This window comes from Pongo pygmaeus, chromosome 6 (genome assembly GCF_028885625.2).
Source record: "Pongo pygmaeus isolate AG05252 chromosome 6, NHGRI_mPonPyg2-v2.0_pri, whole genome shotgun sequence".
Taxonomy (NCBI): Eukaryota; Metazoa; Chordata; class Mammalia; order Primates; family Hominidae; genus Pongo; species Pongo pygmaeus.
In genome coordinates this window covers 11,980,661-12,540,967 of record NC_072379.2, presented here as the reverse complement: position 1 = coordinate 12,540,967, position 560,307 = coordinate 11,980,661, and the positions used below count along the sequence as shown (strand labels likewise).

Sequence of the window (560,307 nt, the reverse complement as noted above, 5' to 3'; positions counted from 1 at the left end):
GGCGCCCGCCACCACACCCGGCTAATTTTTTTTTGTATTTTTAGTAGAGACGGGATTTCACCGTGTTAGCCAGGATGGTCTACGATCTCCTGACCTCGTGATCCACCCGCCTCCGCCTCCCAAAGTGCTGGGATTACAGGCATGAGCCACCGCGCCCGGCCCAAAAAAAGACATTTAATGGGGACTTAAGAAGAGAAGCCATATTGTAGGTGGTCAAGAGACAAGATGGCGGACACCTGCGCCATTACCACCCAGACCCAAGGCTTATATACCACAGGGAAGGAATGTGTAGGGCAATTGAAGTTGACTCCTCAGGGAAAGGCAAGAATGCTATGTGAACCTGTCTAAGGGAAGGACTTATGGTCAAAGTTGTTTTGACCTAAGGGCAGGATTTATGGTAAGTGTAGATAAAGTAGACATCTTACAGGCATTCCTAGAACAGGGATTAATCAGAAGTCAACATAGTGGGTTAGCATCCAAGATGGAGTTGCTTTACCTTTGACAGGGAGATAATTTTAGGCTGTGCAAATGTGCTGGAGTCTCGCCCTGTTGCACCCAGGTTGGAGTGCAGTGGCACGATCTCGGCTCACTGCAACCTCCACCTCCCAGGTTCAAGTGATTCTCCTGCCTCAGCCTCCTGAGTAGCTGGGATTACAGGTGCCCATGACCAATCCCTGCTAATTTTTGTATTTTTAGTAGAGACAGGGTTTCACCATGTTGGCCAGGCTGGTCTTGAACTCCTGACCTCAGGTGATCCGCCCACCTCGGCCTCCCAAAGTGCTGGGATTACAGGCGTGAGCCACCGTGCCCGGCCATTTCTCTCTCTCTCTCCCGGCCATTTCTCTCTCTCTCTCTCTCCCTCTCTTTCTCATCTAGTTTGATTTCCTGCTAGTGCCTCCCATGGGTTAAACCCAGTTGGAAGCCAAGGGCAAGGGTGATGTGGTCAGTGCTGTTCCCATCCCTTCTTCTAGGCACAGAGCCAGCTGGAGAGTTTGGAGTGCTGGATCTGGAGAGGCAAAGAGATTTTTAGCGCAGAGGATTCTCAGGGGTGTACCTCCAAGGAAAAACACCAGACAAGCAGATGAGATTCTTAATAACGTTGCCTCTTTGAGCCCATTCTCTGTCTTGTGCCCTCGTCACTCTCTGGACCCAGCTAAAGAATGATTTATGACCCTTTGCCCAGAGTTTATGCCTTCAATAAACACGGTCCCTTTAAACAGGGATTAAGGGCTCAGCCTAGTTCTTAATAGGAATAAACCAGAATAGGAATCAGGAATTTGTGGTTTGGAGGGACCCTGTGTGGAAAGGACTCAAGCGAGTTACCTTCCTCTGTGAAACTCAGAGGGAGTTAAAACTAAGGACCTTGGCTGGGCATGGTGGTTCACGCCTGTAATCTCAACACTTTGGGAGGCTGAGGTGGGCAGATCACGAGGCCAGGAGTTCGAGACCAGCCTGGCCAGTATAGTGAAACCCCAACTCTAATAAAAATACAAAAATTAGCTGGGCATGGTGGTGTCCTGTAGTCCCAGATACTCAGGAAACTGAGGCAGGAGAATTGCTTGAACCTAGGAGGCAGAGGTTGAAGTGAGCCAAGATTGCACTGCTGCACTCCAGCCTGGGTGGCAGAGTGAGACTCCAGCTCAAACAAACAAACAAAACAACAACAACAACAAAAACAAAACTAAGGATCTCACACTTGCCTTAGCAGCAAAACCCTTTGCCAGGAGTTGAGGGAAACTCCTCCCAGGATATAAACTACAGGACTCTGTGAGATGCATTCAACTCTGACCTTCTCTTCCAGCAATTTAGGAAACAGTTCTTGTACTTTTTTTTGGATAGGGGGTGGCAGGGGACAGGGTCTTACTCTCTCGCCCAGGCTGTAGTGCAGTGGCGCAATCACTGCTTACTACAGCCTCCAACTCCCAAGGGTTGCTCAAGCAATCCTCCAGCCTCAGCCTCCCAAGTAGCTGGGACTGCTGGCATGTACCACCACGTCCAGCTAATTTATGTTTTAATTTTTTTTACTGAGACAGAGGTCTCATTATGTTGCCCAGGCTGGTCTCAAACTCCTGAGCTCAAGCATTCCTACTGCCTTGGCCTCCCAAATTGCTGGGATTACAGGCATGAGCCACTGTGCCACCCCTCTTGTACTTTTGAGGGATGCTGGTTTCCAGACATAAAATCCTAATCTCTTAGAAACCCAGAGGAGTAAGTGTCCTATCACCTGTCTTTTATAACAGGTGAAATATGACCCATTTCACACTCGGTTTGGATCTGGTTTAGCATCTGATATGAAGATGGCCACATTGTCCCATCAGGTTTCTGGAGCCCAAGTACACTTTTTTTTTTTTTAATTGAGACAGAGTCTCACTCTCTTGCCCAGGCTGGAGTGCAATGGCGCGATTTCAGCTCACTGCAACCTCCGCCTCCAAGGTTCAAGTGATTCTCTTGCCTCAGCCACCCGAGTAGCTGGAATTACAAGCATGTGCCACCACACCTGGCTAATTTTTGTATTTTTTTTTTTTTTTAATAGAGGCGGGTTTCACCATGTCAGCCAGCCTGATCTCAAACTCCTGACCTCAAGTGATCCGCCCGCCTTGGCCTCCCAAAGTGCTGGGATTGTAGGCGTGAGCCACTGTGCGGGGCTAAACCTTGACACTTCTAAGTAGTACTGATCAGATATTTTATAGGATCTCCCTCCATTTGGGCTTACCTTGTCTTTTCTCATAATTAGATAGATGCTATTAATTTTTGGTAAAATACCACAGAAGTGATGTGTCCTTTTAGCACATTCTCTCAAGGATACATACATACGTGTTATTACTGATGATGTTCACCTCAGTCACTTGGTTAAGGTGGCGTCTGTCATATTTCTTCACTGTAAAGTTATTATTTTCTTCTTTGAGAGTGTGTTCCACAGGAAGCAGCTGTATGCAAACCCACCCCTAAAGGCTGAGGAAGCTGCGAGGCTTTAGAAAGATGCTAACACATGCTGTCCTGCTGTCTCTCAGAAAAAAAAAAAAAAAAAGACTGTTTTTTTTTTTGAGATAGAGTCTCGCTCTGTCGCCCAGGCTGGAGTGCAGTGGCGCGATCTCCGCTCACTGCAAACTCTGCCTGCCGGGTTTATGCCATTCTCCCACCTCAGCCTCCCAAGTAGCTGGGACTACAGGCGCCCGCCACCACACCCGGCTAATTTTTTTTTGTATTTTTAGTAGAGACGGGATTTCACCGTGTTAGCCAGGATGGTCTACGATCTCCTGACCTCGTGATCCACCCGCCTCCGCCTCCCAAAGTGCTGGGATTACAGGCATGAGCCACCGCGCCCGGCCCAAAAAAAGACATTTAATGGGGACTTAAGAAGAGAAGCCATATTGTAGGTGGTCAAGAGACAAGATGGCGGACACCTGCGCCATTACCACCCAGACCCAAGGCTTATATACCACAGGGAAGGAATGTGTAGGGCAATTGAAGTTGACTCCTCAGGGAAAGGCAAGAATGCTATGTGAACCTGTCTAAGGGAAGGACTTATGGTCAAAGTTGTTTTGACCTAAGGGCAGGATTTATGGTAAGTGTAGATAAAGTAGACATCTTACAGGCATTCCTAGAACAGGGATTAATCAGAAGTCAACATAGTGGGTTAGCATCCAAGATGGAGTTGCTTTACCTTTGACAGGGAGATAATTTTAGGCTGTGCAAATGTGCTGGAGTCTCGCCCTGTTGCACCCAGGTTGGAGTGCAGTGGCACGATCTCGGCTCACTGCAACCTCCACCTCCCAGGTTCAAGCGATTCTCCTGCCTCAGCCTCCTGAATAGCTGGGATTGCAGGCATGTATCACCATGCTTGGCTAATTTTTGTATTTTTAGTAGAGACGGGGTTTCGCCATGTTGGCCAGGCTGGTCTCGAACTCCTGACCTCGTGGTCTGCCCGCTTCGAGCTCCCGAAGTGCTGGGATTACAGGGATGAACCACCGCGCCCAGCCAGTGCTGTTTCTTCTTAAACTTTTTTTGCCCATTTTTAAATTGGACTGTTTGTCTTCTTCTGGAACTAATAAGTGAGTATTTTAGTTGTGGGTTCTTGGACAAGTTGCTGAATGCTTTGAGCCTCTTACCCAACAGTAAATTAGGAAGAGTAATAATGTAAGCTTTCATTCATTCAGCAAACATTCCTTGGGCTCTTACTCTGGAGGAGGCACAATACTAAAAAGATTATACATTTACTGTTTGGTCATGGATATATGTGTTTTTTAGAAAGCACATCCTCACTTGAGCCCAGGAGTTCGAGGCCATCCCAGGCAATATGGTGAGACCCTATCTCTACAAAAAGCAAAAATATAGCTGGGTGTGGTGGCAGGTACCTGTAGCCCCAGCTACTTGGAAAGCTAAGGCAAGAGGATCGCTTAAGCCCAGGAGTTCAAGGCTGCAGTGAGCTATGATTGTCCCACTGCACTCCAGCCTGGGTGACAGAGCAAGACCCTGTCTAAAAAAACAAACAGGCCAGACACAGTGGCTCAAGTCTGTAATCTCAGCACTTTGGGAGGCCGAGGTGGGCAGATCACTTGAGGTCAGGAGTTCAAGATCAGCCTGGCCAACATGATGAAACCCCTCTCTACTAAAAATACAAAAATTAGCCAGGCGTGGTGGCATACACTTGTAGTCCCAGCTACTTGGGAGGCTGAGGCAAGAGAATTGCTTGAACCTGGGAGGCAGAGGTTGCAGTGAGCCGATATTGTGCCACTGCACTCCAGCCTGGGTGACAGAGCAAGACACAGTCTAAAAATAAAAAAAAATAAAAAATAAAATAAAAAACAAACAAAAAGCACATCCTACACAAGAAAGTAAGTGCTAGAAAGGCCAGGCGCAGTGGCTCACACTTGTAATCCCAGCACTTTGGGAGGCCAAGGCGGGCAGATCACCTAAGGTCAGGAGTTCAAGACCAGCCTGGCCAACATGGCGAAACCCTGTCTCTACTAAAAATACAAAAATTAGCTGGGCGTGGTGGCGCACATCTGTAATCCCAGCTACTTGGGAGGCTGAGGCAAGAGAATCGCTTGAACGCGGGAGGCGGAGGTTGCAGTGAGCCAAGGTCGTGCCACTGCACTCCAGCCCTGGCAACAGAGCTAGACTCCGTTTCAAAAAAAAAAAGTAAGTGCTAAAATAGAATGATGAGAATGCCATGTTTCTCCAGATGTTTGGGGGATTAAACAAGAAGAGCGTCTCATTTATTCAAAAGTATATTTCTCAAGGCCGGGCACGGTGGCTCATACCTGTAATCCCAGCACTTTGGGAGGCTGAGGCGGATGGATCACCTGAGGTCAGGAGTTTGAGACCAGCCTGGCCAACGTAGTGAAACCCGTCTCTACCAAAAAATACAGGTGGCGTACACCTGTAATCCCAACTACTTGAAAGACTGAGACCCGAGAATTGCTTGAACCCGGGAGGCAGAGGTTGCAGTGAGCTGAGATAGTGCCAGCGCACTCCAGCCTGGGTGACAGAGTGAGACCCTGTCTCAAAAAAAAAAAAAAAAAAAAAGGTATCTCTCTGTGTTTGTGTGTGTGAATATGAAAAAAGGTTAAAGTGGCCAGGTGCGGTGGCTCACACCTGTAATCCCAGCACTTTGGGTGGCCGAGGTGGGTGTATCACAAGGTCAGGAGATCGAGACCATCCTGGCTAACACGGTGAAACCCTGTCTCTATTAAAAATACAAAAAAATTGGCCGGCCGTGGCGGCGGATACCTGCAGTCCCTGCTACTCAGGAGGCCGAGGCAGGAGAATGGCGTGAACCCGGAAGGCGGAGCTTGCAGTGAGCGGAGATCACACCACCGCACTCCAGCCTGGGCGACAGAGCGAGACTCTGTCTCAAAAAAAAAAAAAGATAAAGTTAGATCTAAAAATACTGACTTGTAGGGATGTCCATGAAATTTGAAAATTGTCAAGTGAAAAAGCAGGAAGTTGCAGAGTAGAGTGAATAGAATGATTCTACTTTGATAAAAACAAGCAAAAGAAAAATCCCATATAGCTGTACATATCCTTTTGTATGTGAAAGAATACACACACACACACACACACACACACACACACACACACACACACACACACACACAAGGCATGGAAGGATATAATCCCAGATGCTAGTTTTGGTTATAAGATGGAGGGAGGGTTTATATACAGAGGTTATTGTCTTTATATATACTTTAAAAATAAAGGCAAGAAAACATAAACATAAAATAGTTGACAAACACAGAAACAACAAAAACACACCCAAAGAAGCAGCTGAGCATGATGGCCCACACCTGTAGTCTCACTACTTGGGAGACTGAGGGGAGGATCACTCAGGCCCAGGAGTTCAAGGCCAGCTTGGGCAACATAGCAAGATCCTGTGCCTAAAAGAAAAGTACTCTCGGCTTATTACTAGCTAGTGTATATCAGGAACTCCAAGACTGAAAGTTGTATTATCTAAAGTCTTTACCAGATCCTTTTAAAAAAAAAAAAGAGAGAGACAGGGTTTCACCATGTTGCCTAGGCTGCTCTCGAACTCCTGGGCTCAAGCAATCCTCCCTCCTCAACCTCCCAAAGTGCTGTGATTACAGGTATAAGCCACTGCGCCCAGCAAGTCTTTGCCAGATCTTGAAATGTTCATGTCAGTACTCAAAGTATTAATTGTGTGTGTCTGTCTGCACGTGTAGGTGTGCATAGAAAGAGTCAGGGTAGATTGGAGACAAGGGTGGTGCTCAGTAAGGGGTCAGCAGAGACCTGCCAGGAGTGGTCTTGGGTGCCCCATACCTTTATTTTTTTATTTTTTATTTTAATTTTTGTGTACGTTTATTTTGAGACAGTGTTTCATTCTGTCACCCTGGCTGGAGTGCAGTGGCAAGATCACAGCTCACTGCAGCCTCAACCTCCTGGGCTCAGGTGATTCTCTTACCCCAGCCTCCTGGGTAGCTGGGACCACAGGCATGCACAATCCCCCCGGGTAATTTTTTCTTTTTTTTGTAGCTACGAGGTTTAGCTGTGTTACCCCAACTGGTCTCGAACTCCTGGGCTCAAGCAATCCTCCCGCCTAGGCCTCCAAAGTGCTGGGATTACAGGGATGAGCCAATGCGCCTGGCCCTATTTTTTTATTTTTTAGACTAGTCAAGTGGAGTAGTGAGAAGGCATTAAACAGTAGAACAAGGCCAGGCGCAATGGCTTATGCCTATAATCCCAGCACTTTGGGAGGCAGAGGCAGGTGGATCACTTGAGGTCAGGAGTTTGAGACCAGTCTGGCCAACATGATGAAACCACGTATCTACTAAAAATACAAAAATTAGCCGGGTGTGGTGGTGCACCCCTGTATCCCAGCTACTCGGGAGGCTGAGGCAGGAGAATCACTTGAACCCAGGAGGTGGAGGTTGCAGTAAGTGGAGATCATGCCACTGTACTCCAGCCTGGGTGACAGAGTGAAGTAAGACTCTGTCTAAAAAAAAAAAAAGCTGGGTGCAGTGGCTCATGCCTGTAATCCCAGCACTTTGGGATGCCAAGTTGGGTGGATCACCTGAAGTCAGGAGTTCTGAGACCAGCCTGGCCAACATGATGAAACCCTGTCTCTGCTAAAAATACAAAAATTAGCCAGGCATGGTGGTGGTCACCGGTAATCCCAGCTACTCGGGAGGCTGAAGCAGGGAGAATTGCTTGAACTCGTGAGGCGGAGGTTGCAGTGAGCCAAAATTGCACCACTGCACTCCAGCCTGGGTGACAGAGCAAGACTCTGTCTCAAAAAAAAAAAAAAGAGTAGAAAAAGGAGTTTGATCTGTAACTGACTATGAACAATCAACTGAGATAAGAGATAACTCAACTACCTTCAGACCAGCCTGGCACCCCATTCCTCTATAGGTCGAACCAGGAGCTGGGGCAGAACCTGAAACTGGAGCCAGGAGCTGTACCAAGTCAGGAGGCAGGGAGGCAGGAACTGAGCCAAAATGGGAACCCCAGCCAGACAGGCAGCCCACAAGCCAGGAGTGGGGAGACAGCTTGGAATTGGCCCAGGTGATGGATGGGGATCAAGTGTCCGCAGGACAAGTTGATCTCGTCCTACACTAGCAAAATAATGCCATGGCCCAAGATGAGGCATCCTTTGAGGGAAAGACAACAAGATCATTTGTGGACATGCTGAGTTTCAAATGCCACACAGAGATGGCCGTCAGGCAGTGGGACCATCCAAAGGGTTGTCAGAGCTGTCAGCTGAGTGTTACCCTCATAGAGATGACAGATGAAGCAGTGGGCCTGGATTAGAGAGAAGAGGGGCTGGGTGTGGTGGCTCACGCCTGTAATCTCAGCACTTTGGGAGGCTGAGGTGGGTGGATCACCTGAGGTCAGGAGCTTGAGACCAGCCTGGCCAACGTGGCGCAACCCCATCTCTACCAAAAATACAAAAATTAGCTGGGCGTGGTGGCAGGCACCTGTAATCCCAGCTACTCGGGAGGCTGAGGCAGGAGAATCGCTTGAATCTGGGAGGTGGAGGTTGCAGTGAGCTGAGATTGCGCCACTGCACTCCAGCCTGGGCAATAAGAGCAAGACTCCATCTTAAAAACAAACAAACACTAACTGATAGGGATATAAGTCAAAATAGGAAAAAAAAAAAAGTGGATACCTCTGGGATATCATATGTCTCCCAGGATATAAACTGGAACTCAAGCAGTAAGCATGACTGAGTGGAAAATTGGCATGAAGTTATCTTCTAAGGAACTAAAATGTTGCACATCTTCTGTGATAGTAACATGGGTATATAACTATGTAATGCTTCTTCAGGCTATACACTTAAGATTAGTATACTTCGTATACTTTACAGGCTCGGCGAAGTGGCTCACGCCTGTAATCCCAGTACTTTGGGAGGCCGAGGCAGGTGGATCTCTTGAGGTCAGGAGTTTGAGACCAGCTGGGCCAACGTGGCGAAACCCCGTCTCTACTGAAAATACAAAAATTAGCCAGGCGTGGTGCCTCACACTTGTAATCCCAGCTACTCAGGAGGCTGAGGCAGGAGAATCACTTGAACCCAGGAAGTAGAGGTTGCAGGGAGCTGGGATTGCCTGGCGACAGAGTGAGGCTCCGTCTCAAAGAAAAGAAAAAAAAGGACTTTGGGAAGCTGAGACAGGAGGATCACTTGAGGCCAGGAGTTTGAGGCCAGACTGGGCAACATAGTGAGATCACTGTGTCTACAAAACATAAAAAAAATTAGCTGATGCTGGTGGCTACAAATTTTTTTTTTTTTTTGAGATGGAGTTTCACTCTTGTCATCCAGGCTGAAGTGCAATGGCGCAATCTCGGCTCACTGCAACCTTCGCCTTCCGGGTTCAAGTGATCCTTTTGCCTCAGCCTCCCGAGTAGCTGGGAATACAGGGATGCACCACCACGCCCAGCCAACTTTTTTTGTATTTTAGTAGAGATGGGGTTTCACCATGTTGGTCAGGCTGGTCTCGAACTCCTGACCTCAAATGATCCACCTGCCTCGGCCTCCCAAAGTGCTGGGATTACAGGTGTGAGCCACCGTGCCTGGTCGAAATTTTTCTAAAATTAGCAGAGTATGGTGGCACATGCCTGTAGTCCCAGCTACTCCAAAGGCTGAGGTCGGGGGAATCACTTGAGTCTGGGAAACCGAGGCTGCAGTGAGCTATGATCACACTGCTGCACTCTGACTTGGGCAACAGAGCTGGATGCTATCTCAAAATAATTTTTTAAAACAAATAGTTATCTAAGGCTAATAACAACCAGTAAAAGCAGCCTCTGGCCAGGCACTGTGGCTTGCATCAGTAATCCCGCACTCTGGGAGGCCAATGCAGGAGTATTGCTTGAGGCCAGGAGTTTGAGACCCGCCTGGGCAACATAACAAGACCCCATCTCTACAAAGAATAAAAGAAAAAATCAGCTGGACATGGTGGTGCATGCCTGTAGTCTTAGCTACTGGGGAGACTGAGTTGGGAGGATCACTTAAGGGCAGAAATTTGAGGCTGCAGTGAGCTATGATTGTGCCATTGCGCTCCAGCCTGGGCGACAGAGTCAGACTCTACCTCTAAAAAAAAAAAAAAAAAAAAAAGTTGTTTTTTTTTTTTTTTGAGGCAGAGTCTCGCTCTGTCGCCCAGGCTGGAGTGCAGTGGTACGATCTTGGCTCACTGCAACCTCCACCTCCTGGGTTCAAGCGATTCTCCTGCCTCAGCCTCCTGAGTAGCTGAGATTACAGGCATGTGCTGCCACACCCAGCTAATCTTTGTATTTTCTTTTGGGCGCGGGGACGGAGTCTTGCTTTGTAGCCCAGGCTGGAGTGCAGTGGCATGATCTCGGCTCACTGCAACCTCCGCCTCCTGGGTTCACGCCATTCTCCTGCCTCAGCCTCCCAAATAGCTGGGACTACAGGTGCCCGCCACCATGCCCGGCTAATTTTTGTATTTTTAGTAGAGATGGAGTTTCACCGTGTTGCCAGGATGGTCTCGATCTCCTGACCTCATGATCCGCCCTCCTTGGCCTCCCAAAGTGCTGGGATTACAGGCGTGAGCCATCGCGCCCCGCCTAATCTTTGTATTTTTAGTAAAGATGGGGTTTCGCCATGTTGTCCAGGCTGGTCTTGAACTCCTGAGCTCAGGTGATCCACCCGCCTCGGCCTCCCAAAGTGCTGGGATTACAGGCGTGAGCAAAAATTTGTTTAAAAATTCCAAATAGTTCTCTAAGGCTAATAACAACAAACAAAAGCAGCCTCTTTCACTTCCCCTCCTTTCCTCTCCTTCTTTCCTTTCCCCCACTTCCCCTCTTTTCTCCGACTCTCACTTTTCAGAGCAGCCCTGGGAACTCTTTATTATTATTATTATCATTATTTTAAAATAGAGACGGGGTCTTGAAATCCTGGGCTCAAGCCCTCCTCCCACTTCGGCCTCCCAAAGTGCTGGGATTACAGACATGAGCCACTGCGCCCGACCTAAAAATAAAATTCTAAGTCCTCAACAAACTCAACCCCTGTTGGCCCAGGAAGCCCCAGAGAAAGCTTGGAGGCTGAGTTCACGGCTGTGACAGAAAGGGAGATCAGACACAGCTCATTATCCCCACTCCCTCACTAACTACCATTAGACTTTCTTCCCCAGGGGCTAAACAGAAAGCAGCCCTTTTTCATTATTACCAGTAATGTCCCTTACTAGCTCTTCCTCACAGATACAGAGCAAAGACGAGATGAGATTCATCCCTTCTGCACCTCTCCCCAAGACACCTGCCTTCTCTATTCCCTTTACCTTCAAATGCACACCTTATCTTATGTAAAATGTAGACTCACTGGGCACAAGTAGGCAGTCATTCATCTCACTGCCACCACCCTACCTTTTTCTTTTTTCTTTCTTTCTTTTTTTTTTTTTTGAGATGGAGTCTCACTCTGTCGCCAGGCTGGAATGCAGTGGCACGATCTCAGCTCACTGCAACCTCCAACCCTCAGGTTCAAACGATTCTCCTGCCTCAGCCTCCCGAGTAGCTGGGATTACAGGCATGCGCCAACACCCCCAGCTAATTTTTGTATTTTTAGTAGAGACGGGGTTTCACCATGTTGGCTAGGTTGGTTTCACTCTCCTGACCTTGTGATCTGCCCACCTCGGCCTCCCAAAGTGCTGGGATTACAGGCATAAGCCACCGCACTCAGCCTTTTTTTTTTTTTTTTCTATTTTTTTACAGTCTCACTCTGTCACCCAGGCTGGAGTGCAATGGTGTGATCACAGCTCACTGCAGCCTCAATCTCCTGGAGTCAAATTGATCCTCCTGCTTCAGCCTCCCAAGTAGGAAGGACTATAGGTACATGTCACCACGCCCGGCTAGTTTTTTTTTTTTTTTTTTTTTTTTTTTTTTTTAAGAGTCAGAGTCTTGCACTGTCACCCAGGCTGGAGTACAATGGCACAATCTTGGCTCACTGCAACCTCCACCTCCCGGGTTGAGCGAACTATAATTGTGCCACTGCACTCCAGCCTGGGTGACAAAGCAAGACCCTCTCTCCAAAAAACGGGGGGAAAAAAATGCCGGGTGCGGTAGCTCACGCCTGTAATCCCAGCAAGTTGGGAGGCTGAGGCAGGCAGATCACCTGAGGTTGGGAGTTTGAGACCAGCCAGCCCAACATGGTGAAACCCTGTCTCTACTAAAAATACAAAAATTAGCTGGACGTGGTGGTGCATGCCTGTAATCCCAGCTACTCGGGAGGGAGCCTGAGGCAGGGAGAATCACTTGAATCCAGGAGGCGGATGTTGCAGTGAACCGATATCACACCACTACACTCCAGCCTGGGTGACCGAGACTTCGTCTCAAAAAAAAAAAAAGGAAAAAAACAACAAGAGCTGACACAGCAATGGAGGTTTTTTTTTGTGTTTGTTTGTTTGTTTGTTTCGAGATGGAGTCTTGCTCTGTTGCCAGGCTGGAGTGCAGTGGCACGATCTTGGCTCACTGTTACCTACGCCTCCTGGGTTCAAGGGATTCTCCTGCCTCAGCCTCCTGAGTAGCTGGGACTACAGGTGCGCACCACCATGCCCAGCTAATTTTTGCATTTTTAGTAGAGACGGGGTTTCACCATGTTGGCCAGGATGGTCTCTATCTCTTGACCTCGTATCCACCTGCCTTGGCCTCCCAAAGTGCTGGGATTACAGGTAAGAGCCACCACCTCTGGCCTGTAATGGACTTTTGTTAACCACTTACTACATAGCAGGCTCTGTCTCTGAGCTTTTTATCCATTATCTCATGAAGTCTTTGTAGCAACCCTATGAGCCTAGTATCATTACAATCTCCATTTTACCAGTAAGGAAACCGGGGTTAATGGAGGATTCAGGTTCAAGAACTTAGCTCAGATCACACAGCTGATAAATGGTGGATCCAAGCCCAGGCAACTGGAGTCCAAGCTTGTGCTCCCAGCCATGCTCAACACCGCCTGCAACATAGAGATCATGCATGTGTGCAGCAGGTTTCACTATAAGAAAACTGCTCGTGGCCGGGCACGGTGGCTCACGCCTGTAATCCCAGCACTTTGGGAGGCCAAGGTGGGCGAACTGCTTGAGCTCAGGGGTTCGAGACCAGCCTGGGCAACATGGCAAAACCCCATCTCTACTAAACACACACACGCGCACACACACACACACACACACACACACACACACACACACACACACAAAATTAGCCAGGCGTGGTGGTACATGCTGTGGTCCCAACTACTCAGGAGGCTGAAGCCAGAGGATCGTTTGAGCCTGGGAGGTCGAGGCTGCAGTGAGCCGAGATGGTGCCACTGTACTCCAGCCTGGGCGACAGAGCAAGACCCTATCTCAAAAAAAAAAAAAAAAAAAAAAAACCCAAAACAAAACAAAACAAAAAAACTGCTTATACACGGAAGGAGTTATCATTGCTTAAGACACTGAGGTCCAAGAAGGGGCAGTGACCTCCTTGTCACAGTGACCCCTTCATGAAGCACTGGAGCCACTGGTTGGGAGCAGGGAGGAAAAGTCATCTAGGCTGTCACCCTACTCCTCCCAGGAGGGTGGATATCCAGCCTGGTGCCTCCCAGCTTGCCCTGTCTCAGCTCTTATGAACTTGGTGGATGTCTGACTTCCCCAGGAGAGCTTTAATGGAACTGTAGAGTCACAGCCTCAGCTGAAACAGTGGATTCTTAATGGAGAAGACAAGGTCATTACCAAACACAGCAGGAAGGCAGAGGACAGGGAAAAAAATAAAAAGAGTGGTTTCTATGGAAGCAGCCTCGTTCCAGCCGATCTTCGGCTCTAATATTCCCAACCAGGACTTCTCCCGTTTCTGCTCCAGGTATCCCGTGTCTTCTGAGGCCAAAGTTCATCTTTGTGCCCGGGTTCCTCTCCTGCCAGAGATTAACCTCACCTGAGTCCTCACCCCCCAGCTTCTGTCCTATCCCGGAACATATTGGAATTTGGTCTGGAGGGTTGGAGAGGATTAGCTCACAGACAGGGACAAGTTTATTTAGGAAAAGCTTCCTAGCGATTCTAAGATGCAGCTGCCTCTCCCCTGTTGCCGACTGATAGCCACTGTGTAGGGTTATTGTTGTTGTCGTTTTTTCCTATGAGACAGGGTCTTGCTCTATTGCCCAGGCTGGAGTGCAGTGGTGCCATCACAGCTCACTGCAGCCTCGACCTCCCAGGCTCAAGGGATCCTCCCACCTCAGCCTCCCAAGTAGCTGGGACTGCAGGCATGTGCCACCACACCTGGCTAATTTTTATATTTTTAATAGAGATGGGGTTTCACCGTGTTGACCAGGCTGGTCTCGAACTCCTGACCTCAAGTGATCCATCCGCCTCGGCCTCCCAAAGGGCTGGGATTACATGCATGAGCCACCATGCCTGGCCCAATGCATAGTTTTTTATTGAAGTATAAATATTTCTCTACTTGTCCTTAGTCCTTAATAATATTTATTCCTGCTCTCTCTGGGCTCAGGGGAGAGCGGATTTTCAGGCCCCATTGTGGTTGAATGAGGTCTTGTAGCTTGATCTGTAATCAGTCGTGAGAATGGACCGATGCTACTTATGGCTCAGGACATATAGTTGCTTGTTGGGAGTTCATTTTATCCTGCCACTGCCACTGAAAGGGTGGTTGAGACAGAACCTCTGTTCACCTGGCTCCTTGAATGACTATGTGAGCAAAACTTCTGGCTGCCCATATTCAGCGTGCAGTATGAGTGGAACATAAACAGAGATCTGGGCTTTTTGTTCTGCAGCATAACTTAACTTATCCTGACTGATTTCAGTGGAAGTTGCAGAGAACGCACTTCCTGCAGGGCTTAGAACAGCGGTCCCCTTGGCCAGGCACGGTGGCTCACGCCTGTAATCCCAGCACTTTGGCAGGCTGAGGCAGGTGGATCACCTGAGGTCAGGAGTTCAAGACCAGCCTGGCCAACATGGTGAAACCTCGTCTCTACTAAAAATACAAAAATTTGCTGGGCATGGTGGTGCACGCCTGTAATCCCAGCTACTCGGGAGGCTGAGGCAGGAGAATCGCTTGAACCATGGAGGCGGAGGTTGCAGTGAGTCAAGATCATGCCACCGCACTCCAGTCTGGGTGACAGAGCAAGACTGTCTCAAAAAAAAAAGAAAGAAAGAGAGAGAACAGGAGTCCCCAACCTTTTTGGCACTAGGGACCAGTTTTGTGGAAGATAACTTTTTCACAGTCTTGTGATGGGGGATGGTTTTGGGATGATTCAAGCATATTACAATTATCATTAGATTCTCATAAGGAGCACGCAATCAAGATCCCTCACGTGCGCAGTTCACAGTGGGGTTTGCACTCTTATGAGAATCCATTGCTGCCACTGATCCGACAGGAGGAGGAGCTCAGGGAGTAGTGCGAGTGATGGGGAGCGAATATAACTATAGATGAAGCTTCGCTTGCTCGCCTGCCACTCACCTCCTGCTGTGAGGCCCAGTTCCTAACAGGCCACAGACTGGACCAGTACTGGTCCATGGCCCAGGGGTTGGGGACCCCTGGCCTAGAGTGTAGAAATCACTCAATCACTGTTCCTTCCTTCCCCCACATTTTAATGTAGTACTATTTTATTATTTTATTTTATTTTATTCATCTTTGAGACAGAGTCTTCTCTGTCACCCAGGATGGAGTGCAATGGCACAATCTCAGCTCAGTGCAACCTCCACCTCCTGGGCTCAAGCAATCCTCCTGCCTCAGCCTCCCAAGTAGCTGGGACCACAGGCATATGCCACCACACTTAGCTAGTTTTTCTATTTTTTGTAGAGATAGGATTTCACTGTGTTGCCAAGGCTGGTCTCAAACTCCCAGGCTGAGGGGATCTGCCCACATTAGCCTCCCAAATTGCTGGGATTACAGGCATGAGGCAATGTGCCTGCCCCTAATGTAGTAGTTTTAAATTGCATCATAATAATGTGTTACTCTGTTTATATGTATTGCTAGAATGTGAGTGTCACAAGGCTAGGGACCTGATTCATATTCTCAAATAGCATGCAATCATTCCATGTTTTGTTTTGTTTTGTTATGTTTTGTTTTGTTTTGTTTTAGACAGGGTCTATTACCCAGGCTGCAGTGAAGTGGTACAATCATAGCTCACTGCAGCCTCAAACTCTTGGGCTAAAGTGATCCTCCTGCCTTAGCCTCCCAAGTAGCTGGGACTACAAATACCTGCCACCATGCCCAGCTAATGTTTAAAACTGTTTCTAGAAATGGGGTCTCACTATGTTCACCAAGCTGATCTCAAACACCTGGCCTCAAGGGATCCTCCCAGCTCAGCCTCCCAAAGTGTTGGGATTACAAGTGTGACCCACCACACCCAGCCAATGGTTCTTTTGTTTTTTTGAGATGGAGTCTCACTCTGTTGCCCAGGCTGGAGTGCAGTGGTGAGATCTTAGTTCACTGTAGCCTCTGTCTCCTGGATTCAAGCAATTCTCCTGCCTCAGCCTCCTGAGTAGCTGGGATTGCAGGTGCATGCCACCATGTCTGGCTAATTTTTGTATTTTTAGTAGAGGTGGAGTTTCACCCATGTTGGCCAGGCTGGTCTCAAACTCCTGACCTCAAGTGATCCACCCACTTCGGCCTCCCAAAGTGCCAGGATTACAAACATAAGCCACCACACCCAGCCAATAGTTCTTAATAAATGTTTGCAGAATAAATAAATCAAGTAATTTTTTGAAATGGAGTTCTGTCATTTGAACTATTTTTTAAATGATTGGATTTAAATAATCATTCAATTTTTTTAAATTCATAAATTAGAAGAAAAAATTTCCTCATGGAGTTGTAAGAAATGAAAAAAAAAATCTCAGGGATTGTGCTCTGATTTGAATCTGTCTCCCCAAATTCGTGTGTTGGAAACTTGGTCCCCAATGCAACAGTGTGGGGACGTGGGGCATTCTGGAAGGTGTTTGGATCATGTTGGCCTTACCCTCACAAATGGATTACGGTTGCTATAGAGAGGCTCGCAGGAGTGGGTTTGCTCTCATTTTGCCCTTCTGCCTTCTGCCATGTGAGGAAGCAGCAAGAAGGCCCATGCCAGATGCCAGCACCTTGATCTTGGACTTCCCAGCCCCTAGACCTATGAGAAATACATTTCTGGTTTGTATAAATTACCTAGTCTGTGGCAGTCTGTTGTGAAAGCACAAATGAACTAAGACCATGTGGAAGTACTTTATGAATTTTAAATTTTAAAATTGCGTATATATGCAAGAGATTACTGCAAGTTAAAGAAACCAAGGCCTTCAAGGTTGAAATGACTAAGCGCAAACCTAGACTAACACATGAAATTTTGAGACTTAAAGGTCCAGAGTTGAGGGGCCCCAAGAGTTCCTTCCAGGAGTCTCCCTTGGGACACCAACCACATGGATCTCAAGGGTACTACATCTGCATGCTGCCCTTTGTTGGGCAAATCCTCCGATGAGACCACAGTGTGAAATTAGTTGGGTGTGGTGGCGCATGCCTGTAGTCCCTGCTTCTTGGGAGGCTGAGGCATGAGAATTTCTTTGAACCCAGGAGGCCCAGGTTTCAGTGAGCCGATATCATGACACTGCACTCCAGCCTGGGCAACAGAGCAAGATTCTGTCTCAAAAAACAAACAAACAAACAAACAAAAAAAAAAAAACAAGAAAAGTAAAAAGAAAGGAAAGACGCCAGTTGCTGTGGCTCTCACCTGTAATCCCAGCACTTTGAGAGGCCGAGGCAGGCAGATCACTTGATGCCAGGAGTTTGAGACCAGCCTGACCAACATGGTGAACCGTGCCTCTCCTAAAAATACAAAAATTAGCCGGGCATTGTGGTGAGACACTAAGTAGTCTCAACTACTTGGGAGGCTGAGGCATGAGAATTGCTTGAACCCAGGAGGCAGAGGTGGCAGTAAGCCGAGATCGTGCCACTGCACTCCAGTCTGGTAGACAGAGTGAGACTCCGTCTCAAAAAAGAAATTGTTTTTAGATTCAGTGGGTACATGTGCAGGTTCGTTACAAGGGTATATGCATGATGCTGAAGCTTGGGCTTCTATTGATACCATCACCCAAAGTGAACATTGTACCCAATAGGAAGTTTTTCAACCTTTGCCTCCCTCTCTTTCCCTCCCTACTTTTGTATAATATTGTCTCCAATATCTATTATTCCCATCTTTTTTTTTTTTTGAGACAGAGTTTCGTTGTTGTCACCCAGGCTGGAGTGCAGTGGTGCAATCTCGGCTCACTGCAACCTCCGCCTCCCAGGTTCAAGCGATTCTCCTGCCTCAGCCTCCCGAGTAGCTGGAATTACAGGCACCTGCCACCACGCCCAACTATTTCTTTTGTATTTTTAGTATAGACACGTTTCACCATGTTCGCCAGGCTGGTCTCGAACTCCTGACCTCAGGTGATCCACCTGCCCCGGCCTCCCAAAGTGCTGGGATTACAGGCGTGAGCCACCGTGCCCAGCCCTATTCCCATCTTTATAAAAGAATTTTTTGGCCAGGCACAATGGCTCATGCCTGTAATCCCAGCACTCTGGGAAGCCAAGGCGGGCAGATCACGAGGTCAAGAGATCGAGACCATCCTGGCCAACATGGCGAAACCCCATCTCTACTAAAAATACAAAAATTAGCTGGGCATGGTGGCACATGACTGTAATCCCAGCTACTCATGAGAATCACCGAGATTGCGCCACTGCACTCCAGCCTGGTGACAAAGCGAGATTCTGTAAAAAAAAAAAAAAAAGTTAAACTTTTGTTTGTTTGTTTGTTTGAGATAAGGTATCACTCTGTCACCCAGGCTGGAGTGCGGTGGTATAAACACAGCTCACTGCAACCTCCACTTCCTGGGCTCAAGCCATCTCCCACGTCAGCCTCCCAAGCAGCTGGAACCACAAGTGTGTACCACCACACCCAGCTAATTTTTTGTATTTTTGGTAGAGATGGCATTTCGCCATGTTGCCCAGGTTGCTCTTGAATTCATGAGCTCAAGTCATCCTCCTGCCTTGGCCTCCCAAAGTGCTGGAATTACAGGCATGAGCCATTGCACCTGGGCTATTGTTCACATCTTTATGTCCCTATGTGTCCAGTGCTTAGTTCCCACTTGTAAATGACAGCATGCTATATTTGGTTTTTTGTTTCTGTGTTGATTCGCTTAGGATAATGGCCTCCAGCTGCATCCATGTTACTGCAAAGGACATGACTTCATTCTTTTTATGGCTGCATAGTATTCCTTGGTGTATATGTACCCTACTTTCTTTATCCAGTCCACTGTTGATGTGCACCTAGGTTGGGACCCTATGAATGTCTTCTTCTTTTTTTTTCTTGAGATGGAGTTTCACTCTTGTCATCCAGGCTGGTGTGCAGTGGTGCAATCTCAGCTCACTGCAACCTCTGCATCCTGGATTCAAGCAATTCTCTTGCCTCAGCCTCCCAAGTAGCTGGCATTACAGGCATGTGCCACCATGCCCGGCTAATTTTTTTGTATTTAGTAAAGATGAGGTGTCACCATACCGGTCAGGCTGGTCTCGAACTCTTGACCTCAGGTGATCTGCCCGCCTCGGCCTCCCAAAGTGCTGGGATTACAGGCATGAGCCACCGCGCCAGCCACTATGAATGTCTTCAATTCCTCCTTCCTCATTTCGTGAAACTGAAGCCCAAAGAGATAGTGTCTCCCGTCAAACTCTCAGGTGTGTTATCTTGTAGGGTATCTTAATTGCTTTGTGTGTATTTCATTGCTCTCCAATGAAACGTACCCTCTGAAGATTGAGCTCAGACTTCCTTTACTTTTGTCTCTTCCCTGCCCGCCTCCCAACGAGACTGCACATGACTCTAGATTTCAAGTAGATCCTTGGTAAAGACTCACAGAATAGACTTTTCTGTAAATCTGCCAGCTGTCAACAGGGCAGTGGCAGGAAACTTTAAAAGATGGTAGGAGACTGTTGCCATCTGTTGGTAAATTTATAGAACTACAGCTAGAAGTCCCTTTTCTTTATAGTGCTCTCAACCAGGAATTTGATTGTCTTGCAAGCTTGGATGTCTGGATCTCTTCCCCTAGGTACTCTGCTCTGATTCAGAGTTGAGCCTGGGCAAAGGGTGTCTGGCAGTATTTGTGTTTGGCGGCATATTACACAGATGTTTCCCAAGTCTTTCATTTGTGCGAGATAGAATTAATCCCCGAAGCCTGGGTGGTGTGGCTCACATCTGTAATCCCAGCACTTTGGGAGTCTGAGGCGGGAGGCTCACTTGAGGCTAGAAGTTTGAGACCAGCCTGGGCAACATAACCCTGTCTCTATAAATTTTTTTTTTTTTTTTTTCAAGATGCAGTCTCACTCCATCACCTGGCCTGGAGTGCAGCCGTGTGATCTCAACTCACTGCAAACTCCACCTCCCAGATTCAAGCGATTCTCCTGCCTCAGCCTCCCAAGTAACTGGGATTACAGGCAGGTGCCACCATACCCGGCTAATTTTTGCATTTTTAGTAGAAACGGGGTTTCATCATGTTGGCCAAGCTGGTCTTGAACTCCTGGCCTCAAGTGATCTGCCAGCTTCCGCCTCCCAAAGTGCTGAGATTATAGGGATGAGCCACTGGGTCTGGCCCCAAAAAGTTTTTTTGTAATAATAATAGTACTTTTTTTTTTTTTTAAAAAAAAAAAACAGGGTCTCCCTCTGTCACCCAGGCTGGAATGCAGTGGCGCAATCTCTGCTGACTGCACCCTCCAACTTCCTGGGCTCAGATGATCTTTCCACCTCAGCCTCCCAAAGTGCTGGAATTACAGGTGTGATCCACTGCATCAGGCTTCATAATAATAATTTATTTATTTTTTTTTTTTTGAGACAGAGTCTCGTTCTGTTGCCCAGGCTGGAGTGCAGTGGCGCGATCTCAGCTCACTGAAACCTCCGACTTCCTGGTTCAAGCAATTCTCTTGCCTCAGCCTCCCGAGTAGCTGGGATTACAGGGATGTGTCACCACGCCCAGCTAATTTTTGTATTTTTAGTAGACACAGGGTTTCACCATATTGACCAGGCTGGTCTCGAATTCCTGACCTCGTGATCCGCCCACCTTGGCCTCCCAAAGTGCTGGGATTACAGGCATGAGCCACCACACCCGGCCAATAATAATTTTTTTAACTAAAAAAATGAATTAATCCCCAAACGCAAGGAGGCTGCAGTCTGGTAGCAGAGCTAAGAACATCAATAACCATATTACAATTGTATAAAAGCGCTGTACACGGGAAACAAAAGGTGCCAGAGGCCAGACAGCCACTGCTGTTTGGGGACATGACAAAAATCACCAAGGCCTTCTGAAAAATGTGACCCTGACATTCTTTTTTTTTTTTTTTTTTTGAGATGGAGTCTCTCTCTGTCGCCCAGGCTGGAGTGCAGTGGTGCGATTTCGGCTCACTGCAATGCCTCCCAGGTTCAAACAATTCTCCTGTCTCAGCCTCCCAAGTAGCTGGGACGACAGGCGCTAGCTACCATACATAGCTAATTTTTGTATTTTTAGTAGAGGCAGGATTTCACCCCATCAGGCTGGTCTCGAACTCCTGACCTCAGGTGATCCCCCTGCCTCGGCCTCCCAAAGTGCTGGGATTACAGGCATGAGCCACCGTGCCTGGCCATAACCTTGACATTCTTATCAAAAGGAAGAGGCATTTTGCCCTTTTATGTCTAGTTTGGCAAGCAGAATTTTATTTCATTTATTATTATTATTATTTTTTGAGATGGAGTTTCATTCTTGTTGCCCAGTCTGGAGTGCAATGGCATGATCTCGGCTCACTGCTACCACCGCCTCTTGGATTCAAGTGATTCTCATGCCTCAGCCTCCCAAGTAGCTGGGATTATAGTTGCCTGTCACCACGCCTGGCTAATTTTCTTGTATTTTTAGTAGAGATAGGGTTTCACCATGTTGGCCAGGCTGGTCTCGAACTCCTGACTTTAAGTGATCCGCCCTCCTCGGCCTCCCAAAGTGCTGAGATTACAGGCGTGAGCCACCACTCCTGGCCTCTTACAATTAATTATATTCTACAGCCTGCAGAATCTGGAACTCTAGTGGTCCACTCTGCCCTTACACGCAGCTGGCAGGAAGTCCTGGAGAATTAACACTCACCCCTGCCCCACCACATCAGCCATCAGCCAATGACTGCCTGAAGTTGGTGTATAAATACCCTTGCTCCCTTGCCCCGTGGGTGGGGCTAACTCTGAGACATGGGTTTTACATCATTGCCCAGAGCTCCTCAACACCGTTAAGCACTGTAGCCCACACTGGTACCTTGCTTGATAATACACACTTATTGGAGGCTTTCCCTTTTCTGTCTCACGTCCCCACTCCCTACTGGTGTCTCCTGAGATCACCTTCAAAACATTACATGCAAATTCTTATCTTAAGGTTTATTTCTGGGGAAACAACATCTAAAACATCATCCAAGACCTGAGACAAAAAATTTTAAGAAGATTGGACTTTGAGCAGTAAGTGCTTCCTAAATGCCAAGTACTGATAGCCAATAGCTCTCATGAATGATTTTGTGTTTTTACAATGTAAACATAAATAAGAATCGCTTGAACCTGGGAGGCAGAGGTTGCAGTGAGCTGAGATGGCGCCACTGCACTCCAGCCTGGGCAACAGAACAAGACTACATTTGAAAAAAACCAAAAAACAAAAAGCAAAAAATGGGTCCGGTGGCTCATGCCTGTAATCTCAGCACTTTGGTTTGGGAGGCCAAGGCGGGTGGATCACCTGAGGTCAGGAGTTTGAGACCAGAATGGCCAACGTGGTGAAATCCCGTCTCTACTAAAAATACAAAAATTAGCTGGGTGTGGTGGCGGGCGCCTGTAATCCCAGCTACTCAGGAGGCTGAGGCAGGGGAATAGCTTGAGCCCGGGAGGCAGAGGTTGCAGTGAGCTGAGATTGAGCCACTGCACTCGAGCCTGGGCAACAGAGCAACACTCTGTCTCAAAAAAACAAAAAAACAAAAACAAAAACAAAACAAAACAAAACAAAAAAACCAATGGGCAAAGAAGCCTCAAATACATACAAATGACCACCAAGTACGTTTAAAAAAAAAAAGCTCAACATCGCTAATCATTAGGGAAATGCAAATCAAAACCACAGTGAGATATATCACTTCACACCATTAGAATTGCTACTTATCAAAAAGACAAGTGAAGCCTGGGCAACATGGCAAAACCTCGTCTCTACCAAAAAAAAAAAAAAAAAAAAAAAATACAGAAACTAGCCAAACGTGGTGACACACACCTGTAGTCCCAGCTACTCAGGAAACTGAGGTGGGTGGATCGCTTGAGCCCAGGAGGTCAAGGCTGCAGTGAGCTATGATTGTGCCACTGCCCTCCAGCCTGGATGATAGAGCGAGACCATGTCTCAATTAGAACAAAACAATTAAAAAGGACAAATGATAAGCGTTGATGAGATGTGAAGACAAGGGAACCCTCGACTCTGTTGGTGGGAATGTAAATTGGTTCAGTCATTATGGAAAACAGCAGGGAGTTTCTTCAGACAGTTCAAATAGGCAATAGGAGTGCCAGTACATCCCAGCAACCTGACTTCTGGGTACCTATCCAAGGTAATTGAAATAAATATGTCGGCCGGGGGCGTTGCCTCGTGCCTGTAATCCCAGCACTTTGGGAGGCCGAGGTAGGCAGATCACCTGAGGCCAGGAGTTCAAGACTAGCCTGAACAATATGGTGAAACCCTGTCTCTACTAAAAATACAAAAATTATCCAGGCGTGGTGGCGCACACCTGTAGTCCCAGCTACTCGGGAGGCTGAGGGAGGAGAATAGCTTGAACCCGGGAGGCAGAGGTCCTGGGAGACGGAGGTTGCAGTGAGCTGAGATTGCACCACTGCACTCCAGCCTGGGCGACACAGCCAGACTCTTGTCTCAAAAAAAGAAAAAGAAAAAAAAAACAACGTGTCAATGAGGTATCTGTACTTCCATGTGTATTGAAGCATTATTCACAACAGCCCATATATGGAAACAACCTAAGTGTCCATCAATGGATGAATGGATAAAGAAGATGTGATCCACACAGGCAATGAAATATTATTCAGCCTTGCAGGGCGCGGTGGCTCACGCCAGTAATCCCAGCACTTTGGGAGGCCGAGATGCTCATGAGGTCAGGAGATCGTGGCAATCCTGGCTAACACGGTGAAACCCCATCTCTACTAAAAATACAAAAAATTAGCTGGGCGTGGTGGCCAGCACCTGTAGTCCCAGCTACTCGGGAGGCTGAGGCAGGAGAATGGCGTGAACCCAGGAGGCCGAGCTTGCAGTGAGCCGAGATCGCTCCACTGCACTCCAGCCTGGGTGACAGAGTGAGACTCCGTCTCAAAAAAAAAAAAGAAATATTATTCAGCCTTAAAAAAGAAGGAAATCCTGCCATTTGCAACAACATGGATAAACCTAGAGGACATTATGCAAAGTGAAATAAGCCAGACACAGAAAGACAAATACTGCATGATCTCACTTATACCTACATAGCATCTAAAAAGTCAAATTCATAATACCAAAGAGTAGGATGGTGGTTGCCAGGAGCTAAAATGGTGGTGGAGGGGAGGTGTGATTGTCAAGGGATAAATGGAGGGAGATCGTGACGTTGAAATAGATCGGGATCTCACTTGCTATGATATAAATCTATACACGTGATAAAACGACAGTATGACAGAACTATGCACACGCTTTATACCAATGTCAATTTCCTGGGTTTGATTATGCATTATAATTATGTAAGCTGTAGCCATTGGGGTAAACTAAATAAAAGATAGATTTGGGGGCTGGGCATGGTGGCTAACACCTGTAATCCCAGCGCTTTGGGAGGCTGAGGTGGGCAGATGGTTTGAGCCCAAGAATTTGAGACCAGCCTGGGAAACATGGTGAAACCCTGTCTCTGCCAAAAATACAAGAGTTAGCCGGGTGTGGTGGAACATGCCTGTAGTCCTACCTACTTGGGAGGCTGAGGTGGGAGGGTCACCTGAACTCAGGGAGGTAGAGGCTATAGGGAGCTGTAATTATGCCACTGCACTCCGGTCTGGGTGACAGAGCAAGACTCTGTCTCAATAATAAAAAAGATACACCTGACCTCCCCATACTATTTTTGCAACTTCTTGTAAATCTATAATAATTATAGATATTAATAATTAATAACTATAAACAATAATTGTAGATTCACAAAAAGTTGCAAGAAATTGCAAAAATAATTATTTGATTTTTTAATTATTATTAATTAATTAATTTATTTATTTTGAGACGGAGTCTCGCTCTGTCGCCCAGGCTGGAGTGCAGTGGAGCGATCTCCACTCACTGCAAGCTCTGCCTCCCAGGTTCACAGTATTCTCCTGCCTCAGCCTCCCGAGTAGCTGGGACTACAGGCACTCGCCACCACGCCCTGTTAATTTTTTGTATTTTTAGTAGAGATAGGGTTTCACTGTGTTAGCCAGGATGGTCTCGATCTCCTGACCTCGTGATCCACCTGCCTCGGCCTCCCAAAGTGTTGGGATTACAGGCATGAGCCACCGTGCCTGGACTTTTTATTTTTTATTAAAAAAATATTTTCGAGACAGGGGCTCACTTTATCACCCAGGCTGGAGTGCAGTGGTGTGATCTTAGCCCACTGCAACCTCCAACTCCTGGCCTCAAGTAATCCTCCTGCCTCAGCCTCCCGAGTAGCTGGAACCACAGGCATGTGCCACCACACCTGGCTAATTTTTTGTGTTTTGGTAGAGACAGGGTTTCACTGCGGTGCCCAGGTTGGTCTTTATTATTATTATTATTTGAGACAGGGTCTTGCTCTCTTGCTCAGACTGGAGTGCAGTGGTATGATCATGGCTCACTGCATCCTCGACCTCCCAGGCTCAAGCGATCCTCCCACCTCAGCCTCCCAAGTAGCTGAGACTACAGGCACACGCCACCACGTCTGAGTAACTTTTAAATTTTTTTGTAGTGATGGGTGTCACTATGTTGCCCAGGCTGATCTCAAACTCCTGGGCTCAAGTGATCCTCCCACCTCAGCCTCCCAAAGTGCTGGGATTAGAGCCGTGAACCACTGTACCCGGCTGATTATTTTTGTAAAAAGCTTGTTTAAGCTTTATAGACATAGGCACCCTCAGTTTGGTAAGTAGATAATATTCACATTTACTAATTAGTGTCTTGCTTTCTTAAGAGAAAACGCTGCTAAACACGGAGCTACTACATTTACACGGCACTGACGGGCTGTGAGGTGTTGCGCAGAACCTACTTTTCCAAATAAACTAAACTTGTTCTCTAAATAATGTTAAAACATTCAGTGAACATTTTACCAAAGTGTATTAAAATTACCCTTGCTTTTTTTTGCACAAACAAAAACCCACGGCAGAATACAGTATCAGGGTCTCCTCGGGGGTTGGGGACCTCCCAGGCAACCAGACATCCATATTGAATCAATTTTCTTTCCTTAAAGAAAACTCGGGTTTTATGGACAAAAAATGTTATGAACAAGTCAACTCTATGAACAACCTTTATTAAAGTAACTCTGGGAGGAAACACCCTGTCCTCCCCAGTGGGTCCATGTAGCCTTCAGAAAAGATTCTGCAGGCTCCCCTGAGGGCCGCAGAGCCAAGAGCGGGGTCCAGGCGTCCTTGGATGAAAATTCAGCTGAGTCACAATTGTTTCGGAGTTTTCAGTAAAGAAATGTATCTTTGCACCCATTTTTTCTTTGGATGGGTACAGACTTTCTTGTCTGTTTTGGTAGTGAATCTGTGAAAAAGAGACACGGGTAAGTCAATACTGAGACTCTTTGCCTCCTGGGATGGGATAGAAAGGGAAGGAGGGGCAGCTCTCTCACTAGTCTTCTGGCCTTGCCACAAACTTGTTGCTCTCTGTCCCTGTCCCTTCTTCTCCTGGGCCTTGCCTCCCTCCTCTTTGCTACCTTGATTTCCACTGGAAACTATGCCTCCAGATCCACCTCTCCCAGGTACCATTTACTGTTTTCCACCAGTTCTAGCCTGCAGCATGTAACCTGCACCAGGACACTTTTTTTGTTTGTTTGTTTATTTGAGACGCACTCTCACTCTGTTGCCCACATTGGAGTGCAATGGCATGATCTCAGCTCATTGCAACCTACATTTCCCAGGTTCAAGTGATGCTCCTGCCTCAGACTCCCAAGTAGCTGGGATTATAGGCACGCAGGAGCACGCCCAGCTAATTTTTGTGTTTTTAATAGAGACAAGGTTTTGCCATGTTGGCCAGGGTGGTCTCGAACTCCTGACCTCAGGTGATCCGCCTGTGTCGGCCTCCCAAAGTGCTGAGATAACAGGCGTGAGCCACCATGCCTAGCCTTTATTTTATTTTTTATTTATTTTTTTGAGACAGAGTTTCGTTCTTGTTGCCCAGGCTGGAGTGCAATGGCGCGATCTGGGCTCACTGCAACCTCTGCCTCCCAGGTTCAAGTGATTCTCCCACCTCATCCTCCCAAGTAGCTGGGATTACAGGCATGCGCCACCATGCCCAGCTAATTTTGTATTTTTAGTAGAAACAGGGTTTCTCCATGTTGGTCAGGCTAGTTTCGAACTCCCAACCTCAGGAGATCTGCCCGCCTCGGCCTCCCAAAGTGCTGGGATTACAGGCGTAAGCCACCACGCCTGGCCTATTTTATTTTTTTGAAACAGTTTCTCTCTTGTCACCCAGGCTGGAGTGCAGTGGCGCAATCTCTACTCACTGCAAACTCCGCCTCCCGGGTTCAAGCGATTCTCCTGACTCAGCCTCCGGAGTAACTGGGCTTACAGGCCTGCGCCACCTCACCCGGCTGATTCTTTCATTGTAATAGAACACCTTTGTTGGGATATAGTTCATACGGCACATACAGTTGACTCTTGAACAACACAGATTTGAACTCTGTGGGTCCACTCACAGGCAGCCTTTTTCCAACCAAAGGAGGATAGAAAATACGAAACTCAGTGATGCAAAACCTGCATAAATGCAGGGGAAATCGTATGCCGAAATCCTGGCACCAATCCCCTGTGGTTACTGGGGGATAACTGTAATTTACTCTTTTCTTTTTTCTTTTGTTAGAGATGAAGTCTCTCTGTGTTACCCAGGCTGGAGTGCAGTGGTGCGATCATACCTCACTGCAGCCTTGAACTCCTGGGCTCAAGCGATCGTCTAAACCTCCCCATCATGTACACCTCCACCAATTTAAAGGCTATAATTATAATTCAGTGGTTTTTAGTATAGTCATAGATGATGCAACCGTCACCACAATCAATTTTAGGATATTTTCATCACCCCAGAAAGGAACCCTGCACTCAACATGTCGTTTAATTGTTAGCCACATTTTCAAGGTTATTCAACATAGCTGATGATTCCTGAGCTCCTTACTTCACTGTGAGTTTATTAAAAGTGGGGGTTGGCTGGGCCCAATGGCTCACACCTGTAATCCCAGCATTTTGAGAGGCTGAGGCGGGCAAATCACATGAGCTCAGAAGTTCAAGACCAGCCTGGCCAACCATGGTGAAATTCCGTCCCTACTAATAACACAAAAATTAGCTGAGCATGGTGGCATGTGCCTGTAATTCCAGCTACTTGGGAGGCTGAGGCAGGAGAATTGCTTGAACTTGGGAGGGGGAGGTTGCAGTGAGCCAAGATCATGCCATTGCACTCTAGTCTGGGCAACAAGAAAGAAACTCCGTCTCAAAAAGAGAAAAAAAAGAGTCAGGTTCTACCTGAAGCTCAGAGTCACACTTGTTAGTGTGCAGAGGTGGGGTTTCCAGGTTCCCATCCCAAGGCTCATCCTGGGGGTCTGCCCAGCACCCATCCTGTTCCATGGCTGACAGGGCCCCTGAAAGCACATCCGAGAAATACTCACATCACAGCCCGCTGGGAGCAGCTGTTACTGGTGAATTCATAGCTTCGCACCCAGGTCCAGGGAAGGGGCTTGTGGCTGTATTGGAAGCAGCAGGTTTTGGATATGTCACTCCCACCTAAAAATCAGGGAGAGGAAGGGCTTTGGAGATACTCCTTTCCATCCACTCCCAGGCGGTCCGGGAAGGAACCCCAGGAGGGGAATTGGCCAGCTACGTATGTGTGGCAGTTCCAAGGTGGAGACTCAGGAGGGAGGCCAGGAGCACAGCAGAGGCCAAAGAGAGGCATGTCATGATGCTGCAAATCAGGCCCTTCACAGGTTTCTCCCAAACTCCTCCTGCCTGATCCCCTTTTATGAGACTGAGACGGCCCTGAAAACAGTTCCAGAGAATTTTGTGGTTGGGAACAGAAGCAGCACTTTTGACCCAGGAAAAGCAATCTAATACTCATAGGAATGAAATTAGACAGTGAAGAAAGATAATCTGGGGCTGGGTGTGGTGGCTCACACCTGTGATCACAGCACTTTGGGAGACCGAGGTGGGCGGATCCCTTGAGGTCAGGAGTTCAAGATCAGCCTGGCCAACAGGGAGAAACCCTGTCTCTACTAAAAACACAAAAATTGGCCGGGCATGGTGGCAGGTAACTGTAATCCCAGCTACTCCGGAGGCTGAGGCAGGAGAATCACTTGAACCTGGGAGGTGGAGGTTGCAGTGAGCTGAGATGGCGCCACTGCACTCCAGCCTGGGCGACAGAGTGAGACTGCCAAAAAAAAAAAAAAAAAAAACAACCAAACAAACAACAAAAAAAACAAGTGACAGATGGTAGAGATCCCTTTATTGAATTCCATCAACAGGGACAAAAAAGGAAGAGAATTTGGGAGAAGAGCAGGGGCAGGCAGGCCCCAGGGAGTCTGGTTCCCAGTGCTGTTGGCTGAGTCAACACTTTCTTGTTTAAAAAGAAAAAGCAGAGGAAATTAAGTAATATTCCAGTGAACTGAACTAAGTTACCTTATAGCACAATCGGTTGTTGAAGACAGGTTTCTGGCTCTTGGGCAAAGTTTCGTTTCCTTTCTAAACGTTGCTTATCTCTGTGGGGAGCTCTGGATGGTCTCAAGATGTGAGCATAGAGTAGCCCAACCTCGACAATGGATATTTAAAAACATGGTCCAGGCAGGTGCCAGCCCATCTTCTTGGGGCCACACCTGTAGGGCCAGGGCTGGCTGGGAGCATTTGAGAGATCTCTTCTAACAGATCCCAAACCTGACAGATCATCACGATCACCCGAGGCTTAAAACAAAACAAAACAAAACAAAACAAACAAACAACAACAACAAATAATATATATATATAGTGAGAGAGGGAGCCTGGCCAACATGGTGAAACCCCATCCCTACTAGAAATAAAAAAAATTGCCGGGCATGGTGGCGGGCACCTGTAATCCCAGCTACTAGGGAGGCTGAGGCAGGAGAATCGCTTGAACGCAGGAGGCAGAGGTTGCAGTGAGCCGAGATCCCGCCACTGCATTCCAGCCTGGGCGACAGACCAAGACTCTGTCTCAAAAAAGAAAAAAAAAATAGAGATGAGGTCTCTCTATGTGGCCCAGGTTGGTCTTAAACTCCTGGCTCAAGTGACTGTCTCACCTTGGCCTTCCAAAATGTTGGGATTACAGTGATCCACCACGTCTGGCCATACCTGGTTAATTAATTTTTTCTTTTTTTGGTGGGGCCAGTCACAGTGGCTCATGCCTGTAATCCCAGCACTTTGGGAGGCAGAGGCAGGGGGATCGTCTGAGGTCAGGAGGTTGAGATCAGCCTGGCCAACATGGTGAAACCCCGTTTCTACTAAAAATACAAAAATTAGCCAGGCTAATTTTGCGGTGGCTCATTCTTGTAATCCGAGCAACTTGGGAGGCTGAGGCAGGAGAGTCACTTGAACCTGGGAGGCAGAGGTTGCAGTGAGCCAAGATTGCGCCATTGCACTCCAGCCTAAGAAAAAAGAGTGAAACTCTGTCTCAAAAAAAAAAAAAAATTTGTAGAGCCCAAAGGTTGCCAGGCTGGTCTCAAACTCCTGGCCTCAAGGTGATCTGCTCATTCCAGCCTCCCAAAGCACTGGGATTATAGGGGTGAGCCACCATACCTGGCTTCAGCCGAATTTTTAAAAGAACTTAACAGAAGTTTGTGATAGTCAGAGCTGTTGTAGGTAGAAAGAGGATAGATGGTGAGTTGCCTGTCACTCAAACCAGGCAGAACAGTCTGGATGATCATGAGAGGGTGGTTTGTTTTTGTTTTTATTGAGATGGAGTTTTGCTCCTGTTGCGTATGCTGGAGTGCTATGGCGCAATCTCAGCTCACTGCAACCTCTGCCTCCCAGGTTCAAGCAATTCTCGTGACTCAGTCTCCCAAGTAGCTGGGATTACAGGCGTGCGCCACCATGCCCGGCTAATTTTGTATTTTTAGTAGAGATGGGGTTTCACTATGTTGGTCAGTCTGGTCTCGAACTCCTGACCTCAAGTGATCTACCCGCCTCAGCCTCCCAAAGTGCTGGGATTACAGGCATAAGCCACCATGCCCAGCCGTTTGTTTCTTTTTTTGAGACAGAGTCTTGCTCTGTCATCCAGGCTGGAGTACAGTGGCACGATCTTAGCTCACTGCAGCCTCCACCTCCTGGGTTCGAATGATTCTTCTGCCTCAGCCTCTGAGTAGCTAGAATTACAGTCATGCACCACCATGCCTGGCTAATTTTTGTATTTTTAGTAGAGACAGGGTATCACCATGTTGCCCAGGCTGGTCTTGAATTCCTGACCTCAACTGATCTGCCCACCTTGGCCTCCCAAAGTGCTGAAATTGCAGGTGTGAGCCACTCCACCCGGCCTATTTTTTTTTTAATTAAATAAAAATTAACTGAGTATGGTGGCACGTGCACCTGTAGGCCCAGCTACTCAGGAGGCTGAGGCAGGAGGATCACTTGCACCCAGGAGTTCAAGGCTGCAGTGAACTATGATCATGCCACTGCACTCCAGCCTGGGTGACTGAGCAAGACTCTGTCTCTTTAAAAAAAAAAAATGTATTGGTCGGGCGCGGTGGCTCACCCCTGTAATGCCAGTACTTTGGTAGGCTGATGGGGGTGGATACCTTGAGGTCAGGAGTTCAAGATGAGTCTGGCCAACATGGTGAAACTCCGTCTCTACCAAAAATACAAAAATTAGCCGAGCATGGTGTCGCGTGTCTGTAATCCCAGCTACTTGGGAGGCTGAGGCAGGAGAATCGCTTGAACCGGGAGGCAGAGGTTGCAGTGAGCCGAGATCACGCCACTGCACTCCAGCCTGGGCGACAGAGCGAGACTCCATTTCAGAAGGAAAAAAAAATTCTTTTTTGACTGAAATCTATATTCCCATTTCTTGTACCTATTGACCGTGTTCTTTACAAAAATGCTTAACTTGTCTTTTATTTTGGAAGATAAAGGAAATTGAGGCTTAGGCAGATTTGAAGACTGTTGTTTTTATTTTAGTTCCTCTAGCAGGCCCTGAGACAAGGATTCTGGTGCAAGTCATTTATTTGGGAGGTGATTCCATGGGAGCCCCAGGAGAGGAGGGGGAAACTGAGGCAAGGAAGCAGAGGCAGCAACGCAAGGGGAGTTATTAAGCAGGGCATGGCGTGATCAGCCAAGGAGTTCTGGGAGCCTGTTCAGGGCAGACCTCAGAGCTGGCTTAGCGGGGCGGGGGTCAGGTACCCCCCAGTTCCCTGCTGTCACTGGTTGAGGGCTGTACCCCACACTCCTGGCTTGTGTTATGAGCAAACTGAGGGTTCTCTGTGACCAGGAACAAGGCCCTCAGGAAGAGTCCCCAGGAAGTGAGCTTTGGTTTACAAAAGCGACTGCTGAAGGGATACAGGGAGTTGCCCGACGGTATCTGCTGAAGCCATGATCATGTTTGCCCTGGATGTTCTCTTCTTTAGGCTGAACTTTCCTTTTTTTAATTTTTTTTTTTCTTTACTGAGTCTCATTCTGTCACCCAGGCTGGAGTGCAGTGGCTGAAGCCATCCTCCCACCTCCCAAAGTGCTGGGATTACAACGGTGAGCCACCACCCTCCATGGCCTTCTTATAAAGACATATTGGATTTAGAGCCCACTGTAATCCAGTACGTCCTCCTTTTCACTAATTACTTCTGCAAAGGCCCTATTTTCAAATTAGTTCACACTATTTTTTTTTTTTTTTTTTTTTTTGAGACAGAGTCTCACTCTGTCGCCCAGGCTGGAGTGCAGTGGCACAATCTCGGCTCACTGCAATCTCCACCTCCCAGGTTCACACGATTCTCCTGTCTCAGCCTCCCAAGTAGCTGGGATTACAGGTGCACACCACCATACCCGACTAATTTTTGTATTATTGGTAGAGATGGGGTTTCACCATGTTGGCCAGGCTGATCTTGAACTCCTGAGCTCATGTGATTCACTTGCCTCAGTCTCCCAAAGTGCTGGGATTACAGGTGTGAGCCACCACACCCAGCCAAAAACTTTTTTAATTAGTTGGGGCTGGGCATGGTGGCTCACTCCTGTAATCCTAGCACTTTGGGAAGCCCAGGCAGGAGGATCGCTTGAGGCCTGGAGGTGGAGGCTGCAGTGAGCAATGATTGCATCACTGCACTCCAAAAAGAAAGAAAGGAAGGAAGGAAGGAAAGGGAAGGGAAGGGAAGGAAGGAAGGAAACAAAGAAAGAAAGAAAGAGAAAGAAAGAAAGAAAAAAGAAGGAAGAAAAAAAAAAGAAAGATAATGGCTGAGGCGTGACACTTTACGAGAAGGAAACCCACATGGTGAATATAAAAAGCAACTTGGTTTTATTAGTCATCACAGAAATACACACTTAAACTACAATGTGCCACTATCCACACACTCACCAGAATGGCTACAATGGAAAAAGTAGGAAAACATCAAACGTTAGTGAGGATGTGGTGCGTGGCAAGTCATACTTCTGGGGGGAGTGGAAAACTACTGGCAGTATTTATAAAGCCAAACATATGCACACTCTATAATCAAGCAATTCCACTCCCAGGCATGTACCCGTCAGAAACGTGTTCATGGCCGGGCGTGGTGGCTCACACCTGTAATCCCAGCACTTTGGGAGGCCAAGGTGGGTGGATCACCTGAGGTCAGGAGTTTGAGACCAGCCTGGCCAACATGGTGAAACCCGGTCTCTACTAAAAATACAAAAAATTAGCCGGGTGTGGTGGTGTGCACCTGTAATCTCAGCTACTCAGGAGGCCGACACAGGAGAATCACTTGAACCTGGGAGGTGGATATTGCAGTGAGCCAAGGTTGCACCACTGCACTCCAGCCTGTGCAACAAGAGTGAAACTCCATCTTAAAAAACAAAAACAAAAACATGTTCCTATGTCCACCAAAAGACACACACTAGAATATTCATAGCAGCATTATTTATAATAGCTCCAAACTGGAAACGACCCTCATGTCTGTCAATAGTAGAATGGAAAATAAATTGCCATTTAATAACATAATACAATACTATTCTGCAGTGAGAATGAACTACAATTACAGGCAACTCACAACCTAATGCTGAGGGGAAAAAGTCAGATATAAGCCAGGTGTAGTGGCTCACACTGCTAATCCCAGCACTTTAGGAGGCCAAGACAGGAGGATCGCTTGAGCCCAGTAGTTGGAGACAAGCCTGGGCAATATAGCAAGACTCCATCTCTACAAAAAGTAAGAAAAATTATCTGAGCTTGGTGGTACATGCCTGTGGTCTCAGCTACTTGGGAGGCTGAGGTGGGAGGATTGCTGGAGCCCAGGAGTTCAAAGCTCAGGCCTGCCCAACAGAGTGAGATCCTGTCTCAGAAAAAAGAAAAAAGAAGAAGCTAGATAAGAAAGAATAATGTTGTAGGATTCCACCTGTGTAAAGTACCAAACCAAACAAGCAAAACTAATCTTTTGTTTTGAGATGGAGTCTTGCTCTGTTGCCCAGGCTGGAGTGCAGTGGCACGGTCTCGGCTCATTGCAGCCTCTGCATGTTGCCACCATGTTTGCCCAGGCTGGTCTCGAACTCCTGGCCTCAGGTGATTCACCCGCCTTGGCCTCCCAAAGTGCTGGGATTACAGGCATGAGGCACTGCCCCTGGCCAACATATTTATTTCAATTACCTTGGATAGGTACCCAGAAGTCAGGTTGCTGGGATGTACTGGCACTCCTATTGCCTATTTGAACTTTCTGAAGAAACTCCCTGCTGTTTTCCGTAATGACTGAATCAATTTACATTCCCACCAACAGAGTCAAGGTTTCCCTTGTCTCCACATGTCATCAACGCTTATCATTTGTCCTTTTTAAATGTTTTGTTCTAATTGAGACATGGTCTCGCTCTATCACCTAGGCTGGAGGGCAGTGGCACGATCATAGCTCACTGCAGCCTTGACCTCCTGGGCTCAAGCGATCCTCCCACCTCAGCCTCCTGAGTAGCTTTTTTTTTGGTAGAGACGAGGTTTTGCCATGTTGCTCAGGCTTCACTTGTCTTTTTGATAAATAGCCATTCTAATGGTGTGAAGTGATATATCTCACTGTGGTTTTGATTTGCATTTCTCTAATGATTAGTGATATTGAGCATTTTTTTTTTAATGTACCTGGTGGTCATTTGTATGTCTTTGAGAAATGTGTATTAAGGCTTCTTTGCGCTTTTTTTTTTTTTTTTTTTGAGATGGAGTCTTGCTCTGTTGACCAGGCTGGAATGCAGTGGCTCAATCTCAGCTCACTGCAACCTCTGCTTCCCAGGCTCAAGCTATTCCTCTGCCTCAGCCTCCTGAGCCACCATGCCCAGCCCACAAAACTAATCTTTAAAGGATGGGAGTCATGCTGGGTGCGGTGGCTCATGCCTGTAATCCCAGCACTTCGGGAGGCCAAGGGGGGCGGATCACTAGGTCAGGAGTTCGAGACCAGCCTGACCAACATGGTGAAACCCCATTGTCAGGCCTCTGAGCCCAAGCTAAGCCATCATATCCCCAGTGACATGCATATATGCATCCAGATGACCTGAAGTAACTGAAGAATCACAAAAGAAGTGAAAATGGTCTGTTCCTGCCTTAACTGATGACATTACCTTGTGAAACTCCTTTTCCTGGCTCATCCTGGCTCAAAAGCTCCACCACTGAGCATCTTGTGACCCCTGCCCCTGCCCACCAGAGAACAACCCCCTTTGACTATAATTTTCCTTTACCTTTCCAAATCCTATAAAACGGCCCCACCACTATCTCCCTTCGCTGACTCCTTTTTCGGACTCAGCCCACCTGCGCCCAGGTGAAATAAACAGCCCTGTTGCTCACACAAAGCCTGTTTGGTGGTCTCTTCACATGGACATGTGAGACATTTGGTGCCAAAGACCCGGGTCAGCGGGACTCCTTCGGGAGACCAGTCCCCTGTCCTCACCCTCACTCCGTGAAGTGATCCACCTATGACTTCCGGTCCTCAGACCAACCAGCCCAAGGAACATCTCACCGATTTAAAATCGGGTAAGCAGCCTCTTTTTACTCTCTTCTCCACCCTCTCTCAGTATCCCTCAACCTCTTTTTCCTTTCAATCTTGGCGCCACCCTTTAATCTCTCCCTTCTCTTAATTTCAATTCCTTTCATTTTCTGGTAGAGACAAAGGAGACACATTTTATCCGTGGACCCAAAACTCTGGCGCCAGTCATGGACTTGGGAAGGCAGCCTTCCCTTGGTGTTTAATCATTGCGGGGATGCCTCTCTGATTATTCACCCACGTTGCACTGGTGTCTGATCTCCATGGGGATGCCTGCCTTGGTCATTGACCCACGTTCCCTTGGTGGCAAGTCAATTGCGGGGATGCCTGCTTTCGCTGCTCACCCACGTTGCAAACAGGGCTGCTCCCCACCCCCCTTCTCCGTGTCTCTACCCTTCTCTTTAAACTTGCCTCCTTCACTATGGGCAACTTTCTACCCTCCATTCTTCCTTCTTCTCCCTTAGCCTGTGTTCTCAAGAACTTAAAACCTCTTCAACTCTCACCTGACCTAAAATCTAAGCATCTTATTTTCTTCTGCAATACCACTTGGCCCCAATACAAACTCAACACTAGTTCCAAGTGGCCAGAGAATGGCACCTTCAATTTGTCTATCCCACAAGATCTAGATAATTTTTGTCGAAAAATGGGCAAATGGTCTGAGGTGCCTGACGTCCAGACATTCTTTTACACATTAGTCCCTCCCTAGTCTCTGCTCCCAATGAGACTCATCCCAAATCTTTCTTCTTTCTCTCCTGTCTGTTCCTTCAGTCTCCACCCCAAGCTCTGAGTCCTTTGAATCCTTCTTTTGTATGGAGTCATCTGACCTCTCCCCTTTTCCCCAGGCAACTCCTCACCAGGCCAAGCCAGGTCCCAATTCTTCCTCAGCCTCTGCTCCCCCACCCTATAATCCTTCTATCACCTCCCCTCATCACACCTGGTCTGGCTTACAGTTTCTTTCCACGACTAGCCCTCCCTCACCTGTCCAACAATTTTCTCTTAGAGAGGTGGCTGGAGCTGAAGACATAGTCAGGGTACATGTGCCTTTTTCTCTGTCAGACATTCCCAAATCAGCCAGTGTTTAGGCTCTTTCTCATCAGACCCCACTAAATATATACAGGAATTCCGATATCTAACTCTGTCCTACAATTTAACCTGGAGTGACTTAAATGTCATCCTAACTTCTACCCTCTCCCCAGATGAATGGCAAAGAGTTTTTTCTCTAGCCCAATCTCACACTGATAACCGCCGGCTTCATGAGCCAGACCTCCAGGAAGGTATTAGAGCAGTTCCCCTAGGAGATCCAAAATGGATCAGGCCAATTCCCCAGGTATAGCTAGGCGAGGTTACATGGTTTCTTGTCTAGTTGAAGGGCTTAAAAAGGCTGCTTACAAAGCTGTTAATTATGACAAACTTAAAGAAACTACCGGCCAGGTACGGTGGCTCATGCTTGTAATCTCAGCACTTTGGGAGGCCGAGGTGGGCGGATCACGAGGTCAGGAGATCGAGACTACGATGAAACCCCGTCTCTACTAAAAATACAAAAAATTAGCTGGGAGTGGTGGCAGGCACCTGTAGTCCCAGCTACTCGGGAGGCCGAGGCAGGAGAATGGCGTGAACCCGGGAGATGGAGCTTGCAGTGAGCTGAGATCATGCCACTGCACGCCAGCCTGGGCCACAGAGCGAGACTCCAGCTCAAAAAAAAAAAAAAAAGAAACTACCCAAGGTAAAGAACCCAGCCCAGTTCACGGCCCGCTTAGCAGCTACTCTGAGATGCTTTACAGCCCTAGACCCTGAAAGGTCAGAAGTCCATCTTATTCTCAATATGCATTTTATTTTATTACCCAATCTGCTCCCGACATTAAATAAAGCTCCAAAAATTAAATTCCAGCCTTCAAACCCCACAATAGGACTTAATTAACCTCGCCTTCAAGGTGTTCAATAATAGAGTAGAGGCAGCCAAGTAGCAACGTATTTCTAAGTTGTAATTCCTTGCCTCCACTGTGAGACAAACCCCAGCCACATCTCCACCATACAAGAGCTTCCAAACGCCTGAACCGCAGCTGCCAGGGGTTCCTCCAGAACCTCCTCCCCCAGGAGCTTGCTACAAGTGCTGGAAATCTGGCCACTGGGCCAAGGAATGCCCACAGCCTGGGACTCCTCATAAGCTGTGTCCCATCTGTGTGGGACCCCACTGGAAATTGGACTGTCCAACTCACCCGGCAGCCACTCCCAGAGCCCCTGGAACTCTGGCCCAAGGCTCTCTGACTGACTCCTTCCCAGATCTTCTCGGCTTAGCAGCTGAAGACTGACATTGCCTGATCACCTCGGAAGCCTCCTGGACCATCACAGACGCTTTGGGTAACTCTTACAGTGGAGGGTAAGTCGTCCCCTTCTTAATCAATACGGAGGCTACACACTCCACATTACCTTCTTTTCAAAGGCCTTTTTCCTTTGCCTCCATAACTGTTGTTGGTATTGATGACCAGGCTTCTAAACCTCTTAAAACTCCCCAACTCTGGTGCCAACTTGGACAATATTCTTTTATGCACTCCTTTTTAGTTATCCCCACCTGTCCAGCTCCCTTATTAGGTCGAGACATTTTAACTAAATTATCTGCTTCCCTGACTATTCCTGGGTTACAGCCACACCTCATTGCCACCTTTTCCCCCAGTTCAAAGTCTCCTTCACATCCTCCCCTTCTATCTCCCCACCTTAAACCACAAGTATAGGACACCTCTACTCCCTCCTTGGTGACTGATCATGCACCCCTTACCATCCCATTAAAACCTAATCACCCTTACACCACTCAACGCCAATATCCCATCTCACAGCATGCTTTAAAAGGATTAAAGCCTGTTATTACTTGCCTTTTACAGCATGGGCTTCTAAAACCTATAAGATCTCCTTACAATTCCCCCATTTTACCTGTCCAAAAACCAGACAAGTCTTACAGGTTAGTTCAGGATCTGAGCCTTATCAACCAAATTGTTTTGCCTATCCACCCTGTAGTGCCCAACCCATACACTCTTTTGTCCTCAATACCTTCCTCCACAACTCACGATTTCGTTCTTGATCTTAAAGATGCCTTTTTCACTCTTCCCCTGCACCCCTCATCCCAGCTTCTCTTTGCTTTTACCTGGACTGACCCTGACACCCATCAGTCCCAGCAGCTTACCTGGGCTGTGCTACCACAAGGCTTCAGGAACAGCCCTCATTACTTCAGCCAAGCTCTTTCCCATGATTTACTTTCTTTCTACCCCTCCGCTTCTCACCTTATTCAATATATTGATGACCTTCTACTTTGTAGCCCCTCCTTTGAATCTTCTCAACAAGACACTCTCCTGCTCCTTCAACATTTGTTCTCCAAGGGATATCAGGTATCCCCCTCCAAAGCTCCAATTTCTTCTCCATCTGTTACCTACCTTGGCATAATTCTTCATAAAAACACACATGCTCTCCCTGCCGATCGTGTCCGACTGATCTCTCAAACCCCAACACCTTCTACAAAACAACAACTCCTTTCCTTCCTAGGCACGGTGGAATACTTTCACCTTTGGATACCTGGTTTTGCCATCCTAACAAAACTGTTATATAAACTCACAAAAGGAAACCTAGCTGACCCTGTAGATCCTAAATCCTTTGCCCATTCCTCTTTCCGTTCCTTGAAGACAGCTTTAGAGACTGCCCCAACTCTAGCTTTCCCTGACTCATCCCAACACTTTTCATTACACACAGCCGAAGTGCAGGGCTGTGCAGTCGGAATTCTTACACAAGGACTGGGATCGCATCCTGTAGCCTTTTTGTCCAAACTACTTGACCTTACTGTTTTAGGCCGGCCATCATGTCTCCGTGCAGCGGCTGCTGCCATCCTAATACTTTTAGAGGCCGTCAAAATCACAACCTATGCTCAACTCACTCTCTACAGTTCTCATAACTTCCAAAATCTATTTTCTTCCTCACACCTGACACGTATACTTTCTGCTCCCCGGCTCCTTCAGCTGTACTCACTCTCTGTTGAGTCTCCCACAATTACCATTGTTCCTGGCCCAGACTTCAATCCGGCCTCCCACATTATTCTGGATACCACGCCTGACCCCCATGACTGTATCTCTCTGATCCACCTGACATTCACCCCATTTCCCCATATTTCCTTCTTTCCTGTTCCTCACCCTGATCACATTTGGTTTATTGATGGCAGTTCCACCAGGCCTGATCGCCACTCACCAACAAAGGCAGGCTATGCTATAGTCTCTTCCACATCTATCATTGAGGCTACTGCTCTGTCTCCCTCCACTACCTCTCAGCAAGCCGAACTCATTGCCTTAACTCGGGCCCTCACTCTTGCAAAGGGACTATGCGTCAATATTTATACTGACCCCATATCCTGCACCACCATGCTGTTTTATGGGCTGAAAGGTTTCCTCCCTACGTAAGGGTCCTCCATCATTAATGCCTCTTTAATGAAAACTCTTCTCAAGGCCGCTTTACTTCCAAAGGAAGCTGGAGTCATACACTACAAGGGCCATCAAAAGGCATCAGATCCCGTCGCTCAGGGCAATGCTTATGCTGATAAGGTAGCTAAAGAAGCAGCTAACATTCCAACTTCTGTCCCTCACAGCCAGTTTTTCTCCTTCTCATCGGTCACTCCCACCTACTCTCCCACTGAAACTTCAACCTATCAGTCTTTTCCCACACAAGGCAAATGGTTCTTAAACCAAGGAAAATATCTCCTTCCAGCCTCACAGGCCCATTCTATTCTGTCATCATTTCATAACCTCTTCCATGTAGGTTACAAGCCGCTAGCCCGCCTCTTAGAACCTCTCATTTCCTTTCCATCGTGGAAATCTATCCTCAAGGAAATCATTTCTCAGTGTTCCATCTGCTATTCTACTACTCCTCAGGGATTGTTCAGGCCCCCTCCCTTCCCTACACATCAAGCTCGGGGATTTGCCCCCACCCAGGACTGACAAATTGACTTTACTCACATACCCGGAGTCAGGAAACTAAAATACCTCTTTGTCTGGGTAGACACTTTCACTGGATGGGTAGAGGCCTTTCCCACAGGGTCTGAGAAGGTAACTGCAGTCATTTCTTCCCTTCTGTCAGACGTAATTCCTCGGTTTGGCCTTCCCACCTCTATACAGTCCGATAACGGACTGGCCTTTATTAGTCAAATCACCCAAGCAGTTTCTCAGGCCCTTGGTATTCAGTGCAGCCTTCGTACCCCTTACCATCTTCAATCTTCAGGAAAAGGTAAAACGGACTAATGGTCTTTTAAAGACACACCTCGCCAAGCTCAGCCTCCAACTTAAAAAAAAAAAAAAAAAGGACTCTGTCAAAAATAGAGCCCAAAAACTCACCAATCAAACACATAATTACACTGAACCCCCTTGGACACTCTCTGACTGGATGTCCTGGGTCCTCCCAATTCTTAGTCATTTAATACCTGTTTTTCTCCTTCTCTTATTTGGACCTTGTGTCTTTTGTTTAGTTTCTCAATTCATACCAAACGGCATCCAGGCCTTCACCAATCATTTTATATGACAAATGCTCTTTTTAACAACCCCACAATATCGCCCCTTACCACAAAATCTTCCTTCAAATTAATCTCTCCCACTCTAGTTCCCAAGCCTCCCCTAATCCTGCTCGAAGCAGCCCTGAGAAACATCACCCATTATCTCTCCATACCACCCCCAAAAATTTTCACCACCCCAATACTTTACCACTATTTCGTTTCATTTTTCTTATTAATATAAGAAGACAGGAATGTCAGGCCTCTGAGCCCAAGCTAAGCCATCATATCTCCAGTGATCTGCACATATGCATCCAGATGGCCTGAAGTAACTGAAGAATCACAAAAGAAGTGAAAATGGCCTGTTCCTGCCTTAATTGATGACATTACCTTGGAAATTCCTTCTCCTGGCTCATCCTGGCTTTTTGGCTCCCCCACTGAGCACCTTGTGTCCCCCGTCCCTGCCCGCCAGAGAACAACCCCCCTTTGACTAATTTTCCATTACCTACCCAAATCCTATAAAACGGCCCCACCCCTATCTCCCTTGGCTGACTCTCTTTTCGGACTCAGCCCGCCTGCACCCAGGTGATTAAAAAGCTTTATTGCTCACACAAAGCCTGTTTGGTGGTCTCTTCACACGGACGCGAGTGAAACCCATCTCTACTAAAAATACTAAAATTAGCCAGGTGTGGTGGTGTGCGTCTGTAATCCCAGCTACTCAGGAGAATTGCTTGAACCCAGGAGGCAGAGATTGCAGCGAGCAAAGATCGCACCACTGCACTCTAGTCTGGGCAACAGAGCAAGACTCTGTCCAAAAAAAAAAAAAAAGAAGAAAAACAAAGATGGGAGTCAGAAGAGTGGTCACCCTTTGGGGCAACTGACTTAAAGGGGTTTCAAGGGGGAGTTCTGGGGGGTGGTATGCTCTGTTCCTTCATCTGGGTGCTGGTTCACCTTTTAACCCTTGTGGAAATTCTTTGAGCTGTACTCTTAGAGTTTGCATATCTTTCTTTTTTCTTTTTCTTGTTTTTTAAGATAGGATCTCACTCTGTCACCCAGGCTGGAGTGCAGTGACGCTGTCATAGCTCACTGCAGCCTCAACTTTCCAAGGCTCAAGGGATTCTCCCTCCTTAGCCACCCGAGTAGCCAGGACTACAGGTGCGCACCACCATGCCCAGTTAATTTTTTTATTTTTTTATTTTTTATTTTTTGTAGAGATGAGGGTCTCTCTGTGTTGCCCAGGATGGTCTTGAACTCTTGGCCTCAAGTGATCCTCCTGCCTCAGCCTCCCAAAGTGCTGGGATTATAGGTGCCAGCCACCGGGCCTGACCTGTGTACTTTTCTATATGTATATTATATTTCAATAAATTAGTAAAGAGGAATGAAATGATATGGCAAATAAACAAAACAAATAATTCTGCAGTTAAGGAAATGTTATATGGGAGCCATGGCCTCCCTACGTTCTCTCCCTCCTTCCTTGAGATGAGAATATTTCTCTCTCTCTCTCTCTCTTTGCCGCTTTCCTGGGAACATGCATTTCTCTTTTTCATTTCTTTTTTTTTTTTTTGCCAGAATGTTTCGCATTTCAAGGGAAAGTGCTGGCTGGCTACAGCATGTCAGCCCCCAGCTATTTTCCCTACTTTTGCCTTTCCCTGCCTTTGGCAATGGAGTCTATCCTCTGAAAATTCTCTTCTACGATGAGAAACCCCCACACTTTGCCCCTCCACCACCACCAAACAAGGCCCATTACTTCGTTCCAAATCCCAACCTGGCAGGTTCCCAGAAACAAAGTCCCTGACTCTTACCCAGGGTCTTTGGCTCAGCCTCAATTCCAGACTCCTGGCTCATCCTCCAGAGCTTGCTAGTGCCGCTCCGGTCCCTGGGATCTGCGGTACCCCTGGGACCCCAAGTCAAGACCTCCTCTTGGCTTACATAAGGACATTTACAAACAGCCATTCCCAAATAACTCACATTTCTGAGGTTCTGGGCGGACAATGAGTTCTTGGGGTATGTTATTCAACCCAGTACAGATGTATTGCGGAAATAATCTCCCACCCTACAGATTGCCTTTGTACGTCTTACGGTTCTGCCTCTCTCCCTCCCTCCCTCCCTTCCTTCCTTCCTTCCTTCCCTCCCTCCCTTCCTTCTTTCCTTCCCTCCCTCCATCCTTCCCTACCTTTCTTTCTTTCCCTTCTTTTCTTCCTTCTTCCCCATCTCTTTCCCTCCCCTCTCTCTCCCTCCTTTTCTCTTTTCTTTCTTTCCTTCTTTCTTTCTCTTTCTTTCTTTCTTCTTTCTTCCTTCCTTCCTTCCTCCCTTCCTCCCTCCCTCCCTCTTTCTGTCTCTTTCTTTTCCTTTTTCTTTTCTTTTCTTCTCACTGGTGTGATCATAGTCCCCTGCAACCTCAAAATCCTGGGCTCAAGCAATCCTCCCACTACAGCCTCCTGTGTACCTGGAACTACAGGCATGCACCACCATGCTCTGCTAACTTAAAAAAAAAAATTGTAGAGATGGGGTCTTGTTGTGTTGCCCAGGCTGGTCTTGAATTCCTGGCCTCAACCTCCTGGCCTTAAGCGATCCTCCCACCTTGGCCTCCCAAAGTGCTAGGATTACAGGCAGGAGCCACTGTGCCTGGCCTCTTATGGATGTCTTCTAATGGATTTTAATATAGTTTTATTTATCAACTTTCGTCCTGTATGGGTAAGTGATTATACCCTGTTTATAAAACATTTGAGGCTGGATATGGTGGCTCACACTGGTAATCCCAGCACTGTGGGAGGCCGAGGCAGGCAGATCACTTGAGGTCAGGAGTTCAAGAACAACCTGGCCAACATGGTGAAATCCCGTCTCTACTAAAAATACAAAAATTAGCCAGGTGTGGTGGTGAGTGCCTGTAGTCTCAGCTACTCGGGAGGCTGAGGCAGGAGAATAGCTTGAGTTTGGAAGGTGGAGGTTGCAGTGAGCCAAGATCACGCCACTGCACTCTGGCCTGGGTGATAGAGACTCCATCTCAAAAAAAAAAAAAAAAAAAAAAAATTTGAGTCCCTTCACCTAAGGGGCATGTCTGTCTATAAATGGCTTCTGCTGAAACTTCTCTTTTTTTTTTTTTCTTTTTGACAGAGTCTTGCTCTTGTCACCCAGGCTGGAGTGTAATGGCATGATCTCGGCTCACTGCAACTTCTGCCTCCCGGCTTCGAGCAATTCTCCTGCCTCAGCCTCCCGAGTAGCTGGGACTACAGGCACCCACCACCACATCTGGCTAATTTTTGTATTTTTAGTAGAGACGAATTTTCATCCTGTTGGCCAGGCTGGTCTCAAACTCCTGACCTCATGATCCGCCCGCCTTGGTCTCAAATTCCTGACCTCGTGATCCGCCTGCCTCAGCTCCCAAAGTGCTGGGATTACAAGTATGAGCCACCACACCTGGCCGAAACTCCTTCTTGGTACTTGTGTCCGAGGCCCCCTCAGTCAGGACCTTGAGTATGCCCTTGATGTCAGCCCATAGCTGGTGGCCCTGGCTCCTGCTCTCTTCCCTCCAGACCCTTCCCTGTGGCTGAAGCCCCTTCCCTGTACCCTCCAGGTTGCTGCCTGGGCTCCAGGTTCCTCTGTGTGGATCTCCCAGGAGCCCCCATTTGCTGTGGTTCCCAGGCTCTAGGCTGCCATCTGGGCTTCCCACTTCTCGGCCTCTCAAAGTGCTGGGATTACAGGCGTGAGCCGCCGTGCCAGGCTGTAAGTTTTAATGAGGTCATAAGGATGGGACTCTGATCCAATGTGATAGATGTCCTTATAAGAAAAGAAGCCAGGCCTGGGTGACTCATGCCTGTAATCCCAGCACTCCCAGGCGGGAGGATTGCTTCAGCCCAGAAGTTCAACAAGTAAGTAAGGTTTTTTTTCCACCCTTTTTTTATTTTGAGGCAGGGTCTCACTCTGTCACCGAGGCTGGAGTGCAGAGGTGTGATCACAGCTCACGGCAGCCTCCACCTCCCCAAGCTCAAGTGATTCTCCCACCTCAACCTCCCAAGTACCTGGGACCACAGGCATGCACCACCACACCTGGCTACTTTGTTTTTATTTTTATTTATTTATTTAGAGACAGAGTCTCGCTGTGTTACCCAGGCGTGTTACCCGCGATTTCAGCTCACTGCAGCCTTCATCTCCTCTGGCTCAAGCAATCTTCTTACCTCAGTCTCCCGAGTAGCTAGGACTACAGGCATGTGCCACCACGCCCAGCTACTTTCTGTATTTTTAGCAGAGATGGGGTTTCACCACATTGGCCAGGCTGGTCTCGAACTCCTGACCTCAGGTGATCCACCCACTTCAGCCTCCCAAAGTGCTGGGATTACAGGCATGAGCCGCCATGCCTGGCTGTAAGTTTTAATGAGGTCATAAGGATGGGACTCTGATCCAATATGACAGGTGTCCTTATAAGAAAAGAAGCCATCAGGCATGAGTGACTCATGCCTGTAATCCCAGCATTCCCAGGTGGGAGGATTGCTTCAGCCCAGAAGTTCAAGACCAGCCTGGTCAACATAGTGAGATCCCATCTTTACAAAAAATAAAAATTAGCCAGACATAGTGGCGCACGCCTGTAGTCCCAGCTACTCAAGAGGCTGAAGTGGGAGGCTCCCTTGAGCCCAGGAGTTTGAAATCAGTCTGGGCGATGTAGTGAGACCCTATCTCTACATAAAATACAAAAATTAGCCAGGCATGGTGGCACATGCCTGTAGTGCCAGCTACTTGGGAGGCCGAGGCAGGAGGATTGCTGGAGCCCAGGAGTTCAAGGCTGCAGTGAGCTGTGATCACACCACTGCACTGCAGCCTGAGCAACAGAGCAAGACCCCTATCTCAAATAAATAAATAAATAAATAAATAAATAAATAAATAAATGTAACAGGGAGACAGTAAAGAGGTTTTTGTTTTGTTTTGTTTTTTGTTTTTGTTTTTTTTTTTGGATGGAGTCTTGCCCTGTCACCCAGGCTAGAGTACAATAGTGCGATCTTGGATCACTGCAACCTCTGCCTCCCGGGTTTAAGCAATTCTCCTGTCTCAGCCTCCCAAGTAGCTGGGACTATAGGTGCCACCACCACCCCTGGCTAATTTTTGTATTTTTAGTAGAGACAGAGTTTCACCATGTTGGCCAGGCTGGTCTGGAACTACTGACTTCAAGTGATCCGCCTGCCTTGGCCTCCCAAAGTGCTGGAATTACAGGCGTGAGCCACCAGGCCCAGCCAACAGTAAGGAGTTTTAAGCAGGGGAGTCACACGATGAGAGGACTTGTTGATAAAGATGAGTCTGGCTGCTGTAAGGACACAATACTAGAGAGGAACAGAGGGACGTGGAGGCCCAGCATGAAGCCTCCTTTTGTCTCCATAACCCTTCAGCACAGGGTTCTGGAATGTATTTACGTAGCAAATGTTTGCTGCGTTCTTTTTTTTTTTCTTTTCTTTTTTTTGAGATGGAGTCTCGCTCTGTCACCCAGGTTGGAGTGCTGGTCGGCTCACTGCAACCTCCACCTCCTGGGTTCAAGCAATTCTCCTGCCTCAGCCTCCCGAGTAGCTGGGACTACAGGTGTCCGCCACCACATCCAGCTAATTTTTGTATTTTTAGTAGAGATGTGGTTTCACCATGTTGACCAGACTGGTGTCAAACTGCTGACCTCAAGTGATCTGCCCACCTCAGCCTCCCACAGTGCTGGGATTACAGGCATAAGTCACCGCATCCAGCCAAATGTTTGCTGAATTCTTATAGCCCCAGCATTGTCCAAGGCTCTGGAGACACCGTGGTGGACAGGACACCATCCCTGTCCTTAAGAAAGGTAAGTATAGAATTTGAGCATAAGTGGAGAAAGAACAAAGAGAGAAAGAGAGAGAGAGAGAAAGAAAGAAAGAGAGAGAGAGAGGGAGGGAGAGAGGGAGGGGAAGGGGAAGGGGAGGAAGGAAGGGGAAGGAAGAAAGGAAGGAAGGGGGGGGAGAGAGAGAGAGAGAAAGAGAAAGAAAAAGAAAGAAAGAAAGAAAGAAAAAAAAAGAAAGAAAAGAGAGAGAGAAAAATAAAGAAAAAGAAAGAAAGAAAAGAAAGCGGGCCAGGTGAGGTGGATAACACCTGTAATCCCAGCATTTTGGAGGGCCTACATGGGCAGATCACTTGAAGTCAGGAGTTCGAGACCAGCCTGGATAATATGGTGAAACCCCGACTCTACTAAAAATAAAAAAATTAACCGGGTGTGGTGGTGCCCACCTGTAATCCCAGCTACTCGGGAGGCTGAGGCAGGAGAATCTCTTGAGCCCAGCAGGCAGAGAATGCAGTGAGCCAAGACTGCACCACTGCACTCCAGCCTGGGCGACAGAGTGAGACTCTGTCAAAAAAAAAAAAGAAAGAAAGAAAGAGAGAGAGAGAGAAAGAAGAGAGAAAGAGAAAGGAAGGAAGGAAGAAAGGGAGAGAGAAAGAGAGACCGGGTGCAGTGGCTCACACCTGTAATCCCAGCACTTTGGGAGGCTGAGGTGGGCAGATCCCTTGAGGTCAGGAGTTTGAGACCAGGCTGGCCAGCATGGTGAAACTCGTCTCTACTAAAAATACAAAAATTAGCCAGGTGTGGTGGCACGTGCCTGTAATCCCACCTACTCGGGAGGCTGAGGCAGGAGAATCGCTTGAACCTGAGAGGCGGAGGTTGCAGTGAGCCAAGATCACACCACTGCACTCCAGCGTGGGCAACAGAGCAAGACTCCATCTCAAACAAAAAAAAAGAAGAAAAAAGGAAAAAAAAAAAAAGAGAAGTAAGGAGTGGATGTAAAGAAACTTCCTTATCTGCTCTCCCAGTGAGACCTAAACATGGGGAGCTAGTGAGGGGAGCCAGAGGAGGCACAGTGTGTTAGGAGGGGTTCCCCAGCCCTGGGAAGCTCTTCCTGGAGGAAGCAGCATCCTGGCTTGTGTGCAACAGAGACCAAGCCGAATCGGGAAAATAAAAACATGTCTCGGCCAGGCGCCGTGGCCCACACCTGTAATCCCAGCACTTTGGGAGGCTGAGGCAGGAGGATTGCTTGAGCCCAGGAGTTCAAGACCAGCCTGGGCAATATAGTGGGACCCTGTCTCTACAAAATCTTAAAAATCAGCTGGGCATGGTGGCACATGTCTGTAGTCCCAGCTACTTGGGGAGGCTGAGGTGGGAGGATCGCTTGAGGCCAGGAGGTTGAGGTTGCAGTAAGACACGATCACACCACTGCACTCCAGCCTGGGTGACGGAGTGAGACCCTGTCTCAAACAAACAAACAACTAAAAAACCATGTCTCCTGGAGTTGGAAGAAAAACAAACTTTTTTTGCTTGTTTGTTACCAGTTAATCCATTTACCCTGAAAGCGGTTCTAGGAGAGTGGTTTCTTTCTTTCTTTCTTTCTCTTTCTTTATTTCTTTTTTTCTTTCTCTTTCTTTCTTTCTTTTTTTCTTTCTTTCCTTCCTTCCTTCTTTCTCTCTTTCTTTCTTCTTTCTTTCTTGATCTCTTGCTTTCTTCTTTCTTTCTTTCTTAATCTCTTTTTTTTTCTTTCTTGCTCTCTTGCCTTCTTCTTTCTTTTTTTCTCTTTCTTTTTTTTTTGAAACAGGGTCTCCCTCTGTCACCCAGGCTGGAGTGCAGTGGCGCATTCTCGGCTCACTGCAGCCTCCAGCTCCCCAGTTCAAGCGATTCTTCTGCCTCAACCTCCCAAGTATCTGGGACTATAAGCACGCACTACCACGCCCGGCTAAGTTTTGTACTTTTAGTAGAGGCAGGGTTTCACCATGTTGCCCAGGCTGGTCTCGAACTCCTGACCTCAAGTGATCCACCTGCCTCAGCCCCCAAAAGTGCTGGGATTACAGGTACGAGCCACCACACCCAGCCAAGGGAGGTTTTCTTATCCCCTTTTACAGCCTAGAAAACTGTGGTTTGTTCGAGGGCACAAAACTCATGGATGGCAGAACCAAGGCTCAGAGCTGGGTCTGTGTCATGCCTGTGCCTTGTCCTGCCTCTGAGAGTCTCAGAGTCCTACCCCCCAACCCTTAATGCTGAGAATGAACCTTCAGGGTGGCTTCCCCCAGGTTTTGGCCCTTAACGCTGAGAATGAACCTTCAGGGTGGCTTCCCCCAGGCTTTGGCCCGAAGCTAAAACTACTCTGTAGTTAAGGGACGATATCAGAGCCAAGGGTAAATAGCAGCTAGATAGATAAGGGGAGGCATCTGCGGGTTAGCAAAAGTCAGCAAATTCCCTTCCGAACTTTCAATCGGCCAGTAAAAAAAGGGAAATGCAGCCCATCCCACCAGCTTCCAGAACATAACAACAAACTGCCAGTTGCTTGGGAGAAGCGCAACTCTTCCCCATTCTGAGTCTTGAAAGAAGTTTCCCCAAGCAAGGTTGTGACCGGGCATGACCCATAGCAAGAACTGAATGTTCCTTTGGGCGTGAGATTATTCAGAAGTTAGAAGGCTGGGGAGAGAGACTTCCAGGGAATGTCTTTTTAGAGGCTGAAAAGCTGTATCTGCAAAGTGGTTATTTCCCTTGGCAAAAAAGAAGCAGCAGGCTGGCCGGGCACGGTGGCTCACGCCTATAATCCCAGTATTTTGGGAGGCCGAGGCAGGCAGATCACCTGAGGTCGGGAGTTCATAGACCAACCTGACCAACATGGAGAAAACCCGTCTCTACTAAAAATACAAAATTAGCCAGGCGTGGTGGTGCACGACTGTAATCTCAGCTACTTGGGAGGCCAAGGCGTGAGAATTGCTTGAACCCAGGAGGTGGAGGTTGCAGTGAGCCGAGATTACGCCACTGTACTCCAATCTGGACAACAGAGTGAGACTCCATCTCAAAAAAAAACTAGTGGCAAAAGGCGGAAGATGGGATTTAGTAGGAGCCACAGAGGAGGGGTCCTGGGGTCCTCTTGCTGGCCTGCTTACACTGAGCATTCGGGAAGTATTAGTCTCCCCTACTCAACTATGGTCAGTAACAGAACAATTTCCTCTAAATCTTGCCTGTGTCCCAGGCAGAATAAGCAACTGGAAGACCCAAATGACCACCTTTCTTTTGATGAGACAGGGTCTTGATCTGTTGTCCGAGTTGGAGTGCAGTGATGCAATCACAGCTCACTGCAGCCTCCAACTCCTGAACTCTAGCGATCCTCCTGCCTCAACCTCCTGAGTAGCTGGGACCACGGGCACACATTACTATGTCCTGATAATTTTTTTTTCAATTTTTAATTTTCTAGACATGGGGGTCTCCCTATGTTGCCCAGGCTGATCTCAAACTCCTGGGCTCAAAGCATCTTCCCACCTTGTCCTCCCAAAGTGCTAGGATAACAGGCACGAGCCATCACACAGGGCCACATACGGCTTTCTGAGAAGGAAACTTCTGGCCGGGCGCGCCTGTATTTCTAGCACTTTGGGAGGCCAAGTTGGGTGGATAGCCCAAGCTCAAGAGTTTGAGACCAGCCTGGGCAACACGGTGAAAACCCACCTCTACTAAAATACAAAAAATTCACTGGGCGTGGTGGCATGTGCCTGTAATCCCAGCTACTGGGAAGGCTGAGGCACGGGAATTGCTTGAACCCAGGAGGCAGAGGTTGCAGTGAGCCGAGATCGCGACACTACGCTCCAGTCTGGGCAACAGAGCGAGACTTGGTCTCAAAAACAAAACAAAACAAAACAAAAAAAACAGTCCAGGCGCGGTGGCTCACGCCTGTAACCCCAGCACTTTGGGAGGCCGAGGTGGGCGGATCACGAGGTCAGGAGATCAAGACCATCCTGGCTAACATGGTGAAACCCTGTCTCTACTAAAAATACAAAAAAAATTAGCCAGGCGTGGTGGTGGGCGCCTGTAGTCCCAGCTACTCAGGAGGCTGAGGCAGGAGAATCACTTGAACCTGGGAGGTGGAGGTTGCAGTGAGCTGAGTTCGCACCACTGCACTTGCCTGGGCGACAGAGCGAGACTCCATCTCAAAAAAAAAAAGAAGGAAACTTCCATAAGTTCTTTTGTTTTCTTAGAGGTAGGCTCGCTTTTTTTTTGTTTGTTTTTTTCTGAGACAGAGTCTCACACTGTCGCCCAGGCTGGAGTGCAGCGGCGCCATCTCGGCTCACTGGAGCCTCTGCCTCCAAGGTTCAGACAATTCTCTTGCCTCAGCCTGCTGAGTAGCTGAGACTACAGGAATGTGCCACCACGTGTGGCTAATTTTTGCATTTTTAGTAGAGACAGAGTTTTGCCATGTTTGCCAGGCTGGTCTCAAACTCCTGGCCTCAACTGATCTGCCCGCCTTGGCCTCCCAAAGTGCTGAGATTACAGGCGTGAGCCACCATGCCCGGCCAGAGTCTTGCTTTGTTGCCAGGCTGGAGTTCAGTGGCACGGTCATGGCTCACTGAAGCCTCCAACTCCTGGGCTCAGGCAATCTTCCTGCCTCAGCCTCCTAAGAGGCTGAGAATACAGGTACGTGCCACCATGCCCGGCTAATTTTTTAAAATGGAGATAAGGTCTCACTATATTGCTCATAGTAAGACTGGTCTTCTGGCCTCAAGTGATCTTCCTGCTTTGGCTTCCAAAATACTGGGAATACAGGTTTGAGCCGCTGTGCCCAGGCCCATGTGTTCTTAAGGGGCTTCCTGGAAATGAACAGATCTGGGAATTTTGGGAAGTGAGATAGTATAACTACCCTTTTAATAAAGAGGTTTGACCTAGAGAAACAAGGTCATGGAATTCTTTGGAATCAATAACTTTACAAGGGTTGGGACCTAGAACTGGGATAGAATTTCAGCAGTTCTGACAGCAAAACATCTTTCTCGGTCAAAAAAACATTCATTCTGGCAACTTCTCCCGGCAGGATATTTCCCAGAAGGACATGGGAATGGGAAGAAGAGAGAGAGACTGTGTCTCAGAAAGAATTGATGAGCTGGGAAGCCAGGTGGAGTGGTTCACACCTGTAATCCCAGCACTTTGAGAGGCTGAGGCGGGTGAATGGCTTGAGGCCAGGAGTTCGATACCAGCCTGGGCAACATAGTGAAACCCCGTCTCTGCTAAAAATACAAAAATTAGCAAGGCGTGGTGGCACATGTCTGTGGTCCCAGCTACTTGGGAGGCTGAGGTGGGAGGATTTTTTTTAGTCTAGGAAGTCGAGGCTGCAGTGAGCTGTGATCACGTCACTGCACTCCAGCCTGGATGACAGTGCGACACCCTGTCTCAAAAAAAAAAAAATTATAAGCTGGGATTTACTGGGTAGGGAGGCCCATCACTGCATGGCTCTCTAGAAGCATGTTCTATCAAAAGATGGATGGAGCCTTGGCATCCCTTGCAGGAAGGCTGGCTGGTGGAGAGAGGACAAAAAGCCAGGGACGAGGAGAGGAGGAGGGGAAGCGAGGAGTTGAAAGCTTTGAAAAGTTCAAAGGCTTCGAACAAGGTAAGACCTTATGCTGACCTTTCTTTATCTGGCAGTTCCAGTTGCCACCTGGAGGAAGAAGTGACTGAGACCAGAACTGTGCCCACCAGCTGCCACAATTACCTGGCAAGGGCTCAGAGTCAGACACCCAACCCAGCTCAGCACTTCTCCCTGGACCTCTTCCAAGTGCATGAAGCCCTGGGTCCCTGAGTTGTTCACAGTTCTTTGTCTCCCGGTGTAGAAAAGTCTGTTAACCCTGCTTGGACATCGCAATCACCTGGGTAACTTTTTTTTTTTTTTTTGAAACGGAGTTTCTCTCTTGTTGCCCAGGCTGGAGTGCAGTGGTGTGATCTCGGCTCACTGCAAACTCTGCCTCCCAGGTTCAAGCGATTCTCCTGCCTCAGCCTCCCAAGTAGCTGGGATTACAGGCGCCCGCCACCATGCCCAGCTAATTTTTGTATTTTTAGTAGAGATGGGTTTTCACCATGTTGGTTGGGCTGGTCTCAGGTGATCCTCCTGGTCTCAGGTGATCCTCCTGCCTCTGCCTCCCAAAGTGCTGGGATTACAGGCATGAGCCACCACGCCCGGCGTAATCTGCATTTTTTAAGCTTCACAGCTGACTCTGAAGCCCAGGAAGGGTTGAGAACTGCAGTTTTGTGTGTCTCTCTCCTTCCTTTTCTCACCCACTGTGCTCAAGGACTCATGTTTGCTCTCTTTCCCCTCCTAGCCTCGGGTTACAATGGTACCTGGTGATACACCAGCCTTGTATTTACTACATACAGCACACTAAAATCAGTGTCTGTCCCAGCGCAGTGTGGCTCATGCCTGTAATCCCAGCACTTTGGAAAGCTGAGGGGGGCAGATCGATAGAGCCCAGGAGTTTGAGCCCAGCCTGAGCAACATAGTGAGACTCTGTCTCTACAAAAAATACAAAAATTAGCCAGGCGTGGTGGTGCACGCCTGTGGTCCCAGCTACTCAGGAGGCTGAGGTGGGAGGATCGCTTGAGCCTGGGAATTGGAGGCTGCAGTGAGCCAAGGTCGCACCACTGCACTCCAGCCTGGGTGACAGAGGGAGACCCTAAAAAAAAAAAAAATCAGTTTTCATGAGTCATGTGACAAGTTTACCTGAGGACAAAAGAGGACTCCCCCCAAACATGGGCCAGTTTTGGCTTAACTTGGCTACAGACCAGGCCCAGCCCCTCCCTGACCACAGCCAACCCCTGACACCCCCTCCATCTTCAGATTCCTCCTTCACAAAGTGGCTCGAGAAAGAGTGTGGTGACTCTGTGGACGTGTCATCATGCTGGTGGCCTGCTCTGACGCCCGACAGGGTGGTCAGCATATGATCTCCACACACATCGACTGGCCATGCGTGTCCAAGGCTCATGTTCTGTTGTAAGGCCAGGCAAGGGCAGGCCAGGCTGTCTGGTGGACAGTTTAAGTGCCCCAAAGGCCGTCATTCGAACCAGTGCCTTTTTTTTTTTTTTTTTTTTTGAGATGGAGTCTTGCTTTGTTGTCCAGGCTGGAGTGCAGTGGCACAATCTCAGCTCACTGCAGCCTCCGCTTCCCGGGTTCAAGTGATTCTCCTGCCTCAGCCTCCCAAGTAGCTGGGACTACAGGCGCCTGCCACCACGCCTGGCTAATTTTTGTATTTTTAGTAGAGACTAGGTTTCACCATGTTGGCCAGGCTGGTCTAGAACCCCTGACCTCAAGTGATCTGCCCGCCTCAGCCTCCCAAATTGCTGGCATTATAGGCGAAAGCCACCACCCCTGGCCTATGATAGGCCTTTTAAGATGTGTTTTCAGGCCGGGCACAGTGGCTCACACCTGTAATTCCAGCACTTTGGGAGACTGAGGCAGGCGGATCATGAGGTCAGGAGATTGAGACCATTCTGGTTAACACAGTGAAAACCCGTCTCTACTAAAAAATACAAAAAAATAGCCAGGTGTGGTGGCAGGTGCCTGTATTCCTAACTACTCAGGAGGCTGAGGCAGGAGAATGGTGTGAACCCAGGAGGCGGAGCTTGCAGTGAGCCGAGATTGCGCCACTGCACTCCAGCCTTGGGGACAGAGAGAGACATGTCCAAAAAAAAAAAGATGTGTTTTCAGACTTTTGCATTTCTGACTGTTGGATGATTCCACCCAGACCAGTGACTCCTCTGTGGCTCTACCCAGAAGCGGACTCAATGTAAAAGGACCATTTTCCACACCCCTATGATTGCATCCCCAACCAATCAGCAGCTCCCATTCCCTAGCCCCCTGCCTACCAAACTATTCTTGAAAAACCCTAGTCTCTGAACTTTGGGGGAGGCTGGTTTGAGTAATAATAACGCTCCAGTCTCCTGTACAGCCAGCTCTGCATGAATTAAACTCCTTCTCTGTTGCAATTCCCCTGTCTTGATAAATTGGCTTTATCTGGGTAGTGGGCAAAATGAATGCATTGGGTGGTTACACTACGGACCAAGCACTGGCTCTCCAGGCCGAATGCTGCAGAGGCGGTGGTGAGAGTCCTATTGTCACATGCAGTTGGGACACTGTCTGTATTTCAGTCTCATCCCTGAATGCTCTGGCTCTCCTCCCTCTTTAGGAACATGCTCTCTCTCCAGGGTGGAACCCAAGTCACAATTCAGTTGCCAACTCTGCGAAGCTGGTTCTGCAGGCTCCTTCTTCCCATCAGAATGTCCCCTGCTGTGTATTGTTTAGCATTGCTACTTATTCTGCTTTGCATTAGACTTACAGTAACTTTAGTAGCTACTGTATATGCAATGCCTACTGTTGGGCCTCTGTGTGCTCTGCAGACTCCTGGCTGCCAGTATGTGGCTCTCTGTGCCTTGGGGCTTTTTTTGAACCATGGGAACTTACTCTGCTCCCACTTGCTGAAAGCCCACCCCTCACACACAGCTGGCAAAGACTGATGGAGTGGGTGTGTACTTCCGAGGAGGATGGATCTGTAGGTTGACGGATCCCCACCAGGTTATTTAAGGGTATATGTTGGCCACACATGGTGGCTTACACCTGTAATCCCAGCACTTTGGGAGGCCGAGGTGGGCGGATCACTTGAGGCTAGGAGTTTGAGACCAGCCTGGCCAACATAATGAAACCCTGTCTCTACTAAAAATACAAAAATTAGCTGGGTGTTGTGGCACACGCCTGTAATCCCAGCTACTCAGGAGGCTGAGGCAGAGAATAGCTTGAACCTGGGAGGCGGAGGCTGCACTGAGGTGAGATTGCCCCACTGCACTCCAGTCTAGAATGAGAAAAAAAAAAAAAAAGAGTATATGTGTCAGAAGCATGCAAACCAGAGCAACTCCATCTTAAATACAGGCTAGGTAAAATGATGCTGAGACCTACTGGGTGCATTCCCAGATGGTTAAGGCATTCTAAATTACAGGATGAGACAGGAGGTTGGCACAAGACACAGGTCATAAAGACCTTACTGATAAAACAGATTGTGGTAAAGAAGCCAGCCAAAACCAACCAAAACCAAGATGGCGATGAGAGTGACCTTTGGTCATCCTCACTGCTACTCTCCCACCAGCGCCATGACAGTTTACAAACACCATGGCAACATCAGGAAGTTACCTTATATGGTCTAAAAAGGGTAGGCATGAATAATCCACCCTTTGCTTAGCATATCATCAAAAAATAACCATAAAAAATGGGCAACCAGTGTCCCTTGGGGCTGCTCTGTCTATGGCGTAGCCATTCTTTTATTCGTCTACCGTCTTAATAAACTTGCTTTCACTTTACTCTATGGACTCGCCCTGAATTCCTTCTTGTGTGAGATCCAAGAACCCTCTCTTGGGGTCTGGATCGGGACCCCTTATATGTCTGCTGCTTAAACCTCACCTCCCAGGCCATGGTGCTGAGCCAAGGGGCAGGTGTCACAGAGAACCCAAATGTCCCAGAGCATATCTGGGAACATAGCCAAGGCAGACAGTCTCATTGCATACAATAGGCAAAGAGCAGAAAATTAGCTTCAAAGCAGCGTAGAGAAGGGTAGTGGGGCGGATCTCTGCAGTGGTCCTGCTGCTAGGTAGGAGTCCCTGTATGTAAATCATCATACACTCACCTACGCGCCATGCTGGACTTCTCTGAGTTCTTTGGTCTCGGCTCTTTCCCAGCTTGGGAGAATGTTCTTCTAGACAATTGCGAGTTTTCTCCATGACAGGGTCTCATGCCACTTCCCAGTGGTTTGAGCTCTGATTGTCCTCTGCTAAATCATGCACTTTGTTTTTTTAATTTTTAATTTTATTTTTATTTTTGTGGAGATGAGATTTTGCCATGTTCCCCAGGCTGGTCTCAAACTCCTGGGCTCAAGCAATGTGCCTGCCTCAGCCTCCCAAAGTGCTAGGATTACAGGCATGAGCCACCATCCATGCCCCTCTGATCATCATGCACCCTTTTTTTTTTTTTTTTTGGAGACAAAGTCTCACTCTGTTGCCCGGGCTGGAGTGCAGTGGCGTGATCACGGCTCACTGCAGCCTCAACCTCCTGGGCTCAAGCAATCCTCCCACCTCAGCCTCCAAAGTAGCTTGCACCACCTCCATACCCAGCTACTTTTTAAATTTTTTGTAGGCTGGGCGCAGTGGCTCACACCTGTAATCCCAGCACTTTGGGAGGCTGAGGCGGGTGGATCACCTGAGGTCAGGAGTTTGAGACCAGCCTGACCAACACGGTGAAACTCTGCCTCTACTAAAAATATAAAAAAATTAGCCGGGTGTGATGGCAGATACCTGTAGCCCCAGCTGTCCAGGAGGCTGAGGCAGAAGAATTGCTTGAACCTGGGAGGCAGAGGTTGCAGTGAGCTGAGATCGTGCCATTGCACTCCAGCCTGGGGCGACAAGAGCGAGACTCCATTTCAAAAAGAAAAGAAAAAAAAAAAAAGAACACGCAAGACACAACAACCTTCAAAGAAAAAAAAATCGCATTTTATTTGGCCTATTATTTGAGAACAGCAACTGTGTCTACACTCTTGATAAACCCACACAGTATATCATGCATAGAAAAAAAAAGCTAGAGTCTTTTCTCCCCCTTATCCCCCCACCCTATCCTCCCCTCACCAAAATGTGGGGTGAGCCCAGATTTAAAGGCAGAACAGGCCCTTGTCCCCAAGACAGCATGGAGCAAACTGTCACAAAGCAGGGAATCTCCTTAAAGTCATATCTTCCCAAAAAGATTAAACTACCCAGGCTGGCCCTTCACCCTGGTCCTCCATGTTCATTTCTTTTTTTTTAAAAAAATTATGAGTTATTTCTTTTTTTTTTCAACATAAAAGTTTGAGTAGGCTCGGTGTGGTGGCTTACACATGTAATCCCAGCACTTTGGGAGGCCGAGGCAGGCGGATCGCTTGAGGCCAGGAGTTTGAGACCAGCCTGGCCAATGTGGTGAAACCTCATCTCTACTAAAAATACAAAAGTTAGTTGGGCGTGGTGGTGCACACCTGTAGTCCCAGGTACTCAGGAGGCTGAGGCACGAGAATCACTTGAACCCGGGAGGTGGAGGTTGCAGTGAACCGAGATCATGCCACTGCACTCCAGCCTGGGTGACAGAGCGAGACTCCGTCTCAAAAAAAAAAAAACAAAAAAAAAACAGCAAAAGCATCAGAACTAGGTCAGGAGGAGAAGGGCAAAGAGTTGCCACTGCTCTCCTTCTGGGATCTTCTCACCCAGCTCCAGAAAGGCAAGGGGCCTTGGATGCTTGGAGCCATTGCTCAGCCCCCGGGAACCACATCACCTGCTCCCTCGGGTTTTTCATAGAAGAGACACATCCCTGGAGAGTGTTGCTAAGAAACAGGAAAATTAGCTCTTCCCCCCATCACTATGGCTTCCCCAGGCCCCGAGTAGCCCGCCAAGCAGCTCAGGCCCAAACTCAGGGCTGGAGGGCTGGGCGGTGATTAGAGGGTGGTTTGGTTGCCAGGATATCTCTGGGCAGGGCCCTTGACAGCCACTGCCCTGGCCCTAGGGGAAGCCTTCTTCTGCTTGGCATCCAGGTTCTTCATGTACCTCTGGACCCACTCCTGCTTGGGGTCGCCACAGAACTGCTGGCCCTTCTTGGTGGTGAAGCTGCGGAAGAAAGGGACAGGGGATCAGCTGAGGTCGACAGGGACCTTGGGCCACTCCACTTCATGGTGGGGAGGATGTGGACACCCAGAGACAGTAAGGCTTCCTTGCAAGTTGCTGAGATGATGTCATCTTCATTTTTTGACACAGGGTCTCACTCTGTTGTCCAGGCTGCAATGCAGTGGCGATCATAACTCACTGCAGCCTCAAATTCCCAGGCTCAAGCGGTCCTCCCGCCTTAGCCTCCTGAGTAGCTGGGACTACAGGAACATGCCACCATGCCCAGCTAATTTTTTTTATTTTTTTGCAGAAACAGAGTCTCACGATGTTGCCTAGGCTGGTCTTAAACTCCTGGCCTTAAGCAACCCTCCTGCCTCAGCCTCCCAAAGCACTGAGATTACAGACATAAGCCACTGCACATGGCCTTCTCATCGTATTTCTACTTCATGCCTCTGTTTACAAAATGAGTTCACAGTTACTACCTATGAAGCTATTTGGAGGACAGACACATGTCGACCCACGTGACCTTGAGCAAGTTACCTTCCTGAGCCTCAGCTGTCCTCTGTAAAATGGGAACTATCATTCCTACCCCATAGAATTGTTGAGACAATTAGATAAGATATTGTCCTGTGCCCCCAAATGGTGCCTCGTTGTATATTTGGTGCTCAGTAGATATTGAATCTAAATCCTTCTCCTGGTGGCTCATGCCTGTAATCCCAGCACTTTGGAAGGCCGAGATGGGCAGATCACTTGAGGTCAGAAGTTCGAGACCAGCCTGGTCAACATGGTGAAACCCTGTCTCTACTAAAAATACAAAAATTATCTGGGCATGGTGGTGTGTACCTGTAATCCCAGCTACTCAGGAGGCTGAGGCATGAGAATTGCTTGAACCTGAGAGGCAGAGGTTGCAGTGAGCCAAGATCGTACCACTGCACTCCAGCTTGGGTGATAGAGACTCTGTCTCAGAAAAAAAAAAAAAAAAATCCTCCTCCTGGCTGGGTGTGCTGGTTCATGGCTGTAATCCTAGCACCACTTTGGGAGGCTGAGATGGGAGGATCACTTGAGCCCAGGAGGTTGAGGCTGCAATGCAATGAGCTATGATCGTGCCACTGCACTCCAGCTTGGGTGACAGAGCAAGACCCTATCTCCTAAAAAGAAAAATGAAATTTAAAAAATAAATATATCCTCCTCCTAGTTTTATGGGCAAGGAAGTTGAGGACCAGAATGGGGAGGTGACTTCTCCAGGGATGCACAGAGCTGGGGCTGGCTGACCTTGCTTCTCAGGGACCCTGGATTTGCACCTGCCCCCGCCCCTCTCCTGCCACATGCCCGTGAAGGATACCTACATCACTCCTGCATTGAGGCACGTGCTCCTGCTGGTCAGCTGGTAGCTGACCACTCGATTCTCAGGAATTCTCTTGGAAACAAAGAACATGCAGCAGGGAGAGGGGATGACCACAGAGCCTAGAAGAGGAGAGAGAGAAGAGCCACGTCTTTTCTCAGCCTCCCCTTGGCTCTGGGCCTCAGAGCTGGAACTTGAACCCTGCACCAAACACCACCAGTCCATTCACTGGGCTGCCTTTTCCCCAGCGCTTCCCTCCAGCCCCAGGCTGGTCAGTCCTGCACCCTCCACTGTGCCATCCCAGCCATGCCCTTGGAACTGCATCCTGCCTGAGGTCTTACCTGTAGGGATGATGTGGTGGGCACAGACACCAAGGAACAGAAGTCTGGTTACGATGGTCATCAGGCCTGCCATGTCTCAGAGAGCAGAAGCACCAGCTCGGGGCTCAAAGCCGACGTGCAGGAGGAAAGGACCTGGGGATAAAGAGCTCGGGTCCTTGCAGAGTACCCCAAACTCCCTCCCTCTGCCCTTTATGGGGCAACTAGAAGGAAACACGCCCCCGAGCCCCCTCCACGCTTCCTTGAAAATCCTGAGGCCTGTGGTCTGGAAAGAGGAAGTTGTTGTCCCGTTGTTGCCCAGCTGAGTCAAGAGTTATTTTGTGCTCCGAACGAAAGAGCTGGGGGAGGGGGCATCACCCCACCTAGGCCAAATTCAAAGATGTTGGATGCATTGTCAGAAGGTCCATGGGATCCTGGCTGTGTTGGCCACTCCCTGTGGGATCCTGGATAAGTCACTCACCTCCCTGAGCCTCAGTTACTTCAGCTGAAAATGGGCAGAGTCATCCCCATCTTCTCCCTTCCATTCATTCATTCATTCATTCACCCAATTATTTATTAGGCATGTGGTCTGTGCCAGGCACTGGGAGGATTCTAATGGGGAGACAGATTTGTGATCAAGTGCGTGTAACAGACAATGAGAGGTCAGCTGGGCATGGTGGCTCATGCTTGTAATCCCTGTGCTTTGGAAGGTTCAAGTGGGAGGACCGTTTGAGGCCAGGAGTTTGAGATCAGCCTAGGCAACAAAGCAAGACACTATCTCTACAAAAAAATTTAAAAATTAGCCAGGCGTGGTGGTGCAGGCTTGTAGTCTCAGCTCTTGGGGAGGCTGAGGTGGAAGGATGACTTGAACCCAGGAGTTCAAGGCTGCAGTGAGCTGTGATCACACCACTGCCTCTCCAGGCTAGGCAACAGAGCAACACCCTGTCTTAAAATAAATCAGTCAACCAATCAATCAATCAGTCCATGACAAGTCTTGACAGAGCAAAGCAGACGCTGTCAGGACCGCTTTCCATCAGCTCTCGGTGGCCTTGAAGTCCCAACGGCCATCGCCTGCACCCTCAGGTTGCTGAAGCCACTTAGTCACCAAGGCTCTAGGGAAGTGGGAAATGCCTGGAAATTCACATCCTCTGGGGTGGCCAATGTCTGCCAGAGGGATGCTGACTCCAGGTCCAGCATGACCTACCCTGTTTCCTGAGTTTCCAACTCGGTCAAATCTGAGACTCTCTGTGCAGCAGAACTTCGCTTGGCCCCTTCCCCCCAACCAGATTCCCAGTCCCCTGATGGTCTCTCGTGGAAGCATCTCTTAATAAACCACAAGCCCATGAATCCCTGCCTCAGGGTCTGCTTTGGGGACCCTGACCCAGGACAAGGTGTGGGGGTGGGGGGTGGGAGCAAGGGAAACATAGGAGAAACCAGGGGCCGGGAGCCGTGGCTCATGCCTGTAATCCCAACGCTTTAGGAGGCTGAGGCAGGAGGATTGATTGAGGCCAGGAGTTTGAGACCAGCCAGGGCAACATAGCAAGACCCTGTCTCCAAAAGAAATAGAAAAATTAGCTGGGCATGGTGGTATGCACCTGTAGTCCTAGCTACTCGGGAGGCTGAGGCGGGAGGATCGCTTGGGCCTAGGAGTTTGAGGCTACAGTGAGCTAGGTGAGCACCACTGAACTCCAGCCTGGGTGACAGAGCATAATCCTGTCTCTTAAAAAAAAAAAAAAAAAAAGGCTGGGTGAGGTGGTTCATGCCTGTCATCCCAGCACTTTGGGAGGCTAAGGTGGGAGGATTATTTGAGCCCAGGAGTTCAAGACCAGCCTACTCAACATAGCAAAACCCCATCTTTAAAAAAAAAGAAAAAGAAAAAGAAACAAAACTATGGGAAAACCGGCCAATTGTGCTAGGAGGAAAGTTCAGGAGGGACTCATAGCTGACAGCTGCACTGAGGTTGGAGGATGGAAGGCACCAGCAACTATGCGGAAGCCTGTAAGTCATAACATCCAGTTCAGTTGTAAGGGACTGAGGCGACTTTGTGAGACAGAGTGAGACATGGCCCCCACCTCACTCCATCCCCCATTCCAGGATCCCAGGTCAGGACCTCATGATCAGAGACTCCCTTCACCCGCCACTCCCATGTGGCTGACTGCCATGGAGCCTCTACAGCCCTTTGCAATTATTGGGTAACAAGAATAAGGAGGAGGAGGTAACAATTGGTTAGCTGCTTAATTGCTCACAGGTTCATATTGTTACTGACAGGCTTCAATTATGCCTAATCATAAGAAACATTTGTGCAGTCTCCAACACTCCCATACCCAACCCCTCCCTACGGTTCTCTCCATTCACCTTCTCCAACCTCCCTGCTCTGGGATTCCAGGGCACACACCGATGTAGGACCCACACAGTGGCATAGTGGGAGCACAGTGGTACTCGTCACTTGGTGGCCAGCTGGGTGTCTGCGTCTCAGTCTCATGCTTGACCTGAACACCTTGAGATAAATTTATATACCCGCCAAGTGCCCAGCAAATCACCTGTGCCATGGCCAGCGTTTGCAGAATGAATAGATGATGGATCAACTCTGAGACAACTTCCTCTGGACCAGAGACTCCTCTGTGGGTTTTGCCCACAGAGCACAATTGGGTCCAGCGTGTACACAAGGTAAGTCAGCAGGCAGGTCCCCTGATGGAGGCAAGACTGAAGTCGGGGAGGCTGGTAGCACCTGATCTCACTGCCTGTGCTTACAGAGTGAAAAATGCTGAGAGCCCAACTCAGGGCTTCATTAGCCTGGCACCTGCCCCTCTCTGCCTTCACCTCCCCATCAGCCAACAATAATTATCCTCTGCTGGCAGAGCAATTAGGGAGGATTAAGTGAGAAAAGTCATGGGAAGGCCCTTTATACATGCAGAGGTTTTTTTCTTTAAAATTTTATTTATTTATTTATTTATTTTTGATACGGAGTCTCTCTCTGTTGCCCAGGCTGCAGTGGCGCGATCTTGGCTCACTGCAACCTCCACCTCCGAGGTTCAAGCGATTCTCCTGCCTCAGCCTCCCCAGTAGCTGAGATTACAGGCACCTGCCACCATGCCTTGCTAATTGTTATATTTTTAGTAGAGACGGAGTTTCACCATGTTGGTCAGGCGGGTCTCGAACTCCTGACCTCGGATAATCCACCCACCTCAGCCTCCCAAAAGTGCTGGGATTACAGGTGTGAGCCACTGCACCTGGCCAAAAAAAAAAAAATTTGAGACAAGGTCTCAGTCTGTTGCCCAGGCTGGAATGCAGTGGCGTGATCATAGCTCATTGCAGCTTCCAACTCCTGGACTCAAGCGATCCTCCTGCCTCAGCCTCCTGAGTAGCTGGGACTACAGGTGCAGGCCACCATGACCAGCTAATTTTTTAAATTTTTAGTAGAGACGGGGTACCCCTATGTTGCCCAGGCTAGTTTCCAACTCCCGGCTTCATGCAGTCCTCCCACCTCGACCTCCCACAGCGCTGGGATTACAGGCATGAGCCACTGTGCCCAGCTCATCATGATGTCTTATGACAGCTCTTCTAATTTTTGCTCCCCAGTGATTCAGAGGGGATGCCGGTTGACTGCCTGCATTTTCTCACTCAGTGGGTGCTGGGAGTGTGGTGTGTGGGGAGGAGGAAGTGGGGGGGAGAAAGGATGGCCAGGCAGGCAGAGGCAGCACTCAGGAGAAGAGTGAGGCTGGGGTAAATAGGGCGGGGATGCGGGCCATCCCCATGTTGCAACAGGAGTGGGTGAGCAGAAGGTCATTGGATGGGAGTGTGTGGGATGGGGTGCTTCACCCCAGATTAGTAATACCCTTTAAGGGCTTTTCCAAGGCCTTAAAAAAACACAGAATACCCAATCTCTTTTTTTTTTTTTTTTTTTTTTTTTGAGAAGAGTTTAGCTTTGTCACCCAGGCTGCAGTGGAATGGCCTGATCTCGGCTCACTGCAGCCTCCACCTCCCGGGTTCAAGCAATTCTCCTGCCTCAGCCTCCTGAGTAGCTGGGATTATAGGCACCCATCACCACACCCAGCTAGTTTTTGTTTTTTTAGTAAAGATGGGATTTCACCATGTTAGCCAGGCTGGTCACCAACTCCTGACCTCAAGTGTTTTACCCGCCTCGGCCTCCCAAAGTGCTGGGATTACAGGCATGAGCCACCGCACTGGGCCAAAACACCCAATGTTTTGTTGTTGTTGTTTGTTTTGTTTTGAGACACAGTCTCTCTTTGTCACCCAGGCTGGAGTGCAGTGGCATGATCTTGGCTCACTACAACCTCCGCCCCCCCCGAGGTTCAAGCAATTCTCCTGCCTCAGCCTCCCGAGTAGCTGAGATTACAGGTGCACACCACCATGCCTGGCTAATTTTTATGTTTTTAGTGGAGGTGGGGTTTCACCATGTTGGCTGGGCTAGTCTCAAACTCCTAACCTCAAGTGATCCACCCTCCTCAGCCTCCCAAAGAGCTGGGATGACCGGCATGAGCCACCTCGCCCAACCAAAACACCCAATCTTTATGCTCTATACAGGGAAATTGTTAAGGCAGGGATTACCAACCCTGTTTTACGATGCAAGAGCTGATGCCTTACAAGGATAAGTGAGCAGACACCATCACAGGGCCACTTAGCTCCCAAAATGGGAAACTGCATCCTTCCCCCTTGAAGTGGGGAATCCAGCACCCAGAGACATAAGGTAAGAGAGGGAGGAGGAGGTCTTAGGAAAGCTGACTAGAAAGGGAGTGGATAGGTAAAAAGAGAAAAAGAAAGCCAAGCGCCGTGACTCAGGTCTGTGATCCCAGCACTTTGGGAGGCCAAGGCAGGAGGATCACCTGAGGCCAGGAGTTCGAGACCGGCCTGGACAACATGGTGAAACCCCATCTCTATTAAAAATACAAAAATTAGCTGGGCGTGGTGACGCGCGCCTGTAGTCCCAGCTACTCGGGAGGCTGAAGCAGGAGAATCACTTGAACCTGGGAGGCGGAGGTTGCAGTGAGCCGAGATCGCACCACTGCACTCCAGCCTGGGGACAGAGTGAGACTCGGTCTCAAAAAAAAAAAAAAGAGGATAGATAAAAAGAGAAATAGCCAGGTGCAATGGCTCACACATGTAATCCCAGCACTTTGGGAGGCTGAGGTGGAGGATTGCTTGAGCCCGGGAGTTCAAGTCCAGCCTGGGCAACATGGCAAGACCCAGACTCTTTAAAAAAAAAAAAAATTAGAGGAAGAAGAAAGCAGTAGAAGTGGGAACCTGGCAGGGGCAGAAAAAGCATGTGTGGAGGAGGGTGGAGGGTGGGTGGGAGGTGACCCACAGCAGTGTGAGGCTCTTAGAACCCCTGATGGCTCCAGCGCAGACCCTGTCCCTCTCTTGGCCTCGGTTTCTCCATCTGAGAAGTAGGGTGTTGGCCAGAGCAGCCTCTCCCCAAGTGTAGGACCACCAGCCATGACACAAGAAGGAACATTTCTCATTTTATTTAAACGTTTTGTTATGGTCACCCTCTTTAATCAGGGACTTTAAGGAACTTTATATATATGTATGTATGTCATAGTAATACAAGATTTCCCTAAGGTAAGAAATATGAGGGTCAGGGCTCATGCTTGTAATCCCAGCACTTTGGGAGGCCGAGGTGGGCGGATCACCCGAGGTCGGGAGTTCGAGACCAGCCTGACCAACATAGAGAAACCCCATCTCTACTAAAAATACAAAACCAGCTGGGCGTGGTGGCGCATGCCTGTAATCCCAGCTGCTCGGGAGGCTGAGGCACAAGAATCGCTTGAACCTGGGAGGCAGAGGTTGTGGTAAGTGGAGATCGCGCCATTGCACGCCAGACTGGGCAACAAGAGTGAAACTCCATCTCAAACAAACAAACAAACAAATATATATATATATATATGTATGTGTATATATATGTATGTATATATATGTATGTGTATGTGTATATATGTATGTGTATGTATATATGTATGTGTATGTATATATATATGTATGTGTGTGTGTGTGTGTATATATATATATATATATATTAGTAGGCTGGGCGATGTGACTCACATCTGTAATCCCAGCACTTTGGGAGGCTGAGGCAGGAGGATTGCTTGAGCTCAGGTGTTCAAGACCAGCCTGGGCAACATAGTGAAACCTCAACTCTACAAAAAATAAACGAGTAATTAGCCAGACACTGTGGTGCATGCCTGTAGTCCCAGCTATTTGGGAGACTGAAGCAGGAGGATCGCTTGAACCCAGGAGTTCAAGACTAGCCTGGGTAACATAACATATCCCCATCTCTCAATAAATAAATAAAAGAAGAGGGCTGTCATCTCTGATGATAAATGACTTTAAATACCTGAGGAAGGGTCCCAGAAAGGGGGCACTGGATCCGATGGCCCTAATTAGGGTAAAAGTAGATCACACACACACACACACAAAGAAAGAAAAAAAATCCTGTGTCTTCTTACTAAGGTCTGAAACTGAATTTTAGGTCAAACCATAGGCCCATAGATGGGCAGCTATGGTGTAGTGACATATTTTAGTCCCTGACCTGCTAAAAACTGGCTGTATGAGCCTGGGCAACTTGCTCACTCCTCCCAAGCTTTGATTTCCTCATCTATAAAATGGTGGGGGCGGGGAGGATGAGGCCACATTTTACCCATGATCTCATGTGGTTCTAGAATCCTAGAAAGTTATGGATGTAAGGGCTTTTAGTAAACTTCTTCTTCTTCTTCCTTCTTCTTTCTTCTTCTTCCTCCTCTTCCTCTTCTTCCTCTTCTTCTTCTTCCTCCTCTTCTTCTTCCTCTTCTTCCTCTTCTTCCTCTTCCTCTTCTTCCTCCTCTTCTTTCTCTTCTTCTCCTCCTCCTCCTCCCTGAATCTTGCTCTGTCGTCCAGGCAATGGTGCAATCTTGGCTCACTGCAACCTCCACCTCCCTGGTTCAGGCAATTCCTCTGCCTCCCGAGTAGCTGGGGTTACAGGCGCACGCCACCACACCTGGCTAATTTTTTTGTACTTTTAGTGGAGGCGGGGTTCCACCATGTTGGCCAGACTGGTCTCGAACTCCTGGCCTCAGATGATCTGCCGGCCTTGGCCTCCCAAAGTGCTGGGATTACAGGCATGAGCCACCTCACCTGGCAGTGCACATGCAAGTCTTCACCATCTAGCAGGAACCAGACCCTTAAGCTAGAGGAATTCAGCCCCAAGGGAGGCGTTTCAGGTATCCATCCATCCACCTACCCATTAATTCATCTACTCACTCATCCATCCATCCATCCATCCACCCACCCATCCACCCACTCATCCACCCATCCATCCACCCATCTATCCATCATCCATCCATCCATCCACTTATTCATCCATCCACCCATCATCCATCTATCCATCCACCCATCCACCTACCCACCCATGCATCCACCCCTCTACCCATCCATGCATTCACCCACCCATCCACTCATCTATCCATCCATCCATCCATCCATCCATCCATCCATTCATTCACCCACCCACCCATCCATCCATCTATCCATCCATCCATCCATCCATCCATCCACCCATCCATCCACTCATCTATCCATCCATCCATTCATTAATCCATCCATCCATCCATCAGTTCATCCATCCATCCATCCATCCATCCCTTATCGAACCCTGCTATATACCAGGTGCCCCATCCCAGGCATGCCAAGAAAAATTATATACGGGTGTTGCCTTGGGGAACTCTCACACTAGCCCTGAGAGACAGAGGCAATTATGACACAGGTGATAAGTGTCCAGATGGAGGAGGTCTACCGAGGCCACAGTGGAGAGCAGAAGTCATAGAAAACTTCCTGGAGGAGGTGCCCCTTGTGCTGAGTTAGGCTGATCAAGGGGAGTGGGGCTTGGCAGGGAGGAAACTGGGCAGAGAAGGGTATTTCATGCCTTGGAAGCCACAGAGATGAAGTCACGGCAGTCAAGGCAGAGGGGTGACTTGGTCAGGTTGGAGCCTTAAAGAAATCACTCTGGCTGCAGTAAGTCATGTGGCAGAACTGTTGGGAAGGCTGTGGTAGGAAATCTAGGATGGAGAGGTGGAGGAAGTTAGGATGGAAAAAAGGGGATGGATTTGAGAATTACTCAGGATTCCATTTGCTGAGCTCTGATGTCATACTGGTTGAGGAAAAGGAAGGATTGTCCAGGATAACACTTGGGTTTCAAACTTGAGTGCATGTGTTGGGGGGACAATTCATGGATAAAAACAGTCTGCAGGGGCTGTGGGGCTTGGAGTACCAGGGGTTCTAGTAGATGCCCAAGGCAGGCAGGGCAGGTAGGGAGAGGTCTGGATGTCCAGTAAATTATCAGAACAAGGGAGGGGCTCAAGCCTGTAATCCCAGCACTTTGGGAGGCCGAGGCGGGTGGATCACCTGAGGTCAGGAGTTTGAGACCAGCCTGATCAACATGGAGAAACTCTGTCTCTACTAAAAATACAAAATTAGCCAGGCGTGGTGGCGCATGCCTGTAATCCCAGCTACTCCAGAGGCTAAGGCAGGAGAATCGCTTAAACCCGGGAGGCAGAGGTTGCGGTGAGCCAAGATCGCACCATTGCACTCCAGCCTGGGTGACAGAGCCAGACTCCATCTCAAAAAAAAAAAGAAAAAAAAAATCAGAACAAGAAGACCCTTTAGAGTCTCACCTGTCCCGACACTTTGTGGCTGGGAACTGGAAGCCCAGGGAGATTAGACAGCCTCAACTGCCCCACCCAGCTCAAGACCCAGTGTAGTACCATGGGGAGGGCATGGCCCTAGAGGTAGACACTCCTGGGTTTGAGCCTTGTCCCAACCATATGCTTGCTTGGTGGCCCAGGCAAGGTGTTTAGCCTCTGTGAAGCTTAATTCATTTACTAAAACATGGGCATGTGACTGTGCACCTCCCAGGATGGTGGAGGGAGTAGGCCTCAGGCCTGAGTGAGGGACTCCATGAAACGCCACCAGACCGGCATCCCTTCAGCTGTTCCCCGAAAGCCCTACATAGCTCCTCTGAACTCATCTTATCCTCTTATTGTCCCCATGTCACCAGTAAGGAAACTGAGGTTCAGGCTGGGTATGGTGACTCACGCCTGTGATCCCAGCACTTTGGGCGGCCTAGGCGGTAGATCACCGGGGGTCAGGAGTTCGAGACCAGCCTGGCCAACATGGAGAAACCCGTCTCTACTAAAAATACAAAACTTAGCCAGGTGTGGTGGCAGGTGCCTGTAATCCCAGCTACTCGGGAGGTTGAGGCATTAGAATTGTTTGAACCCAGGAGGCGGAGGTTGCAGTGAGCCAAGATTGTGCCACTGCACTTCAGCCTGGGTGATAGAGCAAGACTCAATCTCCAAAAAGAAAAAAAAGAAAAGAAAACTGAGGTTTAGAGAGTTAAATGACTTGCTCAAGACTCCTAAGCCACGATGGGGCAAAACTCATCCTACATCTTCCTGGGAAGGAACCTATGCCCTTGTCATGGTGCCAGGCAGCATGCTCTGCTGAGTGGCACCAATGCCACCATACCGAGTTCACTTTCTGAGCTGCTCTCCAATCCACCCCTTGCTTTAGACTCTCACGGCCACCAGCTTTGCACAGCCTCCATTATTTCTTTCTTGCATTCTTATCCCAGCCTCCTAAAGGAAGTGGGTGGACATCTGGGGTGTGGTGCAGCGGGGAGAGGGCAGTGGGGTGCCAGGATGAATGGGCACTGTGGTGGGGAGTGCAAGGGGCTGGATTCAGGTGTGCAGACTGGGGGTGTCACTGCTTCCTGGGATATCCTGCTTTCTCGCTACCAAACACACACACACAAAGTCCCAGAATACTGGGCACAGGGGAGCCACTTACCCGGAGGTAACAGGGTGACAGCCTTGGTGCCAAGTGCAGAGCAGAAATGATTTCCTCTGACTCACCCGATCTGGGATGGCAGGAAGAATGGGACGAGAGGAGGGGCGCCTGGGGAGGGAAAGGCACCTCCCCTGCATCTCGCCTGGCTTAGCTGGGAAATTCAGGAGTCCAAGGTTCACAAGGACTTCTGAGAGGTTGGCTTTGTGGCAACAGGCAGGCCCTGATGGGGGCCCATGTGCAGGGTGGGTGGCGGTCCCCATCAGAAGAGCACAGTAAGCCTATTGTCAGACAGACTTCTGTCCACACGGACAGACTTCTGCCCTGGAAAGGGTGTGGTCCCAGATGGAGCCGGGGAGGAAAACAGGTGGCAGCTATGGAGCGCCTTGCCCTTTGATCTCCGGATGGGAGGGTTTTCAACAGCTCAACAGGGACGGGAACAGGAGGCATATATAGCAGCTGAAGCCCAGGGCACTGCCAACCAGCCAGCCTAGTATGGATGGTAAACGGGGATGCTGCAGATCAAAGAGGCCAAGAGGATCTTTTTTTTCTTTTTTTGGCGGTGGGGGGGTGCGGAGGGAAGGGAGACAGAGTCTTGCTCTGTTGCCCAGGCTGGAGTGCAGTGGTGCAATCTCGGCTCACTGCAACCTCTGCCTCCTGGGTTCAAGCGATTCTCCTGCCTCAGCCTCCTGAGTAGCTGGGATTACAGGCACCCACCATCATGCCCAGCTAATTTTTTGCATATTTACTAGAGATGGGATTTCACCATGTTGGCCAGGGTGGTCTCAAAACTCCTGACCTCAGGTGATCCACCTGCCTCGGCCTCCCAAAGTGCTGGGATTACACGTGTGAGCCACCATGCCCAGCTGAGAGGATCTTTTTGTACGTCTCAGTGTCACAGCTGCCTCTTAGATGTTAAAGGCCTCAGGGGAAGGAAGCAGGTAAAGCTGTCCAGAGACAGATCTGATCACCTTGGATGATAGTGAGAGCCCCACCAAGAGAGGTATGTAAGCACCCTGTGGCAGATCTCCATGTAGGAAATTGAAGTCTCAGATGAGGGAGCTCCATTCGGCCAAGGCATTCTGGGATCCAGTGAAGCACGTGTTTCAGATTTCATATTATGAGAGCTCAGAATCCACTAGAAAAACCAACACAGAAATAATTAGAACCCGAGTATAGTGGTTCATGCCTGTAATCTCAGCACTTTGGGAGGGTCACTTGAGCCCAGAAGTTCAAGGCCAGCCTGAGCAACATGGTAAGACCATGTCTCTACAAAAAATGTTTAAAATTAGCCAGGTGCACTCCTGACCCCAAGTGATCCGCCCGCCTTGGCCTCCCAAAGTGCTGAGATTACAAGTGTGAACCAGAGTACGAGACCAGCCTGGCCAATACGGTGAAACCCTGTCTCTAATGAAAATACAAAAATTAGCCGGGTGTGGTGGTAGACACCTGTAATCCCAGCTACTCAGGAGGCTGAGGCAGGATAATTGCTTGAACCCGGGAGGCAGAGGTTGCAGTGAGCCAGGATCACACCACTGCACTCCAACTTGGATGACAGAAAGAGACTCCATCTCAGAAAAAAAAAAAAAAAAATTAACCAGGTGCAGTCACACGCGTCTGTAGTCCCAGCTACTCAGGAGGCTGAGGTGGGAGGATCACTCAAGCCCAGGAGGTCGAGGCTGCAGTGAGCTATGATCACGCCACTGTATTCCAGCCTGGGAGACAAAGTGAGACTCTGTCTCAAAGGAATAACAATAATAATTACAATACAGCATAAGATTTAGGAATCAGATTCATTGAGAACATACACTTTGGAGGCGATTAGTCCTGGATTCCGATCCTGGCTCTACCCCAGCCTTGGCTTTGTCATTGGGAAATGGAGACAAGTCCTTGTCCCTCCTCTGGGTATCACAAAGAGTGACTGAATGACTGTCCCTCATGGTCCAGGCACAGCTCCCGGCCTACAGTAAATATGGATAAGGACCAGTTAGTAAGAGGTAATCGTTGCTATTGCCAGGTAACTACCAGGTTGAAAGGGCTCTGCGTGGGGGATCTGGGAAGCTTCAGAACAGGACAGGTAGGAGTTCCCAGGTGGAAAAGGAAGCAGGGGGTTCCAGGACAAGGGAAGACCAGGGGCAGGAAAGCCAGCTGAACAGTGGGATGTGGCTGAGTTTCTGGAAGGCAAAAGGAAGAGGTGGGCCGGGCATGGTGACTGGGATTTCAGGCGTGAGCCACCACGCCCGGCCTTAACTTCTTCCTTTCCGATTTGGATGCCTTTTATTTCTTTGTCCTGTCTAATTGCTCTGACAAGAGGAAGGGAAGGCGGCCAATAACAGTCCATGACCAGGCCAGACATGATGGCTCACACCTGTAATCCCAGCACTTTGAGAGGCCGAAGTGGGCAGATCACCGAGGTCAGGAGTTCGAGACCAGCCTGGCCAACATGGTGAAACCCCATCTCTACTAAAAATAAAAAAATTAGCCAGGTGTGGTGGTGTGCACCTGTAATCCCAGCTACTGGGGAGGCTGAGGCAGGAGAATTGCTTGAACCCAGGAGCTGGAGGTTGCAGTGAGCCGAGACAGTGCCACTGCGCTCCAGCCTGGGTGACAAAGCAAGACTCTGTCTCAAAAAATGAAAATAAAAAATAAAAAAAGGAAGAGGTGAGGTTGGGAGGCTGGCGACAGGAGGCAGGAATATCTATCATGTGGTATCTCACATTCCTGCTCCAAATGCAACTAGTTGTATCATTCCTTAAAAATCCTCCAGGGAGGGCACCATCGCTTCCCCCTCAACTCCCTGCCATCCCCACCCCCAAAACACACACACACACACCCCAATCAGGCCTCTCATTTTGTTGATCTTACCTATTTAACACCTCCCAGATCCACCTGTTCCTCTTTGGCCCGTTCCACTGCCTCCTGACTCACCTCTCTCCAATCTGTTCTGTGCACAGCTGCAAAACAAAAGCCCCTCCTCAAATGCACACCAGCCTGGTCACCCCCTGCCTAAAATTTTTCACCAGTGCTCCATCGCCAACACCCGAACTTCATCCATTCGCTCATAACCTTCATATATATATATATATATTTTTTTTTACAATTTCTTCCCACCACCCAATCTATTGTACACTTAATGGTTTTGTCAAAATGGACTTCATCCAAAAATAGCCACAAAATCACAGATTTAGGGCCAGGTGCGGTGGCTCACACCTGTAATCCCAGCACTTTGGGAGGCCAAGACGGGTGGATCACCTGAGGTGAGAAGTTCGAGATCAGCCTGGCCAACATGGTGAAACCCCCTCTCTACTAAAAATACAAAAATTAGCCGGGCGTGGTGTCAGGTGCCTGTAGTCCCAGCTACTTGGGGGCTGAGGCAGGGGAATCGCTTGAAACAAGGAGGCAGAGTTTGCAGTGAGCCGAGACTGTGCCATGCACTCCAGCCTGGGTGACAGAGGGAGATGTCATCTCAAAAAAATAAATAAATAAAAAATCACAGATTTAGTGCACTAGCTGTGTTTTCCCCCATAACCATTAAAATAAACCCACAAGTATTAAAGGAAACCAGGCCAGGTATGGTGGCTCACAGCTATAATCCCAGCACTTTGGGATGCTGAGGTGGGAGAATCACTTGAGCCCAGGAGTTTGAGACCAGCCTGGGCAACATAGTGAGATCCTACTCTACCAAAAATTAAAAATTTGGTTGGGGCCAGGCACGGTGGCTCACGCCTGTAATCCCGGCACTTTGGGAGGCTGAGGCGGGCGGATCATCTGAGGTCAAGAGTTCAAGACCAGCCTGGCCAACATGGCAAAACCCCGTCTCTACTAAAAATACGAAAAAAATTAGCCGGGTATGGTGGCACATGCCTGTAATCCCAGCTTCTTGGGATATTGAGGCAGGGGAATTGCTTGAACCTGGGAGGCAGAGATTGCAGTGAGTCGAGATTGCGCCATTGCACTCCAGCCTGGGCAACAGAGCAAGACTTCATCCCAAAGAAAAAAAAAATTGGCCAGGCATGGTGGCACGTGCCTGTGGTCCCAGCTACTGGGGAGGCTGAGGCGAGAGGATTGTTTGAACCCAGGAGGTTGAGGCTGCAGTGAGCCATGTTTGCACCACTGTGCTCCAGCCTGGGCAATAGAGCAAGACCTTGTCTCAATTTTTAAAAAATAATTAAAACATAAAGTAAACCAGGTGTGTGTGTGTGTGTGTGTGTGTGTGCACACATGTGATGTCTGTCACAGAAACTATCCATGCTCCATGTAAATCCTCTTGTCCTTCCCAGTTCAGGGATGCTGGTCTGACCTCAATTGCCACCTCCTGGCTGGCTTGGTCCCCCAGGGCCAGGCTGACTTGCTGGGGAGGTGGACACAAGAATGCCACACGGGAGAGACTGATACCAACACAAAGGATTATTGGCCAACACCTGGGCAGGTCTGGTTGACCAAGGTAAGGTGAAGCCAGGGTTATTTTGGCAAATATTTAACAAACTGGCTCTGTGGGGACAAGTGTGATTGGCAGCGTTTGCCAATTGCCATGGTGTAAATCCTCTCACCATGGCTGAATTGAAGCCACCAACTAGATGTCCCTGAAAGTGGAGTTGGGAAGAGATACTGACAGTCAGCTCTCCCAGGTCGGTATGGGCTGGCTATGATGTACCACTGGTGGGGCCCAGGACATCGTCTTAGGGAGCTCCTGCTCTGTAAGTCCTGAAACACATGTGGAGAGAAGAGAATTACATTGAGGCCAGGCGCGGTGGCTCACGCCTGTAATCCCAGCACTGTGGGAGGCCAAGGAGGGTGGATCACCTGAGGTCAGGAGTTTGAAATCAGCCTGGCAAACATGGAGAAACCCAGTCTCTACTAAAAATACAAAAATTAGCCGGGCAGGCTGGCAGGCGCCTGTAATCCCAGCTACTCGGGGGCTGAGGCAGGAGAATCGCTGGAACCCAGGAGGCGGAGGTTGCGGTGAGCCAAGATCACACCACTGCACTCCAGCCTGGGCAACAGAGCGAGACACCGTCTCAAAAAAAAAAAAAGAATGGCGTTGAGAAGGAGGTCGGAAGATATTGACTAACCAGAGGCTCACTGAAAACACTTGTATGCAGGAGAAAAGAAGAGCTACAAGCATACACACAAGATTCTTTCTGAGGGTCCACAGCTGGGGAGGCCCAGAAGGCAGGGAATTCCAGGACAGAAGGGGGCTGGAAGCCCTAACTGCCCAGTTTTCCTGTCACTCCCTGAGACTAGGTGTCATGCTTCTGCTTGTAGGTAGAAATAGCTCCTGATTGGAGGCCAAGAAAGGACCAGATTCTGCTAATCCACAAAATCTGGTGGTCAAGAACTTCACTAAAAGAAGAAGTGAAAGGATTTCCTTCCTGAAGGACCCACACAGCTGGATTGCTTCCCTAAGACCAAAAAACCCTGGAGCGCTGCTTGCAGAGACCCAGCCCCCTCACTGCACTGCCGCAGGACACTGACGGCCTGAGGCTGGAGATGGACACACTCTGCCCACTTATTTGACCCCAACACTCACGGGGTTGGTTGGAATAGCCAGGAAACGTGTGCATTCGGGGTCCCAAGAGACAGCGTGTGGGCCGGGCATAGTGGCTCTCGCCTGTAATCCCAGCACTTTGGGAGGCCGAGGTGGGTGGATCACTTGAGGTCGGGAGTTCAAGACCAGCCTGACCAACATGATGAAACCTCATCTCTACTAAAAATACAAAAATTAGTTGGGCGTGGTGGGGTGCCTGTAGTCCCGCTACTTGGGAAGCTGAGGCAGGAGAATCACTTGAACCCGGGAGGTGGAGGTTTCAGTGAGCTGAGATCGTGCCACTGCACTCTAGCCTGGGCGACAGAGTGCGACTCTGTCTCAAAAAAAAAAAAAAAAGAGAAAGAGACAGTGTGTGGCAGGAAAGCCCTGTGTGGTGGAGAGCTACCGGCCTCTGGAGCCAGGGCCCTGACTCTACCCTTTAGGAGGATATGAATTTGGACAGCACTTTCTTCCTCCACACACTGGCACTAATGGTGCTTGCTTGCAATACCTTATTTTACTGTTGGGAGGCTTGAATGAGGCAGAGTCACAGGAGCACTTTGGTTTTTGAGACAGGATTTCACTCTGTCATGTAATAGCAGCTCACTGGCAGCCTCAATCTCTCCAGGCTCAATTGATCCTTCTACCTCAACCTCCTGAGTAGCTGGGACTGTAGGCACATGCCACCATGCCCAGCTCATTTTTGCTTTTTTTTTTTTTTTTTTTTGTAGAGATGAGGTTTTGCCGTGTTGCCCAGGTAGATCTTGAACCCCTGGGCTCAAGCCATCTGCCTGCCTTGGCCTCCCAAGATGCTGGGATTATAGGTGTGAACCACCACACCCAGCCGACACAGGAGCACTTTGCAAACTGTAAAGCATTGTAGAACAATGAACAGTGAAATGACGGTGATGCCCCAGCCACCCAACCCCCCTGGGAATCAGCTTCTGTTCATTAGCTCAGCAGCTCAGGCCACAAAGGAAGTCTTTGGACAAGCTGGATAGTTAGTCACCCAGTGAGTTTGGAAGCTTAGGGAAGGTAGAATCCCCAGGGAGCCCCAAGGGGAGGCAGGACACACCAAGACAGACAAAGGCACTGAGAGGAGAGATAGGAAGATTCTCAACACCAACCCTGCCGCTGCATCCGGGAAGCACCTCTGCCCTCACAAGGCTTTTAACCTCGCCAGGAAGGCAAGGTGCACATGACAGCCCGCTTTGCTCATCCTCTTCTCCAGAATGTCTGAGAAATGCCTAGTGATTCCCGCCTCCCCTGCCCTCGTCTCTCTCCCTGCTTTCTGTCACTATGGACCACAGCCCTAAAGAATGACTCCTCCCAAGGAATGGTCTTCTTAGGAACACAGTCCCCCAGAATATGCCAACTCCAATCGGAGGACATCTATGCGACATGAGAAGTTCTGACTATTTTGCAATTATTTCTTTTCTTTTTTTTTTGCGGGGGGTGGAGACAGGGTCTTTCTCTGTTGCCCAGGCTGGAGTGGAGTGGCGTGACGTGATCTCGGCTCACTGTAACCTCCCCATCCCAGCCTCCCAGGTCCAAGCGATTCTCATGCCTCAGCCTCCCGAGTAGCTGGGACTACAGGTACACACCACCATACCCAACTAATTTTTGTAGTTTTAGTAGAGACGGGGTTTCGCCATGTTGGCCAGTCTGGTCTCGAACTCCTGACCTCAAGTGATCCGCTTGCCTCAGCCTCCCAAAGTGCTGGGATTACAGGCGTGAGCCACTGCACACAGCCATATTTTGCAGTTCTTGAGATACATGGGGAGATGCTGGACTGAGAGTTGATAGATGTGGATTCCTAGATTCTTTTTTCTTTCTCTCTCTTTTTTTTTTTTTTTTGATACAAGGTCTTCCTCCATGGCCCAGGCTCGAGTGTAGTGGTGCTGTCTTGGCTCACTGCAGCCTCATTCTCCTGGGCTCAAGCGATCCTCCCACCTCAGCCTCCTGAGTACGTGGGAATACAGACACCCACCACCATACCTGGCTAATTGTTTGTATTTTTAGTAGAGATCAGGTTTCACCATGTTGCCTAGGCTTGTCTTGAACTCCTGAGCTCAAGCAATCTACCCACCTCAGCCTCACAAAGTGCTGCGATTACGGGACGGAGCCACCGCGCCCAGCTGATAGACCTAGATTTTGATTCCAGTTCTGCTGCTTACTAGCTGAGAGGGGAGGTGGCTAATTCTCTTGAGGCCTTGGTTTGTCCATCTGTAAGATGGGCATAGTGATCTCCACCCCGTGTTCTGGCTGGACAGCATTGTCATGTCAAGAGCTTCGCTGAGGACTGGGAGTGGTGGCTCACGCCTATAATCCCAACACTTTGGGAAGCTGAGGAAGGAGGATCACTTGAGCCTAGAAGTTTGAGGCCAGTCTGGGCAACATAGTCAGACTCCATCTCCACAAAAAATTTAAAAAATTAGCTGGGTGTGGTGGTGTGTGCCTGTAATCCCAGCTACTTGGGAGGCTGAGGTGGGAGGATGGCTTGAGCTGGGGAGGTCAAGGCTGCAGTAAGCTATGATTGTGTCACCCTACTCCAGCCTGGGTGACAGAGTGAGACCCTGTCTCAAAAAAAAGAAGACCCAGATCTTCAGGAAAGAAGAAAGGATATGACAAACAATAAATGTGAGTAAATATGAAAGGCAATCTTTTTACGCTTAATTTATTTAAAATATATGTGACAATTTAAGTCAAAAGTAAAAATGTTTGCCAGGTGAAGTGGCTCACGTCTGTAATCCCAGCACTTTGGGAGGCCAAGACGGGCCGAGATCAGGTGATCGAGACCATCCTGGATAACACGGTGAAACCCCGTCTCTACTAAAAATACAAAAAAATTAGCCAGGCGTGGTGGCGGGCGCCTCTAGTCCCAGCTACTCGGGGGGCCGAGACAGGAGAACGGCGTGAACCCGGGAGGCGGAGCTTGCAGTGAGCTGAGATTGCGCCACTGCACTCCAGCCTGGGCGACAGAGCAAGACTCCATCTCAAAACAAAACAAAACAAACAAACAAACAAAAACTATAAAACGTTGTTGAAAGACATTAAGGAAGACCTAAATAAAGTTTTTAAAATCTCACATTCAGATGTTTCAGCTGTGGACCTCTCAAGAACTGCAAAATATGTCTGTGTGCAGTGGCTCACGCCTGTAATCCCAGCACTTTGGGAGGCCGAGGCGAGCAGATCACTTGAGGTCAGGAGTTCGAAACCAGACTGGCCAACATGGCGAAAAAATGCCTCTACTAAAAATACAAAAATTAGTCGGGTGTGGTGGTGTGTGCCTGTAGTCCCAGCTACTCGGGAGGCTGAGGCATGAGAATCGCTTGGACCTGGGAGGCTGGGAGAGGGAGGTTGCAGTGAGCTGAGATCACGCCACTCCACTCCAGCCTGGGCAACGGAGAAAGACCCTGTCTCCAACAACAACAAACAAAAAAGAATTGCAAAGTAGTCAGAACCTCTCATGTCACATAGATGTCCTCCGATTGGAGTTGGCATATTCTGGGGGACTGTGTTCCTAAGAAGACCATTCCTTGGGAGGAGTCATTCTTTAGGGCTGTGGTCCATAGTGGCAGAAAGCAGGGAGAGAGACGAGGGCAGGGGAGGCAGGAATCACTAGGCATTTCTCAGACATTCTGGAGAAGAGGATGAGCAAAGCGGGCTGTCGTGTGCACCTTGCCTTCCTGGCAAGGTTAAAAGCCTTGTGAGGGCAGAGGTGCTTCCCGGATGCAGCGGCAGGGTTGGTGTTGAGAATCTTCCTATCTCCCCTCTCAGTGCCTTTGTCTGTCTTGCTGTGTCCTGCCTCCCCTTGGGGCTCCCTGGGGATTCTACCTTCCCTAAGCTTCCAAACTCACCGGGTGACTAACTATCCAGCTTGTCCAAAGACTTCCTTTGTGGCCTGAGCTGCTGAGCTAATGAACAGAAGCTGATTCCCAGGGGGGTTGGGTGGCTGGGGCATCACCGTCATTCACTGTTCATTGTTCTGCAATGTTTGCAAAGTGCTCCTGTGTCGGCCGGGTGTGGTGGTTCACGCCTATAATCCCAGCATCTTGGGAGGCCAAGGCAGGCAGATGGCTTGAGCCCAGGGGTTCAAGATCCACCTGGGCAACACGGCAAAACCTCATCTCTACAAAAAAAAAAAAAAAAAAAAGCAAAAATGAGCTGGGCGTGGTGGCATGTGCCTAGAGTCCCAGTTACTCAGGAGGTTGAGGTGGAAGGATCAATTGAGCCCGGAGAGATTGAGGCTGCCAGTGAGCTGCTATTACACGACAGAGTGAAATCCTGTCTCAAAAACCAAAGTGCTCCTGTGACTCTGTCTCATTCGAGCCTCCCAATAGTAAAATAAGGTATTGCAAGCAAGCACCATTAGTGCCAGTGCGTGGAGGAAGAAAGTGCTGTCCAAATTCATATCCTCCTAAAGGGTAGAGTCAGGGCCCTGGCTCCAGAGGCCGGTAGCTCTCCACCACACAGGGCTTTCCTGCCACACACTGTCTCTTTCTCTCTCTTTTTTTTTTTTTTTTTTTTGAGACAGTGTCTCACTCTGTTGCCCAGGCTAGAGTGCAGTGGCACGATCTCAGCTCACCGAAACCTCCACCTCCCAGGTTCAAGTGATTCTCCTGCCTCAGCTTCCCAAGTAGCGGGACTACAGGCACCCCACCACGCCCGACTAATTTTTGTATTTTTAGTAGAGATGGAGTTTTATCATGTTGGTCAGGCTGGTCTTGAACTCCCGACCTCAAGTGATCCACCCACCTCAGCCTCCCAAAGTGCTGGGATTACAGGCGAGAGCCACTATGCCCGGCCCACACGCTGTCTCTTGGGACCCCGAATGCACACGTTTCCTGGCTATTCCAACCAACCCCGTGAGTGTTGGGGTCAAATAAGTGGGCAGAGTGTGTCCATCTCCAGCCTCAGGCCGTCAGTGTCCTGCGGCAGTGCAGTGAGGGGGCTGGGTCTCTGCAAGCAGGGCTCCAGGGTTTTTTGGTCTTAGGGAAGCAATCCAACTGTGTGGGTCCTTCAGGAAGGAAATCCTTTCACTTCTTCTTTTAGTGAAGTTCTTGACCACCAGATTTTGCGGATTAGCAGAATCTGGTCCTTTCTTGGCCTCCAATCAGGGTTTTTTGTTTGTTTGTTTGTTTGTTTTTTGCTTTTATTTTCAGACAGAGTTTTGCTCTTTGTTGCCCTGGCTGGTGCACAATGGCACGATCTCGGCTCACCACAACCTCTGCCTCACGTGTTCAAGCGATTCTCCTGCCTCTACCTCCCATGTAGCTGGGATTACAGGCACCTGCCACCACGCTCCGTTAATTTTTGTATTTTTAGTAGAGACATGGTTTCCCCATGTTGGCCAGGCTGGTCTTGAACTCCTGACCTCAGGCGATCCACCCGCCTCGGCCTCTCAAAGTGCTGGGATTACAGGCCTGAGCCACCATGCCCGGCTAATTTTGTATTTTTAGTAGAGACAGGGTTTCCCCATGTTGGTCAGGCTAGTCTCGAACTCTCGACCTCAGGTGATATGCCTGCCTCGGCCTCCTAAAGTGCTGGGATTACAGGCCTGACCCACTGCGCCCGGCTCAGGAGTTATTTCTACAAGCAGAAGGATGACCCCTAGTCTCAGGGCATGACAGGAAAAGCGGGTGGTTAGGGCTTCCTGCCGCCTTCTGTCCTGGAACTCCCTGTCTTCTGGGCCTCCCCAGCTGTGGACCAGCGGTGGTGCCGGCGTGGAGACGGATGGGAAACTGCTGCTGTCCAGTCCAGATTTTGGAGTGTCAGACACCGATATTTGCGAACTCTTTGCAGAATTTGGAACGCTCTGGCCGCAGCTTACGATCAGCAGACATGCACTTTGAGCGGAAGGCACACGCCCTGAAGACCATGAAGCAGTACTGCGGCGCCCCTCTGGCTGGCCGCCCCGTGAACATTCAGCTTGTCACATCAGATTGATACACAGCAGACACCTGCACAGAGCTTAAACAGAGGTGGCATGACTAGAAACCGTGGCGCTGGAGGTTTTGGTGGTAACAGAGGCACCCGGGGAGGCACCCGTGGAGGCAACCGGGAAAAAGGCAGAGGCGCCAGCAGGAATTCAAAGCAGCAGGTTTTCGGCAGCGGAGCTGGACACCTATAATGCCAGAATGGACACCAGTTAAGCAGACCAGCAAATCCGCGTGAGCAACAGGACCCAGGCGACTTCTCTCGCTCCATGGTGGGGAGGCTGTGGCTGGAGCTGTGCGGCCAATGATGGATTTGTTTCTTTTATGTTTTAAAGTAGGATTTAAAAACTCATGTAAAGATGTTTTTTCTTTCTTTCTTTGTTTTTAAATTCTGAAACAGAAAAAAAAAAATCCCACTTTCACGTGTTGAAAGTTTGAAATACCGGCCGGGCGCGGTGGCTCACGCCTGTAATCCCAGCACTTTGGGAGGTCGAGGCGGGCAGATCACAAGGTCAGGAGATCGAGACCATCCTGGCTAACACTGTGAAACCCCGTCTCTACTAAAAGTACAAAAAATTAGCCGGGCACAGTGGCGCGCACCTGTAGTCCCAGCTACTCTCGGGAGGCTGAGGCAGGAGAATGGCGTGAACCCGGGAGGCAGAGCTTGCAGTGAGCCAAGATGGCGCCACTGCACTCCAGCCTGGGCAACAGACCAAGACTCCATCCCAAAAGAAAAAAGACTGAAATACTGTTAAGATGACAATAGTCCCCAGATGACCTACAGATTTAACACAACCCCTAGCAAAATCTCAACTGGTTTCTTTGCAGAAACCAGTTCTTTGACAAGCTGACTCTAAAACTCATATGGAAATTCAAAGGACCCAGATTTCAAAACTTAATACAAAAATACAATAATCAAGACAGCTTGATCCTGGCATACGGATGGACATATAGATCAATGGAATAGAATTGACAGTCTAGAAATAAACCCTCACATTTACAGTCAATTGATTTTTGACAGGAGTGCCAAGGCCATTCAATGGAGAAAGAAGTATATTCAACAGATGTCTAGAACAATTGAATATCTGCCCGCAAAAGAAAGAAGTGCAACTGCTACCACATACCATATACAAAAATTAACTTGGCTGGGCGCGCTGGCTCATGTCTGTAATCCTAGCACTTTGGAAGGCCGAGGTGGGAGGAGTGCTTGAGGCTAAGAGTTCAAGACCAACCTGGCCAACATGGAGAGACTTCATCTATTTAAAAAAAAATTAACCCGGCTGGGCGCAGTGGCTCACGCCTGTAATCCCAGCACTTTGGGAGGCCGAGGGGGAGCGGATCACAAGGTCAGGAGATCGAGACCATCCTGGCTCACACGGTGAAACCCCATCTCTACTAAAAATACAAAAAATTAGCCGGGCATGGTGGCAGGCGCCTGTAGTCCCAGTTACTGGGGAGGCTAAGGCAGGCGAATGATGTGAACCCGGGAGGCAGAGCTTGCAGTGAGCCAAGATAGTGCCACTGCAGTCCAGCCTGGGCCACAGAGCGAGACTCCATCTCAAAAAAAAAAAAAAAAAAAAAATTAACTCAACATGGATCAAATACCTAAACGTAAGAGCCAAAACTATAAAACATAGGGAAGAAATATAGGCATAAATTTGTTTCTCTGTTACCCAGGCTGGAGTGCCATGGCATGACTGTAGTTCACTACAGCCCCCAACACCTGAGCTCAAGTGGTCCTTCCACCTCAACCTCAGAAGTAGCTGAGAAGAACTACAGGCGTGCACCACCATGCCTGGCTAATTTTGTTTAATTTTTAATAGGAATGAGGTCTCACTATGTTGCCCAGACTTGTCTCAAACTCCTGGCCTCAAGTGATCTTTCTGCCTTGTGACACTTGAAATTTATTTCAAAAGAATAAGGAGGCTATAAGAAAAATTAAAAAAAAAAAATTGGGGTCAGGAAGGGTGGCTGCACATGTAGTCTCAGCTACTGCGGAGGCTGAAGTGGGAGAATCGCTTGAGCCCAGGAAGTCGAGGCTGCAGTGAGCCATGATCTCACCACTTCACTCTAGCCTGGGCAACAGAGCAAGACCCTATCTCAAAAAAAAAAAAAAAAAAATCATAAGACTTTTGCTTAAGAATTGCTGGGCAGGCACAGTGGCTTACGCCTGTAATTCCAGCACTTTGGGAGGCCAAGGTGGGCAGATCACCTGAGGTCAGGAGTTCGAGACTAGCCTGGCCAACGTGATGAAACCCCGTCTCTACTAAAAAAAAAAAAAATTAGCTGGGCATGGTGGCATGTGCCTGTAATCCCAGCTACTGGGGAGGCTGAGGCATGAGAATCGCTTGAACTGGGGAGGCGGAGGTTGTAGTGAGCTGAGATCGTGCCATTGCACTCCAGCCTGGGCAACAAGAGCAAAACTCTGTCTCAAAAAAAAAAAAACAAAAACAAAAAAAAAACAAAGAATTGCTTAAGATATTTTTCAGATCCTGAATTCCAGCGAAACAGCTGATGCCAACCAGTTTGAAGACCTCTGCAGGGGAAGAGAATGAGCATGAGAACCCAGCTTCTTCATCTCCCTGTCCCATGACTTCACCCTGCACGCTTCTACTCATCAACCACCTCCACACTTCAGCCCACTCCAAAACTCTGAAAAACCCTAACTCCAAATTCCTGGGGGAGATGAATTTGAGGTTTCCTCCATCTCCTTGTTTGGTGGCCTTATGAAGAAACCTCCTTCTCTACTGCAACCTGGTGTATCTGTGTATTGACTTGCCATGAATATCAGACAAAGGACCTATCTGTAGGTACTCTACATTGTTGGTGGCGATGTAAAATGGTCCAGTACCGTGGAAAAGCAGTTCCTCCAAATGTTAAACATAGAATCACTAGGCTGGGCGTGGTGGCTCATGCCTGTAATCCTAGCACTTTGAGAGGCTGAGGTGGGTGGATCACTTGAGGTCAGGCGTTCAAGACCAGCCTGGCCAATATGGTGAAACCCTGTGTCTACCAAAAATACAAAAAAAAAAAAAAAAAGTAGCTGAGCATGGTGGTGCGTGCCTGCAATCCTGGTTACTGGGGAGGCTGAGGCAGGAGAATTGCTTGAACCTGGGAGGCAGAGGTTGCAGTGAGCTGAAATCGTGCCACTGCACTCCAGCCTGGGTGACAGAGCGAGACTCTGTCTCAAAAAACAAACGAACCCAGAATCACTAGATGACCCAGTATATTAAGCATGTATCTTTATTTTCTGTATTTTGATTCTTTTTGTTTTGTTTTGTTTTCGAGACAGAGTCTTGCTGTGTCGCCCAGGCTGGAGTGCAGTGCTCCCTGCAACCTCTGCCTTCTGAGTTCAAGCTATCCTCATGCCTCAGCCTCTCTTGTAGCTGGGACTACAGGCACACACCATCATACTCAGCTAATTTTTGTATTTTTAGTAGAGTGGGGTTTCACCATGTTGGCCAGGCTCCTTGACCTCCTTGAACTTGAACTCCTGACCTCAGGTGATCTGCCTGCCTCGGCCTCCCAAAGTGCTGGGATTATAGGCATGAGCCACCATGCCTGGCCTGTATTTTGATTCTATTTTTTGACATCTGGGGCCTTGCTGGTGCTAGAGGAGGAAACTGACCCTCCCAGGGTTAGCTAATACTGAGAGATACCAAACAACTCATAGTTAGGAGATTTTCAGGGTTTTGGAGTAGGCTGAAGTGTGGAGGTGGTTGATGGCTGGGGGTATACCTTTTTGTTTTGTTCTGATTTTTTATGTTTTAGACACAGAGTAGCCAGGCACGGTGGCTCATGCCTGTAATCCCAGCACTTTGGGAGGCTGAGGTGGGTGGATCACGAGGTCAGGAGATCGAGACCATCCTGGCTAACATGGTGAAACCCCGTCTCTACTAAAAATACAAAAACATTAGCAGGGCGCGGTGGCGGGTGCCTGTAGTCCCAGCTACTCGGGAGGCTGAGGCAGGAGAATGGCATGAACCCGGGAAGTGGAGCTTGCAGTGAGCCGAGATCGTGCCACTGCACTCCAGCCTGGGCAACAGAACAAGACTCCATCTCAAAAAAAAAAAAAAAATAGACAGAGTCTCACTCTGTTGTCCAGGCTGCAGTGTGATGGTGCAATCAGAGCTCACTACAGCTTTGAACTCCCAGGCTCAAGTGATCCTTCTGCTTCAGTCTCCCAAGTAGCTGGGTCTACAGGCCTGTAACACCATACCTGGCTATTTCAAACAGTTTTTATAGAGGCAGGGTCTTGCTATGTTGCCCAGGCTGGTCTCAAACTCCTGGCCTCAGGCGATCTTCCTGCCTCAGCTTCCTGAATACCTGGGACTACAGGTGCATGCACCACCTCACTCACCTGTGATTGATTTTTAACAGTGATGGGGTCTTGCTATGTTGCCCAGACTGGTTTGAAACTCCTGAGCTCAAGCAATCCTCCTGCCTTGGCCTCCCAGAGTGTTGGGATTAAAGGTGTGAGCCACTGCCTCCGGCTTGTCTATTTGTTTTTAACAATCCTTTAAAAATACAAAAACAATCTTAACACTGTGGGCTGTACACTGTGGCCTAGGAGTAGATTTGGCCTACAGGCTAGAGTTTTCCAATCCCTGATCCAGACGCTTCCAGCTGAGTCTTGGAAGGGGCTGCAGTCAGAGGCCACAGGCACCACCTGCCCACAGGATCTCTTCCAATATGATTCCTCCCCAACTCCCAGCCTCGGTCATTGCAATAGGAGTCAATTTCTAGTGAAACTGTATTAGTCAAGGCTCTCAAACAGAATGAATAGGATATACATACAGAGAGAGAAAAATAATCCTTTCATTATTTTAAAAGACTGGCTTAGGCTGGGCGTGGTGGCTCATGCTTGTAATCCCAGCACTTTGGGAGCCGAGGCAGGCAGATCACCTGAGGTCAGGAGTTCAAGACCAGCCTGGTCAACATGGAGAAACCCCGTCTCTACTAAAAACACAAAAAATTAGCTGGGTATAGTGGTGCATGCCTGTAATCCCAGCTACTCGGGAGGCTGAGGCAGAAGAATCGCTTGAACCCGGGAGATGGAGGTTGCAGTGAGCCTAGGTCATGCCATTGCACTCCAGCCTGGGCAACAAGAGCGAAATTCCATCTCAAAAAATAAATAAATAAATAAGAATTGGCTTAGGACAGGCGTGGTGGCTCACGCCTGTAATCCCAGCACTTTGGGAGGCCAAGGCAGGCGGATCGCCTGAGGTCAGGAGTTGAAGACCAGGCTGCCCAACATGGTGAAACCCCATCTCTACTAAAAATACAAAAATTAGCCAGGCATGGTGGTGGGTGCCTGTAATCCCAGCTACTCGGGAGGCTGAGTCAGGAGAATCACTTGAACCTGAGAGGCGGAGGTTTCAGTGAGCTGAGATCATGCCATTGCACTCCAGCCTGGGCGACAAAAGTGAGACTCTGTCTCAAGAGAGAAAGAAAACTGGCTTCTGTAATTGCAGAGGCTGGCAAGTTCAAAATGTGTAGGGCAGGCTGGCAGGCTGGAGATCCAGGGAAGAGGTGGTGTTGCAACCTCGTGTCTAAATTCTTCAGGCAGGCCAAGCAGGCTGGAAACCCAGCCAGGGTTTCTATGCTGCAGTGGAATCGAGGCCCAATTCCTTCTTCTTCAGGAAACCTCACTCTTTAACCTTAAAGCCTTCAAGTGATTGGATGAGACCTACCTGCTTTGTGGAGGGTCATCGTCATTATTCAAATTCTGCTGATTTAAATGTTCATCACAGCCAGGCACAGTGGCTCACATTTGTAATCCCAGCACTTTGGGAGGCTAAGGCAGGAGGATCGCTTTGAGTTCAGGAGTTTGAGACCAGCCTGGGCAATATAGCGAGACCCTGTCTCTACAAAAAAATAAAATAAAGCCAGGCATGATGGTGTGAGCCTGTAGTCCCAGCTACTTGGGAGGCTTAAGTGGGAGGATCACTTGAGTCTGGAAGGTTGAGGCTGCAGTGAGCTATGATCACACCACTGCACTCTAGCCTGGGCGACAGAGCAAGACTCTGTCTCTAAAATAAAAATTTAAAAAGTTAATCATGTCTGAAAATTACCTTCATAGTAGCACCTAGACTGGTGTTAGCATCTAAACTGATGTCTAGACAGGCACCTTAGCGTAGCCAAGTTGTCAGAAAATTAGCTACAACATAGATCTTTTGTCTGTGCCTCAAAATCCAGGTTTAGCAGCCCTGGGGAAAGAAAAACCTTTTGTTTTGTCTTTGATTTGAGACCCACCTCCCCAAGCTTCATTTTTTTTTTTTTTTTTTTTTTTTGAGACTGAGTCTCACTCTGTCACCTAAGCTGGAGTGCTATAGTGCGATCTTGGCTCACTGCAACCTCTGCCTCCCGGGTTCAAGCGATTCTCGTGCCTCAGCCTCTCAAGTAGCTGGGACCACAGGTGTGTGCCACCACACCTGGCTAATTTTTTTTGTAATTTTAGTAGAGAAAGGGTTTTGCCATGTTGGCCAGGCTGGCCTTGGACTCCTGACCTCAAGTGATCCGCAGACCTTGGTGTCCCAAAGGTCTGGGATTATAGGTATTAGCCACTGCGCCCAGCCTTTTCTTTCTTTTTTTTTTTTCTGTCTCCAAAGACTGGCCTCTTTCCAGGATGACTTTCGGTGAAATTTCCACTCCTTTCAGGGGAAGCACAACTCCCACCCACACCGATAATAGACATTTCCTTCTTGCTGCGTCAGGATGATGAGAATTGAAGTCTGGTTTAACCCTGTCCTTAACCCTCCTTGGGGCCCTGGATGGGTAGTTCTGTAGCTCCCGGCCTCTCGCTGACCACTGGACCAAAATACACAGAAGAATCCTTTACAAGGTAAGTATTTGACGGATACCTCTTAGGTGGCCTCAGCTTTAGGAAGCTTTATTGGATCTGAAAATAGCTTTATTTCCCCAGGCCAGCCCTCCCCACATACCTTGCCTTCAGCTTAGTGTCACAGTGCCTGTATCTCTGTGCAAAGAGTGATATTGGGGTGTTTGCAGGCTGGACTCAGAGCTGAAAGTCTCCCTGCCAAGTAATGAGCATTTACCACTGGCAAGTGTCTATTGCGTGCCAGACACTGTATCTAACCCTCAAGACAGCCTGTAAGCGAGACAGACGCCACCATCCTGCTGTCACTTTGTTGGTTTTTTTTGTTTATTTGTTTTGTTTTTGAAACTGAGTCTCACTCTGTCACCCAGGCTGGAGTGCAATGGCGCTATCTCAGTTCACTGCAACCTCCGCCTCCCAGGTTCAAGCGATTCTCCTGCCTCAGCCTCCTAAGTAGCTGGGATTACAGGTGGCGCTACCACACTCAGCTAATTTTTTTGTATTTTTAGTAGAGACGGGGTTTCACCATGTTGGCCAGGCTGGTCTCGAACTCTTGACCTCAAGTGATCTGCCCCAATTGGCCTCCCAAAGTGCTGGGATTACAGACGTGAGCCATCATGCCTGGCAGTTTTTTGTTTTTTAATTGGTATAGGACCTCACTCTATCGTCCAGGCTGGAGTTCAGTGGCACATTCATAACTCACTGCAGCCTTGAACTCCTGGGATCTGGCGATCCTCCTACCTCAGCCTCCCAAGGAGCTGAAACTATAAGAGATCGCCACCACACCTGGCTAATTAAATATATATATTTATATATATATAAATATATTAATATATAAATATATTTTTATATATTAATATATTTATATATAATTTTATATATATTTATATATAATATTTATATAAATATAAATAAATATATTTATATATAATATTTATATAAATATAAATAAATATATTTATATATAATATATATTATATAAATATATTTATATATAATATTTATATAAATATAAATAAATATATTTATATTTAATATATATTTTATATATAAATATATTTATATATTAATATATATTATATATTATATAATATATATTTTATATAATATATAATATATAATATATATTTTATATAATATATAATATATAATATATATTTTATATAATATATAATATATAATATATATTTTATATAATATATAATATATAATATATATTTTATATAATATATAATATATAATATATATTTTATATAATATATAATATATATTTTATATATATTTTATATATATATTTTATATATAATATATATTTTATATATAACATATATTTTATATATAATATATATGTTATATATATATTTTATATATAATATATATGTTATATATATATTTTATATCTAATATATATTTTATATATATATTTTATATCTAATATATATTTTATATATATATTTTATATCTAATATATATTTTATATATATATTTTATATCTAATATATATTTTATATATATATTTTATATATATATTTTATATATAATATATATTTTATATATATTTTTATATATAATATATATTTTATATATATATTTCATATATATATTTTATATATATATTATATATATATTTTATATATATATTTCATATATATATTTTATATATATATTATATATATATTTTATATATATTTTATATTTTTTTTATATAATATATATTTTATATATATAATATATATTTTTTATATATAATATATATTTTATATATATATTTTATATATATTTTTTATATAAAATATATATTATATATATTTTATATATATATATTTTATATATATATATTTTATATATAATATATATTTTATATATATTATATATAATATATATTTTATATATATATTTTATATATATATATATATATATGTTAGAGATGAGATCTTACTACTTTGCTCAGGCTGGTCTTGAACTCCTAGCCTCAAGCAGTCCTCCCACCTTGGCCTCCCAAAGTGCTAGGATTACAGATGTGTCACCGTGCCAGCCTCTGATTTCACTATTCACGGAGGTGCCCCAGGGGCCAGCAGAGAGATTTCCAGAACAGGAAACACCCCTGCAGAAGTGGAGATCAACAGGAACAGCAATGTATATTTCTAAACAGAACAGTGACTCACATTAAATATCTGTTTCGCAATAGGGCCTTATATGCAAAACAACCCCTAAGTACAGAAGGAGCCAAGAAACCAAAGAACGAGGCAGACAAATCCAGTTTGTCATCATGGGGTGTTTCACTGGGGGAGCTATGGACAGAAGCATCGTCTTGGGTGGCCACAAGGCAGGTAGACCTCCATGCTGTTACATCCCGGACTCAGGAACTATATACCATAAGGAAAGAATGCACATGCTCCAGAAGGAATGTGTAGGAATTTGCTTAAGGGCAGGATTTACAGTAAGTAGGAGTTCATCAAGGTTGATTTGATCTAAGTGTTACCAGAAAGGGGTCCCGATCCAGACCCCAACAGAGGGTTCTTGGATCTCGCGCCAGAAAGAATTCAGGGCGAGTTCATAAAGTAAAAGCAAGTTTATTAGGAAAGTAACGTGATCAAGGACACAGCTACTCCACAGACAGATTAGGAAGAGGAGGAACGCGTCCACCCTAGAGATAATACTTGTTTATATATAGCATAAGAAAAGATTATGGGGAGATGTGTTCTGCTACAAGGGTTTGTGATAAAGGATTAATTTTCTTACTGTATTTCGCAAGAATCGAAATGATCATAGGAATGCTTCTGTTCTCAAGATATTGGGATATCAGGACACTCCTAAGTCTGGGTCTGTTTAGTAAACATTATCAATCTGTTCCCTTAACTGTAAACATCTGGAGGCTAGGAATACCTCACTTTCTGGGAATGCGGCCCAGCAAGCCCCAGCCTCATTTTTCTTAGCCCTCACTCAAGATGGAGTCACTCTGGTTTGAACACCTCTGGCATAAGGGCAGGATTAATGGTAAGTATGCGCTTTTATACAAGGAATGATAGATAAACTGGAAATCTTAGAGGCGTTCTTGGAACCAAGATGGAGTTATTTCAGCCTCCACAACATCTCTCCAGATAGATGGGACTTCACAGATTTCCCCAAGAATCACGGATAGAATTGGTTTGACAAGTGTGTGATTAAATAGACCACTTTATGGCTCCCATAGAGGCTAGCACGATGGTTTACGCCTACAATCCCAGCACTTTGGGAGGCTGAGGCAGGAGGATTGCTTGAACCCAGGAGTTCGAGACCAGCCTGGGCAACATAGGGAGACCCTGTCTCTATTTTTTGTTTGTTTGTTTTGTGTTTTTTGAGACAATCTCACTCTCACTGCCAGGCTGGAGTGCAGCGGCACAATCAGCTCATTGCAGCCTTGACCTCCTGGGCTCAAGCAGTCGTCCTACCTCAGCCTCCTGAGTGGTGGGGACTATAGGTGCTCACCACCACACATGGCTAATTTAAAAAAAGAAAATTTGGAGCTGGGTTTGGTGGCTCACGCCCGTAATCCCGACACTTTGGGAGGCAGGCTAAGGCGGGTGGATCACCTGAGGTCAGGAGTTCAAGACAAGCCTGGCCAACATGGTGAAACCCCATCTCTACTAAAAATACAAAAATTAGCTGGGCGTGGCACTGTGCACTTGTAATCCCAGCTTCTCAGAAAGCTGAGGCGGGAGAATCACTTGAACCCGGAAGGTGGAAGTTGCAGTGAGCCGAGATCATGCCATTGCACTCCAGCCTGGGTGACAGAGTGAGACTCTGTATCAAAAAAAAAAAAAAAAAATTGTAGACAGGGTTTTATCATGTTGCCCAAGCTGCTCTCAAAGTCTTGAGCTCAAGCAATCCACCCATCTCAGCTTCCCAAAGTGCTGGGATTACGAGTATGTGCCACTGTGCCCGACCTAAAGAAAAGTTTATATATATATGTATATATACACACACACATATATATGTGTGTGTATATATATGTGTGTGTGTGTGTATATATACATATATGTATGTATCTCAAAGAAATATATTTGTGGGTAAAATACTTTGATTTCTTTCAGGGCCTGCTATCTGTCATGCTGGTATCTTATTGCTAAAGAGTCTGTTTTGTCCGCCTTAAGGTCTCTCTTTTAATGTTCATGCTTGTTGGCTATACTTGAATTTCAAAGGGAGGTGGGTATAATGAGGTATGTCCAAACACCCATTCCCGTGATGGCCAGTACTAGTGTTTCAGGTTAACTTTGGAATATCCTTGGCTGAAAGAGGAGTCCATTCTGTTGATTGGGGTGCTTAGAATTTTATTTTTGGTTTGCACAGCAACTACTCACACTTGACAACTCTTCAGATATTTTCAAACATGTTAGTCCCTGACTTTGTTTTTTTTGTTGTTGTCGTTGTTTTGTTTTTGTTTTTTTGAGGCAGAGTTTCGCTCTGGTTGCCCAGGCTAGAGTGTAGTGGCGTGATCTTGGCTCACTACAACCTCTGCCTCCCAGGCTCAAGCAATTCTCTTGCCTCAGCCTCCTGAGTAGCTGGGACTACAGGCACCCACCACCACGCCTGGCTAATTTTGTTTGGATTTTTAGTAGAGATGGGGTTGGCCAGGCTGGTCTCAAACTCCTGATCTCAGGTGATCCACCCATCTCGGCTTCCCAAAGTGCTGGGATTAGAGGCATGAGCCACCATGCCCAGCCAGTCCCTGACTCTTATATTCTGCAGGTGTTCAGCCATTCCTCATGTCACCTCTTTTCAAGTCCCCATCTCACCCATCTTGTTAGCTCCTCCATGAACTTGATCTACCTATTCAGTGGTTTTCAACCCCGGTAGCACAATGGAATCACTCAGGGAGCTTTAACAAATGTAGATGCCTGAGAAATCTTTAGGAGACTTCATGATTTTATTAAATACAAAGTGAAAAATGGTAATGTAACAGTGGAAAATCTCAGAAGACACCACTTGAACCAAATGGTCAAGGTGAACATCTCCAGCAATGAGATATAATGACATCATGAACCCTCTAATGTGATACACTAAAAAGGACACAGCTTGGAGGCTGAATACAGTAGCTCACACCTGTAATCCCAGCACTTTAGGAAGCTGAAGCAGGAGGATCACTTGAGCTCAGGAGTTTGAGATCAGCCTGGGCAACATAATGAGACCCTGTCTTTACAAAAATACAAAAATTAGCTGGGCACGGTGATGTGTGCCTGTAATTCCAGCTACTCGGGAGGCTGAGGTGGGAGGATCACTTAAGCCCAGGAGGTCGAGGCTGCAGTGAGCTATGATTGCACCACTGTACTCCAGGCTGGGTGACAGAGTGAGACCCTGTCTCAAAAAATAAATAAAAAGGACACAACTGTACTATTACGGTCTCGTTGAGAAAAATGCGTAGCCTCAATCTAACCACAAGAGAACATCAGAAAAACCCAAATTGATGGGCATTCTACAAACTAACTGTCCAGTAGTCTTCAAAAGTGTCAAGACTGTGAAAGGGCAGGAATGCCTCAGTGCCTCCAGCTCAGCGACGCTGACAGATGGCTTGTAGACCTGGACAACATCTTGGCTACAACCTTAAGAGAAACCTTAAATCCAAACTATGTACCTAAGTCATTTCTGGATCCCTGACCCAAAAAAGTATGTAAAATAATCAATGTTTATTATTGGTGTTTTTTTTTTTCTTTTAGAAACAGAGTCTCACTCTGTCACCCAAGCTGGAGTGCAGTGGTGCAATCTTGGCTCACAGCAGCCTCAACATCCCAGGCTCAAGCGATCCTCCTACCTCAGCCTCCCTAGTAGCTGGGACTACAGGTATGCACCACCACAGTTGGCTAATTTTTAAAAATTTTTTGTAGAAATGGATCTCACTATGTTGTCCAGGCTGGTTTTTTTTTTTTTTTTTTTTCCACTCTGTCATACAGGCTGGAGTGCAGTGGGCCCATCTCAGCTCACTGCAACCTCTGGCCTCCCAGGCTCAAGCGATTCTCCTGCCTCAGCCTCCTGAGTAGCTGGGATTACAGGCACCCACCACCATACCCGGCTAATTTTTGTATTTTTAGTAGAGAGGGGGTTTCACCATGTTGGCCAGGCTGGTCTTGGATTCCTGACCTCAGTTGATCCGCCCCTCTCTGCCTCCCGAAGTGCTGGGATTACAGGCATGAGCCACCGCACCCAGTTCACAGCTTCTTTTCTAAAACCCCCGAGTCTTTTCCTGCAGTGCCTTGCCTCTCCTTTCTGGAATTTGGTCATGGCTTTGTGACCAGAGGCTTAGCTATTTCATCTCCTAAGATTTGGACCTTTTCTCTAGCCTGTTAGGATCCTGAATGTCTCCTCTCCCACCCCCAGATTTGGGCACACACTCTTGAAAATCAGGCCTTTTTTTTTTTAGAGACAGGGTCTTGCTCCATCACCCAGGCTGGTGTGCAGCGGTGCGATCATGGCTCACTGCAGCCTCAACCTCCTGGGCTCCAGCGATCCTCCTGCCTCAGCCTCCTGAGTAGCTGGGACCACAGGCACACACCACCACCCCCAGCTATTTTTCATGTGTGTAGAGACAGGGCCTTGCTAAGTTTCCCAGGCTGGTCTCCAGTTCCCAGCCTCAAGCAATTCTCCTGCCTCCGTCTCCCAAAGTGCTGGGATGACAGGCGTGAGCCACAGTGTCTGGCAAAAATGAGAGCTTCTCCATCTTCATTTGAGATCCCAGTGGCAGCATTGAACAGGAGGATGGAGCCCTGCTGTCCATCCTTAGGTGTCCTGGTTTGCATCTGTCTGGTTGTCTCTGTTAGAGGACTGGGCTTGTGGTCCCAAGGGGCCACACTGACCGGGCAGGGAGGTTACTCGAACTGTCTCAGACTAGAGAGAGCAAGAAGGGAAGTAGGAGTGACGGCTTTAGAGAGCACCACAGGTCAAACTGGTGAGCTGCATGTTGTCACCAAGAGCTGGCAATGGAAAAAGGGCAAGAATCCAGACGGCAGCAGAGGCTGAAATAAAGAGGAGAGCCTGAGCCATGCTGGGAATGGAGGGAGGGCTAAACTGGCTGCTTTCACTTCCCCAAAGAGGCCGCCTCCAAACATTCGTTGTGCCATTCTGTCTGCTTAGATTGTCGTTTCTCCTCAAGATGCAGCTTTGAGGCCTGGTGCGGTGGCTCACACCTGTAATCCCAGCACTTTGGGAGGCTGAGGCTGGAGGATCCCTTGAGCCCAGGACTTTGAAACCAGCCTGGGCAACGTAGAGAGACCCCACCTCTATTTTTTTTAAAAAAAGAAATCTTTGAGTACTTAGCCTTCTTTTTTTTGAGAGAGAGATCTTGGTCTATGATCCAGGCTGAAGAGGGCAGTGGCACATTCTCTTCTTTTCTTTATTAATTTATATTTTTTTGAGACAGAGTCTCCCCTGTTGCCTAGACGCACGATCTTGGCTCATTGCAATCTCTGCCTCCTGGGTTCAAGTGATTCTTGCGCCTCAGCCTCCCAAGTAACTGGGACTACAGACACGTGCCACTGTGACCGGCTAATTTTTTGTATTTTTAGTGGAGATGGGGTTTCACCATGTTGTCCGGGCTGGTCTCCAACTCCTGACCTCAGGTGATCCGCCTGCCTCGGCCTCCCAAAGTACTGGGATTACAGGCGTGAGCCACTACACCCGGCCTTCTTTTATTTTATTTTTTTTTTTATTTTGAGACAGGTTCCCACTCTGTCACCCAGTCTGGAGTGCAGTGGTGCAATCATATAGTTCACTGCAGCCTCCAGCTCCTAGCCTCAAGAGATCGTCCCACCTCTGCTTCCTGAGTAGCTAGGACTACAGGTGTGCATCATCATGCCCAGCTAAGTTTTTACAATTTTTTGTAGAGACAGGATATCATGATGTTGCCTAGGCTGGTCACAAACTCCTGGGCTCAAGCGAGCCTCCTGTCTCAGCCTCCCAAAGTGTTAAGATTACAGGCATGAGCATCTGGCCTGGATAGACTTTTGAATGATCCACTGGCCAACCTGAAAATAAGCCCACTCTGCCAGGTGAGCAGTTTTGTAGGACAGTGGGATCCAAATGGATCTTGGCAGTGAAAACAGTGGTGTGAAACTGGTAAGATGAATTTTAACAGAGGCCAGGCGCAGTGGCTCACGCCTGTAATCCCAGCACTTTGGGAGTCCAAGGCGGGTGGATCACCTGAGGTCAGGAGTTCGAGACCAGCCTGGCCAACATGGCAAAATCCCGTCTCAACCAAAAATACAAAAATTGGCCAGGCGTGGTGGTGCGCTCCTGTAATCCCAGCCACTCAGGAGGCTGAGGCAGAAGAATCACTTGAACCCGGGAGGCAGAGGTTGCAGTGAGCCGAGATCGCACCACTGCACTCCAGCCTGGTTGACAGAGTGAGACCCTGTCTCAAAAAAAAGAAAAAAAAGAATTTTAACAGGGAGGTTTGTAAACACGTAAACCTAAGCCCATAAGCCCAGTAGACTACTTGGTAATTATAGCTTAACTGTAGCCCACATAAGACAATTCAGGACTTTGGTTGATTATAAAAGGGACTTCTATAATCCCAGTGCTTTAGGAGGCTAAGGCAGGAAGATTGCTTGAGCCCAGGAGTTTGAGACCAGACTGGGCAACATAGCAAGACCCCATCTCTGAAAGAAAAACATTGTGTATAACTGGCCCATATAGTTCAAACTTGTGTTGTTTAAAGACCAATTGTAATTTCATACAGTTTCAAAGAAAAGACTCCACCCACTGTTGGCCAAGTGTGTTGGGCTGGGATATTTTCTTCCAGCACCTCCTTGTAGTAGGCAAGCTTTGCACACCTTGTACTTCCACTTGTGACTCAGACTCTGAGTCCCAGACTCTGGGACTCTCTGTGAAAAGGTATTTGCAAGTATTTAACAAGGAAGAGATAAATTGAGACCAGGTGGAATGGCTCACACCTGTAATCCCAGCACTTTGGGAGGCTGAGGCAGGAGGATCACTTAAGGCCAGGAATTGGAGACAAGCCTGGGCAACATAGCAAGACCCCATCTCTAAAAAAAAAAAAAATTTTTAAAGACAGAGATAAATCAAAAGTTGGGTTGTCAGTAGACTTGTGATTTACCAGAGAGCTGATCTTGGGACTATCTAGCAAGAAAGGAACATTTTGTACAAAAATTAGCCAGGCGTGGAGGCATGTGCCTGTAATCCCAGCCACTTAGGAGGCTGAGACAGGAGAATCACTTGAACCTGGGAGGTTGCAGTGAGCCGAGATCACGCCACTGCACTCTAGCCTGGGTGACAGAGCGAGACTCCATCTCGAAAAGAAAAGAAAAGAAGAGAAGAGAAAAGAAAAGAAAAGAAAACATTTTGGTCTGGGGAATTTTCAAGTGATTGAGGTAGGAGTGTGTGTGCATGTATATGTGTGTGTGTGTGTTTAGCAATTCAGCTGCAGCTGGAAAGAGGCAGAGGAAGTTAGGTCAAAATGTATACAAGAAGTTGTGGTTGCAGGACTATGGCTGAGGGTCTATTTCTCTGGAAGGCATAGGGTACATTGACCTTGGTTGGCAGCAATATCTCAGAGTGGAACTCTCCTAAGTCAGCATGTACTCACTGTGATTGAAGGCTTGTAATCGCTGAGAAATAGCCACCTCTTGTCAGCACCAGGCCTTGGGAATGAAAGAATATTTGCCCTAAACTTGCTAACGTTCACCCAATGAAGATGATTTTTAATTTAGTTATCATTTATTGTATTTATTTTGAAATTTTTAAAAATAAGTTAAATGACTTTTTTTTTTTTTTTTTTTTTTGTCTGAGACGGAGTCTCACTCTGTCGCCCAGGCTTTAGTACAGGGGCGCGACCTCAGCTCACTGCAACCTCCGCCTCCCAGGTTCAAACGATTCTCCTGCCTCAGCCCCCCAAGTAGCTGGGATTACAGGTGCATACCACCACACCCAGCTAGTTTTTGTATTTTTAGTAGAGACAGTGTTTCTCCATGTTGGCCAGGCTGGTCTCAAATTCCTGACTTCCGGCGATCCACCTAGCTCAGTGTCCTAAAGTGCTGGGATGACAGGCGTGAGCCACCGTGCCTGGCCTTAAATTACCTTTTTTTTAAATTTAACTTAATTTTTTTTATTATTTTACTTTAAGTTCTAGGGTACATGTGCACAACGTGCAGGTTTGTTACGTATGTATACATGTGCCATGTTGGTGTGCTGCACCTGTTAACTCGTCATTTACATTAGGTATATCTCCTAATGCTATCCCTCCCCCCTCCCCCCACCCCCCCTTAAATTACTTTTTATTTCAACTTTCATTTTAGATTCAGAGGTGCATGGGCAGGTTTGTTACATGGGCATACTTCTGGATGCTAAAGTTTGGGTTATGAATGATCCCATCACCCAGGTAGTGAACGACCAATAGGTCGTTCTTCAGTCCTTGCCTCCCTCCCTCCCCACTCCAGTAGTCCCCAATGTCTATCGCTCCCATTTTTTTTTTTTTTTAAGACAGAGTCTTGCTTTGTTGCTCAGGCTGGAGTGCAGCATCGCGATCTCGGTTCACTGAAGGCTCTGCCTTCTGGGCTCAAGCAATTTATCCTGCCTCAGCCTCTGGAGTAGCTGGGATTACAGGTGCCCACCACCACGTCTGGCTAATTATTGTATTTTTAGTAGAGATGGGGTTTCACCATGTTGGCCAGGCTGGTTTCAAACTCCTGACCTCAAGTGATCCACCCACCTCGACCTCCCAAAGTGCTGGGATTACAGGCGTGAGCCACTGTGCCCGGCCTATTGTTCCCATCTTTGTGTCCATGTATACCCACTGCTTAGCTCCCTTTTCTAAGAAAGAACATGCGGTATTTAATTTTTTGTTTCTGCATTAGTTTGCTTAGGCTAATGGCCTCCAGATGCATCCTTGTGACTGCAAATGACATTGTTTCATTCTTTTTTATGGCTGCATAGTATTCCATGGTATATATGGACCACTTTTTCTTTTTTTTTTTTTTTTTTAATTTATTTATTCATTGAGACAGAGTTTTGCTCTTGTTGCCCAGGCTGGAGTGCAATGGCACGATCTCCACTCACTGCCACCTCCGCCTCCTGGATTGAAGCGATTCTCCTGCCTCAGCCTCCCGAGTAGCTGGGATTACAGGCACGCGCCACCACGCCCAGCTAATTTTGTATTTTTAGTAGACACAGGGTTTCTCCATGTTGGTCAGGCTGGTCTCGAACTCCCAACCCCAGGTGATCCGCCCACCTTGGCCTCCCAAAGTGCTGGGATTACAGGTGTGAGCCACCACGCCTGGCTGGACCACATTTTCTTTGTCCAGTCCACTGTTGATGGGCACCTAGGGTTGATTCTGATTATCATTTATTTTAATAACTACTGCGCATAGATAATGTCCCAGGCTCTCTGGGAAGTACAAAGATGATTCAGATTTAGGATCTACCCCAATAACCTTGACATTTGTTCATATTTTTGGGGGGGATAGGGGAGGGTTGAGATAGGGTCTCCCTCAGTCACCAAGGCTGGAATGCAGTGGTGCGATCACAGCTCACTGAGGCCTTGAGCTTCTGGGCTCAAGCAGTCCTCCCACCTCAGCCTCCTGAGTAGCTGGGACTACAGGTGCACGACAACCACACCGGGCTAATTTTTCTTTTCTTTTCTTTTCTTTTTTTTTTAATAGAGACAGGGTTTCAGCATGTTGCCCAGGCTGGTCTTGAACTCCTGGGCTCAAGCAATTCTCCCGTCTCGGCCTCTCAAAGTGCTGGGATTACAGGCGTGAGCCACCACGCCAGGCAGATAATTCTTCATGTGATTCTCCCACATAAAGGGTTACCCTAGTAGCATACCAAGGGGCAGGGCTGATGCTCCTTTTATAGGGAAGAGCAGCAAATATTTGGAATGATGAGGCAACAGACCACAGTCCACCCTCTTGGTGAGCGCTTTGCTTCCCGCCCTACACGTGAAAATATAGTCACTCCCCTCTTCAAGGAAAATACCCCAAATCCCACCCAGTCATAGCATGAGGCTCAAAGTCTGGGATCTCATGATAGTCTCCATTTCAGATCAGTTTTGGCTATCCTTGATCCATGGAGCAATGAACTAAACAGGCAAGTTATCTGATCTCCTCTGCAGTATTCACCAACATATAACAGTGAAACAGAAAGGGTTAGCCCTGCTGGTCACTCCCACTCGTATACCGGAAGGGTGGAATGCAGGAGCCAACTGGCCCATAGCAGTTCTAAAAGGCATATGCTGGCCCGGCACAGTGGCTCATGCCTGCAATCCCAGCACTTTGGGAAGCCGAGATAGGAGGATCACTTGAGCCCAGGAGTTTGAGACCAGCCTGGGCAACACAGCAAGATTCCATCTCTTAAAAAAAAAAAAAAAAAAAAAGGCATATGCCCTGGGCATCCCTTGCCAAAACTCCCTACCTGGGAATGGGGAAAATTTATTGACTAGGTCTTGATCTGTCCCTGGAAGTGGCTCCCTGATCCCTTGTTCTTTCTTTTTTTCTTTTTTTTTCTGAGATGGAGTCTCGCTCTGTCACCCAGGCTGGAGTGCAGTAGCACGATCTCGGCTCACTGAAACTTCCGCCTCCTGGGTTCAAGCGATTCTCCTGCCTCAGCCTCCCGAGTAGCTGGGACTACAGGTGCCCACCACCACGCCCGGCTAGTTTTTGTATTTTTAGTAGAGATGGGGTTTCGCCATGTTGGCCAGGCTGGTCTCGAACTCCTGGGCTCAAGTGATCTACCTGCCTTGGCTTGGCCTGAAGTGATTTGCCCACCCTCAGCCTCCCAAAGTGCTGGGATTACAGGCATGAGCCACCGTGCCCAGCCAGGTCCCTTGTTCTTGATGGCTGTCTCCGGTCCACCCACTGGGAGGCTCATTAAACTCAATGGCCGTATCTGAGGTCACCATTGCCTGTATGTTCTCCATGGAGCTGAGTGGCTTTCTCACCTTGCTTCCTGCTGTGGAATGTTGGCAAGTCAAAGAGTCATTTTAAGTATTGAAATGGTCACTGTTTCTTGGAGTTCAGATGAATGCTTCTTTGGGTGATATACATTTCCCAAAAATTGAGATGGCTTTGGGATAGGTATGGTGGTTCACATCTGTAATTCCAACACGTTGGGAGGCCAAGGAGGGAGGACGACTTGAGCCCAGGAGAGCAAGACCAGCTTGGGCATGATAGCAAGACCCCATATCTCTACAAAAAAAAAAAAAAATTAGCTGGGTGTGGTGATGCATACCTATAGTCCCAGCTATTTGGGAGGCTGAGGTGGGAGTATCACTTGAGCCCGGGAGGCTGAGGCTGCAGTGAACCATGATTGTGCCACTGTACTCTAGCCTGGGCAACAGAACAAGAAGACTGTGTCTCAAAAAAAATTTTTATTGGTTTCACAAATATGTGGTTCTAGCCAGCTCTAAGTCGTAGTGATGCTTTCTGAGACATGCCTTTCTAGACTTCATTGCAGATCCTTGAACTTCCAGTTTTCCTGGGAGGGCCATTCTCTGTCTCTCTCGGTTTTGTTTCGTTTTGTTTTGTTTTGTTTTGTTTTGAGATGGAGTCTCACTCTGTCGCCTAGGCTGGAGTGCAGTGGCACCATCTGGGCTCACTGCAAACTCCACCTTCCGGGTTCAAGCGATTCTCCTGCCTCAGCCTCCTGAGTAGCTGGGATTTCAGGCATGCGCCACCATGTCCAGCTAATTTTTTGTATTTTTAGTAGAGATGGGGTTTTGCCATGTTGGCCAGGATGGTCTTGATCTCCTGACCTCGTGATCCACCCGCCTCAGTCTCCCAAAGTGCTGGGATTACAGGCATGAGTCACCGCACCCAGCCTCTTTTTTTTTTTTTTTTTTTTTTTTTGAGACAGGGTCTCACACTGCCACCCAGGCTAGAGGGCAGTGGTGCAATCACAGCTCACTACGGCCTCGACCTCCTGAGCTCAAGTGATCCTCCCACCTCAGCCTCCCAGGTGGCTGGGACTACAAGCATGCACCACCATGCTCAGCTAATTTTTTGTACTTTGTAGAAAGAGAGTTTTGCCATGTTGTCCACGCTGATCTCAAACTCCTGGGCTCAAGTGACTCACCCATCTTGGCCTTCCAAAGTGCTGAGATTGCAGATGTGAGCCACAGTGTCTGGGTGCACTCTTGGCCTCATAATCCTTGGCCATTTTGTCCAGTTGAAAGTATTTACAGCCAGGCACGGTGGCTCACACCTGTAATCCCAGCACTTTGGGAGACTGAGGCGGGTGGATCATGAGGTCAGGAGTTCAAGACCAGCCTGGCCAAAATGGTGAAACCCCATCTATACTAAAAATAAAAAATTAGACAGGCGCGGTGGCAGGCGCCTGTAATCCCAGCTACTCGGGAGGCTGAGGCAGGAGAATCGCTTGAACCCGGGAGGCGGAGGTTGCAGTGAACCGAGATCACGCCACTGCACTCCAGCCTAGGTGACAGAGTGAGACTCCATCTCAAAAAAAAAAAAAGTATTTACTTGGTACCCTATTAATGGATTCGGAAGTTTTAACAGAGTTCAACCTGTTTATCCTTGATTTGGTCATAACCACAAGGCTGAGTATTATAAATAAGGCTTTTTCTCACAAAGATTTCACAGTTTTATCATTCACCTTTTGGGAATTAGAATCATCTTTCAACTTTGTAAGCCCTGGAATTTCTGGACTTTCTATATTACCTTTAAATTCTGTTTGCAGCCGGGTGCGGTGGCTCACCCTGTAATCCCAGCACTTTGGGAGGCCAAGGTGGGCAGATCATTTAAGGTCAGGGGTTCGAGACCAGCCTGGCCAACATGGTGAAACCCTGTCTCTACTAAAAATACAAAAATTAGCTGGGTGTGGTAGCGGGCACCTGTAATCCCAGCTACTTGGGAGGCTGAGGCACGAGAATCGCTTGAACCCAGGAGGCGGAGGTTGCAGTGAGCTGAGATCACACCATTGCACGCCAGCCTGGGCAACAAGAGCAAAACTCCATCTCAAAAAAAAAAAAAAAAAAAAAAAAAAAAAAAAAATCCTGCTTGCAAACTGGCCCATTCTTTCTTATTGCAGTTTGTCAAATGTAACCAGTAGAAACCAACTCATGTTACCAAAATTCCTTTTCCCATTTCTTTACCCAAAGCCAAAAAATTCATTTGCTAAATTATCTTCTTTCCGTGTTATTTCAAGTGAGGATTTTGACAAAGGTTGTACCACCGCATGACGTGGGCTGCCATTTTTCCAACCTCCATTGACAGTCACCACCTGGCCCCAAAGCTAATGCTGCCTCTAGATTTTTGTACTTAGGTATCAATTTTTGTATAGATCAGTATTCACTATTATGCTACAATAACAACTTCAAACCTCAGCAAGCTTATAGAAGCAAAAGTTTGCTGGGCGTGGTGGCTACCTGTAGTCCTAGCACTTTGGGAGGCTGAGGAGAGAGGATCACTTGAGTCTAGGAGTTCATTCAAGACTAGACTGGGCAATGTGGCGAAATCTCATCTCTATAAAAAATTAGCTGGGCATGGTGGTGTGTGCCTGTAATCCCAGCTACTCAGGAGACTAAGGTGGGAGGATCGCTTGAGCCCAGGAGGCAGAGGTTGAAGTGAGCCAAAATTGCACCACTACACTTCAGCCTGGGCAACAGAGCAAGACTCCACCTCAAAAAAAAGAAGAAGAAGAAAGAAGAAGAAGAAGTTGTGAGTAGAGGAAAGTCTGTCTAGTCCGATTGTGGTTTCTCTCAAAAACGTAGGATACTCTGACCTACGTCAGCCACTGGCAACATTTCAGAAAATGATTCGATAAGTCATTATGTTCTCACTGTCATTAAACGGTTGTCAAAATTGCTAAGAAATAGGAACCTCTTCCTAGCCCCATGGGCTCTGGGAATGAAAAAAGTAATTGCCCTAAAGCTGCTAATGCTTACCCATAGAAAATAATGTCCATTTAATTGTTATTTACTTTAATAAGCAACTACTAAACATCAGGCAGTGTACTAGGCTCCCTGAGAGGAATGAAATTGATCCAGATTTAGGGTCTAGTCTCAAGAAACTGGAAATATCTTCATATTTAAATTTTACTTGAATATCCACATGCAGGGAAATTTATTCCTTTTGGTGTACAATTCTATCTGAGTTTTCGTTTTCTTCTTCTTTTTTTTTTTTAATGAGATAGGATCTGGCTGTGTTGTCCAGGCTGATCTTGAACTCCTGGGGTCAAGTGATCCATTTACCTCAGCCTCCCAAAATGCTGGGATTATAACAGATGTAAGACAGACTGCCCAGCCCTTTGACCAATTTTTAATTGAGTTGTCTTTTTATTGTTGAGTCGTAGGCATTCTTTATATACTGTAGATACTAAGCCTTTATCAGATAGGTGATTTACACACATTTCTCTCATTTGGTGGGTTGTCTTTTCATTTTCTTGATAGGGTTCTTTTTTTTTTTTTTCTTCTTTTTTTGAGACAGAGTCTTGCTCTGTTGTCTAGGCTAGAGTACAGTGGTGTAATCTCGGCTCACTGCAACTTCCACCTCCCAAGTTCAAGCGATTCTCCTGCCTCAGCCTCCTGAGTACCTGGGATTACAGGTGCCTGTCAACACTTCTGGGTAATTTTTGTACTTTTAGTAGAGATGGGTTTTTGCCATGTTGGCCAGTCTGGTCTTGAACTCCTGGCCTCAAGTGATCCACTCGCCTTGGTCTCCCCAAGTGCTGGGATTACAGGCATAAGCCACTGCGCCCAGCCTCAATAGTGTCCTTTGACACACAAAAATTCTTAATTTTCATGAAGTCCAACTTATCAATATTTTCTTTAGTTGCTTGTGCTTTGGGGGTCAAAAGAAAGAAACCACTGCCTGATCAAAGGTCACAGAGAATTTTCTTCTAAGAATTTATAGTTTTAGGCCAGGGATGGTGGCTTATGCCTGTTATCCCAGCACTCTGGGAGGCCAAAGTAGGAAGATCACTTGAGGTCAGGAGTTCAAGACCAGCCTGGCCAACATGGTGAAATTAAAAATACAAAAATTAGCTGGGCATGGTAGTGCATGCCCTGTAATCCCAGGCTACTTGGGAGTCTAAGGCAGGAGAATGGCGTGAACCCAGGAGGTGGAGCTTGCAGTGAGCTGAGATCGTGCCACTGCACTCCAGCCTGGGCAACAGAGCGAGACTCCATCTCAAAAAAAAAAAAAAGAGTTTATAGTTTTAGCACTTATATCTAGCTCTTTCTTCTATTTTGAATGGATTTTGCACACGAGATGAGTTCAACTTTATTATTTTGCACGTAGATATCCAGTTCTCCCAACACCGTCTGTTGAAAAGACTCTTTCACCTAGAATGGTCTTGGCACTGTTGTCAAAATCAGTTCACCAATAAAACCATCTGGTCCTGGACCTTTATTTGTTGGAGGTTTTTTGATAACTCTGCTGGTTATGTGTCTGTTCTATTTCTTCTTGAGTCAGTTTTGGTAGTGCCTTTCTTTCTTTTTTCTTTCTTTCTTTCTCTTTCTTTCATTTTTCTTTTTCTCTTTCTTTTTTCTCTTTCCTTTTCTCTTTCTTTCTTTTTCTTCCATTTTTCTTTCTCTTTCTCTCTTTCTCTTTTTCTTTCTTTTTCTCTTTTTTTTTCTCTTTCTTTTTCTCTTTCTTTCTCTCTCTCTCTTTCTTTCTTTTCTTTTCCAGGGTCTCACTCTGTTGCCCAGGCTGGGGTGCAGTGGCATGATCATAGCTCACTGCAGGCTCAACCTCCCAGGCCCAAGCAATCCTTCCATCTCAGCCTCCCAAGCAGCTGGGACCACAGGTGTGCACCACCATGCCTGGCTAATTTTTTTATTTTTGTAGAGGCAGGGCCTCCCTATGTTGCCCAGGCTGGTCTTGAACTTCTGGCCTGAAGTGATCCTCCCACCTCAGCCTCCCAAAGTGCTGGGATTACAGGCATGAGCTACTGTGCCTGACCCCCTTCCAATACTTTTTATTTCTGTAAGGTACGTAGTAATATCTCCTCTTTCATTCCTGATTTTCTTATTTGAATCCTCTCTCTCTCTCTCTCTCTTCAGTCTGGCTAAAGGTTTGTCAATTATGTTTATCTTTTCAGAGAATCAATGTTATGGGTTAAATTGTGTCCTCCAAAAAGATGTGTTTGAGTTCTAGCCCCCAGAATATGCAAATGTGATCTTATTTGGGAATAGTGGAGTGGAGTGGGCCTTAATCCAATGACTGATGTCCTTATAAGAAGAAAGAGGCTGGGCGCAGTGGCTCACACCTGTAACCCCAGCACTTTGGGAGGCCAAGGCAGGTGGATCACAACGTTAGGAGATCAAGACCATCCTGGCTAACATGGCAAAACCCCTCTCTACTAAAAATACAAAAAATTAGCTGGGCGTGGTGGCGGGCGCCTGTAGTCCCAGCTACTCGGGAGTCTCAGGCAGGAGAATGGCGTGAACCTGGGAGGTGGAGCTTGCAGTGAGCTATGATCATGCCACTGCACCCCAGCCTGGGTGACAGAGGAAGACTCCATCTCAACAACAACAAAAAAAGAAATGTGGACACAGACACACAGTGGAGAATGCTGTGTGAAGATGGAAACAGAGAACGGAGTGATGTGTCTACAAGCCGTGGAATGCCAAGAATTGTTAGCAACCGCCAAATCTAGGAGAGGGGCATGGAATAGTTTCTCCCTCTGAACCTCTCCAAGGAACCAACCTGGCTGACACCTAGATTACAGATATCTATATAACTGTGAGAAACCTAAATTTCTGTTGTTTTAAGCCACCTGGTTTGTAGTAAATTTTTTTTTACAGCAGCGCCCTAGAAAACTAATATGCCAATATTGGTTTCATTCATCTTGTGTCTTGATTTCCTATTCTCTATTTCATTTATTTCCACTCTAATCTTTTTTTTTTTTTCCAGATGGAGTCTCACTCTGTCACCGAGACTGGAGTGCAGTGGTGTGATCTCAGCTCACTGCAACCTCCACCTCCCAGGTTCAAGCGATTCTCGTGCCTCAGCCTCCTGAGTAGCTGGGATTATAGGGGCATGCCACCACCCCCAGCTAATTTTTGTATTTTTAGTAGAGATGGAGTTTCACCTTGTTGGACAGGCTGGTCTTGAACTCCTGACCTCAAGTGATCCACCCACCTTGGCGTCCCAAAGTGCTGGGATTACAGGCGTGAGCCACTGCACCTGGCCTCTGAGCACTGTTTTTAATACATTTTACAAGTTTTAGTATGTTATATTTTTAAGCATCTGGAAGTATTCTACACTTGCTTTTTTTATGTGTGTGTGGAGACGGAGTCCCACTATGTTGCCCAGGCTGGTCTCAAACGATCCTCCCACCTTGGTCTCTGAAAGTGCTGGGATTATAGGTGTGAGCCACCGCGCCCAGCCATATTTTCTAATTGCCTTGGTGATTTCTCCTTGGATCCATTGGATATTGAGAAGTGTGTTGTTTAATTTCCACATTTTTTTCTGTTATTGAATTCTAATTTCATTTCACTGTAATAGGAGAACATACTTGGCATGATTTTCTTTTTCTTTTCTTTTCTTTTTTTTTTTTTTGAGATGGAGTCTCGCTCTGTCACCCAGGCTGGAGTGCAGTGGCGCGATCTCGGCTCACTGCAACCTCTGCCTCCCAGGTTCACGCCATTCTCCTGCCTCAGCCTCCCAAGTAGCTGGGACTACAGGCGCCCGCCACCGCGCCCGGCTAATTTTTTGTATTTTTTAGTAGAGACGGGGTTTCACCATGTTAGCCAGCATGGTCTCGATCTCCTGACCTCGTGATCCACCCGCCTCAGCCTCCCAAAGTGCTGGGATTACAGGGATGAACCTCCGCGCCCGGCCAATTTTCTTTTTCTTTTTGAGACAAGGTCTCACTTTGTCATCCAGGCTGGAGTGCGGTGGTGGGGATCTCGGCTCACTGCAACCTCTGCCTCCCAGGCTCAAGAGATCCTCCCACCTCAGCCTCCCTAGTAGCTGGGACTACAGCCATGTGCCACCACAGCTGGCTAACTGTTTGCTTTTTTTTTTCCTTTTTTTCTGAGACGCAGTCTCGCTCTGTTGCCCAGGCTGGAGTGCAGTGGTGTGATCTCGGTTCACTGCAACCTCTGCCTCCCTGGCTCAAGTGATTCTTCTGCCTCAGCCTGCCGAGTAGCTGGGACTACAGGCGCGTACCACGACACCCGGCTAATTTTTGTGTTTTTAGTAGAGACAGGGTTTCACTATATTGGCCAGGCTGGTCTCCAACTCCTGACCTCATGATCCGCCCGCCTTGGCCTCCCAAAGTGCTGGGATTACAGGAGTGAGCCACCGCGCCCGGCCAACTGTTTGTATTTTTAGTACAGACAGGGTTTTGCCATGTTGCCCAGGCTGCTCTCAAACTCCTGGGCCCAAGCAATCTTCCCATCTTGGCCTCCCAAAGTGCTGGGATTATAGGCATGAGCCACATCATTTCAATCCTCTTACATTTATTGAGATTCACTTTATGGCCTAATGGGTGTTCTATTTATCCTGGAGAATGTTCACGTATACTGGGGAAGACTATATAGTCTGCTGTTGTTGAATGTTCTATCTGTGCCTGTCAGGTTTAGTTGGTTGATAGCGTTGTTCCAGTCTTCCATAACCATGCTGATTTTCTGTCTAGCTGTCCTATCCATTATTGCAAGTGGAAATACACACACTAGTGGAATTACCCACAGTAATGGAATTACTAGGTCATATGGTAATTCTATGTCTTAGCTTTTTGAGGAACTGCCAAACTGTCTTCTATAGCAGCTGCATCATTTTACGTTTCCATCAGCAGTGCAAAAGGATTCCAGTCTTGCCACATCCTTGCCAGCGCTTGTTATTTTCTGGTTTTTTAAAAATATGTCATAGCTATCCTAATAAGGTGTGAAGTGGTATCTCATTGTCTTTTCAATTTGAATCTCCTTAATGATTAGTGATGTTGAGCATCTTTTTATGTGCTTATTGGCACTTGTCTATTTTCTTTGGAGAAATATCTATTCAAGTTCTTTGCCCAATTTTCCTTCTTTCTTTCTTTCTTTCTTTCTTTTTTTTTTTTTTTTTTTTTTGAGATAGAGTTTCGCTCTTGTTGCCCAGGCTGGAGTGCAATGGCGTGATCTCAGCTCACTGCAACCTCCGCCTCTAGGGTTCAAGTGATTCTCCTGTCTTAGCTTCTTGAGTAGCTGGGATTACAGGCTTGTGCTACCACACCCGGCTAATTTTGTATTTTTAGTAGAGATGGGGTCAGCTATTTTTGTATTTTAGTAGAAACGGGGTTTCACCATGTTGGCCAGGCTGGTCTCAAACTCCTGACCTCAAGTGATCCATCCGCCTTGGCCTCCCAAAGTGCTGGGATTACAGACATGTGCCACTGTACCCAACACCAGTTTTCAATTGGTTTGTTTGTTGTTGAGTTGTAGGAATTCTTTATATATTTTGGATTTGATTTGTAAATATTCCCTCGCTTTCTGTGGGTTGTCTTTTTACTCTCTTGATAAGTTTCTTTTGATGCACAAAGGTTGAAAATTTGGTGGTCGGGCACAGTGTCTCACACCTGTAATCTCAGCACTTTGGGAGGCCAAGGCAGGAGGACTGCTTGAGCCCAAGAGTTTGAGACCAGCCTGGGCAAAATAGTGAGACCTTGTCTGTATTTAAAAAAAAAAAAAAATTTTTAAGTTTTAAATTTTGATAAAGTTCAACTTATCTATTTTTTCTTTTATTGCCTTTTTATGGCTTTTGGTGACACATCCAAGGAATCATTGCCAAAGCCAATGTTTTTTCTTCTAAGAGTCTTATAAGTTTTACCTCTTGTATTTAGGTCTTTGATCCATTTGGAGTTAATTTCTGTATATGGTGTGAGGGAAGGGTCAAATGGCATTTTTTTTGCACATGGATATCCCACTTTTCTCAGCGCCATTTGTTGAAAACGTTGCCTTTTCCCCATTGAATGGTCTTGGTCCTCATGTCAAAAAGCAATTGACCGTAAATGTGAGGGTTTATTTCTGTGTTCTTTCTTCTATTCCGTTGGTCCACATTTCTGTCCTTGCACCAGTTCTACACCATTTTGTCACCTTGAATCACTTTGAATAGACTCATTGCTCTTTTTTTTTTTTTAGACAGAGTCTCGCTCTGTCACCCAGGCTGAAGAGTGCATTGGCACTATCTCAGCTCACTGTAACCTCTGGCTCCCAGGTTCAAGCCATTCTGCTGCCTCAGCCTCCCAAGTAGCTGGGATCACAGGTGCATACCACCTCACTCGGCTAATTTTTGTATTTTTAATAGTAACGGGGTTTCACCATGTTGGCCAGGCTGGTCTCGAACTCCTGGCCTCTGGTGATCCACCTGCCTCGGCCTCCCAAAGTGCTGGGGTTACAGGTGTGAGCTGCTGCACTTGGCCTAAATAGATTCATTCTCAATTATCCTGCTTCTCTGTCCCCATGCCTTCCCTGCCCTCCCAGCTTCCCCCAATCTGTCCTCTCCAAAATGCAATGGTACATTTCCTGCCCCTACCCCAATGCCAATCTTCTTCTCCCTCTAGCTTCCCCCAAACTCAAGGGCACAACCATTCATGTAGGAGCGCTCCTTGATTTCTCTTTTTTTTTTTTTTTTTTTGAGACAGTGTCTTACTCTTGTCACCCAGGCTGTAGTGCAGTGGCACAATCAGGGCTCACTGCAGCCTCGACCTCCCGAGCTCAAGCAATCCTCCCACCTCACTCTCCCAAGTAGCTGAGACTACAGGTGCATGCCACAATGCCCTGCTAATTTTTGTATTTTTTGTAGAGATGAGGTCTTCTATGTTTCCCAGGCTAGTGTCAAACTCCTGAGCTCAAGTGATCCACCCACTTCGGCCTCCCAAAGTGCTGGGATTACAGGCATGAGCCATCACGCCCGGCCTGATTTCTCTCTTTCTGTTACCCCCATACCCACTTCATCAGCCATCTCATAGGCTCCACTTCTAGATATATTTGAAATCCACCTGCTTCTCCCCTCCTCAGCTGCTACTCCCCTCATCCAACCATGGTCATCTCTTTCCAGGATTCCTGCACCACCTAAGAAAATGGTGAGATGAGCCAGGCATGGTAGCTCATGCCAGGCCCAGCCTGGCCAACATGGTGAAACCCCGTCTCTATTAAAAATACAAAAACTCGCAAAAAAAAAGCTCATGCTCGTGGGCACCTGTAGTCCCAGCTGCTTGGGAGGCTGAGGCAGGAGAATCATTTGAACCTGGGAGGCAGAGGATGCAGTGAGCCGAGATCGCACCACTGCACTCCAGCCGGGGTGACAGATCAAGACTCTAATTTCAAAAAAAAAAGGAAAGAAAAAATGGTGAAATGAACCATTTTCACTCTTGCCTCCTTCCACACAACAGCCAGAGTAATCTTTTTTTTTCTTTTTAAATTAATTATTTTTTTTGAGTCAAGGTCTTACTGTGTCTCACTCAGGCTAGAGGGCAGTGGCATGATCATAGCTCACTGTAGCCTTGACCTCCTTGGCTCAAGCAATCCTCCTGCCTCAGCCCCCTAAGTAGTTGGGACTACAGGCACACATCACCATGCATGGCTAACATAAAAAATATTTTTGTAAAGATAGTATCTCACTATGTTGCCAAGGCTGGTCTTGTACTCCTGGATTCAAGAGATCCTCCTGCATCAGCCTCCCAAAGCAATGTGATTACAGGCATGAGCCACTGTGCCTGGCCTGTTTCAAAAAAAAAAAAATATATATATATATATATTTATTTTTTATTTATTTATTTTTTTTGAGACAGGGTCTCTCTCTGTCACCCAGGCTGGAGTGTAGTGTTCTGAACATAGCTCACTGTAGCCTCAAACTCCCAGGCTCAAGTGATCCTCGCACCTCAGCCTCCCAAACTGCTGGGATTACAGACATAAGCCACTGTGCCTGGCCTCTCCTATACCTTTTAAAGCCTTTTGTTATTTATGTAACATACTATAATCACTGTTAGGAACCTTGACTCTCTCAATAAAATATTTTAGGTAGCATTCCACATGGATACTAGCTTCCCTAGTTTGGGTTTTTTTTTTTTTTTTTTGGTTTTGTTATGATGACTGCAGGCTGTTTTTTGGTTTTGTTTTTATGACTCCTTCAAAAGGACACACCATAATTTGTTGGCCAGGTGCAGTGGCTCATGCCTGTAATCCCAGCACTTTGGGAGGCCGAGGTGGGTGGATCACCTGAGGTCAGGAGTTTGAGACCAGCCTGGCCAACATGGTGAAACCCCGTTTCTACTAAATACAAAAAATTAGTCGGTCATTATGGCACACACCTGTAATCTCAGCTATTCTGGAGGCTGAGGCAGGAGAATCGCTTGAATCCGGGAGGTGGAGGTTGCAGTGAGCGGAGATCCCACCACAGAAATATGTCTCAAAAAAAAAAAAAAAAAAAAAGACTCACTGTAATTTATTAATCATTCCCACATTGATCGACATCTGGGTCATCTCTAATCATTTATTACTGCAGTCAATGCTGCAATGAATAACTTCTTAAACCACTTTGCACTTAAGCAAGGATATCTACAAGTTAGAATCCTAGAAGTGAAACTGATCAAAGATATGTACATTTATCATTTTGATAGATATTGTCAGATTCCCTTCTATAGAAATTGCACCCAGCCGGGTGCAGTGGCTCATGACTATAATCCCAGCCCTTTGGGAGGCCAAGGCTGGTGGATCACCTGAGGTCAGGAGTTCGAGACTAACCTGACCAATATGGTAAAAGCTCGTCTCCACTAAAAATACAAATATTAGCCAGGCGTGGTGGTGTGTGCCTGTGGTCCCAGCTACTTGGGCAGCTGAGACAGGAGAATTGCTTGAACCCAGGAGGCAGAGGTTGCAGTGAGCCGAGATCACGCCACTGCACTCCAGCCTGGGCAACAGAGGGAGACTCCATCTCAAAAAAGAAACAAACAAACAAAAATTAGCCAGGCGTGGTGGCGTGCACCTGTAATCCTAGCTACTCAGGAGACTGAGGCAGGAGAATCACTTGAACCTGGGAGATGGAAGCTGCAGTGAGCCGAGATTGCACCACTGCACTCCAGCCTGGGTGACAGAGCGAGACTCGGTCTCAAAAAAAAAAATTGCACCCATTTTTGATCTCATCAGCAATGTTTTTGAGTGCTTGTTTCCCATTCCTTCGAAAACATAAGTGGGTCATTAGTCATTACCCTCCCAGCTTAACCTCTCTAAGCAACTTCCCACTGTCCTTGGAAATAGCATCTACTTTCCTTGTCACGGCCTCCAAGGGCTTGCCTACACTATTTGACTCCTGCCCGTCTCGCTTCCCGTGCCCTGCTGAAGGCAAGTGTTGGGAACATCTAATGGATGCCAGCCAGAAGGGTTGGGAGGGAGTTGGCATTTCTTCCCAAGGGGATGTGTGCTTGGGCAGTGGACCTGCAGACTGTGCCTATCCTATGAATGTGGGGAAAGAGAGCATGGCACATGAATGCTAGGGAAGACAGGCTGCAGTTTCATAACTTCGGGGGATTGCCCGAAGGTACGATGGACTTGGGGAAATTGGGGCATTGGGGTGCCTGTTTAAAGCCATCGTCCGTAAGTGAGCCATGTCACAGGCCAGCCAGCAGAGGACAGTATTCTGCTTTGGGACGAGGCCATTTCTCCATCAGACCAGAGGAAGCCAAACCCAGCTGTCCATCCACCACGGGGGAGTGAGGACCCGGCGGGGGTGCTGCAGAGCAGTTAAATGAGCCGGAGTCCGGAGTTGGCAGTCAACCCCTGTGTTCTACCGATGACAGCCTCCTGTTGAACAAGGAGCCACACTGCTCCCTGGGGCACAGGCCTGAGAGTCTGGGACCACCCGGGATGGGGGGCTGGAGGGACCTGATGATCTGCTCCCCTGGGATGCCCAGGTGGTGGATGAGGTCCAGGTCCCACCCGACCCTCAACCATTCCATCCCTGCAGTCATTCCGTGCCTTCCCAAGGGGTCTGCAGATGTGCAATGGAGGTGGGGGGTCAATCTAGGAACCACCCGAGAACTGGCTAAGTGGGGTGCCTGGCACCGGTCCCAGAGCTGTCTCAGCTGTGCAAAGTGAGATATCACCTCCTAAACCCTATGATGCACCTGTAAAGGGAAAATGTGAAATCTCAGGACCCCCGAAACTTATGCCAAAGGGAAACCAAAGCTTAAAGGCTGAGTCACTCAACACACTCTCTCCCTGTGTCCGTCTGTCTCTCTCTCTCTTTGTGTGTGTGTGTGTGTGTGTGTGTGTGTGTGTGTGTGTGTTAGACAGGGTCTTGCTCTGTCACCCAGGCTGGAGTGCAGTGACGCGATCATGGCTCACTGTTGCAGCCTGGACCTCCTGGGCTCAAGCAATCCTCCCTCCTCAACTTCCCAAAGTGCTGGGATTACAGGCGTGAGCCACTGCGCCCGGCCGGGAAGAAGTACTGATACAAGCAACAGCATGATGAATCTCAGATCATCCAGCTGAGTGAAAGAAACTAGGCCAAAACCACAAGTGCATATTATATGATTCTATTCATATAACATTTTAGAAAATCTAAACAAATCTACAGTGACACAAAGCAGCCATTGGTTGCCTGGGGATAAAGAAGGCAGGGATTATAGAGTAGAAGGGGTTATAGAGGGGTGAGAGATAACTTTTGGGGGTGGTAGGTATGTCATTATCTAAATTGTGATAGTTTCGTGTGTGTGTGTATATATCTGTCAAAATGTATCAAAATCTATACTGTAATTACATGTAGTTTATTGTAAGTAAATTAAAACTTTTTGGTTTTTTCGAGACGGAGTTTCATTCTGTTGCCCAGGCTGGAGTGCAGTGGCACAATCTTGGCTCACTGCAACCTCCGCCTTCTGGGTTCAATCGATTCTCCTGCCTCAGCCTCCCGAGTAGCTGGGACTACAGGTGCCTGCCACCACGCCTGGCTAATTTTTGTATTTTTAGTAGAGACAAGGTTTTGGCATGTTGACCAGGCTGGTCTTGAATTCCTGACCTCAAGCAATCCTCCTGCCTCGGCCTCCCAAAGTGCTGGGATTACAGGCGTGAGCCACCACACCCGGCCTCAGTAAATAAAATTTTAATAAAACTTTTTTTTTAATGCCAATATAGTCATGTCTGTAATCCGGTGCTTTGGAAGGCCAAGGCAGGAGGATTGCTTGAGGCCAGGAGTTTGAGACCAGCCTGGGCAATATAGCTAGATCTTCTGTTTACCAAAAAAATGCTGATGTGTCAAAAATAAATATTTTTCATCACTGGCTCAAATTTTAGTATCTTCCTTTGCCATGTATACTGCATGAGGTAGGGAATGGGGAAATGGAATAATTTGGGAAAGTAAACATGATCAAGGCTCAGTGTCAATTTTACAATATATTGCTTTCATTGCTGAAACCATGCATGCTTATTACAGCAAAGTCAGAACAAGGTTGAGACGGGGTCTCGCCCTGTCGCCCAGGCTGGAGTGCAATGGCATGATCTCAGCTCACTGCAACCTCTGCCTCCCAGGTTCAAGCAATTCTCCTGCCTCAGCCTCCTGAGTAGCTGGGATTAAAGGCGCGTGCCACCACGTCCACCAAACTTTTTGTATCTTTAGTAGAGACGGGGTTTCACCATGTTGGTCAGGCTGGTCTCGAAGTCCTGACCTTGTAATCCACCTGCCTCGGCCTCCCAAAATGCTGGGATTACAGGCGTGAGCCACCATGCCCAGCCTATAACATTTTTATAAATGTTTTTGAGTGAATGGAGAAATTAATTACTCTGTTCTGTGATGCTTGGTGTTTGTCAGCTTTAAATCCCCCTTAGCACTCAGATCTTAGAGACAGAACTTTGGTCTTTATGGGTGAATTACAACCAATTCCATTTACATTACTTTCATTTATCTATATGCTAAAGGTTACCTTTTTTTTTTTTTTTTTTTTTCAGTCTAGTGCCCAAGTTGGAGTGAGGTGGTGCGATATCAGCTCATTGCAGCCTCCAACTTTTGGGCTCAAGCAATCCTCCCACCAGCCTCCTTAGTAGCCGGGACTACAGGCATGCGCTACCATGCCAGGCTTATTTTTAAAATTTTTTTGTAGAGATGGAGTCTCACTATGTTGCCCAGGTTGGTCTCAAACGCCTGGCCTCAAGTGATCCTGCCTCGGCCTCCTAAAGCACTGGGATTACAGACGTGAGCTACTTATTGATAACTTTCTGGATTATAGAGCGTCATATAGGTTTAGGATTGATAAATTGAAACCAGCAGCTTTCTGGCATTTAGAATGCTTCCTCAACACCTTTCCAAGAAGTCTGGCTGTGGCCAGGCATGGTGATTCACGCCTATAATCCCAGCACTTTGGGAGGCCAAGGCAGGCGGATCACCTGAGGTCAGGAGTTTGAGACTAGCCTGACCAACATGGTGAAACCCTGTCTCTACTAAAAATACAAAAACATTAGCCAGGCGTGGTGATGGGCACCTATAATCCCAGCTACTCAGGAGGCTGAGACAGGAGAATCTCTTGAATCTTGTAGGCGGAGGGTGCAGTGAGCCAAGATCACTCCCCTGCACTCCAGCCTGGGTGACAAAGCAAGACTCCATCTCAAAAATAAAAATAAAATAAATAGAACCAGCACATTTCTAGTATTTAGAATGCTTCCTCAACATCTTTCCAAGAAGGCTGGCTGCCTTGCAGGAATTTCAGCACATGTGCCCACAAATACAGGACCAATGCCTTTTCTGCCTGGGTTATACTCTACACTTGAGCTGCTCTTGTTTTTATATTATAGACTGCTGTTCATTTAGCTTCATCATGATTGATTCGTTTGTGGTGGGTTGCTTGTCCTGCTGTACAATGTGTAGTAAGACCTATTTGCTTCAAAAGTGGTTTGGGGCCAGATACGGTGACTCACACCTATAACCCCAATGCTTTGGGAGGCTGAGGCAAGAGGATGGCTTGAGCCCAGGAGTCTGAGACCAGATTGGCGAAACCCCATCTCTACAAAAAAAAAAACAAATTTTAAAAATTAGCTGGGCATGGTGGCATGTGCCTGTAGTACCAGCCACTTGGGAGGCTGAGGCAAGAGGAACACTTGAGCCCAGGAGGTGGAGGTTGCAGTGAGCTATGATCATGCCACTGCACTCCAGCCTGGGCAACAGAATGAGACCCTGTTTCAAAATTAAAAAAAAAATTAGTTTTGGTTATAACCTTCCAGGAAGTAAACTTGAAGACATGTCACATTTCAAATATGAACTGCCTATACTCCTATGGATCACTTGAGGTCAGGAGTTCAAGACGAGCCTGGCCAACATGGCAAAACCCCGTCTCTACTAAAAATACAAAAATTAGCCGGTGTCCTGGCATGCACCTGTAATTCCAGCTACTCAGGAGGCTGAGGCAGGAGAATCTCTTGAACCCGGGAGGCGGAGGTTGCAGTGAGCCTAGATCTCACCACTGCACTCCAGCCTGGGGGACAGAGAGAGACTCTCTTGATTAAAAAAAAAAAAAAAAAGATATATCACAGCCCCCCACCCTCCCACCCACATTTTTTCCCTTGTGCAGTGACTCAGTTGCAAATGCCAAGTTCCTCCTCTTCCTCCCCAAGTTACAAAGTGAAAACATATCGTGTAGGCAGGTTGCAGGGGGCCTATCAATCCACAAAGTTTAGGAGCCCCTGGTGTAGCAAGAAGAACCACGAACCTACCGTCAGGTGAGCTGATGTGGATTCTGCCGTTCTATGGCCGTGTGAGCTTGCCAAGTCACTTTACCTCTCTGAGCCTTTAGATTATCCTAAAATGGAAATGTTATATCCAATTTCCAGATTTGTTGTAAAAATTAAACATGGGCTAGGCGTGCTGACTCATGCCTGTAATCCCAGCAGTTTGGGAGGCCGAGGTGGGAGGATGGCTTGAGCCCAGAAGTTTGAGACCAGCGTGGGCAACATAGTGAGACCCCTTCTCTACGAAAAAAAAAAAAAATTAGCCGGGTGTGGTGGCACATGACTGCAGTCTCAGCACCTTGGGAGGCTGAGGTGGGTGGATCACCTGAGGTCAGGAGTTTGAGACCAGCCTGGCCAACCCAGTGAAACCCCGTCTCTACTAAAAATACAAAAAATTAGCCAGGCATGGTGGTGCACGTCTGTAATAATCCCAGCTACTTGGGAGGCTGAGGCACGAGAATCGCTTGAACCCGGGAAGCGGAGGTTGCAGTGAGCAAGAGATCTTGCCAAGGTACTCCAGCCTGGGCAACAAGAGTGAAACTGTCTCAAAAAAAAAAAAAAAAAAGTGGTAAGTGGTGCTTTTGGAAAGTGCTTTGTAAACTAGAGAGTCCTCTACAAAGACTCTTCTGTTGTCCTCCTTTTGTAAACCCAAAGTGCTCAGCACAAGGCCTGGCACACAGGAGACACTAAATAAATACTTACCAAATTAATAAATCAGTGGCCAGATGCGGTAGCTCACGCCTGTAATCCCAGCACTTTGTGAGGCCGAGGCGGGCAGATCCCTTAAGGTCAGGAGCTTGAGACCCACCTGGCCAACATGGTGAACACCCCGTATCTATTAAAAATACAAAAATTAGCCGAGCCTGGTGGTGCATGCCTGTAATTCCAGCTACTCAGGAAGCTGAGACAGGAGAATTGCTTGAACCCGGGAGGTGGAGGTTGCAGCGAGCCAAGATCACACCACTGCGCTCCAGCCTGGGCGACAGCGTGAGACTCTGTCTCCAAAAAAAAAATAGGAAGAAAGTTATCTCTTAAGTCAAGTGTGTCTCTGCATCATTTCTAGCTTTCTGCCTTAGCTCTCCCCTCTGGAGTGACACAGAATCAATCGTCTTCCTCTCCTCCCAGTGAGCCCTTCAGATAGTTCAGCCAGTGGCCAGGACCCCTGAAGCTTCTCCAGGGAGGTCTCCTGGTCCCTGTAACCGTTCCTCATGAGACGTCATTGGAAGGTTCCCCTCTGTCCCAGTCCTGGTCACTTTTTATTGCATAAGTTCCAATTTGCCTACATCTTTTTTCAGAGTATATGTCTAGAAGAAGAACCAGAACTCTTAGGGTGACCTGACTGGCACAAAGAGGAAGGGACCACCCCATCTCTTCCTTTTTCCAAGCCCCAGACCTCAGTGACTACAGCTCAGGATCCCAAGTTCTCAAGATGCTATTTTCAGCCCGCTCCTGATTCATATTCTGCTTCCTGCTGGGTAAAACCTTAATTATTTTTTTGGTTGGGCTCGGTGGTTCACACCTATAATCCCAGCAGTTTGGGAAGCCGGGGCGGGTGGATCACTTGAGGTCAGAAGTTCAAGACCAGCCTGGCCAACATGGCAAAACCCCGTCTCCACTAAAAATACAAAACATTAGCCGGGCTTGGTAGCATGTGCCTGTAATCCCAGCTACTTGGGAGGCTGAGGCAGGAGAATTGCTTGAACCCGAGAGGCGGAGGTTGCAGTGAGCCGAGATCATGCCATTGCACTCCAGCCTGGGCAGAGAGAAAGACTCCGTCTCCAAAAAAAAAAAAATTATTTTTCATGCTCACTGCTGCGTCATGAGCAATGTTAACTTAATCTTTAACTGAACTTTAGCAATTTTATCAGTTATGGATATAGGCAATGAAACACTGTCCTATTACCAGTACCAGTAACTGTGTCACCAGTAGAAGTCACAGGTATGTTCATACCATGTTCCACTTATAAAAAACTCAAAAAAAATCATTTATGCTTCAAAATTATGGTAGCTATCAAGCCTGCTGTTAGATCTTTTTATTTAATGCATCCATAAAGCAGCACATAGAGTATGATTTTTTTTTTTTTTTTTTTTTTTGAGATAGAGATTTGCTCCTGTTGCCCAGGCTGGAGTGCAATGGTGCAATCTCGGCTCACCGCAACCTCCGCCTCCTGGGTTCAAGCGATTCTCCTGCCTCCGCCTCCCAAGTAGCTGGGATTACAGGTGCCCACCACCACACCCAGCTAATTTTTATATTTTTAGTAGAGATGGGGATTTCTCCATGTTGGTCAGACTGGTCTTGAACTCCCAACCTCAGGTGATCCACCTGCCTCAGCCTCCCAAAGTGCTGGGATTACAGGCACGATTTTATTTTTATTAACATTTTGATAACTACAGGCTTCCTTGGTAATTCAGTGTATTTTATTTTATCCATTTAAAAAGCAACATTCTTGGCCAGGCGTGGTGGCTCACTCCTTTAATTCCAACACTTTGAGAGACCCAGGCAAGAGGATTGCTTGAGGCCAGGAGTTCAAGACCAGCCTAGACAACATAGTGAGCCCCTATCTCTACAAAAAAAAATAAATAAATAACAAAAATTAGCCAGGCGTGGTGGCACGTGTCTGTAGTCCTAGGTACTCGGGATGCTGAAGCAGGAGGATCGCCTGAGCCCAGGAGTTGGAGGCTGCAGTGAGCTATGATTGTACCAGTGCACTCCAGCCTGGGCAACAGAATGACAACCTGTCTCAAAAAAAAAAAAAAGCATCATTTACATGAGGAGTCCCTAGGTTTCATCAGATATGTCAGATATGACAAAAAGGAGTAAGAACTTCGGCCAAAAGCTAAAAAATTCAAAGAGCCTGCCTGCCTGCCTCCCTCCCTTCCTTCCTTCCTTCCTTCTTTCCTTCCTTCCTTCCAGACATTTCCTGAAGGCCTACTATGTGCAGAACTCTACATGGTCCTGTCCCTCAAGAAGCTCACAGTCTGGGAAGAGAGACAGACACAACAAACAGGACTTTTTTAAAAAATATTTTTTTAAATATAATAGAAATGGGGGTTTCACTATGTTGCCCAAGGGCTAGTCTCTAACTCGTGGGCTCAAGCAATCCTCCTGCTTTGGCCTCCCAAAGTGCTGGAATGACAGGTGTGAGCCACTGCACTCAGCCTTTCTTTTTTGTTTGTTTGTTTGTTTGTACAGACAGGGGTCTCACTATGTTGCCCAGGCTGGTCTCAAACTCTTGGGCTTAAGTGATCCTCCTGCCTGGGCCTCCCAAAGTGCTGGGATGACAGGCGTGAGCCACTGCAACTGGCCAAAAACCAGGACATAAATACCATGTTATACCTGCCATGGTAGAGATGTGTGTAGTGGTAGAAATAGAACAACCTGGCTGGCGCAGCACTTTGGGAGGCCAAGGCGGGTGGATCATGAGGTCAGGAGATCGAGACCATCCTGGCTAACATGGTGAAACACCGTCTTTACTAAAAATACAATAAAATTAGCCGGGCGTGGTGGCAGGCGCCTGTAGTCCCAGCTACTCGGGAGGCTGAGGCAGGAGAATGGCGTGAACTCAGGAGGCGGAGCTTGTAGTGAGCCAAGGTCGCGCCACTGCACTCCAGCCTGGGCGACAGAGCGAGACGCCGTCTCAAAAAAAAAAAAAAAAGAAATAGAACAACTTGGCCAGGTGCAGTGGCTCACGCCTATAATCCCAGCACTTTGGGAGGCCAAGGCAGGTGGATCACTTGAGGCCAGGAGTTTGAGACCCGCCTGGCCAACATGGTGAAACCCTGTCTCTACTAAAAATACAAAAATTAGCAGGATGTGGTGGCGTGTGCCTGTAATCCCAGCTATTGGGGAGGCTAAGGCAGGAGAATCACTTGAACCTGAGAGGTGGAGGTTGCAGTGAGCCGAGATCACGCCACTGCGCTCCAGCCTGGGTGACAGAGTGAGACTCTGTCTCAAAAAAATAAAAAGAAGTAGAACAACTTTAGAGATCTAACGACCCAAGTTCAAATCCTAGCTCTTCCACTAACTAGCAGTGTGACCTCCTCACATCCTATTCGCCCCTCAGTCAATCTTCTTATCTGTTTTCTTCATCAAAACCCTGCAAGATAAGACTTAGTTTCCATTTTACAGATGGGGAAACTGAGGCTTCCTTACCCAAGATCACTCAGGCAATGAGTGAAAGAGCCAGGGTGAGGTCCTGCTTCTTCCTGACTTCCAGCCTGAGCTCCACCAGCTCCACACTGGCTGCTTCTCAAATGCTAATGTAGGAGCCATTAACGTCTCCTTTAAGGGAATATTAAAGGAAATGGCCAGTATAACATGGTATTTATGTCCTGGTTTTTGGCTTGGCTCATGCCTGTAATCCCAACACTTTGGGAGGCCCAGGCAGGAGGATCACTTAAGCCCAAGAGTTTGAGACCAGCCTGAGCAACATAGTGAGACCTCTGTCTGTACAAACAACAACAACAAAAAGGCCCAGTGGGCTGGGCGTGGTGGCTCAAGCCTGTAATCCCAGCACTTTGGGAGGCTGAGGTGGGCGGATCACCTGAGATCGAGAGTTCGAGACCAGCCTGACCAACATGGTGAAACCCCGTTTCTACTAAAAATGCAAAATTAACCTACTACTACTCGGGATCCTAGCTACTCAGGACACTGAGTCAGGAGAATTGCTTGAACCAGGGAGGCGGAGGTTGCGGTGAGCCAAGATCACACCATTGCACTCCAACCTGGGGAACAAAAGCTAAACTCCGTCTCAAAAAAAAAAAAAAAAAAAATGCAGTGTCTCTCACCTGTAATCCTAGGTTTCCCTTAAGGGAAACGTGAATATATCCCCTGCCCTCTCCGAGCCTAAACCCTCTGCACAGCAAATGCAGAAAACTCTTTCTACAGAGAGCTAGGTGGGCTGACTGGCCATGCCATCCTAGACTGGTGTACCTCAGGTCTCCTCTTCAAAAAATATCTTGAAATTCTTGCCAGAAATCCAGTGTGAAATGCATTTGGGATGGCGGCTGTTGTTATAACAGTCCCCAGGGGTCTCGATTACGTGAGAACCCTCGGCTTCTGGAGAAGAGACAAGGAAGGGAAGTAGGTCACATCCCAAAGGCATCAGGGCTAAGAACTTTGCATTGAACATTTTCTGTGGCCCCACTGTGTGTTAGGTGCCAGGGCTGTGGATACAGACACAGGTATAAATCAGACATGGCTTCTGCCCTTGGTAAGCTCACAATTACGGGAACAAATACGCAATGATAGTATAACATGGGAAGTGCTACCACAGCTATGATGTCACAGAACACATGATGGAAACTCAGGGAAGATCGGGAGTGGGAAGAAGTCTGAAAAGATTCCTGGAAGAGCCCGGGTGTGGTGGCTCATGCCTGTAATCTCAGCACTTTGGGAGGCCAAGGCGGGTGGATCACGAGGTCAGAAGTTCAAGACCAGCCTGGCCAAGATGGTGAAACACCGTCTCTACAAAAATACAAAAATCAGCTGGGTGTGGTGGCACGCTTGTAATCCCAGTTACTCTGGAGGCTGAGGCAGAGAACTGCTTGAACCAGGGAGGAGGAGGTTACAGTGAGCAGAGATTACACCACTGCACTCCAGCCTGGGTGACAGAGCAAGACTTCGTCTCAAAAAAAAATTCCTGGAAGACTTGTTGCCTAATTTTAAGTTACTTAACTTCTCTGCGTCTCCATTGCTTCATCTGTAAAATGGGGGTAATTACAGAACCAACCTCACAAGGGTTGTGAAAATTTAATGAGTAACTACATAAAAAGCACACAACAGGCTGGGCATGGTGGCTCACACCTGTCATCCCAGCACTTTGGGAGGCCAAGGCGGGAGGATTGCCCAAGCCCAGGAGTTCAAGACCAGCCTGGGCAACAGAGCAAGATCCCATCTCTACAAAAAAGAAGCAGCTAGCTAGGTGTGGTAGCACGCAACTGTGGTTCCAGCTACTTGGGAGGCTGAGGCAGGAGGATCCCTTGAGCCCAGGAGGTCAAGGCTGCAGTGAGCTATGATTGTGCTACTGAAGCACGACACACAAGCCCCAAAATTTAGCCTTCTTCCTTCAGAGCCAGCAGGAGCTTCTAAGCTATGGGGGGGCGGGGGGCAGCAGTTACAGCTGAGTCAAATCAAAGCCTGCAGCCAAGGGCAAGGAGCTGATAACACTAGGGTGGGTGTATGGGGAAGGAGCCAAATACTTCTACCATGTGAGGGGAGGCAGTACTGCGCAGGGTCACTGGAGAAGAGAAAAAGGTAGTACCCTTGAAGATACTGCTGGGTACAGTGGCTCATGTCTGTAATCCCAGCACTTTGAGAGGTCAAGGCAGGCTTATCACCTGAGGTCAGGAGTTCGAGACCAGCCTGGCCAACATGGTGAAATCCCATATCTACTAAAAATGCAAAAATCAGCCGGGCGTGGTGATGCACACCTGTAGTCCCAGATACTTGGGACTCAGGAGGCTGAGGCACAAGAATCACTTGAACCTGGGTGGCAGACGTGGCAGTGAGCGGAGATCACGCCACTGCACTCTAGCTTGGGTGACAGAGTGAGACTCTTGTCTCAAAAAAAAAAAAAAAAAGGAAGATCTAACTGAAAAAAAATAAAATGTGTAGCAGAGTTAAGGAGAACAAAGAACAGACGGTGGGGGGATTCGGGGACTAGCATTGGCAGAGAGCCACTAGCACCCCTAGTCTGAAAGAGAAGAAGAGGAAATGATGGGTTCAGAGCTCATAGGAGGTAACGTTGTGGAAGAGGGGCTGGGTGACAGGATATGTGGCTGGAGAGGAAGGCAAACACTATTTGAACTGCAGGAGGGGTGGATGGGAAGGGTAGGGTCAAGAATAGACCTGTCGCGCTTTGGGAGGCTAAGGCGGGCGGATCACCTGAGGTCAGGAGTTTGAGACCAGCCTGGCCAACATGGCGAAACCCCATCTCTACTAAAAATACAAAACATACCCGGGCGTGGTGGCAGGTGCCTGTAATCCCAGTTACTCGGGAGGCTGAGGCAGGAGAATCGGCTGAACCCAGGAGGCAGAGGTTGCAGTGAGCCGAGATTGTGCCATTGCACTCCAGCCTGGGTGACAAGAGCGAAACTCCATTAAAAAAAAAAAAAAGGCCAACGTGGGCAGATCACCTGAAGTCAGGAGTTCAAGACCAGCCTGGCCAACACAGTGAAACCCCGTCTCTACTAAAAATACAAAAAAAATTAGTTTGGCATGGTGGAAGGCGCGTGTAATCCCAGCTACTCGGGAGGCTGAGGCAGGAGAATCGCTTGTACCCAGGAAGCAGAGGTTGCAGTGAGCAGAGACCGCACCATTGCACTCCAGCCTGGTCAACAAGAGTGAACTCTATCTCAAAAAAAAAAAAAAAAAAAAAGGAATAGACCTGTTATCCACCACATTAGCACAGAGAGTGAAGCCACTGGTATTTTTTCAGTAGTCTATGCAGCCTCAAGTCAAATTTATGTACAGTTGGTGGGCAACATATTTCAGGAAAACAGTGAAAAGATCAGAAGGCTGGGACTCACCAACCTTGTATTCAAATCTTAGTTTTAGGGCTGGACGTGGTGGCTCAGCCTGTAATCCCAGCACTTTGGGAGACTGAGGCGGGTGGATCATGAGGTCAGGAGTTCAAGACCAGCCTGGCCAACATAGTGAAACCCCGTCTCTACTAAAAATACAAAACATTAGCCGCGCATGGTGGCGGGTGCCTGTAATCCCAACTACTCGGGAGGCTGACGCAGGAGAATCACTTGAACCCGGGAGTTGGAGGTTGCAGTGAGCTGAGATCACACCACTGTGCTCCAGCCCGGGCAACAGAGTGAGACTCTGTCTCAAAAAAAAAAAAACAAAACAACGACAACAAAAAAACCCATAAATCTTTGTTTTACTACTTCCCACTGGTGACCTTGGGCAAGTTACCTCCCCTTTAGAAACATCTGTAATTGGGAGAATGACATTCCAGCTGTCTACCTTAAACAGCTGTTCTCCAGTAAAAGCACTTTTCAAACTGTAAAGTGCTGAAATAGATCTCGGTTATGAGTGTTCTATTACATCCCTAACTTTTGAGTCCGTTCCATTGAATACCTCTCCCGTTTCCTGTCCCTTTTCCTTTTTTTTTTTTTTTTTTCCGAGATACAGTCTTGCTCTGTCACCCAGGCTGGAGCGCAGTGGTGCGATCTCGGCTCGCTGCAACCTCCGCCTCCTGGGTTCAAGCGATTCTCCTGCCTCAGCCTCCGGAGTAGTAGCTAGGATTACAGGCACGTGCCACCATGCCGGGCTAATTTTTGTAGTTTTATTAGAGACGGGGTTTCACCATGTTGGCCAGGCTGGTCTCCAACTCTTGACCGCGTGATCCTCCCGCCTCGGCCTCCCAAAGTGCTGGGATTGCAGGCGTGAGCCACCGTGCCCAGCCTCCTGCCCCTTTTCTTCAATCTGAAGATAAAGCTGCCCCTGGCTGTACTGGAGGCCAATTCTGGGCCACAGCAGGAGGAACTGACTTGTAATTCTGTCTTTGCCATGTAACTGAATTACCCAGGGCCCTCCCTAGTCCTGTTTCCTCTTTGGTGTAATACGGATGAATACAGATGGGGAAATCGTGATATGAAAGAGTTCTGTGAGCCGTAAGGCATAATAATCATGAGGTATTGTTACAGGACCAACAGGGGCCTAGGCCCGCTGTGCAATAACAGACCAGTTACACTGAAGAAGCAGGGTTATCAGCAGAAAAAGGGTTTAACGATGGCAGGGTGCCTAGGAGGAGACGGGGGGGAGACCATCAAATCCATCTTCCTCAAGGAGTTCCGGGCTGGGATTTTAAAGGGCATTGTGAAGGGTGAGGGGCTGGAAAATTGGGGTCATCGACAGGTCAGGGTAAGGGGGATGAAATCCTCAGGATATGGAAACTGCAGTCCTCATTGAGTCTTGCTTCTGTGGGCTCCTTCAGAACAACTGGTGTCAGTAATTATGCTGGTATGCGGGACCTGAAAGAATATCTCCAAAGGAAAACGTTTCATAATGTTCAAGTTGTTACCTATGGAGTTAAGGGGAATTGTAATCTTGTGACAGGGTCTACGTGATTCTAGGACAGACGATGGGCACCTATCATAGCTGATATGCAGAGCTACGAGCAAGCAGGTCGGAGAGTAAGGTGACCTAGTGATGAACGCTGAGTGTACTGCAAGCTTCGTTTATTTTCGTTTTTCCCCCTCCCTTCTTCCCTGATTAATTTCCTAAAGTTTATAGGAGCAGTTTCAGTACCAGCCCGAGTAGAATGGAATCAAACACGGTGCTGGAACATTCCTACCCGGAAGTGGCCCCGACCCCCCCCCCCGCTTCCTCCCGGCCTCCCACGCACGGGGGCGGGCTGATCGGCGCGACCGGATTGGGCAACTTGGCATGGGGCGGGGACTCTGGGAGGCGTGGCCTCCGGCCGGCTCCTCTGCTGTTGCCAAGGGAAACTGCCGCGAGAAGGCGGAAGGAGCAGAGGACCGGCAGCCGGCGTCGAGGCGGAGCGCGGGAACGGCGGCGGCCATGGCGGCCTCGGGGCCCGGGTGTCGCAGCTGGTGCTTGTGTCCCGAGGTGCCATCCGCCACCTTCTTCACTGCGCTGCTCTCGCTGCTGGTTTCCGGGCCTCGCCTGTTCCTGCTGCAGCCGCCCCTGGCGCCCTCCGGACTCACGCTGAAGTCCGAGGCCCTTCGCAACTGGCAAGGTGAGCAGGGGCGGGCCGGGATCGCGGGGCGAGTCCTTGTCCTCCGACTTTGCCGGTCCCTGGGCTCTAGCCTCCAGGACTCGCCCCTTCAGGTCTCACCGCCAGTCGCCCCCTGTCTCGGTCCTCATCACCATGCCCGCCCCCCGGAGGACCGACCTCCAGCACCGTCTCTTGCTCTCCACGTTCCACACCTTTGTCTGTAGACCCCATCTTCGTCATCACTGTAATCCCTTCCCTACCCGAATTTGTTCCCTTCCCTGTCGCCACCAGACTGGTCAAGGCCCCAAATCCATTCGCTAGCAAATCCATGCTCGCTCTCCAAGGGTAAAGATTTTTCGTCTCCCCCTCCCATTTCACATACACACCTACGTCTGCTTTAGGCCTAAGCCCCACTGAAAAACGTTGTTCTCTCACCTACATCACGACAATTGGACTTTATCTACAAACCCCTATAAGCCCTATAAACGTCCTGCCCTCTTGAGATTTGGAATTTCTTCTGCTTTTTCATCTGTATCTTAATCTTGACTGCCATTCCCAGCTCATGGGGGTACCAGGGTGTCTTTTGCCTTTGGAGAGAAGTGTTTGTTTTTCTCTAGGGGAGAGAAATTTTGCAGACCAATTAAGTATAAACATCCATTCCTAAAAGACATTTCTAGTCTCCGTGTCTTCCTCATTTTCTCGAGAGGAACACAGGAAATTTGTATATCTCCTGCTATTTTGCAAAGCATACACACTGATAGGTATTAATTTCGTTTAACCCTCACAAGGATCCCATGACGTAGGACCTGTTATTGGCCCGTTATCTAGATAAGATTGAGGTTTCATGCAGAGAATCGCAGAGCTGTTGCGTCATACAATTGAGATAGGAATCTAGATTTTTCTTTTTATTCTGTGATGTTTTGGAACTAGAGCCTTCGGGTAGGTAATCTCCAAATCATGTAGAGTTGCTTCTAGAATCTTTTCATGTTTATACTTGGAATTTCAGTTTTGGAAATACTCAACAAATAATGAAGTACTCTTAAGATAATGAAGCCTCTGGAGATGGCCAGACTGAGGTATATGGTTCCATAGCCTGCTTCCCTACTCCAATCTAAAACTGTTCCCCGCACCCTAGGTATACACAGCACCACCTCACAGACAGAAGCAAAATGCCAACCTAACTTTAACCTCCCACTTTCTGGGGTTCACTGCTTCCCTGGGTGTGGGTTTCGTGGATATGTGAGCGTTAGAGACGTAAGGGAACTTTGAAGTCCTCAATCTAACTCTTGTTACTTGACAGTGAGGAAACTGACGCCTAGAGGACCTGTGACATGATTAAACTCAGCCAGCCTGGATGTAATAGAGCCGAGATTCCACTCCAAGTCTTTAGACTCCCAAGTCCAATATTACCATCAGTTCTTTGGTCTCTCTCCTTGAGTTTAGTCGTGTTTTGGCCTGCAGGGACATAAAAGTACTTAGAGATAGCCACTTATAAAATTTTTTTAGAGATAGGGTCTTTCTCTGTTACCCAGGCTGAAGTGCAGAGACGCAATCATAGCTCACTGCAGCTTTCAACTCCTGGACTCAAGCGAGCCTCCTGCCTCAGCCTCCCAAGTAGCTGGGACTACAAGTACACATCATCACACCTGACTAATTTTTAAATTTTTTTTAAAGACGGAGGTCTTACTATGTTACCTAGGCTGGTGTTGAACTCCTGGGCTCAAGTGATCCTTCCACCTAAGCCTCCCAAAATGCTGGGATTACAGGTGTGAGCCACCATGCCTGGCGATAACTGCTTTTAGAAAAATAAAAGGCCAGGAATGATGGTCCATATGTGTAGTTTCAGCACTTTGGGAATTCAAGGCAGGAAGATCACTGGAGGCCAGGAGTTCAAGGCTAGCCTGGGCAACATAGCAAGACTTCATCTCTACAAATAAAAATTTTAAAAAAGGAAAAAGGAGGATTCTTTGATGTCTTATTACATATAAAGCATCAGTCTACCTGTAAGATCGGATAAGCACTTTCTGAGGAGACTTATAATTCCTATAATCTTTATTGTTAATGATAGTGTTATAATTCTTACAGCTGCAAAATAATTCATGGTCCCTTTTTTCTTCCTCTGAACAGCCACTGTGGAAGGAGGGGTCAGGATTACAGCAGAGGAGACTGGCACACAGAGTGTTAAGTGACACCCACTCAATCCACCCCGAAGCTGTTACACTTAATTAACCCTCAAACTGCCCAGTGAGGTAGGTCAGTATGAAAACCTAAAAAAGGATTATAAAGCACTTTACAAATTCAGAGACCGCCCTCTATCGAAAAGTATTATTTTTTTCCCTCTGGAAGTCAGTTACTGCTAAGAGTTGCCCAGGCCTGGGGAAGCGTAGGGATTAGATATGCCTCTCCTTTGAGGCTCTGGGTCCTTCACTGTCGAACACACTGCTTGTATTGCCTCCTGCTACGACTCGCTGGCTTTCACTTCTCTGTCACGGGGGGCTCTCTGCCTTTCCTAGGCAGCTTATAACCTGGCTTCCCTCCTGGGAGCAACCCGCCGCCAGGCCTCTAACCCGGCTCCCTCTGCAGTTTACAGGCTGGTAACCTACATCTTTGTCTACGAGAATCCCATCTCCCTGCTCTGCGGCGCTATCATCATCTGGCGCTTTGCTGGCAATTTCGAGAGAACCGTGGGCACCGTCCGCCACTGCTTCTTCACCGTGATCTTCGCCATCTTCTCCGCTATCATCTTCCTGTCATTCGAGGCTGTGTCATCACTGTCGAAGCTGGGGGAAGTGGAGGATGCCAGAGGTTTCACCCCAGTGGCCTTTGCCATGCTGGGAGTCACCACCGTCCGTTCTCGGATGAGGCGGGCCCTGGTGTTTGGCATGGTTGTGCCCTCAGTCCTGGTTCCGTGGCTCCTGCTGGGTGCCTCATGGCTCATTCCCCAGACCTCTTTCCTCAGTAATGTCTGCGGGCTGTCCATCGGGCTGGCCTGTATCCTTCCTGGCAGAGAGCTATAGAACAATGCATGTCAAAGGGTGAACCAGGCTGGAGGGTCTGGGGTGTCAACTAGATAATATTGGGCTTATTTTTTATTTTTTGAAACAGAGTCTCTGTCACCCAGGCTGGAGTGCAGTGGTGTGATCTCAACTCGCTGCAACCTCTGCCTTCTGGGCTCAAGCAATCCTGCCTCAGCCCCCCGAGTAGCTGGGACTACAGGTGTGCACCACCACACCTGGCTAATTTTTATATTTTCCTTTTAGTAGAGACAGGGTTTCACCATGTTGCCCAGGCTGGTCTTGAACTCCTGGTCTCAGGTGATCTGCCCACCTTGGCCTCCCAAAGTGCTGGGATTACTGGTGTGAGCCACCGTGCCCAAGTCGTATCTGATCATAATTTTTTTTTACTTTTTTTTTCATATCTAGAATTTTTTATTTTATCCTAGACACTGAATGCTGTATTAGGGGCTCTAGATTTTGTTGTTTTCCTTTAAAAAATGTTGACTTTTGTTCTGATAGGCAGTTAACTTACTTGAAGATTTGGCTTGAAACTTGAGGTTTGTTTCTAAGCTCTTTTTGGGAGAGTCTAGCATAGCCTTTATTCAAAGGCTGAATCTTTGTGGCTGCGTAATCAGTGGTGGGTGACTTAGGTCAGACGACCAGGATGCCACCAAGTCGCTGGGGATGGTGACAGGGTATGGAGGAAGCACAGCCAGAGAGGCCCACATGAAGCTCACATGGTCGCACTGAGGCAGGTGCCCTCTATTTGGGATAAAAGGACAAGAGGTGTTAGTCTCTCGGGATGATATTGGTACAGCCTCCTGCCTCATCCCGCTACACCAGCAGAGGCATGTGCTGGCTTCTGACTGCAGTGGCTAGAAGGGTGCAAGTGATGGCACAGGTGGGTGTAGGAGAAGGGACAGCATTAATACACCCTGCTGCTGGGCACATTCATTCCCGGTGAGGTACAGTGAATAGAAACCTTTGGCTCTGGGGCCAGGCGCAGTGGCTCACGCCTGTAATGCTAGCACTTTGGGAGGCCGAGGCAGGTAGATCACGAGGTCAGGAGTTTGAGACCAGCCTGGCCAATATGGTGAAACACCGTCTCTACTAAAAATACAAAAATTAGCTGGGTGTGGTGGCGGGCACCTGTAGTCCCAGCTACTCGGGAGGCTGAGGCAGGAGAATGGTGTGAATCTGGGAGGGGGAGCTTGCAGTGAGCCAAGATCTCACCACTGCACTCCAGCCTGGGCTACAAGAGTGAGACTCTATCTTAAAAAAAAAAAAAAAAAGGAAACCTTTGGCTCTGGGTTTCTCCTGAGCTGCAAACTCCAGCCAGAGTGTGCAGTGTGCTAAGCATGAAGGCTTCTGTAGAGTGAGTGGGAACCTGTGTTCTCTCCGGGGAGTATTCGGCCCTCCTCCCTTTGCTGCCTCCAGTTTCACTTAACACGCCAACCTCAGATGGCCTCACCTACTGCTATTCCATCGACCTCTCAGAGCGAGTGGCGCTGAAGCTCGATCAGACCTTCCCCTTCAGCCTGATGAGGAGGATATCCGTGTTCAAGTATGTCTCAGGGTCTTCAGCCGAAAGGAGGGCAGCCCAGAGCCGGAAGTAAGTGACGGAACTCTTAAGTGCTGTTAAATCTTTTTTTTTTTTTAATTATTTATTTTATTTTTTTGAGATGGAATCTCACTCTGTCGCCCAGGCTGAAGTGCAGTGGTGCAATCTCAGCTCACTGCAACCTCTGCCTCGGGTTCAAGTGATTCTTCTGCCCAGCCTCCTCAGTGTCTGGGATTACAGGTGCACACCACTACATCCAGCTAATTTTTTTGTATTTTTAGTAGAGATGGGGTTTCACCATGTTGGCCAGGCTGGTCTTGAACTCCTGACCTTGTGATTTACCTGCCTCGGCCTCCCAAAGTGCTGAGATTACAGGCGTGAGCCACTGCCCACGGCCAAATGCTGTCAAATCTTACTCTGTTTTTTTATTCTTTTTTTTTTTTTTGAAGACAGGCTCTTGCCCCGTTGCCCAGGCTGGATTGCAGTGGTATGATGATAGCCTGCTACAGCCTCATACTCGTGGACTCAAGTGATCCTCCCACCTCAGCCTCCCAAGTAACTGAGACTACAGGCACATACCACCATGCCTGGCTAACTTAAATTTTTTGTAGGGACAGGGTCTCACTATGTTACCCCGGCTGGTCTCAAACTCCTGGTCTCAAACAATCTTTCCTTGATTCTCAAAGTCCTGGGATTACAGGTGTGAGCCACTGAGCCTGGCCTAACCTTATTATTAAAGCAACTCCAGGGCATGTAGAGGGTGTGGCTGGTTTATTGCCATAAGTGATAAAGAAATGAGGTGCAGCAGTTTGGAAAATCATGCACAGATGTCTTCTGAGCATTCTGGATTCTGCACAACTTTTTCTGAAGTAGCGACAGCAGGAAAGGGAAGGCATTTGAGGACACTTAACGTGTGATCCTGAGTGACTTGTAGACAGGCTGGGCAGGAGGGCCCCTATCTAATTGACATTAGACACATACCCACTGCAGGTCAGCCTGGGCTGTAACAGTCACCTTGATAAGTGCAGACAGGGCTGGGTGCGGTGGCTCACGCCTATAATCCCAACACTTTGGGAGGCCAAGGTGGGCAGATCATATGAGGTCAGGAATTTGAGACGAGCCTGGCCAACGTGGTGAAACCCCATCTCTGCTAAAAATACAAAAATGATCCGAGCGTGGTGGTGGGTGCCTATAATCCCAGCTACTCAGGAGGCTGAGGCAGGAGAATCACTCGAACCTGGGAGGTGGAGGTTGCAGTGCACTGAGATCGCACCACAGCACTCCAGCCTGGTTGACAGAGCAAGACACTCTCCCAAGAAAAAAAAAAAAGGTGCAGACAGTCCACACAGCCAACTAGGCTTCTTAGGAGGTGGCCTGGCCCAGGTTTTCTGGTGAGGTTTACTATTTTCCAGTTGGCTCATTAACTCGCAGATGGAAAGTGCTGGTAAGCCACCAGAGCTTGTGTGGCCTGGCTGCTTCATTTTATAGAGGCCCAAAGAGGACAAGGGTCTTTCTCATCCACGAGTTAAATGAGGAGGCCCAAAGAGGACAAGGGTCTTTCTCACCCACTCTGTTTCCAGGTAACAGAGTCAGGAGAAGGGCCATCTGGAAGCACATCCCCTGCTTAGGAGGCCACCTCCCTCCCTCTCGCCTGTTCCCAGTGCCTCCTGCCTCTGAGTTCTCCGCTGGTTTCTGTCCATGCTGAGACCTCACAGTGTAGGATTTTTTCTTTCCTTCAGTGGTCCTCCTCCCAAAACAGGAGCTCGCTGGGAAAGGCGTGTTCATCCATTTTGTATTGCTATAAAGAAATACCTGAGCCTGGGTCATTTATAAAAAAAGAGGTTTATTTGGCTCATGGCTTCGTAGGTTACACTAGAATCATGGCACCGGGCTCAGGCAGCTTCCAATCATAGGGAACGGGGAGGCGGCACCACACATTGAGAGAGGGAGGGAGGTGCTGGGCTCTTAAACACCCAGCTCTCACGTAAACTCAGAGGGAGAACTCATTACTGCGGGGAAGAAGCCAAGCCACTCATGCAAGGTCTGCCCCCGTGACCCAGACACCTCCCAGTCAGCTCCATCTCCAGTGCTGGAACACTGGGAACCACGTTCCTTTTTTTTTTTTTTTTGAAACGGAGTCTCACTCTGTGGCCCAGGCTGGAGTGCAGTGGCGTGATCTCAGCTCACTGCAACCTCCACCTCCTGGGTTCAAGAGATTCTCCTGTCTCAGCCTCCCAAGTAGTTGGGATTATAGGCGCGTGCCACTACACCCGGCTAAAGATCCATTTCAGCACGTAATTTGGAGCAGAGGAAACGTCCAAAGTGTATCAGAAGGCAAGGTGCTTGGTCATTGGCCCTTTTTGGCCTGCCACCAGCTGTGGAGTAAATTTTCCCCTGCACGCTGGCCTGGATGTGGAGTTTTTGTTGAATAGGAAGCTGCCCCTTGGAGCTTCTTCCAAGAGGTGCTCCCAGCTGTCAACAGCTCAGAGCCCTTGGACTATTTTTCTAAAAGGCCAGGAGGGCTGCTGGGAAAACAGAAATGCGGACTCACCGCATTATTGCTTCAGACAAGTAATTCTTGGTGTCTCAATGTGGGGGAGACTGTACATTTAGGACTAGGTGTTTTGTGGGTTTTAGTTGTTCGCATTGAATCTGGAGAACTGTCTGTCACCAAAGAATCCCCTCTATAATAGCTGATGGTGGTCTCCAGCTGTATGTCACATACAAGAGCTCACTCTCCAAGACTGGCCCTGATGAGAAAGTTCTTCCATGCTGAAGGGCCGGGCGCGGTGGCTCACGCCTGTAATCCCAGCACTTTGGGAGGCCGAGGCGGGTGGATCACGAGATCAGGAGATCAAGACCATCCTGGCTAACATGGTGAAACTCCGTCTCTACTAAAAATACAAAAAATTAGCCTTGTGCGGTGGTGGGTGCCTGTAGTCCCAGCTACTCGGGAGGCTGAGCCAGGAGAATGGCGTGAACCCGGGAGGTGGAGCTTGCAGTGAGCCGAGATCGCGCCACTGCACTCCAGCCTGGGCGACAGAGCTAGACTCCGTCTCCAAAAAAAAAAGAAAGTTCTTCCATGCTGAATTGCAATCAGCCCCACAGACACTGCCACACACACTGCCAGGTCTGATCCTGCCTCACTGTGACAGGCAGATTTTAGGGTTTAAGAGGAAGATGGTGTTCCTTCTGTGTTCCCCACGTGACATGGAGTCCAGTCCCTCAGGTCTGGGGCCTGCTGCAGACACTCGGAACAGAATATTGTGTTTCAGGCAGCCTGACGGGGTCCCGGGCCATGTCACGACGCGCATGTTTATTTTAGCAGCAAGATGGCCGTTTGGACAGCGTGTCTCCTCAGAGGCTCTTCTTGATAGATAAATTCTTTTTTTTTTGGACAGAGTCTTGCTCTGTTGCCTAGGCTGGAGTGCAGTGGCACAGTCATAACTCACTGCAGCCTCGAACTTCTGGGCTTAAGCAATCCTCCTACCTCAGCCTCTCAAGTACCTGGGACTAGAGGCACATGCCACCAGGCCTGGCTAATTAAAAAAATTAATTAGTCTCACTCTGTTGCCCAGGCTGGAGTGCAGTGGCTCAATCTTGGCTCACTGCAACCTCTGCCTCCCAGGTTCAAGCGATTCTCCTGCCTCAGCCTTCCGAGTAGCTGGGACTACAGGCGCCTGCCACCACACCTGGCTAATTTTTTTTTTTAATTTTTAGTAGAGACCGGGTTTCACCATATTGGCCAGGCTGGTCTCGAACTCCTGACCTCAGGTGATCCACCCGCCTCGGCCTCCCAAAGTGCTGGGATTGCAGGTGTGAGCCACCACACCCAGCCTGAATCCCTTCTCTTTGGACAGAATTGTTGAGCCAGCCACACAGGCACTGGCAGCTGTGACCTGGTCCCGACGCTCCATCTGATTTGGAAGCTGCTGTGAGCAGGTCACCCCTCCAGTGGTCTCAGTGGCAGGTCCAGTATCCTTTCATACAACTCCCTTGCTGTAGGACTGCAACTGGCCCTACCCTCTCTGGGCATCTGTGGTCTGATTGGTTGAGGTTAACCTCTCTCTCACTTGCTACTTAGAGCAAGTCACAGAAAACATCCAAGGCATGTTGTACTAGAAAGCAGGGGCAACCTCAAGCACAACAAGATGCCATGACCTCGCCATGACTTGCTGAAGGACCATTTTCTCTCTTGTTCCATTCCAGGCTGAACCCGGTGCCTGGCTCCTACCCCACACAGAGCTGCCACCCTCACCTGTCCCCAAGCCACCCTGTGTCCCAGACGCAGCACGCCAGTGGTCAGAAGCTGGCCTCCTGGCCCTCCTGCACCCCCGGGCACATGCCCACCTTGCCTCCGTACCAGCCTGCCTCCGGCCTGTGCTATGTGCAGAACCACTTTGGTCCAAACCCCACCTCCTCCAGTGTCTACCCAGCTTCTGCGGGCACCTCCCTGGGCATCCAGCCCCCCACGCCTGTGAACAGCCCTGGCACGGTGTATTCTGGGGTCTTGGGCACACCAGGGGCTGCAGGCTCCAAGGAGTCCTCCAGGGTCCCCATGCCCTGAGAGAATTTCTAGGGAAGTCATCTCACCTGGCCGTCTGAAGGTCCTCCCTAAGATTCTCCTGACAAAAGTTATTTATTGAACACCTCTATGTGCCAGGCTCTGTGTTGGGTACTTTGATCAGTGTCCCTGTTTCAGTCTCATCTGTACTCACGGCAGCCCTGTGGAGTACGGTGTACTGGCCCAGCTTACAGATGCAGAAAGCGAGATGTTCTGCCATTAAATAAAGTCACGTGGCTCTTTAGTAACACAGACAAGGCTCCTCGCCAAGGAACTCGTGGCAGAAGAGGGCAGCAGTTGGCAGTGGCTGCCGATGTCTGTCCCCAGCTCCACCATTCCTCCCTGTGGCTGTGCCGTGCTCGTGGTTACAGTGTCTGTGTGTCCATGTGTCTGCCCTTCAGGAGCTTGCAGCTGGTGTGCCTGGCGGTCCCAGGCCTGTGTAGTGTCTCTCCCCTCCCGTGGGCGCCCCCGCCCCAATTCCTCTCCCCAGAAGCGGTGGGATGGGCCCCCGTGAACTGCAGCAGCATGCTGAGGGGTCCATGTTGTCTGCCTTTGTATAAAGAAACAGCCTCTGACCTGCCGTGCTGGCGTGTGCTTCCTTTGTGGTCTGGCTGGGGAAGAGGGAGCGCGCTGAGATCTGGGCAGTGGCAATGTGTGGTGTGGCGGCAGAGAGGAGAGATGCACCAGGGCCCAGTGGGTCAGGAGTGGGGGTCTCGTGGGGAGCAGGCAACTGTGAGATGGGTACCAGCAGGAGCCACTGCTGCCCCGAGGGAGGGGGGTGTTGCCAGAGCCCAGAAGCTGGGACTACAGTTAGGAGGGCTGCTGGCAGGGCTGTGCCAAGAAGGACATGGGCACTGCTGGCGATGTCCCTGAAGCAAGACGGAGGGGAGAAGACCCTGGCTTTACCACCAGTGTCTCCTGTTGGCTGTGTTGGCCGGGAACCGGGAGTGAGGGGTGGGGGGCCTCTGTGAGACAGTGCAGGGCGCTGATGAGGAGTGTGGCTGAGCTGTCACTCACCTGGCCAGCCCTTGAGGACATTTGGGGCTCCTCACAGCAGGTGGTGTTGAGAAGGCATGCCAGCTGCCTGGTGTTTTGTGGACCTAATAACACGTGTCCTTCATTTATCCCAGGAGCTGGATGGCCCATTCTAGACTGGCTTTCTGATAGGTTCTAGGTCTTTGGACATGTATAAGACAGAACCCCAAGCCCATCCAGCCTGGTGAGGGTGGGGCCGTGATGGGCCCACGCCTGGGGGGCCTCAGACATGAGCAAGAAGGGGCCTGCGCTGGGGTGAGAGGGTGTGCCACTGTGCGTGGCCCTGGTTTTTAAATCTCTTTGTTCCCTGGGACTTTTCCTTAGTCTGGCCACAATGCACAACGCAGCCTGGAGCCAGCTCACAGTGGGACCCTTTCTCACCCTCACATGCATTTTGGAAGCTCTGGAGGCCATCCCAACCCCTTCTCCCATTTGCCTGTCAAATCATCCACTAATATGCCCATGTCCGGAAACCATTCACTGATTCTATGCCAAGCCGGAGGCTGGGGCCAGAGCTACTCGATGATGATGAGCCCCATGTGCGCAGGGAGCCCCTAGCACGGGGCCTGGCACTCAATAAATATGAGTGGAATGAACAGATGAATAGGTGATGCCCGCCCTTGGGGAGCTCATTGGAGCAGAAGAAATGGAAAATAAATAATTGTCATTTAGGCTGGGCTCAGTGACTCACACCTGTCATCCCAGCACTTTGGGAGGTCCAGGTGGGCGGATCGCTTGAGGTCAGGAGTTCAAGACCAGCCTGGCCAACATGGTGAAATCCCATCTCTATTAAAAATACAAAAATTGGCCGGGCGCAGTGGCTCACGTCTGTAATCCTAGCACTTAGGGAGGCCAAGGCTGGTGGATCACGAGGTCAGGAATTCAAGACCAGCCTGGCTAAGATGGTGAAACCCTGTCTCTATTTACAAAAATTAGTCGGGTGTGGTGGTGGGCGCCTGTAATCACAGCTACCCGGGAGGCTGAGGCAGGGAATTGCTTGAACCAGGGAGGCGGAGGTTGCAGTGAGCCGAGATCATGCCACTGCACTCCAGCCTGAGTGACAGAGTGAGACTCCATCTCAAAAAAAAAAAAAAAAATTAGCTGAGCATGGTGGCACATGCCTGTAGTCCCAGCTACTCGGGAGGCCGAGGCAAGAGAATTGCTTGAACCCAGGAGGCAGAGGTTGCAGCAAACTGAGGTCACACCACTGCACTCCAGCCTGGGTGACAGAGCAAGACTCCCTCTCAAAAAAAAAAACATTGTCATTCAGTGCCCTGCAAAGCTGTGATGGGGCGAAGCAACACTTCAGGGGCGCAGAGGAGGCCCCCAGTCCAGCGTGGCCTGACAAGCTGGGGATCAGCTGGATCCTGAGGACCGACCCTTCCATGGAAAGAGAGGGGGGCTGTGGAGGGACGGTGGGAGGGTACTAACCGTGTCCTCTGGCTGTTAGGAGGATGGAGAGCATAGCTCATTAAGCATAAGTGAAAGCATTACCCCCACATGCCGGAAACCCCTCCCCTCCCATCTCCAGACAGAGCAGGACCCACAGCAGCCACAGAAACTTCAGACATTATCAGTTTCCCTGCTCGGCTGGCAGAGGGCAGCAGAGAAGCAGAATCATGCCCTGCTCGCTCTGCAAACCTCGGGTAGGCTCTGCTCCTCAGCATGGACAGAAGAAAGGCTTGCCCTTATACTCTAAGGCAGTGGTCCCCAACTTTTTTGGCACCAGGGACCGGTTTCATGGAAGACACTTTTTCCACAGACAGGGATGGGGATGGTTTCAGGATGACTGAAGCGCGTTCCATTTATTGTGCACTTTATTATTACATTGTTAATATACAATGAAATAATTATACAACTCACCATAATGCAGAATCAGTGGGAGCCCTGAGCTTGTTTTCCTGCAACTAGAGGGTCCCATCTGGGGGTGATGAGAGACAGTGACAGATGGGTAGACCGGTGCCAGTTGGTGGTCCCTGAGGTTGCGAACCCCTGGTCTAAGGAACTGAGTACCGTGTAGGAAGTCGATGTGCAGGTAATTACAAGGCAAGATAAAGGCTGTGGGAGCCGTGGGTCGAGCTGTGTCATTCCTTCACACGCCCATTTGTTTACTGAATCATTCTTTCATTTAAAGAACATGCCAGGCACAGTGGCTCACGCCTGTAATCCCACACTTTGGGAGGCTGAGGTGGGCAGATCACTTGAGGTCAGGAGTTCAAGACCAGTCTGGCCAACATGGTGAAAAACCATCTCTACTAAAAAAAAAAAAAAAAAAAAAAAAAAAATTAGGCGTGGTGGCGGGCGCCTCTAGTCCCAGCTACCTGCGAGGCTGAGGCGGGAGAATCACTCGAATCCGGGAGGTGGAGGTTGCAGTGAGATGAGATCGCACCACTGCACTCCAGCCTGGGCAACAGAGTGAGACTCCGTCACAAAAAAAAAAAAAAAAAAGAGCAGCAACTGTAAATCCAGTGGTCAAGGATGGCCTCCCTGGGAAGGTGACATTTCTGCTGAGACCTGAAGGAATCCAAGAAGAGAAGCAGGTAAAGAGCTTCCAGGTGGACAGGGAGAACAGAGAGCCAGGAGGAAATGGGCCAGGCACGCCCACCCAACATGACATAGTGGCTGCAGGAGCATGGCACGGGTGATGCAAACAGCAGGTGCTCAATAAACGTTTGTTGCCCTGGACATCTGCACAAGGACAGCGTGGGCTTAGGAGGCCCCACCCACGCTCATTGCTTGGTGCTCTGCGCCCTGATGACCTGTCTGCCTGGCCTAATGGGGAACTCACGGCCAAAGGCCACAGATCCCAGGAGCCTGAGTCCTGGTCACTCCCTCCCTCACCCTTTCATGCATTCATTCATTCGCTCACTCATTCATTCTCTCATCAAATAATTACTGAGAATGTACTACATTCTGGCCTTATCCCAGGGGCTGGGGACACAGAGATGACTAAGACCTGGTCCCAGCACAGTCTAAGGGAAACAGAAACCCATGGTAATGCCAGGAGGCACCAGTTCTGGGAGAAGCAGTCAGTCCTGTAGGACCTAGGCAAGGTCTCTGCTGGCCTCAAGGGCTGACCAGACCTATGGAACGTAGAAAAAGATGTTCCAGGCTGGGCGTGGTGGCTCACGACTGTAACCCCAGCACTTTGGGAGGCCGGGGCTGGTGGATCACGAGGTCAGGAGTTCAAGACCAGCCTGGCCAACATGGCGAAACCCCATCTCTGCTCAAAATACAAAAATTAGCTGGGTGTGCTGGTGCACACCTGTAATCCCAGCTACTCAGGAGGCTGAGGCAGGATAATTGCTTGAACACGAGAGGTTGCAGTGAGCCGAGATTGTGCAACTACAGTCCAGCCTGGGTGACAGAAATACTGTCTCAGAAAAAAAAGAAAGAAAAAGAAAAGAAAAAGACGTTCCAGGGGAAGAGGGCGGTGTGCACCAAAAACAGCTGTGTCCCGCCTGTTAGGACAAGAAAGTGGAGTGTGGGAGATTACACAGGGCTGGCTCAGAGAGGACATGGAGAGGCCACCCAGGCCGGGGTGGGAAGGGCTTGGAAGGCCAGCCCGAGGGTTTCAACTTGACGCTGTGGGTGGTAGTGACCATGATAAGGTTTCTCTGATCATTTTACTGTGCACAGAACTGGGGCCAGGGAGTCTGAGCCCAGTGCCTGAGGCCCAGGCCTCACCCCGGGGGGACTGGCTCTTTCACGTGGCTGGCATCTCGGCAGAAAGGTGAGCTGCGCTTTCTTAGTGCCATGTGACAGGCCTCTCCTCCTCTCTACGCCTGGCCAGGGCGCATTCCTGTGGTTGGCAGGAAAGGCAATTTAAAACCCTTGAGGATCCTGTGAGTCCTTTGTTGCTCCCAGCTGTGGTCCATATTTGGTTCACTCACAGGGTTCCAGGTGCACAGAAAGGTTACCTACCTGTAGAGGTGGGGGAAGACAGAGCCAGACTACCCACTGAAAGGAGGGAGCCCAGATGTCCCACGACCTGAGTGCCCCACACTCTTCCCCCCTCTGCCCTCCCGAGGAAGTCAGCAAAGAGAAGGAGGTTTGCTTTCTCACTGCAACCTCCACCTCCCAGGTTCAAGCAATCCTTGTGCTTCAGCCACCCAAGTAGCTGGGATTACAGTCATGTGCCACCATACCTGGCTAATTTAGGCCAGGTGTGGTGGCTTACGCCTGTTATCCCAGCACTTTGGGAGGCCGAGTTCGGTGGGTCACTTGAGATCAGGAGTTGGAGACCTGCACCTGGCCAAGATGGCGAAACCCCATCTTTACCAAACAATACAAAAAACATTAGCCAGGTGTAGTGGCAGGCGCCTATAGTCCCAGCTACTCGGGAGGCTGAGGTGGGAGAATCACTTGAACCCGGGAGGCAGAGGTTGCAGTGAGCCAAGATCGTGACACTGTACTCCAGCCTGGGTGACAGAGCGAGACTCTCTCAAACACAAAAGGTAGGGGAGAAGGTCCTGGGGAAAGGCCCAGAGGTCCAGGACAGGATAGGGAGAGCTGGACAGATGAGCTAGGAAAATGGGTGGGTGAAGCTCCCTCTGCAGACAAACCTTGGCATGGGAAGTGTATGTGAGTGTGTGTACGTGTGTGCATATGCATGCATGCCTTTGCACACTACAGTCTTTGGGCCTGAGCAAAGGGGCCCCTGCCTGGTTCCTGTGCTTCTCAGGGCCATGCTAGCCTGAAACCCACACTCCTGGCTTCTGGAGCACGCCCTGGGATCCTGGAATTCTCTGCTCTTAGGGTCCCCTGCCTGGCTCCAGGGGTGTTGCGGACCTCAACCTGAGTCCATCCTCCTGAGGACAAATCCCCCAGCAGCGTGCCCATCCCAGGCCCAGGGGCCGCTGTTGGCAGAGGGTGTGTCCCAAGTGTGAGTGTGTGGGCCGGGACATCTAAGGGGGGAGGGTGCAGGAGGCCCCAAATGGTGCAGACTGAGCAGCGGTGGGAAGAGAAAGGCAGCCAGTGGCCCATGGGGCCGGGGAGTGGGGACAAGTGACACCACATCCCCAAGCATGGAACTCTGAGGACTAGGAATGTGAACTCGGCCTTATGGTTTCTCATTAAATTATTATTATTATTATTATTATTATTATTATTTCAAGACAGAGTCTCGCTCTGTTGCCCAGGCTGGAGTGCAGTGGTACGATCTCGGCTCATTGCAACCTCTGCCTCCTGGGTTCAAGCAACTCTCCTGCCTCAGCATCCTGAGTAGCTGGGACTGCAGGCGCCTGCCACCATGGCCGGCTAAATTTTGTTTGTTTGTTTGTTTTTGTTTTTTCTTTTTTTGTGACGGAGGCTCGCTCTGTCGCCCAGGCTGGAGTCCAGTGGCATGATCTTGGCTCACTGCAACTTCTGCCTCCTGAGTTCAAGCCTCCAAAGTAGCTGGGATTACAGGCGCGTGCCACCACACCCAGCTAATTTTTGTATTTTTAGTAGAGGCAGAGTTTCACCATATTGACCAGGCTGGTCTTGAACTCCTGACCTCGTGATCTGCCCACCTCAGCTTCCCAAAGTGCTGGGATTACAGGCGTGAGCCACCGCACCTGGCCTAATTTTTGTATTTTTAGTATAGATGGGGTTTCACCATGTTGGCCAGGTTGGTCTTGAACTCCTGACCTCAAGCGATCTGCCCACCTCAGCCTCCCAAAGTGCTGGGATTACAGAAGTGAGCCACCATGCCCCGCCTTGTCACGAAATTATAGTTGTCTGTTTAACAGTTTGTTACAGGCTGGGCACGGTGGCCGATGCCTGTAATCCCAGCGGTTTGTGAGGTGGAGGTGGGAAAATCTCTTGAGACCAGGAGTTTGAGAACAGCCTGCACGACATTGTGAGACCCCCAACTCTACAAAAAAAAAATTATGTGAGATGGGGGTCTCCCTTTGTCACCCAGGCTGGAGTGACAGTGGCACAAACATGGCTCCCCACAGCCTGGAATTCCCAGGCTCAAGCAATCCTCTCACCTCACCTCAGCCCCCCAAGTTGCTGAAACTTCAGGTGCACACCACCACACCTAGCTAATTTTTGTAGAGGTTGGGTCTTTCTACATGGCCCAGGCTGGTCTTGAACTCCTGGGCTCAAGCAATCCTCCCGCCTAGGCCTCCCAAAGTGTTGGTGTTACAGGCATGAGCCACCATGCCCAGCCAAAAAAAAAAAATTTTTTTTTTTTTTTTTTGAGTAGTCTTGCTCTGTCGCCCAGGCTGGAGTGCAGTGACATGATATCAACTTACTCAACCTCCACCTCTGGGTTCAAGTGATTCTGCTGCCTCAGCCTCCTAACTAGCTGGAATTACAGGTGCGCACTACCACGCCCGGCTATTTTTCTTTTTTTTTTTTTTTTTTGCGGTTTTAGTAGAGATGGGGTTTCACAATGTTTGCCACACTGATCTCAAACTCCTGAACTCAGGTGATCCACCCACCTTGGCCTCCCAAAGTGCTGGGATTACAGGTGTGAGCCACTGTGCCTGGCCAAATTTTTTTTTTTTTTTTTTTTTGAGACAGGGTCTTACTCTGTCGCCCAGGCTGGGGTGCAGTGGCGCAATCTCAGTTCACTACAACCTCTGCCTCCCAGATTCAAGCGATTCTCCTGCCTCAGCCTCCTGAGTAGCTGGGAGTACAGGCGTGTGCCACCACACTCAGGTAATTTTTGTGTTTTTTAGTAGAGACGGGGTTTCACCATGTTGGCCAGGCTGGTCTTGAACTCCTGACCTCGTGATCCACTCATTTCGGCCTTCCAAAGTGCTGAGATTACAAGTGTAAGCCATCTCACCCATCTCCCAAAATTTTTTAATTAGCCAAGTGTGGCGGCATACCTGTAGTTCCAGCTACTAGGGAGGCTGAGGCAGGAGGATCACTTGAGCCCAGGAGGTTGAGGCTGCAGTGAGCTATGATCGCACCACTGCGCTCCAGGCTAGGCAACAAGATGAGATCCTGGCTCACAAAAAAAAAAAAAAAAACGAGATGGAGGTACTATTCCCAGGGCCAATGCTTGGGATGACTTGGGGGGTCTTGCAGGCTTTCTGGCTGCAGAACGAGTAAGAGTGAGGTTGGTGAGAAGCCGCGCTGTGCACTGGGAACGGAAGCCAGTGCCAGGAGAACCATCAGGATGTACGGAGGCTTTGAGGATGGTAGATCAGACGTTGCACAGGGCAGTGCTGAGACCAGGCCCTTTATGTCCCATGGCAGGGACAAGCATGGAGACCTCCCCCAACCAGCTGTGGCTTGGATGAAATGACAGGTTAGTGTCTGCTCCACTCTGTCCCCGCTAACCCAGGGCATCTCCAATGCCCCACAGAGCACCTGTCCTTCTCAGTAAGCTGGCAGGTATCTGTGTGCCTTCCTTACTCTCCTCCAAGTTCTTTGGGGCTCTTTCTTTGCAGCCCACAGCCCCATGCCCTGTGAATGAACATGAGTTTGAAGCCAGGAAGCAGGGAATGGTCAGTTTCCTCCAGCACCAGCTAAGGAGGCTGCCTGCATGGCTCCCTCCCCTCACCCCTGCATTTCACACATTTTTAAAGGATGGGACCAGGCCCTGGATTTCTGCACTCAAGGACTCCTAGGCCTTGACATGAGTCCCAGGGAAGGAGAGAAAGCTGAGTCCTGTGTTTTTGTTCACTAAATCTAGAATGTAGGACACGCGGGTGCTATCTGACCCAGGCTGGTCAAAATCACTGCAAGTGCCAGGGCCACCTTTCATCCTGAACCTGCCTGGCAGTGAAGGTCATCCTCAGAAGGTCACAGCCTAGAGCCGCCTCTCCACCACCCCCCCAGGAGAGGTCCACATAGGGGCTTCCGCTGGCAGCTGTCTTGGAGGCCAGAGCGGCTCTGTCAGCACGGGCTCTGTCAGCAGTTCCAACCTTTGCTCCCCAGATATCCAGTTGTGCTGAAGGCCCACTGTGTGGGGTCCACCCACAGCCTGGTTGCAATGTTATGATTCAGGCCCCACCAGGGACAAACTGCATACATAGTCTTAAGCAAGTCACTCAGCCTCTCTGAGCCTCAGTTTCCCCATCTGTAGTTGGTTGTAACAGTGAAAAGCTTGTTTATGTGAAAATGCCCAATTAGTGTGCCTGTGGTCCCAGCTACTCAGGGGGGTGAGATGGGAGGATTGCCTGAGCCCAGTGAACCCAGATCGTGCCCCTGCACTCCAGCCTGGGCGAGAGAGCAAGACCCTGTCTCAAAAAAAAAAAAAAAAAAATAGGCCAGGAGCAGTGGCTCATGCCTGTAATCCCAGCACTTTGGGAGGCCGAGGGGAGCGAATCACTTGAGGTCAGGATTTCGAGACCAGTCTGGCCAACATGGCAAAACCTCATCTCTACTAAAAATACAAACATTAGCCGGGCGTGGGGGCGCACGCCTGTAATCCCAACTACTCGGGAGGCTGAGCCACGAGATTGGCTTGAACCTGGGAGGCAGAGATTGCAGTGAGCCAAGATCGTGCTACTGAACTCCAGCCTGGGTGACAGAGTGAGACTCTAATCAAAAATAATAATAATAACAAAAATAGTAGGCCGGGCGTGGTGGCTCACACCTATAATCCCAGCACTTTGGGAGGCTGAGGCCTGAGGTCAGGATTTCAAGACCAGCCTGACCAATATGGTGAAACCTTGTCTCTACTAAAAATACAAAAATTAGCCAGGTGTGGTGGTGTGTGCCTATAGTCCCAGCTGCTGGGGAGGCTGAGACAGGAGAATTGCTTGAACCTGGGAGGCGGGGGTTGCAGTGAGCCAAGATCTTGCCACTGTACTCCAGCCTGGGTGACAGAGTGAGACTCTGTCTCAAAAATAAATGGATGAAAAAATAAATAAGTAAATAAATAAATAAATAAATAAATATAAAATAAAATATAAAATAAAATAAAATAAGCAGTAAAGAGTGGTGGGCTGAATGGCTGGTGAGCTCACTCCCAGTGCTGCTATAAATAAACCTCCCTTATCCTAGAAAGGACAGTGAGGAGAATAAGATCTTGATGGTTCAAGTTCCTGTATTAGTTATCTATTGCTGCATAATACATTATTCCTAGACCCAGCAGTTAAAATGACCATGTATATATATAATATAGTTATAAATTTATAGTTATATGTAATTATATATAGTGATAGCTAGCTAGATAGATAGATAGATGGATAGATTCTTTTTTGAGACAAGGTCTCACTCTGTAGCCCAGGCCGAAGTGCAGAGGTGTCGTCATAGCTCACTGCAGCCTCTGACTCCCATGCTCAAGCAATCCTCCCACCTCTGTCTCCCAAGTAGCTGGGACCGCAGGTGTGCACCACCATGCCCAGCTAAGTTTTTATTTTTTGAAGAGATAGGGCCTCACTATGTTGCCCAGGCTGGTCTCGAACTCCTGGGCTCAAGCGATCCTCCCGCCTCGACCTCCCAAAGTGCCGGGGTTACAGGTCTGAGCCACCACACCAGGCCTATTCTTATTATTTGTATTTTAGGGATGAAAAAACCAAGGCTCAGAGGAGCCTCACTTGTTTGAGGCTTCAGGGTAAGTGGCAATTGTCAGGTCTGGCTGGCTCCAGAGGTCCCTGTTCCTCATGTAGGGGCCCGAGCCTTGAAGAGAGGACTAAAGGGAGCTGGAGAGGCCATTGGTACCTAATAAGCCTCACTCCCGGGGCCCTGCCCAGCCCCATGGCTTCTCTTTGCTTTCATGAGGAGGGAAGGGCCTCGGTCAGGGCAGAGGCTGTTCTGGAGCCAGACCTGGCCTCAGCTGCTGCTCTCCATGCCTGGCAGGAGCACTGAGGGTGGAGCATTTCTCAGGTGCAGATATCATGACCTGCACCCCTAATCCCTCACACCACACCTCTCTGGCCCATAAAGAGGCTCAAGTGCAGGGAAGCCAAGACCGCCCTCAGCACAGGACCTGCCCTGGCTGGTCAGCCCTGCCTGGGGCACCCACAGCCCCAGCTGTCCAGGTGGGTGCCTCCTCAGCATGGGGACAGGGCAGGATGGGGGTATGGGGGCCAAAGCGGAGCCCTAGGAGGTGGCGGTCCTGCTGCCCCACCCTCCTTGTCCCTCCAAATGGCTCCAGGGAAGGAGGGCAGAGAGCAGGCTGGCTGTATACCTACAGGTCAGCTGGAGCCAGGCCCTGAAGTGCAGCTGGTGGGAGATGGCACCAGCTCCAAGCCTTGGTGATAAGGCCCAGCATGGAGCAGGCATGGCCATGCCATCCTTCCTGTCCCAGCCTGGAAGTGGGGAAGGGGCTGGAGCTGGTGCAGGTCCTGCCTCCACAGCTGTGCCGAGGCCTGGATGGTGTCACAGGGACAGGCCCTGAATAGGGATCTGAACCAAGGGCCCCAGTCCCAGCCTTGCTGTTGTTTTCCTGTTGACTTTGAGCAAGTGCTTCAACCTCTCTGGACTGAGTGTTCACATCTGTAAAATGAGGATGCTGGTGTGATGATCTGGAAGGTTCCTCCATGCTGACCGCCTCTGCTTTAAGTCTGTGGGGGAATGGACATTGGCGCCCCTTCCTGGTCCACCTTGCACCCCACCTGCTCCTACCCTGCAGCCATTTCTGATTTCCAGCCCTGAGCCCCTGGGCCAAGGGCTGGCGACTTTGGGGATTTTCCAGGGCCTTGTGGAGCACAGAGAGGCAGCCAGGTGGCTATTACCAGCTGAAGGAAGTGCAACGGAGGGGACAAGGCCACAGAGCTGGAGGAGCACACAGCTGGCCCATTGAGGCCTGTCCTTCCTACATGATTCCAGTGAGGGGTCTCAGAATATTCGCCCAGCTGCAGGGACTGGCACTGAGTCCCTGGGGAACCACCTGTAATTATTTCTCCAGTTCCATGCTTCCAGGACCGCCTGCAGGGTGGAAATGCTTGTAAAAAAATTTTGGGTGGCTCACACCTGTAATCCCAGCACTTTGGGAGGCTGAGGTAGGAGGATCGCTTGAGCCCAGGAGGTTGAGGCTGCAGTGAGCTATCTATGATCGCGCCACTGCACTCCAGCCTGGATTACAGAGACCCTGTCTCTAAAAAAATAAAAAATAGGCTGGGCGCGGTGGCTCACACCTGTAATCCTAACACTTTGGGAGGCTGAGATGAGAGGATCACCTGAGGTCAGGAGGTTGAGACCAGCCTGGCCGACATGGTGAAACCCTGTCTCTAGTGAAAATACAAAACTTAGTCGGGCATGGTGGCACGCGGCCTGTAACCCCAGGTACTACAGAGGCTGAGGCAGGAGAATGGCTTGAACCCAGGAGGCGGAGGTTGCAGTGAGCTGAGACTGCACCACTGCACTGCAGCCTGGGTGACAGAGCGAGACTCTGTCTCAAATAAAATAAAATAAAAAATATAAATAAAAATAAAAACAAAAAATTTAAATAAAAAGGGGGAAGGAAGAAGACAATCACCAAAAAACAGAGACATCATCTTCAAACCGAAGGTTCGGACAGCCACATGCCCTCTGGAAGCCCAAGGCAAAGATGGGTAGTTTCTGGGGCTCCTTCCTTCTCATGCAAAACACTAATCCCTCTGAAAAAACATGTTCTGGGGAATGAGGCCAGGATGGTTGTTTTTTTCTTTTCTGAGCTACGGCATCATCTGTTTCTCTTGCCACACTTGACAGAACCAACATTGCCAAAACAATTAAAATAATCCTGTCATTGTCCCCAAGGATCTACATAAGGGCCCTGATCAGATCAGGTTTCTTCTTTTGTGGGACACTAGCTGCACACCCCCAACAGCAGAAGCAAAGTGATTCTCTTAGGCCCCAAGAGCCTGAGAGCTGCCTCTGGGATAAAAAGTCTCTCCTGGCTGGGCGCCATCTCGGGATGGCATCTCGGGAGGCTGAGGCAGGTGGATCACCTGAGGTCAGGAGTTCGAGACCAGCCTGGCAAACATGGTGAAACCCTCTCTCTACTAAAAAAAAAAAAAAAAGAAAAAGAAAAAGAAAAACCGAAAAATTAACCAGGCGTGGTGGTGGGTACCTGTAATCCCAGCTACTTGGGAGGCTGAGGCAGGAGAATCGCTTGAACTGTGGGGGCAGAGGTTGCAGTGAGCTGAGATCCTGCCACTGCACTGCAGCCTGGGCGAAGGAGCGAGACTCCGTCTCAGGAAAAAAAAAAAAAAAAGTCTCTCTGAACCCATATTATGCTGTGCTGAACCTATATTAGCTCCAGTGGAGATGGCACCAGGTTCAAGAGGCTGAAGAATAGCCCTAGAGCCAGCAGATGAGACATGGGGTTTTACTGGGGGCTTCCATGTGGCAACAGAGTCCAATGGCAGTGGGCTGGACAGGGGACTGCAACCCTGCAACTGCTTGCAAAAAGCATGCACTGTAGATAGCATTTTAAAACTAATTATTTATTATTTATTTTTTGAGACAGAGTTTTGCTCTGTCGCCCAGGCTGGAGTGCAGTGGTGCGATCTTGGGTCATTATAACTTCTGCCTCATGGTTCAAGCGATTCTCCTGCCTCAGCCTCCTGAGTAGTTGGGATTATAGGCGTCCACCACCATGCCCAGCTAATCTTTTATATTTTTAGTAGAGACGAGGTTTCACCATATTGGCCAGGCTGGTCTCAAACTCCTGACCTCAGGTGATCTGCCCACCTTGGCCTCCCAAAGTTCTGGGATTACAGGCATGAACCACCACATCTGGCTCACTGCATTGTCTTTTGATAGAGAGCGAATCCTCTGGCCAGCTGGGCTCACTGATTCTCCCAGCAGGCTTTTTTGGAGATTGTCCACATGCAGTGTTAAGCTGAAATGCCCGTCTCTCTCCCCTTGTCTTAGTTACTATCCATCAACCTACCCTTTCCTCCTATAGCCAGACTCCAAAAATTCATCTTTTTTATTTTTTTAAGAAATAGAGCCTTGCTCTGTCACCCAGGCTGGAGTGCAGTGGTGTTATCATAGCCCACTGTAGCTTAAACCTCCTGGGCTCAAGTGATCCCGCCACCTCAGCCTCCTGAATAGCTGGGACTATAGGCATGTGCTACCAAGCACAGCTAATTAAAAAAAAAAAGTTTGTACACACGGGGTCTCGCTATGTTGCCCAGGCTGGTCTTGAACTCCTGACCTCAAGTGATCCTCCCACCTCTGCCTCCCAAAGTGTTGGAATTGCAGGTATGAGCCACTGTGCCTGGCCTTTTAAATTTTTTTTTTTTTTTTAATTATCTGTAGAGGTGGGATCTGCCTTGTTGCCCAAGCTGGTCTTGAACTCCTGGCCCCAAGCGATCCTCCCTCTTCATCCTCCCAAAGTGGTGGGATTACAGGCATAGCCATTGCACCTGGCCTACCTGCTTTGTCTACCTGCAGAGGAGTGTGGTGGGTTCAGGGGAAATGGATAGCATAGATATTCCTCCTTCCTCTCATACTTTAAAAATTGACAGATATCCCTCCTTTCTCTCTTACTTTAAAAATCCTGTGGCTAGGCGCTGTGGCTCACTCCTGTAATCCCAGCACTTTGGGAGGCCAAAGCGGGCAGATCACCTGAGATCAGGAGTTCGAGACCGGCCTGGCCAACATGCTGAAACCCCATCTCTCCTAAAAATATAAAAATTAGCCAGCTGTATAATGGCACACACCTGTAATGTAGCTACTTGGGAGGCTGAGGCAGGAGAATCGCTTGAACCTGGGAGGCAGAGGTTGCAGTAAGCTGAGATCTCACCACTATACTCTAGCCTGGGCAACAGAGTGAGACTCCATCTCAAAAATAAATAAAATAATCCTGTAATCTCTGTTACAGGGGATTAGACACTTGTGTTACAAAATGTGGATTTACATGAGGATATATTTCAGCTCACTCAAAGGGAAACCTAAACCAGTTGGAGATTTCATAAGCTGATACGCTGCCTGAATAGGTTTGCAGCTCCTAGTCACGGGGCGTGTGCAAAAACAGTCTGAAAGTTATTAGTTGCTGAAAAAGAGTTTCCAAACTGTGGGAAGGGGCTGGGCACGGTGGCTTACACCTGTAATCCCAGCACTTTCAGAAGCTGAGGTGGGCGGATCACCTGAGGTCAGGATTTCAAGACCAACCTGGCTAACATGGCAAAACTCTGTCTCTACTAAAAATACAAAAATTAGCCAGGCACAGTGGCATGCGCCTGTAATCCCAGCTACTCAAAAGACTGAGGCAGGAGAATTGCTTGATCCCAGGAGGCAGAGGTTGCCGTGATCCGAGATTGTGCCACTGCACTCCAGCCTGGGCAACAGAGCGAAACTCTGTCTCAAAAAAAAAAAAAAAATTGTGGGAAGGAGTAGGGAGTTCAGGCATATGTTGTATGAGATGGGACCCTGAGGGCCGGGCGCGGTGGCTCAAGCCTGTAATCCCAGCACTTTGGGAGGCCAAGGCAGGCGGATCACGAGGTCAGGAGATCGAGACCATCCTGGCTAACACGGTGAAACCCCGTCTCTACTAAAAAATGCAAAAAATTAGCTGGGCGTGGTGGCGGGCACCTGTAGTCCCAGCTATTCGGGAGGCTGAGGCAGGAGAATGGCGTGAACCCAGGAGGTGGAGCTTGCAGTGAGCCGAGACAGCACCACTGCACTCCAGCCTGGGCGACAGAGCAAGACTCCTTCTCAAAAAGAAAAAAAAGAGATGGGACCCTGAGAGTCTGTGGGGGAGGAAGTGTGGAAAGAGATCAACCTGGCGTGTCGGTGAGATCTCAAGACTAAGATTTAGGCCAGGCATGGTGGCTTATGCCTGTAATCACAGTACTTTGGGAGGACGAGACAGGAGGATCACTTAAGTCCCGGACTTCGAGACCAGCCTCAGCAACAGGGCAAGACCCAATCTCTACAAAAAATAAAATCTTAGCCAGGTGTGGTAGTGTGCACCTGTAGTCCCAGCCACTCGTAAGGCTGAGGCAGGAGGATCACTTGAGCCCAGGAGTTCAAGACCATCCTGGGCAACATAGTGAGACGCTGTCTTTACAAAAAAATTAGCTGACCGAGGTGGTGTGAGCCTGTAGTCCCAGCTACTCAGGAGGCTGAAGTGGGAGGATTTGCTTAAGCCCAGGAGATCGAGGCTGCAGTGAGCTATGATTGCACCACTGCACTTCAGCCTGGGTGACAGTGCAAGAGCCTGTTTTGAGGAGGGAAAAAAAAGAAGGAAAAGAGGCCGGGCGCGGTGGCTTGTGCCTGTAATCCCAGCACTTTGGGAAGTCGAGGCGGGAGGATCACGAGGTCAGGAGATCGGGCCCATCCTGGCTAACGTGGTGAAACCCCATCTCTACTAAAAATAAATTAGCCGGGCGTGGTGGCGGGCGCCTGTAGTCCCAGCTACTCGGGAGGCTGAGGCAGGAGAATGGCATGAACCCAGGAGGCAGAGCTTGCAGTGAGCCAAGATCACACCACTGCACTGCAGCCTGGGCGACAGAGCGAGACTCCATCTCAAAAAAAAAAAAAAAAAAAAGAAGGAAAAGAAAAGAACAGATTTGTGGTCCTCAATCTTCAGCCTGTATCAGCATCACCTGGAGGGCTTGTTCAGCCACAGATGGCAGGGCCCCACCCCCAGAGTTTCTGATTCAATCAATTTGGGAAGTGGCCTGAAATTTGGCATTCCTTTTTCTCTCTCCTTCTCCCCCTCTCTCCCTTCCTTTTTTTTTTTTCTCTGTCACCCAGGCTGAAGTACAGTGGCGTGATCTCCGCTTGCTACAACCTCCGCCTCCCAGGTTCAAGCGATTCTCCTGCCTCAGCCTCCCAAGTAGCTGGGATTACAGGCGCCTGCCACCACGCCCAACTAATTCTTTTGTATTTTTAGTAGAGATGAGGTTTCACCGTGTTAGCCAGGATGGTCTCAATCTACTGACCCCGTGATCCACCTGCCTCGGCCTCCCAAAGTGCTGGGACTATAGGCGTGAGCCACAACCCGTTTTTGTTTATTTCTCTTTTTTTGAGACAGGGTCTTGCTCTGTCACCCAGGCTGGAGTACAGTGATACAATCATAGTTCACTGCAGCTTCAACCTTCCAGGCTCAAGCAATCCTTTCATCTGAAGCTCCTGAGTAGCTGGGACCACAGGCGCACGCCATCTTGCCTGGCCAATTTTTTATAGAGATGGGGTCTCGCTGTGTTCTCCACAGCTGGTCTCAAACTCCTGCCTCACAAAGTGCTGGGATTACAGGGTTGAGCCACTGCACCAGGCCTTAATTTGACATTTCTTTTCTTTTTTTTTTTTTTTTTTTTGAGACAGAGTCTCACTCTGTTGCCCAGGCTGGAGTGCAGTGGCATGATCTCAGCTCACTGCAACCTCTGCCTCCTGGGTTCAAGTGATTCTCCTGCCTGAGCCTCCCGAGTTAACTGGGACTACAGGCATGCTCCACAATGCCAGACAATTTTTGTATTTTTAGTAGAGATGGGGGAGGGTTTCACCATATTGGCCAGGCTGGTCTCGAACTCCTAACCTCAAGTGATCCACCTGCCTCGGCCTCCCAAAGTGCTGGGATTATGGGCTTGAGCCACCATGCCTGGCCTAATTTGACATTTCTAACAAGTTCCCAGGTAAGGCTGCTGCTCCTGGTTTGAGAATCACTGAACTAGACCAGTACAGGCTGGGATGTGAGTCAGCCTGGAGACTCCCATCCCCTAGAGGCCAGGGATCAGCTCTCATCAACTTCCATTTCTGCTAAGTGACTGCTCAGAGGCACAGGCAGGTGTCCTCCACAGCGCTGTTTGAACAGTTCGTGGAAGCCAGGCAGGCTTCTCTTCATCGGGCCTTGCACAATGGTGCTGGTTGCCTTGGCAACAGCCAGCAGCAGCCAAGCAATTTTGGGCACAGAATCCTGGGGCTTGTGTCATACTGGGGAGACAGGGCAAAGGTTCTGGCCCACTGGCATGTGGACGCGAATGGGGAGGAAGAGGGGGAGAAAGGGTGTGGCTTCCGAAGCCCCCTCTCACCTGAACACCCTCTCATTTCCCCACAAGCTCGCTCTGGCTCCCGCATGCAAACCCAGAAGAGTTGAAACTTTGATTGTATAACAGAGATGAACAAAGGATGGAGTGAAACTGGGGGGGTATGCGGGAAGTAGGAAGGAGAAAGAAGCCATCCTGGGCTCTGAGAACCGCTGCGGGCACCAGGCCACATCACACACACAGCAACTCATTTAATCCTCACGTAACTGCCTGGGTCCGTATGCCCAGGACCCATCCATGGCCACACAGCTAGCCAGAAACCTGATCTGCTGTAGCTAAAGGCCATGTTTGCTTTCTCAGTTCAGGGCCGCCTCTTTGAAACGGTTAAACTTTGGCCGTGTTAGGAAGACCCAGGGGTGTGGGGCAGCAAGGAGGAAGGAAGAAGGTCTGGGGGAGTTATGTGGACAATGAAGAGAGCCAGGTGGGTTAACCATCCTCTTGGCTTTGCACTTGACAGCAACCGCCTCCCTCTTGTTTCTCATTTTCTTTTATTATTAAATGCTCTAATTTTCTTTTATTATTATTATTTTCTAAACATAGAGATGGGGTTGGCCGAGCGCAGTGGCTCACGCCTGTAATCCTAACAATTTGGGAGGCCGAGGTGGGTGGATCACCTGAGGTCAGGAGTTCGAGACCAGCCTGGTCAACATGGTGAAACACTAGCTCTACTCAAAATTCAAAAATTAGCCAGGTGGGGTGGCGTGCACCTGTAATCCCAGCTACTTGGGAAGATGAGACAGGAGAATCAATTGAACCTAGGAGATGGAGGTTGCAGTGAGCCGAGATCACACCACTAAAAAAATAAATAAATAAAAAGGAGAGAGAGAGATGTGGTCTCACTAAAAAAAAAAAAAAAAAAAAAAAAGAGAGAGAGAGAGAGATGGGGGGGGGTCTCACTATGTTGTCCAGGCTGGTCTTGAACTCTCAGCCTCAAGTGATCCTCCTACCTCAGCCTCCCCGATGCTGGGATTACAGGCATGAGCCACCATGCCTAGCCATCACTGACTTCTTATCCGGGAAGTGTAATGAAGATACTTGGCGGGGCTGGGCATGGTGGCTCACGCCTGTAATCTCAGCACTTTGGGAGGCCGAGGCGGGTGGATCACAACGTCAGGAGTTCAAGACCAGCCTGGCCAACATGGTGAAACCCCATCTCTACTAAAAATACAAAAAAATTAGCTGGGCATGGTGGCAGACACCTGTAATCCTAGCTACTTGGGAGGCTGAGGCAGGAGAATTGCTTGAACCCAGAAGGCAGAGGTTGCAGTGAGCCAAGGTCGCACCACTGCACTCCAGCCTGGGCAACAGAGCAAGACTTGGTCTCAAAGAAAAAAAAAAAAGATACTTGGCCAAGGCCATGCATTTGGTTCCGTCTAATTGGAATTTGTCCCCTGATCTCCAGAGAGAGATTCTGCGCTTCTGCACTTTGGTGATGTTCTCATCCCTGACCCTGTAGGGTTATCTCAACCCAGGAAATCTGCAAACTCACTTGCCTTGCACCCTCATGGACGCCTCTCAAGGGGAATGAACTGTCCTGTCCAAAGGTCATGGTGTGGTACTGGAGACACGAGACACGGTGTCGGAGGCCGGTGTGACGTTTGGAGTTCTGGGGAAGTGGGAGCACCTCCTCTATGGATCAACCACACCCCTCTAGCATCTATGGGGGAAGCCGATCCAGCTTCTCTCAGTGCCAAGCTAATCTGGGATCCACTTTTTCTTTTTCTTTTCTTTCTTTCTTTTTTTTTCAGAGACAGAGTTTGGCTCTGTTGTGTAACACGGTTAAACTATGGCCATATTAGGAGGACCTAGGAGTGTGGGGTACCAAGGAGACAGGAAGAAGGTCTGGGGAAGTTATTTGGACAATGAAGAGAGCCAGATGGGTCAACAATTCTCTGTGCTTTGCACTTGACAGCAACCGCCACCCCCGCTCCTATTTCTCTGCTCTCATTTTATCTTTTATTTTTATTTTTTTAAAACATAAAGATGGGGTTGGCCGAGAGCTCTGTTGCCCAGGCTGGAGTGCAGTGGCACAATCACAGTTCACTGTAGCCTCAGCCTCCAGGCTCAAGCGATCCTCCCACCTCAACCTCCTGAGTAGCTGGGACTACAGGCACGTGCCACCACACCTGGCTGATTTTTTTTTTTTTGTAGAGGTGGGGCCTTGCTATGATGCCCAGTTTTGTTTCAAACTTCTGGCTTCAAACAATCCCCTGCCTCAGTCTCCCAAAGTGCTAGGATTACAGGTGTGAGCCACCATGCCTGGCTCCACTGCTTTTATTTTATTTATTTTATGTTTGAGATGGAGTCTCACTCTGTTGCCCAGGCTGGAGTGCAGTGGCGCGATCTCAGCTCACTGCAACCTCCGCCTCCTGGGGTGAAGCGATTCTCCTGCCTCAGCCTCCCAAGTAGCTGGGATTATAGGCGCCTGCCACCACGCCCAGCTAATTTTTGTATTTGTTTAGTAGAGACAGGGTTTTGCCATGTTGGCCAAGCTGGTCTCGAACTCCTGACCTCAGGTGATATGCCCACCTCTGCCTCCCAAAGTGCTGGGATTACAGGCATGAGCCACCATGCTGAGCCTGGCTAATTTTTTTTTTTTTTTTTTTTTTTTTGAGACAGAGTCTCGCTCTGTAGCCCAGGCTGGAGTGCAGTGGCAATCTTGGCTCACCGCAAGCTCCGCCTCCCGGGTTCATGCCATTCCCTTGCCTCAGCCTCCCGAGTAGCTGGGACTACAAGTGCCTGCCACCAAGCCCAGCTAATTTTTTTGTATTTTTAGTAGAGACAGGGTTTCACTGTGTTAGCCAGGATGGTCTCGATCTCCTGACCTCAAGTGATGCTCCCATCTCGGCCTCCCAAAGTGCTGGGATTACAGGCAGGAGCCACCGTGCCTGGCCCAGCCTGGCTAATTTTTAAAAATTTTTTTGTAGAGATAGGGTCTTGCTGTGTTGCCCAGGCTGGTCTTGAACTCCTGGCCTCAAGCCATCCTCCCACCTCGGTCTCCCAAAGTGTTGGGAGCCACCTTACCTGGCCAGAAAACATATTTAGAATATAGATGTTATCAAGCTCAATAATGAAAATGTAGAGGTTCAGACGGCTAAAGTTTTAGAGGGACAGAGCAAAGGGAAAGGGAAGCTTCATCGTACAATATTAAGAGATACTGTTCATGGATCAAAAAACAAAGGCCCCAGGCTACTACTTAAATTATAAAAGTGATTAACAGAGGAATTAAATTAGGTATATAAATAATGTTGGAAGGGTGTGGGCAGGAGAGGTGAGCTGTGGTTTAAATGGCCTAACTCACATCAGTGGGACTCCAGAGGTAACATCTAAAATATCAGGCACAGGGCTGGACATGGTGGCTCATGCCTGGAATCCCAGTGCTATGTGAGGCTGAGGCAGGAGGATTGCTTGAGCCCAGGAGTTTGAGACCAGCCTGGGCATCATAGTGAGAACCTGTCTCTTTATTTATTTATTTATTTGAGATGGATTCTCTCTATATATCCCAGGCTGGAGTGCAGTGGCGTGATCTCGGCTCACTGCAACCTCTGCCTCCTGGGTTCAAGCAATTCTCCTGCCTCAGCCTCCTGAGTAGCTGGGATTACAGGCACCCACCACCACACCCAGCTAATTTTTATATTTTTAGTAGAGATCGAGTTTCACCATGTTGGCCAGGCTGGTCTTGAACTGCTGACCTCAAGTGATCCGCCTGCCTTGGCCTCCCAAAGTGTTGGGATTACAGGTGTCAGCCACCGCACCTGGCCTGTCTCTATATTTAAAAAAGAAAAGAAAAGAAGAACAAGGAGGAGGAGGAGGAGAAAGAAGAAAGAGAAGAAGAGGAAGAGGAAGGAAGAAGAAGAACGAAGAGGAGGAAGAGGAAGAAGAAGAAGAGGGAGGGGAGGGAGAGGTGGGAGAGGAAACAGAAGAAGGAGAGGAAGGAAAAGAGGAAGGAGAGGAGAAGAGGAAGGAGAGGAAGGAGAAGAAGGAGGAGAAGACGGAGAAAAGAAAAGAAGAAAGAAGAAGAAAAGAAGAAGAGGAGGAAGAGGAAGAGAAGAAGAAGGAGGAGGAGGAAGAAGAAGAAGAAGAAGAGAGAAGAAGAAGAAAAGAAAGTCACAGGTCAAAATCAGCCAGAAAAACAATTATGTATGTACCAGCATGGCTGTAATGACCAGAAGAAAATGCTAAACAAGATAAGAAGTTATCCTTTCAGCCGGATGCATTGGCTCATGCCTATAATCCCAGCACTTTGGGAGGCCGAGGCAGGTGGATCACTTGAGGTCAGGAGTTCGAGACCAGCCTGGCCAAAGTGGTGAAACCCCATCTCTACTAAAAATATAAAAAATTATCTGGGCGTGGTGGAGCGCACCGGTAGTCCCAGCTACTCTGGAGGCTGAGGCAGGAGAATCGCTTGAATCCAGAAGGAGGAGGTTGCAGTGAGCCAAGATCACACCACTGCACTCAAGCCTAGGCGACAGAACAATACTCCACCTTAAAAAAAAAGAAAATCAAGTTTATAGTCACTATGCTTCAGATTTGGGGAGCAAGTAAAAGAGTTTGTTCTTTGGCCAGCAGCAAGATTATTTGGGTATTTAAAAAGTATTTATGGGTTGGGTGTAGAGGCTGACACCTGGAATCCCAGCGCTTTGAGAGGCCGAGGTGGGAGGATCACTTGAGCCCAGGAGTTCAAGACCAGCCACATAGCGAGACCCTCTCTCAACAACAAATAAAAAATAAAAAATAAATTAGCCAGGTGTGGTGGTGCTCACCTGTAGTTCCAGCTACTCGGAGACTGAGGTGGGAGGACTGCCTGAGCCCAGGAGGCAGAGGTTGTAGTGAGCCATGATCACGCCACTGTACTCCATCCTGGGTGACAGAGCGAAACCCAGTCTCTAATTTAAAACAAAAAAAAGTATTTACGTATTTGACTTAGAATAAGTAATACATTCATAAGGTACAAAATTTGAATGATACATAGTAGTATATAGTGAAATATATTCCTTTGTCCCTGGTCTCCCTTCTCCCAGTTCTCCAGAGACAACCAACCTTACCCCCCTCCCCTTTTTTTTTTTTTTTGTTTGTTTTTGTTTCAGGAGGTATTTCATGCACATACAGGCAAATATGTATACCTAGTATATATGTTCTTCCCTCATTTCCCACCACAATTGTTTGAGAACATACAAATGGTAACATTCTATACCTACTGTTCTGTGCCTTACATATTTCTTTTATCAATTTGTCTCAGAGATTGTTCTGTTTAAGCAATGAGCTTCCTTCCTTGTTTGTTTGAGACAGAGTCTCACTCTGTCACACAGGCTGGAGTGCAGTGGTGCAACCTTGGCTCACTGCAAACTCCGCCTCCCAGGTTCAAGCGATTCTCCTGCCTCAGCCTCCCGATTAGCTGGGATTACAGGCGCCCACCACACCCAGCTAATGTTTTGTATTTTTAACAGATGAGGTTTCACCGTGTTGGCCAGGCTGGTCTCAAACTCCTGACCTCAAGTAATCTGCCTACCTCGGCCTCCCAAAGTGTTGGGATTACAGGTGTGAGCCACCGTGCCCTGCCGGCCCCTTGTTTGTTTGTTTTTGTGTTTTTGAGACGGAGTCTCAGTCTGTTACCCAGGCTGGAGTGCAGTGGTGCAATCTTAGCTCACTGCAACCTCTGCCTCCCAGGTTCAAGCCATTCTCCTGTCTCAGCCCCCACTGGGACTACAGGCATACGCCACCATGCTCAGCTAATTTTTGTATTTTTAGTAGAGACAGGGTTTCGTCATGTTGGCCAGGCTGGTCTCGAATTCCTGGGCTCCAGTGATCCTCCCACCTCAGCCTCCCAAAGTGCTGGGATGACAGGCGTGAGCCACTGTACCCAGCCCAGATTATTTCTCAATCTTTTCATTTATGGCTTCTGGAGTTTATGTCATAATTTCATAATTTAGAAATGCCTCTTGGGGATTATTAACACCAATTCTCCCACGGACTTTTGGGGGCTTTTTTCCTTCTCTCTTAAAAAATCATTTACATATTTTATCTATCTGGAATTTATATTAGTGTAATATGTGAGATGTGGATGCAACCTACTTTTTCTCCCCCCAGCTGGCTAGTGAGAGTGTTTTTTTGGGGTAGGGGTGGGGAGGGGGAAGGAGAGGAAGGTAGGACAATGAGGAGGACAGTAACTGAAGAAAAGAAGCTTTCAGCTCGGTGCGGTGGCTCACGCCTGTAATCCCAGCACTTTGGGAGTCTGAGGCAGGCAGATCACCTGAGGTCAGAAGTTCGAGACCAGCTTGGCCAACATGGCAAAACCCTGTCTCTACTAAAAATACAAAAATTAGCCAGGTGTGGTGGTGCACACCTGTGATCCCAGCTACTCAGGAGGCTGAGGCAGGAGAATCACTTGAACCCAGGAGGTGGAGGTTGCAGTGAGCCTAGATCTCACCACTACATTTCAGCCTGGGTGACAGAGTGAGACCCTGTCTCAAAAAAAAAAAAAAAAAAAAAAAGAGAGAGAAGCTTCCTTGCCAGTGGGTGTAGCAGAAACCAGAAGTGACATAAACAGTCAGGAAGCCGGCTAGGTGCGGTGGCTCACACCTGTAATCCCAGCACTTTGGGAGGCCAAGGCAGATGGATCACCTGAGGTCAGGAGTTCGAGAGCAGCCTGGCCAACATGGTGAAACCCCATCTCTACTAGAAATACAAAAATTAGCCAGTTGTGGTGGCACGAGTCTGTAATCCCAGCTACTCAGGCAGCTGAGGCAGGAGAATCGCTTGAACTCAGGAGGCAGAGGTTGCAGTGAGCTGAGATGGTGCCACTGCACTGCAGCCTGGGTGACACAGTGAGACTCCATCCCCCCCAAAAAAGTCAAAAAGCTGCTGAGATCATCCAGGTGAACGGTGAACCCACGTGGCCCCAACTGGAACAGGGACAGCAGAAAAGATGACAAGAGGAGGTTCTGGAGATAGAATCCATAGGACCCAGTTATTGGTTCAATGGGAAAAGGCCAAAGAGGTAAAATGCCTGTTTCCTGATGTTTCCTTAGTGATGTTATAATATTATTAGCAGACAGAGAAGACTCAGTGTTTTAGGAGTTCTGGTTTCACAAAAAAGCAGGGGGCATGGAGTCAAAGTCCAAATTTGAAGCCTCACTGGGACATCCTGGGGAGATGTCCAACAGGGTGTTGAAAAGATGGCACAGAGTATCAGATATCTGGGTGAATTTCTCCACAGCTCTCTCCCGGGGTGAGTGTGGAGTTCAGTTCCTTCATTGGACAGGTATTGTGCCCCACCCTGAGGGCTACTGTATTCATCCAGCCTGTTGGAGGGACTGGTTCCTGGACATAGGAAACCTGGCACCGGGGCCATGGTAATAATCTCTTTATATAGGATTTTGCTATTTTCACCATATTTTAAAGATGAAGAGTGGATGGGAATGGTGGCTCACACCTGTAATTCCTGCACTTTGGGAGGCCGAGGCAAGGGATCCCTTGAGGCCAGGAGTTCAAGACCAGCTTGGGCAACATAGTGAGACTCTGTCTCTACAAAAAATTTAAAAATCAGGCTAGGTGCAGTGCTCACACCTGTAATCTCAGCACTTTGGGAGGCCAAGGTGGGAGGACTGCTTGAGGTCTGGAGTTTGAGACCAGCCTGGGAAACACGGCAAAACACCATCTCTACAAAAACATTTCAATCAACTTTCTTTAAAATGAAAAATAAAAATACAAAAATTAGCCGGGTGTGGTGGCCCATGCCTGTAATTCCAGCTACTAGGGAGGATGAGGCAGGAGGATCACCTGAGCCCAGGAGGTCAAGGCTGCATTCCAGCCTCAGCAACAAAGGGAGAGATCCTGTCTCAAAAAATAAATAATATATATGTTATTATTTATATAATATATAAATATAACAAATATAACATTTATATAATATATAATATATTATATTATTATATATAATATTATATATAATATATAATATAATAATATATATTATATATTATATATAATATTATATATATTATATATATAATGTATTATTTTATATATTAATTTATATATTTTTGTGTGAGATGGAGTGTCACTCTGTTGGCAACACTGGAGTGCAGTGGTGTGAACTGGGCTCACTGCAACCTCTGCCTCCCGGGTTCAAGAGGGTCTCCTGCCTCAGCCTCCCCAGTAGCTGGGATTACAGGCACCCGCCACCATGCCCAGCTAATTTTTGTATTTTTAGTAGAGGCGGGGGTCTTGCCATATTGGTCAGGCTGGTCTCGAACTCCTGACCTCAGGTGATCCGCCCACCTCGGCCTACCAAAGTGCTGGGATTACAGGCGTGAGCTACCGCGCCTGGGGTATTTTTAAAAGATGGAGAAGGGACTCTGAGAGAAGTGAGTTGCACAGTGTTGCAAAAGGAATTCACAGCACAGCTAGTAATAATAATAGTAGTAGTAATAATAACAATGGCGATGAGAATACTTAGTAATGCCCTGCTCTAAATCCTTTAGGAACAAAGGTTACACCACTTAATCTTCATGACACTGTAAAGTAGAAACCATAGCAGGAGGCAGAGGTGGGCTTCATACCCTGAGCAAGGCTGCCAGACTTTTCAAACCCCAGAAGCTCTCTGTATCCCCCCACTCCTCTTCCATCCAGGGCTTGCCTCCTGCTTGGTCACTTCCCACCCCCAACAGGCCAGCCTTCAAATGCGAACTCTAGGCAGCGTGTGGGGCCTCACACCTGTAATCGCAGCGCTTTGAGAGGCCGAGGAGGGAGGATCACTTGAGACCAGTTCGAGACCAGCCTGGGCATCATAGCGAGACCGCATCTCTGCAAATAAAATAAAATAAAATTAGCTAGGTGTGGTGGCGCGCCTGTAGTCCCAGCTACTGGGAGGCTGAAGTGGGAGAATCGCCTGAGCACAGGAGTTGAAGGCTGCAGTGAGCTGTGACTGCACCACTGCACTCCAGCCTGGGCGACAGAATGAGACCCTGTCTCTAAAAACAAACGCGCGCCCTCCGCCGTCAGGCTGGATGGAGGGAACCCAGGGAGACGACCTGGGCCTGAAGCCTCGCCAATTTCAGGTGAGGAAACAGGGCCGTGGAGGAGACAATGTGGCGATCACAAGCAAGCGGCGGCCCGAAGGAGGAGGCTAGACCGGCGGGCGCACAGCCACGGTTCTGCGGTGATCCCCGGGAAGGTGGGCAGCCGGCCCGGTGAACTGCAGGGTCGGAGCTGTAGAAGCCGCAGCCGCCGTCGGCAGGCGACTCCGCCACCCCCGGAGCCACGCACTTTCATTTCTCCGCGGGGCGACCCAGCCGAGCCGCGAGGGGGCGTGGCCGGGCCGGGCCATACCAAGAGCGCAAATTTGCAGGGGGAAACGCAGGGCTCCGGGAATGCACGCGCGGCTCAAATGGGCGGGTCGGCGGCCCAATGGCCACGCCCCCACCCCCGCGGCCGGCGCAGGCGGTGGTAGCGCCTCAGTGGTGCGGGCCTGCGCCCTGCCCAGGTGCCCGCAGAGAGCAGCCGGGCTGCCAGCGGTGAGTGCTAGCTTTCGCGGGGACGGCCGGGTGGGTGAGGTCGGGCCCCGGGACTCGGGGTTTGCCGGGCGCCTCAGTTCGCCGCGGCCGCCTGGCTCTCTGCGTCGGGGTGGGCCCTCGGGCTGGGGCGCTGCGCGTCTGGCTCGACGCTCGGGCGGAAGGCATGGCTCCCACCCCGGCCCTCCTCCGCGTCGCCCTTCCCCTAGAGCTGACCTCCCGCGGCGGCCTGAGGGTCGACTTTTCCACAGCCTGGTCCGAGAGAGCCCGGCAGGCCCTCGGCTGAGGGTTAGGGCTCGGTATCTCAGGGCTCGGGGTCCAGTCCCCGCGCCGCCGCCCCCCACGGGCTAAGCCACTTTAACTCTCCGAGCCTCAGTTTCCCCATCTGTACAATGAATGGGCCTCGGGAGGCAGCGAATTCTAGGGGTACTTAACGTGAGAGGCGCTCGACGCATGCTAATAGGACCCGAATCTAACCCTGCAGCATCAGGTGGGCTGAGTCGATGGATCACGGGAGCCCCCCAGCCCGGCCTGCATCCCTGAGGGCAGTGCCCCTCGCAGGCAGGTGTCTCGGCGGCCCCCACAACACAGGTACCCGGCTCTCCTGGGGGAGCCGGGACACCCTTAGCTCGGGGGAGCAATTGGGTAAGAGTTCACGGTCTCTTGGGCGCCAGGGGGAGGAGAGTGGAGGTTTCAGTGAGCTTGACCTCGACTTTTTGCGTATTGTTTTTCAAAGCGAGTTACCGTTGTGTAAACTGGTGACCAGTAATAAGGAGTTTCGGACTGTTTCAATGAAAGTGGCTGTCTCCTCTCTTAAACCCTTAAAGCTGCAGCCTTTGCCTTGCCTCTGAGCTTGGCCAAGCTGGAGAACGATGCCAGCACAAAAGGAGACAGGACTGGACTAGGTGGCCCTGGTTTGATTCTTGACACAATAGCAAGATACCTCCTGGAGCCTCTGTTTTCTGATCAGTGGGTCTGGTATTAAGACAGCCACCCTGCTCTCCCCACAGGGTTGAGATTCTGAGGATCAAGACAGGGTCCCAGAGAGTGGCATCAAGAACTTTAATCCTCCTTGTAAGCAGAACGTTTATGGAACCCTGTGGGATCCAGTATCCCCACCGTTGTTCACTGCTGTAATTCCTCGGGCCTTGTTTTATGGAGAAGGCATTGATTCATTAACCATTTGCAAGTTCTACCTACGGAAATCCCTTTTGAGTGGTTATGGGGTTGGCTTGGTCAGAACAGCTCCAAAGGCCCAGTTAGTAAACCAGGGAACCCAGAAAGGTCCACTTCCTTTTTTTTCTGGCAGGAGGGCTGTCTTAGGAGTTCTTAGTTTCCTTTTAAGAGAGTGGTTTTTGAGCTACTTATGACCTTCATACCATCTAATGTTGGAGACTGTTTCGCTGAGCAGATAGCTTATTATAAAAAGTATTTGTACAACATCCGCATTTCAGAGAATGGGATGCTAGCTGCCAGTTGTGTGGTGGTGTGGAAACTTAGGAGTGATCTTAATTTTCCAAAATTCTTCAGGTCTAGCACTTGAAAAAATAATAGGTAGATTTGAAATGAAACAACCCAGGGATATTCCTGAAAGCAGCATCATTGACCGCAGCCAACGTAAATCAGGTGTGGATCGTCCTGGGTAGTAGGAGTTTGTAAATGCCACAAAGGATGTTTGCTGCCAGACATACCTGAATTTTAGGACCTGCTATTGGTTGACTCTGGGTTGATCCACCCTTAATCCCTTGAAAATCAGGATCTGTGTTAGGTAAGTGTGTGTATAATTAGGAGACAGGCCAATTGAAATAAAACTGCTTGGCAAATCCAGAACATTTACTCGTGAAGTCCGTGGAACATTTCAAGTTAAAAATAATTTAGCTCTTAAGTAACTTTTTTTTTTTGAGACAGGTCTCACTCTGTCGTGCAGGCTGGAGTGCAGTGGTGCAATCATAGCTCACTGCAGCCTCAACCTCCAGGATTCGAGCAATCCTCCCTCCTCAGCCTCCCAAGTAGCTGGGAGTACAGGCACACACCACCACACCCAGCTAATTTTTTAAGTGTTTTTACAGAGATTTGGTTTGCCATGTTGCCCAGGCTGGTCTCAAATTCCTGGGTTCAAGTGGTCCTCCTGCTTTGACCTCCTAAAGTGCTGAGATTACAGGTGTGAGCCACCGTGCCTGGCTTTCTTACTTCTTTTTTTTTTTCTGATGGGAGCTAATGAAGTTATAGGACCTTTCATGGTTCCAGAGAGGCTGGCCACCCCTACAAGAGCCTCGATGTCCTTGTGCTTTAGGGAGGAGCCAGAGAAACAGAGGTCAAGCTCTGGCACTAGCACTGTGTGTGGCCTCAATTGAGCATGTTGGGATTTAACTTTTTATTATATGTCAGACTCACTTAAAAATTAAAGTTAGAAAAAGGTGAAATGGAGAAATGACAATTTTCTTTTCTTTTCTTTTCTTTTCTTTTTTTGAGATGGAGTCTCACTCTGTCACCCAGGCTGGAGCACAGTAGGCTTACTGCAGCCTCCGCCTCCTAGGTTCAAGCAATTCTCCTTGCTTGAATTCTGCCTCAGCCTCCCAAGTAGCTGGAATTACAAGTACCCACCACCTGGCCAAATATTCTGTGCTCATTAGCACACAGCCTCCCAGGTGGCTACAGCCTTAAAAGACTTTCAAATGCCAATTCTAGGCTGGGAATAGTGGCTCAGACCTGTAATTCTGGCACTTTGGGAGACCAAGGTGGGTGAATTGCTTGAGTCCAGGAGTTCGAGACCAGCCTGGGCAACACGGCGAATCCCTGTCTCTATAAAAAAATACAAAAATTGACTGGGCACGGTGGCTCACGCCTGTAATCCCAGCACTTTGGGAGGCTGAGGCAGGCAGGTCACTTGAAGTCAGGAGTTCGAGACCAGCCTGGCCAACATGGTGAAACCCCGTCTCTACTAAAAATACAAAAATTAGCCGGGTGTGGTGGTGTGCACCTGTAATGCCAGCTACTCGGGAGGCTGAAGCAGAAGAATCACTTGAACCCGGGAAGCGGAGGTTGCAGTGAGCAGAGATCGCGCCGCTGCACTCCAGCCTAGGTGACAGAGTGAGACTCTGTCTCAAAAAAAAAAAAAAAAAAAAACCCCAAAAACAACAACTTGTTTTGCTGTGCAGTTTTGTCATCTGGCATTGGGCAGAAATTTGGACCCGCCGGGCAGGTGGGAGAAGCATCTGAGTCAGAGGTCACTTACCTATACCAAGCCTTAGTTTCTTCATCACTAAAGTCAGAGAAAGAATCCCCACTCCACCTGCCTCTGGGACAGCTCAGAATGTGTTACCCTTTCAACAGTGGGTCCTTCTTCATCTTCTTGGCGCTGTTTGGATCCCTGTAGCATGACACATAAAAAAGCACACATCCCACCTTAGGATACGTGTAGGTTCTGGTTCGGGCACTTGAGAACTCTCACAGGGAGGGAAGCAAGCATACAATTCAACAAGAATGGCACGGTGTGTTGCATTCATTCTCAAGATGATGGGGTGAGGCTTTTATTAGTACTGAGCCTGCTGTTTGTTTCCACAGCAGAGCTCCAGGGGAGAGGTGATATTTGAGTTGGGTCTCGGAGGATTGCTAGGAGTTCTCTGAGCCCACCCAGGCACACCAGCTCTGGGGGCATGTAGGGTGCAGATTGCATGAGGCTGAGGTCGCGTGGTGGCACTTGTTTGAAATGGTCCTAGGAACCATGCGAAGAGATGGGGCGGTGTTTTAAAAGGCCAGAGCTGTGTGACTAGCTCAGAACAGTATTTTTTTGTTTGTTTGTTTTAGACAGAGTTTCACTCTGTCACCCAGGCTGGAGTGCAGTGGTGCGATCTTGGCTCACTGCAACCTCTGTCTCCTGGGTTCAAGCAATTCTTGTGCCTCAGCCCCCCGAGTAGCTGGGATTACAGGCGTCCGCCACCATGTCCGGCTCAGGAACAGTGTTTTTTTGTACTGAATATTCTCTTACTGCCTAATATCCTCTCTGGGTGAATGAACAACCATTTGGGAAATTTTTACTGTGTCTAAATTTGTAATCATACTGTTTTAGAGCTCTACATCTTAAAAGTTTTTCCTCCTCACGCGAGACGTTTACGTCAGTTGTGTTCTTGTTGGGATTAGTGTGCACACGCCTGTCTGCATCTGTGTGTGTGTGTGTGTGTGTGTATGCATAAAAGAGGGAGAGAAGATGGTGGAATTCCATGGGGCAGACCATGGTTCTTTGCAGATTGGTGGCTCCAGGTGGTTGGGTTCACTGGAGCCACGTTCATCAGTTTGTTTGTTTCTTTCCTTTTCTCTCTCTCTCTATATATTTATTTATTTATTGTTATTTGTAGAAGTGGGGTCTGGCTATGTTGACCAGGCTGGTTTCAAACTCCTGGCCTCAAGTGAGCCTCCTATCTCAGCCTCCCAAAACGCTGAGATTACAGGCATGAGCCACCGCGCCCAGCCCAGTAACTGTTACTCCTGACGCTCGTCGGTGTGGCAACTCAGTTGATGCTCGGACGTGTTGTGAACAAACCCCCAGGGAACCTGATCCTTCTGGTGGCTTGTGCAGCAAACTGTTGATGTGTGAAGCTTATTTATTTCACTTGGTAAAGAGGTGACTTGGATAGGGGGATATCTAAGAATTGTCCTTTAATTGGAGTGCTGGAGGGTGTGGCATTCAGATCTCCTTTGTGCAGCATCTGTACATAGCTGAGAGAATTGTACACATAGTTTCCCGAAATGCGTCAGTTTCAAGGCTAACTTAGAATATGTTGGTGGCCAGACTGTAGTGCTGTCAGCTGTGGACTGTTCTCCAAGAGTTGAATTCTTTTTTTTTTTTTTGAGACAGAGTCTCAGTCTTTTGCCCAGGCTGGGGTGCAGTGGTGTGATCTTGGCTCACTGCAACCTCTGCCTTCCAGGTTCAAGCAATTCTCCTGCCTCAGCCTCCCAAGTAGCTGGGATTACAGGCGCGTGCCATCACGCCCGGCTAATTTTTTTTTGTATTTTTAGTAGAGATGAGGTTTCACCGTGTTGACCAGGCTGGTTTCAAACTCCTGACCTCAAGTGATCCACCCGCCTCAGCCTCCCAAAGTGCTGGGATTACCAGGCATGAGTCACCATGCCCAGCTTATAAGAATTGAATTCTTTAGGAGACATCTGGTAGGAGAATAGAAGGGGAAAAGTTGCCTTTTGTCTACTTGGATGTAATAATGAGGAGGAAGATGGGGCACTGTGGGGCGTGTCCTCTAACTTGGAACAGATGTAATTTATTTCTAGGTGAAAGTTAAGAACAGTGCTTACTCATTCTATTTATCTGCCCTCGTTTTATCTTCAGCACTTTTTCCTACAGCCCTGTTTCTGAGCTCAGCGTCACATCACCTCTGCGGTGGTGATGCCGGTGTTCTTAGAGCACTGTGTCCTAGTGATACTTTGATCTTCGTGGGCATCCATCATCAGTGCATTGGGTAGGCCGGGTCTGTACAAAGGTTTGCAGGGTTGGTTAGGAACACGTGAACTATGGTCACCTTTCTGAACTTTCTGAACTCATATATAGTGACTGTAGGTCACCTGGGTTGAGTTTTCAACACTGCAAACAGGGATGGCAGTTCTTGAATACACAGGAGAGTGCATTAGCCAGTGGTGCCCGGGATCATTCAGAGTGCAGTTTGGCTGGTACGCAGTCCAGGCATCAGAAAACGTTCCATCAGGTATTTGTGGTCTTGTGAAGAAAAGCCACTGTTGGTTTTGGTGAAGGGCTTCAGACCCTTTGACTTCTCACGAAACCACACAGTCTTAACATGGACACGTTGGACGCATTCCTTACGTAACATGATTTGCAAACTCAGGAGTCATTCAGCGTCACAGCAGTGATCAAAAGCTCCCAGCCCATCTACCCGAAACCTCCACAACAAGAGCTCTATCTGTCAGTGGCCTCACCGACTTCCTGGGCCCTGAAGCTCCAAGGACAAAAGACTCCTGTCCCTTTTCCCTTCCTCTCCATTCTGGGTCTCCCACCACCACCAAGTCCTGTAAGTTTTTAGTCTTTTTTTTTTTTTTTTTTTTTGAGACAGATTCTCGCTCTGTTGTTCAGAGTGCAGTGACACAATCTCAGCTCACTGCAACCTCTGCCTCCCAGGTTCAAGTGATTCTCCTGCCTCAGCTTCCCAAGTAGCTGGGATTATAGGCGCGCGGCACCGCTCCCAGCTAATTTTTGTATTTTTAGTAGAGACAGGGTTTCACTGTATTGGCCAGGCTGGTCTCGAACTCCTAACCTCAGGCAATCTGCCTGCCTCAGCCTCCCAAAGTGCTGGGATTACAGCAGGCGTGAGCCACCACGCCCGGCCCTTTAAATCTCTTTCCACTGCTGTGGTCTTACTGTAGCCCCTTGTCACTTCCTGCTGCACTGACCCTTAATTGACCCGTAATTCTCCCTCTCTTCCCCTCCCAACCACGTCCCAAGATCTGTCCATGGTACCATTGCTAGTTGATCTTGGAACCCTGCTTTGGTCACCCCTCCTTGCTCTTCGCCCAGACTGGAGTGCAGTGGCACGATTTGGCTCACTGCAACCTCTGCCTGTCAGGTTCAAGTGATTCTCCTGCCTCAGCCTCCCGAGTAGCTGGCACTACAGGCACGTGCCTCCACACCTAGCTAATTTTTGTATTTCTAGTAGAGACAGGGTTTCACCATGTTGGCCAGGCCAGTCTCAAACTCCTGGCCTTAAGTGGTCCACCCAGCTCAGCCTCCCAAAGTGCTGGGATAATAGGCATGAGCCACTGTGCCCTGTCACTGTCACTGTCTTATTGCATGTTTTCTTCTCCATCTGCTTTCATAAAGGATAAACAGTGACTTAATAAAAGGTGTCTAATTCTCCCCTCCCTAGTGGCAATACGGGTGGACTAGAAGGTGAATTCAGTTGAGAACAGGGAACCTCCCTATCATTTCTGCGAGTGTAAGCTGGGGCATAGAACAACGCCAGGCATAAGGTAGGTACTTCGATGAATGGATGAATGAATAAATATGGCTTCTGTCCCCCAAGTTTACTGCTGAGCTTTCTTCTGCATATTGACTGAGCTCAGATGTCAAAACTGGGTCTGACCTGTATTTTTTTTTTTTTTTTTTTTTTTTTTTTGAGACAGAGCCTGTCACTCTGTCACTCAGGCTGGAGTGCAGTGGCACAGTTTCGGCTTACTGCAGCCTCTGCCTCCTGGGTTCAAGCAATTCTCATGCCTCAACTTCCTGAGTAGCTGGGATTACAGGTGTGCGCCATCACGCCTGGCTAATTTTTTGTAATTTTAGTACAGATGGAGTTTCACCATGTTGCCCAGGCTAGTCTTGAATGTCTGGCCTGAAGCAGTCTGCCCGCCTCGGCCTTCCGAAGTGCTGGAATTACAGGCATGAGCCACTGCACCTGGCCTGGTCTGTACTTTTGAAGATTATTCCAAGGTACAGTAGGAACTTTTGGTAGGACTTTAGTTTTCCATCCAGGTATAAAATTTTATGTCAGTGGTGGGGTTGCGCATGTTCAGTAGCTGCAACACTAGAAAGATGGCAAAGCAGGAGCAAGGAAAAATCCCTTTGGCTCCAGAAAATCTCCTAAAAGCAGAAGGCTTATCAAGGCCTCAAAGCCACGCAGTCAAAGCAGGCACTTTTGGCAAAGGAGGAGCAGAGGAAAGGAAAAGGGCTCAGGTTTAAACGACTGGAATCATTCCTACATGATTCCTGGCAGCGGAAACATGACAAGGTGCGTCTCAGACGACTAGAAATAAAACCTCATGCCTTGGAATCACCAGATAAACATTCCTTGGCCTTTGTTGTACACATGGAAAGGACTGATGGTGTGAGTTTACTGGTGCAGAGAACCATTGCAAGACTTCACCTAAAGAAAATTTTTAGTGGTGTCTTTGTAAAAGTCACCCCCCAGAACCTAAAAATGCAGCGTATAGTATGTAACCTTATGTGACCTGGGCATTTCCAAATCTGAAATCTGTCCGGGAACTTATTTTGAAACATAGACAAGCAAGGTCAAGAATAAGACCATCCCTCTGACAACACAGTGATTGAGGAGCACCTGGGAAAGTTTGGTGTCATTTGCTTGGAAGACCTTCCCAAGGAAGCATTTCCAGGAGATCTCATGGTTCTTGTCCCCTTTCCACCTCTCAGTGGCTCGTCATGCTACTAAAAATAGAGTGCACTTCCTGAAGGAGACTGGCACACCTCCATCTCCTTGGAGTGTGTGCATCAATCTGCTCATCTGCCAGCTGAACTACAGCCAGGTGCCAAACTACAGTAAATTTTTATCAATGAACCGGAAGCTTGTGTTATTTTTGGGGGCGGGGGGTGGGGCGGAATTTTTATCAAGTATCTTCAGAGAAGATTATTTCCTGCTTTATCTTCAAAAACTGGAAAGGAAGGGTCAAAGGAAAGACAGTGGCTGGCCAGGCCCGGTGGCTCACGCCTGTAATCCTAGCACTTTGGGAGGCTGAGGCGGGTGGATCACCTGAGATCGGGAGTTCAAAACCAGCCTGACCAACATGGAGAAACCCCGTCTCTACTAAAAATACAAAAATTAGCTGGGCGTGGTGGCACACGCCTGTAATCCCAGCTACTCGGGAGGCTGAGGCAGGAGAATCGCTTGAACCTGGGAGGCGGAGGTTGTGGTGAGCCAAGATCGCACCTTTGTACTCCAGCCTGGGCAACAAGAGTGAAACTACATCTCAAAAAAAAAAAAAAAGAAAAAAGAAAAGACAGTAGCTTACGTTCATGGCAGGAACTTCTCATCACAGTCCAGTTCCAAGGAAAAATTCCAGCATTTTCTACATTGGCTGCTGCCTCGTCTGAAATCACATTTCGTGGAGAAAGGAGTCCTGCTTTGTTGCATCTTCTATCCTAGGGTTTAATGTTGGTAAATGAGTAACTCTAGCATTTGTATAAGGCTCCCTAAGATTCCTGCAGCAGTCGACCAAGTCCGGGGACATAATTGAATCCAGAGATTCCTGGGGCCTTGAAAAAGACTTGAAATATAGATAGGAAGAAAGGCACAAAAATAAATGCTCACTTGTCTTTGCAAAAAAAAAAAAAAAAAAAAAGAAAAGAAAAATTGTGTCTCAAGTTCCTTCTGTAGTTGATAATTTATTAAGTAATCATTTTATAATTGAAGAAGAATATTCTGACTCTTTCTAAATCTTTCTAGATCAGTTACCTGGATGCTGAAGACGTGAATAAATTTGTTTATTTTAAAAATTCTAGGGCCTGGTGCAGTGGCTCATGCTTATAATCTTAGCACTGTGGGAGACTGAGGTGGACGGATCACTAGAGCCCAGGAATTCAAGACCATCCTGGACCACATGGCAAAACACCATCTCTATTTAAAAATTAGTGTTTTTAAACATCGGTGTTTAAAAATTAGCTGGGTGTGGTGGTGTGCACCTGTCATCCCAGCTACTCGGGAGGCTGAGGTGGGAGGATCACCTGAGCCCAGGGAGGTTGAGGCTGCAGTGAGCCATGATCAGACCACTGCACACCAACCTGGGTGATAGAGTGAGACCCCATCTCAAAATATACAGTAATAAACGAAAAATAGAAAATTCCCCAAATAAATAAATAATAGAAAATTCTAACGAAAATAAAAGGAGTTGAGTGTAACCATTGAATGTCTGCGCTGGGTGTTTCTGTCTCATGTAACCAACGTAGCACTGTGAGGATGGTCATCCCGGAGATGGACTGTGATAAATCGTGTGCCCAGGATCCGAGAGTGCATAGGTGGCATATCTAGGTTTTGAACCAAGGTCTGTTGGCCTTTTGTAGCTCAACTGGGTTGTGAGTTTGTTGAATTTCACGTTCCATGCTTTCCCCAACCAAACCAAAAACCAGAGGGGGAACTGAAAGCTGAGAGCCTAGTAATTGAGGAAAGGACTCTGGGAGGTGATGGTGTCAAAAAGCAGTCCAGGGAAGCTCTTGTGGTTGAGCACACAGCTCTGCCCAGAGCTTCCTAGATGCCAAGGCAAAGAAGGATGGGGTTACATAGCAAGCATTACTGGAAAAAGGAAGCCGACCAGTTTCTCGTTAGTATTTTTCAGCTGGGCGGGATGGCTTATGTCTGTAGTCACAGCACTCTGGGAGGCTGAGGCAGGAGGATCACTTGTGGCCAGGAGTTTGAGACCAGCCTGGGCAAGAGAGAGAGAGAGAGACCCTGTCCCTTCGACAAGAAAATACACATTTAAAAAATTAGCCAGGCATGGTGGTGTGCACCTGTAGTCCCAGCTACTGAAGAGGCTGAAGCAGGACGATCGCTTGAGCCTGAGAGTTCAAGGCTGTAGTAAGCTGTGATTGCACCATTACACTGCAGCCTGGGTGATGGAGCAAGACCCCATCTCTTAAATTTTTTTTAAAAAAGTGCTTTTCCCTGGGCCTTTACACGAGGATCATTGAATAAAGCAATGGTCAGCAGCCCGTGTACTCAGCAAGTATTTGTAGAGCGCCATGTATGTGCCAAGCTCTCTTCGAGGTGCTGGGACTACTCTTGTGTGTGGAAAAGACCAACAAGATGAAAGATGATGTTGGCCTGGGCCCGGGTGGAGGTGCTGTTTTCAAGAACACGAGTGTTCCCACAGGTGACCCTTTCTGGGTCCCATCTAGGTAAGAGGCTGAGAGGTTCAGGCTCAGTTGTAAATTCTGTAAGGGCAGTTCTTTGGGAGGTGTGAGCAAGAGAATGGAATCAGAGCGATTATTTTAGCAGGCAGGAGTGAATCTTGAGAATCTGGCAGAGTGAGGAGCGATCTTGTGCCAGAGTGAGAGGCAGCCAGTCCAAAGTGAAGATTCTGAAGCTCTTAGTACCACCTCCCACGTACAGTGTCCTGCTTTTTTTTCTTTTTCTTTTCTCTCTTTTTTTTTTTTAAAGGCAGGACACTTGCTCTGTCACCCAGGATCATTGCTCACTGCAATCTCAAACTCCTTAAGCCCTTCCAAGTAGCTGGGACTACAGGCACATGCCACCATGCTTGGCTAGTTTTTCTTTCTTTCTTTTTGCAGAGATGGGGTCTTGCTATGTTGCCCAGGCCGATCTCAAACTCCTGTGCTCAAACGATCCTCCTGTTGACCTCCCACAGTGCTGGAATTACAGGCATGAGCCACTGTACCTGGCCCCCTGTTATTTTTCCTGTGATATTTGAAAAGCTTGGCTTGGTTTCTTGCCCTTTAGTAGGTGATTTCAGGCAGAGCCAAGAGGTCTTAGAAAGCAGCACGGCTCTGTTCCGATGCTCCTGGCTGAAGGGCCAGTGTGCTGTGCCATTGAGGGAGAAGCATTGACTCTGGTCTGGGAGATTCTGTTCATTTAGTCATTCAACAAACAAATATTGAGTGCCGGCCGGGCATGGTGGCTCACGCCTGTAATCCCAGCACTTTGGGAGGCCAAGGTGGGCAGATCACCTGAGGTCAGGAGTTTGAGACCGGCCTGACCAACATGGAGAAACGTGTCTCTACTAAAAATACAAATTAGCCGGGCGTGGTGGCGCATGCCTGTAATCCCAGCTACTTGGGAGGCTGAGGCAGGAGAATCGCTTGAACCCGGGGGGCAGAGGTTGTGGTGAGCTGAGGTTGCGCCATTGCATTCCATCCAGCCTGGGCAACAAGAGCGAAACTCTGTGTCAAAAAAAACAAAAACAAATATTGAGCACTCATGTTATGCTAAGTATGAGCACCAGGGTTACAGGGGTGCAGGATGGCTCCACCCAGACACGAGACCAATCCTGTGTCCTTCTGCAGGGATTATTCCATCTTGGGCAATGCTGTCATCTGATGATATGGCCAGGATGTCAGCTGCAAAATGAACCCCAGGTCATTCAGTGAGGCTGTGTCTACCTGTAACTTTGCCGTGTCCTAAAAAGGTCTTGAAGGGCAGACAGATGGTGGATAGAATAGCTCTGGAGACAGTTGGTCTGGGTTTGAATCCTGGTTCCACCATTTATCAGTTCCCTGATGTAGGACAAGGTCCTTTAACCTTTGTGATAATTACAGCTCCTGTATGTCAGAGCAGTGTTAAAACACTGTTCATTAGTTAAAAACAAATCAGGGCTAGGCTTGGTGGCTCACACCTGTAATCCCAGCACTTTGGGAGATTGAGGCGGGCTAATGTCTTGAGCCCAGGAGTTCGAGACCAACCTGGGCAACATGGCAAAACCCCGTATCTTAACAAAAAATACAAAAAATTAACGGGGCTTGGTGGTGGGTGCCTGTAGTCCCAGCAACGCAGGAGGCTGGGCTGTCATCACACCACTGTACAGCAGCCTGGCTGACAGAGTGAGACCCTGTCTCAAAAAAAAAAAAACCCCAAAAACCAGGTCAGGAGCGGGGAGTGACTGCTGATGAGTGTGGGATTTCCTTTTGGGGGTATGAAGATGCTCTGGAATCTGGTAGTGGTGATGCTTGCACAGTGGGTGAATATAGTGAAAACCACTGAATTTTACACTTTAAAATGATGAATTTTATGGTGTGTGAATTCTGTCTCAGTTTTTTTGGTTTTTTTTTGTTTGTTTTTTGTTTTTGGAGACTGACTCTTGCTCTGTGGTCCAGGCTGGAGTGCAGTGGCCCAATCTCAGCCCGCTGCAACCTCTGCCTCACGGGTTCCAGTGATTCTCTTGCCTCAGCCTCCCGAGTAGCTGGGATTACAGGTGCCCACCACCATGCCCAGCTAATTTTTGTATTTTTAGTAGAGACGGGGTTTCACCATGTTGGCCAGACTGGTCTGGAACTCCTGACCTCAAGTGATCTTGCCCTCTTCGGCCTGAGGCATGAGCCACTCACTGCTCCCAGTCTTCTTTTTTTGAGACGGAGTCTTGCTCTGTTGCCCAGGCTGGAGTACAGTGGAACAATCTCCATTTACCACAACTTCCACCTCCTGGGTTCAAGTGATTCTCCTGCCTCAGCCTCCCAAGTAGCTGGGATTACAGGCACACACTGCCATACCCAGCTAATTTTTGTATTTTTAGTAGAGACAGGGTTTCACTGTGTTGGCCAGGCTGGTCTCGAACTCCTGACCTTGTGTTCCACCCGCCTCGGCCTCTCAAAGTACTGGGATTACAGGTGTGAGCCACTGCGCCTGGCTTCTATCTCAGTTTTTAAAAATCAGGTTTATAGGTCATGAGTTCTTGAGCAACTAGACTCCCACCAGTTGTGCCGCCAGTTTCTCTGTCACTTTGAGCTAGTCCTGGACACCTGCAGCAGACATATGTTGACTGCGTGTTTCTGGGCTCCCACACATTTCTAAGCCGTCTCGAAATTAACTTCGGGTAATGGTCTGTGAGAGGAAGTCACGTATGTCACTTCTGGATGGAAGCATTTAAGAGCCAGGGCCGGGCCCTCCAACAATCTTCTTGCCATCAGGACGGCCCCAGAAGTTGTACATTGAGATGGTGGAATGACAAGCGAAAAACCTGCTTGAACCACTGAGTCACCTTATGGAGGCCAAGGGCCTAGCATAGTCACCCTGCCCACACTAGACGTTGCTTAGAGTTCAGCTTGAAGCCATGCGATGTGGGTCACTGCCCAGGAGGACTTTTTTCTAGTGCTGTGGCCTGGAGGGCTTTCCCTCTAGCCTCTCATGCAGGTGTACTGTGTGATGTGGTGGGTCTCTTTTCTAACAGGAAGCCCCAGCGGGTGCAGCAGAGCCGTGGCTCACAGCTGGCTGCAGTCAAGTACGCAGCTCTCTTGGTGGTGTCTGACAAATGGAGCATTAAGCCCTCAGTCTAAAGGAGCATCTTGGGTAACCTAGTGTACCTGTCTCAAGCAGCAGGCATAGTACGATGTCAGGCCAGCACCAAAGGATTTTTGTCTTCCTTGTAAGACAACGTGGGGCAATAGAAAGCTCTGTATGGGCAATCTTGTAAATGGTGTAATAATTATGTTGCTTTTATAGACACTGCATGACCGTCCTTTAGTCACCATAGCGATGGGATCTAATTATTACTGACCTGTTCATGTTGTGGGTTTTTAGTAACCCTACTGCCCACATTCTAGAATTTAAACACATGCTGTGAATATCCAAGCACAGGTCACAGAGATGACCTAGAGTTGGTGCTCAGTACACTTTTTTTTTTTTTTTTTTTTTTTTTTGTGAGACCGAGTCTTGCTGTATCACCCAGGCTGGAGTGCAGTGGTGTGATCTCAGCTCAGTGCAACCTCCGCCTCCCGGGTTCAAGCGATTTTCCTGCCTCAGCCTCCTGAGTAGCTGGGATTACAGAGCGTGCACCACCATGCCCAGCTACTTTTTGTATTTTTAGTTTCACCATGTTAGCCAGGCTGGTCTTGAACTCCTGACCTCAAGTGATCTTCCCACTTTGGCCTCCCAAAGTGCTGGGATAACAGGTGTGAGCCACCGCGCCCGGCCTCAATACACATTTGATTGACACCAGCCTTAAATGCATAGCAATGACCGAACGTCAAGGTGAAACACAAGCAACGCTGGGGAGGGAATGACCAATACGGTGCCCTCTGAGGCCTCAGCCCAGGGGCCATCTGGCCTGTCTGTCTCATTAGTACCATTGTTCCCTGTCAGTCTGTGGAAGAGCTGCTTTGAAACCACTTGTTGGACCGAAGGAAGCCACTGACCAAGACCTGTTCTGTGGGTGAAGCTGTCGCCCAGAGCACCCCCTGTGACTCCGTGGTCCTCTATGCACTAGTAGAAACTCAGTTTTTGCTGAATGGCACAGCCCACTACTAGCTGAATGTGGGGTGACAGTAGCCAGCATGAGAACCACCAAGACCATTGTGAGCCAGGAGTTGAGTCACCCCTTCCTTGTCTAGGGTTGCAACAAGAAGTGACAGAGAGGGTCCCACAAGGTCTTTAAATCTCCCTCTGTAAGTTGTGGGAATTTCAGTAATTTGCTTGGTTCTTAGAGCTTTGAATCTGAGTCTATAAAATGGGTGAAATAATATTTCTCTAAACAGGTTTATCATATGAATCAAAAGAAATTGTAGAAAGGGCCTAGCCAGGGTGCTTGGCACATAGTAGGTACTGAGTGAACATTGGTTGCATTGCTTGGCTTCTCCTTAGTGAGCCTGCAGTAAACACAATGCTGTGTAGACTAGGCAGGCCTTTCTCTCTTCTGCAATTCTGAGTGCTTTTTCTTAAGAACCAAGGGTACTAACCCTTGCTTTAGAGACATTCAGAAACTAGCCAGGCGTAGTGGTGTGCGCCCGTAGTCCCAGCAACTCGGGAGGCTGAGGTGGGAGGATCACTTGATCCTGGGAGGTAGAGGTTGTGGTGAGCTATGATTGCACCACTGCACTCCAGCCTGGACAACAGAGCAAGACCCTGTCTAAAAATAAATAAATAAAATAAATAAATAAATGTAAACAAGGAAATAGAAAACGTTTATACTGACGGAGTCTCGCTGTGTCACCCAGGCTGGAGTGCAGTGGCACGATCCCGGCTCACTGCAGCCTCCACCTCCCAGGTTGAAGTGATTCTCCTGCCTCAGCCTCCCAAGTAGCTGGAATTACAGGCATGCGCCACCACGCCCGTCTAATTTTGTAATTTTTTTTTTTTATTATACTTTAGGTTTTAGGGTACATGTGCGCAATGTGCAGGTTAGTTACATGTGTATACATGTGCCATGCTGGTGCGCTGTACCCACTAACTCGTCATCTAGCATTAGGTATATCTCCTAATGCTATCCCTCCCCCCTCCCCCCACCCCACAGTGTGATGTTCCCCTTCCTGTGTCTATGTGTTCTCATTGTTCAATTCCCACCTATGAGTGAGAATATGCGGTGTTTGGTTTTTTGTTCTTTCGATAGTTTACTGAGAATGCTGATTTCCAGTTTCATCCATGTCCCTACAAAGGACATGAACTCATCCTTTTTTATGGCTGCATGGTATTCCATGGTGTATATGTGCCACATTTTCTTAATCCAGTCTATCATTGATGGGCATTTGGGTTGCTTCCAAGTCTTTGCTATTGTGAATAATGCTGCAATAAACATACGTGTGCATGTGTCTTTATAGCAGCATGATTTATAGTCCTTTGGGTATATACCCAGTAATGGGATGGCTGGGTCAGATGGTATTTCTAGTTCTAGATCCCTGAGGAATCGCCACACTGACTTCCACAATGGTTGAACTAGTTTACAGTCCCACCAACAGTGTAAATGTAGAGATAGGGTTTCTCCGTGTTGGTCAGGCTGGTCTCCAACTCCCGACCTCAGGTGATCCGTCCACCTCGGCCTCCCAGAGTGCTGGGATTACAGGCATGAGCCACCTTGCCTGGCCCTTATGTATTTATTTTTTAAAGACAGGGTCTTGCTCTGTCACCCAGGCTGGAGTGTAGTATTGGGATCATATCTCACTGTAGCCCCCAATTCCTGGGCTCAAGTGATCCTCTAACCTCAGCCTCCTGACTAGCTGGGACTACAGGTGTGCACCACCACACCTCAATAATTTTTTTAATTTTTTGTAGAGATGGGGTTTCACTATGTTACCCAGGCTGGTCTCAAACTCCTGGCCTCAATTGATCCTCCCACCTCAGCCTCTCAATGTGCTGGGATTACAGGCATGAGCCACTGTGCCTGTCCAGCAACAATATTTATAACAGCCCCCAAAAGGAAACAATCCAAGTGTCCATCACCCATTGAATGGATAAACAAAATGTGGTATATCCATACGATGAAATGTTACTCAGGCATGAAGAGAAATGAAGGGCTGATGCATGCTACAACGTGGATGGACCTTGAAGACATTATTCTAAGTGAAAGAAGCCAGTTACAAAGGGCCACTTATTGTGTGATTTTATTTTTTTTTATTTATGTATTTATTTATTTATTTATTTGAGACAGAGTCTCCCTCTCTCACCCAGGCTATAGTGCAATGGTGCAGTCTTGGTTCACTGCAACCTCCACCTCCCAGGTTCAAGAGATTCTCCTGCCTTAGCCTCCCGAGTAGCTGGGATTACAGGTGCCTGTCATCACGCCCAGCTAATTTTTTTGTATTTTTAGTAGAGACCGGGTTTCACCATGTTGGACAGGCTAGTCTCAAACTCCTGTCCTCAAGCGATCCTCCCGCCTCGGTCTCCCAAAGTGCTGGGATTACAGGTGTGAGCCTCCGCACCCGGCCTGTTTTTCCTTTTAAAGCTGTCACCCTATTTTCCCTTCTGGCCTTGGTGTGTGCTCTTCCCCATTCTGTCTCTTTCCCTTTTGAGTCGTTTCCATCAGGAAGCTCTCCTTAACCACTACCAGACTCACCCACACATGAACCGGCTTCCGCCATCTGTTCTGTTTATTTTGGTAAGGAATAAAGATGTGTCTTCCACCAGAAAAGCAGAGGCCACTACTCGATTCAGTTTGCCCTCCCTGCTGGGGCACAGGTGTCATGGCCTCCCTTAAGTGCTTATTAATTCCTGTGTTTCAGCTTTCATCCTTCCACCTGCTGCTAGGCCTCTGTGCACACAGTGCTTTGTGGAATTGCTCCTGTCTCTTCAGCTTAGCAGTGTGCCTTGAAGAGGAAGAGCTGCAGAGAAATGTTGCAGAGAAGTGGGAAGATCACTTGAGGTCAGGAGTTCAAGACCAGCCTGGCCAACATGGTGAAGCTAAAAATACAAAAAGTAGCTGGGCATGGTGGTGCACGCTCTGTAATCCCAGCTACTCAGGAGGCTGAGGCAGGAAAATCGCTTGAACCCGGGAGGCGGAGGTTGCACTGAGCTGAGATCGCACCACTGCACTCCAGCCTGGGCGATAGAGCAAGACTTGGTCTCAAAAAAAAAAGTGTACTGAGCACCAACTCTAGGTCATCTCTGTGACCTGTGCTTGGATATTCACGGCATGTGTTTAAATTCTAGAATTTAAAAATAAATTGCTTTTTGAAAAATAATTTGACAGTAAGTCAGGGACCTTAAAAATATTTATTCCCTTTGATTCAGAAATATTTCTAAGACAAATTTAGAAATTATTTTTTTTTGAGACAAATTCTGGCTCTGTCCGCCCAGGCTGGAGTGCAGTGGCGCGATCTTGGCTCACTGCAACCTCCGCCTCCCAGGTTCAAGTGATTCTCATGCCTCAGCCTCCCAAGTAGCTGGAACTGTGGGTGTGCACCAACACGCCCAACTAATTGTTGTATTTTTTTTGTAGAAACAGAGATTTGTTGTGTTGCCCAGGCTAGTCTTGAACTCCTGAGCTTAAGTGATCTGCCTCGGCCTCCCAAAGTGCTGGGACTACAGGCATGCACCACTGTGCCTGGGCCAGAATTTCTATTTTAAGGAACTTATCAGTGGCTTACAAAGACTTATGTTGAAAATATATCAATCCTGTTTTTCATGACTTTTTCTTAAAACAATTTTAATTTTTTTCTTTTTTCTGTACTAGAAAATGCACTGTAACTTGACATTGTAATAGTGAAAATATGACATTTGAGAATTTATAACGAGAAAATGTTCACAATTTAATATATGAAAAGAAGTAGAACAAAATTATATGTAGTATAAAACCAATCATGTTAAAAACATGGCTGGGCACAGTGGCTCACACCTGTAATCCCAGCACTTTGGGAGGCCGAGGTGGGTGGGTCACGAGGTCAGGAGTTTGAGACCAGCCTGGCCAACATAGTGAAACCCCGTCTCTACTACAAATACAAAAATTAGCCGAGCATGGTGGCAGGCACCTGTAATCCCAGCTACTCGAGAGGCTGAGGCAGGAGAACCGCTTGAACTCGGGAGGCAGAGGTTGCGGTGAGCTGAGCGAGATGGCACCACTGCATTCCAGCCTGGGCAACAGAGCGAGACTCCATCTCAAAAAAAAAAAAAAAGAAAAGTATGTCCTGTAATATACATGTAAAAAACTGGTAGAATGAAGCCAAATAAGAGTTTGGATTATGTTTTCTTTAATTTTATGTTTTAAAATGTAGCACATTTTCTTCACTAAACATGCTTTTAAATTTTTTAATTGACAAAGTTGTATATATTTATAGTGTATGGCATATTGTTTTGAAGTCTGGTAGAATGGCTAAATTGAGTTAATTAACATATGTATTACCTCACACCTTTTTTTGTGGTGAGAACACTTAAAATCTACTCTTAGCAGTCTTCAAGAGTACAACACATTGCTACTAACGATAGTCAGCATGTTATACAATAGGTCTCTCTGCTTTTTTTTTTTTTTTTTTTTTTGAGTGGAGTTTCGCTCTTGTTGCCCAGGCTGGAGGGCAATGGCACAATCTCGGCTCACTGCAACCTCTGACTCCCAGGTTCAAGTGATTCTCCTGCGTCAGCCTCTGGAGCAGCCAAGATTACAGGCACCTGCCGCCACGCCTGGCTAATTTTTTTGTATTTTTAGTAGAGATGGGGGTTTCACCATGTTGTCCAGGCTGGTCTCTAACTCCTGACCTCAGGTGATCCACCTGCCTTGGCCTGCCAAAGTGCTGGGATTACAGGCGTGAGCCACCGCACCCAGCCTCAGTAGGTCTCTTGAACTGTATTTAATTTTAACTTTTTGTTTTGAAATAGCTTCAGATTTGCAAAAAAGTTGCAACAGCAGTGCCAACAATTCTTGAGCACCCTTTACCCAGACTTCCCCATTGTTAGTATTTTACCATATTTGCTTTATCAATGTGTGTGTGTGTAGATATATTTTTTCTTGAACTATTTGAGAATGAGTTGCAGATATAACCAAGATACTTGGTTACCCCTAAGTACTTCAGTGTGTATTTTCTCCGAGGCAAGGACAGTTTTTTTTTTTTTTTTTTTTTGGTAAGCAAAATACAGTGATCAATAGCAGGAAATTAACATTGATATCCTGTGTTGTCTAATCATAGAGTTTCTTTACATTTTGCCGTTAATATATTTTACATCAGAAAAAATATGTTTTTTCCTGGTCCAAGACCTCAGTGTGTGTGTGAGTGTGTGTGTGTGTGTGTGTCTTAGATCACTCAGTCTTTGTTTATCTTAACATTAATGTTGGCCTTAACATTTTTGAAAATGTGAGGCCGTGTCTTTGTCAATGTCTCACAGTTTGGTTTGGGTTTGTATAATGTTCCCTCATAACAAGATCCAGCTTCCACCTGAGGCAAAAGAGTGAACAACAACAACAAAAAAAGAGGTGACCTGGGTGCTTTTAATACCCTACATTCAGATGTGGGAGCAAAGAAATGACTTATAGTTGGGAGTTTATATTTAAAAGGGAAGCAGAGTGTAAGTTTGGAAAATTTGCAGGCTGGGCATGTGACAGAGAAAGAAAAAACTTTTTCAAGAGAATTCAAGCAGGCTGTGGAGCAACCACTTGCTAGAGCAATTTGCACATTTAAAAAGGAGCCAATTGCTGATAGCCAAGACTGTGGGGAAAAAAAGGCCTTGAAGGCATTTCAGAGACCTTCCCGGCAGCCCCTCCTATTACAGTTGTGGAGGCCTAGGAGGGAAGAATGCTTTGTGGTTCAGACCCAGTGCCAGGGACAGCCTCAGGACACTGCTCCTCATATCCCTGGCCATTCAGCTTCCAGCCTTGGCCCAAAGGGGCCCAGATACAGCTCAGGCTGCTGAACTAGAGGGTGAAAGCCATGAGCCTTGGCGGCTTCAATGTGGTGGTGAGCCTGTGGGTGGACAGAATGCAACAGTGAGGGAGGCTTGGCAGCCTCCACCTAGATTTCAGAGGATGTATGGGAAAGCCTGGGAAAGGGGCAGACCCCTTACCGAGAACCTCTGGTAGGAGAGGAATGTGGGACTGGAGGCCCCATACAGAGTTCCCACTGGGGCACTGCCTAGTGGAGCTGTGGGAAGGGAGCCACTGTCCTCCAGACCCCGGAATGGTAGATCCACCAGCACCTTACAACTTGTCCCTGGAAAAGCCACAGGCTGTGAGAGCAGCCTCGGGTTGAACCCTGCAAAGCCACCAGGGCAGAGTTGCCCAGGACCTTGGGAGCCCACCCTTCGCACCAGCATGCCCTGGATGTGAGACATGGAGTCAAAGGAGATTATTTGGGAGCTTTAAGATTTAATGACTGTCTGCCAGGTGCGGTGGCTTACACCTGTAATCCCAGCACTATGGGAGGCCGAGGTGGGAGTGCAATGGCGCTATCTCGGCTCAGTGCAACCTCCACTTCCTGGGTTCAAGCGATTCTCCTGCCTCAGCCTCCCAAGTAGCTGGGACTACAGGCACCCACCACCATGCCCAGCTAATTTTTGTATTTTTAGTAGGGGCAGGGTTTCATCATGTTGGCCAGGTTGGTCTCGAACTCCTGACCTCAGGTGATCTGCCCCCCTCGGCCTCCCAAAGTGCTGGGATTATAGGCTTGAGCCACTGTGCCTGGCTGGAGGGATCAGTTTTTTAATTGAGAGGGTTGGTACTTCTCCCTTCCTGCCTTTTTCCAAGGGCTGCTCGTGTGTGTGTGTGTGTGTATGTGTGTGTGTGTGTGTGTGTGTGTGTGTTTCAAAGACAGAGATCTGTATTTATTAACTCAGGTCAGACACTTGGGATTTTTCACCAGGTATTGTCACCAATCAGCCAGCTCAGATTAATTAACATTAATTTGGTTGGTCTGTTCCCAGGCCCTTGGGGTGCAGGCACCTTCTGTCATTAAGTCCTTGTGACCCAGCCTTGTGTGACACATCTCCCATGATGGGGAGCCACTCCCCCAACAGCGCATTCTATGTTCAGACTTCTTTATTAGAACGTCTTTGCTTGGAGGGGATGTAAACCTGTGTCCTGTGTGACCACTCCTATTTCTGAATGCCAGGCCTTTCCCTTTGGCAGTTTTCTGACCACCTAAAGAAGGGATCAAGTACCTGTGAATCTTCTTTTCTTAGGATTAACTTGTCCAGTGCCTTTACTGTTTCTTTTTTTTTCTCTCTCTTTTTTTTGGAGAGATGGTCTTGCTCTGTCACCCAGGCTAGAGTGCAATGACACAATCATCATGGCTCACTGCAGCCTCTAACTCCTGGGCTTAAGTAATCCTTCTGCCTCAGCCTCCTGAGTAGTTGGGACTACAGGTGCATGCTACGACACCTGGATAATTTTTTTTTTTTTTTGAGATGGGGCGGGGGGTCTCACTTTGTTGCCCAGGCTGGTCCTGAAACTCTGGCCTCAGCACTTCTCCAGTCTCGGCCTCCCGAAGTGCTGAGATTACAGGCGTGAGCCACTATGCCTGGCCTACTGTTTCTCTTGTGACGGGTGTTGGGGACTACTGTGCCATAGAGCCACTTTCTGACTGTTGCAGTTTGTCTTTGATGTTCAATGTGGAGCTCATTTGGAATTCTATTAAAGAATCCTTAGTGGGCATTCCCTTTTGGGGAGGCCATGTTGACTTCGGCTCATCCCATTCTCATTTTGGTAAAGGAGGAGGGAGTAGCACTGCCCATGCTGTGGGCTTGCTGCCGTGGACTTGCTGTAGGAATTGTAACACATGCGTGTGTGGACAGGGCGTTGGGGGGCGGGGGGCGTTCTGATTGCCTCCAGGTGATCTCTCCAGACTGTTACCCCTGCGCTAGAGGCAGAAGCCGACTTTAGAACTGATCTGCCCAGAATTTGAGAAAAGTAAAGCAAGACCCCTGGCTCGCTCTGTTTCTCTCTCTTTTTTTTTTTGAGACGGAGACCCGCTCTGTCGCCCAGGCTGGAGTGCAGTGGCGCGATCTCGGCTCACTGCAAGCTCCGCCTCCTGGGTTCATGCCATTCTCCTGCCTCAGCCTCCCAAGTAGCTGGGACTACAGGCGCCCGCCACCACTCCCGGCTAATTTTTTTGTATTTTTAGTAGAGACGGGGTTTCACCGTGTTAGCCAGGATGGTCTCTATCTGACCTCGTGATCCGCCCACCTCGGCCTCCCAAAGTGCTGGGATTACAGGTGTGAGTCACCGCATCTGGCCTCTGTTTCTCTTTTCTATATTTTTATTCAAAATTAATTGAGGCAATCAGCCAGGCTTGGTGGCTCGTGCCTGCAATCCCAGCACTTGGGAGGCCAAGGCAGGTGGATCACTTGAGGTTGGGAGTTTGACACCAGCCTGGACAACACGGTGAAACCCCGTCTCTATGAAAAAAAAAAAAAAAATTACAAAAATTAGCCAGGCATGTTGGCGGGTGCCTGTAATCCCAGCTGCCTGGGAGGCTGAGGCGGGAGAATTGCTTGAACGTGGGAGGCGGAGGTTGCAGTGAGCCTAGATTGTGCCACTGCACTCCAGCCTGGGGACAAGAGCCAGACCCTGTCTCAAAAAAAAAAAAATTGAGGCAAAAGTGGGGATGGTCAGGAGGATGAACCAGCATGAACTCCTATGGAGAGTTTTGTGCCTGTAAATCACCTTGTGCCACCTTTTAATGTTGACGCTGGATTATATCCATGCAATGCCCAGGAGCTTAGGGGAGCTGTGGTCTTGCCCCCTTGGCATTCAAGCCAAGGAGCCGAGGCCACAGAGATGCTGCTAGAAGCAGGCACGGGGAGCTGCAGCTGCAGCATCAGCCCCTGTGGGCCTGGTCAGCTCGATTTGTGCTGAGTCATGCCCACTGTTCGCCTGCTGTCCCCCCTGTCCCCCAGTCACGCTTGCACAGATCTGACTCAGCAGCTGCCTTCCTCTTTCACGTCATTGCATCGGGCACATGCTGGTCATGTGTTTCTAAATTAAGTCCTGTTGTGTGGGGAAAAGGCCATCAGCTGGGAGCATTTGGCCATCTTCTGTGGAGAATGTTCTCCAGGATACCTTGGTCAAGGCCCCGTGCCTGCATTGATATTAGGGGTGCAGGCATCGTTGTACAGTATTACCTTCCTGTAGCTGCATTCTGATCACATCACCCCCTTGCCCTGTCCTCAACAGCTTCCCCGGGGCCAAACACCTTAGACTGGCATACAGGCCCCTAGGCCCTTACGCACTCATCTGGGTGTCTCTTTTAAAAGTTTATCTCGGCCGAGTGTGGTGGCTCATACCTGTTATCCCCGCACTTTGGGAGACCAAGGTGGGAGGATTGCTTGAGCCTAGGAGTTTGAGACCAGCCTGGGCAAGTTAGTGAGACCCCATCTCTACAAAAAAATTTAAAAAATCAGCTGGTATGGTGGTGCATGCCTATGGTCTCAGCTACTCAGGAGGCTGAGGGAAGAGGATTGCTTGAGCCCAGGAGTTGGAGGCTGCAGTGAGCTATGATCACACCACTGCACTCCAGCCTTGGTGACTCCAGCCTGTTCAGTGAATGAATGAATGCTTATCTCTTATTCGCCATCTATGCATCCCCACATATAAACACATCCCATTGCACCACACTTGAGTTACCCCAGACCCCGAGTTTCCCGTGTTCTAGGCTCTGGTACACGCTTCCTCTATCGGTAGCTTCGCTCATCCCCCTAATCTGACTGATGGACCCTGATCATTCTTCACAATCCAGCCCAGATGTTGGCCTCTGGGCGCCCCTTCCTTGACTGTTTCGGACTGTCATGCCTGCTTTTTCCTTCCAGCTCTATTTCCCCTGCGCCTGGCCTCCCCATGCAGCAGTGATTGTTGGGATAGATTTGCCCTTTCTCATAGTAGGAGAGCACCTTGGGGCAAGGTTGGTGTGTCCGCTCCTGCCTGAACCCACACAGTTCCTGGCATGCAGCTGGTGCTCCTCAGCTGTTTGCTGCACGCGTGGACATAAGAGCGACAGAGGCGTGTCCTTCGACATGACGTTTTTGTACGTGAACATTGTCTAGAGGCTTTCCAGACTGTAAGCTCTGTGGGATTAGGAGCCTGCCTGCCTCGCACTCCCTGGCATCCTTAGTGCTTTGGGCCCCACAGGCTAGCGGAGCCCTCGTGCGGGTTCCAGGCCTCTTTGGTGGGAGTGCTCAGAGCAGTAGCCTGCAAGGCTTTCGGAGCACATCTCCAGCACATCTGAGAATCCGGAAGCAACTCAGTTTCTGGAATGGATTTCACAAAGTCTGTGAATAAGAGGGCCCCACAGGCCCTACTCAACAACCTTTTTTTTTTTTTTTTTTAAATACAGAAGATGCTAGTCTTCAAAGAACCTCTTTACTCTTTTACTCTTTTTCTTTTTTTTTTGCGAGACAGAGTCTCATTCTGTTGCCCAGGCTGGAGTGCAATGGCATGATCTTGGCTCACTGCAACCTTCACCTCCTAGGTGCAAGTGATTCTCCTGCCTCAGCAGCCTCCAGAGTAGCTGGAATTACAGGGATGCACCACCATACTTGGCTAATTTTTGTATTTTTAGTAGAGACTGGGTTTCCCAATGTTGGCCAGGCTGGTCTCGAGCTCCTGACCTCAAGTGATCCACCCGCCTCAGCCTCTCAAAGTGTTGGGATTACAGGCGTGAGCCACTGCACCTGGCCCTCTTTACTCTTATTATATAGTGATGGGATCTTGCTCTGTTGCCCAGGCTGGAGTGCAGTGATACTCACTGCAGCCTCAACCTGCAGGGCTCAAGTGATCTCCTGCCTTAGCCTCCCAAATAGCTGGGACTACAGACCTGAGCCAACGCTCCCCACCTCTTTACTCTTATTTTATATTTATTTATTTATTGAGACGGAGTCTCACTGTGTTGCCCAGGCTGGAGTGCAATGGTGTCATCTTGGCTCACTGCAACCTCCGCCTCCTGGGTTCAAGTGATTCTCCTGCCTCAGCCTCCCAAGTACCTGGCATTACAGGCACGTGCCACCACGCCTGGCTAGTTATTTTTGTATTTTTAGTAGCGACGAGATTTTGCCATGTTGGCCAGGCTGGTCTCAAACTCCTGACCTCAGGTGATCCACCTGCCTCAGCCTCCCAAAGTGCTGGGATTCCAGGCGTGAGCCGCTGTGCCTGGCTTACTCTTATCTTAGGTATCATGCTAACAAGCAGCTGATTTCCCAATTTACGCAGATTCAAAGCAGCCAATTAGAAATGGGTGAGAGACTTTTGAAAAAATGTAGGCACTCTCATGGCCGGGCGCGGTGGCTCACACCTGTAATCCCAGCACTTTAGGAGGCCGAGGCGGGTGGATCACGAAGTCAGGAGATTGAGACCATCCTGGCTAATATGGTGACACCCCGTCTCTACTAAAAACACAAAAAATTAGCCGGGTGTGGTGGCAGGTGCCTGTAGTCCCAGCTACTCGGAAGGCTGAGGCAGGAGAATGGCGTGAACCCAGGAGGCAGAGCTTGCAGTCAGCCGAGATCGCACCACTGCACTCCAGCCTGGGCGACAGAGCAAGGCTCCGTCTCAAAAAAAAAAAAAAAAAAACAAAAAAAAGAAAGAAAAAAACGTAGGCACTCTCATAATGGTGAGGGTCATCCTGCCTCAAAAAAAGACAAACACTATCAACAACAAAGATGCAGGGGCCGGGTGTGCTGGCTTACACCTGGAATCCCAGGACTTTGGGAGGCCAAGGTGCAAGGATTGCTTGAACCCAGGAGTTTGAGACCAGCCTGGGCAACCAAGCAAGACCCCATCTCTACAGAAATAAAAGTTTTAAAAAAATTAGCTGGGTGAGGTGGTGCATACCTGTAGTCTCAGCTACTTGGGAGGCTAAGGTGGGAGGATGGCTTGAGGCCAGGAGTATGAGGGTACAGTGAACTATGCTACTGCTTTCCACCCTGGGTAACAGAGTGAGACCGTGTCTCTTAAAACAAGCAATCCAAAAAGATGCAGGAACCTAAGATCCCACAGCCTGGGTTCCCTCTGGGTGCAAGCAACCTCTCCTGCCTCTTTAGGCCCTGAGTATGCTGTACAGTGACACGATCGCCGAGTAGTCTACCAAAAGAACCGTGCATGGACTCGAGACAGCGTGGACATGGTTCACGTATTCCAGAAGTATTTCTCTAGCTGTGTAGAATTTTAGAGCTGAGGATGATCCTTGGTGACTAGCTCCATATTGCTTTATGGAGAAGAAACCTGAGGCCTGGGAGGTCAAGTAACCTGTCCAGACTCCCACAACTAGAGCTTGCGGCATCTGGACTGCTCAGTCAGTACAGAGCTCCAATAACTAGGTGCATGCACTTCAGTTATCTAGAGTAGGTGCTAATAACTTATTTCCTGTCAGAGGCCAGGTAATAAATATTTTTTAGGCTTTGCATGCCAAGAAGTAAAATCTAGGATATTATATACAACAAGAGAGGCAACAAGTTTCCATGTTTTTTGTTGATGAAATTCAAATAAGGCTGGTTGCGGTGGTTCACACCTGTAATCCCAGCACTTTGGGAGGCCAAGGCGGGGGACTTGCTTGAGCCCAGGTGTTTGAGACCAGCCTGGGCAACTTAGCCAGACCTTGTCTTTATATTTTAAAATATATATTTTTAAAAGAAATTCGAGTAATAACTAATAACAGTTGAGTGCAAGTTTTTAATACAGGTTTGTTGATAAGAAGAATGGAATGATTTTTGTAGGGATAACAATTTTGGACCAGGTGCCATGGCTCACACCTCTAATCCCAGCACTCTTGGAGGCTGAGGTGGGAGGATCACTTGAGTCCAGGAGTTTGAGACTAGCCTGGGCAACATGGCTAACCTCTATCTCTACAAAAAAATATTTAAAAAGTCAGCTGGGCATGGTAGGTAGTATACACCTGTAGTCCCAACTACTGTGGAGACTAAGGTGGGAGGATCACTTGAGCCCAGAAGGTTGAGGCTGGAGCGAGCTGTGATTGTGCCACTGCACTGCAGTCTGGGCGACAAAGCAAGATCCAGTCTCAAAAAAACAAAAAACAGAAAACAATTTTGTTTCATTGGGGTTCTGAATTAGTGTTCCCAAACATCAAAATCTGTTGCAAATATCCACCTGTCAGTGCTCATCTGTAATGAGATTGTATAGGTGACATCTTTGAAAATATCTTTTCACACAAATAGGTACTGCCAAGTTATATTGGTCAGGGAGCATAAATTTTGAGGGAGCATATTAATCATTGGAAGACAGCATTTATAGAATTTTTTTTTTAGATTCCCCTCTTGATGTTTGCCTTTTTGCATTATTGCATTGCAGATCAGCCACTTCCAATTGAAGGTTAGATGAGAGCTGCTCAACTGTACAGTTAAATGGATTTTAAAATATGGGAATTTCCTTCATACTTAGATCAAGATCTGAAAAACGCTGCTAGGGCTAGAACTAGCAGCTCAAAGTTTTTGTTTTTCTGAGCTCAAGGTTTGAGCTCAAAAAAATGTGCAAAGGTTTCTCACTTGTTCTAACCTTGACAGTCTAGGAATTGTATGACGCAGGTTGACATTACTTGTGATTCATACAGTGTTAAGTTCATTGAAATGACTTTACTGCAATATAAGTTTTGCATATAACTGCTGTTTTGCCTTATAATTTTAGACTGGCCTCATTAAGAAACATCAAGTCTGCGGCAAAAGCTAATTTCCAAAGCAATTTAGTATTTGGTAATAGTGGTTGAGGGCAGTTCTTTCTTTTTTCTTTTTCTTTTTTTTTTTTTTTTTTTTTGAGATGGAGTCTTGCTCTGTCACCCAGGCTGGAGTGCAGTGGCATGATCTTGGCTCATTACAACCTCCACCTCCCAGGTTCAAGCGATTCTTCTGCCTCAGCCTCCCGAGTAGCTGGGACTACAGGTGCGTGGCACTGCACCCAGCTAATTTTTTGTATTTTTAGTAGATGGGGTTTCACCGTGTTAGCCAGGATGGTCTCGATATCCTCACCTTGTGATCCGCCTGCCTCGGCCTCCCAAAGTGCTGGGTTTACAAGCATGAGCCACCGTGCCCGGCCCTCTCTTTTTTTATTTTTTATTTTTTTTTAGACTAAGAGGGCAGTACTTTTCAGTTATTCTTGTTCAGAAAAGATTTAATATTCACTCTGAGCTCAAAATAGTTACACCAGACTTTACCACTGCTAAGCTGCTGAACTGCTGTATGGTAGGCCAGTTAGGATATTCAGCTTCTATTTTTGACAAAAATCCTTAAGACCAACTTAGGTTAAGTCCATGAGAGCAGATACTGTTGACAGTCCCTTGTTTGATCACATATAATAGATTCAAATTTTTTGCATAATATCTGCCGGTGAATAATATAGTGAACAACCATAGGCTCTGACTAAGCCTTTTTCTGCCCCCCACATTCATTATAACACATCTTAGTGGATTCCACTTCAGATTGTACTAAACTTTTCTCAACTTCTTTGAAAATGCTCTTATTTGTAGTTGTTTCATGCGAATTCTTCAAAGTTGGTATTGACTCCCCAAGTAAACAACAACTGAAAAGTATTGGTAACGTCTTTAGATTCATCAAGAGCCAAGGAATTGCATTCTTAAACCCTCTTGGTGGCTTCCCTCTAAATGCTTCCAAGATATGAGCGAATGCTATAGAAATTGCAGGGAAGTCCAAAGGGCTGCACGTCTCCTGTGGACTCAGTCTTATTTCATACCTGCGACATCTTTTAAGGGAAATTTGCAAAAGGGAGAATTATGAACTTAAAAAAAAAATAGCCAAGGAAACCTCGACTCTTCAAGGAAGCAAGGAAACCTACTCTCCTTGGGAGTGACATCAGAGGAGGCCCAGTGTGAGTCAGGACTTCACCACTACCTGGCGGAACCAGGGAGCCCCATCCCATGTGTCAGTGGAGATCATCTGCGCTCTTCCCTCTCCAAGCTAGGGTTTGTCAGCAGAGGCGCAGGAGGGAGACTGAATCTCGCCTGACAGCAATGAACTGATACCTTCCTTCCCTATAAGCAGGTGACAGAGAATATTTAATAAAATCAAAAGAGGCTGGGTGCAGTGGCTTACACCTGTAATCCCAACACTTTGAGGCCAAGGTGGGTGGATCACTTGAGGCCAGGAGTTTGAGACCAGCCCCAGCGACATGGTGAGACCCTGTCTTTACTAAAAATACAAAAAAATAAATTAGCCAGGTGTGGTGGTACGCGCCTGTAATCACAGCTACTCTGGTGGCTGAGGCACGAGAATCAGTTGAACCTGGGAGGCACAGGTTGCAGTGCACTGAGATCACACAATTGCACTCCAGCCTGGGCAATAGAGAGAGACTCTGTCTCAAAAATAAAATAAAATAAAATAGGCTTAAATAAGATTCAGGATCTTAAAGTACCCAGAATGCCCAGAATACAATAAAAATCAATCACTATACCAAGAGCCACAAAACTCTCTACTTGAATGAGAAAAGACAGTCAACAGACACCAGCATCAGGATGACACAGATGTTGGAATTAAGATATAAAGAAGAATGAAACAGATGTCTTAGAACCGAAATATACAGTAGTCAAAATAGGAAACTGAATGGATGACTCCACAGCAAAATGGAGAAGACAGAAGAGAGAATCCATGAACTTGAAGTTAGAGCAGTAGAAATCACCTAACCTAAACACAGAAAATAGACTGAAAACCAAAACAAAACAAATGAACAGAGCCTCAGGATTTTGTGGGACTAATAACAAAAGATCTGACTTTCATGTCACCCAAGTCCCAGGAGAAGAAGAGAAAGAGAGTGAGGCTGAAAAGTTATTTAAAAAATAATGGCGGCTGGGCGCGGTGGCTCAGTCCTATAATCCCAGCACTTTGGGAGACAGAGTTGGGCAGAACCTCAGGAGTTCGTTACCAGACTGGGCAATGTGGCAAAACCCTGTCTCTACTAAAAATACAAAAATTAGCCAGGTGTGGTGAGGCACACCTGTAGTCCCACCTACTCAGGAGGCTGAGGCAGGAGGATCCCTTGAGCCTGGAGGATCCCTTAAGCCCAGGAAGTTGAGGCTGCAGTGAACAGTGATTGCACCACTACACCTCCAGCCTGGGTGATAGAGCGAGACCTTGTCTCCTTAAAAAAAAAAAAAAGAAAAGAAAAGTTGCTGTATTTTGCAAAAGACATAAATCTACAGATTCAAGAAACTGAGTGAACCCCACAGAAGGTAAACACAAAGAAATCTGCACCAACATCTCAGTATGGATAATAAACTTCCTGGGCACTCTGGCTACTCTGGCTGTGGAGCGATTGTCTGAGTCACTCTTGGACACTGCTTTTTAACAGGTCACCTTGGAGAGTGTAGTGTTCCCCGAGTACCTCTCAGTTCTGGGGGTTGTGCTGTCAGGCATCAGTAGGGTATGGTTCCATGAGGGTTTTCTCTCATATTGAAGCCACTAAACCTTGGCAGAGGGGTTTGTGAACCTGAATGACCCCGCTCCCACTGCAGCCAGAAGGTGCAGCCCCTGGTGCCAGAGCCTTGTCTAGGTGGCCGTGACGTGACAGTGACAGCTAAAGGGTTGACTAAATTACATGTTTTCTTCCTCTTTCCTTTCTTGTTACTGCTTTGATTGGGGTGTCTGACTCACCCCAATATCAGTGCTGAGTTGGTTGCTCAATCTTTTTTACTGACCAGAAGTTGCAAACAGTAAATGCAAAACTGCAAATACTTCCTGGAAGATAACCTGTTCCAGTGTTGCAAACGGGCCTCAGAGAGCCCTTGTGTTCTTGCGTCATTCTCCCTTTCAGAAGCTGGTGAGGCTCCTGCCAGTGCCCCCCAGCCTGTGTGCTCCCTGATTTATTTGTCCATCTTGCTCAGTGGTGTGCGGGAGGGACTGGAGCTGTTGCCCTTGATTGCTACCTTGGCGGGAACCAGCCAGCTACTGAAATTGACAAGGAATCGTGGTCAAGCTATACATGCATAGTTTTTACCCTTCTCTGTCTATATGTTGTATTTTATAATAATGAAAACTTATGTAGAGACCTAATTTATAATAAAAGTCAGATCTGCTCTGTTTAGAGTTGGGGAGATCTATTTGGCTGGTATTCTGACATGTGCCTTTTTCTGTGCCTAATTTTTTCTTGAGACAGGATCTCACTCTGTTGCCTAGACTAGAGTGCAGTGGTGTGATTATGGCTCACTGCAACCTCAACCTCCTGGGCTCAAGTGATCCTCCTACTTCAGCCTGCCACATAGCTGGGACTACAGGCGCGCACTGTCACACCTGGCTAACTTTTGTATTTTGTGGTAGAAGTGGGGTTTTGCCATGTTATCCAGGTTGGTCTCAAACTCCTGAGCTCAAGTAATCTGCCTGCCTTGGCCTCCCAAAGTGCTGAGATTACAGGCGTGAGCCACCGCATCCAGCTCTGTACCTAATTTTACAGATGAGAACATCAAAGCCTTCTGTTGGTAAGGGGTGTGTCTGGGGTCCCAGCCAGCTGGTGTGGCAGGGCTGTGGCAAGAGCCTGGTCTAGTTCTTGTTTGCTGTTTGGATTAATACTGTGTTTGGCCCCATGAGCTCTGCCTTGTTCCCTGTTCCTTTTGCTGAAGGTATAAAGAAGAAACTCAGAGATTAAAGACTCTTTCAGGGCAGAAGGCTCACACAGGCTTCCAGAACCTCCTTGGAGCGCCTGAAGGGACTACCTGACCTGGAAGAGAGTTGTCAGTCAAGACAGCCAGAGTTTTCCCATCAGAGTATTTGGTATGGCAGAGGTGGCTCCCAAACTGTGCCAGGGCACTGCAGCAAACTCACAAGTGATCATTCTCAAATGCGGCGGACACTCAAGTCTGTTGAACTCCATGTGAAGTGCTAGCTTGGGACAGTTCACAGTTCCAACATGAGATCCTTGCTGCATTCCTTCTTAGGATTTTACATCTTTGCGAAGCTGGGTTTGCAGTGGTTGTTCAGACCTAACTATACATGGAACTGTTAGGCATTTTCTTTTGGCTTCCGGATACCATGAAAAATTTGCTGAGATACCAGGGGCTCCACAAATGAAGGACATTTGGGATCTGTCCAGACAGGTACACTGGAAGCCCAATGTGTGTTTTATTTGTTGATTGATTGATTGAGACAGAGTCTTGCTCTGTTGCCCAGGCTGGAGTGCAAGTGGCACGATCTTGGCCTACTGCAACCTCCGCCTCCCGGGTTCAAGTGATTCTCCTGCCTCAGCCTCCCAAATAGCTGGGATTACAGGTGTGTGCCACCATGACCCGCACGCAGCACCACGCCCAGCTAATTTTTGTATTTTTAGTAGAGACGGGGTTTCACTATGTTGACCAGACTGGCCTCAAACTCCTGACCTCAAGTGATGTGCCTGCCTCAGCCTCCTAAAGTGCTGGGATTACAGGTGTGAGCCACCGCGGCCGGCCCCAACGTGTGTTTTAAATCTTTGCACTTAATGTTTTTGATCCCTGCACATTTTATGTTGCACGTGTCATAATACATTCACTGATTCCCTTCATTCTCTTGCGTAGTTATTGCGCACTGGATTCTGCACCAAGGAAGTGTGCGCTTGGGAGGGGATGGTGGAGCTGAGGTCTGAAGAATGAGTATGAAGCTTCGAGAGGAGGAGCATCTCAGACACCTGTCAGGCTCTGGGGCAGGACCTCAGAGGTGCAAGCTGGAGAGTGGCTCAGGGTGGGGCTGGAGATATCGGTGTGTGTCTGTGTGTGCGTCGAGGGGAAAATGGTTAAGTTTCTTAAACCAGGGGCTCATTTGTGGCTTCAGTCCCCAGGCACGCTGCTTGGATCCTGGGATTCCTCCAAGCTTAACCTCCTTGAGAGGCCTTCCTTTCCCACCACTTGCCAGACACAGAGATGCCTGAGATGCTGTTCTTCCCTCAAGGAGCTCACACTGAGTGAGAGAGACCCATGTCCTAAGTAGAGGGTGGTGAGCACAGCCTGGTGGGAAGCTGGGCCTGTTTCTCGTTTTGCCCCTCGGGTGAGGTGCTTACCCCTTGTAGCCTCATCTGTAGCTCAGGGCCTTGGATAAAGTGGTGGCCGGGTCCTTCCCACCGCACCTGTCTTCTCTCAGAAGTAGTTTGATATTTCAGAGTCAAAGCTGCTGGGAACATTCTCGTTCTGTGGAGCCTCCAGGCTGAGCTCTGGGAGTGTCCAGTGTGCTGGTCGGGGCTGGGGGGGCACTCAGGGCCAAGCCCCACCCCTGTTGGCTGCAGGGAGTCAGTCACAGCCTCAAGGAGCAGCTCCTGTTCCTTTCCTTGGTGTTGCAGGTTAGTTTCCTTAGAGGCGCGAGACTGTGTGGTCCTGACTGAACTCCGGGAAGAGGATAAAAGAAGCTGTGAGTTAGAGACAGGCCACGTGAAGAGGAGGGAATAGAGTCAGCCTCACAGACTGTCCTGATAGAGTTGCAGTGTGGTTTTCAGATTATAAAGGCATTCCATAGTCTGTATGCCAGGCACTGCCAATCCAGGTACCCGAAAATCGGAAGGTTCTTGCCTTCTGTTCACATGTTTATTTATTCAACAAATCAACATAAATGCTCATTATATGCCGTCTGTGAACGAAGCCAAGTCCCTGCCTTTGTGGGGCTGACCCTCTAGTCAGGGAGAGAGCCAGTGGTGAGGTAATGTATAATATGTCAGGTAGGGATAAGCTCAGTTGTGAGGGGTCAGAGGGTGGGGATTGTGGCCAGGGGGCAGTTGTAGATTCTGTTCTCAGGCAAAGTCTTTCTGAGATGGTGACATCTGAGCAGAAACTTAAATGAGGGAGTGAATTTTGCAAATAATGAGATGGCCATGTGCAAAGGCCCCGAAACAGAAGGAGGCCAGTGTGACCTGCAAGGCGTGAGGAAGGGGAGCGTAGTAAGAAATGTGGGTGGTGGGAGTGGTTTCTGAGGGCCATATCGTAATGGGTTTTGTTGTTGTTGTTGTTGTTGTTTTTGAGATGGAGTCTCGCTCTGTCGCCCAGGCTGGAGTGCAGTGGCGTGATCTCAGCTCACTACAACCTCTGCCTCCCAGGTTCAAGCGATTTTCCTGCCTCAGCCTCCCCAAGTAGCTGGGACTGCAGGTACGCGCCACCACGCCTGGCTAATTTCTGTGTTTTTAGTAGAGACGGAGTTTCTCTGTGTTGGCCAGGCTGGTCTTGAACTCCTGACCTCGTGATCTGCCCGCCTCGGCCTCCCAAAGTGCTGGGATTACAGGTGTGAGCCACTGTGCCTGGCCACTTTAGATTTTTGTACGAAGTGTGATGTGAAGATATCTCAGGGTTTTATGTTGTTGTTGTTTGAGATGGAGTCTCACTGTATTCCCCAGGCCGGAGTCTGGAGTGCAGTGGTGTGATCTCAGCTCACTGCAACCTCTGCTTCCTGGGTTCAAGTGATTCTCCAGCCTCAGCCTCCTGAGTAGCTGGGATTACAGGCGTGCGCCACTGCATCCGGCTAATTTTTGTATTTTTAGTAGAGACAGGGTTTCACCATGTTGGCCAGGCTGGTCTCAAACTCCTGACCTCAGGTGATGCGCCTGCCTCGACCTCCCAAAGTGCTGGGATTACAGGTGTGAGCCACCGTGCCCAGCTCATCTCAGGGTTTTGATCAGGGAGGGGACATGACCTGACTTACTTTTTTTTTTTTTTGAGACGGAATCTCGCTCTGTCGCCCAGGCTGGAGTACAGTGGCACAATCTCAGCTCACTGCAAGCTCCGCCTTCCGGGTTCACACCGTTCTCCCACCTCAGCCTCCCTCCTCCTATAGCTGGGACTACAGGTGTCTGCCACCACGCCCGGCTAATTTTTTGTATTTTTTTTTTTTTAAGTAGAGACGGGGTTTCACTGTGTTAGCCAGGATGGTCTCGATCTCCTGACCTCGTGATCCACCCGCCTCGGCCTCCCAAAGTGCTGGGATTACAGGCATGGGCCACCATGCCCGGACGACCTGACTTTTTAAAGCATTCTCCTGTCTGCTGTGTGGGGAATGGCCCGTCTGTCAGGATTCTCTTGCGGTGATTACGTAGGTGCAGATGTACTGCTAACCTCACTCCCAGCATCGTCGATTTATTAATAGAAACTGCCACGAATTATGCAATCAGCTTGAATCTGCGTTGAGAAGGACTTCGCATCATGGGCATTAGATCTCTTCTGGAAAATGGGGGGACCTGGACCGGTCACTTGGGGAGTCAGAAGGGAGGAGGGTGAGGGACAGGGAGCGTGAGTTTCTTGGCTGCTGCCTTGTGATGGATAACAGCTAGACAGCTAGGGGAGCTCCTGTGTCACCATGGCACTCCCGACTGGTTCCAGTGGGGCCCTGAGTGTCTGCTGCCTCATGACTCTGTGGGACAAGTCCTTCCAGAATCCGTCAGAGCAGATCCTAAATGCCTCTCTGTCTGGTTCTATGAAAATGTGACAGGTGGCTCATAAGCTTGACAGAGATCCTGATATGACTAGCATTAAGTAAATATTAAATGTGTTTATAAGATTAAATATAAATAGTTTTCTCTGGGGACAACAGAATTCACTTTGTCCTTTAATGTCATATCAAAAAAGCTGGCCAGGTGTGATGGCTCACGCCTGTCATCCCAGCACTTTTGGGAGGCCGAGGCAGGCGGATCACCAGGTCAGGAGTTTAAGACCAGCCTGACCAACATGGTGAAACTCCATCTCTACTAAAAATACAAAAAATTAGCTGGGTGTGGTGGCGCATGCCTGTAATCCCAGCTGCTCAGGAGGCTGAGGCAGGAGAATTGCTTGAACCCGGGAGGCGGGGGTTGCAGTGAGCCAAGATCACGCCACTGCACTCCAGCCTGGGTGACAGAGCGAGGCTCTGTCCACCGCCCCCCCCCCCAAAAAAAAAAAAAAAAAAGTCATATCAAAAAAGCCAAATTGAGGCCAGGCACAGTGGCTCACGCCTGTAATCCTAGCACTTTGGGAGGCCAAAGCAGGCGGATCACCTGAGGTCAGGAGTTCGAGACTAGCCTGGCTGACATGGTGAAACCCCATCTCTACTAAAAATACAAAATTAGCCAGGTGTGGTGGCAGGCACCTGTAGTCCCAGGTACCCTGGAGGCTGAGGCAAGAGAATCGCTTGAACCCAGGAGGTGGAGTTTGCAGTGAGTCGAGATGGTGCCATTGCACTCTAGCCAGGGCGACAGAGAGAGACTCTATCTCAAAAAAATAAAATAAAAAAGAAAGAAAAAAAGCTAAATTGAGATGAACTCAAGCCATTGGAAAAGCATCTCAGATTAATGAGAAAGCAAAGACCCGAGCTTGCGGGCCTGTTCTGAATGGCCTGTTCCCAGCAGGTTGTGTAGCGGTAGACCAACGCCCACAACCCTCGGATGCACTGGCTTCCCAGACCAGCCCCGTGGTTTCCTGGTGATGGTGACAGCCATCGGCAGTCGGCTAGAACATGGTCTCTCATTGCCTAATTGCTGACACATGACTAAGGCTTTCCTGATTGAGTCTGGGTGCTCTGGTTGTGGTGAAAAACCCAGTCGGTCATATCCATGATTGCAAAATGGAATAGTGTGAATTTCAGGGCTGAGCCCAGCCTCCTTGGTAAGCAGCAGAAGCTGCTGTTTCAGGGACTCTCACTTGGACCTTTGTTGACTCATGTCACGTCTGCCTACCAGGTGTTGTTGGTGGAAGGACCAGTTGAGCATCTTACGAGGGAACTAGGCTGGTGACGGGGGTTCCCCAAGACTGCCTCTGATTCAGTGATTCACCAGGACTCACAGAACTCAGAAAAGCTTTTTGCTTACAATGACAGTTTATTACAGCAAAATGATGGAAATTAATACCAGCAAAGGTCAAAGACACATAGGGCAGAGTGCAGGAGAGGCCAGACATGAGTGTCCAGGTGGCCACACACAAGTTTCCATCATTGCTGGTCACACTTAATTCTCCCAGCCACGATGTGTGAGAGCACATATGAAGAACTGACATCCAGGGAAGGTCACCCAAGCCAAGGTGTCTGGGGTGTTTATGGGTGGGTCAGTTGTGTAGGCGTGGAGCGTCTGGGTCTCAAGGCTTACCTGCTCCATCTCCAGTACCCACAGACGTCGGACTGATACAGCGCAATTGAAAACCCCAGGCACATGGGCTCACGCCTGTAATCCCAGTGCTTTGGGAGGCCAAGCCAGGAGAACCGCTTGAGCCCAGGAGTTTGAGACCAGCCTGGGCAACATAGCGAGGCCCTGTCAGTAGAAAAAAAATTAAAAAATTAGTGCAGTGGCGCACCCCAGTAATCATAGAAGTTTTACTTGGAAGGCTGAGAGGATCACTTGAGCCCGGGAGTTTGAGGCTACAGTGAGCTGTGGTCGCACCATGGCACTCCAGCCTGGGTGACAGAGCCAGACTTTGTCTCTTAAAAAAACAAACAAACGAGAAAAGACGCCCAGGCATAGGAAAGCAGGCATTCACCATAAATCTCGTTGTTTACAGGAGCTACCTTTATAGCCCAAGGTCTTAGGAATACAGAGACACTCTTGCCAGGCAGGATAGTCCAAGGCTTGTGAATATCAGGAGCCACTCAAGGGCCAGGCCTGGAGACTTCTGGAACATGCAGGGTTTAGGGCAACCCCCGCCAGCCACACAGTTGGGGAAAGGGTTTGCTGCAAAGTGGTCCACTCTCGCGTGGACTCCCTCCCGCCCCCCGTGCAGTGTCCTTGTGGGATTGGAGGATGTTCCAGCACACTGAGAGTCAGTGGCTGTCATTCTCTCTGTCTGCCGGGGACCCAGTCCCAGCTGCTGCCTTAGCTTGCACCCCAGGAGCACCCTGGGCTGGTGCTGACACCACTGGGGGCCATCTGTTATGTCAGCCCCGGTCCAAGGCTGTGGCTGTCTTGGCAGGAACCTGGCTGAGTGAGCCCCTTCTCCTACCCAGTGCAGTGACCATTTCCTGCAGCCCCAGGGGCATGAGGCCCAGCATTTAGGTGGGCACCCCAGCCAGCCTCAGGGGCACCCTGCTACCCTCTGCTGACGTCTGCTGTTTCTGTCTCCTAACAGTTTCATGATCAACATGGGGGACTCCCATGTGGACACCAGCTCCACTGTGTCCGAGGCGGTGGCCGAAGAAGTATCTCTTTTCAGCATGACGGACATGATTCTGTTTTCACTCATCGTGGGTCTCCTAACCTACTGGTTCCTCTTCAGAAAGAAAAAAGAAGAAGTCCCCGAGTTCACCAAAATTCAGACATCGTAAGTGCCACCCCTCAGCCTCCTCTCTCTGTCCCTCTTCTGTCACCACTCTGAGCAATGTCCTGCACGCAGGCCTCAGGCTAAAAGAAGCAAGGCTCCTTGTAGCATTTTGGGGCGACTCTTGGGTTTTGCCTTCTTGCTAGATTGTGCTTGAGCTCTCCCTTAATCATCTCTTATGTGGGGTTTATAAGGCCCTTTTCTATCTGCTGTTTATATGACCTTCACAGGAAGCATTGCGAAAATGACACCAGTTTACAGATTAAGAACCGGGGGCTCAAGAATGTTAACGGGCCTGCCAGGGTCATTAGCCAGCAATAGCAGCACTAGAGCTGGAACCCTTTTTTCCCTTTATGTATTTATTTATTTATTTGGAGACATGGTCTCACTGTATTGCCCAGGCTGGAGTGCAACGGCGGTGGCACGATCAAGGTTCACTGCAATCTCTACCTCCCAGGCTCAGGCAATCTTCTCACCTCAGCCTCCCAAGTAGCTGGGACTAAAGGTGTGCACCACTATGCCCAGCTAATTTTTTTTTTTTTTTTTTTTTTTTGAGGCAGAATCTTGTTCTTTCATCCAGTCTGGAGTACAGTGGTGCGATCTCGGCTCACTGCAACCTCTGCCTCCCAGGCTCAAGCAATTCTCCTGCCTCAGCTTCCCGAGTAGCTGGGATTACAGGTGCCCACCACCACGCCTGGCTAATTTTTGTATTTTTAGTAGAGATGGGGTTTTACCATGTTGGCCAGGCTGGTCTTGAACTCCTGACCTCAGGTGATCTGCCCACCTCGGCCTCCCAAAGTGCTGGGATTACAGGCGTGAGCTGCTGCACCCAGTCAATTTTTTATTTTTTTAATAGAGACAGGGATTTGCCATGTTGCCCGGGCTGGTCTTGAACTCCTGGACTCAAGCGATCCGCACACCTTGGTCTCCCAAAGTGTCGGGATTACAGGCGTGAGCCACTGTACCCAGCCTAGAATTGGCATTTTAAAGTCTTTCTGAGGCTGTAGCCACCTGGAAGGCTGTGTGCTAATGAGCACAAAATCTTTGGACAGGCCTTATTTTGTTGCTCTTTTAAACTTTTCGTGAAGCATCCTTTTAAGAATAAGTGAAAAAGATGGATTAGTTAAAAGAAAAACGTTAAGGAAATAATAGTACAGATGGTATGTAGATAGGAAAAAATGATACCGAAGGTCTGCCTAAGTGACTGCATCTCTGTCTCTCCAAGATTGATTTCCATAAGCCACACGGAAAAGTCATTCTCCAGATTTTAGGGTCCTGCAGCCAGAATCACTTCCTGTGGTTACGCTTGGCTGTGTTTAACATCAGTCTCAGACTCCAGGGGCCCGCAGCCAGGTTTGAGTGGGGACCTGCCAGGTCAGGTCTGGGCCGAGGGAACTCCAGGGGCACGGGCCTGCTGCCTTCAGGGACTCCCTGGATTTGGCAAGGGGCAGGTCTCAGGGGCAGGATTGGGAGCCATTCTCAGACCAGAACCCCTTTCATTCTGTCTGTCTTCAGGGGACCCAGTCCCAGCTGCAGCCTTAGCTTGCACCCCAGGACCACCCTGGGCTGGTGCTGACACCAGTGGGGGCCGTCTGTCATGTCAGCTCCAGTCCAAGGCTGTGGCTGTCTTGGCAGGAACAAGCCACACAGAAAAGTCATTCTCCAAGTCTGGGCATGGTGAAGCATGCAGCTCACATCAAATCCCGATTCCCTATTCCAATCTGGGTATCAGCCTTCCCTGCCAGAACACTTACAGCCTTCACACCATAAAGCAGATATTCACACAACACAATTCTTATACCATGGACAGGGAATTAGTTTTACATTTTTAAAAACTGGGTTCAGGGCCAGGCACAGTGGCTCACGTCTGTAATTCCACCACTTTGGGAGGCCGAAGCGGGAGAAATCACTTGAGGTCAGGAGTTCGAGACCAGCCTGGCCAACATGGCGAAACCCTGTCTCTACCGAAAATACAAAAACTAGCTGGGCGTGGTGGTGCATGCCTGTAATTTCAGCTACTAGGGAAGCTGAGGCAGAAGAATCGCTTGAACCCAGGGGGCAGAGGTTGCAGTGAGCCAAGAATGCGCCACTGCATTCCAGCCTGGGAGACAGAGTCCATCTCAAAACAAAACAAAACAAAACAAAACAAAACTGGGTTCAATCTTATCTCCATCATTGACTCACTGAGCAAACATTTCCTAAGGCCCTACCTATAGTGTCCCAGACACTATGCTAAGGTGTGTGGCCGCAGCTGTGAAGAAAATAGATGAATGCTGTCTTCATCAAGCTTACCCTCTAGTGGTGGGTGAACCCTGGGCGAGAGCTTAACCTCATTCTGCCTCAGTTTCCTCATCTGCTAAATGGAGGCAGTATTCCCAATCTCGTGGGCTTTTGTCTTAAATGAGGAAGAGTTTATAAACTCACCCAGCACTGTCCCTGAGGGATAGGAGCTGTGTAGTGTTTGCGTTGATCATATTTTGTGCCAGGCACTATGACAGGCATGATCAGGACCACAGAGCAGGCATTTATGTTAAGCTGGAAAATGAGGGTGTTGCAACATAGTTTTTTTTTTGTTTTTTTTTTTGAGACAGACTTTTGCTCTTGTCACCCAGGCTGGAGTGCAGTGGTGCAATCTCAGCTCACTGCAACCTCTGCCTCCCGGGTTCAAGCGATTCTCATGCCTCAGTCTCTGAGTACCTGGGACTACAGGCACACGCCACCACGCCCGGCTAATTTTTGTATTTTCAGTAGAGACAGGGTTTCACCATGTTGGCCAGGCTGGTCTCAAACTCCTGACCTCAGGTGAGCCTCCTGCCTCTGCCTCCCAAAGTGCTGGGATTATAGGCGTGAGTCACCGCACCCGGCCACAGCATGCTTTTTAGAAATGCTTTGTGAACTGCTTTAACCCACATTGTCTAATCAGGGCCTCCTTGCAACAGCACCGTGCGTTAGGCAGTGTGGGTTTCCTCATTTCTGCTCTCAGAGAGGTTATGGGATGTGCCCAGGGCACAGGCTGGAGAGACAGGCTCCGCCAGCTCTAAGAGAGAAGGAATTGGTGCGGGGATCAGACCGTGTCCTGCAGGAGGGATGTTGGGCAGGTTCTTAAAGGTAGAGCCACACCCTGAAGCTGAAAGGACTTTAGAGCAGAGGGCCCGAGATAGGAAGGGCAGATCAGCTGGAATCCAGCCCATCCTGTCCAGGGCTGGTACACGGTGCATTCCTGGTGTGGAGTAGTACTTTAGATAAAAAAGTGTAGTAGTACTCAAGATAAAGAGACCAGGGTCCAGGACCCAGCTCCTGAACTGGCCCTTGTTCCCTCATCTGTAAAATGGAAGTTCCGCCCCCTCCCTGAGTGAGGACGTGGGTTGGCCCTGGGAGCCTGCGGAGCTGCCACCAAGGGAGGCAACATTCCTCTCATAGCCCATCTGTTCTCGCCGTCACCTCCCTGGCCTTACAAGAGGAAGTTGACATAAAACCTGTAGACGGTGGGAGCTGTGGGGTCCCAAAGCACTTGTATTTTTTTTGTTGATTCTCACTGTTCCTCTTTGCCAGAATGCTGAAACTCTGTTCCCTCCACCTAATCATGATCCTCTAACCTTATGTGTGTAGAGTTCTGCAGTTTCCAGAGTCTTTTCTCTTCCCTCATTAAATCACGTTGGATGCCTGCTGCGGCCAGGTCTTTTACCTGTACGCTGTACAAGACAAATATTTCTAGTACCATGGCTACATTCTGGACCCTGAAGTTGGGTGCCCAAGGTTGAGTACTGACTCTCCCACATTAGCCATCTGACATTAGCCAGGTGACTTCATCTTTCCAAGTCTGTGTCCCCAACTGTAAGCTGGAGGTAGTAGTAGTACTTACCTCATAGGGCTGTGAAAACTGATGGAAAACTTAATCCATCATATGGAAAACTTCATCCATCATATGGAAAACTTAATCCATCATATGGAAAACTTAATCCATCATATGGAAAACTTCATCCATCATATGGAAAACTTAATCCATCATATGGAAAACTTAATCCATCATATGGAAAACTTAATCCATCGTAGAGCTCTTTGCTCAGTTCCTGGTGCATAGTAGGCTCTCAGATGTTATGGATTGTTACTATTTATTTATTTATTTATTTTGAGGCAGGGTCTCACTTTGTCAGTCAGGCTGGAATACACTGGCACAATCTCGGCTCACTGCAACCTCTGCCTCCCAGGCTCAAGAGATCCTCCCACTTTGGCCTCCCAAGTAGCTGGGACTACAGGTGCGCACCACCACGCTTGGCTAATTTTTGTATTTTTTGTACAAATGGACATCTGACGATGTTGCCCAGGCTGGTCTGAAACTCCCGGGCTCAAGCGATCTGCCTGCCTCGGCCTCCCAAAGTGCTGGGATTACAGGCGTGAGCCACCGTGCCTGGAGTGTGTTATTATTTTTATCCTTTTTATTAATATCGTCTCCAGTCTTACAAGAGCCCTTCCATGAAGGCATGAGCAGCCCATTTTGCGGATGAAGAAACCGAGGTGCCAGGGATTGCGGAGTTTGCCCAAGGCCACCTAACTTCTAAATAGCAGCAGAGTTGGCTTTTGAATGAAGTCTGCAAGCTCCACAAGCCATGTTTTCTCTACTTTGCCATGCTGCTCCTAATTTAGTGTTAATAGGCCTCCTAAGATAGTGTTAGTCTCCTAAGATGGTGTTAATAGGCCTGGCATGGTGGCTCGCGCCTGTAATCCCAGTGTTTAGGGAGGCTGAGGCACAAAGATTGCTTGAGCCAGGAGTTCAAGACCAGCCTGAGCAACATAGGGAGACCCCATCTCTACAATAAACAAAAAAGGATGGTGTTAATTTGTTAATTTACCTACAAGGAGAGTATTCCTTATCTGAAGTGCTTGGGGCCAGAAGTATTTCAGATCTTGGACTTTGGAATGTTTGCATTATACTCACCAGCTGAGCATTTCTCATCTGAAAATCTGAAATGCTGCAATGATTCTTCCCTTTGAGGATCATGTTGATGCTCAAAAAGTTTCAGATTTCAGACTTTTAGATTAGGGACATTCAGCCTGTAGATGTTATTTTACAAAGCAGGAAGTTGGGTGTAGTGGTTCACACTTGTGATCCCAGCTCTTTGGGAGGCCAAGGCAGGAGGATTGCTTAAGCCCAGGAGTTTGAGACCAGCCTGGGCAACGTAGCAAGACCCTGTCTCTATAACAAATATGAGAAAACTGATGCTCAGAAAGGTCACCTAGCTGATACAACCAGGCCTTAAGCCTAGACCTCCTATTCTAAATCCCACATCAGTGTCCCTGGCTACCGGTATTTCAGTGAGCACAGGTGATTTCTGTTCTAGCCACACAGCAGTAGGGAGTAATAGTGCTTAGTGTGGGGAAGGTATGTGGCCCAGGGCTATATCAGGAATTCGCACCATGATTTCTGGTGGCTTCTAGAATTGGCATTTATTTATTTTGTTTCAGAGACAGGGTCTCGCCCTGTCACCCAGGCTGGAGTGCAATGGCGCGATATCAGTTCACTGCAACCTCTGCCTCCGGGGCTCAAGCGATTCTCTTGCTTCAGCCTCCCAAGTTGCCGGGATTACAGGCGCCCACCACAATGCCCAGCTAATTTTTGTATTTTTAGTAGAGATGGAGTTTCACCACGTTGGCCAGGCTGGTCTCAAACTCCTGACCCCAAGTGATCCATCTGCCTGGGCCTCCCAAAGTGCTGGGATTACAGGTGTGAGCCACTGTACTGGGCCAAACACATTTAAAAAAAAAAAAACAACCGGTGGGATTTTTGTTGGAATTGGATTGAATCTGTATATTAATATGGGAAGAGTTGATATCCTACAATATTCAGCTTTCTCTTCCATGAACATTGTTTTATCCCTCCTGGGGAGGTCTTTTGGATTGTTTGTAATAGCAATTAACGACTTGTTAGAGAGGAGTGGTGATAAGCCACAAGTTCTTTTTCATAATAATAGTGGCAGTAATGATGATAAATGGCTCTTCTGCCAGCTGTGGTGGCTCATGCCTGGAATCCCACACTTTAGGAGGCCGAGGCAGGTGGATTGCTTTGAGCCCAGGAGTTCAAGATCAGCCTGGCAACATGACGAAACCCTGTCTCTATGGAAAAAATACAAAAATTAGCCAGGCATGGTAGCGTACGCCTGTAGTCCCAGCTACTCAGGAGGCTGAGGTGGGAGGATCACCTGAGCCTGGGATGCCAAGGCTGCCGAGCGCTGAGATCACACCACTGCACTCCAGCCTGGGCGACAGAGCAAGACCGCGTCTCAAAATAATAATAATAATAATAATAGTAATAATAATAATAATAACTCTTTCACGTCCACTCCCACTCACTCAGGTTGCACCTCTGAACAGAGCATTTAGCACCGGGGCAGCTCATGCCCTAAGGGAGCCCCAGGGAATGCTCAGCCTCTTGAGTAGCTGGGGTGACAGGCACATGCCACTGTGCCTGGCTTATTTATTTATTTTTTTTAAAGACATGGTCTCGCTCTGTTGCCCAGGCTGGGTCTTAACCTCCTGGCCTCAAGCAGTCTCCCTGCCTCAGCCTCGCAAAGTTCTGAGATCACTCACTGTGTAGGATCCAAAGTCCCACGGGATCCAGGGCTCCTGTGGGCTCTCTCTCCTGTGGGCCCGGCAGCTTTGCTCACCCTTGTGGAACAACACCGCATGGCGTGCCCTCTTGGTGATGGAATTTGTATTTTTGCCTCCCATGGTGCAGAGAGCATCCCATTTCCGTCTGGGTCCCTACCTTAGTGAGGGGCTGCCTGTCGGAGGGAAGCTCCTCAGAGAATGGCTGTTGAATTAACCAAGGCTAAATCTGTATGTGTGGCTGCCTCTAGGGAAACCCATGGCCTCCAGGCTGGGTTTGGCTTACACAGTATTTTTTAAAAAAATATTTTAATTAGAACATTAAAAAGTGTGGCAGTATCAGGCCTGGCATGGTGGCTCACACCTGTAATCCCAGCACTTTGGGAGGCCGAGGCAGGTGGATCACATGAGGCCAGGAGTTTGTGACCAGCCTGGCCAACATGGCAAAACCCTGTCTCTACAAAAAGTACAAAAATTAGCTGGGCATGGTGGTGTGTGCCTGTAATCCCAGCTACTCGGGAGGCTGAGGCAGGAGAATCGCTTGAATCCAGGAGGTGGAAGTTGCAGTGAGCTGAGATCACGCTACTGCACTCCAGCCTGGGCGACAGAGTGAGACCAAAAAAAAAAAAAAGGCAGTATCAAATAAAAACTTAGACTTATAGCTTCTTTAAAAAAAAAAAAAAATCAGAGGATCTGGTCATACTGGACCCGCAGTGATGCCCATCAGCTGTGAGGCAGCTGAGCAGCAGCCCCATTCTGCACGAGGCCTGTGCGCTGTGTTCACTCTGACCCTCCAGCCAGCTCAGGCTGCTGTGCTCATGTTACCTCTACTGGCCCTGAGAAGTTCTGCAGTGCCCCCGGCACCTCTGCTTTGCTCCTGGAACGCGAGAGTGCTTTAAAGAAAAATAAAGCTTCTTATGGAACATTTCAAACACCAGAGTTTGGGCACAGGAGAGTGGACCCCATATGCCTCCAGCCCCCAGTTTTCATAACTACTCACTCCTTGCCAATCTTGTTTCTTTCCGCTGCCGCCCACCGCTGCACCAGTCCTGGATTATTTTAATGCAATCCCCAGATGTCATATTTCATCAGGAAATATTTCAGTCCTCTAAAATTCAAGGACTTGCCAGGCATGGCGGCTCACGCCTGTAATCCCAGCACTTCGGGAGGCCGAGGCAGGAGAATCACTTGAAGCCAAGTGTTTGAGATCAGCCTGGACAGCATAGCAAGACCCCATCTCTACAAAAAACACAAACATTAGCCAAGTGTGGTGGCACATGCCTGTGGTTCCAGTTACTCAGAAGGCTGAGATGGGAGGATCACTTGAGCCCAGGAGGTCGAGGCTGCAGTGAGCCATGGTTGTGCCACTGCACTCCAACCTGGGTGACAGAGCGAGTCCCTGTCTCAAAAAAAAAAAAAAAAAAAGTAAACTTCAAGGATTCTCCTTTCTGAACATAACACAATGCCATCTTCACACCTTGAAAGTCAACAGTAATTCTTCAGCATCGTTAGATACCCAGACAACATTTATTCATAGTTCCCTGATTGACTGATAAATGTTTGATTTTGTTTAACAGTTTTTGTTTAATTCAGGATCTAAACAAGACCCATACACTGCAGTTGATTAATAAATCTTTCTTTTGGGAGAGGTCAGGTATCTTAAGGTATAATTTGCATACAGTAAAATGCCCCCCTTCTCCGTTTTTTTTGAGACAGGGTCTTGCTCTGTCACTCAGGCTGGAGTGCAGGGGTGTGATCAGGGCTCACTACAGCCTCTACCTCCCAGGCTTAAGGGGATCATCCCATCTCAGCCCCCTGAGTAGCTGGGGCTACAGGCATGTGCCACCACACTCGGCTAATTTTTATTTTTAATTTTAGTAGAGACAAAGTCTCACTATGTTGCCCAGGCTGGTCTTGAACGTCTGAGTTCAAGTGATCCTCTTGCCTCAGCCTCCCAAAGTGCTAGGATTAGGATTACAGGCATGAGCCACTGCGCTGGGCCCAAATTTTCCTCTTTAAGTGCACCATTTCATGAGTCTTGACAGATGTATGCGATTCTATAATCAGTATCACAATCGAAATCTAGAACATTTCATCACTCCAAAACACTCCTGTCCTACCTCTTTGCAATCATTCTCCTCCATCGGGTAATCAGCCTCTGGCAACTGCCAATCTTATTTCTGTCCCTGTAGTTGAACATTTTCCAAAGCGTCACGTAAATGGAATGATAGCATCACGGGCTGCTGTGCCAGCGGTTTTTCCTTAGCGACACGTCAGATCCCTTTCCATTCCTAAGCTTTCCTTCCATCCCATTTCTTCCTTGAAACATTTGTATCACAGTTTCCCACAGTCTGGATTTTCCTGATTACGTCCCCCTAGAGATTGCTTGAAAAGCCACAAAAGATCTCATTTTCCTGAGTGACCTTCCTTTTGGGGCCTGCCCTTGACAGAAAGCCCGGGAGGCCAGGGGTCAGGGCTGCCAGCATCACGTGTCTGTTTTTTATCTCCTGAGTGCCAACAGATGGGAAGCGGATCTGGAGGTCTTGCCACATCCAGTTCAGGGTCCTTGGCTCCACCGAGCATGAGAAGAGAAACACAAATGAGACTGACAAAGAGGAAAGCATTCGGGGAAGCCGGTGGCCACGAGAGTAGATGGTGCAGGGGGCCCACTGCCTCCCGCTGCTGTGGAACGGCCAGGACATGGGCCAGGGTGTTTCTGCCACTTCTGCAAGCACAGCTCCGGGTTTTCTGCTGCCACCTGACCTCCAAAGGGACCTCGCCTCCTCTCCTTCCTTTCCTGGTCCCTGATGAGACGGGGGTAGTTTCTGTCACTCTGACAAGTGCTTGAAACTCCAGACATGGGCTGTCAGGAACTGCCGTGCAGAGTGCATGTTGTCTGACCTGACTTCACTGGGCCCTGTCGGGTGCAGGAGAGGGAGCTGTGGATGGCACAGTGGGACACGTGCTCTACCGGCCTGGGGGTGGTGGGAATGCAGAGGAGGGGTATCCCCCATTGGGGATGTGTCAGGGATGAGATGCCCCAACAGGAGCCTGGGAGGCCACGTGTAGAGGCTGGGAGGTGAGGACACGTGGGGCTGCTCCGAGGGAGCCACATGCTGGTAGAGCCCAGGCACAGGTCACCAAGGGAGTCAGGGGTCGTGGGGGGTCAGAGGTCATAAAAGGAGTTGGGGTCACCAAGGAAGTCAGGTCATGGAGGGAGCTGACACAGGAGAGCATCTTAGAGGGCCTTGGGACCTTCCAAGGGGTATGGATTTTTTTCCCCAGCTTTATTGAGGTATAAATGACAAAAATTATATATATTTATCAAAGCATCTGAAATTTTTTCTTTTTCTTTCTTTCTTTCTTTTTTTTTTTGAGATGGAGTCTCACTCTGTTGCCCAGGCTGGAGTGCAGCGGCACAATCTTGGCTCACTGCAACCTCTGCCTCCTGGGTCCAAGTGATTCTCCTGCCTCAGCTTCCCGAGTAGCTGGGACTACAGGTGCCTGCCACCACACCCGGCTAATTTTTGTATTTTGAGTAGAGATGGGGTTTCACCATGTTGACCGGGCTGGTCTTGAACTCCTGGCCTCCAGTGATCCACCCACCTCAGCCTCCCAAAGTGTTGGGATTACAGGCGTGAGCCACCATGCCCAGCCTAAGCATTTTTCTTTTTGAGACTAAGTCTCGCTCTTGTCCCCCAGGCTGGAGTGCAATGGCGCGATCTCGGCTCACTGCCACCTCCGCCTCCCGGGTTCAGGCGATTCTCCTGCCTCAGCCTCCCGAGTAGCTGGGATTACAGGTGCCTGCCACCACACCCGGCTAATTTTTGTATTTTTAGTAGAGACGGGGTTTCACCATATTGGCCAGGCTGATCTCGAACTCCTGACCTCAGGTGATCCACCTGCCTCAGCCTCCCAAAGTGTTGGGATTACAGGCGTGAGCCACCACACCCAGCCAGCATTTTTCTTTCTTTGTAAATTTTATTTTTCCCAGCTTTAAAATGACATAATTGACAAATAAAAATTTTATACATATATTTAAAATTATGTAAGTTCAAAGTATACAGTGTGATGTTCTGATATACGTATCTTAGCTGGGCATGGTGGCTTACACCTGTAATACCAGCTGCTTGGGAGGCTGAGGTGAGAGGATCACTTGAAGCCAGGAGGTCAAGGCCAGCTTGGGCAACATAGCAAGACCTCGACTCTACAAAAACTTAAATTAGCTGGGCATGGTGGTGTGGACCTGTCATCACAGCACTTTGGGAGGCTGAGGCGGGAGGACTGCCTGAGCCCAGGAGTTGGAGGCTGCAGTGAGCTATGGTCGTGCCACTGCACTCCAGCCTGGGCAACAGAGCGAACCCCATCTCTAGAAAAACTAAAAAATCAATTTAAAAAAATGATATATGTGGATGACGCTAACAGGGAGCTGGGGAAGCCTGTGTAGGAGGGCGGTGTCTGGAGAGCGGTGGCCCCGTGAAGCGCCATGTGCAGCTGGAGTGGAGGGAGCTGACTTGGAAGCAGGAAGATGGACCAGGAGGCTGCTGGCCTCAGCCTAGCAGAAATTGACCAGGGCCGCTCGTCACAGATGAAGAGTGCAAATACAGGTGTCCGTGGATCAGAGAAAGGGCTCCAAGCCAGGGCTTTTGAAAACATAATTCTGGGACCCTCATCACCCACCAGAGGTGATGTTGTTATCCCCATTTTACAAATGGCAGTGCTGATCCCAGGAGAGGGTGAGTGACCTGGTCAAGGCTGACATTAGCACATGAGAGCTGGGATTCCAGCCTGGGGCTTCCTGTACCACGCTTTTGCTTCCTCGGACCCCTGGCTCTTATCATGGCCACCCCAGCCCACCCCTCCTTTCCATCCCCTTTGATTGCACACAATAGGAGAGCCACTTTTTGCCAGATCAGATCATCTTACTGTCTGAGGGTATGGCCTTTTCTGTCACCGATGGGCTGAATAACCCGAGTTTCTCTTCTCTGTCTCCGGAAAAGTAGCCCTAGTCCTGGCCACCCTCTGGCTCAGGGTCACTGCTGAGGTCGTCAGAAGAGCATCAAGGCTTTTGTGTGTGTGGAACAGCACAGCAGGCTTTCTGAGCTTCACAGACTTGCTCACGGAGTCCTGATGTGAGCACGTGTTGGAGGACATGGTCGGGCGGAACGAGGGAGTGGCAGCCCACCAGAGCCTTAGAGCATCCTGAGGACACAGCCCCAGGATCCTTGGGAAGGGCTGTGAGATGTGCTGCCTGACCGTGCCCGGGGTGCACTGGAGACAGGGTAAAGCTGGGGGAGGTGCACCTTGCTGGGGGAGCAGACAGGAACCCCGGGTGCTGGGCCGCTGGGCCCTGGAGCTTTCACAGGCCTGGAGTTGAATTACCCGCTTCACCTACCCCCAGCCTCACTGCCCTGTCAAGGTGGATAGAAACCCTTGCCCAACGCACAGGGTGGTGAGGATTAAACAAAATAAAGTAGAAAGCTTCTTGAATGCTAGCCGGCATACAGTGGGCACTCAGTAAGAAATCATACCCTTCGCCTGTTTTGTCTCTGACCTGTGGCCACTCACACCTGCTTTCACCTCCCCCTGCTTGTAGCCAGCTGTCTCCAGCAGCTGCCCTCCCTACGTGTTCATCAGAGTCCCTGTCTGCAGAGACAGCTACTGGCTTCTATCTAAGCTCCAGCAAACCACTTTCTGTTTTCACCAAAGGCTGGCGTTTCAAACCATTAGCCCCAGGCCACAAGGCTCTGAAGGTCAAGAAATCTGGGTCCGCCTAGCAGAGCCCACTCTCTATCCTGCCACGAGCAGGCTGCTCCCAACTCTGCTGCCATCGTGCCTCTGTGCCTAGCCGTCACCCCTTCTCTCGCCATGGGCACCCATGACCCTGGAGCCTGGAGAACTTGGCAGTAGACGCTAGGTTCTGAAAGGGAGCTGGTCCAAAGCAGCTTCTCCATGTGTCGCTAAGGGCAGGGGACAGTCTCAGGAGAAATCAAGTCCACTGTGCAGAAAATCCAACCGGATTTGCAGTTTCCGGAAATGTTCCTCAGCGTCGCCTGGGACGGGAACAAAATGAACCGCACATCTTGGTTAATCTCGGTCCAAGTGATGCAGTGCTTTTCCCGCCCTTCCTCATCTTCCCCACGCAGTGGGCTACAGCTGACTTTTATCCTGAACCCAGAAGGACTCCTGCTCCCAATTTAGGCGTGGAGAGCCCTAATTGGAACCTTCCATGCTCCGTTCTGGAGCCATGTGGTCTGTGTGCTCCAGGCCTGGGAGAGCTGCCACCTCTGTATGGCTGGAGCCTTGGCCTTTCTGGTTTTGTTTGTCTGTTTGTTTTTCCTTGAGACAGGATCTCACTCTGTCAGCCAGGTTGGAGTGCCGTGGCACAATCTTGGCTCACTGCAACCTTCACCTCAGCCTTCAGGCTCAAGTGATCCTCCTACCTCAGCCTCCCAAGTAGCTGGGACCACAGGCACACACCTCTACACCTGGCTAATTTTTGTATTTTTGGTAGAGACAGGCCATTTCGCCATGTTGCCCAGGCTGGCCTCAAACTCCTGAGCTATGGCGCCCACCCGCCTCGGCCTCCCAAAGTGCTGTACTGGTGTGAGCCACCGCACGCCGCCGAGCCTTGGGCTTTCGGATGGGCTGTTTGCACTCAGGAACCTCGGAAGGGTGCTCCCCAAGACAGAACATCGCCACTGCAAACGGAGCCCACCTTGCCAGGCATTTCCCCAACTGCCCTGATGGGAGGGGAAGGTGTGTCTTTCACGGCACACAGGATGCTCCCCGCTGACACCGACCCAGTGTCTTAGGCTCTGTTTGCCTGCAGTTCTTTTGTGTGGGGGAAGACGGGGACCAGATTTAATTTAATGTGATTGTGTGGCGCCCCGGCAGCAGGATCAGTGTGGCTTCCTTTATGGAGAGCAGCCCTGCCATAGCAACCTGCAGGCTGTCTTCTAGAGCCTGGAAGAGCTTTGTTCCGCAGACATGACTTCCTTTTTTTTTTTAATGGGAAAGGGAGAGGGCGTGTGGAGAAGGGCTCTGATATAAACAGTTACCAAGGAGACCCGAGTCGGGGTTGGAAAGGTTTTCTCCTTCCCTCGGTCCATACAGAGGGAGGAGGGGTGTGTGCCCGGTGCAGGGACTCAAGGGAGGCTTCAGTCTGGAGTCCTGAGTCCTGCCTGCTGGGGCTCCAGATGTTGCAGAGTTCTCGGGCTCGTAGGGGCAGACGCAGGCAGGAGCTCAGGGAGATTCCGAGAGGACTTTGGGGTGTCCAGGAGCACTTTGAGGCCACGGGCCCAGGCAACTTCCCCACCAGCACGGAACAGGGGATGCACAGGGCCGAACTTTCCATCCGCTGGCCCCTGCTGGTGTCCAAGAGAGAGCTGTGACCCTCCTTTTTTCCTAAGTCCTGGAGCTGAGAGTGAGAAGCCATGGGGTGCACGTACTCGTCTCCACCTGAGGAGCCCACTCTGAGAAGGTCAGTTCCTGACACTGTCCCTGGCGGCAGATTGCCTTGATGCCCCTTGGCCGGGGGACGCCCGCACCCTCCTGGCGGGGATGCGGACTTCCTCCTGGCGGGGACCTGCTGGAGGCCTGAAGATGCGGCTGCCTGGAGTTAACAGCAAGGTCAGCCATTCCCAGGGTTGTTGCCCCTGTCTCTGGCGAGGGACTCAGCCAGGCCTAGGCACTGGTGGCCCCTCTGGTCCAGGATTTGCATGCCGCATTTCCCTGCTTCCAAAGGAAGGAATTTGGACTGGAGACCAGGAAGGCCTCAGGCACCCTCTTCTCTGCCTATAAATAATCAGGTCCCCCATGCAAATCCAGGTCTGAAGTCCTCCGATGGAATAGAGCCCATTCAGAGCAGTCCAGTGTGGGCCCTCTCGGGCTAAGCCCCTGAACTTTGTTTCTTGGAGCCCCCAGCAGGGCCTTGGGTTGGGAAGGGAGCTTCCTGGCACGCTCCCCGGCAGGATGGGTTTAACCAGCAGGAACTTAAAGGAATTGTTCTGTGTTGCACCGGTGACCTAGAGGCACAGGTCCGCCTCCGTCTCCTTGGGTTCCCTTTCTCCCCCCTGGACCACTCACACTTCCTGGGTGAACCCTTGCCTTGGGGCAGAGCAGGCTGGCACACCTTGTCCACTCTGACGTTCCAGCCCAGAGGCTCCCCTCTCCACTCCCAGGGCCAGCCAGCCTGGCATTCTGCTTTGTCCAGCTGCGTCAGGAGGTCACATGGAAGCCCTCCTCCCCACCCACGCGCTGGGCTTCCGGGGCTGGAGCCGAGCTTGGAAGTTGCCATCCCTTGGCAGCCCGCTTCCCTTGAGGCTGTCTCTCCAGGGGGCCATTTTCTATTCCTGAGACGAGAGCCCAGCTCGTCCAAGAGGCCTTTGCCGGTTTCTTCAGCCATAAGCGTCTGCTCCCTTTGAAGCCCTGTGGCGTGAACCTGTCCTGTCCCGTCTGTCCCTGTGGCGTGAACCGTGCCATCCATCTATGTGGTCTTAGTACATGGCACCTTGTGCCATGGATGTCTTTGAAATCACAGGCTGACCGCCTTCCAGGGAATGCCCTTTTTTCTACTGGGTGTTAACCAAGTTCCCCAGTCAAGCACCGGGGAGGCTGCAATAACCAGATGCACTTTAATAATAGTGTGGGCACGAGAGGGGCGGGGCCTGTGCAGTCCCGTGCCTGTCTAGTGTCAGAGCCAGGATTTAAAGCCAGGTCCGCCCTGCCACGTGGCTCTTGCCATCTTGCTGGGATCCTCCTCGGAGACTGTCTTCCCCTGGCTGGAGGATTGGGCCTGTGAAGTCACAGGTTGTCTCGTTCTAGTCTCATGCCCTCGGTGCCTGGCGCAGTGCCTCCCGTGCCCCCACCCGGCTGGCCTGTGGTACCCGCCAGGCACTCATTGGGCACCGGGGTTTGCCTCTTGTCCTTTTCTTCAGCAAATCTTCAGATCCACCTTGTTGGAGATGGAACTTCCCTGGAAGCATCTGTCCTTTGAGTAGAGATAGGGGTTGGCTTTTCAGCTGATGCCAGATCAGACCTCAGAGGTGGCTAGGGAGTGAGAATTGCCTTCAACAGCCTCTGAGTCCACCCCTGCCAGCCTCGTGCTGGACAGAGAACTCAGGGCTGGCCACCCTAGGAGGAGACACGGCGTCCTGTGCCATGTGCCAGGCGTCACGCTCATGGCAGGGATACACAGACACCCCCCAAGGTTATTCAACCCAGGCTTCCAGTTAAGCCGTGGGAATGTGCAGAGTAAAGTGCCTTGGCCAACCGCTGTGTGTGCCACAGCGAAGACGGCGACAGGTGGTGTTGCTGCGTGAGGGGCGGGGACGGCCTCTCGGAGAGGAAGGTTAAGTTCTGTGGTGAAGGATGAGTAGAAGGTGGGAAGGGGTCACAGGAAGGGCCTTGCAGGCTCAGGGAGCCGCGTGGAGATGTGAGTAGCTTAGTGTAGCCCAGAGAGGCGGGACATGGGGCTGGGCCACTGCAGGAGGGGTGTTCAGAATCGGCCACTTTTCCCTTGTTTAAAGTATCTGCTCTGCCAGGGTCTCCTTACTCGGGGTTTAGCTATTCTAATTATCCTTATTGTTGGAGCCTTCAAAATCAATCAGTCAGGCCCCACATGTACCACTTCTATTTATTTATATCGATTGGTTGGTTGATGTACAGGGTCTCACTCTGTCTCCCAGGCTGGAACCCAGGTGTTCGAAGCTGCAGTGAGCTATGATGGCACCGCACGGTCATGTGATCGCACGGTGGTGAGATCATCGCCCACTGCAGCTTCAAACACCCAGGTTCAAGCGATCCTCCCACCTCAGCCTCCTGAGTAGCTGGGACCACGGGCACAGACCACCACACCGGGCTAATTTAAAACAATTTTTTATTTTTAGTTTTTAGAGATAGAGTGTTGCTGTTTTACTCAGGCTGGTCTCAAACTGGCCTCAAGTGATCCTCTCACCTTGGTTTCCCAAAGTGCTGGCATTACAAGTGTCAGCCACTGAGCTAGGTTCTTGGATACCCTCTTTAAGAAAATGCCTCTTCTTGGAAGTTGCGGTGAGCCGAGATGGCGCCACTGCACTCCAGCCTGGGCGACAGAGCGAGACTCCATCTCAAAAAAAAAGAAAAAGAAAATGCCTCTTCAAGTCTTTTGATAGTTTTTCTGATGGAGGATTTGTCTTTTTCCTGTTGATTTGTAGGGCTTTCTTACATTCTCAATCAAAGTCTTTTGCCCACATATAAGTACATTACAAATATCCTCTCCCACACTGCAGCTTGCCTTTCCTTCCTTTGATGGTGTTATTTTATTTTATTATTTTATTTTATTTTATTTTATCTTATTTTATTTTCTGAGACAGATTCTCACTCTGTTGCCCAGGCTGGAGTACAGTGGCGTGATCTCGGCTCACTGCAACCTCTGCCTCCCTGGTTCAAGTGATTCTCCTGCCTCAGCCTCCCAAGTAGGTGGGATTACAGATGCGCGTCACCACGCCCGGCTAATTTTTGTATTTTTAGTAGAGACGGGGTTTTGCCATGTTGGTCAGGCTGGGCTCAAACTCCTGACTCAAGTGATCCTCCCGCCTCAACCTCCCAAAGTGCTGGAATTACATGCATGAGTCACTATGCCCGACCAAAAATGTCATTTTAAATACAAAAATGTATTTTCATCTTCAGGTTTGTCACTTGATTCAGAATGGCCATATTTCAAATATCTGCCACCCAGAGGAAGGTGTTTCCCACCTTGCTGTATTCGGCCAGGGTTTTTCACCTCATTCAGCGCAAAAGTCCTGGGCAAGGGGCACTGGGCTTGTTCCTCTGGCCCTGCAGGCTTGGGGCAAGGGTCAGAAGGAAACAGAAGAACAGAAAATGGGGTGGGGTGAGGGGTGGTGCGGGGGTAGAAGGCCAGAAGTGGACAGTGGACAGAAGATTGTGTCACCCCAGCCTGATCCTGAGGCTGGCAGGCACCAGGTTGCCCTCTGGAGGGAACGGACCCAGGTCAGGGCTGTAGTCCCAGGAACGCAGAGAAGGGAAAAATGAAATGTGGCCCCAGTGCAGGGGAAGCGAAGGGGGTCTTTGAATCCCAGGGGAGCTGACCCTTGCGCAGGACCTTGAGGGCAGAGCAGGGGTCAGCCAGGTGAGGGGAGTGTGGCAGGAAGGCTCTGGGTAGAAGCGATGGTGTGCACGGGATTCTGAGGCCACCGCGCAGGGAGGGGGTGTGAATCAGTGCATCAAACATGGTTTGTGGAGGGGAGTGGCAGGTGACGCTGGAGACAGACTCTGAGGGGACTCGTGTACCCGGATCCCGTGGGTCGTGGGAGCTGTTGAAGAGCGGAGCAGGGCAGTGGCAGATGTGAGAGGCAGGGGCTGGAGACGGAAGAGGTGAAGAGGTGGAAGGTGGAGGCGAGGTCAGGCTGTGGGGACCTGGGCTGTGAGTGGGGAGGAAGAGGGAAGTAGAAACCTTGGCTCTTCCTTGAGGGAAACAAGCCCATATCTATCTGGGTGCAGGAGAGTTCTTGGCTTTGCAAAGCACTGGTGTCGCAAGAGGCTTTACTGTAGGGGAAATGGGAAGGGTGAGCTGGTGCGGGAGGCCTGGGAGCCCTGGTGTTGGACTAGAGGCCAGCTGCTGGCTTAGCCCCTGGGGAGTGGCATGGGACAAAGCTGGAATGTCCCCTTCCTGTGCTGCCACATCATCCTGTGAAACCTGCATCTAAGGACACCCACATCCCGTGACACCCGTGTCCCATGACACCTGCCTCCCACGCTCATTGCACACTTTTGTCTTGCAGGACCTCCTCTGTCAGAGAGAGCAGCTTTGTGGAAAAGATGAAGAAAACGGTGAGTTTCCTGCCTGTCTTTACTCTTCTCAGGAAGCCTCGGCCCCGGTGGGCATGTGAGCAAGTCTAGCAGACGGCTGGCGTCACCGCACAGAGGATGTCCCGGGGGCCAGGAGAGGGAACGCAGCCCGGCTCATCTGGGAGTCATTCTTGCCTAACCAAAGCCCTGAAGCAGCTCTGCTGTTGCTGGGACAGTTTGTTTCCTTGAATCTTTACTTTTTGAACAAACCAAAGTCTAAGAACAGACCCTCCCTCTAACTCACGAAGCTTCTCCCGTCTGGTCCTGGCCTGTCCAGGAGCAGAGGTAAATCTCACAGAGCTGCAGTCATGGCACCACTGCCATTTTATCTCTGCTTTGTTTTTGTTACTTTTTTTTTTTTTTTGAGACGGAATCTCGCTCTGTCACCCAGGCTGGAGTGCAGTGGTGTAATCTTGGCTCACTGCAAGCTCCACCTCCCAGGTTCAAGCCATTCTCGTGCCTCAGCCTTCCGAGTAGCTGGGATTACAGGTGCGTGCCACCACGCCCAGCTAATTTTTGTACTTTTAGTAGAGATGGGATTTCACCATGTTGGCCAGACTGGTCTTGAACTCCTGACCTCAGGTGATCCACCCGCCTCAGCCTCCCAAAGTGCTGGGATTACAGGCCTGAGCCACCGCACCCAGCCAATTTAAGTATTTAATTGTAGGCATCAGTAGTACATTTACATGGTTAAAATAAAAACATCCACTATTCAGTGGAAAGCTCCCCTCTGCCACCCACTCATCCCCACTGTTATTATTTATGGATCCTTCTAGAGTTCCTGTATGAACATACAAGTAAACAAACAGACTCTTATTTTTAACTTAAAAAAACCTTTATTTTATTTTAGAGACAGGGTCTCACTGTATTGCCCAGGCTGGAGTGCAGTGGTGCCATCATAGCTCACTGCAGCCTCAAACTCCTGGACTCAAGTGATCCTCCTACCACAGCCTCCCAAGTAGCTGGGACTACAGGCGCACACCACCACGCCTGGCTACTTTTTAAATTTATTCTTCATAGGAACAGGTTCTCGCTATGTTGCCCAGGCTGGTCTTGAACTCCTGGCCTCAAGCAATCCTGCCTCCGCCTCCCAAAGTGCTGGGACTATAGGCGTGAGCCATTTGCATCCGGCCTACACTTTTCTTAAAACACAAAATGTGGCATACTACGTGCACTGTTCCAGATCTTGCTTTTTTTTTTTTTTTTTGGAGACAGAGTCTCCCTCTGTTGCCCAGGCTGGAGTGCAATGGCGCAGTCTTGGCTCACTGCAACCTTCACTTCCTGGGTTCAGGTGATTCTCCTGCATCAGCCTCCGGAGTAGCTGGGGTTACAGACGCCTGCCGCCATGCCTGGCTAATTTTTGTATTTTTAGTAGAGACGGGGTTTCACCATGTTGGCCAGGCTGGTCTCAAACTGCTGACCTAGTGATCCATCTGCCTCGGCCTCCCAAAGTGCTGGGATTACAGGCCTGAGATACTGCGCCCGGCTGACCTTGCTTTAAAAAAAAACACACACAAAACAACTTAATATGTCTCAAAGATCCTTCCATATCAATACGAAGATACTGCCATCATCTTAGCTGTACCATGATTCCATTATATGGCCGTCTGGATTCACTGTAATGCATTTAACCCTGTCCTGTTAAAGATGGGCACTGGGGCTCTTTCTACTCTTTGGTCACTGTGAATATGTAGCTTGATTTGCACATTTCAAATACAAAGCAGTCCCAAAAGGGGAATTGCTGGATCGGAAGGTAGATGTGTTTGCAATCATGATAGAAGCTACAAATCGTCCCCGTAGGAGTCACACCGTGGCACGCGCTCAAGAATAGCGACGTGTGAGAAAACTGTTCCCCACAGCCTTGCCAACAGTTTGTTATTAAAGTTTAGATTTTTGTCAGTTTTCTAGGTTTAAAAAAAAAAATCTCAGTATAGTTGTAATTTACATTTTTATGAATGAGATTCAGTAGATTTTCACCCATCTAGATCTAGATGGCTTCGTTTTTCTTTTTTTCTTTCTTTTTTTTTTTTTGAGACAGGGTCTCGCTTTGTTGCCCAGGCTGGAGTGCAGTGGTGTGATCTCGGCTCACTGCAATCTCCACCTCCCGGGTTCAAGCAATTCTCCTGCCTCATTCTCCTGAGTAGCTGGGATTACAGGTGCGTGCTACCATGCCTGGCTAACTTTTGTATTTTCAGTAGAGACAGGGTTTGGCCATGTTGGCCAGGCTGGTCTCGAACTCCTGACCTCAGGTCATCCACCCAACTTGGCCTCCCAAAGTGCTGGAATTACAGGCCTGAACCACCGCACCCAGCCTCTTTTTTCTTTTTTTAATAGATTCTCTCTTCACATCTTTTGCCCGCTTTTCTGTTGGGATGGATCTTTCTCCTTGAAATTATTAGGGAGATGAATCTCTTGTCTGTGATATAAGTTGAAAATATCTTGCCCATTAAAGAGTTTGAGATTCCATCTCTTAAAAAAAAGTTTGTCTTTCAACGTAGCTGATCGCATTTTTATTTGTTTTGCTGTGTAAAAGTTATATAGTCAACTATATGATTCTTTCTTTTCGTGACTTCTGGACCTTCATAATTTGAAGGTCTTCCCCATGCTAAAGAGATTAAGATATTCCTGTATTTTTTTTTTCTAGTACTTTTAGGGTTTTGTTTTTCATATTTAAAATTTAAAATCTCATCTATTGGGAATTTATCCTGATGTAAGATGTGAGGTGTGAATCCAACTCTACATTTTACATAGCTGTCTAAACACCATGTATTAGAGTCCATCTTTCCCCCACTGGTTTGAAATGCCACCTTTATCATATACTTAATTCCTGGGCTGGGCGCAGTGGCTCACGCCTGTAATCCCAACACTTTGGGAGGCCGAGGTGGGCAGATCGCTTGAGCCCAGGAGTTTGAGACCAACCTGGGCAACATGGCGAAACCCCATCTCCACAAAAAATAGAAAAGTTAGCGGGACACAGTTGTGCGCGCCTATAGTCCCCGCTACCTGAGAGGCTGAAGTGGGAAGATAGCTTGAGCTTGGGAGGCACAGATTGCAGTGACCACTGAACTCAAGCCTGGGCAACAGAGCTACACCCTTTGTCAAATAATAATAATAATAGCTGGGTCTCTGGGTTCTTTTCGCTGGGCACAACGTGTTCAAGGTTCACCCACACTGTAGCATATGTTAGTACTTCCTTTTTATTGCCAAATAATGTTTTAATATATGGATTCTTTCTTATTTTTCCATGACTTTTAGGATCAATTTGTTGAGGAAAAAAGAGCTGTTCAGATTTTTTTTTTTTTTTTTTTTTTGGTAAAGACTGGGTCTCTCACTCTGTTGCCCAGGCTGTTCTCAAACTCCTGGGCTTAAGCAGTCCTCCTGGTGTGGCCTCCCAGGGTACTGGGATTACCGGTGTGAGCCACTGCACCCAGCTGGTTCAGATTTCTATTACATCATGCCACATTTCTCTAGTGACATAAATAGAGCTGCCATTTCTGTGGTTCGAGACTCCCTGTCCACAATCGGGGTGCTTTTCCATTGGCGTGAGTCCTTTGTGTGTCGTTCAGTAGCTTCTGACCCATCTCTTATAAAGTTTATTTCTAGGTATTTTATGTATTTTGATGCTCCTGTAAATATTTAGCTGCTATCTTAGGTCATCTTTTGTTCTCTTAACCTGATAATCATGAGCACTTTCTCTTCTATTGAGTATTTTTACAGTGATTATTTTAAAATATCCTTTTGGGCAAAAACCCCGTCTCTACTAAAAATACAAAAATTAGCCAGGCATGGTGGCGCGCACCTGTAGTCCCAGGTACTTGGGAGGCTGTTGCCTCCCAACCCGGGAGGCAGAGGTTGCATTGAGCCAAGATCGCACCACTGCACTCCAGCCTGGCAAACAGAGCAAAATTCCGTCTAAAAAAAAATAAAAATCCTTTTGGCTGGGCGCAGTGGCTCATGTCTGTAACCCTAGCACTTTGGGAGGCTGAGGCGGGCGGATCACCTGAGGTCAGGAGTTTTGAGACCAGCTGGGCCAACATGGTGAAACCCTGTCTCTACTAAAAATACAAAAAATTAGCCAGGCATGGTGACGGGCACCTGTAATCCCAGCTATTCGGGAGACTGAGGCAGGAAAATCGCTTGAACCCAGGAGGCGGAGGTTGCAGTGAGCTGAGATCGCACCACTGCACTCCAGCCTAGGCAACAAGAGCAAAACTCTGTCTCAAGAAAAAAAAAAAAAAAAACTTCTAATGATTTAACAATGATTTGTAGAAAATTCAGGAACTTTAAAAAGTATAAGAACGTTTATTGTAATCCCTAAGTTTTTTTTGGTGGTTGTTTTGAGACTTAGTCTCACTCCTGTCACCCAGGCTGGAGTGCAGTGGCTTGATCACAGCTCACTTCAGCCTCAACCTCCCAGGCTTAAATGATCCTCCCACCTCAGCCTCCCAAGTAGCTAGAACCATAGGCATGCGCCACCACACCCAGATAAATTTTTTGTATTTTTAGTAGAGACAGGGTTTTGCCATGTTGCCCAGGCTGGTCTCAGACTCCTGGGCTCAAGTCATCCTCCTACCTCGGCCTCCCAAAGTACTAGGATTACAGAAGTGAACTACTGCACCCGGCCCCATAAGTTTTATTTTGTATGAGGTGGGATTCAGTGTGAAAACTAGAGACCGCTTTAGGCATTTTAATCTGGAAAGGATTTCACACAGGGAAGGGGGCGCTTCCAGGTTACTGGAGGGGCTGAAGGAGCAGGTTTTAGGTTGGTCTCTAAGATATCACAGAAGTGACCTGCAAGGTAGCTGCTCCGTTCGAATCCAGCCTGAAACTGTTGAGTTCAGGACACACCACGTGTAGCTGTGATCCAGGATAAGAAGCTACTTCTACAGCTGCCTCTGAACATCACATAAGCCGGTAGCCAGGACTAGGAACTTGCAGTCTGGCTACCAAAACTATTAGAAATACCTCAGGTGGCTGGGCACGGTGGCTCACGCCTGTAATCCCAGCACTTTGGGAGGCCAAGGTGGGCAGATCACCTGAGGTCAGGAGTTCGAGACCAGCCTGGCCAACATGTTGAAACCCAGTCTCTACTAAAAATTTAAAAAAATTAGCTGAGCATAGTGGTGGGTGCCTGTAATCCCAGCTACTTAGGAGGCTGAGGCACGAGAATTGCTTGAACCCGGGAGGCAGAGGTTGCAGTGAGCTGAGATTGTGCCATTATACTCCAATCTGGGTGTCAGAGCGAGACTCCATCTCACACACAAAAATAAAAAAAAAGAAAAGAAAAAAAGAAAAATGCCTCAGGCACTGAAGACCAGGCACTGCAGAGAACCTCACATGTGCTTGAGGGGCCAGGAACCCTTTGCCTCCCTTCCACCCTTCAGATCTTGCAAAGAACATTCAATTGGCTGAACCGAATTGGCTGCAACTTCAGCCCCAACGGGCTCTGGGGAATAGGATTTCAGGCTTTTCAACAGCTGCTGGAGGAGGAAGGTGGACTGACGAGTATGTGAGCCAGCCCCTAGGACCTTTCCCTGTTTTAAAATTTTATAATGAATATGTATTATAATTAACCAGCAAAACACATCCAGAATGCCCCATTTAGGGACTCTCGATATATTTCTTGCCATTCTGTTTTCTTTGTGCCTGTGGGTATAGAAAGAAAATACATATGTATGTTTTGATATACATATCTATTATTTATATGACACAATTAGATTGTATAGCCAGCCCTGCATATCCGTGAGTTCTGAGTTCATGAATTCAACTGCAGATTGAAAATATTTGGAGAAAAAAATGGATGGTTGTGTCTGTCCTGAACACATACTGTCATGTTACTGTTCCCTAAACAATACAGCATAGCAACTATTTACAGAGAATTTACATTACATTATTAGATTAATAAGTAATCTAGAGATGATTTAAAGTATGTTGGAGGATGGGTGTAGGCTACACACAAATACCACATCATTTTATAGCAGGGACTTGAGCATCCTTGGATTTTTTTGTTTTTTTTGAGACGGAGTTTCGCTCTTGTAGCCCAGGCTGGAGTGCAATGGCGCGATCTCGGCTCACCACAACCTCTGCCTCCCAGGTCTAAGTGATTCTCCTGCCTCAGCCTCCCAAGTAGCTGGGATTACAGACATGCGCCACCATGCCCGGCTAATTTTGTATTTTTAGTAGAGACAGGGTTTTCTGCATATTGGTCAGGCTGGTCTTGAACTCCCGACCTCAGGTCATCTGCCCACCCCGGCCTCCCAAAGTGCTGAGATCACAGGTGTGAGCTACCGGAGGTAGAGTCTTGCTCTGTCACCCAGGCTGGAGTGCAGTGGCGTGATCTCGGTTCACTGCAACCTCCACCTCCTGGGTTCAAGCTGTTCTCCTGCCTCAGCCTCCCTAGTAACTGGGATTACAGGTGCACGCCACCATGCCCGGCTAATTTTTGTATTTTTAGTAGAGATGGCGTTTCACCATGTTGGTCAGGCTGGTCTCGAACTCCTGACCTCAGGTGATCCGCCCGCCTCGGCCTCCCAAAGTGCTGGGATCACAGGTGTGAGCCACTGCGCCCGGCCGCATCCTTGGATTTAAGTATCTATGGGAGGTCCTGGAACCATTCCCCCATGGATAAGGGCTATACATTGGTTACTCTTTTTAACTTTGTTTTTTCCCCATGTCATGAAAATGTCAGAAATGTGATCTTGAGCAGCCGCGTGTGTGAGATTGCCTTGGTGACCTTTGCCCTCCTTTGCCACAGTGGCTGTGACCGTCAGAAGCGAGTCCCAGAGGAACTTAGAAGGGACTCAAAGTCAGGAAGGAAAGGGGGGTGGCCTGCCGGGCCTGCCCAGTGGGTGTCCGCCGGAGCCATGGCTGAGGTCTGTGGCCCTCACCAACCCCGTGTCTGCCTTCCTTAGGGGAGGAACATCATCGTGTTCTACGGCTCCCAGACGGGGACTGCAGAGGAGTTTGCCAACCGCCTGTCCAAGGATGCCCACCGCTACGGGATGCGAGGCATGTCAGCGGACCCTGAGGAGTATGACTTGGTAAGCTGCCACCGCGCGCTGGCCCCAGATGAAGGCAGTGGGCAGGACAGGGAGCAGGTCTGTAGGGCGCCCCTCAGCAGGGGGAGGCCGGCAGGGAATGGGGTCCTGGGAAGACGTCCTCGGAAGTTGCCTTCCCGTGAGGGTCAGTGCCATCCCTGCCCGGGCTGACTGAAGGAAGGGCCATTCCTGCAGTTGCAGCCACGTGCCAGGCGTCCTTTCCCCAGGACTGGCCCTCCCCTGAGCGCCGGCTGCCCTTCTTGCGGCCACCACATCTCCCAAACCAAACCCAAACCCCTCCTCCGAGGTCTTGGTGATGGGCACCACCCCACAGCCATCTCCAGGCTGCATTTGCAGTTGATGGACAGTTTAGTTAGATATCAGTGTGCACCGGGGCCATGTGGTGCCTGGGAGCCCTGGAATGATGAGGTTCCCAGGGTGGCCTCAGACCTGCATCAGCAGAGGAGGCTGCATTCTGATGGCTCTTTTGTGCCAAGCTTCACTTTCCTCTAGAAACACATCCTCTCCGCTCCAGCCTAACACAGGTGACCTTGTCCTGCCCACCTGGCACAAATGCCCATTCCCCAGCCCCTCTGTGTTGTTCCTTCTCTCTGATCCCACGACACTCGGACATCCCTGGCCTGGTGCCACCCTGGGCAGGACCTGGCCTTCCCTGTCTGGTGCGGGTTGAACCTTGAACAGGCTCAGTCATGGCCGGGGCGCGGTCCTGTCCCTGTTTCTGCAGGCCGACCTGAGCAGCCTGCCAGAGATCGACAACGCCCTGGTGGTTTTCTGCATGGCCACCTACGGCGAGGGGGACCCCACCGACAATGCCCAGGACTTCTACGACTGGCTGCAGGAGACGGACGTGGATCTCTCTGGGGTCAAGTTCGCGGTGAGTCACCCAAAGACTGCTATGGGCTCCCGGTGGCCTGCGGTGCCTCCCTGGGGACTCCAGATCCTTGTGTCTGAAAGGCAGCCCTCCAGACCCCCACCCTGTCCTCAGCAGCCAGGGCAGGCCGCTTGTGAGACCCTCTCCTCTGCCCTGGACCCCAACACTACGAGAATGTCCCCTCCCTGTCCCCAGCCCCAGTTGGCTCCAGGGGGTATTGGGTGCTGGAGACTAAAGGCAAGAAGGGTCTGGCCGGACGACTGAGACCTGCCTGGCCTAGGAGAGCCTGGCCTAGGAGCCCCAGCCCGGTGGGGAGGGTGGGCTACCCCTGCTTCCCCGTGGGTTGAGGCTGGCACTGGGTGGGGCAGGCTGTGGGCTGCAGGTCACCCAAATGAAGCCTCTACAGTGGCCCAGTGTTCCTCACAGTGCAAGGCGCCTGGTGGGACGGAGGCCTGCAGCTGTTGCCAGCAGCTCAGCCAGCACTGTGGGGCCTCCCACCCAGCCCCCACGGTACCTCCCACTGGTCAGGTCGAGGGCCAGGCCTCAGAGTGGCCCCTGTGTCCACACAGGTGTTTGGTCTCGGGAACAAGACCTACGAGCACTTCAATGCCATGGGCAAGTACGTGGACAAGCGGCTGGAGCAGCTCGGCGCCCAGCGCATCTTTGAGCTGGGGTTGGGCGACGACGACGGGAAGTGAGTGCCCACCCTGCCACCATGATCAGTGCTGCGGGCTTAGGCAGGGGCCGTGGAACGTGAGGGGCGCGCACACCATTGTGTCAGCTGAGCCTCTGCCCTGCCCCTGCCAGTTCTGTTTTTCGGCTTGCCCAACTCCCTGGAGCCTTCCTGATGCTCTGGGTTTATGTCGCTGGGCGCCCCAGGGTGCACAGTCCTGAGCTTTGGGGATGGGGTGGGGTCGGGGCGTGCCTGGCACCAGGTACTGTTGCCACATCGGCCTCCCCTGAGCCGCTCCCCATCTCCTCTCCTTGGCCCAGCTTGGAGGAGGACTTCATCACCTGGCGAGAGCAGTTCTGGCCGGCCGTGTGCGAGCACTTTGGGGTGGAAGCCACTGGCGAGGAGTCCAGGTGAGCGAGTGCCCGCAGGTGCAGTGGGTGTCCTGGGTGAGTCCTGTGCCGAGGGCAGCTACCCTGGAATGAGGGCTGGCAGTGGGTCGCAGCGAGGTTAGAAGACACTCCGTCATAGGGTCGAGGAGGGACCTTGGTCCCAGCCAAGCACTCACTCTGCCACCTTGCTCTGCACTGCCCTGGGGCAACGGGGTGCATCCCGCCTCTCGACAAGGACACAGCCGTCGGGCTCTGTGGCTAGGTTCAACTTTGGCAAAAGGGCTCATTTCCTTAAAATCTGCCTCCACAGACTCGGCCGAAAACATAATGTTCCTCTCGGTGCCCTTGGTGGCCCCTGGGTGCTGCCCGGGCTTCCTTACCTTCTCCCAGAATCTCCTGGAAGCCTGCCCAGCCCTGCCCCGGCTTCTGGGCCTCTGGGCCTTTGGCCCCCGGCAGCTCCACGCCGCCTCCCTCCTTGCTCCCTTGCCTGCCCTCCTTGCGCATCTGCAGCAGGGGCTCCCCTGCTTCTTGTTGTATGTACCTGGGCCCTCGCCCCAAAGGCCACGCATGGTCTCCCCTGCAGTCCGACCCCTCCCTCTTGGGACTGACCCCTGCCGCTTCCCGGCCTCACCCTTGCTCTCCACTTTCCAGCATTCGCCAGTACGAGCTCGTGGTCCACACGGACATAGACGCGGCCAAGGTGTACATGGGGGAGATGGGCCGGCTGAAGAGCTACGAGAACCAGAAGCCGTGAGTGGAGGGAGTGTGGCTTGGGGCAGACGGCTCTATGGCCACTGGTGCACCCCAGGCTCAGTCTGCTGTGTATCCCCATATCCCCACAGGGCCCTTCTCACCAGACCCCGTGCCACGAGTGGGTGTGAGTGGGGCGGGAGACTGGCACTCGCCCAGTTTGTACTGAGCTTACTTAGCCACCTTACTCTGCACTGCCTGGGGCAGCAGGACACGTCCCACTTCTCGACAAGGACAGCGCATTGGCATCTGTGGCTAGGCTCCTCTTTGGCAGAAGGGTTCATTTTCTTAGAATCTATCTCCATAGGTAGACTTGGGGGAGAAACCTGGCGTTCCTCTCTGTACCCTTGCTGGCCCCTGGTTGCTGCCCAGATTCCTGCCCGAGCCACCCAGGGAAGTCCTCGTGCCACTGCATCCAAGACCAGCTGTCCTGCTTTCTGTAGGCCTGTCCCAGCCTGGCTGGAGTGAGAAGCCCCGCATGTCAGTGGCTTTCCGGAGTGCAAGTTTCTCTCTTGTCCACGGTGGGGGTGGGGGAGCTGTGCTCCTCATTTGGGGACCAGCCACCTTCCAGCCTGTGGGGCCATCAGCTTGGGCCTCACAGGTCTTTTAGGGGCTAGCCTCAGTTTCCACATCTGTAAACAGACACTGATGACCCAGCTCTGCCCACGTGGTGGGACTATAGAGAGAACCGCATTGGGGCTGGGCGAGGTGGCTCACAGCTGTAATCCCAGCACTTTGGGAGGCCGAGGTGGGTGAATCACCTGAGGTCAGAAGTTCAAGACCAGCCTGGCCAACATGGTGAAACCCCGTCTCTAGTAAAAATATAAAAATTAGCCAGGCATGGTGGCACACGCCTGTAATTCCAGCTGCTCAGGAGGCTGAGGCAGGAGAATTGCTTGAACCTGGGAGGCGGAGGTTGCAGTGAGCCGAGATCGCCCTGCTGCACTCCAGCCTGGGTGGCAGAGCGAAACTCTGTCTCAAAAAAAAAAAGAGAACTGCATTGGACCGGGCTGGGAGAGCCCTTGATGTAACTGGTGAGATTTCCTCATGGAGATCTCTGAGATTCCCTGTGCTTTGTGCAACCAGAAGGGTCCTTGGAGATGGAGACTCAGATCAAAGCCCTGGCTACTCACTGCGCTTCTCTCCTCCTCACCCAGCCCCTTTGATGCCAAGAATCCGTTCCTGGCTGCAGTCACCACCAACCGGAAGCTGAACCAGGGAACCGAGCGCCACCTCATGCACCTGGAATTGGACATCTCGGACTCCAAAATCAGGTACCAGCTGCCGCCATCGCCGCCATCACCCCCTGAACCCTCACTCTGGGCCTCCTGACCCCGGGCAGGGCCAGCCTTCCGCCCCTCCCGAGCCTCACATCTCCCTTCAGGTATGAATCTGGGGACCACGTGGCTGTATACCCAGCCAACGACTCTGCTCTCGTCAACCAGCTGGGCAAAATCCTGGGTGCCGACCTGGACGTCATCATGTCCCTGAACAACCTGGATGGTGAGTGCCAGTCAGGGCGCCCTGCCGGGCTCAGGCAGCCGCAGGATTGGGCCTATAGGAAGGCCCTGGGTTGAGCTTCTGCTTAGGCCTGAAGCCCTGGTGCCTGGGAGGCCCTTGCGCCGAGACTCCACGGTTACAGGATCCCAAGCAAACGGGAGGCGGAGTGGCTGTAGGGGTCTAGCCCTCTCTGTCGGGGTTCCCCCTACCCCGTCACTGTCATAGTCCTTTAAGGGAGTGAGGTGCTGAGGCCTGGAGGCAGAGGCAGCCCTGGCTCCCCCATGGCCACTGTGTCCTGCTGGGAAGGAGGGCCTGGCTCCACAACCCACTTCCGCGGGCCTGGGGCTGCCCCCACCTCCTCACTGAAGTCAGGAGTCAGCCCTCCCAGGCCCCCAAAGGGTGCTCAGTGGTGCCGAGTGGCAGTAGCCATTGCGCGGGGCTGCCTGGGCCTGGTGGGGCTGCCCAGCCTGAGCCTCCCGCTGTGAGGCCCCCGGACCCCACTGGTCACCGACCTGGGCCGAGCCCACCTCGCCCCACCCCTGCTTGCCGGTCCTCAGCCGCCACTCCAGGGCTGCCCTTACTATCGGCTTCCGCAACCCGCCTGTGAGGGAAGCCTGGGCGGGGCTGTGTCAGTGTTGTGTGCGCTGAAAGCACAGCGCGTGCGTTAGCGTGCAGGGGCTCCCCCGCACCTCCCCTAGCAGGGTCCTGCCTCTGATGAGGACTTCCTGTCTGGCTGGAGGCCCCAGACTTGGCCCCAGGGCCAGGGAGGCATCAGAGAGCGCAGACCTTGTTTCCAGCACCAGCTGGGGCGCCTGTTCCCGCAGAGCCGGCCGCCTACCCCAAGTCCTGCCTGTCTCTTCCCCGCAGAGGAGTCCAACAAGAAGCACCCATTCCCGTGCCCCACGTCCTACCGCACGGCCCTCACCTACTACCTGGACATCACCAACCCGCCGCGCACCAACGTGCTGTACGAGCTGGCGCAGTACGCCTCGGAGCCCTCGGAGCAGGAGCTGCTGCGCAAGATGGCCTCCTCCTCCGGCGAGGGCAAGGTGCGCCCCCTTGGCCCTGCGACCTCCGCCCCTTCACCCCGCCGTTCTCCGAGCTCCGTGGGCCCCAATCAGCCCCATCTCACCCCCGTGTCTCCTAGGAGCTGTACCTGAGCTGGGTGGTGGAGGCCCGGAGGCACATCCTGGCCATTCTGCAGGACTGCCCGTCCCTGCGGCCCCCCATCGACCACCTGTGTGAGCTGCTGCCGCGCCTGCAGGCCCGCTACTACTCCATCGCCTCATCCTCCAAAGTGAGGGCCGGCCCTGCCCTGCCAGCCACACGCTGGAGGCCCAGCCCTGCTCACAGCACGCAGAGTGCAAGGCCGGCTCAGGAGCTCTGAGAGCTGAGCCCTGAGCCACAGTTCCAGCCCCAGATGCCTCCCCAGGCTGTGGACTCAGTGGGGCTGGCTTGTGAGATTCCCAGCATCTGTCCAGCCCCGGTCCCCAGAGCCAGTCGGGGAAGCCGCTGGGGAGGGGGCCTCTGAGGTTTGGGTGCCAGGTGGGCTGGAAGAGGCCCTGGGTGAGTGGGGCTGGCCTGCAGAACGGGACTCGGGGTCGGGGCTCGGCAGGGGCCTTGGCTTGGCGGCGGAGCTCACATGGCCCTCCCCACAGGTCCACCCCAACTCCGTGCACATATGTGCAGTGGTTGTGGAGTACGAGACCAAGGCCGGCCGCATCAACAAGGGTGTGGCCACCAACTGGCTGCGGGCCAAGGAGCCTGCTGGGGAGAACGGCGGCCGTGCGCTGGTGCCCATGTTCGTGCGCAAGTCCCAGTTCCGCCTGCCCTTCAAGGCCACTACGCCTGTCATCATGGTGGGCCCCGGCACCGGGGTGGCACCCTTCATAGGCTTCATCCAGGAGCGGGCCTGGCTGAGACAGCAGGGTGAGTGGGGTCCCGCGAGGGAGAGGGGGTGACGACTGGGAGTCCCACGCTCACCCCGGCCCCTGCCACGCAGGCAAGGAGGTGGGGGAGACGCTGCTGTACTACGGCTGCCGCCGCTCAGATGAGGACTACCTGTACCGGGAGGAGCTGGCGCAGTTCCACAGGGACGGTGCGCTCACCCAGCTCAACGTGGCCTTCTCCCGGGAGCAGTCCCACAAGGTGAGACGGGCGGGCACCCACGAAGGCGGGCATGAGGCTGGCAGGGCCACAATGCCCCCTCTGACAGCACCACCCTTGGCCCCAGGTCTACGTCCAGCACCTGTTAAAGCGAGACCGAGAGCACCTGTGGAAGTTGATCGAAGGCGGCGCCCACATCTACGTCTGTGGGTGAGTGGGGTCACTGGACTAGGGGGTAGGGAGGACAAGGCCTGGCCTGCCGCAGTTGGCCCAGCCCCCAGCACCCCTTCTTCCTGCCCAGGGATGCACGGAACATGGCCAGGGATGTGCAGAACACCTTCTACGACATCGTGGCTGAGCTCGGGGCCATGGAGCACGCGCAGGCAGTGGACTACATCAAGAAACTGATGACCAAGGGCCGCTACTCCCTGGACGTGTGGAGCTAGGGGCCTGCCTGCCCCCACCCCACCCCACCCCACAGACTCCGGCCTGTAATCAACTCTCCTGGCTCCCTCCCGCAGTCTCCTGGGCGTGTTTGGCTTGGCCTTGGCATGGGCGCAGGCCCAGTGACAAAGACTCCTCCGGGCCTGGGGTGCACCCTCCTCAGCCCCCCCAGGCCAGGTGAGGTCCACCGGCCCCAGGCAGCACAGCACAGGGGTGCCAGGCTCCACGCCTCTGGAGGCCTCTAGCTCTCGGTGGCTGCACAGAAGGGCTCTTTCTCTCTGCTGAGCTGGGCCCAGCCCCTCCATGTGATTTCCAATGAGTGTAAATAATTTTAAATAACCTCTGGCCCTTGGAATAAAGTTCTGTTTTCTGTATTTGCCTGGTATTGTGAGAGTAGATCTGGGGCCTCCACCTGGATCAACTTAACTCAGACCCCAGGAACCCATGTGGTGGAGCCACCCAGCCCTGCCCTCCCCCAGGAGAACACACACACTCAGGCCACCTCTGGGCCTCTCTTTATTGAGGGCACTGGGCCCAGGTCTTCCTTCAGGGCCCACAGAGCCCATAAAACCCAAGGGAGAATAGAAGAGACCCCCTGATACACGCACACTCGAGGGGCACCTCCCATCCCCTCCCACAACACAGGACAGAAGCCCCTCTGGGCCAGCAGGGGAAGGCCCAGCCTCAATCCTTCTTGCTGCCATGCCGCTGACTGTGAAACTTCTGGTGCACAACCCTCAGGGTGGTGAAGAAATTGCCGAGGAAGAGGAGGAGGAAGGGAAAGCCGCACATAAGCACCTGCCGGAGGAATAGGGTGAGGGCTGGACCTGGGCCTGGCCCCCCATCCATCCTCTCCAGGGACCCCGGCTCACCTGCCACTCCTTGCACTGAGGGTCCCGGGCCAGGTTGAACAACGTCAGTGCGTTAAAAAGCTGCCAGAACTGAGCAGGGAGGAGGCGTTTTACTCAGAAGACCCAGTCCCTGCTCGAGCCCGAAACCGGCGCAGAGGACGGACAGACAGGCAGGGACACAGAGGCACGACTTACGTGTCCAAAGAAAAGAAAAGGCAGCAGGAAGGTGAGGCCCCGCCACATCCAGGACTGGAAGCCCTCTGCGGGGAGGAAGGTCAGGGCACAGGACGGCCAGGGACAGAGGGGACGCCACCACTCAGACCCGGGATGGGAGGAAAGGAGAATGTCCAGATGCCAGGGCCATGCCCGACTCACCCACAGTGAGGTCCATGGTGTGCCGCTCGCCCAGCGCCCGCAGGCGGTAGAGGCAGCCGCTCTGGTAGTAGTACTGGAGAAACTGCACGAAGCCTGGGCCGGGCGGAGGACAGAGGAGCAGGGCTGAGCCCGGAAGGGGAGTTCCCTGCCCCGACCCCCCAGCCCAGGGGGGTTCCCTGCCCCCACCCCCCACCACGGGTGCCTCCAGGGCTCAGCACGGACATCTGGGACACTCACTCTGGTACATGGAAAAGGAGAGGAATTGGTTCCGGAATTTCTGGTACATGAGACCATCGGGCCTAAGACAGAAAGTGGAGGGCAGTGTGGGGACCCTTGGGGACGCCGTGTATCCCCTCCTTGTCCCAGCTCCTGCCCCTGCCGGGGCCCAGCCACTCACCACGTCAGCATGACTCCCGACAGGAAGGTAGACACATAGTGATGGAACACCCACCAGCCTTTGATCCTGGAGCAGAGAGAAACCATCACCCCCAGGGCCTGTTCCTGCTTCCCAGAGGGTCCTGGCGCCCCATTCCATGCTCCCCTCCCTCAGGGCCCGCCCTGCCCACCGGGAGCCGTTGTTGATGAGGATGCTCTCCCGGATGGTCAGGGTGCAGTAGTACCAGACCAGCAGGAAGTTGAAGGCAGCGTCTGTCACCCTATGGAGGGAGGGGACCGAGGGTTGGTACTGCAGTGACTGGGGATGGGGTGGGTCCTCGGCCGGGGTGGGACGCCCACCTGGAGTTGAGCAGGAAGCGGCAAGTGAAGGAGATGAGGATGAGGATGATGGTGAGGTAGAGCTTGAACTTCTCATACTCGTCCTTGTAGGCAAACCTGGGGGGCGCAGGCCGGTGAGATGGGTGGGGGGGTGGAGGGGAAGGCCGGGTGGGGTGGGGGGGTGGAGGGGAAGGCTGGGTTGGGGGGAAGGCCGGGTGGAGGGGTGGAGGTTGCGGGCTGAAGGCCCGGCCTGATTACTTAGCCTGCTTGCTCAGGAGCGTGACGTTGACGTTCCCCAGAACCAGGCTCAGGTACAATCTAGGGAAGGGGATGGCAGGGTGAGGAGAAGCCCGAGTGACAGAGAAGCCACCGGTACTCAGCCAAGCTTGCCAGGCCAGAGCCTGGGCCACCACTCCACCCCCTCACCCGCTGCTTTCCTCAGGGCCTTGGCGTCGGGTTCTGACCTTGGGGGCTGCAGACCCACTCCCTGCCATGCCCAGCTTTCCTCGCCGCCTGCTCCAGAATCCTGACCCCTGGGGGAAACAGTGTTTCCCCTCACCCATCTCCGGAGTCTTGCCTGAAACTCCCCACCTCGGGGCACCAAGAGAACCCGGCTCTCCCTCCCCGCTAGGGCCGTCCCCCTGCCCCCAATTGCTCCCCTGTGCAATGGCCACCACCTACTCCCCCGCTCCCTGCCACCTCCCCCTCCAGAACCTGCAGTACTGGATTCCACTTCAGAGACCCACACGCCTGGCCACATCTGGCCAGAACAGAAACTCAGAGCTCTGACTGTGGGCTGACCCCAAGTGCTCAGCCTCCTGGGGCGTTTCTTCCCACCACAACCCCCCTTATCCCTCACCGAGGCCGCCACGCTCTCCAGTCCCAGATCTCATCAGAGCTTGCTGAGTCCTCAGGCCACCCGCCAACTCCACCACTTTTTTGCCAATCCCCTTCATGTCCAGCCTCCACACCCACCAACTGAGATCATCTTGCCCTTCTCTGCCAGAGACACTCAAAGAGGTGACAGCAAAGTCACGGTCACTTTCTCAGCACCTGCCCCAGACACATGGGCTCTTGCTCCCAGTCAAGAAGCTCAGCATGGTTAGGCAATTTGCCCAAGGCCACTAAGAGCTTCCGGGGCAGCCATGCTTCTCCCTCTACAGGGTGCTCCCGGCACAGTGCTCCCCAAGCAGGCCAGCTCCAGCCTCCACTGCCAACCCACGAGGCTGCGGATGTGTCCCCACTCAGCTCCCGTCTGGTTCCCAGCACTGGCCTCTCCACAGCCTCTCCCTGAAACCCTCTATCCTGTCTCCTCCCACCTCAGGCCCCACCTGCAACATTGCAGAGAAGACAGCCTAACTTCTGCTCTGTGGGGAGCACTGAGCCGGGAGCACTCCTCACCCTCGTCTCTGCGCCCTCCATCCCCCACTAGCCCTTCTCGCTGTCCCGGGGCTTCCCTCCATCACCCCCTGCCCTTCTCCTGGGTCTTTCCCCTCTCGGCCCCTCTTCTCAGCAGGTGGATGTGCTCGAGTCTTCCCAGAGGCAAAGTAACCCTGCAAACAGGCAGTAGCTGCCTCTCAACCCGGTGCTAATTTCCAGTTCCTAGTTCCTAATTCTCTCCCTCCACTCACAGCCAAGCTCTAAAAAGTCTCCCAAAGGGCTGGGCGCGGTGGCTCAAACCTGTAGTCCCAGCACTTTGGGAGGCCGAGGTGGTTGGATCATGAGGTCAGAAGATCGAGACCAGCCTGACCAACATGGTGAAACCCCATCTCTACTAAAAATACAAAAATTAGCTGGGTGTGGTGGCGGGTGCCTGTAATCCCAGCTACTCCGGAGGCTGAGGCAGGAGAATCGCTTGAACCACGGAGACAGAGGTTGCAGTGAGCCGAGATCACGCGACTGCACTCCAGCCTGGCGACAGAGTGAGACTCTGTCTCAAAAAAAAAAAAAAAAAAAAAAAAGTCTCCTAGACTTGGCTGTCTCCCTTCCTTGGCTCTTCTATCATCCCCAAGATCAACATCCACCCTGTTCCACCAAATGGTTCTGCCAAGATGACCCGACTTCCAGGAAGCGCAGCCCCTTCCTTATCACAGGACTGACCCCAGGCTACTGACACTCTTTTCTCCCTGCCTTCTGGGCCACGCCCTCTTCCAGCTATCTCCCTGCCTGCAGCCTCTGCTGAGATTTTTTGCTCACCGGGGGGTGTCCGTCCTCCTGGGTGACAGCTGCTGGCCTTTCCAAGTGCACATTCCACCGCCCCCGCCCGCCTACTGGGCTCAAGGCAAGTGCTGCAGCCCAGCAAAGCCTCTGGTCTCTTCGCTCCCTCTCACCTCCCTCCCCGAGCTCTGGCCACTACAAGTTCTGCTCATGGCCTGTCCACCTGCTGCTACCTCTCGCCCTCAGTCCATGTGTCTGCCTCATTTTTATTTATTTACTTATTTATTTTTCAAGACAGAGTCTCACTCTGTTGCCCAGGCTACAGTGCAGTGGAGCGATCTCGGCTCACTGCAGCCTCCGCCTCCCGGGTTCAAGTGATTCTCCTGTCTCAGCCTCCCGAGTAGCTGGGATTACAGGCGCATGCCACAATGCCCGGCTAATTTTTGTATTTTTAGTAGAGATGGGTTTTACCATGTTACCCAGGCGGGTCTTGAACTCCTGAACTCAAGCGATCTGTCTTGGCTTCCCAAAAAAGTGCTGGGATTACAGGCATGAGCCACCGCACCCAGCCTATTTGTTCTTTTTCAATAAATAGAGATGTAGGGTCTCAGTATGTCACCCAGACTGGTCTTGAACTGAGGTCAAGTGATCCTCCCACCTCCATCTCCCAGAGTGCTGAGATTACAGGTGAGAGCCACCGCGCCCAGCCCACTCTCTTTATTCTGTAAGACTCAGCCCACCCATCCCCTAATCCAGGAAGCCTTCTGCGACCTCCTGGACTGGGTCAGGTGTCCCTCACTGTGCCACCACATTCCCCATGCTACGAAGCACCTATGACAGTGAAATGTCACTCTCAGCCAGGTGTCTCCCCTGAAGTCAGCACCGGGCCTCATTGCTCAGCCTGTACTGGGCCCAGAGAACATGTGCTGACTATAATGACCGAGAGGAGGCAGCAGCCGGCTTCAGGAGTGGCTGGGAACTGAGCTGGGGGCGGCGGTGGGGGCCCTTACCCGTTCTTCTTCGGCAAATAGGCCTCCATGTCAAAGAAGAGGCCTTGGCGCTCTTTCATCTGGTTCTCCAGCTCCTGTGCAGCCCCCTCGGCCTCTGCTGGGAGGGAGGGTTTGCATCTGCGGGTAAGGCCAGGAACAGTCAGGGCAAGAGGACTCCCGAGTGTCCTCCCTGACTCCCACAGGGGCAGAAGGGCAAACACGGCCCAGAGAGGGGAGGAGCGGTGCCCAGGGCCTCACAGCGCCAGCCCTCGCACCCCACACTCAGCCCATGGCGGGTGGGGTAGGGGGTCCTAACTTCTTCAGGGCAAGGGCCAGCTCCTGGAGCCGCTTCTTCTGCCGCGTGATGGAGCTGGTGCAGTTGTTCTGAAGTTTGGTCAGCTCCTCCAGCTTCAGGCGGTATAGCCGATGGGTCTCCTGGGGGCCGGAGGGGAGAAAGCTCAGGCCAGTTAGGGAGCCACTGAGCCAGAGCCTGCAGGCAAGACGTGGGGCTCCGGCTCCCCCAGGGCTGCTGGGAGGGTCTCGCTCAGCGGGAAAGGAGGTAGAACTGTGCCTGCCCAGGGATGAGGTGGCTGTCTCCCCAAGGCAGGCAAGGACCTGGGTGTCCTCCTGCGAGCCCAGAGACCCCCACAGCACCCCTCCCCCAGAAACAGACTAGGTGTTTTTGTTTTTTGTGTGTTTTTTTTTGAGACAGTCTTGTTCTGTCACCCAGGCTGAAGTGCAACGGCACGATCTCAGCTCACTCCAACCTCCGGCTCCCGGGTTCAAACCATTCTTCTGCCTCAGCCTCCCAAGTAGGTGGGATTACAGGCACCCGCCATCATGCCCAGCTAATTTTTATATTTTTGTAGAGACAGGGTTTCACCATGTTGGCCAGGCTGGTCTTGAACTCCTGACTTCAGGTGATCCGCCTGCCTCGGCCTCCTAAAGTGCTGGGATTACAGGCATAAGCCACCGCGCCCAGCCAAGGTTTTCTTAGTCTCAGCCCATCTGCTAGTTGTCCCCACCCTACAAGGACAGACTCTCTTTTTCCTACCTTGAGTCTGGAGCTTAGGCCCCCAGGGCCACCTTCTGGACCAAGCAGGCAGCCCAGAGCCACCCCTCTATCCTCTCAGCTCCTCCTGCCTATTTAGCCTTCCAGTACAGGAGGAACTCAGGTTCTCAGGAATCCCTGACATCTTCTTCCCAGGTTAAAGGTCATCAGGTTTCAGCCCTAGAGCCTCCTGCCCTAAGGCCAGCCCCACTCCCTTCCCCCAGCACCTTTGGCCCAAGGCTTCCCCGAGCACTTTGCCCTGGTAGGTGAGTCTCAAGAAGGCGCAGCCTAGAGATGGGGCAAGGAGTAGTCTGAGGAGAGCCAAGCAGGGGCTGTGGCCAGGACAGCGGCAGCCAGGCGGGGAGACTGGGTCTGCTCAGTCTCTGGGGAGAAGCACCAATGGCAGGGGGCTTGGCAGGGCCAGGGGCAGCTGGGTTTCCCACAGGAAGCGGTTGGAACCGGTCCAGGAGAGGCGAAGGGCTAACCAAGCCATCGGCTGGCCAAGGCTCTATTCTCTCTGGATCTTGTTTCTCATGCCCAAGAGGGGTCACCACGCCCCCTCGGGCCCCAGCACGTGCCACTTCTGCCCACCCACAGCCACCACCCTCTTCCCTGCCTGGATGAGGCCAACAGCCTCCTCCTCCCTGGCCTCTGGACAGAACAGCCACAGTGGCCCCGGGGAGCTCAGTCCAGACAATTCCTGCCGTAGCTTTCCACTGGCCTCGGAGGGACTCTGATCTCTGCCAGGCCAGGGCGTCCCGGCGGGGCCTGGCCCCGCCCACCACCCCTCCCACCCCTCCCCTAGTTCTCCTTGATGCAGCCACATGGGCCTGTCAAGTCCCCTCTTTCCTTCTAAAGGCCTCAGCGGCGCGCGGTATCCCTCTGCCTGCGGCGCCCCCCATCCAGGCCGAGGACTCCCCCTAAACGCTGCTCCCCCGACCTGGGCTGCCTCTCGGGCGCTGCCCGCTGCGCGTCTGCTGAGTGGCTGACCCAAGGCTGGGCCCGCCCGTGTGTGACTCAGGCGGCCGCTCTCTTCTGGGAAGGGACGGGGTCGGGGTCTGGGCCCCTTTCCAATGCCCTCATTGGAAGCCGAGGTCGCCCAGTGTGGTGGGGTCCCGCCGGGGTTCCCGGACACTGGAGGTGGTGGCAGTGGACACCAGGACCCGGGGCCTCGCCCCCCTCGGCAGTGACGCCAGGGCTCCGACCCCTGACCCTTAGCTCCCCGCTGCCTGACCCAGGGCTGCCCGACCCTTGACCCTGAGCCAGCGAGACGCGGCTCGGGGGCGACCGGGGCGTCCGCAGCGGCGCTAACCTGGATGTTCTGGAAGTCCTGCTGTAGATCCTCCCAGTCCCGCAGGCAGTCGCCCAGCGGGCCCGGGGGCGGGGGCTGCATGGCTGCAGCGCCAGGAGCCAGTAGTGGAGGACGGCGCAGCAACCCCGGCACATCCGAGGCTCCTCCGCCACCGCCCCCGCCCGCTTCCGGGCTCGCGCCGACACGGGCACCAATGGGAAAATGCCACGCCCCCCACCCCAGCCAATCCGGGGCAGGGGCGGGGCTGCATGCAAGGGCGGTTGCTATCCCCGGGACTCGCGGCCTGGACCGGGACTCGGACGGCTACAGCCCCCGGGGCTGGACTGCACTGACTGTGCCAGCCGCGTGGTGCAGCCAACAGGGCTCTCGCCCGTCATGCTGAGAGCAAACCAAGGTCCAGGGAGGTGACACCTGCCTGCAACATTTTCGTCCTTGGGAAGCTGAGCCTCTTTGGGGAAGGGAGTTAGAGCTGCTTCTCGCTTGGATTTTTACAGCGGCCTCCTTTCTCCCTGCCTCACTTCCACTGTCCCTTCTCGCGGCCACCGGACTGCCCTTCCCAAAACACAAGGCTGATTACCCATCATGTTCATGCTTAAAACTTTCCAACGGCTGTGTCCTGCCTACCAGGAGGTCCCTAATTGGAGCTCTGCAGCCATCCCGGGCTCTGTCCCAACTCAAACCCTGAGGAAAGCCAGGGCTGCGTGTAAAGCCGTTCCCCCTCTGGCAAAACCCCACTCCTCCTTGAAGGCCTGCCCTTCTGTTGAGGGGAATCCCCCACCCCCCCCCCCCACCCCCATCCCTCCACAGAGCGCGCTAGGTGGTGGGACGGCATTCATCTCTCTGTTCCCAGCCCCACCCACGTGGTGGCTGGGAATGGTTGCCGAATGGACTTGGGGAAGACCCTGCATGGATGGACATCCTAATCCCCTACCAGTCCCCTAGTCTGTGCCGTCTCCTGATACCCAGTTTGTTCTGTGGGTGCTGCCAGCTTTGGAGAAGTGCATTCGGAAAACAACTTCCAACTGGGTGCCGTGGCCCACATCTGTAATCCCAGCACTTTGGGGAGGCCGAGGCTGGAGGATCACTTGAGCCCAGGAGTTCGAGACCAGCCTAGGCAACAGAGCAAGACCCTGTTTCTACAAAAGTAAAAATAAGTTAGCCAGGTGTGATGGTGCATGCTTGCATTCCCAGCTACTCACTCAGGAGGTTGAGGTGGGAGGATCACTTGAGCCCAGGGAAGTTGAGGCTGCAATGAGCCATGATTGTGCCACTGCACTCCAGCCTGAGAGACACAGCAAGACCGTGCCTCCGAAAAAAAGGAAAGGGGGTAAAAAAAGGAAAACTTTTAAGACCTTAAGAATTTCTAGAAACGTGGATAGGGAGATGGGGGAGGGGGTGAGCATCTCTCCTTGGTGAACACAGCCAGGCAGAAATGAGTGGGGAGCAGGGAAAGAAAATCTGTTTCAGGCGGTGGATGGCAGGAAGCACTGGGGATGAGGCAAGGGTGTGATCCCATTCTAGGAGCCTGGGGGCTAGACAAGGCTGGGCTTGGTATCTCTGGGACTAGGGGACTGCCTATTGGTGGCTATTGTGACATCCTCTGTGAACCAACACAGGCAACCTCTGGGTACCCCCAGGCAGCCTCCAAAGGGTCTAAGTCACCAGGGGGATGCAGGGCAGCTGCTCTAGCAGCCAGATGCTCTTCCAGAGGCAGCCTCAGGGGTGCAGTTGGGATGGCCCACGATACCTCAGGGATGCGGGTTCTTGGTGAGCCTGAGCAGGGCGCATCAGCTAGGTGGTGTGAACAGGCACTTGGGAAGAATCAGTACAGGAGGCTGACATGAGACTTTCAGGCAGCAAAGGCCTTCTCCTTCCAGACAAGCCTGGGTATACACACTCTGGCCCTCCACCCACAAAATGCCCCCAGGCGAGGCTCTTCAGTACCCTTCAGTGGGCCACGGAGAAGTTCAGTAGAGCGGATCCATGATGTTTGTGATGGAATCTCCAAGGATAGTCTTCTCCCATTCCAGCAGCTGACTCACCAATCCCCGATTTGGACACATGTTGTTTTTGCACTTCTTGACATAGGCCCAGGACCTCTATGAATACAAAGACAGAAAGTGAACTTCAGGATTGGTCCTGGGCCCTTTCCACTTGGATCAGAGACAGCTTTCAGAGACAGGAGGCACTTGCACAGTGCCAGCAACACGGCTTAAGGGCTGGACGCAGAAACAGGGCAGCCTGGCATGAACGCATCAGTGCTGGGAGTCATGGGAGCTGACTCTGCCTTGGGCAAGCCCCTCTGCTTCTAAATCTGGTGACAATTTCCCATTTCAAACAGCTTCTGGGAAGATTAAGACAACATACATGAAACCACCTGTGGATGGCAAACACTATGCCAAGCCTAGCGCAGTCTCAACAAAGGTTTGCATTGTGACTGGACAAATTAATGGAATCAGGAAGAGAATTGCGGGCAAATTCTCTGAAGAAGGAAAATTCAAGCTGCCCCCCGCTCCCCTTCAGGCATCCACCTTAAAGTACAGGAAGGGTTGCTGCATGAAGGATGGTGAGCACCTGGTCTCCATCTGGATTGAGGACAAAGGAAAAAGGGAAAGGCAAGAATGGTGCCTGAAACTAGGAACAGAAGGAAATGGCCAGGCACGGTGGCTCATGCCTGTAATCCTGGCACTTTGGGGGGCAGAGACGGGTGGATCACCTGAGGTCAGGAGTTCGAGACTAGCCTGGCCAATGTGGCGAAACCCCGTCTCTATTAAAAAAATACAAAAATTAGCCAGGTATGGTGGCACATGCCTGTAATCCCAGCTACTTGGGTGGCTGAGGCAGGAAAATCGCTTGAACCTGGGAGGCGGAGGTTGCAGCAAGCCGAGATTGCACCACTGCACTCCAGCCTGGGTGACAGAGCAAGACTCTGTCTCAAAAAAAAAAAAAAAAAAAAAAGGAAGGAAGTGATGTCAACCTGATAAAGGCCATATATGAGAAGCCCACAGCTAACATCACACTCAATGGCGAAAGATAAAGTTTTTCCTCTAAGATCAGGAACAAGGCAAGGGTGCTTGCTTTCATCACTTCTGTTCAACATAGTCCTAGAAGTCCTAGCCAGAACAATGAGGCAAGAAAAAGAAATAAAAGGCATCTACATTGGATAAGAAGAAGTAACCTTACCTCTGGTTTGAAGATGACATGCTTTCATATGTAGAAAACCCTAAAGATTACACACACACACAAGACACACACACACACTGCTAATAAATTCAGCAAGGTTGCAGGATACAAAACCAACATGCAAAAATTAGTTGCATGTCTATATACTAACAATAAACAATTCAAAAAGGAAATTAAGAAAACAATTCCATTTACAGTAGCATCAAAAAGAAAATATTTAACCAAGGAGGCAAAAGACTTGTACACTGAAAACTGCAAAACAGTGCTGAAAGAAATTAAAGGCACAAACAAATGAAAAAACATCCTGTGTTCATGGGTTGGAAAGCTTAATATTAAGATGCCAATACAACTCAAAGCAATCCACAGGTTTAAGGCAATTCCTATCAAAATCCCAACAACATTTTTTGTAGAAATAGAAAAATCCATCCTAAAATTCATATGGAATCTCAAAGGACCCCATAAAAAATATTTAAAAAGAACAAAGTTGTAGGTCTCACACTTCCTGATTTCAAACCTTAGTCTAACAAAGCTACAGTAATCAAAACAGTATGGTATGGACATGAAGACAAAGAGACCAGTGGAATAGAATAGCCAGCCTAGCCTAGAAATAAACCCTTACATATATGGTCAAGCATTTTTTTTTTTTTTTTTTTTTTTTTTTTTTTTTTTTTTTTGAGACTGAGTCTCACTCTGTTGCCCAGGCTGGAGTGCAATTGTGCAATCTCAGCTTACTGCAACTTCCGCCTCCTGGGTGATCCTTGTGCCTCAGCCTCCCAAGTAGCTGGGATTACAGGCATGTGCCACCACGCCTGGCTCATTTTTGTATTTTTAGTAGAGATGAGGTTTTACCATGTCGGCCAGGCTAGTCTCAAACTCCTGACCTCAGGTGATCCGCCCACCTCTGCCTCCCAACCTGCTGGGATTACAGGTGTGAGCCACTGCACCGGGCCTGTCAAGGAATTTTTGATAGTATGCCAAGACCATTCAATGGGGGGAAAGGACAGTTATTTCAACAAATGGTGCTAGGAAAACTAGATATGCTATGCAAAAGAATGAAATTGAAAACAGGAAATCAATAGAGAAAATAAAAAAAACCAAAAGCCGGTTCTTTGAAAAGATCAATACAATCGATACACCTCTAGCCAGGCTAACTTAAAGAGAAGACACAAATTACTAACATCAGAAGTGAAAGAGAAGACATTGCTACAGATCCCACAGACATTAAAAAGAATATTCCTATCCACAAATGTGACTGATCAATTCCTTGAAAGACACAATCTGCCAAAACTCACACAAGAAGAAACAGACAATCTGAATAGGCCTACATATATTAAAGAAATTGAGTGGTGGCGGGTGCCTGTAGTCCCAGTTACTCGGGAGGCTGAGACAGGAGAATGGCATGAACCCAGGAGGCAGAGCTTGCAGTGAGTCAAGATCATGCCACTGCACTCCAGCCTGGGTGACAGAGCGAGACTCCATCTCAAAAATAAATAAATAAAATAACAATAATAAATTGAATCAATAATTAGTGACCTTCCAAAACAGAAAGCACCCAGCCTAGATGGGTTTATTGGTGAATTCCACATATAATGGAATATTATTCAGCCTTAAAAGGAAGTAACTTATATAAGGTACCTAGAGTAGTCAAATTCACAGAGACAGAAAGTAGAATGGTGGTTCCCATGGGGCAATGAAGAGGGGAAAGTAAAGAGTTGCTGTTTCAGGTTTGCAAGATGGAAAAGTTTGGGAGATTAGTTGCACAATAATGTGAATGTACTTAATGCTCCTAAGCTATACATTTTAAAATAGTTAAGATGGTAAATTTTTTGTTGTGTATGTATATGTGTGTGTGTGTGTGTGTGTATATATATATATATATACACACACATATATATATACACATATATATATACACACATATATATATACACACATATATATATACACACATATATATATATACACACATATATATACACATATATATATATATATACACATATATATATATATATATATACACATATATATATATATATATATATTTTTTTTTTTTTTTGAGACAGAGTTTTGCTCTTGTCACCCAAGCTGGAGTACAATGGTGCAATCTCGGCTCACTGCTGCCTCTGCCTCCCAGCTTCTAGCGATTCTCCTGCCTCAGCCTCTGGAGTAGCTGGGATTACAGGCACGCACCACTGTGCCCGGCTAATTTTTGTATTTTTAGTAGAGGGGGTTTCAACTATGTTGGCCAGGCTGGTCTTGAACTCCTGACCTCAGGTGATCTGCCCACCTTGGCCTCCCACAATGCTGGGATTACAGGCGTGAGAAACCACAATTTTTTTTAAGTGGTGTGAGGGGCAGAGCTGTGCAGTTGTAAGGTTTACTATGTCCTCGCTGGGTCAGAACAGGCCCTGGAGGAAGAATCATAAACCACCCATCCCCCACCGCCACTCCACACATCCCCCTTCCAGCCCACAAAGCATCTGCTGGGACTCTCACAGCAAATGCAGCAGGCAGGAGAGACAGGTGCTGTCGACCTCATTCTACCCACTGAAGGGACAGAAGGGTGAAGGGGTGTTCTCAGGTCACATGTACTAAGGGGCAGTGCCCAGGCCACACCCTTCAGGCTGCAAGGCCAGCATTCTCCCTGCCGCCTCAGGGCCCTGTTGAAAGCCCAGACTCTCCAGCTGGGCCATCCGGCTTTGGATTCCAGCTTTGCCATTTACAGCTCTGGGGCTCAGGGCAAAGTACCTGTCCTCTCCAGGCCTCCAAAAAAATGGGGATAATAGCAATAGCTATGCCACCGGGTCATTGTGAAGGTGTTTTAATGACATAGAAACACTTACCAGGCAGGTAGGAGTCAATGTTAGTTATTATAGTGCCTCTGGAGTTTTGTTATTATTTGAAGGTTTTTAAAAGACAAAGGTACTCCTGGAAGTTTAAAGGCATTGAAATTGATTTTTTTCTTTTTCTTTGAGACAGCGTCTAGCTTTGTTGCTCAGGCTGGAGTGCGGTGGTATGATCACAGCCCACTGCAGCCTTCACCTCCCAGGTTCAAGCCATTCTCCTATCTCAGCCTCCCAAGTAGCTGGAACTACGGGTATGCACCACCACACCCAGCTAATTTTGGTATTATTTGTAGAGACAGGATTTTGCCATGTTGCCCAGGCTGATCTCAAACTCCTGAGCTCAAGTGACCCACCCACCTCAGCCTCCCTAAGTGCTGGGATTACAGGTGTGAGCCACCACGCCCAGCCTGCTTCCACTTCTTTTGGGCACACACCCAGGAGCAGAATTCCTGGATCTCCAAGACTTTCTAGGCCAGGCATAGAGGCTCAAGCCTATAATCCCAGGAGGCCAAGGCGGGTGGATCACCTGAGGTCAGGAGTTCAAGACCAGCCTGGCCAAGATGGTGAAACCCTGTCTCTACTAAAAATACAAAAATTAGCCGGGCGTGGTGACACGGACCTGTAATCCCAGCTACTAGGGAGGCTGAGACAGGAGAATCGCTTGAACCCAGGACGCAGAGGTTGCAGTGGAGGTTCAAGAATCACTTGAACCCAGGAGGTGGAGATTGCACCACTGCACTCCAGCCTGGGCAACAGAACAAGATTCCATCTCAAAAAAAGGACTTTGTAGCCTACAACTTCACCCCCAAAGTGCACACGGGGGTGACAACCGAAGCCACTGGCCAATGAGTTTTATTCTTTGTCCCTCTCCTTCCCCCAAAAACATCCCTGGGCAAATGTTGGGGCTTTGTAGGTCCTATCAAGCCCTCTGAGGATCACGAACAGGCTGTGACAGGCAGGGCAGCCCCCGAGAAAGGTGCTGTGAGTTAGGAGCCCCGAGTTCCGCCTGGGTTTGCTGCGATGGGTCCCTGCTTCCCTCTCTTCTCTGGACCCTGCGCCCAAGGTACAGGGAGATAGACGGGAGTGGGTGGGCGCCTGTGCTGCAGCTCTGGGACTCCAAGCAGTTCTCCCTTGGGCAACACCAAACAGACACAGGTGGACAGCCTGACAGCAGTGGGGGCCACGCCGAGGGGGCTGCAGGACAGGCTGACCTGGCCTGAGTCCCTGGGCCAGCCCTGCGTATCCAGCCTCAGGCCTCAAGCCTGCAACACTGGGGCCTTACCCTCGGGTGACGCAGGCTGGGGAGCACCCTAGACTTGGAGTTATCTGGGATTCTTCCTCCCAAAGCAGTGCCGGGGCCCCACTCCTCCCAGGTTGCACTCTGAACCCACCTCCCACGGGGTGGCCGTGGTGCGAGCCTGGCCCGCGGAACGCGTACCTGCAAGGTCTGCTCGTTACTATGCATGAGGTAGGCTATGATGGCAGCACAACTGCGGCTGATACCTTGGGTGGAAAAGATCAGAATGACAGAGCCAAGGTAAAGGTGAATTTCTGCAAAAAGAAGTGGGGGGCTGGGTCATGCCTGGCCCTCCTCCCTGTGGGCCTGGGTTGCTGTCAGACACTGGCCTCCATGGGCCCGTGGTCCAAGCATGAGTTCAAGACCAGCCCACATGACCTCGGCAAGTCCCATGATTTCTCTGGGAGCCCATTTCATTGTCTAGCAAGTGGGCAACCCTCAGACCTGGCTGGAAGTTCCAGAGAATCATGCCTGGGCAACCAGCATCACCAGGCAAAGACCTTCTCCTGAACTCCAGGCTTCTAGCCCAGGAAGCTCTTCTACCAACTGGCCTCCCAGTATGGGGCAGACAGGACCATCATCATCCCAAAAACAGTCAGGAGCTGACAGAGCCAGTGTAGCCTGAGTGCCAATCCTGACTGCCACTCACTGGCCATGGGGCTTGGGCAAGTTACTTCCTTTCCTTTCTGTCCCCTCCTCCTCTCCTCTCCTTTCCCCTTCTCCTCTCTACTCCTCTCCTCTCCTTTCCTTCTTTCTTTGTTGAGACAGAGTTTCACTCTTGTTGCCCAGGCTGGAGGGCAGTGGCACGATCTCAGTTCACTGTAACCTCCGCCTCCTGGGTTCAAGTGATTCTCCTGGCTTAGCCTCCCGAGTACCTGGGATTACAAGCACCTGCCACCACGCCCAGCTAATTTTTTGTATTTTTAATAGAGATGGGGTTTCACCATGTTGGCCAGGCTGGTCTCCAACTCCAGACCTCAGGTGATCTGCCCGCCTTGGCCTCCCAAAGTGCTGGGATTATAGGCATGAGCCACTGCTCCCGACTTTTTTTTTTTTTTTTTTTAAATATAGACATGCAGTCTCACTATGTTGTTCAGGCTGGTCTTGAACTCCTGACCTCGGGTGATCTGCCCACCTTGGCCTCTCAAAGTACTGGAATTACAGCTAAGAACTACTGTGCCCAGCCTATTTTTATTTATTTTATTTTAGAGACTGAGTCTTGCTCTGTTGCCCAGGCTGGAACACAGTGGTGTAATCACAGCTCACTGCAACCTTGAACTCCTGGGCTCAAGTAACCCTCCCGCCTTAGCCTTCTGAGTAGCTGGGACCACAGGCATGTGCCACCATGTCCAGCTAACTTTTTTGTACAGATGGGGTCTTACAATGTTGCCCGGGCTGGAGGGTAAGTTACTTGAAGCCACGGTGTCCTCACCTGGCAAACGGGATCACAGTGTATTACCTACTCCATACAGTTTGGTTTTGTTCTGTGCTGAGCCCAATGCCTGCCACAGAAATATCAGCTCTAATCACAGCACCCCTGAAGCTGTGAGTCCTGCCCAGGGAGAGGAAATCTAAGCTGGCACCCGAGGCTGGTCTGGCAACCCTCAGGAACTGAAGATAAGCATACCAAGTGCAAAAATCACAGATTGCCGGGGCTGAAGGAGGACGCAGAGATGATGACGGTCACCTTCCTCACCATCTGAATAAAGGAACTGAGCATGCAGTTTAATTCATTGACTGGCTCAGTGCTACCCAGGGAGGCAGACTCGATGGGGGCCCTCCTTGGGCTACAAGGCTCTGCCATCTTGAGGTGGGACACATGGGAAGTCTCAGCCTCAGGCCCTGGTCGAGCGACATCTGACATCTGGGCAAATAAAGGATGGTTGGGGCTGGGTGCAGTGGCTCACGCCTGTAATCCCAGTACTTTGGGAGGCTGAGGCGGGTGGATTGCTTGAGCTCAGGAGTTCAAGACCAGTTTGGGCAACATGGCAAAACCCCATCTCTACTAAAAATGCAAAAATTAGTTGGGCGTGGTGGTGCATGCCTGTAGTCCCAGCTACTTGGGAGGCTGAGGTAGCAGGATTGCTTGAGCCCAGGAAGTAGAGAATGCAGTGAGCCAAGATTGTGCCACTACACTCCAGCCTGGGTGAACAAGCCAAACCCTGTCTCAAAAAAATAAAATTTAAAATAAGGGATGGTTGGGCCAAAATGCCACGCTCCAGCCCCTGGTGCAGTGGCTCAGGCCAGGAGCTGTTGGTGCCAGACAGGCAGGCATGGGGTGGGGACTCTGACCTGACTCAGCCCTGCTCTCTCTACAGATCTTACTCTCCTCGGGCAATCTAGAGCCCCAGGAATGAGTAAAAAATCTACTCTTGATGAGTTAAGTAACTGGTGGGCATCACTTGGGTGTGGTGGCTCATGCCTATAATCCCAGCACCTTGAGAGGCTGAGGTAGGAAGATCGCTTGAGGCCAGGAGTTCAAGACCTGCCTAGGCAACATAGCAAGACCCCAACTCCACCAACCAACCAACCAACCAACCAACAAAAACAAAATCTTCGAAGTCAAAGCTGAAAAGAGCTTTGTAGTCTTCCTTCCATTCCGCCCACATCCCACAGACCAGGGATGAAGGCGGGGATGGAGAGAGATTTACTACTGGTCCCCAGAGCTCAGCCCAGAGCCTCTATGAGCATGTGTGCTTGTGGGTAGCCATCACCCTCATTTTACAACAAGCCCAGAAGGGCACAGCCATCTAGCCAGGGCCAGAGCCTTGGGCCCCACTGCCCCCGAGGTAAACACCACAGTTGCTCGTTTCACTGAGGGCTCCCCAGAAGTTGGACGTGTCCTGGAGCTCGTCCCACTCAGGTGGGGCATATGCCGAGCTGGGCCCTTTCTCTCTAGAGCATGGGGAGTCACGGTCCAGAATAAGCCTGTGAAGGAGGCTCCACTGCCCCTCTGCTTCCCAGACACAGGCCAGTTGCTACCCAGCCAAGGAACGCCCCTTACCAATGAAGTGACACATGTGGCGTAGGAAGGGAAGAATCTGGGCTTCCGGGGAATCTTCTATCCGGATGTGCAGAAGCTTGTCAGCATCGCCTGCAAAACTACACGGAAGGACCACACAGGTCATCGGGTGGAACGCAGAATGCAGGCAGCCCCATTGTGGGGTTTTCATCACAGCAGAAGGGCCACAGGGAGGACGCTGAGCTTGTGTAAGGGGGAATGTGCACAGGTAACTCAACCTCTCCTGGAAAAAAACATCCAGGCTGGGTGTGGTGGCTCATTACTAAGCCCAGTAATTTGGGAAACAGAGATGGGAGGATCACATAGCAAGACCCTCGCGTTTTTTTTTTTTTTTTTTTTTTTTTTTTTTTGAGACAGAGTCTCACTCTGCTGCCCAGGCTGGAGTGCAGTGGCATGTTCTCGGCTCACTGCAACCTCTACCTCCCAGGTTCAAGCGATTCTCCTGCCTCAGCCTCCCAAGTAGCTGGGATTATAGGCATGTGCCACCACATCCGGCTAATGTTTATATTTTTAGTAGAGATGGGGTTTCACCATTTTGGCCAGGCTGGTCATCGAACTCCCAACCTCAGCTTATGTACCCGCCTTGGCCTCCCAAAGTGCAGGGATTACAGGTGTGAGCCACCACACCCAGCCAAAAAAATTTTTTTAAGTACCTACCTTGGCCAGCCATGGTGGCTCACACCTGTAATCCCAGCACTTTGGGAGGCCAAGGCAGGCAGATCACTTGAGGTCAGGAGTTCGAGACCAGCCCAGGCAACATTTTGAAACCCTGTCTCTACTAAAAAATACAAAAATTAGCCAGGTATGATGGCACACACCTTTAGTCCCAGCTACTCGGGAGGCTGAGGCAGGAGAATCACTTGAACCCTGGAGGCGGAGGTTGCAGTGAGCCAAGATTGTGCCACTGCACTCCAGCCTGTATGACAGAGCAAGACCCCATCTCAAAAAATAATAAAATAGGCCAGGTGCAGTGGCTCATGCCTGTCATCCCAGCACTTTGGGAGGCCAAGGCGGGAGGATCACAAGGTCAGGTGATCGAGACCATCCTGGCTAACACAGTGAAACCCCGTCTCTACTAAAAATACAAAAAACTAGCCAGGCATGGTGGCGGGCACCTGTAGTCCCAGCTACTGGGGAGGCTGAGGCAGGAGAATGGCGTGAACCCAGGAGGCGGAGCTTGCAGTGAGCCGAGATTGCGCCACTGCACTCCAGTCTGGGCGACAGAGTGAGACTCTGTCTCAAAAAATAATAATAATAATAAAATAAAAAATAAAGGGGAGGGATAGCATTAGGAGATATACCTAATGCTAAATGACAAGTTAATGGGTGCAGCACACCAACATGGCACATGTATACATATGTAACAAACCTGCACATTGTGCACATGTACCCTAAAACTTAAAATATAATAATAAAATAATAAAATAAAATAAATTTAATTATAATATAAATAATAAAATGAAATATAAATCAGTAGTTTCTCTTTACTTACAAGGGCCCTGTATCCATGGAGACATTGACATGGGCTTTGATTTTCAAGTCCTTCTGAATCTTGGGGTCACAGGCTTGATTGAAATTGCCGATGAAGATCTTCCCTGGCACGATTTCAATGGGGTATGGCTGAAATGCATCCAGTTCCTGAAGTGTGGAGGGAGAAAGCAGCTATGAGCATATTCCTCAGGGAAGAGGCATGTCTATCTCTTGAAACACAGCTCAGCAAACGAGCGGAAAAGGGCAGTTCCAGGATAGTGAATGTGACGCAGATCCAGACTTTGAAAGAGATTGGCGCACGGTAACTTGCATGGGGTGGCACAGGGCGAGTCATGACGAAAGGACTGAGCCTCACGGTGCAGAGCACTGGGTCTCAGCACTGGTGTCCATTCCCTCCGTGGAACCGCTTTACACTTGGCCAGGTGCACAAAGGTTGCAGTGAGGATGCTGTGGCCCAGAACTGTAACGACCCAGTATGTACTGGGGGCTCAGGAGGATGGAGAGGGACAGCTCTCTTATTACACCTGCAGAGCATCAGAATTTAAGCAATGAGAGAGAGAGAGAGAGAGAAGAAGGAGGAGGAGGAGGAGAGAGGAGGAGGAGGAGGAGGAGGGGGGAGGAGGAGGGGGGAGGAGGAGGGGGGAGGAGGAGGGGGGAGGAGGAGGGGGGAGGAGGAGGGGGGAGGAGGAGGGGGGAGGAGGAGGGGGGAGGAGGGGGGGGAGGAGGGGGGGGAGGAGGGGGAGGAGGAGGGGGGAGGAGGGGGGAGGAGGGGGGAGGAGGGGGGGGAGGAGGGGGGAGGAGGGGGGAGGAGGAGGGGGGAGGAGGGGGGAGGAGGAGAGGAAGGAGGGGGGAGGAGGAGGGGGGAGGAGGAGAGGGGAGGAGGAGGAGGGAGGAGGAGGAGGGAGGAGGAGGAGGGAGGAGGAGGAGGGAGGAGGAGAGGGGAGGAGGAGAGGGGAGGAGGAGAGGGGAGGAGGAGGAGAGAGGAGGAGGAGGAGAGAGGAGGAGGAGAGAGGAGGAGGAGGAGGAGAGAGGAGGAGGAGGAGAGAGGAGGAGGAGGAGAGAGGAGGAGGAGGAGAGAGGAGGAGGAGAGAGGAGAGAGGAGGAGGAGAGAGGAGAGAGGAGGAGGAGAGAGGAGGAGGAGAGAGGAGAGAGGAGGAGGAGAGGAGGAGGAGAGGAGGAGGAGAGAGGAGGAGAGAGGAGGAGGAGAGGAGGAGGAGAGGAGGAGGAGAGGAGGAGGAGAGAGGAGGAGAGAGGAGGAGGAGGAGAGAGGAGGAGGAGGAGAGAGGAGGAGGAGAGAGGAGGAGAGAGGAGGAGGAGAGAGGAGGAGGAGGAGGAGGAGGAGGAGGAGGAGGAGGAGGAGGAGGAGGAGGAGAGAGGAGGAGGAGGAGGAGGAGAGAGGAGGAGGAGAGAGGAGGAGGAGGAGGAGGAGGAGGAGGAGAGAGGAGGAGGGGGAGGAGGAGGGGGAGGAGGAGGAGGAGGAGGAGGAGAAGAGAGGAGGAGGAGGAGGAGGAGAGAGGAGGAGAAGAGAGGAGGAGGAGAGAGGAGGAGGAGGAGAGAGGAGGAGGAGGAGAGAGGAGGAGGAGGAGGAGGAGGAGGAGGAGAGAGGAGGAGGGGGAGGAGGAGGGGGAGGAGGAGGAGGAGGAGGAGGAGGAGAGAGGAGGAGGAGGAGGAGGAGAGAGAGGAGGAGGAGGAGGAGGAGAGAGGAGGAGGAGGAGGAGGAGGAGGAGGAGGAGGAGAGAGGAGGTTTCGTCATGTTGGCCAGGCTGGTCTTGAACTCCTGACCTCAGGTGATCCGCCCGCCTCGGCCGCCCAAAGTGCTGGATTACAGGCGTGAGCCACTGTGCTCAATACATCTTTTTCTTTTCTTTTCTTTTTTTTTTTTTTAAAGATACAGGGTCTCTCACTGTCACCCATGCTGGAGTGCAAGTGGCTCAGTCATAGCTTGCTGCAGTCTTATCCTCCCGGGCTCAAATGATTCTCCTGCCTCAGCCTCCCAGGTAGCTGGGACTACAGGTGCACACGACCATACTCAGCTGATTTTGATACTTTTATCTTTTGTAGAGATGGGGTCTCACTATGTTGCCCAAGCTGGCCTGGAACTCCTGGCCCGTAGTGATCCTCCTGCCTCAGCCTCCCAAAGTGTTGGGATACACATGTGAGCCACCTGCATGCCCAGAAATGAAGCCAGCGTATGTGCAGAGGGGTAGAGAGAACAAGACACCTACTTAAATGGGAGCTTCCTGAGTTCCAGGTCCAAAGTTATCATTAAAACTTTCGTTTGCTGGGCGCAGTGGCTCAAGCCTGTAATCCCAGCACTTTGGGAGGCTGAGGCGGGCGGATCACGAGGTCAGGAGATTGAGACCATCCTGGCTAACACGGTGAAACCTCCTCTCTACTAAAAAATACAAAAAATTAGCCGGGCGTGGTGGCGGGCGCCTGTAATCCCAGCTACTCGGGAGGCTGAGGCAGGAGAATGGCATGAACCTGGGAGGCGGAGCTTGCAGTGAGCCGAGATTGTGCCACTACACTCCAGCCTGGGCGACAGAATGAGACTCCGTCTCAAAAAAAAAACAAACAAACAAAAAAAAACTTTCGTTTATTTGAAACACAGACAAGCATTATCTCTACATTTCCCAAAGTGTGTTCTAAGAAACACTAGTCCCCCATAAGGCACTATGAGAAAAGGGTTCAGGAGTTCAGATAACCAAATGCAATCTGCCCCCATATCTGTGTGTTCCACATCCATATATTCAAGCAACCTTGGATGAAAAATATCCAGAAAAATAATTCATGGTTGCATCTGTACAGAACATGTATAGACTTTTTTTCTTGTCATTATTCCCTAAACGATACAGTATAACAATTATTTAGATAGCATGTACATTGTATTAGGTATTATAAATAATCTAGAGATGATTTAAAGTATACAAGAGGAGCCAGGTGAGGTGGCTCACATCTGTAACCCCATCACTTTGGGAGGCCGAGGCAGGCGGATCACCTGAGGTGAGGAGCTTGAGACCAACCTGGCCAACAAGTGAAACCCCGTCTCCACTAAAAACACAAAAATTAGCCAGGCATGATGGTGCATGCCTGTAGTCCCAGCTACTCGGGAAGCTGAGGCAGGAGAATCACTTGATCCTGGGACATGGAGGTTGCAGTGAGCAGAGATCATGCCACTGCACCCCAGCCTGGCAACAGAGTGAGACTCTGTCTCAAATAAATAAAGTTTACAAGAGAATACGCTTAGGTTAGATGCAAATGCGACACCATCTTATATCAGGGAGTTGAAGATCCAAGGATTTGGTATCTATTGGGGGCCCTGGAACCAATCTCCATGGATACTGAAGGACAACTTTACAAACGGACAGCTGTATCTATGATTCCTCTCTCGGAAACAAGGTGTACGTTAGCAATCAAAGGTTCAAAGAAGTTGGGCACAGTGGCTGCTCATGCCTGTGATATCAGCACTTTGGGAGGCCAAGGTGGGAGGATCGCTTGAACCCAGGAGTTCGAGACCAGCCTGGGTAACACAGCAAGACCCTTGTCTCTACAAAAAATAAAAAATTCGCCAGGCATGGTGGCACATGGCTGTACTCCCAGCTACGCAGGAAGCTGAAGTGGGAGGATCCCACAGGAGTTTGAGGTTACAGTGAGTTATGACCACATCACTGCACTCCAGCCTGTCTCTCAAAAAAAAAAAAAAAGAGAAAGCAAGCCAGGCGCGGTGCCTCATGCTTATAATCCCAGCACTTTGGGAGGCTGAGGTGGGTGGATCACTTGAGGTCAGGAGTTTGAGACCAGCCTGACCAACATGGTGAAACCCTGTCTCTACTAAAAATACAAAAATTAGCCAGGTGTGGCAGTGCACATCTGTAATCCCAGCTACTCGGGATGCTGGAGCAGGAGAATCACTTGAACCCAGGAGGCGGAGACTGCAGTGAGCTGAGATCGCGCCATTGCACTCCAGCCTGGGCAACAAGAGCAAAACTCCATCTCAAAAAAAAAAATCTCAAAGAAGCTCTGCAGTAGAGAAATCCACTCCCACTGGATAACTTGATGTTTCCATGAGGCTCTGATTAGAGACCACTTTCTCCATTATTACACCATAGAAAATGCTGACCTTTGCCAAAGATCAATCAGTTCCGAAAGTCCCCTGCCTCTAAGTCCGACTCAGAAATAACATTTTAAGGACCTCAGGCGTGTGGGTCCTTCAGAGCCACCTGAACTCAGCACATCTCACTCCCTTCCCCACGGCAGTGAACCCTCTGCAAGCCCACATCCTTCCCAAGCTACCAGCTTGGAAAGCCACTAGCAAAGAACAGACACCAAGCTGAGCCAGTTCTCCAGCCTGTGACATGGAGATGCATGACCCCACTGCCTGTGGGCAGGCCCAATTTACTCCAGCATGTGGGCTGCCCCTAACCCGGACGGATGCTCAGCTTGCTGGTGCCAAATGAAATCCCCCTTTCAATTCCCACTTGAAAAATCTCACTAAAAGGCCAGGCATGGTGAGTGATGCTTGTAATCCTAGCACTTTGGGAAGCTGAGGCAGGTGGATCACCTGAGGTCAGGAGTTCAAGACCAGCCTGGCCAACACAGTGAAACCCCATCTCTACTAAAAATATAAAAATTAGGCGTGGTGGCACATGCCTGTAATCCCAGCTACCCTGGAGGCTGAGGCAGGACAATCACTTGAACCCAGGAGGCGGAGGTTGCAGTAAGCCCAGATCGTGCCACTGCACTCTAGCCTGAGCAACAGAGATGCTGTCTCAAAAAAAAAAAAAAAAAAAAACCTCACAAAAATCCCATAGCAAATCTATCAACCCCTCTTCCTGCTGTTTTGAAACCAGCTTCCTTTTCTGCGGTTGTGTGGGTTTGGCTGCGAAGAGGGTGTGACGTGGATAAAAACACACTGTACTGTAAAATGTGTGTAAATGCTCAGTGACACAATGCAAAGGAAACCAGTATCTCAAATGAATATGCCCAAACTGGGTACACTGCCTTCCCCCAAAACCACCTCCTCCTTCCCCCACCCCACCCCCTCCCGAGTGTTCCCCAGAATGAACCACATCACAGCCCCCGTCACCCGCGCCTAAAACCAGGGCATCATCCCAGCCCCCTCTCTCTCCTATGCCCTCATGTCTGATCAGTGCTACCTCCTAAATCTTTCTTTCTTCTTCTTTTTTCTTTTTTGAGATGGAGTCTCACTCTGTCACCCAGGCTGGAGTACAGTGGTGTGATTCAGCTCACTGCAACCTCCGCCTCCTGAGTTCAATTGATTTTCCTGCCTCAGCCTCCTGAGTAACTGGGATTACAGGCATGTGCCACCACACCCAGCTAATTTTTTATTTTTAGTAGAGATGGGGTTTCACCATGCTGGCCAGGATGGTCTTGATCTCTTGACCTCGTGATCTGCCTGCCTTGGTCTCCCAAAATGCTGGGATTACAGGCATGAGCCTCCAAGTCCAACCTTTTAAAAAAAATTTTGTGCAAACAAGGTCTCACTATTTTGCCCAGGCTAGTCTCAAACTCCTGGACTCAAGTGATCCTTCCACCTCCTCTTTGATCTCGCAAAGTGCTAGGATTCCAAGCTTGAGCCACCACAGCTGGCCAGTCACCTACATTCTAAAGACAGCCGCAAACAAGTAACCCAATCCAACCCTCATAGCTACCCCAGCCACAACCCTGCGCCTTCTTCCCAATGTGACTAGACCAGGAGCAAAGGCAAGTTTCAGGAATATGCATCTGTCAAAACGGACCATACCGGGCCTTTTAAATATGTGCAGTTCATCATGTCAATTACACCTTACTAAAGTTTCAGAAATGAGGGGGTGGCGGTGATGAGTTATCAGCAGTGTAGGGTTTGCAGAGAAGAAATTAATCTCTCTGTACCCTGCAAAGCCAGGAAAGGGTCCTCCAAGAGCAAGGAGGAGTTCCAATCAAGATAAGACTTGATTCAGATTTGAGGTTGGAACATTAAACTGCCCTGGCTTATACCAGACTGATGGTCTTTACTTCCTTTATTTAACTGACTGTACACCTGTTGAGCTGAAATTCACAGTGCTGTTATCTCAGTGGAAGAAAGGGATGTCTTTGGGAGCCAGACATGCATACCCTGGATCTGGGAACATGTCTGACCTCAGGCACGAGTCCCTGCCTTCTGCGATTCCGGTGAAGGAATGTGGGCCTGCGGGGCAGGGGACGGGTCATGGGCTTCCAAGTTAAGGAGAGGAAGTTGGAGGAGATGCCTGGCAGGGGTTGAAGGGAGTCACTGCTGGCTACGCTCTCTGGGAGATCCTCAGCCCCAGAAGGAGCCAGGGTGAGGCTGAGCTGGGTCCCGAGAAACCCAGCAGCAGAGACCACCAGCAGCTCACAGAGCCAGATGGGGCCAGAGAGCAGGCACTTTCCCACCACTAAGACGCAGCCAGGCACACAGACAGGTCCACTCTGGGCCCTACTGCTAAAGGTACTCTACCCAGAAGAGGGGAAGAGAGCAGCTGTCCTTAAAGCTAACCCCCATCCCTCCCTACTTTGAGTGCCCCCAGCAAATCCTAGGCTGCCCAGCTCTGGGGCATGGGAAGAGATGAGACTTGATTCAGATTTGAGGTTGGGACATTAAACCGCCCTAGCTTCTACTAGACTGTCTTTTTACTTCCTTTAACATTATTTCAAAACTATACACTAGTTGGCCAGGTGCTGTGGTTCATGCCTATAATTCCAGTACTTTGAGATCGGCCAAGGCAGGAGGATTGCTTAAGGTCAGGAGTTTCGGACCAGCCTGGGGAACATAGCAAGACCCTGTCTCTGCAAAAAATTTTAAAACTTAGCCGACTGTGGTGGCATGCATCTGTAGTCCCACCTACTCAAGAGGCTGAGGCTGGAGGATACCGAGCTCAGGACGTGCAGGCTGCAGTGAGCTGTGATTGCACCACTGCACTCCAGCCTGGGCAACAGAGTGAGACCCTGTCTCTAAAACATATATCACACAACTTCAAACATTAACAACTCATTGGCCAATTTTGTTTCCTCTATACCCTCACTGCCTTCTCACCTCACCCCAGATTATTTGAAAGGAAATTCCAGACATCATGTCATTTCACCTGTAAATATTTTGTTCTGTATTTCTAAAAGATAAGGACTTGTACTTTATAAAAACCATAACAATGTCACTACAACCTTCAAAAAGCAACAATTCCTAAACACAATCAAACATCCTGTGAATAGTCACATTTGCCCAGTCATTCTATACTATGACTTCGATTGAAGTTTTTTGTAACCGAAAGTGGCCAGAAAGTATGGAATCTGCTCACAATGTTGCTAAGGGCAGGAAGGGGAACACAGCTGAAGGCAACTGTTAGAAAAAGTTAAAACCACTTTCTGTTTATATTCCATTATGTTCAGATGCTTCAATAAGCCAGACATCTGTACACGGCACTCTCCAGGGACCAGGCCCTGCCTGCAAATCTCTGCATAGTCTGGTGCTAGCCTTAGACAACTCCACCCAGTTCTCTTCCTCAAAATCTCCTCCTTCTTCAGATTTGGCTCTGGGAAGCTCAAGTGCCCCTTCTCTGGGCTCCAGATACCTGGGGCGTCCCTTGACACAGTCCAGCTTTCCAGCCACTGCCTTCCCTACAGACAGGACCAGTCATCAGCAGGAACTGGTATCTCAAAATTGTTTTGTTATGACAAAACTGACCATGAGTTGACAATGTTTGGAGCTAGGTGATGGACAAAAGGGGTTTAATATCTGATTCTCTTTTTGTATTAAAAAAAATTGTAATAGGCTGAGTGCAGTGGCTCAGGCCTGTAATCCCAGCAATTTGGGAGGCCGAGGCAGGTGGATCACTTGAGGTCAGGAGTTGGAGACCAGCCTGACCAACATGGTGAAACCCTGTCTCTACTGAAAAATAATTATAATAGAGATGGGGGTCTCACTATACTGCCCAGGCTGGTCTTGAACTCCTGAGATCAAGCAATCCTCCTGCCTTGGCCTCCCAGAGTGCTAGAACTAGAGGTGTGAGTTGCCACACCTGGCTGATTTTCTTTTCCTTTTTTTTTTTTTGGAGACAGTGTCTTGCTTTGTCAACCAGGCTGGAGTGCAGTGGCATGGCAACAGCTCACTGCAGCCTTGACCTCCTGGGCTCAAGCAATCCACCCATCTCTTTTCTAAATTTTTTTTTTGAGCCAGGGTCTCACTCTGTCACACAGGCTGGAGTGCAGTGGCGTGATCTTGGCTCCCTGCAATCTCTGCCTCCTGGGTTCAAGTAATTCTCCTGCCTCACCCTCCTGAGTAACTGGGACTACAGGACAGGTGGGCCACTATGCCCGGTGAATTTCTGTATTTTTGGTAGTCAGGGTTTTGCCATGTTGCTTAGGCTGGGCTCAAACTCCTGAGCTCAAGTGATCCATCCAGCTTGGCCTCCAAAAGTGCTGGGATTATAGGTGTGAGCCACCACAGCCAGCTCCATTTACTGATTTTTTTGTAGAGACAAGGTCTCACTATGTTGCCCAGGCCGGTCTCAAAGTACTGGGCTCAAGCAATCCTCCTGCCTTGGCCTCCCCAAGTGCTAGGCTTATAGGTGTGAGCCACTGTGCCTGACCAATCCTTCCCACTTTTGTGTATTTTTGTATCCTCTGGATCCAGCTAGGATTTGTGCAACCAGACAGCCAAGAAAAAAGAGGTGGTCTTGAGCCGCCATGCCCCTGCCTTTCTGACCTTGGTATCGGTCCACCATCCAGCCTGCCCTCTGAATGGGTCCACCTTTGCTCACTGTTTCAACCAGACAGCCATCAGTTCCTTATAAAGAACTGTGGCCAGGCAGGGTGGCTCATACCTGTAATCCCAGCACTTTGGAAAGCCGAGGCAGGTGGATCACTTGAGATCAGGAGATCGAGACCATCCTGGCTAACAGGGTGAAACCCTGTCTCTACTAAAAATACAAAAAATTAGCCAGGCGTGCTGGTGGGTGCCTGTAGTCCCAGCTACTTGGGAGGCTGAGGCAGGAGAATGGCGTGAACCCGGGAGGCGGAGCTTGCAGTGAGCCAAGATGGTATCACTGCACCTGCACTCCAGCCTGGGCGACAGAGAGAGACTCCGTCTCCAAAAAAAAAAAACACAGAAAGCAGAGGAGCGGAGGAGATGAGGGAGACTGGGCTGCAGACATGAACTTTAAGGCTGCCAGGATTCCAGATCTAGTTTTTTTTTTTTTTTTTTTTTTTTTGAGACAGTCTCATTCTGTCATCCAGGCTGGAGTACAGTGGCATGATCTTGGCTCACTGCAACCTCTGCCTCTTGGGTTCAAGCGATTCTTCTGCCTTAGCTTCCCTAGTAGCTAGGACTATAGGCACGTACCACCACACCCAGCTAATTTTTGTGTTTTTAGTATAGACAGTATCTCCTCTACTTTCTCTATATCTTCTATCCCATCCTCCTGTTTCTCCCACTCAGTCACCCACAAGTCAGTTTCTAGGCCCATCCTTCCCATCTGGGCCTGCCTGTGCTCAGCATTTGGCCCTACCTGAGGCATCCAGATGATCTTCTGTGTCCGGAGGAAGTGGTACATGCCTGAGAAGCGTTCATAGCCCCCTTTCAGGATGTAGACGGGGTGGTGGGTGAGGCGGGTCAGGATCCTGCCATACTCAATAGCTGCCTGAGGTACCAGATCTGAGAGTGGAGACCAAAGACATGAATGTCTCCTGTGTATCTGCCATTGGTCTAGAGCTGGGATAGATGACCACTTTCTTCTGAAATGCAATTATTTTATTTATTTTTTGAGACGGAGTCTCACTCTGTCGCCCAGGCTGGAGTGCAGTGGTATGATCTTGGCTCACTGTAAACTCTGCCTCCTGGGTTCAAGCGATTCTCCTGCCTCAGCCTCCCAAGTAGCTGGGACTACAGGCGCCCACCATGCCCGGCTAATTTTTTATTTTTAGTATAGACAGGGTTTCACCATGTTTGCCAGCCTGGTCTTGAACTCCTGAGCTCAGGTGATCCTCCAGCCTCGGCCTCCCAAAGTGCTGGGATTACAGGCGTGAGCCACCATGCCCGGCCTGAAATGCAATTATTTAGGAAGCTGAAGCAAGTATAGAGATGCATTATATTAAAATTTTAAAAGTAGCTTACCACCAGGTTTGTTTTTTGTTTTTGTTTTTGAGATTGAGCTTCACTCCATCTGGCTGGAGTGCAGTGGTACAATCTCGGCTCACTGCAACCCCCACCTCCTGGGCTCACACCATCCTCCCACCTCAGCCTCCCAAGTAGCTGGGACTGTAGGTGCGCACCACCACACCTGGCTAAATTTTGTATTGTTTTGTAGAGACAGGGTCTCACTTTTTTGCCCAGGCTGGTCTTGAATTCCTGAGCTCAAGCAATCTACCTGCCTCAGCCTCCCAAAGTGCTGAGATTACAGGTGTGCTCAGCCTAAGTTAATCTTCTTTTCTGCAAACTCTGAGATATGTGTATTGTATGATGTCATACAATACATATATCTCAGAGTTTACAGAAACTGCCAGCTCCAGTTAACCACTCATATGTATACATATAGTTTACATATTATATACATGTATATATTATATATATTTATACCATATATATGTAAACTATATGTTGTATATCATACAATTCACCCATTTAAAGTGTACAATTCAAAACATATAGACCAATAGAACAAAATAGATAACCCAGAAATAAAGCCACACACCTATAACCATCTCATCTTCAACAAAGTTGACAAAAATAAGCAATGGAGGCTGGGGATGGATGGTGGCTTACATCTATAATCCCAGAACCTTGGGAGGCAGAGGCAGGAGGATTGCCTGAGCCCAGGAGTTTGAGACCAGCCTAGGCAACATGGCAAGACCCCGCCTCCACAAATAAAATTCAAAAAATTATGAGTGTGTGGTGGCGGGCACCTGCAGTTCCAGCTACTAGAGAGGCTAAGGCAGGAGGATCACCTGAGCCAGGGCGGTTGAGGCTGTAGTGAGCAATGGTCGTGCCACTGCACTATAGCCTTGGAGAGAGAGCAAGACCCTGTCTCAAAGAACAGGAACGGGGAAAGGACTTCCATTTATTGGTCAATAAATGCTACTAAGATAACTGGCTATCCATATGCAGAAGAATGAAACTGGACCCCTATCACCATATACAAAAATCAACTCAAGATGGATTAAAAACTTAAATGTAACACCTCAAAACTATAGAAATCCTAGAAGAAAATCTAGGAAATATCCTTCGTGACATTGGCCTTGGCAAAAAATTTTTGGCTAAGTCCTCCAAAGCAATTGCAACAAAACAAAAATTGACAAGTGGGACCTAAGGACATGAAAGTGCTTCTGCACAGCAGAGAAACTACCAGAGTAAACAAATAGCCTGCAGAATGGGAGAAAGTATCCACAAGCTATACATCCAACAAATATCCAATATCCAAAATCTATAAGGAACTGAAATCAAGAAGCGAAAAACAAACAACCTCTGATGGTTAATACTGAGTGTCAACTTGATTGAGTTGAAGGATGCAAAGTACTGATCCTGGGTGCATCTGTGAGGGTGTTGCCAAAGGAGATTAACATTTGAGTCAGTGGACTGGGAGAGGCAGACCCACCCTCAATCTGAGTGGGCACCAGCTAATCAACTGCCAGTACAGCTAGAACATAAAGCAAGCAGAAATACATGAAAAGACTACACTGGCCTAGCCTCCCAGCCTACATCTTTCTCCCCTGCTGGATGCTTCCTCTCCTCAAACATCGGACTCCAAGTTCTTCAGCTTTGGGACTCAGACTGGCTTCCTTGCTCCTCAGCTTGCAGACAGCCTATTGTGGGACCTTGTGATCACATGAGTTAATACTCCTTAACAAACTCCCATATATATATATATATATATATACGTGTGTGTATATATGTATATACATGTATATATGTACACATGTGTATATACATGTGCATATACATATGTATATATACGTATATCTATACGTGTGTATATATATGTGTATCTATACGTGTGTGTATATATACGTATATCTATATACGTATATCTATATGTGTGTATATATACATACATCTATACGTATGTGTGTATATATACATACATCTATACGTATGTGTGTATATATGTATACCTATACGTGTGTGTATATATACATATATCTATACACATATATGCGTATAGGTATACATATATACGTGTATATATACACACACATATATGTATGTATATATATACACACACACATAGATATATATATCTCCTATTAGTTCTGTCCCTCTAGAGAACTGTAATACACAACTCTATTAAAAAGTGGGCAAACGACATAAACAGACACTTTTCAAAAGACATACAAGCAGCCAACAAACATGAAAAAATGCTTGACATCACTAATCATCAGAGAAATGCAAATCAAAACCACAATGAGATAACCTTCTCACACCAGTCAGAATGGCTTTTATTAGAAAGCCAAAAAATAATAGATGTTGACAAGGCTATGGAGAAAAGGAACACTTACATACTGTTGGTGGGAATGTAAAGTAGTTCAGCCCCTGTGGAAAGGAGTTTGAGATTTATTTGTCAAAGAACCAGAAATAGAACTACCATTCAACCCAGCAATCCCATTAGTACGTACACATCCAAAAGAAAATACATTGTTACACCAAAAGGATACCTGCACCCATATATTCACAGCAGCACTATTCACAACAGCAAAGACATAGAATCAACTCAAGGGCCCATCAACAACGGATTGTATTTATTATTTATTTAATTTTTTTTAGATGGAGTCTCGCTCTTGTCGCCCAGGCTGGAGTGCAATAGCACGATCTTGGCGCACTGCAACCTCCACCTCCCTGGGTTCAATTAATCTTCCTGCCTCAGCCTCTCGAGTAGCTGGGATTACAGGAATGCACCACCATGCCCGGCTAATTTTTGTATTTTTAGTAGAGATGGGGTTTCACTATGTTAGCCAGGCTGGTCTCAAACTGCTGACCTCAAGTGATCCACCCGCCTTGGCCTCCCAAAGTGCTAGGATTACAGGCATGAGCCACCGTGCCCGGCCCCAGATTGGATTTTTTAAATGTGGTACACATATACCACAGAATACTACACAGCTATAAAAAAAGAACAAAATCATATCCTCTGCAGCACCATGGATGGAGCTGGAGGCCATTATCCTAAACGAACTAACACAGATATAGAAAACCAGATACCACATGTTCTCATTTATAAGTGCAAGCTAAACATCAGGTGCATATAGAAATAAAGACGCAAACAACAGACCGTGAAGAATACGAGGAGGACAGAGAGAGGGACAGGGGTTGAAAAACTACCTACTGGGGCCGGGCGCGATGGCTCACACCTGTAATCCCAATACCTTGGGAGGCCAAGGCAGGCGTATCATCTGAGGCCAGGAGTTTGAGACCAGCCTGGCCAAGATGGCGAAACCCCGTCTGTACTGAAAATACAAAAAATAGCCAGGTGGGGTGGTGCGCACCTGTAATCCCAGCTACTTGGGAGGCTGAGGGGAAGCAGAGACTGCAGTGAGCCAAGATCACACCACTGCACCCCAACCTGGGCAACAAGAGCAAAACTCCATCTCAAAAAAAGAAAAAAAAAAAAAGACAAGACAAAAGAAAAAGAAAAAAGAAAAACTACCTATTGGGTTCTATGCTCACTACCTGGGTGATGGGTTCAATATACAATTCAGTGACTTTTAGTATATTCAGAATTATGCAACCATCCCCCACAATCAATTTTAGAATGTTTTCTTCTATTTTTAGTATGTATTTGAGACAGAGTCTCACTATGTTGCCCAGACTGGTCTCGACTCCTGGGCTCAAGCAATCCTCCCACGTCGGCTCCTCAAAGTGCTGGGATTACAGGTGTGAGCCACAGTGCCTGGCCTAATTTTAGAACATTTTCATCACCCCTACAAAGGACCCTGTACCACTAAACAGCCAGATCCGTTTTTCCCCAAACTCCCAGCTCCACTTAACCACTCATTTCTATGGATTTGCCTATTCTGGACTTTTCATGTAGATGGACTAATACGTGATGTTTTGCATCTGACTTCTATCACTTACCATGACCTCTTTAGTGTGCATCTACATTATAGCACATGTCAGTACTTTTTTTTTTTTTTTGAGACCGAGTTTCACTCTGTTGTCCGGGCTAGAGTACAATAGCACAAACTCGGCTCACTGCAACCTCTGCCTCCCAGGTTCAAGTGATTCTCCTACCTCAGCCTCCCTGGTAGCTGGGATTACAGGCGCGTGCCACCATGCCCAGCTTATTTTTAATAGAGATGGGTTTCACCACGTTGGCCAGGCTGGTCTTGAACTCCTGACCTCAGGTGATCCTCCCGCCTTGGCCTTCCAAAGTGCTGGGATTACAGGCATTAGCCACAGCGCCCAGCCCCATTCCTTTTTATAGTTGAGTAATATTCCATTGTGTGGACAGACCACATTCTGTTCTACCTGTTTAGCTGCTGATAGACACTTAGGTTGTTTGTGCTTTTTGGCTATTATGAATAACGCTGCTATGAATATTCACGTAAAAGCTTTGGTGTGGATGTGTTTTCATTACTTCAGAGTCTATATCTTAACCTTCTGAAGAAACACCACACTGTTTTCCAGTGACTGCACCATTTTACTTTCTGGTTCGCAGTGTACGAAAGGCTTCCAATTTCTCCATGTTCTCACCAACACTTATTATCATCTGTCTCTTTGATTATGACCATCCCAGTGGGTGTGAATAATATCTCATTGTGGTTTTGACATCAATTTAATCTTAAACACCTTCACTGATCTGCAGAATCACAATCAGACTGTATGTAAATTAGACGTATGTGACAGGAAGTTTGCATAATTAGGGCTAAGCCAAGACATCCTTAAACCAAGATATCCTGAGGCCAGGTTCTGGCCCAGAAAGAGAAATAGTGTGTGGCAGACTTCAGAGAGCCAGATAAAAGGAGAAAGAAAAGAGCATGGACTCTAACTTCCTTTTTAAAAAAAAAAAAAGTTTTTTTATTTTTTGAGACAGGGTCTTACGCTGTCACCCAGGCTGGAACACAGTGGTACAGTCATAGCTCACTGCAGCCTTGACCACCTGGGCTCAAGTGATCCTCCTGCCTCAGCCTCCTGAGTAGCTGGTGCTACAGGCATGCACCACCACGCCTGGCTAAATTTTTTTTTTTTTGTATTTTTGGTAGAGACGGGGCCTTGCTATGTTGACCAGGGTGATCTCAAACTCCTGGCTTCAAGCAACCCTCCTGCCTCAGCCTTACAAAGTGCTGGAATTAAGAGTGTGAGGCACCGTGCCTGGCTAACTCTGCTTCCATATTGAATTTTTGTTCAGGGAGACAAAGACAATTCCAGAAGGGGCTGTGGAGGATATAAGTGGCTGGGACCTATCTGAGAGATGGCACTGGCAGGAAGAATCTGGAATCTGCAGCCAGGCTGAGAGAGAATCTGCAGCTGTCAAGACAGGAGCCAAAGCTCACCCCACAGGGCCTGGCTCAGAAGTCAGAGAGTTCAGGCCAGGCATGGTGGCTCATGCCTGTAATCCATGCACTTTGGGAAGCCAGTGCAAGAGAATTGCTTGAAGCCAAGAGTTCGAGACCAGCCTGGGCAACAGAGCGAGACCCTGACTCAAAAAAAAAAAAGGAAAGAAGAGGGTGTTGAGAGAAGCCTTGAGATGGTCTTGTACACCCAAAGACTTTTCATTGACCTGAAAGATGCCATTTGAAACAAGTAAAGTTGCCTTGAATGCACAAGTTGTGTGGTTGTGGTTTCCTGTGAATGGGGGCCCCATAGCAAAGTAAGGTCAGTTACAGAATGTAAAGGGGATTATCCGTGTTAAGCACCATCTCCTAGGGTTTCAAGGCCTAGCCTACAGTCCTAGGATTGCAGACCAGAGCCCAACAGAATGAGCTTAGGGAAGAAGGGACAATTTCCTGGCCAAGGACCTCCTAGGACAAAAGTCCAGACAGCTGGTTTTATGAAAGGTGGGAGCATAGCGCCACCCAGTGGCAGTTGGTGTGAGTGCCCCCAGCTTCTGGAACTGCACCCACAGGTGCAGTTCTGATTCCTAGAAGCAGAGCTCCCAGTGCCAATGGCAAGGGGTGGTCAGCCCAAAACTAGGGGCTCATGAAGAACACAGCAGAGCCTCAGAGGTTCGATGGAGCACATTGGAACTGACCACGCTTTAATGTTCTCACTTGGGGCTGCGTGCTCTCGTGCCACTACCCAATCCCTGGGGGACAGGACAGAGCCAAAAGGCCTGGGTTTGAATCCTGGCCCCACCACTTACAGGTGTGGTGGTTTAAAAATATGTCCACAACACTTTTAAAAGCTGAAGTCTCAGGCAACACAGCAAGACCCTGTCTTTACAAAAAGTAAATAAATGAGCTGGGTACCTTATCTTGCCATATCACCCAGGCTGGTCTTGAACTCCTGGGCTCAAGTGATCCTCCTGCCTCAGCCTCCCAAAGTGCTGGGACTACAGGTATGAGTCACTGGGCCTGGCTTCCTCACAGCTCTTGATGTTAGTTAGCATCCTTGTAAGTTGTTCTGCAGATCCAAGTAAAGCCCTTGGTTCCTGGTGCATGGCACACATGGAACTGTCCCCATAAACTTTGTGAAATTAATCAGCAAAGAAGGGAGGGGAACAAATGAAAATAAAGCAAGCTTGCAGCACATTCAGCATTCATCACTAAGTCACCTTGCTTGCTCTCCAACCTGCTTGCTCACAGCTGTTTGATGTGTATTGTCCTAGAATCACATAGACCCTGTTACAAGAATTTTATTTTTTGAGGAGTCGTCTCTCGCTCTGTCGCCCAGGCTGGAGTGCAGTGGCATGATCTCCGCTCACTACAAGCTCTGCCTCCTGGGTTCACGCCATTCTCCTGCCTCAGCCTCTCAAGTAGCAGGGACTACAGGCGCCCGCCACCACGCCCGGCTAATTTTTTGTATTTTTAGTAGAGACGGGGTTTCACCGTGTTAGCCAGGATGGTCTCGATCTCCTGACCTCGTGATCCGCCCGCCTCGGCCTCCCAAAGTGCTGGGATTACAGGCATGAGCCACCGTGCCCGGCCAAGAACACAGTTTCCCTTAACTGCTCTGTAGGTGACAACTTGAACGTCAAGGAACACTGTTTTCTCTTTGAGATATTCTTTCAGGTCCTGCATACTGATGAAACCACTGACATCAGCTGATCTGAAGGGCCCCACAGGAGCTGACTCACCAAAGAACGCAGTTTCCACGTCCTGATTATTTCATCCCCCTTTCCTCCACCAATCAATGACCCCAATTTTCCAGTCCCTCACCCTCCCCAATCCCCTTAAAAACCCCATTCCAAACTCCTTGGGGAGATGTATTTGAGGGCCTCTTCCCATCTCCTTGCTTGGTATCCAGTGATCACGAAGCTCTTTCTCTGATGCAAACCCTGCTGTCTCAGTGTCATTGGCCTGTTCCCATGCCATGGGCATATGAACCTGTTGGTCCTATAACAAATTTGTTCAATAGCCGTTAACTATTATTCTTGCTACTGTTGCATAAAACCCACCTTTGCCATCACCATCAGAGTCTGAATCATCATCATCATCTTTTAAGAATATCTCCAGGGTGCTGGTGTTGTTATCATACACCACGCAGTACTTCACACACTCCAGGTCCACAGACTCCGGGAGAAGATATTCATTATTTTTCTTAAAAAAAAAAAAAACACACACACAAGAGAGGCCTGTTGGTGGGCAGGTTCGGTTGAGCAGAGACTCCCTGCATAGCAGCACTGGGAGGAGCTAAGACTGCACTCTCTCCCCTGACTATACATACAGGCCCAGAAGCACTGAGACAGTGGATGGAGAGTCTGTTAAATCCCAAGGATCCTCGGCATCTATGTTCCCTTCTGAGAAAAGCTGACCACAGCTGACTGGACCAGAGAGAAGTGCCTGACCAAAGAACAGCTGGTCTGACTGATCCACAGCCTATTAGGTACCCTGGTGTCAGAGAAACCATGGTCAATTGAATTAGTGACATCCTTTCTCATGGGGAGAGTGTTTGGCAGTGGAGACTGAATCCAGAAACACCAGACTGGATGCAGTGGTTTGCACCTGTAATCCCAACACTTCAAGAGGCCAAGGCAGGAGGATTGCTTGAGGCCAGGAGTTCGAGACCAGCCTGGGCAACATTGCAAGACCCTCATCTCTATGAAAAAAAAATACAAAAATGCCAGGCATAGTGGCATGTGCCCGTAGTCCCAACTACTCAGGAGGCTGAAGTGAAAGGATCACTTGAGCCCAGGAGGTGGAGGCTACAGTGAGCTGTGATTGTGTCACTGCACTCCAGTCTAGGTGACAGAGCAAGACCCTGTCCCAAAACAACAAAACAGAACAAAAAACACTCAAAAAGGCGGCAGTAAGTAGACAGTGTGTAGAAGCAGAAGTCATGAGTGAGCAGAAGGAATGAGATGGACTAGAAGATCAAATGTGGCTGGTCATGGTGGCTCATGCCTATAATCCCAGCTACCTGGGAGGCTGAGGTGGGAGGACCGCTTGAGCCCTGGAGTTCAAAGCTGCAGTGAGCTATGACTGCACCACTGCACTCCAGCCTGAGTAACAGGGTGAGACTATGTCCCAAAAAAACAAAAACAAAACAAAACAAACAAAAAACCTCATGGATTATAAGATGTACTACCAATTTAACCAGGAGTGTGCACAAAAGAGCGACTTATTGGCAGATAACATTCCAGGCAAGGCAAAGATGCAGCCGGTTTCCAAACCTAAAGCAGCTGGCTCTAGGACCCAGAGACCCTAAAGCCCAGACCTCCTTCGGGCTCTCCTCCTCTCTGCTTCCCCCTCCACCCCTCCACACTGACTTCCCCTTCTCAGATGGCTTCCTCCAGAGGCTTGAGCCACAAACCCCAGCAATGCTCAGAGTCCCATCTTCCCAATTCCACCACCAGGCTGGACAGAGACACCTTTCTCTAATTCCAATTCTGATTGGCTCAGCTTTCATGCCAGACCCATGACCAATCACTGTGGCCAGGGTTCTGGATATTATTTTATTTTAGAGACAGGGTCTCACTCTGTTGCCCAGGCTGGACTGCACCGGTGCAGTCATAGCTCACTGCAGCCTTGAATTCCTGGGCTCAAATGATCTTCGCACTTCAGCCTCCTGAGTAGCTGGGACCACGGGCATGCACCACCACACTTGGCTAATTTATATATTTATATCTCTCTATATAGATGTATTTGTAGAGACAAAAAAAGCCCGGTGTGGGGGGTGCACATGTAGTCCCAGCTACTCGGGAGGCTGAGGTGAGAGATCACTTGAGTTTGGGAGGTGGAGGCTGCAGTGAGCTATGATTGCATCACTGCACTCCAGCCTGGGTGACAGAGCAAGACTTGTCTCAAAACAACAACAAGGCCAGGGGCGGAGGCTCATGTCTGTAATCCCAGCACTTCGGGAGGCCAAGGCGGGCAGATCACCTGAGGTCAGGAGTTTGAGATCAGCCTGGCCAACATGGTGAAACCCCGTCTCTACTAAAAATACAAAAATTAGCCAGGCGTGGTGGCACACGCCTACAGTACCAGCTACCAAAGAGGCTGAAGCAGGAGAATGGCTTGAACCCGGGAGGCAGAGGTTGCAGTGAGCCGAGATCATGTCACTGCACTCAAGCCTGGCCAACAGAGTGAAACTGTCTCAAAACAACAACAAGAACACCACCACCACTCAAAAAGAAGGCAGTAAACAGATGCCTTCTCAGGTCCCACTGTGCTGTTCAGGATGGTCTCAAACTCTTGGGCTCAAGCAAACTCCCCACCTCGGCCTCCCAAAGTGTTGGGATTACAGACATAAGCCACCGCGCCTGGCCAGAATATTACTTTAGAGAGCACCACTAGAAACCCATGGTTTGAGCAGAGAGAGGAGACGTTCCCCTCAAAAACGGGGAGGTGTTGGGCAGAAAAACAACCGAAATTCACCACACCCACTTTTAGGGAAAAAGACACTACCACATTAAAAGTACAAAACAGGCCAGGCCTGGTGGCTCACGCCTGTCATCCCAGCACTTTGGGAGGCTGAGGAGGGAGGACTGCTTGAGCCCAGGCGTTCAAGACCAGCCGGGGTAACATAGCGAGACCCCATCGCTACAAAAAATACAAGTTAGCTGGGTGTGGTGGTGCACGCCTATGGTCCCAGCTACTGGGAAGGGTGAGGTAGGAGGACTGCTTGATCCTGGGAGTTCAAGGCTGCAGTGAGCTGTGATGGTGCCATTGTACTCCAGCCTGAGCGATAGAGTGAGACCCTGTCTCAAAACAAAACAAAACAAAAAAAACAAAGCCATACAAATCGGCCAGGTGCGGTGGCTCACGCCTGTAATCCCAGCACTTTGGGAGGCCGAGGCAGGCGGATCACGAGGTCAGGAGTTTGAGACCAGCCTGGCCAATATGGTGAAACTCCATCTCTACTAAAAATGCAAAAATTAGCCAGGTGTGGTAGTACACGCCTGTAGTCCCAGCTATTCGAGAGGCTGAGGCAGAAGAATTGCCTGAACCTGGGAAGCGGAGGTTGCAGTGAGCCGAGATCGTACCACTGCACTCCAGCCTGGGCGACAGAGTGAGACTCTGTCTCAAAAAAAAAAAAAAAAAAAAAAATCAACAGTAGGACATATTCTGTTTTCAAAAAAAAAAGTTACAGTATGGGATACATGTGCGTCATAGAAGGAAACATGGCAGCACGGTGCTGCTAAAGTTACAGTATGGGATATATGTGCGTCATAGAAGGAAACATGGCAGCAAGGTGCTGCCAAGGTGTCAGGTGAGAGTGGAAGAGAACTGGGAATGAGGCTAGAGACAGAGGTGGTCAGATCCAAGAAGGCTGAGAACGGGGCTGGGGGGCAGGCTGGGAGCCTTTCTGTCCTGCTGGGGCTGGGAATGCCCTGAAGGCCTCAATCTGCTAACTGGGAAGCTAGAGAGGGAAGGCAAGAGCCAAGATTGCGCCACTGCACTCCAGCCTGGGCAACAAGAGCGAGACTTTGTCTCAAAAAAAAAAAAAAAAAAAAAAGCTATCAGTCTGAATTGGAGGTGCTGAGGGGCAGAGGCCCAGAGCAGGAGGTGCTGCCAGAATCAAAGAAATGCACAGACTTGAAAGCTGAGTGGGAACAGAGGCGCATACATCATGAGGGGCTCTGAACCCGTTGCAGCAAAAGGCCTGCAATGGGGATTAAGAGTAAGATTATGGGCCGGGCGTGGTGGCTCATGCCTGTAATCCCAGCACTTTGGAAGGTCAAGGCGGGTGGATCACCTCAGGTCAGGAGTTCAAGACCAGCCTGGCCAACACGGCGAAACTCCATCTCTACTAAAAATATAAAAATTAGCCAAGCGTGGTGGCAGGTGCCTGTAACCCCAGCTACTAGGGAGGCTGAGGCAGGAGAATCCCTTGAACTTGGGAGATGGAGGTTGCAGTGAGCTGAGATTGCACCACTGCACTCCAGCCTGGGCAGGCAGGCAGAGCGAGATTCTGTCTCAAAAACAAAAAAAGACAAAAAGACAATAATGATGGATTTGTATGGGGAAATATCCTGGAAAAATACAGCCTGCCCATGCTCCCTGCTGAGTTATCGAGTTATGTGCAGAAAAAGAAACAGAGAGGCCAGGCGTGGTGGCTCACGCCTGTAATCCCAGCACTTTGGGAGGCTGAGGTGGGCGGATCACGAGGTCAGGAGATGGAGACCATCCTGGCTAACACAGTGAAACCCTGTCTCTACTAAAAATACAAAAAATTAGCCAGGCATGGTGGCGGGCGCCTATAGTCCCAGCTACTCGGGAGGCTGAGGCAGGAGAATGGCATGAACCTGGGAGGCGGAGCTTGCAGTGAGCCAAGATCGCGCCACTGCACTCCAGCCTGGAGGACAGAGCGAGACTCCGTCTTAAAAAAAAAAAAAAAAAAAAAAGCAGAGACGGGATGTGGACAAGTACAGCGGGAATGGGGAGGAAAGGGGAATTTTAGAAGACAAAGTTTTATTTTATTACTTTTGAGACAGGGTCTTGCTCTATCGCCCAGGCTGAAGTGCAGTGGTGCAATTGGCCTCCTGGACTCAAGTGATCCTTCCACCTCGGCCTCCCGAGTAGCTGGTACTACAGAGGTGCATCACCACGTTGAGTTAATTTTTCAATTTTTTTGTAGAGACAGGGGTCTTGCTATGTTGCCCAGGCTGGTCTTGAACTCCTGGACTCAAGCAATCCTCCTGCTTCGGCCACCCAAAGTGCTAGGATTACAGAAGTAAGCCGCCATGCCCCGCCCAAAATTTTAGATGTAAATTTGCCAGGACTGCTAATTGCATGTGGATATGTCATTGCAGCTTTAAGCTCCAGTGAAATCTGTCAAGAAAGTACCCTGACAGATACGGAGATCAAGGACAGACCAGTAGTTACATTCAGGCAGCAAAAGGAGAAAATGAAGGTGAACTAATGAGATAGAAAATAAACCAGGGGGCCCAGGCACAGTGGCTCACGCCTGTAATCCCAGCACTTTGGGTGGCCAAGGCAGGCAGATCACGAGGTCAGGAGTTCCAGACCAGCCTGTCCAACATGGTGAAACCCTGTCTCTACTAAAGATACAAAAAAAAAAAAAAAAAAAAATAGCATGTTGGCACAAGTCTGCAGTCCCAGCTACTCAGGAGGCTGAGGTAGGAGGGCTGATTGAACCCAGGAGTTCAAGCCATGATTGTGCCACTGCACTCCTGCCCAGGTGACAGAACAAGACCCTGTCCCTAAAAATTTTAAAAATAAAGCTCCAAAAATAAAGATAAAAATGAAAAAAAATATATAAAAACGACAAATAAAATAAAAACAGAAAAAATAATTAAAAACAACAAAAAAAGAAAGCTCCATGAGGGCAGGGACAATGAACTCAGGCTGTTGTATTCTGTTGTATCCCCAGGGTCTGGAATGGTACCTGGCATATCAAGGAATTAAATCAATATTTGGCCAGGCTTAGGCGGCTCACATGTGTAATCCCAGCACTTTGGGAGGCCAAGGCGGGAGGATGGCTTGAGTCCAGGAGTTCAAGAGCAGCCTGGGCAACACAGTGCAACCCCATTTCTACAAAAAATACAAAAATTAGCCAGGCCTGGTGGCATTCCCCATTGTAGTCTCAGCTACTCTGGAGGCTGAGCGGGGTAGGACTGCTCGAGCCCAGGATTTTTTTTTTTTTTTTTTAGGACCAAGTCTCACTCTGTTGCCCAGGCTAGAGTACAGTGGCGTGATCTCAGCACACTGCAACCTCCACCTCCCAGGTCCAAGCGATTCTCATGTCTCAGCCTCCCAAGTAGCTGGGATTCAGGTGTGAGCCACCACACCCAGCTAATTTTTGTATTTTTAATAGAGATGGGGTTTCACCATGTTGGCCAGTCTGGTCTCGAACTCCTGACCTCAGGTGATCTGCCTGTCTCAGCCTCACAAAGTGCTGGGACTGCAGGCATGAACCACCACGCCTAGCCAAGCCCAGGAGTTTAAGGTTGCAGTGAGCTATGACTGTGCCACTGCACTCCAGCCTGGATGACAGAGCGAGACCCAGTCTCGAAAAATAAAATAAATCAATATTTGTCTAATGGAGTTGTTGACCATTCTTGGGGGATGGGAGGACACCTGAGAAAATGTGTGAGGGTGAGAGGTGTGGAAGACCACCACAGTGGGTACAGAGAAAACAGTCCTGCCTCTGTTGCCCCCTGGATTGAGGGTGAAACCTCCCACTCTTCCCCACCCCACTGCAAGGTAGCCAGCCTGCCCCAGATCCCGACGCTGCCCATGTACCTTCTTCACTCGAAGGGCAGTGATCACATGGCTTTCATCATACTCCCATTTGGAACGGACATCTGGAAAGGAAAAGTATTTAAGAACTGAATTTGCAAAGGAACATATGACCAAACTACTTAGAGGACTTACGTCGTCATCAACGTCTATTTGTTTGGCAGTTAAGGGATAGTCATTGTCAGTTTAAAACTTCAGATGTGGGGCTGGGTGTGGTGGCGTGCACCTGTAATCCCAGCATTTTGGGAGGCCGAGGCAGGTGGATCACTTGAGGCCAGGAGTTCAAGACCAGCCTGGCCAACACGGCAAAATCCCATCTCTACTAAAAATACAAAAATTAGCCGGGTGTGGTGGCAACACCTGTAGTCCCAGCTACTCAGGGGGCTGAAGAAAGACAGTCACTTAAATCTGGAGGTGGAGCTTGCAGCGAGCCAAGATCACACCATTGCACTCCAGCCTGGGCAACAGAACAAGATTCTGTTTCATAAATAAATAAAAACAGGAAGGGGAAGGAAGAAATCAAATTTGAAGTGAGCTCACACTAAATCCCCATCCAGGCTGGAATGCAGTGGCATGATCTCGGCTCACTGCAATCTCCGTCTCCTGGGTTCAAGCAATTTTCCTGCCTCAGCCTCCCTAGTAGCTGGGACCACAGGCACATGCCACCACGCCTGGCTAATTTTCATATTTTTAGTAGAGACAGGGTTTCACCATGTTGGCCAGGCTGGTCTCGAACTCCTGACCTCAGTTGATCCGCCCACCTCGGCCTCCCAAAACACTGGGATTACAGGTGCGAGCCACCACACCTGGCCTCTTAACAGCTTTCTAAAGCAGCAATCCCCAACCTTTTTGGCACCAGGGACTGGTTTCATGGAAGACAATTTTTCCACGGAACAGGGCAGTGGGCTGGGGGGCAGGGATGGTTTGGGGATGACTCAAGTGCATTACATTTTTTGTGCATTTTATTTCTATTATTATTACATTGTAATATATAATGAAATAACTCTACCATCATGTACAATCAGTGGGAACCCTGAGCTTGTTTTCCTGCGACTAGACAGTCCCTGCTGGGGGTGAGAGGAGATAGAGACAGATCATCAGGCGTTAGATTCTCATAAGGAGAGCACAACTTAGATCCCTTGAACGCACAGTTCACAGTAGGGTTTGCGCTCCTGTGAGAGTCTAATGCTGCTGCTGATCTGACAGCAGGTGGAGCTCAGGCGGTAATGCAAGCGATGGGGAGTGGCTGTAAATACAGATGAAGCTTCGTTTGCTTGCCTGCTGCTCACCTCCTGCTGTGCCGCCTGGTTCCTAACAGACCACAGATTGGTACAGGGGGTTGGGGGTTGCGGACTTCTGTTTTTTTTGTTTTTTTTTTTCTTTTTTGAGACAGGGTCTCACTCTGTCACCCAGGCTGGAATGCAGTGGCCCAAATCTTGGCTCACTCCAACCTCCACCTTCCAGGTTCAAGCAATTCTCATGTCTCAGCCTCCTGAGTAGCTGGGATTACAGGCGTGCACCACTGCAGCTAATTTTTTTTGTATTTTTAGTAGAGATGGGGTTTTGCCCTGTTGGCCCGGCTGATCTTGAACTCCTGGCTTCAAGTGATTCGCCCACTTTGGCCTTCCAAAGTGCTGGGATTACAGGCGTGTGCCACCACACCCGGCCCAGGGACCCCTGTTCTAAAGTCATTCATCCCCGTCTCCCAAAAGTTTGTTAACTCATCAAAAATAATGTTTGAAGGACACTGTGTTCGACTTCCTCCGCTTTTTTCCAAGTACTTACCCAACAAACAGAGATAGTTGGGTTCTGTTAATCTGGAGAGTTTTGTGGCCTGATTCAGGATGTTGTAAAGCTCTGTCGGTTCACACAGAAGCAAACCAGGCATCCTGCTGGGAAGAATTAATAACACACAAGGGTAACACACCTCTATTTTAGATGAATGACCACAAAGTAATATAATGAATTAAACTCTTTTTTAACATACCTTCAAACAAAGATGACAGTAATCATGTAAGTTATCAGGAATTCTTCAAAACTGTATAGTGAAATATAGTGCACAGAGGAGAATAAAATCTTAAATACACATATCTAGCCAGGCGTGCTGGCTCACGCCTGTAATCCCAGGACTTTGGGAGGCTGAGGCGGGTGGATCACTTGAGGCCAGGAGTTCAAGACCAGCCTGGCCAACATGGCAAGACCCCATCTCAACTAAAAAAAAAAAAAAAAAAAAAAAAAAATTGGCCAGGCGTGGTAGCTCACACCTGTACTCCCAGCACTTTAGGAGGCTGAGGCAGGTGGATCACCTGAGCTCAGGAGTTCAAGAGAAGCCTGGCCAACATGGTGAAACCCTGTCTCTACTAAAAATACAAAAATTAGTCAGGCATGGTGGTGCACATCTATAGTCCCAGCTACTCAGGGAGCTGAGGTAGGAGAGTCACTTGAACCCAGGAGGCGGAGGCTGCAGTGAGCCGAAATCAGGCCATTGCACTCCAGCCTGGGTGACAGAGTGAGACTCTGTCTAAAAAAATAATAATAATTAGCCAGGCATGGTGGTGCACACCTGTAATCCCAGCTACTCGGGAGCTGAGGCAAAAGAATCACCTGAACCTGGGAGGCAGAGGTTGCAGTGAGCCGGGATCATGCCACTGCACTCCAGCCTGGGGGACAGAGTGAGACTCTGTCTCCAAAAAAAAAAAAAAAAAAAAAAGTAATATATTGAACTTCAGACAAAGATGAGAGTAATCAAGGAAGTGATCAGGAGGGCTTCAAAAAATGTGTAGTTGGCTGGGCGCAGTAGCTCACGCCTGTAATCCCAACACTTTGGGAGGCCGAGGTAGGTGGATCACCTGAGGTCAGGAGTTTGAGACCAGCCTGGCCAACATGGTGAAACCCCATCTCTACTAAAAATACAAAAATCACCTGGGAATGGTGGCAGGCGCCTGTAATCCCGGCTACTTGGGAGGCTGAGGCAGGAGAATCACTTGAACCCGGGAGGCGGAGGCTGAAGTTGAATTGAGCCAAGATTGCACCACTGCACTCCAGCCTGGGCTACAGAATAAGACTCCATCTCAAAAAAAAAAAAAATGTGTAGTGAAATGTGGGCAGAGAATAAAATCTTGAATACAACGTTATCTGAGCCATATACATACCACATGGGCTGTAAAACAGTTACCAGTTCATTTGCTTATTTAGCAAATAATTACTGAGCACCTACTATGTCCCAGGCACTGGAAATAACTGTGGTAAACAAAACCTGCCTTCACGAAGGTTATAGTCTAGCATGGAATGCAGACACTTGCAGAAAGAATTGCAAGATGCAAGAGCACTATAAAAGATCTTGGGGCCATGCATAGTGACTCATGCCTGCAATCTCAGCACTTGGGGAGGCCTAGGTAGGAGGATCACTTGATCCCAGGAATTCAAGACCAGCCTGGACCACATAGCAAGACCCTGTAATACAAATTAGCTGGGCATGGTGGTATACACCTATAGTCTCAGCTATTCAGGAGGCCAAGGTAGAGGGGATTGCTTGAGGCCGGGGGTTCAAGACCAGCCTGGACAACATAGTGAGAACCCATCTCTAAAAAAAAAATTTTTTTTCAACTAGCCAGCTGTGGTGGCACATGCCTGTGGCCCCAGCAACTCAGGAGGCTGAGGTGGGAGAATCACTTGAGCCTGGGAGGTGGGGCTGAGTAAGCCATGATCACACCACCACAATCCCGCCTGGGCAACAGAGTGAGACCCTGTCTTGAAAAAAAAAGGAGGAGGAGGAGGATCAGCTGGGTGTGGTGGCTCACACCTGTAATCCCAGCACTTTTCGAGGCTGAGGCAGGCAGATCACCTTTGGTCAGGAGTTCAAGACCAGCCTGGTCAACACGGCAAAACTCCGTCTCTACTAAAAATACAAAAATTAGCTGGGTGTGGTGGTGCATGCCTGTAGTCCCAGCTACTCGGGAGGCTGAGGCAGGAGAATTTCTTGAACCCAGGAGGCAGAGGTTGCAGTGAGCCCAGACTGTAGTACTGCACTCCAGCCTGGGTGACAGAGCAACTTTGTCTCAAAAAAAAAAAAACAAAAAACAAACAAAAAAAAACCCTGGGATCCATTGTGACAGAGTACCTAACAGGACGTTCTCACCTAGTTGGGGGAATGGGACAAGGGTTGTCTGAGGATGTAACTGCTAAACTGAGGCAGGAGGTTGGGCAAGAGGAGGAGGGAGAGACGACGAAACAAAGGGTAAGAACATTCTGCCAGGAGCAGGGGCAAGTGCAGTACCTAAGAGAGTTCAAAGGAGCCTGGTGTGGCTCCACTAAAAGCTTGATTAAGACACTGCACAGGCCAACACAGGTGGCCTCTATGTTAAGGATCCCGACAGTCATGTTGGGTAGAGAATCACTGATGTGTACAGAGCTAGGCTTGGGCTCCAGTTGGCAGAGCTGCTCTTGGGACACTGGCTCCTGGGCCCAATTGTTTCTGGAAGGGTCAGGCCTGTGCAGCAGCTTCCTGCAGGAAGGCTTTTATTTTATTTGTTTTTGACACAGGGTCTTTTTCTGTCATCCAGGCTTGAGTACAGTGGTGTGATCATGGCTGACTGTGGCTGCAAACTCCCAGGCTCAAGCAATCCTCTGGCCTCAGCCTCCCGAGTAGCTGGGACTACAAGTGTATGCCATCATGCCCGGCTAAGTTTTGAATTTTGTGGAGATGGGGGTCTCACACTATGTTGCCCAGTCTGGTCTCAAACCCCTGTCCACAAGTGATCCTCCCGCCTCGGCCTCCCAAAGTGCTGGCATGACAGGTATGAGCCACTGCACCTGGCCAGCTATCTTTTAGCAAGAGGGCTAGAAGGACAGCAGAGTGGAGCCTCTGGAGACCAGTGGGAGACAGCGAAGGGGAGAAGTTGAGTCCAGGGGTAATCTTGCTCTAAATGGTTAGGCTCCACTTCAGAGTTACCAGACGATGCTCCTGGGAAATGCCAGCACCTCAACTTAAACCTCAGATCCTTCTCACCTCCTCAAAGACTTCAGTTCTCAGCACCCGCTCCACAGCATCATCAGTTTCAGCCTCCACATGGGTCCTTCCTGTTGACATGCAAACATCCTCTTGTACCTATCTCTGTTCTTCTTTCCAGCAGAAGTGTGGAAAGAGAAACACCACCTCTCAAAAGTGTGGTTTCATTTACCGCCTCCACTTCCTCACCTCCAATTACGCTGACCCTGGAGTCAAACTCTTTTAGGTCTGAATCCTGGCTCTGCCATTTACTATCAGCTGCCTGGCCCTAAGGAGTGGTTAGCCTCTCTGTGCCTCAGTCCCCACCTCTGTAAAATGGGGGTGAGAATAATATTGCCACTTCTATATAATGAGAGTGACAGCACCTGCCTGGTGTGTGTGGATTCATGAAGTCACATTTGTCAGGCATTCTAAGCAGGGAGGAAATACTCAGTGAGTATTGGCCATTGGCATAACCTACTCTTTGGAGCTGCTGCCTTTTTTTGAGACAAGGTCTTGCTCTGTTGCCCATGTTGGAGTGCAGTGGCACTATCATAGCTTGCTGCAGCCTCAACCTCCTGGGCTCAAGTGATCCTACCTCAGACTCCTGAGTAATTGGAACTACAGGCACATGCCACCATGGCCGGCTGATTTTTTTTTAAGAGATGGGGTCTCACTATGTTGCCCAGGCTGGTTCCCCTGGAGCTTCCAACCCTACCAAACCACAAAGACTGCTCTGTATCAAAGTCATCAACAATGTCCATCTTGCCTAAGCCATTGGTCACTTCTCTCTGTGCTCAAACGCCTCAGCCTCTTAGGAGCATGTAACACGGTTGAGCACGGTTTCTTCCCCAGACACTCTCCTCTCCCAGGAAACCGCACTCTCCAAGCTTCCCTTCTTCCTCGCAGACCGCTCCTCTCCAGCTCTGCATGGAAGAATGCCCCCGGGCTTACTTTCCTTTTTTTCTGCTTTATCTACACACTCACTCTAGGGTAGGGGGTTTCTCAACCTTGACACCACTGACATCCGGGGCCAGGTAACTCTATGTGTGGGGAGCTGGCCTGTGCACTGCTATGTTGAGTGGCATCCCTGGTCTCCACCTAGTGGATGCCGGAAGCAAACTGTACCTCTTCCCATCACCAGTAACAGAAAATATCTCCAGACATCGCCAAGGGTCCCCTGGAAGAAGGGGGCAAGATCACCCCTAGCTGAGGACCAACACTCTAAGACCTAGAGTCACAGTGATTCATCCAGTTCCCTGAATACCACACACATACCAATGATTCCCAAATTTTATCCCACCTTCACCTGTCTACTGAGCTGCAGACTCTACCAGGGTGCCTGGTAGACATCGTAAATACAGCATGGCCGAAATACAACTTCAATGCTCTCGTGCCCACACCTCCAGTACCTGCTCCTCATTTAGCCTTCTCAGTCTCAATCAACAGCACCATGATCCACCCAGTTGCTTGGGCCCAATGACCTCATTCCCCTTTCCCTCACATCCAGTCTCTGAGCTATGCCTCCTTCATTTATTCCAAGTCCATCCACTTCTCTCCATCTCCAGGGGTACCGTCTTGGTCCAAGACACTACTATCTCTCTCCTGATGAGGCAGTACTGCCCAACTGGATTTCTTGCTTCCTCCTTCCTCCCTCCAGTTTCACCTTCACATAGTAGTCCGGGAAATCTTTAAAATCTGAGTAGGGCCTTGTCTTCACCTCACTATCACCTGAAGTTATTACGCTTATTTGCTTGTTTATTGTCTCCTGGTTTCTCAGGAAAGGTCTTGCCTGTCTTGTCCACTGCTAGGTCCTCACCCAATACCCCAGATTTATGTACTGCAAAGTAATAGTCAATGAACACATGTGGAACGAATACATTATTGTCAGTTACCATTATGGCCTTTCCCAACACTGCCGTCATACTTTTTCCACGTGTGGACTCCTCTTAAGGACCTCCTTACTCCCACCCCCCAACTCAGGTTCCACATCCTCTGCCTCTGAAAGCCAGGCCACTTTGGCAGTGGTAAGTATAGAGGAGAGAGGTGGGCTTTGTGTCTAGTCCTACAACCTCATTAAGCAAAACTAAAAGCTGGCTCCTAACCCATCTGGTCTATGGCTCATAGCCCATCCTCAGCTCCTACGTACTCTCCCCCATTGCTAACTCTATCTCCTTATTCACTAGCCAAAGAATCATCTCTGGTCCTATAGATAAAAACCCAGCCCCAAGGATCTCCTTCTGCAGATCCTTCTCCTTCTCAAAGGACTCTACCTGGTCAAGCAGGAACTGCCCCTCACCCACTGGTAAAGTGCTGGAAGGATGAGAGCGGTCCCTGAACCTAATAGCATGATTCCAAGAGAAGATGCATCCCTGTGAACTGAAATTAGGGCACCTCTAGCCTTGGGTAAGTTGAGGACTGAGCACGAGTAACCATCCCATTTGGTGCTATTCTGAACCCTGAAGAGTTTATTTATTTACTTATTTTCTTGAGACAGAGTCTTGCTCTGTCCCCCAGGCTGGAGTGCAGTGGGATGATCTCAGCTCACTGTAACCTCCACCTCCTGGGTTCAAGCGATTCTCTCACCTCAGCCTCCTGAGTAGCTGGGATTACAGGCGCCCACCACCACATCCAGCTAATTTTTGTATTTTTAGTAGTGATGGGGTTTCACCATGTTGGCCAGGCTGGCGTCGAACTCCTGACCTCGGGTGATCTGCCTGCCTTGGCCTCCCAGCGTGCTGGGATTACAGGCGTGAGCCACCGCGCCTGGTCCCTGAAGAGCTTAGCTGTCCTTAGCTCCACCATTTGAGCCCTCAAGGATATTCTGATATATTGTGCATTTACATAAAAATACTAAAGTAATATAGATGAGTTTTTGCCAGAAGTATTTTCCTTTGTGAATCCATTAAGCCACTTTAATTCCTCGATTTTCTGTATGTCACAATTAGCCAGTTTCCATTTTTTCCACTTTCAATTTTGATTAAATTTATTTATCCCAAGATCAAGTCTTTTACATGTGATTTTTTTTTTTTGAGCCACCTCACCAGGCTACCAAGTCTCATTTTCCTTGTGACCTATTCAAAACAGAGTCAAAATGGCAAATTTAAGACATCCTCCTTTATACAGGACTCTTTCAACACAGTATAGTTTTGTTTTGTTTTTTTTTTTTGAGATGTAGTCTCGCTCTGTCACCCAGGCTGGAGTGCAGTGGTGCGATCTCTGTTCACTGCAAGCTCCGCCTCCCGGGTTCATGCCATTCTCCTGCCTCAGCCTCCCGAGTAGCTGGGACTACAGGCACCCGCCACCACACCCGGCTAATTTTTTGTATTTTTAGTAGAGATGGGGTTTCACCGTGTTAGCCAGGATGGTCTCGATCTCCTGACCTTGTGATCTGCCCGCCTTGGCCTCCCAAAGTGCTGGGATTACAGGCGTGAGCCACCGCGCCCGGCCAGCTCTTCTTAAGAGACCCTTGGTGGAGTGTGGTAGCTCACACCTGTAATCCCTGCATTTTGGGTGTCCAAGGCAGAAGGAACTCCCGACCTCAGGTGATCTGCCCGCCTCAGCCTCCCAAAGTGCTGGGATTACAGGCATAAGCCACCATGCCTAGCCCAAAGACACTTACTGTCAAGACAGCAGGGTGCTAGCACAGGCCTTGTCCCTGCACACAGTACACCCACCAGGGGGAAGGTCTGTCACCTTCCATATGATGACCTAGTCTGGCCTTCAAACCAGGGGTTCGTGGGTGGCTCTCTCCCCGAGTCAGCCCAGCGTGGTCCAGAAGCAGTTGGGCTGGGAAGCTCCCCTCTAGTGACAGCACGTGTCTATATTTGGGGAAAACAGCCAACTGGGAAGGGATGTTTCATTAGAGGTTGCCAGAGCCTGTGACTAAGCAGGGACCCAGCCAGATCCAGCTCATCTCCCTGCCTCCCTGTGTCTGCCCAACACCCAGGGGACTTCCATCCTGACTGACAGTGGAGGTGTCAGAGGCTGGGCCTGACCATAGGCTTCTTGTAGGAGTTCCAGGACACCGCAGGCTTGACCCAGCGCTCAACTGCCAAGCCACCCGAACCCCCCCAGACAGTCCAGGTGGACACAATTGATGGGCATTTGCTTCTGGTGGAGAAGAGACAACACTTGATGATCCTGGAGAAGCCAGACCATGAGCTTCACTTTGGGACCTTGGCTCAGGCTGACCAGCACAGGTAAGGGTCAGGGTCCACAGCCAATCCCCACCACTGTTCTGGTTCACAGTGGGAAGCTCAGGCTGTGCCAGCATGACCAAGGCTTAAACATAGTGACATGCATCAATGCCCTCACCTGTAAGCTGAGATAATACACACTGGCAAAGCTATAGGATCATTCAAGAGCTAAATGATATAAATTGCCTAGCAGTGGGCCTGACACATGGCAGCAGCTTAGGAAATTCCTTTACTCCTACCCTCTCACTTTCTTTCCCTGAAACAGGGGCTCACTCTGTTGCCCAGGCTGGCATGCAGTGGCACAATCATGGCCCACTGCAGCCTCAAGCTCCTGGGCTCAAGCGATCCTCCCACCTCAGCCTCCTGAGTAGCTTGAGGCTACAGGTACATGCCACCACACCTAGCTAAGTTTTAATTTTTTTGTAGAGACAGGGTCTCGCTTCCGGAAGAGAACAATGGGGAAGAACAGAGCGGTCTGAAGGAATGTGGGGGTGTTTGGTTCTGTGGGATGACATGAGCCTCTCCTCTGTTGTCCCAGAAAAACCTCCCTACTCGTTATGTGACTTCAAGACCGTCAGGACCCGCTTTATGTTTGGGAATTGAATGACATTCTTTTTTTTTTTCTGAGACGGAGTCTTGCTCTGTCACCCAGGCTGGAGTGCAGTGGCGCGATCTCGGCTCACTGCAAGCTCCGCCTCCTGGGTTCCCGCCATTCTCCTGCCTCAGCCTCCCGAGTAGCTGGGACTACAAGCACCCGGCCACCACACCTGGCTTTTTCGTATTTTTTTTAGTAGAGACGGGGTTTCACCGTGTTAGCCAGGATCGTCTCGATCTCCTGACCTCATGATCCACCTGCCTCGGCCTCCCAAAGTGCTGGGATTACAGGCATGAGCCGCCGTTGAACGACATTCTTGAGAATGGCCTCAAGGCGAGCTAATTAACTCTTGTCATATTTGGGTTACATTTTGTTTTGCTGTTTTCTCTTAGAGACAGCGTCTCTGTTGCCCAGGCTGGAGTGCAGTGGCGCGATCCTCACTCACCGCAGCCTCAAACTCCTGGGCTTAAGTAAGCCTCCCACCTCAGCCTTCCAAGTAGCTGGGACTACAAGTGTGCACCATCATACCCAATTTTTTTTTTTTTTTTTTTTTTTGAGACGGAATCTTGCCCTGTTGCCTAGGCTGTAGTGCAGTGGTGCGATCTCGGCTCACCACAACCTCCGCCTCCCAGGTTCAAGCAATTCTCCTACCAAGTAGCTGGGACTACAGGCGTGCGCCACCATTCCCAGCTAACTTTTGTATTTTTAGTAGAGACGGGGTTTCACCATGTTGGCCAGGCTGGTCTCGAGCTCCTGACCTCGTGATCCGCTCACCTTGGCATCCCCAAGTGCTGGGATTACAGGCGTGAGCCACCGCACCCGGCCAACTAATTGTTTTTAGTTTCTGTAGAGTCGGGGTCCCACTATGTTTTCCAGGCTGGTCTCGAACTCCTGGGCTCAAGTGATCTTCCCGCCTCAGTCTCCTAAAGTGGTGGGATTACAAGCGTGAGCCACTGTGCCCAGCCAAGGGTCAGGATCTTAAGGGATTCGTACAGTCTTTCCTCAATCCCAGCTTGACACATTCTCTGTGGCCTGAACCTTGACAAAGCTGGATAATACAGTCCCAGGCCACGACACCCCCAGAGCTGTGGAGGCTGCAGAAGTGGGCCTGAAATCTGTCTCTTAGCTCAGAGGGACACCAGGTCCCACTGGCACAGAAGAAAGAAAGAGGAAGGAGGAGGAGGAGGAGGCCAGGGCCATCATAACCTCCTAACTTTGCCTTGATCATCACTAGTACCTACTATCACCTTTTTTTTCTTTTTGTGACAGTGTCTCTGTTGCCGAGGTTGGGATGCAGTGGCGTGATCTCACCTCACTGCAACCTTCACCTCCCAGGTTCAAGCAATTCTCCTGCCCCAGCCTCCCCAGTAGCAGGGACTACAGGCGTACACCACCATGACAGGCTAATTTTTGTATTTTTATAGAGACGGGGTTTCACCATGTTGGCCAGCTTGGTCTCAAACTCCCGACCTCAGGTGATCCACCTGCCTCAGCTTCCCAAAGTGCTGGGATAGCAGGCGTTAGCCACAGTGCCTGGCCTCCATCGCTAGTACCTCTATATTTTAGAGACAGCAGGTATGGATCAGAGGCCTAGATCCAGCCGTCCACATCCCTGCTCCTTGCCTTAGATCTTGCTATCAATTCCATGTCCCCAAACCTAAGCCCGCTAGACCCCTGAGAGGTGCCCTAGTGGTCCTGTGAGGGTAACAGGTCTACTCATATGGCAACTAGGCTGTCGGGAGTGGGTGGTGGGGTCTGGGAACTACAACACAGTCTCCAAAGACTGTGACCACCACCTCTGGCCCAATTCCTCCGACTCTGTCTCTGGGGCCTGCTTCTCCTCTGCTCCCTGATTGGGCTCAGGCCCCACCTTCCACTTCTCTGACATGAGTTCATGGCCCTGACCAGGCTGTGACCTGGCTTTGCTCTCCCTTCTCAGGCCTCAGGCTGGTCTGCCTGACAGAAGGCTTCACTGCAGACTCAGATCTGCCACAATCAGTGACTCTCAGCTCTTGGAAGCCCCTTGGTGGCTCTGCTGTGGCCAGTCCAACACCTCCCGGTTGTTCTGCTGGGATCTATCCTGGAAAGCCAACTCCTTTGACTTCCAGCAGGTAGGAGGCCCAAGTAAAAGTTAAAGCTATTTATCTAAGGCTGGGCACGGTGGCTCACGCCTGCAATCCCAGCACTTTGGGAGACCGAGGCAGGAGGTTTGCAAAGTCAGGAGTTCAAGACCAGCCTGACTAACATGGTAAAACCTGGTCTCTACTAAAAATACAGAATTAGCCAGGCATGGTGGCGCACACCTGTAATCCCAGCTACTCCAGAGGCTGAGGCAGGAGAATCGCTTGAACCTGGGAGACGGAAGTTGCAGTGAGCTGAAATCGTGCCATTGCACTTCAGTCTGGGCAACACAGCAAGACTCCATCTCAAAAAAAGAAAAAAAAAAAAAGAAAATGAAAAAAAAAAAAGGTATTTATCTAAATATGGTTCTGTTTTAAAAATACATGTCCCCAACTTCCAATATCCTAGAGCAGCTACAGATAAATGAGTAAAACTCCCAGGCAAGGCAGGATGATAACCACCTTTCTAACCCTTTGTTTTAGCTCCAGGGATCCAAAAGGAGAGGTTTAAAATACTTCACTTGGCTAGGCATAGTGGCTCACACTTGTAATCCCAGCACTTTGGGAGGCTGAGCTGGGAGAATCACTTGAGGCCAGGAATTCAAGACCAGCCCGAGCAATATAGTGAGAACCCCCTCCCCCCCACCAATCTCCAAAAAAAAAAAAATTAAATTAAAATAGTAAAATACTTCACTTGATCTATGACTTTAGGGTTGAAGAGAAGGTAGGTTAGTATATAATGTATGCACCTAATACCAAAATCTGATAGCACATGATTGTGATCTAAACCCACTGTAAGGTGCAAAATGATCAGTACATGTGGGTGTGTAGGGGTGGGGTGAGGAGGGTGTGTTACGGTTTGAATATGGTTTGTCCCCGCCAAAACTCATGCTGAGGCTTGGTCCCCAATGTGGTAGTATTGGGAGGTGGTGCCTTTAACAGGTGATTTGGCTATTAAGATGGATGAATGTCTTCTCCAGGGAACAGACTAGTTCTTGAGAGCAGGTTGTTATAAAGCGAGGTTGCCTCTTGCATTTTCCCTTTTCCACACCTAATTTCCTGTCTCCACCACTATGTTATGATGCAGATGCAGCCCTCACCAGAAGCCGACCAGATGCAGCTGCCGAATCTGGAACTTCCCAGCCTCCAGAACAGTAAGCTAAATAAACTTCTTTGCTATATAAATTACCCAGCCTCAAGCATTCTGTGATAGTAACAGAAAAGAGACTAAGACAGGCTGTCAATGTATTTGTATATTTTCCTATCCGATGACAAATAGGCAAAGCAACTTTACGATCATAGAAATCAGGAAATAGGTGTCTTAGCAGATGAATGGAAAGGAGCATGAGAGAACTTTCTGGAATAATGGCAATGTTTTATAGTTTGTTTTGGGTGGTTGTTACAAGGGTGGAATTTGTCAAAACCAAACAGAACACTTAAGACCTATATACTTCATTGTATGAAAACCATAGATCAATATAAAATAATAATTCCCTTGTCGAGATTGATGTGTTTAAGTGTTCCAGGATGGGAATCTGCAGGTGCATGTGTGTGCATGTATGCATGTGTGTGAGTTTGTGTATATGTCTGTGACCTTGGTATGGGGTCTGGGCTGTAGAAAACTATGTGGACTTGGGCACACAGCAAGTACACATTACAGAACTTCAGCTTGGCCCTCACAGCCACTAGCTAATCCCGCTCTTGTTTTTCCACATTTGACCAGCATTTTCCCAGTGATCACAACTGTTATCCAAACCAAATCCTCTTTGGGAGCAACTTCTCTAATTTTCTATTCTTGCCCGGGAAAGTTAAGGCCACTGGCTGTGAGTCGCCCTCCTCCACCAACTGCTCCCTGGGTGCCCTTATGTGCTTTTTTTTTTTTTTTTTTTTTTTTTTGAGACGGAGTCTCATTCTGTCACCCAGGCTGGAGTGCAGTGGCGCGATCTCCAAGGTTCAAGCAATTTTCCTGCCTCAGCCTTGCGAGTAGCTGGGACTACAGGCATGCACCACCGCTCCCGGCCAATTTTTTGTATTTTTAGTAGAGACAGGGTTTCACCATGTTGGCCAGGCTGGTCTCGAACTCCTGACCTCAGGTGATCCATCTGCCTCGGCCTCCCAAAGTGCTGGGGTTACAGTCATGAGCCACCGCACCAGGCCCTTATGTGCTTTTCTCCACAGTCCAAGGGATAAGCACCCTCTGATCTCATACAATTTCACCTAATCTCCCTTGTTCTCCTTTCAGAATCTCAAAGCTCTCCCTATTGGCATCTTTCTGATTCCAAACATTCACAAGTCTCTGCTTTCTTGGAACAATTCATGAAACCAGAAGCCAGCCCCTAGGGTAGCTTGGCCTGTGCCCTCTGAAGCTTGTGCAGGCACAGAGGCTGATAATAGGCCTTGGGCTGGAAATCTGAGGCTGGCATGAGGCTGGCGAGCTGTTGGCAAAGCAAGAAGAGGTAGCTGCATTTGAAATGGCCTGTACCCCAAGAAATTGTTGGGGCAAAGGATACCTGTTTCCTGTAGATCAGATATGGACCAGGCAGGGGAGAAGGCCAACTAGTAGCTATTTTACTCATTTATTTTTATTACTATTGCTTTTTTGAGATGGAGTCTCGCTCTGTCGCCCAGGCTGGAGTGCAGTGGCACGATCTCGGCTCGCTGCAACCTCCGCCTCCCAGGTTCAAGCGATTCTCCTGTCTCAGCCTCTCCAGTAGCTGGGATTACAGGCGCCCGCCACCATGCCCAACTAATTTTTTGTATTTATAGAGATGGGGTTTCACCATGTTGGGCAGGCTGGTCTCAAACTCCTGACCTCAGGTGATCCACCCACCTCGGCCTCCCAAAGTGCTGGGATTACAGGCGTGAGTCACCGCGCCCAGCCGAGAAGCCATTTTAAAGGAACTTTGCCCAAGAGGGCCACCTAGAGGGAAAATGGACCAATGGCATGTGGTGGAGGATTCCAGAAGCCAGGGGCTGAGGGAGGAATTGAAGCAGCAAGACTGAGATGACCACCTCATCATGGGAACTGGAGGTAAGAAAGACCCCAGAATTTCTGCGCTCCATGGGAAAGTCAGTTACAAATTCCCATCAAGCTGAGACAGTAACAAGGTCAGATGTCGAAGGGGCTTTTCTTGCCCCATCTCTACTCTCTTATAACCCCCTCCACCAACACAGGATGCCTCAGAAGCCATAGTTGGCCTGGGCTGGGGTGGGATGGAAGAGGAAACAAAATAAACAGAAGTCAACTACTGTCTTCAAATGTGGGAGCCCAAAGAAAGCTTGAGAGGGGAAGAGAAGCAGCTTTACCTTTGAATTAAATTCCTAGTTTTGATTATTAACGGGAACTGGACAGTAAGTCTGTCCTGGTAACCAGACGCAATCCAAGGGCAAGCAAAGATTTAAAGACCGAAAGCTGTTGCATGATTGGATTCTACTTCTTGACTGTGGAAACCCTGCTTGTTCAATATAAGTTTCACTTGCAAAACACCAAGTAAAATCAATGCCTACCACACAGTGCTTGATACAGCAGCCAATAAGACTGTCGTTAATTACCTTGGTATTTCCTTAGAGAGAGGCAGATAGGAGCTGAGTGTGAGGCTTTTTATGTTTTTTTCCTTTGAGATAGGGTCTCATTCTGTCACCCAGACTGGGGTGCAGTGGTGCAAACACAGCTCACTGCAGCCTCAAACTCCCAGGCTCAATTCTCCTGCCTCAGCTTCCTGAGTAACTGGGACCACCGGCACATAACACCATGCCTGGCTAATTTTTATTATTTGTAGACAGGGTCTCCCTGTGTTGCCCAGGCTGGTCTTGAACTCCTGGGCTCAAGCAATCCTCCCACCTTGGCCTTCCGGAGTGGTGGAATTACAGGCATGAGCCACCGCACTGGGCCAAATGTGAGGCTTTTCTAGCAGTCAAGTTGTTTGGGATGGCCCAAATAGAAGGCTTGGGAGGTAGCAAGTTCCTCTTCTGTGGAGATGAGGACTTGGGAGGGATGTGGAGGAAACTGAATTCCAGATGTGGGAGCGAGCCTGACAATCTGTGATTCCAGTTTATTGCTCATGGTCTCAACTCTCCCCCTCTACAGGAGGTGACTTCCGCCCTGGCCTCTCTGAGTTTCAATCCCACAGTTCCTTTTTTTTTCCCCCTCAAATGAGACATATCTTGCTCTGTCACCCATGTCAGATTGCAGTGTGGCACAATCATGGCTCACTACAGCCTTGACCTCCCCTGATCGCCTGAGCTCAAGCGATCGTTTCATGTCAGCCTCTTGGGTAGTTGGGACTACAAGCACACACCATCATGCCCAGAGAATTTTCGTACTTTTTGTAGAGACGGTTTAGCCATGTTACCCAGGCTGGTCCTGAATTCCTGAGCTCAAGTGATCGTCCGCCTTGGCTGCTCAAAGTGCTGGGATTACAGGCATGAACCTGGCCCAGACCACTGATAGTTCTATATGGACAACTCAGCATAACTCCCAATTAAGCCCATCTAAAACGGAACTCTTTATTTTTCCTCCTCTCCTTTGGTATAACCTCCTTTATTTTCCTCCTCTCCTTTGGTATAACCCGACTTCCCTCTTTATGCATTTTCCACACCTCTTTCTTTCACTCCTCAAACCCAGATGAGCACAGACTCTTACCCATTCTTCCCATGAGACTTCTCCCACACTGGCCCTACCCACTCCATTTCTATGGCCACCACCGTAATTCAGACCTTTGTCATCCATAAAATAGATTCCTAAACAATCTCCCTGAATAGATTCCTAAACAATCTCCATTTTTTTTCCTGGGAATTCTTAGCATACAAGGTCAGTCTAATCTTCCTCAAACACAGTTCTGGCGGTGTCACAAAAGCCTGATTGGCTGGGTGCAGTGGCTCATGCCTATAATCCCAGCACTTTGAGAGGCTGACTCGGGCAGATCATTTGAGGTTAGGAGTTCAAGAACAGCCTGGCCAACATGACAAATCCCTGTCTCTGCTAAAAATACAAAAATTAGCCAGGTGTGGTGGTGCACGCCTGTAATCCCAGGTACTCGGGAGGCTGAGGCAGGAGAACTGCGTGAACCCGGAGGTGGAGGTTGCAGTGAGCCAAGATCGCGCTCCTGCACTCCAGCCCGGGCAACAGAGCGAGGCTCCATCTCAAATAAATAAATAACCTTTGATAAACACTTGCTTCCCAAGAAATGAAATACAAACTTCTCAGCTAACATTCATGGGACCGGCACAATCTAGTTTTTCCCAACCTGCTGTTTCCAGCTGTACCTAAAACCACTCAACTCTCCAGATTCACTGAGGCCCTTTCAACCCAGTCGCATGTTTGACAAAAAAAACAGATGACAGACTCAGTACCTGGCAAGACTTAGTACCTGGCTGTGAGGTGCTCTCAGTTCTAATGACAAGACAGAGGAGTAAATAATTACCAGAGGATGCAGTAGGTGATAAGATAAAGGACACTGCTTGCCCTAATGTCCCCACTCCAAAATAAATGATCTATTCACTGTCCCCTGAATACCAGCTTATGCTTATTTTTTCCTGCTAGGATTTTATTTGGCCTTTTTTCTCCTCCTTTCCTGTCTAAACATTTCCCATTGTTAAATTCCCAGGCCCTAGTGCACCTCCTTTGAGAATTCTGATTCCAAGGCAAGGGATCTTTTCCTCCTCTGGAGTTGAATGTTCCATTGAGAAATACCTACTCTTCCAGCATGTCTCAGCATGTGTGTGTGTGTGTGTGCGTGTACTTTTGAGACGGAGTTTAGCTCTTATCACCCAGGTGTGTGTGTGTGTGTGTGTGCGAGCACGCGCGCGCACTTTTGAGACGGAGTTTAGCTCTTATCACCCAGGATGGAGTACAATGGCACAATCTTGGCTCACAGTAACCTCCACCTCCTGGGTTCAAGGGATTCTCCTGCCTCAGCCTCCGGAGTAGCTGGAACTACAGGCACACGCCACCATGCCCGGCTAATTTTTGTATATTTAGTAGAGATGGGGTTTCGCCACATTGGCCAGTCTGGTCTCAAACTCCTGACCTCAGGTGATCTGCCCACCTCGACCTCCCAAAGTGCTGGGATTACAGGTGTAAGCCGCCACACCCGGTTTTTTTTTTTTTTTTTTGGAGACAGAGTCTTTCTCCGTCGCCCAAGCTGGAGTACAGTGGGGTTATCTCAGCTCACTGCAACCTCCCTCCACCTCCCGGGTTCAAGCGATTCTCCTGCCTCAGCCTCCGGAGTAGTTAGGGCTACAGGTGTACACCACCATGCCGGGCTAATTTTTGTATTTTTAGTAGAGATGGGGTTTCACCATGTTAGCCAGGCTGGTCATGAACTCCTGGCCTCAAGTGATCCGCCCGCCTCAGCCTCCCAAAGTGTTGGGATTACAGGCATGAGCCACCTTGCCTGGGGGTGTTTTTGTTTTTTAATTTTAAAAATATATATCAGGCCGGGAACGGTGGCTCACGCCTGTAATCTCAGCACTTTGGGAGGCCGAGGTGGGTGGATCACGAGGTCAGGAGTTCGAGACCAGCCTGACCAACATGGGGAAACCCTGTCTCTACTAAAAAAATACAAAAAATTAGCCAGGTGTGGTGGTGTGCTAATCCCAGCTACTCAGGAGAATGAGGCAGGAGAACCACTTGAACCTGGGAGGCAGAGGTTGCAGTGAGCAAAGATCACGCCACTGCACTCCAGCCTGGAGGACAGAGCAAGACTCTGTCTCAAAAATAAATAAAAATTTAAAAAAAAAATCAATCAATCTAACTATAGAGATAGGGATCTTGCTATGTTGCCCAGGTTAGTCTCACACTTGTGGCCTCAAGCAATCCTCCCGCCTTGGCCTCCCAAAGTGCTGGGATTACAGGCATGACCCACCATATCTGGCCACATCTCAGCTTTGGAAGGTCCTCTCTCACACAGTGCCTACCCCCATCCCAATCCTGTGTTAAATGTACCTCCTTTGCATCCCCACAGCACTTCACACTTCTACTGTTCATTTGTGCTGCTTGCAATTTACCTGTCTCTCCCACTAGACTCTGAGCTCCCTGAAGGCAAAGAATGTGTAGATCCTGTTCACAGTTGAATACTCAGCTCCCAAATTGGGGTGGCATGTCTTTTTCGAAAAATTTTCTTTTAAAAATGAAATATAGAGATTGGGTCTTGCTATGTTGGGATTATAGGCGTGAGCCACTGACCCCAGCCAGGCTGGCATATCTTAGCAGTTCAATAAAGAAGTGGAAGAGAGGAAGCAGAGTGCAGCAGTCGCCATGAACTCTCTTGTATTGATACCTTTTTTTTTTTTTCAAGACAGAGTTTCGCTCTTGTTGCCCAGGCTGGAGTGCACTGGCATGATCTTGGCCTCCGCCTCCTGGGTTCAAGTGATTCTCCTGCCTCAGCCTCCCGAGTAGCTGGGATTACAAGCGTGGGCCACCACGCCCAGCCAATTTTTTTTGTATTTTTAGTAGAGACCGGGTTTCTCCATGTTGGTCAGGCTGTTCTCGAACTCGCGACCTCAGGTGATCCACCCACCTCGGCCTCCCAAAGTGCTCTGATTACAGGCTTGAGCCACCGCCCCCGGCCGTATTGACACCTTCTTTAGCACTTCTGCTGTTATTGCCACTGTTTTCCCAACCACTGCCCCCAGGCTGCCTTAGTCATTGGTCCACCCTGGATTTACACATTCCTCTATCAGGGTGGCAACCTGTGGCACATCTATGGGCTCCACTCAACTGTGAAACTTTTTCAGGGCAAGGTCTGTGTCTGAGAAATCTCTGTATGCCCAGAAAATAGAGGGGGGGAAAAATAAAGCTCCTAATTTACAGATTTAGGCCGGGCGCGATGGCTCACGCCTGTAATCCCAGCACTTTCGGAGGCACAGGTGGGCGGATCACCTGAGGTAAGGAGTTTGAGACCAGCCTGGCCAACATGGTGAAACCCCGTCTCTACTAAAAATATAAAAATTAGCCGGGCGTGGTGGCGCACGCCTGTAGTCCCGGCTATTCAGGAGGATGAGGCAGGACAATCGTTTGAGCCCGGGAGGAGGAGGTTGCAGTGAGCGGAGATCGCGCCACTGCACTCCAGCCTGGGCTACAGAGTGAGACTCCGTCTCAAAAAAATAAATAAATTCACACATTTAAGTGACAAACTCATTGTAAGCAAGGAATTCTACTCGACTTTCTGTCTGCGTAAACTCTGCAAATCCACTTGGCCTCAGCCACAGGGTCTTTATTCGTAAAGCAGCAACAGTGGGACCGTCAGAACACTGCCGGGCAGGCGTGAAAAGGTAGGAACTGTATGACCACGGAAGTTGTTGTCCCTACAACCTATTTGCTCATCCGGAACACAGAATAGTGGTCCTCTAAAGCTCGCAGGGCTGGGGGTCGCCATTATCAGCAGTGGCGTCACTAAACCTGAACCCAAGGGTCTCTGCAACTTGGGAAACGACGGCCCGGATCTGAGGAGATGGCCCCTTCCTCCCACCCCGCCTAAGGACTCAGCCTCCCTGACCCTGCCTTTCCGGAGCTCAGAGTCCCCTCTGGCCTGCCAGGGTGGAAGGAATGGGTTTGGCTGAGGTCGGGGGCTCGGGTCTGGGACGCACTCCACTTCCCCAGCTGCGCGACTATGGCCAGGCTCCCTGTCGGAGCCTCTGCCTGGGGCCCCACCTGGAAAAATGGCTCCTCTAAGGCGCTTCCAGCCTAACGCCCGTCCTCTTCTACCTCTTGGGTGCAGACTGTCCCTCCCACTCCGACCGCAGGTCCCCCACCGGCCACACAGACGGCCACGCTGGAACCCAGCCAAACACTACGGTTTCCAGGCGCGTCCCGGAGCCTTCCTTTCCGACTCCCGGAAGTGGCCGTGATCTCACGATATCCCGGAGGCGAGCGCAACCGGAAGTCCGCTCACCCTCGCGAGGCCCCAGGGAGCAGGCGCTGCGCAGTGTGGAGGTCGTTGGAGTCACTTCCCCGTCACCAGCTCCTGTGCCTGTCAGTCGGCGCCCCTCCCGCTTCAGCCATGCTCTCCGCCCTCGCCCGGCCTGCCAGCGCTGTTCTCCGCCGCAGCTTCAGCACCTCGGCCCAGGTAGGCCCAACGAGGGGCGGCCTGCAGGCGGAGGCCCCTCAGCCCGGGCCACGTGCGTCCCCGGTTCGCGGGCAGCTCTCTGACCCTCTCCAGGCCAGCCTGGACCGCAGGGCTGCCCGGCACTGGCTGGAGACTGTGGCGCCCGGGGCAGGCCCTGACACTGGCCTGGAGGTGCGGGGGAGATAGCCGGGGAGAAGGGGGCGAGGTAGTCCCGCTCCAGGGCCGGTCCATTTGGCAGGGCTCCCCCAGGTCTCCCAGATTCCCCAGAGGACCTGCTCTTGGCTTGCACGCCTTCAAGGTTGGGAAACCAGGGCTCTGCATCTGAAAGTAAACTTACGTTTTCTGCAGCTTTCCATTGCTTTGACGTAGCTAATCTCCTTGCAGCATCCGTGTATAAAAGAAATTGTATACTTCCTAATTGCATAGTATGGACAAACCGAGGCTAGAGAACTGGGCCAGGGTTACACACTCATTTGGCCAGAGGATTAGAATTCAGCGCTTCTGACCTGAAGACGGCTTTCTCTTAACCTTTTTGGAGGATCTCTCCTGCTGTGGGTGGACTGAGCCTGCCGCCAGGTGTCTTAACAGTGCTTGACTTGGCCCGCGACCACTTAAGCCTGGGCTATTTTTAGCCATCTTCTAGAATGGTGGTTCTTAAACTCTGCTGTGTCAGAATCACCAGAAAGCTAATAAAAAACAGAGGCCTGGGCTCATTGAAGAAGCTTAAGACTGGAGTTTCCGCATTTTTACCAAGTGAATCTAATTAAACCTAATTTTGAGAACCCAGGAGGTGCCCGCATTGCTTTTTAATTACGACGCCCAAGAGGGAGGTAATTTTAAAGGGGAATCCAAATGTATCATTGAAGTTCTCCAGTTTCCTGTACATCCAGTTCATTTGAAAAATAAATACAAATGCTCCTGGATTGATGGCTACTTCCCATACCCATCGCAAGTTGGTAATATCCTAAGTCAAAAGGCGAGTTTAACTTTGTATTTTCAACTTGCAATGGATTCCCACAGGCAGCCCCATCGTAAGTTGAATGTACCAAATACTTTTGCGCTACGGTAAAGTGGGGCCCAGCTGTATACAGATAAGTACATTAAGTACCTGTGCTTGCCAGCAACTATGCTGGGTGCTTCAGGGGATACCAAGAGAAGTGAGAAGTGGCACTTGAGATGGGACAGAAATGAGTAAACTCAGGACAGGTAGAGGCGATGAAGGTGTTAGGGAATGAGTAAACTTAGGACAGGTGGAGGCGATGAAGGTCTTAGTGAATGAGTAAACAGGATTGGAGGAGATGAGGTGTGGGGGAGGGGCAGCCGACCAAAGATAGGACAGGGGTGTCCAGGGAGAGGTTGAGTTTTGGTAGGACCTTCAGATATTCGACATATTTATTGAGCTAGGTACTGGAAATACAGTGGTGAACAAAACACAGAAGTCCCTGCTCTCACGGGAATTACTAGATATTTTACTTATTGCCCCACTCATTATAAAGTATCTTAAAATAGTGATGAATATGCAAGAAAAATGGGGATTGTAGGGTGCTTGTGTTAGGGAAGAGGGTACCAATTTTATTTACTTTTTTTTTTTTTTGAGGCAGCGTCTCACTCTGTTGCCAGGCTGGAGTGCAGTGGCGCAATCTCGGCTCACTGCAGCCTCCACCTCCCAGGTTGGAGCGATTCTCCTGCCTCAGCCTCCCGAGTAGCTGGGACTACAGGCGCGCACCACCATGCCCAGCTAATTTTTGTGTTTTTAGTAGAGATAGGGTTTCACCATGTTGCAGGATGGACCCGACAGAGTCTCACTCTGTTGCCCAGGCTGGAGTGCACTGGCGCCATCTTGGCTCACTGCAGCCAACTCTTGGGCTCAAGCTATCCTCCTGCTTCATCCTTCCGAGTAGCTGGGATCACAGTTAAGGGCTACGACAGCCGGCTAATTTTTGTATTTTTAGTAGAGATGGGGTTTCACCATGTTGGCCAGGCTGGTCTCAAACTCCTGGCCTGAAGTGATCCCCCCTCCTTGGCCTCCCAAAGTGCTGGGATTACAGGCATGAGCCACCACTCCCAGCCGAGGGTAGCAGTTTTACATCAGCCAGGGTAGGCCTCACCCAGAGTGAGATGTTTGAGTAAAGTCCGAAGGAAGCAGAGATCACATCATATGGAAAGAGTATTCCAGGTAGGGGATATGTCTCAGGATGTAGCTGAGAGCCCTTGGAGAAGCATAGGGCATGCCTTGAAAGTTTGAGAACATGAGGCTAGGGTAGTTCCAGAGAAGGCAGTGGAGGTAACAGAACAGGCCTCGTAAAACTTTGGTATTTTCTCAGAAATGGGGTGGCCAGTTGAGGGTTTTCAGCTGCGTAATGATTTGCTCTTCTTTCCATTTTAACAAAATAGTCTTAGGAGTGAGAGAAAGGTGGGTTAGGAGTTCATTGTGGTTATCTAGGTGCAGTTGGTAAGAAATGGTTGAATTCTGGGTATTTGTTGATGGTACCAGAAGGATTTGCTGATGTGTGATTAGATAAGGGGTCAGGGATGACACCAAGGTTTTGGGCCTTGGAGTTGGGCTGAAATAGGCAAGACTTATAGAAGACAGTGGGTTTAGTTAGGCAGGGAGAAGATATCAGGAGTTCAGTTTTTATTTATTTATTGAGACAGAGTCTTGCTCTGTCACCCAGGCTGGAGTACAGTGGCGGGATCTCGGCTCACTGCAGCCTCCTCCTCCTGGGTTCAAGTGATTCTCTCACCTCAGCCTCCTGAGTAGCTGGGATTACAGGTGCTGCCACCACGCCCAACTAATTTTTGTGTATTTTCAGTAGAGATGGGGTTTCGCCATGTTGGCCAGGCTGGTCTCAAACTCCTGACCTCAGGTGATCCACCTGTCTCAGCCTCCCAAATTACTGGGATTATAGGCGTGAGCCACCATACCCGGCCAGGATCTCTGTTTTTGATATGTTCAATTTAAAATGCCTGTTGGGCATACAAGTGACGTTGTTGAGAAGGCAGCTGATGAAAGCAGAAAGAAAGATGGGCTTGAGCCCATGGTGCAGTGGTCTCCAGACTTTGGATTTTTTTTTTTTTTTGAGACGAAGTTCCGCTGTTGCTGCCCAGGCTGGAGTGCAATGGTGTGATCTCAGCTCACCGCAACCTCCGCCTCCCAGGTTCAAGCCATTCTCCTGCCTCAGTCTTCCGAGTAGCTGGGATTACAGGCATATGCCACCATGCCTGGCTAATTTTGTGTTTTTAGTACAGACAGGGTTTCTCCATGTTGGTCAGGCTGGTCTCAAACTCCCGACCTCAGGTGATGCGACCATCTCAGCCTCCCAAAGTGCTGGGATTACAGGCGTGAGCCACCACGCCTAGCTGGATCCTGTATCTTTAACAGTAAAAGTGTAGGAAGCATATAGCCCCAATGTATTTACTTATAGATATATGTACTAATATATACATTACAATATAAACTCAAGTAGAAATTTTAAAACAAACCATAACACGTTGTAAAGTGTTAAAACTTATAAATGAAGGTAGTGTTACCGTATGTCCGTTTCAACACAGTTTTCAACACAGTTGCCAAGCAGTGTGCTGTTGATAGCCACTCTGCCACCCAGCAAAGGTCAGCGGGTCTGGAAGACAGCTCTTTGACAAGGAGATCATGATCTAACCTCCGGGCCACCAAAGATTTTCATCTCATTGCAAAGCATGGTAAAGATTATACTACTTAAGGATCGTGGTTTTGTAAAAATTAAGTTGATGACATCCTGTAATATACAAACAGTGACATCACCTTGACAAAGTGAAAGCAGAGAAACCAGTGAGGCAGTCTTCTTCCCCTCCCTCCCCCATGTTGTGTTCACCTTATGTACACGTGGGACTGATCCATTTAAGCACCCTAGTGAGGGCACAGGTCGGTCCATTTCTTGGTAGAGATTAATTCTTTGTTAGATAAAGATAGAGACAGTCCGGGCGTGGTAGCTTACACCTATAATCCCAGCACTTTGGGAGGCTGTGGTGGGAGAATCACTTGAGCTCAGAAGTTTGAGACCAGCCTGGGCAATGTGGCAAAACCTCATTTCTACAAAATGAGTGGTGTGTACCTGTAGTCCCAGCTACAGCTAAGGTGGGGAGGATGGCTTGAACCGAAAAGGCAGAGGTTGCAGTGAGCCAAGATCGCACCACTGCACTCCAGCCTGGGTGAGAGAGGGAGACCCTATCTCAAAAAAAAAAAAGATACACTCATTGCAGCAGTTTCATCCTCCACCCTGGTGGGACTGTCTTGGCCACTCCCCTGTGGAACCACTGCCCTGGCTGAATGATGGACGCATGAAAGCTTTGGAAGATTTTTTTTTTTTCTTTTTTTTTTGAGACAGACTGTTGCTCTTTCACCCAGGCTGGAGTGCAGTGGTGTGATCTCCTTCTGGGTTCAAGCGATTCTCCTGTCTCAGCCTTCTGAGTAGCTAGGATTACCGGTGCGCGCCACCATGTCCGGCTAATTTTTTTATTATTAGTAGAGATGGGGTTTTGCCATGTTGGCCAAGCTGGTCTCGAACTCCTGACTTAAGGTGATCCACCTCGGCCTCTCAGAGTGCTGGGATTACAGGTGTGAGCCACCACGCCCAGCCCAGAAGATATTTTTTTAAAGAGATGGAATCTTGCTCTGTTTCCCACGCTGGAGTGCAATGGCACCATCATGGCTCATGGCAGCCTCAACTCCTGGGCTCATGTGATCCTCCCACCTCAGCCTTCTGAGTAGCTGGGACTACAGGTGCATACCACCATGCCAGCTTGAGCACGAGAGAGAAATGATTAAGACTTTGATTTTGGGAAAGCATGCTTTGGAGGTGTTGCTGAGTACCTAATTTAGATAATGGAACAGAAAGAGGAGGAGGAGCGGGTCGGGAGGGTGGTTGAGCTGCTAAGTTCTTCATGTCCTGACTTGATGTCTCTGATAAGAAGGAGGTGGCAGAAGATGGTTCTAGAAGTTTACGTTTAGTGAACACAAGTGCCATTTGGGACCAGGGATGGAGGGAGGGGGGCAGGATAAATGGACAGTTGGGTTTGTGGAACCCACGCAACGGCTAACAGAACTGGGAATGCAGAGCTGGGATTTGGGAGTCCCTGAGACTCACACAAGATGTGGGAGTAAGAGTTGAAAATCCAGAAGTGGGTGAGGCTGAGGCAGCCCGATCTCAGGTTCTGAGCGGGTCTGACAGGTTCAAGTTTCCAGGCAGCCAGGGGTTCACCTTTAAAGCACCAACTTGAAACTCAAAAACCTGTTTGAATTCAAATGTTGGTTGTGTATGCTTCCACAGTTTAATTTCCTGAGCAGAAACCCACTGTGTAAGCGTCTTGGTTCGGATTTTGGTTTGTTTGGTTTTGGTTTCTGATAACCAAAGCCTGTTACTAGCTGGCCTCAGCTACTGTAGAAGACCGTGCAGTGATGCTGTCAGGCCCCAGATGACCACACACGGTGCTGAGAGTTCCTGTGTCGGCCACTTTGTTTGCCTCTTCCCTCACTGGCAGTTGCCTGCCTGCCTGCCTGCCAGGAATCGGCTCTGCTTCTCATTTGTGAGTTTAGATCAGAAACAAGCTCCCTGGGTGTGGCTGGAATTTTGGTCAGACCTTGAGTGAGACCTAGAGGGGAAGAGTACCTTCGAATAACGGGAGTGGTTGCCGGATGCGGGGCCGGGTCACTTTCACCCCATCACTTTCCTAACTGTTCCAAGCTGAAATGCCCAGGGCCAGCTGCTACTTTGCTGCCTGTTCTTCTGATTAGCCTGGTATGAAACAGTGATTCTCAAACTGTTTGGTATCAAAATCATCTGGGGAAAATGGCAAAAATGCCAAGGCCTAAGCCCCATCCCGCTTCCAGGAGCCTAGTCCTGAGTGGGCTTCATTAGCTCAGCAGGTGGCTCTGATACACACCTAGGCTGGAGAACCAGTGTGAGGTACTGGAGCCCGAGATGACAGATCTGACTCACCAGGAGGGTTGGAGTCTTTCGCAATGTACATAAGCCCTTCCACCTCGTTAGGCAGCTCCTCGTCCTGCCTGAGGCTCCAGCCACAAGTTTGCTGCCTGGATGAATCTTCCCCGATTCCCCACCCCCGCAGGGAGTTGATTGCTGCACCCCTGTCTGCCCTCTTGCACAAGGGGCTTCTGTGACAGTGTTCTCTCCGCTCCTAATGCATTTCACTACCTGTCTCCTACAGAGCCAGCAGGGATCTTCCTGCATCCTCAGTTACCGGGAGGGCCTGTTGCTAGGCACTCAGTGTGTGTTTATAGTTTTAAAGCTGCAGGTTGAAGGGAAGGCTGCTGTTACCAGTCCAGCTGCCTGATGGAGTCCAGCTTGCTCTTCATCTTTCAGGAGGGTTTTGAAGTACCCTGAGTATCACAGCCTCTACAGACATAAATTCTCCCCATTTGAAAGTGGACCTTTGGAATGAAGGTCCTGAATTCTTCCAGAATGAGACTGATATAAATACAATGATTGTATCTTGCTTTGGCAACTGCAGTAAAAAGAGGCCCAATGCAATATTTTTTACAGGATACCATGTGAATCCATTTCATGTTCATTTCGTCCTAAGAGTCCTTTCTCTGTGCCTCTTTTTAGAACAATGCTAAAGTAGCTGTGCTAGGGGCCTCTGGAGGCATCGGGCAGCCACTTTCACTTCTCCTGAAGAACAGCCCCTTGGTGAGCCGCCTGACCCTCTATGATATCGCGCACACACCCGGAGTGGCTGCAGATCTGAGCCACATCGAGACCAAAGCCGCTGTGAAAGGTACTGGGCGCGCTGACCCTAGAGACTTGCTTCCTGTCCCCAGTAGGCCAGGATCCGAGTTTTGAGTAAGATTCTTAGATGAAATTAAATGTTTAGAGACTGGGGTTTCTCTGTTTGTTTTAAATGTAAATTTTACAAGTGATTACACCCTTTTAGACTTGCGTGTATAAAAATTGAAACAGCGGCGTCTTTTAGAAATGTTGAGGTAGTCTAATCATCCCATTTTCTACTTTTTCTAATTTGAAAAGTAGTATGAGGATGGGGAAGAGGGAAGTGTCGGCAACCTATGGTGAGGATGTGGGGACAGTAAGATGGTGTTCTCAGCTGCGGGCCACCTTCCCTCTACCCCAGGGTTATCTTGCCAGCTTCTCAAAAAGCACGGCCTCTTTGGGAAACCTGCCCGTCTGTGGAAGGCAGTGTCGGATATTCAGTAAATGTTGTCTGGGAAATGATTCACTGGACTCAGTGCAGTGGCTTATGCCTGTAATCCCAGCACTTTGGGAGGCCAGGTCAGGAGGATTGCTTGAGTCCAGGAGTTCAAGACCAGCCCAGGCAACATGGCGAGACCCCTATCTCAACAAAAAGTCCAAAAATTAGCCGGGCATGATAGTGCACACCTGTGGTCCCAGCTACTTGGGAGGCTGACGTGGGAGGATTACTTGAGCTCAGGAGGTTGAGACTACAGTGAGCCCTGATTGCACCACTGTACTTCAGCCTAGGTGAGAATGAGACCCTGTTTCCAAAAAAAAAAAATTCATAAATATACATATTTATATATGCTGCTTATTTAACCTTCACAATGTATCAACATGTTTGCATGTCACTGAATTTTTTTTTTTTTTTTTTTTTTTTTTGAGACCGTGTTTTCCTCTGTCTCCCGGATGGAATACAGTGGCACAATCTTGGCTTACTGCAACCTCCCCATCCTGGGGTTCAAGTGATTCTCCTGCCTCAACCTCCCGAGTAGCTGGGACCACAGGTGTGCACCACCATGCCCAGCTAATTTTTGTGTTTTTAGTAGAGTTGGGGTTTCACCATGTTGGCCAGGCTGGTCTAGAACTCCTGACCTCAAGTGATCCACCTACCTTGGCCTCCCAAAGTGCTGAGATTACAGGCATGAGCGACTGCGCCCAGCCCGAATTCTTGATAAAATTATTTTTAAAGCTGTAATTTATCGTTTATGATAGCTCTGCTGTTGACCATTGGCTGTTTCCTGTTTGCTTCTGTAAATATAAATATATTAATATAAGTTGCAGTACGTATCTTTATCTTTACATCTTGTTAAAATTATTTTTAAAGCTGTAATTTATCGTTTATGATAGCTCTGCTGTTGACCATTGGCTGTTTCCTGTTTGCTTCTGTAAATATAAATATATTAATATAAGTTGCAGTACGTATCTTTATCTTTACATCTTGTTTAAGTCTTAGAGTTCTAAACACAGAATTAGTAGGTATGAATATTTCAAAGCTTTTACTATAAAATTCCAAATTGCTGTCCAGAAAGATTCTACTGATTTCTTTCCCCTCCGACAGCGTATGCGATATGGTGTCTGATGGTGTTTACATGAGTCTTAAGTTGGTGTGAACAGCTGGGGAGGCTGCCTGGCAAATTTTATGTTCATGCACCTTCCAGAGTTCTCTGAATGGGTTGCCCGTTTTCTTTTGGGCTGTATATTCGGGTTAAGAAGGCTCTTGCATTAAGGAAAAAGTCAAGATCAAAGCAGATTTTGCATATTGTAGCAAATTTCCCTGAAATCTTTGAAAACATATTTTTTCCTTCAGATGATAGGAGTAAACGAAATAGTAATATTTAGAGTCTTTCAGCACAGGACATTTTCTTTCCTGGCCTTCAGTGCCTTCTGATCAAGGAGTTTGGGCTGGCACAGTGGCTCACTCCTGTAATCCCAGTACTCTGGGAGGCCAAGGTGGGTGGATCACTTGAGTTCAAGAGTTCAAAACCAGCCTTGCCAACCTGGTGAAACCCCTTCTCTACTAAAAATACAAAAATTAGCCAAATGTGGTGGTCCATGCCTGTAATCCCAGCTACTCAGGAGGCTGGAACAGGAGAATCACATGAAGCCGGGAGGTGGAGGTTGCAGTGAGCCAAGATCCCACTCCAGCCTGGGTGACAGAGCAAGACTCCCTCTCAAGAAAAAAAAAAAAAAAGGAGTTTTCATCAGGATTGTGGTGATGGGGAATGAGCAGCTCCTCTCATTCTAACTGGAGGCCAAGAGTGACTTACAATGCTCACAAGTAGGATGAAGACAAGCAGTGGCTCAGTTTGCTTTTGTGGAAACCTGGAGGGCTGACCCATTCTAGCTGGGGCCTGGGCAAGGAGAGGCTGGGGAAAGCAGGGTAGAAGGGGAGGGTTCCTGCCACGGGGATTGTCAGCTCGCAGGGCAGTAGTCGTCAACAGAAGGAATCACGTTACAGGCAGGGCTTCTAGCCTTTACGAGGCCATTAGTTGGCCTTAAGGCCAGGGCTGAACTTTCCAGGCCTCTCTGAATCAGAAACGGTGACATTTCTCTTTTGGGGTGTTTGTTCTAGGCTACCTCGGACCTGAACAGCTGCCTGACTGCCTGAAAGGTTGTGATGTGGTAGTTATTCCGGCCGGAGTACCCAGAAAGCCAGGTTTGTGTTTGAAAGCCTTGTCTGGTACCTCCCCACGTGAAGATGTGGGGATTAAACCCATTTCCTATTAAAAATGGATTTAATCTGGTTGCTTTGTTGTAGGAAAAATGCCACCAGCTCCCCTTGCCTGTGGGGTAAAGGTCACATCTCTTTGTTGGCCTGGGGTCAAAGTCGTCTTGCCATTCCCCTGTGCCTCTGTGCAGACGCCCTTCCCTCTCCTCAGCCCCACTCTACCTTGGAGTTCTTATTAAACCTCGACGGTCCTTCTCAGATGTTGTCCTCTCCTGCTCCACCCATACAGACCTCGCTTCTGGCACTCATCATGCTGGATCATTTACCCTGCAAGAGAGACTGACTTGAAACGGGGATCTTGAGTGGCTAAATTTCCTGTAACAGCTGGCGCTCAGCACATGCCGCCTGTCTGGAAATTTGTGGTGTTCTCTGTTAACATCTCATATTGGATCATTTCCAGGCATGACCCGGGACGACCTGTTCAACACCAATGCCACGATTGTGGCCACCCTGACCTCTGCCTGTGCCCAGCACTGCCCGGAAGCCATGATCTGCGTCATTGCCAATCCGGTGAGTGTGGCAGCACCTAGCTCTTGCAGCTATGGCAGGTGTTTAGGTGCTGACAGTGCGTGAAAAGCTCACGATTTGCAGCAAAGGCTGCTGATGTGTTGGGGGGATGGGGGGGGGTACACAGATGAAGGGGCTGAAATGGAGAGGTCGGGCACACTAAGCAGAGGCCCGTCCGTGCATTTCCTAAGGACTCCTTCTGGCATGAACTGAATGAGCGTTGTCCCAGCCAGCCTCATGCTGTGGGCAGACCACGTCTCTCTCTGCTTTAGTTTCCCCACCTGAAGAGAAGTCCATTCTCAAGGCTCCTTTCAGCCATGACTGTGGTGGCCTCGATTCCCTTTTTGACACAGTAGCTCCTACTTAGCCAGGGAAGTACATTCCAAGAGCCCAGTAGGTGCCTGAACCCTGAACCCTGTATATACCGTGTGTATACGGAACCCTGTATATACCATGTGTTTTCCTAGGCATGCACACCTGTGATAAGTTAATTCATAAACTAGGCACAGTAAGAGATTAACAACAACAACTAATAGTAAAACAATCATAACAAGATACTATAATAAAAGTTATTTCTTTCCCTTTAGTCAGAACTTCCGCCTTCTCACTTAAGGGAAGTACTTAATGGCTTCTCTGGTTTCTGTGTTTCCAAATTGCCAGCATCACTACTCTTGCGCTTTGGGGCCATTGTAAAGTAAAATAAGGCGACTGGAACACAAGCATCATGATCCGTCAACAGCTGATCTGATAACCAAAATGGCTCCTAAGTGACTCAGGCAGGTGGTGTGGACGCATGGGGATGCTGGGCAAAGGGTTGACCCCTGTCCTGAGCGGGATGGAGCCAGAGTTCATCCTGCTACTCAGATGGCATGCAGTTTTTTTGTTTGTGGTTTTTTTTTTTTTTTTTTTTTGGCTCTGTCGCCCAGGCCAGAGTGCAATGGCGCGACCTTGGCTCACTGCAACCTCTGCCTCCCAGGTTCAAGCGATTCTCCTGCCTCAGCCTCCTGAGTAGCTGGGATTACAGGTGCATGCCACTATGCCCAGCTAATTTTTGTATTTTTAGTAGAGACAGGGTTTCGCCATGTTGGCGAGGCTGGTCTCAACAAACCAACCTCAGGTGATCCTCCCGCCTCAGCCTCCCAGAGTGCTGGGATTACAGGCATGAGCCACTGCGCCCAGCCAGTTTAAAACCCATGAATTCTTTATTTCTGAAATGTTCCGTGTAATAATTTCAGACCTCATTTGACTGCTGGTAATTAACACAGCAGAAAGTGAAACCATGGATAAGGTGGGACTATCTGCATTCTACTCAGGATTTCCATTCCTGGTCCCCTGTTGTCCCCATCTCCTCATTCACACACAGCCACCCCAGGCCCCACTCACTGGTTTTTGCAGGTAGCTGCTTACTCTCAGAAACGTCGAGTGCCGCGCCCTCACTGAGAGGGCGGCCATGGTTCCCCAGCTTGACCTGCAGGGCCTTGTGCTCATTTAACAGCAGCCCCCTCACTGCTCCTTCCTGGCGGAGCCTGTGTCCTGGTGTCTGAGGATGAGGATCGACTGGGGTGAAGGGGCAGGGACCATGATGTCACTGAGAGGCACGGATGCCAGCAGGCATGCAGAGCTCGTGCTCCTGGCCTCTGAGGGTCCTGCCTTCCCCAAAAGCTCCTCAGGGTAGTGGGTCACAAATAGAGAGCTGCTATTCCCTTTGTTGGGGAGCTAACCAGTGCCTAATAGAAACCTGGCCGTTCTGTCACCTTCTGGTGTCCCGGGTGACGTGTTCAGCATCCGTCCTGTGTGAAGTCATTTAGTATTTATCACTTCATGAGGTTGTCGTTTCCCCCACTTACAGAAGAAAAAAACGGGTCCCAGGGAGTTAGGGTGACCTGCCCAGGGTCGTAGCACAGAGGGACCGAGCTGCCAGTGGACCTGCTTCCTTGGAGCACACAGCCACTGTGCACTGCTGTCCCATCAGGAGTGGCCCTGCAGCTGTGAGTCCCGGCCGAGCAGAAGGTGACCCATGGAGGCATCATCACACATTTCAGTTGATAGCTGAAGGGCCACCAAGGGAAGAAGCATCCTCTACAGCAAAGGGTTTCTTTGTTCACATGGTGTGGCCTGTCCTTTGTGGCGGGTGGCTTGCCAGTACAGAGTTATCAGACAGGGCAGTTTAATGTGGCATCTTTGACTAGTTAGACCTTTGGGAAGGTCTGACAAAAAGCCCTTTTCCTTCTGTGGCTTGGGCCCTGCTCTCGGAACCCAGGGCAAGCCACGCCTGTCTGTTGGATGTCCTAGGTTAATTCCACCATCCCCATCACAGCAGAAGTTTTCAAGAAGCACGGAGTGTACAACCCCAACAAGATCTTCGGCGTGACGACCCTGGACATCGTCAGAGCCAACACCTTTGTTGCAGAGCTGAAGGTAAGGGCGGCGTGGGTGTTGCTCAGGTGACCTTTCTGAACTTCTCCCGCCACCCGTGCTCATTTACGGGCATGCCCAGGTCACGTGTCACTTGGGGGTTTTAAATGTTTTTAGAGCTCGCCTTCTTGATGGAAGCAGCCTGTGTTTCCTGTGGGTTCAGGCACCCGGCCCAATAGGCGTCTACTCTGGCCAGTGTCTGTCTCCCAGCTCTCGCTGTCTTCCTTCTCGCCAAGAGCACTGTGGGTTCACGCCCCACTGTAACAGACACGGCAGTATGTACCCGAGGGCCTGGTAGTGGGACTCTGTTACGGGTGTGGGGGTCACAGAGCTTCAAAAGCCATGGCCCCAGGCCTTAGAGTTCCATGGAATGGGAGAGACACTTGAATCGAAGAGACAGTTTAATCGATTGAGACACCGTGAATCGAGTGAGACACCGTGGCACGGTGGCTCACGGCTGTCATCCCAGCACTTGGGAGGCTGAGGTGGGACAGTTGCATGAACCCAGGAGTTCAAGACTGCAGTGAGCTGTGATTGCGCCACTGCCCTCCAGCCTGGGTGACAGAGCAAGACCCTGTCTCTTTAAAACAAAACAAAACAAAACAAAACAAAACAAAACAAAAAAAACCAGTTTGAGTGAGCAGGTGAGCGCAGGTATGTCCAGAGGCCCCCGGGATTGCTGCAGTATGGAAGTGGACACACCAGGCAGGATCCCACCTCCCACCTCCAGAGGCGCAGCCCCTGGCGTCCTGGAGGCAACAGTTCATTCTCGTGGGCTCTCAGGGCTGGGCACACCCCAGGCCCTAGTCCTGCCCTGCACCATAGCTGCCACTAGCTACATTTGGCTATTTATGGTTAAATAACATTAAAACTATATCCCTCTGCCACACAAACCACATTTAAGATGCTCCATGGCCACATATGGCTCCTCTGTCCTCACAGAAAGTCCTGTTAGGCAGTCCTGTCTCAGCCTTGAAGCTTCACTGTTAGAGTTGGGGACAGGGTACCTTGGCCCTTGGGAGAGCCCCTGTCCCCCACCTCCAACAGTGAGGTGGACTATCATTACCCCTGGCTGCCTGACATTCTGGAAGTTTCCTGGATCATATCAAGAATGCATATCAATCCTTAAACTTCCGATGGCTGGTTCCTCCCTCATCCTCTCACCCACCATATTCCCTTTCAACGTGGCTCCAGGACCTCCCAGGCCAATGCCATGTTCCCATTTGCTGCAAAGTCGCCTTGCCCCCCGTCTTAGCATGCACCATTGGAACATACGTTTCTAGGAGTCTTGTATTTGAGGGCAAGCCTCTGGAAAGCAGGGCTGTGTACCTTCAGCCCCGCGTCCCTGGTGACCGTGCAGGGCCCGCACGTGTGTGCTTACACACCGCCAAGCTAAGCCTCTCGGATCTTTGGCTCCCGGCTCCATGAAGCTGATCCTGCTTTTCCCGTGCGTGAGGCTGATCCTCCCTCTCCCAGACCAGGCTCATTTCCCAACCTAGGACTGGGCTTTTCAGTGGCCATGGCCATCGGGGCAGGTGGCTGTTCCCTTGCTACCATTACTCCCACCAGGTTATTGTCCGTTTTAAGAAATACTTGGTTCAGCCGGGCGCAGTGGTGCATGCCTGGAATCCCAGCACTTTGGGAAGCCAACGCAGGAGGGTGGCTTGAGCCCGGGAGTTCAGGACCAGCCTGGGCAACATGGCAACACCCCATCTCTACAGAACATTTAAAAAACATAAGTTGGGTGTGGAGGTGTGTGCTACTTGGGAGGCTGAGGTGGGAGGATCATTGAGTCCAGGAGGCAGAGGTTGCAGCCAGCCAAGATTGTGCCACTACACTCCAGCCTGGGGGATAGAGACCCTGTCTCAAAAAACAAAACAAAAACCTGGTTCACAGATTCTTGGGGGTGTGGTACCTCCAGTTTAAGAAATGAGGCGGCCTTGAACTGTGGTGTTTGGAGCCATAGGAGTCAGTTTGTTCTTTCTGTCCCAATCACTGTTTGAGGTGCCAGACTTCTCACTCATGGGTATCCTGGAATGGATTTGAATTTTGTTCTGTGGGGCCTGAAGAAAAGGGAACTTGGATTGTTGTGTGTAGGGAGGAGTCTGGGCTTGTGCATGGGGAGTGAAGCCGGCTCTGGGAAAGAGGATGCCAGGCCCGGAGGGGGGCCTCCACAGGAGGCAGCATCCTCCCGTGCCCATCCGCAGTAGGCACAAATACTCACTGTGAAGGAAGGACTTGCGGTGGCCTTGCCAGACAGCGGCGAACCCTCACGGCACCTGCTGGCGCTCATGCTCAGCCTTTTGGGGCACCGTGGCAGGAGATCAAGCGCAGCAGGGGCTGGACAGGGCCTCCTCCCAGCTGGCTCTGTTCCACCCTGAGTTCTGGGAGCTTTTCCAGTGTTGGGGCTGTGGGTGGCTGTGACATGTTTTACACTGAAAGAGCTTGTTAACTCATCCAGCTTCATACTTTGGTCACCAGGGTTTGGATCCAGCTCGAGTCAACGTCCCTGTCATTGGTGGCCATGCCGGGAAGACCATCATCCCCCTGATCTCTCAGGTACGTGCATATGACCTTGTGAGGGGCTTCGAGGTCAGGATTCCCTTTACCAGGCCCTGCTTTGAGGTGATCCCGGTAGACTGGAGAAGGCCTGGCCATGTGCCAGGTTTTGGAAGGGCTCCCGTTGTAGACAGCCCCGCCCCTCTGCTGCAGGGCGGTGTCAGTCCTGGAGCGAATGTGGGTGGAAGCTGCTCAGGGCGCAGCTCCAGCACGCAAGGAGAACCACTGTTGGGAACCTCACCGGGTTACTGGTTAGGCCGGAGCAGGAGAGGTGCTTTTTTCAAAAATGAGTCCAACGCTGGACACAGTGGCTCATACCTGTAATCCCAGCATTTGGGAGGCCGAAGCGGGAGGATTGCTTGAGCCTGGGAGGTTGAGGCTGCAGCGAGGTATGATGCACCACTGCACCACTGAAGCCTGGGCGACAGAGCCAGACCCTGGCCTCAAAAAACAAATGAGTAGAGGACTCACCACACTTCCTAACAGAGTTGATTTGACTTCGTCTTTTTTTTTTTTTAATCTTTTTATTATTATTTTTTTGCTGCTTCTTGTGGAGCAGGGCTGCCCCATAGGCAGTGTGCCCAGAGTAGCATGTCATTTTTCTATAAAGGTTTTTTCTTCTTTATAGAAAACCTTTCCCATGCCCTGGTGATGGGAGGGAGAGGAGAGGTCGGGAGTAGTGGGGGTGGGATGCAGTGGGTCTGGGGTCGTGGGCCGGAAGCCACTCACTGATCCCACGGCTTGGCTTGCAGTGCACCCCCAAGGTGGACTTTCCCCAGGACCAGCTGACAGCACTCACTGGGCGGATCCAGGAGGCCGGCACGGAGGTGGTCAAGGCTAAAGCCGGAGCAGGTAGAGTCTCAGGCAGCCCCGGGGCTGGGTGCCAGTGAGGCCCTGCGAGAGCTCAGGGTTGGGGAGAAATGCTGCTTGTCCCTGGGCATGGATGATCCTTTTCAGTGTTGATTTGCATTTGCCTGGTGGGAAATCCCTGTGTGAGAGGGCAGCTCGGCCTGCTTTGTGGGGTTGAGAGTCATTTTTGAGGCTGGCAGAGTCAATTCCACACCATTCATGTATAAGTAAAAAGAAATCAGGGGTGCCGACTGAAATTCTCGACTGTTAGGCTGGAAGGTGTGCAGGTGTCTTGGCTGGCAGGGCCGGCTCACCTGGGCGTCACGGTTGTGGCACCAGCCAGGCTGACCTGCCTGTGCCCCCCTAGGCTCTGCCACCCTCTCCATGGCGTATGCCGGTGCCCGCTTCGTCTTCTCCCTTGTGGATGCGATGAATGGAAAGGAAGGTGTTGTGGAATGTTCCTTCGTTAAGTCACAGGAAACGGAATGTACCTACTTCTCCACACCGCTGCTGCTTGGGGTACGTATCCGGGCGTGGGTCCTTCTGACTGTGCAAGAAGGGGGCGTTCCTTCTGCTTAAGCCTCAGGAGCTCTCCCCGGCCCTTTGTGCAGTAAGCTCATGTGCCTGCCTGGCGAGTGCTGTTGTTTTCAAGGGTGGACGCACACCCGAGAAAAAAGAGCTGGGAGGATCAGACTGTGAAGGGTGAACCTCCCAGCAAGTGGGTGTCCTTCCCTGCAGTTTGACAGCGGGTGCCCAGTAGCTGCAGGAGTATTGACTGATAAGACGCTCCATCTCCAGGCAGTCCAGGGAGGCCTCCCTACCCCGCCTGAACACCTCCCTGTCGCTCCTTATTCGTCTTGTTCGGACTGCGGGGGCGGCCAGGCCCAATTCCGCTTCCAGAGTGTGCCCCATCCAGACAGCCTGAGTCTTCAGCAAACAGAAACCCTTAGGTCTTACTCATACCCCCTCAAGCCGAGTTTCCATTTCTCACCTGTGGGCAGAAATCAGGCAGATGTGTGGTTGCCTTCATCACGTGGCCAGAAAGTAATATGGCTTCACTGGGCCACCCCAGGACCTTTCTCAGAGATGCTCCGATACAGAAAGATCCTTCAGCTATGGCCCCAGGCCTTGGTAAGAGACAGGCACTCGACGGTGTAGTTCTGTCCCCGTGTCGGTGCAGGTGTGTGGAATGGCAGGGCCTGCAGGTGAGACGCACCCGGTTCTTACAGGCCCTCGAGCCAGGGGAAGCAGTAGGAGGGAATTCAGTCGAGGTGAGGTCTGAGGCTGTTGCCACACAAACCGTGCTCAGTTTCTGCAGGTGAGACGGTGGCAGAGATGCCTGTTTTTGCCAATGTCAGACATTTACCTACTTAGTGACACCTGATTCAGGTGACCGTGACAATGTTTTCAGTCCTTTACCAACTTGAGGGGAGAGACAAGAACCCAGAAACAGGCTCTGTTGGGGAGAATACGGTGAAGTGTTCCTGATGATTGAGTGCCTGGCGTCCAGGTGCTTGTTGCATTGTCCTCGTGTGCACGAAGGTGGATGGTGCTTGTTTTATAGCTAAGGAAACACATTTGGAAGGTCAGTCATTGTCCAGGGTACCTGCCTAGACAATCACAGTGCTGGGACCCCTGCCTGGCACCCTCTGACTCTGAGCCTCGCACTCCTGACCGCAGCTCAGTCCCACCCACCTGGTCAGCAAGGCGCCCCCAGCAAGGCACCCAGAACCCGCATGTATAGACAGACTCCTCGGCGAGGCTGATGGAGCGACAGGTCGGGGTTTCTCTAACAAGCACTTTCCTGGAAACTTCATTTTAACATGTTCCCATTTCCCTCAGAAAAAGGGCATTGAGAAGAACTTGGGCATCGGCAAAGTCTCCTCTTTTGAGGAGAAGATGATCTCGGATGCCATCCCCGAGCTGAAGGCCTCCATCAAGAAGGGGGAAGATTTCGTGAAGACCCTGAAGTGAGCCGCTCTGATGGGTGGCCAGTTTCCTTAATTCATGAAGGCATCATGTCACTGCAGAGCCGTTGCAGATAAACTTTGTATTTTAATTTGCTTTGGTGATGATTACTGTATTAACATCATCATCCCTTCCAAATTGTGGGTGGCTCTGTGGGCGCATCAATAAAAGCCGTCCTTGATTTTATTTTTCAAGGTCCCTTCTGTAAATGCTGTGCTTTCTTCCCCATGAGAGCCAACTTTAGAGTGTCTGCTACCTCTTCATTACCAATCAGAATTAGATGATGTTTAACTGCTAGACTGAAGCGTGATGCTTTCATCAGTAGCTTCAAGAAAGTCTAAATTGTTAATTTATGGAATTGGACACAGTATTCAGTTTACCCGTACATGCTCCTCCTGTCCCTCCTGTTGGCACCCTTGCATCGCCCGGGCCTGATTCCTCCTGGGGGTGGTTCACCCCCACGGGGTCATAGTTCAGCGGTGAATGCCGGGCAGCCGTTTTCTGGCTGAGCAAACAGCACCTTTCTCATTGAGCTTCCTCTGCTGACCTCTGTGCCCCTTGGGATTTCATCTTCTGACCGAACCCTGATGTTCAGTGGCAGAGACAGCCCATGGCCAGAACTGTGGGGAGACCAGGGTTGGGGTATTGGGTTTGGGACAGCCCAAACCCCAGCCTCTGTGTCAAGGCCAAGGACGCTGTGCCGCCATCAAAAGGGGGTTCCAGGTTTCCATCAGTGGCCTAAAGAAGGGACTTTGTTGTATTGAGGAGTGGGGAATTAAAGAGATTTGACTCCCTTTAGTATTGGGGGCAGTCCGTTCCCCAGACACTGTGGCCTCTGAAGTGGAAACTGAAAGCTGCATACCTGGGAAAGAACTTTCTAGCAACAGGCAATGGCCTTCAGTGGAAGAGGGAGGGCTGGAGGTGTGCCCAGTACTTGGACGTTCATCTGTCCACGACAGCTTTTTGTTTTTTTAAAAAAGCTAAAATGGAAATGGATTTTTATCATAAAGGATGACATCGTTTTCTTCTACAAGTAATACATGTTCATTGTATAAAACCCAAAAAGCAGCTAAAAAATAAAGCGGGAAAGGAACTACTGGTAATACTTGTCCTCTCTTGCATATTTCATAGGTTGAGAGAATGAAGCCTGCTCTGCAGGTTATCTGCTACTGTAACAATCCCAGCCCTCTCCACTCTGGTGGCTTTTAGGCTATTTCTGTTCCTATCTCTCGACGCTGGGGGTTGACAGGGCTCAGCTGGGTGGTTACATGCCCACAGCTCCCACTGCAGTCACTGGAGGCTTGGCTGGACTGGAGCATGCGAGGCTGGTGTTTGGGAGATGCCCGGACAGCTGGCCTTTTCCCCGAGGTCTTGGGCCTCTCATTCTTCGCAACGCCTCTACAGCAAGGTCCACAGGTTTGTTGAATGACTCAGTTCCCACAAGCAAAAGGAGAAGCTGCCAGGCTCTAAGGCTTGGGCTGAGAACTGGCCCAGCTTCACTTGTGCTGCATTCTCTAGGTTAGAGTAAGTTACAAGGCCCCCACTGACGTGAGCAGGAACCACACAAGGGTGTGGCTGCGGGATACCTGACTGGTGGCCATTTATGGAGATGAGCTGCCCCCTACTTCTTTCACTGTGTGTATTTGCCCTTGTCACTTTTCTAAATTTTTCTTTAGAGACAGGGTCTCTGTCACCCAGGCTGGAGTGCAGTGGTGTGATCATGGCTCACTGCAGCCTCCAATCCCTGGGCTCAAGCGATCCTCCCACCTCAGCCTCCCCAGTAGCTGGGACTATGGGTGCCTGCCACCACGCCCGGCTAATTTTATAATTTTTTGTAGAGATTGCAGTGGGGGTGGCCGGAGGTGGTGGCTCACGCCTGTAATCCCAGCACTTTGAAAGGCCGAGGCAGGCAGATCACGAGGTCAGGAGATCGAGACCATCCCGGCTAACATGGTGAAACCCCATCTCTACTAAAAATACAAAAAATTAGCCGGGCGTGGTGGCGGGTGCCTGTAGTCCCAGCTCCTCAAGAGGTTGAGGCAGGAGAATGGCATGAACCTGAAGGGCGAAGCTTGCAGTGAGCTGAGATCGTGCCACTGCACTCCAGCCTGGGTGACAGAGCCAGACTCCATCTCAAAAAAAAAAAAAAAAAAAAAAAAGAGATCAGGGTGGGAGGACTTGCTCTGTTGCCCAGGCTGGTCCTCCTGGCCTCAATCAATCCTCCCACCTCGGCCTCCCAAAGTGCTGGGATTACAGGCATGAGCCACTGTGCCCTGCCATTCTTTTCACAGCTGGATAACCTTGAGGGTAGATAACTCGGTGTTTTCGTTTTTCACTGCTGTAGAGAGCAGAACTCTGAGCGTGGTACTTTAGCATTGTTTCCTCCTGGTGGTTCTATATGCAGAGCACTATGCTGGCTGTATTTGGGGGTGCATTTGCCATTTTATGGGATCCTTGCAACAACCCTGACAGGACCTGGGACTCAAGGTAAGTCAGGTTGTGTCTTGGTTAAGGGTGGTCACTACCTCTCTCCATAAACCAGGGGTACCCCTTAAGAACCTCCCAGAGTTCACTCAGGATACTCCCACTAAGGTGGTAGGACTGCTTAAGTCCAGGAGCTTGAGGTTGCTGTGAGCTGTGACTGTGCCACTGCACTCCAGCCTGGGAGACAGAGCGAGACCTGTATCAAAAAAAAAAAAAAAAAAGCCCATTTCTGGTTCCATCTCAGAAATTCAGCTCTAGCATCCTAAAGGGAGGACCTGAAACAGAATATCCTAGATTCTTTCAGATGATGATGAAGGGGCCTGGAGATACTGGCCGTCCCTGGGCTATTCACCCTCTAGCTCCTGTCTTCCAGGGCTTACAGAAGAGTCAGGTACTGAGAATCCACAAGACAAATGCAGAGGAAGTACCGTGGGACTCCAGAGGAGGGCAAGATTATTTCATGTCTTGGCAGAGCGTCAAGGAGGACTGCCCCTATTAAGATCTCTAGGAGGAGGGAAAAGGAGGAGGAGGAGATGGCATACGCTCTGGCTCTTCAGGCTGGGCAGGATTTCAACCAGCAGGGAGGGTGGGATGGGAGTCATAGGCAGCTGCTGGAGAAGACAGGCTGAAAAGCTTGTGGATGGCAGGAACAGGGCGTCCCAGGAGCTGAGCAGGATGGTGACACGGTGGCCAAGGCTGCTCACACTCCACCAAGGGTGGATTGGCGCGGGGGGGTCTCACTGACCCTGGAGCCTGCTGCTGGGCCCGGATTCTGATTTTTTTAATTAAAATTTTTTTTTTTGAGACGGAGTCTTGCTCTGTCGCCCAAGCTGGAGTGCAGTGGTGTGATCTCGGCTCACTGCAACCTCTGTGGCCCAGGTTCAAGCAATTCTCCTGCCTCAGCCTCCCGAGTAGCTGGGACTACATGCGTACCACCACCACAGCCCGCTAATTTTTGTATTTTTAGTAGAGATGGGGTTTCTCCATGTTGGTCAAGCTGGTCTCAAACTCCTAACCTTAAGTAATCTGCCCGCCTCGCCCTGCCAAAGTGCTGGGATTACAGGCGTGAGCCACCGCACCTGGCCCAGATTCTGCATTTTCTAGTCAGCTTCCCAGCAATGCCTGAGCTGCAGGTGCACACAAAGTAGGAGTGACGTGAAGGCAGGGACCACTCGGATGCTAAAGACCAGAGATGGGGTGGCGGTGAGTAGGAGGGGGGATGATAGGGACATGGAGGAGAAACAGCATCTCCCAGCCCCATTTCTGCCACCCAGAACTCCATCAGGCAGTTGTCAGTGTGGATGAAACCCACCACACCTCTACTTCCGAGCTCCAATTATCCGTCCTCCCATCCTTCTGGCCACCTCCTCACACAGAACTACTGTCCTCCTCTGTGAGGAAAAAAAGACCAGTGGCTGCATGTATGGTGTTAAGGACCAAAATGAGGTGGCCGAGGTCTTTGCCACGGGAAGCCAAGAACTAGTCTTTGTTTTTTATTTTGTTGAGACGGAGACTCGCTCTGTCGCCCAGGCTGGGGAGCAGTGGCACGCTCTCGGCTCACTGCAACCTCTGTGTTATGAGTAAAATGTTTATTCAGAAACAAAATGCTTGTTACCCAGTACTGCAAGGAAAAATCAGCATTTAGACAAAGAAGTTTTCTCAATAAGGTAATTTTACTTTCTGCAGTAAAGAGGGAAACAATTTTTATCCTTTATGCAGCTTGTCCTTGCTACTGTGTCTTGTCTCCATTGACTGGAGCTAGAAATTACAATTTAAACTGAACCTGATTGGCTAACAACTTAACTCTTCTAAACAGGTAAAACTACTGAGAATAAAGAAAAAGAGGAACTTGCTTATGAAAAGACATAGAAAAGTAATAACATTTCCTGAGGGACGCGGTGGTTCATGCCTGTAATCCTAGCACTTTGGGGGGCCAAGGTGGGCGGATCACAAGGTCAGGAGATTGAGACCATCCTGGCTAACACAGTGAAACCCCGTCTCTACTAAAAAAAAAAAAAAAATTAGCTGGGCATGGTGGCACACGCCTGTAATCCCAGCTACTTGGGAGGCTGAGGCAGGAGAATCGCTTGAACCTGGGAGGCAGAGGTTGCACGCAGCTGAGATTGTGCCACTGCACTCCAGCCTGGGCAACAGAGTCAGACTCTGTCAAAAAAAAAAAAAAAAAAAAAAAACCATTGCCTGGAGAGGCCGGCTGGAAACAGTTCTGGGCCTGGAGAGGACGGCGAGAGGCAAGAGCTGGGCCCGTGGAGGCTGCCCACAGGCAGGGCACGAGACTGGCCTGAGGCGGACACACTGAGGCAACAGCTGGGCCTGGCGGGGGTCCACTGTGAGGAGGCAGAGGCCGTGCCTCTAGTCTAGGGGCCTACAACGGGCAGTAGCAGGGCCTGGCAAGGCCGACTTCAGGACGCTTTGGGCCCGCACAAGCCATCGGCGGCGGGGCAGGAGCTGGGCCCTGGAGGGGCCCACTGGAGAAAGCCTTGAGCCGGGAGACGCCGTTGGGGCGGGCGGGAGCTGGGCTTGGAGAGGCCACCGTAAGGCGTGAGCTGGGCCTCAAGAGCCCAGTGTGAGGCAGGTGCTGGGCTTGTTTAGGCCGCCGGGAGGCCGGCAGAAACACGGCCGGGGAAGGCAGCTGTGAGGCAAGAGCTGGGCCGTGGGAGGCCGCTGCGAGGCCACATGTGGGCCCAGAGAGCTGGGCTGGAGGAGGTTTCAGGCCTACGAAGGTCGCCGGGAGCTGGACACGAGCTGAGTCCAAAGCGACTGTCTGCAGGCAGGGGCTGGGCATGGAGGCGCAGCCGCGAAGAGAGCGCTGGGCCTGGAGAGGAGGCCGGGAGGCAGCCACCAGGCCATGGGGGTGGCCTGCCGACTTGGGCCTGCAGAGGCCGCCACGAGGGAAAAGCCAGGCCTATGAAACAGAGGCTGTTGGCGAGGGACGAGCCAGGCCTAAAGAGGCCAATCGGGACGCAGGAGCTGGGCCTGCGGAGGCTGCCGAAAGGCAGGAGCCTGGCCTGGGGGAGGCCGCGGTGAGGCACGAGATGAGCCTAAGGAGGCTGTCGGGAGGCAGGAGCTGGGCCTGCCGAGGCAAGCGGAAACGTGGCCTGGGGAGGCCAACATGAGGCCATAGCTGGGCCGGGAGAGGCCGTCGTCATGGCTCTGGCATTGGGGACCCTGCTCAAGTACATCCAATAGGACCCTTCCCACACCAGTCTTTATTGTGTTCAAGTGCAGCAGCCACTTAGCACCCAAGGCATGTGCCACAGCTGGCATTTCATCACAATCAACAGTAAGTGGTAGCTTGAGTCACTGTGAGGTCAATTCCTGGAAATCAACAGCATCCCATGTCCCATTGGCAAGGAGCTCAGCACGGCCCCTTGGATAACCAAACCTATGCCCAAATCCCATTTGTGTGGGTCTGTCTCCTGGGACCCTTCCCAGCATCAACTCTGTATTAGGGTCCAATCAGGAGACATAAACCACTCAAAAGTCCAAAGTCCTAAAATTTAATACAGACAATTATTCATTGTAACAGGGGAACAGCATAATGAGAGACTGGCTAGCACAAAGTAAAGAGAATCCTAGAGAATATAGGACTAGCCAAAGTCAGGCATGGTGGCTCATGCCAGCATTTTAAGAAGCCAACGCAGGAGGATTGCTTGAGGCCAGGAGCTAGAGACCGGCCTGGGCAACACAGTGAGACCCTGTCTCTATCCAAAAAAAGAAAAAAATTAGCTGGGTGTGGTGGTGCATACTCATAATCCCAGCTACTTGGGAAGCTGAAGTGGGAGGGTAGTTTGAGCCTGTGAGGTCAAGGCTGCAGTGAGTCATGATTATGGCACTATAGTCAAGCCTGGGTGACAGAGCAAGACCCTGTCTCAAAGAACAAAACAACAATAACAATTTACAGACAGAAAAGAAATAAAGTTAATAAGGTATAAGGAAAGATGTTGAAATGTGACAAAGTAATATGAGGGCTTTTATCCATTTAAAATCATCAAACAAAAAATAACTTATTAAATTATAATACCCTGTGCTGGCAAAGATGCAGTGAAATGGGCACTTTCTTATACAATGAGGGGTGTTTAAACTGTATATAAGCCTTTCAGGGTAAAGCTTCCAATTTTTTATTTATTTATTTATTTTTTGAGATGGAGTTTCACTCTCGTTGCTCAGGCTGGAGTGCAATGGTGTGATCTTGGCTCACTGCAACCTCCACCTCCCGGGTTCAAGCGATTCTCCTGCCTCAGCCTCTGAGTAGCTGGGATCACATGTGTGTGCCACCACACCCAGCTGATTTTGTATTTTTAGTAGAGACGGGGTTTCTCCATGTTGGTCAGACTGGTATCGCACTCCAGAACTCAGGTGATTCACCCCACCTCAGCCTCCCAAAGTGTAGGGATTACAGGCATGAGCCACCACGCCTGACTGGCAATTATTTTTAATAATAGAGACACTGTCTCACCATACTGTCTCCTCCAACTCCTGGGGTCAAGCAATCCTCCTGCCTTGGCCTCCCAAAGTGCTGGGATTATACCTGGGAGGCACCCAAAACCTTGTCAATTTACATCAAGGACAATGAGAATGTCCATTCACCATGACTCACAGTAATCTTTCTTCTGGAAATACCTTGGAAGACAACTGAACCTAAACAAAAAGTCATCTGCACAAACACAGTGAAAATCTGGGAGTAACTGAAGACAGAGTGGTTAAGCGAAATAAGAAACAGTTATAAGAAATTAAACTATCTATGGTATTTATAGGCACCTGGTAGAAGGTCAGTTAATCTTAGCTGCTACTTTTTTGTTGTTTTGAGACAGGGTCACTCTGTCACTCAGGCTGGAGTGCAGAGTCCTGATCATGACTCACTGCAGTCTAAGCCTCCCTGTGCTCAAGTGATCCTCCCACCTCAGCCTCCCAAGTAGCTGGGACTACAGGAACATGCCATCACACTAGGCTAATTCATGTATATTTCTGTAGGGATGGTGACTCCCTTGATTTCTGAGGCCTGTCTCAAACTCTTGGCCTCGAGCCATCCTACTGCTTCAGCCTCCCAAAGTGTTGTGATTACCGGTGTGAGCCACCACACCTGATCAGCCGCTACTTTTATATTATACCACTAAATTCAAAATTATTTGTCATTAAAAATTATCATTTTCAAGGCTATGGAACAATATGTGTCCTACAGCATAACTGTAAAAACATACGGTCATCCCTCGGTATACAGAGAGGATTCGTTCCAGCCCCCCATCTCTGCATATACCAAAATCCATGCATACTCACATTTCGCAGTCAGCCCTATGGAACCCACGTATAGGAAAATTCCAAATATTAGTTGGGCATTGTGGCAAGCACATACAGTCTCAGCCACCTGGGAGGCTGAGGTGGGAGGACTGCTTGAGCCTGAGAGGTCGAGGATGCAGTCAGCTGTGATAGCACTACCACACTTCAGCCTGGACAACAGAGCAAGACTCTATCTCAGAAAAAAAGAAAAAAGGTTAGAAATTGTAATGACGTCTGTTGGGCAAAATTCCATATAAGCAAAGTATAAATTAATGAAGCAATTGGTGATAAATCACTACGACTGACTTTCTGGAGTTTCTGACAATAAAGGTAAGAAAAATGCAAAACAAAGAGACAGAGGGTAAAAAAACAAATTAGGGAAGGATTCTATGTGTTAAATAGGATGACACTAGCCATGTTCATGCAGCAGGAGTATGTCATAATATGACATACCTTGGAGAGAAGTTAGCAGATGAGGAAGTTGACAAAAATGATGAGAGATGCTAAATACTGATAGCGATAGTCAAGTAAACCACGAAGAATTTCCATAACTGACATCAGCAAAGTGGGAATATTGTACAGTGTGTGTTGAAGTTCCTGTACAACATTGTTTATTTGCCTTCTGTTTGTAAGGAATGTATTTACTAAAAGTTCTTCTTGCTTTCAAAAAAATATGTGTAAGTCATTAGAACTTATTCTTCTGTTTTTCTACTTTTATCTTCCGGCCATCAACCCACAGCCTTAATTCGGAAATTTGCTTATTTTTAGAAAATCGAACAAGTGCTTGCTGTGGTGGCTCATACCTCTAGGATGGGAGGCAGGGGTGGAAGGGTCACTTGAGGCCAGGAGTGTGACACCAGCCTGGCCAACAAAGTGAGACCCCATGTCTACAAAACAATTTAAAGAATAGCCAGGTGTCATCATGTATAACTACAGTCCTAGCTACTAAGGAGGCTGAGGCAGGAGGAGCCTTAGCCTAGGAGTTCAAAGCTACGGTGAGCTGTGATTGCACCACTGTACTCTAGCTTGGGTTGCAGAGGAGACCCCATCTCCTAAAACAAAACAAAACAAAAGAAAGAAAGAAAGAAAGAAAGAAAATAGGTAAAGTAGCAAGTTGTATGTGGCTTACTCTGAATATGTCTAAACTACCATGTTCTCAGTCTTTTCGGGTCTAGCATCCCTTTACATTTTTTAACTCTATTGAAGACCTCTTAAGACTTTTTCTTTATATAAATAATTATATTAAAATTAGAAAAGACAAAAATTTTAAAATATTCATTACATATTAATAATAAAACCATTTCATGTTGATATAATACAGAACAAATTTTTAAAATACATATTCATTACACATGAATAATAAAACCATTACAAGTTGACGTAAGTAATACTTTTTTTTTTTTTTGGGAAACAGTTTTGACTCTTTCACCCACGCTGGAGTGAAGTGGCACGATCTTGACTCACTGCAACCTCCACCACCTGGGTTCAAGCAATTCTCCTGGCTCAGCTTCCCAAGTAGCTGGGATTACAGGCGCCCAACACCATGCCTGGCTAATTTTTGTGTTTTCTTTAGTACAGATGTGGTTTTGCCATGTTGGCCAGGCTGGTCTCAAAATCCTGACCTCAGGTGATCACCTTGGTCTCCCAAAGTGTTGGGATTACAGGCGTGAGCCATTGCGCTCATGCTAATATATATATTAATATATATGTATGTGTGTACATATATATTTATATAACTATGTAACTATATATTTATGTAAATATATATGTACACACATATATTTTTATATATATTATATATATATATATATATATATATTTTTTGGAGACGGAGTCTCGCTCTGTCCCCCAGGCTGGAGTGCAGTGGCACAATCTTGGCTCACTGCAAGCTCCATCTCCCAGGTTCACGCCATTCTCCTGCCTCAGCCTCCCCAGCAGCTGGGACTACAGGTGCCCACTGCCACGCCTGGCTCATTTTTTTGTATTTTTAGTAGAGATAGGGTTTCACCGTGTTAGCCAGGATGGTCTAGATCTCCTGACCTCGTGATCCGCCCGCCTCAGCCTCCCAACAGATTCATATTTTTAAAACACTGATTAGTCAGGCAACAATACTGGGGAGGGGTCTCCTCATTCCCAGCGATGCAAACCCCACTGCACGGCTCCAGGGTTGCAAGGGCTACAGAGCCAAAAGGCTCTAACTTATGATTTCATTACTTTATTTGTATTGTGAGACAGGGTCCTGCTCTGTCGCCCAGGCTGGAGAGCAGTTGTGCACTTACAGCTCACTGAAGCCTCAACCTTCTGAATTTAAGCCATCTTCCTGCCTCAGCTCCCCACTGGCTGGTACCACAGTTGAGTGCCACCATACCTGGCTATTTTTTAATTTTTTTTGTAGAGTGAGGGGTCTTGCTATGTTGCCCAAGCTGGCCTCAAACACCTGACCTCAAGAGATCTGCCCACCTCAGCCTCCTGAGTAGCTGGGACTACAAGTACGCATCACCATGCCTAGCTACATTTCATTTTATTAAATTTTGAAAAATATTTTTATTGAGAGTAGGTCTTGCTATGTTGCCCAGGCTGGTTTCGAATTACTGCCCTTAAAAGATACTCCCATCTCTGCCTCCCAAACAGCTGGGACTACAGGCATGAGCCACTGCACTGAGCCTGAAGAGATTTCTTTAATCTAGTATCCCATACTTAATAGGACTGGGAAAGGCAGTAGTGTTTTTTAAAATTACTTAATAATTCAGTAAGAATCTAACACAACCTTGACCCCTGCCTTCTCTCACACCCCACCATCCAGTCTGTCAGGAAATCCTGTTGACTGTCTTCAACATGTACTGAAGATCCCCACCCAGCAACTCCCTGGCCTCCTCCCCTACTTCTCTCCTCTGACCATCTCTCAACACCACCAAGACCCTGGTCAGGACCACTATCATATCCCGCCTGGATGCTGCCACAGCTTGGCCCCCATCCTTCTACCCACATCTTCCCACAGCCTTTCTCAACTCAGCAGCCAGAGAATGCTTTTAAATAGGCAGACAGATCATGTCGCCTCTCTGCTCAGAACCCTCCTGAATTTCCCATCTAGCCCAGCAATAACCTCCCAGGGCTTACACAGTCTGTACCGATCCCTGCCCAGCAAATCTCTGGCCTGCTGCCCTAATTTTCTCCCTCTCTCCTTCTGCTCCACTAGCCTCCTTCCAGAGCCTCAGACACACCTCAGACACCTTATTCTGTTGTTTCTGCCTACAATGCTCTTCCCTCAGCACCTTGGCCAACTCCTTCCCCTCCTTCAAGTCTTTGCTTAATTTTTACTTAGGAGGCCACCCCTGACTATTCTATTGCCATCTGTCCCCTTGCCCACCATCCTCATTTATTCTTTTTTTTTTTTTTTGTGGAGACAAGATCTCACTCTGCCACCAAAGCTGGAGCACAGTGGTGCAATCATAGCTCACTGCAACCTCTAATTCCCAGGCTCAAGCAATCCTCCCACCTCAGCCTCCCTAGTAGCTGGGACTACAGGTGCATGTCATCATGCCTGGCTGATTTCTTTTATTATTTTATTTTATCTTATTTAAGATGGAGTTTCACTCTTCTCGCCCAAGCTGGAGTGCAATGGTGCGATCCTGACTCACTACAACCTCCACCTCCCAGTTTCAAGGGTGTCTCCTGCCTCAGCCTTCCCAGTAACTGGGATTACAGGCGCATGCCACCATACCCAGCTAACTTTTGTATTTTCAGTAGATATGGGGTTTTGCCATGTTGGCCAGGCTGTTCTCGAACTCCTGACTTCAGGTGATCTGCCTGCCTCAGCCACCCAAAGTGCTGAAATTACAGGCGCAAGCCACCGCACCCAGCCATTTTTTAAATTTTTTTGTAGAGACAGGGTCTCACTATGTTGCCCAGGCTAGTCTTGAACTCCTGGCCTTGAGTGATCCTCCTGCCTGGATTCCTAAAGTGCTGGGATTACTAGCATGAGCCACCATGCCTGGCTTTATGTTCATTTCTTCTTGTGGCTGCAACAAACTTTCCTACATTTAGTGGCTAAAAACACCACAAATAGACCATCTTACAATTCTTGGGGCCTTGAAGCCCCAACTAGGTCTATTAAAGCTAAAGTCAGGCTGTCAGCAGGGCTGCATTCCTTCTGAAGGCTCTAATGTGTTCTCTTGGCTTTTCCAGCTTCTAGAAGCCACCCCCATTCCTTGGATCACGGCCCCTTACTCCATCTTCAAAGCCAGAAGTGAAGCATCTTCAAATCTCCCTCTCTGACCTCGGCTTCCATCACCACATCTCCTGCTCCTGTTCTGACTCTCCTACCCTCTTTCTTTTATAAAGATCATTGTGATGCACCTGAGCTCAAGAATTTGAGACCAGCCTGAACAACAGGGAGAAACCCCGTCTCCACTAAAAATACAAAAATTAGCCGGGCATAGTGGCGCATGCCTGTATTCCCAGCCACTCTGGAGGCTGAGGCAGGAGAACTGCTTGAACCCAGGAGGCAGAGGTTGCGGTGAGCCAAGATCGTGCTATTGCACTCCAGCCTGGGCAACAAGAGCAAAACTCCGTCTCAAAAAAAAAAAAAAAATCCTTGTAATTGCTGGGCATGGTGGCTGCCACCCATAATCCCAACATTTTGGGAGGTCAAAGCAGGAGGAACACTTGAGGCTCAGAGTTTGAAACTAGCTGGGACAACATAGTGAGCCCCCACCTCTACAAAAAAATAAAAATGAATATTAGCCAGACATGGTGGTGTGTGCCTGTACTCCCAGCTACTTGAGAGGCTGAGGTGAGATGATCGCTTTAGCCCAGGAGTTTGAGATGAGCCTGGGCAACATAACTAAATTTCATCTCTACAAAAATGAGCTGGGCATGGGTGACATGCATGTGTAGTCCCAGCTACTTGAGAGGCTGCTGTGGGAGGATCGCTTGAGCTCAGGAGGTCAAAGCTATAGTGAGCTATGATCACATCACTGCACTCCAGCCTGGATGACACGGGGAGATTTTGTCTCAAAAAAAGAAAAGAAAAATATATTTGGTCTCTGTCCCTGGTTCCTAGCACAGAGCTTCTAAAGCTCTTATAAAGACCTCAGTGTTAGAGGTGATAGGAGCATCTTTTGTTTTAATATTTGGTCTTTGTCCCAGATTTCTAACACAAGAGCCTTTAAGAACTTTGGGATCTCCAGCATGATAAGAATGCATTTGAGGGTATTGTTGAGATGATGAGTGGCTGCAAGCTCCTAGATTTCTTTAGGAGGAGGGCTGATTGCCAGAAAAAGCAACTACATGATTAGAGGCTTGGAACTTTCAGCCTCACCCACTTAACTCCAGGAGGCAAGACGGGCTGGAGATTAACTTAATCACCAGTGGCCAAGGATTTTATCAGTTGTGCTTGCATAATAAAGCCTCCATAAACACCGTGAACAACAGGGATTGCAGAGCTTCTGGGTTGCTGAACATAGGAGATGCTGGGAGGGTAGCATGTTCAACAAAGTGCATGGGAGCTCTATGCCCCTCCCCACTTACCTTGCCCCGGGCATTTTTTTTTTTTTTTTTTTTTTTTGAGAAAGTGTCTGGCTCTTTTATCCAGGCTAGAGTGCAATGGCACAATCTTACCTCACTGCAACCTAAGCCTCCCCAGTCCGCAGATCAAAACATCCTCCCACCTCAGCTTCCCTAGTAACTGGAACCACAGGTGCATGCCACTGCGCTTATTTATTTATTTATTTAGACGGAGTCTAGTTCTGTAGTAACTGGAACTACAGGTGCACATCACCACACTCAGTTTATTTATTGAGACAGAGTCTAGTTCTGTCGCCCAGACTAAAGTGCAGTGGTGTGATCTCAGCTCACTGCAACCTCCACCTTCCGGGTTCCAGTGATTCTCCTGCCTCAGCCTCCTGAGAAGCTAGGATTATAGGAGCGTGCCACCACACCTGGCTAATTTTTGCATTTTTAGTAGAGACGGCGTTTCACCATGTTGGTCAGACTGGTCTCGAACTCCTGACCTCGTGATTCGCCCACCTTGGCCTCCCAAAGTGCTGGGATTACAGGCTTGAGCCACCGTGCTCAGCTTTTTAAAAATTTTTTAGAGACAGGGTTTCACCATGTTGCCCAGGCTGGTCTCAAACTCCTGAGTTTAAGCAATCCTCCCACCTCGGCCTCCCAAAGTGCTGGGATTACAGCATGAGCCACTGTATCTGGCATGTACATCTCTTTCATTAGCTGGATAATGTATCTGCGATGTATCCTTTACAAGGATGTATCCTTTACACCACTGGATCTGCAATGTATCCTTTACAAGGAACCAGTAATAGGAAATGAACTGGCCCGATGTGGTGGCTCACATCTGTAATCCCAGTGCTTCAAAGAGGCTGAGGTGGGAGGATCACTTGGGCCCAGGAATTTGTGGCCAACCTGTGCAACATAACAAGACCCCATCTCTACAAAAAATAAATTAGCCAGAAATAGTGGTGCAAGCGTGTAGTCTCAGCTACTAGGGAGGCTGAGGTGGTCAGGACCACTTGATCCCAGGCAGTCAAGGCTGCAGTGAGCTGCGACTGCACCAATACACACCAGCCTGGGCAACAAAATGAGACCCTGTCTCTCAGAAAAAAAGGAAACAAACTGTTTTTCTGAGTTCTGTAAGCTGTTCTAGCAAATGTTTAAACCCCAAGAAGGGGGTCATGGGAACCCCTGATTTGTAACAGGTTGGTCAAAAGTACAGGTGACAACCTAGGACTTGCCATTGGCATGTGAAGCGAGGGTGGTCTCGTGGGACTGAGCCCGTAACCTGTGGGGTCTACGCCAACTCCAAGAAGTGTCAGAATAAAATTGTGGGATACCGAGTTAATATCCAGAGCATTGGAGAACTTGGTGTGGAAATTCCACACACACATTCAGTCAGAAGTGTGTGAGTAGAGACACACACGGGCTTTTCTTTCACCTGTCTACCTGCTTAACTGCATAGGAGAGGCAACACGTGGTGCTCATGAACAAAGCAAACATTAAAGTCAGACCAGACCCGACATTTGACTCACTCTTAATATCCAGGTGAGCTTGGGCAATCACTCGTCATTCCTAAGTCTTCATCACTTCATTCACAAAATGGGGATAACTGTAGCACCTACCTGTGATTTTGTGAGAATTAATGAAATATTATGCTTGATGTTATTGTGATCATTATACCTATTCCAAACTATTTGACAAGGACAGTAATAGATGATAACATCAAAAGATTAGAAACTGTAATGAGGTCTCTCGGGCAAAATTCCATACAAGCAAATTACTATCTCTCCAAAGCATTCCTGCCACAATTAATTCACCATTCCCTGAATAAAATGTGCCATCTTTATTGACCAGGTCTTTACAGTGCTGGTTTCCCTGCTTGAGCAGCTCACTCCATCCCAGCCCATTCCCCATCCCTCTACCTCTCCCTTCTCTGCCCACTCTCATACAATTCTTCCTCATCTTTCAGGACCCAGCTTCAATGTCACCTTAACTGGATGCTTCTCTCACCCTCCAGAAGTGCTTCTTATTGCATATGATACATGCACTATTATTTGATCATTTTTGAGTCATAGTCCAAGTCTTTTTGTACCTGAATAACATGTTGCCCAATCAGTCTCTCTTCCTGGACTCTGAAGTCTTTCATGGTAGATCCAGCTGGAAGTGACAAAAAGATATTCTTTAAAAAAAAAAAAAAAAAAAAAAAAAAAGGATGACACAGACAGACACAAGTTCTTAAACATTTTAAATGGTATGTGAAAAGCAAACAAAATTCAAAGGCTTATGGGGAACACTTAGGAAGGAAAGAATTACTGGGAACTTCATAAACGGTTAATTTTTTTTTTTTTTTTTTTGAGACAGAGTCTTGCTCTGTTGCCCCGGCTGGAGTGCAGTGGCGCAATCTCGGCTCACTACAAGCTCTGCCTCCTGGGTTCACACCATTCTCCTGCCTTAGCCTCCCGAGTAGCTGGGACTACAGGCACCTGCCACCACACCTGGCTAATTTTTTGTACTTTTAGTACAAATGGGGTTTCACCGTGTTAGCCAGGATGGTCTCAATCTCCTGACCTCGTCATCTGCCTGCCTCGGCCTCCCAAAGTGCTGGGACTACAGGCGTGAGCCACCATGCCCAGTCTAATTTTTATTTTATTTTATCTTATTTTTTGAGCCTGAGTCTCATTCTGTTACCTATGCTGGAATGCAGTGGTGCAATCAGGGCTCACTGCAGCCTCGACCTCCTGGGCTCAAGTAATCCCCCCTAATTTTTATTTAAGAAACTCAGTCTTGGTTGAGCGTGGTGGCTTACGCCTGTAATCTCAACACTTTGGGAGGCTGAGAGGGGTGGATTACTCGAGCCCAGCAGTTTGAGATCAGCCTGGGCAACACATTAAGACTCTGTCTCTATGCAAAAAAACAGAGTGAATTTGTGAAAGGCAATTTTTTCCACAGACTGGGGGTGGAGGGAATGACTTCAGGATGATTCAAGTGCATTACATATATTGTGCACTTTATTTCTATTATTATTGCATTGTAATATACAATGAAATAATTCTACAACTCATGATAATGTACAATCAGTGGGATCTCTGAACTTATTTTCCTGCAACTAGACTGTCCATCTGGGGCGATGGGAGAAACAGGCATTAGATTCTCATAAGGAGCGCGCAACCTAGATCCCTTACCTGCACACTTCACAACAGGGTTCATGCTCCTATAAGAATCTAATGCTGCCGCTGATCTGACAAGACATGGCGCTCAGGTGGTCATGTGAGCGATGGGGATGGGCTATAAATACAGATGAAGTTTCCCCTCACTTGCCCGCTGCTCACCTCCGGCTCTGTGGCCCTGTGGATGGAGACCCCTGCTGGAGTGCATTCGAAAGTATCCATCCCATACCATTCTTCAGACTCATCTATACTGCCGCAGTGGTCAAGTGTAGCACCCCTTAGCTTGAATGGCATATGCCTCGGCTGGCATTTCATCACAATCAACAGTAAGTGGTAGCTTGAGTCATTGTGAGGTCACTTTCTAGAAATCACCAGCATCCCATGTCACATTGGCAAATAGCTCAGCTCTGCTCCTTGGATAACCAAACCTATGCCCAAATCCCATCTGTGTGTGTCCATCTCCTGGTACCCTTCCTAGCATCAATTCTGTATTTCTAGGAGTCCAATCAGGAGATATAAACCACTCAGAAGTTTAAACTAAAATGGGCACAGTGGCTCACACCTGTAATCCCAGCACTTTGGGAGGCCAAGGCGGGTGATCGCTTTGAGCTCAGGAGTTTGAGACCAGCCCGGGAAACATGGCGAAACACCGTCTCTACAAAAAACACAAAAATTAGCCAGGCATGGTGGCACATATCTGTAATCCCAGCTACTCGGGAGGCTGAGGAAGGAGAATTGCTTGAGCCTGGGAAGTGGAGGTAGCCGTGAGCAGAGATCGTGCCACTGCACTTTAGCCTAGGTGATCAAGTGAGACCCAGTATCAATAAAAAACAAAAAAAAGTAAAAATATATATATGTAAATTTAATATAAAAAGTATTAATTGTAACAGAGGATCGGCGTAATTAGTGACACACTAGCACAAATGAAAGACAACTCTAGAGAATACAAAACTAGCAGAGGCCAGGCATGGTGGCTCATGCCTGTAATCCCAGCAATTTGGGAAGCCTAGGCAGGAGGATCGCTTGAGGACTGGAGTTGGAGACCAGCCTGGGCAACATAGTGAGACCCTGTGTCTACCAAAAAAAGAAAAAAAATTAAACAGGTGTGGTGGTGGTGCACACCTATAGTTCCAGCTACTTTGGAGTCTGGGGTGGGAAGATCCCTTGAGCCTGAAAAGTCTAGGCTGCAGTGAGTATGGGTGGATTTTGGTGTACACAGAAATGGGGGAGCTGGAACTAATCCCCCCCCATATACCAAGAGACAAATTGTAGCTGTTTTTACAATTATACTGTAGGATACATTATGTTCCGTGACAATGGTAATTTTTAATGACAGTTTTTAATTGAGTGGAATTACCATAAAAATAATAAAAGTAGCAGCTAATATTTACTGAGCTGTTACTAGGTGCCTATAAATACCATAAATTTTTTAATTCCCCATAACTCTTCCTTATTCCACTTAACCACTTTATCTTAAATTACTCATGCTTGCTTCGGTAGCACATATACTAAAGTTGGAACAATAGGGAGATTGGCATGGCCTCTGTGCAAGAACGACATGCAAGTTTGTGAATCATTCCATATTTTTTTTAAAAAGAGAAAAAAATTATATCCGGATTTTCACTGTGTGCATATGACCTTTTGTTTAGGTTGAATTATATCCAAAGATGGTATTTCCAGAAGTGAGAGTACTGTGAGTCACAGGGCGTGAGCATTCTTATTACACTTGATGTAAATCGTCGAGCTTTCAGGCATGGTGGCTGTCTGCTTATAATTCCAGCACTTTGGGAGGCTGAGGTGGGAGGATTGCTTGAGCCCAGGAAGTTGTGGCTGCAGTGAGACATAATTGCACCACTGCACTCCAGTCTGGGCAACAGAGTGAGACAGAAGGTTGACGGTTTAATAGAATTTTTCTGTTGACTTGAAGATATGGCCAGGACTGTGCCATATGAAAATTCTTCATAAAATATCTCATCCAATTAATGTTGGAATTGGGAACAGAAAATGTTTTGGTGACTATTTATTCCTTCACTTGCTGTTATAGAAACTATTGCCAGGGGGCACTTAACCAAAAGTGTCATCTCTGAGCTACTCACAATGAAAGGTGATGTCTGGGGCCCAGGTGTGTTGAGGTCCCCATGTCTGGGCTATGGGTGCTGAGTGGGACTTACTTGTCCATCCATTTTCTAAATTCCAGCACTGGGAAACTTGGGTTTATCCATCTTGATAAGAGGTCATTTAAATTCCACCTGGCAAAAACCACAAATGGAAAAAAAGGCCATGAAACTACAGGCTAGCCCTTGTTCTCAAAAGAATATTTAGCTTAGGTGGTTCTGTAAAAGAGGAATCACATTGTTGAAAACTCATCGCAGGTCAGGTGAGGTGGCTCACACCTATAATCCCAGGCCACTGGGAGACTAAGGCAGGAGGATATCCCGTGAGGCCAGAAGTTTAAGACCAGCCTGGGCAACACAGTGAAACCTCATCTCTACAAAAAATTAGAAAATGAGCTGGGTGCGGGGGCACATTCCTATAGTCCCAGCTACTTTGGAGGCTGGAGTGGGAGGATCAAAGTGGAAGCTGCAGAAGTAGAAGCTGCAGTGAGCTCTGATCCCACTGCACTCCAGCCTGGGTGACAGAGTGAGAAAACACACACACACACACACACACACACACACACACCCATCTCAGTCTGCCCAGCCTTCACACACACACCCCTCATCTCAGTCTGCCCAGCCTTCACACACACACACACACACACACACACACACCTCATCTCAGTCTGCTCAGCCTTGACTAGTGAAAAGGGTCTTCTGGTTACAGAAGAGGTATGCTCTTTTTTAGGACAGGGAGGGACCAGCAGGCTTGTTCACAGCCTTTCCCTCATCCTCTGCTTAGTTTTCCAAGAAACTTCAGGTGGAAAGGGAGTCCCTGGGGAAAAGACCTAACTCATCAGGTTACCAAAGGAGAAATATGCATCCTTTGTCAATTAATAAATGGAACACCTGCCTTAAAAACCAGGGAGTTCTGCTAGGGTGAATCACTCCCTACAACTCTGACCTATGCAGGGAATGTAAAAACCTGGAGTTCGGGGACCTATAATATTGAAGGCCACATTGCAGATGTGGAGACCTTACCAAAGTACAGCCTTTCCACAAAGCACTACCAAACATCAGCTGGCTGTCTCCATGGGACACTGCCGTATCTCTGGCTCGTTTCCCCCGGAGATGCTCTATTCCAGCCTTCTCTTACATTTTGTATCCCGCACAGTTCCTGGCATAAGGACTTACAACATATCAGGCTGCTATGTTAATGGTGATCTACTGCAGATCCAACTTGAGATTCTGGCAGGGCGCTTTGTGTTTGAGAAATTAAAGGGGAGAGAATGGACCCAGCCTGCTGGAATATAAAAAATTTAAAGAAGAAAAAAATTAAAATAAAATTTTCTCCTAAAGAGCACTCAAAAGCACACTCCCACCAATGCTAGATCTATTTATCTCTCTCTTGCTTTTTTTTTTTTCTGAGATAGGGTCTCACTCTGTCACTCAGACTGGAGTGCAGTGGCAAGATCACTGCTTAATGCAGCTTTCAACTCCTGGGGTCAAGCTATCCTCCCACTTCAGTCTCCTGAGTAGCTGGGATTACAGGTGCATGCCACCATGCCTGGCTAATTTTTTAATTTTTTGTAGAGACGGGGTCTCACTATGTGGCCCAGACTGGTCTTGAACTCCCGGGTCAAACTAATCCTCCCGCCTTTGCCTCCCAAAGTGCTAGGATTATAGGCTTTAGCCACTGTGCCCAGTCTATTTATCTTTCTATAACTCATATATTAACTCTTCCTCCTTAAATCACCTCCTACCCACCCATCTGCAGGGATAGCAAACACAGGTCTCAGAGGGTCAGGCAACCTACAGGAGGGAATGAGGCCAGAGTAATGTGGGAGACCAGGGGGAACTGTAGCAAACTGCAAGGTATTCACTTCAATAGTTCTTCAACACTGTGATGGTCAAACCAAACACAGAAACAGGAAGCCCAGTTCAGTCGCCAGCAGCCAATGTGGGATATTTGATCTACATGCTACAGGGCAAACTGCTTACGATAAATGACCTGGTCTCCACCAACCTGCTCTTCAAGTCCAGCCGCTCCTGCCCAACTCCCTACACTCTACTGACACGACCCACATTCACAGTACTCTCCTGAAACTTTGCTTGTTCACTCTTTTTTTATTTTCCCAATGAATATTTCTTTTTCTTTTTTTTTTTACTTTTTTTGAGACAGAGTCCCCTTCTGTCACACAGGCTGAAGTACAGCCGGATGATTATGGCTCACTGCAGCTTCCATCACCTGGGCTCAAGATTATTTTTTCTTTTCTTTTTTCTTTTTTTTTTTTTTTTTCAGACAGAGTCTCGCTCTGTCACCCAGACTGGAGTGCAGTGGCATGATCTCGGCTCACTGCAACCTCTGTCTCCTGGGTTCAAGCAATTCTCTTTCCTCAGCCTCCCAAGTAGCTGGGATTACAGGTGCTTGCCATCATGCCCAACTAATTTTTATATTTTTAGTAGAGACGGGGTTTTACCATGTTCGCTAGGCTGGTCTTGAACTCCTGACCTCAGATGATCTGCCCACGTCGGCCTCCCAAAGTGGTGGGATTACAGGTGTGAGCCACCATGCCTGGCCAGTTTATTATTTTTTCTAGAGACAGGGCCTCACTATGTTGCCCAGGCTGGCCTTGAACTCCTGGGCACAAGCAATCCTCTGGCCCCCACCTCCCAAAGAGCTGGGATTACAGGCTTGCACCAACACATCAGGCCCTAACAAACACTTCTTGAGCTTCTACTATATACCAGGCACTATAATAGGTGCCCAGGAAACAGCAGTGAACAAGGTATAAGAGTTTCTGCCCTTGGCCGGGCGTGGTGGCTCACGCCTGTAATCCCAGCACTTTGGGAAGCTGAGGCCAGTGAATCACCTGAAGTCAGGAGTTTGAGACCAGCCTGACGAACACAGTGAAACCCTGTCTCTATTAAAAGTACAAAAATTAGCGGGGCATGGTTGTGCATGTCTGTAATCCCAGCTACAGCTACTCGGGAGGCTGAGGCAGGAGAATCACTTGAACCCAGGAGACGGAGGTTGCAATGAGCTGAGGTCGTGGCACTGCACTCCAGCCTGGGCAATGAGAGTGAAACTCCGTATCCAAAAAAAAAAAGTTTCTGCCCTCACAGAGCTTATAGAGTAGCAGGAAATTGATAGAGTTTGAAAGTCTGTCTCCTCCAAATCTCATGCTGAAATTGAATCCCTAACGTTGGAGGTGGTGCCTGGTGGGAGGTGTGTGGGTCATGGGGGCAGACCCCTCATGAATGGCTTGGTGCCCTCCCCAAGGTAATGAGTGAGTTCTCTCTCTACTAGTTCACGTGAGAGCTGGTTGTTTAAAGAGCCTGGCACCTCCTCCCCTCTCCCTTGCTCTTCTCAACAAGTGACATGCCGGCTCCTCCTTCACCTTCCGCCATGGGTGGAAGCCTCCTGAGGTCCTCACCAGCGGATGCTGGTACTATGCTTTTTTTTTTTTTTTTTCTGAGACAGGGTCTCACTCTGACACTCAGGCTAGAGAGCAGTGGTGTAATTATGGCTCACTGCAACCCTGACATCCTGGGCTAAAGAGGTCTTTTTACCTTAGCCTCCCAAGTAGCTGAAACCACAGGCATGCATCAGTGCACCACCATACATGGCTATTTTTTTTTTTTTTGAGCAGAGACAAGATCTTACCATGTTTCCCAGGCTGGTTTCAAACTTCTGGGCTCAAGCAATCCTCCTGCTTCAGCGTCCCAAAGTGCTGGGATTACAGGTGTGGGCCACTGCTCCCAGCCTGGCACCATGCTACTTGTATAGTCTGCAGAACTGTGAGCCAAATAAACTGTTTTTCTTTATAAATTACCCAGCCTGAGGTGTTTCCTTATAGCAATGCAAAATGGACTAATCTAGGAATCACAGGCCAACGCTTACCAGACTACGATGAGCACATGACAGAAGTACAGAGTGGGACTGAAACGTTCTCCAGGGGCTTCTTGTTGCATCATAGAGAGTGGGGTGAGACATCTTGGCTGAGGCTAAAAATGAGCAAAGATGAGAGTGAAAGAGTGATGATGGAGGTAGGGAGAGGGTCTCCTGAAGGACCAGTAAAGTCCCCCAAGGAAACTAACATTCCTTGTGGCTGGAGGGTAGGGATTTGGGGAGGGTGGTGCAGGATAAAACTGGGAAGGTGAGCGGAGACCAGCTCTTACCAGGCTCTGTGGCCAAATTAGTTTGGACTTAAAGGCAATGGGCAGTCACCAGCAGGTTTTAATCAAGAACTATTTTGACCCAAATCTGCCTTTTAGGAGAATTCCTCTGGCTTCAGTGAATAGGCCGAAGTGAGCAAGCCTAATAGTCAGGAAGACAATTGGAGGCCCTCACAATAAACCAGTGTAAAAGAGAATAGGGCCGGGCATGGTGGCTCCTGCCTGTAATCTCAAAACTTTAGAAGTCCAAGGTGGGTGGATGGCTTGAGCCCAGGAGTTTGAGACCAGCCAGAGCAATGTGATGAAACCACATCTCTACAAAACACAAAAATTAGCTGGGCATGGTGGCTCGTACCTGTGGTCCCAGCTACCCCAGAGGCTGAGGAGGAAGCATAGCTTGAGCCTGAGAGGTTGAGACTGCAGTGAGCCAAGATCAAACCACTGTGCTCCAGCCTGGGCAACACAGGGAGACTGCCTCAAAAAAAAAAAAAAGAAAAGAAAAAAAGAAAAAAATCCCATTCTTCACTTATTAGTGCCCTAACAGTCTCATGAGAACCTTGGTGACACAGTGAATTCAACTGTCATTGTAATTCAGCAACCAACACATTTAAGTTTGTGTTTGATTTCCAATAATATCAGCCCTGTGGATACAAGAAATAAGGAATTGTGTTTGGGCTATCATGGACACTCTCTGGATCTTAGACCATGACTTACGCTGAGAGGTAAAGACTTGAGCTTTTTGTTTTTCTCTCTGTAAGTGCTCAAGTGCAGCGGTCCCCAATTTTTGGGGGAGCAGGGACCAGTTTTGTGAAAGACAGTTTTTCCATAGACTGGGGGCAGCGAAGGTCACTTTTGGGATATATAAAGCACATTATGTTTATTGTGCACTTTATTTCTATTATTATTACATGGTAGCATATAATGAAATAATTATATAACTCACCATAATGTAGAATGAGTGGGAGTCTTGACCTTCTTTTCCTGCAACTAGATGGTCCCATCTGGGGGCGATGGGAGACAGTGACAGACCATCAGGCATTAGATTCTCCTAAGGACAGAGCAGGACAGATCCCTTGCATGCACAGTTCACAACAGGGTTTGTGCTCACATGAGAATCTGATGTTGCCACTGATCTCACAGGAGGCAGAGATCAGGTGGTAACGTGGGGAGCGGCTGTAAATACAGATGAAGCTTCGCTCGCACACCCTCTACTCACCTCCTGCCATGTGGCCCCAGTATAGGCCTGTGACCCAGGGATTAGAGGCCCCTGCTCAAGTGCATCCAAAAGGATTCTTCCCACACCAGCCTTCATAGTGGTCAAGTGCAGCAGCCACTTAGCTCCCAAGGCATGTGCCTCAGCTGGCATTTCATCACAATCAACAGTAAGTGGTAGCTTGAGTCATTGTGAGGTCCTGGAAATCAACAGCATCCCATGTCCCATTGGCAAGGAGCTCAGCACTGCCCCTTGGAAAACCAAACCTATGCCCAAATCCCAGTTGTCTGGGTCTATCTCCCGGGACCCTTCCTAGCATCAATTCTGTATTTTCAGAGTTCTAACAAGAGACATAAACCACTCAAAAGTTTAAAGTGTTAAATTTAAAATAAAAAATTATTAATTATAACAGGGCAACAGCATAAGCAGAGATTGGCTACCAAAAAGTAAAGAGAACGCTAGAGAATACAGGACTAGCAGAGGCCAGGCATGGTGGCACATGTTTATAATTTCAGCAATTTGGGAAGCCAAGGCAGGAAGATTCCTTGAGGCCAAGAGTTTGAGACCAGCCTGGGAAACACAGTGAGACCCTGTCTCTACCCAAACAAACAAACAAACTAATAAAAAAAAAAAATTTGGGTGTGGTGGCACACACCTATAGTCCTAGGTACTTAGGAGACTGAGGTGGGAGGATTGCTCTAGCCCAGGCGGTCAAGGCTGCAGTGAACCATGATTACGCCACTGCACTTTAGCTTGGGCAACAGAGGGAGACCCTGCCTCCAAAAAAAAAGAGTATAGGACCAGCTGATATAACAAGCAGTAACTGTCCCTACTGTCCCAACGCTGAGATACCGTGATCAAGGAAAAGACTCCCCACTAGGGCTGAGATCCAGCACCCCCTTGGAGAAGGCACAGTCACAGGTAATTCAATAGCAGAATTGCTGCATTACCACATGGTCGAACATGCTAGCAATCTGCCCTCTGGAATGTGCTGAAAATTCACCCTCTGGGGTGCTAGATTAAGCTATTAATGAACAGTTGTCTCACTACAAATCCACCCAGGCAGGTGCAGAGAAACTGCTGGTCACTGGGTGCTGCTGAGCACCGTGCAGGGCAGCAGCCCGGTGCTGGAGAAGCTCAGTGCCTGTGGAGATTTGCACACAACAACCAGAAAGAAAAGCCTCTTACAAGGTCCCTCTAGTACTATGTACTGACAACATTTAATCATGTACCAGCTGACAGAGCAAGCATTTAAGGAACCCACCTCTATGTTTGCAGATCAGGCAGTGAAGGGTGAATTTGGAAGTGATGGGCAGTCATTGGATGGATAGCTGGTACATGACATATTTCCCTCTACCAAGAAAGAAAGGGAAGAGAGAAAAGAGAGAGAGGACCAGGCATGGTGGTTCCCACCTATAATCCCAGCAGTGTGGGAGGCCAAGGCAGGTGGATCACTTGGGTCCAGGAGTTAGAAACCAGCCTGGGCGACATAGTGAAACCCTGTCTCTACTAAAAATAAAAGCAATTAGCTGAGTGTGGTGGAGTTTGACTGTAGTCCCAACTTCTCAAGAGGTTGAAATAAAAGGATCATGAGTGTCTGGGGGTTCGAGGCTGCAGTGAGCCATGTTCACACCACTGCACTCCTGCCTAAGTGACACAGAGAGATCATGTCTCAAAAAAAGAAATGTTGGTGAAAATGTGGAGAAATTGGAACCCACATACATTACTGGTGGGAACACAAAATGGTTTAACTACTTTGGGTGTTTCTTTTCTTGTCATTTTATTTATTTATTTATATTTTTACTTTTTTTGTCTGACAGAGTCTCACTCTTTTGCCCTGGCTGGAATGCAGTGGTGTGATCCTGACTCACTGCAACCTCCACTTCCTGGGTTCAAAAAATTCTCCTTGCCTCAATCTCCCGAGTAGCTGGGATTTCAGGCATCTGCCACCATGGCCAGCCAGGCTGGTTTTGAACTCCTGACCTCAAGTTATCCACCCGCCTCGGCCTTTCGAAGTGCTGGGATTACAGACGTGAGCCACCGCATCTGTCTTGTCATTTTAATTTGATTTTTCAAAAACCGAGACAGGGTCTTGCTATCTTGCCCAAGCTGGTCTCCCTTTACTCGTAGGCTCAAGCGATCCTCCCACCTCAGCCTCTCATGTAGCTGGGATTACAGGTGTGAGTCACTGCACCTGACTGGTGTAACCACTTTGGAAAACAGTTTCTCAAAAGGCTAAATGTACAGTATCATAGAATGCAACAATTTCTCTCCTAGATATATATCCCAGAGAAATAAAAATGTATGTCCACACAAATACTTGTACATGAATCTTCATAGCAGCATTATTCATAATAGCCAATACATGGAAACAACCCAAATGTTCATCAACTGAAGAATAAACAAAATGTGGTGTGTCTCTACCGTGGAATACTACTAAGCCATAGAAGGAACGAAATACTGACACATGCTATGACAGGAAGGAACTCTGAAAACACTGTGCTAAGAGGGAAAAAAAAGCCAGCCACAAACGATCACATATTGCACAATCCTATTTATATAGAAGGTCCAGATTAGGCACATCTATAGTGACAGAAAATAGATCAGTGGTTGCCTACTGGGAACACAGAAGCATGGCGGGGAGTAAGCTAGTGGCTTACTCCCCACCATGTTCTTAGCTAGTGGCTAAGAACAGTGGATTTCTCTATAGGGTAATGAAAGCTTCTAAAATGGATTGTGGTGATAGATCACAGCTCCATGAATATTCTAAAAACCACTGAATTGCATACTTTGATAAATAAATTGCATGGTATGTGAACTACATTTCAATAAAGTTGTTATATAAAAAAAAGAAAATAGCGGACTGGACACAGGTGGCCCATGGCTGCCTATAATCCCAGCACTTTGGGAGGCTGAGGCAGGAGGATCACTTGAGGACAGGAGTTTGAGATCATCCTGGGCAGCATAGCACAATCCCATCTCTACAACAAAAAAATAAAAAATTTAGCTTTGCATGGTGGTGTACGTCTGTAGTCCAAGCTACTTGGGAGGCTGAGGCGGGAGTATTGCTTGAGCCCAGGAGTTTGAAGCCACAGCGAGCCATGATCACACCACTGCATTGCAGCCTGAGTGACAGAGTAAGATCCTGTCTCTAAAAAGGAAAGAAAAGAAATGCAAGTTTTTATTACTTTGTGAGAGTAACCAAGTTTGTAGAGAAACAGATAAGAACAAGAGCAATGAATGGTGAGAGTGAGAGGCTGGTTAGGCTCATTGCTAGCTAAGGTACTTCTGAAAAATTCATTAGTAAAATCACAGCTCTGGGGGTCAGTCAGGCAGTCAAATGATGAATGTTAAATGCATTACAAATGCCCATCATCTTTCTTTACATCCCTTCTAATGAAAAATTCCTAAGTGCCTAAATAGCAAGTGTTCTCAAATGATAGCAGCTGTTTATTAAATAAATAACATCTCAAATTTTAAAAAACATGAGTCAAATATTATTTTCTTCCTCCCATTTTACAGGTGTGCAACCTAAACAATAGAGAATTTAATTTTTCTAAGTGGCAGAGCACTGATTTAAATCCTATCACTTTGGCCTCAGAGTTTGTGCTTTATTTTACTTTATTATTTTAAAAGTCATCGTTTTTAAAACCAAGAGACTTATGCAAAATTCTGCGAGGATTCAAAACAAGCCTCTTGCTTTTCCTGACTGTGGGTGCAGGCAGGGCTCATGCTGCATTTTGTTTACTTATAATTGGATGGAGACATGTCTTATGCTTCAGCAGGATGGAGCATTTTATATGTTGTTGAATATTATCTTAGGATAGATGTCTAGAAATTCAGTTAGTGTGCCAAAAAGTAAATTTTTTTTTTTTGAGACAGAGTCACTCTGTCACTCAGACTGGAGTGCAGTGGTGTGACCACAGCTCACTGTAGCTTCAACTTTCTGGGCTGTGCAAGCAATCCTCTAACCTCAGCCTCCTGAGTAGCTGGAACTACAGGTGTGTACCACCATGCCCAAATAATTAAAAAAAAAAAAAATGTGTAGAGATGAGGTCTCACTATATTGCCCAGGCTGGTCTTGAACTCCTGAGCTCATCTGCAACAACATGGATGAAACAGGAGGATATTATGTTAAGTGAAATAAGCCAAGCACAGAAAGATAACCATCGCATGTTCTCACTCACTGGTGAGAGCTAAAAAATTAACACAACTGAAGGATGTTTTACCAGAAGGATGGTTACCAGAGGCTAGGAAAGGTAGTGAGGTGCATGGGGGGATAGTGCGGATGGCCAAGGGGCACCAGAAAAGTTAGAAAGAATGAATAAGACCTAGTATTTGCTAGCACAGAGGGGAAACTGTAGTCAAAAGTAATTTAATTGTACATTTAAAAGTAATTAAGAGGATATAACTGGATTGTCTGTAACATAAAAGCTAAATGCTTCAGAGGATGAACCCCATTTCCCCTAAGGTGATTACGACTCATTACCTGCCTTGATCACAATAGCGCATGGAACTCATAAATATATACACCTATTATGTACACACAAAAATTAAAAATTAAAAAAACAAAACAGAGAGAAAGGGAAACTTCCACCATCAGCCACAGGCCCTGACACTCTCCTTGTCCTAAACTCTTGGAGCTAAGAGATGCTGATGATGGACTCTCTAGTCCCCTTCCTGGGGTAACACACTCTTCCTTTCAGAAGTCCTGAAGAGTGTTTGACCTCAGGGCAGAGGACTTGATGACTCTCAAAATTTTATGCAGTTCTCTTCAACAGACCTCATATTTGTTACTTGTCAGCCCAGAACATGAGTTCTCAGCCCTAGAAGAATGTGACCCACACTGCGTAACTTGACAGGCAGCCTCTCCTATTGAGCCTCACTATTTTTGGAACACAGCTACGCTTTCCTGATCCCTTGGGCCACCCACCTCCACTTTCACCACTGATGGGTCACACAAACACTTGCCACCAGCTGACGCCCCAGTGAACCATGCCCTACCTGGGTGAAAGAGGCCAGGAAGGCCGGGGACTTCCCTATTACCAACAGGTCGTAAAGGCTACATTGGCTGGGACAAAACTCCCATGGAACACTAAACGTAAACCAGCCAATCTTGAACTTTCTAGTAAGAGTCAGGAAAAAATAAGTCCCAGGTCCATATTCAGGCTTTTAGAAGGCCTCCAGCTTCAATCTCTTATGAGGGTCCCCGAGCAAAAGGTGCGGGGGGCGGAGTAGTCACGACCTATGCCATAGCCTAGCAGAAAAGCTTCCAAGAAGAAAACACAATAGTATTGACCTGGGCCACTTGGATTCTACCTCCAGAACTTGCACAGGAAATTACAGAAACCAGTAATTTACTTAACAACAGGAGCTGACATGGGAAGATACACAAAGAGAAGCAGAACCCGAGACAGTGGAAAAATCACATCAGCACAGAACGCCTGGAGCAGACCTTCTTCTGTGTAGAGGCAGTAAGATAGCCCACTCCCTAGAAGACCCGTGGGGCTAGGGTCCTGAAAGACTCCACCAGATTCTTTATAACCCTGATACTACCTTAAGCAAATCTCCATTTCTTCCTGTAGCTTGAGTGAGTCTCTGGTTCCTGTAACAAAAGGAGCCTACTCGATGGCCAGCCTCCAACACTACTAGTATCAGTTAACCCACTTCCTTTCCAGTAGAATTTCATTAACAATGTCTACATGAACAAGCCTTTCCAAGGCCTCTTTCTAATAGAGGAGACACTGGCCAAAGTTGAACATCTCTCTGTTAAGATTTTTTTAATTGAAACGTTGTGTTGCACTCTTGCTGGGTCAAACCTTATTAAGAGGCTGGACCTCTTAATTGGGTTTGACCCAATAAGGTTGAGAAACAAACCTTATTAAGAGGCTGGACCTGTCTAGAATGGCAGCGCCACATCAACCTGGGGCACTTCATTTATTTCCTGATTAAGCCAGAAAAATAACTCACAGCGCTTCTCTAACAACCAGTCAGAGGCATCATTTTAACATGTTACTCCAGCGTGGGGATTACCTTGCCTTACCAGTTCCCTTCCTCTCTCCAAAATTATTTTGAATATATAAATGCAACTGAGTCTTAAGAAATTTGTTCTATCATGGGAACAGTCAGCTGAATAAAAAAACTACATAAAAAAATAAAAAAAATTATTCTATCTGTCCTTGACCTTAGTTTAATTCAATGCCCAAGAAACGAGACCATAATCCCTGAAAATAAAGGGGGAAAAGAGTTAACTTGCTCTTCTGAATGCCATGAAATTCATAAAACTAACAATCTTACAAATCACTTTTACTACATTCCAATGTATCCTCAACAATCTGCATTTTACAAAGGTATAGACTAATATTACAGTGAAATGTTAATTTTAAGGGGAAAACATCCCAATAAAAAGGCTCTTGGTTTCACTGACCTATGATAGCCTTCGCCACCATATCAGACACTTCTGGGATGTCTTCATTAACAGGGACACACAACATCTGAGACGTAACCCAGTGCAGGGCTCTAAAGGGAGAGAGACAGTAAACAAGCACTCCAAGGACGAACTGTGACCATTCGTTTTGTCACCTCCTTCAGTTTAGGGAAAGCTTGAGGCATCATTGACCACTCAGACAATCCCAGGCCCACATACATCACCCTTCCAAGTACTAGAAGGTCAAATGACGTGACAAAGCAGCTAGGGTCCTAAAATGAGACTTCTCTTCTGTACTTATCACAAGAATGGAAGGTCATCTTGCTGACTGAAGTGACGTTATGCAGTGCTACCAAGACTGAAATGCACTCGGTATTTGAAAGTGACCATTTGAGAATTGGCTGCTGCCTGTCCTCTCACTGTCTACTGTGTTAATGTCCTTTTACACTCAGTCCTCAACTTCTTTTTTTGGGGGGGATGGAGTCTCACTCTGTTGCGCAGGATGGAGTACAGTGGCACGATCTTGGCTCACTGCAGCCTCTGCCTCACAGGCTGAAGCAATTCTCCTACCTCAGCCTCCCGAGTAGCCAGGACTACAGACGTCCACAATCAAGCTCAGCTAATTTTTGTACTTTTACTAGAGACGGGGTTTCACCCTGTTGGCCAGGCTGGTCTTGAACTCCTGACCTCAGGTAATCTGCCTGCCTTGGCCTCCCAAAGTGCTGGGATTACAGGCGTGTACCACCACACCTGGCCTCAGCCCTCAATTTCTGAGGCACACTGCAGCTTCTGTAAGAAGCCACGGGCAGGATCACCATGGCTGAATCACTGTGTGTTTCCTGGTCCCACCCTAACTGCACTCCAAGTACCCTGCTGCAGGCCTCCCCTCTTGCTTGGTTACTGCTTTCATTCTGCATCTTGGTCCAGCGCCCCTCTGGTTACTTCTGGCTCCTGACCTTGGGCTCCACATCTCCAACCTGCCCAGTATCAACTCCTCACTTCAGCTGTGAAACTTCCAATACAGATCTAGCAAGTACCAGCCCCTTGCTGGAACCTGGGACTCCGAGTCCCCTCTCCTCTTAAAACAACTCATCAGCTCAGCCTTGGCCCTGTTCCCACACTTGGGTGGTCTCTTCCTCAGTGTCCACTGCAACTGGACTACAGAGTGCTGGGGCTCACCCCAGCGAGCCTGGAAGACTGGGTGCTGTGGGAAATGTCATCAATCCAACGCTAGTGAAAGATGTGACTGGGGAATGCTGAAAAATGCGCACCCCTGAGAGGAATAAGGAAAGATGACATCCACTGACTTGTTATTTTTTTGAGAAGGAGACTTGCTCTGTTGCCCAGGCTGGAGTGTGGTGGCACGATCTCGGCTCACTGCAACCTCCGCCTCCTGGATTCAAGCCATTCTCGTGCCTTAGCCTCCCAAACAGCTGGGATCACAAGCGTGCGCCAACACGCCTGGATAATTTTTGTATTTTTAGTAGAGATGGGGTTTTACCATGTTGCCCAGGCTACTCTTGAACTCCTAGCCTCAAGTGATCCACCCACCTCAGCCTCCCAAAGTGCTGGGATTACAGGTGTGAGCCACCAGGCCCAGCCGACATCCCCTGCCTTGATACAGATATTCACAGCTTCCTGCTTGAGGAAATGTTAATGGACCAAGAACACAGTCCCCCTATTCCTTGGAGATTTCAGAAATTGAAAACAATCTCAAACACCAAACACAACTTACCAAAAGCTGCCTTGAGGGAGATGGATTGGTGAGGTCACCACATTCCTCGTCTTTCTGACACCACAGAGCAGCTTCCACTCTAAGGAAGCAGAAACATGAGCTGTTGCTTTCTCTTAAGGTTTGAAACTCAGGTGCCTTATTTCCCCCAATGTGTTCTTCCATTAGTAGGTAGTAAGTATAAAGCAAAACAAAATAAGTAACTACCTGATCCTCTTGGCAAGATCTTTCTTCTCATCATCAGTGAGCCGAGATCGTGCCACCACACTCCAGCCTGGGCAACAGAGCAAGACTCCCTCTCAAAAAAATAACAAGTCAGTGGATGTCATCTTTCCTCATTCCTCCCAGGGGTGCGCATTTTTCAGCATTCTCCAGTCACATCTTTCACTAGCATTGGATTGATGACATTTCCCATAGCACCCAGTCTTCCAGGCTCACTGGGGTTCTGGACAGAACACGTATTTATAGAGATGAGTCATGATGTACTTTTCAATCTGATCCATTATCTTCTCAACTCTTTCTGTAGGCAATGAAATAGCCAAACAGACAGAAAAGCTCAAGAGAGTATATATACTCCTTGTACTGGTAGTAAGTAAGCCACTCCTTGTACTGGCAGTAAGCCTAAAAGTACTCACAAATTATATTAATCCTTCAGGAGAGTAAAACCTATCCATTAATATTATTTCCAATATCCAGTGTTGCAGGATTTTTCCTTAGCTCAGCTAAAGACGGGGTCCTTGTTCGTCTCAAGGCCACAAAAACTTAGGCTCGCAGACGGTTTGAATAGTGAGTAAGACAGGGTTTTATTGGGACTCTCACAAGGCCAGAGTCCCTGCTACAGTGCTTTCCGCCAGCAGCTAGGATCCTGGGTTTTACACAGTAAGAAGAGGTGCCAGGCTCCTCCCCGCTATCAATGGCGCAAACTTCCTGAAGTTCCACCCCAGTGCACAGGCCGGTTGGAGTTTTTCCGGGGAGCTCCACCCCACTACACAGGCCGGTTGCAGTTTTTCCAGGGACCCTTTCCTACCTAGCAGTCTCACCATGACCATCTCATTCTTTTTGCTATATCTACATATTCTTAAATAGATTTAATGCATGTTTTGATAATTTACGTATTTTACAGACACTTCTATTTATCTAACCCACTGAACATTTTTGGTGGCTTTATAACATTCCATTATATTAACTGACTTATTCCACTCTCCTCTGCCACTGTGCATTTGGGTTGCTTCCACTCTTTCACTGTTGTGCATCATAGCTATAAATAATTTTGTAAGGACTATCTTCTTTTGGGTGACTTCTCTGTGATACATTTCCAAAAGTGGCATTAACCACTTAATAATAATAAACAACGTTATAGTGCTAAGTATCTATTGCTAGCCACACTCCTCAGAAACTCAGTGCACACTGTCATTAACCATGTGTATGCGCTTATTTCCCTATGGCCCTTACAACATTGGGCTTGATAATTTGTATTTGATTTTACTGATTTTACACGCAGAATATACGTATTTATTCCCCACTTTCTGCCAAAGAATATTTAAAGTCTATTTAAAAGATAAATGCAGTTCAGCACAACAGACTAGAAAATAAAAAGAATAACAAATAACTGTAATCCCAGTGCTCTGGGAGGCTGCAGCTAGAGGATCGACTGAGCCTAGGAGTTCAAGACCAGCCTGGGCAACATAGTGAGAACCCACCTCCAGTAAAGATAGATAGATAGATAGATATAGATATATATATATAGATAGACAGATTATGATATTTTAAAATTTTTTAAAAAATTTTAGGCTGGGCATAGTGGCTCACGCTGTAATCCCAACACTTTGGGAAGCCAAGGCGGGCAGATCACGAGGTCAGGAGATGGAGACCATCCTGGCTAACATGGTGAAACTCCGTCTACACTAAAAATACAAAAACAAAATTATCCGGGCGTGGTGGCGGGCGCCTGTAGTCCGAGCTACTCAGGAGGCTGAGGCAGGAGAATGGTGTGAACCTGGGAGGCGGAGCTTGCAGTGAGCCAAGACTGCACCACTGCACTCCAGCCTGGGCGACAGAGTGAGACTCCATATCAAAAAAAAAAAAATCACACATGGAGAGAGGCCTAAAGCAGAGCCACAGATGACAAGACAGAAATGTTCTCCTGGAATATGTCTAAATTAGTCAAGAGTCAGCCCATACATCTGTCTCTAACTAAACTTTTTAGCAACCATCACTAAGATGAAAACAGTTACATAATTCAGGGTTCAAAAGATGAAAGCAAACAAATTCTTCAGGTGAAATTCTGACACCAAAATCAGAAATTTCTCTCAAGGGTTCTCACAAGGATGTCACAGTAGAAGAGCACGAATAAGGCTGAGAACAAACCCCCAGGACTGGCTGTCACAGACCTCATCTACACAGGCCATTGACATCACACGCCAAGCGCCGATACATCCTGTGGAAGCCCACAGCAGTCTGACCGTCTGGCTTAACTCTAAAAGGATGGCAGGATATGGGGTCAGAGGCAGTCACCTCATTCCCTCAGTGAAAATGGCCAAGCACTCATGGCACTTTGTGATCACCTTGACTGCAGCCCTAATCACTGTCAACTAGTTACCCATATACATGCCATTTGGTTGAATTAAAATTGATCCCTTTTACCTTTAGTAAAGTTTAGATATTTCACTGTACTAAGCTCTTATTTATATTCATGACTTCCCATGTTTTTTATTGCACAGATTTTTAAAAAGTTAATACTATTAAGCCTTTTATCTGGTCATTAAAAACAATTCTTTTGGCCAGGCGCAGTGCCTCACACCTGTAATCCCAGCACTTTGGGAGGCCGAGGCGGGTGGATCACCTTAGGTCAGGAGTTCAAGACCCGCCTGGCCAACATGGCAAAACCTCGTCTCTACTAAAAATACAAAAATTAGCTGGGCGTGCTACTGCACACCTGTAATCCAGCTACTCGGGAGGCTGAGGCAGGAGAATCGCTTGAACCCGGGAGGTGGAGGTTGCAGTCAGCCAAGATCACGCCATTGCACTCCAGCCTGGGTGGCAGAGCAATACTCTGTCTCAAAAACAAACAAACAAAACAAACAAACAAACAAATTTTTTGTAAGTTTTTAATTTTATTTCTCTTTTTATTTGTTTTTTAATATATAGAAACAAGGTCTCACTATGTTGCCCAGTCTTGTCTCAAACTCCTGGGCTTAACTGGTCCTCCTGCCTTGACCTCTAGAAGTGCTGGGATTACAGGTGTGAGCCACTATGCCCAGGTAAAACAATTTTTTGATAGTTCAATTTTTGCTCCTCTCTACAGCTGAAATACGTATCCAAAGGTACTGTTCATATATATATATATATATTTTTTTTTCTTTTCTTTTCTTTTCTTTTTTTTTCCCCCAAGACGGAGTCTCGCTCTCTCACGCAGGCTGCAGTGGTGTGATCTCATTGTAACCTCTGCCTCCCTGGTTCAAGCGATTCTCCTGCCTCGGCCTCCCAAGTAGCTGGAATTACAGGCATGAACCATCATGCCCAGCTAATTTTTTTTTTTTTTTTTTTTTGAGACAGTCTCGCTCTGTCACTCAGGCTGGAGTACAATGGTGTGATCTTGGCTCAGTGCAACCTCCACCTCCCAGTTCAAGTGATTCTCCTGCCTCAGCCTCCTGAGTAGCTGGGATTACAGGCACCTGCTACAATGCTCAGATAACTTTTGTATTTTTAGTAGTGATGGAGTTTCCCCATGTTGACCAGGCTGGTCTGGAACTCCTAGCCTCAACTCATCTGGCTGCCTCGGCCTCCCAAAGTGATGGGATTATAGGCATGAGCCACCATACCCAGCTCATATCCTAATCTACTTTCTTCTCAATTTTTTCATGTCAAGCTCTTTAATTTGGCTGGAATGTAAGGTGCATGGTATGAAACACAGAACTAAAACTCTATACAAGTGTATCTGTCATTACCATCAGCAGTTAGTAAAGCACAACCTTGTTCCCCCTCGTCCTCCCAGGTGTCATGTAACTTGCTCCTGAGAAATTAAATCTATTTCTGAAATCTCTGGCTGATATCACTGTTCTGTATTTTCATTTTTTACCCAAATCTCATCTAGGTGTGATGACTTTCATTTTAGAATGTATTAAAAACTCTGCTGGATTTAGAAACATCCCCGCTTCACAAATTCTTGCTTTTTACCCCCTCACAAAAAAATCATATGGTATATTTGTTTCCTTGTTTTTCTATAATAAATAATGTAACACTGTAATTCAAATGATATTTTAAGTGTTTATACTGACCTGCAAAGTATTTCTTTTTTTTTTTTTGAGACGGAGTCTCACTCTGTTGCCCAGGCTGGAGTGCAGTGGTGCAAACTTGGCTCACTGAAACCTCCGCCTCCCAGGTTAAAGCAATTCCCCTGCCTCAGTCTCCTGAGTAGCTGGGACTACAGGCGTATGCCACCACGCCTGGCTAATTTTTGTATCTTTAGTAGACAAAGAGTTTCGCCATGTGGGCCAGGCTGGTCTGTAACTCTTGACCTCAAGTGATCCGCCTGCCTCAGCCTCCCAAAGCACTGGGAGTGTGATGACTAGGTTTTCACATGTGAGATATGCCTCACTCAAACCTTGTTACAACACTGGCACATTGCCCGTCGGATGTGAACAAAGACAAAAAAAGACCCTCACGCTCATAAGGGTGGAACTTGCTGTGACAGAGTTCATCTTGGCAGTGCTTGCTGAACACTTCCTGAATCCGGACTTCACTCATTGTGAGAGTCTCACAGAGAGAGGTTCTTCAGGTGAGGGTTATTGTCTTTAATTTCTTCTTCTGGAACACACTGTGTTGCCTTCTCCAAAACATCTGCAACCTCTAACGAGTCCTTGCAGAAGCCCTGAATGCTATACATATTTCCCTCCTCCACCAATTTTTGGCTGATCTGCTGCGAGCCCTCAGTATCTCCCAGTGCTTGCTTATCTTCTTCCACAGCCTCCTTCAGCTGCTCTTCTAACTTGACTTCTTCCATGAGTATCTCGTCCATAGAGGGAGTATCTGTCCCCCATTTGGTTTGGATCCACATCCTCTTCCAAGTGCTGGCAACTGTTCTTTTGTTTTGTAGCTGTGTGCAGAACTGAGGAGAAGGCCTGGAGACAATGCCAACACCGGGAGACCGCGTGGCACCAGCCTCACGCATAGAGCCGCCGTGGCTGCCCCGGGATGATGATTTAAGTTTCCCCTCGCCTATCACTATATGCTTCTATGAAATGTTTTTAATTATTTTTATTCCTTCAGCATAATTAGCAAATACATCTTTTATCTACTTTTTTTCCTTATGACTTACAGATTCTGAGAGCTCAGAGATATTTCCACTGCCTCACCTCTCATCCTCACTGCTTCTAGTTTTAAAATTAGGTCCTGGGTTGCTACCCCTGCTGAAGTTCTCACAATAATTAAAGCCTATTTGCTGGTTAAAGTTGCTTTGTTTTGGATACATACTTCTGTTCTTCTTACATTAATTACACAGCAGGGCAAATTACTCCTTGCATAAATATATAGTTTAGAATAATGAAGTCATTTTAAAATATAGAAGGACACTTATCTTTCTACTTATTCTGGGAAAGATCATGGAAATGAAGATACAGTCATGTCTTAAACTGTATATTTTTTGTCCTCATTCAGGTACAAGGCTTTAAGTACATAATATATAATCAGTATCACTTTTTTTTTTTTTGAGACAGAGTTTTTTTGCTCCTGTTGCCAAGGCTGGAGTGCAATGGCGCAATCTCGGCTACCTGCAACCTTCGCCTCCCAGGTTCAAGTGATTCTCCTGCCTCAGCCTGCCTAGTAGCTAGGATGACAGGCGCCTGCCACCACACCCAGCTAATTTTTTGTATTTTTAGTAGAGACAGGGTTTCACAATTCTGGCAAGGCTGGTCTCGAACTCCTGACCTCAGGCGATCCACCCACCTTGGCCTCCCAAAGTGCTAGGATTACAGGCATGAGCCACCGTGCCAAGCTCAGTATCAGATTTTTACAGAAGGACTGGCTAGAAAAAGAACAATGAAACAAGCAAAAGGTGTTATGTTGTGCTTAACTGCTTCCTGAGAAAAAAGAGCTTATTCAGAATGACTACTAAGAAGTCTTGTTGTAGAAACTGAATTGATTGCCCTGAAGGGAGTATTAAGGGATTAATAAAAATTAAAAAAATAAAAATAAGAGAAACCCAAAAAATGGGCACTCCAGCCCATTTTAATAATAATAATTATTATTATTCAAGTTATGTTGTACATATTAGGTTTTAAAATTTAAAAATTTAAAAATTAAGCTTTATTAATTTGGCTCATCAATTTAAATTCTTGCTATGATGATTTGTAAGAACAGAAAAGTAGCTGGTGACAATCATATGTTCAACATAAAAGGATTTTGTGTTAATGACATAGCTGCCTGTCTCATTTGCAATGGAAATATCTTGTTTAAAGGACCTATAGAGATACTATAAGAGTATACATGTTTTAACATTAAATAGCTACTAAGAATAGCAAGAAAGAAAACAGAGCAAAATAAACAAGCTTCAGAAAAGTATTAGCAAACAACAATATTTGCTGAATAGCACTGGGTGCAGTGGCTCACACCTGTAATCTCAGCTCTTTGGGAGGCCAAGTTGGGAGGATCACTTGTAATTCAGGAGTTCAAGACTAGCCTGGGCAACATAGGGAGATCCCATCTCTACAAAAACTAAAAAAATCAGCCAGACATGGTGGTGTGCGCCTATAGTCCCAGCTACTCAGGAGACTAAGGCAGGAGGATCACTTGAGTCTGGGAGGTCAAGCCTGTGGTGAGCTGTGACTGTGCCACTGGGCTCCAGTCTAGGAGACAGAGTAACACCCTGCTTCAAAAAAAGAAAGGAAGGAAGGAAAGGAAAGAAAAAAAGAGAGATGTGTTGCATAGTAAAGCATTACACGGAAATACCGTAGTGGGTATGAAAATTATGTAGGTGCTGAAATTTAAATTCTAAAAACAGAAAACATCTAAGTGTAGATAAAGTGTTTCTTGATAAAGATAAAATGGCTTAAAAATTTTAAGGCAGGCCGGGCGCGGCGGCTCACGCCTGTAATCCCAGCACTTTGGGTGGCCGAGGTGGGCGGATCACAACGCCAGGAGATGGAGACCATCCTGGCTAACATGGTGAAACCCCATCTCTACTAAAAATACAAAAAAATTAGCCAGGCGTGGTAGCGGGTGCCTGTAGTCCCAGCTACTCGGGAGGCTGAGGCAGGACAATGGCGTGAACCTGGGAGGCGGAGCTTGCAGTGAGCTGAGATCACGCCACTGCACTCCAGCCTGGGCAACAGAGCGAGACTCCGTCTCAAAAAAAAAAAAATTTAATGCAGTTCGGAAAAGATTTTTCTGGAGTTGACCCATATGCTGAAAAGGCTGCTCACTGCCAGCATATACAGGGATTGGAGAAAACAGAAATGATGTGGGAAAAGATGTGGGCAAGAGCGGATCACTCTTCTGGATCTCAGAAATTTTAGAAAGTATAATACTGTGGGATGCAGTAGGAACAATTATCCATTTATGGCAAGGCTGCCTGGGCAGTTTTTAAACAGGTAAGAATGAATTCTCATATTGCACAGGCCCTTAGGATACCATCTAGAAAGTTTAGTTGGTGGGAATAACATGAATTTAAAGTTTTTAAGCAGTTGTGATAAATTGAGTACAAAGGCTATTTTATACTACCACATTCTTCACAACGTCAGCGGAACTGCCCCAAGAAATTTATATGATTACCGATCTGAAGTTAGTTAGGCTGGTTCAGGTGTAAAGAGTGTTTATTTTCTTATTTGAAAGGACGTTAACTTGCAGCCAAAGGCCAAAAGGGCTTCTCCAGGGACATTCAGTTTAAAACATCTCTTTCATATACAGTATGTGCAGACTTCATGCTGGACACTAAAGATACCTGATATACATGCACAGGACTTGGCCACCTAACCATGAAACACATAGTGTAGAAATGGAAAATAGGTGGCTTAGTGGCTCTTCAAACAAGAGAAATCTGAGGCCATATCCAGGTCTCTGATACAAACTAGTGATGCCTTACAAATAGGCATGGTGATATTTGTACTAGTTAATTACCTCTTTACTTTAGTACACTAATTTAGAAGTCTACTACATTACTACAGAACAAGAACACATCACAATTCTGAGCAAAAGAAAAACATCAAATCCAAGTTAAGCAATTTTCTAAAACATATTATTATACAGCATATATGCTTAAGTACTACAATATACATATTCTAAGTTAGTATAGCTATCCCGTCAACATTTCATGTGGACTCAAGAATAAATACAAAACCTCAGTTTTTAGTTCTGATAAAAATGAAAGACGTATGTCACATGAACTCTGAATTTTTCCATATTAAGGATATCTATCATGGTTCCTAACTTAAAAAAAAAAAATCAATAACAGCTCACTTGTTTTAACCCCAAATGTTTTACTCTAGAGAGAAAAAATACCTAGAGAAAGACAGCTAGTTACTTACACAGTCTAATTACATTTCTGAAGGGCGAGAAAGCAAGCTTTTCTCCTTTACAAACTGAATTCAATATCTAAAAATTATTTCAACACAAGTCCACTGCTTATTAGCCTAGTGATTACTGACCCCAGCTAGAATATAGCTAAACAGTTAAACACCCTGCTGCTTTTCTAATTTCCTTTTTCTTTCTAAGACTTCCTTACTGCATAGAAGGAACTTTTGGAGCTAATTCTGAGTTTAATGGTTATAGAATGTTACAACAGAATTAATCCCTATTTACAAAATGAATTCCTTTACAGGCAGTCTTATGAATTATTGCCACTGAAATTATGGGTCAGAAATTATGGATAAAAGAAACAGGTGTGGAAGTCACAACTACTTGACACTGGCAAAATCTAGCTGTGTAACCTTGGACAAGTCACTTATTCTCTTTGGCTCTCAACTTCCTCATCTATAAAATAAAGGGACTGAAACTCCATAGTTGCTAAAGTCCCTTTCATTGTCTAAATTCTGTCCTTTCTCTAACTGAATGAAAAAATTCAAAATCAAAATACAAAGAACAAAACAGAATTCAACAACAACAACCCTTAAAATTACTGCCACTGGCCTAACAATGGTCGCACAGAGTTAAAGGTCTACTATGGCAGTTTATACTATTTACAAGGTCACAAGTCAAAAAGGCCTGTTACTAAAAGCACATAATTCAAGTGGCTTCAAGGTCAGAATTTCTACACAAAGATGATCCAAACACCACTGAGTTGCAGTGGATAAGTACTAACCTGAGAGTTGGGTTTTAGCTTGATTCAGAGGCTTTTCTTAGGTACGTAATTTAACATCTCTTGGTCTTGATTTTCTCCGGTATAAAATGACAAGGTTGCACTATATTATCTCTAAGACCTTTTCTCAAACCAAAACTCTATGTTTCTATGTGGTTATTCTCAACCTACCCTTTTGTAATGCATCCCTTCCAAAAACACCTTGGTCTGTTTATAGATTTCTTGGCCTGTCTTGTGGAAGGTCTTGAGAAAGTCTATGAACTCCTTAGACACTCTATCCGTTTCAATGCTAGTTCACCGGTTTATGGAAGGACTGGCTTTTGCTTCCTGAATTTCTGCTGGGAAAATTAAACATAGAAAGTTTCATGACATAAAAGATCCATGCATGGAATTACTTTAAGTATCTTACCTAAGGTTATTTAAATTATGTTTCATCAAGGTTAAACTTGAATTTAAATCATTTGATGTTTGAATGATTGGACAACTTTCCTTAAAGTAAACTAAATCTGTTTTACAAGTAGGAAGTATGAGTAGACAAAACTACATTATCTAAAAGATATTCCTACTGAAATAAAAGTTGTTCTATTAGTATTTTCTTTGCCAAAATCTACCATGCTTTGATCTATATATTCAATCATGAACACTGAAATGGCACCACTAGGCTTCTCAAAGACTGCTGGAGTTTATAAAACTAGTCAACAAATAGAATAACAATCAATAGAAGCACTGAAATGTTAGATGACTTATAAATGTTAGACAACCTTTCCAAATCCCCTTTTACTTGACAAAAAGGCAAAGGTTAATGTGTTTATGTGAAGACTCACAATTATTTACCCACCATTTCGTTGGTGAGTCATACTGATCAAAGTGAAAGAATGCATCCAAAGTATTAATAGCATGATGAAGACAACAAAGCATACAATGAAGAGACAAGGGAAACATGCACTACACTATCCCACCGGCTGGGCAGACAATTCTTTCCCCTCTTCAGATAAACACACTGAAAGGAAAATGGGACATTTACACAAGAGAGGTAAGGATGTTGTAACAGGCAGTAAGCGCTTTCAGAAAGTATGAACTACCACTTGGTCTTTGACCACATTCTAAGCCTCCTGATTTTGAACTATGCTCTCCAATGTTTATAAGGAATTTAAGTTCCCCATATCCCAATGATTTCCTAAAAATAATTTTTTAAAAAGGTATGTTTTATTTGATTTTTTTTTTTTTTTTGAGACAGAATACTGCTCTGTTGCCCAAGCCGGAGTGCAGTGGCAAGAACTCAGCTCACTCCAACCTCTCTCTCCTAGGTTCAAGCAATTCTCCTGGCTCAGTCTCCAACTAGCTGCAATTACATGTGAGTGTCACCACACCCAGCTAATTTTTGTATTTTTTTTTCTTTTTTTGAGATGGAGTCTCACTCTGTCGCCAGGCTAGAGTGCAGTGGTGTGATGTCGGCTCACTGCAACCTCCTCCTCTTGGATTCAAGCGATTCTCCTGCCTCAGCCTCCCAAGTAGCTGCGAGTACAGGTATGATGCCATCATGCCCAGCTATTTTTTGTATTTTTAGTAGAGATGGTGTTTTGCCATGTTGGTCAGGCTGGTCTCGAACGCCTGACCTCAGGTGATCCACCCACCTCGGCCTCCCAAAATGCTGAGATTACAGGCATGAGCCACTGCATCTGGCCAGAAAAAGTATGTTTTAAAGATATTAACCTGCCTATTCTACAGTTTCTTGGAGTAATTTCTATTTTTTTTTTTTTTTTTGAGACGGAGTCTCACTCTGTCGCCCACGCTGGAGCGCAGTGGATCTCGGCTCACTGCAACATCCGCCTCCCAGGTTCAAATGATTCTCCTGCCTCACTCTCAAGTAGCTAGGATTACAGGCATGCCCCCCGACGCCCAGCTAATTCTGTATTTTAATAGAGACAGGGTTTCACCATGTTGACCAGGCTGGTCTCAAACTCCTGACCTCAGGTGATCCTCTTATCCCAGCCTCCCAAAGTGCTGGAATTATAGGTACGAAACACCACGTCTGGCTCTCAGAGTAATTCCTTATAATCTTTGATCTTCAGGACTTTTTTTTTTTGAGACGGAGTTTCACTCTTGCTGCCTATGCTGGAGTGCAATGGCGCGATCTCGGTTAACAACCTCCACCTCCTGGGATCAACCAATTCTCCTGCCTCAGCCTACCAAGTAGCTGGGACTACAGGCATGTGCCACCACACCTGGCTAACTGTGTATATTTCATAGAGAAGGGGTTTCTCCATGTTGGTCAGGCTGGTCTTGAACTCCCGACCTCAGGTGATCCGCCTGCCTCAGCCTCCTAAAGTGCTGGGATTACAGGTGTGAGTTACTGTGCCTGGCCTAACATTTCTATTTCTCCAAAATTTTCTACTAATAAAATTTTACATGTACCAAATGAAATATGTACATTTTAGCATTACTTGTAATAGCAAAAGACTGGAAATAACTGGCCATCACTGACGGACTAAATAAATTATCCTTTAATCCATAAAATAAAATGCCATAGAGTTTTAAAATTAAAAAGTATGCTTCTTATGTACTGATATGTAAGGAGCTCATAAATGTACTGAAGCAAAAACATAAATTAGCAACATAGTGAGATGCTCTCTCTACAAAAAGTAAAAACATTAGCCCGGCATGGTAGTGTGTACCTATAGTGGCAGCTATTTGGAGGAGCTGAGGCAGAAGGATCGCTTGAGCCCAGGAGTCTGCTTGAGCCCAGGAGTCTGACTGCACTCCAGCCTGGGTGACAGAGTGAGACCTGGTCTCAAAAAAAAAAAGTAAGGTAAGGTATGTACACTGTGCTGTTTTATATAAAACAGGGGGTAGTGGGGTAAGAATATATGCGTTTATAAATTAGAATAAAAGCACAGAAGGATACACAAGAAACTAATAACAAAAGTTCTGTGAAAGCAGGGGAGCAATAGGCCGGGCGCGGTGGCTCATGCCTGTAATCCCAGCACACTGGGAGGCCGAGGCAGGCAGATCACGAGGTCAGGAGATCGAGACCATCCTGGCTAACACGGTGAAACCCCGTCTCTACTAAACATACAAAAAATTAGCTGGGCGTGGTGGCAGGCACCTGTGGTCCCAGCTACTCGGGAGGCTGAGGCAAGAGAATGGCGTGAACCCAGGAGGCAGAGCTTGCAGTGAGCCGAGATTGTGCCACTGCACTCCAGCCTGGGCGACAGAGTGAGACTCTGTCTCAAAAAAAAAGAAAGTAGGGGAACAACAGCAGTGGTACTTAGGAACTAGATGGGCAAGAGACAAAGTAGAAAGGAAACTTCTAACCATACCTGTTATGTTTGAGTCATTTGGATATACTACCTATTTTTTTAAGCACATAAATAAATCAGGTACACTCTAATTCAAAACAAAAAGGGCAACATATTTTCTAAAATTTTTTTATGTAAATAAAAAACCAAAGATTGTGCTGACATCTGTATGATTAGGAAAAAATTCTTTATCAAAAATCCTTCTCTGTCTGATAATTCCGCTTCTAGTCATGATGGAATACTCTGATGACATCAGGTTCACCCTACTATCTTAACAATTGGAAGGTCAGACAAATGTATGAACAAAAGGTTTTCAGACATTGGATGACAAGCAAACAGCAGATTAACTCCTGAAAGAAGGGAAACAAACACAGCCTGTCCTAGAGTGTCCCAGCTCACTGCTGGGAGAGTTTTAAAGTCATGGCACAGGGAGAGACCACTCAAACAGAGCCTAGCTGACTTGCTGAATTGAGCAGATAGCATTTGGAGTTCAGGCAGGCCAATGTGACCAGAATTTGCTGGCAAAATATCATGCAAACGCTATGGAGGGGAGAGGGCTACACAGAAAAAGCTCCAGGTATCTGCAGAGGGTTCCCTTGAGTGTGGCTGAGTACTGCACATGCGTATGAGGAAACTACCCAAGATGAGAGAAGGAACCACCAAGTAACATGTAGAACCACAGCACAAAGGACAGGAGGAAGAAATATAAGAATCTTGTTTAAGATTCTTATATGTAAAGTCGTATAATACTATTATTAAAAAAATTTTTTTCTGTAAAGTGGTATAAATATTATTTGAAGGCAAGTAAGTTAAAGATGTATTCTGTAAACCCCAGAACAACCAGTAACAAAAACCAAACAAAACCAAACAAACAGAACAAAGAGGTGTAGCTAACAAGCTGATAGTGGAGATAAAGGTGTGGTCATAAAGAAGGCAAGAAAAGAGGAGAAAAAGAACTAAGACAAGATGAGATAAACACAAAGAGCAAGATGACAGGGGTAAAACTTCCCTTACCAAAAATCACATTAAATATAAGTGCTATAAACAGTCTGATTAAATGTCAGAGATTATCAGATTAGATTAAAAAACAAGACCTCACTTCATGTTGTCTGTAAGAAATTTACTTTAAATATAAAGATACAAATATGTTAAAAACTAATGAAAGGAAGAGGATACTCTGAAACAATGAAATAGAGCTTAAGTGGTTATACCAATGTTAGACAAAGTAAACTTAAGAACAAGGAGAACTATAAACCACTGCTCAATGAAATAAAAGAGGATACAAACAAATGGAAGAACATCCCATGCTCATGGGTAGGAAGAATCAATATCATGAAAATGGCCATACTGCCCCAGGTAATTTATAGATTCAATGCCATCCCCATCAAGCTACCAATGACTTTCTTCACAGAATTGGAAAAAACTACTTTAAAGTTCATATGGAACCAAAAAAGAGCCCGCATCGCCAAGTCAATCCTAAGCCAAAAGAACAAAGCTGGAGGCATCACACTACCTGACTTCAAACTATACTACAAGGCTACAGTAACCAAAATAGCATGGTACTGGTACCAAAACAGAGATACAGATCAATGGAACAGAACAGAGCCCTCAGAAATAATGCCGCATATCTACAACTGTCTGATCTTTGACAAACCTGACAAAAACAAGCAATGGGGAAAGGATTCCCTATTTAATAAATGGTGCTGGGAAAACTGGCTAGCCATATGTAGAAAGCTGAAACTGGATCCCTTCCTTACACCTTATACAAAAATTAATTCAAGATGGATTAAAGACTTAAACGTTAGACCTAAAACCATAAAAACCCTAGAAGAAAACCTAGGCATTACCATTCAGGACATAGGCATGGGCAAGGACTTCATGTCTAAAACACCAAAAGCAATGGCAACAAAAGCCAAAATTGACAAATGGGATCTAATTAAACTAAAGAGCTTCTGCACAGCAAAACTACCATCAGAGTGAACAGGCAACCTACAAAATGGGAGAAAATTTTCACAACCTACTCATCTGACAAAGGGCTAATATCCAGAATCTACAATGAACTCAAGCAAATTTACAAGAAAAAAACAAACCCCATCAAAAAGTGGGCGAAGGATATGAACAGACACTTCTCAAAAGAAGACATTTATGCAGCCAAAAGACACATGAAAAAATGCTCATCATCACTGGCCATCAGAGAAATGCAAATCAAAACCACAATGAGATACCATCTCACACCAGTTAGAATGGCAATCATTAAAAAGTCAGGAAACAACAGGTGCTGGAGAAGATGTGGAGAAATAGGAACACTTTTACACTGTTGGTGGGACTGTAAACTAGTTCAACCCTTGTGGAAGTCAGTGTGGCGATTCCTCAGGGATCTAGAACTAGAAATACCATTTGACCCAGCCATCCCATTACTGGGTATATACCCAAAGGACTATAAATCATGCTGCTATAAAGACACATGCACATGCATGTTTATTGCGGCACTTTTCACAATAGCAAAGACTTGGAAGCAACCCAAATGTCCAACAATGATAGACTGGATTAAGAAAATGTGGCACACATACACCATGGAATACTATGCAGCCATAAAAAATGATGAGTTCATGTAATTTGTAGGGACATGGATGAAATTGGAAATCATCATTCTCAGTAAACTATCGCAAGGACAAAAAACCAAACACTGCATGTTCTCACTCATAGATGGGAATTGAACAATGAGAACACATGGACACAGGAATGGGAACATCACACTCTGGGGACTGTTGTGGGGTGGGGGGAGGGGCAAGGGATAGCATTAGGAGATATACCTAATGCTAAATGGCGAGTTAATGGGTGCAGCACACCAGCATGGCACATGTATACATATGTAACTAACCTGCACATTGTGCACATGTACCCTAAAACTTAAAGTATTAAAAAAAAAAAAAAAAAAAAAGAACATGGACCATATTATCAAGAACACAGAGAGGTATCTCATCATAAAAAAGGGATTAATTCTTCAAGAAAACACAGCAATCCTAAATTTGTATATACTAATAACACTGCTTCAAAACACATAAAACAAAATTTGGTAGAACTGAAAGGAGAAACAAATTCACAATGATATTTGGAGATTTCAATACTCCTCGCTTAGTAATTGACAGAGAGATGATTTTTAAAAAGTCAGTAAAGACAGAAAACTTGAATGATGTTATCTTTCATGCGTGTCCGTGTGAAGAGACCACCAAACAGGCTTTGCGTCAGCAACATGGCTGTTTATTTCACCTGGGTGCAAATAGGCTGAGTCGGAAAAGAGAGTCAGCGAAGGGAGATGGATTATCATTAGTTTTTATAGGTTTGGGGTTAGGTGGTGAAGTTAAAAGCAATGTTTTGCAGGAAGGGGTGGATCCTACAAAGTACATTCTCAAGGGTGGGGAGAATTACAAAGAACCTTCTTAAGGGTGGGGGAGATTACAAAGTACATTGATCAGTTAGGGTGGCGCAGGAACAAATCACAATGGTGGAATGTCATCAGTTAAGGCTATTTTTACTTCTTTTGTGGATCTTCAGTTACTTCAGGCCATCTGGGTATATACGTGCAAGTCACAGGGGATGCGATGGCCTGGCCTGGGCTCAGAGGCCTGATATTATCAACCAACTTGATCTACCTGACATTGATAGAACACTCAACCCAATAAAAACATAATACATATTCCATCTGACAAAATAATAATGGTAGTATAAACTTACATATAGGTAATGCCTATTATGCACTAGGTACTTTTACAATGCTATTTTGTATAATCCTCACAAGTCTATCAGGTAGTACACTTATGATATTTACAAATGAGGAAGCCGAGGCTTGAATATGTTAAGTAACTTGAATAATGTTGCAGTCACTTATAAAGACTGGAATTCGAACGCAGGTCTGTGCGCTTAAATCCAAAGCCTGAGCTGTTGACTATGCTACAACTACCTCAGTAAGCCAAAGAGAGGACTGAAGACTCTTAGAATAACACCAATCCCTCTGACTTTAGAGGTCTGTACACCAGTCAAAGACAGGAAAACCCTACTCATTTCCTTTATTGCTTTGCTTATAACATGCTTCCCTCCCACACATACTTTTCCAAAGAGACACTTTTGCTTAAAAAAGAAAAAAACTCCTTTTAAAATGTAAATGAAGATTAATTCTATTAGCTAGTTATGATCATACAAGTTACTAAAATCAACACTTTGTTGTTTTTCTCTAAGCTTCCTAAAAATCAACTCCTACTAAGAGGCCAGAAGTTCGGATTAGAGAGGGGAAAGTGAGAGACAGTTCAGGTGTTTGGTACACAGGGAGGAGGTGAGTTATGTTTGAACAGCCAATAGGGATTCAGTGTGTAAGGTGAAAGAAGTGAAGAAGAAGGAAATAGGGAAAAGAACAACCTCACCCACATTACAGTTTATAGTTTTGCCTAGGGCTCAAATGGCAAGTGCTTGCTCTTCAACTTAAAGTCACCTTGCGTTTTTGTTTTTGTTTTTGTTTTTGTTTTTTTTTAATCAGGGTCTCCCTCTGTCATCCAGGCTGGAGTACAGTGGCACGATCACAGCTCACTGCAGCCTCAAACTCCCTGGCTCAAATGATCCTCCGACCTCAGCCTCCAGAGTAGATGGGCTACAGGCACTAGCCGGGCTAATTACTATTATTATTTTTAAGAGACGGGATCCCACTATGTTACCCAGGCTGGTCTTAAACTCTTGGGATCAAGCAATCCTCCTGCCTCAGTCTCCAAAATGCTGGGATTACAAGCATGAGCCGCTGGACCAGGCTGCACTTTATGTTTTTAATACAGAAACAAAGCTTGTATTTCAGGAATAGCAAGTAGACCATGATTATCAAGCCTTCCATTGCCCAATTTTTCTCTCTCTTTTTTTTTTTTTTTTTGGAGGAGTCTTACACTCTGCAGCCCAGGCGGGAGTACACCGGCGCAATCTCGGCTCACTGCAACCTCTGCCTTCCAGGTTCAAGTGATACTCCTGCCTCAGCCTCCCGAATAGCTGGGATTACAGGCATGGGCCACTATGCCTGGCCAATTTTTGTATTTTCAACAGAGATAGGGTTTTGCCATGTTGGCCAGGCTGGTCTCCAACTCTTGGCCTCAAGTGATCTGCCCGTCTCAGCCTCCCAAAGTGTTGGGATTAGGGGCATGAGCCTCTGCACCTGGCCGTCTCCCTGCTTCTTCCACAGCCTGCAGAACCGTGAGCCAAATGGACCTCTTTCCTTTGTAAGTGACCCAGCCTCAGGTATTCTTCTGTAGCAATGCAAAGGGATTAAGTCATTGTTTTATGTACCTTACAGGATAGTTACCAAATTCAGGAAAATTTACATTGATACAATACTTTTACTCAATTGAAAATCCATATTCCAATTTTCTCAATTGTTCACAATGAGCAGTTCACAATTTTCCCAGCCTTTGTTTCTCTCGGCATGACATTTCTGAAGAACACAGGCCAGGTATCTTGTTGAATGTCATTTAGACTGGGTGTCCTCATGACTGGATTCAGGTTGTTAAAAATTTTCGGCTTACATATTTCATAAATGATGTTGTGTTCTCAAAGTGTTGTGTCTGGAAGCACATAACATCTATCCTTGCCTCATACATCCCCATTTTATAGTTACCATTTCTCTATTTATAATTAATAAATAATCTGGCTGGGCATGGTGGCTCGTGCCTGAAATCCCAGCACTTTGAGGCTGCAGTGGTGGGATCACTTGAGGCCAGGAGTTCAAGACCAGCCTGGGCAACATAGTAAGACCCACCTCCCGTCTCCACAAAAAAGGGAAAAAAAGAAAAATAAATAAATACATAAATAATTCATAGGCAGTGAATTTGAGATCATGTTCATAACTTGTTTCCTAGGAAACTCGCCCCCCTCATCCCAGATTTAGCACCCAGATAAACTTTACCTGAGTCAATTTTTACTACTAACATGACTGTAACCTCTCATTTATGTATTTCTCTATTTTATTTTTTTATCTTTTTTTTATTTTTGAGACGGAGTCTTGCTCGTTGCCCCAGCTGGAGTGCAATGGCATGATCTCAGCTCATCCCAACCCCTGCCTCCCGGGTTCAAGAGAGTCTCCTGCCTCAGACTCCCAGTAGCTGGGATTGCAGGCATGTGCCACCACGCCCGGCTAATTCTGTATTTTTTTTAGTAGAGACAGGTTTCTCCATGTTGGTCAGGCTGGTCTCAAACTCCCAACCTAAGGTGATCCGCCTGCCTCGGCCTCCCAGAGTGCTAGGATTACAGGCGTGAGCCCCTGTGCCGGCCGTATTTCTTATTTTACTAGTTAAATTAACACATGGATTATGATTTTGTTCAATCAGTTATACTTCATTTATTGTCCTTATTTATTGATTTCTTCACTTTATTTTATTTTTTTTAAGACGGAGTCTCACTTTGTTGCCCAGGCTGGAGTGCAGTGGCACAATCTCAGCTCACTGCAAACTCCACCTCCCGGGTTCAAGCAATTCTCCTGACTCTGCCTCCCAAGTAGCTGGGATAACAGGCACGCACCTCCACACCTCACTGATTTGGTATTTTTAGTAGAGACGGGGTTGCGCCATGTTGGCCAGGCTGGCCTTGAACTCCCGACCTTAAGTGATCTGCCCACCTCGGCCTCCCAAAGTGCTGGGATGACAGTTGTGAGCCACTGTGCCCGGCCTTATTGTCCTTATTTATTTTGACACTCAAATTATCCCAGACTTGGCCAGTGGAAACCCCTCCAAGCCGGCTTCTAGATCTTCTGAAATGTCCCCGAAATATTGAAGGGGCCTTTTTCTCCCTGCCCCAGCCCCAGAATTAGTCATTTCTCTAAGAAGCCCTGGTTTACTTTAACGAATCAAGTGTTTAGAGTCTAAGGTCTGGGTGGTATTGGTATTTTAACTCTAAAAAAGAAAAGATATGCTTTGTAGGATCACTGTCTTCAGATCCGTTTGTGAAAGAGGTACACAAGATTCTACCTGGGATGACAAGATTACAGGAGTTCTGAAAGAAAAGAGCACTTTGGAATGTATAAGCAAGTATCTCAGCTTGGCCAACCACCATGACTTCCTCACTCACCCAGACTGTGGAGACTAAAACACTTTAACTGAGTCTTTACAGTCAAGATAATCCATTTACTTTCTCTGAAGGCGTATCCAACTCTAAAAGAATGTGAAAATATTCTTCAAATTCCATAGAAGTTTATTTGTATTTTGTCTGCTTCCAAGCTGCTATGTATGGCATAAAAGCTTTCCTTTATGCTACTAATAGAAACAAGTAAAATACCAAGAGCAAGGGCATCATGGACTAAAGAAGATAAAGAATACAGAATCCAAAAAGTCTGTTTCTAGTCTAGACCCAATACATTAAAACTGCACTTAGGCTAACCTTATCCAAACACAATGGCCAAACAAGTAATCAGTGTGAAATGCAAAATTTACCTGGCTAAGTTATATTAAGTGATCTGTGAAACAAAAACATAATGGAATCTTCTTTTCTAACATAAATTTTTAAATGCTTTAAGGTCTTTATCCCCAAAAGCTTTCTACTGACAAAAAGCAACTAAAGAACAAAAAATAGGAAATACAAATCTACCATTCAAAAAGATGGGGGGCGGGGGGAAACAAGAACAAAGGTAAAAACCGTTCTGCATACATATTTTTAAAATAAAAGTCACTTGGATTGTTTCTTTTTTTAATTAATTATTTTAGAGATGGTGTCTCACTCTGCTGCCCAGGCTGGAATACAATGGCACAATCACAGCTCACTGGAGCCACTAACTCCTGGGCTCATGTAACCCTTCTACCTTAGTCTTCCAAGTAGCTGGGATTATAGGTAGGTAGAAGCCACGGCACCCAGCTCCAGAATTGTTTCTTTTTAAAGTACAGACTCTGCACTAAATTGTAAATCTTCTTTCCATAGTATCATGCACACTGTACAGAGGCTTTTGGGACATAGGTTTTTAAAACCACCAAGGAGAGTCAGCGAATATAAATGACAATTACGTACTTAAGTAACAGAAACTTAATTATATATATATTTACTATTTATTATACACATTAAATAACCTGGGTTTCTGAAGTATACACATTGAATAAAGGAATATAATGGAAAAATATTGACCCAGGAGTTAGGAGACCTGAGTTCTCATGCACAAACTCATTGTGCAACCTTGGGTAAATCAGTTAACCTTTATGGACTTTCATATTGTCATCTGCAAAATGAGGCTATTAGAGCTGATAATTTTATAATTTTTTTACTATTTCATCTGTTATAAATACTTACCATTTCACTACATATCATCAAGAAACAGACTTTAAGCTAAATAGAAATGAAGAATCTTAATAATAAATGGCCTTGAGCTCCCTGCAAGATTATTCTATCAGAAGAATAACTTGCATTTTAAAAAAGCTAACACTTACTGGAGATCTCACGTGTGTGTCGGGCACCATGCTAAGCTCTTTACATATGTCAACTCATCGAATCCTCATCACATGTCTCTGATAGGTATTACTGTCCCTCAGTGTGGACAAGACTTGGAGTTGTTAGTCCGCCCAGGGTCATAAAGGTGGTAAATGACAAAGCTAGGACTCAAACCAGGAGTGACTCCAAAGTCACCTTACTAACCACCTGGAAATTTCACCTCCTAATAAATAAATCATGAGCCGAATACATTCTTATTTAATCTCTGGCAGGTGCTAATTTTTTTCCCCTTTTTAGTAGAGACAAAATAGCTACAACTGGCAGCCAACCAAGAAACAACTTCAAATTAATCATGTAATCATGCCACTGTGCCCGGATAATTTTTGTATTTTTTGTAGACATGGGGTTTCACCATGTTGCCCAGGCTGGTCTCAAACTCCCAAGCTCAGGTGATCCATTCATCGTGGCCTCCCAAAGTGCTGAGGTTATAGGCATGAGCCACCGCACCTGGTATCCATGTCTTAAGGAGAAGCGTGTTTTTGGTAAGCAACATTTCCTTTTATTTCCTTATAATAAAACAAAAGGAAACAGCAAAAGTCACAAAACCTAGAAGACTGGCAAGGGTCTTAAGGGGTAACACTGTCTTATTATTCATTCCCCTGCCTCCAGGGGAGACCTCATTACAATTACCCCAGGATAGGAACTGGGGAGCAAGAGGGGGGCCTCCCAGAGAACAGGTCTTCTGACAGCATCAGTGTTGGTTCCCAGTCTCCCTCATTATTTCACATTGACTGCATAACTCTGAGTACCAACATAAATTTTCAGAGACTGAGGCCTAATGACAAAGATTCTTTCTTGCTTCATGTTGGGCCATTTCAACTGGCTTGTCTCCTCAATTGTAGAACACCTGTGACTTATGTGACAATCTTCTTGCTAGTTATATGGCACTTTAAGAAGCCGGGTGAATATGATCACCTACATACAAATCCATGCACTGGAAAATAGCTACTATGGCTCACTTTCATCCCCCCAAGAGCCCAACGTGGGCTTTTTCCTATATGCTCTCAATACACTTCCTCAAGACACAAGCTGTCTCTCAAATAAGCTCTCGGGCAGAAAATCTCTCTCTCAGATGACTTTCAAGCCTAGAAATCACCACTTCTGACAAGCTATGAACAGTGAGGGTATTATGCCACAGAACAAACCAAGATCCACAAATAAAGGCACAAAAAACAAAACATCCAAAGAGACAGTCGCTTGGATAGGGATGAATTTCATAAACAAAACTACCTATTTCAATTCTCCTGATTCCTCCTACAGAGTAAACAAATTTCTCTAAAACACAATGTCTTTCAACCAAATAGAGTATGGGTTTCATATATTGTCTGACCCTCAAACCCAATTTCAGTCTCAAATCTGAGCTGATATTCTCAAAAAGCTGACGGAAATTACAAAGCTGAGCCTATAAGCATTGTGGATCTACTCTGTGTCTCACTCAGGCAGAGAAGAAAAAAAAGAGTATCAGAACATTACCCTTCTTTGATACGACCCTGGAAGACGCACTGAAGATTTCTTCACTGTGGTAACCTTGCAGGTCTTCTCGTTGGTTTTCTTTTCTTCAAACTTGGAGAATGTGAGGGATTGGGCCCCTTGGCTGCTCTGACTGCTGGCAAAGGCCTCTTCCTCCCGCTGAAGTCTGCAATTCAAGAGAGGATTAGAATGATCTAGATATTCTCCAAGATTTCTCTGTATCTGAAGGTTATTACTCCATTTATTCAGGAGGATCTAAAGATTTTAGAACTAGAGACTAAATATGCCAAATCAGTCTGAGGTCTCACATAGCTACAGGATGGACGGCTCTTCATGCACTACAGATTTCAAATGGGATCTTCTCATGCTCATTCAGCAACTGCTCTAGGGTTACATGAAAGAAATCAAGTCTAGTCCTTTTCCCTAACAAGCTCAAGGTTGGAACAAACAAAAAGGTAAGTAAACAACTGCTATATAATGGGACAGCTGCTACATCAGAGAGTAAAAATGGAGTGCTGTGAGAACACAGGAAAGAACAACACAATCTGCTGGAGGAGTCTGATGAGGCTTTACAACGGTGCTGTCTTAAAGGACAAACAGGATCCTTTTTTTGTCTCTGTTTTTTTTTTTTTGAGACAATGTGTCACTCCATCACCCAGCCTGGAGTGTAATGGCACGATCTCAGCTCACTACAACCTCTGCCTCCCAAGTTCAAGCAATTCTCATCCCTCAGCCTCCCAAGTTATTGAGACTACAGGCACACACCACCACGCCTGACTGATAAGGATGATTAGGATTCTAAGTGAAAGGATATTCCGGGAAGAAGGAACTACAAATCTGCAAGCCTGTGGTCTGCTTCACAACAAGCTGAATGTAGCCAGAGCACTGGGGGTGCGATGAACTGTGATGCTGGCTACACAGGAAGGCACCAGAGGGTAAGGAATCTTGATTGCTAAGCTCATTGCTAAGCCTATTCTGGATTTCATCATGTGGTGGGGAAGCAAGAAAGACTGTAAATCCAAGAAGTTATTGTTTTCAGATCTGTGCTTCAGAAAGATCATGCAGGTAGCTGTACGAACAACCTGAAGGATAGAGAAACGGACAGGAATTAAGAGTATATTATAAAGGTTTAAGTAAAAGAAAATAAATACCTGGAAAAGAGGAGTAGAAAAGGTAAAATTCAAAAGACTTTTCTGAGTTGGAACAAACAGAACTTGGTCAAATTGTAGGTGCCAAGGGAGGTTAAAGAGAAATCAAGAGTGAAACCAAGGTTTTTTAGCTAACTTGGTAAACAATGATGCCATTAATTGACTCAGGAGAAGGGTTAGGAGGAAAATGTTCAGAATGGGGAGAATAATAAATAAAAGCAATAAATTTGGCTTTGGATTAGCTGCATGTGAACCATCTGTAATAAATAACAAACACAGGCCGGGTGCGGAGGCTCACGCCTGTAATCCCAGCATGCTGGGAGGCCAAGGCAGCCGAATTACTTGAGCTCAGGAGTTTGAGACCAGCCTGGGCAACATGGTGAAACCCTGTCTCTACATAAAATACAAAAATTAGCTGGGCATGGTGGCATGTTCCTGTAGTCCTAGCTACTTGGGAGGCTGAAGCAGGAGGATCACTTGAGCCAAGGAAGCAGAGGATGCAGTGAGTTGAGTCTGCACCACTATACTACAGCTGGGGTGACAGAGCAAGACCCTGTCTCAAAACAAAACAAAACAAAACAAAAAGCTCAAGCACTATCTATAAGACAGTGGTTCTCCAAGTGTGATTCCCCAGACAGCAGCCGCAGCATCACCAGACAACTTGTTAGAAATGCAAATTCTCTAGTCTTACTCCCAAATGACTAAAATCAGAGACTCTAAGGGTAAGGTCCAGCAATCACTGCTTTTACAAGCTTTCCAAGAGATTTAGCAGGGTCACAATTAAAAGCAGTAAGAAATAGAAACAAAAATCACAGGTGGAGGTGCTAAGCCTGAGGATGGAATCAGGACACCTCTTTCTCTGGGACAGACAAGAAGTTAATATAAAGGTATTAGGACATTTTTATGTGGCGAGGGGAAGAACCTGAGGCAGTTCGTGCCTAGTGGCCTCTACTCTGTTTCTGAAACAGGATCTGCTACTGACAACATCAGGCATGCAGTGGAAACCCTGAGGAGATCATTCATGTTCTCGGCTAAAATTTTCTCTTTGACTGACCACAGTCACTGAAAGCAATGTGTAATTTCTAATTCTCTGAGTTCACCACAGATGCCAGCAAAGTAGTCACTCAACAAATATTGGCTGACTGGATGAAAAAACAAAAAAACTAGCAAGAAGAGTTGGCAGAATTCCATTTGACTTTCTTCTGTTGAAGCAGTTTTAGAATTTCTAAAATGCTCTGGCAAAGAATTAACATTATTCATGGCATTTTATTAGTTCCTATGCTCACTAGCCATCCCATCATTTATTTATTTATTTTTTTTTTTGAGACACAGTGTCACCCTGTCACCCAGGCTGGAGTGCAGTGGCACGATCTCGGCTCACTGCAACCTCCGACACCTGGGTTCAAGCAATTCTCTTGCCTCAGTCTCCTGAGTCACTAACAAGTGCGCACCACCACGCCTGGCTAACTTTTTAAATATTTTTAGTAGAGATGGGGTTTCACCATGTTGGTCAGGCTGGTCTCAAAGTCCTGACCTCAGGTGATCCTCCCGCCTCAGCCTCCCAAAGTGCTAGGATTACAGGCATGAGCCACTGCGCCTGGCTCATTATTTAATTTTTAACATCACTGTATTTCCAGATAATATAACTGCCTTTGACTAACCTAATTTTTAAGGAAAAGTTAAATTTCTATAATGCAAGGACTATGTATACAAGTCAACAGATTTCTACTACTGTGTTTTATCACTGAGCTAGTGCCACGCTGAATATATTAAAAGAACAAGCGAAATAATGCTTGATGAGTGCCATTTGCAAGCCCTGCACTGGGTACATCATATTTATTAGCTCATTTAATCTTCACCAGGAAATATGCCTATCTCCATTCTTCCACTCCAGGGAGCTTATTGTCTAAATTTGAGAACTAAGACTAACACAACCCAAAGAATATAATCAGAAGTTAAGACATACACAAAATGAAGAAACTATTGAAAGCTGTTCATTAAAGGTTGACTGAGAAGAAGGGGAGAAAACATCCTTTTCCTTAATTTTAAACTGACTTGCTGATAGGTCAAAGCAGAAATTTTAAAAAACTTATCTGGACGGTGACAAAAGTACGTATCCAGTCACGTCACTGTTCAACTACCCCTAGTTAAGTCCTTTTACCGCTCCGCCAGCTCCCAGTCCTCCTGAATCTCCTTCTGCCTGGCTTTGCGGTATTCTTCCCTCCAGCACTTGGAGCAGAAACCCTGCCAGACAGGGTTGCCGTAGTAACCACATCCTTTCTTGCACAGGAGGTCTGACTGATGCACATGAATTCCTCAGCGTTCAGACTTAAGGCTCATCTTCTTCCTGCTAACCAATGAACAAACAAAGTGCTGTTGAAAAGGAATTATCATTCTACTAACTAAAATCTTACCAATTATGAACAAAAAGTGAGTGATTCCATTATCTTCAAGCTGTAAGAGAGGGAAGAAGGGAATGAAGGAGGGAGGGAATGAGGGAGGGAAAGAGGGGAGGAAGGAAGAAGGAAAAAAGAAAAGTTAACTATGGTAAATTCCTGAAACAGTCATATTAAAGACTTATTCCCTGCCGAAAATACACAGAACCCATTAAGAAAGGGCTAACATTGGATTAAATACCTAAATGTAAAGCCCGGAAACTAGAAAACTTAAGAGGAAAAGCTTCCCGACACTGGATTTTGCAATGACTTCTAGGATATGACACCAAAAGCACAGGAAACAAAAGCGAAATCAGACAAATACATTAATTACATCAAGATTTAAAATGTCTGCACAACACAGGAACCAACCGACAGAGTAAAAAGGAACAACACACAGAATGAGAGAACATATCTGCAAACCACATATCTAATAAGGGGTTAATATCCAGAATATAAAGGAACTCCTACAAGTCAATAACAAAAAAATAATAATAATAATCCGGTTAACGAATGGGAAAGGACTTCAATAGACAATTCTCCAAAGATATACCAACAGCCAACAAACATGTGAAAAAATGCTCAACATCACTAATCATCACAGAAATGCAAATCAAAACCACAATGAGATATCACTTCATACCCATTAGGATGGCTACTGTAAAAAAAAAAACAAACCCAGGATGGGCACAGTGGCTCATGCCACTTTGGGAGGCCAAGGTGGGAGGATCACTTGAGGTTAGGAGTTCAGGACCAGCCTGGGCAACACAGCAAGACCCCATCTCTACAAAAAAATACAAAAACTAGTGGGGTGTGATGGTGTATGCCTGTAGTCCCAGCTACTCAGGAGGCTGAGACAGGAGGATAGCCTCTCTAGGAGGTGGAGGCTGCAGTGAGCTATGATCACATCACTGCACTCCAGCCTGGGTGACAGAGCAAGGCCTTGTCCAGAAAGAAGAGAAGAGAAAAAAATTGAAATAATATCATAATTTCCAAAGTCAGTTTTCTTTTCTACTGTATAATATTTAAACTCACTGGTTCATAGTCTCACAGCTGTATGGTAAATCGCTATGCAACAATTTCCTTTCAAACTGAAACCACATGGTCCTCATTCTTCTCCACAATAACAAACTGCCAAACAAGCACAGTAAAAAAGCAGCACTCTACAGCATTCACTCAAGAGACTCACATGTGCAGATAAAATTAGGCCCTATATCTTGGAGGTCTCATTAATTTAACTCAAACATTTACTAAGTGCCAACTGTGTGCAGAGAACTGAGCTAGATGGCACTGGTGATGCAACTGATAGAACACGTCCTTGCCCTCACGAAGCTCATAACCAAAAGTACAGGCAGAATGAAAAACACGGAAAAAGAAAAAGTGTTAGGAAACTGTTGGGGAGTAACACACATACAAATTCTGACCTAGGGAGTATAGAGAGACCACTTGGGGATGCTGGTGATAGACCTTAAAGAGCCTTGTGTTGAAAGGGTCTTGGAAAGATGACAGAAAGAGGAAGGATATTCTGGACAGGAAGAATGCCTTTCACAAAAAGCTCAGAAGCAGGAAGGCAAATGTAAAATATGAATGATGTAGTATAGACAGAAGGTAAACTAAAGAAGTTAGGTGTAAAGTCAAATCATGATGGATTTTTAAAACTCAAAGCTACCGAGTCCAGATGGAAAGTCACCAGCTATCAAACCTGACAGTATGCAACGTGCACTACTTTTGAGGATTCTGAAAAGCAAAATGGAGAAGTGGGGAAGACCAGAATTGAAAGTATCACCCAGCTGTCTAACAGATTACCACTTTCTCCCATCCAATACCACTAGCCAAACTGGAAATGGGCCCCACAGCACAGAGAAAGCTCCTCTAGTTCCGGCTCCAGGCATGCGAAAAGGAACTCTTAACAGCCAGAGAGAATATGGGGATCCCCCCACTTACCATCTCCCCCTTCTCTTGAGCCACAGTGCCCAGCAATCGTGTGCTTTGTCTGCAGTTATGGCTGAAATCCGAGTGCAGGAGCCAAATTCTGAGTCAGGAGAACTATCGATTTTTGCCAATCTCTATCCTTGGTCTCAAATGTGCAGGCGGTGGTGGAAGGACATGGCAGAGTGGAGTAACTAAATCCACAGTTTTCTGGACAAAAGAAAGAAAATATGAGCCCTTTGGGAACAAAAAGTGTGGGAAAAATTGCTGAGGAGAACTCAAGAAAGCAATTTCTAGGCTTTCTTAGGTGGTTCACACCTGTAATTCCAGAACTTTGGGAGGCCGAGGCAGGCAGATCACGAGGTCAGGAGATCGAGACCAGCCTGTGCAACATAACGAAACCCCGTCTGTACTAGAAATACAAAATTAGGGCCAGGCATGGTGGCTAATGCCTGTAATCCCAGCACTTTGGGAGGCTCAGGGGGAGGGATCATGAGGTCAGAAGATCAAGACCATCCTAGCTAACACGCTGAAACTCTGTCTCTATTAAAAATACAAAAAAATGGAAAACAAAAAAAGGCAGGGGTTGCAATCCTAGTCTCTGATAAAACAGACTTTAAACCAACAAAGATCAAAAGAGACAAAGAAGGCCATTACATAATGGTAAAGGGATTAATTCAACAAGAAGAGCTAACTATCCTAAATATATATGCACCCAATACAGGAGCACCCAGATTCATAAAGCAAGTCCTGAGTGACCTACAAAGAGACTTAGACTCCCACACATTAATAATGGGAGACTTTAACACCCCACTGTCAACATTAGACAGATCAACGAGACAGAAAGTCAACAAGGATACCCAGGAATTGAACTCAGCTCTGCACCAAGCGGACCTAATAGACATCTACAGAACTCTCCACCCCAAATCAACAGAATATACATTTTTTTCAGCACCACACCACACCTATTCCAAAATTGACCATATACTTGGAAGTAAAGCTCTCCTCAATAAATGTAAAAGAACAGAAATTATAACAAACTATCTCTCAGATCACAGTGCAATCAAGCTAGAACTCAGGATTAAGAATCACTCAAAACCGCTCAACTACGTGGAAACTGAACAACCTGCTCCTGAATGACTACTGGGTACATAACGAAATGAAGGCAGAAATAAAGATGTTCTTTGAAACCAACGAGAACCAAGACACAACATACCAGAATCTCTGGGATGCATTCAAAGCAGTGTGTAGAGGGAAATTTATAGCACTAAATGCCCACAAGAGAAAGCAGGAAAGATCCAAAATTGACACCCTAACATCACAATTAAAGAACTAGAAAAGCAAGAGCAAACACATTCAAAAGCTAGCAGAAGGCAAGAAATAACTAAAATCAGAGCAGAACTGAAGGAAATAGAGACACAAAAAAACCCTTCAAAAAATCAATGAATCCAGGAGCTGGTCTTTTGAAAGGATCAACAAAATTGATAGACCGCTAGCAAGATTAATAAAGAAAAAAAGAGAGAAGAATCAAATAGATGCAATAAAAAATGATAAAGGGGATATCACCACCGATCCCACAGAAATACAAACTACCATCAGAGAATATTACAAACACCTCTACGCAAATAAACTAGAAAATCTAGAAGAAATGGATAAATTCCTCGACACATACACCCTCCCAAGACTGAACCAGGAAGAAGTTGAATCTCTGAATAGACCAATAACAGGAGCTGAAATTGTGGCAATAATCAATAGCTTACCAACCAAAAAAAGTCCAGGACCAGATGGGTTCACAGCCGAATTCTACCAGAGGTACAAGGAGGAGCTGGTACCATTCCTTCTGAAACTATTCCAATCAATAGAAAAAGAGGGAATCCTCCCTAACTCATTTTATGAGGCCAGCATCATCCTGATACCAAAGCCTGGCAGAGACACAACAAAAAAAGAGAATTTTAGACCAATATCCTTGATGAACATTGATGCAAAAATCCTCAATAAAATACTGGCAAACAGAATCCAGCAGCACATCAAAAAGCTTATCCACCATGATCAAGTGGGCTTCATCCCTGGGATGCAAGGCTGGTTCAACATATGCAAATCAATAAATGTAATCCAGCATATAAACAGAACCAAAGACAAAAACCACATGATTATCTCAATAGATGTAGAATAGGCCTTTGACAAAATTCAACAACCCTTCATGCTAAAAACTCTCAATAAATTAGGTACTGATGGGACATATCTCAAAATAATAAGAGCTGTTTATGACAAACCCACAGCCAATATCATACTGAACGGGCAAAAACTGGAAGCATTCCCTTTGAAAACTGGCACAAGACAGGGATGCCCTCTCTCACCACTTCTATTCAACATAGTGTTGGAAGTTCTGGCCAGGGCAATTAGGCAGGAGAAGGAAATCAAGGGTATTCAATTAGGAAAAGAGGCAGTCAAATTGTCCCTGTTTGCAGATGACATGATAGTATATCTAGAAAACCCCATTGTCTCAGCCCAAAATCTCCTTAAGCTGATAAGCAACTTCAGCAAAGTCTCAGGATACAAAATCAATGTACAAAAATCACAAGCATTCTTATACATCAATAACAGACAGAGAGCCAAATCATGAGTGAACTCCCATTCACAATTGCTTCAAAGAGAATAAAATACCTAGGAATCCAACTTACAAGGGATGTGAAGGACCTCTTCAAGGAGAACTACAAACCACTGCTCAAGGAAATAAAAGAGGATACAAACAAATGGAAGAACATTCCATGCTCATGGGTAGGAAGAATCAATATCATGAAAATGGCCATCCTTCCCAAGGTAATTTACAGATTCAATGCCATCCCCATCAAGCTACCAATTACTTTCTTCACAGAACTGGAAAAAACTACTTTAAAGTTCATATGGAACCACAAAAGAGCCCGCATCGCCAAGTCAATCCTAAGCCAAAAGAACAAAGCTGGAGGCATCACACTACCTGACTTCAAACTATACTACAAGGCTACAGTAACCAAAATAGCATGGTACTGGTACCAAAACAGAGATATAGATCAATGGAACAGAACAGAGCCCTCAGAAATAATGCCACATATCTACAACTATCTGATCTTTGACAAACCTGACAAAAACAAGAAATGGGGAAAGGATTCCCTATTTAATAAATGGTGCTGGGAAAACTGGCTAGCCATATGTAGAAAGCTGAAACTGGATCCCTTCCTTACACCTTATACAAAAATCAATTCAAGATGGATTAAAGACTTAAACGTTAGACCTAAAACCATAAAAACCCTAGAAGAAAACCTAGGCATTACCATTCAGGACCTAGGCATGGGCAAGGACTTCATGTCTAAAACACCAAAAGCAATGGCAACAAAAGCCAAAATTGACAAATGGGATCTAATTAAACTAAAGAGCTTCTGCACAGCAAAGGAAACTACCATCAGAGTGAACAGGCAACCTACAAAATGGGAGAAAATTTTCACAACCTACTCATCTGACAAAGGGCTAATATCCAGAATCTACAGTGAACTCCAACAAATTTACAAGAAAAAAACAAACAACCCCATCAAAAAGTGGGCGAAGGACATGAACAGACACTTCTCAAAAGAAGACATTTATGCAGCCAAAAAACACATGAAAAAATGCTCACCATCACTGGCCATCAGAGAAATGCAAATCAAAACCACAATGAGATACCATCTCACACCAGTTAGAATGGCAATCATTAAAAAGTCAGGAAACAACAGGTGCTGGAGAGGATGTGGAGAAATAGGAACACTTTTACACTGTTGGTGGGACTGTAAACTAGTTCAACCCTTGTGGAAGTCAGTGTGGCAATTCCTCAGGGATCTAGAACTAGAAATTCCATTCGACCCAGCCATCCCATTACTGGGTATATACCCAAAGGACTATAAATCATGCTGCTATAAAGACACATGCACACGTATGTTTATTGCCGCATTATTCACAATAGCAAAGACTTGGAACCAACCCAAATGTCCAACAATGATAGACTGGATTAAGAAAATGTGGCACATATACTCCATGGAATACTATGCAGCCATAAAAAATGATGAGTTCATGTCCTTTGTAGGGACATGGATGAAATTGGAAATCATCATTCTCAGTAAACTATCGCAAGAACAAAAAACCAAACACCGCATATTCTCACTCATAGGTGGGAATTGAACAATGAGAACACATGGACACAGGAAGGGGAACATCACACTTCGGGGACTGTTGTGGGGTCAGGGGAGGGGGGAAGGATAGCATTGGGAGATATACCTAATGCTAGATGACGAGTTAGTGGGTGGAGCACACCAGCATGGCACATGTATACATATGTAACTTACCTGCACATTGCGCACATGTACCATAAAACCTAAAGTATAATAATAACAATAATAATAATAATAAAAGAAAAAAATAATAATAAAATAAAAATGTATTGCCAAGAGAAAAAAAAGAAAATTGAGCCTATTTTAATATGTAAAATTATGTTACAGCATGTTAGCATCCATGAATATGTGTATGTATAGTATTTCAGATATGACAGCTAAAGGCTCAGTTTGTTAGTGTTTCTATTTGCCATAACTCTTTATAATGTAAGATTTCACATCTCTGGACTGAAGTTTTCGGTGTTAAGTAAACTTCATTAAAATAAAAGATTTATAAAAAAAAAAAAACGCCCCATTAAAACATTCTCTAAAGAAAAAAATAATAATAATAAAAAAATAAAAATTCAAAAAAATTAGTCGACATGGTGACAGGGACCTGTAGTCCCAGCTACTCAGGAGGCTGAGGCAGGAGAATGGTGTGAACCTAGGAGGCGGAGCTTGCAGTGAGCCGAGGTAGTGCCACTGCACTCCAGCTTGAGTGACAGAGCGAGACTCCGTCTCAAAAAAAAAAGAAAGAAAGAAATACAAAATTAGCCAGGCATGGTGGCGCGGGCCTGTAATCCCAGCTACCCAGTAGGCTGAGGCAGAAGAATGGCTGAAATCCAGGCGGCAGAGGTTGCAGAGAGCTGAGATCGTGCCACTGAACTTCAGCCTGGGCAACAGAGCGAGACTCCGTCTCAAAAAACAAAACAAAAACAAAAAACAAAGAAAAACTGATAAAACATGTGGGCCCCTAAAATTTGAACATTTAAATGCAAGACTGGGTTAAAATATCTTTAAAACATATAAAAAATGTACAAAGAGCAGAGGTGTGAGAATACGCTAAAAAATACATAAGGGGAGTGAGAGCAAGATAGTGGTCCTCCTTCCCTGCTCTCATTTTGATTTCATCCCTGGCTTTTCATAATGGAAAGAGGGTAGATATGCATCTAGGTCTAGGATTACAACTATAAGTGTTTATTTGTTTCTTTGTTGAGACAGAGTCTCACTCTGTCACCCAGGCTGGAATGTAGCAGTGCAGTCTCGGCTCACTGCAACCTCCGCCTCCCGGGCTTAAGTGATTCTCCTGCCACAGCCTCCCCAGTATTACAGGCACCTGCCACCACGACTAGCTAATTTTTGTATTTTTTGTGGAGACAAGATTTCACCATGTTGGCCAGGCTAGTCACCCCTAACCTCAAGTGATCTGCCTGCCTCGGCCTCCCAAAGCACTGGGATTACAAGCATGAGCCACTGTGCCCGGCCTGGATTGCAACTATTTTAAGACCATATTCCGCACAAGTGCTTTTTTTTTTTTTAATTTTTGAGACGGAGTCTCACTGTGTCACGCAGGCTGAGTGCAATGGCATGATCTCGGCTCAATGCAACCTCCACCTCCCGGTTCAAGCGATTCTCCTGCCTCAGCTTCCCAAGTAGTTGGAACTACAGGATCCGCCACAACGCCTGGCTAATCTTTTGTATTTTTAGTAGAGATGGGGTTTCACCATGTTGGCCAGGCTGGTCTCCAACTCCTGACCTCAGGTGATCCGCCCACCTCAGCCTCCCAAAGTGCTGGGATTATAGGCGTGAGCCACCGCACCTGGCCACAAGTGCTATTTTATTAAATACTTCTGTGGTCCCCCTGCCCCAGACAAAAAGAAAAAAGGAAAAAAGAAAGGGGAAGCCATTATTCAGGGCCGGTAAAGGGTTTATCTAGCTTTGTGGTGTAAAAGAACCTGTAATAATTAATTTAATAATACTTAATATTTAATAAATTTAATAAATGTATTAATATTTAACAATCTTTAATGGATTTAATAAATTTATTAATATTCAGCAATATTTAATAAAATTAATCCACCGTCTAGCCCTTACATCAAAACACCAAGGACAACTAGGCCCTCCTACCTCCTCGCAGCTTCAACTAGATAAATGCAAACATGTTGGCTCATGCCTGTAATCCCGGCACTTTGTTTTTTCTTTTTTTTTTTGAGTCGGAGTCTCATTCTGTCACCCAGGCTGGAGTGCAGTGGTGTAATCCCAGTTCACTGCAACCTCCGCCTCCAGGTTCAAGCAATTCTCCTGCCTCAGTCTCCTGAGTAGCTGGGACTGCAGGCACATGCCAACACGCCCGGCTAATTTTTTGTATTTTTAGTAGAGACAGGGTTTCACCATGTTGCCCAGGCTGGTGTCGAACTCTGAGCTCAAGTGATCCACCTGCCTTGGCCTCCCAAAGTGCTGGGATTATAGGCATGAGCCACCGTATTTGGCAATCCCAGCACTTTGGAAAGCCAAGGTAAGAAGATCACTTGAGTCCGGGAGTTCGAGACCAGCCTGGACAACATGGGGGAGACGCTGTCTCTACAAAAAAATAAAAAATTAGCTGGGCTTGGTGGCATAGACTTGTGATCCCACACTTACTTGGGAGGCTGAGGTGGGAGGATCACTTGAGCCTAGAGGGTTGAGGCTGCAGTGAGCTACAATTCTGCCACTTGACTCCAGCCCAGAAAACAGGATGAGACCTTGTCTCTTAAAAAGATAGGCCAGGCATGGTGGCTCACGCCTGTAATCCCAGCACTTTGGGAGGCCGAGGCGGGTGGATCACGACCATCCTGGCTAACACAGTGAAACCCCATCTCTACTAAAAATACAAAAAATTAGCCGGGCGTGGTGGCGGGCACCTATAGTCCCAGCTACTCGGGAGGCTGAGGCAGGAGAATGGCATGAACCTGGGAGGTGGAGCTTGCGGTGAGCTGAGATCGCAGCACTGCACTCCAGTCTGGGTGACAGAGCAAGACTCCATCTCAAAAAAAAATAAATAAATAAAATAAAATAAAAAGATAAATGCAAATTTGAATCACCTACAGAGTTAAAAGGCCACAAATGTTCCAATGTTAGCAGGGAGTCTAGGAGGGAAGAAGCCTCCACTTCTGTCCCAGTCAACCCAACTAAGAGAAAGAGGTTGGCAGCCAGAGGAACAGGTAAGGCAAGCCTTCATTTGAGACCATCAGCTTCTGCAGAAAAAATATTCCATGGTCATGGGATGACCTGACTGACTGATGCAAACTGTCCATACAGCTAGTTTATCTTTGCCTCCTCTCTAGAGCCAAAATGTATTGGAAGTGAATGCCATATGAGACCTATCCCTGCCCTCCTCATCATACACGCTTTTTAGGAGAGCCCACACTAGCTGATGACTCTGGAATTCTGGTTACCATGAGTCTGGATATGACGTCGCTGAGCTCTGTCTTTCCAACTACCTTTTAGACATCTCTGCCTGGATGTCCTGAGCATCGTGTGTCCAAAGGTGAATTCCTTCTCCCTGGCAACGTGTGTTCTCTGTATCTCCACTTTCCCTGTCTCAATAAATGGCACTGCCATGCACCAAGATACCTGAACCAGAAACCTGAAGGGCATCCTACAGTCCTCCTTCTGCCCTACTACTATTTCTATTCACCGTGTCAACAATAAGCTGTCCTTGATATTTTATCTCCTAAATACCTCTCAAAACCTCACTTCCCTTTCATATTCACTGGCACCCCTTTTTCAGCATCTCATCACTCATTCAACAATATTTAATGAGTATAAAGCATTTATTCTGTTTTAAAACAGAACAAAAACAGTGTGATCTTTGTTTTCTGGTGGCTCAACAATTACTTATTTTTTTCTTTCTTTCTTTTTTTTTTTCCTGAGATGGAGTGTTGCTCTGTCGCCCAGGCTGGAGTACAGTGGCGCGATCTCAGCTCACTGCAACTTCCGCCTCCCAGATTCAAGCAATTCTCCTGCCTCAGCCTCCCAAGTAGCTGGGATTACAGCTACGCACCACCACACCTGGTTAATTTTTGTATTTTTAGTAAAGACGGGATTTCACCATGGTGGCCAGGCTGGTCTCGAACTGCTGACCTTGTGATCCACCCACCTCACCCTCCCAAAGTGTTAGGATTACAGGCATGAGCCATGTCTCTTATCATTCATTCCCTAAACCATACCTCCTCAAAATTTAAATTAGATCATTTAATTCAGGGGTCAGTACACTTTTTCTATACAAACCAGATAGTAAATATTTTAGGCTTCTGGGCCATATGTGCTCTGTTGAAACTACTCAAGTCTGCTCTTGTAACATTAAAAACAGCCATGGACAATATGTACATCCATGGGTGATACTGTGTTCCAATATGGTTTATTCATAAAAATAGGCACCAGGCCAGATTTGACCCATGGGCCACAGTTTGCCAACACCTGATTTAATCGCAATGCTTCTTACTCCATTGGAATTAATCCAGAATCCTTTCCATGGCCTAGAAGGTGCTCCATCCTCATCTGAGTATTACTTGCTCCTCCAGGCTCCACTATGCTCCAGCCACCCTGACCATCTTTACGGTGCTTAAACACCGTGCCAAGTCCGTTCACATCTCAGGTCCCTGCACCTGATGTCCTACCCATCACAAACCACTCTGCCCAGATCTTCTTTGAGCTGCCTCATCTCAAATGTCACCTCCTCAGAGAGGTCTTCACTGCCCACCCCAATAGGTCAGTGCCCATCCCAAAGCCCAAACATTCCAACTCCCATAGCTCTATTTATTTTCTTCAAATTACTTATCACCATCTGAAAAAATATCATTTGTGGCACGTATATAGTCTGCTTCCCCACCAGCACACCACCACTAGAACAGAAGCTCCCCGAGAACAGAGACTGTCTTACTCATTCTCCCCCAAGTTCCCAGCACCTAGATCTGTGCCTGGCACTTAGCAGGGGCTCAAAAAATATCTGTTATCTAAACTGTTATTGCCTCTAGTCTCACTCCCTCCAACTCACTGGTATCCTCACTACCACTAGTGATCTTTCAAAAATACAAATGGGGCCAAATACGTTGGCTCACGCCTGTAATCGCAGCACCTTGGGAGACTGAAGTGAGAGGATCACGTGAACCCAGGAGGCTGCAGTGAGCCATGATCACACCACTGCACCCCAGCCTGGGATACAGAGGGAGACCCTGTCTTAAAAAAAAAAAAAAAAAAAAAAATTGTACTGTATGGTGGTGCACACCTGTAGACCCTACTACTTGAGTGGCTGAGGCTAGAGGATCACTGAGCCCAGGAGTCTGAGGTTACAATGAGCTATGATTGCACCACTGCATTCAAGCCTGGGCAACAGAACAAGACTCTGTCTCAAAAACTAGAAAAAGTGGGCTAGTAACAGTGACTCATGCCTGTAATCCCAACACTTTGGGAGGCCGAGGTGGATGGATCACCTGACATCAGGAGTTCAAGACCAGCCTGGCCAACGTGGGTGAATCCTCATCTCTACCAAAAATACAAAAATTAGCTAGGTGTGGTGGCGCATGCCTGTAATCCCAGATACTCAGGAGGCTGAGACAAGAGAATCACTTGAACTCGGGAGGCAGAGTTCGCAGTAAGCTGAGATCCTGTCACTGCACTCCAGCCTGGAAGCCTGGGTGACACAGCGAGACTCCATCTCAAAAGAAAAAATAAAATACAAATGAATCACTGAATCATGTCACTCTCCTGCTTAAAGTATTTCCATGGCTCCCCACTGGCTTTAAGATACAAATGCAAATTATGTGGCAAGATCACTACAGTTCTTATCACACCTTCCCACACTCTCCCAGTAGTAGACTGTGAGCTCTAAGTGGCAAGGACCAACTCCTGTTTATCTTTTTATCTCAAGTGGTCAGCACAGTACCGGAACACTGTTGGTGTTCCATAAATGGAGAATGAAATCAATCAACATTAGTACAACAACTAGCACAATGCACAAATCTAATGCAGTAACTCAGTTAAGTACCCAATTTAAAAGCAATGAAGCAAGATTTTGCACAACTCTTTCCTTTCTTTTTTTTCCCCCACTGAGGCACAGTCTTGTTCTGTTGCCCAGGCTGGAGTACAGTGGCATGATTTCCACTCACTGAAACCTCCACCTCCTGGATTCAAGCAATTCTCCTGCCTCAGCCTCCCGAGTAGCTGGGATTATAGGCAAGCACCACCACACCTGGCTAATTTTTGTATTTTTAGTACAGATGGGGTTTCACCATGTTGGCAGGGCTGGTCTCGAACTCCCGACCTCGTGATCCGCCTGCCTCAGCCTCGCAAAGTGCTGGGATTACAGGTGTGAGCCACCACACCCGGCCTCTTTCTTTTCTTTGGAAGTTATTTGGGTGGGGGCTATGTTTATAACTCTGAATCTGACTTTGGATTTTGTCACCAAGATTTTACCTGGCAGGCAGTCACTCACTACTTTCCATAAGAATGGAGGGGCCGGGCGCGGTGGCTCATGCCTGTAATCCCAGCACTTTGGGAGGCCCAGGCGGGTGGATCACGAGGTCAGGAGATCAAGACCATCCTGGCTAACACAGTGAAACACCGTCTCTACTAAAAATATAAAAAATTAGCCGGGCCTGGTGGCGGGCGCCTGTAGTCCCAGCTACTGGGGAGGCTGAGCCAGAAGAATGGCGTGAACCCAGGAGGCAGAGATTGCCCTGAGCCGAGATCGCGCCATGCACTCCAGCCTGGGCGACAGAGCGAGACTCCATCTCAAAAAAAAAAAAAAAAAAAAAGAATGGAGGGAGGAGGCAGGGAGAGAAGTCACGCAAATCTATCATGCTGTTTCACACTGATCGACTTGTAAAAGGGTTAGGAAAGGAGACCTAACATGCAGCCTAAAATGCAACTTAGGGATTCTCCATAGATTCCAAGTGTCTACATTCTCCTTGTCATCTATTAGCAAAGAGAACGCAATGCTGGCTGTTTTGCTGTATAAAATAATCTAAGAGATTCAGGAAATTTCTTCAGAATGGTCTCACCAATAGAATGGGAATTGTTACTTCTGGAAGAATTTCCATTAGCCCTTTGAAATCCTTCAACATTCATTAAGGCCAAAGAGTTCTCACCTAATTTAATCTGATGGGTATGTGAACAGAGTCTTTCTAGGGAATACAGACTCCCAAATTCTTCAGCTGGGAAGTAAGGAGGGAAGTTATTACTCAAAATCAAAGGGAAATGAAAAGAGGCCAACCTAGAATGTCATTATTCTTTCTTGGGTTGGAGAAATGGGTTCCAGAGTCACTCTGTGACCTTTATTACATGACCTCCTTATTAGCATCTAAAAGCTACCAGTGTTGAATGCAGCCAGCTAGGTTCTCTTCTAATGTAACAAAATCTGCTTCAGCAAAGCTTATGTGGAGCCATCTCCAGACTCCAGAAATAATAGGCTATAAATTACTGGATCTCCCGTTTGATATAATGAAGTATAAGCACAGTCCTGCATGACCCCTCTACATACTACCCTGAGTGGCTTGAAGTGAATTTGACACAAGAACTGGAGCGAGCGCAAAGCAGAGCTAGATCCAGGATTAATGCACTTGAGCCTACTCCTCACTACTCAACTATAAGTTCAGTTCCAGAACCCAAGAAGTGGGTGGGAAACAAGGCTCCTGGCTTTTTCCCTAGTGTCTGCATCTCTTTCACATTTATCTCCTTGCAAAGAAACTAAACAGGTTCAACTAGAATAATTAAATGCTTAAATCCTATACAGAGAATCTCCAGAGATTCACAAAACTTCACTCAAGATTGTTACACAGACAACCCTGATGATGACTTGATGCACCAGTGATCTACAATATTTGGGATCATTCCAAATTCCCACCAAGGATCCGCCTATATCAACATGGGAGCCAAGGACCAACCATTCAAATGGGCCCTGCTGCCAAGCCTTTTTAATAATGCCATCTCTTCATATTGTTCCATTTAACAAAACTGCTGCCCATCATCTATCCTTAAGTCCCTTTGCCAATGGTACAGAGCCAGAGTATGCTACTCCCTAGCAGGAAATCAACAGGATGACCTGCTAAACAGCATTCAGAAAATGCTGAGACCCATGAATTACAATAGGAAAGAAAAGACAGAGAATTAGTCAGCCAGGTACATGCTGTGCCAAAAATGCACTACAACCCCCACCCAATTCTGCCTAATCCTAGCTGGAATGATAGCAACCTGATGGACAGGCCTATAAGATCTCAAACTAAAACAGAAACTTCTGAACTGGGTTCTTTAGAACCCAGGAAGCAGCAGTAAATCATTAAAGAACAGATAAGATCTTGATGAGGTGAGGAAGGGTTTCAGATAAATGGAATGCTGGTAGAACACAGAGCCCAAAGGAGCAAAAGTTAACTAAACCCAGGTAGAACCTTGTTTACTAAAGTATTAGGCAACTAATACTCTACAAGGTAACTTGTTTATTAGAGTATTAGAATAGGGGCAACTATTCTAACCGGAGAAACTGGCTCCAGTGAGGGTGGGTTGGCAATCCAAGGTATGACATGCATAGGGCTGGCAAAATTCAGGGTGACTGGAGCAAAAGCTTCAGAACCAGAAAGACCACATCTGGGGTAGAGCACAAAACTCTCAAGAGATGAGTCTTTGTAAGAGTGAGGCAGAACTACATGGCACTTTTAGGAGATCTGCTGATGCCCAGCAAGAGCATACTGGCTGTAAGCAGGGATGCAGGCGAGGAGGTTCACAAAAGTGATTCAGTCCAAGAGCCCAAACTGTGTTCTCTACTAAAAGGAATCAAGGCCCCCTGGAGAAATGGCTGACTCCACACATAGTGCAGTATATAGATCCTGGAACATCTTTTTTGTCAGAAAGCAAGGAAGCCATCAAAGTCCAGCAGGATCATATCAAGAAGACATGAGAGTCAACTTGAAGAGATAATTATTAACCTAGATGAGACAATGTAAGTATCCAAAACAATTAATAAATAATGACTGCAATGGCCTGAAATACATCAAATGCAAACAATAATCTATGAGTTCATGATGATATTTAGAAAAAAAAAAAACTATTGGTCACTGAAGTGTATAAGTTACTAGGTCACTGACTCATTATTCTGAAAAGTGACTTAAAATGGGAGGTGGGGTGGAGAATCATGTATTTATCCAGTTTTTCCTGTACAAACATAAATGTTTACGGAGACTGAAACAGATGAAACAAGTCTGGCAAAATGGAGACAACTGCTTAATCTGGGGGTTGGGTACATGAAGGTTCATTTATTTCTTTTGGGTATATTTGAACCCCCTCCAAAAAAAGTACAAGACAATGTAAGCTAAGCAGCTTAGGGTTTAGGCAAGGTTTCTGCCTACAAGAGACACTAGGATATGAGGGGTAGTTTTAGCCCTGATGGGCTGAGCCAACTGGAGGTATATAGGGAGGTACTAAATTGCAGTGGTATCATGTTGCCCAGCACTTCATCTAGAATTCTAGATCCTAGGTCTGCTTGGTAGCAGGTTTCCTAGGTGGTGGATCTGAGGCTATCTATCTATAGAACTTCCTTTGCAGTCATAATTGGCTCGGAAACTACAAAAGGGCTTGCTCTTGAAAATGGAGCCTGTCTTTGTCCATTTCATGCTGCTATAAAAGAATGCCACAGACTGCATAACTTGGAAGGGAAGGGAGGGGAGGGGAGGGGAGGGGAGGGGAGGGAGGGGAAGGGAGGGAGGGAGGAAGGAAGGGAGGGAGGGGAAAGGGAAGGGAAAAAGGAAAAGGGAAGGGGATGGGAAGGGGAAGGGAAAAAGAAGGGAGGGGCAAAAGGAAGGGGAAGGGAAGGAGAACAGGAAGGGAAGGGAAAAAAGGGAAGAGAAGGGAAGAGGAAAGGAAGGGAAGGGGAAGAAAAAGGGAAGGGAAAGAAAAGGGAAGGGGAAGGGAAGGGAAGAGGAAGGGAAGGGGAAGGGGAAGAGAAGGGGAAGGGAAGAAAAGGGGAAAAGGAAGGGGAAGGGAAAGGGAAGAGAAAAAATATATTTCTTACAGTTCTGGAGGCTTGGAAGTCCAAGTTTGAGGGGCCTGCATCTGGTGAGGGTCTTCTTGCTGCATCTTCCCATGGCAGAAGGCAGAAGGACAAGAGAGTGCGAGAAAGCAAGAGGGCAAGAGGGGCTGAACTCTCTTTTACAATAAGCCCACTCTTGTGTTACTAATCTATTACCACAATAACAACTTTAATTCATTCATTAGGGCTCTCTTATTAGGCCCCACATCTCAACTGTTGCATTGAGGATTGAGTTTCCAGCACATAAACTTTGGGGGACACATTTAAACCATAGCAGAGCCTTTATGTAAATTCAACCAAGAGGAGATTGGAAAATCAAAGACATGAGAAAGACAGCAAGGGTGAGCAGAGAAGTATGTGCAGGTTAAGGGAAAAAGTCACAATGAATCCTCTAGCACAGACTATCAAAAGCACCTAAAAAACATCTCATTAACTCCCCAAACTCACCTCCACCCACATCTAAAAAGCCACACACAGCACCACCAAAGGCAGCACAATGAGAACTGCATTCTCCTCAACAGATGAGCTGTGAGTATCCAGACAGACAACCGACCTCAACAGCTCCAGAACAGCCCTAGGACAGCTCCTCCCTAACCACCACTCAAGTAACCAGCTGAAAAAGTATTCAGGAAACCTGCATCCTGACACACCACTACCAAACAACTTAAACAGCAAAGAACAACCCATTTAAACAGCAATGCCAGCTGCCAGGAAAAGTGGGGACAATAAGTAGAGGAAAAGCAGACTCCTTGAGGTCCGCCAAGACCCAGTCTCTCAGCATCAGCATTTTCAAATGTAGAATCCATACACCCCTGGGGCCTGTGGAGCTCCACGAGGGATGTTGTCCTCAAAGATAAATGAGCAGGCAAGCTGGCCAGAAAACCACTCAGGGTATTACTCTTTAAAATATCTTTATAGAGTCAAACAGGAATGAGACTACAGGATATGCGTATTCCCAACAGATTCTGAGAATGATGTCACTATCCCTTTCAAGATGTGTTTAACACTTTGCGGTCACTTGTAGTCCTGCCACTGAGTGCCAGTGCTTTCTAATTTGAACTCATTCCAGCTCACGCTGACCCTAGCTCCCTGGAACTGGTTACCATTAGCCAAGACTGTCATCCATCCTTTCAAAGAGTCCTAAAAACAGCTCTTCACCTACTCATCCAAGACAAGTAAAAATTGTGCCAAAGAAATGGGGAAAAAAGATTCAGAGAGAGAATACAATTAACATACTACCAAGAGAGCAAAAAGTGAAGGGAGAGGAAAAACTAGGAAAATCATGTGTGGGCTCACACCTATTTCCAAAGCTGGGCTGATATCCTTTTGCTTTTGTCTAAATGAGGCACCAACTTTAAACTGCTACTAGAAAAAAAAAAAAAGAGAGAGAAAGAAAGAGAGAAAGAAAGAAGCAGGCCTAGGCCGGGCCCAATGGCTCATGCCTGTAATCCCAGCACTTCGCGAGGCCAAGGCGGGTGGATCACCCAAGGTCAGGAGTTGGAGACCAGCCTGGCCAACATGGTGAAACGTCATCTCTACTAAAAATTTTTTAAAAATTGCCAGACGTGGTGGCGCATGCCTGTAATCTCAGCTACTTGGGAAGCTGAGGTAGGAGAATTGCTTGAACCCGGTAGGCGGAAGTTGCAGTGAGCTGAGGTAGTGCCACTGCACTCCAGCCTCGGCAACAAGAGTGAAACTCCATTTCAAAAAAAAAAAAGTAGGCCCAAATCTTAAAGTAAAACTTATTGTCTAATAAAAATTGGTGAGAATTCCATTCCCTGGTTACTTACCCCATAGGCTGAAGAGCTGCCTCTGCCTCTAAGGATCAGAGCATTCTGTGTTTGATGGCAGAACCTATGTTCAAATGCAGCACAATCCCTGACAAGTGAGAAGAACATCAGGGTGAGTTATCCTGACCTTGAGATTGCTTCTCTAGCTCTTTCATTTAAAAAAATATATAAGAACCAAGAAGGAGATCTCCTCTTGCCACCTGAGTTCTTTGAACTCAGCTACTCAAGGTCCATTTTGTCGAGATCAAGGGCTCCCATGAGTGACTGTGAGGCAGATATGATCACTCAGAGGGTGAAAGGTAACCTAATAAAACCTGAAGACGTGAAAGGAGAACATAGCTGCTGCTCAGAAACTCCACTAGCCCATCCTGAAAAGAAATCATCTACAAACAGTAATTCCCAGTTTCCAATTCTAGGCCTTACAGTTTGGTTGAGTGTCCCTAAACTTTTCTGGTTTTTTGTTTCTTTGTTTTGTTTGTTTGCTTTTGGAGACAGAGTCTTGCTCTATCCCCCAGGCTAGAGTGTAGTGATGCAATCTCGGCTCACTGCAACCTCCACCTCCTGGGTTCAAGCGATTCTCACATCTCAGCCTCCCAAGTAGTTGGGATTACAGGTACACACCACCACACCCAGATGATTTTTGCATTTTTAGTAGAGATGGGGTTTCCACATGTTGGCCAGAGTGGTCTTGAACTCCTGACCTCAGGTGATCCACCTGACTCAGCCTCCCAAAGTGCTGGGATTACAGGCATGAGCCACCACATCTGGCCTTCTGCTCTTTCTTATTTTGCCCACCTAATGTAAGAAAACTAAGCTAAAATAAATTTTGTAACCAAACCAAAAGGAAGCTCTCTGGGAGGTATGGCTACTATACTCAGAGACCTGAACTATCCTTGACCCAAAAATGGCTATCTGGAAGTCAGCATCCTCAGAGTACATTTCAGATGCAAACTAGAATACTTCAGTGTAAACTAAGAAAGTCCAGAGCCTTTGCTTGAGTAAAACTAGATGCAGCAAACCCATGGGCTTCATGCATGATTGGTATTGTAAGACAAGCCACAGGGAGAATTAAATATGACACCTTCGGCTGGGTGCAGTGGCTCATGCCTGTAATCCCACCACTGTGGGAGGCCAAGGCAGGCAGATCACCTTAGGTCAGGAATTCAAGACCAGCACGGCCAACATGGTGAAACCCTGTCTCTACTAAAAACACAAAAATTAGCCTGGTGTGGTGGTGGGCGCCTATGAGCCCAGCTACCCGGGAGGCTGAGGCAGGAGAATCGTTGAAGTTCAAGTGAATCAGGAAAATCACTTGAACTCAGGAGGCAAAGGTTCCAGTGAACCAAGATCACACCACTGCACTCCAGCCTGGATGACAACAAAACTCCGTCTCAAAAAAAAAAAGATATGTGTGTGTGTGTGTGTGTGTGTGTGTGTGTGTGTGTGTATGTGTGTGTATATATATGTGTATATACATACACACACGCACACATATACACACACATATATATACACATATATATAAAAAACACCTTCTTGACCTATGATCAAAGTTCCTTCTAAACTCAATTTGGGGCACCATATATCACAAACCAGATGGCAAGAAATTAAATAAATTTTAGTTGTCTTCATGCCATCCCAATCACATCTTGATCAGTTCACAAACATGTTTCAGCAAATGCTGGAGGAGTTTTTCTCTCTTTAGGAGTCCTCTCTCACTTTACCCTGCTTAATAAAAGACCTCACACACTTAGAAACAGGATAGAGACAGGCCAGCTTCAGGACATGCTGCATGGGGAGAACTGACTGTCCCAAAAAGAGAGGGCTCTATACCCCTCTGAACTCCACAAAAGACCAGCTACACACAAATGCCTGAAGTAAGGCAGTCCCCTCAGGAAAATGAACAGTTGGCGAGATCAAGACTTCTGGCCCAAAGGGCCTGCCTGCAGCTGGTCTGACCATTCATCAAAAAATCTGAATTTAAATGGAGACACATTGGACTGTCACATGCAATAAAAGAACTGAAGCAGCAAATGGTCTTGATTTGGGTTTCCTTCCACCCTACACGGCTCCAGCAAACGGAGGAGTGAGTGTGCCTGCGGTGCTCCTGACACATCTAGGGTAGTTCCTATTCACAGTGGTCAACCTTTGGGATTTTCCACACATTGCAGGGTCATTGTCGATGCCCCAGGGCAAAGTGTAGTAACCTCCACCTCCTGGGCTCAGGCAGTCCTCCTACCTCAGCCTCCTGAGTAGCTGAGACTACAGGTACATGCCACCACACCTGGCTAACTGCTAAATTGTTTTGCAGAGATGGGGTCTCCCTCTGTTGCCCAGGCGGGTCTCAAACTCCTGGCCTAAAGCCATCTTCCTGCCTCAGCCTCTCAAAGTGCTGGAATTCCAGGCATGAGCCATTGTGCCTGGTCAAGTTTAGCCGATTCTTTTACCATGCTCAATTTCCAAAAAACACAGGAGGGCAGAGGTGGGGCCTCTCATGCAGATCCTCCTTCCAGGCGTCATCTCCTAGTGACATCCTCCTCCTTCTCAGGTGTCATGAATCCCAGTAACATTATGGTGGCATCGCTAATGATAAACAATTTTCACCACCTCATCTATTTTATTACATCACTTGGAAACATATGACTTAAAGAGTGGGAAAGACTATTTAGTTTATTGATCACTGGCTGATTTATAATCAGATATAAGGGGAGATAAAATATCACAAAAAATGCTGATGAGAAGAAGAAACTTAACATTTTGACTTTGTTCAATACATTAAGTTCTTAGAGACGTAAAATAGGATAAGTAGTTCAAAAACTAAGTACACAAATTCTGCAAATAACATACAATTAGTGACCTAAGTTTGTAGTTGCCAACTGAGTAGCACCTAGAAGCTGGTCTCTGAAGACTCAGTGAGTGCCATGCACCCCGCTTCAAATCCATAGGGAGGGCAGGACTCCTAACCCAGGAGACTTGGCTTCTGTGCACTACAACTCAAAGGGTCTGTTTCAGGAGAAGATGAGGGCCCCAGGGTCAAGGGAACATGGATCCCCACTGCAGCCTTCCTTGCTCGGGACAGCTTGTGGCCCTTCCAGATGTGGTGCCTGCAGTCCCTCCTGCACCCTTAAAGTGTCACAGTGCATGCTACCTGACCAAAAGCCACAGACATTTCTGCCAGCTTAGAGAACAGTCTATTGCCATGGATTCACTCTGTGAGTATTTGTTGAGCACCTGCTTGAGAAGTGAACAGGACAGGCATGATCTGTGCTGTCAGTGCTACTGTATTGCAGTGGGAGGAAAAAGTCAGCCAGCAGCGCTTTGTGAGAAATGAAAGGAGGATGAGTCAGTGAGCCTCATGGCTGAGGTGAGACAGTGCTCACTGAAGACCTCTCCAACATGGTGACATTTAAACTGTGACACAAATAGAAATGAGAGGCACAGAAAGCCCTCAAGTAAGAGCGTTCCACAAACACCAGGCCTCAGCCCAACAGTGCCAGGAGGCTGTGATCTGAGAGGAAGAAGGGCACACAAATGACCATGGTGGCTGGCACACAGCAAGTGATCCACAGAGGGGATGCAGCAAAGCAGAGAAATGGCAGGAAGCAGCTCCCCCATGCCCCTGCAGAGCCCATCAGGGGCTGTGAGGTTTACTCCAAGTATAGTGAAAGCCACTACAGATGACAGTCCAGAGAATGACAGGCTCCACCTCCTACTTTCAATGAGACTGACCTGGCTGCGCTGTGGCATGACTCCCACTGAGCACTGGAGGGCAGTGAAGGAGGATAGGGTAGGATCTGAGCTTTCTGTTCAGGGCGGAGTCAGGAGGCCTTGCTAGGCTGGATGTGGGAAGGGAGGAAATCATACCTCAGCGTAACTCCTGGGCATCTGGCTTGGGCAGCTGGTAGACCCTGAGAGGAGCTCCTGAAAAGGGGAATGGAGACTGCCTGGGACACATGAAGTCTGAGGAGGACTCAAACAGGTAGGCAAATACAAAGGTCTAGTATGAGGGGCATCTTCAGGGCCAGAAATGAGGGTCTCAATGACACAGACAATATAATATTTTTAAGAAGTGGGCAGGGTGGGATTGTCTGTAAAGAAGACACAGTAAGAAAAAACAAAGAGGGCTCAGGGTGAAGCTGCTGGCTGGCACTCCCCAGTGTAGAGAGGATAAGGGCAGGGGCCTCAAGAGACTGAAAATGAGACAGGGAGGAGCCAAGCAAGAGCCCACAAGGTTTGAAAATTTCCATAAAAATAGTTTTTAAAAGAGTATTGGGGAGCAGGTGACAACCACCTAGAATTCTGCTGAGAAGCAGAATAAAAGTGGGGCAGAGAGCGACTTTGGGAGGCAGAACATGTTGTAGGAAATACCAAAACTAAGTATTTGAGGTGTTGATGAAGTGTCTAAGGAGCAAGATAGAAAAGAGAGCTTCGCTGAGGCTTCATCTTCAAATGCTGCGGTGGCTGCTGTCAAAGCTCTCTCTGTTACCACAGAGCGGCACCCAGCCACAAGTACAGCCCAATAAAAAGGATTCCCAACAGTGTCACTCCTCCTGCATAAAATCCTTGACTGTACAGAAAAATGTACTCAGTAAAAAGCATATGGGCTTCCATTACCTGACTCTCTCCTCTTACGTAGGATTAAAACTTTAATAATCAGTGCATATTAAAAACGGTAAGACGGCCGGGCATGGCAGCTCACGACTATAATCCCAGCACTTCGATGGGCCGAGGCAGGCGGATCACCTGAGATCAGGAGTTCGAGACCAGCCTGACCAACATGGTGAAACCCCATCTCTACTAAAAATACAAAAATTACGCAGGCCTGGTGGCAGCTGCCTGTAATCCCAGCTACTTGGGAGGCTGAGCCAGGGAGAATTGCTCGAACCCGGGAGGAGGAGGTTGCAGTGAGCTGAGATGATGCCAGTGCACTCCAGTGTGGGTGACAGAGCAAGACTCCATCTCAAAAAAAAAAACAGCTAGCAGGTACCATTGGCTATGGGGAGACTAGGGATATGATCTTGCTGCAATCCTTCCATTTTAGTAAATCTAAACAGTGTGATTCCATTCTGTTTTATCCCCACTCCACTCCAGAGCCAAAACTAGTAAGAAAATCAATTCTATTTCTATTTCTTTCAAAACACATCTAACAATAAGAGATGATATGCACAGCTCCATACTGTAAAAGAAAAACTTCTTATGTCCTGGGTATCATAGACATTTGATGAATGCTTGTTCAGGTGACTGGTGTAGACTTCAGTAATAACCCGTTCAATGCATTATGCCAGATAAATCTTGCATCTCAAAAGTAGGACAAACATTGTTCTTTTAGTTCTGTCTACCCATAAATGCAATATTTACATGTATTTATAATGGGTTAATAAACATAAAATGAGTTTACTGTTCCAGAGAGTATTAGAATTTTGAAAACATGAATTCTCCTGTCCTAGCACATAATTAATAGTTACAGGCATATTATTTAATATGGAAGGTATCATTAAAAAATGTTAAGCATTAGGTAATTATTGCACATAATCTTCTAATCCGACTTAAGACTGAATGCCTACCTCCTGAAGCTGGTTTGTCAAGCTGTAAATCTTCATGTGTTGAATTCATAAGTTCATATCTGAAAGGTAAGAATAAACACTTAATATTCACTAGGCAATATTCAGCAAAGTAATATCCACTAGTATATATTTCACATTTAATCACCAAGGGTGGTTTTGAAAATACAAGGCAGGCTGGGCACGGTGGCTTACGCCTGTAATCCCAACACTTTGGAAGGCAGAGGCAGGCAGATCACGAGGTCAGCAGTTTGAGACAAGCCTGGCCAACATGGTGGCACCCCATCTCTACTAAAATTACAAAACTCAGCCGGGCATGGTGGCAGGTGCCTGTAATCCCAGCTACTCGGGAGGCTGAGGCAGGATAATTGCCTGAACCCAGGAGGTGGAAGCTGCAGTGAGTCGAAATCATGCCACTGCACTCCAGCCTGGGTAATAGAAAGAGACTCCATCTTGGAAAAAAAAAAAAATTAAGAAAAGACAATCTAGATGATTGAGCACAACTAAGTCTTCATTTGAGGTTTCTACAGAGTAACGAAACAAAATAATATGGTAAATTGTCTCATAAGCTGCTTCATGGAGCATGTGTCCTCACAAGTAAAGTGGTAACTTTGCAACCCACAGGTCTTCGAAGCATATTACAAAAACCTTAAATGGGATCCTTTAATATCACATTGCATTCAAGACTATCTTCCTCCACACAACTAGAAAAACAATCATATATTCCCACATATGCCACAAAAATCTCAGGCCTAAAAACAAGACACGGATACTATTTTCTTTAGCAAAAGTAGCAGAAAACTGTGAAAGAAAATGTCAGTTGCATGCTAGTCAGGTGTGGGCAGTGTTCACGTTTCAAAAGCTAACACTGGCATGACTGACTCAATGTTGGACCCAGATATATTAAAAAGTGGAAGATGATAATACTTAAAATAGGCCAGGTGCAGTGGCTCACATCTGTAATCCCAGCACATTGGGAGGCTGAGGTAGGTGGATCACCTGAGGTCAGGAGTTTGAGACCTGACCAACATGGAGAAACCCTGTCTCTAGTAAAAATACAAAATTACCTGGGCTTGGTGGGACATGCCTGTAATCCCAGCTACTCAGGAGGCTGAGGCACGAGAATCACTTGAACCTGGGAGGCAGAGGTTGCAGTGAGCCGAGATCACACCATTGCACTTTAGCCTGGGCAACCAGAGAGAAACTCCATCCGAAAAAAAAAAAAAAAAACCCATAATATAAGTCAAACTTCAGTAAATATAACCGTAGTGGTAAATATTTGTCAACAATAAAAAAGATGTATTACTCACAAGAGAGATAAGAGTCAAATAAGAATCCAGGAGTCTTACTTTTTAATCACAAAACAAATCCTTTCCATTGCAAGTAATATCCTCTCAAGGCCAGGAATTCTGTAAGTGAATAGCCTTCCTAAAAAAAATTTCTGGTGGGGCAAAGTGGCTCACGTCTGTAATCCCAGCAATCTGAGGGGCCAAGGCGGGTGGATGATGAAGTCAGGATTACCAGACAAGCCTGGCCAACATAGTGAAACCCTGTCTTGCCCAGGCACGGTGGCTCACACCTGTAATCCCAGCACTTTGGGAGGCCGAGGTGGGTGGATCACGAGGTCAAGAGATCGAGACCATGCTGGCTAACACGGTGAAACCCCATGTCTACTAAAAGTACAAAAAATTAGCCAGGCGTGGTGGCGGGCGCCTATTGTCCCAGCTACTTGGGAGGCTGAGGCAGGAGAATGGCATGAACCCAGGAAGTGGAGCTTGCAGTGAGCTGAGATCATGCCACTGCACTCCAGCCTGGGCGACAGAGCGAGACTCCATCTCAAAAAAAAAAAAAAAAAAAAAAAAAGAAACCCCATCTTTACTAAAAATACAAAAAAATTAACCGGGCATGGTGACTTGCACCTGTAGTCTCAGCTACTCAGGACACTGAGGCAAGTGAATCACTTGAACCCAAGAGGCGGAGGTTGCGGTGAGCCGAGATTGCTCCACTGCACTCCAGTCTGGGCACAGAGCAAGACTGTGTCTCAAAAACAAAAACAAAAACAACAACAACAAAAATTCCTGGCCTGGCGTAGTGGTTCATGCCTGTAATCCCAGCACTCTGGGAGGCTGAGGCAGGAGGATCACCTGAGTTCAGCAGTTCCAGACCAGCCTGGCCAACATGGTGAAACCCCATCTCTATTAAAAATACAAAATTAGCCTGGTGTAGTGGCGGGAGCCTGTAATCCCAGGTACTCAGGAGACTGAGGCAGGAGAATCGCTTGAACCCAGGAGGCAGAGGCTGCAGCGAGCTGAGATCACAGCATTGTACTCCAGCCTAGATCATGCCATTGCACTCCAGCCTGGGCAACAAGAGTAAAAACTCCGTCGCAAAAAAAAAAAAAAAAAAAAAAAATCCTGTGGGGAAGGCCTTCTACATAAAGATCTTCAGCTTGAGACTGGAAAAAACGGGTGGACCTTTGGCTTTTACAGCTTGAGCTATAAAGACAAAAAGAAAAAAGGGTATCATTTAAACACAACATGTAGAAAAGAATAATTACTGAATCGGTATTGCTCTTTAATTTTTATAATTTGATCTTTACTTGTTACTGTAACTGAGTCCAAAGAAAAATATTATGAGTAAAATAAAAACACCACCAAAAATGCTAATGTTCTGTTCATCAAAGTCTGCAGTGAAATATCCCATTACAGATAGGTGCAGTGACTCACACATGTAATCCCAGCACTTTGGGAGCCCAAGAAAGGTGAATCAACTGAGGTCAGGAGTTCGAGACCAGCCTGGCAAACATGGTGAATCCACGTCTCTACTAAAAATAAAAACGTAGCCGGGCAAGGTGGCAGGCACCTGTAATCCCAGCTACTCGGGAGGCTGAGGCAGGAGAATCTCTTGAACCCAGGAGGCAGAGGCTGCAGTGAGCTGAGATCACAGCATTGTACTCCAGCCTAGGCAACAAAAGCAAAACTCTATCTCAAAAAAAAAAAAAAAAAGTAAGAGAATTGTGGAGCTGATGGAGCTGAGTCCTACTCATTGTATTTACTTTCCTAAAATAAAACAACATTACAAAAAACATATGACCGGGTGCAGTGGCTCACGCCTGTAATCCCAACACTTTGGGAGGCCAAGGTGGGAGGCTCACCTGAGGTCAGGAGTTTGAGACCAGCCTGGTCAACATGGTGAAACCCCAACTCTACTACAAATGCAAAAATTAGGCAGACCTGGTGGCAGGTGCCTGTGATGCCAGCTACTTGGGAGGCTGAGCCAGGGAGCATTGCCTGAACCTGGGAGATGGATGTTGCAGTGAGCCGAGATCACGCCACTGCACTCCAGCGTGGGCGACAGAGCAAGACTCCATCTCAAAAAAAAAAAGAAAAGAAAAGAAAAGCTAGCAGGTGCCATTTGCTATGGGGAGACTAGGGATATGATCTTGCGGCAATCCTTCCATTTTAGTAAATCTTAACAGTGTGATTCCATTCTGTTTTGTCCCCACTTCACTCCAGGGGCAAAACAAGTAAGAAAACCAATTCTATTTCTATTTCTTTCAAAACACATCTAAACAATTAAGAGATGATATGCATGGCTCTATACTCTAAAAGGAAACATTCTTGTGTCCTGGGTTTCATGGACATTTCATGAATGCTTGTTCAGGTGACTGATGTAGACTTCAGTAATAACCTGTTCAATGCACTATGCCAGATAAATCTTGCATCTCAAAAGTAGGCCAAATTTTGTTCTTTTAGTTCTGTCTACCCATAAATGCAACATTTACATGTATTTATAATGGATTAAAAAAAGAAAATGAGTTCACTGTTTTAGAAAGTATTAGAATTTTGACAAATGAGGCCGGGCGGGGTAGCTCTGGCCTGTAATCCCAGCACTTGCGGAGGCCGACATGGGTGGATCATCTGAGGTTGGGAGTTTGAGACTAGCCTGACAAACATGGAGAAACCCCACCTCTATTAAAAATACAAAATTATCCGGGTGTGGTAGCGCATGCCTGTAATCTCAGCTACTCAGTAAGCTGAGGCAGCAGAATTGCTTGAACCCAGGAGGCAGAGGTTGCGGTGAGCCGAGATTGTGCCATTGCACTCTAGCCTGGGCAACAAGAGCAAAACTCCGTCTCAAAAATAAAAAAAAAAATTTAAAAAAAAAAAAGAATTTTGACAACATCAATTCTCCTGTCCTGGAACATAATTAATAGTTACAAGCATATTATTTCATGTGGAAGGTACCATTTTAAAAAAACAATGTCAAGCATTAAATAATTATTGCACATAATCTTTTTTTTTTTTTTTTTTTTTTTGAGATGGAGTCTCACTCTGTCGCCCAGGCTGGAGTGCAGTGGCGGGATCTCGGCTCACTGTAAGCTCCGCCTCCCAGGCTCATGCCATTCTCCTGCCTTAGCCTCCCGAGTAGCTGGGACTATAGGCGCCCACCACCATGCCCGTCTAAGTTTTTGTACTTTTAGTAAAGATGGGGTTTCATCCAGTTAGTCAGGATTGTCTCGATCTCCTGACCTCATGATCCACCCACCTCGGCCTCCCAGAGTGCTGGGATTACAGGTGTGAGCCACCACGGCCGGCCTGCACATAATCTTCTAATCTGACTTAAGACTGAAGACCTACCTCCTGAAGCTGGTTTATCAAGCTGTAAATCTTCATGTCTTAAATTCATAAGTTCATGTCTGAAAGGTGAGACTACTTAATATTCACTAGGCAATATTCAGCAAAGTAACATCCACTAATACATATTTAACACTGAATCACCAAGGGTGGTTTTGAAAAGACAAGACAGGCTGGGCACGATCGCTCACACCTGTAATCCCAGCGCTTCGGGAGGCCGAGACTGGCAGATCACAAGGTCAGGAGTTCTAGACCAGCCTGGCCAACATGGTGAAACATTGTCTCTACTAAAAATACAAAAATTAGCTGTGCGTGGTGGCAGGTGCCTGTAATCCCAACTACTCAGGAGGCTGAAGCAAGAGAATTGCTTGAACCCAGGAGGTGGAGGCTGCAGTGAGCCAAGGTCATGCCACTGCACTCCAACCTGGGTGACAGAGCAAGACTCCATCTCGGGGGAAAAAAAAATGAAGAAAAGAAAAGACAATCTGGATGCTTGAACACCACTAAAACTTCATTTGAGGTTTCTACAGAGTAACAAAACAAAATAATAATTGTAAACTGTCTCACAAGGTGCTTCATGGAGCATGTGTTCTCACAAGTGACCTACTTTACAACCTACAGGTCTTTGAAGCATATTACAAAAATCTTAAATGGGATCCTTTAATATCACATTGCATTCAACACTATCTTCCTCTACACATCTAGAAAAACAATCATATATTCCCATATATGCTATAAAAATCTCAGGTCTAAAAGCAAGACATGGATACTATTATTTTTAGCAATAAGTAGCAGAAAATTGTGAAAGAAAATGTCAGTTGCATGCCAGTCAGGTGCGGGCAGTGTTCATGTTTCAAAAGCTAACACTGGCATGACTGACTCAATGCTGGACCCAAACAAATCAAAAAATGGTAGATAAAAATACATATAATATGCCGGGCGTGGTGGCTCAAGTCTGTAATCCCAGCACTTTGGGAGTCCGAGGCGTGTGGATCACAAGCTCAGGAGGTCAAGACCAGCCTAGCCAATAATGGTAAAACCCCGTCTCTGCTAAAAATACAAAAATCAGCTGGGCATGTTGGTAGGCACCTGTACTCCCAGCTACTCGGGAGGCTGAGGCAGGAGAATTGCTTAAAGCTGGGAGGTGGAGGTTGCAGTGAGCCAAGATTGCACCACTGCCCTCCAGCCTGGGCTACAGAGCAACACTCCGTCTCAAAACAACAACAAAAAAACATACAATAACTCAAACAATTAAATATAACCCTAGTGGTGAATGAATATTTGTCAACAATAACAAAGATATATTACTAAGAACAGAGATAGGAGTCCAACAAGAACCCAAGAGTCTTACTTTTTAATCACAAAATGAATCCTTTCCTTTGCAAGGAATTCCATAAGTAGATAGCCTTCTTAAAAAAGATTCCTGGCGGGGCGAGGTGGTTCACGCCTGTAATCCCAGCACTTTGGGAGGCTGAAGCAGGAGGATCACCTGAGGTCAGGAGTTTGAGACCCACCTGGCCAACATGGTGAAACCCCAACTCTACTAAAAATACAAAAATTAGGCAGGCGTGGTGGTGGGTGCCTGTAATCACAGCTACTCAGGAGGCTGAGCTAGGAGAATTGCTTGAACCTGGGAGGCAGATGTTCAGTAAGCCGAGATCATACCATTGCACTCCACAATGGGCAATAAGAGTGAAACTCTAGCTCAAAAAAGAAAGAAATATCCCATTGCTTTAAGGCAATGTAGACACACCCAGACTTTCTACAAAAATCTGAACCACATTATAAAGCCAAAAAAAATCACCATCTAATTTTATTTAATACATATAGTACTAAATGGAAGAGGTAATATTTTCAAAACATAAACATTAGTGTAACCTTATTGGACTTTTACAAATAATTTTTTACACAACAGAAGCTGAAGATTCTTGTGAACTGCAACATTTCAGCAAGCATTTATTTACTCAAAATTAAAATAATACAACAGCTATAAAAAGTCAAGAGCTGGCCAGGCGCGGTGGCTCACGCCTGTAACCCCAGCACTTTGTGAGGCTGAGGAAGGTTGATCACCTGAGGTCAGGAGTTCCAGACCAGCATGACCAACATGGTGAAACCCCGTATCTACTAAAAATACAAAAATTAGCAGGGCGAGGTGGCACTCACCTGTAGTTCCAGCTACTGGGGAGGCTGAGGCGAGAGGATTGCTTGAACCTGAGAGGTGGAGGTTGCAGTGAGCTGAGATGGTGCCACTGCACTCCAGCCTGGGTGACAGAGCAAGACTCTCTCAAAGAAAAAAAAAGTCAAGAGTATGGGAAGTATTAAAATCAAACATAATCAATGGTCTCCAATCAGAACAGCTCCATTTTTTTGCTATCATTGTGTTAATGTCTATTTGCTAAACATTGATATTTGTACTAAAGTTTCAAGTGTACCATATAACACATTAGTGCTGACTTAGGTTTAATATCCTTTGCTGTACACTAAACTTCAGTATTATATATCACAACAAAACTATCTTTCCCTAAGGTAATTACCATTAATATTGCATTAAAATTATGAAATGTGAAGATTGTTTTTATAATTTCACAATAGTGAACATTATTGTCTTTAAACAAAATAATCTAATAAATCACCATCACAATAAAAGCCCCACAACATAATCTGTTTCACCTTATAAAAAGCACTGACATTTATAAAATGGTCATAGTCAATTTATAAAACTTTAATAGCAAATTATTTTTACTCAGAATAGTACTAACTATAATAAAAACATAGGCCAGGTATGGTGGCTCACGCCTGTAATCCCAGCACTTTGGGAGGCAGGTGGATCACTTGAGGTCAGGAGTTCGAGACCAGCCTGGCCTACAAGACAAAAAACTCTGTCTCTACTAAAAATACAAAAATTAGCTGGGCGTGGTGGTGCACGCCTGTAATCCCAGCTACTTTGGAGGCTAAAGCAGCAAAATTTCTTGAACCCGGGAAGCAGAGGTTGCAGTGAGCCGAGATAGTACCACTGCACTCCAGCCTGGGTGACAGAGCGAGATTCTGTCTCAATCAATCAACCAATAAAAACATAAGAAGGAAACATTTACTATGTATTTATATGCCTGGTATTATGTGAAGCACTTTACTATCTTATCAAATCTTCGGGATAGATCTTCAGTTCTCATGAACACAAAAGAGGATATTAAGGCTCAGAAAGGAGAAGAGATGTGGCCAGGCTGTGTCCCCAGAGCCTAAGACGTTACCACTAGGTTACAGTGCTTCCAAATAGCACATGTTATGAGGTTTTTGCTTTAAAATGAACCAATAAAAAACAAAGGCAAAAAAGGCGTACGCTATTAAAAAGTGGAAGAAACACTAAAAGAACCTTAAGCTCATAACTAAAAATATTATGGAAAACTTATTTAATTCATTAGTAAATTTACTCTAATTCTAGACTTTCATTGAGGGGTAGGTTATATTACTCACGATGAAGAAAAAGTGTTCAAGTATATTAACATAAACACCATCAATATGGTTTATCACGTTTAATATTCACTTAAATCACTTCAGTTAAAATTCTGCATGTCATACAATTCTATAGCTTGCTAGTAGATTGCAAAATAAATAGTCATCCAAATAAAAACGGCAAAACACATGATGTTTTTCACTGGTTGTTGCTATTTTTAGGTGAGCATTTACTATATACCATTAGAGAGACGATAATAACAAATTGCTAATTTCTTTCATCATTATATAAAGGTGGCTTTAGGATAGAATAGGATAAGGGAAAAGAAGAATTTGAAATCTAACGTCAATTCAGCGATGCATCAAGACAAAGGCAGAAACAATAGGGGCATCTTGGTGAATACCGAATTTTTTCTTCAGACAGAATTTTGCTCGTTGCCCAGGCTAGAATGCAGTGGCACCATCTTGCCTCACTGCAACCTCCGCCTCCCAGGTTCATGCAGTGCTCCCGCCTCAGCCTCCCAAGTAGCTGGGACTAAAGGCATGTGCCACCACGCCCGGATAATTTTGCATTTTTAGTAGGTCAGGCTGGTCTCGAACTCCCACCTCAGGTGATCTGCCTGCCTCGACCTCCCAAAGTGCTGGGATTACAGGTGTGAGCCACTGCGCCCAGCCGAATAACGAATTTAACATAGCAGATTGAGAGAAACAATTAGTTTAAAAAAATATTATTTGGCCGGGCACGGTGGCTCACGCCTATAATCCCAGCACTTTGGGAGGCCGAGGTGGGTGGATCACAATGTCTAGAGTTTAAGACCAGCCTGGCCAAGATCGTGAAACCTTGGCTCACCTAAAAATACAAAAATTAGTGAGGCATGGTGGTGGGCACCTGTAATCCCACCTGCTCGGTAGGCTGAGGCAGAGAATTGCTTGAACCTGGCAGACAGACGTTGCAGTGAACTGAGATCATGCCACTGAACTTCAGCCGCGGTGACAGAGCGAGACTCCATCTCAAAAAAATATATATATATATACATATATATATATGTATATATATATTTTTTCAATCAAATCCCTAAGATCCAGGGCTTTGCAATAAATATATAAAGAAATCCCAAATATCCACCCTGAAAGTATAAAAGGAATGCTAATTGACAATTAGAGAAATACAACTTTTCCTTAGCTTTCTAGTGATCTAGAAACAAAGAAAGTTTCTAATATTTAGACAGACACTACAAAGTACCTTACATGGAAAGACGTGTAAGGATGGCATGACTCACCAGCAGCCCTGGGCTTGTCCACAGTACCCCCATGATGAAACAGCAACTCCACTGTGTAAATGCTCATGAACAAACTATTACAGGACTTTTCCAGTTTAGACACACCATATTTTCTTTCAGACAATTCTTCAACCTGTTTACGTAGATCAGTGATACGACTATTCCATTTCTCTGAAAACTGACCAGAAGTTGATTCTCAATAATACATCCCTATATCACAGCAGCAATAACATATAATGACTTATTTCCTGTATTTTACATTCTAACAGACCATATCATTTTACTGCTTTCAAAAAAAATTTTCCCCTTTTTGGTGGTTCTCAGAATTAGTTTAATGGGAGACTATAAGAGAAGTTTTAAAGTTTAGTACCTCTTTTTAGCCTTTTAATTTATGAAAAGCAGGAGGGCAGAAAAGATCAATCAAATTAAACATGACAACAGGGAGGCCACAATGAGGAGGTCTCCAGGGGTCTTTTAGCAAACTTCCTAAAACATGTCTCAGCTGTATGGAAATAAGATTTTACAGTGGCGGTGGTACAGGCCTATAATCCTAGCACTTCGGGAGCAGAGGCTGGGCAGATCGCTTTGAGCTAAGCGCAACATAGTGGAAAATCCCCTCCCCTCCCCCACCCCCCAGTCCCGCCCCCGTCTCTACCAAAAATACAAAACTTAGCCAGGCGTAGTGGCAGGCGCCCGTAGTCTCAGCTACTCGGGAGGCTGAGGCAGGAGAATTCCTTGAACCCAGGAGGCGGATGTTGCAGTGGGCTGAGACTGCGCCACTGCCAGCCTGGATGACAGAACAAGACTCTGTCTCAAAAAAGAAAAAACAAAAACACAAGGTTAAGAGGAACCCCAGACCTTACAGATACAAGTTTAACAGGGACCCCAAAGCAAAAAATCCCAACCCTTTTTCTCCCAATCATTGAAACACCAGGAGTGTGTAATAGTTTTGCAGCCTAGCTGTAGTAGGCTGATGCCCCCAAGATGCCCACATCATAATCCGATGAAAATGACCTTATATGGCAAAAGGGGCTTTGCACGTATAATGAAGTTGAGAGTCTTTGGCCAGCTTGTCCCCACAGGGTTTATGTACTCACCTGGATCCTTATAAGAGCAGAGCAGGTGATGGAGAGTGGTGGGAGGTGTAGTGATGAAAGCAGGAAACTCGAGTCATTCGAGAAGGGCAGCACAAGCTGAGGAGTACAGGCCGCCTCCAGGGCCAGGAAACCGATTCTCCCGCAGAGCCTGGGAAGGCACTGAGCCTGCTCCCACCTTGACTCAGTGGGACTGACTTTAGAATCCTGGCCTTCAGAACTGGAAGGGAATATCTCCGTGCTGTTTTAAGCCACTACGTGTGTGGTAATTTGTTGCAGCAGCAACGGGGAACTAGTATTGTAGTGAAGCCTCAAAACCCACCTGAAGGGGCCAGGCGCAGTGGCTCATGCCTGCAATCCCAGCACTTTGGGAAGCCGAGGTGGGCAGATCACTTCAGGTCAGGAGTTCCAGACCAGCCTGGCCAACATGGTAAAACCCCATCTCTACAAAAAATACAAAAATTAGCCAGGTGTGGTGGCGCATGCCTGTAATCTCAGCTACTCAGGAGGCTGACAGGGGAATCGCTTGAACCTGGCGGGGCCGCGGGGGGAGGGGGGAGGGGGGAGGGGGAGGGGGAGGGGAGGGGGAGGGGAGGGGAGGGGGAGGGGGAGGGGAGGGGGAGGGGGAGGGGGGGTGAAGGTTGCAGTGAGCTGAGATTGCGCCACTGCCCTCCAGCCTGGGTGATAGAGTGAGATTCCATCTCAAAAAAAAAAAAAAACCCCACCTGAAGAAGGTTTCCAGTTCTGCCAGCAGTCCCCCACCCAACCCCTAGAAGCAGACATTCCTTTGCTGTGGGCCATGGACAGACAGAAGGAAGCGCCTCCTCATGGCAGAGGCCTACCCAGGAGAAACCCAAGGGAAGGCACTGCCGGGCCAGCCCCTCTGCCAAAGCCATTTTCTTTTTCCTTTTTTTTTTTTTTTTTTTGAGACACAGTTTCACTCTGTCTCCTAGACTGGAGTGCAGTGGCACGATCTCGGCTCACTTCAACCTCTGCCTCCCCAGTTCAAATGATTCTCCTGCCTCAACCTCCTGAGTAGTTGGGATTACAGGAGCGTAGCACACCTAGCTAATTTTTGTATTTTTAGCAGAGACAGGGTTTTGCCATGTTGCCCAGGCTGGACTTGAACTCCTGGCCTCAAGTGATCCACCTGTCTCAGCCTCCCAAAGTGCTGGGATTACAGGAGTGAGCCACGGCACCCAACACTCGTCAAGGTCTTTGATGGCAGGTTTTTCCAGGTGATTAGTTCTTGTCTGGTCTGGCTTTGTCCCACTCTCCCTCTCACCAAGTTGGAACCCCTAGCTAGTTTTCAGAGGAGAAGAGTGTGTACCCCAATCCCAACTTGGTATGGTTCAGATCTGCATTTAACTCATGAAGCCTGGCTGCTCCCCAGGTCCTGGAAAAAAAAAAAGGGTCTCGCCGCAGGGATGATACAGGACAGGCCTATCCCCAGGACAGGCCTATCCCCAGGACCCGCCTGTCCCCAGGACCCTGTAAGAGGGAAGCCCAAATTCCCACCAGGTTGGCAGGGCTGGGGAAGGGAAAGTGTTATGGTAGCCCCAAGACTAAAAAGAGGCAGCAGAGGGAGCAGGACAGTGCTCCCAGGTAACTCATGCCGCTGCCTGAGTGAGGCGAGGGAAGAGTGCACCCACTGACGTCAGGGGGCAGAGAGGCGCGCTTCCAGGGCGGCTTTTCCCCTCGCTTCTTGCCATTTTATTCTGATCCCCTCCAGGTGAGCCTGCCCACTTTGGGCCCAGGGTTGCCGCTGGGGCCTGTACCCAAAAGCAGCCCCCCCACGGCCATGGCCCCAGGAGTGGGGCAGAGCAGGGAGGAATCCTGGACAGAGGAGACGCAGGGGCAGGAAGAAATGGGCCTCAAACTCCAAGAGGGGGCCCTTCTCATGGGTCCTGCTTTCTGGCCTCTCCTCTCTTACCCCTGGGCTGATCACCCTGGGAAGAACTAAGCCAAGGTTTCTCACCCTCAGGTCCGAAGGATTCAATTACCGGGCCCTTAGGGAGGTGCGAGCCCCCTGAAACGATGCAAGGTGCCTGGCCTAATTTTTATATTTTTAGTAGAGATGGGGTTTCACCACATTGGCCAGGCTGGTCTCGAGTTCCTGACTTCAAGTGATCGGAATGCCTCGGGCACACAAAATGTTGGAATTACAGGCGTGAGCCAACGCGCCCGGCCAGCCCTATTTATTTAAGCCTATACATTTTACACTTGTTAAAAGTATTTGAACATACAATTATCATGTTTTCTTTAAGCGGTCCCTCTCTGTTGCACACTTGGATAGTTTATTTTTTTAGACAAGGTTTACCTCAGTCTCGCAGGATGGAGTGCTGTGATGGGATCACAGCTCATTGCAGCCTTGAACCTTGGGGCTCAAGTATCTGGGAAGCTGAGGTGGGACTACAGAGATGGGGTCGCTCCATGTTGCCCAGGCTGCTCTTTAACTCCTGGCCTGAAGGGATTCTTCCGCCTCGGCGGAGCCCGGACATAGTTTTCTAGTTTTGACCCACAGAAACACTGTGCTGGGTCGGAGTTTGTCAACTACCCTTCTCCAGCCAGCAACACACAGAACATGGCGGGGAAGTCGCGGTTACCAAGTTCCAAACTGAGAAGAAAACAGCTCAGCTCCAGGAACTGTAGGGCCACTGTGACGTCGCCGAAGGCCGGCGCCTGTGACGTCAGCGGAGGCGCGCCCCTGTGACATAAAGAGGCCCGCCCCTTCTGTAGAACCAATCGGAACTCGAGGCACGGCGGCTGGGTATTCCAGGAGAGCGCATGCGCAGACGCGCGGCCGCAGACTGTCGGTCAGTGTCAGCAGGGGGCGGGTAAGTGTCCGCAGGCTCCGACCCGGCAGCCGACACCAGTAAGCTACAGGGACGAGCTTTACCACTGCCTGTACTACTGCTACCTGCGCGACTTTCCAGCCTGCGGCGTAGGGCGCAGCAAGGGCCTGACGCTGAGCGAGTAGGCGCTGCGCACCAAGCGGCTGTGGCCTGGGGGCACCGTCGGGCAGAAGCTCCTCAGTGGCCACCACAAGCCGGCTAGCTCCGGCTACAGCCCTTGCCGCACACTCGCGTCACCTGAGCCTGTGTAGGTGCGCCCCCCAACTCTTCCCCCAGCCAGGTCCCGGGGACACCGGCAGCGTCCCCCACCGCCCGGCGCCGCTCATCCTGGGCAGGATCGGCCCCGTCTGAGACTGCACCGCATTAGGGAGCTGCACCCCTCGGCTTGACCTCTGATGGCCGTTGCAACAACATCAAAGCCTTTGGAACTTTGTAGGGGGTACGAGGGGCTAGGAAACCAAGAAAACATCTTTTTAAAAACATAAGCGATCGGGCCGGGCGCGGTGGCTCACGCCTTTAATCCCAGCACTTTGGGAGGCCGAGACAGGTGGATCACGAGGTCGGAAATTCAAGACCATCCTGGCCAGCATGGTGAATCCCGTCTATACTAAAAATACAAAAATTAGCCGGGCGTGGTGGCGGGCACATGTAATACCAGCTATTCGGGAGGCTGAGGCAGAGGCAGAGAATTGCTTGAACCTGGGAGGCGGAGGCTGCAGTTAGCCGAGATCGCGCCACTGCACTCCAGCCTGGGCGACAGACCGTGACTCCGTCAAAAAAAAAAACAAACAGAAGCAGAAGTTGCAAACATGCTATGTGACTCAGTCAGTGTAACTTCCCTCTTGGCATGATAAATTTATAGAATTTATGAAACTTTTTTTTATTTTATACTTGCTAGGTTCTCTGCACTGTTGATCCCGTAACAATTCTTCAAGGTAGATACTGCTATCCACTTTTTTGTTAGTTTGTTTTTGAGACAGAGTCCTTGCCCTGTCATCCAGGCTGGAGTGCAGTGGCGTGATCTCGGCTCACTGCAACCTCTGCCTCCTGGGTTCAAGCAATTCTCCAACCTCAGCCTCCCCAGTAGCTGGGATTACAGGTGCCCACTACCACACCTGGCTAATTTTTGTGTTTTTAATAGAGACCAGGCTTCACCTTGTTTTACCAGGCTGGTCTCGAACTCCTGACCTCAGATGATCCACCCGCCTCGGCCTCCCAAAGTGCTGGGATTACAAGCATGAGCCACTGCATCCTGCCCACATTTTAGAAAATGAACTCTAAGGCACAGAGAGTTCAAGTACCTTTCCAAAGATGACACAGCTAATTACACAGCAGACTAGGTGACTGACCCCAGGACTTTTGCCCTTGACCTCTACACTACTAATTATTTACTCTAAATATTTACTACTAAATATTTACTACTGTGTTGAGCACAGCAGTAAATATTTCATACATAGCTTTATCCAGACTTTTCCTGTTGGTTATGGTAAACCATGTTTTGTTGTTTTGTTTTGAGACAGGGTCTTCTTCTGTTGCCCAGGCTGCTGGTGTGCAGTGACACAAACATGGCTCACTGCAGCCTCAACCTCCTGGGCTCAGGCAATCCATTTCAGCTTCCGAAAGTGCTGGGATTACAGGAATGAGTCATCATGGCTGGCCTCACACTATATTTTAATGCTTTTTTTGAAAATGAAAACTTTTGGCCAGGCGCAGTGACTCTCACCTGTAATCCCAGCACCTTGGGAGGCTTGAGACCATCTGGCTAACGTGGTGAAATCCCGTCTCTACTAAAAAATACAAAAAATTGGCCAGGCGTGGTGGCGGGTGCCTGTAGTCCCAGCTACTTGGGAGGCTGAGGCAGGAGAATGGTGTGAACCTGGGAGGTGGAGCTTGCAGTGAGCCAAGATCGTGCCACTGCACTCCAGCCTGGGCGACAGAGTGAGACTCCATCTCAAAAAAAAAAAAGAAAGAAAATGGAAACTTTTACCAGTGATTCCCTTCCTCCAAACTAATGATAAGGAAATGATGCTGTTCTGTTTTGTTTTCTTTTTGCGTGTTTTTTTTTCTTTTTTGAGAGAGGGTCTTGCTCTGTTGCCCAGGCTGGAGTGAGGTGGCGCAATCATGGCTCACTGCAGCCTCGACCTCCCAGACTCAAGCAATCCTTTCCCCAGCCTCCTAAGTAGCTGAGACTACAGGTGTGTGCTACCATAGTTGGCTAATTTTTGTATTTTTTGTAGAGACAGGGTTTCACCATGTTGCCCAGGGTGGTCTCAAACTCCTGGGCTCAGCTGTCCTCAACCCTCGGCCTCCCAAAGTGCTGGGATTACAGGCGTGAGCCACTGTACCTGGCTGATGCTGTTCTTTTCAAATGCATATTTACTTTTTTTTTTTTTTTTTTTTGACATGGAGTCTCACTCTGTCTCCCCGGCTGGAGTGCAGTGGTACAATCTTGGCTCACTGCAGCCTGGTCTTGAACTCCTGACCTCAGATGATCCACGTGCCTTGGCATCCCAAAGTGCTGGGATTACAGGTGTGATCCACCACACGTGACGATTTTGCTCCTTTTAGATACTAGAACTTGTTAATTTAAAAAAAAAATTTTTTTTTTTTTTTTTTTGAGCTGGAGTGCAGTGGCATGATCTCGGCTCACTGCTACCTCCGCCTCCTGGGTTCAAGCGATTCTCCTGCCTCAGCCTCTCGAGTAGCTGGGACTACAGGCGCATGCCACCACGCCCAGCTAATTTTTGTATTTTTAGTAGAGACAGGGTTTCACCATGTTGGCCAGGATGGTCTTGATCTCTTGACCTCGTGATCCGCCTGCCTTGGCCTCCCAAAATGGATGAGCCACTGCGCCCGGCCAAAAAAAAATTTTTTTTTGAGGCAAAATCTCACTCTGTCATGCAGGCTGGAGTACAGTGGCACAGTCACAGCTCACTGCAGCCTCGACTTCCTTGACTCAGGTGATTCTCCCACCATAGTCTCCAAGTATCTGGGACTACAGGTGCATGCCACCACGCCCGGCTAATTTTTGTTTGTTTTGTCTTTTGAGATAGAGTCTCACTCTGTTGCCCAGGCTGGAGTGCAGTGGTGCAATCTCGGCTCACTGCAAGCTCTGCCTCCTGGGTTCATGCCATTCTCCTGCCTCCACCTCCTGAGTAGCTGGGACTACTGGCGACTGCCATGTCCGGCTAAATTTTTTGTATTTTTAATAGAGACGAGGTTTCACCTTATTAGCCAGAATGGTCTGGATCTCCTGACCTCGTGATCCGCCCGCCTCAGCCTCCCAAAGTACTGGGATTACAGGCATGAGCCACCGCGCCCGGCCCACACCCAGCTAATGTTTTTTTTGTATTTTGTAGAGAAAGTGTTTTGCCATATTGCCCAGGCTGGTCTCAAACTCATGGGCTCAAGCGATCTTCCAGGTTCAGCCTCCTAAAGTGCTGGGATTACAGGCATGAGCCACTGCTCCCAGCCTTTTTAATTCAATTTAAATTATAAATGTGATCGCTATAGAAAATATGTGTATTATTTATCTGCTGCTATGTAGCAAATCACTCCAGACCTAGTGACTTAAAATAAATACTTAGGGCCAGGCACAGTGGCTCATGCCTGTAATTCCAACACTTTGGGAGGCCGAGGTGGGAAGATCGCTTGAGTCCAGCAGTTTAAGATCAGCCTGGGCAACATAGTGAGACTCCATCTCTACAGAAAATGCAAACATTAGCCAGGCGTGGTGGTTCACACTTGTGGTCCCAGCTACTCAGGAGGCTGATGTGGGAGAATCACTTGAGCCCGGGAGGGAGAGGTTATAGTGAGTCAAGATCACACCACCACACTCCAGCCTGGGTGACAGAGTGAGACTCTGTCTCAAAAATAAATAAATAAATAAATAAATAAATAAAATACTTACTTAGGATCTCCATTTATGTGGGTCAGGAATTCAGGAGTGGCATAGCTGCGTCATTTGGCCTCAGGGTGTCTCATGACATTGCAGTCAAGCTGTCCACTGAGACTGCAGTCACCTAAAGCCTGTTTCCAAGATGGCTCACTCATGTGACTGCTGACCAGAGGCCTCAGTTCCTGTCACATGAGCCTCTCTACAGGCTGCTTAGGTGTCATGGTGTGACAGCTGGCTTTCCCAAGTGAGTAATCAAAGAGTGACCAAGGAGGAAGCCACAGTACCTTTTATGATGTAGTTTGTAAAGTTGCAAGCCATCACTTTTGCTTTTTCCTATCTGTCAGAAGGGAATCATGTAACCCAGCCCACACTAAAAGGGATAGGAACTGGGCTCCGCCTTTTGAAGAGAGTATCAGAGAATTTGGGGACATATTTTAAATGACCATACTGTGTTTAATTATTGCAAGTACGGTCACTGTAGAAAAATTGGAAACTAGGGACAAGCAAAAAAAAAAGTCACTTGTAATTCCATGAATCAATGGATAACATTACTAGTTGGATGTATATAATTCCAATATTCAAAATATATATTTTCTCAAAATATAAATACACTATATATACTGTGGTGTAATCTGCTGTTTCACTTAATGTATGTATTATAAAAAATACCTTTCATGTCAAATATTCTTTCCTTTTTTTTTTTTTTTTAATTGAGATGGAACTTCGTTCTTGTCACCCAGGCTAGAGTGCAATGGTGCGATCTCTGCTCACTGCAACCTCTGCCTCACGGGTTGAAGCGATTCTCCTGCCTCAGCCTCCCTAGTAGCTGGGATTACAAGCATGAGCCACCAAGTCGAGCTAATTTTTTTTTTTTTTTTAAGACGGAGTCTCACTCTGTCGCCCAGGCTGGAGTGCAGTGGTGCGATCTCGGCTCACAGCAAGCTCCGCCTCCTGGGTTCACCCCATTCTCCTGCCTCAGCCTCCCGAGTAGCTGGGACTACAGGCGCCTGCCACCACGCCCGGCTAATTTTTTGTATTTTTTAGTAGAGACGGGGTTTCACCGTGTTAGCCAGGATGGTCTCGATCTCCTGACCTTGTGATCCACCCGCCTCGGCCTCCCAAAGTGCTGGGATTACAAGCATGAGCCACCGCGCCCGGCCAAGCTAATTTTTTTGTATTTTTAGTAGAGACAGGGTTTCACCATGTTGACTAGGCTAGTCTCAGACTCTGGACCTCAAGTGATCACCCACCTCAGCCTCCCAAAGTGCTGGGATTACAGGCATGAGCTACCACACTTAGCCCCTCATAACATTTTTTAATGGTTGCATACATTTCATCATATGTATGTGTCATAACTTATTTAATGAATTCTATTATAGGACACTGAGGTTGTTTACAGGTTTTCCCTGTTTTATACATTTTGTTAAATGAACATCCCTGCAGCACATTTATTTGTACAATCATGACTGTTTCTTAAATCCCTAGAAGTTAAATTTTTGGAACACAGTTTGCATAATTTTAAAACTTCAAATGCCTGTTACCTAATTTGAGGAGGATTTTTACTGCAATAATCAAGAGTCCATTTGGCCAAATTTCTTATCTATGACAACACCTGCAAAAGTTCAAATACTGATAACTATAAGTGAATTTGTTGAGAGTGACTGAAATCACCCTGGAATGAGAAATTGCTATAAAAATTTTACTAAAGAGTGAACTGGCTGGGCGCAGTGGCTCATGCCTGTAATCCTAGCATTTTGGGAGGCTGAGGTGAGCGGATTGCCTGAGCTCAGGAGTTTGAGACTGGCCTGGTCAACATGGTGAAATCCCATAAGTACTAAAAATACAAAATCAGCCAGGCGTGGTCGTGAGCGCCTTTAATCCCAGCTACTCAGGAGGCTGAGGCAGGAGAATCACTCGAGCCCAGGAAGCGAAGGTTGCAGTGAGCCGAGATCACACCACTACATTCCAGCCTGGGCAACAGAGTGAGACTCTGCCTCAAAAAAATAAAATAGGGAGATCTGAGTGTGTTACCAACACCACCACACACTACCAAACAGTTTTCCAAAGTGGGTACACCCAATGTAAACTCCCATTAGAGCTGTATGAATTTCTGTTATACCACATCCTCCTAATCTTTGGCATTGTTAGTGCTTTCAGCTTTAGGATTTTGGGTGACTCTATAGAGGGATCTCTTAGTGGGTATTTTGTTTTTCGTTTTTGTTTTTGGGGTTTGGGGGTCTTTTTTTTTAACAAAATATGTTCCAATTTAAAACAGTTCATTTCAGGAGAAAGATATGAAAACTCAACTTCCATCGGTGTCTGGATTAAGGGTCAAGGCCAGTGGCCACGGGAATTGACACTGAGTCACTCCTCAGCCCCTCCCATCCCCCAACACGCACGACACATGCATTTCAAATGGTAAAAGGTGTAAAAACAGTATGGTATAGAAGATTCTTTCTTAAATAAGGTTGAAATTGTCTGAAATCAGGACAGTGTAATATATAACTATCACTGGGTCCTGTCTGCCAGGCCAGCCGCAGGATCTGCTGCCACCACTGGGGGACATTGGCACAGGAATGCTCTTCTATGGGAGCCGGGGGGAACCAGGGCGTGGGTCTTGCGGTGGCCAGGGGCTGCTGCTTGCCTGGGCATGACATGGTCAGAGAAGGTGGTCAGCACTAACGAGAAAGCATTGGCAGGTGAGATTCACCAAGGTAAAAACACACACCCCACACATGACAAGGATGGGGGTCGGCTGCCCCTTACCCGACATGAGGGTGTCACTGGCACAAGAACCACTGCCTGGGACTCTACTGGGACAGGCACCCCTGCCCCGGGCCTGCAACACCCACCTCTGCTGTTTTGAGGGGTCAAGGGATCAGGCATTCAGACCCAGAGGACCCAGGCCAAGATGGTTTGGTGGCCTCAGCCTGGCTCTGGGATGCTTGGCATGGCCCCCTCCCCTGGAAGGGCTAATACTTAGCCCGGCGGCACCCCAGCCTGCATGCTGGGCAATTCCATCCTCCGGCCAGGTTCAGGTCCCCTTGTGCGATCTGGGCCCTCAGAGATGCCACAAGTCCAGGCCCCCTAGAGGGGTCCGCTGCCAGCAATGGATGCACCGGCCCCGCCAGGGGTGGCACCATGTGCTCCCCCAGGGCACCGCCGGGCCCCAGCACTCACCATGGGGGGCTTCTGGTGCCAACCCTCTTAAGTAGACACTTGGCACAAAAAAAGGGATGCTTCCAGGAGAGACAAAAGAGGAAAAGTGGCGTCGGGAAGCGAGGGGAGGGGGGGCGCCGCCCCGTTTCGCAGTGGGGCTGATCACCAGAAATGTACCTGCCCTGACCTGCACGCGTCTCGCCTGCCCCCTCCACGGGGCTCCCCCTCTTCTCCCTCCAGAAGCCAGCAGACAGCCCCTGTGCACGAGGAGGCCGGGGCAGGCCTGACAGTGGCAGGCGGGAACTGCTGATCCGGGTGGTCTTATTTGGAGGCTGTTTCTTTTGTAATCCGTCAAGGCCAGAAGCAGCCGTGCAGGGTCCCGGAATGGCAGCGGGCAAGGGCAGCACGGGCGATCCATCCCTGGGACAGCTATGAGAAGCCCAGACCCACAGAGCGCCACAGTGTTCAGTCAACAGCAGACGAAAAAGCCACCTCCTCAGAAAGAGTCCCCTCGTTCCCCACCTTTCGAGTCTCTCGGGGAGAACCAGTCTGGGTACCTCAGTGCCTAAAGAGGCCCCAGGAGGCAGTCCCCGGGGCTGTGGCTCAGTGCGCGGCCGTGGCCTGGCGGGCTCCCCCTCAGACCGTGGCCATGGCCAGCCAGGCCTGGAAGCTGCCAGGGCCGATGCCTGCCACCACCTTCCAGGAGCCCCTGGCCCAAGTGCGAGTGCTGGCTTCCCGCTCCTCGGGGGCGGGCACAAGTGCATGGGACAAGGCCACACACAGAGCTGCCTGCCACGTCCCTTCTCTCTATCTCTCAGGTACACACCTGAGAGTATTTTGTAAAAGTCCCCACCCCACCCTCACTGTTTCCAAATTGGGGACAACACAAAGCAGAACAAAACGAAAAGAAATGCCCCCATCCAAGTGGCCTTTCTCTGGGTGTTACTGGGGGACCGTCCCTCCAGCCGCCAAGCCCACGTGAGCTCCAGGGGGGTGCATTCCAGCCGGGACAGGGTGGCTGTGCAGCCCTCTGGAGCCCCCGGGCAGCCCCAAGCGGCCAATGTTGCCCCTGGAGGCACAGCCCGGAGGAGCCTCGAGCCCCCATAACTCCAGCCCAGGGACCCTTCCCAGCCTCTGCAGAGGGACAGGGTACCCGGCCATAAGACAGGACCCTGGGCATTTCTTCAACCTGTGCAGTGAGGCGTTCTTTTTACTTAAAAAAAAAAAAAAAAGTTTAGGCACTTCCCAGGGTGGGAGACTGAGGGAGTGCCCCACCCACTCTTCAGGAGTCCAGTGGGCAAAGCACAGCATTGAGTTGAGAAGAGGAGAGGCGCACTGGGCATCAATAACTTAAAAAAGGGGGGGAAATGTCAGTCCCCAAGTCTCCATGCCTTTCGTGATGAAGAAGAAAAGAAGCAGGGAAGAGAAAGAAAAAGCATGGGGGGTTGGAAGGACAGCCGCGGGAGGCTGCGGGGTGGGGACCCCCATGCTGGCTGGCAAGGGGCTCCGTGAGGCCCAGAGTCGCTGGGGACACGGGGCACACGTGTGTTTTAGGTTTCGTTGGGTTTTTTTTCTTTTTTTTTTTTTTAGAAAAAAGCGAACCATAAGTCAAGGCCAGAAAAAGGCTGCCTTTGACGTTGACAAAAGGTGAGAAGGTGCGCGAAGTGTGCGGATAAATATACATCCCCTGATAACTGTGAAATAAAAACTATTTGTTTTAAAAAAACAAAAAAAAAAATCCTCCGCGGGCAGAGGCCCCCGCCCGGGCTCAGCAGCGCCGCCTGGCTGGCAGCCGCGGGCTGGGTGTGAAGGAAGGTTTGTCCGGGCCCTTGTCTCCGTCCGGTCTCCCTGGGTCTGGGCTCTTTCAGACCAGGTTGTACTCCTTGAGGCTGAGCCGCAGGATGGTGTCCTTCACGGCCACGAATACGAAGCGGATGTTCCTCGTGTCGGTGACGCACGCGAAGTGGGAGTCGATGATCTTGTCGCTGTCGGAGTTCAGGTCCACGAACATCTTCAGGATGAACTCGCGCGCCGCCTGGGCGTCCTGCTGGGGCCCGTCGAACTCGGCGAAGTAGTCCACCAGGTGCGAGTACAGGATATTGTCCTCCAGCAGGTCCTTTTTGTTGAGGAAGAGGATGACGGAGGAGTTCTGGAACCAGGGGTAGTCGATGATGGTCCGGAACAGGGCTTTGCTCTCCTCCATCCGGTTCTCGCTGTCCGACTCCACCAGGACTTGGTCATATTTACTGAGGGCGACGAGAAACAGGATGGACGTCAGGTTCTCAAAGCAGTGGATCCACTTCCTCTGCGCCGACCGCTGTCCCCCAACATCCACCATCCTGAAGAGGATGTTCTCCAGGTCGAAAGATGCCGGTGGTGGGCACGAGGACCCGCAGCACGTCCTGCCGGGTGGGCAGGCAGCTCGAGGTGGCGATGCAGTCCGCGTCGGTCACGCAGTACTTGGCCGAGTCCGAGAGCTGGTACTCGCGCCTGCGGTCGTAGCACTCCTGGATGCCGGGGTCGTCCCACAGGGTCTTGATGGCGCTGACGTACCGATGCTCAAAGGTGGCCACCTTCTCCACGTCCACCTCTCGGATCAGGAGCGCAATGGCCTTGTTCTGCTCCTACTTGTAGAGGATCTTCAGCGTCTCCATGGCCCGGATCATGGCCTGCATGGAGGTGAAAATGTTCTGGTAGAGGAGCTTGGTGAAGCCCCGCTTGTCCTCCTCCGAGTAGCTGGCGCCATGGATGATGCGCATGTGCTGGATGAAGGTGCTCTTCCCGCTCTCGCCTGTGCGGAGCAGCAGTAGCTTGAGCTGGCGCCGGGAGTCGCGCTTGTCCCCCGCAGCTGCTTCTGGATCTCGGCGTTGATCCGCTTGGACTCCTTCACCTCATCGCTCAGGCAACACGCCATCATGGACTCCAGAGTCGTCGTCCCGGACCCGGCCGCCACCCACCGGCCCCCGGCCCGGCTCTGGCGGGAGCCGCCTTGGCCGCCGCCCGCCTCGGCCCTCAGGCCTCAGCCCCGGGCACTCGGCCGCCGGCCGGCCCACCCCGCCCCGCCTCGGCCGCTGCATGCGAGCCGCCAGGTCCCCGCTGCGGCAGCGCCAGTCGCGGACTCCGCGCGGCCGTTTAGCCTGCGCCGCCGCCGTAGCCCCCGCCAACCGTAGCCACTGCAACCGAGCGACAGCACCCGACTTGGTTTTTTTTTGTTTTTGTTTTTGTTTTTTGAGACGGAGTCTCACTCACTCTGTTGCCCAGGCTGGAGTGCAGTGGCGCGATCTCGGCTCACTGCAATCTCTGCCTCCTGGGTTCCAGCGATTCTCCTGCCTCAGCCTCCCAAGTAACTGGGATTACAGCCGCCAGCCACCACACCTGGCTCATTTTTTTGTATGTTTAGGAGAGACAGCGTTTCACCGTGTTAGCCAGGATGGTCTCGATCTCCTGACCTCGTGATCCGCCCGCCTGGGCCTCCCAAAGTGCTGGGATTACAGGTGTAAGCCACCGTGCCTGGCCTTAGGGCACAGAATTAATGCGGTGTGAAAGGAAGTGCATCTAGCCCAGCCCCCCGCTGATGGATTCATCTACATTCACACAGACAAGGTTGTGAGTTCAGGATGAGTTGCTATTATTTACAAAGTGATAACATTTCCACTTGAAATCATGGTCCTGTGCATTCATTCACTCCTCTAACTTTTCAAATAAGGAGGCAGTGACTAGAGGCCCTGCCCCACCGCCCCCACAGCAAATGTCATGAGAATTTCAGGTCCATCCTGACAACCATCCCCTCTCAGTGCCCGGGTGAGTTTCCTCGGTATTTAAGAATGCTTACCAGTCTTCTGGCTTCCACCCCAAATCCAAGAAGTAGATTTCTTTCAGCTGCATTGACTTTTTATTAAGGGAGCAAGCAATTTTCTCTGGCAGTGAAAGCGTTCTGCAGATGCGCAGTTCTGTAGAGGAAATGTAAACCAGACACCTACCCCGCAGACAACTCACTTTTATTTTATTTTATTTTATTTTATTTATTTATTTATTTATTTATTTATTTATTTATTTATTTATTTTGAGATGGAGTCTGGCTCTGTCACCCTGGCTGGAGTGCAGTGGTGCAATGCCGACTCACTGCAGCCTCCATCTCTCAGGTTTCAGCAATTCTCCTGCCTCAGCCTCCCGAGTAGCTGGGACTACAGGCACATCCCACTACGTCCAGCTAAATTTTTTTTGTATTTTTAGTAGAGATGGGGTTTCACCATGTTAGCCAGGATAGTCTCGATCTCCTGACCTTGTGATCCGCCTGCCTCAGCCACCCCAAGTTCTAGGATTACAGGCATGGGCCACTGCATCCGGCCCAACTTATTATTCTATTAAGGAGGGACAAGTCTCGGAACCTGCCAAGAGGGGGTGATTCTACCCCTATAGCAAATTTAGAAAATATTAAAAAGAAAAATTAAAACCACCTGTAACCCTCAAATCCAATGGTAACTACTGTTAAGATTTTGCTGTCTTTTTTTCCCATTTTCTCTTTTCTTTCCTTCCTTCCTCCCTCCCTACCTACCTACCTTCCTATTTCTTTCCTTTTCTCTCCTTCCTACCTTCTCTGCTTCCTTTCTTTCATTTTTCTTTCTTTTTCCTTTCCTTTTGCCTTCCTTTCTTCTTTTTCTTTCTTCCCTCCCTCCCTCTCTGCCTCCCTCCCTTCCTTCCTCCCTCTTCCCTCCCTTTCTTCCTTCCTCCTTTTTCTTTCTTTTTTCTTTCTCTTTTTTCATTCTTTCTTTCTCTCTTTTCATTCTTTCTGTCTCTTCCTTCCTTTTTCTCCTTTTCATTGTTCCTTGCTTTCTTTCCTTTCTTTCCCCCATCCTTCCTTCCCACCTGCCTGCCTTCTGTTTGCTTTGCATCAGATTTTAAAACACATTGGGAACAATGCTTAACATTATGCTAGGACAGTTTTCTACATAGTTATACTTCAAAAAATTTTTAAAAATAAATAACACAAATGGGTGTACAATAATTTAAACATTCACCTGTACAACTTAGACACTGAAATTTTTTATTCCTATAGTCAATATTTGTATGTGCATTTTTTATATGTTGTTGATTATTATCTTAGGATAGATGTCTAGAAATGGAGTTAGTGTGCCAAAAAGTAAATTTTTTTTCCTTTTTTTTTTTTGAGGCACAGTCACTCTGTCACTCAGACTGGAGTGTGGTGGTGTGACCACAGCTCACTGTAGCTTCAATCTTCTGGGCTGTGCAAGCAATCCTCCAACCTCAGCCTCCTGAGTAGCTGGAACTACAGGCATGTACCACCATGCCCAAATAATATTTTTTAAAACTTTTTGTAGAGATGAGGTCTCACCATATTGCCCAGGCTGGTCTTGAACTCCTGAGCTCAAGTAGTCCTCCTGCCTCAGCCTCCCAAAGTGCTGGGATTACAGGCATGAACCACCACCACTCCCAGCCTAAAAAGATTTTTAAAGCTTGTGACACACTGTACTGAAGTGCTTTCTGGAAATGTTACAATTTTTGCTTATCAGGGAGGTACATTTTTCTGTACACTCATAGGCATAAAATACAATCCTAAATTTTTATCTTGGCCCCATGTGGTGGCTCACACCTATAATCCCAGCACTTTGGGAGGCCAAGGTGGGAGGATCGTTTGAGCTCAGGAGTTTGAGACCAGACCGGGCAACATAGTGAGACCCCAGTTCAAAAAAAAAAAAAAAACCCAAAACTAAATTTTTCATTTTTGACAACTTGACGAATCTCAGATGACATGTATTACTAATGAAGATGAATATTTGTCATCCCTTTTTGGCCCTTTGTATGTCTAAATGGTGAATTGTTCATTCATGTCCTTGGTGCATTATTTAATGTTTCAAATGTTTTTTCTTTTCTTTTCTTTTTTTTTTTTTTTTGAGGCGGAGTCTCGCTCTGTTGCCCAGGCTGGAGTGCAGTGGCGTAATCTCGGCTCAATGCAAGCTCCACCTCCCAGGTTCACGCCATTCTCCTGCCTCAGCTTCCCGAGTAGCTGGGACTACAGGCACCTGCCACCACGCCTGGCTAATTTTTTGTATTTTTAGTAGAGACAGGGTTTCGCCGTGTTAGCCAGGATGGTCTTGATCTCTTGACCTCCGCCCGTCTTGGCCTCCCAAAGTGCTGGGATTACAGGCGTGAGCCAATGTGCCCGGCCTAAATGTTTTTTTTTCATTTATTTGAAGAAGTTCTTTATATGTGAAGCTCATTAACCTTTTATCTGCCACTTGGAGTTTGTCATTTGTCTTCTTGTTTTTGATTTTAAAAAACTATTCATTCCTAGATGGGCATTACCCTTATTAAACAACGAATAGAATATGTGATATCCAATGATACATTTAAAACAAGACAACCAATATCTTGATGTACATAAAGACAAACTTCAGAAGACAAATATGAAATGTTTTAACATACATTTGAATAAACTTTACTTACAAATTATTTAATTGGAAAAGGAATTTGTGTTCAAAAAATGTTTTTCACTGATGGAAAAATAAATCTAACAAAACCAATATGTGAAAACATTGATTTACAAAGCCAAAATATATTATATCTTAGTTTTATTTCCTATATACCCTCAGTAAGATCCCCTCTTTTTTTTTTTTTAACAGAGATGGAGGTCTTACTATGTTGTCCAGGATGGTCTTGAACTCCTGGCCTCAAGTGATCCTCTTGCCTCGGCCTCCCAAAGGACTGGGATAACAGGGCTGAGCCACTGTGCCTGGCTGAGGTTCTCATTAAAAGAAAATAGGCCAGGCACGGTGGCTCACACCTGTAATCCCAGCACTTTGGGAGGCCGAGGCGGGCGGATCACGAGGTCAAGAGATCGAGACCATCTTGGCCAACATGGTGAAACCCCGTCTCTACTAAAAATACAAAGTAGCCAGGCGTGGTGGCGGGCGTCTGTAGTTCCAGCTACTTGGGAGGCTGAGGCAGGAGAATGGCGTGAACCCAGGAGGCAGATCTTGCAGTGAGCCGAGATCGTGCCACTGCACTCCAGCCTGGATGACAGAATGAGACTTCGTCTCAAAAAGAAAAGAAAAGAAAAGAAAGGCCAGGAGCGGTGGCTTACACCTGTAATCCCAGCCCTTTGGGAGTCTGAGGCGGGTGGATTACCTGAGTTCAGGAGTTTGAGACCAGCCTGACCAACATGGTGAAACCCCGTCTCTACTAAAAATACAAGAAATTAGCTGGGCGTGGTGGCAGGCACCTGTAATCCCAGCTACTCAGGAGGCTGAGGCAGGAGAATCGCTGGAACCCGAAAGGCAGAGGTTGCAGTGAGCTGAGATTGTGCCGCTGCACTCCAGCCTGGGTGACAGAGCGAGACTCTGTCTCAAAATAAATACACGCCCATGCCAGGCCCGGCTTGGTGGCTTACTCCTGTAATTCCAGCACTTTGGGAGGCCAAGCTGGGTGGATCTCTTGACCCCTGGAGTTTGAGACCAGCCTGGGCAACATAGTGAGACCCTTGTCTCTACAAAAAATAAAAAGTTAGCTGGGCATGGTGGCTGGTACCTGTGGTCCCAGCTACTTGGGAGGATTGCTTGAGCCTAGGAGGTCAAGCCTGCAGTGAGCTGTGATTGCACCACTGCACTCCAGCCTGGACAACAGAGTAACACCTTGTCTCAAAAATACAAACATGAGGCCAGGCATAATGGCTAATACCTGTAATCCCAGGACTTTGGGAGGCTGAGGCAGGCAGATCACCTGAGGTCAGGAGTTTGAAACCAACCTGGCCAACATTGTAAACCCCATCTCTACTAAAAATACTAAAAATAATTAGCCGGGTGTGGTGGTGCATGCCTATAGTCCCAGCCACTCAGGAGGTTGAGGCAGGAGAATCACTTGAACCCCGGAAGCGGAGGTTGCAGTGAGACAATATTTGTGCCACTGCACTCCAGCCTGGGCAACAGAGCAAGACTCTGTCTCAAAAAAAATTACATGGATTCATATATACATATACATACATACTACATGCATACATACATACCAACACCAGGTCTGATGCCTGTCCTGAGTGCCCACCAGACCCTGTCCCCAGCACTCAGCTTGGCTACCATCCACCAACACCCCCCAAGCACATTCTGACCTCTTAGGGGTAGGGGTGGGCTGTTTATCCCAGAATCCCCACATCATATCAGGCCTCTCCCTGCAGTTCCCTGGGAGGGAGGGAATTAACCAAATCATCCGTCCCAGGGTTCCTGCCACTTTCATTTCCCAGTCCCCTCCCCAGATTCTGGACCCTTTCCAGGCCCTGCAGGTCTCAGTCTCCCACAAGCAGTGATCAAAACCCCACTGTGTCAAGCCCAGGAGCCGTAGAGCTCCCAGATGGTTAAGAAGGGAGATCCCCAGATGGTTCACCCCAGGACAGTGAGCAGGTGCCTGGCTCGGCCACCCCTGGAAATTGTGGTCCCTGGAGACAGCGCATGGGGAATCTGTCTTCCTGATAGAGGTGGGGAGCACCATCCTGGAGGGCCAGGGGCTGATGCAGACAGGGATGCCTTCTGCAGTGGCACCCGCGGTGGGCCCCGACCACCTGGAGGGGCAAGGCTGGGGCAGGGTGGCCCTGGACTTGGCTGGCAGGTGTCATTTCCTGCTTCCCTTCAGAGATCAGACAAGGGCAGCATGTCTGAAGACTGCGGGCCAGGTGAGAAGGAACAGGGCCCACTGTGTGTGTCGTGGGCTGGGAGAGCAACCACCAGCCCTACCCGGCAGCCTTGGGGAGGAGCTCAACTCAGCCCATGAGCCTGGAGTGCTAACGAGCCTCCTCCACCCACCTGCCTCCCCTAGGCCTTGCAGCGCCAGGGTGCAAGGCATGCTGGGAGCTTACTGGGGTCGGGGACATGGAGAGCTGGGTGCTGGCATCACCACTGCCTCCTGTCGATGCCCAGACCCAGGCTCCAGGATCTTGGACCAGCAGCCCCCCCTCTACAGGGCCTTAGTCACTGGGTCTGTAAATTGGAGCCTCTAAGCCTGGCCTGAGGGCCCCCCTGACCTCCAGTTCTGGTCTGGGCAGGAGCCAGGGGACTGACATGACTTGTCCTAGGTAGGGCCTCAATAACAAGTTACAGACACCAGAATGTTCTGGAAAGACTCACTCTGCCCAGTCAGGCTCGTGCCAGACTTGACCGGATCCTTCCTTTCCTCCTTGCATGAACCTCCAGGGAGCTGGGCGGGCTGAGGCCGATCAAAATTGAGCCAGAGGTTCTGGACATCATTCAGGTCACCGTCCCAGGTAAGGGATGGGCGTCTGACCACCCCCTGCAGAAATCAGGGCCGTACCATTAGCCTCCTGAGGGTCTGCCCTGGTGAAGAAGAGGCCTCCAAGCCACTGTTTCTCTCCGTGGATTCTGAGAAACATCAGGGTATTGTGAATGCTTTTTCTGGCCACATCTGTCCCCTGCGTTGTGAATCAGTCTTCTTAGCTCTGACGTTCCAGAAGGTCCCCTCAAACTTCACCTCCCTGGCTTGGCTTCCCTGGGATTTGTGAGGCTGGCAGAAGAAAAAGGCATGACTGTGAGAGGCTCATGAGTTGGACCCTACCCCCTGCCGAGCCTCATTTTCCACATCTTCAGAGGAGAGGGTAGATTTGGGCACTGGAGCCTCAGTATGGGGTGACTGTCAGAAGCCAAGAGGGTGCCGGGCACAGTGGCTCATGCTTGTAATCCTGGCATTTTGGGTGGCTGACATGGGAGGATTGCGTGAGGCCAGGAGTTCAAGACCAGCCTGGGCAACATAACAAGACCCCCATCTCTACTAAAAATACAAAAAAAAACCAGATGTGGTGGTGTGTGCCTGTCAGTGTAGCTTCTCAGGAGGCTGAGGCAGGAGGATCACTTGAGACCAGGAGTTGGAGGCTGCAGTGAGCTGTGATCACACCACTGCACTCCAGCCTGGGCAACAGAGCGAGACCCTATCTCAAAAAAAAAAAAAAAAAATGACTGGGCGCAGTGGCTCACATCTGTAATCCCAGCACTTTGGGAGGCAGAGGCGGGCGGATCACCAGAGGTCAGGAGTTTGAGACCAGCCTGGCCAACATGGTGAAACCCCAAAAATTAGCCAGGCGTGGTGGCTCACGCCTGTAGTTCCAGCTACTCGGGAGGCTGAGGCAGGAGAATTGCTTGAACCCGGGAGGCAGAGGTTACAGTGAGCCAAGATGGCACCACTGCACTCCAGCCTGGGCGACAGTGTGAGACTCCATCTCGAACAAAAAAAAAAAAGAGAGAGAAAGAAAAAGACCCTTGCCTGTGGGGAGACTGGGCTGGGTGGGCCCTGAGGGACTGTGACAGGGGTACGACAGGCAGAAGACACCCGTGTCATTTGGAGTTTTGTCTTCAGACGCCTTGCCAACCTCTGAGGAAATGACAGACTCAATGCCTGGGCACCTGCCATCGTAGGATTCTGGTTACGGGATGGAGATGCTGACAGGTAAGAAATGGACCAGGGCTGGTAGTGCTTGGGACTCATCTCCCCAGGGAGCAAACGGAAAGGGGTGGGCCGAGCAGGCCCCAGGCTTTTCTTGATTTTGACCGCCTCTAGTAGAGGAAACCCAATATACGCCTGACCCCAATCCAAGGCTGGGTTCCTTTTGGAAACCTCAAGTAGGCTCTATTTATTTATTCAGAGACCTTGGAGCAATCTCAGCTCATTGCAACCTCCGCCTCCTGAGTTCAAACGATTTTCCCGCCTCAGCCTCCTGAGTAGCTGGGATTACAGGCACGTGCCGTCATCCCTGGCTAATTTTGCATTTTTAGTAGAGACAGGCTTTCGCCATGTTGGTCAGGCTGGTCTCGAACTCCAGACCTCAGGTGATCCACCTGCCTCAGCCTCCCAAAATGCTGGGATTGCAGGTGTGAGCCACCACGCCCGAATATAGGCCCCATTTCTAACAAGGCCCAGCATGCTTCCCAGGAGCCACCTGTTGGGATTAATTTGTCCATTTATCCAACAACTATTTATTGAGCATCTATTGTGTACCAGGTCCTGTGTAAGGGGCTGGAGACAAAGCAGTGAACTAAGCAGAAGTCCCCACCTCCTCCTGCGAAGAGATAGATAGATAGTAAACAAATAAGTAAAATAGGCAGGCTAAGGTGGCTCATGCCTGTAATCCCAACACTTTGGGAAGCCAAGGCGAGGGGATTATTTGAGGCCAGGAGTTCAAGATCAGCCTGGGCAACATAGAGAGACCCATCTCTTAAATTTTTTGAGATGGAGCCTCACTCTGTCGCCCAGGCTGGAGTGCAGTGGCATGATCTCAGCTCACTGCAACCTCCACCTCCCGGGTTCAAGCACTTCTCCTGCCTCAACCTCCTGAGTAGCTGGGATTACAGGTGCCCGCCACCATGCCTGGCTGAATTTTTTGCATTTTTAGTAGAGACGGGGTTTCACCATGATGGCCAGGCAGGTCTCGAACTTCTGACCTCAAATGATCCTCCTGCCTCAGCCTCCCAAAGAGCTGGGATTACCGGCATGAGCCAACGCACCCTGCCTCAACAAATATTTATTGAGCACCTACTGTGTATTAGGTCCTGTGCAAGGGGCTGGGGAAAAAGCAGTGGACCAAACAGATGTCCCCGCCTCCTAGGGTACACATCCTCGTGTGGAGAGATAAACAGTAAGCAAATAAGTAATATAGGCAGGGCAAGGTGGCTCACGCCTGGCTCAGCTCCCAGGAAGGCCCTCAAAAGGGCTCTGGCAGCTTTGCCCCCTACACAGGCATGAGACACAGGGGTTGAGATTCCTGGCCATGTGGCACCGGGTGGCCCTACAGCAGCCATGTCTCTGCAGCCAAGGTCATTGGCATCTTGGAGACCATCAAGGTGCCGTACTCCAAGTTTCTGATGCACCCGGAGGAGCTGTTTATGGTGGGGCTGCCTGATGGCATCTCTCTCCGCAGGCCCAATTGCTTCGGGATCGCCAAGCTCTAGAAGATTCTGGAGGCCAGCAACAGCATCCAGTTTGTCATCAAGAGGTAAGGCCCGACCAGGTCCACAAGAGACAGCACCAGGCCTGCTCAGCACCCAGGGGCCGGTGCAGCACCAAATTGCCATCAAGCGATTCTTGTGCCTCAGCCACCCGAATAGCTGGGACCACAGGTGTGTGCCACCATGCCCAGCTAATTTTTTGATTGATTGATTGATTGATTGATTGATTTTATTTTTTTAGAAATAAGGTCTGGCCATATTGCCCAGACTGTTTTCAAACTCCTGGACTCAAGCCATTTCCTGCCTGGGCCTCCCAAAGTGATTACAGGTGTGAGCCACCATGCCTGGCCACTATTTCTTTTCTTTTTTTTTTTCTTTAGACAGAGTCTCACTCTGTCTCCCAGGCTGGAGTGCAGTAGTGCAATCTTGGCTCACTGCAACCACAGCCTCCTGGGTTCAAGCGATTCTCCTGACTCAGCCTCTCGAGTAGCTGAGACTACAGGTGCCTGCCACCATGCCCGGCTAATTTTTGTGTTTTTTGCAGAGATGGGGGTTTCACCATGTTGGCCAGGCTGGTCTTGAACTACTGACCTCGAGTGATCCGGCCACCTCAGCCTCCCAAAGTGCTGGGATTACAGGCATGAGCCACCCCACCAGGCCTCCTTTCTTTTCTCCGTTTTCTTTTTTTTTTTTTTTTTTCTTTGACAGCAAGGTGTTAGATGGGGTTTGGCTGCAGTTGGCAGACATGAGGCTCCCCGGGCCTGCCAGACCCAAAGCCACCAAGCTGACCCCTCTTGCAGTCTCAGGAGAGCAGTGTTCAGTTTGCCCAGATGCAGAATGGGAACGTCCCATCAGCTCACGGGTTCTCCAGGCTGGCGTGTTGGTGTCCTGGGCCAGGGGCTGGGGGCAATGCCCCATCGTCCCAGGATGGGAAAGTCCGGCAGCGGCCTCTCCAAGCTCTTTCTGTTTCTTTGAGCATGTTGTGTTTTTGCCAGCAAGGGCCCGGGGCAGCATCCGTGGATACACCCTGTGTGCCCAGCTAGGATAAAAAGTCCCTTTGGAGAAGGTGGTGGCAGTTATTGAGTAAAAATGTGGTTGGGGATTTCAGGAACAGTGGCTCATGCCTATAATCCCAGCACTTTGGGAAGCTGAGGTGGGAGGATTGCTTGAGCCCAGGAGTTCAAGATCAGCCTGGGCAACATAGCAAGACTCTGTCACTACAAAATTTTTTTTTTTAAGCTCTGGTGTGGCAGCACATGCCTGTAGTCTCAGCTACTCAGGAGGCTGAAGCAGAAGGATCACTTGAGGCCAGGAGTTCAAGACTAGCACGGGCAACATAACGAGACCCCATCTCAACATAAAAAATTTTAAATTAGCTGGGCATGGTGGTGCACACCTGTAATCTCAGCTACTCAGGAGGCTGAGGTGGGAGGATCACTTAAGCCCAGGAGGGGTTTGGAGGCTCCAGTGAGCTATGATTGCACCACTGCACCCCAGCCTGGGTAACAGAGCAAGACTCTTCCTCAAAAAAATAAAAAACAAAACAGGGAATGGGAGTATCATATTTCCATTTTGTGTTTGTTACTTCTGTGTTACTGTAATAGCATACATTTAGGCTTGGTTTACGGCTGGGCACGATGGCTCACACCTGTAATCCCAGCACTTTGGGAGGCCAAGGCAGGCAGATCACTTGAGGTCAGGAGTTCGAGACCAGCCTGGCCAACATGGCGAAATCCCATCTCTACTAAAAATACACAAATTAGCCAAGCGTGGTGGCTCATGCCTATAATCCCAGCTGTAATCTCCCTGTCATCAGGAGACTGAAGCACGAGAATCACTTGAACCCGGGAGGCGGAGGTTGCATTGAGCTGAGATCGTGCCACTATACTCCAGCCTGGGCGACAGAGCAAGACTCTGTCTTAAAAAAAAAAAAAAAAAAAAATTAGGCTTGGTTTGGTTGAAAGTGGCAAGAAAGAAGAAACTCTTAAGGGTTTGTTCCTCCAGGGGAATAGATGGTTCTCAAACTGGGAGACTCACAGCTTCATTTTTGCACACAGTGGTGAGGAGATCTGCTGGGACAGGGAGCTCTTCTATGCAGGGCCTGCTCTATGGAAGGGGGAGTCTGCTGCAGATAGCAAAAAGCTACACAACAGGGCTGGAGAGCAAGAGTAGTGACTCGTGCAGTAGAATCAAAGGCTTCAGCAGGCCAGGATGAAATGCAGTCACATGCCCAGTGTGTCTAGCCATATTAAAAAGGAAGATTGAGCCGGCATGGTGGCTCATGCCTGTAATCCCAGCACTTTGGTAGGCTGAGGTGGGCAGATCACTTGAGATCAGGACTACTGAAAATACAAAAATTAAGCCCGGGCGCGGTGGCTCACACCTGTAATCCCAGCGCTTTGAAAGGCTGAGGCGGGCGGATCACCTGAGGTCGGGAGTTCGAGACCAGCCTGACCAATATGGAGAAACCCCGTGTCTACTAAAAAATACAAAATTAGCCAGGCGTGGTGGTGGGTGTCTGTAATCCCAGCTACTCGGGAGGTTGAGGCAGGAGAATTGCTTGAACCCAGGAGGCACAAGTTGCCAAGATCATGCCATTGCACTCCAGCCTGGGCAACAAGAGCAAAGCACCATCTCAAAAAAAAAAAATGAGCCAGGCATGGTGGCATGCACCTGTAATCCCAGCTACTCAAGAGGCGAAGACAGGAGAATCACTTGAACCCGAGAGGTGGAGGTTGCAGTGAGCCAAGATCGCACCCCTGCATTTCAGCCTGGTGGACAGAGTAACACTCTTGTCTCAAAAAAATAAATAAAATAAAAAGGGAAGATCACGTTTAGGTGGTTTAAGGATAAACTCATGATAGACATATAGCCCATCAGATATGTGAAAACATACAGAAATAAAGAATCACAAGAGATTATATATAATTATAGTATAGTAATTGGCTCTACTGTATACATGTATAGTACTGTACTGATTGAAGGAGAGCTTCGTTCAACAAATTCCCAGCCTGAGCAATGTGGTGAAACCCCATGTCTAGGGGTAAAAAAAAAAATTAGCCAGGCTTGGTGGTGAGCACCTATAGTCCCAGCTACTCAGGAGGTTCAGGTGGGAGGATCACTTGAGCCAGGAGGTCGAGGCTGCAATGAGCCATGAACGCACCACTGCATTCCAGTCTGGGTGACAGAGTAAGACCCTGTCTCAAAAAAAAAAAAAAATGTAAATACATTCTGGCTGGGCGTGATGGCTCATGCCTGTAATCCCAACACCTTGGGAGGCCCAGACAGGAGGATCGCCTGAGCCCAGGAGTTTGAGATTAGCCTGGGCACTGTATCGAGACCCCATCTCTACAAAAAATTTTAAAAATTCTCATACCTGTAATCCCAACACTTTGGGAGGACAAAACAGGAGGGTCGCTTGAGGCCAGGAGTTCCAGACCAGCCTGGTCAACATAGCAACCCCATCTCTATTTGATTACTATTATTATTTTATTTATTTATTTATTTATTTATTTATTTTTATTTATTTATTTATTTTTGAGACAGAGTCTTGCTCTGTCACTCAGGCTGGAGTGCAGTGGCGCGATCTCGGCTCACTGCAAGCTCCACCTCCCGGGTTCACACCATTCTCCTGCCTCAGCCTCCCGAGTAGCTGGGACTATAGGCACCTGCCAACACTCCGGCTAATTTTTTGTATTTTTAGTAGAGACTGGGTCTCACCGTGTTAGCCAGGATGGTCTCAATCTCCTGACCTCGTGATCCACCCGCCTCGGCCTCCCAAAGTGCTGGGATTACAGGCCTGAGCCACTGTGCCTGGCCTTGATTTTTAAAATTAAAAAATTAGCCAGGTGGATTGGTATGTGCCTGTAGTCCCAGATACTTGGGAGGCTGAGGTGGAAGGCGGAAGAATCGCCTAAGCACAGAAGGTCCAGGCTGTAGTGAGCTATGATGGTATCACTGCACTCCAGCCTGGGTGACAGAGCAAGACCTCGTCCCTTTAAAAATACAAAGACAGGCCGGGCGTGGTGGCTCATGCTTATAATCCCAGCACTTTGGGAGGCCGAGGCAGATGGATCACTTGAGGTCAAGAGTTCGAAACCAGCCTGGCCAACATGGTGAAATCCCATCTCTACTAAAAGTACCAAAAATTAGCTGGGCGTCGTGGTACACACCTGTAGTTTCAGCTCCTTGGGAGGCTGAGGCTCAAGAATCACTTGAACCTGGGAGGTGGAGGTTGCAGTGAGCTGAGATCACATCACTGCACTCCAGCCTGGGTGACAGAGCAAGACTCCTTCTCAAAATAAATAAATAAATAAATAAATATATAAATAAATAAAACACAAAGAGACAAACAAACTAAAAAACAATCCTGGGCGCCTGCCAGGTCCTGGGCTTACAGCCCAGCAGTAAATGCCACCAAGTCCTGCCCTGGAGTTGCCAATGTCACCCAGACAAAATCAAAATATCATGTCAGGTAGAGATAACTGCTGTGACAGGATATAACGCAGAGTGAGGGGGAGAGAGGGACAGGAGGAACCTGGATAAGGAGGTGATATTGAAGCAGTGACCCAATGAAGGGAGAGGGCCAGCCAGGTGCATAAAGAGTGTGGGAGCAGGCCAGGCGCGGTGGCTCACGCCTGTAATCCCAGCACTTTGGGAGGCTAAGGCAGGAGGATTGCTTGAGCTCAGGTTTGAGACCAGCCTAGGCAACATAGTGAGAACCACCTCTGTAAAAAGGAAAAATAGGCCAGGAGCGGTGGCTCACGCCTGTAATTCCAGCACTTTGGGAGGTCGAGGAGGGTGGATCACCTGAGGTCAGGAGTTCGAGACTAGCCTGACCAACATGGTGAAACCCCGTCTCTACTAAAAATACAAAAATTAGCCAGGTGTGGTGGCATGTGCCTGTAATCCCAACTACTCAGGAGGCTGAGGCAGGAGAATCACTTGAACTTGGGAGGTGGAGGTTGCAGTGAGCCAAGATCGTGCCATTGCACTCTAGCCTGGGTGACAGAGGGAGACTCTGTCTCAAAAAAAAAAAAAAAAAGAAAAAGAAAAAGAAAAAAACTGTTGGGACAGAGAAAAAGTCATGCAAAGTCCCTGAGGCAAGAATGTGCTTGGGTGTTTGAAGGCTCACAAGGTGCCCTTGTAGCTGGTACAGGGTGAGTGAGGGAAGGATGGTGAGGTTGAGGCCCAAGAGGTAGCAGGGGACCAGGCGTGTGGCCCACACCTGTAATCCTAGCACTTTGGGAGGTTGAGGCAGGAGGATTGCTTGAGCTCAGGAATTTGAGGCCAGCCTAGGCAACATGGTGAGACCCTATCTCTATAAAAAAGAAAAATAGGCCAGGAGTGGTGGCTCATGCCTGTAATCCCAGCACTTTGGGAGGTTGAGGAGGGTGGATCACCTGAAGTCAGAAGTTCGAGACCAGCCTGCCCAACATGGTGAAACCCCGTCTCTAAAAATACAAAAATTAGCCAGGCGTGGGGTGGGGGGGCCCTGTAATCCCAGCTATTCAGGAGACCGAGGCAGGAGAATTGCTTGAACCTGGGAGGCAGAGGTTGCAGTGAGCTGAGATCGCGCCACTGCACTCCAGCCTGGCCGACAAGAGCAAAACTCCGTCTCCAAAACAAAACAAAAAAATATCAAAAAAGAAAAATAAAAAGGTAGCAGGGGCCAGATCACATGGGTTTGGGGCCAGCTTAAAGAGTTTGAATTTTATTTTATTTTTAAGAAATTCCTAGAGACAGGCTCTCATTCTGGTTTGTTTTTGTTTTTGTTTTTGCTTTCAACACCCACTCCCTCAAACCATAAACCAGGGTCACCCAGGCAGCTTGAGGTTAGGTGCCAATTCAAAGCAAGTCCTCATGAATGACATTTTTTATGGTTTTGTGCAGAGATACCTCATGCTCATGAGCATTGGTTTTTTGTTTTTGTGGTTGCTTTTTTTTTTTTTTTCTATTTTTTGAGACAAAGTCTCACTCACTCTATTGCCCAGGCTGGAGTACAGTGGCGTGATCTCGGCTCACTACAACCTCCGCCTCCCGGGTTCAAGTGATTCCCCGGCCTCAGCCTCCTGAGTAGCTAGGATAACAGACACATGTCACTACGCCTGCCTAAATTTTGTATTTTCAGTAGAGACGGGGTTTCACCATGTTGACCAGGCTGGCCTCAAGTGATCCGTCTACCTTGGCCTCCCAAAGTGCTGGGATTAGAGGCGTGAGCCACCATGCCTGGCCTTTTGTGGGTTTTTTTTGAGACAGAGTCTCGCTCTGTCACCCAGGCTGGAGTACAGTCGTGCTATCTTAGCTCACTGTAGCCTCCACCTTCCAGGTTTAAGCGATTCTCCTGCCTCAGCCTCCCAAGTAGCTGGGATTACAGGCGTGAGCCACCATGCCTGGCCATGAGCATTTGCTTTAAGAGACAAGTCTTTCTGTAGCCCAGGCTGGAGTTTAGTGGCACAATCATAACTCACTGCAGCCTTAAACTCCTGGGCTCAAGCAATCCTGCTTCAGCCTCCTGAGTAGCTGGGACTGAAGGGCATGCCACCACACCTGGCTAATTTTTACATTTTTTGTAGAGAAGGGGTCTCGCTATCTTGCCCAAGCTGGTCTCAAACGCCTGGGCTCAAAGCGATCCCCCTGCCTCAGCCTCCCAAAGTGCTGGGATTACAGGTTGAGCCACCGCACCCAGCCTTGAGCATTTTTTAAAGTCACGATGGCTTTCTCCACCTGTCATTTGGAAAGGGAGGCAGGTTAGCGCAGTGGCCGACGGGAGAGGCCGTCTTGCGGGCTTGAGGCCAGCTCCTCCTGTTACTCCCTGTGGCCTTGGCAGCCGGCTGTGCTATTTAAGGGGAAGCACTATCGCTACTCTGGCCTGGGACTCAGGGGCTCTGCCCAGCTTCTGCCTTTCTAAGGTTACTGCTGGGAAGTCACTTCCCCTTTCAGAACCTGAGTTCTCCCATAAAGAGGAGGGGCCTAAATGCAGTCCGAAGCCTTTTCTTTTCTTTCTTTTTTTTTTTTATTTGAGACAGAGTCTTGCTCTGTCGCCCAGGCTGGAGTGCAGTGGCAAGATCTCAGCTCACTGCAAGCTCTGCCTCCCAGGTTCACGCCATTCTCCTGCCTCAGCCTCCCCAGTAGCTGGGACTACAGGCGCCTGCCACCACGCCTGGCTAATTTTTTGTATTTTTTAGTAGAGACGGGGTTTCACTCTGTTAGCCAGGATGGTCTCGATCTCCTGACCTCGTGATCCGCCCACCTCGGCCTCCCAAAGTGCTGAGATTACAGGCATGAGCCACCACGCCCGGCCAATCCAAAGCCTTTTCTAGCTCCTGAGACTGTGGTTCAAGGCAGGGCTATGCTTCCCCTCCCAGCCCTGGCCCTGTGACCCCAGCTCTGTGCCTGGCACTGTACAGAAGCCTAAGAGATGACCACTGCCAGAGCGGGCACCAAATCCTCATCTACTGGGGACCCAGGGGGTGCCCTCCCTGAGAGTTTGGCCTTTGGGCTCACTTCCGGGCAGAGACTCCTCGGTGCTGCTGCTTGATTACCCCTGTGACAGAGAGCTCATTACCTCTCCAGGCCTATTACCTCTCCAGAGAGCTCATTACCTCTCCGCTCCATGGCCCACCCTGCCATCCCCTGACAGCTGCCCTCTGGCCAGCATGATTTTCCCAGTGTCCTCTACCCACCGCAAACCCCAACCCCACAACAGGCTTGCTCTAACAGGACAAGCTGTGCTAAAGACGGAGACTTCAGAAGCAGTGCTGTATAATAAAGAAGGTTGACTCATGTCTGAGCAGGGCTTTCTGGAGTCTGTGGAGCTACAGACAGTATAATACAAAGCTGGGCTTGGTCACTGGTGCTTCCGACTGCAGTGACACAGCAGCTCTCAGATGTGAGCCATAGATCTCAGACTTTTCCAGAAGCTTGGAGTTCTTGCTACGTAGTGGGCCCCAACTGTTTCTACTCTTTTCTTTTCTTTTCTTTTCTTTCATTTTGAGACAGAGTCTTACTCAGTCACCCACCTGGAGTGCAGTGGTGCTATCTCAGCTCACTGCAACCTCTGCCTCCTGGGTTCAAGCTATTCCCCTCCCTCAGCCTCCCGAGTAGCTGGGATTATAGGCGCCTGCCACCACATCCAGCTAATTTTTGTATTTTTAATAGAGACAGGTTTCACCATGTTGGCCAGGCTGGTCTCAGACTCCTGACCTCAAGTGGTCCGCCCTCCTCGGCCTTCGAAAGTGCTGGGATTACAGGCGTGAGCTACTGCACCAGACCTTGTTTCTACACTTTAAACCAGCTCCACGGGAGGCCCCCTGAGGCCGCCTGCTCCAATCCCAGGCAGTGACAATCATGCAATGTCTCTGGAGCAGGAGTGAGATATCAGATAGACCTGTTCAGGACTGGGCGGGTCTCACTCCCAGCTGGATCCTTCAAGCCCAGCGCAGCCCCCAAGATTCCACATGTGGGGCAGCAGGGACTCCAGGCCTAACTGTGTGGAGCCAGGAGGGTCCATTGTAGGGATGTGCAGACCGAGGCCCAGAGGGGAGGGCTGGGCAGTCCCAGAGATGCTTGGAGGGACCTCTGTGATAGCCCCGCTTGTGTTTTCCAGGCCCGAGCTGCTCACTGAGGGAGTCAAAGAGCCCATCGTGGATAGTCAAGGTACCCAGCGCGGGGCCGTGGGCCATGGTGCGGGCGGGCAAGGGAGGGCCCCAGGCCTCTGCCACCAGCCCCTCCTCCTGCTGCCTCTGTCCTGCTCCCATCCTGGCCCTGGCATTCTCCCCACACCCCCACATTGGGTTTCCCCTAACGATGCCATCTTGGGTCCCAGGAACTGCCTCCTCACTTGGCTTGTCTCCCCCTGCCCTGCCCCCAGAGAGGGATTCCGGGGACCCTCTGGTGGACGAGAGCCTGAAGAGACAGGGCTTTCAAGGTAAGGTTGAGTTGAGGGGGAGGTCTGTTGTCCCAGCACCAGGACCTTGACCTGGTTTGGGTCTGGAGGGCCAGGCTGGAAGTGGGGAGGAGCTGGCCCCCAACTTCAGGGCCTAAGGGACCAGGCAAGCCAGGTTGGCAGCCCAGGCCGGGCTGTATCCTGCCAGCTCTGTGTTAGAGACTCCAGGGAAGAGGGGGTGCCTACAAGTGGACGGTGGGGGGAATTGGGGGGTGGGAGGGTACAGGGCCCAGGACCTGCCTACCCCCCTCCGGGAAGGTAGCTGACACGCCCACTCCTTATTCAGCAATCAGCTGTGGTCTTAGTGCTTTGAAATCAGAATAAGAGCCAGGCGTGGCACCTCACGCCCATAATCCCAGCACTTGAGGAGGTCAAGGTGGGAGTCTCGCTTGAGGCCAGGAGTTCGAGACCAGCCTGGGCAACATAAAACCCATCTCTATGTCTATTTTTAAGAAAAGAAATCAGAGGCCGAGTGCAGTGGCTCACACCTGTAATCCCAGCAGTTTTGGAGGCTTGAGCTCAGGAGTTCAAGGCCAGCCTGGGCAACATGGCGAAACCCCATCTCTACCAAAAATACAAAAAAGAAATTAGCCAGGTGCAGTGGTGCACACCTGTGGTCCCAGCTACTCAGGAGGCTGAGGCAGGAGAATCGCTTGAGCCTGGGAGGTGGAGGTTGCAGTGAGCTGAGATCGTGCCATTCCACTCCAGCCTGGGCAACAAAAGCAAAACTCTGTCTCAAAAAAAAAAAAAAAAAAAAAAAAAAAAAAAAAAGGAGCATACAACATGGGAGCATATTGGTGTGGCTTTTTCTTTCTTTTCTTTTCTTTTTTTTTTTTTTTTTTTTTGAGACAGGGTCTCACTCTGTCACCCATGCTGGAGTACAGTGGCGTAATCATGGTTCACTACAGCCTCAAACTCCTGGGCTCAAGCAATCTTGCCTCAGCCTCCTGAGTGGCTGGAACTACAGGCATGCACTACCATGTCCAGCTATTTTTTAAAATTTTTAGTAGAGACAGGATCTTGCTATGTTGCCCAGGCTGATCTCGAACTCTTAGACTTAAGTGATCCTCCTACCTTGGCCCCCCAAAATGCTGGGATTATGGGCATAAGCCACCATGCTGGCCTTTTTTTTTAATGTTCTGATCAAATAGCTCAGATTGTAATGCCTATACCTTTCCACAGTGCTACATAAGAGCTTTCTCATACCATTCACTCTCCTGCACGCATGTCTTTCCATCACACCCCCGCAATCCCACATACACACACCCCACGCTGCCTCTCACTCCTGATGGGCAGGACCCTGCCTCTCACCCACAGGGGAAGCCTTGGGATCAAGTACCCGGTCCAGGTCCCCTACAAGTGGATCAAGAGTAACCCCGGCTCCGTGATCATCGAGGGGCTGCCCCCAGGAATCCCTTTCCGAAAGCCCTGCACCTTCGGCTCCCAGAACCTGGAGAGGATTCTTGCTGTGGCCGACAAGATCAAGTTCACAGTCACCAGGTACTCAGCGGGAAGGGTGAGGGTGAAGAGGCAGGACTAACTCAGATGGGGGCTTGCACCTGCGAATCCTTAGCCTTTCCCTAGGTCCTGCCCTCCCCCCTGGACAAGGTGGCTCTCCTGGCACCATCCTGGGTCCTGGGGGTGGCCGGAAAGGGACTGCAGGCCAGCCCAAGTGCAGGGAGCCCTTCAGAAGTGGGACTGGTCACCCCCCCATGGCAAGGGCAGCCTTCGAGGGCATCTTCAACCTGTTCAGCAACACCTGCTCACTGCACCCCCAGCCCCCTGGAAAGGCCTTTAGCCCCCATCAGAGGGATTTGCCCAAGGTCCCGGGGCCAGCCAGGGCAGAGCCTACCCAAGGCCCAGATCTGCATCCTGCAGAGTGGCACTGCCAATGCCAGCACCCTGCCACATCGTCTCAGTGTCCCGTGCACACAAAACCCCAGGGCAGCTTGTTAAAATGCAGATTCTGCTGCCATAGGTCTGGGGTACTCCCAGGGGAGACCGAGGCCACTGCATCCCAGGGATGTCTTCCTCATCCCCCAGGCCCTCCCCCTGACACCCCTGCCTCTGTTTCTCTTCTAGGCCTTTCCAAGGACTCATCCCAAAGCCTGGTAAGAGGCACTGGCTGTGGAGGGGTCACTGGGAATAGGGCCCGGTCATGGTGCTGGGGCTGGAGCTAAGCCTGCTGTGGGGCACAGGTTCTGGGGTCTGGGAACAGAAGCCAGGCCCCTGCCTTTCTTTGTTTTTTTTCTGAGGCAGAGTCCTTTTCTGTCACCCAGGCTGGAGTGCAGTGGTGCGATCTCAGCTCACTGCGACCTCCACTTCCTGGGTTCAAGCCATTCTCCTGCCTCAGCCTCCTGAGTAGCTGGGATTACAGGCAACTGCCACCACACCTGGCTATTTTTTGTATTTTTAGTAGAGATGGGGTTTCACCATGTTGGCCAGGCTGGTCTCAAGCTCCTGACCTCAAGTGATCCGCCCACCTCAGCCTCCCAAAGTATTGGGATTACAGGCGTGAGCCACCGTGCCCGGCCTAGGCTCCTAACCTTCTGTTTAGCCACCTCACCTGGGCACCTGCCTCAGGTAGATGGAGGAAGGCTAGGCGTGAATGTGGCCCCACATCCTGGGGCAGAGAAAGGGGTGGTGGTGCCAGTGACTTCTAGGTTTTACCCAGTCTGGGTTCAGGAGGGAGGGGCCAAGCCAGGTCAGTGCACCCCCCTTCTCCTGATAAAGGGGGTCTGGTTGACCTCAGTGAATAGATGAGGTTGGAGGCAAGTGGGTTCCTAATCACAGAAGGAGGGGTGTCTGCATGGGAACCACAAGCCTGTTGGTAAGATGTGGGGGGTACCTACCCTGCCTTAAACAGTGCAGAGCCTCTCCTGACCCTTTTTTTAAAATTATATATATATATAGAGAGAGAGAGAGACAGAGAGAGACAGAGAGACAGAGAGAGAGAGAGAGACCAAGTCTAACTTTGTTGCCCAGGCTGGAGTGCAGTGGCACGATCTCTGCTCACTGCAACCTCCACCTCCCAGGTTCAAGCTATTCTCGTGCCTCAGCCTCCTGAGTAGCTGGGATTATAGGCGCATGCCACCACGCCCGGCTAATTTTTGTATTTCTAGTGGAGATGGGGTTTCACCATATTGGCTAGGCTGGTCTCAAACTCCTGGCCTCAAGTGATCCTCCTGCCTCGTCCTCCCAAAGTGCTGGGATGACAGGCAAGAGCCACCATGCCCGGCCTCCTGACCCTTTTTAAGCCACCCATCCACCTCCATCTCCACCATGGGCTGTGTCCTAGCCTCCCAAACCAGATTTGCAGGGGCTGTCCCTGCAGGGTGACATGCCACGTGGTGAGCACTAAAGGCTGGCCAGAGCCTCCAGGGTGGGCCAGGCATGGTGGCTCACACCTGTAATCCCAGCACTTTGGGAAGCCAAGGCAGGAGAATCACTTGAGGTCAGGAGTTCGAGACCAGCCTGACCAACATGGTAAAACTCCATGTCTACTTAAAATTCAAAAACTAGCCAGGCGTGGTGGTACGCAGCTGTAATCGCAGCTACTTGGGAGGCTGAGGCAGGAGAATCACTTGAATCCGGGAGGCAGAGGTTGCAGTGAGCCAAGATCGCACCACTGCACTCCAGCCTGGGCGACAGGGCGAGACTCTGTCTCAAAAAAAAAAAAGTACTTAGGGTACAGTGGTGTGGCAGCTGCCAACAGGCCACGGGAACCCCCAGAAGGGGGATCAGGAGGGTGAGGGGTAGTTGGAGAGGGTTTCCTGGAGTAAGGAAGGCCCTGCTTGGGCCTTAGGGGAAGACGGGATTTTGAGAGGCAGAGAGGAGGGTGGGTTGTGTTTGGTGGGGTGAATGGCAGGGGTTGGGGGGTCACTGGATGCCAGAAGTGTGTTTCCGGAGCTCTCGGAGGGGCAGAGTGGTCAGATGATGTTGGAAAGGTGGAGAGAGTGGAAGCTGCAGCAGCACGGTGCGGTGAGTGTGGCTCCGGTGGACACCCGGCTGAGAGGTCACTGGGTTTCTGGCCCTGCACTGGTGCTTCATGCGGGTGCCTTTCACATGTATTTCTGGAGGTCCTGCTGGGGCAAGGCGGTGTTCTAGGAACTAGGGTTACAGCAGAGTGCAGACAGAGGAGGCATCTCATTTAGTCTTCATAGCTAGGAGGTAGATGCTAGAGCCCACCTTACAGAGGGGGAAACTGAGGCTCAGTGTGAGTGACGTATTAATACTCTGTGTCCCAGGACTAGCAGGTGGCCGTGGCCCCAGCCCTCAGGGATGGACCTGCCAGCCCCTTTCCAGGCATTGGCACGCAAGCCAGGTATCTGCCTGGAGAACCAGCTCCACACTTACTCATGCCACTAGTCATGCTGGGCTGGGAACATGTCCAGGCTCCTGGGAGTCTCCGAGGGTTCACCAGAGGTCACTGAGTGCTACTCCTGCACCAGAATGGGCTTTTCTCAAACTCTCCCTCACACAGTTCCCAAAGCCAGGCCTGGGCCAGCACCGGCAGTTCCAAGGTGAATTGGAGTGGAAGCTGGGGTCTGCTGGGGGAGGCAGAGGAAATAGCAGGCCCCTTCATCTGGAGGCAGTTGTTCCAGGGCAGGTGGGGGGTGGCAGATAGTTGCAGAGAGGCAGGTGGCCGGGGACAGTGCCCAGGAGTCAGCCTTCAGGGTCCCAGGCAGTGTGTGGGCCACGGGAAACTGCCATCTTGTTCAAGTCCCTGTACCCGCCTGACTAGCCGTGGGAATCTGAGCCTTCACTTCCTTACCGCTAAGATGGACAAGCACACCTGCCTCGCCATGTGATCTGAATATGGAAAAAATGGGCAGTGCTAGGTGAGCTGGAAGGACTGTTTTCCCCCAATTGCCTTTTTTCTTTTTTTTTTAAGTTGAAGTTTAGCTCTTATTGTCCAGGCTAGAGTGCAATGGCGTGATCTCGGCTCACTGCAACCTCCGCCTCCCAGGTTCAAATGATTCTCCTGCCTCAGCCTCCTGAGTAGCTGGGATTATAGGCATGTGCCACAGCATCCGGCTAATTTTTGTATTTTTAGGCACCCTAACATGGTGAAAGGCCAGGCTGGTTGGCCAGGCTGGTCTCCAACTCCTGGCCAGCCTCGAGTGATCCGCCCATCTTGACCTCCCAAAGTTCTGGGATTACAGGCATGAGCCACCGCACCCAGCCACCTTTCTTTTTGTCCTCGTTTGCAAATACAGAATGGACCTTAGTCTGCAAACTCAGAAGTGCGAGACATGTATTTTTATTTTTCTAAAATTGAACTGGACTCCTACCAAAAGCCCCCAGTGCGGAGTGGCAGAAACTTTATCTGAGTCCATTTTGGATCATCGTTTCCCTTGGGCTTGCACCAGGGCCTGGAACCTTCTGTGAGGCCCACCCAGTAGACACTTCCACACCACAGAGAGACTGAGCATGAGAAGGTCCGTGCTTGAAAAAGGCCTAACAGTGGGATCTCAGTGCAAGGATGGGAGAGTGGAAACCGAGTGGTGAAGAGATGACTGTGGCACTCAGCAGGGAATTCCTGCGAGGGTGAGGCTTCGGGAACTTTCCAGGGCGACAAACCCTGTTAAGAATGGCTCTAGGGCCGGGTGTGGTAGCTCATGCCTATAATCCCAGCACTTTGGGAGGCCGAGGCAGGCAGATCAGGAGATCAAGAGTTCGAGACCAGCCTGGCCAACATGGTGAAACCCCGTCTCTACTAAAAATACAAAAAAAATTAGCCGGGCGTGATGGCGGATGCCACCACGCCCGGCTAATTTTTGTATTTTTAGGAGAGATGGGGTTTCACCATATTGGCCAGGCTGGTCTTGAACTCCTGACCTCAGGTGATCCATCCGCCTCAGCCTCCCAAAGTGCTGGGATCACAGGTGTGAGCCACAGCGGCCGGCCTTTGTTTTGTTTTTGAGATCAGGTCTCCCTCTGTTTCCCAGGCTGGAGTGCAGTGGTACAATCATAGCTCACTCAGCCTCCATCTTCCAGGCCCAAGTGATCCTCCTGCCTCAGCCTCCTGAGTGGCTGGGACTACAGGCATATGGTACCACACCTGGCTAATTTTTGTAATTTTTTTTTTTTGTAGAGTCGGGGTCGCTCTATGTTGCTCAGGCTGGTCTCCAACTCCTGGATTCCTCCCACCTCAGTCTCCCAAAGTGCTGGGATTACAGGCACAAGCCACCCACCAGGTGGAGAACCAGTCTTTAAATAACAGAGTGTGGGAGCAGGGGGCGCCCAGGGCGAAGGTAATTAGACAGCAGAAGAGTCCATCCGGCAAAGAAGCTGCTGTTAAGTCCTGGGGCCACCCAGCCACGCTGGGTAATTATAAGGAAAGCAAGTCTCGAGTCTCGTCTGCGATCGCTGACGGGATGAATAGCGTAACCTAGAACAACCCTGACCTCCACGAGGAGGACCTGGTCTCCCGCAGGCCACAGCTCCCCTGCAGTTCCCACCTGCTGCCTGCAGAGGGAGCCAGAGGCTGAGGCTGCACCAGTCCTGCTCCAGCCCCACGAGGTCACGGTCGGCAGAGTGCGCATTAGCATTCCAGAGCCAAATCCAGCTTCCGGCTCTGTCTGGTCTCTGCCCATCTAGGCAGGAGGGACAGCCGCCTTCAGACAGCGAGAAGGGAGATGGGAGTGGATCCAGGAGGGCGGTGGAAACCGGAGACACAGTATCAGTGCAGGAAGTGCAGACGCTGTCAACCTTGCCCAAGAGAAGCAAGGCAAAGACCAAGCACGGTGGCTCACGCCTGTAATCCCAGCGCTTTGGGAGGCCGAAGTGGGAAGATCCCTTTAGCCCAGTTCAAGACCAGCCTGGGCAACATAGTGAGACTGCCCCCCACCTCCCATGTCTCTACAAAAAATTTAAAAATTAGCCGGGGATGGTGGTGCATGTCACCCATATACCCAGCTACTTGGGAGGCTGAGGCAGGAGGATTGCCTGAGCCCAGGAGATGGAGGCTGCAATGAGTTATGATCATGCCACTGCACTCCAGCCTGGCCAAAAAGCCAGATCCTGTCTTAAATTTTAAAAAGAGAGAGAGGAGCAAGGCAGTGCCCCACAAGATGAATTGTCAGGGAAACTTTCATTAACCAGGTAACCTTGACTCCCTTCTGGCTCCACTGCCCTGTGGGGACAGTAGGGACAGGACATTCCCGCCTGACATGCCCAGGGGTTAGGGATCAATTACTCCAAACTCAGGGTGGGAGGAAGCTGCTGGGGACAAGGAGGGAGAGCTGGAGCCTGCCCTGCAGCCACTATGGATGTCTGCAGTAATCTCCATCCAGAGGCCGGGCATGGTGGCCTACGCCTGTAATCCCAGCACTTTGGGAGGCTGAGGCAGGTGGATCACGAGGTCAAGAGATCGAGACCATCCTGGCCAACAGTGTGAAACCCCATCTCTACTAAAAGCACAAAAAATTAGCCAGGCATGGTGGCATGTGTCTGTAGTCCCAGCTACTCGGGAGGCTGAGGCAGGAGAATTGCTTGAACCCGGGAGGTGGAGGTTGCAGTAAGCCAAGCTCGTGACACTGCAGGGGGCCTGGAGACAGAGCAAGACTCTGTTTCAAAAATAAAAATAGGCCAGGCACAGTGGCTCACGCCTGTAATCCCAGCACTTTGGGAGGCCGAAGTGGGAGGATCACGAGGTCAGGAGATCGAGACCATCCTGGCTAACACGGTGAAATCCCGTCTCTACTAAAAATACAAAAAAATTAGCGGGGCGTGGTGGCGGGCGCCTGTAGTCCCAGCTACTAGAGAGGCTGAGGCAGGAGAATGGCATGAATCCGGGAGGCGGAGCTTGCAGTGAGCCGAGATCGCACCACTGCACTCCAGCCTGGGTGACAGAGCGAGACTCCATCTCAAAAAAAATAAAAAATAAAAAAATAAAATAAATAAATAAATAAATAAATAAAAATCCCCATCCAGGCGTTGGCAGGCTGTAGCCTACAGGGGGCTGGGCCCAGGTCTCCCGGTGCTTGCCTCTGTGGGTCCCAGTTCCTAATCTCCTAGGGCTTGAGATGGAATTCCTATTTCCCCACTCGCAGAGGCCGCCCATATCCCGCCCCTGCCTGCGCCCTGGCCCCCACGGACTCACAATTTGGGGTGAACTTCCTGCATCAGCCAGAGCTGGCCAGCCAGAAATGAGTTCTTTTCCTCCTCTTCATTTTCTTCTAGTTGCTTAAGTTTCCTTGCAGAGTCTAAGGGGGTCACCCTGGGTCAGGCAGAACAAGATGCTGAGAGATAGGACCAGGTGGGCTGATCTGGGGCTGGTTTGTACCAGTACAGCAGATATGGTTGTGAGATGGGGAAATGTCTGAACTGACTCATCAACAGTGGTGGCCCCAGTCTGCGGCCCCTCCCCTGGGACCCCCTGGGCGCCCCCCCAACCCCACCCCATCCATGGAAAAGAGTAATCTTAACAAATGACATCTGCAAAGGCCTTGTTTCCAAATAAGGCCATATTCTGAGAAACTGGGACTTGGGACTTCAATACATGAATTTTTAGGAACAAAATTCAACCCATCCCACTAAATATATGGAGTAAAAAGTTGAGAGCACCCTACACACAATACACATTCCAAAGGCAATTTCCATCTTCATTCTAGAAGTTTGTCCTTCGAGACCTTTTTCTATTCATTGATTCATTTATTTATTTGAGACAGGATCTTGCTCTGTCACCCAGGCTGGAGTACAGTGGCGCGATCTCGGCTCACTGCAACCTCTGTCTCCCGGGTTCAAGTGATTCTCCTGCCTCGGCCTCCGGAGTGGCTGGGATTACAGGGATGCGCCCACACCACGCTATTTTTTGTATTTTTAGTAGAGATGGGGTTTCACATTGTTGGCCAGGCTGGCCTCGAACTCCTGACCTCAGGTGATCCACCCATCTCAGCCTACCAAAGTGCTGGGATTACAGACATGAGCCACCTTACCTGGCCTAGTGAGTAATTATTTTAATAGCACAGTAGGCCGGGCGCCGTGGCTCACACCTGTAATCCCAGCACTTTGGAAGACCGAGGTGGGCAGATCGCGAGGTCAGGAGATCGAGACCATCCTGGCTAACATGGTGAAACCCCATCTTTACTAAAAATACAAAAAAAAAATTAGCCAGGCGTGGTGGCGTGCACCTGTAGTCCCAGCTACTCAGGAGGCTGAGGCAGGAGAATTGCTTCAACCCGGGAGATGCAGGTTGCAATGAACCGAGATTGCACCATTGCACTCTAGCCTGGGCGACAGAGTGAGACTCTGTCTCAAAAACAAAAACAAACAAACAAAAAAACCAGCATCCTCCCTGCAGAGGAGCAGGAGATCAAGGGGCCTGAGAATAAGGTTATGACCCCCAGCACACACCCACAGAGCTGCCCCCTCCCCAACCAAGCTTTGGCCCAAGGGGAGGGTCCCAATGCCGGGCTTTGGAGTGGTTTCCCAGTGGGTTCACTATTCCCTATTCTCTCCCCAAGGCCAAAGCTAATAAACGAAGTGCTGATCTGCCTCCAAAGCCTCTCCCCAGCCTATTAGATGACAACAGATGTGTATTGTAGGATTCCATGTATGGGGGTAAAATGTATTTGCAGTTGAATATAAAAGCATAGAGGCTGGGCACGGTGGCTCATGCCTGTAATCCCAGTACTTTGGGAGGCCAAGGCAGGAAGATTGCTTGAGCCCAGGAGTTCGAAACCAGCCTGGTCAACATAGTGAGACCTCGTCTCTACCAAAACTAAAAAAATTTTGCCAGGTGTGGTGGTGTGTGCCTGTAGTCCCAGCTACTTGGGAGGCTAAGATGGGAGGATCACTTGAGCTGAGGAGCTGGGGCTGCAGGGAGCTATGATAGAGCCACTGCACTCCAGCCTGGGCAACAGAGCAAGATCCTGTCTCAAATAAATAAATGAATCAACGAATAGAAAAAGGTCTTGAAAGACAAACTTCTAGAATGGAGATGGAAATTGACTTTGGAATGTGTATTGTGTACTGTCAACTTTTTACTCCATATATTTAGTGGGATGGGTTGAATTTTGTCCCTAAAAAGTCATATATTGAAGTCCTAACCCCCAATTCCTTAGAATATGGCCTTATTTGGAAACAGGGTCTTTGCAGATGTCATTTGTTAAGATGAGGTCATGCTGGAGTGGCGTGGGCCCCTAATCCAATGTGACTGGTGTCCTTATAAGAAGAGAAGAGGGGCCAGGCACGGTGGCTCACACCTGTAATCCCCGCACTTTGGGAGGCCAAGGAGGGTGAATCACTTGAGGTCAGCCTGGCCAACATGGCAAAACCCCGTCTCTACTAAAAATACAAAAATTAGTGGGGCGTGGTGGCGCATGCCTGTAATCCCAGCTACTTGGGAGGCTGAGGCAGGAGAATTGCTTGAACCCAGGAGGTTGAGGTTGCAGTGAGCCAAGATTGTGCCAATGCACTCCAGCCTGGGTGACAGTGACAGAGCAAGACTCTGTCTCAAAATAAAAAGAAAAAAAGAAAACAGAGGGCTGGCATGGTGTGGTGTGGCATGGTGGCTCACACCTGTAATTCCAGCCCTTTGGGAGGCTGAGGTGGGAAGATCACTTGAGGCCAGGAGTTTGAGGCCAGCCTGGGCAACATAGCAAGACCCCATCTCTAAAAAATAGCCAGGTGCAGTGATGCACACCTGTAGTCCCAGCTATTCAGGAGGCTGATGTGGGAGAATTGCTTGAGCCCAGGAGGTCAAGGCTGCAGTGAGCTATGATTGTATCACTGCACTCTAGCCTGGGCAACTGAGTACGATGCTTTGAAAAAAAAAAAATTAAAAAAAAAAAGAGAGAGAGAGAGAAGAGACAGAGACAGCGACAGTGACACGACACCCAGGGAGAAGATGGCCATGTGATAATACAGGCAGAGATGCAGTGATGCTTTTGCAAGCCAAGCCACACCAAAGACTGCCAGCAAACACCAGAAGCTCTGGGAGAGGCCTGGAAAAGATCCTGCCTCACAGCCCTCAATAGGAAGCAACCCTGCTGGCACCTGGATTTCAGACTTCCAGGCTCCGGAGCTGTGTGACAGTAAATTTCTGTTGTTTAAGCTGCTCCGTTCATGGTACATTGTTCTGCCAGCCCCAGCACACGAATACACTTTGTACAGTGAAATATTGCACAGTGAGAAGTCCCTCCTAATAAGGATCAGAATATACAAGAAGTATTCATTGTGAAATTAAAATTCAAATATGCAGCTAGGCGCGTTGGCTCACGCCTGTAATCCCAACACTTTGGGAGGCCGAGGCGGGCGGATCACCTGAGATCAGCATATCAAGACCAGCCCAGCCGACATGGCGAAACCCCGGCTCTACTAAAAATACGAAAATTAGCCAGATGTGGTGGCGGGCACCTGTAGTCCCAGCTACTTGGGAGGCTGAGACAGGAGAATTGCTTGAACCCGGTAGGTGGAGGTTTCAGTGAGCCGAGATGGTGCTGCTGCTCTCCAGCCTGAGCCACAGAGCAAGACTCAGTTTCAAAAAAAAAAGCCGGGCATGGTGGCACACGCCTGTAATCCCAGCTATTTGGGTGGCTGAGACAGGGGAATTGCTTAAACCCAGGAAGTGGAGGTTGCAGTGAGCCAAGATCATGCCACTGCACTCCAGCCTGGGCGACAGAGCAAGACTCTGTCTCAAATAATAATAATAATAAATAAATAAATATTTTTAAAAAATTTAAAAATAAAAAGCATGTCATCAAGTCAACTCCTCGCTCTAACACGGCTCCCGGACTTGTGTGTGGGCCTTGGCATTTAATGCAGCAACCCCTTATGATTACCCTGGTTTTTGTTTGTTTGTTTGTTTGTTTATTTTCTAGAGACAGGGTCTCAATCTGTTGACCAGGCTGGAGTGCAGTGGTACAATCATAGCTCACTGCAGCCTCGAACTCCTGGCCTCAAGTGGTCCTCTCACCTCAGCCTCCCGAGTAGCTGGGACTACAGCCACACACCACCACACCTGGCTAATTTTTTTTTAAATGTCCTGTAGAGACAGGGTCTCACTATGTTACTCAGGCTGGTCTCGAACTCCTAGGCTCAAGCAATCCTCCTGCTTCGGCATCCCAAAGTGCTGGGATCACAGGCATGAGCCACCATGCGTGGCCATTTAGGGATTTTGAGATGGGAAGTTTCTCCTACAAATCCCAGTGGGCCCAATGTAATCATAAAGGTTCTCCTAAAAGGGGGCAGGAGGGTCAGAATCAGAGAAGGAGATGTGACCCCGGATGCAGGCCAGAGAGAGAGAGAGAGAGAGACAGAGAGAGAGAGATTTGAGGATGCTGCAGTGCTAGCTCTGAAGATGGAGGAGGGAACCGTGAGCTGAGGGATGCAGCCAGCCTCTAGGAGCTGGAAAAGGAAAAGAGCTCTCTGCGACAGCCTCCAGAAGGAACACAGCCCACGGACACCTTGGTATTTATTTTATTTTATTATTTATTTATTTTGAGACAGACTCTCACTCTGTCGCCCAGGCTGGAGTGCAGTGGTGCAATCTCAACTTACTGCAACCTCCGCCCCCCGGGTTCAAGCCATTCTCCTGCCTCAGCCTCCTGAGTAGCTGGGACTACAGGCATGTGCCACCACGCCCAGCTAATTTTTTATTTTTAGTAGAGACAGGGTTTCACCATGTTGGTCAGGCTGATTTCGAACCCCTGACCTCGTGATCCGCCCACCTTGGCCTCCCAAAGTGCTGGGATTACAGGCATGAGCCACTGCGCCTGGGCTGCCCACTATTTTTATTTATTTTATTTATTTTTATTTTTTATTTCTTTTTTTGAGACAGAGTCTCGCTCCGTCACCCAGGCTGGAGTGCAGTGGTGCGATCTTGGCTCACTGCAAGCTCCGCCACCTGGGTTCACACCATTCTTCTGCCTCAGCCTCCCGAGTAGCCAGGACTACAGGTGCCCACCACCACGCCCAGCTAATTTTTTTGTATTTTTAGTAGAGACGGGGTTTCATTGTGTTAGCCAGGATGGTCTCGATCTCCTGACCTCATGATCCACCCATCTTGGCCTCCCAAAGTGCTGGGATTATAGGCGTGAGCCACCACGCCCAGCCCTGCCCACTATTTTTATATTTTGTTTTTTTTTTTTTTTTGAAATGGGGTCTTGCTCTGCCTCCCAGGCTAGAGTGCAGGGGTGCAATCATAGCTCACTGCAGCCTCGACCTCCTAGGCTCAAGCAATCCTCCCACCTCAGCCTCCCAAGCAGCTGGGATTGCAGGCATGTGCCACCATACCCAGCTAAATATTTTATTTTTTTGTCGAGATAGGGCCTTGCTATGTTCCCCAGGCTGGTTTTAAACTCCTGGGCTCAAGCGGTCCTCCTGCCTTGGCCTCCCAAAGTGTTGGGATTTCAAGTGTGAGCCACCAAGCCCAACCTTCTGCCCACTTTAGAGCCATTTCACTCCCCCCAGCTGGCCTCTCTGTCCCAAAAACCCCTGTGTGTGCTTTGTGTCTCTCCCAGGCCCAGCAGGGACAGCTCTGGCAGGAAGCCACGGTAATCCCCTTTCCAGTTCTGGGCCCCCTCCCCACCTTCCTGGAAGCCCCAGGCTGGCCTGGTACCTCTAAGGAGAAGCCACACGCAGGCCACCCTGTCCCTCTGACTGGAGCCTCCCATTACTGTCTGGAGCCCCCTCCTCCCTAAGCCACCAGATCCACCTCAAGCCCCACCTTGCTACCTAAAAATAACACCTCCGAGTCCTGCTGGCTCCCCCATCCCTCCCCGCCCTGGGCTCCTTCTGGTTTGTATTCTCCCAGCCGGCCGTGAGCTGTGAGTCGGCGCCAGTGTGCCAGGCCGACCGCAGGCCCGGAATTAGGTTAACTCCGCTGCAGCCCTGGAGGGAGGTTGCCTGGTTGGGGGTACTGAAAATGCTCCCTCCACGGGCTGGGGCCTGATTCTGTGTTGGGGGAAGGCGGTGACATGTGCATGGGTGTGTATGTGTCGGGGGCTGGGTACGGTAAGCTTTGACAGTGGTGACTGATGGCAGATATACCCCAGGCTGGGCTGAGCTCGGCTAAAATGTCTGGCTCAGGAAAGAGGGGCGCAGTGGGACCCTCCCAGCTCCTGCTGCAAACCCTAGAGCAAACCCTGGAAATGTCTGCAGGCAGAGCATCTTGTCGCCTGGAATCTTCCATCTGCCATCTCACAGAGTCCCGGGAGGCCTCTGAGGGAGGCTGTTCACCCCACATTACACATGGAGAGGCAGAGAGGAGCTGCCCTGAAACCGCCTTTGCAAAAATTACCACAGTGAGAAAATTATGACAGTGAAGGAGATCTGATCTAACCAACCCCCAACTTGCCTTTTTTTTAATTTTTTTATTTTTTTAAGACAGGGTCTCATTCTGTTGCCTGGGCTGCAGTGCAGTGGCACGATTATGACTCACTGCAGCCTTGACCTCCTGGGCTCGAGTGATCCTCCCACCTCAGCCTCCTGAGTAGCTGGGAACACAGGTGTGTGCCACCATGCCCAGCTGATTTTTGTAGAGGTGGGGTCTTGCTATGTTGCCCAGGCTGGTCAAAAACTCCTAGGCTCAAGCAATTCTCCAGCTTCAGCCTCCCAAACCACTGGAATTACAGGCATAAGCCACTGCGCCTGGCCAGGTTTTTGCATTTCTGACAACTGATTGCTTCATCCAGACCCACCAACTGGCCATGTGTCCCCACCCAGATGTGCACTTCCTGGCCCCCCAAACTATCCTCAAAAAACCCTGGCCTCCAAATTTTTGGGGAGATTGATTTGAGTAGTAATTTCATCTCCTACGTGGTGTGGCCAGCCTCATGTCAATTACACTCTTTTTTTCAAGATGGAGTTTCACTGTTGTTGCCTGGGCTGGAATACAATGGCATGATTTCAGCTCATTGCAACCTCCACCTCCCGGGTTCAAGCCATTCTCCTGCCTCAGCCTCCTGAGTAGCTGGAATTACAGGCACCCACCACCATGCCTGGCTAATTTTTGTTTCGTTTTGTTTTAGTAGAAATGGGGTTTCGCCATGTTGGCCAGGCTGGTCTTGAACTCCTGACCTCAGGCGATCCGCCCGTCTAGGCCTCCCAAAGTGCTGGGATTACAGCTGTGGGCCACGGCGTCTGGTCTATGCTCTTTCTTTATTGTAATGCTGTGGTCCCAGGGAATTGGTTTTGTCTGTGAAGTGAGCAGGAAGAAAGCATCGGGCAACTACAGCCCCCAGCCAGGCACGGTCCCAGAGTGAGCCCAAGACAGCTATTGCTGTCTTTATGGGATGGCCACCCTGTGCCAGGTGCCTGCTGGGCATGGATGTGGGGTGGGGGAAATTAGCAAGCTCAGACTCAGAGTAGAAGACCTAGCCTGCAGTCACACAGCACGTGACGGGTGGGCAGCACCTGAATCCTCTGAGCCCCAGCAGACCCTACCCCAAAGTGCTTCTCCTGGGTAAGGGAGCGGGGTCATTGACCTGGCTGTGGTCATCAGCTTGGCTGTGGGAGGGAGTGAGACTGTCTCAGGAGCTCTGGGCAGGGCCTGGTGCTGGGAGCCAAGCCAGGCATCTCCAAGGGGTGCCAATATGACTTAGACACGTTCATTTTGTGGATAATGAATAATTCACATATGCGAATATGGGTATCAGAAATGCTAGAAGCCAGTGCATTGAGCCTACCACATCCTGGGCGGTGCTGCCTAGAGCACAGCTTAGTACAAATATGAGTAGACTTAAAGAAAGGGATAAAGGAAATAGCCCTGCAGGAGGAGTGGAGCGAGAATGTGGACATAAAATATGAATTACAGGCCAGGCACGGTGGCTCACGCCTGTCATCCCAGCACTTTGGGAGGCAGAGGTGGGTGGATCATTTGCGGGCAGGAGTTTGAGACCAGACTGGCCAACGTGGTGAAACCCCGTCTCTACTAAAAATACAAAAATTGGCCAGGCGTGGTGATGGGCACCTGCAATTCCAGCTACTCGGGAGGCTAAGGTAGGAGGATCACTTGAACCCGGGAGGCAGAGGTTACAGTGAGCTGAGATCGCACTACTGCACTCCAGCCTGGGTGACAGAGCAAGACTCTGTCTCAAAACAAAAAACAAAAACAAAAACAAAACAAAACATGAATTACAGCCAGGTGAGGTGCCTCACGCCTGTCATCCCAGCACTCTGGGAGGCCAAGGCAAAAGGACTGCTTGAGCTCAGGAGTCCAAGACCAGCCTGGGCAACATAGTGAGACCCCCATCTCTACTAAAAAATAAAATAAAACAAAATAAAATAAAATAAAAATTAGCACACTTGTGGTCCCAGCTACTAGGGAGGCTGATGCAGGAGGATCGCTTGAGCCTAAGAGGTTGAGGCTGCAGTGAGCTATGATCACACCACTGCACTCCGGCCTAAGCGACAGAGCGAGACCCTGTCTCCAAAAAAAAAAAAAAAGTAAAAAAAGACTTCTGCTGCCTGGGCTTCTCTGGAGTCTGGGGCTCCTTGGACAACCAGGAAAGGCTTTGTGGAAGAGATGGGGCCTCGGGCTAGGACCTCATGAAGGAAACTTCAGTCCATCTCCTCCTGTCTCTGGGTAGCTGGGGCTCCAAGTCAGTGTGGGTGTGCTTTTCCTTCGGACAGCCACCTCTGCAGGCTACGTTTTCTACTCTCAGCCTCAGCTTGCTAATTTCCCCCACCCCACATCCAGGCCCAGGAGGCGCCTGGCACAGGGCGGCCATCCCATAAAGACAATAGCTGCCCTGGGCTCACTCTGGGACTGTGCCTGGCTGGGAGTTGTAGCTGCCCGATGGGTTCTTCCTGCACACTGTACAGATGAAACCAATTCCCTGAGACCACGGCATTGTAATAAAGAAAGAGTGTAATTGACATGAGGCTAGACATGCCACGTAGGAGACGGAATTATTACTCAAATCAATCTCCCCGAAAATTCGGAGGCCAGGGTTTTTTTTGAGGATAGTTTGGCGGGCCAGAGTCCAATGCATTGGCAGGTATGTTAGGCATGGGTGCCCAGGCATGGGTGCCCATGTGTTTTTGTTTTTGTTTTTATTTTGAGACAGGGTCTCGCTCTGTCTCCCAGGCTGGAGTGCAGTGGTACAATCTCGGCTCACTGCAACCTCTGCCTCCTGGGTTCAAGCGATTCTCCTGCCTCAGCCTCCCGAGTAGCTGGGATTACAGGCATGTGCCACCACGCCCGGCTAATTTTTGTATTTTTAGTAGAGACGGGGTTTCCCCATGTTGGCCGGTCTAGTTACATGGGAGTGTATGTGTTGTGCATGTTGGGAGCTGCGTGGGTGTGGGGTGTGCCTGAAGTTTGATTCTCACGGGGTGAAAGAGGTGTGGATATATGTGCTTGGAGGAGTAGATACAGCCAGTGCATGGAGCACATCGTGGGGTGTGAGGGGGCGTGTAGAAAAGCGTGGGGGATGCATGGCTGTGCGTGTGTGGCACGTATATACAATATACAATACATGGTAGATGTGTGTGAGTCTGGCATGTGGGTGTGGATGTGTGCAATAAATTCAGGTGACTGAATCTGTTCTCCTGGCAGACAGATGCAGATGAAACTGGGTCACATTGTCCAAGGTAGCCTCAGCTGCTGTCTCTGCTGGCATCTTGCCCCCAGTCGGAACACAGGGACCCAGGTTCAGTACTCCCAGCCTCCCAGGAGAGAGAGCCCACTGCACAATCCTTGTGAGTGAGGGTCCCTGGGATGGGCACCTGCCCAGTGGACCTGGACACAGGTCCCCAGTATGGGATGAAGGGACTATGATGAGTAGGTGATGGCCAAGGAAAGAGGCGGGAGGCCGGGCGCGGTGGCTCACGCCTGTAATCTTAGCACTTTGGGAGGCCGAGGCAGGTGGATCACATAAGGTCAGGAGTTCGAGACCAGCCTGGCCAACATGGTGAAACCCTGTCTCCACTAAAAATACAAAAATTAGCCAGGCATGGTGGCAGGCACCTGTAATCCCAGCTACTCAGGAGGCTGAGGCAGGAGAATCACTTGAATCCAGGAGGCGGAGGTTGCAGTGAGCTGAGATCGTGCCATTGCACTCTAGCCTGGGCAACAAAGTGAGACTCCTTCTCTCAAAAAAAAAAAAAAAGAAAGAAAGAAAGAAAGAAAGAAAGAAAGAAAAGAAAAAAAAGAAAAGAGAGGAGCTGCACCTCAGGCCACCATTGTCCTCTGCCCTCCACCACTGCCCACATCATCACCCCATTCTCTCCTCATCTTAACCTTCCCTCTATTGGGCTGGGCAATTTTTTTTGTTGTTGAGACAGAGTTTCACTCTGTCATCCAGGCTGGAGTGTAGTGGCGCGATCTCGGCTCACTGCAGCCTCTGCCTCCTGCATTCTAGTGATTCTCCTGCCTCAGCCTCCTGGGTAACTGGGACTACAGGCATGCGCCACCACACCTGGCTAATTTTTTGTATTTTTAGTAGAGATGGGGTTTCACCATGTTGGCCAGGCTAGTCTCAAACTCTTGACCTCAGGTGATCCACCCACCTCAGCCTCCCAAACTGCTAGGATTACAGGCGTGAGACACCACACCCAGCTACTGGGCATTTTTAAAAACTTTTATTGCAGAAAGTATAGAAATCTGGCTGGGCATGTTGGCCCATGTCTGTAATACCAGCAATTTGGGAGACTTAAGCAGGAGGATCATTTGAGACCAGGAGTTCAAGATCGGCCTGGGCAACAGGGCAGGACCTCATCTCTACAAAAAAAAAAAAAAAAAAAAAACTTAAAAAATGAACTGGGCATGGTGGTGTGCACCTGTAGTCCCAGCTACCCAGGAGGCTGAGGCAGGAGGATCACTTGAGCCCAGGAGTCTGAGGCTGCAGTGAACTATGATGGCGCCACTGCACTCCAGCCTGGGCGACACAGCAAGACTTTGTCTCTAAAAGAAAAGAAAGCCCAGTGCATTTTCACAAATTGAACATATCCATGCATCCAGCACCCAGCTCTAGAAACAGAACATTCTCAACATTCCTTGTGCCCCCTCTGGTCAGCATCTCCTGCAAATAACTACTCTCTTGACTTTAGACACCACAGAGGAGTTTTGTCTGCCATCATGTTTAACCACAACACCTGAATCCCTCACCTAACTCGAGAGACATTAGCTCCTTTCTGCATCATGAGAGGTGAAGAGAAAGCTGGGAGGGGATGCTGTCTGTCCTTACCGCTGACAGGAAAAGGATGAAGGCCCTGCCCAGTCCCAGTCACAGATGCCTGTCAAGGATCTCCAAGTCCCTGCCAGAGATATTATTATTATTATTATTATTATTATTACTTTATTATTTGAGATGAAGTCTGGCTCTGTCGCCAGGCTAGAGTGCAATGGCGTGATCTTGGCTCACTGCAACCTCAGCCTCCTGGGTTCAAGTGATTCTCTTGCCTCAGCCTCCCGAGTAGCTGGGATTAGAGGTGCCTGCCACCATGCCTGGCTAATTTTTGTATTTTTAGTGGAGACAGGGTTTCACCATGTTGGCCAGGCTGGTCTTGAACTCCTGACCTTATGTGATCCACCTGCCTCGGCCTCCCAAAGTGCTAAGATTACAGGCGTGAGCCACTGTGCCCAGCCAGATTTCTGGGCTAAGTTCCTTGGCTCAAGCCTACAGGGGACCTCTGCCTAAACATAGCTTGATGACAAATAATTGGCTTGTGCTAGTGTGTTCAGGCAAGGCTGCTGTAACAATTAAACTCCAGCATTTCAGGGGCTTCTCACTACTTACTATTTCTCATTCTCTGGTAGTCCTAAGGTTTTGTTTTTGTTTTTTGTTTTAATTTTTTATTTAATTTTAGAGAAATAGAGGCAGAGTCTTACTATGTTGCCTAGGCTGGTCTCGAACTCCTGGCCTCAAGCAAGCCTCCTGCCTCAGCCTCCCAAAGTGACAATCCTAAGTTGATGTTTGTGGTCAGCAGGCAGCTCTCCTCCATGTGGTGATTCAGGGACCCAGGCTCCTTCCATCTTGTGGCTCCCCACCCAACCCAGGGCCTTGGAATCCTGGGCATTCTGCCAGCAGCCAATGCAATGGGGAAGGAGAGAGCAGAGAGGGCACCTCTACTTTCTAGGGACTATTCCAGGAAGTGGTCACATCTGCTTGCATTCCATGGGTGAGAATTAGTCACATGGTCCATCTCCATACCAACAAGGAATGCTGGGAAATGTAGTCCCCAGATTGGCATTCTTGTCCTGCTGACAACTCTCCTTTCTGGAAGGGAAGCATGAACACTTGGTGGTCACAGTGGGGTCATGGGGAGGGAGAACGCAGTGAGGATGAAGTCTCTGCCCCTGCCTCAGCCTTGCCTGGAAGGCAGAGTTCACTGACTCAAAACCTCATTCACTTATTCATTGGAATGCATCCTCATTCATTCATTCATTTGCAAAATCATTCATGAATTTATTCATTCATTTGTTTTCTTCCCCCATGTCTCATGCACACACTTATCTGTGCACATGCATTCATACACACATCTGCACCTCCTGTAAGACCTATTCAAGGCCTAGGGGCCTGGGCAGGGTAGCTGGGCCAGCCAGGGTCACACACCCACCATGTGGACAGTTCAGGGGGTTTCAGGCTCTAGAGTCCCAAGAGGTCCAAGGGAAGAGGGGAACATGCTGAGGAGTCGGGAAATTGACAACCTGGTTCTGAGAGGTCTGTCCCTCCAGCACGGCCTGCCGTCAAGGGCCTGGGTGGGTTCTGGGATCAGGAAGGGGGAAGAGCTGTGTGCCCTGCTCAGGGCAGGGGCCTGGGCCACAGACCCAAGGAAGAGAGATGAGATGGGGCACAACCCCAAGGCCACTGGCCCAGGGGCAGGCCTGGCTTTGGGTCAGACAAATCCTGGCTCAAATCATTGCCCAGGATGCTTATGGACTGAATGGCTGTGGCCAAGCTCTGAACCGACCTGATCCTCAGTGTTCTCATCTGTAAGATGGGACGCTGGTCCTTTGCTCACGGGCTCATTGTGGGATTAGAGGTAATCAGCAGGAAGTACAATCACTGGAATACAGCAGTTTCCATTTTTAAATTTTATTTTTATTATTTATTTATTTATTTTTGAGACAGGGTCTCATTTTTAGCCCAGGCTGGAGTGCAGTGGCCTGATTCAGCTCACTGCAAACTCCGCCTCCGAGGTTCAAGTGATTCTCCTGCCTCAGCCTCCTGAGTAGCTGGGATTGCAGGCACCACCACGCCCAGCTAATTTTTGTAATTTCGGTAGAGACGGGGTTTTGCCATGTTGGCCAGGCTGGTCTCGAACTCCTGGCCTCAAATGATCAGCCCGCCTCGATCTCCCAAAGTGCTGGGATTACAGGCACACCCAGCCTTATTTATTTATTTTTAGAGACAGGATCTTACTCCGTCACCCTGGCTGGAGTGCAGTTATGCAATCATAGCTCACAGCAAGCTCGAACTGCTGGCCTCAAGGGATCCTCCTGCCCCAGCCTTCCAAGTAGCTTGAATTACAGGTGTGTGCACTGCACTCAGCTAATTTTTATTTTTTTTAGTAGAGACAGGGTCTCACTATGTCGCTCAGGCTGGTCTTGAACTCCTGGGCTCAAGTGATCCTCCCACCTCAGCCCTCCAAAGTGCTGGAATTACAGGTGTGAGCCACCATGCTCAGCCAGATTACTGCAGTTTTCAAAGATGTGCGTCACTGTCACTCTTGGGCTCAGGCTGAGAGCAGATCTGGATCTTCAGGAGACTCGATTTGAAGCCCCTCCAAGTGGGTGAGGCATAGGCTGCTACTGAGAGCCATCCCTTCCCAGACTAGGATGGCCTCAGGCTGGGATGGGGGCTGGACCATTAGGACCGTGTAACACCTTGGTGGTGAGAGGGGGTCCTAGGGCCGGGGGGCACATGTGAAGCTCTAGGTAGAAGCAGCAGAGGCCACAGCCTCAAAGTGTAGCCTCTTCCCCTTCTACATCACATCCCAAGATCTCAACAAAAGCTTTCTTCCTTCATATCCCCACGTCCCAAGAATGTGCAGCTTTTAAAAGACCCTAATGAGGGCAAAGCTTACCCCAGAGCAATGGCCCCTGATGGTGGATTTACGAGCAACGGCGAGGAGAGTAGAAGGCTGGGAGGGAGGAGGGGCGAGCAGGGGAGGCTGCCACCTCTGCTCATTTTTTATTAAAGATCTGCTTCAAGGTCAGCCCTGCCACAAGGGACTCCTCAATTTCCCAGACTCTGCAGACAGAGAGGGAGATGTGCTGGGGGAGGGGAAGGAGATGGAGAGGAAGAGATCTGGGTGGGCTAGGCAGAGGGGCACAAAGAGAAGAGAAGGAGGCTTCATGGTCCACAGGGGTCCTGCAATATGATCCAGCAAAGTGCTGGACATGGAGAGGGCATCAGGGAGGTGCCGGAGGGAGTGAGGAGAGAAAAAGGAGGCCGATAGCATGGGAATGTTGATGGATTGGGCCAGCAGAAAAGAGTGGCATTTAAGGTATTGGGACAGGAGAGGGACCAGGTTTTGTTTTTTGTTTTGTTTTGTTTGAGACGGGGCCTCACTCTGTTGCCCAGGCTGGAGTACAGTGATGTGATCTCAGCTCACTGCAGCCTCAACCTCCTGGGCTCAAGTGATCCTCCCAGCTCAGCCTCCCAAGTAGCTGGGACCACAGGTGCCTGCCATCATGCTTGGCTAATTCTTTTTTTTTTTTTTTTGAGACAGTCTTGCTCTGTCACCCAGACTGGAGTGCAGTGGCGCTATCTCGGCTCACTGCAACCTCCGCCTCCCGTGTTCAAGCGATTCTCCTGCCTCAGCCTCCTGAATAGTTGGGATTACAGGTGCCTGCCACCATGCCCGGCTAATTTTTGTATTTTTAGTAGAGATGGGGTTTCACCACGTTGGTCAGGCTGGTCTCGAACTCCTGACCTCGTGATCCGCCCGCCTTGGCCTCCCAAAGTGCTGGGATTACAGGTGTGAGCCACCGCACCTGGCCTTAATTTTTGTATTTTTTGTAGAGATGGGGTTTTGCCATGTTTCCCAGGCTGGTCTTGAACTCCTGGTCTCAAGCATTCCTCCTGCCTTGGCCTCCCAAAGTGCTGGGATTATAGGCGTGAGACCCCATATCCAGCCCAGGTTTTGTCATTCTCCAGATAAAAGGCACCACATGCATCATCAAATCCCTCTAGGCTATAACCATGAAATTTCTTACTTTCTTTTTCTTTCTTTTTTTTTGAGATCGAGTCCCCCTCTGTCTCCCAGGCTAGAGTGCAGTGGCGCGATCTCAGCTCTCTGCAACCTCCGCCTCCCAGATTCAAGTGATTCTCCTACCTCAGCCTCCCAAGTAGCTGGGATTACAGGCACAGGCCGCCAGACCCAGCTAAATTTTGTATTTTTAGTAGAGACGGGGTTTCACCATGTTGGCCAGGCTGCTCTCGAACTCTTGACCTCAGGTGATCCACCAGCCACAGCCTCCCAAAGTGCTGGGATTACAGGCGTGAGCCACCATGCCCAACCGAGAAGATTTCTAACAATAGACCTCATAGCAACCCTCAGAGACAAGTGTTATTAGCCCCATTTTACAGATGAAGAAACTGAGGCTCCAGGAGACTTTCCCAAGTCCACATGGCTACAAAGCAGCAAATCTGGCTCAGGTCCTGGGTCTGATTCCAGATCCCACTCATCCCACGGAGTCAGCCACATCCTCCCCACCTTTTATGCCTGGCTTGAGACTCTCCCTCCAGTAATACCTCCCAGTTAAACGGGGTTTCACCATGTTGGCCAGGCTACCACAATTTTACAAAAAGAAAGAGGGGAAACTAGTGCTGGACAGGGAGACACTGTTTTATTTATTTTATTTTTTATTTTCAGAGACAAAGTTTCAGTTTTTCGCCCAGGCTGGAGTGCAGTGGCATGATCACAGCTCACTGCAGCCTCAGCCTCCTAGATCAAGCTATCCTCCCACCTCTGCCTCTGAGTAGCTTGGACTACAGCTGTGCACCACCAAGTCCAGCTCATTTTTATTTTATTTTTTTTAAAGAAATGGATACTCACTATGTTACCCAGGCTGGTGAGACACTGTTTTATATGCAGATGCCTTTGAAAGATTCATTGACCAAGTGCCATCTGAGCAGAGATTGCCTGTTCAGAGGGAAAGTGACTGGGGAGTGGGAGGACACAGGGCAGGGGTCTGGTATCAAGGCGTGGCCCAGGCAGACATTCTGAGGCTTCAGAAGTGGGGACAGGGCTGGGCGCGGAGGCTCACGCCTGTAATCCGAGCACTTTGGGAGGCTGAGGCGGGCAGATCACCTGAGGTCAGGAGTTCGAGACCAGCCTGGCCAACATAGTGAAACCCCATCTCTACTAAAAATACAAAAATTAGCCGAGCGTGGTGGTGGGTGCCTGTAGTCCCAGCTACTCAGGAGGCTGAGGCAGGAGAATCGTTTGAACACGGGGGGAAGAGGTTGCAGTGAGCCAAGATCATGCCACAGCACTCCAGTGGGAGAAAGAGTGAAACTCCATCTCAAAAAAAGAAAGAAAGAAAGAAAGAAACTCCATCTCAAAAAAAGAAAAAAAAAAAAGTGAGGACAGTCCCAGAAGTTGGAAGGTCTGAAGGGCGAAGGGAGGAACTGGAGAATCTCACAGACTCACAGGTCTCTGACTTAGAGACTGGACTTGGGGCAGGGAAGGTTCTTGGGTCAGGGATCTAGAATGAAATAGACATCCCCGTACAAAGGTCCCATTGATGAGAGCTTGATGAAGGGACCCTGCACACAGGTGCAGATGGGGATATGAGAATGAACCCACAAGACACAGAGAAGCGGCCGAGGACTTAAATTACTGGGAAGCCGTTACCACTCGTAGGCTGTAGGGAGGAGGCTGAAAGCCAGAACTTGGCCAGAAGAACAGGAGGTGGAGAAGGGCGGCAGGAGAGGAACTCAGCAGGGGAATAAATCCCTAACCTCTCTCTCCTCCCCTTCTCCTGGATCTGGCTTCTCCTGGTGATGCCTCCCCTTAGATGAACCCAACCGGACACCAAGAGCGAGGGAGCCTGGGTAATCAGCCCACAGAGGCCAGCCTCCCTCCAAGGCCTAGAGCAGGGCAGAGCCGGAGCCAGAGGATCACACGGAGAAAAGCCAGCACAGATGGCGGTGCCATTTTTTGAAACAAGTCGCACAAGGGGAGGAGCGCGTTTTGGGGAAATTAGCAGGCTGGGTGGGGAAACCAAGGCAGCGTCTATCCCTATGAGCCAGGAGAAGGGAGCGCGAAGGGAGACGGGGGAATGTTGGGATGGAGAGGTGGCCTGGGATTCCGAGACTGGTAGAATACAGACAGACTTCCAGGCAGCTGAAGAAGTTTGCTTGCAGCCAGCTTTTTTTTGAGATGGAGTTTCACTCTGTCAACCAGGCTGAAGTGCAGTGGCGCGATGTCAGCTCACTGCAACCTCCGCCTCACTGGTTCAAGTGATCCTCCCACCTCAGCCTCCCGAGTAGCTGGAACTACAGGTGCCCACCACCACATCCAGCTAATTTTTGTATGTTTAGTAGAGACAGGGTTTCACCATGTTGGCCAGGCTGGTCTCGAACTTCCGGCCTCAAGTAATCTGCCTGCCTCGACCTCCCAAAGTGCTGGGATTACAGGTGTGAGCCACCGCGTCTGGTCGCAGTCAGCTTTTATAGGCCCAAATCCCCTTCTCCCCTGAAGCTGCTCCCATTGTGAAACCAGGGAGGCAGGTGCTGCAGAGACAGACCAGGGGAGGGCAAGAGGAGGTGTGCCCAGCTGGGGCAGTGTTCCCAGGCGCTAATTCCGGAGTTGAGGCCAGGGTCGGTCAGGAACCAAAGCAATGTGGTGAAGTTTCATAAAGCCAACTTTGGCTGGGCACGGTGGCTCACGCCTGTAACCCCAGCACTTTGGGAGGCCACGGTGGGCGGATCACCTGAGGCCAGGAGTTCGAGACCAGCCAGGCCGACATGGTAAAATCGCATCTCTACTAAAAATACAAAAATTAGCTGGGCATGGTGACATGCGCCTGTAGTCCCAGCTACTCGGGAGGCTAAGACAGGAGAATTGCTTGAACCCGGGAGGTAGAGGTTGCAGTGAGCCGAGATCGTGCCACTGTACTCCAGCCTGGGCAACAGAGCGATGCTCCATCTCAAAAAAAAAAAAAAAGCCAGCTTCATTTAAGGCATGCATTTCACTCTGAGATGATGTCGCGTCTCCATGCCTCCTGTAAGTTTCCTTCACTCCTCTCCACACACCCAGCCATGGTTCTTCAGTCAGGGAAAGGCCTGCAGCAGCCAGCCCCAACCACCCCCTCCCAGGGCCCTCTCCCGGACCTTGACCTGCCTGGGAAGTCGCAGCCAGGCACAGAGGGGGCAGCTCCTCTCAGGAAGAAGGAGCAACCAAGCTGACTGGTGCTAGGCCAGCCCAAAGTCCCAGCAAATGAAATATTCATGCAGCCAGAAGGCAGGAGATCAGCAGAGGACCTGCCCTCCGGGGCTGTGGAGCTGCAGTACTGGTGGCAGCAGCTGTAGCCCACCCCTCTCCGTCACCCTCGATCTTTGTTCTGCAAATAGTGCAAGGGTCTGCAGTTCAAGGATCTTAAACACACACACACACACACACACACACACACACACACACACACACACACTCCAAAGAGTCTGGTAGGTAAGGAAACCTGGGCAAAGGAAGAGGGGAGGGGAAGAGTGAAACCACCTTTGCAAAAATTATAAGGGAGGGCCGGGCATGGTGGCTCATGCCTGTAATCCCAGCACTTTGGGAGGCGGAGGCAGGTGGATCACCTGAGGTCAGGAGTTTGAAACCAGCCTGGCCAACATGGTGAAACACCTGTTTCTACTAAAAAAAATAAAGAATGAGGGCCGTAGAGACAGAGTTTTGCCGTGTTGGCCAGGCTGGTCTCGAACTTCTGACCTCAGGTGATCTGTCCACCTCGGCCTCCCAAAGTGCTGGGATTACAGGCATGAGCCACCGCACCTGACCAGGCTTTTGCATTCCTGTTGGATTATTCCACTCAGACCAGCAACTCCTCTGTGGCCCTATCCAGAAGTGGACTCAATGCAAGAGGACCATTTTCCACACCCATAGGAATGCATCCCCAACCAGAGTTTGAGACCAGCCTGACCAACATGGAGAAACCCCGTCTCTACTAAGAATGCAAAATTAGCCGGGTGTGGTGGCGCATGCCTGTAATCCCAGCTGTCGGGAGGCTGAGGCAGGAAAATCGCTCGAACCTAGGAGGTGGAGGTTGCAGTGAGCTGAGATCGCACCATTGTACTCCAGCCCGCGCAACAAGAATGAAAACTCCATCTCAAAAAAAAAAAAAAAAAAAAAAGGAATGCATCCCCAACCAATCAGCAGCTCCCATTCCCTAGTCACCTCCCCCACTGACCCACCAAACTATCCTTGAAAAACTCTAGCCTGTGAATTTCTGGAGAGGCTGATTTGAGTAATAATAAAACTCTGGTTTCCCATTTAGTCGGCTCTATGTGTATTAAACTCCCTGCATATTGCAATCCCCCTGTCTTGATAAATTGGCTCTATCTGGGCAGCGGGCAAGGAGAATCCATGGGATAGTTACAGGAGGGCACACACAGACACAGACCCCAGAAAGACATGAATCCAAAAACAGATGCAGAGGCCAGGTGCGGTGGCTCACGCCTGTAATCACAGCACTTTGGGAGGCTGAGGCGGGTGGATCACTGAGGTCAGGAGTTTGAAACCAGCCTGGCCAACATGGTGAAACATCCGTCTCTACCTAAAAAAAAAAAAATATATATATATATATATATGTATATATATGTGTATATATATGTACATATATGTATATATGTGTATATATATGTACATATATGTGTATATATGTATATATATGTGTATATATATGTATATATATGTGTATATATATGTATATATATGTGTATATATATATGTATATATATGTGTATATATATATGTATATATATGTGTATATATATATATTAGCCAGGAGTGGTGGCAGGCACTTGTAATCTCAGCTACCCTGGAGGCTGAGGCAGGAGAATTGCTTGAACCTAGAAGGCGGAGGTTGCAGTGAGCCGAGATGGCACCATTGCACTCCAGCCTGGGTGACAAGAGTGAAACTCCATCTCAAAAAAATAAAAACAGAGCACAGACACAGACACAAAGGGGCACATACACACATAAACCCACACACAGACTCACAACAAACATACACTCAGACCCAGGGATGCCTCTTGGTGTCATGCAAATGCTTCCTAAAATCTGCACCCCAGGCACCTGATGTGCCTCACCACTGTTCCCTCAAGTCAGGGCTGCTGTGGCACTTCCAGTCCTGCCTCCTGACACAGCCATGGAGAACCAATGGTGAGCTTGAAACAGGGGACTCCATGTTCCTGGTTTCTAATGTCTCTATTTAAGGAAGGTGTCTGGTCTCCCAACATCTCCAACTCTGAATTTCCTTCACTTAGCCTGCTCACTGAAAGGGGGCCAGGAGCTGTGGGAAGAACAGACCAAGGTCACACAGAGAGTAACCCAGTGGTGACTTGAACTGTGGAACCCAGACTCCCAACCCAGCAACATCAAAGACTCAGCATTTCCATTCTCAAAATCCTCTCCCCCTGGCCAGGCACAGTGGTTCATGCTTGTAATCTCAGCACTCTGAGAAGCTGAGGGAGGAGGATGGCTTCAGCCCAGGAGTTTGAGGTTGCAGTAAGATATGATCACACCACTGCAGTCCAGCCTGGGAAACAGAGTGAGACCCTGTCTCAAAAAAAAAAAAAAAAAAAAGTCTGGTGTAGCAGCTCATGCCTGTAATCCCAATACTTTGGGAGGCCAAGGCAGGAGGATTGCTTGAGGCCAGGAGTTCAAGGACAGCCTGGGCAACATAATCAAACCCTATCTCTATCAAAAATTTAAAGTTTTTTTGTTGTTGTTGTTTGTTTTTTTGTTTTGTTTTGTTTTGAGACAAAATGAGGCTCTGTCACCTAGGCTGGAGTGCAATGGAGCAATCTTGGCTCACTGCAACCTTCGCTTCTCAGGCTTAAGCCTTCCTCCCACTTCAGCCTCCCAAGCAGCTGGGACCACAGGTGCATGCATGCCACCACATCTGGCAAATTTTTGTATTTTTCATAGAGACAGAGTTTCCTCATGTTGGCCTGGCTGGTCTCGAACTCCTGAGCTCAGTGATTTCCCACCTCAGCCTCCTAAAGTGTTAGGATTACAAATGTGAGCCCCTGCATCCAGCCAAAATTTTAAAATTTAAAAAAATAATTTAAAATCTCCTGTCTCCATTAGGATGTCTCTCACACTACCCCCTCCTTTTTTTTTTTTTTTTTTTTTTTTTTTTTTAATTTTCGAGATGGTGTCAAAAAATGACAGCCTCTGTCATTCAGGCTGGAGTGCAGTGGCGCGACCATAGGTCACTGCAGCCTCAAATTCCTGGGCTCCAGCGATCCTCCCACCTCACCTCCCTGGTGCCTTTTATTTTATTTTATTTTTGACCCTAAGTTTTGCTCTTGTCGCCCAGTCTGGAGTGCAATGGTGCGATCTCGGCTCACTGCAACCTCCGCCTCCCAGGTTCTCCTGGGAGCGATTCTCCTGCCTCAGCCTCCCAAGTAGCTGAGTAGTTGGGATTACAGGTGCCTGCCACCACGCCTGGCTAATTTTTGTATTTTTAGTAGAGACTGGGTTTCACCATGTTGGCCAGGCTGGTCTCGAACTCCTGGCTTCAAGTGATCCTCCCGCCTCAGCCTCCCAAAGTGCTGGGATTATAGGCGTGAGCCACCGCGCCCAGCCCCTGGTGCCTTCTTTAACACTGGGTGGAAAGAGAGTGTCCTGGCGAGGCCTCTGCACACCGAGTGCATTTCCCAGATCCAAACTAATAACCTCCCTTGCCCCAGGGCTGACATGCCCCCTCTCGCAAGTGTAGGAAACAGATGTCGCCGGGGACCGGGGATAGGGGCGGGGGAGTGGGGAGGTGAGGGGCGAGGGGAAGGGGGGAGGGGGGCGAAGGGGGTGGGGAGGAGGGGGAGCCGGCGGGGAGACTGCCCGTCTCAGCCGCCCGGGCTGTTGCCTCCGCTGCGGACGTTCCTCCAGGCCTGCGGAGGGCGCTGCGGGCGCGGGGCCGGGCCGCTCTGGCCGGCGGGCGGGCAGAGAGGCGCCTCTGTGGCGGTGCGCTGTCCAGCATTTCAGCAAGCGGCGGCAGCACCCGCGGGGAGGCGGAGGGTGCGGGGCCGTGGGGGCCGCGGAGCTGCCCTGCCCAACCCAGCCCAGACGAGGCGGCAGCCCGGACCGGCGGGACCCGAGGGCCTGGCCCCAGCGCCCGGCAGATCGCGGCGGTCAGCGGTGAGGTGAGAGCGCCTGTGGGGCGGGGGCATCTCCCAGAGGGGCTGGGGCTGGGTGGAAGCTCGGGCCTCCCTAGCACCCCCCGTGGTCTGCAGGCTCCCCCAAGCAGAGGGGCAGTGTGGAGGGTCGGCGAGGGTGTCTGTCCGGGGGTGCCAGGCGCCCGGGGAGCAGAGATGAGGAACGTTCATTTCACTGAGAGGGATGGAGACAGTGGGGACCCTTTGGGGTCATGGGCAGGACTCCCCTGGGCATAAATGACCATGGCCTGGTCCATGAGGGTGTCAGGGAGGCCCTCCAACCGCAGTCCCACTGAGGAGAAGGACCTGCTCCCCAGGGAAGGGAGGACCGATGCAGTAACCCTGTGGAGATGCTGGTCACTGGCCCTGGTGGAGGGAGCAGGCCCCCACCTGGATGCTGGGCCTCTGTCCAGCAGGAGGTGCCGGCCCAGGGGACAGCCTGGCCCCTTTCCCGGCTGCCTAAATGCCCCTAGGGAGGCAGGAGCTGGTAAGGAGAACTGGGTCTCACAGGATGGCATTTACTCTTGCACTGGGAAGAGGATGGAGGACACAGAAGAGAAAATAGCTACTAGGAATTTGGGAGGGGGTTCTCTGTGCACACACCCCTCCCCACGGACACCCAGAGAGAGTTTCTAGCCCACAGTTAGCCCTGCCCCAGAGTGAATTCCTGGTAAAGAGGAGAGCTGAGAAAAGACGCAGCCTCTGCCTTGCCTCCGCCTCCCCCTCCCTCCCAGGGCTCCTGCCTGGACAGTGTTGAAGCCTCCTGCAGTTCCTACTCCTGACAGCAGATCCATTGTGGGGAGAGATTTAAGGGGAGGAAGGGAAGGTTGTACCAAGGTCTGACGTGGTACTTCAATGCCTGTGCCCTATCCCAGCCATAACTTCTCGCTGTCCTAAGACCTCACTCACCCTAGCATCGGGGGCTTGGGCTGGTCTTTTGTCCTATGGCAAGAGAAACGGCAGGTGCTGGGCTTTGATGGAGAGACGTGCACAAGTTCCTCTGTCCAGGGGGCATCTTAAGGTCATGGCCCCAGTTTGTGCCAGCTTCTTCCTCAGCCAAAAATAGGACCCAGCTGGCTAGGAAATTGTTCCCACACAGCACTAGCTTTCTGGTTCCTTAACTTTATGCCCCATCCCACTCTCCTGTGGGGTGGAGGAGGTATTCTTGAAGAGTGACTAAAGAGTCAACTGGGTTTTAAGAGGTAAGGGTATGTGGGTTGGGAGTCATGGACTCTGATGTCAGAAAGACATGGGATCAAATCTAGGTTATGTGACCTCAGGTAAGCCATTGACCTTTCTGAGTCTGTTTTCAATCTGTAAAACAGGTGTAGTGTTAACAATGTCTACTTTGCTGTTGAAATAAATAATCTGGATAAGGAGATGGGAGACTACTTTTATGGTATAAAATGCTGAGTGAGTGTTAGTAAATAGGAGACAAGTAAGAATTTCTTAAAGAAGAGCTGGATAAATGTGGAAGTGTTCAGTGAAATTTGAAGCACATTTTTCTGTTCCTGGAGGAGATGAACAGTGGTTGAGAGCCTCATACCCAGCTCCATGCTGGGCACAATGCAACGGTTGACTCAGCTAATCCTCACGGAAGCTCCATGAGGAAGGCATCATTGTCCCTATTTCATAGCTGAGAAATGAAGCTTGAGTGACTTTCCCAAGGTCATGAAGCCACTCACGCTGTCCTCCTGGAGGCAGGAGAGTTACTGATGACCTGTCCCATCCTCTGTTTATCAAGGCCCAGTTCAATGCCAGTGTCTTGATTTATGATGCCAGCTTTACAGGTGGGGAGCCTGAGGCAGATGGGTGAGGGCGTACAGTGCAGTGAGGAGGTGACTCCCACAAGGTCACTGGGATACTTAGAGGTAGAATGTGCCTTGAACTGGCCAGCGGGGTGCTTCTACCCCTGTCATGCCTGCCAAAGGGGGGGTCTGGGTCTGACAGTCCCATCTGCTCACTGCTGCACCCACTCTGCACCTCCTCTGCCTCCCAACCTCTTGCTGACCTCTGCCAGCCAGTGACTGCTCCTTCCTTTCTTAGTGGTTCACCCTCACCTCCTCAGATGGTCCATGGCCAGGAGCAGCTACTAGCGCTGCTGGGGTCAGCCTCCCTTCCTGACTTTTCTCCCTCCTCTGCCCATATTTTATTGTCCCCCAGGGACAAAATCATAGCTCTTCCTGTCTCAGAAGCCTGCCAGGGGCACCGATGGGGAGGTTAGAGGAGCCCAGCCCCTCTTTCTTCACTCCTACACACACACTGAGCCTCTGCCCATGGTCCTGTAACTTCGTATACATGATCTCATCTCATCCTCACATAACCTGGAGCCAAAGGTGCTGCTGTCTCCCTTTCACAAAGGAGCAAAACAAGGCCTGAAGATGTGATGGGACTTTCCCAAAGTCACAGAGCAAGATCTTGGTGCAATCCAACCCCACTGCCTCAGGACCCCAGGGTGACTTCCACAACACCACTCTGCCCCCTATTCTCCAGGCTCCCCAGGGTGAGAATCAACCCAGGCACTGTAGGCCAGTGAGTGTTGGAGGGGTGGGTGGCATGTGGTGAAGGCAACTGAAGGACTCTTGAACATGAGTCCAAGGACCGTCTTTCTGGCCCTATTTCTGATCCTGGCTCCCTGTATGACCTTGAACGGGTCCCTTCCCATCTCTTGGCTTCAGTGTCCCCAACCCTAAAATGATGGGGTTTAATGCCAGGTGCGGTAGCTCACACCTATAATCCTAACACTTTGGGAGGCCAAAGCAGGAGGCTCCCTTGAGGCCAGGAGTTCAAGATCAGCCTGGACAACATAGTGAGACCCCATTTCTACAAAAAATTATAAAAAGAAAGCTATTCTCCTCTGAACACCGCTTCTCCCAGCTCCTTTCAACTCACTCAGCCTCCTGCCCCTCAGTAAGTACCCCCTCCTGATGCCCTCTCTCCTCATTGAACCCTCCCCATCTCTGACCACCCCCCTGCAACTCCTTCACTGAGCCAAGGTGTTGGAACTGAGAAGGAAATTCGCCTCCATTTCTTGCAGTCCCTCCCATTCAGCCTAGACTCATTTCCACACTGACCCAGTGCCTCTGCAGGGCTTTCCTCCTCTCTCGCTCTCTCTCTCTCTTTTTGGTTTTGTTTTGTTTTCTTTTGAGACAGAGTCTCTCTCTGTCGCCCAGGCTGCAGTGCAGTGGCGCAATCTCAGCTCACTGCAACCTCTGCCTCCTGGGTTCAAATGATTCTTTTGCCTCAGCCTCCCAAGTAGCTGGGACTACAGGCGTGTGCCACCAAGCCCGGCTAATTTTTATATTTTTAGTAGAGATGGGGTTTTGTGACATTGGCCAAGCTGCTCTCAAACTCCTGACCTCAGGTGATCCTCCCGCCTCGGCCTCCCAAAGTGTTAGGATTACAGGCATGAGCCACCACGCCCAGCCATGCCTCCTCTCTTTACAACACCAGCTGCAAACTCTCCTATTTTCCCCAAAATTCCATGAATAAGCCTCAATCACCTCACCTCTGTTGCTTCCCTAGTCCCATGCCTGTGGTCCTTGGGGGCCTCCTGGGCTCTGGTGAACAACCCTGAGAGGTGTGTGGAAGGCATCTTCAGTGTCCCTGCAGCTCACCTCAAATTCTGGGCCAGAAAGGACTCTAATCTTGGTTCAGCCAGACTCCTGGGATCTGTAGGTGGGCCACTGGGCCTGTCTAAGCCCTATTTTCCCCCCTTTAATTAAGACCTAAGTCTGTAGGTGACTTGGGACAGGTGAATTTGAAATCTCAGCTCCAATAAATCAAAGCTTGAAACACTGGAGGTGACTTCAACCTCTAATGATGGAACTGCAGGCTTCCTGACATACAGATTTATAGGGCAGAGAGATGTTTAAATCTTGGGACTGACAGGGCCTTCGTGGGTGGGGGATCATCTGGTCAAAACCCATTTTTTTTATTTTTTTGAGAGAGGGGCTCAATCTGTTGCTCAGGCTGGAGTGCAGTGGCACAATCACAGCTCACTGCAGCCTCGACCTCCTGGACTCTAGTGATCCTCCCACCTCAGCCTCCCGAATAGCTAGGACTACAGGCATGTACCACCACACCCAGCGATTATTATTATTTCTTTTAGAGATGGGGTCTCACTATGTTGCTTTAGCTTCCAAAAGTGCTAGAATGTGGTGTGAGCCACCACATCCATCCAAGAACAGCTTTTGATGAATGGAGAAGAGTCGGATGAGGGGAAGGGAAGGGAAGGTGTTTGGGGGGCAGAGTAAGGGAGAATGGGTTCAGAGAGGAGAAAGTGACTGGAGAGAGAGAGAGAGCAGGAGGAGCGGGATGCCCAGGAGAACAGAGGGGATTATGACAGGGAAGGGCTTGTTACCAACAATTACAGACCCAGCCTGGCCCAGCCTAGGCCTTCACTGTGGCTTAGCACCTGCTGATACCTCTGGGGTGCTGTCCCTCTGCCCTCTTCTGGGTCATGAGCGCAGGAGGGCGACATCTCCATCCCAGAGGCTCAGCCCTGTTGGCCCCATGTCATCTAGAATAGGTCTCTCAGAGGGCCTGGGAGGGTGAGCCAGGTTCAGGCTGCCTCGCTGACTGTTAGCCTAGAAGACAGGCCCCTGGGGCCATGTGTACATTGGCTCGAGAGCAGTCCTCGCCCCCCAAGGACTCCTTCAGAGCCTAAAGCCTCTGGCCTGTCCTTCTGCAGCGCTGCTTCCTCGGCAGCCAGCCTGGCCTCAGCCTTCTGCCGCCCCCGCCCTGGCCTCCTGCCCACTGCAGAGGCTGCTGTGCCGGCAGAAGCTGACGGACAGTGCCACGGCTCCTTTAGCATCCTGCCAGGGCCTCTGAGGGCTGTGAGGAGGCCTGGCCCAGTTACCCAGGCCCCAGGGTCCAGGCGGCTTCCTCAACTGAGCCCCCTTCTAGTCCAGCACTTCCTCCCCACCACCATTTCTCAGGACTTCCCAGGACAGAGACAGGTAAAAGCAAGTTGTACTGAATTGTTCTGATTCTAAGAATGGCATATCTTCAGCCTAGGCAGCATAGCAAGACCTCGGCTCACTAAAAAAAATTAAAAAAAAAAATTAGCCATGTGTGGTGGCACGTGCCTGTAGTCCCAGCTACTTGGGAGGCTGATGTGGGAGGACTGCTTGAGTCTAGGAGTTCAAGGATCTAGTGAACTATAATTGCACAACTACACTCCAGCCTGGGCGACAGAGTGGGACTCCATCTCAAAAGAAGAAAACACACACACACACACACACACACACACACACACAGAGAGAGAGAGAGAGAGAGAGAGAGAGAATGGCATATCTTCATTGTACAAGTCTTGGGAAATACAGAAACCAAGGAGAAAATAGAAACTATCAGTAGTTCCACCACCCAAAGGCAACCACTTTGAATACAGTATGGTATTTCCTTGCAGGGTTTTTTCCATGTGTCCATAGGTACATAGAGTTAAATAACCAGGAACATGCTGCTGGGGGAGGTCTGTTGCTGTTTTTACTCTATCATGAGCATTCTCTCATGTCTTTAAAGACTCTTTAGGGCCAGGTTTGGTGGCTCACCCTTGTAATTCCAGCACTTTGGGAAGCCAAGGCAGGAGGATCGCTTGAGCCCAGCAGTTTGAGACCAGCCTGGGAAACATAGTGAAACCCCATCTCTACCAATAAATAAATAAATAAATAAATAAATAAATAAATAAATAAAAATTAGCCAGGCTTGGTGGTGCACGCATGTAGTCCCAGCTACTCAGGAGGCTGAGGTGGCAGGATCGCTTGAGCCCAGGAGTTCAAGGCTGCAGTGAGCTGAGATGGCACCGCTGCACTCCAGCCTGGGCAACAGAGCAGGGGACTTTGTCTCAATAAAGAAATAATAAATATTCTTCCAAAAGCATACTTTTAATGGCCTTATAAAGGTTGGGCATGGGTGGAGCTGAGAGCTGCAGAGAGAGTCTCTTCCCTGCCCCTGCCCTGCCCCTCTTGGGTGGCACAGCTTTGGGGTCTGCGTGTGTGGATTTCCCCTGGTGAAAATAACTTTATGGCCTGGGATAGGTCAGACAGAAAGTAAGGCAAGCCCCTCTGCCAGGGATTGAGGTGAAGATTTGCCAGAACTGCTAGGGAAAGAGGACATGAGAGCATCACATATCCCTGGCGGGGTGGGCTTAGGGGGCGGTGAGGGCTTGGATCCAACAAGACCCCAGAAGAAAGCACCCAGAACTGGAATCAGGTGGTTCCCAATCTCTTGAGCCTTGATTTCAGCTGGCCTCCAACCTCCAACCCTTTTTCTCTTCTGTAAAATGGATATAATGATACTTGCCTCCAGGTGATGCTAGAAGTGACTCAGGTCCTGGGTTTGAAAGCACCCTGGGGCCAGGCATGGTGGCTCACGCCTGTAATTCCAGAACTTTGGGAGGCCAAGGTGGGAGGATCACTTGAGCCCAGGAGTTGAAGACCAATCTAGGCAACATAATAAGACCCTATCTCTACAAAAAAAAAAAAAAAAAAGAAAGAAAGAAAAAGAAAAAGAAAAAATTAAGCCAGGCACGGTGGCTCACGCCTGTAATCCCAGCCGTTTGGGAGGCCGAGGCGGGCAGATCACTTGACACCAGGAATTCGAGACCAGCCTGGCCATCATGGCGCAACCACATCTTCACTAAAAATACAAAAATTAGCCGGGCCTGGTGGAGGGTGACTGTAATCGCTGCTACTAAGGAGGCTGAGGCACAAGAATCACTTGAACCCGGGAGGTGGAAATTGCAGTGAGCCGAGATTGCGCCACTGCACTCCAGCCTGAGTGTAGAGCAAGAAGACCCTGAAAAAAAAAAAGAAAAAAGAAAGAAAGAAAGAAGAAAGGAAGGAAGGGAGGAATGGAGGAAGGGAGGGAGGGAGGGAGAAAGGAAGGAAGGAAGAAAGAAAAAGAAAAAATTAGCCGGGCATGGTGGTGTGCACCTGTAGACCCAGCTACTCAGGAGGCTGAGGCAGGAGGATCACTTGAGCCCAGAAAGTCATTGCTGCAACGAGCTATGATTGCACCACTATACTCCAGCCTGGATGACAGAGCAAGATCCTGTCTCCAAAAAAGCACCCCAGGAAGGGTAAAATCCAGTGCACTTCTGCTAGGTGGAGGTCACCCTTTGAGTGGGTTAGACTAGTTAGACTATACAATCGACATTTAATGAGGGCCTCCTGTTTTCTGGGCACAGTACGAGGCCCGAGGACACAGAGGTGAATCAGACTCTGCCTCTGACCTTGAGGAGCTTCTGGACCAGTGGAAAGGAAGGCAGTCATGAAAACTGATGACCCACTGAGGTTCTGCTAGAACTAAGTCATCCAAAGTGATATGGAGAGTCAGAGGAGGCTTCTGGGAGAGGTGACATTTCAGTTGGGCCTCAAAGAATAACAAGGGAGGTGCCAGACAGAGAGGGCAGAGGATTGGCACTCCAGAGAGCATCATGGGCAATTGCACAGAGGTATGAAACCTCCTGGCTGGATTCAGGGGGTAGTTATCTAATGTGGCCATGGGACAGGACAGAGGGCAGGGCTGATAACAGAAGGCAGCCCAGTGGGAGTGGTTGGCCTTGAAGAGTTGGAATTTTTTTTTTTTTTTTTTTTTTTTTGATACAGGGTCTCACCATCTGCTAGGCTAGAGTGCAATAGTGAGATCATAGCTCACTGCAGCCTCCAACTCCTGGGCTCAAAATATTCTCTTGCCTCAGCCTTCCAAGTGGCTGGGACGACAGGCATGTGCCACCACACCCAACTAATTTTTTAATGTTTTTGTAGAGAAGGGGTCTTGCTATGTTGCCCAGGCTGGTCTCAAATGCCTGGCCTCAAGCGATCCTCCCATCTCAGGCTCTCAAAGTACTGAGATTACAGGCATGAGCCACTGCACCCACTCAAGAGCTGGAAATTTATTCAGAAAGCAATGACAATCATAAGCTCTGGAGCAATGCCATAAAATGCTCAGGTTTGCACTTCAGGAAGCCCCCTCTGGCTGCAATGGGGTAGGAGGCAGACAGGGAGAGAAAGAGACCTAGAGCAGAGAGGTCAGGGAGTTGTCTGACTGCCTATTCATCTGGGCAGGAGGTGATGGTACCACTGAAAGAGGGTACAGGATACCAGAGACGCGCCTCTGGGAGCTGGGCAACCTGCCTCCTACACCCATCTCCAGCTGATGGCACAGCCCTTGGTATCAGACAGAGCACCCCAGGTCAAAGCAGTGGGCTTCAAGACTGGCAGAACCTCCAAGCCACCGCTTCTCCCATCACGGCCCTAGAAGGAGCTTCTGGGGAGGCAGGAAAGCTGGAACATTCAGTGGGTCCTTCCTGGGGGAAGTCCTGTCTTCCCTCTCTGTCAGGCCCTATCTGACACATATGTCTTGGTCCTTGTGACCCATCCATCATTCTCCCCAGAACACCTCTCTCTTCCCTGCCTCCCAAATGCTGTCTTCTCTATCCTGCTCTTCAGACATCAGAAAGCAGAGATGGTCCTTGATTCACTCATTCATTCATCACACAGCAGTAGCTCTTCCCCACTTAAAAGCTGCATGAACACATTGTCATCCCCAAGCCCTATGCTAGGCATTAGGTAAAGAGAGGAGAAGCAGGAGCTGGGCACAGTGGCATGCACCTGTGGTCCCAGCTACTTGGGAGGCTGGGAAGAAGGATTGCTTGAGTCCAGGAGTCTTGGGGGGGTGGGTAGTGCACTATGATCATGCCTGTAAATAGCCCCTGCACTCCAGCCTGGGCAATATAGTGAGATCCCATCTCTAAAAAAATGTGAGGAGCAGGAAAGTCCTTGAGCCCCAGCAGCCCTGGAGATTTTTTTTTTTTTTTTGAGATGGAGTCTCGCTCTGTCACTCAGGCTGGAGTGCAGTGGTGCAATCTCGGCTCACTGCAACCTCCGCCTGCCAGGTTCAAGCGATTCTCCTGCCTCAGCCTCCCGAGTAGCTGGGACTACAGGCACCTGCCACTACACCCGGCTAATTATTATTTTTTTTTTGTATTTTTAGTAGAGATGGGGTTTCAACATATTGGGTAGGCTGGTCTCGAACTCTTGACCTTGTAATCTACCCACCTCAGCCTCCCAAAGTGCTGGGATTACAGGCGTGAGCCACTGCGCCCAGCCAAGAATGTTTTTTAGATGGACTAGGGGTTATGTAGCAGCATTCCAAAGGCTACCGGGACACCAGTGTGGGGAAGGACTTCCTGACCTGGTTGACTTTGGTTAACTTTTGAGCCGGCCTCACAGATGGAGCTTGTAGAATGAATGCAGGTTTGCCAGGCGGAGGCACAAGGAGGCAGGGTGTTTTTGGCAGGAGCGGAGAGGAGGAGGTAAGAGCACCAGGCGCTTGGGGAACAGCGTGGCTGGAGTGCCAGGGTCTGGGCGGAGGAGCGAAAGCCCGGGCTGGAGACAGGGGCCTCACTGTTGGGGGGCGGGGGGGACTTATGGCCGGGCGAGGCAGCCTAGCCTTTTTTCCATGGACAGCAGAGAACGCCAGGAATGTTCCCAGTAGGTAAGTGCACAGCCAGAGCTGTTCTAGGAAGGTCACCCTGAAGAGCGGTTTTGATTTGGACAGATGGAGACAACAGGGGACCTGCGGTGTGTTTTTAGGACATGGATCATATGGCCTGGGGCCTTTCCTCTCCTCTCTGCAGCTCAGCCCAACCTGGACACCCAGAACTGCTGCAGCCATGGTCCCTAGGCGCAGAGGCACCTGCCCCAGTATTTCTAGAAGAGTCCATGAGAAGCAGATTCCCAGGACCCACCCAAAACAACTGATTCCAAATCTGAGTGTGGGGCCTGAATTTTATTATTATTACTATTACTATTACTATTGTTATTATTAGAGACTAGGTCTCACTTTCTTGTCCAGGCTGGAGTGCAGTGGCGCAATCATGGCTCACTGCAGCTCCCAACTCCTAGGCTCAGGTGATGCTCCTGCCTCAGCCTCCTGAGTAGCTGGCACTACAGGCACATGCCACTGTGCCCAGATAATTTTTTAAAATGTTTTTTGCAGAGACAGAGTCTCTACAAAACTCAGCCTGTTGCCCAGGCTGGTCTTGAACTCCTGGCCTCAAGTGATCCTTCCACTTTGACCTCCCAAAGTGCTGGGATTACAACTGTTAGCCACTGCACCCAGCTGAGGTCTGCTTTTTTTTTTTTTTTTTTTTTTTTTTTTTTAGACAGGGTCTCACTCTGTTACTCAGGTTGGAGTGCAGTGGCACAATCATGGCTCACTGGAGTCTTGACCTCCCCCAGCTCTGATTATCTTTCCAAGTAGCTGGGACCACAGGTGCATGCCACCATGCCTGGCTAATTTTGCTGATTTTGTATTTTTTTTTTAAGACAGGGTTTTGCTATGTTGCCCAGGCTGGTCTTGAACTCCTGGCCTCATGTGATCCTCCCACCTCGGCCTCCCAAAGTGCTGGGATTACAGGCATGAGTCACTGCTCCCAGCAAGGTCTGCTTTTTTTTTTTTTTTTTTTTTTTTTAGATGGAGTCTCGCTCTGTTGCCCAGGCTGGAGTGCAGTGGTGCAATCTCGGCTCACTGCAACCTCCGCCTCCCAGGTTCAAGCGATTCTCCTGCCTCAGCCTCCCAAATAGCTGGGATTACAGATGTGCACAATCATGCCCGGGTAATTTTTGTCTTTTTAGTAGAGACGGGGTTTTGCCATGTTAGCCAGGTTGGTCTCAAACTCCTGGCCTCAAGTGATCCTCCCACCTTGGCCTCCCAAAGTGCTGGGATTACAGGCATGAGCCACCGCGCCTGACCAAGGTCTGTATTTTTTAAAGCTCCAAGGTGACCGTACATACTAGAGTTGAGAACCGGTGCCTCATCACTTTGCACATGTGGTTCCCTTCGCCTGGAATGCCCTTCCTCCCTCTTCCTCTACCTCCCTGAGCTTCAGGCTCTGCTCAGACATCTTCTGCTTGATGCCCTGTTCCAATCTGGGTGCCCTCGAGGGCCAGTGCTGCTTCTTCCCTGGCCCGCTTTACACCCTATTCTTTTTTTTTTTTTTTTTTTTTTTTTTTTTGAGACGGAGTCTCACTCTGTCGCCCAGGCTGGAGTGCAATGGCGTGAATCTCAGCTCACTACAACCTCCACCTCCCAGGTTCAAGCAATTCTGCTGCCTCAGCCTCCCTAGTAGCTGGGATTACAGGGGACTGCCACCACGCCCAGCTAATTTTTTGAATTTTTAGTAGAAACGGGGTTTCACTATGTTGGCCAGGCTGGTCTCAAACTCCTGACCTCAGGCAATCCGCCTGCCCCAGCCTCCTACAGTGCTGGGATTACAGGCGTGAGTCACTGCGCCCAGCTTTACACCCCATTCACACTGGTGGTTTACCTTTCCAACTCATTTGGTATTTTCTGTGTGCCGGCGCTGCTGCGTGTATTAACTTATTTAGTCCTCACAACATCCAATGATGTAGGTAGGTCCTAGCTGGGGAAATGGAGGCACAGAGAGGTAAATAACATCGCCCAGCTAAGAAGTGGTTGACCCACAGAGGTTGCACCAAGGTACTGTGAGGCCCCAGGGTGGCTGTTCTTTAAGGACAGGGACCTCGTGGGATTCATTGTTGCAGGTTGTCAGTGCAAGCATGGGGCCTGGCATCTAGGAGGTACTCAGTTTCCTCACCTGTAGGATGGGCTGAAGGATGGGAATTCTCTCTCGGGGCTTCTCTGTAGCTTGGGGACTTGAAAGGGGTTATGAGCTCTAAGGTGCTTGGTGTGGATGGGAAGCGGTGGCAGAGGCTCCTCTCTGGGTTTTTGGTTTTTTTGTTTGTTTGTTTGTTTTTTAACAGGGTTTTGCTCTGTCAAACAGGCTGGAATGCAGTGGCACAATCATAGCTCACTGCAGCCTCAAACTCCCAGGCTTAAGCGATCCTCCTGCCTCAGCCTCCCAAGTAGCTGGGACTACAGGTGCATGTCACCATGCCTGGCTAATTTTTTTTTCTTAATTTTTAGTAGAGATGGGAGTCTCACCATGTAGCCCAGGCTGGTCTTGAACTCCTGGACTAAGTGATCCTTCCGCCTCAGCCTCCCAAAGTGTTGGGATTACAGGTGTGAACCACTGCGCCCAGCCCTCTCTGGGATTTTAGGGTGGAATAGTTTCCCAGACAGGAGGCTTTTTCCCTCCTCCACCGTGCTGTGGTTCACCCTGTCCCACAGAAATCAGCCCCTTTGAGCCTGGCCTGGGGCTGGGTACCCTGATGGAGATTCTCGGATGATGGCAGAGCAGAGTGGAGACTTGGAGAGGCCACTGCTGCACCGGGAGCTCCCACTCCCGATCTGACCTTAAGGGGCTCACCTGTTTCCAGAGCAAGGAGGACCTCCCTTCAGCACCCCTGCCATTCCTACCTCCCACCCACCATCCCTCAGGAGCTGTGGGTTATTGTCAATTATGTTGTAAATTAGCTGCTTAATTAACTATTTAGGCTAATCAGATTAATTGACATTAATTGGTTACCATTTGTCAAGGACCTTGAAAAGCTGTGCTTCTCAGAGTTGAAGTGTGTGACTGGTGCCGGGCAGGGGAGTCAGGGAGGAGCTGTCACCATGCTAACAGCTGGGAGTGTGCAGGTGGCAGGCAGTGGCAGTTCCATGGCCACCAGGACTGCTGCTCAGGGACTGTGCACCTCCTGGCACCTCTCAGGGAGCCCCAACTTCTGAGTTCTGGCCCCTCACACCTTGGGAAACACATCACCTCTTCCTCTCCCTTAGTTGTTTAAGGAAAGGTTTGGCAGGGGCCAGTGGGAAGACTGAGAAACTTTCCTTTTCATAAAAAGAAAATAATAAAAAAAAAGAGATGGGGTCTTGCTATGTTGCCCAGGCTGGTCTAGAACTCTTGATCTTAAGTGATCCTCTTGCCTCACCCTCTCAAAGTGCTGGGATTACAGACATGAGCCACTGTGCTCGGCTGGGAGACTTTCCTTCCTCTATCCCCAAGGGCTGTAAAGACCTCAGAGGGAGAGAGATCTTAAAATTCTAAATAAGACACGAAATAAGTAGGTCACCACATAACAACTGCTAGGATGACGTGCATATATTCACTCAAAAAAAAAAAAACAGGAAAGATGAGCAGTACAGGGTAGATAAAATATGCAAAATATTAAACTGTGATAAAATGATCAGATTTGCATTATTTAGTCAATTACAGCCCCCAAAACCCACAGTACATTTTTATGCCTCTTTTAAAGCACAACCAACAGTTTTAAATTATAGCACTTGAAACAACAACAAAAAAAACTACTATGAAATGCATCCTACGTTTTGGGAAGAGAGAAAAAAAAAAAGCCAACCCACTGAAAAATGGGAGTGTGCATTTGTCTTTAGAGACATTCTCTGAAGATTAAATGGCTCCCATATTTAGTCCAATACTGGGCTGGGAGTTAGGAGCCCACAGTTTTTTTTTTTTTTTTTTTTTAAAGACAGGGTCTGGCTCTGTTGCCCAGAATGGAGTGCCGTAGTGCAATCATAGCTTACTACAGCCTCAACCTTCTCGGCCCAAATGATCCTCCCACCTCAGCCTCCCAAGTAGCTGGGACTACAGACGTGCACTACCACACTGGCTAATTTTATTATTATTATTATTATTTGTAGAGTCAGGGTCTTGCTATGTTGCCCAGTCTGGTTTTTTTTTTTTTTTTTTTTTTTTTCTGAGACAGAGTTTCACTCTTGTCGCCCAGGCTGGAGTGCAATGGCATGATCTCAGCTCATTGCAACCTCTGCCTCCTGGGTTCAAATGATTCTCCTGTCTCGGCCTCCTGAGTAGCTGGAATAACAGGCATGTGCCACCACACCTGGCTAATTTTTTTTTTTTTTTTTTTTTTTTTTTTTTGAGATGGAATCTCACTCTGTCACCCAGGCTGGAGTGCAGTGGTGCGATCTTGGCTCACTGCAAGCTCTGCCTCCCAAGTTCACGCCATTCTCCTGCCTCAGCCTCCCGAGTAGCTGGGACTACAGGCGCCCACCACCATGCCCGGCTAATTTTTTTTTTTTTGTATTTTTTGTATTTTTAGTAGAAATGGGGTTTCACCGTGTTAGCCAGGATGGTCTCAATCTCCTGACCTCGTGATCCGCCCACCTTGGCCTCCCAAAGTGCTGGGATTACAGGTGTGAGCCACCACGCCCAGCCCACACCTGGCTAATTTTTTGTCTTTTTAGTAGAAATGGGGTTTCACCATGGTGGCCAGGCTGGTCTTGAACTCCTGACCTCAGGTGATCTCCCAGCCTCGACCTCCCAAAGTGTTGGGATTACAGGCATGAGCCACCGTGCCTGCCCTCAGGCTGGTCTTGAACTCCTGGGTTCAAGCAGTCTTCCCACCTTGGCCTCCCAAAGTGCTGGGATTACACGCATGAGCCACGGAGCCTGGACAAGGAGCCTGCAGTCTTATCTTGACTTTTCCACTGAGTCCTTGAGGGCCCCTTCCCTTCTCTGAGCCTTGATTTCTTCAATGGCGAGTCCCTGGCCTGTCTTCCTGAGAGGGTGCTTACATGGAGCAGAGGAGGGATGGATTTCCAGTACACTGGAGGCGCATACAAATGTGAGGAGAGAGAAGAGGTTCATTTTGGTGGGAGGGTCAAGCTCTCAACATGGACAGGGGAATTGCTTTCTGGGGAGGAGAGGTTCCCAGGTTGGTGACAGATGTTTCTAGCTTGGGAAGGGATGACATGGAGAGTGAATGTGGGGTCTCTCCCTCTCTCCCCTTTTACTGTCCAATTCTGCAGCCCCTGGGGGGAGGAAAGACCGGGAGAGACTGGAGGCTGTTGCCTAGCAACGAGAGGCGCATCTGGATCGATGGGAAAGTCAGTGATGCTCCAGCCCCCAGCCCGACTCTCTCTTTAATCTCAGCCGGCCCAGCAGAAACCTGAGGGGATGACCCCCAGGCAGCCGGCTTGATTGGAGCTGAGTCAATAGAGGGAATTTTCCATAATGAGATTGTAAGGGCAGTGGAGGCAGCTGCCCGTGGCTTCTCCGGTCACCCTCCTCAGCGGGTGGAAGGGGCTGGACTGTCTATGCAGCACACACCCTTCCTGCTGATAGCTCTGGCCTGGGTAGGGGTAGGGTAGGGGTGCACATCACCATCCAATTTTGATTCTTGTCAGTCTTGCACTGCCAGGGACTCAGAGCCCAGCTCCACCTGTTAGGTTTTGAAGGGAAGGCGAGGATTATAGAAAGACACACACAGCAAGAGGGCGGCTCAAAAGCAAATGCAGGTTTTGTTTTGTTTTGTTTGAGACGAAGTTTTGCTTTTGTCGCACAGGCTGGAGTGCAATGGCGCAGTCTCTGCCCACTGCAACCTCCTTCCCCCAAGTTCAAGCGATTCTCCTGCCTCAACTTCCCGAGTAGCTGGGATTACAGGCATCCACCACCATGCCTGGCTGTTTTGTATTTTTAGTAGAGACTGCGTTTCCCCATATTGGCCAGGCTGTTCTCAAATTGCTGACCTCAGGTGATCCACCCACCGTGGCCTCCCAAAGTGCTGGGATTACAAGCGTGAGCCACCACACCTGGGCGCAAATACAGGTTTTACGTCCAGCATAAAACCTTCAGAAGTGGGGGACCTGCCTAATGTGAGAGCCCACCACTGCTTACAGGCTGGCACAATTTATAGGTATGGGCGGGAGGGGTCTGAGTAGTATGGCTTGCCCAGCAGGATATTGATAAGATGTCCCAATAATGAGGCAGTTCTGGCTCTTGTTCCGGCAGAATGTGGTACTCCTTGCATTTTCTCCCAGCAGAATACCGTAAGAAGAAGGCTGTTTCTTCAGTCGGGCCTTTGCACACCTTGTTGTCAGGTGGTTAGGTAGAATGTTTCTCATGGCCCGAACCACCGTGAAGTGTTTCACTTTGACTAAGGTCTGCAAAATAGCAGGGAGCTTACAAAATGGTGCAGTTTAGACTAACACCACCCGAGCCCTGCCCCAGTATCCAGGCCCCTGACACTTGGTCCAGATGAGGGAAACTGAGGCCCAGAAAGGAAAAGGGATCTGGTTATACAACTTCTAGCCCATCGTGCATTCCTCTGCCTAGCTCCCAGGTGTGAGCCTGGAGCAGGGGTTGGGATCTGATCCTGGGGGAAGGAGAAGGAGGTGATGAAAACTGGGGAAAGCACACAGGCTTCTCCGATTTCACTGCAGGGCCAGTCCTCAAGGCCAGCTTGGGAGGGTCCTCAGAGAGCATGGGCTTCGGACACACAGGTGGCTCTCCCTCCAGATCTCCACCAAGGCCATCTGATTTGCACCCTCCCGGGACACAGAGACTGCCAGCTGTCATCAGTGACAGCTCAGTCATAAAACTGTTCTTTCTTGGGCTAAGCTGAAGCTGTTTCTGTAGAACATTCTCCCCACCCTCCACCCCACCCCCAATCTCCATTCTTGCTCAGCAGCCCCAGGGAAGCTGTCTGCTCCTGGTGGCAAGGCTTCAGCCTCCCACAAGGCCACTGAGGGCCCTGACAGAGAGCAGGAGGACTGAGTAAGGCAGGGATTCTTTTGTTCCTCTAGAATGCAGGGGAGAAGAGACCAAACCACTGCTTGCTTATTTCATATCCATTCTGGCCTCTACAGATCTGTCTACTAGGTTGAACTGGTCTGTGTTGCTTTCTTTTTTTTTTTTGGCAAGGTCTCACTCTGTTGCCCAGGCTGGATTGCAGTGGTGAAACCTCGGCTCACTACAACCTCTGCTTCCTGGGTTCAAGAGATTCTCCTGCCTCAGCTTCCCAAGTAGCTGGGACTATAGGCATGCACCATCACACCTGGCTTTTTTTTTTTTTTTTTTTTTTTGAGACAGAGTCTCGCTCTTGTTGCCCAGGCTGGAGTGCAGTGGTGATCTTGGCTCACTGCAACTTCCGCCTCCCGGGTTCAAGCGATTCTCCTGCCTCAGCCTCCCAAGTAGCTGGGATTACAGGCACCCGCCACCATGCCTGGCTAATTTTTGTATTTTTAGTAGAGATGGCCATGTTGGCTAGGCTGGTCTTGAACTCCTGGTCTCAAGTGATCCACCTGCCTCAGCCTCCCAAAGTGTTGGGATTACAGGCGTGAGCCACCACGGCCTGCCTGTATTGCTTTCAGTAGCCAGTGTTGCTTGTTCTGATACCTTCCAGATGTCTGTCATGCTTGCGTGCAGTGTCTCCACTGTCCTCTGTTGATCAGCCTGTCTGAGCTCCTGGCTTGGCTGGGTCTGTCCCATTTACAAGGCTCTGTATGATCTGTCCTGGGCTACATCAATCTGCACTGATCTCACCTGAGCATTGTTACCTGTTTTCACCTGGGCTGCATTACCTGTATTGTGGACTCCTCTGGAGGCAGCAGACAGTGGAGGCCTCCTTGTCCCTCCTTGTCCCTTGTCAGTGGTGCTCCAGCCCCCAGCCGGCATTCTCTTTGATCTCAGCCAGCCCAGCAGAAGCCTGAGGGGATGCCCTGGGCAGCCTGCTTGGTTGCCACACAAATCTTTGCTCCAGGAACCCAAATCAGAGCCAACAAAGACAGGAGCCTTGATGAGGCAAGTCCTTCCTATCTATTCAAAGACAGGGCTGGGGCCGGGTGCGGTGGCTCACACCTGTCATCCCAGCACTCTGGGAGGCCAAGTTGGGTGGATCACTTGAGGTCAGGAGTTTGAGACCAGCCTGGCCAACATAGTGAAACCCCGTCTCTACTAAAAATACAAAAAATTAGCCAGGCATGGTGGCACACGCCTGTAATCCCAGCTACTTGGGTGGCTAAGGCACGAGAATGGCTGGATCCCAGGAGGTGGAGGTTGCAGTGAGCCAAGATCACACCACTGCACTCCAGCCTGGGCAACACAGCGAGACACCGTCTCAAAAACAAACAAACAAACAAAGACAAGGCTGGACTCCAGGGCTTACAAAGTAGATGACCATGAGGCCCATGCAAATGTCAGCATGCACATAGTCTAGGCATAGTGAGAGCAGTGACCAAGGACCTCTCCCTCTGTAGTTCCCAGAGATGATGGTGGTAAGACAATAAGTAGTGAGCTCCCATCGGTGCAAACACCGGCAGGGTCTCAGCAAACGGTCCCAGGTGGCTGCTCTGTGCCAAACCCTGTGCTGGGCACTAGGGATACAGATGTGGATCGGCCCAGTCTCTGCCCTTGGACAGCCCTCAGTCAGCCAGGGAGCAACAGTCATGCTAGATTGCGAGTAGTAGCCACGGGGTGACAGCAGAGGCACATCCCCCAGGGAGTCCTTCCAGGCAGTCAGGGAAGGCTTCACAGAGGAGGTGATGCTTGAGCAGTCTTGCAGGATGGGTAGATGAGGAAGAACCTTCCAGGCATGAGGAACAGCGTGGGTCAGTGCATTCTTGGGTGGAGTGGAATGTGGTGTGGAGCTGGACGGGGACAGCGTAGGACTGGACACATTGCCAGCTAAGCCACCAGGGCTTTCTCCTGTGGTCTGCAGGCTTGTCCTCTCTGCCTCGCCAGCCCTGGACACCCCATCTTGGCCCTGGAAACTTTGCCAGCCCAGCTACCTCCGTTCCCCAGCACAGACTGAGACGGCAGGGAAAGCGTCAGCCTGAGTCCTGCCCGGGCATGGCTGGACCCAGCCCTAGACTGAAAAGGAGTGGGCAGAAGAGGGACCACAAGGGCTATAGTCAAAACACAGAGCTGCAGTGCCCGCACCCTTTTAAGCCAGGCTGCCTGCCCCTCCAGGAACCAGCCGTCCCACTCCCAGCCAGCCCCACCCTGGGGGCTCTGGCCAAGATTTTCCTCCAGCTCCAGCAGGGGCGGCAGGAAGCTCCAGCTGCTGAATTATTGAAAGCAAGGCTTTCAGCAGTTCCCCTCCCCCCACCGCGTCTTCTGGAGGGTTGGGTAACAAACAGCCGTGCCAGCACCAGCACCTCTCCAGAGAGACTCCAAGGAGTCATGGAGGAAGCTCACTGGGCTCTGCCGGCTGCCTGAGCCACCTCCTCCCAGGCCTCTCCCTGCAGTGTCTTCTTACCCGTCTTTTTTTTTTTTTTCCCAGACAAGGTCTGTCTTTTTTGCCCAGGCTGGAGTGCAGTGGCGCAATCTCAGTTCACCGCAACCTCCGCCTCCTGGGTTCAAGCGATTCTCTTGCCTCAGCCTTCCGAGTAGCTGGGTTCACAGGTGCCCGCCACCACACCCGGTTAATTTTTGTATTTTTAGTAAAAGAGTTTTGCCATGTTGGCCAGGCTGGTCTCAAACTCCTGACCTCAGGTGATCCACCCGCCTCAGCCCCCCAAATTGCTGGGATTACAGGTGTGAGCCACTGGGCCTGCCCTCTTCTTTTTTTTTTTTTTTTTGAGACGGAGTCTCGCTCTGTCGCCCAGGCTGGAGTGCAGTGGCACGATCTCAGCTCACTGCAAGCTCTGCCTCCTGGGTTCACGCCATTCTCCTGCCTCAGCCTCCCTAGTAGCTGGGACTACAGGCGCCCACCACCACGCCCAGCTAATTTTTCGTATTTTTAGTAGAGATGGGGTTTCACCGTGTTAGCCAGGATGGTCTCGATTTCCTGACCACGTGATCCAGCCTCCTCGGCCTCCCAAAGTGCTGGGATTATAGGCGTGAGCCACCGCGCCCCACACCTGCCCTCTTCTTACCCATCTCTACTGGTCTCTACGGGTCTATGTGGGTTTGTATCTGTGAAAAGTGCCATGATTGGGCTATGAGTGTGTGTAATGATTTAAAATGGTAATTATTGACCTGATCTGTTCTGATTTATATGGATCTATATTTCCTCCTGGTCTAACTCATGCCTGTAATGGTTTAGACTGATTGGCATAGTTCATGGCTGATAACAGCTAACGCTTAATGCATAGAGCTTATCGCCTAGCCAGGCACTGTACACACGTTATTCCTTTACTCCTTACCCTGAGGTGGGGGTACTTATATTAACCCCATTTTACAGATAAGGAAGAGGTTAAGTCACTAAGCACACATAGTAAGTGATTTGAACCCATCTGCTACTGGCTGATCGGCACGGGTCTGTCTTGGTTCATATGGACTGGGTTATCAGTTATCCTTTAAGGGCCTGAGGGCATCAGGTTGCAAGAGAGAGTTGAGCACAGTGGCTCACACCTGCAATCCCAGAGCTTTGGGAGGCCAAGGCAGGAGGGTTGCTTGAGTCCAGGAGTTAGAGACAAACTAGTGAGACCCTGTTTCTACAAAACTTGTAAAAATTAGCTGGACATGGTTGTATGCACCTGTGTGTAGTACTGACCAGCTACTTCGGAGGCTGAGGTGGGAGGATCACTTGAGCCCAAGAGGTAGAGGCTGCAGTGAGCCATAATTATACCACTGCACTCCAGCCTGGGTGATAGAAGGAGACCCTGTCTCAAAAAAAAAAAAAAAAAAAAAAAAAAAAAAAGTTGCAAGAGAGATCTTTCCAAAATGCAAATCTGACCTCCCTGGCTCAATACCCTTCACTGGCTCCCTATTGCCTGCAGGGTGTGGTCCTGGGTCCTCAGCCTGAGTCTGAAGGCCCTGGGGATCTGGCCCTCCCTCCCCTCCTGGCTTAGTGGGCTCAGCAAGATAAGCCCATGCTTTTTTTTTTTTTTTAATTTTTTAAATTTTTTGAGATGGAGTCTCCCTCTGTTGCTCAGGCTGGAGTGCAGTGGCATGATCTTGACTTACTGCAACCTCTGCCTCCTGGGTTCAAGCGATCCTCCTGCCTCAGCCTCCCGAGTAGCTGGGATTACAGGCACCCGCCACCATGCCTGGCTAATTTTTATATTTTTAGTGGAGACAGGGTTTCACCACGCTGGCCAGGCTGGTCTTGAACTCCTGACCTCAAATGATCCTCCCAGCTCAGCCTCCCAAAGTGCTGGGATTACAGGATTGAGCCACTGCGCCCAGCTTCAAGTCCATGCTTTTCCCTCTTTCTTCTCCAGGCCTTCTTCCTGCTCACCCCCACACCCTGACCAGGACATCCTTCTCCTCCTCCTTTGTCCCGCCAACTCCTACTTATGCTTCAAGATCTCTCCTCCAGGGAGACCTCCTAGCTATGCTCCTCTCCCAACACACCCCAGCTGTCAGATGTCTCTGCCATGCATCCATCATCCCCAGCATGATAAGCACCAGTGCTTCTCCTTCTGCATTTCTCTCTTGTCCTCTGGTGAACCCCAGAGTAGCCACTCACAAATAGCTGTGACCTGAATGAATGACCCAACCCTGAAGTTGATGGGGTGTCTCTTGGTCCTCTGGTCCTTACTCCCCCAGCCCCACGCTCTTGGGCAGTGAGCACAGGGGAAACTTTCAATATAAAGTGTTCAAGGCTGGAGGTCTGCAGAAGGGTCCTTACACAGGGAAGGGAAGGGTCAGCAGGAGAGTGCTCCAGGGAATATGTCCCTGTCATGGCTGCACCTGGCTTCAGTGCCAGAATTTGGAGTGGGGACACATCTAGATTCCTTGGACATGATGCAGATGGCTTTTCTTTTCCAGCTTGATTAAGTATCTTGACAAACGATTGTTGCACACACTTATTTTTAACAAGACCCAGAATGAGTTTCACAACTTAAGGACCTGGTTTCATGGGTATTTATCAGTTCTGTCTCGTTTCTGACAGTTGGAAAGAATCTTTTTCCTCAGAAGGCACATCCTTGCCCACCCGCTGTCCCCACACTGGGCTTTTTCTCTGGAAGGTCTCATCCTGTGTTTGCATTCACCACCTTCACAGAAATGCAGTTTCCTGGATCATAAATTCCATTCCACTGTAGCCCTCTTAGTCAAGGGTCCCTGGATCTTAACATGCCCTTCCTTGGCTTTTGCCTTCCCTTCCCTTCCCTTCCCTTCCCTTCCCTTCCCTTCCCTTCCCTTCCCTTCCCTCCCCTCCCCTTCCCTCCCCTCCCCTCCCCCAACTTGCCCCCTCCCCCTCTCCCTTCTCGTCCCTTCCCTTCCCTCTTTTTTTTTTTTGACAGACCATCCCCTCCCCTCCCCCCACTTCCCCCTCCCCTGCCCCCACTTCCCCTTTCCCCCTCTCCCTTCTCTTCCCTTCCCTCTTTTTTTTTTGAGACAGAGTCTTGCTCTGTCCCCCAGGCTGGAGTGCAGTGACACGATCACAGCTCACTGCAAGCTCTGCCTCCCAAGTTCAAGCGATTCCCCTGCCACAGCCTCCTGAGTAGCTGGGAGTACAGGTGCACACTGCCAGGCCTGGCTAATTTTTTGTATTTCAGTAGAGACGGGGTTTCACTGTGTTGCCCAGGCTGGTCTCATACTCCTGAGCTTAGGCAATCCGCCCACCTTGCCTCCCAAAATGCTAGGATTACGGGCATGAGCCACCGCGCCCAGCCAAAGACACATCTTTCAAAGGTACATTTCTAACATCATTCTTTTCATGAAACGTTCCCTGACCATCCTAGGCAAAGGTCGAGCCTCCCTGATCTCTTTTTTGCTCCTGCAGGACTGGGTGGGTGGGTGGGAGAATGTCATCAGGATCTGTCTTCATAACAAGCTTGTTACTGCAAGAAAGAATGAGTGAATGATCCCACCAAGCTACAAGCTACAAGACTAGGGAATATTGTCTCCATTGAGATATTGCTCCTCACAAGAGGGTATTAGCTACGAGGGTCTGCCCGCAGACCCTGACCCAAATGATGAATAAAACGTACACTGATACACAGATATTCTGTTTTGCCAATCCTGCTGAGTGACCGCCTACACACCAAAAGAGGTTTGTCACTGTGGCCGCCCCGATCAGCTAGGGAGACTCACATTTATTCATTAAGATTAGTTAACAAAAGCTTGAGTCAGCGCCATTAGAGGGTAATTGACATTGAGGACTTCCCGAGTAAAAAGCACACATCAAAGGCTCGTCTTAAGACCACATGAGTAAACAAATTAACTAGATAACTTCCCCACATCCCAGTTATTTACTACTCTAATCTATTTAACTGAAGGTAATGGGACCAGCCCACCTTCGCCCTGGTCTATTACCGAAGTCATGTGAAAACCCTCAGGCCTTCCGAAAGGGTTCTGTGGCTATCATAACTAATATTTTTTCCGCCAGCCTGACCGAATCGCAACACTCCATTTTACAGATAAGGAAACTGAGGCTCGGAGAAGTTTAATGACTTTTCCTGATCACCCAGGCAGAAGTAGTGGAGCCAGAATTTAAGCTAAAGTCTTCTGACTCCAAGTCCTTGTCCTGGTCTAACACTCTTTTTCCTGGCCCTAGTAGAAGACAGCAGAAAGATCTTAGAAGTAAGAAGGTGGTTAAATTGTGTGACCACAGACGAAGTGCTCAAGTGCTCACTTGAAGCTGTGGGAATCTGTACCTTTGAGCGTGTGGAGGCTCTGAGTCCTGACATTACCTCTGGGGAGGCATGCCTCTGGCTGGCAAGGCCAGGAAAAAAAAGCCCCTAGAGGAAGGGTGCTGCCCCCCCTCCCCGCCCCCCGCCACCCTTTCCCCGGCAAAAGAGGCTTTTCAGCCCCGGCAGCAAATGGGGCCCCTGAATTGGTGACGGGGGTGCTGTCCGTGGTGCTGGAGGACTGCGATGCTGCCAGAGAGACGGGGAGCAGGGAGGAGTTTGCTCACTCCTGTAATCCCAGTGCTTTGGGAAGCCAAGGCAGGGGGCTCACTTGAGGCCAAGAGTTTGAGACCAGCCTGGGCAACATCGTGAGACCCTGTCTCTACAATAATAATAATAATAATTAATCTCCAGTGTCATTTACGAGACATTCATTGCACACTAGGTACTGTGAGGGCATTTCCCATGCGTTAGTCCTTTACAACAAACCTATGAGGAAGATGCTATTATTAAATAGTTTCATTTTACAGGCAAGGAAACTGAGGCCCAGAGAGTTGAAGTCACATGCCCTAGGTCTCTCAGCTTATGAATTCCCAAAGATCACTCTCCTGTCTCCCTCTCAAATCAGGGGTCTCCAGGGCAGGGCTGGGCCTCTTCCCAGACTCATCTGTGGTCCACTTCTCACTACAGCCCGTTCCCTCTCCCCCAGACCTGACCAGGTCACTACGATCTGAGCATCTTCTCCATCTGAGCCCCAGGGTGAGTGCTGACCTCGTTAGCTGAGAGGCCTCTGTGCCTGTCAGCAGCTGACTTTCCGGAGCAGGCTGGATCCTGCAGTACAGATGAGCTGCTTCACCTTCAATTAATCACTTGCAGGTAGCAGCTTCCAGTTTGTGGCCCACTGTGTCCACAGCCAGGCTTGCTCAGGAAACCCAGGCTTGGACTTGTGGAAGGGAGGCAAGTCCAGGAACCCAGCCAGGAGGCTGGGAAATCAGGCCTCTAGGCCTTTAACCACTTTCTGGCTTGTAGAAGAGGGAGTGTGCCCCTTTGGCAAGCATTAAACTAGGGCTTCATGACTTAATCTACACATGGGTTTGGCTGGCTCCAACATCTGGGCTTGCCCTTGGGAGCTGACCCAGTGCTGGGGACAGCCTCAGTTGAGCTCTAAGGGTGGCCGGTGGGGCCCTGGCTCCTGGCTGTATCAGCAGAAAGGAAGTGGGCTGAAGGTCTGGTGTTATTTATTTATTTATTTATTTATTTAATTTTATTTTTTGAGATGGAGTTTCGCTCTTGTTCCTCAGGCTGGAGTACGATGGTGTGATCTCAGCTCACTGCAACCTCCGCCTCCTGAGTTCAAGCAATTCTTCTGCCTCAGCCTCCCAAGTAGCTGGGATTACAGGCATGCGCCACCACACCCAACTCATTTTTGTATTTTTAGTAGAGACAGGGTTTCACCATGTTGGTCAGGCTGGTCTCAAAGTCCTGGCCTCAGGTGATCCACCTGCTTCGGCCTCCCAAAGTACCGGGATTACAGATGTAAGCCACCACACCCAGCCTGGTGCCACACATTTAGAGTTAGTATTACCCAGACTTCCAGAGTAGGAAAGGACCCTTGGGGTCTTTGAGTCATTGTTCAGTGGGAGAAACAAGGGTGCACAGAAAGGAATGGTCTCACAGCCAATCAGTGGTAGGGTAAAGACTTCCCATTTGCTGCTCTGCCTCCAAAGGATGACAGTGTCAATGCCTCCAAGGACCAGAACAAGTTAGAATTAGGGTTCAGATTATAGCTCTAGACTCCATATCTGCCTGCTTGCCCCTGCAAACCCCTCACCCTCAAGCACCTCCAATTTGTTCTGCATGTTCCCCATCACAATAAATGGCTGTACCATCCACCTGGTCACCCAGGCCAGAGACCTGGTGTCATCTAAGCTGCCTCCCCCCCCATCCCACATCCAATTACAAACCCTGCCAGATTGGCCCATTTATTTCTTGAATCCTGGTTGTCCTCACTGGCTCTGGCAGCCCGGCCTCCTGCTCCCTCCCAGCCTTGCTGGGAAGCCTGCCTTGACAAACCAAGCAGGGCCACAGACACTTCTCCAGTTCTCTTTTATCACACTATGCTGCTGTCTACCTGTCAGTCTCCTGAACCAGCCTGTGAGCTTCTACAGGGCCATGATGGGGTCATGTTCATCTCTATACCCACAGCCTTTAATAACGTGAGGCCCAGAGTAGATGCTGGGTGAGTGTTTGTTGAGTGAATGCGTGAATATCGTTTCTATTTCATGTTTGAACAATTCCTGTAATAGGGACCTCATTCATCCTATGACAAACTGCTTAGTTTTGTTTTTTGGTTTTTTGTTTGTTTTTTGAGACGAAATCTCACTCTGTCACCCAGGCTGAAGTGCAGTGGCACGATCTCAGGTCACTGCAACCTCCGCCTCCTGGGTTCAAGCTATTCTCATGCCTCATCTTCCCAAGTAGCTGGGATTATAGGCACACGCCACCACATTCAGCTAATTTTTGTATTTTTAGTAGAGACAGTGTCTCACCATATTGGCTAGGCTGGTCTCGAATTCCTGACCTCAAGTGATCTGCCTGCCTCTGCCTCCCAAAGTGCTGGGATTACAGGTGCAAGCCACCACACCTGGCCAGAACTGCTTCGTTTTTAAAGAGTTTTGATTATTATAAAATAAAAACAAAACAAGACAAGACTCTTTTTTGAACTGAACTGAAATCAACAATAGATGACTTGCCTGCGAGAATCTTGGGGCTCTGTTTTGCAGATCGGCTAGGGCCTTGCTCCTCTTAGGGAATTCTAAGGACCAGTAGTATTGGTGTTACTTGTTAGAAATGCAAATTCTCAAGCCCCACTCCAAATCTATCAAATCAGAAACTCTGGGGGTGAAGTCAACAATCTGTGTCTTGCTGGGCGCAGTGGCTCAAGCCTATAATTCCAGCACTTTGGGAGGCCGAGGCGGGCAGATCATGCGGTCAGAAGTTCGAGACCAATCTGGCCAACATAGTGAAACCTCGTCTCTACTAAAAACACAAAAAGTTAGCCAGGTGTAGTGGTGTGCACCTGTAATCCCAGCTACTCGGGAGGCTAAGATAGGAGAATCATGTGAACCTGAGAGGCGGAGGTTGCAGTGAGCTGAGATCACGCCATTGCACTCCAGCCCGGGCAACAGTGCGAGACGCCATCTCAAACAAAACAAAACAAAACAAAACAAAACAAATCTGTGTCTTAACAAGTCTTCCTGGTGATTCTGATGCCCAATAAAATTTGAAAATGGCTATTTCTAGACCACTGCCCACCTCCCCCTAATTGGTGGTCCATACTTGGGCTATATCAGGAGAACCTGGGGGACATGAGCAATTTCATCCCCAGAGACTTTTTTTTTTTTTTTTTTTTGAGACAGAGTCTCACTCTGTCACCCAGGCTGGAGTGCAGTGGCACGATCTCTGCTCACTGCAAGCTCCGCCCCCTTGGTTCACACCATTCTCCTGCCTCAGCCTCCGGAGTAGCTGGGACTACAGGCACCCGCCACTACGCCCGGCTAATTTTTTGTATATTTAGTAGAGACAGGGTTTCACCGTGTTAGCCAGGATGGTCTCGATCTCCTGACCTCGTGATCCACCCGCCTTGGCCTCCCAAAGTGCTGAGATTACAGGCGCGAGCCACTGCGCCCAGCCAAGACTTTGATTCAGTAGATCTGGGTTGGATTCCAGGTAGCACTGATATATGAAATATAGGACACTCAGTTAAATTTGAATTTCAGATAAACAACGAATAATTTCTTAGAAGAAGTATGTTCCAAATATAAAATTCAAATTTAATTTAACTGGGTATCCTGTGTTCCTATTTGTCAAATCTGGCAATGCTAGCTAAACATCACTACTTCTAACAAGCCTCTCAGTCGATTCAGCCAGGTTTGACCTAAATCCTCTACAATCCTTCATATATTTGAAGCTAGGCATTCTGACCACCTGTATATTCTTATAATCTTCCCCCTCCTTGGCATCCTATTTTTGTTGATATATCCTAAGATAACATGCATTTTTGGCAGCCACATTGTGATATTGACTCAAATTGAGTCTGTGATCATTGAAAATCCCTATAATCCTTCCCAAATATTCTGCTTCTGAGCTATGTCTACCCCATTCCAATTTTAGTTTGGGACCCAGCTTCAGAATGTGGCACTTTTCACTATCCTGTTTCACCTTCTTCTTCTTCTTTTTTTTTTTTTTTTTTTTTTTTTGAGATGGAGTCTCACTCAATTGCCCAGGCTGGAGTGCAGTGGTGCGATCTCGGCTCACTGCAATCTCTGCCTCCCAGGTTCAAGTGATTCTCCTGCCTCATCCTCCCAAGCAGTTTAGATTGCAGGCATGCGCCACCATGACTGGCTAATTTTTGTACTTTTAGTAGAGACGGGGTTTCACCGTGTTGGCCAGGCTGGTCTCGAACTCCTGACCTCGTGATCTGCCTGCCTCAGCCTCCCAAAGTGCTGGGATTACAGATGTGAGCCACCGCACCTGGCCCTGTTTCACCTTTTTAGATTCTTCCAATGTCTCCGGCTACTGAGTCCTTTTAGATTCTGACTGTATATCCATGAGCCCTCTCAGGCTGTGTCCTCAGTGAATTTGATTGTCAGACTACCAATGTTCTATCCAGTCAATAATGAACATATTGGATCAGACGTGGTGAGAATAGAGCCCTGTGATTCTCCACTAAATACCTACATCTAACATGACATTGATCCATTAACCAGCTCCTTTTGAGTATAGGCCAATCAATCAACCAATTACAACAAAATGGGATATTAGCACCCACCAGGACAGGGTCACCTTATGAAATCTCACAGTGAGGCCAGGCGCAGTGACTCATGCCTGTAATCCCAACACTTTGGGAGGCCGAGGCAGGAAGAGCACTTGAGCCCAGGAGCTTGAGAGCAGCCTCGGCAACATAGCAAGATCCCATCTCTACAAAAAAAAAAATTAAAAATCGTCTGGGCATGGTGGTGCACCTGTAGTTTCATCTACTTGGAGGCTGAATCAGGAAGATCACTGAAGCCCAGGAGGTCAAGGCTGCAGTGAGCTATAGTCACGCAACTGCACTCCAGCCTGGGCAACAGATTGAGAGTCAGGAAGGGAAGGGAAGGGAAGGGAAGGGAGAAAGGTAAGGTAAGGAAGGGAAGGAAGGAAGGAAGGAAGGAAGAATAAATCTCACAATAAATTCTTTTTCTTTCTTTTTTTTTTTTTCAAGACAGAGAGAGTCTCACTCTGTCGCCCAGGCTGAAATACAATGGTGCAATCTCGGCTCACTGCAACTTCTGCCTCCCAGGTTCAAGCGATTCTCGTGCCTCAGCCTCCTGAGTAGCTGGGATTACAGGCGCCCATCACCATGCCTGGCTAATTTAATAAAGACGGGGTTTCACCATGTTGCCCGGGCTGGTCTTGAACTCCTGACCTCAGGTGATCCACCCACCTCGGCTTCCCAAAGCGCTGGGATTACAGGTGTGAGCCACTGCGCCCAGCCTCACAATGATTTCATAAAATATAATGTCATATGGCTCACAGAGGGACCCTGTGCCTGCAGTCCTGCAGTCACCCCCGGTCTGCTGGCCCAGCAAACCTGACTTGGAAGGAAATGGGCTTAGTGTGCAATGATTTGGGTCATTCTATTAATGACCTGCCGCAGATTCCCACCTGGTGCCTCTCCAACTCACCAGGTGAAATTGGTCAAATCCACCATCTGTTCTAGTGAAAATCCAGACTGCATCTGCCACGCCTCTCTTCACATAGCTCTCCTTTCCTCCTCAATCATTTCTGCAATGACTACCCTGGGCAACCTAGCATTGCTACCCAGGCGTTCTCCTAGCACTGGGACTAGATTTTCTCAGGGTTTGGAGATCTGAGTGCATTCAGAACGACTCTCACCAGCTTTCCCCCTCTGCCCTCCAGGAGCTCAGGCCAAGTTCTAGGCTGGGGAGCCTTGCCCAGGTCAGAGGGAAGGTGTACAGAACAGCATGGCTCCCAGAGCTCTCACTGGCGCCTTCGTGCTCTCTCTCCACACCTTCAGCGCGCCTCTTGCATTGCCTGGTGCTGGGGTAGGCTCTAACGAGCCAGAATGAAAGGATGGTCCCCTCCCCTAAAAGGGCTCACAGTTTAGAATAGGACTTAGAAGCAAACAGCCAACTGAATCTCAGTATCTAAATGTTGCATTTAAAAAGTGTGGACAAAAGATGCGGAAGCACAAAGAAGGAATGACTCATCCTTCCTGGAAGAGCGGAAGATTCTCAGAGGAGGTGATTCTTGGGCTGGGCCCTGAGGGATGAGTTGAAGTTCCCTAGGTGAAGAAAAGGGGAAACAGGACTCCAGCGGAGGGGAAACACATAGGCAAAGGCACAAAGGAGGAAGTGAGAGCACGCATTTGGGGGATGAGGATCAAGGCTAAGGGGTTGGGTGTTGGTTGCAGGATGGGGTGCAGCATGGGATGAAGTTGCAAGATAGCATTCGACAGAATGCAAAGGGGTCTTGCAGGCCGTATCAAGGACCATGCCATGTATTCCTCTCTCTTGCCTCCTGTTGTCACTGTCTTTGTTCGGCCCCGGGCACATTGAGCTTCACATGCACTAGGCACTTAGCTGGAGCTAGGAGTTGAAAGCTAAGCTTCCCTCAGCCCAGGGGGAGGCAGACCTTTGAACCCACAGCAACAACAGCAAGAACTCTTGGAGGTAGGGCCAGGAGTGGTGGCTCATGCCTGTAATCCCAGCACTTTGGGAGGGCAGATCACCTGAGGTCAGAGTTCAAGACCAGCCTGGGCAACATGGTGAAACCCCATTTCTACTAAAAATACAAAAATTAGCCAGGCGAGGTGGCAGGTGCCTGTAATCCCAGCTACTCAGGAGGCTGAGGTGGGAGAATCACTTGAACCCAGGAGGTAGAGGTTGCAGTGAGCCAAGATTGCACCACTGCACTCCAGCCTGGGTGACAGAGTAAGACTCCTTCTCCAGAAAAAAAAGAGCTCTGGGAGGGTGACACCAGCCAGAGGGGAAAGGAAGGCTTCCAGAAGGTGATAATGCCTATGAGCGGTGACTTTGAGGACAACTAGGAATGAAGAGTATCCCAGGAAAGGGCCTGGAGCCAAGAGAGGTGGAGGACGATGTGTGTGGTGCCGAGTGGCGGAGACCGGGCTGGACTAGGAGGCAGGGCCATGTCATGGCTTTAAGCCAAGGTAACAAGAGTCACGGGAGGCTGCTAACCAGGGCATGACATGGTCTAATTTGCTCCTGGGCCCATCTGCCAAGTTGCCAATGGAGGATGAAGGTCTGAGAGCAGGGAGGCCAGGCAACCACAGAAAGGCAGTGGACCTGATTGGAGGGAGGAGCTTGGGTCCACATGGTAACAGGGGAGGAGAGGAAGTGGATAAATGTGAGCGATGTTGAGAAGAGGGGATGGGGCTGGGCGCGGTGGCTCATGCCTGTAATCTCAGTACTTTGGGAGGCCGAAGTGGAAGGATTGTTTGAAGCCAGGAATTCAAGACCACCCTGGGCAAAATAACAAGACTTTGACTCTACAAAAAAAAATTTTTTTTTTTAATTAGCTGGGTATGGTGGCACATGCCTGTAGTTCCAGCTACTGGGGAGACTGAGGTGGGAGGATATCGCTTGAGCTCAGGAGTTCAAGGCTGCAGTGAGCTATGACTGTGCCACTGCACTCCAGCCTGGGTGACAGAGTGAAACCCTGTCTCAAAAAACGAACCAAGAAGAAGGGATGAGGGACCCAACCTGATGACAGGTGAACTGTTGTGGGTCAGGGCAATAGGGGTCTCCAAGCTCCACACATGTCCCTAGCTCAGATAACCAACAGATAGAGGGGTCACCCATGAGCCAAGCACTGCAGCCAAGGTGGGTGGGGAGCAGGGCACCCGGAGCTCTGTTTGGGGCATGGTGGGTGATGCTTGTGGAGTGTCCCGGGAAAACCCCTGGTGGAACTGGGGTACAGGGCTGGTCTCGGGACAGAGGCAGGAAGCCAGCAGGTGTGAGAGTGGAAAAGAGGGGTTAGAAGAACAGCTTCGGTCTCTAAGTCCCCAGGCACTCCCCTCTCCAGAAGACTCTGGCAGATGCTCCCAGGAACAGGTGGAAATCAGAGGCTCAGAGAGGGGTAGTGACATCTTCAGGGTCACACAGCAAGGAGTGCAGAAGCACAGCCTAGAACTCATGCACTTGGGACTCAAGGGGAAGGACATATGAGAAGAGCTTATGTTTTCATCACCACTGTTGCCTCCTGTCATTCTGTCCCCTTCAGAGCCTCCTGTAGCTGTCACAGTCCCTCTCTCTTCTCTGCCTTCCAGTATCTGTGGCTCTGAACACTCCCACCCCCATCCCATCACTCTGAGGCCAGAGAGGGGAGGGTGTGTTCGGGGAGAAGTGTCACAGGGAAGGCCCAATCCAAGATGTCCAGGCATGCCCAATCCCTTCTTTTCCTCCCTCCCTCCTTCCTTTCCCTCCCTCCCACCCCACTCCCTGGGAATGAGGCCTCCCTGTTGCTTAGCAACTAGCAGATCCTTGGAGAAAGGAAATGGAAATAGCTCAGGAGGTGCCTCCCCTCTGTTAAGATAGAAGTCCTTGGAGTGTGTGTGTGTGTGTGTGTGTGTGTGTGTGTGTGTGTGTGTGTGTGTGTGTGTGTGTGTGTGTGTGTGTGTGTGTGTGTGTGTGCGTGTCTGCTCTACTTTAGAAGTCCTTGGAGTGTGTGTGTGTGTGTGTGTGTGTGTGTGTGTGTGTGTGTGTGTGTCTGCTCTACTTTGGAGGGCCTAGCATGGAGTCAGGGATTCTTAGCTCCAAGCCAAGTTGACTCCCACCTCACCCAGAGCCTACAGGAGGACGTGGCTGCCTGGAAAGCTAATGTCGGTGTCAGCTTTGGTCACGTCATCAGAAGCAGTGTTTCCAGAACAAAGGAGGGGATAGTCCTGTGGGCCCAATCTGGGTGAGCCCCGCTTATCTGGAATGTTGGCTTTGGAGAAGTTGGCCAGATCAAACAGAGAGCTAAAATCTGCCTCTGGGGTGGGAATGGAGTACGCTTCCATCTTCCCCTCTCTGTAGGGCTGCCCTGGGAGCAGACTGGGAGGTAGGAACACATGTAATCTGTGTCCCACTGGACAGAGCCAGGATAGTGGGCCTCGTGTGTGCGTAAACGGTTTCAACTGAGCCTAAAGGAGAACTATGACTGGGGAGTTAATGATATGTGCAAGTGGGCGCTGGGATGTCTGGCCCAAGCATTCGTGCAAGCCAGAGAGGATAGTCCTCGGTAGTTCCTGGAGGTGACACGATTCCCAGCCAATGGCTCTTAGAGGCCATCCAGTCTGGCCTGCATCCACCCACCTTACAGATGGAAAAAGCCCAGTGTCCAACCCACTCGTGCCCTGAGGTGTGACCCAAAGGTGCAAACCAGCCGTCCGCCTCCCTCTGCACCAGGAAAGGAAGCGGATTAGAGCCATGAGTGGGCCCTTAAATCTCCAGGATTAACTCCAGCAGAGAGGAGCTTAACAGGTGGCGAAGAAGTGACCATCCCGCCTCGTGTCTGTGTCCGTCCCTCAGGGCCAGCGGCTCCAGGGCCAGCCACGATGTCCTCCACCGTGAACAACGGGGCGGCCAGCATGCCGTCCCCACCTGACGCCGCGAACGGCTTCCCGCAGCCCAGCGCCTCCTCGGGGACCTGGCCGCGGGCGGAGGAGGAGCTGCGCGCCGCGGAGCCGGGCCTGGTGAAGCGCGCGCACCGCGAGATCCTGGACCACGAGCGCAAGCGGCGGGTGGAGCTCAAGTGCATGGAGCTACAGGAGATGATGGAGGAACAGGGGTGAGCGGGCCGCGGGGCGGGGCTGGGGTGGGGAGATAGGCGGGGCGAGGGTGGGAGAAGCGAGTGATGCTGCTCGTGGGCGTGGCGAACGCCGTGGGCGGGGAGAAGGGCGGGGATAGGGGCTAGTAGGGCGGAGTCGGGCGACTGTGGGAACCAAAGAGCCTTATCCAGACAAGAGGCCAGAGTCCAGACCAGTTGGAGTGAAGCCATGGCAAGTCCAGCTCATCTTTCATTTATGTATTAGGTTGTTGCAAAAGTAATCACGGTTTTTGCCATTACCTTTAATGGCAAAGTGGTGGCTCACACCTGTGATTCCAGCACTTTGAAAGGCCGAGGCGAGCGGATTATTTGAGGTCAGGAATTCGAGATCAGCCTGGCTAACATGGTGAAACCCCGTCTCTATGAAAAATACAAAAAAAAAAAAAAAAAAAAATTGAGCTGGGCACGGTGTCTCACACCTGTAATCCCAGCACTTTGGGGGGCTCAGGCAGGTGGATCACCTGAGGTCAGGAGTTTGAGATCAGCCTGGCCAACATGGTGAAAATCCGTCTCTACTAAAAATACAAAAATTAGCCCAGGCGTGGTGACGCGTGCCTGTAATACCAGCTACTCGGGAAGCTGAGGCAGGAGAATCGCCTGAACCCGGGAGGCGGAGGTTGCAGTGAGCCGAGATCCGGCCACTGCCCTCCAGCCTGGGCAACAGATCGAGACTCTGTCTCAAAAAAAAAAAAAAAAAAAAAAGGCCGGGTGTGGTGGCTCACGCCTGTAATCTCAACACTTTGGGAGGCCGAGGCGGGTGGATCACCTGAAGTTGGGAGTTCGAGACCAGCCTGACCAACATGGAGAAACCCCGTCTCTACTAAAAATACAAAATTAGCCGGGCGTAGTGGCACGTGCCTGTAATCCCAGCTACTTGGGAGACTGAAGTGGGAGAATCGCTTGAACCGGAAGGCGGAGGTTGCAGTGAGCTGAAATCGAGAATTGCACTCCAGCCTGGGCAACAAGAGCAAAACTCTGTCTCAAAAAAAAAGAAAAGAAAAGAAAGAAACTACTGGGCTGGCTGCTGAAGGAGTCAAAGGCAGGAGCAGAGACTGCCCATCAGACTTGCACTGTCAGTGAACTGAGAAATCAGAAACTCCCTACACAGGGGGGCTGGAGCCTGGAGCCATATGGGGCCAGACACAGCCTGTGTCCTGCAGTCCTTCCAAGCCACACCTTTGTCCACCCCAGGCCTCCTGGGCTCCCTTAGACGGAGGCCACCATCTCTGAGGAGCTTAGGAAGACCCCCCAGGATTAGGCAGAGACAGTGAGTTGCTGAAGGCCATCTGGAAGGCAGGGGGCCAAGGCGGAGCCAGGATCAAGAGTCCTACTGGCTGCCAGGCAGGGCTGCTTGTAGGAAGAAGAAGGGGTAATGGGGACCTGGTGCTCACCTCACCCAGAGGACCAGGTAGCGGGGAGGAGGCCCCTTGCAGAGAGGGATAGATGGATAGATGGCAGGATGCTGAGGACACACACAAAGGAGGTTCCAGCTGGCAAGGGAACATGTTGATGAGCTGTGGGTACCGGAAGAGAGAATAAGAGACCTCAAGGGGCAGGGGCAAGGAGGGGCAAGGTGGGGAGCATCTCCTACAGTGAGAACCTCAGGTCATGAATTAAACCTGCAAATCCAGCCAGATGCAGTGGCTCACGCCTGTACCAGCTCACGGTGGCTCCCAGCACTTTGGGAGGCCGAGGTGGGCAAATCACTTGAGGTCAGGAGATCGAGACCAGCCTTGCCAACATGGTGAAACCCCATCTCTACTAGTAATACAAAAAAATTAAAAAGGCCAGGTGCGGTGGCTCACGCCTGTAATTACAGCACTATGGGAGGACGAGGCGGGCAGATTGTGAGGTCAGGAGATCGAGATCATCCTGGCAAACACGGTGAAACCCCATCTCTACTAAAAATACAAAAAATTAGCCGGGTGTTGTGCCATGCGCCTGTAGTCCCAGCTACTCAGGAGGCTGAGGCAGGAGAATCACTCGAACCCGGAGGCAGAGGTTGCAGTGAGCCGAGATTGTGCCACTGCACTACAGCCTGGGTGACAGAGCAAGACTCCGTCTCAAAATAAAAATAAAAATAAATTAGCCAGGCATGGTGGCGAGTGCCTGTAGTCCCAGCTACTCGGGAGGCTGAGGCAGGAGAATCGCTTGAACCCGCGAAGCAGAGGTTGCAGTCAGCCGAGACTGTGCCACTGCACTTCAGCCTGGGCAATGGAGGGAGACTCCATCTCAAAACAAAACAAAAACAAATACACAAACAAAACCTGCAGATTCTGCCAAATTCTGTCTGGAGAGTCAATGAGGGAGGGGAGTGTGGGCAGAGGACAAGAGGGTTGACACGGACAGACGGACAGACGAGGTGTCCCCTGCACTTTCCTGCTCCTCCTCCTCCCAGAACTCCAAGCCCTTGATGAACCCATCCCTATCCTCAGCCCCTCTCCCTTCACTAAGTCCCCTCCTCTTCTCTGTACTTTCCCATCCTGAAAGCCCTCCCCCTCAAAGACCCTCACCCTTTCAAGGAACCTTCCCTCACTGAGCCCCTCCCCAAGCAAAAGGTAATGGCATTTGGCCACATCCTGGGTGTTAGACCCCCAGCATCAAGGATCCCTGCTTCCCTGGGAAGCACCCACTATGTCCCCACTTGCTCAGTCAGGGTCCCTTCCCCTACCCAAGCTCTCACTTGAGGTGGTCCTTATCCTGGAGCCACCTCCAAAAAGCCATCTCTTGAGTGGCCCTCCCCCTGCCCTCCCCATCCTCAGCAAGGCATTTGATCATGGCAGGGACAGGCATTCTGAGACTCCCAAATCCAGGCTTCCGGCCCTATTTTGACCTTGAACAAGCCACGGTTTACTCACCTGAAAAATAGGGGCACCTGTGTTCTGGAGCTGTTCTGAGAGTCCTCCGTTGAAGACACATATAGGACTGCCCAGCCCCCAGCCAGTCCCCACAAAGTGCCAATAAACACCAGGCACCCCTGCTCTTTTATCAAATCGAGTCATTAATATCCATTTCTAGAAACACTGGTTCGGTCACGTTTATTTACCGGGTTCTCGGGCATTTGACAAATATTCACATCAGTCACAGGAACACACATTCTTTGGCCTCATTAAAAAGCAATCCTTTTCCTTAATATTGATGGCTGGCTGGCTAATCCACTGGTGATTGATGGCGTACTTGGAGTAACCTTCCCAGACAGCCTTGGCTTGCAGTCTGCAATCACCGCGGGGCGGGACAGAGCCTCCAGCCTTTCTGATGTGATGATCCCACCCCAGCCCCCAGCATCCTCCCTGCCACCCTATTTATCTTCTTGCCATGCCTCTTTTTTAGTTTGTTTGTTTTGTTTCAGATGGAGTCTTGCTGTGTCACCCAGGCTGGAGTGCAGTGGCATGTTCTCTGCTCACTGCAACCTCCGCCTCCTGGGTTCAAGTGATTCTCCTGCCTCAGCCTCCTGAGTAGCTGGGATCACACGCACATGCCACCATACCTGGCTAATTTTTGTATTTTTTAGTAGAGATGGGGTTTCACCATGTTGGCCAGGCTGGTCTTGAACTCCTGACCTCAAGTAAGCCACCTGCCTTAGCCTCCCAAAGTGCTGGGATTACAGGCATGAGCCACCGTGCCCAGATGCCATGCCTCTTCTTATGAGGACTTGGGTGAGGCGACAGAGCACAGCTCCATCCCTAGCTAGTCTTGGAGCTTTTTTTTTTTTTTTTCTTAGGCGGAGTTTCGCTCTTGTTGCCCAAAGTGGAGTGCAATGGCATGATCTCGGCTCACTGCAACCTCCACCTCCCGGGTTCAAGCCATTCTCCTGCCTCAGCCTCCCGAGTAGCTGGGACTATAGGAGCACGCCACCACACCCAGCTAATTCTTTGTATTTTTAGTAGAAACAGGGTTTCACCATGTTGTCCAGGCTGGTCTCGAACTCCTGACCTCAGATGATCCACCCACCTCGGCATCCCAAAGTGCTGGGATTACAGGTGTGAACCACCGCACCCAGCCTAGGCTTGGAGCTTTGAGCCCTCCCTCCCCTCTCCCTGTTCTGTTTGCTCATCTATAAACTGGGAATCAAAAGGCTACCATTCCAGTCATTGTGGCTCATGCCTATAATCCCAGCACTCTGGGAGGGGCTGAGGAGGGAGCACTTGAGCCCAGGAGTTTGAGACCAGCCTGGCAACATAGTGAGCCCCCCGCCAATCCATCTACAAAAAAATTTTTTTTTAACTAGCCAGGTGTGGTGACACATGCCTGTGGTCCCAGCTACTCAGAAGGCTGAGGTGACAGGATTACTTAAGCCTGAGAAGTCGAGGCTGCAGCGAGCTATGATTGCACCACTGCACTCCAGCCTGGGTGGCAGAGCAAGACCCCATCTAAAAACAAAAAACAAAAACAAAAACAAAACAAAACAAAAGGTCACTGTCTGGCCTAACGCGGGAATTCATGCCTGTAATCCCAGTACTTTGGCAGGCCAAGGCAGGAGGTTTTCTTGAGGCAACATAGGGAGACCGTCTCTACCAAAAGATAAAAAATTGCTGGGCGTGGTGGCTCACGCCTGTAATCCCAGCACTTTGGGAGGCCGAGGTGGGTAGATCACCTGAGGTCAGGAGTTCGAGACCAGCCTGGCGAACATGGTGAAAACCCGTCTCTACTGAAAATACAAAACAAAACAATTAGCCAGGTGTGGTGGTGGATGCCTGTAATTCCAGCTACTCAGGAGGCTGAGGCAGGAGAATCGCTTGAACCCAGGAGGTGGAGGTTGTAGTCAGCTGAGATCATGCCATTGCACTCCAGCCTGGGCAACAAGAGTGAAACTCCGTCTCAAATAATAATAATAATAATAATAATAATAATAATAATAAGCTGGGCATAGTGGCACACTCCTGTAATCCCAGTACTTTGGGAGGCTGATGTGAGAGAATTGCTTGAGGCCAAGAGTTTGAGACCAGCCTGTGTAACATAGCAAGACTCCATTTCTACTTTTAAAAAATTAAAAATAGGCCGGGTGCATTGGCTCATGCCTGTAATCCCAGCACTTTGGGAGGCCGAGGCGGGCGGATCACGAGGTCAGGAGATCGAGGCCATCCTGGCTAACACGATGAAACCCCTTTTCTACTAATAATACAAAAAATTAGCCGGGAGTGGTGGCGGGCACCTGTAGTCCCAACTACTCAGGAGGCTGAGGCAGGAGAATGGCGTGAACTCGGGAGGCGGAGCTTGCAGTGAGCCGAGATTGCGCCACTGCACTCCAGCCTGGGCGACAGAGCAAGACTCCATCTCAAAAAAAAAAACAACAAAAAAAACATTTTTCACTCTGAGGAACTCTTAAAATTCAGTGTCCCCTCACCCTACACCTGTCCCAGAGAGTGACCCAGGAAATCCCCATAGCCACAGTACATTTGGCATGCCCTTCCCTTATGGCCCACAGAGTGGCATGAGGACTAAGGGAGCCAGACTGGCTGGGGGAACACCTGGGCCAAGAGGCTGGGGACCCTGGGAAAGACATCACTGCCCACTATTCCCCCCTCCCCACCCACACACAAGCCCTTGACGTTGTTGTTTTTTTTGGTTTTTTGGGTTTTTTTTGAGACGGAGTCTCCCTCTGTCACCCAGGCTGGAGTGCAGTGGCGCCATCTTGGCTCACTGCAACCTCTGCTTCCCAGGTTCAAGCGATTCGTCCTGCCTCAGCCTGCCAAGTAGCTGGGATTACAGGCGTGTGCCACCCCGCCAAGCTAATTTTGTATTTTTAATAGAGACGGGGTTTCACCATGTTGGCCAGGCTGGTCTCAAACTCCTGACCTCAAGTGATCTGCCCGCCTCGGCCTCCCAAAGTGCTGAGATTGCAGGCAGGAGCCACTGTGCCTGGCCTGGAAACCTTTGACTTTGAGTTTGAAGCTTTGGCCATGCTAGCCAGCCTTCCTGCATGGCCCTAGCCTGGCCTGCTCTGCCACCTCCACAGGGAGCGAGTGGTTTGGGTAGCAGCCTCCCCCTTTATCCCAGCCTTTGCCTCCTGGCAGAACAGAGAGAGAAGAGGCCCAGGCAATTATCGGAGCTGGTGCCATGCCAACCTGGCAGGGGTCTCAGGTGGAAAAGGGCAGGGAGCCTGGGATGACTGTACACTCTGTCACCACTGCTCTGGTACAGATAAGCTTCAGTTGCTACTATTTATTTATTTATTTATTTATTTTTGAGATGGAGTCTCGCTCCGTTGCCCAGGCTGGAGTGCAATAGCGCGATCTCAGCTCACTGCAACCTCTGCCTCCTGGGTTCAAGTGATTCTCCTGCCTCGGCCTCCCAAGTAGCTGGGACTACAGGCACACACCACCACGCCCAGCTGATTTCTGTATTTTTAGCAGACACAAGGTTTCATCATGTTTGCCAGGCTGGGGTCAAACTCCTGATTTCAAGTGATCCACCCACCTTGGCCTCCCAAAGTGCTGGGATTACAGGCATGAGCCACCGTGTCTGGCCAGTTGCTACCATTTATTGAGCACCTACTATATGCCAGGCACTGTGCAAAGTGATGTAAATACATCATGTCTGTGTTAGTCCACTTTGCATTGCTCTAAAGGAATACTTGAGGCTAGGTAACCTATAAAGAAAATAAGTTTACTTGGCTCACGGTTCTAGAGGCTTGTACAGAAGCATGACGCTGGCATCCAACTGGCTTCTGGTGAGGCCTCAGGAAGCTTTTAGTCATGATGGAAAAGAAGGGGAGCCAGCATGTCTCACATGGCAACAGAGGGAGAAAGAGGGAGAGGAGAGACACCCTAGACTCCTTAAAACAATCAGCTCTTTCCTAAACTAATAGAGCAGCAGTCTCAAACCTTTTTGGCACCAGATACCAGTTTTGTGGAAGAAAATTTTTCTGGCTGGGTGAGGTGGCTCACGCCTGTAATCTCAGCACTTTGGGAGGCCGAGGTGGGCGGATCACCTGAGGTCGGGAGTTCGAGACAAGCCTGACCAACATGGAGAAACTCCATCTCTAGTAAAAATACAAAAATTAGCCGGGTGTGGGGGCGCATGCCTATAGTCCCAGCTACTTGGGAGACCGAGGCAGGAGAATCGCTTGAACCGGGGAGATGGAGGTTGTGGTGAGCCGAGACTGCCTCTTTGCACTCCAGCCTGGGCAACAGGAATGAAACTCTGTCTCCCAAAAAAAAAAAGAAAATTTTTCCATGGACTGGGCAGGGAGTGGGGGGATGGTTTCAGGATGATTCGAGCACATTGCATTTATTGTGCTCTTTATTTCTGTTATTGTTAGATTGTATTATGTAATGAAATAATTCTACAACTCACCATCATGTAGAGTCCATGGGAGCCCTGAACTTGTTTTCCTGCAGCTAGACAGTCCCATCTGGGGTGATGGGAGACAGTGACAGATCATCAGGCATTAGATTCTCACAAGGAGCGCACAACCTACATCCCTCACATGCGCAGTTCACAACACGGTTCCCACTCCTGGGAGAATCTAATGCCGCCACTGATCTGACAGAAGGCAGAGCTCAGGTGGTAATGGGAGTGATAGGCAGCAGCTATAAATACAGGTGAAGCTTTGCCCCCTTGCCTGCTCCTCACCTCCTGCTGTGCAGCCTGGTTCCTAATAGGCCACAGAGTGGTACCCCAACCTGAGGTATCAGCAACCCCTATAATAGAGTGAGAACTCACTCATGACCATGGGGAGGGCACCAAGCCATCCTTGAGGGATCCACCCCCATGACCCAAACACCTCCCACCAGACCCCACCTCCAACATTGAGGATCACATTTCAACATAAGATTGGGAGGGGACTAATATCCAGATGACAACCTTGAAAGGCGGGTTGTGTTCCCATTTCACAGATGTAGAAGCTAAGGCTGGGAGAAGCATATGGACTTGCCCAAGGTCACAGAACTGGGAAGTGGGAGGTGCCAGGATTCAAAAGCAGGACTGTTGGGCTCCTCTGTCTCTCCCCGTCATCACTGTCCCAAGTGGCTCACCTGAGAAGATTGACTCCAAGAGATAAGAGGGGAAAGGACACTCAGAGGTGGTGGTCACACTTGAGACCAATCACCAGGTGTCATCCTTGTGTCCCCAGCTTCTCCCAACAAGATGCCCTGGGGCATAGAGGGACCCTCCCCAAGACTCTGAGTTGGTTCAATCCAGCAGCCCATCCTCAACAGACAGGTGCTGGAGTTCATCAACTTGCCTCCAACCCGCTGACTCCAGGATGACACCCAGCCCTGCATATGTGCTGCCGCAGGTCTCCATGAAACCCATTTGTGCCAATTTCCCAGCCTTCTATGTGCCAAAGACCCCCAGGAAAGGGGGCTTGGATCCTGACCTGAAGCCCCCCTGCCAGCCCCCCACAAGCAGCTGGGGAATGGCTCACCCTGGCCATTAGGCCATCTCTTCCCACCCGCCTGGCCCGGGGTCCCATGCCAGTCTCTGTCTCCCTCCCTGGGGCCTATAAATTAGGGGCTAAGCAGTGTTGGAGGGCCTGTGCTGTGTTTGTCTCTGTGCTGGTGACAGTGACAAGCTAGTCTCTGCAAGAGAAGGTGATGTGGGAGCAATTGCTCTCTGCCTCTGCTTGGGGGGGTGGGGGGCACCACCCTTTCTTCCTGGGTGCCAGGCTCTGCACTGCCCAATTCACATGCCCAGACAAGGGACCTCCAGGTGAATGCCCGAGCCTGAGGGCCACACAGGGACTGAAGTGGACACTGAGGAGCCAGGGCCCTGAACTTGGTGGAGCTAGGTTGGTGGCATCGGCTCAGGGTGGCCTGAGCCACGAGGAGATGGGGGGTTAGAAGAAAAGCACCCCACCCCTAACCAGGCCAGGACCCAGCCCTCCCCATGGTGAGTGACACAGCAGGCTGAACCTGCACAGACTCTGACCCTAGCTGGGGGTCAGGGGACACATGCTTAAGAAGTAGGTGGTGACCGGGCGCAGTGGAACATGCCTGTAATCCCAGCACTTTGGGAGGCCGAGGTGGGTGGGTCACCTGAGGTTAGGAGTTTGAGACCATCCTGGCCAATGTGGTGAAACCCCATCTCTACTAAAAATACAAAAATTAGCTGGGCATGGTGGTGGATGCCTGTAGTCCCAGCTACCCGGGAAGCTAAGGAGAATTGCTTGAACCTGGGAGGCAGAGGTTGCAGTGAGCCGAGATTGTGCCACTGCACTCTAGCCTGGGCAACAGAGCAAGACTCCATCTCAAAAAAAAAAAAAAAAAAGTAGAAGAAGAAGAAGAAGTAGGTGATGCTTCTTACCCAACCAGACCCCCTGACTCATTCAATTGGTCCCCAAGTCCCATCCCCCTGACTCAACTGGTCCCCAAGCCATCTCCCTCCTAGAGGGCTTTTTGTCCATTTCTCACCCTTCATCCTCAAGACCTCTCTCCCTGCTCTAGCGTCACTGTCTCCTCCTGAACCCCTATGGTAGCGCAACACCAGCTTTCTGCCTCCAGTTCTCTCTTCTTCAGCCGTGAATTCACCAGAGCCATCTTTTCAAAAGGAAAATCCAGTCTTCAAACTCTCCATGCCTCTCCATCACCAGTCACTCATTTAGCACACATTTTTGGATGCCACAATGTGGCAGGCATGGTGCCAGGTGCTGGGACTGCCTCTGGGAACCAGACAAAGCCCCTGCCCTCAGGGAACTCCAGGCCAGCATTGGATACAGACCAGCCAATGGATAATTACTGGAGCCTGAACCACCTGCCAGGAGTTGGGATGTACGGGTTGCTATGGAAATGCAAACACTAGCATTGAACTTGTGATGGGGGGAGGCATCCATCTTACTGTAAATATCCAAGGAGTCAAATCTTTGCCATGATTATTTCCACAGGGTAAACCTGGAAGTTAATGTATGAGTCAAAGCATGTGTTCATTTTTTTTTAAAGGCTTTTGAAGATAATTGTCAAATTGGTTTCCTGCAAATATTTGTTGAAGGAGCGGAGGGAAGCAGGGAGTAGAGAGATGGGATCTCTGAAAGGAAAAAACAAAACATATCATTTTCATGGATGGCTGAGTGGAGAGGGCTGGACCCATGCTGCCACCATGTCTTCTTTTTTAATTTTTTTAAAATTATTTTTTTAAACTTTGCTGGGTCCAAAAATTTTTTTAAATAATTTTTTAAAAATTTAATATACATAGTAGTTATACATATTTTTAGGGTACATGCTATGCTTTGATACAGGCATGCAATGTGAAATAAGCACATCATGGAGAATGAAGTATCCATCCCCTCAAGCATTTATCCTTTGAGTTACAAATAATCCAATTACCTTCTTTAAGTTATTCAAAAATATACAATTAAGTTATTATTCACTGTTGTCACCCTGTTGGGCTATCAAACAGTAGGGTTTTTTTTGTTGGTTTTTTGTTTGTTTGTTTGTTTTGTTTTGTTGTTTTTTGAGACAGAGTCTCGCTCTGTCACCCAGGCTGGAGTGCAGGGGCATAATCTCAGCTCACCACAATCTCCACCTCCCGGGTTCAAGCGATTCTCCTGCCTCAGCCTCGTGGGCATCTGGGATTACAGGTGTGCAGCATCACACTCAGCTAATTTTTTTATATTTTTGGTAGAGACACGGTTTCACCATGTTGGCCAGGCTGGTCTCGAACTCCTGACCTCAGGTGATCTGCCCACCTCAGCCTCCCAAAGTGCTGGGATTACAGACGTGAGCCACTGCACCTGGCCAGTAGGTCTTATTCATTCTATTTTTTTGTATCCATTAATCATCCCTACCTCCCCCTCACCATGTTCTCTGTCCAAGACAACGACCTGCAGCCCAGGGAGAGCAGAGAGAAAAGTTTGGGACAAATAAACCTTAGTCGTTACTATTTATTGGGCACCTACTCTATGCCAGGCACTGTGCAAAGTGCTATAATGACATCATCTCCATGAATCCTCTGACAATCTTGAAAGGCAGATTGTGTTCCCGTTTCACAGATGTAGAAGCTAAGGCTAGAAAAGTTGTATAGTGGCCGGGTGCGTAGGCTCACGCCTGTAATCCCAGCACTTTGGGAGGCTGAGCTGGGTGGATCATCTGAGGTCAGGAGTTCATGACCAGCCTGGCCAATATGGTGAAACCCCATCTCTACTAAAAATACAAAAATTAGCCAGGCATGGTGGCGGGCGCCTGTAATCCCAGCTATTTGGATGGCTGAGGCAGGAGAATCACTTGAACCCAGGAGGTGGAGGGTGCAGTAAGCTGAGATCACACCACTGCACTCCAGCCCAGGCGACAGAGTGAAACTCCATCTCAAAAAATAAAAATTAAAAAAAAGAGAAAAGAAAAGTTGTATAGGTGTACACAAGTGTATAGAAATGTTGAGTTGAACCAACTCGGAGGCCTAGGGAGGGTCTCTCCATGCCCAGGGCATCTTGCTGGGAGAAGCTGGGGACTCCAGGATGACATCTGGCCACTGGACAAAGAGGCCTCAAGTGTGACCGCCACCTCTGAGCATCTCCTGCTCTCATATTTTTCTAGGTCAACCTTCTTAGCTGAGCCATGGGGGCCAGTGATGAAAAGGACAGCCCCAAGAGTGCAGCAGTCCTGTTTTTGAATCCTGGCACCTCCCATTTCCCAGCTCTATGAGGTTGGGCCAGTCAATTCACTTTGCCTTAGCTTCTACATCTGTCAAATGGGAATGTGACCTGCTTTTCGAGGTTGCCAGAGGATCCCTTCAGTAACAGCTGCTGGACACCTGCTGTGTGCCAGGCACCGGAACAGGGCTGCGTGATCAAAGACCTCCAGGGGCAGTGTGGACACAGGCTGGAGGGAGAGACTCCAGAGGAACTGGGAGGCCAGGTAGCGGCTGTCACAGAGGAGCAGTGAGAGAGAATGATCACTGACCCCAGGAGTGGGAGCAGGGATGAGGAGTAGATAACCAGACTTTGGTCCCTAAACTGAGACTGGGCTTAGGGTGGGAGAGGGAGGGCAGTAGAGACGTCAGGGGCTTCCATTTGAGGCCCAGACATCAGCCACCCCCTACCCCAAGCCAGCAGCAGAAAGAAGCAATGAAACTACCCCTTGCCCCCCGAAAACCCCCCCACAAGCCACTTGGCAGCCTAACTCTTGCAGAAATGGGGGTGCTTTGAGGACCTCCCATGGCTGTATGAGGATCGGATGGCAGGAAGGCAGAAAAGGCTGTGTATGTCCCAAAGCCAGAATTCTCACTCTTCCCCTAAAATTCTCGAAAGAGCGACTGCAGTCTGGATGTGGGAGGGAGGCCTGCCCTGGGGGATGGAGGAGGGTACGGAGGAGGGGCTCAGCCTCACCTGAGGGGCGAGGGTGTCGTCTCTCCCCACCTCTGGGAACAAGTTTTTCTTTTGTCTGTTTGTTTGTTATTTGGTTAGTTGATTGGGCTGGTGTACAATGTTTTGTTGCTGTTGTTTGTTTTTTGAGATGGAGTCTCTGGGTCGCCTAGGCTGGTGTGCAGTGGCGTGATCTTGGCCTACTGCAACCTCTGCCTCCCAGGTTCAAGTGATTCTCCTACCTTAGCCTCCTGAGTAGCGGGGATTACAGGCACCCACCACCACACCCGGCTAATTTTTTTATTTTTAGTAGAGACAGGGTTTTGCCATGTTGGCCAGGCTGGTTTCGCACTCCTGAGTTCAGGTGATCTGCCTGCCTCAGACACCCAAAGTGCTGGGATTACGGGCGAGAGCCACTGTGCCCAGCCAGGCTTGTGTACAGTGAACTTGAGCTTCCTCAGTGCTGAAGGCCTGGCTTGATCTGTGACCTTGGACAGGTCACAGGGGCTGGGCTGAGTGCAGGGCAGGAAAGAGGGAACCAAATCTGGGAGACCAGCCCCTTCACCCTCTCTGTGCCCCTGCAGGTATTCGGAGGAGGAGATTCGGCAGAAAGTGGGGACATTCCGGCAGATGCTGATGGAGAAGGAGGGAGTGCTCACCAGGGAGGACCGGCCTGGGGGCCACATGTGAGTGCTTACCTGTGTGGGGATGGGGGAGAAGGGGTGCAGGCTTAGGCAGCAGCTGGGTACTAGAGGGCCCTGTCCAGGTGCTCCCTCAGGTGGCTTGGTCTGGTTGGGGCTCAGGTGAGGGGGTGGAGAGGAAGAAGAGAAGGAGGAGAGGAGAGCATGGTCTCTGCCCACTGGAAATGCTGGCCTGGCCCACGGACATCTGGACATCACTGATGGCCTCCTCCTACCCACCCTGGGTCCTACCTATGGCTCAGCAGTGGGAGGCATGGGGAAGGCAGCCCAGATCTCAGCTTAGGGGATTCTGAGCTGCAAATCGGAAGACCTCAGATATGCCCTGAGCCCTGGCTGACAAAGTGATCCCAGGCAAGCCCTGATGATTCCCTCCTATAGAAATGAAATTTGGGCAGGGTACAGTGGCTCAAGCCTGTAATCCCAGCACTTTGGGAGGCCAAGTCAGGCAGATCGCTTGAGGTCAGGAGTTTGAGACCAGCCTGGCCAACATGTCGAAACCCCGTCTCTACAAAAAATAGGAAAATTATCCGGGTATGATGGCGCACGCCTGTAATCCCAGCTATTTGGGAGGCTGAGGCAGGAGAATCACTTGAACCCAGAAGGCAGATGTTGCAGTGAGCCGAGATCCTGCCACTGTACTCCAGCCTGGTCAACAGAGCGAGATTCCATCTCAAAAAATAAAATAGAGGCCGGGCGCGGTGGCTCACGCCTGTAATCCTAGCACTTTGGGAGGCCGAGACGGGCGGATCACGAGGTCAGGAGATCGAGACCATCTTGGCTAACACGGTGCAACCCCGTTTCTACTAAAAATACAAAAAATTATCCGGGCGTGTTGGCGGGCGCCTGTAGTCCCAGCTACTCGGGAGGCTGAGGCAGGAGAATGGCGTGAACCTGGGAGGCAGAGCTTGCAGTGAGCTGAGATCGTGCCACTGCACTCCAACCTGGGGGACACAGCGAGACTCCGTCTCCAAAAATAAAATAAAATAAAATAAAATAAAATAAAATTCAGAGTAAGCGCACACTCTGGGATGTAAGAGCCCACACACCAAATCCCACTGTTACCATGAACAATGGCTTGGTGGATAAAGAGGGTGTAAGACTGGGCATGGTGGCTCACACCTGTAAGCTCACACTAGTACTTTGGGAGGCCAAGATGGGAGGATTGCTTGAGCTCAGGAGTTCGAGACCACCCTGAGCAACGTGGTGAAACTCAATCTCTACAAAATACACAAAAATTAGCCGGGCATGGTGGCATGGGCCTGTAATCCCAGCTACTCAGGAAGCTGAGGCACGAGAATCACTTGAACCTGGGAGGCAGAGGTTGCAGTGAGCCATGCCACTGCACTCCAGCCTGGGTGACAGAGCGAGACTCTGTCTCAAAAAAAAAAAAAAAAAAAGGGTGTATGGCTTTGCTGAGGTCACGCCTCTGCCGCCTGTCACAGGATAGGAGGAACACCGGTTTGCCGTGGGCCTCTGGGTGGGCCTTGGATCAAACAAGCAAGTTACAGCAAGGCAAATGTTGTCTCGGATCAGAGGCGAACTGTGAACCACTCAAAACCATACAAACACTGGAGAAGGCTGCATTACGAGGATGGGAACAGCCTGTGCCTGGGAGTGTCCAGCCATGGCTGGCCAAGCCCCATGCCTGGCAGGAACCGTGTGCTCAGGGAACGTTGCTGAATCCACTCAGATGGGCCTTCCCCTTGTTCACCCTCAGTTTCCCCGCCCAGCACCAACATCTCATGCTTCTCTGGCTAGAAGTAAAATTAGCTGGGCTATATGGTGCATGCCTGTAATCTCAGCTACTTGGGAAGCTGAGGCGGGAGGATCACTTGAACCCAGGAGGCAGAGGTTTCAGTGAGCCGAGATCGCACCACTGCCCTCCAGCCTGGGTGACAGAGTGAGATTCCGTCTCAAAAAATAATAATAAAATAACAACAATAATAATAATAATAAATCTTAGCCTACATGCAGGCATGGGTAAAGGTCTCTTAAACAAAAATGGAGTTAATTATATTCATTCATTTGCTGTTCTGCTATCCCGGCAGCACCTTCTGAGTGATTCTCCTGTTGCAGTCATCTTTATTTATTTATTTATTTATTTTTATTTATTTTTTGACACAGGGTTTTGCTCCGTTGCCCAGGCTGGAGTGCAGTGGCATGCTCTCGGGTCACTGCAACCTCCGCCTCCCAGGTTCAAGCAATTCTCCCGCCTCAGCCTCCTGAGTAGCTGGGATTACAGGTGCATGCTACCGTGGCCCAGCTAATTTTTCTTTCTTTGTTTTGTTTCGTTTGAGACAGAGTTTCGCTCTTATCGCTCAGGCTGGAGTGCAGTGGTGCGATCTCAGTTCACTGCAACCTCCGCCTCCCGGGTTCAAGCAATTCTCCTGCCTCAGCCTCCTAAGTAGCTGGGATTACAGGTGCCCACCACCGCGCCCCGCTAATTTTTTTGTATTTTTAGTAGAGATGGGGTTTTGCCATGTTGGCCAGGCTGGTATCGAACTCGTGACCTCAGGTGATCCACCTGCCTCGGCCTCCCAAAATGCAGGGATTACAGGCATGAGGCACCACGCCCAGTCTTAGTCATTGCAAAGGCTGGCAGCACTGTAGGAACAGACAGACCTCAATTGGAAACGGGGAAACCCTTCTTGCGGACTTTCTGTATTGCTGGGTAATGAGGGGTAAAGTATTTCCCACCTTACCTCACTTAATCCTCATCTCTCTGGCCAGAGTAGGAGCAAAACAGAAACAGAAACAGGCTCCAGCCTGGGTGACGAAGCAAGACTCCATCAAATAAATAATAAATAAATAAATAAATAAATAAATAAATAAGACTAATACATGTAAAGTGCTCATCGTACCTGGCACCTGGGTCAGTAATTATCATAATATGCACCGTGTCATATTGTTGCCCCGCAGTCTGAGAAGTGAAGGAAAAAGCTGGAGACGGGATTCATCTCTGTTTCTATCATCACTACCCCCACCCAGGGCCCCTGGCAGGCCTGGCAGCCTGGCTGAGTGATGAGCAGAGAGGGTGGACCCTTTGCCTGGACTCCCCGCCCCCCTCCCACATCTGAGCCCTTTCATCTGTCAGTGGGCCATTGTGTTCCTGGCTAATGGGAAACAGGACCAGTTAATTAGCGAAAGTGCTGGCATGAGGAAGAGCGTGCCGCCAGCAGTCTCCACCCGGGGCAGAGCCCTGCCCATGGCGGTCAGCCCGATGCCCGTCCTCTGTGGGGCTGTGTTCCACTTCCACACGCTCTTTGTCCTTTTGTAGCAGACTGTGTCTGGGTCCACTTTGATCAGCTCTGTGGGGCTCAGTTTCTTTTCACAAGGGGGTAAAACTTCCCCTGCCTACTCCACAGACATGATCAGGAGTAAACTAGTTAGCAAACATGAATTTAAGGCTGGGTACCGTGGATCACGCCTGTAATCCCAGCAGCACTTTTTTTTTTTTTTTTTGAGACAGAGTCTCGCTCCGTCACCCAGACTGGAGTGCAGTGGCGCAATCTCGGCTCACTGCAAGCTCCGCCTACCGGGTTCACGCCATTCTCCTGCCTCAGCCTCCCCAACAGCTGGGACTACAGGCGCACGCCGCCACGCCCGGCTAATTTTTTGTATTTTTAGTAGAGACGGGGTTTCACCGTGTTAGCCAGAATGGTCTCGATCTCCTGACCTTGTGATCCGCCTGCCTCGGCCTCCCAAAGTGCTGGGATTACAGGCGTGAGCCACTGCGCCCCGCCCCCAGCAGCACTTTGGAAGGCTGAGGTGGGAGGATCGCTTGAGCCCAGGAGTTCCAGACCAGCCTGGGCAACATAGCAAGACCTCCATCTCTATTTAAAAAAAAAAAAAAAATGCTGGGAGCTGTGGTTCATACCTGTAATCCCAGCATTTTGGGAGGCTGAGGCGGTTGGATCACTTGAGGTCAGGAGTTCAAGACCAGCCTGGCCAACATGGTGAGACCACATCTCTACTAAAAATACAAAAAATTAGCTGAGCATGGTGGCACACGCCTGTAATCCCAGCTACTCTGGAGCTGGGAGCTGAGGCGGGAGAATTTCTTGAACCCAGGAGGTGGAGGTTGCTGTGAGCCGAGATCACGCAACCACACTACAGCCTTGGCAACAGAATGAGGCTCTGTCTCAAAAAATAAATAAAAACAAAAATAAATTGAAAAAGAAAACATGAAAATTTAAGAGCATAAAACATTAAACAAATCTAGGACTCGGGGAGCACACACCCACAACAGTATCTATCAAGTCGGAAGGGGATGAGTGAGCTGGAAGACCTCATGTTGGTTTACATCTCCAGCAGGGAAGGTCAGCCAGCGCATTCAAGGGCTGTGTCATTTGCACATGAATTCTCAAAGCCAGTTGCTAGGTGAACTTATATAGGTGTTTGCTTGTTTGTTTTTGAGACAGAGTCTCACTCTGTCACCCAGGCTGGAGTGCAGCTGTGTGATCTCTGCTCACTGCAACATACGTTTCCCGGGTTCAAGTGATTCTCCTGCCTCAGCCTCCTAAGTAGCTGGGATTATAGGCATGTGCCACCACGCCCAGCGAATTTTTGTATTTTTAGTAGAGATGGGGTTTTGCCATGTTGGCCAGGCTGGTCTCGAACTCATGACCTCAAGTTATCTGCCCACCTTGGCCTCCCAAAGTGCTGAGATTACAGGCGTGAGCCACCACGCCTGGCCTCATTTAATTTGATTTGTAGAAATGGGATCTTACTATGTTGCCCAGGCTGCTCTCAAACTCCCAGCCTCAAGTGATCCTCTCACCTTAGCCTCAACATATATGCTTTACTAAAAGGTCTTGACATCATAGGGAATGCTCCTTTTCTTCTCTGCACCTCAGTTTTCTCATCTGCAAAATGGAAAGGGGTGCAATTTCTGTAAATCATTAAGGGGCTATGAATGGGATTGTGAAATATGAAGCACTCTTTAAATATTAAAGAACAGGCCAGGCGCGGTGGCTCACGCCTGTAATCCCAGCACTTTGGGAGGCCAATGCGAGTGGATCACCTGAGGTCAGGAGTTCGAGACCAGCCTGGCCAACATGATGAAACCTCGACTCTACTAAAAATACAATAGTTAACCGGGCATGGTGGGGGGCACCTGTAATCCCAGCTACTCAGGAGGCTGAGGCACAAGAATGGCTTGAACCCAGGAGGTGGAAGTTGTTGCAGTGAGCCAAGATCCTGCCACTGCATTCCAGCCTGGGCGACAGAGCAAGACTCTATCTCAAATAAATAAATAAATAACATTAAAGAACATTGTTCTTGGCCGGGCACGGTGGCTCACACCTGTAATCCCAGCACTTTGGGAGGCTGAGGTGGGTGGATCACCTGAGGCTGGGAGTTTGAGACCAGCCTGAGCAACATGGAGAAACTTCATCTCTACTAAAAATACAAAATTAACTGGGCGTGGTGGCGCATGCCTGTCATCCCAGCTACTCGGGAGGCTGAGGCAGGAGGCGGAGGTTCCAGTGAGCCGAGATCATGCCACTGCACTCCAGCCTGGGAAACGAGCGAAACTCTGTTTCAAAAAAAAAAAAAGAACATTGTTCTTAGTGATAGTGTCATCTAGGAGAAGCAGGATAGGAGAGGCTAGGATTCTAACCCTGGGAGATCCCACACAGCACAAAGCCAGTAAAGGAAGCCTCAGCCCAGGTCCGTGTTTATCCCTGGGACTCCCAGGACAGGTTGCATCAGAAGGTTCCAAGACCTTGTATCTGCTCCTCTACCCTGTGCTCATCTTTATTTACTTATTTACTTATTTATTTTTTGAGACGGAGTCTCACTGTCACCCAGGCTACAGTGCAGTGATGCAATCACAGCTCATTGCTGCCTTGAACTCCTGGGCTCAAGTAGTCATCCCGCCAGGACTACAGGCATGCACCACCACATCCAGCTAATCTACATGTTTTTTGTTTTTTGGGCTTTTTTTTTTTGTATAGACAGGGGTCTTGCTTTCTTGCCCAGGCTGGTTTTAAACTCCTGGTCTCAAGCGATACTCCCACTTAAGCCTCCCAAGTTGCTGGGATGATAGGCATGGGCCACTGTGCCTGGCTAAACTGGACTGTTTTGAGATGGAGTTTCACTCTTATTGCCCAGGCTGGAGTGCAATGGCACGATCTTGGCTCACTGCAACCTCCGCCTCCCAGGTTCAAGCGATTCTCCTGCCTCAGCCTCCCGAGTAGCTGGGATTACAAGTGTGTCCCACCATGCCTGGCTAATTTTGTATTTTTAGTAGAGATGGGGTTTCACCATGTTGGTAAGGCTGGTCTCGAACTCCTCACTTCAAGTGATCCAGTTGCTTCAGCCTCCTAAAGTGCTGGGATTACAGGCACGAGCCACCGCACCCAGCCTGGGCTATTTTATTTTGTAAATAACCTTCATCATTTTTGTGGTGGGTATCAACTGAAGCTCCCTGCTCCTACCAGCTCACGCACACAATACTCAATGTGAGCTTAAGTTTTGCTAAAGACTATGTTTTATGTGTCAGGCAGGCACTTTTGTGGCTGAGGAGCTGTGTAGGGGTAATGGGCCCTGGAAGGATGGGGCTTGATGAACTGAGGGCGTTGGGAATTTTAGGGACAAGGACAGGAGGTAGGACACCACTGGCCTCAGGAAGAGGAGCATGGAGAAGAAAAGAGAAGTTTAAACAAAGGAATGTGGGGGTGTTTGGCTCTGCACAAGCCGGGGGATGACATGAGCCTCTCCTCTGTCACCCCAGAAAAACCTCGCTACGTGCTGTGTGACATCAAGGCATCACACAGCTTGGGAATCAGGACTTGTTTGGGAATTGAATGAAGTTCTTGAGAATGGCCTGAAGGCTAGCTACCCCTGTCATATTTAGGTAACATTATTTTTTCTTTTCTTTCTTTCTTTCTTTCTTTTTTTTTTTTTTTTTTTTTGAGATGGAGTCTCGCTCTTTCACCCAGGCTGGAGTGCAGTGGCAAGATCTTGGCTCACTGCAACCTCCGCCTCCTGGGTTCAAGCGATTCTCCTGCCTCAGCCTCCCAAGTAGCTGGGATTACAGGTATGAGCCACCACACCCAGCTAATTTTGTATTTTTAGTAGAGACGGGGTTTCTCCATGCTGGTCAGGCTGGTGTTGAACTCCCGACCTCGGGTGATCCGCCCGCCTTCACCTCCCAAAGTGCTGGGATTACAGGCATGAGCCACCACGCCCAGCTATTTTTTCTTAAAGATGGGGTCTCGCTGTGTCACTCAGGCTGGAGTGCAGTGGCATCATCATAGCTCACTGCAGCCTCAAACTCCTGGGCTCAAGCCATCCTCTGGCCCCAGCCTCCCAGGCAGCTGGGACTCTACAGGTGCATGCCACTGTGCCCTGCTTTTTATTTTATTTTTTGTAAAGACAGGAGTCTCACTATGTTGCCCAGGCTGGTCTCAAATTCCTGGCCTCAAGGGATCCTCCCACCTTGGCCTCCCGATGTGTTGGGATTACAGGCATAAGCCATCACACCCGGCCTGGTTACATTTTTTAAAATACAAACTCAGGCTTCAAAGAGTCAATTAGTGGGTTCCCTAAATATTTGTCTTTTACCCTGTAGCTGTGGCCTGCCTCCCTTCCCTCTGTCTCATTTTCTGTGTTGCAGCGTCTTTTCTCCCTGGAAGAGGTGTTGGTGTGTAAGTAGCAGCAAAGGCCCCTCTGTTTAACAGTAGCTACTCCTCCCCAGATGACAGTGACAGGCCAGGCCTCATAGACAGCATTTTACTTAATCCTTTCCTCAAAGGTGGTCTGTTCTTTTCCTCGATGTATAGATATGACCGAGAGCTTAGTCATGCCTGGATTCAAACCTGTCTCTGTGAATCTGTTACAGGAAAGGGATTTGATCTAAACCCCAAGAGAGGGTTCTTGAATCTCACTCAAGAAAGAATTCAGAGGGAGTCCACAGTGCAAAGCAAAAGCAAGTTTATTAAGAGAGTAAAGGAACAAAAGAATGGCCACTCAGGCAGGGCACGGTGGCTCATGTCTGTAATCCCAGCACTTTGGGAGGCCGAGGCAGGTAGATCACCTGAGGTCAGGAGTTCGAGACCAGCCTGGCCAACATGGTGAATCCGTCTCTACTAAAAATACAAAAAAATTGGCCAGGCGTGGTGGCAGGTGCCTATAATCCCAGCTACTTGGGAGAATGAGGCAGGAGAATCGCTTGAACCCTGGAGGCAGAGGTTACAGTGAGCCAAGGTCACGCCACTGCACTCCAGCCTGGGCGACAAGAGCAAGACTCTGTTTCAAAAAAAAAAAAAAAAAAAAGATAGAGCAGCCCCAGGGCTGCTGGTTGCCCATTTATACGGTTATTTCTTGATGATATGCTAAACAAGGGGTGGGTTATTCATGCCTCCCCTTTCTAGACTACAAAGGGTAACTTCCTGACGTTGCCATGTCACTCTCATCACCATCACCATCTTGGTTTTGGTGGGTTTTGGCCGTCTTCTTCTTTTTTTTTTTTTTTTTTGAGTTTCATCCTTTTTGCCCAGGCTGCAGCGCAATGGCATGATCTCGGCTCACTGCAACCTCCACCTCCTGGGTTCAAGCGATTCTCCTGCCTCAGCCTCCCAAGTAGCTGGGATTATAGGCATGCGCCACCACGCCTGGCTAACTTTGTGTTTTTAGTAGAGACAGGGTTTCTCCATGTTGGTCAGGCTGGTTCGAACTCCTGACCTCTGGTGATCCGCCTGCCTCAGCCTCCCAAAGTGCTGGAATTATAGGCGTGAGTCACCCGCCAGGCCCTTGGCCGGCTTCTTTACTGCAACTTGTTTTATCAGCGAGGTCTTTATGACCTGTATCTTGTGCTGACCTCCTATCACATCCTGCGACTTAGAATGCCTAATCTCCTGGGAATGCAGCCCAGTAGGTCTCAGCCTCATTTTATACAGCCCCTATTCAAGATGGAGTTGCTCTGGTTCACACGCCTCTAACAAATCCAAAACTCATGTCCTTAATGCTCTGCCGATCGAAGCCCTCGCCTCTATTGCTGTGGGAGGGGAAGGGTTGAGCCAGTTGAACAGCACCCAGGAGTAAGGGGAGCTCTGCTGAAACCAGGGCTAAGCCTCCATCTTGGTGGGGGAGGGCACTGTCTGAGCCAGCTTGGATAAAAAATGGAAGGTGGGGGCCGCCCCCCTGGAGACAGGCCTCTGGAGGGTCACTTCCAGGCTTGTTCAATTAAAAAAAAAAAAAAAAAAGGCCGGGCACAGTGGCTCACACCTGTAATCCCAGCACTTTGGGAGGCCAAGGCCAGCGGATCACGAGGTCAGGAGATCGAGACCATCCTGGCTAACATGTGAAACCCTGTCTCTACTAAAAATACAACAAAAATTAGCCAGGCGTGGTGGCAGGCGCCTGTAGTCCCAGCTACTAGGGAGGCTAAGGCAGGAGAATGGCGTGAATCCAGGAGGCGGAGCTTGTAGTGAGCCGAGATCTCACCACTGCACTCCAGCCTGGGTAACAGAGCAAGGCTCTGTCTCAAAAAAAAAAAAAAAAAAAAGAAGGCCAGGCACGGTGGCTCACACCTGTAATCCTAGTACTTTGGGAGGCCAAGGCAAGAGAATTTCTTGAGCAATCCTCCTGGCTTGAGGCCAGGAGGTCAAGACCAGCCTGGGCAACATAGTGAGACCCCATCTCTACAAAAAAAAATTTTTTTGATTAGTTGGGAGTGGTGGTGTGCTCCTGTAGTCCCAGCTACTCTGGAGGCTGGAGTGGGAGGATCGCTTGACGCCAGGAGTTCAAGGCTGCAGTGAGCTGTGATCGCACCACTGCACTCCAACCTTGCAACAGGGTGAGACTCTGTCTCAAAAAATAAAATAAAAAATAAAAAAAAGAAACTGAACAGCACCTATGACCTCAGCAAATTCTCCCAACAGCCCTGGAATGAAGTTATCACTCTCACCTTGGAGAAGAGGCTCACAGAGGGACACGGCAGGCCCCAAGTCACAAGGCGGCTCAGGACAGTGCAGGATGAGCCCTTGTCTGGAGCTTCAAAGCTCATGCTCTTGCCTCCAGCCCAGCTACCTCTAGAAAAAAAGAAGCGCTCTGAGAAGAGCCTGTAGGGAGCCAACATCTGTGGCAGAGGCTGGCTGGGGCTCCGGGAGCAGGGATGGGAGGCGTCTGGTCCCTGCTGAGCGAAAAGGAGAGTTCTGTAAGATGGATAGGGAGTATCGGAGGCCCCCACCCTCTGCCACCAGGCTTGATTGATGAGCACAGTCCTGCTGCCGGAGATGAGCAGCGGGGCCCCCTGGAGGCTGCAGAGGGGAGGGCGAGGAGAGGCTATGAATATTTCAGCGACAGAGGCCGGGCTGGAGGAAAGGAGGGGAAGCGGGGCAGGGAGGCACTCAGCCAGCGGGAGGGTGCTCAGGGACTAGGACACAGGTGAGGAAAGACCCACATCATTGAGCCAGGGCTCGGGGAGGGCGGAGCTAGGCCAGGAGGAAGGGGCTCTTTAAGAAATTAGAGTTCGCCGGGCACAGTGGCTCACGCCTGTAATCCCAGCACGTTGGGAGGCCAAGGCGGGTGGATCAGAGGTCAGGAGTTTGAGACTAGCCTGGCCAGCATGGTGAAACCCCGTCTCTACTAAAAATACAAAAAATTAGCTGGGCGTGGTGGTGCATGCCTGTAGTCCCAGCTACTCGGGAGGCTGAGGCAGGAGAATTGCTTGAACCCAGCAGGCGGAGGTTGCAGTGAGCTGAGATCACACCACTGCACTCCAGCCTGGGCGACAGAGTGAGACTCTATCTCAAAAAAAAAAAAAAAAAGAAAGAAATTAGAGTTCACCGTGTGCAGTGGCTCACGCCTGTAATCCCAGCACTTTGGGAGGCCGAGGCTGGCAGATCACCTGAGGTCAGGAGTTCCATACCAGCCTGACCAACATGGAGAAACCCCGTCTCTACTAAAAATACAAAAATTAGCAGGCACCTGTAATCCCAGCTACTCAGGAGGCTGAGGCAGGAGAATCACTTGAACCCAGGAAGCGGAGCTTGCAGTGAGGTGAGATTGCAGGAGATTGCAGCAGGCAGAGGTTGCAGTGAGGCGAGATCGGGCCCCTGCACTCCAGCCAGGACAACAGAGTGAGACTCTGAAAAAAAAAAAAAAGAAAGAAAACAAAAGAAAAGAGAAATTAGGGTTCAGTGAGAGAAAGGAGGGGTGGGGATGGGGTTCCCAGAATAGGACAGTAGGGTTAGGGGCACAGGGATCAAATGGGGGGTTCACTGAGGGGGAGGGCTTCAATGAATGGGGCTAGGATATGGAGGGGATTCGGTGAGGAAGAGGAGCCTCATCTAAGGAGTAGGCACACACACACCCCCCCACCCACGAGTGCAGGGTGGCTCATGCCTGGAATTCCAGCACTTTGAGAGATCAAAGGGGTGGATCGCTTGAGGCCAGGAGTTCGAAACCAGCAGGAGCAACATAGTGAGATCCCGTCTCTGCAAAATTTTTCAAATTAGCCAGGGTAGGGGTCCACGCCTGCGGTCCCAGCTACTCAAGAGGCTGAGGAGGAAGGATCGCTTGGGCGCAGAAGTTCAAGGCTGCAGTGAGCTATGATCCCACCACTGCAACCCAGCCTGAGCAACTGAGCAAGACCTTATCTCCAAAATTAAAAAAAAAAAAAGAGGAGGGGGCTTACTGAGATGGTGAGAACTTAGAAGGGGTGCGGGCTAAATAAGGGGCTCGGTTATCCTCTTTCTTTTTTGCAAAAGATTGTACCGTGAGGTCGGAGACCTGTAGGGGATGTGCCCCGCTGTGTTCCCCAAATCTCTGCCTAGCCCTGTAAGGCCAGGGGCCGCAGGTCCCCCTCACGCCTCCTCCAGCCAGGTAGCAGCCCGCAGACTTGGGGGGCTAGGTCAGGCTCCCCGTGCCGGGAAAAGGGGTGGAGAAAAGCCGTCCCGAGACGGGTGGTGAGCGTCCCTGTCGCCGGCAGTGTGGCGGAGACCCCGCGGCTGACCGAGGGCGCTGAGCCGGGCCTGGAGTACGCGCCCTTTGACGATGACGACGGCCCAGTGGACTGTGACTGCCCGGCCGCCTGCTACCGCGGCCACCGCGGGTACAGGTCAGCGGCCGCCGCGGCGGGGGTGGGGGGCGCGCGGGGCTGCCCCCCCTCACCGCCCCCACCCCCGCCCCTTCTCCCCCAGGACCAAGCACTGGTCTAGCAGCTCGGCATCGCCCCCTCCCAAGAAAAAGAAGAAAAAGAAAGGCGGCCACCGGAGAAGCCGGTGAGAACCGCGCCTGGCCGGAGCGGGAAGGGAGGAGGAGGTGGGGTCTCTCCCCGGATGCCCGTCCCTGGCCCACAACCTTGTCGCATTTGTGAGCCCCGCCCCTCTCTGAGTCCCTCCCTCGCCATCACCGTGCAGTCCCCCGACTAAGTGCCCTCCAGGTAACTGAACCCACCCCAGGCTTCAAGCTCCTCCCCTCGCTAGGCCCCGCCCCTCAACGAGCCCCTCCCCTTGGCTAGGTCCCGCCCCTCAAGGAGCCCCTCCCCTTCTCTGGGGCCCGCCCCTCATCGAGCCCCTCCCCTTCTCTAGGACCCGCCCCTCATCGAGCCCCTCCCCTTCTCTAGGACCCACCCCTCATCGAGCTCCTTTCCCCACTAGGCCCCACCCCTCATCGAGCCCCTCCCCTTATCTGGGATCCGCCCCTCACTGAGCCTTTCTCTAGCACCTGACTCTCACTGAATCCCCCAGAGCCAGACTCACTGACCGGGCCCGTGTGTTACCAGCACCTGCTCCCAGTCCCCCTCTGCCCTCCCCCAGGGGTCCCGTGCCCACCAACACCAGTGCTAGTGGCCCTGGGGAGGAGGGGCCTCATCTGCCATCCCCGAATCTCTCTGTCCACCCTCCCTTGTCCTGTGTGAGACCCTGGCAGGTGTCTGGGGCCCCAAATAACCCCATCCATCCGTCTGTCCTTTCTTCCTGGCATCTGCCCTCAGCAAAAAGAGGAGACTGGAGTCCGAATGCAGGTCAGTGGGGACAGAGCTGGCTGGGCCCAGGGCGGGGGACGTCTGTGGGTGGGAGAGATTCCAAGGCCATCCCCCAGAGGCCGGAGGCCTGGACCCTCAGGGCCTGCACCTGGACGCTGCCAAGGTGCAAGCTTCGCCCCTACAGAGGCCATGAATCCCACCATTGGAGACTCTGACCTCTGGGTTTGAAAGTATCTTTGCCCACAATGCCAGGAGGGCCGGAAGGGTGACTTGGGGACAACATAGGCAGCGCCATCAACTACCCTGAGGGACCTTGGCGACCCTTGGGGCCTCGGGTCACTCTGTACAAGGGACCTTGGGCTTCATGGCCTGGAATTCCCTTTCCAGCTTCAATGTCCCAAGCACCCAGGTCTCTCCAGCTATTTCCAGCCCCCCACCCCCCACCCCAGCTCACTAGAGCCCACCTCCCTGTGTCCACAGCTGTGGGAGCTCCTCACCCCTCCGCAAGAAGAAGAAGAGTGTGAAGAAGCATCGCCGAGACAGGTACCCTTGCTGCCCCCACCCTGGGGGCTCCTCTTCCTCCCGTGGGGCCCAGGGCCAGGGCTGTGGCCCTCCATAGGTCTCCCCTGGGCCACCCCAGGCAGGCTCAAGAGAACTCTTTTATCGCCCTACAGGTCTGATTCTGGGTCCCGGAGGAAGAGACGGCACAGGTGAGCGGCGCTTTGCAGAGGACATGGTCAGTGGTCCCTTAAGGGACCAAAGCCCAAAGGACGCAATGATGGGAGGGGGTTTTGAGGGTCCCACCAGGCTCCATCCTTCAGCTCCAGGGTTCCTTCCCAGATCCAGGCTGCGGGGACTGGGCAGTGGAGGAAGAGCATGAAAACCAACTGTTTGCAACCCTCGCCTGCCCCATGCATCAGTCATGACATGGGGACCCCAAGAATTTCTAGACAACATGGCAGGTCCAGTGCCCAAGGGGTGTGTCTGTCTGTGGAGGTGCCGGTTAGACAAGCAGAAACACCGAGACCCTGAATTTGCAGGGAAAGAGCTCGCGAGGCAGGAGGACCTCTGTGAGCTGGGAAGGCTCCATGGATACGAGGCAGGGTCGGGGAGCTGTGGCTAGAGGTAGTTTCTCAGGGACAGATGCTAGCCTCCCAACAGGTTTGACTACCAGGTTATGGAGCCATCCTCCACCCAGGAGGGCTGGGGGCTAGCGTGGGGGAGCTCTGAGCAGGGCAGTGGCTTGTTCAGGGTGGACTGGGGGAGGGGAGAGGAAGTGAAACGCAGGAGTCCAGGTGGAGGCAGAGGGGTGCAGGAGAAGAGGGTTGCTGAGAAAGCAGAAAACAGCCTGAGCCAGGCACGGTGGCTCACGCCTGTAATCCCAGCACTTTGGGAGGCTGAGGCAGGTGGATGGCTTGAGGCCAGGAGTTTGAGACCAACCTGGTCAACATGGTGAAATCCTGTCTCTACTAAAAATACGAAAATTAGCTGGGTGTGGTGGCGAGTGCCTGTAGTCCCAGCTACTCGGGAGGCTGAGGCAGGAGAATCGCTTGAACCCGGGAGGCGGAGGTTGCAGTGAGCCAAGAGATTGCAGTGGAGTGCACGGCACTCCAGCCTGGGTGACACAGCCAGACTCTGTCTCAGAAAAAAAAAAAAAAAAAAAGTCTGGGTGTGGTGGCTCATGCCTGTAATCCCAGCACTTTGGGAGGCCAAGGTGGGTGGATCATTTGAGGTCAGGACTTTGAGACCAGCTTGGCCAACATAGTCCGTCTCTACTGAAAATACAAAAATTATCTGGGCATGGTGGCAGGCGCCTGTAATCCCAGCTACTTGGGAGGCTGAGGTAGGAGAATCGCTTGATAGTGGGAGGAGGAAATTACAGGGAGCTGAGATCGCACCACTGCACTCCAGTCTGGGCGACAGAGCAAGACTCCATCTCAAAAAAATAAAGAAAGAAAGAAAGAAAGAAAAGAAAAGGAAAAGAAGGGAAAAGGGAAAGGAGAGGAGAGGAGAGGAGAGGAGAGCTCGGAAGGAAGAAAGTTGTGGGGCAGTCACATTCCAGAGGTGGCATCAGAGCCAGACCCCCTTCCAGCAGCCCAGAGGAAGGGCAGAGTCTGGAGTTCCTTCCTTGTAGTGGGAATTTGCCAAGTAGGGGAGGAGCCTACATAAACACCTAATCCTGCCCCTCCAATGTCCCCAATTTTTCATCTTCCCCTGGCCTCCCAGTGTCTATGGATCAGTGTGGGTCTCTACTGCCCCCAAGTGGCCACCATTAGCTTACACACACCCTCTGGCCAGCTCCCATCCTTCCTGGACAGGTCCTAAAAGTGAACTAGGAATAGACCAGCTTCCAATGGGGAGACTGAAGCCCAAAGCAGGCTCCAGCACCCAAACCCATAGCCTCCAGGCCTGCCCCGCACTCACTCTGCTCCTGTGGGAGCACATTTCTGTGTTCCTTAGCATGGCTTTGTTTTGGGGTCGGAAGGACTGAAGGGATCTGGTGGCACCAGGGAGGATGGGGCTGAGGATTGGGGTTGGGTGAGAACTTTGAGGGCTAACCAGAAGCTTCTCAGGCCTTTCATCAAAGGTAGAGGGTGCTGGGTTGGGGGGCTTGCCCCAGAGGGCTGGATGGGATGTGACAGGAAGCTGTGGGAGTTGGGAGGCGGCAGCCCTGGAGATGGATCCAGAGATGTCATTCAAAAGCAGGGACATTGGCCACGCACGGTGGCTCACACCTGTAATCCCAGCACTTTGGAGGGCTGAGGCGGGCTGATCACTTGACGCCAGGAGTTCGAGACCAGCCTGGCCAACATGGTGAAATCCTGTTTCTACTAAAACAAACAAACAAAAAATAGCCAGACGTGGTGGCAGGCAACTGTAATCCCAGCTACTTAGGAGGCTGAGGCATGAGAATTGCTTGAACCTGCAAGATGGAGGCTGCAGTGAGCCGAGATTGTGCCACTGCACACCAGTCTGGGCAACAGAGCGGGACTCCGTCTCAAGACAAAAAAAAAAAGCGGGGACATCATGCCCTTGGGAAAGCATTTCTTTCCTAAACCCCTGGTGAGCTGGCCTAGGGCTGGGCCAGTCTGGGAGCACATGGAAGAAGGGGGCACAGGAGGTATGATTATCAGGCCATACCCCAATACTCAAGGGAATGAGTATTGGGCATGTCCCAAGTCCAGTATCAAAAGACAAGAGCAAATCACCATTTCTACCTGGCCCAGACCTGAGGCTTGAGGCTGCCACACTTGCAAACAGCAACCCCTGCCTTTTTTTTTTTTTTTTTTTTCCCTGAAACGGAGTTTCACTCTTATTGCCCAGGCTGGAGTGCAAATGCGTGATCTCAGCTCACGCAACCTCCGCCTCCCAGGTTCAAGCGATTCTCTTGCCTCAGCCTCCCTAGTAGCTGGGATTACAGGCACACACCACCACGCCTGGCTAATTTTGTACTTTTAGTAGAGACTGGGTTTCTCCATGTTGGTCAGGCTGGTCTCAAACTCCTGACCTCAAGTGATCCACCAGCCTCAGCCTCTCAAAGTGCTGAGATTATAGGCGTGAGCCACCGCGCCCAGCTACAGCACCCCACTTTATCTGGGGCCAGCCACACTTCTTTTGCCCTCCCAGACTGGGCAGCATTTGCGACCCAGGGAGGAGGTGTTCCGGGCCAGGACTTCCAGGAGGAGGAAGGCCCGAGCCTTGGCTGAGTGAAAGGGACAAAGGGATGGAGTAGGATGGAAAAGTCCCCACCAGCCATAGGGCTTAGGCCCTAGGGTAGAACAAATCTCAGATCCACACCTGGGTATACCCAGGCTCCAGGGCACCGAGGCCACACCCTCTCCGGGCCACACCGTCACTGTGGTCTCTGCTCTCTGCAGATCTCGAAGCTCCAAGAGCAAAAGAAAAGAGAAGAACAAAGAGAAGAAGAGGTAAGCGCCCTCCCTACTCTCCAGCCCCCCATTCGTTCTCCCTCCTACCCCAGCAAACTAGGCCTTTTAGAATCACAGAATCAGGCCATTAAAGGTAGCTCATTTTGCCCAGATGGAAAAATTAAGATCTAGAAAGAAAGCCAAGGGCTCTTGCTGAGTCAGAGCTGGAACCGAAACCCAGGCCTCTTGCCTTCCAATCCAGTGTCCTTCCAAGCCCAGTCCTCGTGACTCCCCCACCCTCCTCCCTCCCACCCCACAAGTCCCAGCATCACCTGGTGAGGGCTGAGGGGGGTCTTGGGAGGCTGGAGTTGTCTAGAGAAAAGGGGGCCTTTTCCTAATTCTCACAGATGACCCATATGGACCAGACAGGCTCTGCGGCCAGCACCAACACTGCTGATGTACCTTTTATAGGAGACTTTAGGGGACTGATGAACACTGGCTTTCAGTAGGGTTCCACTGGGATCCTGGTGGGAGGCTGGGCAACTTGGCTGGGGGGATCACGGGGTGCAGAATTGAGGTACAGGCTGATTTCCCTCATCCACGCCAGGCCTCACACAGAGTCCCCAGGCCGGAGGTCTCATCGCCATAGCAGTGGCAGCTCCCACAGCCCCTCCCTCTCCTCCCACTACAGTGATTCCAGATCTCCCAGCAGGTAGGCCTGGGCCTCTGGGAGGCTTTCTCCTGGTGGGGGATGAGGGTTGCAGATTAAACACCCCCAAGGGCTGGGGAGCAGGGCTGGTGGACAGAATGTCAATTCATCGGTGGGTAGAAGTTTATCAGGGATGGCCAGGTGTGGTGGCTCACTGCTGTAACCTCAGCACTTTGGGAGGCCAAGGCAGAAGGATCGCTTGAGGCCAGGAGTTCGAGACCAGCCTGGGCAACATAGTGAGACCTCCTTCTTTGATTAAAAGTAATAATAATTATTATATATAATATATAAAATATATTATATATATTTATATATAAAATATATTATATATATATTTATATATAAAATATATTATATATATTTATATATAAAATATATTATATATATATTTATATATAAAATATATTATATATATATATTTATATATAAAATATGTATTTTGAGACGAGTATTGCTGTGTTGCCCAGGCTGGAGAGCAGTGATGCAATCTCGGCTCACTACAACCTCCGCCTCCGGGATTCAAGCAATTCTCCAGCCTCAGCCACCCGAGTAGCTGGGATTACAGGCGTGCACCACCATGCCCGACTAATTTTTGTATTTTTAGTGGAGATGGGGTTTCGCCATTTCGACCAGCCTGGTCTCGAATTCCTGACCTCAAGCGATCCGCCTGCCTCGGCCTCTTGGTGCTGGGATTACAGGCGTGAGCCCCCAAGCCCAGCCTAATAACAATTTTAAAAAAGAGACATGTACCAGGGGAGTGATAACTTGAGGAAGAGCTGCCCTAAGGCCCCTAAGCCTCCGCCTGAATTGGAAATCGAGGCACAGCCTCGCTGGCTCACCCTGGTCAAGCCCTCTCTAAGTGGAAAGGTTCCCAGCATGGTGAAAAGGCAGGTGGGGGGCTGCCCTCTTGCCCCGTGCTGGAGAGGGGGGAAGAGGAGGCGCAACTGCTTGCAAAGTGGGTGTCCCACGCCGGCTCCCCCATTCTCCCTGGCGCCTAACCCCAGGCTGAGCCCCAAGCACCGAGACGAAGGGCGAAAGACGGGCAGCCAGCGGTCCAGCGGAAGCCGGTCGCCTTCCCCGTCGGGCGGCAGCGGATGGGGGTCGCCCCAGCGGAACGGCGGCAGCGGGCAGCGGAGCGGAGCGCACGGGGGCCGCCCCGGCTCGGCGCACAGCCCGCCCGATGTACGTACGCTTCGCTTTGCGGAGGGTTCCCGCGCCGCGGGCTGCGCCGTGCGTGGTCGGGCGGGTAGCCAGCGGGGCAGGGGGCGATAAGTGTGGCATGGGGGCGGGGGCGGCCGCCTCCTCCCTCCTCGGCTCCCCGCTGGGGGCGTCCTGGCTCGGGAGCCGCCGGGAGTGCTAGGCCGTTTCGCCCACCTGGCCCTGGTGTCAGGGTGAGGGGCGCCTGCGGTCTTGGGCCACCCTTGCGCTTGGCAAACTGAAGGCCAGAGGGGGGTTGACCACGGGGCACTGAGTTGGGTACAGGGCTGGGGAGGAATCAGGGTCTCGTGCCCTCCCCAGGCATATTAGGGTGGGAGGGGCATGGACATTGATAGGAGTCCCAGGCAGGAGAAGGATTCGAGAGACAGGACCCCCCGCTGGGCACCACCTGGGCCCTGAGTCTCCCTCTTCCCACCAAGCCCTGGCCCCACCTCTGAGCACCTCCCTCCCCCTCCCTCAATCTTCTCCCAGCCCCTCCCTCCCTCAGCCCCCTCCCCCATCTCAGTCCCTCCGCCCTCTAAAGTCCCTGCTCCGAGGAGACTCTGCCCTTTTCCAGGCACCGCCCACACTTGGACAGGTGTCTCAAACCTGCCGGCTCCTCTTCCCACGGCCACCCTCCTGAGGCACCTGCCAGGGTGCCTCAGAGACCCCACACCAACACCCCCAAAACTGTCCCCACCCTTCCTCCAAGAGGGGCACAGATGCCCGAAGACCTACAGGCAGGTGCAATGGGGGAGGTGGCAGAGGAGAGAGACATCTCAGCCTGTCCCCAGATGGATGGGCTGGGCCTGGGTGGGGGCTTCTCCCAGACCCCAGGGAAGGTCCACATCCCCTTCTGGTCTGTTGATTATAGAGTACACCATTGAGACCCCTCAGAGAGAGGGGGCTGCAGTGCTGGCAGGGGCACTGGGGTGGGTGGGGGGGTGGCTTGGGGTGGGGAGGCCTGCAGGTTCCTTCCCAGACCCGCAGACTGCCCCCCACCCAACCCCAAAACCTCACCTGGGAGTGGGAGAGCTGCCCCTCCCCAGACCTCAGGTCTCAGCAGCAAACATGTACGTGTTGGTCAGTTTCATTTTGATTTTTGGCTGTTTCCTTTCACTCCCTTTCTTTTCTCAAACACCCTTTACTCCCACGGCCTCAGAGAGGAAAGTCAAGGGCAGCTGACTGAAAGCTCTTGGTCTCAAGGTTAAGTTTTATTGAAGGACATTCACCTGTCTCTAGACTGTCCCACCTGGACCAGGCACCAGGCTCCTGGGCTCCTGGGGTTTTGGTTGGGCCGCGCAGGGAGGATGACACTGATGTCCCCGGATCTGTCTTGGGAGGGGGTTGAGGGCAGGCAGAGGTAGCTGAGGGTAGCATGGCAGAGGCTGGAGAGGATTAACAACCCACAAGAGAGGCACCCACCATCCCCCACCCCTGTGGGCATGGAGTCCCAAGAGCACAGGACCCGAAACACCTTCTTGCCAGCTTCTCATCCACCCTGCTGGGGCCTCCCGAGAGACACAGAGATGCGGGTTCTCTGCAGTCAGGGCTGGAAGTGGGTCCCTTCGTACCTCTGGTCCTCTCTCCAGCCCTGGAGTCCTGAGCAATGATCCCACCTCCACCCCTCCCCAATGCAGACAAAATGGCCACAGCAACTAGGCATCCCCAGGATAGGGCAGTTGGGGAAGGGGACCCAGCCACCAGCCCTGGGGTGGGAGCTTCGAAGCACCCACATCTTGTCTCCTTCCCAGCATGGGACTCTAGTTTGGCACAGCCCTGGGAGTTTTCTTGGAGACGGCATTTTGTGACTCATTTCACCAAGCATAGTCCCCAAATCCTATCCCTCACCCTTGGGGCCTTGGGAGATCTGGGACTTCAGAGCATCCCGGGTCTCAAACCTGCATTCAGATCCCTGCCTCTTTGCCTTAAAAAGACCCCTGAGGAGTCAAAAAAGGCTAGTTCTCGCTCATATGCAGAAAAGTGATGGGGGATGGGAGAGGGGTCCCAGACTTTACCATGAACTAAACTGTCTTTGGGAAAAAATACTGGGGGTGGTATTCTTGGATGATACCTTTAAAAAAAAAAAAAGAAAAAAAAAAGAGAGAGAGAAACAAACGGAAAAAAAGGAAAGCTCAACATTTTTTAACCCCGTCTATGTTTTTGTTTGTTTTTTAGCCTCCCATTTGAAACGTGGTAATACTGTGATTCCATTTCTTGTTTAGCTGGTGAGGGAAGGGGGTGGGCAAGTCTATGTAACTTTTTCTGTTGTTTTGTTTTTATTTCCTTTTCCTTCTTTTCCCCCCCCTCCTATTTTAATGTACAGAAATGCAAACTATCTCTCTGGGTTTTTTTTTCCCCCTATCTTCTATGTTCTAGAATTTTCTTTTTGTGTGTGTTACTGTGGGAACCTTTCCTCTTAATGCAGAGATGGCTTTTGAATTTTAAGTTAACATTAATCATATACACATCTCTATATACTTTTTTTTCCTTTGTAATCCGAATTTAAAAGGGAAGATAACTCTAAAAAAAAAAATCACTCCCACACCAACAGCTCCTGCCAAGTCAGCAGCGGCAGCAAATCCTCCTTTCAACTCCAGGCACAGGCTGGAGCTGCCACAGATTTTAAATTAACTACAGTGGTGCAGCCTGTGCTGCTGCATTCCCCAGGAAGCTGGAGAGAAGCTGGGAGACCCAGGGAGGGGAAGATACTTGTCCTGGGTTGCCCAGGGAGCTTCTTGGAGCTTGCTGCTACTCCTCGGTTCAGTTTAGTATAACGGGCTGGACACGGGGGACAGGGAGCAGGACAGGCTGTTCAGGACCATCAGTGTCAGACCTCAGACTCAGATCCTTCGGAAACTGTGGAGGAAGGAGAGGTCTGAAGGCACCTGGCAGAGTTTAGCTGAGACACTCCAGGCAAGAGAAAAATTCCATCTTGGGCTGGGCACAGTGGCTCACACCTGTAATCCTAGCACTTTGGGAGGCCGAGGGGGGTGGATCACCTGAGGTCAGGAAGTCAAGACCAGCCTGACCAACATGGTGAAACCCCAGCTCTACTAAAAATACAAAAATTCGGTCGGCCATGGTGCCTCACACCTGTAATCCCAGCACTTCGCGAGGCTGAGGCGGGCAGATCACCTGAGGTCAGGAGTTCGAGACCAGCCTGGCCAACATGGCGAACCCCTGTCTCTACTAAAAATACAAAAAAATTAGCCAGGCATAGTGGTGCATGCCTGTAATCTCAGCTACTCGGGAAGCTGAGGCAGGAGAATCACTTGAACCTGGGAGGCAGAGGTTGCAGTGAGCGGAGATCACACCATTGCACTCCAGCCTAGGTGACAGAGTGAGACTCCGTCTCAGAAAAAAAAAAAAGAAAAAATTAGCCAGGCGTGGTGGGCACCTGTAATCCCAGCTACTTGGGAGGCTGAGGCAGGAGGATCGCTTGAACCCAGGAGGCAGAGGTTGCAATGAGCTGAGATTGTGCCATTGCACTCCAGCCTGGATGACAAGAGCAAGACTCTGTCTCAAAAAAAAAAAATCCATCTTGATCTTGAGACTGAGGCCAGTGATGTGGTTACTCCCAACAAACCCCTTTGTTGGCCCATCCCAGGTGATGGTTGAACCCCACAGGACTTTCTGGGTTCTGATGCTTACAGGAGAAACTGCAGCTCCGAGAGGTCAAGTGACTGGCTCAAGGTCACACAGCTATTTAGAGGTAGATCCAAAAGTAGACCCCAGGCAGGGCGCAGTGGCTCACACCTGTAATCCCAGCACTTCGGGAGGCTGAGGCAGGAGGATCACTTGAGGCCTGCAGTTCCAGACTGACTGGTCAACAGAACAAGACTGTATCTCTACAAAAAAAATATATATATATATTTTTTAATTAGCCAGGCATGGTGGCATGTGCCTGTAGTCTCAGCTACTGAGGGAGATGAGGGAGGAGAATCACGAGCTCAGGAGTCCAAGGCTGTGGTAAGCCATGATTGCACCACTGTACTCCAGCCTGGGCAACACTGCAAGACCCTGTCACTACAAAAATTTAAAAGAAAAAGCTGGGCATGGTGGAATACACCTGTAATCCCAGCTACTCAGGAGGCTGAGAGGGGAGGATTGCTTGAACCCAGGAGTTTGAGGCTGCAGTGAGCCATGATTGCGCCACTGCACTCCAGCTTGGGCAAAAGAGCAAGACCCTGTCTCAAAACAAACAACAACAACAACAAAAAATAGACTCCAGCCCTCTGACTCTGACCTCTAGACTCCAGCTAAGCTGTGCAGAGGGTGGAAAATGGAAAGCACAGTCCAGGAGCCCTGAGCAGAAGGAGGATTTGGGAGGTGGATGCTGGTTGTCTCAGCTCCTGCTTTCCCCCATCAGACCCCTCCAAAAATCAGCTTCCTGCTCTCTCATGTCCTTAGACCGAGGTCTGCCTACACTGAGAGACCCGGGTGCAGGTGGCCCCCACATTACAGAAACTCATATGAGTGTTGCTTCTGTGACTCAGGGAACCCTAAACCCTCACAGTTCATACATGTGGGGAAATAAATATCGAGGCACGGAGAGGGAAGAGAGTCACTCAAGGTCACACAATGTAGGATGAAAGAGGAAGATACTGATCAGGAGACCTCCTGGGACAAGCCCTCCTGTCCAGTCTTACCTGGTGCCTTCACTGGCCTCCCTCCAGCCCCTACCAGCACAGCCTGGTGCTAGGCTCACCCTCCCAAGGCCCAGAAAGAGTGTACAGAGTTTGCCGTCTTTTCTTTTTTATTATGGCATTCCTGTCCCAGGGGCCACCTGCTCACCTTAGAAGTCTCTAGCATTAGAAGTTTCAGGGGATGGGGCAGGCACAGTGACTCATGCCAGTAATCCCAGTACTTTGCAAGGGCGAGGCAGGAAGATCGCTTGAGACCAGGAGATTGAAATCAGCCTGGGCAACATAGCAAGACCACTATCTCTACAAAAAAAAATTTTTTTTTAATTAGCCAGGTGTGATGGTGCATGCCTATAATACCAGCTACTTGGAAGGCTGAGGTGGGAGGATCACTTGAGCCCAGGAGTTGGAGGCTACAGTGAGCTATCATCCTGTCTGTAGTCCCAGCTACTCGGGAGGCTGAGTCAGGAGAATCACTTGAACCCAGGAGGTAGAGTTTGCAGTAAGTTGAGATCACACCACTGCACTCCAGCCTGGGTGACAGAGCAAGACTCCACCTCAAAAAAAAAAACCCAAAAAACAAAAAACCCTACAGTGTCAGGGGCTGCCTGGAAGGTGACACCCTTAGGTGAGGGTGGCAGAGAAGGCTCAGAATCATGGCCTCCGGGCTCTCTCTGGCTTCTCCCTGTGGTCCAAATTTTATCATGTAATAGGCAGCCTCGGGTGACCCCCAAGAAGAGGTGCCAAGGCACCCCCTGACCCGCCTTATCCAGGAACAGAAAAAGGCAAAAGGGATGAATTTTGCTAAAATGATGCCAAAGCCAGAGGGAAAGGAGTGGGACTGATCTGAGGCAGGATCACTCCTCCAGATCGGCTCTGCGGTTGCCTTCCCTTTTAAATGTGCGTTTTCCCTTCACCCATCTGTCCAGTCCGATTGGCCTTATTTAAACAGCGCTTGTCTCCTCTTTCTGTCTGGGGGCACCTTTCTCTCTTCCTGCCTCTCTGTTTCGGTTTGCTTCTGTCATTGTTTCTGTCTTTCTGTTTCTCTTTCTCCTTCTCTTCTCATTTCTCTCTCTGCCTGACTTTGTCTGTTCGTCTGTCTGTCTGTCTGTCTGCCTCCTGTCTCTCTCTCTTCTTCTCCATCTCTCTCCCCCGGCATGGGCCTCTCTCCCATGCTGCCAGCCCCTCTGTAGCCCACCCTGTGGTTCTCTTCCATCAGCTGCTTCCTGCATGCTCTGTGGAGGTTTTCTGTTGTTTGAACAGTAAAGAAAGCTTGGCTAGTGGAACCCATTGTTTAAAAAGGAGAAAAAAAAAAGCAAACAGAAATGGCCGGGCAAGAGCCCCCTCCCATTCCTGGGATGAGATAAAAGCCACGTTGGCCACCCATCTACTGGCTCAGAGGGGGAGCACAGTCTAGGGTCACTGTCTTTCCCCCATTCTGCATTCCCAATGCGGAGACCTTCTTTTCTTTTTTATTATTGCATTCCTGTCCCTGACCACTGAGAAGGTAGGTATCCCAGCTCCGCTGTGCGCTCTCGCTCCCATCTCCAGATAAGCCCTGCCACTTTGCTTGGTTTGAATGTGGTTTTCTTTCTCTCTCTTTCTCTCGATCTTGCCCTGGTTGGTTTCATCTTCCTCCCTTTTCTTTATTTTAGTGACTACTCATTTGTAACTTGCACTTTCTTCAAATGAGCTACAAAGCTATGTTTCCTGGTTTGTCATTTGGTTTTCTTGACTTTCCCCAACCAACTTTTCTAGCCCATCTCCCCTCCTTCTCCACCTTCCTTGTTCCCTCCTTCTTCCTCTCCATCCCTGACTTCCACCCCTAAATCCTCCTTCACACCTTCTTTCTCATTCTGTTGTCCGAATGCATTTCTGTGTGGTTTAGCATTCCAAGTTTGTGTTTCTTTCCTGAACTGTATGCTGCAGTGAAGCCAATTTGATTTCTGTTGTCTGGAGTAGCTGCGAAGCCCCTCCTCACCCTTCATCCCTGCCAGCCCCTGGGACTTTGGTCACCCTGCTGGCCTTCAGGGCCCTTTCGGGCAATAGGCAGTGACAGAGGAGGCAGTGCGGGGCCTCCTGGCCTTCAGATCCTGGAGGAAGTTCTGGCCAAGGTCAGGCACAAGGGAAAAGCCCCATCCCATCCTCGGGGGCCTACTGGGCCAAACGGAACTCTGGGCTTCCTCGAGTCCTTCCCTGGCTGCAGGACAGAGCTTTGGGGTGGGAGCTGCAGGGCTCTGGAGGAGCAATGGGCACCAGGACTGAGCCTCCAGCTTCCATCTATTGGGTGCGATAGTAGATTCATTTGGGGTGGCAGTGGGCAGGGCAGTGAGCTGGCCAGGAGCAGGTTTGAGACCTAGAGGGCCTACTTAGCAAAGTCTCTGTGAGGTAATTTACAGGTAATTTACCTGCCCGCTGCCTGGTGCATGATCCAACCCAGACAGGGGCTCCTTCTACCCTCAGCATCCTTCCATCTTCTGAATTTGAGCAGCTTAATGTGAACCCTCAGAGCAGAACAATCCCAAAAGAACAGCCAGCAGGGACTAGGGGCCCACAGGGTGCAGCAGCAGAACCAGGACTAGGTCCTGGGACTTGTGACTCCCAGCCCAGGGCTCATCCAGCCACACTGAGGGTACTAGAGTCAGAGGTGGACCCTAGGGGACCCCACCTCCACACCCCTGCCCTTTAAACTGTTTCCTTTCCCACCTGGGAGCAGCTACAGAAATTTGGCATTCTGGCCAGGTGTGGTGGCTCACACCTGTAATCTCAGCACTCTGGGAGGCCGAGGTGGGCGGATCACTTGAGGTCTGGAGTTTGAGATCAGCCTGGCCAACATGGCAAAACCCCGTCTCTACTAAAAATACAAAAATTAGCCGGGTATGGTGGTACATGCCTGTACTCCCAGCTACTTGGGAGGCTGACGCAGGAGGATCGCTTGAACCCGGGAGGCAGAGGCTGCAGTGAGCCTAGATCGTGCCACTGCACTCCAGCATGGGTGACAGAATAAGACTCAGTCTCAAAAAAAAAAAAAAGACATTCAGCATTCCAACCATTATGAGGCCTCCACGGGCTTCCATCTTCAGCTTTGAAAAGAGAAGGCCCAGCCACCCATCCCTACCCCACCCCATGTTTATCCTGGGGGCAGGTGTCAGGGAGCTCACCCACTCAGAGCATCCTCCTCAACACTGGGTGGTGCCAGGAGGGCAGACAGCAAGTGGCTCTTTGAAAAGGGAGAAAGGGCAAGGTAGGCGAGGTGGTACCACCTGTAGTCCCAGCTACTCAGGAGGCTAAGGCAGGGGTATCGCTTGAGCCCAGGAGTTTGAGGCTACAGTGAACCATGATTGCACCACTGCACTCCAGCCTGGGCAACAGAGCGAGACTCAGTCCCTGCTCCCTCAAAAAAAAAAAAAAAAGAAAAAGAAAAGAGAAGAAGGAAAGTGCTGGTGATCTGACAGGAGAAACTCTGTTGAAGCCCGATGAGGAAGGGGAGGGTCCGTCTTTGAGGAGTTTCTGATATGACCAGGGACCCACGAGTTGGGTGGTCATCTAAGTCCTCAAAGGAAGCAAGAGTAAAGCATCTCAGGTGTTTACCTGTTCTTGTCCTTCAGAGTACCAGGACCAGGTGAACACACTGCCCCTTGCTACTCCCTTCCACCATCTTTTCCACTTGACCCTCAGAAATTTCTTACCCAAATGTGGGGTGCAGTGGCTCATGCCTGTAATCCCAATGCTTTAGGAGGCTGAGGCAGGAGGATCACTTGAGGCCAGGAGTTTGAGACCAGCCTGAGCAACATAGCAAGACCCCATCTCTACTAAAAATACAATAAAATAAATAGCCAGGCATGGTGATGTGTACCTGTAGACCCAGCTACTGAGGAGGCTGAGGTGGGGGAATCACTTGAGCTCAGGAGTTGGAGGCTGCAGTGAGCTATGATTGCACCATTGCACTCCAGTCTGGGCAGCAGAGCCAGACCCCATCTCAAAAAAATATATGTATATTACACAAGCAAAAGAAAACATGTCAGGTAGCAAGTGGTAAAAAGGAGAGGAGGGGCTTCTGGGAACAGGGCTCAGAAGCAGGCGAGGTCCCTCATTCACTCACTCACTCATTCATTCGTTCCCACACACACTAAGCAGACATGTGCCCAGCACCTCCTCTGTGCCAGGCCCCATCTGGATGTCCATGCCAGGAGAGAGGCAGGCAGACCTGGGCCTCCCAGGATGGAGGATGGACGAAGACCACTGAGCATGATGAGAGGGGAAAAGCTGAAATGTGAGTGGGAAACTCCTGCTCACCACGGCAGCCCCCTGGCTAGCACAACCTGGCAGAGTCCATACGGAAGGAAGGACCCAGGTTCTATGGGATCATAGAGGAGCGGACATGATAAAGCGGGGAAAAGGCGCCCTGGAGCTGAGGGTAGGGATGCCAATAGGCATTAGCCAGGCTGTGTGTGGGAGGTGGGGAGAGGAGATCCCTGCAAGAGGCACCAAGGCACAAAAAGCAGCTTCCTGGAGGAGAGGTTCGGAGGTCTCTGAGCATCCTATGAAATCCCATAGTGCTTGGCCTTGGATCTTCCCAGGAAGCATGAGACCCAGCCAAGCTGAGGACGAGGCTCAGACTCTGGCAAGCGCATGGTGACCCCTTCCTGAGGACTTCTGGAGGGATGGGTGGAGAAGGACATGAGAGGTGCCTTCCTCCCATCCTCTGCCATCTTGGTACTTGGTGGACACCCCATAGGGTCCCCCAGTCCTTCCTGCACTGCTCTGACCCTGTGAAGGGACCATGAGTTGGTTGTACTCTGAAAAGTCTCCCAACCCCAATATAGGCTGACCCAGCAAAGACTCCACTTATCCCCATTTTACCAATGGGGAAACTGAGGCTCCCCACCGTCAAGTGACTGCCTTAAGGTCTCACAACAAACTCACACCAGGGCCGATTCCAGGGTGTTCCACTTTTCTAGTGACTATCATCTTGGGCCATGGCAGGCTCGTGACTTGGAGGAGATGAGAAGGAAGTAGGGAAGAACTTGGTCTTCAAAAATAGCAGGCAGGAAGGATCTGGATCAGCACAGGGGATTGGACCTGGGGGCTTGGACCTTGATGGTAGGGGACAGGACCATGATGGGGGTGAACAGCCATGCAACCTAGACCCTTTTTGCTCCTAACACTCCCATCCCACTCTCAGCATAATGTAGCGGGAAGTCAGGAGGGCTCTGCAGTATCTGTGGGAAGGACACATCATGGCCCGTAGTCTTCCTCGCCTACTGTTGGCTCCTTTCTTTAAGTCAGAAGCAGCTGGCTCAGGCCAGGCGTGGTGGCTCATGCCTGTAATTCCAGCACTTTAGGAGGCCAAGGCAGGTGGATCGCTTGAGGCCAGGAATTCGAGACCAGCCTGGCCAACCTGGTGAAACCCCATCTCCACTAAAAATACAAAAAAAATTAGCCTGACATGGTGGCGCATGCCTGTAATCCCAGCTACTCAGGAGGCTGAGGCAGGAGAATCACTTGAACCTGGGATGTGGAGGTTACAGTGAGCCAAGATCACGCCATTGCACTCCAGCCTGGGCAATAGAGTGAGACTCTGTCTCAAAACAAATAAACAACAACCAAAAAAAAAAAGAAAGAAAAGAAAAAGAAGAAGTAGCTGGCTCAGGTCCAAACTCAAGAGTCGGAGCCAGGGTTCACAGCCGGGCTGATTCCTAAGTTCCGTTCTCTGCCCTGCTGCGCTGCCTGCCCTAACCAAAGTAGCAAGCAAAGATTTCTTAAAGAAGGAGACCAGCGTCAGCTTGAGTTATGCACTACTGTGAATTGGCTCCCAAGCTTCCCCCACCTCATATGTGTTCACTTTGCACTCTTTGACGACCCAGGGTATAGGACAGAAACTGCAAATATGAAAATCCCAGAGACGTTCTCATTTGCCTCCTGTTGAGGGAAAAGAATGGTGGGCTGGGGGCGCTTGAAAGTGCTGGGGCACTTGCTGCCTGGGTGCCTCCTGGTGTGGGGGGAGTATGTGTTAGGGGAGCTGATGGTCTCCTGTTGAGAATACAACTGCCATCTCAGAGGGGCCAACCCAAGGCCGGGCGCGATGGCTCACACCTGTAATCCCGGCACTTTGGGAGGCCGAGGCAGGTGGATCACCTGAGGTCAGGGGCTCAAGACCAGCCTGGCCAACATGGTGAAACCCTGTCTCTACTAAAAATATAAAAATTAGCCAGGCATGGTGGCGGGCACCTGTAATCCCACCTACTTGGGAGGCTGAAGCAGGAGAATCGCTTGAACCTGGGAAGCAGAGGTTGCAGTGAGCTGAGATCGTGCCACTGCACTCCAGCCTGGGCAGCAGAGCGAGACTCTGTCTCAAAAATAATAAAAAAATAAAAATGAAAGAGGGGCCAATCCAGCCTCCAACTCTCCTAGCCTAGGGTGAGGGGTGAGTTTGTGATCAGGAGAGTCAGGGGTGCTCAGAGGGGCACCCCAATACCAGGAAATATCCATCGTGCCCACTTACGCCTGTCTGTGCCCCAAATGGAGACATTAAGCTCTCCCAGGAGAGGTCTTCATGGCCTGATTGGCTTTGGGCAGCCATGGCTCGTGTTCACTGGCTGCTTCAGGCACCAATCAGGAGCCGTCTGTGCCTTTCCACCAGTGAGGTTGACCCCCTGGGTCTACCTCCATGTTCAGCTCAGCTCCAGCCCTGCAGGGAAAGGCGTGGACACCACCTTGCCCTCTGCAGGAAACACCCAGGGCCATGCCAAGGAAACTGTGCTCCTTCCAGTCCCTAGCAGCAAGGTGCCCTGAGAGGTGGCAGCATCTTTTGTCTTCTCATCCAAACAGTCTGCCAGTGGCCGAGCTCGGTGGCTCACGCCTGTAATCCCAGCACTTTGGGAGGCTGAGGCCAGAGGATCACTTGAGGTCAGGAGTTCGAGACCAGCACCAGCCTGGCCAACACGGTGAAACCCCATCTCTCCTAAAAATACAAAAATTAGCCAGATGTGGTGACAGACGCCTGTAGTTCCAGCTATTCGGGAGGCTGAGGAAGGAGAATTGCTTGAACTCGGGAGGCAGAGGTTGCAGTGAGCCCAGATCACGCCAGTGCACTCCAGCCGGAGAGACAGAGTGAGACGCCTTCTCAAAAAGAAAGAAAAAAGAAACAGCCTGCCAAAAGAGCTTGGTCCAGGAACCACCTGGCTTCTAGGACTCTCTTCCTTCCTTAGCAAACAGAATCAAAGTTTTACTAGGCGCGAAGTTCGGTGATAAAAAGTGAGGTTACAGAGGTGAATCAGATACCACATCTGCCCTGGAGGTGCTAAAAGTCAAGTTGCTAATGGTGATCAGAGGATTTTCGGGGAGGAACAGACCTATAAACAGACAAGGACAGTCAACCGCTACTAGATGGAGGGCCAAGGACAGGAGGAGGGATCAGCTCTGTGTAGGGAGGAAGACAGGGAGGGTGGGCAGGGGGCATGCAGAGAACCCTGGAATCTTTGCCCCGGAAGGGACATCAGGAAGCAAAAGCCAACCCTCTCATTTTGTGGATGGGGAAACTGAGGCCCAGACTGGGGAAGTGACGTGGCCAGGGTCGCTCGGTGAGATAGAGGCAGGCTCTCAGACTCCTGAATCCCAGCCAGGGCCCTTTTGATGGTGCCAGATGCCCTTCCTGGTTTTCTGTGTCCCAATCCTTGTGTCCTAACTCCACTTTTGGAAAAACATTTGCCATCTCTATCCAGCGGTCACCTAAGAGTTGCCCACTCAGGAGCCGGGCGCTGCCAGCCCTTCCTCCAGAGGCGGCGTGGCCTCTTCTCAGGCCTAGAATGGGGTGGTTGCGTTTCTCTCTCTCTCTCTATCTCTCTCTTGCATTTTTGTGAATCTAATGATGAACTTATACTACCACACTTTTCCCTTCTCTTACACACCTTACCTACTAAAGGAGGAAGTGCCACTTTATTGGTAAGTGGACGTTAACCAAGAGGGACTTAAAAATCAGAACTTAAAAAAAAAAAAAAAAAGAAAAAGAAAAAGAAAAGAGAGAAACAGAAAGACAGTCGGGTGCTACTGACAGCTCCAAAGCTCTCTGCAGGGCCGGAAAACAAAGAAAAATATTAACAGAAAAATGTCAGGTTCCCCAGGATCAGATATTGTTTTTGATTTTTGGTATCTAATGACATTTGTGGATTTTGTTTTTTTATTTCTGTTTTTCCTCCCTTTCTTCGGTTCAGTTTTGAGTTCAGTTGTCCCCCTCGCCCCTTCCCCCATCTGTGTGCTGTGTGACGCCCCCACCCCCTCCATCCCCTCGCCCACCCCCAGGCGCTGGGGGTCCGGCCTGGTGGGCTGGCCCTGGCCCCGCTCCCGGTGCCGCTCTCTCTTCTCTCTGCCGGGAATCGTCCGTCCCATCGGGGGGCAATGCCAGCCCCGATGCCTGTCCTGGAGCCCCTCCCCCTTTGGCCCCCGCCCCCCACCGCTCCGTCCCTCTTGTGTTTTGCATGCCAAGAACCCTGCATGAGCTGCACTGTTGAGGCCAGAAGGTGGACACCCAGGAGAGGCAGAGGCAGGGCAGGCGCGGGGAACCGTGTGTGCGATGCTCCGGGACTGGCAGCCCCCGGCTCGGGCCCGGTGAAAGCCCTCTCTCCTTCTCTCCCCCCACCCCACCCGCCCGCTCTCTCACCCCAACTTCTCGCTCCTCTTGCTCTGTCCTCTCTCTGTCCCCACTCTTGTCCCCTGCCTGTCTGGATTTTTTCTGTTTCTCGAACTTCTCCCTGGCTTCCATCCTTCTCTCTCTTCGCTGTCTTTCTCTCTCCCTCTCTCTCTCTTCTCTCCCCCCCCGTCTCTCCTCTGTCTCTTCTCACTGTCTCTGTCCCCTTCTCTCTTCCCCCCTTTTTTCCTTCTCCTCTCTCCTCTCTTGCTCTCTCCTCTCTCTCCCTCGCTCTTTCGCCCTCTCTTTCTCATCTCTCTCCCTCTCACTCTGTCTCTCTCCTGCTTTTTCTCTCTTCCTCTTTCTCTTCTCTGCCTCCTCCCTCTCTCCCTCTTTCTTTCTTCTCTCTCTCTCCTCTCCCTCTCCCTCTGTCCTGTCTCTCTTCATTCTCTCTCTCCGTCTCTTTCTCTCTTTCTCTGTCTCTCGCTCTTTCTGTCTCTCTGTCTCTCTCTGTCTCTTTCTCTGTCTCTCCCTCTCTTTCTGTCTCTGTCTCTCCCTCTTTCCTCTTTCTCTCTGTCTCTGTCTCTCTTTCTTTCTCTCTGTCTCTCTCTGTCTCCCTCTCTCTCCCGTCTCTCTGTCTGTCTCCTCTCTCCTCTCTCTGTCTCTGTCTCTCTCGTCTCCCTCTCCCCCCTCCGTGCCCTGTCTGCCTCTCTCCCCGTCAGAAGCCCAGCTCGCCCTCGCCCAGGGCCCGTGACAAGGCGGCGGCCGCCGCACCCACGCCGCCCGCGCGGGGGAAGGAGAGCCCGAGCCCGCGCTCTGCGCCGTCGTCCCAAGGTCGCGGAGGCCGCGCGGCGGGCGGGGCGGGCAGGCGGCGGCGGCGGCGGCGTAGGCGTCGGCGCTCGCGGTCCTCGGCGTCCGTGCCCCGCCGCAGGGGTCGCCGGCGCCCCCGGCCCGCGCCCCCCCGGGGCTCGTCGCGCTCGCTCAGCAGGGCCCGCTCCAGCAGCGACTCCGGCAGCGGCGGCGGCGGCGCCCCCGGCCCCGGGCCCGAGCCCGGCTCTGAGCGAGGCCACGGCGGACACGGGAAACGGTGAGCGTGCTGGACCCGGAGCTGGACTCCCACCCCGACCCCGCACAGGGCTCCCCTCCACTGGCGGATCCCCGCCCACGGGATCCCTCCCCGCGCTGAGCTATCCCCCAGGGATCCCAACCCCCCCACCCACGGAGCTACCCCCACGGATTCCACCCCCCCATGAGCTACCCTCCACGGATCCCACCCTCCCCACTGATCTACGCCCCACGGATCCCAACCACTCCCCACTGAACTACCCCCCAACGGATCTCAACCCCCCACGGAGCTCTCCTCCCTCTCCACGGACCCCAAACCCCTATGGACCCCATGGATCCTCCCATGGATTTCCCCCGCACACTGATCTCAAGTCCCCTCTCACAGGGCTCCCTCCCTCGAGGACCCCAACTCTCCCTCGGGAGTTACCCTCCCTCCACTGACCTCCAAACTCCAAGGAGTTTCCCTCCCCACACTGATCCCAGCTCCCCGACGGCGTTCTCCCGCCACTGATGCCAACCCCCCAGGGAGCTCCCTCCCCACCCTGAGCTACCCCCGGTTATCCTGACCCCTCCCCACAACTGATCCGTCTCCCCTTACTGGTGACTGCCCCCAGGGAACCCCTCTCCTCCCATGAGGCTCCCCGCGTACTGATCAGTCTCCCCCCATCCTACAGAACGATCTCCTCCACTGATCTCCCCCAACACGCCCCCTCACGGGGCTCCCCTTGAACTGACCCTTGCCCGTCACTAGGCTCCGCGTTCGCTGCGCACTCCGCACAAACTGACCACAAATTACACGGACCCCGCCCCTCCGCCCTAAGCCCCGCCCCCAGCCCCCTTCCCGGGTCGCTGAGCCCCATCCCGCGCCGTCTCCCTCCTCCAGGGCCAAGGAGCGGCCCCCGCGCGCGCGGCCCGCCAGCACCTCTCCGTCCCCGGGCGCGCACGGCCGGCGCGGCGGCCCGGAAGGGAAGAGCTCGTCGCGCAGCCCCGGCCCGCACCCCCGCTCCTGGAGCTCCAGCCGCTCGCCCTCCAAATCGCGCTCGCGCTCTGCGGAGAAGCGGCCCCGCAGCCCCAGCCGCTCGCCGTCCCCCAAGAAGCCCCTCAGCCGGTGAGTGCTCGCCCGCACCGGGCCGACGGGGCGGGCGGCGGGGTGGAGCGGCCGGGCCGCGTCGCTCACTTACCTCGGGCCGGCCTCGCAGGGACAAGGACGGCGAGGGCCGCGCAAGGCACTCTGAGGCCGAGGCCGCCCGCGCCCGGCGCCGCTCCCGCAGCTACTCGCCCATCCGCAAGCGGCGCCGGGACTCGCCAAGCTTCATGGAGCCGCGGCGCATCACCAGGTATGGAGAGTCTTGGGGGGGCCGGTGGCGCAGGGCTGGGGCCGCTGACCCGGATCAGGGACAGAGACCTCGGCCCGGGGACCTTCTCTGAGGATCCACTGAACCTGGCACGGGGATGGGGGTGGGGGGGCTAAAGGACAATGAGTGGGTTCTGCCAGGGTAGGGGGCCAGGGGAGGAGGGGGCTAGAACTGGAGGTGCTGGGGGTTATCAGAGAGACAGGTGCAGGAGGCCTCGCAGAAGGAAGGGTCCCGGTGGGGGCCTGAGGGCCCATGAAGGGGAGGGGGCTCTGTACTTGGGTCTGGGTGGGCCGCAGCCGGCATGGAATTCAGCTCTACAAGAGTCCCGCCATCCCTCCGGATCCCCTCCTGCATCCGTCTCCGGACAATGATGTCTCCTTTTCTCCTTCATCTCAAGGTCCAGCCTGCTGAGTGGCCTGTGGTCAGCCTGGGGGCCAGGCGGACCCCTCTGCACAGGCTGCCTGGGAGATGCCCAAGTGAGCTGGTCTGGCCCTGGTCAGCTGTCCGTCTGTCTGCCTCTCTCTTTCTCACTAACCTGGGGAATTTGGAGGAGGGGGCACAGCAGTCTGGTCTCTGGGGCAGCTGTCAGAGGAGCCAGCCACACCCCCTTGCCCTACACAGCTGTGGCGCTGTGCCCAGGGCGTAGCTGGTGAAGCCATGATCAGTTTCTCTGCTAGCACTGGAAGTGTCTGGGCCTGGGTCTCCGGGTGACATTATGGTCTGCCTTTGTGGAAATCACCCTGAAGCCCTAGATTACCCTGGCAGGGGGTTGGGGGGAACACAGGCAAAAAGTTCTGAGCCCAACTCTGCCACTGCCTTGCTGGGCAGCCTTGGGAGATCGGTGTGCCTCTCTGGGCCTCGGTTGCCACATCTGTACAATAACCAGGGTTTCATGAGCATCTTTTCAGTTCTAACATGGTATGATTCTCAAACTAGTCCCTCCTAGTCCTTGGTGATCCAGGTAACCAAGAAGCACGGGGTGGGCATTGCCCCAGAGCTCAAAGCCAGACTGCCTTGAAGGAGAAGCCAGATTGTGCTACTTCTTTTTTTTTTTTTAAGACTGAGCTTCGCTCTTGTCATCCAGGCTGGAGTGCAATGGTGCGATCTCGGCTCACCACAACCTCCACCTCCCAGGTTTAAGCGATTCTCCTGCCTCAGCCTCCCAAGTAGCTGGGATTACAGGCACCCGCCACCACGCCCAGCTAATTTTTTTTGTATGTTTAGTAGAGACGGGGTTTCACCATGTTAGTCAGGCTGGTCTCAAACTCCTGACCTCAGGTGATCCACCTGCCTTGGCCTCCCAAAGTGCTAGGATTATAGGCGTGAGCCCCCGCGCCCGACCAGATTGTCCTACTTCTAACGGATGTCCTCTCCCACCTCCTGTCCAGCCACCGTGCCCAAGGAACAAAGAGCCATTTCGAACCCAGGGATCTTCCTGAGTCCCCCCTTCCTTCTGATGCCAACTCACCAGGCTGGGGACGCCCCTAGACAGGTCACACACCCTGCCTGTAGACCAGGCTCTCACACCTTCCACCTGGCACCCACTCAGCCCCTCTCCCAGGCTGCCTCCTCCTCCACTAACGTACACCTGTTTTCTTCCTCAGAATTAACCCTGCGACGGGGCAGTGTTGCCCCTTAACCTCTCTTTTCTCTTCTCTGGGTCATAGCCTCCTGGCTTCCAACTAACTCTGGGCCAGCGGGAGGTAGCTGAGTGAGGAGTGGGGCCGGCGGGACTGGACCGGACCGTGGGCATGGGGAGCAGCGGCCAGGACTCCCCTCCTTGTTCCTTTCGAGTGACCTGAAAACAACAAACTCCTTGACTGCAGAGGGGACAGGCAAACAGAGAGGCAGGGCTGGGACGTAGTCACAGACACACGCCAGCTTGGGTGATGGGAGCTGTCCACATTTGCAAGTTTCATTCATTCAACAAGTTTTTTTTTTGAGATGGAGTCTCGCTCTGTCACCCAGGCTGGAGTGCAGTGGTGCAATCTCCACTCACTGCAGTCTCTGCCTCTGGGGTTCAAGTGATCCTCCCACCTCAGCCTCCCAAGTAGCTGGGATTACAGGTGCACACCACCATGCCCGGCAAATGTTTGTATTTTTAGTAGAGACAGGGTTTTATTATGTTGGCCAGGCTGGTCTCAAACTTCTGACCTCAAGTGATCCGCCCGCCTCAGCCTCCCAAAGCGCTGGGATTACAGGTGTGAGCCACCGCGCCCAGCCTCAACAAGTATTTATTAGCAGGTGTTCGGATCAGCCAGAGACATGGTCTCCTTTCCCTGCAGATAGGTGAAGAAAAGCAAAACGATCAACATGGAATTTACAAGTAACCAATGACCGTCAGATTCCATTTGGAGAAGGCAGGTGTCTTTAAGGCCAGGGCTCAGGGGAAACTGAGGCAGGAAGCCCTGGCCGCTGCCGGGATGGGGCTCGGGGCCTGGGATGGCCTGTAATCAGCTTTTCCTTCCCGGCAGCGCACGCAAGCGTCCTATTCCATACTACCGGCCCAGCCCCTCTTCCTCCTCCAGCTGCTTGAGCAGCGACTACTCCACCCGGAGCCACAGCCGCAGCCCCAGCCCCGGCCACAGCCATGGGAGCTACAGCAGTCGCAGTCATGGGACCCGCAGCCGGACACACAGCCCCTCGAGGACCCCCAGTCCCAGCTACCACAGCCGGAGCAGCTCTGAGAGCGGGGGCTTCTGAGCCCAGACAGACTCAGCTTGGTGCCCCCCTGGCACTGGGAGAGGCGAGGGGCGGGCCCCAGGACCCCGGCGGGGAGGGGGGCTGTACCTCCTTGCCCCCAAGGCTACAAAGAGGTCTCAGGGCCAGTGCACGGGCAGATGGGACCGGGGAAGACTTTGAGGGTGGGCACCCGGTGGACAAGGAGAAGCCAGATGTGCTGCTTCTAAGGGTGTCCTCTCCCACCTCCTGTCCATCCACTGTGCCCGGGGAACAAAGAGCTGTTATGAACACAGGGATCTCCCCACCCACCTTCCTGCTAATGCCAACTCACCAGGCTTGGGACTGCTGCCGGTGGATGGTACCAGAGTCCACGATCTTCTCTGTCACTTCACCTTAGCTCAGTGCAGCCAGGGACACCTTGCAAGGTGCCAGCCCTGGGAGCCCCTCTTCCCCACTGCACAGCTCCCTCCACTCCTCTCTTATCACTGGGCAGACGAGAAGGTGGTACAGCACGTGGGATCGGAGCTAGACAGAAAGAACAGCCTAACCCTTGGTGCACTCCCATCCAAGCTGGGGAGCTGCGTCCTTTTGAGCTGGCTGCAGGAAGACCCTGGCTGAGGGCTGGTGGCTGGCCCCACAGCCTCCCCCAAGCTCCTCCACTGACCCAGGAGTGCCCAGACGGGTGGCCTCCAAAATCCCAGCTGGGGAGCTAGGCACTTCACTCTTGGTCTGACCTCTCCAGGCCAGGCTCTCCTCACCCCATGCCCTGGGCCAGGTCCTACCAGCCATGACTTCTGCATGACAAGAGGTGGGGGGTACAGACCTCAGGTACATTTGACCCTGAGGTCAAAAGGGGTTCAGGTCAAGAGGTGGGAGAGGAAAGGGGTAGATGGGAGGTGGAATCTGTAGGAAAGAGAAAAAGCAAAGTCATTCACTGACTGAGCAGCCCCCGGGGAGTGGAGACGGGTCCCCGGGGAGGGAGCAGGTGACATGTCAGCAGTGCCCCCAGCCCCACCCAAGAGGAGGGCAGCGTGTGCCTGTGGTCTGGGACGTGGGCTGGATGGCAGTCACAGGCATAGGATAACATGTGCTTTGGACCTGCCAAGGGAGTCTTGGGGTCTGATGGGGTCATGGCCAGCCGAGCCTCTGCAGAGACGGAGGCTACAGCCCTCAGAAGGGAGGGGAGGAAAGAGACTGAGGGCCCTGGCCTGGGGCGTCGATGGAGGAAGCGGTGGCCCCCAGTCCTCTTCTGCTGCTCCCAGCCCCCTCCTCCTGGGGCCCTCAGGGATCTCACAAAGTCTTCCTTGGCCCAACCAGGCAGATGCCCCGGGCTCCAGTGGGGGGAGGGGTCTGGGGTCTGGTCCGGGTTCCCCACTTTCTCTATGTCCCCCCTCCCTCTTTCTCCGCGGGTGCGGATAAAAATTGGACTCGAATAAAACCCTTGGTGCCCGGATGGCAGGTGGTGAGACCAGGCCTCTGTGTATGTGGGCACCCCGGGAGATTCAGGAGGGCAGCGGGGCTGGGGTCTTCCTTCGAGGAAGGCGAAAGGCTCAGACTGTTCCTTGGGACCCCAGAGAGAAGAGCTGGCATCCAGGAGCCAGTGTGTCTATCCCCCTGCCTCTGAGCTTGAGGCTAAAACAGGGACCCAAAGAGACCTTCCTTCCAGCCTGGAGGCACGGGGTGGGCTGCCTGAGCCCACACACCCAGGCTACCTTCAGCAGTGGGTGGGGACGGGGTAGAGGGAGGAGACACAGGGTGGACATAGGCACAGGGGACCCTCACAACGTGGTGGGGTGTCGCAGAGTGGTTGGGACACAGCCTGAGGCAGCAGGCAGGCATGCATCCTGGCTCTTGTGCCTCCCAGCCATGTGACACAGAGCTGAGATGAGTTAGGCATGAAATACTCTGACAGTCCTCAGCTCGGTGACTGTGACTGCCATAGAGCGAGCACTTAAAAGGTGGCCACAGCCGGGCGCGGTGGCTCACGCCTGTAATCCCAGCACTTTGGGAGGCTGAGGCGGATGGATCACCTGAGGTCAGGAGTTCGAGACCAGTCTGACCAACATGGTGAAACCCCGTTTCTACGGAAAATGCAAAAATTAGCCGGGTGTGGTGGCGTGCACCTGTAATCCCAGCTACTCAGGAGGCTGAGGCAGGAGAATCGCTTGAACCCAGGAGGCAACGTTGCAGTGAGCCGAGATCGAGCCACTGCATTCCTGCCTGAGTGACAGAGTAAGACTCCGTCTCAAAAAAAAGAGAAAGAAACAAATGGTGGCCACTTAGGGAAAACGCTGTGCCTGCCTCTGGCTAGGGACTAGCAGGGGGCCTGGAAAGAGTGGTTTAGAGGAGTGAATTTCCTTTTTATTTATTTATTTATTTAAAAAAAATGTGAGGGCCAGGCTCAGTGGCTCCTGGCCTGTAATCACAGCACTTTGGGAGGCCAAGGCGGGCAGATCACCAGGTCAGAAGTTCAAGACCAGCCTGACCAACATGGAGAAACCCCGTCTCTACTAAAAATACAAAAATTAGCTGGGCATGGTGGTGCATGCCTGTAATCCCAGCTACTTGGGAGGCTGAGGCAGGAGAATCGCTTGAACCCGGGAGATGGAGATTGCAGTGAGCTAAGATCACACCACTGCAATCCAGCCTAGGTGTCAGAGCGAGACTGTATCTCAAAAAAAAAAACAAACTTGGAGACCAGGTCTCACTCAGTTGCCCAGGCTGGAGTGAAGTGGCATGATCTCCATTCACTATAGCCTTGACCGCCTGGGCTCAAGCAATCCTCCTACCTCAGCCCTCCCTAATAGTTGGGACTACAGGTATGCACCACCATACCCAGCTAATTTTTGTATTTTTTTGGTAAAGACAGGGTTTCACCATGTTGCCCAGGCTGGTCTCGAACTTCTGAGCTCAAGCAATCCTCCCAAAGTGCTGAGATTACAAGCATGAGCCACCATGCCTGGCCTGTAATTCTTTCTTTTATTAGATCTAAAGAAATACACAATTTCTCCTCCTCCTCCCCTTCTTTCTTGTCTCTCGCCTCCCTCTCCTCCTTCCCCTTCTTCTCCGTCATTTCTCTCTCTTAGAGTGGTGGGTTTTAAGCTTGTTTTGAATCAGGTCTTCTCTGAGAATCTGATGAAGGCTGAGAACCCTCCCAGAAGAATGTGCGCATGCCTGCAGTGTGGCTTGTAACATTGGATCTATCCACACATACTCACTCTGAAGGCTTTTAGCATCCCACCGGTTAAGAACCCTGGTCCACCTCCAATGAGGGTGCGGCTGAGGTGGCCCCTGCTCCCACCTCTGTGTGGGCCATGACATAGGTGTCCTTGGCCCAGTCCCCAGAGCTGGGGCTGTGTCATGACATGACCCCGTTCCAGCTTCTTTTCCCCAAAACTAGAAGGGGCACGTGACCAGTGGCTCTGTTTCCGATCCACGGAAGCTGTTCACAGAAGCCCTGGTGATTGGCCAGGTACGGTGGCTCACACCTGTAATCCCAGGCCTTTGGGGGGTCGAGGCAAGTGGATCACTTGAGACCAGAATGGCCAACCTGGTGAAACCCCGTCTCTACTAAAAATACAAAAAATTAGCCAGGCGTGGTGGTGGGCGCCTGTAATCCCAGCCACTCTGGAGGCTGAGGCAGGAGAATCGCTTGAACCTGGAAGGCAAAGGTTGCAGTGAGACGAGATCCTGCCATTGCATTCCAGCCTGGGTAATAAGAGTGAAACTCCATCTCACACATACACACACACACACACACACACACAAAAGAAGCCCTCGTGATCTCTGTAACCCTTTCTAACAAGTTGTTCAACAAAGCGCCTCAGGCAAGGGGCTGGGCTATGGGGAAGCAGACTTGGCCCTGTGCTAGAGATGCATGAAACACACGACGGAAGGTTGGCCTGCAACTCAGCCTGTCTCACACTGAGCATGGCACTGGGCCTAGGGACTCTGCTGTCTGGCTGCTCCGTCCCCCAACCTCCCATCCCATTCTGTCACTGCCCAGCCTGACTGCCTTCTTCTGCACGCCACAGCCAGGCTGCTCCCAGCCATTGCATTGCAATTGCTTCCTTCCCACCCCACCTCAGCACCTGGTCCTACCGGCCTCCTCACTGGCCAGCCTGCCTCCTTGCCTTCTCCAATCTCTCCTGCTTTTTTCTTTTCTTTTCTTTTCTTTTTTTTTTTTTTTTGCGACAGGGTCTTACTCTGTCGCTCAGGCTAGAGTGCAGTGGCACCATTATGGCTCACTGCAGCCTTGATCTCCTGGTCTCAAGAGATCTTCCTGCCTCAGCCTCCTGAGTAGCTGGGACTACAAGTGCACTCCACTACACCGTTAATTTTTGCTTTTATTTTTTGTTTTTGTTTTGAGACAGAGTCTCGCTCTGTCACCCAGGCTGGAGTGCAGTGGCGCAATCTCGGCTCACTGCAACCTTCGCCTCCTGGGTTCAAGCAATTCTCCTGCTTCAGCCTCCTGAGTAGCTGGGATTACAGGCATGCACCACCACGCCCAGCTAGTTTTTTGTACTTTTAGTAGAGATGAGGTTTCACCATGTTGGCCAGGCTGGTCTCAAACTCCTGACTTCAAGTGATCCACCCGCCTCGACCTCCCAAAGTGCTGGGATTACAGGCATGAGCCACTGTACCTGGCCATTATTTTTTGTGGAGATGGGATCTTGCTATGTTGCCCAGGCTGGTCTCACACTCCTGGCCTAGAGCGATCCTCCTGCCTCGGTCTCCCAAAGCACTGGGATTCCAGGCATGAACCACCATGCCTGACCACTCCCAGTATTTCTAACATGCAAATCTGAACACCCATTCACTCATTCCACAAATACTTATTGAACAATTCCTATGTCCCTAGCAGAGTGGCTGGCTCTGAGGACACAGTACTGAATAAATGAGACAGAACTCCCTGCCATGCAGAACCTGCCTCCTGAGGCCGCATCCACCAGCTCACAGGCCTTGGAAGGCCTTCTGAGTGACTCCACCTGGCACATGCCATCCTTGGCTCCTCCCAGGGCGCCCTCCCACCTTATCTCCCATCACTGCCCTTGATTCGAATACCCCGAGCCCAGCTGGCGCCCCTCATGCCCTCTCTGCCTCCATGTGTTCAGGTGAGCTCACAGGCCAAGGCCCAGCTCAGCCACCTCCTCCTCCACGCACCCTTCCTGATGTGCAGCTGCCATGACTACTTCGGTCTCTGGGGTCCTCTGGGAGCCTGTGTTTAGGGTCCAGTCTCTTCTTCCAGTGATGTATTTGCTAACATGTCTATCCCCAAAGCTCTGAGCTTCTGGAGGCCAGGACACGTCTTCCTTGTCTCTGCATCACCCAAGTAGGCCACTTTGAAATGTTTGTTGAATGAGTCAGCGAGTGAAGGAGGGAACCCAGAGAGGAACGGTTGCAAAAACTTTGGGGGAGGCCTTGGCACCAAAGGCAAGGCGTGGTGGCGGCAAGCTGACACTAGAAGGCGACAGAGAGTAAGGAAAAAAATGCAGCCAGGACCAACAGGCTTGGAGCAGAGAGATGCCTGGGCCAGGGCTCATCCCAGCCTGGAAGCCCCAAGCCTTCACCCTCCGTGCCTGCCCTGGCTTCGTGGGAAAGGGGTGGGAAGCATACCGGCCCCCCATGCCCCCCCGTCTGAACTCAGTCAGCCGACTGAACTCTGCTCTATACCCTGGGGAAAGGGAAGAATAGGACCAGGACGGCCAGCAGGAAAACAGAAAACTCCAGTTCCAGAGCAGCAGGCAGAAGACCGTCCCCAGGATGTGGGCACTTCTCGCCAGAGGGTCCTGAGCCTGGGGCGCATTCTTCTGGTTTGGGGTGAACCTGGTCCTCTCGTGGTCTCTGTCTCTTCAGATAGGGCCCAGGGGAGCCCCCACTCCATACCACATTTTTCCTTCCAACACATACAGCAGCCAGGAGGCCGGACAGAGCTTTCCTGTTTCCTGTTTTCCCAACTGTATTTTCCCCTTTCTCCTTAATCAGTTTCCTACAGCCCCAGACAGAGGGTGACAGGCCACAGGGCACCTGCCCAGCTTGGCTGTCCCAGGCTGTCCCCCATCCCCTCACCACCCCCAACTTTTTTTTTTTTTTGAGACAGAGTCTCGTTGTGTCACCCGGGCTGGAGTACAGTGAGTGGTGCAATCTC

The 560,307-nt window shown here is 49.3% G+C and overlaps 8 protein-coding genes, 1 long non-coding RNA gene, 3 other non-coding genes and 4 pseudogenes across 29 annotated transcripts; 10 read left to right on the top strand and 6 right to left on the bottom strand.

Moving 5' to 3' along the window:
* Positions 1–26,584: 26,584 nt before the first annotated feature.
* CCL26 (C-C motif chemokine ligand 26) lies at positions 26,585–29,077 on the bottom strand. The gene is made up of 3 exons (XM_054496583.1): positions 29,005–29,077; positions 28,789–28,903; positions 26,585–26,681 (listed from the first exon to the last, which is right to left on the bottom strand). Exons 1-3 carry the CDS (start codon positions 29,075–29,077, stop codon positions 26,585–26,587), a joined length of 285 nt encoding a protein of 94 aa, XP_054352558.1.
* Positions 29,078–58,084: 29,007 nt separating this feature from the next.
* CCL24 (C-C motif chemokine ligand 24) lies at positions 58,085–70,784 on the bottom strand. The gene is made up of 4 exons (XM_054496582.1): positions 70,734–70,784; positions 60,921–61,052; positions 60,584–60,701; positions 58,085–59,240 (listed from the first exon to the last, which is right to left on the bottom strand). The coding sequence occupies exons 2-4, from the start codon at positions 60,991–60,993 to the stop codon at positions 59,072–59,074; spliced, it is 360 nt and encodes a 119-aa protein (XP_054352557.1). The 5' UTR covers positions 60,994–61,052; positions 70,734–70,784; the 3' UTR covers positions 58,085–59,071.
* A 10,272-nt stretch (positions 70,785–81,056) lies between these two features.
* Positions 81,057–82,412, top strand: LOC129040876 (THO complex subunit 4-like; annotated as a pseudogene).
* A 44,968-nt stretch (positions 82,413–127,380) lies between these two features.
* Positions 127,381–138,059, top strand: RHBDD2 (rhomboid domain containing 2). 2 transcript variants are annotated; one of them, XM_054496576.1, is made up of 5 exons: positions 127,381–127,640; positions 127,737–128,379; positions 130,942–131,349; positions 132,816–132,966; positions 137,125–138,059. In XM_054496576.1, exons 2-5 carry the CDS (start codon positions 128,067–128,069, stop codon positions 137,480–137,482), a joined length of 1,230 nt encoding a protein of 409 aa, XP_054352551.1. In that variant the 5' UTR covers positions 127,381–127,640; positions 127,737–128,066; the 3' UTR covers positions 137,483–138,059. The 2 variants fall into 2 exon arrangements, with proteins under 2 accessions (XP_054352551.1, XP_054352552.1); XM_054496577.2 differs by lacking the exons at positions 127,381–127,640; positions 127,737–128,379 and adding exons at positions 129,390–129,434; positions 130,486–130,607.
* A 26,749-nt stretch (positions 138,060–164,808) lies between these two features.
* On the top strand, positions 164,809–236,279 carry LOC129041192 (NADPH--cytochrome P450 reductase). Of its 4 annotated transcripts, none has more exons than XM_054496555.2 (16): positions 164,809–164,903; positions 203,473–203,664; positions 222,048–222,096; positions 229,026–229,154; positions 229,897–230,046; positions 230,613–230,737; positions 231,037–231,126; positions 231,757–231,855; positions 233,013–233,129; positions 233,240–233,358; positions 234,223–234,404; positions 234,503–234,652; positions 235,014–235,284; positions 235,358–235,503; positions 235,589–235,671; positions 235,763–236,279. In XM_054496555.2, exons 2-16 carry the CDS (start codon positions 203,477–203,479, stop codon positions 235,905–235,907), a joined length of 2,043 nt encoding a protein of 680 aa, XP_054352530.1. In that variant the 5' UTR covers positions 164,809–164,903; positions 203,473–203,476; the 3' UTR covers positions 235,908–236,279. The 4 variants fall into 4 exon arrangements, with proteins under 4 accessions (XP_054352530.1, XP_063524270.1, XP_054352531.1 ...); XM_063668200.1 differs by having other exon boundaries at positions 164,900–165,545; XM_054496556.2 differs by lacking the exon at positions 164,809–164,903 and adding an exon at positions 171,787–171,890.
* Positions 172,112–189,776, top strand: LOC129040874 (ribosomal protein uL30-like; annotated as a pseudogene).
* Positions 194,065–194,200, top strand: LOC129041825 (small nucleolar RNA SNORA14). Its single transcript, XR_008503961.1, has one exon. It is a non-coding gene; the product is annotated as a small nucleolar RNA SNORA14 (small nucleolar RNA).
* Positions 236,280–236,404: 125 nt separating the features above from the next.
* Positions 236,405–244,655, bottom strand: TMEM120A (transmembrane protein 120A). 3 transcript variants are annotated; one of them, XM_054496559.2, is made up of 14 exons: positions 244,554–244,655; positions 244,286–244,464; positions 243,355–243,906; positions 241,308–241,426; positions 241,013–241,129; positions 238,104–238,163; positions 237,867–237,962; positions 237,698–237,787; positions 237,529–237,594; positions 237,369–237,430; positions 237,132–237,224; positions 236,952–237,016; positions 236,778–236,846; positions 236,405–236,703 (listed from the first exon to the last, which is right to left on the bottom strand). In XM_054496559.2, exons 3-14 carry the CDS (start codon positions 243,433–243,435, stop codon positions 236,590–236,592), a joined length of 1,032 nt encoding a protein of 343 aa, XP_054352534.1. In that variant the 5' UTR covers positions 243,436–243,906; positions 244,286–244,464; positions 244,554–244,655; the 3' UTR covers positions 236,405–236,589. The 3 variants fall into 3 exon arrangements, with proteins under 3 accessions (XP_054352534.1, XP_054352533.1, XP_063524271.1); XM_054496558.2 differs by having other exon boundaries at positions 243,355–243,901; XM_063668201.1 differs by having other exon boundaries at positions 243,355–244,464.
* A 535-nt stretch (positions 244,656–245,190) lies between these two features.
* Positions 245,191–300,837, bottom strand: STYXL1 (serine/threonine/tyrosine interacting like 1). Of its 12 annotated transcripts, XM_054496563.1 has the most exons (10): positions 299,550–299,668; positions 284,004–284,074; positions 280,781–280,887; positions 278,999–279,060; positions 272,749–272,890; positions 264,715–264,860; positions 255,198–255,343; positions 253,688–253,785; positions 250,825–250,937; positions 245,191–245,453 (listed from the first exon to the last, which is right to left on the bottom strand). In XM_054496563.1, exons 3-10 carry the CDS (start codon positions 280,881–280,883, stop codon positions 245,322–245,324), a joined length of 942 nt encoding a protein of 313 aa, XP_054352538.1. In that variant the 5' UTR covers positions 280,884–280,887; positions 284,004–284,074; positions 299,550–299,668; the 3' UTR covers positions 245,191–245,321. The 12 variants fall into 12 exon arrangements, with proteins under 12 accessions (XP_054352538.1, XP_054352542.1, XP_054352536.1 ...); XM_054496567.2 differs by lacking the exons at positions 284,004–284,074; positions 299,550–299,668 and adding an exon at positions 300,302–300,837; XM_054496561.1 differs by lacking the exon at positions 284,004–284,074 and having other exon boundaries at positions 299,550–299,677.
* MDH2 (malate dehydrogenase 2) lies at positions 299,783–317,925 on the top strand. Its single transcript, XM_054496560.2, has 9 exons — positions 299,783–299,964; positions 306,570–306,738; positions 309,286–309,369; positions 309,842–309,951; positions 312,241–312,366; positions 314,845–314,922; positions 315,675–315,774; positions 316,139–316,290; positions 317,614–317,925. The coding sequence occupies exons 1-9, from the start codon at positions 299,899–299,901 to the stop codon at positions 317,743–317,745; spliced, it is 1,017 nt and encodes a 338-aa protein (XP_054352535.1). The 5' UTR covers positions 299,783–299,898; the 3' UTR covers positions 317,746–317,925.
* Positions 315,427–414,657, bottom strand: LOC129040873 (rab5 GDP/GTP exchange factor-like; annotated as a pseudogene).
* Positions 335,681–335,784, top strand: LOC129041778 (U6 spliceosomal RNA). The gene has a single exon (XR_008503929.1). It is a non-coding gene; the product is annotated as a U6 spliceosomal RNA (small nuclear RNA).
* LOC129041880 (small nucleolar RNA U13) lies at positions 354,382–354,480 on the top strand. The gene has a single exon (XR_008503996.1). It is a non-coding gene; the product is annotated as a small nucleolar RNA U13 (small nucleolar RNA).
* A 7,054-nt stretch (positions 414,658–421,711) lies between the features above and the next one.
* Positions 421,712–422,775, bottom strand: LOC129041197 (guanine nucleotide-binding protein subunit alpha-11-like; annotated as a pseudogene).
* A 7,459-nt stretch (positions 422,776–430,234) lies between these two features.
* LOC129040872 (uncharacterized) lies at positions 430,235–442,876 on the top strand. Its single transcript, XR_010127036.1, has 6 exons — positions 430,235–430,305; positions 431,774–431,848; positions 440,410–440,459; positions 440,674–440,730; positions 442,066–442,248; positions 442,831–442,876. It is a non-coding gene; the product is annotated as an uncharacterized LOC129040872 (long non-coding RNA).
* A 28,002-nt stretch (positions 442,877–470,878) lies between these two features.
* SRRM3 (serine/arginine repetitive matrix 3) lies at positions 470,879–555,612 on the top strand. Its single transcript, XM_054496554.2, has 15 exons — positions 470,879–471,023; positions 503,843–504,101; positions 516,960–517,061; positions 529,015–529,143; positions 529,226–529,306; positions 530,020–530,049; positions 530,491–530,553; positions 530,685–530,720; positions 533,889–533,939; positions 534,487–534,591; positions 535,593–535,770; positions 549,780–550,144; positions 551,006–551,230; positions 551,322–551,459; positions 553,952–555,612. The coding sequence occupies exons 2-15, from the start codon at positions 503,869–503,871 to the stop codon at positions 554,178–554,180; spliced, it is 1,965 nt and encodes a 654-aa protein (XP_054352529.1). The 5' UTR covers positions 470,879–471,023; positions 503,843–503,868; the 3' UTR covers positions 554,181–555,612.
* The last annotated feature ends 4,695 nt before the right edge of the window (positions 555,613–560,307 follow it).

What these genes read in the sequence shown, in the direction of transcription:
- CCL26 (XM_054496583.1), bottom strand. Translation starts at nt 29,077, where the DNA reads ATGACATGCCTCTCTTTGGCCTCTGCTGTGCTCCTGGCCTCCCTCCTG. An exon ending in CCACCTTGGAACTGCCACAC is followed by an intron (nt 28,904 to 29,004) that starts ATACGTAGCTGG and finishes CCTGATTTTTAG; the next exon opens with GTGGGAGTGACATATCCAAA. An exon ending in TGCTCCCAGCGGGCTGTGAT is followed by an intron (nt 26,682 to 28,788) that starts GTGAGTATTTCT and finishes TCTTTTTCACAG; the next exon opens with ATTCACTACCAAAACAGACA.
- CCL24 (XM_054496582.1), bottom strand. Translation starts at nt 60,993, where the DNA reads ATGGCAGGCCTGATGACCATCGTAACCAGACTTCTGTTCCTTGGTGTC. An exon ending in CCACCACATCATCCCTACAG is followed by an intron (nt 60,702 to 60,920) that starts GTAAGACCTCAG and finishes CTCCTCTTCTAG; the next exon opens with GCTCTGTGGTCATCCCCTCT. An exon ending in TGCCTCAATGCAGGAGTGAT is followed by an intron (nt 59,241 to 60,583) that starts GTAGGTATCCTT and finishes TTTCTTCCGCAG; the next exon opens with CTTCACCACCAAGAAGGGCC.
- RHBDD2 (XM_054496576.1), top strand. Translation starts at nt 128,067, where the DNA reads ATGGGGCGGGGACTCTGGGAGGCGTGGCCTCCGGCCGGCTCCTCTGCT. An exon ending in GCTGTCCATCGGGCTGGCCT is followed by an intron (nt 131,350 to 132,815) that starts GTATCCTTCCTG and finishes CGCCAACCTCAG; the next exon opens with ATGGCCTCACCTACTGCTAT. An exon ending in AGGGCAGCCCAGAGCCGGAA is followed by an intron (nt 132,967 to 137,124) that starts GTAAGTGACGGA and finishes GTTCCATTCCAG; the next exon opens with GCTGAACCCGGTGCCTGGCT.
- LOC129041192 (XM_054496555.2), top strand. Translation starts at nt 203,477, where the DNA reads ATGATCAACATGGGGGACTCCCATGTGGACACCAGCTCCACTGTGTCC. An exon ending in TGGAAAAGATGAAGAAAACG is followed by an intron (nt 222,097 to 229,025) that starts GTGAGTTTCCTG and finishes TGCCTTCCTTAG; the next exon opens with GGGAGGAACATCATCGTGTT. An exon ending in AGCTACGAGAACCAGAAGCC is followed by an intron (nt 231,856 to 233,012) that starts GTGAGTGGAGGG and finishes CTCCTCACCCAG; the next exon opens with CCCCTTTGATGCCAAGAATC.
- TMEM120A (XM_063668201.1), bottom strand. Translation starts at nt 243,435, where the DNA reads ATGCAGCCCCCGCCCCCGGGCCCGCTGGGCGACTGCCTGCGGGACTGG. An exon ending in CTGGCCCTTGCCCTGAAGAA is followed by an intron (nt 241,130 to 241,307) that starts GTTAGGACCCCC and finishes CCTTACCCGCAG; the next exon opens with ATGCAAACCCTCCCTCCCAG. An exon ending in TCGGGAGTCATGCTGACGTG is followed by an intron (nt 237,431 to 237,528) that starts GTGAGTGGCTGG and finishes TTTCTGTCTTAG; the next exon opens with GCCCGATGGTCTCATGTACC.
- STYXL1 (XM_054496567.2), bottom strand. Translation starts at nt 280,883, where the DNA reads ATGCCTGGTTTGCTTCTGTGTGAACCGACAGAGCTTTACAACATCCTG. An exon ending in CTGCCCTTCGAGTGAAGAAG is followed by an intron (nt 272,891 to 278,998) that starts GTACATGGGCAG and finishes TTTTTTTTTAAG; the next exon opens with AAAAATAATGAATATCTTCT. An exon ending in GTAACGAGCAGACCTTGCAG is followed by an intron (nt 245,454 to 250,824) that starts GTACGCGTTCCG and finishes TTGTATTCATAG; the next exon opens with AGGTCCTGGGCCTATGTCAA.
- MDH2 (XM_054496560.2), top strand. Translation starts at nt 299,899, where the DNA reads ATGCTCTCCGCCCTCGCCCGGCCTGCCAGCGCTGTTCTCCGCCGCAGC. An exon ending in TCTGCGTCATTGCCAATCCG is followed by an intron (nt 309,952 to 312,240) that starts GTGAGTGTGGCA and finishes TGGATGTCCTAG; the next exon opens with GTTAATTCCACCATCCCCAT. An exon ending in TCATCCCCCTGATCTCTCAG is followed by an intron (nt 314,923 to 315,674) that starts GTACGTGCATAT and finishes CTTGGCTTGCAG; the next exon opens with TGCACCCCCAAGGTGGACTT.
- SRRM3 (XM_054496554.2), top strand. Translation starts at nt 503,869, where the DNA reads ATGTCCTCCACCGTGAACAACGGGGCGGCCAGCATGCCGTCCCCACCT. An exon ending in CGCGGCCACCGCGGGTACAG is followed by an intron (nt 529,144 to 529,225) that starts GTCAGCGGCCGC and finishes CTTCTCCCCCAG; the next exon opens with GACCAAGCACTGGTCTAGCA. An exon ending in GAGCCGCGGCGCATCACCAG is followed by an intron (nt 551,460 to 553,951) that starts GTATGGAGAGTC and finishes CCTTCCCGGCAG; the next exon opens with CGCACGCAAGCGTCCTATTC.